Source organism: Hippopotamus amphibius, chromosome 3 (assembly GCF_030028045.1).
Source record: "Hippopotamus amphibius kiboko isolate mHipAmp2 chromosome 3, mHipAmp2.hap2, whole genome shotgun sequence".
Classification (NCBI taxonomy): Eukaryota; Metazoa; Chordata; class Mammalia; order Artiodactyla; family Hippopotamidae; genus Hippopotamus; species Hippopotamus amphibius.
The window spans coordinates 187,974,456-188,551,171 of record NC_080188.1 but is presented as its reverse complement, the minus strand read 5'-3'; the positions used below and the strand labels follow the sequence as shown (position 1 = coordinate 188,551,171).

The following is a 576,716-nucleotide window of genomic DNA, read 5'->3' as shown; positions in this document are numbered from 1 at the left end:
AAGACATAAAGTATAACCCCGTTCATATCAATGAATGAAATGTCTGTGTCCCTGAGAGAACAGCCCAGCTTCATACTGTAACTCACAAGACCCTACATAAATTTGGCCTCTAGTTATCCTCATGACTTAGTCTCCCACAATTCTCTGGCTCATTCACTCCACGCAAGACATGCTGGTCCCCTTGCTATTCTAGTAACAGGCTAGACATGCTCCTTTAGCATCTTCACTGACTTGTCCCTCTGCCTGGAACTGTCTTCCTCAAGGCAATGGTCAGTATAATGTATCAGCTTGGTAAGGCTGCAGTTCCCAGTTAGCCAAACAGTAAACTACGTGCCACTGTGAATGTATTTTGTAGAGGTGATTAAAGTCCACAATGAGCTGACTTTAAGGGCAATTATTCTAGATAATCTGAGTGGTTCAGATTTAAGCAGCCAGACTATCTTAAGAGCGGAGCTGAGGGGCTTCCCTGGTGGTGCAGTGGTTAAGAATCCTCCTGCCAATTCAGGGGACACTGGTTCGAGCCCTGGTCCAGGAAGATCCCACATGCCCCGAGCAACTAAGCCTGTGTGCCACAACTACTGATCTTGTGCTCTAGAGCCCGAGAGCCACAACTATTGAGTTCACATGCCACAACTACTGAAGCCCACATGCCTAGAGCCTGTGCTCCGCAACAAAAGAAGCCACCACAATGAGAAACCCATACACCACAATGAAGAGTAGCCCCTGCTCACCACAACTAGAGAAAGCCCACACACAGCAACGAAGGCCCAATGCAGCTAATTAATTAATTAAAAAAAAAAAAGAGCTGAGACAACCCAGAAGAAGAAGGAATTGTGCCTGTGGATAGCAGCTTCAGCTCAGGCACAGAAGTTCCAGACTGCTCTTTCTGGTCTGCCCTACTGATGTCAGATTTTCCTAGTCAGCCTCCACAATGACATGGACCAATCCCCTGCAGTAAATACCCTAATACATATCTCCTCCTGGTTCTTTTTCTCTGGTTGAACATTGATTCACCACTTATCTACATAGGTATCACTCCCTTTCAAGTTTTTAGTCAACATACATCTTTCATTAACATCTTGGCCACTCTGTAACATTTAACCTTCCCCTTCTCTGCTTTATCACTATTAATTTTTATCACTTCACTGTCCACCATAATAGATGGTTTATTTATTTTTCTTGGGTCTGCCTGCCGCACTAGAATATACTCTCTGTGAGGCAGAGATTTGTGTATCTGATTTGTTCCTATGGTATTTCTGTTATCTACAATGGTACCAAACACATAATAGTTGCTTGATAAATATTTCCCAATTGAATAAATCATGCCAATGAATTTATACTTGATTATTCTTATTTTCCCATGTAGAATTTTTGAATTTGCTTTTACTCAATACACACTGTCCTGCTTTTATGTATGCTTAGTAATGCTACCTCTAGGGATATATGCTTAGTCATCATCTATGAGGTAGTATTAAGGACCATTCAAGTAGGTGACAGAGGCCAGGAATAGTTCCTAATTTTCCTGCATCTGTGAAACCCATGACAACTCAACCTCCTAAGGACTGCTTTCTCTTTTGTGAAAGCTAACAAAGTTGCTGTGGTGAGTACATAATATACGAGGCATTTCATGTAGTATAAAACATTATTTAAAAGTGCTAATAATTTGGTGATATTTATATTTCATTTAATAATTAATTTCACATTATATATCATAGCAGGCCAGTTTACAATTCAATAAATATACTGTCTTTCGAGTTTATAATAAAATGTATGCTATGAATAAAAATACATTCAATCAGCACTTCAGGTTCATAGCGGAAAATGTTTTAGTATAATCTCAGATGTACTAAAATGCTTTCTATTTTAAAACTTTACACTAAGTGTGGTTAATATTTGGACAAAATGTTTCTTATGAATCTTAGGCAAAGAGCTTTATTCACAAGAGCTGTACTGAAACACTGGAGACCATGACAAGTCATAGTGTCTTCATCTGCCATGAACACAGTCTTTCTCTTTATTGGTATCTGATGGGACTTCTGAAACCATTGCCAAATCAACTTCATCTCACCATCTTGTATCCAAGGGGTCATTTCTCTCTCTCTCTTACTTTCTCTCTCTTTCACACATACACACACATGTCACACAGACACCAAGTCAAAATTTTATGCAGATGGTTATAATGTTTGCTCTGGGCCAGAAAAGAAAAAAAATCCTGAGCTTAGATTCAGCTTAATGACAGAACTTATAAATACATCTCACATCCCAATAATGGTTAAGTGTTATTTTGCAAGCGCAAGTAGTTTCTGTGATTACTGTAACTCTAGCCTGGAAACATAAAAATCAGAAGTGATTTAGATGTTCTAATTCCAGACAGTAATATTGGAAAATATGTTTGTGAAACAACATACTCTAAATTATGGAGAAATTTTTATATGTAACTCAAATTCAGTTGAATTTTTAAGTAAACATTAGATTGCATTTCCTAAATAGACATAGAAACATGTGAAATTATTCAAACTAAGCTATAATTCAAAATGCCCCTCCAATTTATTGTCAATAAAATAAATCCTAAACAGCAACAACATACAATGGCAAAAAATATACATTCCTTGGCCCAACCCTAATTTAATTGACTGCTATTTTTCTAAGTAGAGAAATGCTTGCTGCAACACTTTTCTTGAAATTCTGTAAGGTATTGCAAGTTTTGTTGTATAACATTCAATTTATTATGTTCTGAATTTCTTTTCTTTTCTTTTTTTTATTGACTGCATTGGGTCTTCATTGCTGCACACGGGCTTTCTCTAGTTGCGGCGAGTGGGGGCTACTCTTCATTGCAGTGCCCGGGCTTCTCCACTACGGCTGCTTCTCTTATTGCAGAGCACGGGCTCTATGCGCTTAGGCTTCAGTAGTTGTGGCTTGTGGGCTTAATTGCTCTGTGGCATGTGGGATCTTCCCGGACCAGGGTTCAAACCTGTGTCCCCTGCATTGACAGGCGGATTCTTAACCATTGTGCTACCAGGGAAGCCCTGTTCTGAATTATTTTAAAATAAATGTTTTAAGAAAAAAATTTAATCCCTCTCTCAAGACCTGTAACCATCTCCTAGTTAGCAGTTGCTTCCCTGCTCAACATAATCCATACCTGTGGTGGTGGAGTGGCTAGAATCAAAATTGTCAGAGCTTACCACATCAATTATATTGCACTTATAACTGAATGGTAGTACTGGTTTTAATAGAAAAATAAAATGATGGTTATGTGTTGAAGAACCCTTTCGAGGACCTGCCACCTTCTCAATATGGGCATCCCACAAAATGAAGGCCAGCAGGTAGATTATCTAGGGGTGCACTGAAGATACAGTGAAAGGTCATCCTTAGTTTTGACACCTAAATCTGACAAGAATATTTGAGCAGACATTAATAAACTTCCAACATATCTCCTATCTGTAGTTGTTAGCTAATATTTTCTATACCAGTAACAGGTGTGAAGGTTAAGACATGATCCACATATTCCTAGTCTCATGCAACTAATAGCATTTAGTAACATCCAAGCTTTAAACTTACCCCTTTACAATAGTTTTAAATACTAAGGGTATTTGTCTAACCTTACCATATTGGTTGCCTATCTTGCCAATATTGAAGAGAGCTCTGTTACATATATATTTTTTAATATGGGTTTTAAAATTTTAAATTATGGTATGGTTCATATCATAAATATCTTTTTACATTTTAATCTGGTTCATTTTTTTTTATTTTTAAGCCCATTTATCTCTTTAAACATATGTTATGGCAAAAGAGGCCAAAGTCCCTCAGAGTTATCAGTCCCTTCAAAGGCCAGGCTATAAAGATGATGGTGACATAAAAATCAGAGGTGTCAGAGAAAGTTTAGTGGGCTCAAATTTACTACTGGGAATCCTAAAGTAGAAATTTAACTCCTCTTTCCGAGTAATGAGCAGAGAGCTAAAAATATACCTGCTAGATAAAGAACAAATGTTGTTTAAAGCCAGCTGTAAAGGCTTTTCATGATACTGTAACCTACTGGTTAAAAACTCTGAGCTGCTGCTTCCGGGGAATATGAAACAGTATCACCCAGTGTATCACAGGAAATACATTCTCATTTACACTCTGAGAATGAAGTCTATTCTCACATTCAAAGGAATTTTAAAATGGCCCTCCCATCACCAGTGCGTTGGCTCTGGTGATAACGCAGGCCCAGCATCCTCGGGTCAGATAAAGAGACAGAACTGCAGCATCAAGTAGCACTTCCATGCATACATCCAGCAGGAAGGAAGTATCCTCTAAGAACCCAAGTGACTTACAAGTACATTAAAGAGGAAAAAAAAATCCAGACAAATATAAATTAGACACCGAGTCGAAAGCGCCTCCAGTTAAAGAGAATGGTATTTCCTCCCCTTTCAGAGTCTGCTGTTAAAAGAACAAGCTCAGGAGCCCCACAGCTTGGGTTCTGATTCAGGCTGTGACATCTGGTGACTGTATTGGTCCCGGTCCCAGCAGGAATCAGAAAGCAGATTCTAAAGGGTTTCACTGAATGGAGGGTACAGAAAGGACTATTTTCAGAGGTTAACCAAGAAAGATGGCACGGCAACCTGGGCCAGCAACCACGGAGCAGTTCCCCCCCTTAAATCAGAAGGAAAAGTGGAGGCTCCAAAAGATGTTACCAGGACCCAGTGAAGGCCGGGATGGCACAGGGAAGCAGACACGAGGGGCTGGGGACAAACACAGCCACCGCCAGACCCACAGCCCAGCAGGAGACTGGGGGACACACAGCCCCACCCCTGGCTCCTTTACCTCCTATTCTCCCACCAGCTGCCACGGACAAAGCCCACTAACAATTCTCAGGAAGTAAAAATACAATCTGGGGAAGACAATAAATGATGTCTAACCTTTTTCTTCTCCTTTGTGCTTAGTTGAGTTTCACTGGCTCCCAGGGTACTGTGTGCAGAGACCTGCAGACCTGAGTTCCTGGTCCGAGATGGCTGCTCAGCGTGAGCACGTGTAGACGCTGCTCCCAGCACTGCGATCTGGGGCGTGAGCTGCACCGCTGCACCCACTCCTTGAGAACTCCAGCTCCTCCCCACTGGCAAGATCCCTGTAAAGCAGCCCTGCCCCCAGCCTTTCCAGAAGAGCAGGTGTTCTAGAGCCCCGGCTCACAGCTCTCCATTCTCTGATCAAAGGATGAAGCTTTCTTTTGCTTCTGAATTCAACTCTGTCTCATTTTATTGGCTCAGAAGGACACTTTCTGAGGACCAACTTGGGAGGGTCAGTAACACAGAGACATTTATCAGTTACAGCAAATTGAAAGCCAGAAGCCAAGAGATTCTGAGGGATACAGTCTATGGAGATTTTGCTTCTGGGCAGAAAAGGAGTAATGGATCTGGAAGGGTGATCCCTTGTTGGATGGTGGGTAGGGAACAGGGAAGCACAAAAAGTCTCTTTGAAAGCATAAAGTAGCTGCTTCGTCTTGAAGTAGAAACTTGAATTTAAACCTTCTCACTAGGGAGTCAATGGCTTGTTTTCATTTCATCGTCTTCAGGACAAAAGCAGCTGCAGGTTATTATTAGACAAATTTCTCAGACCTATGTTTCTCCCTACAGATTTTTCTCATAATTTTATCAATTGCAGACTTGAGAAATGGCTTATTTTTTGCCCTGAATAAATTTAGTTTAAATGTAAAACCAGATTTCCCTGAAATGATCCTTTGTTTCTAAAATCTTGCCTCTTCAACAGTTTACAGAAAAGATTTGCATCTTTGTAGGAAAGGTGATCTCCAGGTGAGTTGTCTAGAGGAGGGGAAAACAGAACCCTAACTCTGAGAACAAAAAAGTGAGTCTAGAATAAGAAGCCAGAAGAGTAAGAGATGGTGGATGGATCTTATGAAATCCAGGCCATTCTGAAGCCTTGGCCCAGTCTGGGGACAGAAACTCATGAAACTTGATGGCCCTTTCCCTGGCATCTTAGCTTTAGCACATTCATCTGCTTTCAGTGGTGCTTACCAAAGGGGACACAATCTCTGCTAGTGTTTAGTTCAGTATAAAGCCCAGTTCTAGGAATGAAAAGAACTCTTTCCCTCAACTCTTTTTAGAAGTAATGAAATCAGTAATTACCATCAAGATGTCAACATTAGTCTTATTTATTGGTTGAAAATAAACTCCATGGCTTACTCCCTCATTTCTCTTGCCCCAGATTGGGCAGATTATGTTTCTGGAATGCATTTCTCTGCTCACTGTCATGCATTAATGATGTTTGTGTCTGATTCCCTAGAACGGAACTGACGCTATTGTGCCGTATATGATCACTCATCTTGGAGAGTTATGAGGGCCTAAGGAGTCATGAACATCTTCCAAAATGAGTCGAATGCACCTTCTGTTAAGAAACAAAATTCAGCTGAGCTAGTTTTAAGACTCTTATTGGCTTTATTCAATGATTCCTGAGTAGGGCATCATCCCAAATAGCAGACAGAAAGGAACTCTGAAGAGCTATACAAAATGCAAGACTTTTACAGGCAGAAGGGGCAGGACAAGAAGTTGCTAGCAAGAGTGCATTGTTTCAGGCAAACTCACTTTCCTTTGGTGGCTGGCAGGTGTTGATCAGGGAGATTACCTTACTAGTGCTCACCAGGTAATTTCAGATGGGCTGGTTTAAGATGCCACTCCTGCAAGAGGTTGGAACTGTAATTAAGTTAGGTATTAATAGTGGTTTGGTCATGTGGGCTTAGGATAAGTGACTCCATCTGGGGCCTGTTGTCCTTTTTTTTTTTTTTTTTTTCTTTTTAACACTTCTTTCTGACCTAATACTTCGGTATATCTGTTCACTTCTTATGCTCAGTCTCTAAGACTCATGTCATGAATAGAAACAAAAGACTCCTATGACGTGATGAGAAATCTTATTCTGCTCTAAGGAAAGTGATTCACTTCTTAATATTGACTAAAATTTCTGCATTTATTTTTAAATAATTATATTAAATTTTAATAGTTTAAAAGATTATTTTCTGTTCTGGATTCTTCCTCAGAAATAAAGAGCTAGAAACAGTATTTCTCTCACACTTAAAGTGCAAATAAGCCAGACTAAGGTTAGAAAAAATTCCTTGAAGTACCTCTCATGGTGCAGAACTAGAGGAAAGGGGTAGAAGCCATGTGAGAGAGTTTAGAATCTCCACCTGAATCCTACTGAACTAAAAACAAAAGCCTTAATTTGGAAGGTTGGGAGAAATAATAAACCTCCTGCCCAATGTAATCTACCATTTTAACAAACTAAAGAAGAAAAGCAATGTAATTATGTCAATAGGTATAGAACAAACATTTGACAAAATTCTACAAATATTCATGACAAATACTTTTAGCGAAATAGGAATAAAAGAGAACTTTCTTAACCTGATAAACAAAAACTACCTAAAAGCTAGAGCTAACAGTATGTCAACAGGTGAAAAAATGAGTGCTTTCCCCATAAAAACAAGAACAAAGCAAAGATATCTACTCTCATCACTCCTATTTAGCATGGTATTGGAAGATCTAGTCAGTGCAACAAGGTAAAAAAAGATAGAGGTATATATCTTGGAAAAGAAGAAATGAAAGTGTGTCTATTTATAGATGGCATAACTGTTTATGTAGAAAATTCTGAAGAGCCTACAAAAAGTTTCCTAGGACTAATAAATGGGTTTAGCAGGAATGCAGGATGCTGTCAACATGCAAAATCAGCTGTATTTCCATATATTAGCAAATAATAATTTGGATTCAAAATTTAAAAAGCAATAGCATTATAATACCAAAACTGAATATTTTAGTTATAGATCTACAAACGTATTTTCTCTTACCTTTTTTTCCCTTTCTCTCTGGAGAGCATAAAGTCCCAGTTTGATTAACTATATTTCCATAGTTTGCATAGTGTAGCATCTTGCTTAGTTAACCCTATAAATACATTTAGTCGTTAGTATTGAAAATACGAATGTACATATTAGTTTTTTTTAAGATAGCTGTAGTTGATTTCAAAACATATTTTATATGATGACAACTAGAAGCCACTGACTAGAGAAAGCAATTTCATAGGAACTCAACAGACTGCAAGCCAGTTTTTCTTGCTCTCTTTGCAAATAGAAGTTCATATTTATTTTGTCAGACTTGTTTCTTTCCCATGGACAAAGTAAAAGCAGCATGGGGATTTTTAGATGATATTTGTAAAGCATAAACATTTAAGATCTGCTGGGGGGAGAAAGGCATCTAAGTAGGCAGAGTTCAGTTCTCGTGAGCAACTCTTCAACTTGACCAATATCAGCTGTCAGCCATTTCTTTCTCTTCTCACATATTTCTTCTCAGTGTTTTCAAGTTGAAAACAATGCTTTTCTCTGGCATTCAGGTTAGACTTCCCTTGAGACCAATGAAAAGGATGATATGTTTAGCTAGAAGAAGAAATAAATGACAAATGTTAGCAACAGGCCAAAATCGTGAATTGTACTTTCTATGTCTGCTAAAAAGGAAAGAAGGTAGATAAAGATAAATATAAATATCAGAGAATAATTACCCAACAAGCCCCTAGGCATATAAATAGGCATATCATGGTGACATTTAACAATAAGGAATTTCAAGGTGAGAGGGTAAAATCTGTAAATTTCCCAAGTGGAAATAAGTTAATAAAACAAGTGCATTTTGCATAAAATGCTACTTTAAACACTTGACTTAAACCCTTAGAATTCTTGACTTCACAGGAAAATAGATCCAGATGGTAGCTATGGCAATCAATAATGAAGCAAAGAGAACAGATAAGACAGAAAAAGCTGCAGAGACAGAATTGTATAGAAATAAATATAATAAACAAAAAGGAAAATAGGGGCTTGAATGGAGAAAATTTGAAAAAAGAAAAGAAATTCAAACTAAAGGGACCAGAAGCATTTCAAAATGTAGACAATAGTAATCAATCTATATAAATAATAATTTCAGCAAATAATGTGTTAAGAAAGCCATGGCATATCTTTGGAAAAATGTTCCTTTTTAATGTCATATAGCACTTTATTCATGAAAGAATTATTATAATCATAATGATCATAAATATATCTATAAATACGAAGTATTAAGAAAGCTGAGAAAAAGCATATATGAACAACAAATCTAAACTTTAATACTACATCATTAGTATCAAGGTAAAAATATTTCATGACTAAATAAATGGAAATGAACACAAAGGATCTCTTGATCATGAACACGAAACAAATATTGGGAACAATAGCAGCATATTTTGTCTTCACTTCCATTTTTCCTCGAATGGGACAGAGAGTCATCTGCTGAACATGGGTGTGTGTGTGGGGGTGGTCGAGGACAATTAGTTAAGGGTACTTTTCTCCTGCCATGTCCCTTCTTTTTCCCCTGCCAGTTTAGAAGTAGGTGGCATAGACATTCCAGTTTTGTGGCATCTGAAGATTATCTAATTTGGAAATTCTTTTTAAGAAACATTGCACAGGGAATTTGCTGGTGATCCAGTGGTTAGGACTCAGTGCTTTCACTGCCAATGATATGGGTTCAATCCTTGGTCAGGGAACTAACATCCCATAAGCCTTGCAGCCAAAACAAAACAAAACAAAACAAGGAAGCCCCCCACAAATTTAGTATAAAATATTAGATATAATAGTACTTTTTAGAATCAGGAAAATTACAAAGCAAAATCATAAAAGCTGATAAATACCAAAACCAAAAAAACCCAGTAAAGCAGCATAATTTTATTGATTAAATGCCTGACATGCTTTTATTATATACCCCCACACATACATAAAATTTGGATGTAAATCCCTTTAATACATCTTAAGATAATGATTTTATAAGGAAAGAATAGAAACTTGTTCAAGTCTCTCCTGGCATTGTGAATCATAATTTGTTTTTATTTTTAAAGTTCAAAGAATTTTCTTGCAGTATAACTACACTGCATTGATAACATAAATTTTAAGGCTATTATCAAGTTTGGAAAAAGTTTGATAATTTTTTTTTCCATGGAAACTATCTTAGACATTCTAATATTTTATAATACTGTTCTAGGTTTGTGCCCTGAAAATAAAGTTTTTTGATAAATTATATTTCATTTGATTCCTGTATTAGCCCAATTGCTCTGAGAAGCAGATGCCAAGATAATATAAATGTGCAAGAAATTCCTTATGGAAATGCCTGTGAGGAAAAAGCAGGCAGTCAGTATCAGACAATGATGCAAGTCTGATTCCAAGTGAAGGAGAGAAAGAGAGCAGGAAGGAAGCAGGGATAGAAACTTCCTAGACTGCATTGTAGTTCTAAGGAAAGTTTCATGAGGCTGCTAGGGAGTTATCAAGCCAAAGTCCCCTATCAGAGGAGTTCTGCCTCTGTCAGGAAGATACTGGCCTTAACACCCCTGCCACACTCAGTCATGGGCTGAGAGCAGCCTGGGGAAAAGGAGGCCTCAGTTCAAATCCTGGGGTGGATTTAAAATGTAACTGCCAACCTCTGGACTAGAATTTCAAATGCCCTGGATCTACTACAATAAACCACAAATAAGCATAAATTAGTATTTTCAGTTCACAAAGCTTTGGTGTAATTCAAGAGGAGGTCTTCTTTTCTTTTCTTTTTCTCTTTTTTTAATTTTTTTCTTTTTTGGCCACATAGGCCCCATATGGGATCTTAGTTCCCCGACCAGGGGTGGAACCTGCGCCGCCTGCACTGGAAGTGCTGAGTCTTAACCACTGGACCACCAGAAAAGTCCCTTCTTTTCTTATTATTTCACATTTATTCTGCTTTAATAGAAATGGTAGGTTAAGCTTATTCTTCATACCTTTACTTGGTGCTACCTCTACCTGGTCCTGTGATCCTCTCTGGGTATAATTCTTGGAGTATAGAAGATAATTAATGTTTACAAAACATGAATCCCCTTTGCCTACATCATGAAGGTTTTAAAGATACGTACTCAAATTCTTTGATATCTTCCCCTAAAGAGATGACTGTTTCTCCTTCCCTTGCATGTGGGCTGGACTGTGACTCACTTCTATAAAACAGAATAAAAATAAATAAAATAAATAAAATGCAACTGCTGAGTCCTTCAGTCAATTATTCAGCCTGCTGTTGGAGAGCAGAGAGGCACGTTCTCATGGCCACCAATATTCCCATCAAAGAAAGGGAAACTGATGTATGGTTCATTTGTAAGTGTTCTTTGTGCTCTATCTATCTATCTATCCCTGAAATGAAAGAACTTCTATTTTTATTATGCATCAATAGAAACCAAATCATGGACAAAAGAAATGTTCCCAGGAGCAGATTCTACATGAGGACAAGCAGCAACTTAACTACACACGTAAAAGAGATTGAGAAAAAAAAAATCATGAATGTATGCCACTCATCCAAATTAAATGTAGACTCAAATTTCTATTGGCAAGTTCTGTCAAATTCTCAAGGCCAATCGAATGTCATCCAATAGGAAGAAAATTTTGGCAGAAGGGAAATCAAAGTGGAAATGGATAATGGATCAAGTTGGAGAAGTCTCACTTGGGTAAAGTTTATGAAAACATATGGCCATGTGAACACTTTGTTAGGGCGGGGTCTTGGAAGGGAGCTTTGGAAACTAGGAGGCCCAAAGATTAACCTTCATTAGATTCATGGTTAATCTATCCCTTGAGCATGGTGAGTGTCTAACTAAATTGTTATTTAAAGTTTAATTTTTAGAGGGAGTAAAATATAAGAAGTTATGGTGCTCAGAAAAGTGCAAAGAATCACTAGGACATTTCTACTGGATAAATGATTTGAGAGTATCTCTTATCCAGCTCCTGATTTAAGGAAAGGAACCGAATAAGATGCATTAGTGAGAGAGGTGTGGGAAGAAGAAAAGGTCAAGTAAAACAGCTAATGTGATTACTGGTAGGGTAAGTTAACATACAATGGGTGGTAATTGTGTGTATGTGTGTGTGTGTGTGTGTTTATGTACAGTGGAATCTAGAAGTTGTTCTAAAGCTCCTGCAATAGCAACATAATAGTTTTAATTGTATACATTTAAATTTCTAGTTTGAAACATTAGTATTTAAATCCATTGGTACTTTTCCAAAACTTTTCTTAGTGAGTATATTTATTACCTGGGATATTTCTACCTCATCTGCTACTACATTCTACATATATGACAAAACTGAAGAAATAGGAAAGCTATGGTGGGATGACAAAAACTCAAAGAATAGAAAGCAAATATTAAAGCAAAAACAAAGTGTTTTTAGTAAGTAAAGTTATTTTATGATTATATAAATATTTTTAAATAATCATTAGAAAAGCAAAAGCTATGAAATAATGGGTCAAGAGAAATTACATTGAACAAAATTTGATAAATTAATAGGCTTGTGTTAGAATGGAATTTAGCAATAATCTAAACCAAACTCTCACTTCATACAGCAATGTCCACTATTCTCTTTCAAACTGATACAAACTCTTCCTGAGCTCAGAATAACTTTCTGAGTACAAAGGTTACCAGTCTTGGCAGTAGTTTGCTTTAGGAGAATGTGGAATAAACTCTCAATATGAACCTTTACGGTGATATGAAACCATCTTCCTGTGAAAGTTTAAATCAAGTCTCTCTTAGAGACAGAGAAATAAGGTGGCTGACCCTGTTAGGCTTCTTCTGACCCCAGGAACATAAGTAATAAAGGAAGAAAAGATCAGAGAGTTGTGAGTGCAGAATCAGGAGCCTCACTTCTACACATGTTTTCACTGACAAAGTTTCAAGTTCAGAAACAAGGTGTAGCTATCAACGGAAAGAGCTGTCAAAATAAGCCACCTTTTAAAAAGACGTAAAACATGTCTAAAACAGACACAGGCCTCTCCATTTTTATTCACCGTCACTAGAAAAAATGCCTGATAGAGCTGTAAATCTTGGTTTCTTGTGATAGTCCATCCAAATACATGGTGATCATTATGCTGGTTACTATTTATAAATAAAACTAACTCATGTTAAGCTAGCTTCCTTTCTTAAACATCATAAAACATTTAACAGCTAAAGCAAATTAAATTTTAAAGCCTGTGTGGGCATTTGTGTATATAACCTAGGGCTTCTATTTCCATGAGATAGTTCTATTCCAAGGCCAACAATTCTCAATGAGACTGAAAGATCCTAGCTGTGCCCAGTGCTTTTATGTCTTCATTTATTTTATTGCAAGGGTAATATCTTTAATATACTCAAAACCATAGTGGAAGACAATTTGTCTGGGGGACAAAGCATGAACAGAAGAATGAGCCTCTTCCAGCAAGCTCAGCAAATACTCTTTGTCTTTTTTTTTTTTTTTTTTTTGGCTTCCACCACACTGCATGTGGGATCTCAGTTCCCCAATCAGGGATCAAACCCGCTCCCCCTGCTTTGGAAGCATGGAGTCTTAACCACTGGACCCCCAGAGAAGCCCCAGCAAATGTGTTCTTGATGGACTAACAGGCCCACTGAATACATTAAACAAACACTGAAGTATTAAAATACAAGATTTCCAATATATATAGATATTTGATAATTACAGAACACTAACCAAGGATTTTGAGTTCCATTCTGGTTAAGCTTCATTTATTTGGTTACGTAATTGTTCCGTGCTCTTCCAGAGCAAATATCATACAGGCCTTGGTCTATTTATGATAATGAAAAGTTAAGAGAATTTACATAGAATTGTTCAATAAAAAAGTTATGATTGGGCTTCCCTGGTGGTACAGTGGTTAAGAATCCTCCTGCCAATGCAGGGGACATGGGTTCAAGCCCTGATCTGAGAAGATCCCACATGCTGAGGATCAACTAAGTCTGTGAGCCACAACTACTGAGCCCATGAGCTGCAACTGCTGAAGCCTGTGCGCCTAGATCCCGTGTTCCACAACAAGAGAAGCCACCACAATGAGAAACGCATGCACCAAAACTCTCGCCACAACTAGAGGCAGCCTGTGCAAAGCAATGGAGACCCAATGCAGCCAAAAATAAAATAAATAAATAATAAAATAAATCTTAAAAAAAAGTTATGGTGGTAGATAAATTGACAGATTGAGATAGTAGATAGATAGATGATAGATAGGTGAAATAGATAGAGGCAGGGGGTAGTTGTATGTTTAGATGGGTGTGTAGATATATATGTATATAGATAGTTACATAAATACTACACACACATATATATACATAGAAGTTGTAAGTAGTTTCTGGATTAACTTACATAGTTAATGCCAGCCATTTTCAATTCTACCTCTTTCATTCAATTATATAAAGCATTTATTCATGCCAGATACTTACAAGTAGAAAAAAATTCATTCCCTCTTCCAGGATAGAATGGCCTCACCCTATGCAGCCTTCATCAGCATGAATGCAGCTCGTGAGAGGTGAATGACCCCTCCTGGACTCAGAATTTATTCTTTTTAGGCATCTTTTTTCCCTCTGATTATTACATGAGACAAGCAGTGGGACTTAAAGTTGTGTCTCAAAACATCAGCCAAACAGGCAGAATTGCCTGGCAGCTCCCCATACAGCGCATTGTAATCAGCACTCTTTACAGGGTCTCTCCCAGCTCTTGTCCATCACACACACACACACACGCCCATGCAACCTCCATCTCCTTCAGTAATATTCCCCTAAGTTGTTTCACCAGGTGCAGGGGATTGCTTACTTTTCATTAGCTAAACTATTTTATCTTACCTGAGAAGAAAAATTGGCAATACCAGAAAATATAGTATTTCTTTGAAATATCATTCTTTCCAGTACAACCTCATACTTTCTCATTTTGTTTTACACCACTACATATTTACTTTCTGAACAGTGAACACTGGTACAACACATGCTTTATTTTTCAATGTGGATGGAAAAGAGGTGAAAAAATATTCCGTAGGGAAAACTCTCAAACAACAGACTAAAATTAGCTTCACCTTTTATGAGCTGAACCAACGTTATATAATCATGACAACTTTAACTCACATCTTCTACAATACGGACTTAATCAGTTCTACCACTTTGCAAAGCAGGTCTTGGAGGAGTAACATGTTGAGCAAAGACCAGAATGTTCAGCTTAAACAGGAAGAAATATCCATAAAATGAAATAATATGTTCCAAATAATTTCAGGCCAAAAATACACTGTTCCAACAGACGCAAGATTATGCAGACAGTCTTTTGAATAGAAAAGTCTGAAATGTATATCTTGGTTTCACTTACGTATTGATTTTATTAAAAAAATATGGAAGGAGGAAGAAAGGAAGAAGAAAGGAAGGAGAGAGAGAAGGAAATAAAGACAGAGATGAAAGAAAGAAAGAGAAAGAAAGAAAGAGAAAGAAAGAAGAAAGAAAAAGAGAAAGAAAAAAGAGAAGGAAAGAAAAGGTTAATTACTGGTATCTTAGTATCTAAAGTAAAACATTTTCAATTCACAAATCTTTCAGCTTAAAGTAGATGTTTATTTTGTAAGCATACCTGGTAAATGGTAGCTGTTCTTTCTGTTTTAATATCTTCACAATATCCACTAAAATAATTAAGGAACAGAAGTGGTGTAATACTGACATATCATAGGTAAGGTGACTAAATTTCCAAGAAAGTGAAATAGGTATACACAAACCTAGATGTATATGTGTAGAATCTACACATTTTAATAGTACCATAAGTCTGAAATTAGAATTTTACCTATGGATTAATATCCAGAATTGAATCTGATTGGGCATGGCCTTCGGAAGAGTAACTGGGACATTCAATAAATGTTAATAATTTTTATGTTGTTATGTCAAGTTTGAAATCTTGGTTTTTCTCATATTCAATCTATTTTGAAAGAACACTCTCTTGTGGAATAAATAATTTCATGTATCTAAACCTATTACAATTTATTCATTTAAGCTAAAATATATCATTCATATGTCATTTGTTTATAGTCATTCTTTCCTTAGTTAATTTCTTTCTTTCAAATTACCATTGATCTCTTACTTTATGAAAGGCAATTATTTTTAGGTTATAACAGTAAAAATATAAATATGACTTTCCAGCTTTACATCAAGTTATCTGCAGTTAGAACATGGAAATATAGGAAGACCAGCACAAAGATATTGTTTTAGAATAGGATAAAACTTACTAGCAATGCCTTATTTGTTCAAATTTTATTTGAAATAATAAATGTTTCTTTTTATAATGGGAAATGCTTTATCTTCAAATTCCTCATTTTTCTCTATTTTGAAAGCACACATTCATACAACTGAAACAGATGTGAAAAAAGAATATTTCTCAATAGGTAGCATCATATATTAGTGCACTTCACAGCATGTTAATTGTTTCTAGTTCCATAAACAATCATCAGGGCTCTGTTTCTTTTTCTTCCAATGCTTTATGAAACTAATTCCAAATAAAGCATCCTTTCAAATTAATTAGCAGAAAGTAGGATGAGCTTGGCAAGAGGCAGAAGCAAAAAGAGAAATAAGAATAGAGTTAGAAACTATCATTCATTAATTATTAATTTTCTAGTCCTGGACATTTGGTAATGGACGTCTAGCCCTGGACATTAACCTGGTAATTGCTTTAATTACCTGGTTTTTCTCATCACTCTGACCCACATTATGTACTAGAGTAGTCTCTATTACGAAATACATGTATGACAGTGGTCTTTGTTTAATAACTGATAATTGAACTTCATGTATTAATCATTCCATATACAATTATACCACAGGATCAATAGAATTTAATGAACTTTATCCAGTCAGTGGAATAGCTATAAATTATTCATGTCTGAAAATGAACTGTATTAAGTTAATCAAGCCATTAGAATCATTTTCTAAAATAAATTGAGACAAAGACAATATACCTTTAAAAAAACGAGCGATCTCTGCAATAAGATCTGGCACCTATATGTGGTAAGGTCATTAGATCAAATAGAAAACTTTCAAATAGATTTTTAAGTGCTTTAGTTCAAGTCTATCACACAAATACATATTATTTATTATTTTATGAAACACAATGAGTATTTCTATTCCGGTTTCACAATTTTTAGAGTTCATAAAAAACACAAATTATTTTTCAAATTTATACCCTATATGCCTTTAAAAAGCATCTACAAAATATTAATATTTGCTGAATGAACTTTACTTAAAAATTAAATTAATTCAAATAATAATGTCATATTATATCCCTCAGTATTATATTTTCTATTTTCCACTTCTTTCTGTGGCAAATCCTCTAGATTTGTCTTTAGATCTATTATTAATTACTAGCTATATTTTAACTAATTATCTTTTCTATTAGGTCTCTACTATGCAACTCTTCTATTTGACCTGTTCATTACATTTTAATTTTTTTAGAGGATGTTTCTAAATAAATCTTTTTTAGACTAGATTTCAATTTACAGAAGAGTTGCAAAAATACTACCAAGTTTCCATATATCCCCTTGTTATTAACATAGGGGATATATTGTCCCCTATGGTCATAAAATAGTATGGTGCATTTGTTACAAATTAACCAATATTGATAAATTATTATTAAGAAAAATTCATATTTTACTTAGATTTTCTTAGTTTTTACCTAATGTAACTTCTTTTTTTCTAGGATTCTATTAGGAAAGCACATTACATTTAGTTGTCATGTCTCCCGAAGCTTGTCTTGGGTGTAGTGGGTTGTTCACTGAATTTTAAATTTTATTAAGTGTATCCTTTATGTTTTAAAATTGCATATGATTTTTTCAAATATGTCTAGTCTATGTGTGCTTTATTAACAGATGGCCTATAAACTCCAGCCCAGTTCCAAAATTCAAAGTCTTCAAAAATGTAATAAGTTATTAAGTATGGAGATTGGATAATCACAAGATTATAGTTTTGTTAATATGAAAAATGCTAATTTCACATTATATTAGCATTTCATCAAGCACATTTTAGTTAGATTATAAAATTAGCTTTATCACATTCTGTTCATATAAATGTGGGAATTTCATGAATGATTCTATGTAATATTCAGAACATTGGAATCTGAATATCATTATATCATGCATTTATTTTTATGAGTTAGATTACCAAAATTCAGGAGAACACAGAATCTAAATAAAACTGTTTAAATACTCATATTTTATATTGAAATTTTTTAGAATAGTAGTGATTTTAGGTACAGTCATTTTCAAAGGTTTGATCCCATTCTTTGCTGTGAAATAGTAATTTTAAAAAGCAAGTTTGGGCCCGTGGACACCGCCGAGTAAGCATCGTTGACGTCTCCCCTCTCCACTGCCATCATGTCTAAGTCAGAGTCTCCCAAAGAGCCCGAACATCTGCGGAAGCTCTTCATCAGAGGTTTGAGCTTTGAAACAACCGATGAGAGTCTGAGGAGCCATTTTGAGCAATGGGGAACACTCACAGAATGTGTGGTAATGAAGGATCCAAACACGAAGTGCTCCAGAGGCTTCGGGTTTGTCACCTATGCCACTGTAGAGGAGGTGGATGTGGCCATGAATGCAAGGCCACACAAAGTGGATGGAAGAGTTGTGGAACCAAAGAGGGCCATCTCAAGAGAAGATTCTCAAAGACCTTGTGCCCACTTAACTGTGAAAAAGATTTTTGTCGGTGGCATTAAAGAAGACACTGAGGAACATCACTTAAGAGATTATTTTGAACAGTAAGGGAAAATTGAAGTGATTGAAATCATGACTGACCGAGGCAGTGGCAAAAAGAGAGGCTTTGCGTTCGTAACCTTTGATGACCATGACTCCGTAGACAAGATTGTCATTCAGAAATACCACACTGTGAATGGCCACAACTGTGAAGTAAGGAAAGCCCTATCTAAGCAAGAGATGCCTAGTGCTTCATCGAGCCAGAGAGGTCGAAGTGGTTCTGGAAACTTTGGTGGTGGTCATGGAGGTGGTTTTGGTGGGAATGACAACTTTGGTCTTGGAGGAAACTTCAGTGGTCGAGGTGGCTTTGGTGGCAGCTGCGGTGGTGGTGGATATGGTGGCAGTGGGGATGGCTGTAATGGATTTGGTAATGATGGAAGCAATTTTGGAGGTGGTGGAAGCTACAATGATTTTGGCAATTACAACAATCAATCTTCAAATTTTGGACCCATGAAAGGAGGGAACTTTGGAGGCAGAAGTTCTGGCCCTTATGGTGGTGGAGGCCAATACTTTGCCAAACCACGAAACCAGAGTGGCTCTGGAGGTTCCAGCAGCAGCAGTAGCTATGGCAGCGGCAGAAGTTTTTAATTACTGCCAGGAAACAGAGCTTAGCAGGAGAGGAGAGCCAGAGAAGTGACAGGGAAGCTACAGGTTACAACAGATTTGTGAACTGAGCCAAACACAGTGGTGGCAGGGCCTAGCTGCTACAAAGAAGACATGTTTTAGACAATACTCATGTGTATGGGCAAAAAAAACTCGAGGACTGTATTTGTGACTAATTGTATAACAGGTTATTTTAGTTTCTGTTCTGTGGAAAGTGTAAAGCATTCCAACAAAGGGTTGTAATGTAGATTTTTTTTTTGCACCTATGCTGTTGATTGCTAAATGTAATAGTCTGATCATGATGCTGAATAAATGTGTCTTTTTTTAAACGTGCTGTGTAAAGTTAGTCTACTCTGAAGCCATTTTGGTAAATTACCCCAACAATGTGAAGTTAGAATTCCTTTAGGGTGATGCCAGGTTCCATTTGAAATTTATTTACAACCTGCTTTGGTGGAGAAGCTATTGTCTTCAGAAACCGTGGTGTAGCTGAACTGACAGTTACTGTGTTGTGACCTGGAGTTCACCTTTAAAAGGGTCACCCAAGCAAAGTCACGGAATTTTTTGGTTATTAATATTATGATTGTTGGCACATCCTATGCAATATATCTAAATTGAACTATGGTACCAGATAAAGTTACAGATGGGAATGAAGCTTGTGTATCATCCATTATCATATGTAATCAATAAATGATTTAATACCCTCTTGAAAAAAAAAAAAGCAATTTTGCACCAATAGTGCTTTTTATTTCTACAGAAAATCCAAAAATATATTACTAAATCAGCCTTTATTATTATTCTTTGTTACAACAAAAAATATATTTTCTAAGCCCTGAAATATTGTATACTATTACTTTTTATTATAATGAATTTGACTAAATAGCTAATTTATACCTCCTCATATAAGTTTAAGATCCAGTTTTTTTCTCTAAAAAAAATAACTGCTAACATCATTATTAGAAAAACTAAAATGCATGATAACTGAATGCAGATAACTGATCATAAGTTAAAATGGATTTAATCAATATCATAATTACAATTTAAGAAATAATGTGCAAAAATATATGAAAAAAATAGTACTATTCTTCCTCAATTCTGATCTTGTATTTCTTGATAAGATTAAAGTAAACCCATTGCTACTTCCTGAGAAAAATCACCAAAATCATCCATGTGGATAGATCAAGCTAGATATTTAGACTGACTGAAAGAGGGAGTATGTTTCCACAAAAGAAAAAAAGTATAACCTTGAATTAATTAAAATTATTGAAAAGCAATTAAATTGTTTTGAAGACAAAAGATAACAGTTGGGTTTTTTCCCCTTCTTTTCAGTGAGTCTCTTTTCAAATCCCTTCTCCAGTGGAAATTACTTCCTTTTTTCAAAATTTCTATTGGACACATTTTAATTTTTATTCTTGAGATTCATTTCACATTTTATATAGTTAACTGTTTTCTTCATTTCATTTATTTTAGTTTAATTTTTCAACTTATAATTCTTTACATCATTTTTCCATATGATTTTCATATTGCCTTTTTTAATTTCTGATTACTCACACACTCATTAAATAATCTTTATATACTCTCAAATATGCTTGTAGAACTGTAAACTCTGACTATATAATGTACATAAATGGAAAAATCTATGTCCTCATGAATTTAAAATCAGGTTGATTACCATGTAAAATTAAGTTTATTTTTTATTACTAATTTATTGGCTGGCAAAAAGCACAAAATAATAGAAATGTATACATTTCCACCTTAACTGATCATTTATTTTATCACTTAGAGTCTTCTCAACATTATCAAAGAATCTCAGAACGTGACATTTTGGTACATTTGATAGATCACGAAGTGCTTTCAGCATCACATGGCCATTGTGGCCATCCATGGAGGATATGTTTCATCACCCGCAGATAACAGAGACCCTCACTAAGTCCAAAGCCAAGATCAGTCGGTCTAATCACTTTCAAACAGTGGCTTCTGATGTTGTTTTATCATGTTCTGTACAATTTGAGAAGGAAGCAGAGCTGTTGGGGTTACTGTGTTGCCACCAACTATTCCAAATCTGCTTTTTTTTTTTATATGAATAGAACCAATATTCTCAAGTGTTCTAGCCTTTTGGGGTGAGTCTTGTACTAAATAGTCATATAAAGCAGGCCCCTGCAATGCATCATTGTAGCTATATTACCACAAGCCCTCTCTTTTACTGTTGGGTTTCACTCTCTTCATTCTTTTCTGTCTCAAGATCTTGGCCTTCAACCCCAAAACTCATCTCAATGGCATCCAGAAGCTGAATGGACTAAAGTTCCTATCATGTTATATCTCTGATAGATTTATTTTATATCCTTACTCTCTTACATGTAAACTATCCCTGGACTTTTCTTTCTTATCTAAATGCCTTGCATACATTGTTCTAGCAAAAGCATAATTATGCCTTTAAGATAAAAATCTGCCAATCAATGACAATACAGATATGGATGCAATAAGTAGTTTTTTTGCTACTTAAGTTCACCTCTTTTCCCATCTTGCTTTTTTCTTCTCCTAGTAAAATTTTTGAAGCCTTAGCAAATGTGATAATGCATAAATGGGAAATGGGAAATAATATCTGATTATATTCCCCACATTAGTCCCTGATATATAGTGGTTTCCACACAGGAATCAGTAGTAACACACATAAATGATGCTTTTCCTGGCATCTCAAGCGTTACACATGTAGATCTGTATATAGGGCCAATTTCCTCACCCTCCTATTCCTGATAATAGCTGCTCTTTTGGTATCTTTCACTCCAGCTTTAAAATGTTCAGTATCCGGAACATTGTTCTTCAGGGGTCCTCTTGAGTTATGGAAAATCTTCAGAAATTCTTAAGGGACTGAAAAAAAATTCTTAAGTGACTAAAATTGCTTTCTTTGACTCACAATAACTGCCTCAGAAATTAAAGTCTCAGCTAAGGGAAAGTGACAGACAGCTTACACTTGCCACAAATCCTTTTAACTGTCTAAGTCCAAATTCATCTCAAACTGGATGCAAATGTGTACGTCTCCTCTCTTCTTTGGAGAATGTTCCCTCCCATTTGCTTCATTATGGTCATTCTTGCAGTGTTCAGAGCATGCATATTGGAATGTCACCAATTGCTCAGGAAATGCAAGGTGAGTTTGGGAGCTGTGCCAAAACTCTTCATATGTAGATCTTCCAGACTTCTCTAAATGAGAGGGTATTCACTCAGAATTATTCTAGTCATGGGAACAAGCTCATTATCCAGTCCCCACCCCTTTTCTCAACCCCACCCAGGCAGGTCTTGAACTAATTAAACTGGGCTTCTTGTCAGACCAAGAAAATTGGCTACTTATCATCATTTTCGTTTCACTAAGTATCTGAGTTCAGCTCACAAGTACCTTCTATTCGCAGCTGAATAGTGTCACTTCTTTGGTAGCTCCTTCAAAGTTTGGAATCTTTGGAACACAGCTGCAAGTTGCCATTCAAAGCAATATATACACATGCGTACGTAACATACACAAAATATATACACATATATCCGTTCAGGTTTGCTTTATTTTTATTTTAAATTGCAACTTTTAATATGACTTTTGCAGTAATTTCTCTTAACACAAGGTCAAAAATCTTACCCTATTCGTGAAACTTCAATTTAAATACCACTATGAAATCAATCACAGATACTAATCCATTTGGAAATTTGAGGCCATGGATAACCTCTACTATGTCATGGTTTCAGATGTTATAAGGTAATAATCAAAATTTCAAATATTTTCTATCAATCTTCTTTACTTACCAGCTTCAAAAATGTGTTAGTTCTACAACATTTCAATGGTGCATCCGAAATACCATACAAAAGACACCTCTCCAATTCTTGGCTTTACATTTCTTTAGACTCTGCCTAGGATCTAAAGAACATGACCTCCTTCATGGGCTCCATCAATCATCCCCTTGACTATTACAGAATATGGATGTAATTTCAGGGGATATTCAACTCACAGAAGAGGAATGTAATTTTAATAATTCAATTTTTCTAATTTCAAGCCTAGCTCTTTCAGAATTTCAATCTCTATAAATGCTTTGCACAAACATTAATCTTTATACTCTTCCTTTGCTTATTACTTCCCCCAAAATGTAGAAGTTTAACCTTTCTTGAAATACACATTTCAAGTTTTATTTCTGATATATTCAATCTTGAACAGCTTGTTGCTTCGTAACAGCTCCAATACTGAAGTAAGAGTTTGGCAACTTAATTTGAGTAAAAGAAACCAAGTCTACATTAATCAAGAAAGACAGGTATTTATTACAAGTATATAGATGTTTAAACATAATGTAAGTCAAGGATATGGTGAGGCTATAGTGGACACTATAATTGTGATAGAAAAAAAAATTTTTAAAGAATTACTTGTTCTCTATTTCTTACCTATACTTCTTTCTGTATCTGTTTTCTTTTTCATGCTCTAAATTGATCTCTCCAATGCAAAACACATGTTGAAAAGTGATCATGAACATCTTACAGTTTATATCACTTCCATTCAAGAGACCATCTAACCTGAGGGTAAACTCTCACATTCTAGAATACAAATTCCAAGCAGAGAACCCTAATTGGCAGAGCCTCCAGAGGCTGGTCCCCAAATCAAGGCTAACTTAGATTGTGCCACTGAGGCTTCCAAGAGCTATTACTACAGTGTGTACTTCTGCAAATGCAGAGACAGCCACAGAAAAGGTGGACACCGAAAAGATCTGGATAGACCATCCACTAGTTATATACCACAACTAAGTAGCTTCAATACCTAAGTAGTTTCAATAACTTTCTCTCTCACTTTAGGGTATTAAAAAAAAAAAAACAGCTCAGATTGAGCTTGGTAGATCTTTATTCTATCCTATCACTCATCTATAGCTTGGCTGCCATGATTTGTGTGAATTCTTGGTGCAGTGAGAAGCCCAGCAGTTAGACGGATTTTTCACCAGAACCAGACATTCTCAGAAAATGCTCATTATAAGTAAACAACCTGGGTCTCTTTCCTTTAAAATTCAAATAAAATGTATAAAGCTTATATTCCAAAATATTTTGCAATCCAGATATTTTTCTACCATAGAGCCATGTTTTGGAAAACACACACAGACATACAAACATATATATGTATATATATATATATATTTAATCCTAGGATCTTTAGTTATTTTTTTTTAAGAAATTTTATTGGGATATAATTGACATACAATAAACTGCATAAAGTGTATAATTTGATTTTTTTTCTTATTAGTAATGTATATATGGCAATTCCAATCTCCCATTTCATCCCAGCCCCACTTCCCCTGTTTGGTGTCCATATGTTTGTTCTCTACATCTGTCTCTATTTCTGCCTTGTAAACCGGTTGATCTGTACCATTTTTCTAGATTCTGTGTATATGTGTTACTATATGATATTTGTTTTTCTCTTTCAGGCTTACTTCACTCTGTATGACATTCTCTAGGTCCATCCATGTCATTACAAATGTCCCAATTTTGTTCCTTTTTACAGCTTAGTAATATTCCATTGTATATATGTACCATATCTTCTATATCCATTCACCTGCTGATGGACATTTAGGTTGCTTCCATGACCTGGCTATTGTAAATAGTGCTGCAATGAACGTTAGGGTGCATGTGTGGAAAATATTTTTAGAAAGGAATAAAATACTAAAAATATAATAAAAATAATTACTCCAGCAGTTTAGTACAGGAAAAATAAACTATGAAGTATCAAATTCTAAAAAAAAAATCCTTGTTCTCTTGATTTAAAAAAAAATTAGGTATAGGTTTAGGTAAGATCATAGGCTCCAGAGCTGGACTTTCTAAGTTCAAATCCCAATCCAATACCTATGAACTGTGTGATTTTAAGGAACTGGCAAAATTTGTGTCTCATTTTTTTCAACTGGAAAATTGAGATAAGAATAATATCTGTCCTATAGGATTGTGGTGAACATTAAAGTAGTTAATAGAGGTAAAGAGATGTGAATGGTGTCTGAAATATGGAAAATGTTCCATAAATGTTAGTAATTGCATTATGAGTCACAAACACATATAACCACCATTGATTGCTTACTTAAGGTTCATTTCCATATGTGTCCTTCTATTTTAAAATAATCCTCAAAACTGAATATAGTTTCTTTGCCTTCCTGTCTCAAGCAAGCTGTTTTCCTCAACAGCCAACATTGTGTTTGCCAGTACGTTTCAGACCTCAGAGTCGTATTGTCATCTCTCTCTCTTCTTTCTCCTCGATCACCAAGTCATATGAATTCGCTGATCACCACACTGATCTTACACAGGCCATGACATATTTCAGGTAATGATGAAATGTTTCCTGAATGCACTGAGAAAAATAAAAATTTATTGCTTTTGTTGTATCTTAATGCCAGTTTCCTTATGTATATCTTAATATTGACCCCAAATTAATGAATGATGAAAAGAGCAAGGTGGCTCCATTTTCAATCAGTATGTAAAATACTGAGACATTTTTCAGAAATTCAACTTTGGAAAGAGTTAATCAAGATCTAAAGGAGGGAAAACAAAAGCGTGATAAATTCTCTGTCCCTCCTTTATTTGCTCTGGGAACTGCCTGGTTTTTTACATAGATGACAAAGGAGTGGTCACTGTACAGGGTTTTGTGTTGATTACTTTATGGAGTCTGATGAATAACAGATGGACTGGGCAGTGAGAGTTCTGTAATGAGGGTATTCAGGTGACCGGCAGTCAAGCAGAGCCAGGAGCACTCACAGGAACTGAGTGCCACAAGGGAAGATTTGTCAGAATGGACAGGACTTTTTTTTTCTTTACCACTTCATTAAGTAATTATAAACCTCCACTGTTTCTCATAACATTTTTGTAGAATATTTTAAAAAGAGGGTTCATCACTTTTGTTAACCAAAAGTTGAGAAACAAAGACCTGATTAAAATAAAGAGGCATTTATTTGAGGTTTGTTCCGATTACAGCCCATGAGACAGATTCAAGAAGCACTTGAATTGTGTTCTGCCCGAGTATAAAATGGGGAGGCTTTTTGTAAAGGCAGAAACCACAGGGTTACAGTTAGTTCCCTGAATTGTTATACCAGGGATTATAATTGGAGCTGGCAAGAAGGGCGCCTGTTAAATAAGAATTGGTTGGGGTCTGAGATGGTTGAATAGTTACAAAGGTAAAGACCTTGAGACACAAGGTTGCAGCTAGCACATGTTTTAAAAATGGTGGGTGTCCTTGGGTTACGTATAGTTCATAGAAAGTTCAAGTTCTTCTCAGTGGTTCAGGGACGTGCCTGAGACCAGGTCCTCAGTGGCTGACCAACTCCATTTTTGCCTGTCTGAACTGTAATTGCTTCATTATAATTTCATTGAAAAATATATCATGTATAATTATGTATTTAGTAAATACATATGTAAACTTAAGGAAAATATAATTAATTAGACAAACTTTGTGTCTATTATTCTGACATTATTCGTTACTTATTTAATTATAATGAGCTTAACTTTATCAAAATTAAATCATTGACCCAGATAATTTTATAAGTGCTTCTAGAAGGATCAACAAGCATTGTAGGGGGTAAGAAAGAGAGACATTCTCAATCTTTCAAAATGTCTTTCTGTGAGAAATGTGTGGCTGGGGGAGAAGATTACAACTAGAGGATTTTGTTTTTATTACAGGAAACTAAAAGACTAAACATTCTGTGTTCCACATATATAAATGGTAAGATTCTTTTTAAAGGCGTGATCCAGTTGTTTCATACATTTTAATAACTCACTCATCAAGTAACAGGTCTATAAATGGCCCTAGACCAAATGTATTTGTAATTGCTAAGCTAAAAAATATTTTCACTGAGAAATTTAAGGAAGAATTGGAAAGAAATTGCTTTTAAACATTTTTAAAATAAATTGTAATGAAAATATTTAGGAGGAGCATTTTCTTGTGATGTACACCTTACATATGACCTTAGGGAAAGAACTTTATGGGTGTATAAACCTAAGCTCAATGATGGTAGCTGGTAGCAATTTGCTTACAATACCAACAAAGACACATAAGCTGATTCTAAAATATATGATACTTACTATAGGATAATTATCTGAACTATAACTGCTACACTCTAAGGAAGAAAAATTGTGTGAAATGGGTCCAAATAAATAAGAAATTAGACATGAGTTTAAAATATAGTTCTGTGGAAAAATGAAATGTTTCAAGAAGCTTATCAAGTATCATAGCAACTTTTTAAAGGATTTATTTACTACTTTTAATAAAATAGTCTCACAAGGAAATAGACTTAGCACACTCCTAACTTCTTTTTATCTTTATTTCCAAAAGGGATTTCTTTCTTTAAAGGAAACAGAGAGCCAAACAAATACAGTCTTCTTAAGATGCTTCAAATCTGAATCTCTTCACAACTTCAATAACACAAGTTTTGAAATGAGTCCACACATTTAAGTTCCTTCTGAAATGCACTGTGCAGGAGGTAATGTGCCCTAGAAAAGCAATCATCAGTTTTATTTCTCTTTCTGTTTATGTACTATAGACAGTGTAGAGAAAATGTAAAAATTGAGATTCATCTCCTACTCTCTAAAACTGAAATCAACATGTTAGATTCTCACTCCAACAAAGGAGTTGCCAACATTTTTACAAAGTTGAAAAGTTCAAAACATTCACATGAATGCTGGAAATAATTTAATTAAGCATATCCAATAGTGAACAGACACAATAACTTCAATAAACAATTTCATTTGCCCTAGCTATAAATTACCCCATCATTCAGCTAAATAAAAGTACAGTATATTCTCACAGCATTTGTATTTTTGTATATACGCAGTTGTGACAAAGGTAAGCTGTGACATGGATGACAGTAGAACAATAGGCTCATCAAAAAGTTTAAGTTGTAATTGATACAGCATGCATTTTGCCATTTCATGTCAATTTTATAATCTTCTTTCCTGAAACTAATACAGTACCTGGAAGTACAAAAAAATTAGCTTTAATTTAATATCAGTATATACCTGATGCTTCTATCATACTTTGTAATGAGAGATGGTTGAGAAAAACAATTAATAAGCCTTACTTTCTATGAAAAAGACAGTATAATAATGAAGAATTTGTTGACCATGTATCTCATTTCCTAGGAGGGGAAAAGAGAAAGATAACTTGGTGATAATAATATATCATGAAATAGATATACCATCTTAGTGTATTTTTTCTTGATAACAACATTTATTTTTGCATCAGAATATAAATGATATGACTTATAACATTGGTTTACAAACAAATCATTAGCTATTTTCAATACAGCTTTGTTTAAATTAAATGTGGAAGAGGAGCTATAAGCTTCAGTAGCAAGACACTTTAGAGCATGAGTATGTACTCCTGAATTTAAAGTTCTAAATGACAAGCAAAAGAAAGTGTTAAACACACCTAATAAAATGCATGACATTCCAGTTTGGAGTGAACTAATACCTAAAATTTTTTGGAGGAAACTCATTCATCATTTTGTTTGTGTCTTTTAAAGGAGGTTGTGTTTACCCTTAGGGATGTTATGCAGGAGTACTTCTCTACTCCACTTTGAATAGTATAGTTTTAATAGGAAGAACTGGAAAAAATTTTGCCTTCAGGCAAGAGGAAGGTTAAATTCTGGTGACTTTTCAGAGCAGTAGAACAAAGTGAGAAATAAATAAGACCAATACATCGTTCAAATGCCAAGAGCGATGTAAGAAAATTACTCTTTGGTTACAAATTTCATACAACAAAAAAAGAAAATTAATTATCTTTTCAAACATAAGAGAAACTCATAACTATTTTGGAAAATCTAGAAAAGAATAGTATACAAATATTGTAAAGTATAATAATAAATGTAATCTCACTGCTCATAGACAATGTGATAATAATCAGATAAACATAATATTTAATGGTTTTATATCTGTCTTGTGATGTATCTTGTAAAGTATCTTTTACATGTACGCAATTTATTTAAAAAATACCTATGAGTTTACATTACAATTATTCAAATTTTCCATAATGTGGATAAACATTATTTTAATATCAGTGCACTAAAATAATTGAAAACATGAATTATTTTATATCTGACCTGGAATTGCATAATTACTAGATTAAAAGCATAAGACAAAATAAAAGAAAACTGAATAAATATCCAACCCTGAAGGTTAATGTTTTTAATCATTATTTTTACATGAAACAGAAATATTTCACTACAAAAGACTTGATTAAATTATTTGTTTCCAAGCAATAAGAAACAAGGGAAAAATCATCCTTTAAAAGACAATACCATATCACTGTAAACTATTTCAGTACATCACTACAATATAAATGAAAAAAAAACTAAAAGAATTTAGATAGAAAAAAAGGACTAACTTAGCAGTATAACTCATTATGCTGTACCAAGCAGTTATGACTGCCCCCTAATTTTGAAATGTATGAGATTATGCATTTTGAATTGAGAATAATTTATATATTGGCAGTCAATAGAGGTCTAGTTTAGAATCTTCCATGAGCTCTCTGAAATATTACTTTCATCAGTTTTCTTTTTATTAGTTTGAGTTAAATGCTTATTGATGACTTTTTCAAAATTAAGTTAATGATTCTATTGTATGTTGTTTCTACTGAACATTAGCATAGTTGAACATATTATTCCTCAAAATTTAATCTAACTCAAATTTTTATTAAAGTCAAATTAAACATCCCAATGAAACAGTAAAGCAAATTCATATAGCAATGATTTACTTATGGCTATATATTCAACATATATTTAAACAGCAGCAACTTTTCTTAGAGATAAAACTCTTTCAGTAAATGTTTAAATTTTAATTTTTTAATTTTATGCCTTATTTATTTGCTACAGTCTTAGAGAGAAGCTCTCAAAATGAGACACACACAAACACACACATACACACATACCTACATCCAGAACAGAGGACTTCATATAATTTGTTTTCATTTAATGTATCTTTCAAGAATGAAAAAAAAATGCTTGAAGCACTATCTTTGAAAATTTAATGACTGGTAAAGTCGCTAGGCTTTTCCCTCATTTATTTCAGTGCATATATACATATATATTTTTAACTTTTATATTGGAGTATAGCTGATTAACAACATTGTGTTAGTTTCAGTTGTACAGCAAAGTTATTCAGTTATAAATATACATGTATCTATTCTTTTGCAAATTATTTTCACATTTAGGTTATTACAGAATATTAAGCAGAGTTCCTGGTGCTATAGAGTAGGTCCTTGTTGGTTATTTTAAATATAGCACAGTGTACATGTCAATCCCAAACTCCCAATCTATCCCTTTCCCTCCCCCACCCTTCCTCCCTGGTAACCATAAATTCATTCTCTAAGTCTGCGTGTCTGTTCTGTTTCATAAATGAGTTCATTTGTATCTTTTTTTCTTTCTTTTTTAGATACCACATTTAAGCCACATCCCATGATAGTTGTCTCTCTCTGTCTGACTGACGTCACTTAGTATGATAATCTCCAGGTCCATCCATGTTGCATATATTTTTATCAGGCATCTTGATTTGTGATATTTACTGATGAGATGTATATACTGATAGAATCAAAACAGATGTGATTATTTTATATACATATTTCAAATAATAAACCCCAACTAAAATATTGCTACATGATTTGTATTATTTAAACTATATATTTTGAGATTTTTTTCATGTGTAGTTAAAATATGCCTTATGTGATAAAAATAGATTTTTGAATAATAAATTTATGTGATAAAGGTGCCTTATGTGATAAAAATAGATTTTTTTGAAAAATAACTTTGTTTATTAATTTGATAATACTGGCTACATGAGTTATATTTGGTTAATTTCTTTTTATCTGTAAAATTAAGTTAAATTGAGGATGATAGCAAGAATAGTATAATAGTTATCATAAGCAGTAGTTTTAAGGATATTAGCTATCTTATCCTTAATATTTTTGTGTAATTCAAATAAAATGTCTAAGAATGTATTTTCTAAACTGCAAAGCATTTTAGAAATATGAAGCAAAGGAATCAGTATGGACTGATTTATAGAATCAAAATGGTCCATATGACTTTGGTCATTAATCGTCATACTTTAGCAGGCACTGGATGTACTGATGTTCTTCCTGGATATGACAGCATATTTAGGATGCGGTCCTCCCAATATTTGCATGCTTCTGTAATACATATGCAGGATTATTGTTTTGTTGAGAAAATTCCCACTTTTGCAATGTTTGGTATATGCCTTCTATTTACAGGGTAGACGTAGTGTATTAAAACTTTTTCACAAGCAACATCTTGTCATCCTCATAGAATATTTCCAAGGCAGGTAGGGAAAAGCATGACATGACAATAAAAGGTGGCTTATAGCAAATTGCTCCCATATATTCCCAAAGGCTGAACTATCTGTATAATTAATACATGTGAGAGAGGCCAAAGAACTTGGAAATTCTCCAGGTTGGCAAGAATTCTTCCTTTCATACTGAATATGAGGGAAAACATTTTGATATAGTCAGTTCAAGGAGTTCATACCTATAAAACTAAGATGTTATCAGAAGCCAACATTATGCTAGAAAAAGGGAAGTGATTTTTCCATGTATTTCCATGACTGAAGTAAAAAAAGAAAGATACTGAAGAAGTTAATCTGGACATGCTGGTTACCAAGCCATTGCTTCCATGTGAGTCATTCAAAAGCATTTCAGAGCATTGATAAAATACCTTTAATTCTACCTATCTGTCTGTCTCTTTATCTTTCATCTCTCTCTCTCTATCCATCCATTTGCTTCAAATATCTGTTTCATGAACAAGTTGCTGATTAATTATTCACTTCATAGATTCCTTTAAATTATACAATCCATTATTGTAAATGATTATTTCTTTAACTTCTTCTGGATATTTGTCAAGTTTGGAATGTAACAACAAAATCAAATTTGTGGCGACTTCCCTGGTTCCACAGTGGTTAAGGACCCACCTGCCAATACAGGGCAAAAAATTTCGAGCCCTGGTCCGGGAATATCCCACATGCCGTGGAACAATTAAGCCCTTGAGCCACAACAACTGAGCCCACATGCCACAGCTACTGAAGCCTGCACGCCTAGAGCCTGTGCTCCACAACAAGAGAAGCCACCGCAAATGAGAAGCCTGCGCGCACTGCAACGAAGTGTAGCCCCCCTCACTGCAACTAGAGAAAGCCTGTGTGCAGCAATGAAGACCTAACACAGCCAAAAATTAATTAAGTAGTTAATTAAAAAATCAAATTTGGGAACCTGAAATCTCAGAGATATTCTCTATGTAATTTTTATACACCTAGATCTTGTCAAGCTGCATATCCTACCTGCACTGCCATCCTGCAGTTCTGTGACAGATCTATTTTATTTAAAATTGCAGAGCTAGTATTTAAACCACAGGTCCTCTGCCTTTTCTTCTACATTGACTTTGATAAATTTTACTGTATTTATGTGCTGTTTTACCCACATTGAAGTTTCTTTGAACCTGTACTTGTGGCACATAACTACATATTGGAATGTCGCTTGCTGCACCTGAAATATATGAGAGTGATACTGGAGATGCAAAGTGCTTTCAAAGAAATGCATGCTTTCTGTGCTTGTCTTATTTTTATAAATGGCGTTTCATGTTTACTATAAGCTTTCTGTGTGCTCCCTACCTAACTCTTTCCCTAACTCTAGTGTAGTTTATATTTTTATAAGTGTTTTACCATCCCTCTTTGTATCATTCAAATTGAAAGGTCTCAGTGAGGCTCTCCACTTTCCTCCTTTAAAAGGTTTCCTTTAAAAAAAAAAAAAAACACTAAACCAAAGACTTTTAGTACTACTGTTATATCTACAATTCCTAGTGTTCCCAAGGACTTAATGTGTCAATGCAACTTTGATTTAATTTGATCTGATTTTGTCATGTACCGTTTTAAATCTCATCCTGAATTGACTTTTAGAAATCAAATTCCTCCCTATAATGTGTATAAGATTTTTAATCTCATTTGAGTTTAGGAATGAAAACTCAGGCAGATTATTCTGCTATGATGTTATCTACAGAACTAGAAAGTGGTCACTGTACTATAACTTTATCTACAAAGTGTCTTTGCAGTCAATTTTTCTGATTCTTTTTTTTCTTTTAAAGATCTATTTCTTTTATGTAAAATGATTTTCTGTAGATTCTTAACTGAGTATGCATATAGTAGTTAAACCTTTTTAAAAACTGCTTTGAAATAGACTTCTTTGAATAGTGTTTTTAATCCACATTTCATTAATATTTCAAAATTAAAATTAAACATAAATACTTTGTATTTTAAATAATACACTAAGAAGAACACTGACAAGGGAAGGAAGAGAATATTGCTAACTCAAAGAAAAATAAAATGAAAAAAAATAAGGTATTACAATTCCAAGGAGATTGAGTACAGAGCATTACTCACAACAGGACCCAATAGGCTGTCATGTTAGATTCTTAGCAACTTTCACTGCAATGCTAAGACAGACCCCAGTTCAGCATTTCATTCTCTCATTTTCTTCTTTTCTACCCAACTAACTCATGGTTGTAATTTCACTGAAAAATGACCCAGGCAGTATTTGAATACATGGAATGGAATCTGAAGTTCACATTCATTTCTCACTTAGACCTACTTGCTTCCCTAAGTATAATCATTTAATAATTTGGAATATGTCATTCTGTTTTTTTATTTTATAGATGGACACATACATGAAGAATAGAAATATATTTATTTATGTGTAACTATTGTTTACATTTGTGACATAAATTAATCTTGCTTGAATGTGCTTATTTTTTATCTTTTCATAATCCACAGTGCTTAGAATTAAATTAATAGTACCAATACTGTAGTAGGAGTTCAATAAAATTTCATTGTTGAATTAATACTATATTGAGTTAGAAGTTTTTTCACTTGACAATATAGCTTGGATATCTTCAAACACAAGTATCTATAAATGTACATAATGTCTTATGAACTGCTTTGGGATTTTGTTTTTATAAGCAATAATTTATATTATTCCTTCCACTATTATTCTTTATTATTACCATAATCCCGACATCATATAGGTATTGGAGACACAGGAGCAAACACAGACACATTCTCTTTTATCATCACACTCATATTCTGGGGGTGAGATAGATATTTAGCAATTAAATAAATAGAAAAAATAGAGTGGTAAATGCTGAGAAATAAGCAGATTTATCTGATATAGAGTAACAGGAGGTGAAGTAATTCTGCTCTTCTGGAACACTGATATTTTAGTTCAGAAATGTAAAATGAGAGAAGCCAGTCAGCGAAAGAAGTAAGGAAAGGGAAAAACAAACAAACAAACAAACAAACAAAAAAACAGAACAAAAAGTGCAAAGAGCTTGAATTAGGAAAATCATTTTTTCCAGAGTAGAAAAGAAGTGATTGGAGTGGTAAGAGAAAGTAGTAGAGAGTTAGTTAAGAGTTTCATAAACAATATTATAAAACTTGATTTTATGCCAAATCTAATGGAAAATTCAAAATCATTGGTATGGAGATTATCTGATTTATGTGTTTTAAAAGTCATTCTGTTCCTGTATGTAGTATGAATTGTAGGAGGACAAGAATGAGGGGAAGAAAGTTACTAATAATAGTGGTCATTTAAAAACTACCATATGGTTAGTTTGCTTGTAAATTTAACAAGTCAAATGATGGTGCATTGGACATCCAGGCACATGTATTTTTGTGAAAATAATTTGGTATTTCTTCAGGACAGATTTATAGATTCTTGGATTAACAGACCTGTGCTATTTGAACTTAAAACATTTTCCATTTCTTTTTGTTATTATTATTATATAACACTATAAATATTATATTAATAAGAAAATAATAAGAAAATTCTAAAAATCCTTCTTTATAATTTTTTAAACTTGTTTTTACTCATTTAGGTAAATGCTTGCTTTGACAAAGTTCTTCTATCTGCTGTAGAAAAAATTCTGCTATAAAGAGAAAACAAAATCATTTTTAAAAAATAAATTTTAAAATTCAAATATAATTGCAATCATTTGATCTTCTTTTTCATAATTTTAAATGTAATATCTGTCCTAGCTTATTGATTTTGTCATTAAGAAAATAAAGTTAATGAGCTGAATTAAACAGTAAGTCATGAACAGAGTCATAAGGCAGGATATTCAGGCAACAGAGTTTCTCTGAAGCAAGTAATCCGATGACTCTTTTGATATATGCGAAGTACAATCAAAAGAACAAAACTTGCCTTTAATCTTCTTTACTGTGTAAACAGCAATATGAAATTAGCACACTGGGAACTCAGACATCACTAGCATAACCCTCAAACAACTATAAACATTTGACAGAGAGTTGGAATTTTATTCTAATTACTTTTTCAATGAGCAACATTATTAGAAAAACATGTCCATTAATATTTCACCTTGAAGATCACAGCAGAAATTGTATTCACATAACACTTTCCCATAAGTGTTTGTATTTACACAACATCCATTATTTTCTTTCCGAATAAGCAGATTTACTGCCACTAGCATGCTCTAACTGTAAATAAATTTCGATAGGGTATATAGAAACAGGAAATAAGATTCCTGGAACTTGGCCATTGTTTGATTTGGTCTCTTGTTAGAAGTAACATTAATTTGAAAGAATAGATTGATTGCTGACTTGTGGAAAATATCGTAGAGAGAAAAGTGGGCAGAAATGCAGCATCAAAGTCTGCTGAATATTCACTGAAAATGAAATGTGTATGCAAACATGTAAAATTAATTATATAGCAATTTCAATCAATTCTTATACTGTTTTCAAATTATGTAAAATTAATTATATATGCTATAAAATGAACAATATTTTTAGTTTAAGCAAGTAATTGAGGATATGCATGTTAAATTCCACCTCAAGTTCTCTCCGTGTAATATTTTGAAGGTAATGGAGTAGCTACTACATTGTATATATGCCAGCAAATAAAATATTCTCAGAAAGCAATCTCAGACTTTTAAAGGGTTTTCTAAACATATGAATTTCATTGTGTTGTAATTTTTAAATTGAAATATTTGTAAAATGTTTTTTTAAAGGCAATTTATTTCCTATAAATTTCAGTCTACAACTGTGATTAAAGTATATTGTGGTAGGCAAAATAATGGCCTCCCAAACTTGCCACATCATGATCTCTGGAACCTGTGAAATTGTTACATGTCAAGAGAAATTAACACAGCAGACAGAATTAGGTAGTTAAACAGCTGACTTTGATGGGTCCAATGTAGCCATGAGGGTCCTTAAGTGTGGAAGATGGAGCAGAAGAGTGTCAGAGTGATACAGTGTGATGTGAGATAGAGTACACCAGCCTTTGGAAAGACTCCACTCACCATTGCTGTTTTGAAAAATGGAAAGTGGCGAGGAACACAGAGTGCCAGCACCTGGTAAAGGCGAGAAAATGGATCACAGAAAGGAATGCAGCACTGCCAACACCTTGATTTTAGCCCAGTGAGACTCGTTTCAGAGTTTTGACCTCAAGAACTTAAAGATAATACATTTGTATTATTTTAAGCCACCAAATGTGTGGTAATTTGTTACAACAGCTATGGGAAACTGATGCACACATGAAAATATTTAGTAGATAATTTTAAAGGGAGCTAGATTTCACATTTTTTCACCTTAATAAGTATGAAAACATAATTAGTATATAGCATCATATTATTAGAGATATCCTAAAAAGTACAAATTCTTGGGGGTAAAATGAATAATCCAAAAAGTCATGAATTCAACCCCCGTTTAACACTCATTTTTATTCACAATACTGCCTAAAAGAGTAAGGCACTTTAACTCCACAGCATCTTACCTGTAAGTACATTAAAGAAAAAAACATAATTTTGGAATAAAAACACATTAGTCATTTTCAAATTAAACTCCACAAATACTAAATTTCTCCATGGTCTCTTAAATAGGGAAAACATAGCCAATTTTTAGCACATTTGTGTACTTGGTTTTCTCATAAATAAATATTGACCCTGCTCTGAGAAGTTCTTCTTTATGTTTAAAACTTAATCCTGGTTCTTGAGCTGCATATCTGACTCCTTGTATTATATGTAGAAGGTGGTGTGAGAATATCTCCAAGAAAGTCTGTATTCTTATATTTTGCCTATATGTTTATGTTTTTATTTTCATTGAAGTATAGCTGATCTACAATGCTATGTTAGTTTCAGGTTTACAGCAAAGTGATTCAGATATACATATATATAATATATATCTATTTTCCATTACAGGTTATTACATGATATTGAATATAATTTGCTGTGTATATTCTTATATTAAAATGAGATAAGGACAATGTAAATGTAACTTTTTTCTTATTTCTAGTTAGCACTTTTGGATAATTTTTACAGTAAATATTTTTACACAAAGTCTTTTCCTTCACAGGAGACTCTAATATCACAAACTCAGTAATGTCTGCTGAGTAAAAATTGGACTCCTTCAGTCAACAATTTTTTAAACATACACTAGAAACATGAACAGTTTAGACAAATCACCTACAAACTTGTGGAACTTGTTCAAATGTAGACTGGTAATAAATATTTCCAAGTTTAAATAATAACAATGATTTAACAGTGAAGGAGTTTCCCAAGTGCCTTTAAAGCCCAGGGTAGCAGTTATTTATTCATCTGTAATATCACAAGGTCACTCCATGATCATCTGAAAGACAGAACACATTTGTAGAGGAACTTGAACATATTCAGTTTTGGCAGGAGCATCACCTGGGGTATGAGTAATAGATAAAAAGGAGTTAAATATACAGACCAAATATCAAGCCCATGGAATTACAAATCTTTAAAACTGTGGAAAATTGAATGGACTCCAGATGTGACTGTATCTGAATTTACTCTATATACACATGATATTGGCAGTCTGAGAAAGATAGCTACTAATACCGTTAAATTCAGTCATTTCCTTTTCATGTTAAAGACAGAAAAAAGGGAGTCTGTGGACCTAGTTTTTCTTATGTCTGAAAAAGTAATTTCCAAAATCCTTTCAACACGTATAATCCAATGAGGTTAGCCAGGTCATGAAGCAACCTAAATGTCCATCAACAGATGAATGGATAAAGAAGATGTGGTACATATATACAATGGAATATTACTCAGATGTAAAAAGGAATGAAATTGGGACATTTGTAGAGACATGGATAGACCTAGAGACTGTCATACAGAGTGAAGTGACTCAGAAAGAGAAAAACAAATATCGTATAGTAACACATATATGCAGAATCTAGAAAAATGGTACAGTTCAACCAGTTGCAAGGCAGAAATAGAGACACAGATGTAGAGAACAAACATATGGATACCAAGTGGGGAATGCGGAACGGGGGAGGGATTGATTGGGGGATTTGGATTGCCATGTATACATTACTAATAAGAAAAAAATATCAGATTGTACACTTATATATATGCAGTTTATTGTACATCGGTAAATAAATAAATAAATAAATAAATAAATAAATAAAAATCCAATGAGGTATGGAGGAAGAAAGTGAAAATATGGTAGGGAAATTTTTTGAAAATTATGTCTTCACAATTGCAACAGTTCTTTCTTTTGGCAAGTATCTTATAATTGTCCTGAGCAGTGTGTAGTGTTTACGAGGAGGAAAATAATAGGTATTTCCTACTGATAAAAAGGTAAAGTTGTTTGACGGCCATTTGAAAAGAGATCTTTTGTTTTACAAGTGAACAATTGTTTGAGCCTCTTTCAATATACAATAAAAATACAGATGCACTTTGTGATAAATGCAGAGACTTGCCCTCTCAGGGATGAAGAAGTGCACTGCAGCACATAAAACCCTGGAGAGCTTTCCTGCTCAGCAATAACCATACTTGTGTTTAAAATGGGGAAATTCACCATCATTTCACCCTGCCTACATTATCCAAACTAAAAGGAAAAACAAAAGTCCAGAATCCATATCTATAGGTTTAAGGGAAATAACAAAAGTAAAAACAACTCATAACACCATTTTGAGACTAGCAAGGCAAATTGATTTCAACAATTTTTTCTGTTAACTACCGTGAAAGTAGGCTTTTTCTGCTGTTTTTCTTGAATTCTCATGAAAAGAATATTTTACAAGATCAAAGACTTCCCTAAAATCTCTTGAAAAACAAAGGAAATGAACTTAAGTCAAAGTTCTAAATACATGACTGGTTTAGGATGGGCTCAGAGGAACCATGTCAGGCCATTTTAAAAATACACTGTCAGCCACAACATAGTGATGGACCTCCCCTCCTTCAAAATGCTGGGACTTGTAATCCTAGGGTCTTAAAAAGTCATTTTAAATTTGTGTTTTAGTTTCCTCACTAGGAACATTGGGATAACCCTGTTTCAACTTCGTAGACTCCATGTAAGGGATGACACATGTAGCCACTTAATCAATAATTACCATTTTATGTATGTTTACTCTGCAGTGGGAATTTTAAACCAACATAACTGGTGATTATATTATGTTATATATTTTATATTTACTCTTATACTCTCTACACATTATATTATCTACTGTATTTTTATCTGCTTGGTGGAATGTATACTGCAATTAACCTGTTGTATAGAGAACTCATATTAGGTATCATTTGTTCATTTGTTCAAGAAATATTTACTGAGCATATAATTTGCATCTTACATAGTTTTTTCGTATCTAGAAAAGTTGTCTCAAAAAGAGAGAAACAGCTCCTACCATATAGTATGGTGGAGTCTGGATGATAATAAGTTAGAGATATTTAATTTACTGAGTAAGTAATTACTGAAAATTTTAATAATTTTCATTCACATTTAGGAAATTTTATTTCTTTCTTTCAAGTTTCAAGGGTTCTGGGATGAATACTTGATTGACATATATCTTAATCTATCTATGAAGCCACTCTACCCAAACAAACCACAATTTCAGTGCAGAATGACACTATGTTGGTGCACTTCAGTTCCTGTTGATTGTAGAAGACAATCAGTTGTCTCCTAATATCAGGGCTTTTTTTTCTTTTTCTTCCATTATAATAGAGTCTTTAACTATACATATGTTAGAGCTACATTTCTTGGCAAGACTAATTTTCCTAGCTGTAATCATAGAGGGATACAGCTACATTACCAACTCTGGCCAAAGAGATTTGAGAAGAAATTGTCCTGAAAACAACTTTTTGTGCACGTCCCCACTATTTCCCTTATTTCTACTAGTGGAGAAATGTCATGGGGAGAAGAGCTCTCAGGACCCACAAGCAGAAGCCACTTGTTGAAGATGGAAGAAACACTTTCTAGTCACATGGTACCTAAATCTGTACTGTTACATCAGAAGTAAACTTTTATCTTTGCCACTATATAATAGGCTCTCTTTATTAGAGCAATAAAGCCATTCAGTTAATACAGGGTGAAAAGTTTCCTTTATTCCTCTCAAATCTCCCAGGTCTAAGTCTCTAAAAGTGGGATATCTGCTGGAGAATGCAGTAGTATAAACAACAAAATAAATAGTGATGTTATGGGGTTCTAACCCATAGAATAAAATAAATATCCACAAGTTCATCTGACATAGATAAACGAGGAAAGAGAAACAGAAGCTATTGAGGGAAGATGAATATTCTTTCTTATAGCATAATTTTAATTTGTAAATGTTGGGAGGAAATTAAATAAAAAGTCACTATTAGCAAATGTCACAGTCATAATTATTGCAGGCAAGAACCATTAACGGTTGCTAAAATTAGTGGGCAAAATATGATGAGAGAAAGGATATTTGCATAGTTTCAAAATATATCCTCAGAAGATACTAACTTGTTATAAAGGGGAAAATAGTAATTACAGTGAAGAAACCTGGCACACACCACCTTAATCAAGAGATCAAGGTATCCGCACCAGTAATAAGAGATATTGACGTCAGGCAAACCTTGATATTATGCACTGAGAGGGGAACGACATGATTTCAGTGACACCCTTGGCCAAACTGCTTATAACCCCAATCTAACCACGTGCAAACATAAGACAAACCCAAACTGAGAGAGAGTTTGTAAAAAAAAGACCTGATCAGGTGCTTTCAGAAGTGTCAGTGGCATCAAAGACACTCATAGAAATACAAGTTGTTGCAGAATGAAAGAGAGGCGCTATGAAAACTAAATGTGATCCTGGACCCCCAAAAAAGATGTTAGTGGGACAACTGGTGAAATTCAAATGTCTTGTAACGTACATAGTTAATAATATTGCATCAATGTGACTTTCCTAGTTTCTATAATTATTCTATAATTATGTAAGAAGATATCAGTAGAAGTTGGGAAAGGATTATGGGAACTCTCTGCTATTTATGTGATTTTTTGGGGGGAGGGTAAGCTTAAAAATATTTCAAATTAAAAGTTAAAAAGAAAAAAAAAAAACTGCAACAGTGGATATCAAGTATTGACCAAGACAGCCTTAACATTTCCCTCAACTTGACTACACTTTAAACAGGCTTCTTCCTGACTCTATGCCCTGACATTCCTTTTCTTAAAGCATTTACTTTAGAAAACTTTTGATTGTAAATTCTTGCTCTGCCCCTTTGAGATGTAAACTTTCTCTCAACCTCTTGTCAGTTTTATAACCTATTGACCTAAAACAAATAGACTGCCAGTTATTTCTCCAGCAAAGATGGGTTTATTTGGGATCAGAAGAAAAATTGCAGTTTGGGGTCTGCAACCACTCAAGTTCCTGCACAGCAAGGGAAGGAGAATGCCTTTATAGAGAGAAAAAGGAAGTCGAGAGGTCTGTATTTTTATTTTATGGCTTTTTATTGGCTGAATCCTTTTCAGGAAAGAAGAGGAGTCTTTCTTTTTCCATTTGGGCTCTGCTTTTGTAGCAGGGCATGAGAGCTCCCCAGGCTGGTCTCCCAAATCTATTTCATTGAGGTTTCTGCTTATTAATTTTTTGCAAAACCAAGAATGTGTGTCTCAAGGATCTGGGAGACATCCCTTTCAAATATAGCCATCAAAGGTGACTGCTCCTCTATCTCCCTGTCACTGTGGGAGGTCAGGAACCTAACTTCCATAAGGAATACTTAAGGAGCACAGAATGCCTCATCACACTTTCGCACCTCCTGCTAAGGTCTTCCTGGAATTTTCCACCAGCTCACCCCAGTGCTTCCAAACTCTCTTGCTTTTTGTTTCATGGGAGTTGAGTTCAATCTTCCTCCCTGCTTGTAGTGGTTTTGGATAAAGACTTTCTGGCCTATTTAACTTGGGTACTTTAATTCTTTGACATTATTCAAGATTGCCACTGAGTCTCATTTTATAGAACCACAAATTTATACAATTTAAGATGCAATGTTATTTAATTAATCTGGTAAATAAATAATGCCTTATTTTAAAATCAAAATCTGAGGGGATAGGACATGTGAATTTAATTTATTCTGTATTTATTTTAGGATAACTTTAGTGGAAATGATAGAAAAACCAGCTCCTAGATACTTCAGGATACTTCACAATTCACAACCAGCACCCCCTATGTTAGGATTTTGCCCTAAAAAAAATGTCTTAACATCACATCCCAGTACTTATTTATCTTATAACTGGAAGTTTGTCCCTTTTGACCACCTTCATCCAATTCCCTCCACCCCTGCCTCTGGTAACCACAAATCTGATCTCTTTTTCTATACGTCTGTTTGCTTTTGAAGTATAATTTACTATAACACTATGCTAGTTCCTGTAATACAATATCGTGATTCGATATTTCTGTACATTTCAAAATAATCACCACGATGTCTAGTTACCATCTGTCACTGTATGAAGATATTACATAATTATTGACTATCTTCTCCACACTGTATGTTTTGCCTCCATCATAATTATTAACTGAGGCATCATTTAATATTTCCAGCCTATTTTTTTCATTTCTAAGAGGGAATCATGATGCCTATGTTGCAATATCATTTGAGAATTAAATTATTGGGTCGGCCAAAGAAGCTCATTTGGGTTTTTCCAGGAAACCCAAAAGAACTTCTTTGGCCAGTCCATTATATAAGTAAAAACAGCACAATACCAATTATATACGACACATTTCAATGTGATGTTACCCTTTCTTGAACTATTAGAGAAAACTCAAGACACACAATAAGTGACCTTTGAGAATTGTTATTCCTACTGAAGTAATTATTTTTTTCTGTTTTTAGAGAGGTGACACTAGGTTGGAGCTTAATTAAGTAGAAACTTTTGGGGAAAAAAATCAGTAAATACATTATAGCATTGCCATGGAAAGAAACCTGGTAAATACCATTTATTGATCAATATTAAAGAAAAATAAATTTAATAATTAAACTCAAGAAAAACAAGACAGTAGTAAAACAAACACTAGCTGCTTAAGGTACAAATATTTGTTTCACTAATTACCTATTCTTAAATGAGTGCTTCTTTAAGAACTTCTGTAATTATACAATATTCCTATAGTCCTATTAAACTCTTTCCAAAGTGATTCCAGTATTAACAACCTGTGAGATAAATTTCTGATTTCCTTTATTTTGAAGTAACTGGTACTTCAATAATACAACTTCAAGGGAGAAAGTGCATTATTTAGAGCTTATTTGTTCCCTCAGATGCTTATGGTTGTTAGAAATAGAAACGATGCTATTAAGTTAAATTAATATGAGCAAATAATAGAAATGTGCTTCTGTGGGGATTAAAGAAATTGCTTTATATTTCTGAGATACTATCACAGATACTCTGCTTCAATTTACATTTGTTATTTTCATATAGAATTTGTGTTTAATCAGATAATAGTTGCATACAAAGAAAGTCACAAGGAAAATAAATTATCCTACTTCTCAAAATGAGTTTCCTTTATGGAATAATGCACATAAAACCAGCAAATTTCAGCACTGGAAGGAACATTTCCCTGTGCATGCACAGCAACATCCGTGGCTGTGGGGGACAGGGTATTTTAATTCTTGGGCTTTGGTAAGCTTAACATTCAAATGTGAACAAAGTCGAGATTTTTATACCCTTGGTACAGCTGTATCAGTCAGGAGTTTCAAAAATTTTTCCAACAAAACTGAAATGAAAGTAGAATACAAAGAATGTATGTAGCCAGGCTTATAAAGAAAGTGGCTCTGATCGTGCCAGGGAAAAATTGCTTCCAAAGCTTTCTGGCACATTCTACATGAGATCCCAGGAAGAAAAAAACAATATATGTATATAGCTACGTGGTGATTCTTCACTTTCCAGTTTCCTTCCTAGCTCCTGGTGGTGAATATCAACTTTATTCCAGGATCTTAACTTATCCCTTGATCTTCTCATTGTTTGATGAAAAAATATCTTATCAACTTATAGCCTTAATCCCCTTGTCTCAACTCCATTTTTTGAATGTAAGCCCTCATGGATTTCTGGATAAATGGCTCCAGAAATGATAAAGCCTCACCTTTATGAGCATCACAGCAATACACTAAAACAACAATAAAAGATTGTGATATTCTTATAACAAGATTTGTGTGCCTAGAGCAATATTTGGGGAAGCAGGAATTCCTTCCCGTTTTTTCTATCACTTAACTAGTAGAAAAGCATTCTGTCCTTTTATGTTTATTATTGATAATATTGCATTTATGTATTTTATAATATAATATGTATGTATTATTTTCCATGAAAATAAAATTTGAATAATTTCTAGTCCTTTATTGAAAGATTAACATTTGCCCAGTAAAGTGATGAATATTTTAACTCCTTGTCAGCTTAGAGATCTATCAGTGGTGTACAATAAAATTATCTGCAATGATGGAAATGTTTTATATCTGTGGGACAGTGAATTTTGAAATTCACTGAGGACCTGAATTTTTTAAAACTTTGAATAGCCACATATGGTTAGATGTTACAGTATCATACAGCTTAGACAAGAACATTTTATGGGGTTCTCTTATAATTCCCAATCTTTGAAACCCTGTCAGAGTTTTACATTTATTTTTCTATTTAGGGCAAAATAGTCTGTATCTTAACTGTGAAACAAAATAACTTGTCTTTAGTACTTTGACTTTCATATAAACTAAGCAAATAACTATAAGTGAATAGTCAGAGTGATTTTTCTTTTATCCCTGTGAGGTTACAAAATAAATTTTACATCCTGGGTTATTTGATTTATTAAAAGAAAGAGTAAGTGACCTACTTTTTCGTTTGCAAGTTGAGAGAAAAATCTTCTAGATGATTCTACCATTACTAGGCCTTTTTACATGGTAGTTAATAACATAAATATTGAGTCTTAATTTGTTACTAATTTGAATTGCTCCAATTTTATGCCATTGAGAAGTAACTCAAAATCTCTAGCTGAACAGTTTTTTTTTTTTATTGTGATCAGTAGCTCAAAGGACTTATAAACATCTAAGTTATAAATATATGCTCTATTATTTTACTGGCTACTCAAAAGAAAACAAATTTTAAAGATACAGAGATAACAAAAATTATTCTGAATAGGATAACGTGTTCTACACAATATCTTTCTTATACTCAAATACTGATAAAAAAATAGGATTTGCTTTTAAATTTATGTTACTTAAACAAAAATTCCTACTTAGCAGAACTCTTTGCAAAGTCTCCAGCTCAAGTCCTAAACAGAAAAGTAGAATGATATCAGTTGTTATCATCCAGAAACATACTAAAAAATATAATTTTCCCCAGAAAACAAAGAAAAATGATTCATTCCTTATAACTTTCTCTGAAATGTTTCTAAGGCAGAAAACAAGAGTGAAAGGTAAAAGTCCTCTCTTCCTGGCCCAAACTACTTCCCCAATTAATAATATGTGTGACCTTTTTGGACTGTCTGCTTTGTTTAATTAATTATATATTCATAAATCTTAATCCAAGAAACATAACTTGTATTATTTCCACAACTTAATATCGATTGCAAAACTTCCTTGTGTTGCACTAGTGGAACCTTAGTTTCAGTCAGTTCCTTGTTCTGCGTTAAGTCTAAGCTCCTGGGTTTGCTCTGTGTCAAAGTTCTGGCAAGATCCCTCCACTGAACCAGCCTGTTCTCATTCCCAGTAAGTCTGCTGTGTCTCTTCCTTCAATCTGATGACAGCACTGGATGCCACTCTGTCACCCTGTGCTGTGCCTTGCTGTGACATCTGTGCTGTCCAGTACAGGAGCCACTCACCACCTGTGGCTATGGAGAACTTGAAATGTGTCCAGTTGTATTTGAGCTGTGTGATAAATATAAAATACATACCAGAATTTGAAGATAATATGGGAAAAAAGTAAAATATCTCATCAATGATTTTTAGATTGACTATTTTTTGCTTGGTGCACTGATTACATCTGTTTATATTGGGTTCAACAAATATATTATTAATGTTAATTTCACTTATTTCTTTTTACCTTTTTAAGTGTGGTCACCAAAAAAATTTAAATTTATAAATAAAGTACCATTAGACGTTGCTGCCTTAGATGCTGTCAGTCTAAATACACCACACCACTATTTCCCAGAATCTTGCCACTTCCATAGAAAGCAGACCTTAGGTCTCCTCTGTTATCAGATTTCAACATCTTTTTGAACATTCTTCTGTGTATTCCTGGAAGAATCAGAATTTGGGGACTGGGTAGAGATGGAGATACCTATATCAACAACAACAACAACAAAAAACAGCTTCTCTTTACAATCTGTTTATGATTTGGTGAGGTTGGGTGAGAGCTGTGATAAGTTTCTGTGTTACCCTGTGTGTTCTCTTAGATACTTTCTTTGTACCAGATTTCTTTCCATGGCCAATATAACCTAAACTTTTACAAACAAACAAATAACTAAGTAGTGTTTTTTCTTCCACATTTTGTTTTATGTCTTTTCTCCTGGACTGAGAATGATCATACTGAATGAATGGTAGAAGATGTAAAGGAAGAGAGAAATAATGTATCAAGAAAGTAAAATAGTTAATTCTTAAAAACCAGTAAGCACATTAACATAAACAAAATGGACATATACTGAGGGAAGCAAATGAATATGTTTATAATAAAACATCACCTGGGTAAACTAACAATAACAAAATGAAAACTACAAAACACTGTAAGTATTTATATACATGATTTTCTTTTTTTCCCAAATGCTATTATTTCATTCACCTTGGTATTCAATTCATATCCTTTCATTGAATCATATGCTGTTGACATCTTTTTAAAGTCACTATTTATAGATTAATTCATTCTTTTAAATTACTGTTTTTGTTGTATAATTTATAAGTAAATACCTTGTATGTTAGCATTTTGGGGGGATATACATTGTTTCCATTTCATTACAATCAATGTATAAATTTATTGTACAAATAGTGTTGCACACATTTGAATAGACAAAAAAACATTTTATCAGGTTACATTGAACAGTGTGAATTTAGATATAATGGGATTGGAAAATGAATTACAATTCTTTCCATTCTTGAATTGGGCTACATTCCCGGTATTCTCCTGGTCCAAATATTTTGTCTGGAATGGGCTGACAAAATGTGTGTTACCTTCTTGGGAAATTCCTGCAATTACTGCCACTCTTTGAAAATCTTCATCAACCATAAGTCTCAGAAATTTCTCCAACAATATTTAAGCCAGAATGAACAATTGCCATCAGATGGTACACGCCAGGTCACAGCTAGGACTCGGATGGATTTGGATTGGGCAGCGGGATTACAGGAGCTATTGGCCAGCTGGCTGGGCATGTTTATCCTGGTCATTTCATAAGCCACTCCCTGTCACTGACTTTTTTGGATATCACTTACTGTGTTAGGATGGAGTTTTGCTATATTTCTAGAAGACATTTTAAAAATGAGATTGTAGGAAAAATGGTGCACACTATTAAATTCTGATAGGTGAAAAACTATTCTCTAAATATATCTATAAATATTATTCTGCTCACCAGACTTTCTTACTCCTCCACTTCTGCACATAATTATATCAGCTTTCTTTACATGGACCACAGCATGTCACTGAGTTCTGGCGAAGGAAATATGAGCAAAAGGACTATGCATCACTTTTGTAGGTGACCCTCTATTATATTTCCAATCTGAGAAGATTTGGTCACAAGGAGAGTGGAGTTACAAGGTGGAAGGACCCTGGGACTAGAACAATCATGGTGAAGGCCACATAGTGATTGGATTTTGTATAAATAAAAGACAAACTTTATTAAACTACAGAGATTTTGAAGTTATAGAAGTTAGCCTTTTGAAGCAATGGAATGACATTTCATTGGTCTTCCCCACATCATGTAAAGATAATGAACCTGGAAATTTAGCTAGGGTAACCAGTATCTGATCATATCAGCTTCCTTAGTGGAGATAGTACTGCTCTGCCCCTAACAAAACTTATGAAGAGGGATTTAGCTATATATCAGGAAATAGAGAGAAAAGGAGAAAAAACCCTTCACTTTCTAAACGTTCTTAACATGCCTATTTTTCTGTACATATTTGACAGTATTGTATAATACCTATTAAAGAGCAGTTTTGACATGCTGATCAGATTTTTTTTTAATGTTTCAGTTGGAAGATCTCTTTTAACTACCAAGTCTGAGTATTCTCTCATACACTATATAATTTTTTTCTAGAGGATTACTTTTATTAATATGTAGGATTTACTAGGTTTCATTCATTTATTCAGCTAAGATGTATGAAGCATGCACTGTGTTCCAAACAGTTTGCTAGCTGCTGGAGATGGAGGAATCATTATGTATAGATATGTTTCCTATTCACATGGAGTTTACTGTCAAAAGGAGAAATAGAAGGAAGGGCTCAACAACTGCATTTCTTTAGTAATTATTTACTTTGCACTAACATATGCTAAATATCATTCTTTATGCTGGAGACATGGTAGTGACCAGCACAGTAAGGGCCCCTGCTCTTACAGGTCTTTTATTGTAGTTGTGATAGAAAGAAGACGAAGTAAGCAAGTAAGTGATACAATTATTTCAGAAAGTGATAATTGTTAGGAAGAAAATAAAAGCAAATCACATAATAGAATATGATGGCTGGGGCACATATTACCAAAAGAATAATCAAGGGGGACTATTTTGAAGATTTGGCATTTAATCTGAGACTTCAACACCAGGCAAACACTTTACCAAGTTTCAAAGACAGTCTTTTGGAAAAGTAGACAGTAAGTGCAAAAGCTGCAAGGTAATACAAACTTAGAATTAAGAGACCAGCTTAATTGGAAACTCATAAATAAAGGAGAGACTAGCAGGAGTTGCCATTGGAAAATTAGGGAGAAGACAAATCATGTAGGGCCATAACGCCAAGAGAAGGATTTTGGACTTTGTTATTGCTTTCCTTTCCTATTTTCAGTATTTTATTTGTTCATGAATAAGTTCTATATACTATTTTTTTTACTTTAAGTCAAGTAATCTTATTAGAATACTCTATGAGATTTATGAAATTAAATCTAATTTGGCAGTTCTCATGAGGAGCTCCAAATTTCTCTGAGAATGTAATTTCCAAATGTTTTATATTTATTTATATTACACAAATAAAAATCAAGTATATAACATATATATATATAATATATAAAAGCTTTGTATAACATATAAAAGACACATGTAAATAGGTCATATCTGGAAAGGGCCTGGCAACATTTGACTCTAAGACATTTTATATCCCACCATATCTTTCATACACACACACACATTATAGATGTATACATTTATATTATATATACAAACTCATTGGAAACAAATTCAGATAAATAATAGAAATATTTATAGATTTTATTACCTAGCCATCTTCTACTGACTGTACATTATTAGTTTTTTTTTATTTGGGATAAAACCTGCTTGAAGAGCTGAACTATACCATCTTAGTGCAAAAAACCTTAGATATCAGGCCTGTGGATGGGAATGATGAAGTGTGTTATAAAAAGGATTTAGTAAGTTTCTGGGCAAAAGGATGACGGGCCATACAATGCACCGATATCTTCTACCAACTGTTCCACGCACTACTATCCAAATGTACTGCGAGAAACTTATCACCCACAGTACTGACAGGTGCTATAAAGCTAAGCTGCCCTTTACCAGTGAATAAAAATAAGCCAAACTGAAGAACAGAAAGTGAATTTAAAGACATAAAGGATTTTTAGAGAAAGTCTACAAAGTTTTGACTTGTTTAACAAGTAAAATTACAAACAATGTAATCTATAGTAAATTCATAGGCTGGAAGATTTTAATAGGACAAATACTTAAAACAATTTTGTTGTATTCTTTGGTGATATTCTTCTATAATTCTTCTCTGAGAAATATCCCAAATACATTTATATATTACAAAATCTTTTTTTGTATATTGGATAAAGTCTAAGCCAGGTAGCATTTAGTTTCTCTACACTAAAGCCTGTGTCTATGGGATACCAAGCATCTGTGTTTAAATGGGTTCATATTTATTGTTTCAAATAGGATTTTGGCACTATATGTCTAAAATGCTTCCCTTCTCAAAGGAATTTTAATTTTAGCTTACAATTTCAGTTTTATATAAACATTAAATGGGGGGGCAGTATATACATGTTAAATTTCCTAGAAATGCTTATGGAAGAGGAGAGTGGTGAATGAGGAAGAGATCAGAGTTAAGGATCTCAGGCTTCATGTGTTTCACAGTGCCTGAAGAGGGTTTGAAATACCTTTCACCACTAAAAGAGAAGCATAAAATTGTTTCTAAGTAGTTTATTAAAATGGAGCCAAGCAAGGTTTCTTTACTTTAAAGTCAATACTCTCCAGAAAAGCCAGTGGATATTGTTAATTACAATATTCATGCAATAGCTATGGCAAAATCACACAAAGTAAATTTAATAAAAATATATAAACCCTGGAGACTTGCCTGACTGTCCAGGGGTTAGGACTCTGTGCTTCCACTGCTGGGGGTGGGGTGCTGCAAGGGTTCCATCCCTGGCTGGGGAACCAAGAGTCCCGCATGCCGGGCAGTGCAGGCAAAAAATTAAAAAATAGATAAATAAAAATTAAAAAAAAAAAACCTGGACAAAAAGAGTGTTCAAAATAAATATAGGCCACGGGAAGTGCAATTTGTGGAATGTCGAGGACATTCTTAAAGAGATCACTATTATCTTGTTTTAGAGGAAGTACATGTAAATATATTGCTCAACTATTAAATATGAAACATAACTCAATGAGTGAAACAAAAGTTACATTAATATCAAGGTCATTTTACCAGTTCTTAGAGCTTAGGGAGTTAAACTGATGACACCAGAAAATGCTAAGGTCACGGGCAAAAAATAGTGATATAAAAAGTGCTCTTTAATTTTAATTTTAGAATTATAACCATTAACAGGAAACTTTATCAAGAATATTGTTTTATATTCAAAAATCAGAAGAGCACAAATCAACTATTAAACTAAAATTTTAAGGAGAATTTCTTAATTGAAAACTCATTCCATTGATATGAAACAAGACAAAGGTGATTTTTTTATCATTATATATTAGCTTACACTCATATTTTAAAGCTCAGTAAAAATGCTCTACTAATACACACAACTTACAGAAAGTGAATTGTAGAATCTTTCCATGGGAAGCACAGAGTTTCAAAGTCTTTATCCTAGAATCAGTAGTTTTGATCTAAGTCCCAGAGTCTAGAGGCTTAGCCAAGAGGCAGTTGGATCAAAGTCTGTCTCCCTAAACTATGTCAAAAAGAGAATGGTTAATCGTGTTTACTATAAATGGGAAAGGAAGACACCAATAGCATAGCTCAAACTGATGCATATGAAATCTCTACAAGAACATGGTGAGAAAGGATATCTTTGCATATATTATTCTTAATGAAAGTGCCCTAGTACAGTGTTTCAGTGTGCTTCAAAGACAAAGAGTAAAGTATGATTTCAGTTTTATGTGTTTATTTGAATTAACCAAATATCAAACGGTTCTGTGTATGCAGATGTTGTGCATGTTGCCCAACTTAAGAGGAGTTCCTTTTTCTCAAAACCCTAAAACAATATGTTTTTCTAAAAAAAAAATCAATTACACCATTGAAAGGAACAGCTGCAGTTATAAACAAAATGTTTAGTTTAAAATAATGTAGCATTTTCTTCTTAGTTGGCAATAAGTATTACATAATGCGTAATGCTTAAGTTAAGTAGTTCTTATTCAAAATCTTAGTGGTTCTCTAAGAATATCATTTTATGGAAGCAAGTGAAGCAATTAATTGGCTTCTATTTATTAATCCACTTCAGATGTAATGAAAACATAACAGCAAACAAAATGTATTTTGACTTTAATCTGTGAGTAATGCTGATATTACTGTTGTATTCAAGTTGTCTCCTGTTTCTAACAAATGTATGCAAATATGTAATAATGATTTAGATAAAAGTCCAAATTAAATCACCAGAGACTTAAATAGAAGTAGTAAATTACTTTTATTTATTTATTCAATCAAAATATATTCATTGACCTCATACTGTGCTTCAGACCCTGGAATAAGTTTGGAATAAAATATTTGTGACAGTAGCTAATGTCCTAGCACTCTGAACTTTTTATTGTGGCAATTTTTAAATAATTTCAATCTATGGATGTATTATTTCCAGAATGGATTCTGAATATAACATTATAAACTTTGTTTTGTTTGTTTCAACATTTCCAAGGAATGTCGGGAAATCTTTAGTGTTATTGTTCTTTTCTCTCAGTAATTTATTTGTTTCAGAGAATATTTTTATTTATAATCAAAGGGATATTGCTCTCTCTAACTTTATTGTGACAAAATTTACATTGCACAAAGTTTACTCATTTTACTTGTTCATTTCAATGAGGTTTAATTAATTTATACAAATTATTCTGCTATACACAATTCAGTTTTATATCATTGCCTTCACTTCAAAGTGATCCCTCATCCTTCCCAGCCCCAGGGCACCACAAGGTTAATTTTTATGATTTTGCCTTCTCAAGAAATTTCATATAAATGAAATGATACAATATGTACTTTTATGTGTCTGCCTTCTATTTGAGATTTGTTCACATTGTTGTATGTATAAATAGTCTCTTCCTTTTTATTGAGAAGTAGTATTCCATTTTATTTCAGCAACGTTTTATGGTTTTTAGTGTACAGGAACTGTATTTATTTTGTTGAAGTTTCATTAAATGTGTTAAATTATTCCTGAGTATTTTATTCATCTTGATGTTATTGTGAAAGGAATTTTTTTTTATTTTACTTTTGGAAACTGTAAATAGTAGATAGAATTACAATAGATTTGTGCTTAACAATCATGTATCTCATGGCCCTGCCAAACTTGCTTATTGGCTATAGGAGGGTGATAAATAAATCCTTCCTAAACCTTAGAAATCTGTACATACAAGATTTTGTCATCATTGAATCAAGACAGTTTTACTTCATCCTTTCCCATCTGTAGGTCTTTAGTGACTGTTCTGCGCCTTGCTGCATTGGCTAGAACTTCCAGTAAAATATTGATTAGAAGTGGCAAGAGTGAACATCCTTACTCATTTCCCCAATCTTAAGGGGAACGCATTCAGATCTTTACCTCTAGTATGATGTTAGTCATATGTTTTTCATAGATACTCTGTGTTAGGTTAATAACATCCCTTCTACCCTTAGATTGTCAATACTTTTTTTGAAAATCATGAATGGATTATTTTTATGAAGTGATTTTTCTACGTCTATTGAGATTGTCTTACGTGTTTTTTGTCTTTTATTCTTTGAATATGGTGTGTTACATTAACTGATTTTGAATATCAAAACAACCTTGTATTTTTGGGATAAACACCATTTGTTTATGATATAGAACAATTTTTATGTTTTGCTGGATTGCTAATATTTAATGAAGGATTTTTGTATTAATGTTCACAAGATACACTGGTATGTAGTTTCCTGCTCTTGTTTTGTCTTCATCTGGTTGGACATCAGGGTAACACAGAGTAGGGAAGCATTTATTTATGGATATATTTTTCTGCACTAAATCAATTTCTTTCCTTGATGTAGGTTTTTAGGTCTTTCTTCTACCTATCGATAATAAACCCATATTTGTGTGTTTCCAGGGCTTTGTCTTTTTCATTGTAGTTGCTGACAGAAAGTAATTTGTAAGACTAATGTCTCATTCTTTGATTGCTCTGGGATGTGTATTGGTGTACTCTCATTCTTTTTTTTTTTTCTTTTTCCTGTTACCAATTTTTTAAAGCTCTTTATTGGAGTATAATTGCTTTACACTGTTGTGCCAGTTTCTGTTGTACAACAAAGTGAATCAGCTGTATTTATACATATATCTCCATATCCCCTCCCTCCTGCCACTCCTTCCCACCCTCCCTATCCCACCCCTCTAGGTCTTCATCGCTCATGGAGTTAAACTCTCATTCTTGATTTTGATAATCTGTGTCTCTGTCTGTCTGTCTCTCTTTCTTTTTCCTCTCTCTCTATATATCTCTGCCTATTTTCTATTTTGTCCCTTTGATTTTTTTAAGCTCTTTATTGGAATATAATTGCTTTACACAGTTGTGCCAGTTTTTGCTGTACACCAAGGTGAATCTGCTGTATTTATACATATATCCCCATATCCCCTCCCTCCCAGGACTCCCTCCCACCCTCCTTATCCTCGCCCTCTAAGTCATCACCCATCATGGAGTTGATCTCCCTGTGTTATGCAGCAGCTTCCCACTAGCTATGTATTTTACATTTGGTAGTGTATATATGTCAGTGCTACTCTCTCACTTCATCCTAGCTTCCATTTCACCCCCACCCCCACCGTGCCCTCAAGTCCGTTCTCTATATCTGCATCTTTATTCTTGCCCTGTTACTGGGTTCATGAGTACCATTATTTAGATTCCATATATATGAGTTAGCATACAGTATTTGTTTTTCTCTTTCTGGCTTACTTTGCTCTGTATGACAGTCTCTAGGTCTATCCGCCTCACTACAAATAACTCACTTTCATTCCTTTTTTATGGCTGAGTAATATTCCATTGTATATATGTGCCACATCTTCTTTATCCATTCATCTGTTGATGGGCATTTAGGTTGCTCCTATGTCCTGGCTGTGGTAAATAGTGCTGCAATGAACATTGTGGTACATGTTTCTTTTTGGATTATGGTTTTCTCAGGGTATATGCCCAGTAGTGGGATTGCTGGGTCATATGGTAGTTCTATTTTCAGTTTTTAAGGAACCTCCATACTGTTTTCCATAGTGACTATACTAATTTATGTTCCCACCAACAGTGCAGGAGGGTTCCCTTCCCCTTGCATCCTCTCCAGCATTTACTCTTTCTAGATTTTTTGATGATGGCCATTCTGACTGGTGTGAGATGATACCTTATTGTGGTTTTGACTTGCATTTCTTTAATGATTAGTGATGTCGAACGTCTTTTCATGTGTTTGTTAACTCCCTTTTATTTTTAACCTAATATCTCCGCTTCCTTTTTAGTTGTGTTGAATTTGAGTTCTTCACTTCCTAGCTTCATAAGGCAGAGGCTTAGATTAGTAATTTGGGGTCTTCCTTTTTAATATAGGTGTTTAAAATGCAAATTTTTCTCTAAGCCATACTTTCACTGTATTTTATGATATCCATATATTGTTATCTTTCATTTTCATCCAAATCAAAATATTTTCTGAATTTTTTGGTGAGTTCCACTGGGTAATTTAGTGTTATTTAATTTTTAGATACTCGGAGATTTCCCAGATTTCTTTCTGCTGCTAATTTCTGCTTTAAATCCACTGGGATGGCAGAATATACTTTGCATAATTTTAATAATTTTAAATGCAATAGATTATTTTGTGGTTTACCATTTGGTTTATCCTGGAGAATGTGCCCTATGCACTAGATAAGAAGGGGTATTCTCCTGCAACTGGTTAGAGTTCTTGGTTGAGAAATTTTCTTTGATAGAATTTTTGTTTTCCTTTCAGCAATTTAAAGGTAATTCCACTGCCTTCTTGGAGGGAATACGGGGATATGTGTATAAAAACAGATGATTGAACCTGATGTACCCCCCAAAAAATAAATAAATAAAAATAAAGGTAATTCCACTGCCTTCCTAGTTCCCCCTGAGAATGCAGCTGTTCTCAGTCATATTGTTATTCTCTGTACATTGGGAGCTATAGTCTTTTGCTGATTTCTCCTTGTTTTTGGCTTCAGCTCTTTGTTATGTGTTAGTGTCATTATTTTTTTTTGTTTGCTTAGGTCAATAGATTTGTGTTTTACATCAAATTCTAGAAGTTTGAAATCATTATTTTATCAAATAATTTTTCTACCATTTTTAATATCTCTTCTGCTTCTGAGATTCCTATTGAACTTATGTTGGAATGCTTGTGTTTCATAAGTCCATGAACCTCTTTTAAATTTTCTTTGAACATTTTTTTTCTCTTTGTCGAGTTGGACATTTTCCACTAATCTATTTTCAAGCTTATTGATCCTTTCTTGTGCCATTTTAAATTTGCTATTAAGTATACCTATTCAGTTTTTCATTTAAATCACTATATCGACAGAATTCCATTTTGTTCTCTTTTACAGTTTGTATTTTATATTGAGTCTCTCTCTATATTGAATCATAGTTCACATAGTTTATTTACTTTATGAACATACTTATAATAATTGCTTTGAAGTCTTTGTTTGCTAAATCAAACACCTAGAACCCTCCATGGTCAGTTTCTTTTTACTCCTCTGTATTTAAGTACTACATTTTCTTATGTCTTTGCATGTCTAGCAACTTCTGTTGAAAAATGAATATTTAAAATAATACACTTAGCAACTCTGGATTTTTAAAAATATTTTTTCTGAAGGTTGCTGTGTTTTTTTTTTTTTAAGTAACTTGTCTGTACTTAAACTTCAGAATCTGTCTCTCCCATTTGTGTTCAGGCACTAACTTAACTACTTAAGTTTTTTAACCCTATTGTGATTTTTTTAGCCTATCTACCTAAAGGTTGTCACTGTATCTGCACAGCTAATAGGTCAGCCAATGAGTTGGACAGAGATTGTGCTCAAACTTCTTCAGCACAGAAGTCCTGTACCCTCTCCTAATGTCTATGCGAAAGGCAACAGAGTCAAGGTTGCCACCAGCTCACAGGGTTTCCTTGGCTTTCACTTTTCACCATCTTCTCTGGGGCCTTACCTGCTCTTGGATAGTTTCCTTGTCAGCCAGGAGTGTACAGAGAGCTTTGCTGAGGCCTTCTCTTTTCTAGGATGTCCCTTTAAAGGTTCTGCCTAGTCCACTGATTGCCGCAAGCCAGGACTGCAAACTTTGGCTAGCACATCTCCAGGGGTACCCCACTTATTTCCAACTGACTCTACCACCTTTAGCTGGAAAAGCCATGGGCTTTCCTCCCTCAGCCTGAACGAGGTCTGCTTCCCTCTGAAAAGAAAGCTCCTTATTTTCATGGCCTTCGTCATGCTGCAAAGAAAGAGTTCTTGCCAAAGAGCTAGATGGAGCCAGAAGCTTCCCCAAAGCTCTCATAATTTTTTAAGAAGAAAATGTTTCTCGATTTTCTGTCTGCCTTAAAAATTGGGCAGTCCATGCCCAGTACCCCAAAATGGTTGTTTTTAAAAGTGTTGCCCAGTTTTAGACTTAATTTTTCCAGAAGAAAGCCACCAACCTTCTCATGCCACCATTATTGGAAGTCCTTAGAGCTTTCTTTTGGGGCCTTTTCACTGTTATAAGTTTTATAAGAATAAAAAGGCCTTAAAAGCTAGACTCAGTACATCTATTTTTGTTTTTCTCTTAAAACTGTTGATAAAAATCCCTGTGAAGACTTTTTAAAACTATTGCATTGGTTGATCAATCATCTATAGGTTCTTTCCTTCTGACTTCAAAAACCAAACAAGTAGCTGTTTGTAACATATCTAAATAGCTTTAGATATATGATTTGTTATCTATGGATTGAATGTCTACATAATATCACATTACTAATCAAAATTAGGTTGGCCCTATATATTTGAATATGGGCACAATGCCATTCTACCACTAAAATGTGTCATCCCAAGAAAATCACTTCTTGAAAAGGAAAAAAAAAAAAACACTGCTGGGTAGTAAAGTCCGGATATATATAAACAGATATTGTATATTATGTATATTTATCTGTGTTCTGGTCATGAAAAATAAATTAGAAACTTTAATTGGTTGAGAGAAAAGGTTAGTGATTAAATTGACTCACAACGCATTACATCAAGTGGTGAATAAACAGAAACTCCAGGAAAAGGAGTGGGTATTCAAAGATGAGGCTCAAACTAAACATGAGCTGCCAAGTTCCTACTAAGAAGCCCAAAAAGGTCACTACATCAAAGTTTTTTTTTAAGTTGTCACATTTGCGAGAATTATGACAACAAAAGATTCACATTTAATTGGAAGAAGATGCTGAGCCAGTGTAACTAGGAGGCTACAGCTTTACTCAAGTGAAGGAAGATCAGTTCCCTTCAATACTCTTAATTAAATGAAGAACAAAACTGTGATTCCTGACAAGCTAGAATTTAACCAAACTGTGATAACAGCAGGGCAAGAAGAAACAAGGACATACACGTAAGGCAGAGAAGTGCTCACAAAAAGTCTTTATTGTATGTCACCAACATATGTCTAAGAGAAATCAATGCAGGACGAATTCTGTCACTCCTATTTTGAATAGATATCCATGTGTGTTTTCTTATTTTAAAAATCACATTCTAGACTCTATGTTAGTGAAGAATTAATTAGGAGTGTTTTTAAAGTTACCTTTTGCCTCTAAAAATGGACTTGTCTGGAATTTTTAAAGATAACTTTCAAAAAAGCAGGATTTTTTAGTTTATGCTGCCATGCATGCAACAGCTTTGAGTAGCAGCAACTCAAGTCAAAAATAAAGAGGGTCTAATAACTCATCAGAAAAAAAGAAAAGAAAACAGAAACACCATTTCACCTCACCTTAAACAATAAAATTTCAGGTCATACCCACGGTTGAAAAAATATATATATTACCTGGTGCAAATATCCAACCTAGATCACCCATTTTTAGGCCCCTCCTGGGAGAAAATAAAATATAATATAAAATGATAAGAATAATTCTAAAGCATCAGCAATTACTTACAATTAAGAGTGTTAACAGTAGTAATTAAGATAGAATTTTGAGGAGGATGGGTAGGTTTGAAAAACACAATAGACAGCAAAGAAACAGAAGTGTGTATGTGAAGATTTGAAAGTGGTAGCAGGCAATCCCTAGGGATGGGAAAGACTTAAATGATGTTGGCACAATTAGATATCCCTGCAGAGAGAAATTATGAGATACCTTCCTCACAGAAATTATATATCAATCCCAGATAATGGAACACTCAAATGTGAAAGGCAACATTATAGGACTTGTTAAAATAACTGTAGAAAGCAGTCTTATGACCTTAAGATAGGCAAAGATTTCTCAAATACATCTGAAAACTACATGCTAGAAGAAACAGACTTATAATAGAACTACAGTAAAATTAAGAACATTTCTTCATGCAAGAATATCATAACGAGGATAAAACGGTCAAGAAAATTTGCACAAGTTTTCTGCAACATATATGAGACAAAGATTGCTCTTGGGGAATATGATTCTAACTACTAAAAACCAATGAGAAAAAGGCAAGAAACCTAGCAGAAAATTTGGCAAAGGATATGAACAGGTATTTCACAGAAGGAGAAGCAAGAAGAAAACCCACTTAACCACAGCAGTAATCAGGGAAATATCATTCATTCACCTGCAGGTGTGTGTGTATAAAAACATATACCTACACACACATACACTCACACACACACATATATACACATATGTGTACGTGTATGCGTATATACATGTGTGTATATATACATGTGTAGACAAATATATATACATACATACATGTGCATACACATATAATATGTATCAATGTATATGTTTACCCCACATCCTGACAATGCCAATGTATACCATAGAAAACCTTTTGCATATGTGCATAGAACTTTGTATGAGAAAGTTCACAGCAACTTGCTTTATAAGAGCAAAATACTGAAATAATCCAAAAGCTCATTCATAATAGAACTGACAAATAAATATGGTACAATTGGCGCTCATATCTGTAGGTTTTGCATTCACAGATTCAACCAATTGTGGATCGAAAATATTTTTTAAAAAGTCCAGAAAATTCCGAAAAACAAAGGTTGAATTTGCTGCTTCCGGGACTCTATTTACATAGCACTTACATCATATTAGATATGTGTATGTAACTAGAAATGAATTAACATATACTGGGGGGTGTGCATAGGCTATATGCAAATACTGCGCCATTTTATATGAGGGACTTGAACATCCATGGTATCCCCAGAGGTCCCAGAACAAAAGCATTTGACTGTATTTCAGTATGAAAAACTCTGGCCACTATGTTTCCTTTTCACGTTTAGCATCCCTCACCTCCCAAACAAGCCTTGGCTCTAATCCTTGTACCTTTAGGCTGGGGCTGTGACTGTGTTGCCTACATCACAGGACTACCTGCATGTTTGGTACTCTTTTTCACTACACTGACTAGCAAAGCCTCCGACCTTCAATGGATGTCTGTGTACTCCTTGATTCCTTGCTTATTTCTCCATCTTCTATACTGACCACTTGCTAAGTTTGGGCACCTCACCTTTTGGAGCCCTTCTTTGGCAAGGTGCTACATAATTTCATGAAATAGTATTTCACATTGTAGCAAGGGGTGACTTTGACTTTAAATGATGCCTCTTGGGATTGTGGAAAGTGGAGCTTTGCCTTATACTTCTTTGTCTTCTCTGTCTTTTTCTTTAGTGTTTTATTTATTTTTCTCTCAATTATATAACCCATTACTAGACATTGCCTATTGTTGTCCCTGCCAATTTCATCCTTACTTAATTGCCTCTCTCTCGTTACTCCTTTGGTATGGTGGTGACAAATCCTTGGTGTGTTTTAATTGTTAAGATAATTTCCTTGGAAATTATCTTTAAATAAACCATTTCTTAGAGACTGACTTAAAATGCGTTTGAATTCTTAACTATATAACCAAGGCTATGTATTGTCCCAGTAACTCCTTTAAGAAGCAAATTGTGCACTGTGTCCTATACTCTTACAGTTATAAGACACAGTTTTGCATTTAATTTATGTTGAATCAAACTATTTTCATGTTGATTAAAGTATTCATTGTGTTTTTCAAAATGGGCCATAAGTCCCTTGAGAACAGACACATCTCATTCATTGTTTGTAACAATCCCTTATGACCATCTACCACCTCAATACCTAACACTGAGCTAGATTGTCTTGTGCAAATTAAAAAATAATTATCTTCTGTGAATTCCTATAGCAAGAACACATGGATATGTAATAGATGCCTCATATGTATCACATTACAATTTAATTGGCTTTTACTCTTTCTCCCTCAATAAAAATTTGGACTTTGTAACCAATCTCGTGAATTTCAGAGACGAAGACACTGGTCTTCAAGTATTCATTCTCTTTTCAGTGTGAGTGGGTTACACTAAATTTATATCAAGGAAACACTATCAATTAACTAGAGCTTTCTAAGAAGCCAAGAATCTTAGTAAGTTGTACTTTCTCTGAAGTATGAAACCAGTAAATATCTACCCATCACTTCCATTTAGCAGCATGATCGGTGCTTATTTCTCATTAAGGAAAGATTCTGTTTTTCAAGATGCCCTTAGATAAATAGCATTTTGGTAGTGATGCTTTACTGCTGCCATTCACCCATAGGTTGTCTCTACATGCACAAGATGAGAGGAAGCACACACTATGGTTACACTCCTTAATTATAATTAGATACAAACATAACTGCAAAGGTAATTTTGCTTCTAATTCCTAATAGGCTTTAAAGTAAAGGTCATTCAAATTTCAGTAATCAATCTCTACAAAATTTACATAGGATAGCTAGGAATGTATCAGACAGATAACATGGCTTGTTAAGCCCAATTATTAAGGAAAGATGCCTACCTAAATTAGCCTTCTCTGAAGATCATTATTCGTATGTAACCAACAATCTATATTTCACAACACTTTGAGGTTCTTAGGACTCCAAACCCAGACCTCAGACCTATGTAAAAATGACAATAGAATTTCCCGAAAACCATTAACCCTACAATGTGGAAAAATTGTTTCTCCATTTTTATTGTCAACAATAGAATTCATCATAACAGGGATACTGTTATTATCAGCTACATGAACAGCTATAAATGATGGATGCAGCAGACATTGTCAGTGCTTCACCTCGATCTTCTCAAACCCTCTTTACATTCAGGGCACCTCTTCCCCTGCTTTGATGTGCTTTCCCTTCCAGTGGCTGATATCTGAGTACCTCAGATACCTGCACATGCACAATCATCTCTTCTTCTAATTTGCCTTTTTGCGACCCTGGCAATGATATATAATCACTTATAATGTATATACACTTGATGCTGCATAAACATCAATTCATCCTCACCTAACATCTATGGATCGCCCATAAGCAGGCACTTCAAGAGTGTAAACTTGACCTTTTCCTGTAAACCTGACTTTGCCTGTGTTCACAAGCTGGGTTTCTGCTTCTCCCTTCAGGTACCTTTCTTACTTCATCACAGAGGGTCTTGGACCTTGGCTTATCTACTTGTTCCAAGTATTGTCTTCAAGTACATTTCCCCTGTTGGTTTTTGGCAAGGATTTGTTTCTTCCACTATGTTTCACCAAGTGTTTTCTGTCTTCTTGTGAGCTGTAGATGACTACCATATCACATTTCTTCAACTCTCTAACTAAAACATTTCAAGTCTCTACTTTTTTTTGCCTACGTACCTCTTTACCACCTTTAGTTTGCCTTCTGCTTCTCAGTGCAGAGGAGCTGTAAATCTCTTTTTGAGTAAAATTACTTGTTTTTGAGCCATTATCACTCCTCTTTAAACATCTTCCTGGCAGCATCCTCTCGTGAACATTTGTTGCTGAAGTTCATCATGTTCAATATTTGAGGTAACAATGACTTTATACTCTCAGACCAACACAGAGTTGTTGAAAACCTTTCTTCTCATTATCACTAAAGTTAGTTTTACTAGTTTGCAACCGTACATAGTTTTTGGAAAAACTCTGTATAGTCTGTACAAGAAAGTAATTATAGTCATGTGTTTGCCTTATAAATTTGGATGCCATGCCACCAATTTCCATTTCGTATCTTTTTTTTTCTATTTTTATTGGGGTATAGTTGTTTTACAATGTTGTGTTAGTTTCTACTGTACAGTGGAGTTCCCTGTGCTATACAGCAGTTTCTCATTAGTTACCTGTCTTATACATAGTAGTGTATATATGTCAGTCCCAATCTCCCAATTCATCCCACCCTCTCTTTACCCCCTTGGTGTCTATACTTTTGTTCTCTATGTCTGGGTCTCTATTTCTACCTTGGAAACTGGCTTATCTGTACCATTTTTCTAGATTCCCTGATATTTGGTTTTCTCTTTCTGACTTACTTCACTCTGTGCAACAGAATCTAAGTCCATCTTTGAGATAACTGTGTGAAATTCTACTCCCTCAAATTTGGTTTTTGACTCTGTGAACTTGTTGTTGAAATTCTGAATTAACTCATGTTTCCACAAGACATTTTTTGTTTCTGGCTTCTCCTTTACTTCTTTTCTTTGTCTTCTTATTCTGTTTGTCACTTATTGTTTCATCACTATCACCTTCTCTTCAATAAATCCATAGTGCTTGGCAAATATTATAAAAGAGTATTAGAAAAATAAAGATTTAGGTTGGTATATTTTACCAAATCTAAGATGGTGCCAAATCAAAATATGTCTTCATTTTCAGTATGTATAGTTCAGTCAGGAACAGACTGAGCTGGAGGTGTTTGAGGCTTTATCACAGGTGTGGGATTGCCTCAAATATATAATTTAAGAGCAAAGGGAATCTGGAGATAAGATGCTGAAAGAAAAAAATCTAGAATAAAAAATTTATAAGACAAAGTTCAAAAATTAGACATATATATTTTAAGATTTCTTCAGTTCTTTCTGCTAGAAGAGAAATGTGAATCTCGCTGAGTTTTCAGTGAATTATTTATATGTATACTTATGTTTATTACATCCAGAAATTAAAAATGCACTTGAGGTGACTTCCAAATTTATAAAAATATATTACAATGCAAATAATTATAAAATAGGAACTGTCCATGTAATAATGATGGATATGAAAGTATCAGAAAGACAAGATAAATTAGCTGTTTCCAACATTACAGTGATGATTTTTCTTACTTAGAAATCTATTTAGAATTCAGATATCTTTAGAAATTTTTAGAATTATGAGGATGATTTTTTTCTGATTGTCTAGATAAATTACATCTGAAGATTGCTTTTATATGGCAAATAATGGGATATTTACACAGACTTCAACAAAGTTGATTAAAGAGAGTTAAACATTAGACTGTAGGAGAAAAATGGGTCAGATTTTGAAATTCTCCAGTGACTCCTTCTTCTGTCCATCTCACACACACACACACACACATACACATAGACATATCAAGGTTGAAATATATTTCTTAATTTTCATTCTAACTATTAAGAGCTTTAAAAGTAGAATAAGTATATTTTGGAAAATTATAAGAGAAATCAAAGTATAGTCTGCAAAGCCTCTAAAAAGTAAATAGCAGAGAAAAATTTGGCTTTTATCTTTAGCTAAGTTGCCAAACAGATGAGAAGAAAACAATCAATTTGAAGTAATTCTTGAACCGTACAGACTATATAGAATATTAAGAAGTGTGAAAATTCCATTTTTGGCATTTCTTTCCTATTTCTTTCCATTCATTGTAAACAGACACATAATGTATTTTTTTTAAATAACTGTCTTTAGTGTGAAAATGAAAATTGCATATCCTGGAGACTCTTACACTATTAAGATAAAATCATTTATATACCATAAATGGAATTAAAATTGAAACCCACAAAACAAGTTTCAGTTCCACAGAGCAGGAGGTGAAAAGTTTAATATTTATGGAGCTCCCACAATGGCTTAGGTGTTGAAATACTATTAATATATTGTGGAGAGACTTTTCTTGTTTGAGTTCCTTTTCCTCATTTACTAGAAACCTTCATTACAATATGTCTTGTATTTACATAGAATGAATAATTCCCTAAAATGAAACTAAAGCAGAACTTTACCAAATATTTCCTGATTACACAGTGAAAGACACTAAGGTAGAAAATATGGTAAATAAAACCCCTATCCTGAAGGAGTTATAAGACAAATAGGCAGATTCATTTATCAATGAAATTTATGAAAAAGAGCTAACTTCCTAATCATGCAAAAGTGTTAATGTCATTTTTATAAGGAAGAAATTTTTAAATGTCACTGGTATTTTTGGTGGAAGAACTTTTAGGTTGAGGCTAAGGTAAATCTAGAGTGAGGCATAATTTTATTTATTTCTCTGACAATATTCAATGTCACCAATTTGAAAAAGAAAAAATTTGGTGGTGATATGGTTAAATATTAGCAAAGAAATGATTATGAAGATATATAATAGATTTGGAGACTATGGAAGGGTCAAAAAATGATCATGTAAAAGTCGGTAGGAGTGAGTGAACGAGAGCTGTAGAAGTAGTAGGTTTTGGTCAAAGAGCACTAAGAGTTTGATATACTGGGTGATAGATCAGTCAAAGATATAATCATTCCAGTCCATGACGGAAATAAAGATGTCTACAAAAATTCAATTAACCATCAAGTTAAGAAGAAAAAAGGGGATTTTATTTGAGCTGAATTGAGGATTGTAGCCCTGGAGACAGACTCTCAGAAAACCCTAGAATTATTTTGCCTGTTAGGAGTGGAAGGCACAGTCATATGTGTTTTCGAGACAATGACTTGTACATCAAAATGACATACTGATATTTTATATAAAGTTCACCAAGGATACATAGTCCAGGTGAGCACGTACAAAGCAATCAGCAAGTAACCATAACCCCCTATAGAGCTGGCAAAGAATGCTATTCTTTTTAGAAGGGAAAAAAATCAGTCTTTAAGGTCAAGCAGACACTTGCATCTTTGAGAGGCGATGCACACTGTACATTAGAGAGGGAGGGAGGAGGCCTAAATGGACACAGAGAGAGAATTTTATGTTTAATTTCTCTTGTCCTGCCTTAAAATATAAATTGTATTTCATCAAAGTGAAGACGTAAGCAAACTTACTAGGGGATATGTAATAATGATAATGATTTATCACAATAAAAGTAGTATTTACAAAGGATATATAGAGAAAATAATTATGAAATTGTGTGAAAATCACTGAGGAAGTTCACATAAAGTCACAGAGCTCAGTTGATATAAACATCACCTACGGGAGAGCTCATGAGTGAACAAAATCCTGCACACAGCACAGTTTGGAAATCTAATTTAAAAACACATTAGATATTTTTAAATAACTAAACCATGATTAGTATAAATTCTCTGTTCATCTCCATTGTTATACTGTCACATTTGATTCAATATTGTGGGAAATTATTATAACAAAGACAGTTTTAAAACTACTACTAGAAATAATGATATACTAGCTAACTAATATATCTTTTTAAACTCTGGAAAATACCTATTATTTATCTTTGAAATACTGAGATTGATTAGGCATTTTAATATATACTTATTACATTAGTTTTATCCCAACTTTCAAAATGAACACAAATCTTTCACTGAAATTTCTCCAATGTCTAGAAGCAAATTTAATTTTTACTGTTAATATAATCATGTGTAGTCATTCTTCAGGTGGTTATAACATTATTTTAGACTGATGAGTCATAAAAGTTTTAAGCTTATTATAAAAACAAATGTTAAGGTATTATTCTATCCAGGTCACTTTCATCAAATAAGACTATGTCTAAATTACTAGCATGTATAATTTCAATATAAAAACAACAACCTAAAAATATGTTTAGAATAAAAGTTAGCATTAAAAATGTAGAAAATAAAAAATTGCAGGTAAATAATCAAAAAGCTGATTCTTTTTTAAAAGAACAATGAAATATACAAAACTCATAATATTAAAAACACAGAGAGACAAATCAAAAAGAAAAAAATGGGTTGAGAAATAAGACATAAACATCTATAGAGAAGAGAATAAAATAATTATAAGAATACATTGCTTGCAAATTTATGAGAACAAATGTATATGTACTGAGGAAGTGAATGGTTCCTTAGTAAAAATATTTATTGACAAGAATAAACATCAAACTTTAAGACACTTAGAATGGAAATTAAAAATCTATTTTAGAAGACACCGGGGGCTTCCTAGGTGGTGCAGTGGTTAAGAATCCGCCTGCCAATGCAGGGAACATGGGTTTGATTCATGATCCAGGAAGATCCCACATGCCCTGGAGCAAACTAAGCCCATGTGCCACAGCTACTGAGCCTCCGCTCTAGAGCCCACAAGTCACAACTATTGAGCCCATGTGCCACAACTACTGAGGCTGCACACTAGAGCCTGTGCTCTGCGACAAGAGAAGCCACCATAATGAGAAGCCTATGCACTACAAGGAAGAGTAGCCCTCGCTCTCCACAACTAGAGAAAGCCCGTGTGCAGCAATGAAGAGCCAACGCAGCAAATAAATAAATAAATAAATAAATAAAATCTATTTTAAAAATAAATAAATAAATGATACAGTGTTATTCCCACTGTGGTCCATCTATACTCTAAATAATAGAATTTATTCCCTGGAGATGGGAGGACTAATCTCTCCTTTCTCATCAGCTCATAGCTGGACCGACCAGCTGTATGCCTGGGTTTATGGCTCATTGGCTACTGAACACCACACTGCAGGGAATCAATCATCCCAAACAGATGCTGAAAAGGCTGATTATGACAACGAGAGAAGATGGAGGAATTAATCACTTGTGGAATAAACCTTTTTTCCCACTTTCTGGATTACAATAAGAAAAAGTTTCCCTGTGAATCTCTTTGGAAGAAGTCCTTAGCATCCAGTAAAATCTTTTGGAGCAGTCTATTTTTTTTTTCCAGGATTGTTTTAAATCAGTAACTAACTTGGCAGTGCATCCCTTCCCATTGCCTCTCATATTTTCTTACTCCTATTTTTTATTTCCCATTCTTATTGCCTTATATTTTCACTTCCTAAATAAAATATCCATCCTTTGATTCTTTTTTGCAGGCTCTGTTATGCAGAGGACACAGGTTAAGGCACCAGGAGTTTAGAGAAGAAAAAAACAAACAAAAAAAACTTGATAAAGATAATTGAATGCATTTAAACTCATAATCCTAAACTTTTCATTTAAACATATAGACAATTTAACACCGAAGAATAGTCAATGAATCTATGAAAATAATGTAAACCACTGGAAGCAAATCATCATTATATTGTTTTAGTACAGGTATTAGAAATATTATTATTAATGTAGGAATATATATATATACATAAATGTGTGGTGAAAGTGGAATTTCATTAAATGAAATAAAAAAAGTTGTTTCAGTTAATAAAGGTGATGGTATGCTGAGTGCCAATTAAAAAGAAGGTAAAAGACTTCCATGTCACAGTACAATTTAAAATAAATACCCAAATGACGTAAGGAATTAATTTAAAAAATACTTACAAGCTAGAAACTACATATACTCTATGGGTTTAAGGAAGACCTCCCTATCTCATAAGCAACAAAAGAAAAAAATAGGTATATTTTGCCATTTTAAAAATTAACTTTTTATGACAAAAAATAAGAAAAATCCAACTCAGATCATAGGCAAGACGTTCATATGTAAAACACAAAAGTCTTAAGCTAAAACATTTTGGAAATTTGACAAAGGATATAAAGATTTACAGAAAAAAACATATTGACAATACATGTGTGAAAATAATCTCCAATTTATTAGCAGTCAATGAAAAGCAAGGTTTGCAAAAATATATATTCATTAATTGGTCAATAGTAATGGGATGATGGTTGAAGATAATAAATCAACCAATATTATGTATTAGTTTTTGGTAAGTGTTAAGATGAGAAGTAAATCACAGTAAGGAGAGAGGAGAGAGATTCGTTTTGTTTAGTTTTTAGATAAGGTAGTCAGAAATAGCCTCTCCAAATACGAAGGGGACGGGGTAGTGGCAGTGTCACCCTGCAATGTGGAGTTCTGGCCACTCATGACAACCCACTAAGAAGAGAAGAAATAAAACTGAGGACTCAGCTAAATGAGATCAGCTAATGAAAAGTTTCTTTGTCTTTAAACAGCACTCCTTCAGTAAAAGGTCAAGTCAGTCTTACTTTTGCCAAAAAAAGGTGTGATTACTTGTTTTTCTGGAGGCCAGATGCATCATCATTATAATTTGTTAAAAAATAGATAATAATAATGATAAGGCAAGTAGTTACCTAAGAGAGCTGTAAATATAAAAACTGAAGGAGCTGAGATGGCAGCAAGCTTGACGATTTCCAAGGAGACTCCTGTGACCACAGCAGAACATGCAGCTGAGAAAGATGTGAGAACTGAGATCAGAGGAGACAGAGGCAGACTTGTGTGGGCCTTGGAGAGCATGGAAAGGATGTGACATTGAAGTCCGTGGAAGATTTGGAGTGAAGGAATGGCAAGGTGGGCTTAGCTTTATCGTTAAGTGAAAAAAGCAAGCGACGAAGCAAAGGGTAAAATATGTTACTATTTCTTTATAAAAACATACAAGATAATAAATGGAGTCCCTCCAAATGCGTTTGTGTGGAGCAGGGAGGACAGTGTGGTGGGCGTGAACTTCCAGGCTTCTACTTTTACTGCCACAGGTCTGTGGGGGTGCTGGGTTTGGGATGGAAAAAAACTTCACCTGTAGTTTCCGTAATATCATTTGTTACAGTGAGATTGTATTCTTTGTGTAATTTTAAAGTGATTGAAAAGAGATGAAGATGAAGGAACTTTAAGTTATTATCAACCATGATTAGAGTTGAACAAGAAATACAATAAAGCACAAAATATTAAAAGGATAATTAATTCAGAATCTTGGCCATAATTTGAAAGGATAATATAGTGAAATGGCTTTTACAGCTAAAATATAAGCGATTATATTTGTATGTAAAGTATTTATATAATTTTAACTACAGTGTACCGCCTTTCAGGAATCATATACTTAATCTCTAAAAATCAACTTAAATCACAGAGCCTCAAATTTGCAATTAGTTTAAAAGTTGAGCTTCTGAGATTAGTGGTACAAAATCAACATGTGCTCTCTGACTTGGCATTTGCACATAGTATTCTTTGTTCTACCATCAGTAAAATGAGAATAATATTCATCTCTCTCATGGGATTGATGTACGGATTAATTAGATAATGTTTATAAAATGTTTTGAAGATGAAAAGTGCTAAGTATTATTATGCTTATTACTTCACCACTGATTCATCTGCATTCCTAAAGGACTTAATCTATTACTTGGCTAGCAATCAACATTTCAAATCATCCAGCACTGAAAATAGCTTCACTTCTTAGCAGACTGAGCCTAAAATAGTTTCCTTTGAAATTATTTCACTGAATAACAAGTCATTTTGCCCAATTTAATACCATCACCTTAGAATATTATTTACTCAGATTTCAAGTTCCTTAAATTATTTCTCCAATGATTAATTTATTTTTTCCTAATAAATATTACTTTAGCATAATGCCTATGGAAGCATAATCAGAACATTTCAAAGGATTCTCAAGAAAACCTGTGGGTTTAAATCTATCTTTTAATAAAATACTGCATTTATTCATTATCTTGTTATGGAGATATTACAAGAAAGTTCTTCAAACTTTAATTTAGATAGAAATCCTGTCTTCATTGCCAACAAACCTCCATGTCACCATCAAACCTCCCTCATTTATTCCTGCACTCATTCAAATAAACATGATACCTTCATTCTATCCCAGGCATTGTTAGGTGGAGTTTAGACAATATTTTAGAGTCTATATTAATGGCAAGAAACTGCACAAAATTTGGAAAGAATATTACAAAAACTGTTAAAATAATGATATAGACAATATTCAGTAGACTCTCATATTATACAAGAAAATGGGGTCTGAGAGTGAAATTGTATGAATGTCAAAAATAAATCCAGATTGATGATACTTTGGGGTATTTTTTTCTTAAAATGAAAAAGATTTAATATGTCCACATTAGTTAAAATCCACCACACTTCTGCCATAGCATCCATTTTTAGAGCATCCATATTCATTTTAAATGACATATTTTTTTATTCTATTATTTCTGTTTGAGTTTCCAAGGTTTACAATTATTTCTGTTTGCGTTTCCAAGGTTTGCAGTTTGCAAATATTATTGAAGAAGAAACATAGATACTGATTATCTCATCAATATTACCATATTTCTATTAATTCAAACAGCTTTTGCATATATTTAATTTAAAATTATACTGAAGTCGTGAGTACCTAGCAGCATATATATCTGTTAAAGGAATACGTACTCATCAGCAAATACTATTTCTTCTCTCATGTTCTGTTGTGCTATCAGATTTGTTTAGTAAATTTTATAAAACTACTATTAATACATTTGGGATACAATACACTTCACTTTGACAGTATGTAGTAAATAAATATACCGCCTATTATTTACAAAGACAGTATCTGTTATTAGAATCTAGGCATACAATAGTGTATAAAGTAGAATACAAGAAGTCACATCTATTTTTTACATTAATTGAAAGTTTCATGGATATTGATTGTTAAATATCTATAAAGGAAAGCAAAAGTGACTAGCGTATGCAATTAGAAAATATTTGAATGTCACTATTAAGATGTACATTACAAAGCCTTGCAAACAAAATAAAACATGTTATTTAGCCTATTGTTGTAATAGGCTTTTATAGATTTTAATAAGCTCTCCAGTTATATTTTATGTTTGTTTTCTCTTTACATGAGGTTACAGCATTAGAAAACCTTGAGAATATTGTCAGGATGGTAGAATGTTCAAGGAATGGTAGTAGTCTATAAAGATTCGATTAAAGATTCACTTAGAAAGCACACATAATAAAGGACAAAGTTTGGAAAACATCAACCTTGAAGGGAAAAGAATAGCAGAGAAACTAATTAAGGAGAATGAGATATAATGGCCACTAGGATGGTGTTGAATTAGTTACCACAAAGATGCAAGAAAGGAAAGTAATTTGAGGAAGTGGGTAGTGGTTAACGATGTCTAATGGTCCACAAAAAGCCAGTCACATAATCTATAAACAGATTTTTAAATGAAACATAATTGGTAACTTTGCAGTAAACATTCAGCTTTGAAGTGAGGATGGAAAGGGAAAATAGGCTGCTGATGGCATAGAAATGTGAAGAAAATAAAATGGACAAGAGAGTGAATTAGAAGTGAGGAAGCAGAAGCAGTAAGTATAGACCACTTTTCAAATTATGTCAGTGAACAAGGGAGTTAAGATAGTGTGGTCCTGGCTAGGAAGCAGTAAATATAATGGTTAATTCTGTGCGTCAACTGGCTGGGCCCCGGGATGCCCAGATATCTTGTAAAACATTATTTCTGGGTGTGTATGTGAAGGTGTTTGTGGAAGAAATTAGCAATTGAATTGGCAAACTAAGTAAAACAGATGCTCTCCCCAAAGTGGATAGCCATCATCTAATCCACTGAGGGCCTGAATAGGACAAAAAGGAAGAAGGTCAAATTCTCTCTGCCTGACTACATGAGCAGAAATATTGACCTCCTGACACCAGCACTCTTGGCTCTCAGGCCTTCAGACTATGACTGAAATCTATACCATCTGCTCTCTGCCTCTCAGGACTTCAGGCTATATCACTGTCCTTCCTGGGTTTCCAGCTTGTGGATGGTAGAATGTGGGATTTAGCCTTATAATTGGAGAAGCCAATACCTTTACAGATAATAAAAATATTATAAGGTATTGGTTCTCTTCTCTGGAGAACCCTGACTAATATAAATTATGGTATTGAGAATAGTTCTAGAGGAACAGAATGTTAAAGGTGAGTTTTCCAAATTGATTTTCTAGAATTGTCCCTCTAATCTGATGTGAAGTGACTTTATTTACGGTAATAAAGAGAACACAAATAGCCCGTAGCATCCACGGTGGGATCTGGCAGCAGAGGTATGCAAATATCTGCATTATTTCTCCTAATCAACCACTTACAAGAAGCAAGAAGCTGGGTGAGAGTATATATGATACTTTTAAACATTCTTTGAAAACTAACAAATATAGTAAGTTTGGCTGGTTGGCACTGAATGTCACTGGACAAAGTGATGAGAGGAAAGGATAAACTCAGGGATTAAAATTCCCAGTTCAAGTACTGTGTAAGTTACCTGATGACATCTATGTGGCCCTGAAGTAGACTCTCATGTAGATGCAGACCTGAAATTGCTGAAAATCACACACAGCTCAACTCTTCAGAACCGTGATAATTTAGTTCATAGGGATTTCCATTTGTCTTTCTCTTCTACAAGATACCACACTAGTCCGTTACATCGGTAACATTATGCTGATTGGACCTAGTGAGCAAGAAGCAGCAACTATTCCAGACTAGGTGTCACTCTACACTTGTGTGGCTCAAGATGGGCAATACATTTCACTACAATCCTTTTACAAAGCCTTTTACTTCAGTGAAATTTCCAGGGGTCCAATGGTTTGGGGAAGGTCAAGGTATCCCTTCTAAGCCAAAGAATAAGTTGGTATATCTGCCCCTCCTATAACCAAAAAGCAGGTACAATAATTAGTGGACCTCTTTGGATTTGGAAAGCACTATATTCCGCATTTGGATAGTAACTCTAGCTCAATACTGAGTGAGCTGAGAAGTTGCTAGTTTTGAGTGGGGTCCAGAAGAGAGGCAGGCGCTGCATGAGATCCAGGCTACTGTGCAAGCTGCTCTGGCACTTAGATCACAAGATCCAGCAGACTCAACGGTGCTGGATGTGTCCATGGCAGACAGGGATGCTGTTGGGAGCCTTGGTAAGCCTCTAGAGCAAATTGCAGTGCAGGCCTTTAGGACATGAGGGCAAAACCCTGCCACCCTCTGTGGATAACTACTCTCCTTTTGAGAAGCAGCTCTTGGCTGGCTCCTGCGCTTTAGTAGACACCGAATACTCGCTATGGGCCACCAAGTTACCATATGAACTGAGCTGCCCATCGTGGCCTGGGTGTTATCTGAGAAATCAAGCCCATACATTTTGGCATGAACAGAAGCACTCCATGGTCAAGTGGAAGTGGTATTCACATGATTGGGTCTGAGCAGGCCCTTAAGGCAGCAGTAAGTTCCATGAAGTAGCCCAAATGCCCACGGTCCACATCCCTGCTACACTGCCGCTCTCTCTCCCAACCTGCACCTATGGCCTCATGGCATGTTCCCTACTATAAATTGACAAGAAAACAAAGACTCAGGCCTGGTTTATCACCTGAAAGTGACAGCTGCTGCTTTGCAGCCCCTTTCTGAAACATCACTGAAAGGCAATGATGAAGGGAAATCCTCCTAGTAGGTAGAACTTTGAGCAGTACACATAACAGTTCCTTTTGTTTGGAAGGAGAAATGACTAGACATGCAATTATTAGCTGATCCATGGACTATGGCCAATGGTTTGGCTGGGTGATCAGGGTTATGGAAGGAATATTTTTGGAAAATTAGTGACAGAGATATTTGGAAAAGACTTTTGAGTATAGAGCTCTCTACATGATCAAAACACATGAAGATACTTGTATCCCATGTGAATATTTACCAAAGGGTGGCATCAACAGAAGAGGATTTTAACAATCAAGTGGATAAGATGACCCATTCTATGGATACCAATTAACCTCTTTCTCAGCCTCCCCTGTCATTACGTAATGGGCTCATGAACGAAATGGCCATGGTGGCAGGGATGGAGGTTATGCTCAGGCTGAGCAACATGGAGTTCCACTCCCAAGGCTGAGGAAGCTATGGTCACTACCAAGTGCCCAATCTTCCAGCAACTGAGACCAACACCGATTCCCTGATATGGCACAACTCACTGGGGTGATGATCCAGCTGCCTGGTAGCAGGTTGATTACAATGGACCACTTCCATCATGGAAAGAGAAGCATTTTGTTCTTACTGAAACAGATATTTGCTCTGGATATGAATTTGCCTTTCCTGCACACAAGACCTCTGCCAGAACTGCAATCTGTGGGCTTACAGAGTACCTTATCCACGAACATGGTATTACACGTGGCATTGATTCTAATCAAGGAATTCATTTCACAGCAAATGAGGTGCAGAAACAGACTCATTCTCATGTAATTCATTGGTTGTACCATGTTTCCCACCAACCTGTAGCATATGGTTTAACAGAATGATAGAATGGCCTTTTGAAGACTCAGTTTCAGTGGCAGTTAGGTGCAGTCACTTGCAGGGTTGGAGCCAGGGCTTACAAAAGGCTTTTAATGCAGTAAATCAGTTTCCAATATTTGGTACTGTTTCTCCCATAGTCAGGATTCACAGGTCCAGAAATCACAGAATGAAAATGAGAGTGACGTCACTCATTGTTACTCCCAGTGACCCTCCAGCAAAATGTTTGCTTTGTATTTCTAGGACTGTATAATCTGCCGGCCTAGAGAACTTATTTCCAGGAGACACGACAAAGATTCCATTGAACTGGAAATTAAGATCGTCACCCAGTCATCTTGGACTCCTCATGCATCTGAATCAACAGGCAAAGACGGGAGGTAAGGTGATGGCTGTGGCGAGTGACAGTGACTACTGAGGGGAAATTGGACTACGGCTCCACAGTGGGGGTAAGGGAGAGTATGTCTAGGATGCAGGGTGTCTCGTAGTATTACCGTGTCCTGTGATTAAGGTCAGTGGGAAACTACAACAACCCCACCCAGGCAGGGCTAGTAATGGCAGAGACTCTTCAGGAGTGAAGGTTTGCATCAGTCCACCAGGAAACAACTGTGATTAGCTGAGGTGCTTGTTGAAGGCAAAGGGTAATTAGAATGTGTAGTGGAAGATGGTAGCTGTTAATACCAGCTATGTCCACATGGTTAGTTACAGAAAGAAGGACTATAATTGTCATGAGTGTTTCCTTCTTGTTATGAAAACATTTGTGTGTGGATATATACACACACACACATATATATAATTGTTCAACTATACTATGTATGTATAAATGTTTTCCTTTTATTTTGTCTCTTATTTCTCTATCACGTAACGTAAGATCTTTTGACTTTATATTACAGTACTTAAGTATTGTTAATTTTACATAATAGTGTTTAAGTTATGAGATATCAAGGAAATGACATTCAAGGACTTTTCTTTCCTTTCTGGGGAAGTGATTAGTATGTTTTTCAGTTGTACACAGGACATTTATATCATATTATGACCCTGATAGTGTGTCTTTTTGGAGATTAAGTATGATTTAAGGAAATGCATGTGAGTGCCTAGTTGACAAGGGTTGGTATTATGATAGTTAATTTTATGGGATGGTCTGGGTTATGGGTTATAGGATGCCCAGATACATCACTAAATGTTATTTCTGAGTTTGTCTGTGAGGGTGTTTCTGAAAGAGACTAGTGTATAAATTGGTGACCTGATTAAAGCAAATGCTCCTTCCCATTGTGGTTGTGTTAATCCAATCCACTGAGGGCCTGAATAGAACAAAAAAGTAGAGGAAGGGAGAATTCCCTCTCTCTTTGCTTGACTGATTGAGCTGGAACATTGTGCTAGGAAGTCCAGGCCCTCGGGCCATCAAACAATACCACTGACTTTCTCGGGTCTCCAGCTTGCAGGTGACACATCATGAGATTTCTTAGCCCCATAATCACATGATTATAAAGCAATGGCTCTATTTCTCTGATAAAACATATTTCAGTATTGAGAGTCATTCTAGAGAAGGAGAATTTTAAGGATGAGTTTTCCAAATTGGGTCTGGGTTTTCTGAAATTGTTTCTTTGACATGTCTCCTATTGATTCTGTTTCTTTGTAGAACACTGACTATTACACTGAAAGGTAATGTGAGATAAGTCACTTAATCTGGGGAGACCAGTGCTTTGGCCCCACAGGAGCAGGGGAAAGACATATATAGAGAAGGTGCAGAGGCAAAGAAAGTATTCATTGACCAAAGCTTAAAGCCTAGTTGACTGTTTGCAATTGGTTGTCCTTAGTGGTTTGATTTTGTAAACGAGGCATTTATGAGCTTAGATTTTCATTTGCTTATGTAGGCTCTCAGGGCATTATAGGCACTGCAGTCTGATGGCTTCCTTGTTTAATTAATGTAACAAGGGGCAGAGTAAGTCTCCACCAACAGCTCTGGGACAAAGGAAAATACAGGAGAACAGTCCACTCCACAGTGTCCAACTGATAAAGTGGCAAATTTGGAAGAGAAGAAGCTGGTAGACCTGTGTCAGTGTTTGCAGCTGAGACAGCTGTCCACATAGCAAAAGATAATGCGTGAAATATCCCACTGGGTTTGAAGGAAACAAGGCTGCATTCTAGAATATTGCAGTAAAGACAGGAAAATGCCCAAGGATCAGATGGAAATGATTACATCTCAAATGTTGTTATTATAGCATCAAGAAAAATCAATAAGAAGTCTTCTCTTTTCCTCTCCCCACCAATATGAGTGGTATTTTTGTAAGCCACTAGATGCTTAGCATGAAATTCAGAAGGGTGGAAAGTAGAAAATGGAAATATTACTGAGTACAATTGGAGTGATAACCTGATATGACTGTGAAATAACTGAAAATAACACAACTTAGCTGGAAATGACCACGTTTTTGTGTCATTGTGCAGCGGAGAGAATCAGGTGTCTAAGCTATAAAATGAATTCAATTATGGAAAAATAACGTTACACTTTTTAAGGCACCTGAGTTTCTCATTGAAAACCTTTATTTTACAGTTTCACCAAAATTCCTGTAGAAAAGAAACTTTCATGAAATTGGTAAAAAAATTGTAGAAAGGGTCAATTCTATCTGGAAATGACAAAACAGCCCTATTTCAGAACTTACAAAAAGAAAATCGCCCTGGAGTTTAAACCTTGGTCACAGGCAATCTCAACTCATGCACAATTTTATTTGCCTTTGGTCATAGCTAATCCTGGTAAAAGAAAGAATCATATTCAGAAATGACCTGATGGAGAACAGAGGTTGTGATGGAGAAACACCAAGGCAGCACCACACTTAGCAAATTCAAAGAGCGCAACAACCCAAGGACTCGTATTAAGGTTCTTTATAACTATGTAAACCAAATTTAAAATGAGGTATAATCGTCCATTGGTGATTCACCTACAATAACAAAGAAATGGAGTACTTGAGGACTTAGTCCCTATCGAAGTTCACAGATTCATGAAGAGCTTCTTTTAGCTTTTCCCTTTCCTCTGCGTGTTTACTGCTTGAGCACAAAGGATAAGTCTTCCTGTTTTACTACAGCCAGTCATTTTAGAAGTGCTGACTACATTTCCCTAGGTTCCTTACTTTTGTGTATTTTGTTCTGCTCTATGTTATGTACTTCACAGTTGTCATCATTTCCCATCTCCCTGTTGTTTAAAATATAATAGGATGGTTGCATTTTACTTTAATAAAGACCTACTTATATTAATCTAAACTCACTTGTACTTTAAATTGCCTATGATCTCTCTAGTTGTGTGCTATTATCAAATACGTATTACTGTAAAATTTAAGCCCCTACCAGGCACAGAAGTACTGCTATGACATTTGCAATAATCCATTTATTTACTCTCCAATTTCTTAAGTATCAAAATAACCCTATGATTTATGAGTAAAGGAAATCAATTTGGGTTATTTTCCCTTATTTTTCCTAGAGGAATGAAAAACTAACCACTTAGAGACAGCATGTGAGATAGCTTATCATATAGCTCACAATTTGTGCAATTTTTTTTAAACACTGCTTCAAACCCTCATTATTTCCATAGATTTCAAACTATAAGTGACTAAAATCACCAGGTTAGGTGCTTTGAATGGTCCTTAAGCAGATAGTCATGCAGATTTTCGAAGAAGGTTGGGAAGTCAGAAAAGTCACTACATTTTGACAGACTTGTTCATACTTTAAAAATTCATGTTTGAAACCCTCGTCTGAATCAAATCCCTGTACCTGATTGTCTATTCAAACTTTCATCATATTTCAGAGAGCAGAGGAAAAAGGGGTTGTTTTTGTTTGTGCTTCTGTCTTTTTTTTCTTTTTTAACAAAACCAGGAATCCCTAAAGTTCTGTGTTTAAATGACTTGAAGAAAGTACTGAGAAACAAGGAGCTTCTCTTGTGCTTGGAGAGGGCTAATTTCCAGAAAACCTCAACTAACACATCCAGCACCCTGAGGGTGTTTGTTCCTCTAAATAGTGGCCTGAATCTGTTACACTTCAGAAGCATAGATGCCAAAGTCTAAAAGCCAGTAACTCTGTGCTTTGACAGGGCAAACACAGGCAATGAAAAAAAAAAAAAAAGGAGGTGGGTGTACAGAATGAAATCTATGAATTCTAACAACTCTCTACCTCAGTCATATGTCAAAAAGTCAGCAATTGGGTGGTTAGAGACTAGTATTTTCACAACCAGCCCAGTTATTGCTGCTGCAACTGGCTGGAAACAGTGACTGTGGTTCAAGTTTAATAGCCATTAATACATGATAGCTATATTATGGATCTGAAAGATATCATTTAAAATATATTTGTTGGAATTGAGCTACAAATGCTTTGTTTTATAACAAAATGTGTACATGTGCTTTATAAATATGTGTAGGTGGTATTTAGATCCTGAATTTTTCTTTTGTTTTCTTTTTTCTTTTTTTCTGGTAGGAGGGGTCCAAAAAGCAAACACTGATGTAAAATCTTAATTTTATTCCTGCAGTGACAGGAAGCTACTTGTTTTTTAAATATAGTATAAAGTAAAATGAATGTCCCATCACAGTGCTATGAGGGAACCATTCCTGAAAATTAGATGGGAAAAGAGGAGGCAAAAGGATTTAGGAATCCACAAACTCTATAATCAGCTCTATTCAAAAACAAGCCTTTAGCAGTTGAAAAATGGGTTGAATTTTGACTTGCAATTTGATAACTTGGATTGGGAAGCAATTAACCAAATTCAAATCTGAATGATTTGCAAACTGTGGAGAGTCCCCTATGCCCTCAAAGATGCATATATATGGAACCCAGAAAAATGATACAAATGAACCTATTTGCAGAGCAGGAATACAGACTTAGATGTAGAGAACAGATGTGTGGACACGGCGGGGGTATGGTGGGGTGGGATGAACAGGGAAATTGGGATTGACATATATACACTACTATGTGTAAAACAGATAGCTAATGGGAACCTGCTGTATAGCACAGGGAGCTCAGCTCGGTGCTCTATGGTGACCTAGATGGGTCGGATGGGAGGGCGGGGGGCATCCAAGAGGGACGGGATATATATACACATATAGCTGATTTGCTTCATTGTACAGCAGAAACTAACAGCATTGTAAAACAACTATACCCCAATTAAAAAAAAAAAGGCACTTTTTTTTCTTTGAGACTTTTCCTCTTTTCAGTCTTCTGACCTCTCGAACCACCTGGTACACACTGCATCCTCTTGACGACCTACAATTTACACAATGATTAACGCAGCCTTGATTCATCTGTCAAGGCTTCACACTAAACCTCCCCGCAACACACCCCTTACCTCCTCTCCACCCCAATAAACTGTATCTCTGTTGATTCTTGATCTTGCTGTAGATTTCAATAAGAAATGACCAAACTGTTCCATACAAATATATTTTCTGCAAATCGTTCTGTGTTCATTCTTGTAGGAAAACTTATAGTATATTAGGAAAATAAATACTTAATATTTTTAAAAGAATTCTGCTTTCCTCTAGGTACCACTGAAAACTACAGAAAAACACCAGGATCTACATATTTGGTAAAACTTTTAGAGCCTCTCATTGTGCAGTACTGCCCAAATGGTTACAGAATTTCCATACCTAAAATACTGTGAAAGCCAAACTATTAAATAAAATTCAAGATTGTTTGCCATTATATTTTTTCTTTCCCCTGAGAGTAGGAGTCAAAATATCGGGTTCAAATTTACTTGAATTAGCCATTCATTTTTTTGTATTTTTTTTTATTTTGAAATAATTATCTATTCACAGGAAGTTGCAAGAATAGTACACAGATTCCTGTACACGCTTCACACAGCTTCTCCCCAAAGTACTATCTTATATAACCAGAAAAGCCACACTGGTGTGGCATTATTAACCAGACAACAGGCCTTACTCAGATTTCATCAATTTTTACATGCATTCACTCCACACACTTACTTTTAGCACAGTAGCAATCTGACGTCTATCCTTACTCGCAATTGATTCCTCCAGAGAAGGTCATCCCTACCCTTTCTGGGTAGGGACAGATGAAATGGGCAGATACTTTTCAACCCATATTTAATCGATGTTTATGTGATATTTGATAGTCTTACAATCCTTTTGATACTGCCTTTCTTTAATTTCTAAGACACTGCTTTTCTTTTTCTCTGTCTCTCTCAGTCCTTTTCTAAGCTTCTTTTCCTTAACCCCTTGAATGTCAGTATTTCTTCAGTTTTCATCTTTTATTCTTTTTCTTTTTCCTCTTTACACTATTGGCACAGAAAAGAAACTCAATACATGATTACTGAATAAGTGAGTCGAAGAATGTGCTTTTAAGAAACTATTTTGGCGTATTTATAGTTTTAGTTTAAGTTTTTTAATAATAGATGTTTCAAATACCAGCAACTAACTATCATAATATTAAAATTCAATTCTCAAAATTAGAGATGATGGGATAAATGGACACTGGAAGAGGTTTTATTTTTCATACAATACTTCCTCTAATTTGAGCATTGTTCATAGAAACTTGACTACGCAGCTGTCTGAAATGGTTTGAATTCTCTCAACATCGCTGTATTATTAAGGTTTCTGTTATTCTGGTTAAATAACGCCATTGGTTTCCAAGCATCAGCTATCTGGATTCTGTCTTCTTTCATTTATAGTCAATGGAAAAGAGACTGAATAACAGAAAAAAAGCAAAGTGAAGAGCTAGGAATTGAAAAAAGAGAGAGACCAGAAGCCATCTTTGTGATTAGTTCAAAATCAGAATCATTTTATAATCTGAAAAATTAACAGTTCTCTCTTAAAGTGTGTATGTAGTAAACTATGTGATTATGCAAGTATTTAGAACAGGTACCATGTATACTCTCATCTACTTCATCTAAAAATATCATTACATTTTAAATATTAGAATGCTATTTATATAATTTTTAAAAATAAAAATGATCTGTTACTGATTTGAAATAAGCTGTTCATGCTGATTTACTAGAATGATAAATTAGGCCCTGTGGTGCTTACAGAATATTATATTTTTAATAAAATAGTTAATTTAGTAAAGTACATAGTTCACTAAACAAATATAAAAAGAAACCATTTCATATAGTCATTCAAGGGGAAATCATATCATGTCAAAAACAATGTATTTATTTCTTCCACATAATGGAAAACAATGGAATATGAGTTAGAATACCCACCTACATAACTCTGCATAAGTGAAGAAAGGGTATTAATTAATTGTAAGTTCCTTATTAATTATAGCGTTAAAAAAGTGAACAATGAAAGTAGGCATATAAAGCAATATAAGCAAACATTCATTTTGGTTATTTTAAAAATGAAAATATGTTAGAAAGAGGCTTAAGTAACTTAATATAAGAGAGGTTATTAGCTCAAAATGCCCAAATACAAGGAGCTTTGTAAAAGCATACAAAAAGAGAAAACAAATTCTGATAAAGCTTTGCTGTGGAAATGGAATGGTTGATAGACATTCTATTCTGTAACGTATTTGTCTTTCAAGATGAATTGGCTTATATACGTTGCATAAATGAGAGAATCATATCAGCAAGCACATGCTCATTTACATGCAGTTTTTCCCAGCTAATGTTTTGAAGCAATCCTTAAAAATTCTGAAAATCCCACAGAAGCCCCTTCCTTTGGTGTGAGAAGTAGATAGTTGACAGGCTTTGAACTGCTAAACCCTCCAATGTATTTTGGGAATGTTCACGTGTAGAAAAAAGCTTAAGGGCATATTGCCCTTTATTTTAAAATAATGATTCATAAAAATGGCTTCTCCTGAAATTTATTAACTTTGATGAAACTGTTCCCTGTATAGGGAAAAAAAAAAGTTTTCTGGAATTTTCATTTTCCAGGAAGCACAAGTCTCATGTTTAAATCTACAAATATTGTCATTCTAGGTGCCAATTCTAGTAGAGATTTAATTATATGAATGTTCATATTGGGGTTGTTATTGCTTTTATTAAGGCTCTGATCACAGGGTCCTGGGTTTTGAGTTATTGGCACCAAATTTATTATCCTCATAGCCTTATTATTTTTAGTGACTGCTTTTTGCACAAGAGGTTTTTGGGAACACAAATACAGTAGAAAATTCATCTTATGATTGTCGTGTGTTTTAAATTACTGATAGGTGAAGATAAGGAGTCAAAAAATACCTACATCAAAATATGAGTATTCTAAGAAACATATTAAACAAAATTATAATTTAAAAACAAGTAGATAGTAGCAGAAATTGTCATGAATTTCTTGAACTTAGACAAAAAAGGAAAAGTTGTTCTTTTTTGAGCAGTAGTATTCTAGCCTGTTAAATCAATTATAAATTCTTCAATGGCAGCAACCATAATTTTTCCTTCTTTCCTATCTCTGGATATTTTTCTCTCATTCTGTACACTAAGTACTCAATATGTGCTTGTTGCTATTTCCCCAAATGCTAAAGTTATAATTTACTTATAGAAAGAATATATTACCTCTTTTGGAAAGTTATACCATAATAAGAATCATATTTTACTCAGTATATAACTCAAAAATCCCATTCCTATGGATCTGCTTAGGAAAAAAAAAATCACCAGAAGAAAAAATTGTATGTAAAATATATTAATCGAAACATTATTTGTAAATGTATTCATATATTAAGCAATAATGATAAAAATGTTTAGGAAGTTACTATATGTCAAGTTAATAAAATACCTGCTTATTCAAGTAATTATTATAACATACCAAAATATTAACTATTTTTGGAAATAATATCAAGGGACAAAGCAGTACACTGAATGGTATTACGATGATAGTGTTGTTACGCATTTGGAAAAAATGCAAAGGCAATATGCAAAAGTTAAAATGTTTTTCATAGCTTTTATGGTTTAAATATTTTTTAGAATTATTTTATTTCACATTTTTATCTTTTTCTATATTGTGCCTTGAATAATTTAAAAATAAAGTGCTAAAATAATTTTAAGTTGCAAAGTTGACATTTTGCTAACTTTGACAAGAACTCATCTGTTCTTTTAAAATTTTTTTTAAATCTAAAATAAAATGCTATATTGAACTATATTTGGCTTTATGCTAGCTACTAGAGAGGTAACCAAATAGAATACACCTAGATAGATGAGAGCTAATTCTCCATAAATAATGTTTTCTTAATTCTCTACAGATAATGTACTTTGTATATTTTGAAAATGTATAATGTTTATTATGTATAATGATAATTATCAATATGGATAATGTTCTCATGAGTTTTATCTTTTTTATGTATTTTCATGAATAGTTATTTTGTAAGGTATCATATGACTAAAGGCTTATTTTAATTATTATAGCGATGTACTATTTGAATCAATGCCTTAAATGATACCTTTTTAAGTTTATAAGCACTATAATTATTTCCTTATATTTGATATTTTGTGACTGTTTACTTGTCTATTACTTGTCCATTCTTCTTGGTATAATTTTAACAATCCTTTGTCATTTCTCTTCATTCATTGTATAGAGCATACAAATTTATAATGCATATTTATCATTGGTAAATTAAATTATATCCTTATAAATTATCATTTTATTCCTTTTGTATTGATTTAAATGCTAATTTGTTAGACGTTAACATAGTTGTGTTAGCTTTTCTTTGGCTCAAATCCTGTATGGTATATATTTTTTCATTATTTTATTTTCAACCTTTTCGAAACTTTTTGAAATTGTAGTTCAGCGATATCTCTTGTAAGAAGCTTATATTTGTGCTTGCTTTCTTTAGTTAATTTATGTATTTTCTACTTTCTAGAATTAGTTGTAATGGCTGTCACTCTTCCACTCTCTCACTAGTGGTTGTTCTAGAAATTTCAATATACATATTTCATTTATGAAAAATTGGCATTCTTACTTTTCCCCTGGTCAATGCAAATACCTTAGAATATGTTAACTACTCATCCCCCTCACCGTTTACATGCTCTTGTTGTTTTTATTACACACACACATACTCAGAGTAAGACATCATATATATTGTTTCACACACTCCTTTATTTAGAGTCACCTAATATTTCTATTTTCCATTCCTTTTCATTTCTATCTGCATCTCCAAGCTTCCATCTGTTGTCATTTTCCTTCTGCTTATAGAAGACATTCCAGGTGTCTCTGCAGGTCAAATATTCATTTAATTTTGAAGGATATTTTCAAGAAGGATATTTTCATTTTAGTTGGCATATATTCCTGTTATGAGTGGCCATTTACTCTGGTTCAGGGATTTTACCAGATTCTTTCTCTCTTTCTGTTTCTTTATGTCAGTCTATTTCTCTCTCTCTCTCTCTCTCTCTTCCTTTCCCTCACTCACTCTCTTACCGCCTACCTCTCTCTCCTTTTTTGGCAGACTCTAGACCCCACATCTATTCCCCCCAAGAATTTAAAGGGTATAAAATCTCTCAGTAGTTTCTCATTCTCCAGCCTCCTATTTCAGAATGGTCCGATACTCTTATAGAAGAGGAGACCCCAAATGCTAGACTGACTTCTCTTGTTTGTTTGTTTTTCATTTTCGTGAATGTTGTCCCTGTGATTTTTACTGCTTGTTAGCTCTCAGATGTCTTCAAGAAGATGGTTACTGCTTTATACACAGCTTTTCTAGTTGTTTTAATCAGAGCATGGGTCTGAAATGGCTAGTCTGCCCTTTTAGAGTGAAGTCCTTTGTTATTTGAAATACTGGGTTGTTAAGATTCAGCCTTCTTGGGATCTCCCCTGGTGGTGCAGTGGTTAAGACTCTGCCTGCCATTGCAGGGAACACGGGTTCAATCCTTGGTCCAGGAAGATTCCACATGCAGCAGAGCAACTAAGCCTGTGTACCACGACTACTCCAGCCCGTGCAACTAGAGCTGGTGCTCCACAATGAGAGAAGCCACAGCAATGAGAAGCCTGCGCACTGCAATGAAGAGGAACCCCGCTCGCTGCAACCAGAGAAAGCCCATGTGCAGCAGCAAAAACCCAACATGGCCACTAAATAAATAAATAAATAAAAGATTCAGCCTTCTTGCTGAATGTAGATGGAGCCCATTAATTTTCACTTCACTCTTTACTTTTCAATTTTCCTGGCAAAGTGCTTTTAAAAGAGGTTTTTCTGTTACAAAGAGTGTTACCGTAGATATTTTCATAGATGTCTCCTGGCACACATGGGCAAGAACTATTCTTTTATATAAAGCTCAGTCTGTGCAGAAAGTCTGATTCTTTCCTCTAGAAAGGGTTTGCTTCAGCTACTTCCAGTAGCCAGAATGTGCTCCCAACCAAGGATCACTGAAGGTCTCATATGGGAGTTTCAGGCTCAGATTATCCACACTAGAGTTTCAAACTCTAAAATCTCATGGTAGTGTTCCATGTCTCGAGGAAAATCAACCCTTTTGGATTCCTGCAGTTTCAGAATGCTTTCTTGTACTCTGGCCCTCTGCCATGCCAACTCCCCACCGCAGGCTCCAGCTCCTTTCTTATTTCTCAAGTCTGGGCATCCAAGTATTTAGGCATCCTCCCCTGCTTGCTTCTGCCTCTGTTTCTAGTCAATAAAATGTATCCCTTAATCTGTTTCTGACCCCCCAGGGTATAGATCTGTTTGTTTGTTTGTAGAAGAGTCCTTAGAGAGCTTTTCTACCTTCATTCTGACCTGAAAACTATGTCTAATCCAGGTCTGGTTGTTGTGGAGCGGGAGAATTCCTTAGACTTCTGTTGTATCATGATATGCCAAAGAACTTTCCCAATTAATCACCCATAATCTTTACAAATATTCATCTTATATGTTATCGTAACTATCCCAGTGCTTCGCCATGGCTGGTGGCTTTACTCCAGGAATCGTGGAGGACCCAGACACTATGAGAGCACAGCAGCCCCACACTGGGTGCCAAAAACTGTTACTAAAAGTGGGGTCCCGCTGCCCAGGCTCTAAAGCCAATAAAGAGGCAAGGTTGGTGGAAAGGAAAGTTAGCTTTTTTTCAGAGGCTGGCAACGGAGGGGTTGCGGGGTGGACTCATGTCCAAAGACCAGCTCTCCCCCAGGTGACAATCAGCGGGCGAGAGCATTTACAGGCAGAGGGAGGGGGCTACGTGCAGAAACAGCACAGTCAGCTCTGACAGTCATCTTGAAATTGGTCATGTTGTGATCTGATCAGTGTCCTCTTGATTGTTTCAAGAACACGTAGTTAGTCTTCAGTTCCAGGGTTGATTTGTTCCCATTTCTCTGAGGCCAGTTTTTGGAATTGTGGCAGCTTATGTCATGACTTACATTCTGGTCATCATGTAGTTAACATTTTCCACCTGGTAGGGGTTTCAGTATATACAAAACAGCTCATAGGATACAGCTCAGAATATTATCCATAGCACTTGAAGAGGAACTAAAGGTCCTTAGCTTTGCTTCATGACTAAACAAAATTATTGTTTTATCCTGTTTGACTGCTTTCCTTTGCTTCTGTATTTTCTCACTTCTCTGATTAAACTTATTATTTGGCTAAATTTTTTCTACAGACAAAAGGCGGGCGGAGGACATGGGGGGGGAGGATCATAGGACCCTGCTCATTTTACACACACACAAACACACGCACACACACACACACACACACACACACACACACACACACACACACACACACACACATCCAGTGTTCATTTCCCAACACTAAGCACATAGGTCCTTGTTTGGGACTAGGTCGCAGGAATATGAAACAACTATTTTTCAAACCTGATTCTTCTGATATTTGTACTCTGTCCTTTCTGCTTCATAAATGCCATGCTTGCAAAATAATTTTCACATATTAAGTTCTTCAAATATAGTTTCTAAAAATAAGTTCTACTGGAGAGGTCAATAATGCCTTAGGATTGCTGATTGAATTGATTAGGGAACTTAGCAAACAAAAAGGAAGAAATTTCAATATCATCCTATTTCATTCTTTAATGACTTTGCAATCTTGGTAAATCCAAATATCTCAAGGAGTTTAATTGATTGATTAAAAAATTATATCCATTGTAACATTTGAATCACTTAACGGACTTAAATTGCCTGGGCAAACCCCAAGAAATTGGATCAACAAATTGAAATACTCATCTTGGTGCACATAGCAAATTACAGTTGAAAGGCAAACTTGCAAATAGGAGTGTGTGTGTGTGTGTATATATATATATATATATATATAATACTTATTAAAGAAGAAAATGTATAACATCTGACAATTGACTTTCTTCTGGTCCAGCATGCTTTGATTCTCTCTGAGTTCACTTTTTTTCACCCATCCAAAGTTCATTGCCTTGTCATACATGAGATCAATGTATTAATTTTATTAAGTTGGTTATTATCTGACATGTACTTATTCTAAAAGCTTTGCCAACTGAAGGAAAGTCTAGTCTTTTTCTCTTATAATATAAAAACTATCCTGAAATAGAAACTACTATCTACTTCGGAAACAAAAATCCAGAATTCTGAACATAGAATATTTATGAAGACATACAGTATGATCAAATACACATTCTTTCTTTATCTAATGCTCCTTGTGCATCTATTACTATTAAGTCCTGCATAGACTGTGAGCTCAGGAGACACAGCAGCAATTGAGGAGCCCCCATGGTGCTTCAACCAACCCTTGCCATTAATTATATACTCTAAGTGGCATATTAGGAAACCTAGGTAGTGTCTTTGCTACACAGGCAAAAAAGGATGATTGAAAAGATATGATGCAAGATGAGAAGTCACTGCTGCCCCATGAAGTCAAGTGATAAGAACAGTGTGATTGACTGTGTGCAAGGTCACTGTTAAATTGTGCAGAATCAAGACTTACAGAAAACTCTGGTGTTGGCAATCAGTAAGTCACATTTTGTTACATGCACAGGCATCAGAATGTACTTTATGAAACATATAGCAAAACAGTAATGAAAAAATTGAGACACTGTGAGAAGGAAAGAAAAATATTTTTAAAGTATTTTGGAGTTAAGCTTCCTATAGATTTAGGAAGATACATGGCAAATATATTAATGTCAATAACAGAAAAACTTTTATGATTATAACCAAAATATAAAGGTCAATATTCTCAAATAACATTTTGTGAGGTATAGAAGTAAATCTGAATCTTCAACTCAGTTCTTGAATAATGCAATTACCAACAGATTTTTTAAAACAGAATTAATAATTACGATTTTTAAAGGCAACAAAAATGTAGAATAAATGCAATAATGTCACAAGTATATCTTTAAAAATATTGTGCTTCTAAATACATTTATAGAAGAATTTCCAGATGTGGAAACCTATAGCTTATAATAACAGAAAATTATTTTAGACTCTGAAGTCTTTGCAGAATCCTTTTCATTCCAACAAGCATTTCACAAATGTATGGATCAAGTAAATTTAATGTATCATTTTACATTTATGTGAAATACAGAAATAATTTATATTAGAATCATTTAATGTCCTGAAGCCATATTAATGTGATTTCCATATTTCTCTGCCAGACAAGCTTTGGTATTCCTTATAATTAAAACTGTTCTTAGTAATTTTTTCACTTACATGTACTTAAATTATCTTTCCACTCCCAAAGAAATAGCATCTCCAAGACATTTATTCATTAATTTATTCATTTTTAACTAATACTGTCTTCTTGTTCTTCTTGTTTGGCTATTTACACATCAATGGGTAGGTTCTATTCCATTCTCTCAAGGATATCAAATTCTAGTGAATGAGAGAGGGACATAAACAGTCAACTGGACACCACTAGAGATAGATTAAAGGTAAGAAAAAATATGTCATTGGGTAAACTAGCCTGCAAGGGATTTAGAATTCTTAAACAAAGTATGTCAGCCAAAGGAACACAGGTGAGACTTTCAGCAGAAAGAATACTGTGAGATAAGGAACAGAAATTAGAAACAGAATATGATGTTCAGGGGACCACAAGGAATGTGTTGTTAGTGGAATGCAAAATACTGAACAGTAAGTAGCCAAACCAGATGGCATTACCCTGATACTAAGAGAACCACAGGCTAATATCCTTTGTGAGTGTAGATGCAAAACCATCAACAGATTTTTAGCAAGCTAAATCCAACAATACATAAAATTGATCATGAACTATCTATCAAGGCTCATTTGTGGAATGCAAGGTTAGTTTAATATTTTAAAATCAATCAATGCAAATCACCATATAACCAGAATAAAGGAGAAAACTGTATAAACATATGAATAGATGCAGCAAAATACCTGAACAAATTCAACATCCATTCATGATATAATTTCCTAGTTCTCTAGGAATAGAATAGAACGTCTTCAATTTGATCTATGTCATTATGAAAAAACTAGAGCTAACATCTCATAATATTTTCCTCTCAGACTGACAAGTCCAGACATCTGAACTTACCATTTTTATGTAACTCAGTACTGTAAGTCCTAACTAGTACAATATGACAAGAAAAAAAAATATAAAATGTTTACAGATAGCAAGGGAAGAAGTACAACTTTCTGTTCAGAAATGACATGATTGTACATATAGAAAATCCTGAGAATTCTACAGAAAAGATATTAAAACTAATAGTTCAGTAAGGTCACAGGATACAAGATCAATGTACAAAAATCAATTGTAAAGTTATATACAAACAATGAACAAAGGGGAATTTTAAAAATTTAATGCCATTTAAAGTGGCATGAAAACCGTGAAATATTTAGGGATAAATGTAACAGGTTAATATAAAGCTAGAAAATTCAAGACAAGTTTGAATTGGTATAAGGAGAGACATGAAGAGGAGAGGAATAGAGTCCAGAAATAGAGCCACACATATATGGTCAATTGATTTTCAATAAATGTACCACCATCACTAAATCAGCAAGGTGTAATCATTTCAACAAATGATATTGAAAAAGTTAGATATTCATATAAAAAAAAAACAAACCTGAATCTTATTTCTTACCTTATACCATATACAAAAATTAAATGGAAATGGATCATAGACCAAAATATGAGTTGAATTTATGAAACTATTAGAGACAACACAGAGGAAAATCTTGGGGACTCAATTATGCAAAAACTTCTTAGATAGGATATAGAAAACATGAATTATAAAAGAAAAAATGGTAAAATTGACTTTATCAACATTAGAATCCCTCTTTGAAAACTATCATGTGTGTGTGCTTGTGTGTGTGTGTGTGTTGCTACATATATATGACAAAAATTTGGTGTTGAGAATTCTGAAAAAATTTACTTTTGAATAATGAAAACAGCAAAGATGAATAAGACAGAATTTTAAAATGGGTAAATTATTTGAACGTATACTCTGAAAAACAAGATAGACAAATAGCTAATTCATGCTTGATAAAGTGTTTGTTATTATTCATTTAGGAAATGAAAAACAATCCACAATGAAATAACCATTAGATGAGCTAAAATTAAAAAGACTGATAATACCATGTGGGGCTGAGGATATAGATCAATGTAGACACTCATTTATGCTGCTGGGAATGTAAAATGGTTCACTTTGGAAAACAATTTGACAGATTATAAAGTTAAACCTACATTCATTCTGGGCTCTTGCAATGTAACTTTCAGAAATTCACAAAGAAGAAACAAAAAATATTGCTTATCCTACGATGTGTACCTGATTGTTCACAGCAGCTTTACTTTTAAGAGTAGAAAACTGGAAACAACTTGAATTAACAGAAGAATAAACAAATATAGTGTGATATATTCATTCAATGTAGTGTTACTTAAATATAAGCAGCAAAGAACTACTGATATCCACAGCAACAGGAATAAATCTCAAAAACATGCTGAACAAAGATGTTAGACTGTAAAATTCCATTTGCATGAAAATATAGAAAAGGCAAGTCTAATCTGTAATGACCCGAAGATCAGTTGTTTCCTAAAGCCAGGACAAGGTGGGGAAGTAGGATTGTTTGCATGGGAACTTCTGAGGTGATAGAAATGTGCTATAATTTGAATGCAGTGGTGGTTACACAGGTCCATAAATTTGTTAAAACTTTTTGAAATACATTTTGAGTTGCTGTGTTTTAATACATGCAAATGATATTTTAATAAATTAGATTTTAAAATATAAACCAGTGAAAAACTATCCTGACATAAGAAGTTAAGCATTAAAAAGATTATTTTAAAACATGAGAGGGCATTCTTACATAAAATAAGCAGGATAAAATATTAGATCAAACATTTGAAAATCCACAGAGTGTGAGAAAGAGGGAGAGGGAAAGAAACAAGATATAAAAAGAGTCAAATGCATTAATTCAAAAAGTTATTTGTTCTGATCTAGTCCCAGTTGTTTATTTTTGCTTTTGTTTTCCTTGCCTGAGGAGACATATCCAAAAAAATTAGTAAAACCTATGGCAAAGAGCTTACTGCCTATGTTTTGTTTTAGAAGGTTTAGGGTTTCAGGTCTTACACTTAAGTTGTTAATCCATTTTTAATTTCTTTTTGTGTTTGATGTGAGAGCAGAGTCCAATTTGATTCTTTTGCATGTAGCTGTCCATTTATTGAAGAGACTTTCTTTACCCATGGTATTCTTGCCCCTTTTGTCATAGACTAATTGTCTTGCAAACTTGCTGAAATAGTTTATTAGTTCCAATAGTTCTTTTATGGATTTCTAAAGGTTTTTTTTTTTTTTTTATACACATGATCTGGTCATCTGTGAAGAGAGAGATTTTATCTCTTTCTTTCTAATCTAAATGTCTTGTAGTTCTCTTTCTTGCTGAATTTCCCTGGCTAGATTCTGTAGCACAATATTGAATTGAAGTGGCAAGAGCAGCCATCCTTGGTATGTTGCTAATCATAGTTGCAAAGTACTTAGTCTTTTACCTTAAAGTATGATGTTACCCATGGACTTTTCGTTGGCAATCTTTACCAAGCTGAAGAAGATCCCTTTTACTCCTAGTTTGAGTGTTTTGTCATGAAAAGGTACTAGATTGTTTATATGCTTATTCTGCATATATTGAGATGACCAAATGGCATTTGTTTCTTTTTTTTTTTTTTTTTTTTATATATATATTTTTTTTATTATTTTATTTTATTTTTTTGGGGGGTACACCAGGTTCAATCAACTGTTTTTATACACATATCCCCATATTCCCTCCCTTCCTTGACGCCCCCCCCTCGATTCCCCCCCACCCTCCCTGCCCCAGTCCTCTAAGGCATCTTCCATCCTCGAGTTGGACTCCCTTTGTTATACAACAACTTCCCACTGACTATTTTACAGTTGGTAGTATATATATGTCTGTACTACTCTCCCGCTTCTTCTCAGTTTCCCCTTCACCCCCCACCCCCTCCCATACCTCGAGTTCTCCAGTCCATTCTCTGTATCTGCTTCCCTGTTCTTGTCACTGAGTTCATCAGTACCATTTTTAGATTCCGTATATGTGAGTTAGCATACAATATTTGTCTTTCTCTTTCTGACTTACTTCACTCTGTATGACAGATTGTAGTTCTATCCACCTCATTACATATAGCTCCATCTCATCCCTTTTTTATAGCTGAGTAATATTCCATTGTATATATATGCCACATCTTCTGTATCCATTCATTTGTTGATGGGCATTTAGGTTGCTTCCATGTCCTGGCTATTGTAAAGAGTGCTGCAATAAACATTATGGTACAAGTTTCTTTTGGGATTATGGTTTTCTTTGGGTATATGCCCAGGAGTGGGATTACTGGATCATATGGTAGTTCTATTTGTAGTTTTTTAAGGAACCTCCAAATTGTTTTCCATAGTGGCTGTACCAACTTACAGTCCCACCAACAGTGCAGGAGAGTTCCCTTTTCTCCACACCCTCTCCAACATTTGTTGTTTCCAGACTTTGTGATGATGGCCATTCTGACTGGTGTGAGGTGATACCTCATTGTGGCTTTGACTTGCATTTCTCTGATGATGAGTGATGTTGAGCATCTTTTCATGTGTTTGTTGGCCATCTGTATGTCTTCTTTGGAGAAATGTCTATTTAGATCTTCTGCCCATTTGTGGATTGGGTTATTTGCTTTTTTGGTATGAAGCTGCATGAGCTGCTTGTATATTTTGGAGGTTAATCCTTTGTCCGTTGTTTCATAGGCAATTATTTTTTCCCATTCTGAGGGTTGCCTTTTAGTCTTGTTTATGGTTTCTTTTGCTGTGCAAAAGCTTTTAAGTTTCATGAGGTCCCATTCGTTTATTCTTGATTTTATTTCCCTGATTCTAGGAGGTGGGTCAAAAAGGATGTTGCTTTGATGTATGTCAAAGAGTGTTCTGCCTATGTTTTCCTCTAGGAGTTTGATAGTGTCTGGCCTTATATGTAGGTCTTTAATCCATTTGGAGTTTATTTTTGTGTATGGTGTTAGGAAGTGTTCTAATTTCATTCTTTTACATGTTGCTGTCCAATTTTCCCAGCACCACTTATTGAAGAGGCTGTCTTTTTTCCATTGTATACTCGTGCCTCCTTTGTCAAAGATAAGGTGCCCATATGTGTTTGGGCTTACTTCTGAGTTCTCTATTCTGTTCCATTGATCTTCCTTTCTATTTTTGTGCCAGTACCATACTGTCTTGATCACTATGGCCTTGTAGTATAGTTTGAAGTCAGGAAGCCTGATTCCACCAACTCCATTTTTCCGTCTCAAGATTGCTTTGGCTATTCGGGGTCTTTTGCGTTTCCATACAAATCGTAAGATTTCTTGCTCTAGTTCTGTGAAAAATGCCATTGGTAATCTGATTGGGATTGCATTAAATCTGTAAATTGCTTTGGGTAGTACAGTCATTTTCACGATGTTGATTCTTCCAATCCAGGAACATGGTATATCCCTCCATCTGTTTATGTCATCTTTGATTTCTTTCATCAATGTCTTAAAGTTTTCTGCATACAGATCTTTTGCCTCCTTAGGCAGGTTTATTCCTAGGTATTTGATTCTTTTGGTTGCAATGGTGAATGGGAGAGTTTCCTTAATTTCTCTTTCTGCTCTTCCGTTGTTAGTGTATAGGAATGCAAGAGATTTCTGTGCATTAATTTTGTATCCTGCTACTTTACTAAACTCATCAATGAGTGCTAGCAGTTTTCTGGTAGAGTCTTTAGGGTTTTCTATATATAGTATCATGTCATCTGCAAAGAGTGATAATTTTACTTCTTCTTTTCCAATTTGGATTCCTTTAATTTCTTTTTCTTCTCTGATTGCTGTGGCTAACACTTCCAAAACTATGTTGAATAACAGTGGTGAGAGTGGACACCCTTGTCTTGTTCCTGTTCTTAGAGGGAATTCTTCCAGTTTTTCTCCATTGAGAACAATGTTGGCTTTTGGTTTGTCATATATGGCTTTTATGATGTTGAGGTAATTTCCTTCTATGCCCATTTTCTGGAGAGCTTTTATCATAAATGGATGTTGAACTTTGTCAAAAGCTTTTTCTGCATCTATTGAAATGATCATATGGTTTTTATCCTTCAATTTGTTGATATGATGTATCACGTTGATTGATTTGCGTATATTGAAGAATCCTTGCATCCCAGGGATAAACCCCACTTGATCGTGGTGTATGATTTTTTTAATGTGCTGTTGCAGTCTGTTAGCTAGTATTTTGTTGAGGATTTTTGCATCTATATTCATCAGTGATATTGGTCTGTAGTTTTCTTTTTTTGTGACATCTTTGCCTGGTTTTGGTATCAGGGTGATGGTAGCCTCATAGAATGAGTTTGGGAGTGCTCCGCCTTCTGCAATATTTTGGAAGAGTTTGAGAAGGATAGGTGTTAACTCTTCTCGAAATGTTTGATAGAATTCGCCTGTGAATCCATCTGGTCCTGGGCTTTTGTGTGTTGGGAGATTTTTAATCACTGCCTCAATTTCTGTACTTGTGATTGGTCTGTTCATGGTTTCTATTTCTTCCTGGTTCAGTCTTGGAAGATTGTATTTTTCTAAGAATGTATCCATTTCTTCCAGGTTATCCAATTGATTGGCATGTAGTTGCTTGTAGTAGTCTCTCATGATGTTTTGTATTTCTGAGGTGTCCGTTGTGACTTCTCCTTTTTCATTTCTAATTCTGTTGATTTGCATCTTCTCCCTTTTTTTCTTGATGAGTCTGGCTAATGGTTTATCAATTTTGTTAATCTTCTCAAAGAACCAGCTTTTAGTTTTATTTATTTTTCTTATGGTTTCTTTCCTTTCTTTTTCATTTATTTCTGCTCTGATCTTTACGATTTCTTTCCTTCTGCTCACTTTGGGGTTTCTTTGTTCTTCTTTCTCTAGTTGTTTGAGGTGTAAGGTTAGGTTGTTTATTCGATCATTTTCTTGTTTCTTAAGGTAGGACTGTATTGCTATAAACTTCCCTCTTAGAACTGCTTTTGCTGCATCCCATAGGTTTTGGGTTGTTGTGTTTTCGTTGTCATTTGTTTCTAGATACTTTTTGATTTCCTCTTTGATTTCTGTAGTGATTCCTTGGTTGTTTAATAGTGAATTGTTTAGCCTCCATGTGTTTGTATTTTTTGCAGTTTTTTTCCTGTAATTGATATCTAGTCTCATGGCATTGTGGTCTGAGAAGATGCTTGATATGATTTCAATTTTCTTGAATTTGCTGAGGTTTGATTTGTGACCCAAGATGTGATCTATCCTTGAAAATGTTCCGTGTGCACTTGAGAAGAAAGTGTAGTCTGTCGTTTTTGGATGGAATGTCCTATAAATATCAATTAAGTCGAGATGGTCTAATGTGTCATTTAAGGCTTGTGTGTCTTTATTTATTTTCTGTTTGGATGATCTGTCCATTGATGTAAGTGGGGTGTTCAAGTCTCCCACTATAATTGTGTTACTGTCGATGTCCCCTTTTATAGCTGTTAGCATTTGCCTTATGTATTGAGGTGCTCCTATATTGGGGGCATAGATATTTACCATTGTGATATGTTCTTCTTGGATGGATCCCTTGATCATTATGTAGTGCCCTTCCTTGTCTCTTTTAATAGTCTTTACTTTCAAGTCTAATTTGTCTGATATGAGTATTGCTACTCCAGCTTTCTTTTGACTTCCATTTGCATGGAATATCTTTTTCCATCCCTTCACTTTCAGTCTATATGTATCCCTTGGTCTGAAGTGGGTTTCTTGTAGGCAGCATATAGAAGGGTCTTGTTTTTGTATCCATTCAGCCAGTCTGTGTCTTTTGGTTGGAGCATTTAATCCATTTACATTTAAAGTGATTATTGACATGTGTGTTCCAATTACCATTTTCTGAATTGTTTTGGGTTTGTATTTGTAGGTGTTTTCCTTTTCTTGTGTTTCCTACTTAGAGAAGTTCCTTTAGCACTTGTTGTAAGGCTGGTTTGGTGGTGCTGAATTCTCTTAACTTTTGCTTGTCTGGAAAGCTTTTGATGTCTCCCTCAAATCTGAATGAGATTCTTGCTGGGTAGAGTATTCTTGGCTGTAGGTTTCTCTCTTTCAGGACTTTCAGTATATCTTGCCATTCCCTTCTGGCCTGCAGAGTTTCTGTAGAAAGGTCAGCTGTTATCCTGATGGGTTTTCCCTTATATGTTGTTTGTTGCTTTTCTCTTGCTGCTTTTAATATTTTTTCTTTGTGTTGAATTGTCGTTAGTTTGATTAATATGTGTCTTGGTGTATTTCTCCTTGGGTTTATTCTGTATGGGACTCTCTGTGCTTCTTGGACTTGGTTCATTATTTCCTTTCCCATGTTGGGGAAGTTTTCCACTAGAACCTCTTCAAATATTTTCACAGACCCTTTCTTGTTTTCTTCTTCTTCTGGGATGCCTATAATTCGAATGTTGGTACGTTTAAGGTTATCACTGAGGTCTCTGAGGCTGTCTTCTAGTCTTTTTATTTTTTTATCTTTTTCCTGCTCTGTGGCGTTTATTTCTTCCATTCTATCTTCCAACTCACTTATTCGTTCTTCTGCCTCAGTCATTCTGCTGGTTAGAGCATCTAGAGTATTTTTAATTTCAGTTATTTTGTTATCCATTGCTGTTTGTTTTTCTGAGTTCTTATGAACTGTTTCTTGTACTTTCTCTAATTTGTTATCGAGATTTTGTATCATTTTTACTATCATTACTCTAAATTGTTTTTCAGGCATTTTTCCTATTTCCTCCTCATTTATTTGGTCTTGTGGGTTTTTTTCCTGCTCCTTTGCCTGCATGGTGTTTCTTTGTTTCCTCATGGTTGTCCAAGCTTTTGGGGTTGCTTGTCCTGGTGATAGAGGTGTTTATAGAAGACTGTCCAAGCCTCAGACTAATGTCCAAGTATTGGATTAGACGAATATTCAGTCGGCTATGTCAGGTTCTCCGCAGCCCTTTCCGGTGTCCGAGGCCGTCTGCTGGTTTTCAGCTGGTTCTCTGTGGGAATGACTGTGTCCTTCCGTGCATTCCCAATGCATCTAGATCCTTTGCGTGGCTACTCTTCCTCTTGCCTTTCTAGGGGCAGAATTCTGTGACATAAAGAAGAGGTGGGCAACCAACTTTTCTGAGCCTCCGTGTTTCTTTGTCCCTCTCTTCCACATACCAGATACGGTGGCAGCGGGAACGAGGAATTGCTTGCAAACCCAGGGACTGAAACCAAGAAAAGAAAGGCGAGGCGGGAAAGGCACACAGCCGCGTCTTCTGAGCGCGCCTGGCCCTGACAGCTGGGAAAGGGGGGAAGGTCAGCGCTGCCTACGCGCGCTCTGCGTGATGGGAGCTTCCCCAGCACAGCACACGCTGGGCGCCTCTGCGGCGCCTGCGCAGCCGCCAAGATTCTGCGCAGTGCAAGGCGGCATTTGTTTCTTATTATCTTTCACTATTATGTGATAGTGATTGATTTTTGTATGGTAAATCAACCTTGCTTTTCAGAAGTAAGTCCTGACTGGTCATTCTTTTGTTAGGTTGCTAAATTCAGCTGACTAGTATTTTTTTTTTTTTTGAGGATTTCCACGTCTATCAACATAACGGATAGTTTTCCTGTGGTATCTATGTCTTTTTATTATCAGTGCAATGCTGACCCCATAAGAATGAGTTGGGGAGTTTGATGGTTAATTTTGTGTATGAACTGGACTGATTATGAAGTGCCCAGATTAAGCATTATACTGGGAGTGTCCATGAGAGTGTATCTGGATGGGATTAGCATTTGAATTCCTGGACTCCATAAAAGAGTGTGACCTTCCTGATCCATTGAGGGCCAGAAAAGAACAAAAAAATGGAGAAAAGAGGAATCCATCCCTTTTCCTGTGTATTGCTCTTTGACCAGAGACATTGCAACTCATCTTCTGTGGCCCTCAGACTGGGATTTACATTGTTCACTTCTCTGGTTTTCAGGCGCTTGGACTCAGACTGAATTATACCACATGTTTTCCTGGGTCTCCAGTTTATAAAAGGCAGCTTGTGGGACATCTAAGCCTCTGTAATTGGGTGAGCCAATTCCTTATAATAAACCTCCCCCCATCCCCCATGTGTAATATTGATTCTGTTCCTCTGGAGAAATCTGACTAGTACAGAAAGTGTTCCTTCCTTTTCTATTTTTGAAAGAGTTGTGAAGAATAAGGATAAATTCTTCTTGAAATGTTAAGAATCCTCCAGTTGAAGCCATCTGGGCCTGGAGTGGGGTTTTCTTTTGGGGGAGTTTTTGAATTACTTATTCTATCTCTTATTATAAGTCTATTCAAATTTTTTTCTTTTTTCTGAGTCAGACTTGGTAATTTGTGCCTTTCCAGGGATGTTCCATTTCATCAAGATTATTTAATATATGTTAGCATAATACTATGTTAACATATGGTTGCTCAGAGTATTCCCTTATAAATATTTTTTATCTGTAAATTGAACGGTGTAATCTCCTTTTTCATTTGTGATTTTAATAATTTGTTCTTTTTTCTTTGTCAATATACCTAAAAGTTTTTCAATTTTGCCACTATTTTTAAAGAACCAAATAGGATATTATTGATTTTCTCTATTTGTTTACCTTCTATTTCTTTGATTTTCATTCTAACCCTTATTATTCTCTCCTTAGTGTTTGATTTCAATCCAATTGCTCTTTTTCTTTTTCTAGTTTCTCAAGATGTAAATTTACATTACTGATTTGAGATCTTTTCTCTCTCTTTTTAAAATAGGTATTTATAACCATTAATTTCTTTCTAAAAACTGCTTCAACTGCATTCATCTCAGAGTATTTTCTAGTTTTCCTTGTTGTAACTTCTTTATCTTATGTATTATTTAGGAATATGTTAATTTTCATGTATTTGTCAATATCCTGAATTTTTCTCCTGTAACTTAAAAAAATTAATTACACCAGATTGGAGAATATTCTTTGTAAGATTTTGTATGATCTCAATTGTTTTGTAAAGGCTTGTTTGGTGGCCTGATACACTATGGTCTACACTGGAGAATATGCCCTGGGTTCTTAAGAAGAATGTGTCATCCAGCTCTTATTAGGTGACTCTTTTATAGAAGTCTAGTTGTTTTATAGTGTTTTTCTATTTGGTTGTTGATCTTATGCCTAATTTTTCTCTCTGGCTTTGAAAGTGGAATATTGACATCTCCAGTTATTATTGTTAAATACATTCTCTAGTGTAGACCATATGCCACCAAACAAGCCTTGGTCCGTGCAATAATGTAATTAAAAAAATATATAACTTTGAGTGTTTTAGGAAGAGACATAATTGTCATGTTTTCCTGATAGACTGAGCATTTTCTCATAATAAAGTGAATTTTTTTCCCCATTGACAGTTTTGTGTTAAAGACTGCTTTGTCTGATATTACTATAGCTATCCAGAGCTGTTGGTTATTGCTTTTGTGATAAATCACTGATATTTCAGATTTTCTTTCCTTCCCATTCTGCTCCAAATATCATGTGCCAGTGTATGGGGGAGTTTACGATGGCCTTGTGGTAGCAGGGGAGGCAGTCTTAGGTTTATGTAGTATCACCTGAATCCACACGAATCTCAATGACAATAATGTCCCTTGTCTGGCTGTTCTATACATGTTTTGCGGGCTTCTGTTGTGCAGCTACAGAACTCAAGATATTTTCTGTTTCAATTTACTCCTGAGATGGTCTCCTCTTTGCTGATGGATGCCCATCCCAAGTCTCATTGTGATTTCCCCTTGAGTACTGCCTGTGACTCATTCGATTCTCCACCTGGTAATTCAGCCCTTTGGTAGTTTTCAAGTGTGCTTTTCTTCATTACGGTGAACCGTCTGATGTGTTCACTAACTGGCTTCTATAGCTTTGTAACCTGTCACATCAAATGGCACCCTGGAACTGTGGGACAACTTATGTCTTGGAAACCATGCCCAAACACCAATTTTGTTCTGATGTCCTGCAGTGTAGTGATGATGCATCTTGAAATCCAGCCTCTTCTCTGAATCTAAAACGTTAAAAAAGGAAAAAAAAAAAAAAAGGAAAAAACAAGGGGATATATAAACAGAGAAAATAAGAAAGAGACAGGGAGGAAAGAAGGAAAGGAAGGAAAGAAGCAAGGAAGGAAGGAAGGGAGAAAGGATGGGAGAAAGGATGGAAGGACGGGAGAGAGGGAGGAGGGGAGGAAGGAGCAAGAAAAGCCAATTTGTTCTCAGCATCCTCAGGTTTCCCTGCTCAGGTACTTTGGCTCAGGATTAGCAGGTCGTGAATAATCACATTTCTCACTGCCTGTTTTATCTACTTTTGTCATTTTCTTATTCCCAAGTTTGGGCTTTTTCCTCTTTCTTAAGTGTTCACAAGCTTCAATATGTCATACTCTCCTTCATCTTAGGCATCGTTCACCATCTCTTCCTTGGGACTTGATAGGAATAGTTTTTGGAGCTAGTGATTGATGGATGTTAATAATAAAATACATGGAGTTTCAGGCATTATTGACACTTTTGTAAATTAGATCACAAAGTATCCCTGCAGATTTTATCTGACTATATGTCTTCTACTCGTACTTTGGAAATTCTTTTTGTTTTTCATTAAAACTTGTCCAAAATATCAGTGTCACACTGAAGTATTTAAGAAGATAAGCAATATAAATTTACACACCAAATAAATTGCTATTTATAAAATTGATAAATAAATGATGTTTATTTTTTGAAATAATTTTTGTATTTATTTTTAATGTTCAGGTAAACTGACAGTTATTAAGATGATGTTTATTCAGATTTTAATCATTACACATATGATTTCTTTGTTTTCATATATTTTTCTATTGTTCAACCTATTGTGAAACACACTGTTAATTTTATGTAAATGATTATAAAAAGTAATTTTCAGCTTGGTAAAAATATTATATATACTATCTTATATAGTTATATATGATTATATATAATATCTAATTTACATAAATTTATAGACAGCAATTATATATAATATAGTGTTTTCAGTTTATGTAGCATTTCTAACTTTCTCTTTTCTATTATGAATTACATTATTCTTGATCATTAAGTGATTTTGTTCACAATACAGGAAGGATTTGACATTTTCATTTTTTCTCACTTAAAATCTTTTAAAAGATAACGTACTCAGAATCTGTACCAAAACTTGATTTTTATGTTGCTTCCTTCTTAGTTTAAAATTACAGCTAGTTGCTAATAAAAATTTTAATAATAGGAATAATAATAGAAAATTTGAATTCAAAATTTACAATCATGATGGAAATCTTTAATTAATATCACTCCTAAATTTAATCATGTACCATTAAAAATTTTAAGTTTTTATGGTATTTTCTACTTGTGATTTAGTAGGAATATAGTATTATGCAACAAAAGGTTGAGATTTATCCCTTTAAAAGAAAGAAAAATGTAAAAAATACGTTATTGAAAAAATATTATATATAAATATCTACGACTGGAGTAAGAATTTACTTTTTAAAGTTTAGAGCATTAATTAAGAAAAGATGTTTATGTCAAAAACCTTGAATTCCACAGGGAAATATACATATTTCTTTAGACAAATGATAATGAAACCTTCACATTCCCAGGGCAGATGTGAAGACACACAATTGATGTATCCAAAATGTCTAATTCTGAAGAAAATAAATAAGGTTAAATCCCTTTGAAAAATAGACTGGTGAGTAATTTAAACTGAATTCTACCTCAGCTCTTTTATACAAAGATATATATTAATAGGAAAGGAAATATGGGAAGATACCAGCATGGTGGAGAAGGAAATACAAACAGTCCGAAATAAAAATGTTACTTCATTAGGTCTATTAAAATTATAAAAAGTATTGAAAATACTTATGGATTACTATGGCAATTAGAGTTATTTCAAACTTTATTATTCTAATTATTTCAGTTTACTTGACGAAAACTGATCTTTAAGAAGCTGACCTTCCAGAAAAGAAGTTGGCTCAGGCAGACTCTGAAGAAAACAGTCACAGTCTTAGGGTGATTGTTCACAGAACAGTGATTGCTCAGGCAATCACTTCTGGTCCAGAGCAAGACCTGGACCAAGACTCCTGATCCTGCCAATGAGAGGTCTGTGCTTTTCCATCCAAGAATACTAGACTAGCAGGATAGGACTGGAGCCAAGATTCTGTCCTGTCATATGGCTATTGTGTCTTGATTGCAATCCCACAAAGAGGGGGCACTTTACTGTAATAGGGAAGAAACTTTTGTATTCTATTACAAGTTAATCTCTAAAGGGATGTGGCCTATAAGCTTAAATTGTACATAATGGCCCATCTCCGGGAACCCTGCTTCCCAGGTAATGAGCATTATGTTAAAGACCTTTACTTAGCTCACAGGAAACATCCTGACCAGGCCCACCTGTGAATGGGGCAGGAGGAAGAAATTGACACATCCCCTCCAGAGGCTTGTGGGAACCAGGAAGTGTTTGACTTTACTCTCTCCCCTTTTAGTATAAAAGAGGCCTGAATTCTAAGTCAGGTAAGATGGTTCTCTGGAGGCATGAGCCCACCATCATCTTATTTTGCCGGCTTTCTGAATAAAGTCATTATTTCCTGCCCCAGCAACTCTTCTCTCAATTATTGGCCTGTCATGAAGTGAGCAGTATCAGCTTAGACTCAATAACGTTACCATTCTTGCTGCTTAAAGGATCTGTGGCCAATTGTGAGCATCCCTCTCCTGGAGTGTGACATCATGCCCTGCCAGCCATCTGCGTGTGCACTAGGTGACCAGGGACCCACATACCTGCTACTGCTCCTATCATTGTGAGTTTCCCAGTGAGCACTCTTTCAACAGGCCTGACATTTGAGCACTTGACCATTTGCTTTTCTTTTAGGGAAAGTCAGCTCCACAGTTAAGAATAAGCTATATCCTATTCTTTGAGAAAACAAGAATTGTGGGTATTTTTTGCTTGTTTGTTTAGGTCAATTTGGCTGCTAAGAATTGCCAAAACATCAATGTTATATTGTGTCTTGTTATTCCTTTCTTCTCAATATTTATATATATATATATATATTTGAAGGGAATTTAATTCTTATTTCATAACAAGCTATTTTTATTAAAAATAAGAACAGCTGCAAAGTTTACCTAATGATATTATTCTTTACCATGACTAACTGGTCTTTAATATTCTAGTATCAATGTCTAAGGGCAGCTAACTCAATTATAGGTTTACATTGGTTAAAACAGTAATTCATTTTCTTATACAATAATTACTGATTGCTTTATGCAGCATGCCAACAAACCTACAAATGTTAGGTCTTTAGTAAAGATTTTATTTTGTCAGAGATGTCAAAGGCCTACAAGAAAATGGTGCCTGACTTGTGATATGACAAATTTAGATGAAAAGGTGTCTTATTCCAGGCAGACAAATAGCAAGTATAAAGGACCTGAAGCTTGTGGGAGCATGGCAGACAGAAGAGAATGGAATAAAGCAGTATCTTGATCAACGAAGGTAAAGAAGAGTTTTGCACAGCCTGAAGCTGGAGAATTTGATTGGAGTCAGGTCATGTGGCTTGAAAGCCAAACTGGGCAACTGTGAATTGATCCTATCAGTGGAAACCATTCTAAGGAGCAAATAATTACAACTGGGAGAGATGACACAGTTTATATGATGTTTGAAAATATATCTCTGACTAGGTTGTAGAGAATTTGGATTAGATGCAGTTAGGTTTTGCTTCCTGTAGGCCAAATGACAGATAATAATAGCTTAGGCAAGGGTTATAATGTTACAGTCAATGAGAATTGATGAGAATAGGGTTATTAATGGCATTGCATGTACTTGGCAATGATTGAATATGGAGGAAGAATAAGAAAGTAATTCAAGAATGACTTATACAGTTGGATGGATGGAGAGACCACTCACTGAGATTGAGGATACTGGAAAAGGAGTAGGGTTTGAGGGAAAAGGTGATGAGTTCAGTTTTGAGTTTATTGATTTGCAGTGTTTTGTGACATTCTTCTAATAGGAGATATTGCATAGTCAGTTGTACCCATCAATCTGGAGCCCGGAAGCAGAGTCTGGACTGGTAGGACGCATGTTACAGTTACTTGCAAATAGGTTTCCTATAAATAAGCAATAGAAACAACTGTGGACCATTTAAGCAGACATGTGGCTTTAGTGGAAGGATTTTTATTGACTCAAGTATTCTCAAATATATCCACAGAACCAGGCTCAGAAAATAATCAAGAGCCAAGAATGCAAGGTGGTCAACTCAAAGCAAAAATCACACCCCAGAGCCCTTCTAGTGAGAATGTCCATACCCCTCACCTCATTCACCTCCAACCCCTCTGTGCCACAGGATATTGGATGCTGCTAAAGATGTTGCCAGCACTGCCCCTGCTGTTAGAACTGCAGAGGAGGAGCTCAACTGTGCTTGTTGCTACTGTGAAGATGAAGCCGTGACTGTGTGAGATGATTTGTCTTCCTAGTTGGAAATTTAAACTCTGCTAGACGTGTGTATCTGATTACCCAACCTAGAACATATGCTTGAGCTGGAAAAGTGCATCTTAATAGCTTCTCTGAGTCCAAACGAGTCCCATGCAATGGAGAATTCCTCACTCACAGGAATGGGTTTCAGACAATGAGCATCCAATATGATGTGTCCAGTCCAATCCAGTCATTACACTAATCATAAAATAGATTTTAAGAAATCTCTTACGGAGAGGGTATAGATTGAGAAAATGAAACTACTTCTATTCAGGAGTTAATCTAATTATTTCCATATGGTAAAAAATGTCTCAGAAAGTTCAGTTTTGCCCCTCTACATTCTTGTGGTGTTTGTTTGATTAACTTAATATCCTGGGTCTTCCCTTCCATGGTTGTTTTCTTTCTGGAGTTTAGGAAGAAATTATGCATAATCCATGGTGTAATTCATGAGCACTCTTTTTGGAGGATACGCTGCACAGAAACATTACCATCTCTGGTAAAACAGAAAGAAAGTGATGAAATACCCCTGGTCTGGACTGACAGCTAAAAAGAACCATCAGGTAAATTTAAAAGTAAAGGTAAATTATTATTGAGGTGAATTATCATTTTTGACATTGTCTATCTGCTGTGGATTGAATTGGGTCTCCTCAGGCTCAGATATGGAAACCCTAACCCCCCACCCCATGTGACTGCATTGGACATAGAGCCTTTAAGGAGATAATTAAAGCTAAATGAGGTCATAAATGTCGTCTCTGATCCAATAGAACTGCTGCCCTTATAAGAAGAGGAAGAGATACTAGAGCTTTCTCTCCACCATGTGAGAACACAATAAGAAGATAGACATCTACAAGCCAGGAAGAGTACTTTCACCCGAAACCAACCATGTGAACCCATTGATCTTTGACTTCACAGCCTCCAGAATTGTGAGGAATAAATATCTGTTGTTTAAGCAGCCCAGTCTACAGTATTTTCTTATGGCAGCTTGAGCAGACTAATACAACTTCTGCCTTTTGCTGCTTTTATACTCTCCACAGTTTTAGGAAGATAAAAGATGACTGGGGTGTATTCCAACTCTGAGTAAATAGAGGAGAGCTACCAAGATCATCAGCTACCAAGGTCATCATTAGTGTTGTGATGATGTGTGAAGAATTTTCTGTGAATGCATAGAATAAAAATGACCTGTGTTAAACCAAAGAAAGACATTTTTACTTATAACAGATATATAAATAAGTACTTTTTTATGAATTCTAATGCAATAATGAATTTTATACAGTATTAGAAATAAATCAACTATTTACATATTAGGGAGAATTTATTTAGTAAGAACTTGGTTATATAAGTATATGGTAATAGTAAAATGATTAAAATGTATGGAAACCTGCTAGAATCCACATATGGGACATATAGCACAATGAATATATTGAGTTTACATTATTTTATATTTTGTATATATTAATTTACAAATATATGTTTACCCTTTGAAAACTTACACATTTTCTTGTGCTTGTTCAAGAAAATGGTGACTTTTAAAAATCTGTTATTAATTACTCATGCTGAACAACAAATACTGTCTTATTTTCTATTAGCAAATAAAAATTTTTTATGGGATTCTTAAAGCAAATTAAGATCTTATCAGAGAAATGTAATAATAATTGCTAAAAGAAATTTTATTTTACTAGAAATATTTGGTTATGTTATGTGTAACCAAAATTTCAACCCTCCCTTCCCAATGTCTTTTCTCAGTTCTTAATTGATTATATTGCTTTTCCCCCTATGGCAAATAAGTAAAACAATTAAATCTGGAAAAATTGAGTGTATGTATTATTGTATTTAACTAAGAAATCTTTAGGGCCCCTAATGTTGTCTACATAAATAATATTTACTTTAAAATACTTTGTATCCTGCCTCTAATGAATATCAATTGATTTATGAGAAAGTGGCAAATAAACAGGATTCTATAGCACATATGTACAAATTTTTAATAAACATAGTATTTTAAATATTAATGTATGTTTATAATATTTAGGAAAATTAATCCTCTTACTTTATAATGTTCAATAATTATTTCCTTTTACAACCTAGAGTGAGTGTTTTTCCAATAATTAATAATCTCAAATGTTTAATTATATGTATTAATATGTATTAGGCAATAATATGGGTAAAAGCATGAATTGTTATGTTAGTTCAATTACAACTGTTCCTAGGACTCAATTAGAATTTATTTATAAAGGAATAATTGTTCTGGGCAGTGTTCATATATTATGTACTGAATATTTGATTTGCAAGTTGAAGAAAGACTGAAGGAAAGATAAAATTTGCATGGCCAAAAAAGTAAGATTAGTACATTTCAAATCTCTTTCAAATATATTTGCATGGTAATTTTTTTCTTTTTTTAACTAATTAATTAATTTATTGACTGCTTTGGGTTTTCATTGTTGTTCGCATGCTTTCTCTAGTTGTGGGGAGCGGGGGCTACTCTTCATTGTGGTACGTGGGCTTCTCATTGTGGTGGCTTCTCTTGTTGCAGAGCCTGGCTCCAGGTGCGCAGGCATCAGTAGTTGCAGTACTTGGGCTCAGTTGTTGCTACATACAGGCCCTAGAGTGCCCAGGCTTCAGTAGTTGTGGCCCACGGCTTACTTGCTCTGCAGCTTATGGGATCGTCCAGAAGAAAGGATCAAACCTGTGTCCCTGCATTGGTAAGCGGATTCTTAAACACTGAACCACCAGGGAAGTCCCTGCATGGTAATTTTAATCAATCAATAATATTCTATGATTGTATAAGAAATTTATAATAATCTGTCAATGAAAATTTAATTTTAGATAGTCACTATTTTGCCTTAATCTCCTCTTATTGACTATGAAGGTCATTACCTTTTTTTTTTTTTATCAAATTGTACACTTTATTTATTTATTTATTTATTTATTTTTTAGTTAGGTAACACTTTATTTGGGGGGCATCATCAGGGGAATGAGTTATTCCACTTAAGTGAATTTTCCACATAAATGCTTCAGAATTATCTTTTTAAAACAGAATCAAGGCATATTGGGTTCTTATTGAAATCCTTCAGTGACTTCCCATTGTCTAAAGAATAATGCATTTCTTTATAATCTACCATTTCAGTTTCATCTCCCTTCAATTCCCCTACCACCTATGATCCACTTTAATTTGTTCACCATTCTCTAGACCTATTATCATGCTCTTTTAATTTTTTGATTCCCAGATGCTGTTCCATGTGGTCCTCCTCATCAGTTTACTAGATCTCTTCTGTTTCCAGAGTCACAATACATGTTTCCAATATGGAAGCCATACCATATGGTGATTTTTTAATTGCTATGTTAGCTTCCCTCACTAAATTGGGAGCTAATAGTGGTCAGGGAACATGCCCCCCTCCACATTTATTTTATTTATTTTTTATTTTTTATTTTTTATTTTTTATTATTTTTTGGGGGGGTACATCAGGTTCAATCATCTGTTTTTACACACATATCCCCGTATTCCCTCCCTTCCTTGACTCCCCCCCCCGAGTCCCCCCCACCCTCCCCGCCCCAGTCCTCTAAGGCGTCTTCCATCCTCGAGTTGGACTCCCTTTGTTATACAACAACTTCCCACTGACTATTTTACAGTTGGTAGTATATATATGTCTGTGCTACTCTCTCGCTTCGTCTCAGTTTCCCCTTCACCCCCCGCCCCCTCCCATACCTCGAGTTCTCCAGTCCATTCTCTGTATCTGCATCCTTGTTCTTGTCACTGAGTTCATCAGTACCATTTTTAGATTCCGTATATGTGAGTTAGCATACAATATTTGTCCTTCTCTTTCTGACTTACTTCACTCTGTATGACAGATTGTAGTTCTCTCCACCTCATGACATATAGCTCCATCTCATCCCTTTTTATAGCTGAGTAATATTCCATTGTATATATATGCCACATCTTCTGTATCCATTCATTTGTTGATGGGCATTTCGGTTGCTTCCATGTCCTGGCTATTGTAAAGAGTGCTGCAATAAACATTATGGTACAAGTTTCTTTTGGGATTATGGTTTTCTTTGGGTATATGCCCAGGAGTGGGATTACTGGATCATATGGTAGTTCTATTTGTAGTTTTTTAAGGAGCCTCCAAATTGTTTTCCATAGTGGCTGTACCAAGTTACATTCCCACCAACAGTGCAGGAGAGTTCCCTTTTCTCCACACCCTCTCCAACATTTGTTGTTTCTAGATTTTGTGATGATGGCCATTCTGACTGGTGTGAGGTGATACCTCATTGTGGCTTTGACTTGCATTTCTCTGATGATGAGTGATGTTGAGCATCTTTTCATGTGTGTGTTGGCCATCTGTATGTCTTCTTTGGAGAAGTGTCAATTTAGATCTTCTGCCCATTTGTGGATAGGGTTATTTGCTTTTTTGGTATTAAGCTTCATGAGCTGCTTGTATATTTTGGAGGTTAATCCTTTGTCTGTTGTTTCATAGGCAATTATTTTTTCCCATTCTGAGGGTTGCCTTTTAGTCTTGTTTATGGTTTCTTTCACTGTGCAAAAGCTTTTAAGTTTCATGAGGTCCCATTCGTTTATTCTTGATTTTATTTCCCTGATTCTAGGAGGTGGGTCCAAAAGGATCTTGCTTTGATGGATGTCATAGAGTGTTCTGCCTATGTTTTCCTCGAGGAGTTTGATAGTGTCTGGCCTTCCATGTAGGTCTTTAATCCATTTGGAGTTTATTTTTGTGTATGGTGTTAGGAAGTGTTCTAATTTCATTCTTTTACATGTTGCTGTCCAATTTTCCCAGCACCACTTATTGAAGAGGCTGTCTTTTTTCCATTGTATACTCGTGCCTCCTTTGTCAAAGATAAGGTGCCCATATATGTTTGGGCAGGTCATTACCTTTTAACTGTAGAAGCTATGTACAAATCATTAGATATTTGCAATGTATTGTAACTTCCTTGAATCTTCTCTATACACCTTTAGGAGAATTTCAACCTCAAACTTATTTTCCTCTTTTGCCTTTTTTTTTTTTTTTTGTAGCCCAAGTGTGTGACCTAGACCCCACAATTCAGACCTAATTTGAGATTTGATTTTTAAAATGATAAATTAAAGAAGCAGATACTTGATAGAATCAATATTCTGACAAGAACAGGAGTTATGGCATCTGGCTTTTGAGGGAAGAAATTGTTCTGAGCCAACTATTCAGCATCTACTAGGATATATTAGATAGCATACTAGAAAGTGTCATAGAGGAGACCATAAAGGAATATTTGCCCTGAAATAAAAGCACATTCTTGCATGTAGATGGAATCAAACGCATCAATTCATGTTTCTCTTTCTTGTAAAAGTTTTACATAAGCCAATTTTTGCTTTAATGCAATGGAGTAGTATTTGGATATTTTAACTCAAGAGTTGTTTGCTCTTTCCTCTGCTAAGGGAAGAACAATGTCAATTAATGTCCTGAATGTATTTCTTTAGTCTCAACGGGCTATATGGTATGAAACCAAGGTTCTTTTTGTTTGTAAGAGCTAAACATTAAAGAAACTAAGTTTTAAAAACTTCCCTTTGAGAGCCAGATCTCAGTGGATTCACAGCAGAAAAATTTTACTCTAGCAGAGAGTTTTTAATTTAGAGAACTTTTACTTTAATGTTTAGAACATTAGACATAAGGACTTTTCTCTTACTTGGAGGAAGTTAATGGGAATTCTCTTGGCCACGGAAAAAAAAAAAAGAAGAAGAAGCAAAGAGCAAGGGGAAGGCTGGGTGTGAATAGACATAATTAGAAATCTCAGAGGACAGAAATTTCTGTTCCACTTTTCTCCTGGAATTTTGGAAAAGAACAACTTTCAAGGGTGCTGTTAACAATGCAGTAAAGGTTGTACTGTGGCATTTTGGAAAGACAAGGGGCCTGAAGTAGTATTTGCTTGTTTCTCATGAAGTATGTATGTTGCAGAGAATATCCAGTTTTTCCAGAGGGAGATCATACTGAACAGCTGCTCTGGGACGCAATGAGGCCTGGAGTTAGGATCACACAAGTATAAAATTGGAATATGATGGCCTAAGGAAGGAGCATTTTGCAATTTCTGCAAAGAAGCCAAGGTGGCTGGAGGAGAGTGACTAAGAATACAGTACTAACAGATTAGGGGATAAAGAAAGATTAAATATTTTAGGGTCTTGGAATCCATGGTAATGATTTTGGTGTTTGTTCTAGATAAATGGGAACTTGTATTTTTTAGCAGCGGAGTTACATGATCAAGTTTCATTTTAACAGGATTACAATATTTGTTGTGTTAAGGATAGAAAGGGTAATGGGGGAGGCAGAGCAAAGAAGATATTCTTGCAATAAACCAGATTAGAACTAATTGGTGGCTTGGTTAGAATGTTAGCAGTGAAAGGGATCAGAGTAGTAGAATGCTGGATACATTTTGTAGGTAGGGTCAAAATGATTTGTTAATTCTTTGGGTATGAGCTCTGTGAGAAAGAGAGAACTCAAAGATTTCTCTCTTTTTATTTTTCCTGTCTGCAGAGATGGATTGTTATTAATTGAGCTGGATAAGAACATAGGCAGAACCAGTTTCAGGAGGGGCTGGGGTCCAACAGCTGAATTTTGGACATGTTAAAGTTAGGATGATTACTATACTTCCAAGTGAAATTGTTTCATAGGAATTTGTATAGATGCTAGAAAGTTTAGGGGAAAGGATCAGCCTGAAAATATGAACTTGGGAGTAATCAGTAGACAGATGGTATCGGATGCCATGAAAATGAATGAGTTCTCCAAGAGTTTGAGTGTAGATATAAGCGTGAAAAAGTTCAAGGACTGGATCTTAGGGAATTTCAACTTTAAAAGCTCAAGATGATGAGAATAAAGTAGAAAAAGTAACTGAAAGGCAGCAACCAAAGGTATAGAAAGAAGATCAATTATTGTTTTATCCTGGAAGGATCAACCATTGGTTTGAGATAGACATCCCGTGTTCTATTTATTCATTCCATCCTCCCCTACCACCCCCATCAAACCCAACTACTGATCAATCACTAATTGTTTTACTGTCTGTAGTTTTACTGTTTCCAAAATGTCACATACTTCAAATCATACAGTGCATAGCCTTTGCAGGTTGGCTTTTTTCACTAAACAATATGAATTTAAGGTTCCTCCATGTCTTTTTGTGGCTTAGTAGTATACCTCTTTTAATCACTGGATAATATTGGACTATACAGATGTACCACAGTTTGTTTATCCATTTTCCTTTTGAGGGTTGACTTGGTTGCTTCCAATTTGTGGCAGTTAAGAATAAAACTGCAGGTATTTCTATGGACATACCTTTCTACCTCAGCTGGGTAAATAGCGAGGAGTTCTGTTAATGAATCATATAATACTACACTTAGCTTTATAAGAACCTGCCAAACTTTCTTCCAAAATGGCTGTACCATTTTGCATTCCCACCAGCAATAAATAAGAATTCCTGTTGCTCCACATGCTCTGGCCACTTGCTAGTATTTGTTTTTTTTGGATTTTGGTCATTCTAATATGTGTGCAATGCCATTTCATTGTTCTTTTTTAATGAAGTATAGTTGATCTACAATATTGTGTTAGTTGTTTTAATTTGCAAAATTCTAATGAATAGGATGTTGAGCATCTTGTCATATGCTTATTTGCTAGCTGCAAATCTTTAGTGATGTCACTCTTCAGATGTTTTGCCCATGTTTAATTATTTTTCTTACTTTGAATTTTAAGCATTCTGTGTATATTTTTCATACCAATTCTTTATCAGATATGTGATTTGCAAATATTTTCTCCTAGTCTGTGGCATGTATTTTCATTCTCATAGCAGTGTTTTTGCAGAGCAAAAGTTTTATTTTGATGAAATCCAACTTATTTTTTCTTTCATAAATTATGTTTTTGGTGTTGTACCTAAAACGTCATTTTCAAAGTCAAGGTCACCTAGATTTCTCTTATATTATATCCTAAGAGTGTTCTAGTTTTGCATTTTAAATTTAGGTCTGTGATACATTTTGAGTTCATTTTTGTAAACACTATGATTCTGTGTTTAGATTCACTTTTTTGAGTGTGGATATACAGTTGAATGCCAAATTTGGGCACAAGGATATTTTATGGGAAGCCCCAAAGCCACAGGTATTCATTCATTAACAAACATTTATTAAGCACCAACCACATACAGAGCCCATTCTAGATGCTGAAAAGGACTGGAATTCTCCCTGTTACCTGGTAACACATGATCCATAGAACTCCTTCATCTAATTCCTTCCCATAAGCAAAGATAAAGTCTTTGCCCTGCACTGAACGTATGATTTGATGCTTTAGTCGTGTATCAGAATGCTGTGGTTTGAGAATATCAGTGCAGCAGATTGCTACCCACGGTCTCTTCTTCTTCCTAGACTCAAATCTTGACTTCATTTTACAGCTTCCTTTGCAGTTAGATGTGGTCATAAGAATTGTTCTGGTCAATGGAGTGTGAATGGAAGTGTTGTGAGCCACTTCTAGATCTGGCCCATAAAATCTCTGCAGTGATCCTCCACAATTTCTCTTTCCTACATTTACCAAGTGAATAGAGAACATCTAAGGACTTAGAGGGAACCTGGGTCATGAGATGGAAGGCATCCGGGTCCCCAAATCACTGTGTATCAGATCACCACATTCAACCCGCTGACTCATCTGCACAGTGCAGGAGCACAAATTTTGAATTTTAATCGAATGACAGGATACTGGAATTGTTAACTGCCACTTTAAAATTATAGTGTGAAAACATCCACCCTTCTGACACTGTTGACTCTCAAACTCTAAGCAAACTTCTCCTCCCAACAAGCGTAGGCAATAGGTAACAATCTTATAGCTTCCAGAAGCTATTAAAGAATGTAAATAAGTGAAGCATATATTGCTGAAGGGATCTTATGCCGAGGCTAAAGACACCAGCAATTATTCGACTCTAGGTCATTTTCCTCTGCTGTTGCTGTTATGATGGTGCCAATATTTGTAAGATACACGGGGTCCATGACTTTGGTCACCTTATTCAGCACGTTATCTTCAGTAGTGCTTGGCCTTCAAATGACAATCAAGGTTTTTTTTTGTCTTTTAATAAAAGGATGATTGATTATGTGAACAGAGTGTAGGATGGAGTCAAAAAGACCTTTATATTTATCAGTTTACTCCCCTTATCCTCCTCCCAGGACATAAAAACTGTCACTTACTTATTTTTATATCCTTATAGCATTTAGAGCCTTGCTGCTTATATAGAATGCCATCAATAAACGACTGTTGAATAAATGCTCAATAAATATTTGTTGAATTGACTTTTAGGCTTGGTCTCCTTCCATAAATACAAAATGCATTCATTTTATATAGTCTTTTAAAATTGCTTTTGTCTGTAAATTCATATTTTCTCCTCAGAGGCAAAACTCCATGATCAATGTGAGGGATTGTTTTTCATCCACCTACAAGGTATGTATTTTTTCAGAGTAGGAAGTTATGAGCATTAGAGAGATTTAGAGATACCAAGAGGATTGGCAATCAAGTAGCTTAGTTTCTTTTTATTTTCATTAAAGGGGTGATAGGCCTTAGGAGTTCATGAGACACTAAAATTAATGATGCATCCTAATTAAGTAAATGTTCAGTCTCTTTTCTTGATTGCAGTACTATACAAAATAAAAGGAGAAAATGATCAAATTGCTTCATATCCATCTTTTCATGAAAATAAAAATCCTCCCACTCCCTGTCAGTCATTCTCTTGTGGTCTCATTTTAGATCTCAAATTTCTTTTAATATTTTGCTAATTTCCATTGGCTTCTGCACTTAATCTTATTGTGCTTTTTCTTCATACCACATATTTTTCATATAATCTTCAAATGTAAAGGTCTTTATTCACTCTCTTGTACCTATATCTATATTTTTAAAAACCAAAGCAGTATGAATTGAGTGCTAACATGTGTAAAACTATACTAAGTGGTAGGTTCTAAATGAACAAAACTGTGTAATATTATGTTCATTTTTAATTTTAAATTGTTAGTTTACTTATGGAAAGTAGTGAGTGCTTTTCTAGTCCTCCACACCCTGGTTTCTATTCATTCCTTATACAACTAAGTTGGAAGAATTAACTTGGCTCTTGATGAAATATTTCAGTACCTGGAGGAATGGAATGGCCATGAAGCAAGATTTTGCTGTTAAATCATAAAGTTACTAGAGAGGAAACAACATACTACTTATTTTTAAACTCTTTGCTGACTGACTCAGTTTCCTATTGCTGTTCTTATAAATTACCACAAATACATAGTGTCTTACAACAACACAAATTTACTCATCTTAGTCTTACACTCCTGCGGTCAGAAGACTAAAATGAGTCAGGAAAGCATTTCCTCTTCTAGAGGGTGTCTTGCCTGCATTCCTTGGCTATGGTGGTCCCTCCTCACTCCATCTGCTTCTGCCATCGCATCTCTTTCTCTGACTCCATCCTTCTGCCTTTCTCTTGTAAAGATGATTGTGATTACATCAGTCAGACCCAGCTTGTCTAGGCTTCTCTCTTTTTCTCAAAGCCCTTAACCTTATAAAATTGGCAAAGTTCCTTAGGCCATATAAAGGAACCTAGTCACACGTTCTGGGAATTAGAATGTGGACATTTTGGACATATTCCTTCTATCAAACTGATTAACTTTGAAATCCAGATACAAGGAAGGACTATAAGGCAGTTGTATCTGATCATTTCTTTGAATGTTTTCAAGGCTGTCATTTGTGTGAGTTACTTCAAAAATTGTGCAAGTTTATACAGGTCAATTGATATTGCATTCATCTATACAACCACTATGACAATGAACATACTTTGGTCACTCTACTCGTGAATGCATATTGATAGTACAAACAATTTATAAAATAATCTTTTTTTGTTAATGTCAAAAATGTAATTCTGAGAACTCTGGCAAGATGTTATATAAGCTTATAGCTTTATAATGCAACTCATAATATTACAAGTATTTCACTCTTCCATAAATATAATTTACTTGCAGAGGTTGACAGATGAAGAGTTTACACTTGAATAAATAATTTACTAATAACATTAACAAATAACTTGATATTCTCATTATATTTCTTTTTCTGTTCAACAAATTAGGAACTGCAAGGTAGTTAAAAAAGAACTCAGTTACTTCTCTTAGTAGTAAATAATGATGCTTCGATTTCCTCAAACCTCAATTTCTCATTTTCAAATAAACAAAATGCTTTAATTCACATCATGGTGAGAGGATTAAATTATTATGGTGGCTTCTAAGGTATCTCCCAAAACATAAACTCACATGTAAAAGCCAAGGGTCTTCATCATTAACAAGGTTTACTAGCTCTAATATATGTCAAATATTCTGAAAATATTTTGAAGAATGCTGTCATTTAGTAACAATATTTCTAAATGTTGGATAAAAATTAAATACAGTAAGCCTTTATAAGAATGTTCAAGAGGGAAAGTTTGGTGAAGTACTTAATTTCATCTATTAAATAAATATTTATTCAGCTCCTTCTCTGTTTAGGGTCCTGTACTCGTCAATGGAGATACAGAGTGAGTGAGTTGAATAAGTATTGAAAAAAATGCAATAACAATTCCTTCTTTATGGAAGTGATAGGAGGCAGCGTGTGTTTGAAATAGGTTAGGCTCTGAATTCCATTATGTACATCTGAAGACATTATCAACCCCACAAAAACACATATAGCAATACAAATGCTACTTAACAAATCTTCCCAGTGTGCTTCCATATCCCCGTATTTTATATGTGACAGAAAGGTACAATGGAAATCCACTGAAACTATGAAATCATAAAAATTGGCTTCCAATTCTGATTCTTCTACTTAGTTTGGCAAATTAATTAAACTCTTTGAGACTGTTACATCATATATGATATGTTCATAACTGAATTGCAGAGTTTGATATTGGGATAGTCTATTCAAAGAATCAGGTCTATAGAAGACTTTTAAAAAAATTCTGTGAACTTACTTATCTTTCCCTTTAACAATCAGACACTTTCATTTATCAACAAGTAGGTTTTGAATTACTGTGTTTTTTTTCCAAGGCTTAAAACATAAAATAACCAATATAAACTCTTCTTCATATGTGTTTCATCTTTTGTAATATTCCAGATTAGTGTAAAATTTTAATTTTATAATAAAGAGCACTTTTAAGTGTCTATAATGATAAGCATTTAAAAATGTTTAAATTTGATCCTATTCTTGTCCTGTTTAATCCAGGAATGATACCCCTTCTGAAGTAATAATAACTCCCAATGGATTGTAGTGTCAGTGTTTGTCTTTTAGGTTTGCCATTTCTAAAACTAGAGTTTGCATGTAATACTCAAATATTGATGTATATGAATGAATGAAGAAGACTGATATGGCTTCAACCACTGCAGAAAATTGAACACCCCCTAAATGACTAAAGTCTTGCAGCTTTTCTCCTAATAAGGATAGCCCTTTTTTTGACAGAATATGATTTTTTTTGCATAATTTTTCATTACAATGCACTGTCTTAATCTCTGCATGTATTTCATAGTGTGTGTGTATGTGTGTGTGTGTGTGTGTGAGTTTGTGTTTTCTGATGTAAGTCAGGGTCTAATTAAATAGCTTATTTTGAGATGATGGCTTTCCTCTTGATACAATCCTATTTTTTACATTGGTAGGTAACTTAAAAAGTAGAACACAGAGGTGACATGATGGAGTATGATCTTGCAGGTGGTTGGAATTGTCTACAGTTTAAAGTTGTCTTGTATGGTTGAAAATAGTTTAGAGAACAACCCAATGCACTAAGCATCTTTCCTGAGGAAGTAAAATTACATCATGAAATGTTCCCCAATTGTTGAGGGCAGGGGTGGAGGGAGGAGGGGAGGATAAAACATGGCAGGGAATGAAAAATTTTCTACAATGAAGAGTGTTAGTTATCAACAAAATAAACTCAGAGAGGACTGCAATTTATCCATCTTTGTACTACTTTCTCTCTCCTTCATTTATTACTTAGCCCAATCTCAGAAGTACTGCTTGTTTTAGCAGGTAGTAATAGAATTTAATTGATCTAGAATGAATACTAGCTAAGAAAGCTACATTTAAAGTTCGTTGGATTACTAGTTAGGGTATTATTATAGTAATCACTTAATCTCTCTGGTTCTCAATTTCTTCATCATAATGAAGGAGTTAGACTAAACTATCTTTAATGTCCCCTCAAGTTCCAACATACAGTTTTTGAGATTTGAATATGTTGGTCAGTTTATTTAGCAGCATATTGAGCTTGTTGCTGAAATTTGGCCTCTGTACACTGGTGCTGGATTAAATTTCATAGAGTTTTGGGTGAAGTAGAAAGAAATAGCTTTATTGCTTTGCCAGGCAAAGGGGGCCTATAGCTGGCTAATGCCCTCAAGACTGTGTGTCCCACCCTGCAGGAAGTAGTGAGGAGTCTTACAGTGTTCAAGGAGCAGGGTGTGATCCGCTGGTGGACAATCTTCTGATTGGTTGGTGGTGAGGTAATTGGGAGTCACTAGCATCAACCTCCTGGTTCCAACCAGCCTGGGGGTCTCTGTGCTTGTGGGCAGCATGCAGTTAACTTCTTCCACCTAGAGGGGATTTCAGTATCTGCAAAAGAGCTCAAAGAACATGGCTCAGAATATTATTTATGGTCCTTGAGGAAGAACTAAAGGTCCTTGACTTTAATGGCTAAAGTATTATTAACTTATCTTCCTTGACTGTTTTCCTTTCTTTCTGCATTTTCTGATTTCTTTGATTAAATTTATTCTTTGACTAAAGTTTTTCTACAGACAAAAGTCAGGCAAAGGACATGGATGGGTATCTATTCTGGGAAGGGTTTGTAGGGTCCTGCTTGGTTACCATCTCATGAACTGAGACATGAAGATGCTTGCACATTTACATATTTAAGAAGTTTTAGGAACTTTCAAAGAGAAAACTCTAAAACCAAAGTAACCACATAACAAAGAGACTAAAAATGAATAAATTTAAATATTCTAATTAGGGCAATTATATATGTATAAATGTGCATGTTATGTATGACTCTTTTTTGTATACAAGGAACAGTATGAATGTACTTATTATAACCCATCTTTGTTATAAATTTGATTTCAGGTTAAAATAATCTGAAGCATATTGACATTTCTCTTCACAAGCAATTTGCTTCGCTAATTCACTTTCTCTAATTCAACATATCTTGGATGTTGCTTTCAGATTAGAAATTTTAGTGGATTAATAGGTAAGAAAAATATATTAGGTCGTACTTGTACACTTAAAAAGAAGAAAGAGCCAGATAGCAGACGAAAACATTACCTGTAATACAAAACTTGTTAAAATACCAACTGCCGATGTGCATGGTGATTCTCCAGGAAAAGACATGCTCAACATAAAATTAAAATGCATAACTTCTGAGTGAGGTCTAAGTTCAAATCTGATTTGTACTTAAGGTAAAAATCAGCTAGGAGATATAAAGCCTGTGGCTCTTTTTGGGGGTTGATCAAATACAATCATATGACAATATAATGTTAAAATACTGACATTGTTAATTAAAGTCTAAGTGCTATAAACTATTTTAACGTTAAGGAATTTTAAAAATGGCTCTCAAAATTAATATTTTTTTATCCTGTCCTGTTTTTTTCTCCAAATATTTAGAGCATCAACCTCCCCTTTATTTCACATACATGCTGAAAATGTTAATATTATATTTTCTAATTTGTCTAGTTGGGTCCTCAACAAATAATTCTGTTTCCTTGAATAACAAAGTAGGGAAGTACATTTAGGCAGCATGTTGAAATTTTTATATGAAAAGTATGCCATCTCTGTAGCACATCTGTTAGGTTTGTGTTTGTAATGAATGTAATTCAGGATATTCATCCTCCTTGGGTGGACCTCAGATCACCCCTAGCAACACATGTCTAAAACACAGGGACATACACAGAAACCATCCTTTTGGTAAAATGAGATGACTGAAGAAAACCTTCTGCTCTAGGACATCATTAGAAATGGAATACAGCCTGAGGAGAGAAAGAAAAAAAAAAGTTACACAAACATGTCCTTAGCGAAATATTTTCCCTTGCCAGTTTTGATAGTAATGGCTACAGATTTGCACACGTGCGCAGTGTGCCTTACTACTGTAATATCCCATTTGGCTATCTCTCTTCTGCGATTTTATACTATAGTGATTTCTAGAAAATTGATTATCTGAAATAAAGTCTATTCTTACCATCTTATCAATGGAATTTTAAGATCAGATATGTCAGATGAGGCTAAGGGCATCCTGTTTGTATCAGGAATACATTTTGTGACAATGAGCTTATCCCTTATTAAAATCTGAGCATAAGAAGTTTACCGTGGGAGAATGACAGCACTGGAGGAAAAACTGAATATGAATAGTTAACCAGTAACATATATTCTATAACTCAAAATAGCAACGATTTCTCTTAGAGCAAGTCTCCTTTAGTTTTTCACATCCAAAATGGTCAGTTTACACTTGAAAAACCAAATTCATACAATTTGCAAGCTTTGTTATTCTGCTCACCTAGTGACATATGATGTCAGCACCATCAAGAGCCCTTTGGCTCCTTTCCGCTCCTACACCTACCCATTCTCCACAGAATGAGCCTGTGCAGGCTGGGGGTGCTATAGACTCACGGAAGCCAGAGGGCTGGATGAATTCATAGGTATCACCACGCCATGCAAATTCCTACTTCCCATGCCATGAATTTGTTTCTGGTGCAAGGATTGGACAGAGGGTGCATACATTAGTAAGATATTTCTATGACTTCAACTTTCCTGGTCAAAAATGTGGAAAATACACATTCTCATTTCTGAAACTGAAAGAATATTATATTTTAGAACATGGTCAAGGTATGTGAAAAGCATAGACATGGGGCTAGTACCCCAAACTATTTTCTTTATTTCACAAAGAAAAGAGAGTAAGAAGTAAGGGAGTTATTTAACTACCCATTTAGCAAGCAAGCAGGCATCAGCTTTACCCGTTTGGATTGTGAATGTAGGAAATTTAGGACCTTAAAGCCCTCACGTTGCCTCCTTAAAGCCCCTGACTTCAAATTCACTCTTACAAGCTACTACTCTCCTAGGAAGAAGGAAAAGAAAATTTCCACTGACCCAGCTCGTGATTTACATACAGAGAGCAAATAAATGAATGGAGTGGGGGATGGGGCAGTGAGAAGCAATGTGTTTCCTTTTCAACCTCAGAAAATAAGATTACTTACCAAGAACATTTTTATCCAGGGCAAATGTTTATTCCCTCTATCATTCGGCGCCTCAGTCTCTGCAAGAAATCAATTTCCACTCTACCTTTCCCTTCTATATCTAGAAGGAAAAAAGAGAGAGAGAGAGAGAGAGGCGGATAATGCTTAAGCTTCAGGGTCCAGAGGAAAGATAGAGCGGAGGGCAAAAGACTCCCACGGCGCTCTTTACCCAGATCCTAGGGCTGAGAATGAACCCCTGGGAAGGAAGGGAGAGTCTCTAAGGAGGGTGCGGGGGGTGGCGAAGGGGGGATTCATTTCACTGCCAAAATATAAATCGTCCGCAAAGAGAACAGCCAGCCCCGCTCAGTCACAGCAATTCCCCAGGGGAAGTAGGTTTCAAAGAGAAAAGGGAAGTTCCTGAATTGAAAGAGAGAGAGAGAGAGAGACTGGGATTTGGGTTTGGGATTTGGGCTTAGAGAAGGGATGGGGCCATAGAGGAAAGGGGGAGAAGGAATAAAGCTAGTCTTACCCAATCGATCAGGCGATCGTTTGTGCGGTATCGGGCTATGAAAATGGCAAGAAAATGCATCCGGCAGCAAAGCCATTTCTCGCACACTCTCCCTCCGTAACTGTGCAGGAATCAGAGGGGACGCGGGAGTCTCAGAGTCTGCCACCTGCTCCCCCAGGGACGGTCCTCAGAAGCTCCAAAGCTCTAGCTTCTAAAGTCAGGCATTTGGAGCTGAGGTTTCAGATGAAAGTCAATTGCCTGGAGTCCTGGGGAAGCAGGATTCGCCAAGGAAGCAGGACCTGGGAGGGCTCTTGCCGCCGCCGCTACCGCTTCCACCCGCGGTCCCCCGGCCCCCTGCCTATAAGCCTCCCGGCACAGCGCCCCCGAAAGCGCCAGGCGACCCGGCCTCCTCCGCATCTTCAGCCCCCAATGCAAATCGCTGAAGATCTGGTCGTCCTAAAGTGACCACAGTGATTTACTGGGGGGCTTGGTTGTGTTGGGCTTCCTTACTACGCCTCCCTCAGTTGCAGCCAGGAAGAGGGTTCAGGGGAAATCCTAGTGAAATGCACTGATGGAATACTATTAATCCTAATAATAATGTTCCCAACGCAGGTAACTCTTAAAGAACTGAGAGTGGGAAGATCAGAGCAGGATTTCCGAAGCGGTGCCCTCTCGAATTCTCATTGGATCTTTCCCAGCAGCCTAAATCACTCTTGCTGCTGTATCTATCAGGATGACTACAGCCTCCCTCACTAGTTCTCTCTTTATGTGGCTGTCTTCACCATATCCTTTTACTTCTCTTTGCAGATTGATCTGTAGTCCATCTCCCGGTCTCTGGGGTTACACAGCTTCTATTTTTCCCCACTGTATGGGGCTGTACACTCCGTAAATTTTCACTTTGTCTGCCTAAGGATCTCTAAAAATAAGCCCCCTCCCACTCCCCCAAAATAAAAGGCACCTCTTTCACATTTTGCTTCCCTTCCTTGGGGCTTCCTGGCTCTCTGTGTAACTGGTTTTTACTTGGTTACATGCCGCCAGGAACTGTTGATTATTTCAAAGTTCCACGACCCTGAAGCTCATCACTTTACCTTGGTTTGGACGATCATGGAATATCTGTTGGAATCCTGGATGTATTTTCCTCACAGTCATCTTGCTTCCTGAAATTTCCTCTGGTAAGTTCTCCTCTTTATATGTGATTAGAAACTTACCGCTAGTGTTATTTTTAATAAGCCTGTCTGTTTAAAAAATGTCTTATTTCTTACATTTTTTCACTTTCAGAACTCAAAGATCTATGTGAACGTGTTGATTAATTAGTATGTTAGTTGCAGTTGTGCTGCTAAGCTATAGCCCATGTAATGATTTACCCCATCACCTTTTACATTCTTTATTTATTTGTGGCCTCATTTATATTTCAGGTTATAGGAAACATTAACCATTCCTCTCCTCCCCCCCCCCCACCCAAGTAATGCTTCTTGGCACACATTCTTGTGCCATTTGAAAGGTCAAATTTTATATGTTTATCTAAGAGTGAGCTTAAAACAGACCTTCTGACAGTTTCAGGGTCTGGGAAAGTTCACTAGTCCCTGATCTTCAGAAGGTTGTTCAGGTCACTATTTGTTCATTGTAAGCAATTACATGACTAGGGAGGACTTTCATAAAGTATATTTTTATGGGTTCAGCAGGATACTAAGCACTTAAAGGCACTGTATGGTAACAAGAGGAGTGTGAGTTTTGAGTGCACCATTTTTTTTTTTTTTTTGCAGCATCCCAAATCACACATGAACACATTATTTTGGGTGTTGTATTTAAATTCAGGCATCACATTTGGGAGTACGTTCCGATTTTGTGAATTTAGACTGAGAACAGTTAATTGGACACAGAGTGCTCATTTCAGAGGAAGATAGCTATCAGAAGAAAGCACTGATTATCTTGGTTCTAATCAATGAAATTCAGGGACAGGCTTTATATGAAAAATTTAATTGCCTTACTCTTTACACTTGTTCAACCCTCAGACTCAATTTTAATAAGTATGTTAATATGTCAGTGTTTTTTGTTTTTTGTTTTTGTTTTTGCTTTTGTGAGCATTTTTATGGGCTTAACTGACAGTTATGATTATCACTTCCCTTTTAAGTATAGGTGTGTTGAGAAACACTGAAATCGTAGCTTTTACTTCACGCATTGACAAGGACACAGTATTTATTAAATGTCAAACCCAAATGTATTAGTCATCTCTAATGCATACTGATGTTTGGGGTTTTCCTCTGTAAACCTCCCCCCCATCCCTCCCCCGACTCCTCCCCATAAGAACAAGTTGCTGGTTTCTATATTTCTGGTTATTGAGATGGATGGAGGTGAAAATCTATTGTTAAAGATTTTCTTTCTTTCCGTCTTTTCTTTCTTCCTTTTTGTACCCCCCCCCCTTTTTTTTAATTTCTCGGAAAGAACTATTTCTGTCGTCATTGATAGCTGACTCGACACCCTAAGTAATGCTTTTTAAAATTCAAAAGCCCTTTTAGCTTCCAGACAGAAAAGTACCCCAGCTGCAGCACCGCCCCATCCCCCAGTCTCCGGATTCAAGGGTTTTCCCCCCTTGGCTCCCACCAAGAGGAAGAGAGAACCGGGCTGCCTGTGGTCCGCACCACTTGGCGCCCCTCACCCGTCCCTAGTTTCTACCTGGTCTCCTTCCCAGCGTGGTCGTCCTGCCTGACAAGTGCCATCAGCTTGCAAGACTTCAGCTGAAGAAACGAGGGGCTTAGCATAATTCACCAATTCAAAACCCTCTTTGGAGGACTGCTGCTGTTGCGCAGGAGTGGAGGGAGGGAAGGAAAAAAAAAAAAAAAAAAAACTTTCAATGCAGTCAGATCTTTGCTTCTTAACCTAGTCTGCTCCAGTAAGGCACAGGCGTACGGTATTTAGGTAAGTGCGTTTTGGTTTGGTTTTGTTTTTTCCCTGTATCATAACCTGAAACTCAAGTTGGTGGAGGGGAGATGTGCACCGCACCGCCAAGGACGCTATAACCGGGAGGGCTAGCAACAGGCGACTCTGCCTGAAGGTTTCTCCGCAGCTCCTGGCAACGCCTGAACCACCTGGGCGTCGGGAGCGCGGAGGACAAGGTGCCCGGGGGACCTGGCGGCCGGGGCTCGGCGCCGGGAGTGGAGATGACCCGCACGGGTGGGGACCGTGCCCCGCGCCCCGCCCGCCCGCCCGCCCCGCCGGCGCAGGCTCGGCTCTCGGCCCCTGCGGCGAACGTGCGCCCGGCGTGGGCATTCGCAGCCCGGGAGCCGGGCGCGCGCCAGGGGGGGGTTCATCCCTGCTTCACGCTCCATTTCCAGTCTTTCTCCCGCCGACTTTGAGCAAAAACCTCTTTTCTGCGCTAGAGGCCAGATTTGAGAGCTTTAGAATCCCTCATCAGCGCCCATTTGCGTCTGTATTTATGAATTATTATTATTATTATTATTATTATTATTATTTATTTTTAATGAGCTATCCCTAGGACTGAGAAATGACGGCTCTCCGGCATGCCTGCTTCATAGAAATTACCGTCTCCATCCATCCTCTTAGTTGGGCTTAGAATAGCTAACTGACTTCTCAGGCTCTGTGTGAAAGTCTTGCTGACCGTCACACCCTCTCTTCCTTCACCAACTCGCAGGAATCGGGAGGGGGGGGCGAGGGGAGAGTTGGATTTCAACTTGGAGCCAGAGGTTGGAATATAAGTGAAAAGCAAAGAGTAAGGGTTGGGAGCCTTTCAGCTTTTTTTATACCCCCTTGCAACTTAGGCTTTTCGGTTTCTGTCCCCCTTTCCCGGAGGCGGGGCAGGAGGTAGGAGGATCCAGGCTGGGAGCGCTCCCCTCGGCGTCCACCCGAGAGGGGGTGGTGCTTCTTGGCCGCTGGTGATGCGGGTTCTGCAGCCGAGCCGTGGCAGAGAGTTTAAGTCTCCGAGGGCTGTTCTCCTAGTCCCCAAGAGTTGAGCCAGAGAGCCTTTTACTTTGCACCAGGTCAGGAACGTGTTCAGTCCTTTACAGCAGGGACCCCTTTCTGATGGGAATCTGACTAGGAAACGCTGGGGAGGCTCTACCTGCGAAGATAAGATGCATGTTTCCAGCTGTGTGAGATGCCAACCGAGGGCTTGAAAAGAGGAAGAGGTGACTGGGGTTGCAAAATAATCCTACTGTTGCTTACAAATAGTCTAGCCAGTCGAACAGTTATAAGCAAAGAAGAAAGCGCCAGGGTATAAAACTGTCACAGCAGCTTCGAAGACAGATGATTCGGGTTTGGGGACTTTTTCTTTTGCGTGCTGTTTAGATTTGTCATCATGCAGTTAAACAGGTAAGGACTGAATGTCTGTATTTTATTGATAATAATATAACCTGTGTTTGACCCCCTGTGATAATTTTTCCCTGTTTGAAGTGATGGAATATATGTATTTTCAGATGGGTCTGTTATGATGCATAACTTATTGATATTTGCATTCATGAACCATTTAAATCCATTTAAATGTTTAACATGCATTTATTTGAAGGTTCAAGGTATATTTATTTAAATGCTTAACAATGTCACAAAAATCATAAACTGGGCCAAGGTGAGAGGAAGAAATGGGGAGGGTAGAAGTTAGAGGAAGGAATGTAGAACCCTAATGAAGGATGTGAGGTAGTAGTTGCAGAAATGCCTTAAAACTGCTTCTTGTTAAGGTCACAGACCTGAATACATAGAGCACAATTGGAGAACTATTAAGGGCATCTTCAACCAGCAATTTAATTCTGACTACTTGAGAGAAATGGTTAGTGGGTATTTTCATGTAATTTTCTCAATTTCAAAAAAAAAAAAAAAATCCTTGGGGTAGAGGTGGGTTGCATTGTCAAATAAGATGAGAAAAGAGCTTGCCCTAAAGCAGTGTTATGTATGACCCCAGTATAGAAATCTGTGGGCCTAGGAAACCAGTTGGAAACTGAAAAATAAAATATAAACATGTTTTTTTAAATTATGGAAAATTTCCCATAAATAAAGCTTTTTAAAATTCCAGGTTTTGGAGATGTATAATGTTACCAGCCAATAGATTTCTTTCACTATCAGATATAACAACAACCCCCCAAAATCTCAGTTAAAATGACAAAACACAATTTGGATAAGTTCTGTTATTATTATTGATATTGTTTTGTTATGTTTTGCTTACATGTTGAAGGAGTCTGGAGTCCCCACACAGTGAAACAAAAAATATTGATAAGATACAGTCCTAAAACTATTTCATTTATTTCTAACAGTTTTCCTTCTCTAAGAAATTGTATTCTTTAAGATTTTTCTCTGGAAATAATTTTAGTACTTACATTTATTGACATAGATCCCTGATCAATAATTTTTCTGCTTGTAAGGCTCACTGATAACATCTTGAAGAAATATGAAAGATAATTGCGACTTTAGGTCATAAAATTGCAAAGTTATGGTACTATTCTTAGTTTGATGCAAGAGGTAGTTTTCACTTCACTGGAAAAGGTAATTTGGCAATGAATTCCAATTCCTCAATTCTTTTGCATTTTACCCTCTGGAGTTCTATTGTAGTGAATACACCATTATTATACATTGTATTATGTATGTATGTCCACTTTTGGGTGAGTGAAGAAGGTATTTATTTTAAATTACATTGCTTTAGTAGTGTTCTCAAATGAAATAGACATATCATAGGATTGATTTCACTTATCATTTAATCAGATAATATGTCATTCCAGCTTCTCATGAGATATTTTCTGCTAATAAACTCAACATTGTAATGGCAATGTACACTTTTTATAAACTACAGTACATTTTGATTTTCTTTATGCAGAATGATTGATATATGATAATCAAGTAAATCAAACCTAAGTAGGAAGAAACCATTGGGACTCTAAGGTTGTGTGTGTGCATGTGTGTGTATATCATATATGAAATTAGCCTTACATATATGAAATTAACCTTCCTCCTAGATTTGTGTGTTCTTTAAATAAAAATGGAATTTCTTTTCAGAATAGTGCCTTTGTGTGTTTCTCTCTACAAGTGCAAAGAACTCAACTGATAAGACTTCAAAACTTTGATGCTTTGTTATCAGCCTGTGCTTCAGTTTCCTATATTGTGTGTTATTTAGATTTTTTTCATATTATCTCCAAAATGAGCAGTTACTGACTAGAGTAAGTGTCTAACATTTTAATAATTTAGAAAATTGGATTTTAGTATTAGAAGTGCAAAGTTCAGACAAAAAGAGAAATGTAACGCTCATCCATGGCAAGTTTAGCACACATCTATCTTTTATTAAAAAAATCTCAAAGGTATTTGTATGTTATGGTTATGACTTATGATTAATGAGGTCCTCTTCTGAAATTCTTAACATTTTTCTTTTTACCTCCTAGTAGTGGGTTATTGTGAAAAGTAGAGAGCGATGGATCTAAGATTCCTTCCTCGGTTTTATTTCTGGTTCCACCTCACTTATGTGATCCTAGTAAGGTTTCTTGACTACTACTTATAATCCTCATCTCTCAAATGGTTGAAAACACCATCTACTTGACAGTGTCGTTGTAGAAAAAATGACATAAGAGATGAGGATGCTTTAAAAAGACAAATGTTATAAAACAATGTATTTTGGAAAGGATACTATTTATGTTTGATTTTTTTGTTTGGTTTCTGGATAAAATTCTCTTTCCATGCAAGAAGTAATGTTGACTCAAATTAAAAAAAAAAATCTTGGTGTATGTTTTTATGGTGTCTAATAAGTTTACATAATATTTGCTTTGATATTGTGTAACTAAAAAAAAAAGCTTAAAGAGTACACCCCTTAAGGCACATTAATTTTTTTTTTAATTTTTTATTTTTTGGGGGTACACCAGGTTCAATCATCTGTTTTTATACACATATCCCCATATTCCCTCCCTTTTATTTACATTGTATTTACCTTGGCTTTAATGAAGTTCTGGGAGAAGAGTCACTTTTACAAAAAGAGTTGTTCTTGATTAACTTTCAGTGTTATTTAGTGAAAGTCTGATTTCTTAGCAGATTTATATTATTAACCTGTGGATCTCTGTCAGTTTAATTGAAAATAAGATCAAAATATTCTCATATAACAACTTTCATAAAGAAGAAACTCGAGAAAAGTCAGACTTGTAGTTTTTAACATTTATCAATTCATATTCAGCTTACCAGAATTAATTCGGTGACATCTAGCATTGTCGGTGTTTTAATTTAGCAACTACTTGGATAATTTCATTTACACATTTAGTAGTATAACTCTGACCAGTTTTTCCATGCACTGCTATTTGGTTTTATGATTTTAATGTTTACAATTCATGAGTGCTAAAGGAGAGCAAAAGAAAAACCAATGGTGTTTAATATTATTGGTTGCTAATGGATGATCCTGATTCTTAAAAGAAGGGAATAGTATTAAGATGTTTATTCTATTCTATAAAAGAGTAAAAGATTCTCTGAGGATGAAATTTAACCATGAAAACTAATGGCCTTTATACTGAAAATATATCTAGAAGTTCTGGCCCAGCTTTATTTTATTTTTTATTTTTAGCCCTATCAAATAGCCACTCTAACCATTTTATACTGGTCATCAAATACCCTCATCAATAACATTTTAAGGCTTTTATCGCTATCATTTCAAGGCATATTTGATGGGTTGTTAAGAATATTTATATCCAATTACTTATTTGCAGACCTATCCAGTTACAAAGTCTCCATAGATGATTACTTCATAAGCTAGAAATTAGCTCTTCTATACTTAACGTTTGAAATAAAGTATTCATGCAAACAGTTCTGGGATATTTCTCAATTTCATATTCAAAGTAACAAATCATGAATAACTAGTAGGTGCTCTAACTGAAATAAACACAGTTATAATTTTCTAACCAGTTTCTTTTCCCCCAAGATTAAAAGATATAACTAATATACTTTTAATGAGCTGATTGAATTACTAGGTACTATTTTATTATGACATAAATAGTTGTGTTAATTTTGTAAATGTTTATTTTTAACAGAGAAAACATAAATTCAGATGTGGAAAAATGACATGCCATCTAATAAATTAGGAAATCTTATAGAGTCTTGTTCTTCTATATTCACTGTTATTTCTTCCATACAAGTCATAATTTCTCAAATTTTTTATTTTTAAATTTAAAGTTAAAAATGGTATTTTTCCTCAGTGTAAACTATTTTTACTTATAATTATTTTTAAGGGCAATTATATTAATGCATAAACCCTAATTTACTCAGATGTGGATGCCTTTAAAAGCACCCAAGGCATAACAAATTTCTTTTAATAGCTAATAAAAAAGCTACCATGTTATAGTTCCAGCAAATTAAATCTATAAAGTATGCATTTATTGATTAAATTAATAAATATGTTAATATTACATTCAAATGTATTGTAGCTCTCTGCTATATGAGAATTATTGTCTCATAATGGTATGTTTCATTTATATTCCATTATAGATTTACTGTGAAAGAATACTTATACATGGACTTATTCTTCCTGATTTCTGTGAATATCAGGCAAGCTCATCAGGATTGAGCTGTTTTTTATTAACTTTTCTGGAGTCTTGCATTTTGTTAATTTTAAAAGCTATCTCTAGAATATTGCACTATTAAAAAACAATCTAGCCTTGGGAAGACCAGAATTGAGTAAGCATGCATTTTAGCTTTTCAATGTCAAACAGTGACCGTATATAAACACACCGCTACTTTATAAATTCATTAAACACTCTCACAACTGAAAACTATAATCTTTAAAACATTTCAGATTATGTATAAAATATAAGCTAGTTTGGGAAAGTGACTAAATCAAATTAAGGAATAAATTTAGCATGGTTTCACTCAAGCATCATAATACAGAATCACAGATGTTCATGCAGGTTGCTTATCATGTGTTCTTTGTCATTTGTAATATCTTTGACATGCATGCATTTTTAAGATACAAGTATTTGTAACTGCCTTTAGATATGCAATTTAATACTGTGTGCAGAAGCTCCTTCTGTTGTAGCTAAAGTAAATATGGAACAAAAGTTAATTCAATCACGAAATTCTTGGGGTAGACAATATATTTAAGTGGCTTTCCTATCTTTAGTGTGGCAATATTTCCGATGGTTTGAAAAATCAGCCCCATAAATGTATGTACAGAGAGGGTGGAACAGTCTTTTTTGGAATTGAACACTTCAAATAGTAATGAACAAAATCTAAATGTTTAGAAGAAAATCATTAAAGGTCGAATAAATCACACAATAAACTTGTAAAAAAATGCTCCTTTAAGATAATTAATCCATACTTTTCTCAACATTTTCTTATATAATACCAAATATATTAATATACAGACCAAGTTTAGCATACTCAAAACATTTAAATTGAGTGGCTTTACTTGAATTTACAATGAGAATTTCTGATTATTCATTCAGACATGTCACCAGTATCCAGAGTTTTAATACATTATGTACCTGTGATAAGTAATATCTTTAAGATTATACTATTGAACAGTGTGGAAGAAGACTAAAGTTTCCAAAATTGAATAATCTAGAATAAAAATGTATTGTCAGTGATCAATTAACAACAGCAACAAACTAGAAAGTATATTTTCTGTTCCTTATTGCTAATTTCACCCGAAATGAAGTTCTTAAACAACTTGTTAATTTGAATTCAAAACCTACCTTGACTAAGCAATTACAGTAGGATGTGAGTTTTTTTGGATTTGTAAGATACACTCTTTCCTACTTAATGAAAGTTTTACAATAACTCAGAAACAGCACTTTCAGTTTTTTGAAATGTGAACTGAGAGAAATGAATCCACTTTTCCCTGTGAACTGAAACTTAAAATTCATAGCTAAGAAAAAGGCAACCCTGAACTATTTCTTAAGAAGCACAAAATTATTCGTAAAGCTTCTTTTTTGACTAAAGTACTTATTTTCAGCATCTTCCCACCTTTGAGTGGAGACAGAACTTCTAGACTTACATCCCTTGAGAACTTTTAGATCAAGGACAAATTATTGACATTTTAAATGTACAGCTATCTTTATATTTCGGCTCAAAAGGTAACACTATGAACAATGGCAAAACCGTGGAGAAAAATAACTTTGAGCATCATGTTTCCTCTTACAGTGAACTCTAGCAGGTCTGCATGTGTCTCTTCCATCCATCCATGAAATGTGTACATTTTAACACATCTCTTATTTAACCAATCTAAAGGACGAAACAACAAATTACAATCATATGAAGGTAGGCCAGAGCAAATATGAAAGATCACTCATGTCATTATAACTTTTTAAACCTATCCTTGACAGCTTCTCTTCAAGGAAATCGATTCTGATTTAGAGTAAGAACCAGCAACTCCAATGTAAACTGCTGTGATTAACTATTAAAAATATTCCTTTCTCATCAATACTAGTGAATCAGTAAGGTAAACAAAAGTTTAATCTAGCTTCATATGATTCTTTCATCACAAAAGTGATAATTTGACATGCTTTACTGTCTTTTAGATTTAGATTTGCAAAGGTCTAAACTGAAGATAATAATTTATTTGCTCAGCATTTGAAACTGGACAATTATTAACTGTTTATTGAAAATTTGTGTATTACAAAATTTTGGTCTCAGATAAGTCCTTCAATATTGATTTCTATGATTATTATTCAGAAAGTATTCCCTGACCAGTTCAGACAATATGATTTTAAAAATTACCATTAGTAGGTACATAATATGCTGGATATTAGCTAATATTCAGCAGTTTCTATGTGTCAGATATGGTAATGCCCCATTTATTCTTTATTATAATATCCTTCAAAATCTGGCTGGCTCTTTTTATATAAAAACTCTCTTCAAGAATACATATTTTTTAAAAAATAAGTTTACCTTATTTTTCTTTTGAAACTTAGTATCTTAAGTCCTTTGTATCTCCCTGAATTTTGAGACAGTTTGAGCTATTTTAGAAGTTAAAATAATATATTGACAAGAGTGGTTCTTTAAAAATACCAAATGTTTTCAAAATTCTACCTTGGGGAGTAATGGGGAAGCATGTGTTCATTGTCAGAAAAAAGTTTAGTTACACAAGCTAGGATATAGTGAATATATTGCCAATAGCAGGCACTGTAAGGGTAGCTACCGTAGGCAAATATGAGCCATCCCAGCATCTCTGGTAACTGGGTAAGCCATGCAAAAGTCCACTGCTGAAGACTCATTCTCTAATTAGAAATACCAAGAGTTCTGACGCTCACTCTTAGATGGTGGTTCAGAAGAAATTAGAGAACAGCACACAAAGATTTAACAACTTGCTGCTAGATTGGTTTGCTTGTTGTGGATCATGTCTTTTCGTTACTTTTGCTTCTTTTTGAAGAAATATTTATTGGATGTCTGATCAATGGTGTGCACTAGGGTAAAGCTTGGGAATATAACAATCACAAGGTAGAATTGTGCTTAAGAGGCTTACGGGTTTTTGGGGTTTTTTTTGCTATTTGAAGTACGCTTTGGTTTAATTAATCCACTCGGGCAAATTTAATGCTTGGTCACTCATTTTATTTTCACACATGTCCAATTTTGAAGTTGTAAATATAGGTCTCTTTAAAAGAAGAGGAGGGTTGTCAAATTCCTCAGTCTAGAGATAGGTCTGTAAAGGATGTATTTTCTGTCTAGCGTATTAAAGGATAACTATTAATAGAGAAACGAAGGAACCAGGAGAGTTCTGCAAATAAAGTCATAGTAATTCTCAGAGTGATGATTTAGTTGACATCTGACTGTGTGGTGATTTTTCTTTGTTGCAAAGTTAGCATTTTTTAGTGGAGACATTTTTAATGGGTTATGCCTTTAGATTTTTAGGAAATAAAATTAATGAAAAATCATGTTAACATTACAGAAATGCACTTTACAAATTTAATTTTCTTATTCCATCATGTATTTATTGAGGCCTTCCCTGTACCAGGTTTTTTTGTTGGTGGTACAGGTGCATTAGTGAATCAAACAACATAAATCCTTGCCTCATGTTGCTCAAACTGGAATTCATTATTACATTGTTACAGGAATTTCAGGAATTATTGCATTTTTACAGGAACTGTTGCATTCTTACAGGAATTATTATCCTGTAAGCTGAATAATCCCTGTCACCAGAATTAGAACATAAGTTTAGGAGTCCACTGACAATGTTTATAACCACACACTCCCAGGTTGAAAAGTTTGAATGTTTTCATTTCCTTACAAATGGCTAAAAAGAAACTGAGGATTAGTATTTTGAAGTTTAAAAGTTTTTCCTACGACCAAAATAATCAGGACCTTTAAAAAAACTTTTTAATAATTTTACTAAACTTTGTTTGAAAGTTCCTTAAATGTACGAGGGTGAGTCAAAAATTATCCTCACTCCAGTTATATTAAAACTTCTGTTGGCCGCACTGTCTCATCAGCGCTTTCCATTCAAGGCTACTGTCTCCCCAGTCCCTGCTGTGCAGGTGTGAATGTGTTACATGGGTTCATTTGTAAGTGGGGTGCAAGCAAAAATGGATGCCCCACTTGTGATTTGCACAAAAGAAGAGCAACGTGCAGTGATTTGATTTTCTGGTCTGAGGGTGTACCTGGTGCCATTATTTATTGAAGACAGTGCGCAGTATGGAGAAAGTGTTTTATCACGAAGAAATATGTATGAATGGATAGAGATGCTTATTGAAGAGCTGAAGCCTAAACTTTGGATTAAATGCAGAGGACTGCTATCCAAGGGTGTTGTGATCTTGCGTGGCAATGCACGTCCTCACACTTCTGCCCACACTGTTGACACTCTGCAAATACTTTCTTTTGATGTGTTAAAGCATCCTGCTTATAGTCCAGATCTTGCTCCATCAGCCTTTCACCCATTTGGTCCCTACGAGGAAGAAGATTTCACTTCTGATGAAGAAGTGAAGACAGTGGTGCATTCACAGCTCAAAACATTTTTAAATGAAGGAATATGAAAGCTTGTTGACAGATGGACAAAGTGTATTGAAAAGCAAGGAGATTATTTCAAAAAATGATGTATTTATCTTTTCTAAAAGTTAATTAAAATAAATTCTACAGCCAGAGTGTGGATAATTTTTGACTCACCCTTGTACTATTTTCTTTATGTGTGACTTCAGAAAATACACTTCTATTTGTGTTTCTCTATATAATAACTTTAATTAAAAAGCTTATTTCACCTTCTAGGCTTGGTTAACTACAAAACAAGTTTTGGTCTTCTTATGGATCTAGAGATTTATTGTCCATTCGGCTATCAAACTCCAAGATTTCTGAAATTTATCTCAGTATTGTTTTAGTCAGAATATATTAGTGAGCCTTTATTTACAGTAGTACCAATGCCTTGGCTGAGCAGCAAGTTAGTGTTATACTTTTAATTTTTATAGGATCACTATAAATATTTCTTTTTTAAAAAGCATTCCTAAAGCTTTGGAAAACTATAACTGAGGTTGTTGTCCATAAAGGCAGGGGCAAAAGGTTTATTATCTTTGTACTTGCATGGGTTTGCACATAATAAGTTTTTTTTCAATTAACTTTTTCCTCATAGTCCCTTTAAATTTGCATTTGTGTGACAGAATTCTTCTTACTGACAAGAGATATTTTATTCTCCTCATATTTTATCCTAGAACGCTTTTTATTATTGGATCATGCCAGAAAAAGCAGAATCATATTGCCAGTTATAGTAACCATATTAAATCCAGATGTCTGTTACCATTATTTCCACTCCATTCCTGTATGTAGATTATTTTAATCTTTATTTTAGCCTGTCTTCTGTTTCTCTGTTTTAGCAGTCAAAAGATACTAATTATAATAAGGTTTCTGAAGCATTCCTCATATTTTACTTTAAAATTAGATTTTGTAATCTAAATATGCTATTCTAAACATCCTGCATCTGAACTTTGTTCTTTAGTCTCTGACCACTTTCCTTTCGAATTAAAATTGAGTACAGTCTGAATCTTACCAAGATTTTTTTGTATGATCACTTATGTTGAATCACCAAGATTTTTATATTTAAAATGTAAAGATATCCCAGGTGGCTCAAACTTTGGACTTTTAAGAATAATTTCTCCTATGTTATGGGCGGCATTAAAGAATGGAACTCACTTTCTCTTCATTTTTATCTAATCAGTTCTACCATTAGGTAGTAGCATTTAACTTCCTCTTTATTGGTAGGACAAGGTTGTATTGACAGGATCAAGCAGGAGATTAGTTCCCTCTGCAGTATAACCTCCTCAGAGGAATACTAACCCTCATTAAGATGGAAAACACTTAAAGCTGTAATTCAGAGGCACTATATTGCCTGATCAGCTAAATAAAATAAATAATGATGAGGGCCCTCTGGAATACATGCTTAGCAGAGTTAAATGACTAAAAAGATTCACTTCTAAGGCCAGTCTTACAATGTGATTTAAAACAAGGAAGCTCAGTTGGTTTCTATTTTTTTGTTTTTTTTAAGAATAAGGAAAGTGAAAAAGTACAATAATAATGCATTACTAACATTAATATAATGACAAAATCTTGCTAGTGTAAGCAGACTTAATGAAGCCGCTCATAAGGTTAAAAAAAATAAAATAAAAAGGAATTCAACTCAGTGCATATTCCAAAACCTTCCAATGTGCTTGACAGTGTGTTAAGCGTTAGGGGCCACAGGGATTGCTATGCCAGCAGATCCTTCATCTTTTGGTCATAAACAAAGGTGTTTAAGAGGATAATAGTATATTGCAAAAATTTTAGAAGACTAATGAATGGAAATCCATCCAGTCTGCAGTTACTTTAATAATTTTCAAACCATCATATTGAAAAGAATTTAAGGTAGTTATTAACTCACCCAAACACTTGACTTTAAATTTCAGAAAGAGTTGCTAATTCAAATAAGTGTGTATTCCATTCTTTCTGTAGTCTCTGAGTGGTTAACCTCAGATCTGTGATGCTTGGAGTTGAATGGTATTTTTTTTTTTTTTTTGCTTCAGGGATTAGCATTACTTTTAGCTTTTTATAAATTTGTTTTACTTTCTTCAGGGAAAAATGAAAGAATTATCAATTCATAAGAAAAAGAAAAACTTAATTTTTGGTTTAATTCCTAGATAGACCCAGTGATAAATTGTGTAGCTAAAAGTCATAATGTCTTTCTTCCCATTTCAACATATTACTGTTTATATCAACAGATGCACAAAGATAAAGCAATCACTCCTCTATACTCCTGGTGAAGTACAGAAAAGAGAGTGGCAAAATCCTACCAATTTATATGGAATATGATACACATTATGTAACATATGAAAGATTTTATAACTTGATGAGTTACTTGACAGACATCTTTTTATAATAAAATCCCAAATTCTGCTCCATTAAGCTATTTAAAACTTCAACACCTTTAAATAAACAATGTCTAGGTTAAGGAAGAGCAATTTTAGGTCATTTGAAATCTAAAATTATAGATCATAACCATAATTTAATTAAAGCCATAAATTAATACTTCATTACTAAAGTGATGATATAATTCATTGAATAATGGAACTCTCATTCTTTTATTAAATTTGACTATATACTGCATATAGGTCATGAACATTCAAAGATAAAAATCCACATGTACATGCATGTAGGAAGATGATGCATTATATTATCCGTAGGTGTTTTTGTAATGTTTAGCAAATGTAATATTTGAGTTTGACTGGTGTTCTTGAAAAGCTATACCTTTAAAATTATTTTCGCTATATCCAGGGATCCTCCTTGCCAAATGTTACTATAATATATAACATATATGTGGATTTTTAGCTGTCGTTCTGAGTTTTTACATTATTGTTCCTTAAATAGTAGTTGTTAGAAATGATCCTCATATTTTTGCCATTACTTAGCAAGTTTGAGAATGTGTGAAATCTGGCCTTATATAAAAATTTATGATTGCATTTCAACAAAATATTAAAGTCGTCTCATTCCAGTGAAATGTTATGTTTCTCATTGTGAGATGCCAATTCCTTTTTATGTATGTTGGATAGTTTTTTTTGGTTCTTTTAGTAATATTATAAAGCAGCTTATAATAAGATTGAGTAATCAAGCCTATTGAGTTAACCTTGCAATAACGTTTAAAGAGCAGATAGGTAAATTAAGTCACTCTGACCATGATTATACTTTTTAACCCAATAAAGAACACATACAATAAAAACCTTAGTTTTATGATATTTTTTAGTTTATAGTACATATCTTAAAAGATATTAAGCTGAATCACATTTAGCTGATTAAACTATAATCTTTATTGAAAGCATTAAATTATATGGAGTAGATATGCTTTGAAAACCCATAATATGAAAACCTATATTATGAAAACTCATACTATATAGTTACTCAGATCACTTGCTTATAATAGCCTGAGATAAAATTACCCCATTTTAATTGTAATTTTAGTTTCTATTTTTGTTTATATTGTCCATTTAAAAATTTTATTTCATTCAAAGCATTTCATTAAGTGACAGCAAAAATCCTAATAAATAACTTCCAATATGCAATTAGTTCTAATTAGGTTGTAGTGTGGCGTAACAGGGAGAGCATGGTTTTCAGCTTAACTTCAAAACTACCATTGAACCCTTGCTCTGCTGCATGTTTATTCACCTTGAACCTCAGTGATCTAAACAAGTACATGGTGATAGTAATACATACCGCACTGGGTAGCTCAGAGGAAAAATAAGGAAATATTGGTAAAATGCCTGGCATGTGAAAAGAGCACAATAAATGTTTATTTTGTTGTGAAGACAATAAATATAGAATGCCATTTTCATCATCACTGTCTTCCTGCCTCCCTACAGCATTTGGAGGGACTTAGTTACAGTTATCCCTAGGATATGACCTTCCAAAGGGGGAAGGGCAAGCCGTTCAGCTGTTATTTCTATACTATTATTCTTTAAGTTCAACAGTTGCAATACTGTGTAACACACTGTGCTTGTTAAGGAGAAGAGGGTTCGTGTTTGCCTTTGCACTTGAACTCTCATTTATTTGCTCTATCTTTTGAGACCATGAATAATAGAACATAAATGAAGAGATTCCTAGTTTTCCACAGTGTATGTGTGATCATGATAATACCTTATATTTTTACCTAAAGCTAATAATTAATAATGATGCTTTTTTCATATCCTTGTTCTTAATTTTTGAATATTAAGAATGATTTGCTTTGATACTACTTGAACGCGTCATTTATGATTATGATTTGGACACAGAAACCATGACCTCAGAATCCCATTTCTCTCTTTTCTCAACTATCAAAGCCATTGCCACCCTGAGGCATAGCTCAGATGCAAACTCCTCCGCAAAACATTCTTTTTTATTTCCACATTCAAGAAGTTTTCTTAACCTTACCACCCATATCACATTAATTGCACCTCAATTTAGTACTTAATAATAGTCATTTATTCACTCACTCAAACAATACTTATTAAGCAACTTCATTTAAGGCACTTTGCTAACTGTACTCAGTTGTCATTAAAATAGAAACAATTACCGTCCTCCTAAAAAGTGTAATTGGGGACAGGGGAGATATGCAGGCAGGTGGACAAAATATACAGATAAATATGCAGCGTAAATGTTCTATAATAGACAGAGTAATGGCTTCATAAACTATGACCAGTGAACCTGGAAGTATCACGGAGGCTTTGTGGAGAAAGTCACAACCTAGGCTGAAGTTCAAAGATAGGGTAGGTTTGGGCAGGTGAAGGGATCCAAGTGGAAGTCCTGGTTCAGGTGGAGTAAACTACATAAGCAAGAGCCTGAGGATAGGGAGAAAGTGTGATAAATTTGTGGAGTAAAATGATGACTGAAACAGAGCTGATGTTTGGTTGATAATGGTGGTGGCACACACGTGGCAGGGGATACGGATGAAGAGCTAAGCAAGGGAAGACAGTTTTATAAATTTCCTTGCAGAGTTTGGATGTTATCCAGAGGGCAAAACCACAATTGCGTAAAGGGGGGTAAAAGTATTGTACCTTCAGATTTATCTTTTTAGTAAAATAATTCTGTAGTTAAAAGGACAGATTGGAGAGAGCCACATGGGTGTTAGGATAACCAATTACGAAGCTATTGTAGTAATTCAGTAAAGAGGCAACGGTGGTGGGTGTGTGCGCGGTACAGAATGACCCGGTCAGGTAAAGCGGGTGTGGAAGAAAGTGATAGATTTGCCTGGCAGTGGGTTCTTATCTAACACCCGGGAATGAATTGTCTGAGGAGACACATGTGCTGACAAAGCAGGAGACTTGATTGGGAGGGGTCACGTCAAGGCAGAGAGCAGGAGGGTAAGGGAACCCAGGAGAACTGCTCTGCCTCCTGTCTCACAGTCTCTGGCTTTACGGTAATGATGTTAGGTTCCGGGTTGTCTCTGGCCAATCACTGTGACTCAGGGTCCTTCCCAGTGGCCACGCACATCAGCCAAGAGGGATTCAGTGCAAAGGGTTCTGGGAGCTTGGAAGGATACTTCACCTCCTGTCTCTTCCCTCCTCCTTTCAGCCCTTCTGGAGAATTCTTCCGGGTTAGTTTTATCAGACATACTATGGGCTGGCGTGTCGTCCCTCCTTTCGGCCCCTCCAGAATTCTCCCGGTTAGTTTTCAGCGGCGCATCAGGACCTCCTCTTGCGAGACAGCTCAGGTCAGCGGTTATCATGGGTGCTTGGCAGAGGCGGGTGGTTTCCGTCAATGGGTCCCTCACAACAGGAGGAAGAACACAAAGAACTTGGGAATTGGAAGTTAGAGGAAAGCAGGGTTTGGGCTTAAAGATTTGAGAGAATGGAAGTATTGTATATAAGCAGCCAGAAAAAGAAACAAATTGAAGAATGTTGATTTTCAGTTGACAGAGGTTTTGGTTTCTGACAGAGGTGACCACAGGCAGTGTGTCCTGCCTTACATATGGCCTTCCTCAGTTAATTCTAAATTTCTGAGGACAGAAGTGGTGTTTTTAGTGATACCTGTGGTTTACTTCCATCTTAAAACATATCAGAGTATTTTGCACATTGTAAATGATCAAAAAGATTTATTCTTTTATACTTGTTTTCTATATTAAATATGAATATAAACAATAAATAACTATGGAGAAATATTAAAAATTTACAGTTAAAATATATTTTAACTTTTTCATCATTAATTTACTTATACAATGTTATATTTGACAATTATTTACTAGCATTTATTTCAACATATAATAAGTAATTACCATATATTATGTAATATATGATAATATAATATGCTATATATTCTAATAGAATTTGGGACTCGTACAAATATACTTATTTTATAACAATAAAATGATTCATTTACGTAATAGAATACTATATTACATTTAAGTATTTTGAAGAATGTGGCTTTTAAATGAATATAATCACTTTGGGAATCGGAGACTTTATTCTGATTATTCACATTTTCATATGTACAAATTTTATTGCTGTAGAATCCATCTAGAGAGTGGATTCGTGATCTCTGAAGGAAAAGAATTTCTCCTCGGGATCAATAACAAGCCGCCGCTCAGGTTTAAGTTACAGAATAACAGTTTATTAAGAAGAAACTACAACAGCTTCTGGCACAGACACCATAAGGGGGTGGAGAGACCCAAGAAGGGGTTTTACACGAGCAGGTTTTATACCTTCAGAGCAGAGTTAATTACAGTCCCCACCTTAGGATTGATTGTTAGGGTTGATTGTTTCTTTAGAAATGTTCGTGATATTCAAAGAATTTCGTTATTCAGTGATCTTGTGATGTCCCAGATAACCCCCACCCGAGTCATAAGAATCAGTCTTAAAGAATGAGTGAGGTTAAGTCACGTTTTTCCAGTTCTTCCACCCCTCTCCCGGCAAAGTCAGCCCCTGGAACTCTCAATTTTAATATTAATGATTATGAATGTTAAGAAGCTATTTTATAGAGCCATGCAGTAATTTCTCAAATCAAGAAATTTAGAGAATTGGTGTATGACCTTGACAAATCAGTCAATTTTCCTTAGACTTTTGTTCCTTACAAAAAAATTGATAAGGGATTGAGAGAGAGAGAAGGGTGGTGGGGAGAGACACACACACACACACACACACACACACACACACACACACACACACACACACACACAGATACTGACTAGAATATGTGGTAACATAAACAATCGGTGAATCTTGTTGAAGGATACACGTGTGTAAAGTCTCTTAGCTTTTCTGTGGGTTTAAATTTTTCAAAATAAAATTAAAAAAAAGAAATATCTTTGACACAATTATTTATGAAACTTCTTTGCATTTGCAAAGTCCCAAGTGGATTTTACTCCCTAAGAAGATGCTGTAGACATGTTAGCAGTAGAAATCAGTGCAAATGCAGACATAAAAAAAAGAAATCAGATAGCAGTGTTAATTGCTAATGAACAGGAATCATTAGCATTGAAATACTAACTAGATATTGGATAATGAAATAATATGGTCTAAATGATGAGCTTCAATGATTTGACCCACAATTCTAAAAGATAGTAAGTCTATGTCAGTGATTCATAGTCTTCTTTTTATCTTTGTAGTTTCAGTTATACTAGAAATTTATTTTTAATATGATAGGACATATTTTATTTTATAAATTTCAGAATTTTATGAATTTCATATACACATGATATGTCAATATTTTAGATAAAAGTAGTGCACTGACACCCTGGAATAGGATTACAGAGAGCTAGTGAGGAGGACTAATTATTATAGACTAGAATATATATCATAATATTTTGTGTATTTATTATATGTTGTGAGTATTAGTGTATATTACTATAACATCTTCTTGGTGTGTTTTCTTCTGTACAGATTCTCAAGGCCATTGGGTATTTGCAAGTAATAATAATGCTGTATGAGTTGATAATGTTCTCACTGACTTTACGAGAAATAATTTGTTATATAAGTAGGCCATGTACTAAATATGTATTTTTAAAAAGTATGATAATTCAATATATTTACTTCCTTTTAGTTTATGAAAAGAAAAACTTGATCAATACCACTTTTTAACATGAACTCAAGGTTTCGTTTTGTTTTCAATGTTTGCTATTTTCTGATCTTCAATCTGTTTTATTCTTCGTAAAATACACCCGTACACATTCTGGAAAATATTGTGCATTGACATTGTTATTTCCTCAGTTATTTTCTTAGACACTTATTCAGGGATAGTAAATTCAAGATCATTTTGCATTATCCCTGCACTCCAGGAAGTGGAATTGATGAATTCACTTATTTAATACTTTTCACTTTTTTTCATTGTACCTCATAATTTCTTTTCCTAGTAATACTTCTAAGTTTAGCTGTTTACTTCAGGAGTGACCTCCAAATGTCCTCAAAGGAATTCTACTCATTACTTTTGTCATTGGTAATCTAGATCATAAAGTTATCATACTATAAAGGCCATTCAGTAATAATTTTAAAATTAGTACTCACATACAATGGTGATTCTAATGTGCATTTACCTGCATTTGTGACAAACGAGGTTAATGAAATCCTGTTGTTCATGAATACTGAGCCTAAAGGCCACTTGTCCTAAGGATCTTTGGAAGCCTAAAAACACTAATCTGTTAATATATTTTAACACTGCTTTTCTTCCTGTTTTGTAACCCTTCAGAGTTATTTCTCAAAGAAAGTTTCGGTAGAACTGTCGGGTATCATAGTTTGGTTTATTGTACACCTCTTTAAAAAGACCTTATAATATAATGATTTTAATAGATCCCCCAAATTTATTTAAATTTGAACAGGATTGTTATTTCCATGTGCTAATAAACTGTTCTTTCAGAAAAACTCATTTCTGAACAGAAGTGGGAACATGTATCCATATCAGAAGTTGAAGAAACAGAAATAATTAAAACCTAACACTAACATTTTTAGGTAGTTCCCCTGTACACAATTTAAGAAAATCTTTCCACTTTCATGTATGTTAAGATTAGGGAATATGAGGACCATGAAACATCTTCAACACATTTGGTAAAGAAAATAGTAAAAGCAGTGGTTCTGGATAATTATACATTGAAAAATTACAGAATTTTAAAATAAGACCTTAAATGTCATCTAGGTCAATCATAGCCTACTTTTGGCAACACGCTGTGTCCTAACAAAATGATGTGCTTGACCAAAAAGAGTTGGGTTTAATTTGATGGTATATAATTACATGATTTCCTGAAAGTTTGAAATATGCTTTGAAACACTCCTAATGTCCTTACCGCATGCTAGATGCTATTCTAGGTGCTTTACTAAGAAAGTATAACTTTTTGGTAATGATGATTAAGTGTTCCTAGTTTGAATATATTTGATCAGCAGAATAAAAATGTGTGTTTGACAAAGATAAGATATATTTATTAGTCATTGAGGGAGTTTTACTATACCATTGCACATAATAATAATTCTTAATTTATGAATGAAAATGCAATATTTTAATGTAAATAGTATATCTTCAACATAAGAAAAACGTAAAAAAATCTATTTTCTTCATCAGAATTGGAAGTTATAATCTGAATCATTTTACAATGCTATAGTTATACAAATAATTAATGGGGATCCAGGATCTCCCAGAATCTTTTTATTATATGATATTGTCCTTTCTTATGATAAATTATTTTTAAAAAATCTTCACTTGGTCCTATGTTGCTTACAGATGAGGGCATTTTTTAATCATCGCATTTTTGAATCACCACATAAACGACTCACATGATTGGGGCAAATCAGATCGTATGTGGATATTGGACCCACATTGTGTAGAGAGTAAGACTGTAAATCTGATGACCTAGGTCAGTCATATTGTAGCACTGTTTGGAGACAGTTTTTAGTGGCAAAATTGCTGTATACCTCTCATATTGAAATACTTTAGGATTAAATTGTGAACTGTAGGGTTATAATTAACAGCAAATTTAAGTTATCGATCACCTTAACCAAATACCAGAGAAGTATGGCAACCATGATAGTTAAAATATTTTACTTAATACTGTGCATTTTGATTGCTTCCTAAAGATATTTTGCTGACCAAAAATGCTCACAAACTTTCTCACTAGTCAGAATTTACATAATGCATAGTTCTATGTTATAAATAAAAATGTTGAAAAGGATTGGTGAGATGGAAAGTAAAATTGAAACTCAGACGCTCATAGAATATTTTGCATAGCATATAAACATTGCATCAGTTGCTTTGTGTAAAGTCATGTATACTACACCTCACTGGGATGACATCTCTTGTTACTTTGGTTTTGGAAACCTATAAAATTAATGTACGTGTTTTCATAGTTTCTGTATTATCTACACTCTTTTAGTTTGTGTATGTATATGAATGTTGTAAGTATGCCTATTTATCTTATGAATAAGACACAGATGCACCTTTACATCTTTTAAAGGTCCTAGAAATAATTTAATTATGATTCTGTTTAAATAATCAGGGAAGTTTGCCCCTAATAGAGAATAATGGAAGAAATATCTAAGCAAAAATGCATACCTTCACTCCCACCCACCCCCACACCCATCCATCCATCCATCTAAATATATTGATAGAAATAGTTACATGATAGAGTCATAGACACACACACACACAATTATTTATTGGTTTATGTATGTATTCGTAGACCCACAGTTTCATTCCATCTTAGTTTATCTATCTTATGGAAATAACTACCTGAATAATTTTAATCCATTTTAAAGCCTTTTTCTTTAACTTACATAAACAATAAAGTACATGTAGTGTTCAAATTTATGACACAATTTATTAAGTAAACATATTCAATATTTCTTTTGAAAGTGTCCAATGTCATAAAACATTTAAGCTGAAAAAATAATGCTGAGTTGAAACTTCTGATAGCAGTTGCTCAATGGGCTCTGATGACCCACAGTGTGATGCTGTCCTGACAAGGCTTGTGGTAACTCAGTGACTTATTTCCAAGAAATACGAAAAGAACCAAAGTCTGAAAGAGGTACAGCTCTGAAAAAGAGAAATCGTTTTGGTTTGCTTATGAATCACTTTTGCTATCATCTGATTGAAAACACTGATATTAGATTTTTAAAATAGGACTCGCCGCCTCGGCACCTTAACTGCTAGAAAAGAACCTTCCAGGGCTAACTAACTGCCTGTGTATTTTGTCTAGGTGTTGAGGGAAAGCTGAGAGAATGAAGGCTCTAAGTCCCCAGTGGAAGCATGATATGGCGGAGCAGAGCTGGTGCTGAATGGTTCTCTCTGATGGCTCTATGGGAGTGGATAGCCCTGAGTCTTCATTGCTGGGTTTTAGCGGTTGCTGCTGTTTCGGATCAGCATGCCACAAGCCCCTTCGACTGGCTCCTCTCTGATAAGGGACCCTTCCATCGCTCACAGGAATACACAGATTTTGTGGACAGAAGCCGGCAGGGATTTAGCACAAGATACAAGATATACAGGTATGAAGCAAAGGGAAAGCAATTACAGAGATCTTCCTTGAAGGTTGTGGATAAATAAGTTGCTCTAAGGGAGAGTTTCAGGTGGGAGAGGGTTATTATCAGAAGGGTTATTATTTACTATTCACCATGGTAATGTTGTCTGGTTAATTCTTGTAGATGTAACTTATTATAGAAAAACTGGATAATGGCGACCACTTGTGTATCACTCCCAAATTCTAGACTGTTACACTGCCTTACAGTAAATTTCAGTTAACTTTGAGGCTGAGTTGATCATTTTAAATACCCAAAATTTTAAAAGGAAATTTCTTGAATGGCATTTTCTTTCTGCCTGTACCATGCTTTGTTACCTTTTTTAGCTTAAATGGAAATGGTATCTTCAACTAGTCACTGAGAAGTTGAGTCACCTCATCCTTTTTTTACCTACAAGGTAATTGCACATTCAGAAGCTGGAAGAAATGGCCATGGGATAAAAAGGAAATGCAGATAAGTAGGATGTGGTAGCAAAGGCCAAGAAAAAAGGAGGAGATTGAGATATATGGCCTTTAACTTTTACTGCTCTTCTATGTTTGAATCTAAATAAGTTACACAAAAGGAGTCATACATTAAATCCAACAGAATGCCTGTTCCCGCCAAGCCTAGTGAATCCATGAGACAGGGGTATACAAGTGGTTGCCTGAATGGATTAGATTGCATTGATCTATGCCATAAAGACCGTTTTCTGAAGGTTATCAGTTTGGTTTGTTTCTTCATGATAGAAATTTACAGTTCCCAGTGATTGGTTTAGCATGTATACAGAAGCAAAACTTAGTTTTGTATTTGTGTCTGATTCTATTTGGATCCTGTCATATAAATATTTTATTTTATGTTATATGTGCACCAGAGGGCACTGTGCTTCTGGTCTGTATGCAGTCTTTTATACAGCATTGTGAGAAATGTATAAATCCTATCAGCTATGCATATTTACAAAAGAGACTGAGGGTACTGAACACATTCCATAAAGCATCACACAATTATTGTTGTGTGTGTGTGTGTGTGTGTGTGTGTGTGTGTGTGTGTCTGTGTGTGCTTAAATAAGAAATCCTGTAGTCCAGGCAGCCAGAGTAATGTCATAAGTCTACAAAAAAGACTTATTCTACTTTTTTAAACGAAATGACAAATATTAAAAATTTCCTTTCTGAAATTCAACAGGAAATAGTCAATATATTATGATTGCAGCTATATTCATTTTTACATGTGTTTGTGGGTTTAGCCAGCTTCCTTTCACAAATTGAGAGAAACTACTTGAATTTCAGACCGTGAGAATGTCTTCTATTTCAGCATTCTGCAGGAGGATTTTTAACAGTCTGTCAAACAGACCGATGCCAGAGCATGTCTCCGTGATCTATGGGCATCTCTGTTGGGAGCTCTGAGGTGTTGTCTTGTGTGTGATTGTTGTGGTTTGGCTTATCGGTTGATCGGCTGAGGGTTGCAAACATGGCTTGACATGTGTTTAGACGTTCTAGGTTGAATGCAAGAGGCATTGTTGGGATCACCATGGTGGAAGGTAATGAAAAATAATGCCTTGGAATTTGTTTGCAAGGCTCATGCATTCCCTGTAGTCTTCATGGGACTCTATTCTTCAAGACCTTCAGTAACCCTCTACTCCTCATCCTTCCTATGTCTTTACCTTTGTGGCTTGAATAAACATGGATGGAAATTGTTTTATTTATAAACAATGGAATAAAATGTCCCAGTCTTCCTGCCCAGACCAGACTGCAACTTATATAACCTTTGAAACATTGGCTAATGATCCTATGATCACTGATGGTTGCTATAAAATGGACTAAATAATATACTCATGAGGATTCCTTTTGCCTTGTCACCATGAGATATTCACCTGTCCAACTAGTATTTCCCCAAATTTCAGAGAATGCTATCCACCGATTCATTTGATATACTGAATCTGAGTTTTTCCTGGTGAAGTTGATCTTATTTTTGAGATATTAGAAAATCTCAAATCCAAGGACTAGAATAGCTTTCTGGTTTTTGGCTTTGTTTTCTTTTTACTTTTGTTTTTAATATTTGTCTTAAAAGTAATTATTAGAGACGTTGTGTTTCACAAATTCTTACTCTAATTATAGAATTAGTGAATTTCTAAGACATATGGATGGAAAATTAGTATTTTCCATATTAAGCACTAGATTTATCATTTTAAAAGACTACATAATTTTGAAAAGTGATCAGGCAAATTTTACTAGTGTTTATTATTACTATCATACGCTCCTTTATGTGAGGTATTGGGTTGACATAATTTCTGAAATGCTTCAGTTATGAATGCAAAACATGTTAAAGCTGTTAAAATAATTAGGTCAGATTTCTTTCAGTTGTCTGTCTTCATTTTATCTTCTTCTCCAGTAACATATTTTTCTTTTCACCTCAGATATAGAACAGGAAGATCATAACAACTGAATATTACTAGAATCATAGTCAGGCCCTAAGCAAAAAAAAGGACCATTTTTTCTTGATCGGGTGCATTTTTGTCAACTATCAAGGCTTGTTTTTAAATTGAAGTGTATTATAAAGTATTTTTAGGTTTTATTCTGAAGCTACATTATGACATATGAGGTGACTGTTTTATGAGCAGATCATTGACTTGAAGGCCTACGATTTACTTGCTAACGCTTAAACTGTTATTTGGTTATATATTAAAGGTTGGATTTTCTGTTATCTTTTAGCTAAAGATTTATAATGGGACTTAGGGTAGGCATTTTAAGTAAATGTTCTCACTTTTAGAAAGTGGGCTACGCCTGGAGAAATTTTGGCCCATTTGAAGCATAGAATAGGAGCACACTTGGCCCTTTAATAAGCTGGAGCCTTGCATCTGTGGTTATTATGTTCTTGAAACACCCTCAGGCTGTATGCCTACCAGCAAATACATACTTTTACCAGGCTATGGAAATCCTCATCCTTTTAATAAATTATACGAGCTCTGGATAAGGGACACACTTTTAGTAATTCAGACACCATTATCTTGAACCACAGATATGAATTCTAAGGTCAGATGGGTGGTGATTTTTATTCCCATAAAAGACACATTTCACATATATAAATTTTCAGGTACATTGCTAGAAAATAAGTCTTTTTTTTTCTGGTCTAATTTCTACCATTCTTTGCTTAACTACATGTGCAAGTGAATTATGGGGGAAATAATGATGCTTTTCTTATAACTTTTTAAGATAATATTAAGATACATCATATTACTACAACTTAGCTTGCTTCTTCAGAACAATTTTTCAAAGCAAAATTTGAGTGAGAATAGGAAGCAATTGAAATAAGCACGATGCCTTTTGGGTCTTCTTGGTAATGTTCCCCAAGAAAAATTATATTTAAAGAATGACTTGGAAAGGTTAAGACAGCCTAGAAAAAAATAAGTGTATGGACACTTCATGACAGGGGTATAATGAAATAGTATGTGGGGAAGGGAGAGCTTTTGAGTAAATGGTTCTGCAATTTGGGTAGCCATATGAGAAAAACAGAAATGGGATCTCTTTCCAAAGCCATACACACAAATCTGCTTTATATGCAATAAGGATCTAAATAAGAAAGGCAAAAATATTAAGCTTCTATAAGAAAACAGAGGAAAACACTTTCAGATAGGTGAAGATTTCTTAGAATACAAGGCATTAAACAACCCCAAAAACCTGGTCAATTCAGGTCTGTTAACATTAATGGGAGTGTAACTGCCAGCAGTTTCCTGGATGAATCTCCCAAGCAGAATGTAAAGTCAAAGAAGCACAACAGGAAACATTTGCAAATAGTATGTTTCTATTATATGACGTTCACAAAACAGGTACAACTAACTTATATTGTTTAGATATGCATACCTAAAGATGGTTGGTAACACCTTAAAAAAAAGCAAGGAAATGACTATAGTAAAAGTCAAGTTAGCAGTTATCTATCTGCAAGAGGAAAGGAGGATGAGATTTTTAGAGGAGAACATGAGAGATTTCTAAAATAATGACAACATTCAATTTCTTAAACTGAGTGGTTGTTACACCAGTGTTAATTAGACTCTAAATATTTTAGACAGTTATTCCTATGGATGTTATATTTCATAAAATAAAATATTAAAAAAAATAAATGAATATTGTCAGCTTTGAATTGAAAAACTGGAGTCCTCAAATTAAGTCCTCTAGATCTATCCATCTCATTACAGATAACTCAATTTCATTCCTTTTATGGCTGAGTAATATTCCATTGTATATATGTGCCACATCTTCTTTATCCACTCATCTGTTGATGGGCATTTAGGTTGCTTCCACGTCCTGGCTATTGTAAATAGTGCTGCAGTGAACATTGTGGTATGTTTCTTTTTGGATTATGGTTTTCTCAGGGTATATGCCCAGGAGTGGGATTGCTGGGTCATATGGTAGTTCCATTTTTAGTTTTTTGAGGAACCTCCAAACTGTTTTCCATAGTGGCTGTACCAACTTACATTCCAAGAAACAACCCTTAGACTGGGAGAAAATATTTGCCAACGAAGCAACGGACAAAAGATTAATCTCTAAAATATACAGCTCATGCAGCTTAATACCAAAAAAGTAATAACCCAATCCACAAATGGGTGGAAAACCTAAATAGACATTTCTCCAAAGAAGGCATACAGATGGCTAACACACACATGAAAAGATGCTCAACATCACTAACCATTAGAGAAATGCAAGTCAAAGCCACAATGAGGTATCACCTCATACCAGTCAGAATGGCCATTATCAAAAAATCTAGAAACAGTAAATGCTAGAGAGGGCGTGGGGAAAAGGGAACCCTCCTGCACTGTTGGTGGGAATGTAAGTTGGTATAGCCACTATGGAAAATAGTTTGGAGGTTCTTTAAAAAACCATTTTTTTAATATGTGATTTTAACTATAGTCTTTTATTAATTGGTATTATTATATCAATTTCAAAAAGCTAACAGTCAAAGATTTTAAATAGTATGTCTGTAAACAGCAAACATTAAAAAATAATTAAAACCCATATTTTAAAATTTAAATTCAATAACCATTCTACCACAATTAAAAAAACAAAAACAAAATCCCCTGTAATTGACTACATCTTTGGAATTAAATCTTCTGATATATAAAAACAAATCTATTGCATGACTCTTGTTTCTTTCTATATTCACAGGTATTAGTCAGTTTTGCTCAGTAAATATATCCTTGATCTAATCTACATTCTTTGCTGTTGACAGATATCTAATAAAATTGTGTTAGATTGTTGCGGTCAAGGCTCCTGGTGAATCAGACCTCTCCATCTCAATGACCTTGTGTATTCCCTTCATTACTGGCTTTGAACTTGGCCTTCCCTTGTGACATCAATAAATATGCTGCAAGTGGAAGCTTGTGAAAGTGCTTGTGCACTGGGTTTGCCCTGAATCTGATCTGAAACCACCCTGTGAAGTTCAGTCTAGACCAATAGAGCAGGAGAGGCCACATGCAGCAGAGAGGAACCAGGCCAGCGGATGTACTTTGGACCTGATAGCCAACAGACAGAAACAATCACCAGACAAGGAAGTGAGGCCACCTTGTGATATTTAACCAAGCTGAACTGCTAGAAAACTGAAAGCTCATTAGTGACCGTAGGCATAGTGGAAGAACCAAATAGCTGAGTCCAGCCAATACTGCTCATTCATTCACAGAATCATTAATGGACAGATACAAAATCTTGCTCTAAGCCTCTAAGTTTTGGGAAGGTTTTCTGTGTACCACATATAATTGATACAACTATTCTTCATCAGGAACATAAATTGGGAAGATATTTATTAATTATATAAGTAATGTGAAATGGTGATTATGATATCATTTATGAGGAGCTTCATTTAAGAATGCATACTTTTTTTTTAAATAAAAAAGGATGGGAATTCTGGATTTAAAATGTCTTCTAAATAGCAATTCCTTACAGAACCACTTCAGATTTCCTACCAAAAAAGTATGAATCCATGGGGTCAGGGGGACTAAAAACTCACAACAACACAATCACTATGATTGGTTCAAGTTTCTGCTACAATATGAGAGGCATTTTAGTGGTTATAAAAATCAATGATTAGCAAACCTATTTTAATGCTTAGGATAGAGCAATCCTAATAGTCTTGACAAAGGCGACACTTACCTTAAACACAGTTGGGAACTACATCATTACCGTCAGCTACCTACTCAGAAACCCAGAGTTGTCACCTAATAGAAACTAGGCAGCCCTCTCTCCACTGCAGAACCCTGCTTTGTGATGTAACCAAAGTATAAATAATTGTTTTTCTTTCCCACTGCGTTTGGCAATGGTACTTCCCAAGGATAGTGTGGTAGGTAGAGATTTTGCCAGATAAGTATGTCCTATGCAATATTTGGGACATACTTATGCTAAAAATAATTTGTTATTTATTTACATTCTAATGTAACTGGTTGCAGTGTATTTTATTTGCAAAATCTGGCCACTGTAGGCGGAATAAGTGATTACTGACATTGATGATTATGTACCAGTGACAAGGACTCTCAGAGGTAAATTTGAAACAGGAAAGGGAAGAGCTCAGAATGCAGTAATAGAGTTTCTCATGCACTTTTTTGTTTAGATGATCAGAGAAATTAATGTCTCTATAAATCCTGCCTTAGATGAAGACAGCCACACATTGACAATTAAGCCCGAATCTCTGTACTTCAGTGCGCTTTCCAGCAAACCAAAGAGTGAGTGAGAAAAAGTGACTCACACACTATGTCAATACCAAGCAAAATCTTGGTATTGATAGCTCTCTCTATTCCACATGATATAAATGAAATATAATACAGTAATAGCACTTTGGGCTTGCAGTGCATGACTGTGTGTCTGTCACATTGTAGGGAGTTTATCCTTACGAAAGGAGGAAAGGAACAAATTAAAAAATAGCAGAACAAAAGAAGTAAAGATTTATCATAAAGATTTGGTGGAGGAGATCACCACTTGCTCCCTCCCTGCTAATACACGCATGCACAAGTATTTACACACACGCACGTATGGTCTTATCAATAGGTTGTAAGAAACTATATCTACAAAACAGAAGAGATGGTAAGGAAAGAATACACTGAAAAGAAAAAGGTATTGGGTAAGGTAAGGTAATACTGCAAATAAATTAAATTCAGCAATAGGAATAAAATCCACATGAAAAATCATGATACATAGAGTTAAGTGTAAAAATGGCAAATATGGTTATGAAATTGAATGGAAGTGTTCAAATACAATTCTTGGAGGAGACACTATTTAATGAAAAATAGTGATTAAATTTAAATCATCTGGCTAAATTTACATTTAAGCTCAGATGATATAAACAAATATCTAGAAGAAGGGCCATGTTCAATATTGAGTAAAATCTTTGAAACAGTTAAGTGGAGAGTTAAATTTATATTTATTTTAATTCTGAAAGTAGGAAGTGGAAAAAATAAGTTTAAATGTTATTGCAAACCTTAAGGGTAAAAACAGGTAGATATAAAAAGCAGCATGATATCTTAACAATGATAAACATAGCTTAAAAGAAGGTGACTGCAGAAAAGTATAGTTAATGTAATGAATGTAAATATTGCAAGCTCTGAAAATAACTACTGTAATTGGATTAAACATTTACTTAAATATGCTACTTATAGCAAAGTTACTTAAAACAAAATTACACCTAGCAGAAAAGGCCGTAAAATGTAAACTATGATCAATTATCTCAAAATCCATATAATACTATCTAAAGAATAGTATATTATACTAGATCTTCTAAAAGAAATTGAAAAAAAACCCATAACTCCAACATGAGATTTTAATTTACCATAAAATAAATTTAAATTTTTGTTATTTAATTCTAATTCATAATCAAATATGCATATGAATTCATAATTTAAATGCCATTTAGTTGACATTGAGAAAACTTCAATCAGGAATAAAATAGAAACATTAATTCAAGGTTTTAGGAATTATTGAATTTCAGAAAAGCTAGTTCTTAATGGGGATTGTATATGAACTCACGATATAAATAAAATACATGCTTTGTAACAATTAATAGAATTTATAAATAATAACATTTAGTCTAATAGTGCATTCATGTTTGTTTATATTAAAATGAAAAAATGAACAGAACTCCTAGTTCACACAATTATTTACAGAAGAGGAAATAACAGTTACAATATTTTGGCATACAGACAAATAAATTATTTGACTATGTCTCTCTCTAGTTTCATCTTACCAAGCATTCTAATTCTTCAAGGCCCTTATCTCTGTGGTCTTCTTACAAATTTAATTGCCAAAATTATCAGTGTTGTTTTGTTATCATTGTTCTGAGGCTTTTGAATTGCTAACGTATTTTTTTTTATTGGGCACTATTCCAAAAATGCAAAGTTTAAAACTAGAGGAAAAAAGCTGAGTGATAATAATTACTTAGGGGTTTCCTTCACTTTTTTCTTGAGTATGTGTGTTTTCTGTGTATTTAAAAGGACTGTTATGAGAAAAAATGTCATTTGCATTATATTTCTCATTGTAAGAAAAGGTCCTAAAATGGCATTTATTATGTGTTCTCTGTTTTAATATAAAATTAAGTAATTGTTATTTAATTGCAATATTTTAAAATCTTTCCAATTTTTAAAATATTAGTCATAAAATTAAGATTAAGTTTTATCTCTTTTAGTAAGCATGTAATATGAATAACAGTGAAAGATTACTCACCTTCATATTAAACTTTCCAAAGTTAAAGCTGAAATTTATACTGAATATTTATGTTTTTTAATAGAATTTATTTATTCAAAATCTATAATTAAATCATTCTTTTGTAGAAGAACAAGTTTTATTTTTTTAGATTACTTTTTCTATAAATTGCTTATTTCCCCAATTATTTTCAACTGGAATCATAATTCCATAATCTGCCTTAGGATGTAAAAATTATCTAGTGAAACTTATTTGGCCTAGAGAAGAGTTTCACATCAATCGATCAGTAGTATTTATCCATGGAATTAGCCATAGACTGAAGTGATATGTGAAATACATAGATGTTCAGCAAATATTGGTTGAAAAAAATTACTCAGAGTGTTCATATAGTCTTAATTTTCCTTTCATCTATTTCTGTAAATATTCCAGTAAACAAAGGAAATGTAAAAAGTGTACTATTTATTATATCAACAAACTTAGGAAAATATTATTAAACCATTTTAGTTTAAGTGTAAAAGCTTATAACCTTGATTATAGGCACAGGAGACATTTTAATGCTCTTCACTTACTATTAAAAAATTATTAAAGCTTTTCTGAATGTTTTATCCATAGTCAAGAAATAGAGGTTCCACAATATTTGGAAGTAGTTCACTTATGTACAAGTTAATGTGAGGGCTCCAGTATCTGAACACCTCAATGTGTATGTTCCACAGACATATGATTACTTTTGTGTCTGTCTCTACTTTTCTTTAGTAATCTCTTTTCCACATAGGTGCAGGCGCCCTGTTCTCTTCCTTTTGACACAGTTGAAAAGAGGCAGAGAGAATGGCCTTGCCATTCATTTGCAAGTCCTTTTTCTAACAGATATTTCCTTGGCTGCTCACTTAAATAGATATTAGCAGCTCACTAATTAAACTACCTCCCTGTCAGCCTGAAATTAGCAAAGGCTCTGTTTGGCTGCAGCCTTGTGTGCTGTCTTACCTTAATAAAAACACACACTACTGTTATCCCAAAGCAGAAGAGAACATTAGATTTAAATAAACATACCCATTTAAAGTTATAAAGTATTTCCTCACTAAATATAACCTTTCAAAGATTATCCATTGTATAAAAAGGGATTTTTACAGTCATCACTAAATCTTACACATAAGAATACTGTTGCACATTTATCATAAAAAACAAAGGGATGATAACCTTCTTTGCATTTATCTTTTCAGAAGATAGACTGTTTTAAACATAAAATCAAAGATTTGAACGATTAAAAATGCCCTTAACATTCATCTATTCAAATCGATGATATTTAACTCATGCTGTATAATCTACATGGTTAATGTTTGTCAAGTGGTCATCAACTCTTTCTTTAAATGTTTCCAATGATTGAGAACTTACTCCATCCCAAGAAAACTGAATCAATGGATGACACTATGACTCTTCGGAATGCCTTCCTGGTGAAGAACCAGAATTTGTGAGCTTGCATCTTCTAACCATTGTACCAAATCTACCTCTTCATCTTTTATTCACATCATAACACCCAGGCGTCCTATTAATCTTTCGTTTTGCGGAAATCATACTGCTGTGTGCATGGCACAGGTTGACTCCGCTACTGCTGAGAGCAGTCCGTGTGTGTCCCTATCTCATTGAATGTAATATAAAAACATTTTGGGCCCATTTAACAGATCTATCAAGAATTTTCTGTTCTTGAACATTGTAATCTGACATCCTCTTGTATCTCAAATCGGCACATTTGAAAAGAATGTCCCCTATATATTCATTTCTATTACTGATAAAAAATTATAGATGAATAAGAGTGAAAACAGATCTCTCAACCACATCATGAGAAACCCTGCAACTAGATAAATTTCAGTTTTTGTAATGTTCAAAGCCCTTTATCAACAATTTCAAAATCCCAAAGTTCTAAAAGTGAGTCTTTTTTTCTCTTATAGCACATTTGGTTTCAAAACCTGCCCTACCCTGGACAGATGTGAGGCTCTAGTTTTTATTTTTGTACTTAATGCAAATATCCATATGTTGAATTTTAGGGACACTGAGGTATTTGATTATGGGTTGATGGCTTAGACTCCACTGAGGATATAACATAAGGTAACCATATAAACCTCGTTTTCCCTCTAAATCTGAAAAACTCTGAACTCAGATGCATTTGACCTCAAGGGCTTCTGATAAAGCCCTGTGGCTCTGCATTAACTTTCAGGTTTTCCTCTAGCTTCCCCACTAGGATATTACTTTTGGCTGTGTTAAATGCAAACAAGGCACAGTTGGATCCCACAGGGTTTTTTCTTTTTTGGCCTCAGGTGTGCTGGGCAGGGAAGGAGTAAGTGAGGGTCTAGGTGGAGGGGCTGGGCGAGGGTATTCCGGGATGTGCTGTGTGTCTGGGAAGGCTCAGAGGATGGAGGATGGTGCTGCTGCTGAGACTTCTCTTCCCAGAGGGAGCCTGGTCTTGTGGGATCACAGGAGTTATACCAGGAGGCAGAGGAGTCCTGGGATGAGAATCACTTGGGTACCCCGCGTGCCAGAGGCGCCTGGTCCCAGACATCTCTAAGAAGCCTGGTTCCCACCACCTATCAAGCAAACCCCAATCCTCCTCCACACCTGCCCGGTAACACTCAGATATTTTACAGGATTCTGACTTTGTTGGTCTATTAGGTTAACAACACCATCTACGGAGGAAATTAAATGGATTTCCCTATTCTTCATTTTCTTTTCTAACTTTTTAAACATCTATGAAACGCAATCTAGGACACTGCTTTTCCATTTTAAACACTGAAATTATATTTGCAAATCCTTATTTTTAGGTTGTGACCTTGTAATCCTTATACTCTATGGAAAATTTTTTAAATCTTTTTTTTTTTTTCAGCTGACCCTTAACTTGAGTTAAACTACTTATTTTTGGCATTATATTAATTTAATCCTGCTCATAGAATAGAGAGGTAAAAGGAACTCAGAGTAGGACTTAGAGAAGATGAATTGGCATTACAGAACTAAGGTTTCAGACTTGTATCTATCATCTATCATTTACTTTTTGTATAAACATATAAAATTGTATCATTCCTCCTTGCCTCTGAGTCCTCATCTAGTAAATGAGGATGACAGGAAATTCTAGAGTTTTATTCCTCACCACGAGATTCCACTGAAGCAAACTTCCTTGTTAGTCTCTTTTAGACAGAAGTTATTTCATAATGTTAATTTTCATGTAGGATATTATTGCTGCATATAGAAATTAAATGTTTGTAAATATGCAATAGAACCGACTGCATATTTTTTCTTTAGGATCAATATTTAAATTTGTTTTGAATACAGTTTTGTGACTTAAAGACTTTTACTTAGTGAACATCGTGTATGAGCATAAAGATCTCAGATTTTTCTAGAATTTCTAAAGTTCATGTATAATTTTTCAATATAAACTTAGTTGCTTCTAAAAGGAGAATGATATTGAAAATAATCTAATATACATGAATTAAAAAATTAAATCTGTTGGAAGGTAAAGAAATTTCCATTGTTGACGCTGCCATGATAATATAGTTATTATGTAGTTTTAGCAAAACAATATGATGTTATTTCTTTTTATTTTATAAGGAATCCAAATAGTTGCTTCCCATAATCAAACTCTAAATATTCAATGAATTCATTTTCCGTTATATTTTAGCTTTCACATATGATTTTTTGATATCCGCTTCAGGAAATGTAGTCTAGTAAGATTCTTAAATGTTATGTTTTATTAGCATACTTCAGATTAAAGCAGTTTGGTTCAAAGTATTTTTCTGAAAAAACTAAGGCATTGTGAGTATTCCTTTCATTTTGCCAATGGAAAAAAATTCAGATGAAAATAAAAACTTTGCCTATGACACAGGAACTTAATATCTTAAGTCCTGGTTTTGCCTCTATTTATGGACTCAGGTGTCTTATTAGAGGAAAGAGGACTTATTGTTGACATGATATGTGATTAGTATTATATTTCATAAGACTGAGATTCTCTACCTTGATTTCAGGCATTTTAACCATCAAAACTGAGCTCATACTTTAGCCCTTCCTTGGCACTCTTTACATTTTGAATTTTACTGTTCAGGCCTTGCATTCAAGTTATCTTCTTTCTGCTTCTGTCCTCAGTAGTACTCCAAAATTAGATCATCACACAGTTCAACATCTTTCTACCATTAATTCATTCAAAATATACAAGTGCGCGCGCACACACACACACACACACCTTATTATAGAAAATAATAATGAACTGGTACTTCTCCTGTCTCAGAACAAACTTTTTTAAAATTGAGATATAATTGATATATATTAATATATAATTGATTATATATACTTGATTATACTAGTTTCAGATGTACAACATAACGATTTGATATTTGTACACACTGTAAAATGACCACTATAATAATTCCAATCAACGTTCATCACAATAAATTAGTTACAAAATTTTTTTCTTGTAATAAGGACTTTTGAGATCCACCCTCTCAGCAATCTCCAAATATGAAATATAATATTATTAACTATAGTCACCATGCTGTATATCACTTTTTATCAGTTTTTGACATAGGCCTTATATTCCGTTAAATATAAAGGAGTCTTATGCCATTCTTTTGCTATTTTAAACTTAAAATTAAATTGAAACTGGAAACTCAAACCACATTAGGGTACTGGAATTATATTAAAACACTTTATGTTAATATGGCCAATATCAGCTGAAATACTCTCCATTTCTTCTTTTTTATAATATTCATCTGAACATCCTGCCTACTTATGAGCAATACATTTTTCTCTCCTTGGAAGTGTGGAAGGTAGAGTGTACAGTAAGTCACTTTCACCTTTATGTCTACTGCCCTGAATTGTTTCAGTCGAAGGGAAAAACATACTGACTTCCAAGCCTCTCCCATTCTGTGTCTTCACACACACACACACACACACACACAAACACCCTCTGAAAATGATACCATTAAACACAGTAGATGGAAGGTGTGATTTCAAATCAGAAAACACTTGGCCACTTCCTACATTGTCAGGCAACCGGGGCCAAAAATGAATATAGGTAAATCTTAGAAGCCTAGTAAAATTGCTTTCTGGAATCTGAGATTTGGTGGATCCTATAAAGAAAAACAAGGAACTCCCACAGCAGGGGTGGCATTAGCCTGTCCTTTACTCCTGCATCACTTAGATTGCATTGACAGCTGAGAGTGCATCACTGTTAGGCTTTCTTGGGAGGAAACATCTACTCTTGGTGAGTGTCCTGCTCCTCAATGGCAGGGGTAATAACCTATTTGTATCTGAGCTGGACTCAGCACACAGCTCAGACAAAATTGCCATTCACAAATCATTTATGGAATTGGATTTAGTATATACCAGCATTTTCTAAATGTGGATGGAATCTTTGTGAAAATTATCCCAATGGCTTTAAATATGAATGTTCCTAAGAGATTTCATGTAAAAAGGCCTCATCTCAGCACAGGCTACCAGTTTAACCTAACAATAAACTACTGGTAAAATGTAAATTTCCCCAAAGTAAGGAAGTATGTCTTTTTGACGAAGTAATTCTGAAAATTTTGTTAACAAATACTTGTGTGGCCTTAATTTTAGTACAGTTTACATACAGAAAGGGGTGATAAGACAGCAAGAGAAGAGAAATAGAGACTCGTTATAGGATCATCTAGTGTTGAAACAACTGAATACATGGCTTGAAAATTATATTTAGGCTTCTGTTCTATATTGTTTTATAATAAAATTACAATATTTTGGTTATTTTTGTAATTTTTGTTGAAACATCTAAAGGTTGTGTTTAATATTATATAATAATCAAAAAATGATTCTAGAATAGCTCTTGAACTTCAAGGAAATCTTAGGAATTATAAATTTGTAATCTCCTCATCTTACAGTTTTAATTTTACTGTAATATCTTGAGGAGTGAAGCATATACTTTTGCAAAATTACCTCTATGTAAGTGTGGCCCCCTAATATTTGTTTCAGTATTACTTCTGTAGTTCCACTGTATATCTTAGAAGGAAAAATTATAGCAAAATCCTGTGGAACATTATTTTTTAAAATATTTACTCCTCCTCAATGTATTTTATTGTCCATAAGTTTATTAATGTAAAATTAAATGGATTAGTTATATTTTGATATAATTTTTAAATAGTAACATTGTATAGCAAGAAGACATTAAACGTTTTCAAATATAACCATAAAAATTACTTAAGTAATAAAGTTGTTGAATGCTGGCTTCCTAAAGCATTATCAAAATAGCCTGTTGATATGACAAAGCTGATTTTATTCCCACCATTATAAATGAGTGTTTTTTTTTAATTAATTTATTGGCTGCGGTTCTGGGTCTTCATTGCTGCATGCATGCTTTCTCTAGTTGTGGCAAGTGGGGCTACTCTTCGTTACAGTGCAGTGGCTTCTCTAGTTGTGGAGTATGGCCTCTAGGTGCACAGGCTTCAGTAGTTGCAGCATGTGGGCTCAGTAGTTGCGGCTCATGGGCTCTATAGCACAGGCTCAGTAGTTGTGGCACTCGGGCTTTGTTGCTCTGCAGTATGTGGGATCTTCCTGGCCCAGGGATCAAACCCATGTCCCCTGCATTGGCAAGCGGGTTCTTAACAACTGTGCCACCAGGGAAGTCCAAACTGAGTGTTTTATTATAATAGAGATTTAATAGTGTCTCAGAGAAGAGAAGGTAGAGTTGGGATATTACTGAGATTTTCCAGTTTTGTTTAAGTGGTCTTTCAATGTGAGTAGTGTGAGGCTTGATACAGACTGGATAAGGACCTTGGACATAATAGTTGAGGACTAATGGACAGAACAAAGGGAGGATTTTGAGGCCAGTGGTTCAGAGTATTGGCGATAAACTATTGTCTGATTCTTTCTATTGAAGAGTCTGTAAGTCTATCAGGAAGATCCTGGAATGGACAATCCAGTTATTTGTAATTTACTTTCCTGGGTAAGAATTTCCTGGAATAATAATAAGGTTATTTTGATGACGATGTTAGTGTTTGCCTAGAAGTGGTTCTGTCTCAGAACTCTGTGGTTTATTGGAGACGAAAAAAACGTAGCCCAGATAGTTAACATAAATTATAAATTACCTTAGGTCTTGTATCTCTTTGGTGGGCAACAAGACTAGAGCCCAAGTATTTTCATGTATGATGGGCCGTTTTGGCATTTTGTTAAAGAAATCAAGTGAGGTCATCTAAATTTTTAATAAAAATTTAACAATATGAAAAACACCATAAAAACAAACAGATACTTTAAACAATACTGGTTGTACAGAATACTTTGAGCACTTCTCAGGTAAAGATCTGTCTTCATTAAAAGGGAAGAATTTATAAGACATATCTTATAATCGTTTAATTATCTTATAGAATTATCTGAGACTATCAGCTTCCTGAGAGCAAATATAATATTTCTTGTTTATCATAGTTATAAATATAATATAATATAATATTTTGTTTATCATAGTTCCCTGTAGCACAGCCTTGCATATAATATATGCTCAATAAATGCAATAATAATATTGATACAATAAAAGCTTCCACCAGAGGGCACTGTCTGTATTTCACACCAAGTCATTTGCTTGTTTGCAACCATAGACAATTGAGCCCACTAAGTCTCGTGATTCTGTTTCTTAATATGATTTTCAATCAAACATATTTTCTATATTCATTATATTGCACAGGACAAATTATTCAGATAAGTTTTTAAGAACAATTCTATTTAAGAACAAAATTTAAAAAAATGAATTATTAAGCACTGTTATTTGTCTAACATATTGTCATTTATAATTCAAAGATGTTAAGAGATGCAAGTTTGGATCTCCTTTTTGCTCTTCTTTTGGGAATGATAATTTAGTCTGGGTAAATTTATCCTGTAAGTTACTGGTACTATTTATGTGAGAAAATCATGGAAATATTGGCCTTCTAGGAAAGATTATTGGCCATGTAAATTTTAGGATCTTTAGCTCTGTAATTGTCCATCCCCAAACTGGTGTAAATACATCAGAACAAAACCAAAACAAAAATTTCATGTTTCTTCTGATTCAATAATACTTTAATTCCTATTTATCTATATCTAACTAAGGCAAATTATTTCCCCCAATCCATGCATGTGTTAAAACATTATTTTATAAAAAGGGTATGACTTTCATAGAAATATAAAATAAACATGTGCAAAAAATTTTATTTAACTCACTAGTTAATGGGGAACTAGTAAGAAGTTATAACTGGTTCAAAGAAGAATTCAAACAGGAATATAGAAACACATTTACAAATAGATGTGTAACTAGTTTATTCCATGGTGGAGAGGATAATTAATTGTCTCTCTCTCTTACAAAGACTATTTGCATGTCTATGAACAGGAGTCATTTGCATTGCTGTTAGTTATCTAAAACCTGCAGAGTTGTGAAAACCTCAAAGGCTATGAAAAGTGCAGAGTCCTCACAGAATAAAATAGCACTGAAGGGTGTGCTTGGGCAGTGTCACATTTTCCACTGAAGACACCCGGTAATATTTTCAATGGATTTCAAAGTCATTTGTATTTTGTTCCTACACTCTCCCTGTACTCACTTTGTGATCATAAAAATATAAATGAGAGATTCTTGACTGCCTAAAAGTCTGCATTGTTTGGTTTGTTCTGACTGTTTATATAGGTGCAGCATGGGTGTTAATTTTCTAAAGAGGCCTTGAATTTGTTTGCAATACTAGAGGTACACAATATTGAGCAAGCATTAAGGCCACAAATTTAATTTCTCTCTGGAAGTTTTTAATAAATCTTGGATTGGACTTTTAAAAGCCTTTTTTTACCTTTTGGTATCCCAATACTAGGACACCAAGTCCAAGAAACTTTCTCTAGCAGATTTCACCTGCAGTTCTTAGCCTGGCAAGAAGAAACCTTCCTTACCTCTTATAAGGCTTGAACCTTGGAAGCCAAGTATTAAGCTAACTTTCTTGGAAAGGCTTTGTGAGACTTGGTTCCGTAAGGACAGCCACTGTTTGTTTCTTGAGTAAGAAGTCTACAAATATGACACTTCCATAAGGCTTTGATTATACAATTCAGTTAATCCTGGTAAGAAAGAGGGCAGATTTTATTCGTATACTGATCTATACGAATAAATCTATTGTTGTGAGAAGGAGACAGCAAGAGTGTCTGAATTCTGATGAGTCAGCGAGAATCAGATGTCATTTTAAAAACTTTCATTTTAGTTTGCAAAAGTGTAGATTCTGATATTGTTGTGAGATAGTTCAAGAAGATAGACTTCCTTCTATATCTAGAAGGTTGAGCATTAAAATAAAATAAATAAGCAACTATAATAAAACTTTTCTTATCTTTTTACTTATTCCTATATAATTATTTTTTGGTCTGCTGGATCTTGGGTCAGCAATCTCAGGAAGCTATATGTTTCTCAATTAAAGAAGTGTTCTGAAAATCCTGACACAATCTACTAAGCTCTGAATATTATCTAAGTGATGTCTATTCAGAACCCTTACCTAAATGTTTATTTTTCAAAGTGTCAAAAGTTGAAGAGTCTGATTCATACCTGTTCTACAGTCTCTGAGACTCTTACTTTTTGTTACAGATATAAATTCTGGCTTGTGGTTATAGCCTTTTCTTTAGATAAGCATCAGAGTAAAACAAAATCTATCTGCAGATGATAGAGTTTTAAAATGACTCCTGTTAGTTCACTACTGATAACTTTCAAATAGCAAAGAAATGTATTTTTGTGGCATGCAAATAGTAAAGCTATTCCAAAATAAATAAATAAATAAATATTGACCTTACTCTTTTCTTCATCTCAAATAATCAAGGGTGTAACAAAGTCATTACTCCAGAAACTAAGGAAGAAAGCCAGTGGAATTGAACAAATTTTGCAAATGTTTACCACAGTTCTTAGCTTTCCAGGCTTGGGTGTTATAAACCAAGGCAAATAAGATTCACTCTGCAAGTTGTCCCTTATTATGCTTGTTCATATTCTGGATCTGACGCTTTCCTTTAAGACAGATCTCAGGGCTTCCAGAGGTCAAAGATAATTCCATAATAATGCTAAGACATTATTTACATTAGTATAAAAGCATTCCTTTTTCTATATTTAAATGAATCAATAGATATATATTTCAAAGATTTCTCAGTTTCATCATTATAATCCACAGGAACAAAAAGCTCTTTAGGATCCTCAGTAAGTCCCATGAGTGGGAAGGAGTGTCAAGTCAAGACAAATAAACACACACACACACACACACACACACCCAACAGCCACTGCTGTAGGGCAAAACTAATTTTTCCTTGAAAAAGAAAAGAACATACACAATTATATTTCTTTGCCACTATTGCTCCTAGTGTGGTGTCTACCACTCATAAGAATTATAACTTTTAGCCAAAGTAACTGATTTCTATTTCACAGAAATCTGGAATATAGATAATTAAGAACTTTCCGTCATACACAAACATTCGAACAGACCAGCAATGCACATGACTACACATAATTCTGCTTATTATAGTCCACACATCCCTTTTTCACTTTTATTTTAAAGTGGCAAGAATTAACATTTGCATTAACATGACCAAAAGATATAGCCTTTAAATTGTAAGTATAAATAATGAGCACAACTGCAGCACTATTTACAGTAGCCAGGACATGGAAGCAACCTAAATGCCCATCAACAGATGAATGAATAAAGAAGATGTGGCACATATACACAATGGAATATTACTATTCCATAAAAAGGAATGAAATTGAGTTATTTGTAGTGAGGTGAATGGACCTAGAGTCTGTCATACAGAGTGAAGTAAGCAAGAAAGAGAAAAAAAAATACCGTATGCTAAGTCATATATATGGAATCTAAAAAAATGGTACTGATGAACCCAGTGACAGGGCAAGAGTAAAGATGCAGATGTAGAGAACGGACTTGAGGACACGGGGGTGGGGGGCAATGGGGAAGCTGGAATGAAGTGAGAGAGTAGCATTGACATATATACACTACCAAAAGTAAAATAGATAGCTAGTGGGAAGCTGCTGCATAACACAGGGAGATCAACTCCATGATGGGGGATGACTTAGAGGGCTGGGAAAGGGAGGGTGGGAGGGAGTCATGGGAGGCAGGGGATATGGGGATATATGTATAAATACAACTGATTCACTTTGTTGTACAGCAAAAACTGGCACAACAGTTAAAGCAGTTATGTTTCAATAAAGAGCTTAAAAACATAATGAGCACAGGTATAGAATGGGGCAATTACAAGAATGATGTCTGTCTACTCACTAGAACATTGGAGGTCAGAAGACAATGGAATGAGGTTGATTAACAGAGAGGATAAAATGGTATCAGACTGTGAGCCTAGCTGTAAGGGAAAGAAACTAGGAGAACTGAGAAAGGAAAGCTGGGGAGGGAGGTATTAGCGATGGTAACAGTAAGGAGTGATAGTTCTAAAATGTGATACTTGAACTGAAAATCTGTGAGCACGTGCCATACAAAAGCTGCAGGGAGAATGAATATCCCAGGCAGGGGACATTGCAGTCACTCATCAGAGAACGGGCTTGGAAGACCTTGGAAGATCAGGTACGTGGTGTTAGATGAGGTTAGAGAGAGACCCGGAAGCTAGATCTCGGGGGGTTGAATTCCAGAGTTGACTTCAGGTGTTATTCTAAAAGTGAGAAGAGATTGTTGATAGATATAACCAGAGAGTAGTGGGTGATCTGATTTACCTTTTAAAAGATTATTTGGCACCATGGAGATAATGGACTAGGGAGCAGCTATCAGTAGAAGCAAGGATAGCAGCCATGAGACTTACAGTGGAGTAATGAAGAATAGATGAAGATGTAGCTCCAGGGTAGTAATAGAATACATGTACATCTCTCCACTTCTTTATTTCTACTTTGAAACAATATTCCTAATTTCTCAGGCTTTTAGGAGGGATCCTGATAACAAGAAAGCTTATTCTAAAATGTTTGTTTGTCTGTATCTCTTACTTTTAACAAATTTGGTTTATTTATTCATGTTTGTTCAATGGGTCATATAAAGTATGTGTTTTTCAGAAAAATTAAAAGTGAACATTATAAACCATGTTCATAAATTAGCACAAACAAGTCATCTTTTGCTACTGTCTCAAATACTAGTTGTGACGATTATCTATGAGCTGTTGGTAAGCTTCAACATCTGGAAGGTTAATGCTAAATTGAGGCAGGTCTATTCCTAATTCTCAGAGAAAATGCAGGAACTTCCACAGATGGATTACAGGAGACTTCGGCTGGGAAGTATGAAAACAGGTGCATGCCTCTATTTAATCCTGTGAAGACAGAACCTTTACCAGCCACTTCAGTCCCACCTCTTACAGCAGTCAGTAGAATTGCAAGCAAAAGCGGATAGTTCTTATCTTATTTAAAAAGTGTTCTGCCCTGAAGCCCCATGCTTCTTTGTTGTAAAGTTATTGACACTGTTGACCTTAAAATTAATGGCAGTTTTTATTAGGCAAAGGATATGTTTATTTGAGATAACAGAGGAATTGCAAACTCTGGTGCACCATGAGCAAGTCCAAGGAGAGGAAAGGGAGGCTAGCTTTTATTAGGATCTTGGAGGAAGTTTTGTACAAAAGTTCATCAGAGGAGAAGGAGAGTTCAGGGTTGTGGCAGTTTCACATTGGTTGCAAGTGATAAGCAGTTTGCTCTGAGGAGTGAGGAAGTCTTTCTTCCTGTTGGCCATGTAAATTGAGACCAAGGCTAGGTGTGGGAAAATGCTCCTTCCCAGCTTCCCAGCTCCATTTTAAACCAGATTTCTGTTATCTATTTTTACAATCCTAAAACACTCGTGGAGCCCTGGAAGATAGAAGTTTCTGGTGGATAACTGGTCAAAGTATAACAAATTAATATCATGCTTTTCACCATTTTGGTGTGATATAGATTCTGAATATCACCAATTTTGAATGGCCCAGAAAGGCAAGATGCTTGTTTCAAATGCATAAATTGTCAGCTGCATATTAAGGTTTTTAAAGTATCTTATCTTGGAAATAGAAGAACTATCTCTCTAAATGGCAACTGGCCATTCCATTGTTTCTGTTGCAATAGAATTCCATGACTTCAATGTTCTGTTTAAGACTTGGAATATCTGTACTTTAGGTATGAAGGCTGTGTTTAGTGGAACATAATTTGACTTCTGTGTGAATGAAAGCAGTAATAAGGTGTGGATAGAAGGGTTCTTTTTATAGACAACTACTGGGATTCACATATTTGTGATTTGCAGTTTTGATCATTCCCAGTGAATCACTCTTCCCGCTTGTGTGTGTACCTGTGTATGGATGAGTGTGCTTTGTTACTGTATTCTTCTGTTACCTTCAGTACATCCTTTTTAATGGCATTATTTGGTTCATATTTTATTCTAAAAATGAAAGCCCATTAAGTCTCGTGGGTTTATGTGCAAATTATTTTGTTTTTTGTTTTTTTTCAATTCTTTCAGCAATGCAGATAAGTGTTTGAATGGCATTTCAGAAGAAAACACATAATTTGTAGATTAATATTCATATAATTTGCATGAACTGACAGAAAAAGAAATATAATTATGCAGTGGGAAATCCTTGAAAGAAACTGTGGTTTATTTGCAAAGTTTATGAGTGTGAGTGCATTCATTTTCCCGTGAGATAGTTTTTATTGAAAATGAAATACTAATCAATTTTGGTTTAATATTTTATTAAAATAGTTATTTTTAAGTAAAGAGTGATAAAATTTACAAAATAAAATTTCTATAAGAGATAATACCTTTTAAACTTGCATACAAATATTTGAGCATGACCTATGTAATGTAGAATATCAACTGCATTTAAAAATCAGTTAATTAAGCAATAGCCATGCTTATTTTATTATTTAGATAAAATATCCATTACAATTCCAGAAATATTTTATTTAAAAATAACAATGTTATGAGAATTCAGAATTTTTAGACATGACAGCTCAAACTAACATTCTAGCTAGAGGGATAATACATGTTAAAAGTTATCTATTTCCTGAGATCTTTCAGTAATTACTATCCTGTAGGTCTATCAGACATATTACTCAGGAATACATTTTCTGAGAAAAAAAAACCTTGTAAAGTTATCATTTGAACAGGATAAACAGATTTGAGTAATTTGTAGTACCATTAATTTGAGTTCTTATAAATTATACAGTGGGGTTGAAGAGTTTCATTGTATAGATTGACTTCAATCTATAAAACAGCAAGAACCACAACAATTGAATTCCATGCTTCATAAAGCAAAATTATGGCTTTTTGTCAATATTTCAACATTCCACACTAAGAAGAAAACGTGGGGTGCCATCACTGCTTTGGTATCTGATGATCTTTAAATGTCATTGAGAATTGGAAGTTATCCCTTACAATGGATGAAGTTAAAAGTTTAGATAGGAGAAACACATATAATACTAAAATACATTTTAATTATACAATTTAGCTAAGAGGTTCTAACCTATTCCCTATGCTTGCTATACCTTCTTTCCCCCCAAACTGGAATTCTTTTATTGTTATCCTTTGTAATAGGCATACTCAGCCCCTTCTATACATCTTAGCTCAATGGAAAGAAATTTGGACAGTGGCTATAGCCCTACATTGTAGGACTGAGCCTCCCCCCTTTGCTTTTCTCCTGCAACTTGAACTACATATACTCGGTTCTCATAACTGGGATTCTATCTTGTTTCTAGGAGTAAGTAATAACCTGCACAGTCATAGTGGCACTTAGTTTTCTTAGCGTGGTTTTCTTTTTAGTCACAGCATTAATATTTCTCTCTTTCTCTCTCATTTTTAAATTCTACTTTTGGCAAAGTGGCAAAAGAGGACCAAAACTGACTAAACTTCAGTTGTTTGAAAATCTTTTCTTTCCATGATTCACTCAACCTCTGATAAAAGTTGAATTTGAAGTAAACATCTATATTTTGTGATCAATCCTTATAAGGAAAAGCAGGAGAGATCAGGCTAAAGTGAAGTCAAGTTTTGTTGGCAATGTCTGTAAACCTTTCAAACTGTAGGAAAGTACCTGTACACATAAAAGATCAAGAATCTTATGTTAACAGTTATGCTGTAGTTGTTATGTTCATTAAGCATATTCTTAAGAATATAAAAATATACACTATTAACATAGCCCTTTCAAGAACAAGTAGACAAAATTTATGTTAATTATAAGATCTTTAGTTATAGTTAAAATATATATGCAAAAAGAAATGAACATATTTAGTACGAATTTAAACAGTGCAAGTGAATATATGATGAAAAGTAAGTCTCCATTCCACTTTTGAATCTCAGTACACTGGTTCTCAAATTTTTATTAGAGGTAACCACAATTTCAGACTACCATTTTTTTTGTAGTGTTTGCATAGTTTCCACTACATGTAAAAACATAACTTATTAAACCATCCCTCTAGTGTTGACAGTCAAATTCTTTGCCGTCCATATTGAAATGAAATATCTCTTTGCATATATATCTTTGTCCACATGCATCAACATATCTGTAAAATAAATGTTTATAAGTGGCATTGTTAGATGAAAAATTATATACCTTTAAAATTTTGATAGCGTCCAATGATTTTATTGGTTAAAGTGATACCTTGGTGTTTAAATGTGTTTGTCTTTATTATAAGTGAGCTTATAAATCTTATATTTTCTTTTGCTGAAAATCAGCTTTTCATGACTTTTGACTCTTTTCACTATCTTTGAACAACTGCCATGTTTAAAAAAGTGAAGGTGATGTAATGAAACTGAAGGTAATATTTCAAAAAAATGGATAAACGCATAGATAAAGATATATGATAAGAATGTGAAAAGAAGTATTTTAATGAAAATGCCTAGAGAGGAAAATAGATTGGATGTTGTATCCTCTCACACTTGACACAATCTACTGTCTTTAATTCAAAAGTGGTCATCTACTTACCAAATACAGTGACTTCTCAATTTTGTGACACTGTGGGAGTAGCTAAATAGCATAATAATTAAAAAGCATTGCCTAGGTTGCATTATGGTCTGGCAACTTCAGTGTCTTGCAACCTTGAACAAGTCACTTAAACTCTCTTAATTTTCCATATTATTTTCTATAAAATGAAGATAATGGTAGTATTTACCTTACATATTTTATGTGATAATTCAACTAAATAATGTATCAAGAAAACAGTTAGTCTAGCTGTTGACACAAAGTAAGCCAAGTTGCTATCAATATGATTATTATTGGCACCTTGTCAATGTATTATCATAAGCTGCTCTAGACCACACCTTAAGGTCCAAATTCATTTTTTCTTTTATTTTATAGTTACAGGTACTTGGCTCTTCTCCTTCTTCTCTGATAATTCTTACACCTTCTTTCCTGACCCTTTTTCATCTGTTTAATGAATATTTCTAATTTTGGAGGCTATCGTATTAGATATGAGATGAATGTTTCCTAGTTACAGTTCTGACCATGTTATCATTCTGATTAAAATCTTCAGCAGTTCTTAATTACCAGTAAACTGACTTTTTGTTTTTGCTTTTTTTTTTTTTGTTTTTTGTTTTTGTTTTTGAACATGCCATGTGGCTTGTGGAATTTTAGTTCCCTGACCAGGGATCAAACCCAGGCTGTTGGCAGTGGAAGCATGGAGTCCGAATTAGTGCACAACCAGGGAATTCCCTGATTTTTTTAAACTCTTCTATGAGCTATCCCTGAGTTAACATCCATGGATATATTGTGCAGAAAGAACAGAAAATTTAGAACTGAGAGATGTAGATCTGAATTATGGCAATCAAAATATGTATGAATTTGTTACAGGCTAGTTTATCTCTCTAGAAAGCAGTTTTCTGAAGAAGCTGGAAGAAATCAACGTGCATCAACTAGAACTCTACAAGTATATTATAGGCATCATCTAAACCTCTAGGAGGTTTTACTTTTCTATGGTCATTTTGGTGATAATTTGAAGAAATCCATAACACATGCTTATCTAAATTACTCCTTATAACTATGGTCATATTGACAACTATTTTGATGAGATGTAATTTGATTGACAACTGTATTGATGACTGATAAAATTAATAATAGATTTGATAATATGTAGAGAAAATAAAACAAAAAGATGAAAAGAAATGAGATAGGAGATATGATATTTAAAAAATATGTGAAATTGATGAGTTCAGGGTGCCTATTATCAATAAATCCAGTCTGTTCTTCTATTTCACTGTCTCTATCTATGTGGTGATTAAACACCTGCATTGTCTCAATGGCACCTTACTTGTTTCTGTTTCTACTCTTGCCCCTTTTCAGCGTATTCTTAACTTAGCATCCAGAGAGATTCTTTTAACATAAAAGGGAAACTAAATCATTCATTGGTTCCAATGTCTCCAAAATTTTCTCATCTCACTCAAAATAGAAATTAAAACTAGTTCATTGATGTATGAGTGTTAAATGAACTGGTCATGGATCACTTTTCTTACTGTTCCTCCCTTACTGAGCTCCAGTTCTCTTTGCCTGCTTGCTTTTCCTAGGATCATACCAAGCATACTCCCTCAGGACCTTTGCATATTCTGTACCTTTCCTGGAATACTCTTTGACCATGTATCCATATGGCTCATTTTCTTACCTTCTCCTGTGAAGTCTTTTCGCTGAAGTATTTTTGCCTCTTCAGTAAAGTCTTCTTGATCAGTTTCCTTAAATTTCATGCTATTTCAAATCTCTACACCACCCTTCCCTGGCTCGTTTTTCTCAATAGCTTATTACTTGTCTGTATCTGTCTTTCCCATTGTAATACAAGGTCCCACATTTGAATGAAATCCCTGTGAATGGCAGGTATTCTTTTCTAGTTTCTCACTGCTATAATATGTGAAAAACTTAGAATACTAAGTGCCATGTGGTAGGCCCTTAATACTCATCAAATGAGTATATGTAAAGTAGCTAAAGAAGTGTTTAACATAGAGCAAGTAGTCAATATGTTTTCTCTTATTATTTTTAAGATAAGTTTAAAAAGTTGACTTTGAACAGTTTTTGTGATCTTGAATCTAAGGTCTGTGAGTTTTTATTTTAACAAATATTTATTGGGAAACCCAATGTAATGCTTTAAGCTGTGCTTCCAAAAGTTTTATTTGGAAAAGATTGATCTTAGAAGGGAGTGTATATGCTTAAGGAGAATGAAATGTTACCAAAATTTATGGGAAAATATTAAGATCTGTAGCTTTAAGGTAGTGGCAAAAATAAAGGAAATATATCAGGGATGATATCTTTCAGAGGTAGAATTGATATCTTATATTTTGGGAGTAAGGAAAGGAAGCATTAGATGACTTAGCTAAGATGATTATGATGATAGAGGTAATGAAAAGAAATAGAGAATGAAAATGGAACGTATACTTAATACCTTGCATAATTTGATATTTGGTATAATGTATTTAATATAAAAAAATCAGGTGGACTGCTGGCTAATATTTTTTTTAAAAAGTGATAAGTATTGGGGACGTTGTGGAGAAATCAGAACGCTTGTACACTGTTGGTGGGAATGTAAAATGGTACAGCAGCTATGAAAACTGTATGGATATTCCTCAAAAAATTAAAAGTAGAACTGGTCCAACAATCGCACTTCTGGGTATATATCCAAAAGTATCAAAATCACGATCTCTAAGAGGTGTCTATATGCCCTTATCCATTGCAGCATTATTCACAATAGCCAAGCTAGAGAAACAACCCAAATGCCCGTTGACAAATGAATGAATAAATACACACAATGGAATATGATTTGGCCTTAAAAAAGAAGGAAATCCTACCACTTGTGAAAACATGGAAGAAATTATGCTAAGTAAAATATGTCAGTCATGGAAGGGCAGATACCACATGATTTCACTTACATGAGGCATCTAAAATAGTCAAACTCACAGAAGCAGAGAATACAATAGTGGTTGCCAAGAGCTGGGGAAATGAGGAGCTGTGATTCAGTGGGTGTAAAGTTTTGGTTATGCAAGATGAACAAGTTCTAGAGATTTGCTGTACAACAGTGTGCCTACAGTTAACAATACAGTGACAGCATTTTAAAATTTATTAAGATGGCTGATTTCATGTTAAGTGTTCTTACCACAAAAGACAGAAACAAAAACAAGAGCAGAAACAAAAACTAAAAGCAAAAGACACAATGAACTCTGGGAGGTGTTGGATATGTTTGTTAGCTTGATTGTGGCGATGGTATCACGGGTATATGTGTAATGTTCAAACTCATCAAATTGTAAAGATTAAATATGTGCGGTTCTTTGTATATCAATCATACTTCAGAAAAACCTGTTTTAAAAAAAGAATGCACAAAAGACATATTTCAGACATTTTCAAGAAGCACTGCAGAGGCAAGAAGAAATGAGAAAGTGAGACAAGGTTAACAGAAACTTTTTTTAGCAGGAGGAAGCATGAGTCTGTTTTTTTATTGTGAGGTATTAACAATGGAGAGGAAGTGATAGAACCAGAAAGCATCCTTTTCCTGAATTAAAACCACAAAAATTCCCATTCATAATATATTTTAGTATCAATAGACCTATTGACTTTCTGTTGCTGCTGTAACAAATTACCACAAACTCAGTGGCTTAAAAGAACACAATTTATTATCTTACAGTTCTGGAGTCAGACATCTAAAAATGGGTTAGAAGGCTGCATTCCTGCTTAAGGCTCTAAGGGAGAATATATTTCCTTACTGATCCTTTTTACAATGATATGCAAATATTTTGCACACTCACTACTTTGAGAATAATTATTAGCTTTCACAAAGTCATTTCCAAGTGGACACTTTAAAAAAAGCAAACTTCCCGTACATTCAAAAGTAATGAAATTATTTTATAAATGCAATTTAAATTCAGCTATTCCATGTAGAATATCATAGAGAGTGATTCTTATTGAAAGGAGGCCTCCAGATTAATTTTGCTTGTAAGATTTCTTTCTTCACGCATACATGTAATCCTTCAGTAGGTCCTATTTTCAGTATTCTGTGTTAATACGAAATGGGTGCACACAAATGGAGTATTTTAAATAGCTTGAAATTTAGGGGACTTTGTTGTTTTTATAAGCAAGTGTAATTACCTGTCTTTTTTTTCCCCCGTATAAAGTTAAAAGACAAAAAACACGCTGTCCAAACAGTAGAGAACACATTACTTTGGCTAACACTGTTTAAAAGCATGTCTAGTTCTCCACATCCATGGTTAAAAGGTATAGAAGTGTTTTCTAAGCTCATCTGAAAATGTATTCTATGTAATAAAGTTTTTGAGTTTGAGTCTAACATTTTAAAGCCAGAAAAAGAGAAACAAACACATAGATCAAACCTAAAGACAAGAGAACCCAACGTCAGCAAATTGAACATTTACCTAGTATTCTCTTGGGTTCCAGGCAGTATTGTGGATATTTTATATTGTCTCTTTTGATTCTCACATTGATCCCTGAAATAAGTTTTTAGACCTCCCTTCCCAAAATAGGTATTATAGAAGGTTAAGTAACCTGCTTACAACATAATGCTCTAAATATTAATCCAAAATTCAACATTATATGACCCTTAGCACAATTTTCTATTTTTTGATTAGTAAATTAATTAGTATTATGTGGATAGTTGCAGACTAATGAAAACTATAAAGAAATCAGAGTGATTTGACTGTCTGGAACAAGGCTAGGTACAAGTATGTAAATTATAATTATTCTATAAGCCTACACCGAGAAACAACCAAATTTAACTTCTGATGTGTTTCCTTTCTATCTAGTATTTTTACTGGGCATATGTTACACAGTTGAGATTATGTGCTTTTAAAAACTCTTACTTTTTTCTAAATTTTATAATGTAAACACTTCTGTTATTATTACACTTTTTATAGTAATTGTATTTAATAAATACATTCAATCAAATTAGGTCACGTTCTCTCATAAGATACAAGAAGGTAAAATGATAGAAACGACACTATATGAAATATATGAAATAAAATTACATATAAATTATATTATACATTAATGTTACCATACCAACACTTCTATTTTATTATTATAATTTTGTGAGGGGCATGGCGTTAAGATGAGACTTGGAATATTTTACTTCTTCCCTCAGAAATAATCTTGAAAATTATCCTCCGGATTTAGATAAATATTTCTATTACATAATTTCAAACTAAAGGATACAAATAAACTTTTACAATCCTCAGATTATGTTGTAATATTGAAGGCATGTAATTCCTTCAGTTTTGAAACTTCATGTTATACAGATCAATATATGACTGTAGCACTTTTTTGGAATACTGACATTGCATATGCCAATGCATTTAAATTTTTGCTGATTAAAAATAAAATGCGGGGCTTTTCATTATTTATTGGCTTTTCATGAAAGTCAGATTTATTGGCTTCCTGTTGAAATGAATACTGTTAGAGAGGAAGATTTTATTGCAATAATTTTGTTTGAGCCATTTACCTTTCAGAAAGGCACAAATCAACATTGTTTGGGGCTAATGGTTATTGATTTGGAAATAATTCTAACAAGTATGGTACTTTAAGGTCAAGCAAAGGTTTTTGCCTACTTAGCTCCTGTGCAACATTGTACATTTCCTGAGCCTCTTTTCATAGAATCTACTTTATTTGGTTTACAGTTCGTATTTCCAGTACAAGGGGTAAAATGTTAGTCTTTTTCATAATCTGCACTATTGCCTTGTTAAGTATGTTGTTGCTGACTCTTGATAGAAGAAATTGTCATTATTTGCAAATTAAAGATACAAACTTCTTTGAAGCAAGTAATTTTGGCACTCACTTTCCTAGTTCTAGCACACTGTCAGATTTCTCCATTGTTTAAGTAAATTGGTCACTGGAGATCGATTGAAGATGTAAAAGCATTGTTCATATATTTTTAGGGGCTATGTTATGCTTATTTTGAGATAATATTTGTGTATTTGCTAGCATCTGTTAAATGTTTATTTGTATAGCCTGGATATTGTTAAATCATTGCAGCCCACATGTATTCATCTCTTTTCATCTCCTTAAGACTTTGTGCTAGCTAAGTTTTTCATTAATTTCCATGCATGGAAATTGTTCTACAGCACATCTAATTCATAGGTTTCATATTCTTTTTCTGACCTTCAAACTATCACCTTGCTTCTCCTTATTTTAAACTTTTCTCTTTTCTTTTCCACTTTAAAGTACCATTTTCAATATTTTCCTCCACATCCTGCTACAGTTATTTGAACTGTCAGTTCTGTTTGTGTTTGCCTTCCATCTGATTTTTATTTTCTTATTGCAATTCTAGTTCCTGTGAAGTCCTCCCTTCTCTCATCCATCTTCCCTTTAATCACATCTGTTTTCTCTCTCTGGCTTCTTCACCTCCCAGGTGTACTCTTTTAAAGAGGCCATGTCATCTTACATACTTCTTTGCATATTCCTGGCACAGTAGTGAAATTTCCTTCTGATGTTAGAAACAAACATCCTTTCTAAGGATGACTTTCTAAAGCTATCATCCCTGAACTTCTGGATTTAGTTTTCCTTGATCTGTGATATTTTATAGAGCTCATCTATCATTTTCACATGACCTAATCTTTAAGTTCTAAAAAGACTGAATGCGTACAGATATTTCTACTGTACATGCTGTTGCATTCCTTTCTCATATGTATAGCAAGAAGGTAGTCCGTTGTGCAGTGTCTAGACCCAGTTTTCTATCAGTCATTTCTTAGTGGTGCAGAATTGGAATGTTATCAAAAGCCATTGTATGGTTGACAATGCTTGACAATCTGAATTAAAAATATGTATGACTCTCTGAAGTCCCTATGATAATATATTTTTGCTGAGGTATAATTAACATATAACATTATATTAGCTTCGGGTATACAACCGCATGATGCAGCATCTGTATACATTGCAAAATGACCACCATGATAAATCTGGTGAACACCCATTACCATAGATAGTTACAAAAAATTTTCCCTTTTTTTCTTGTGTTGAGGACTTTTAAGATGTACTGTCTAAGCAACTTTCAAATGTGCAATACAATATTTTTAATTATAGTCACCATGTTATGCACTATATCCTCCTGACATTTATTTTACAACTTTGACCTCCTTCTCTCATTTTGCTCCCATCACCCACCCCTCTGGGTGGATATTTTCTGTATCTATGAGCCTGGTTTTATTTATTTGTTTGTTTTGTTTTTTAGATTCCACATGTGAGATCATACAATATTTGTCTTTCTCTGCTGTCAGAGTTCGTCCATGATGTTACAAATGGCAAGATTTTATTATTATATTTTATGGCTGAGTAGTATTCCATTGTATGTGTGTGTATATATATATATATGCATATATATACATTATGTAGGACATATACATGCATAATATGCATATGTATACATATATATGTATATATATATGTGTGTGTATATATATATACATATTAGACAGGGTCTATAATAACTGCTGTTGGGAAAATTGGATAGCCACATACAAAAGAAAGCCACACTATACATAAAAATTAAGCAAAATAGATTAAAGACTTGAATGTAAGGCCTATAATAATATATTTCTAACAATAATAATCTCCTACCCTCCCTGACTGTATAGTTCTTCATACAAAGACTCTGCCTCCCATTTTAAAATGCCCCTCTGCCAACATCAGGTTGTTTTCTGAGCCTTGATGTCTCTGAATGTATATAGAAAGACTAGGAAGAGGCAGTAATTTTGATTTTGAGTGACTAGAAAATAACCATTACTGTATTTTATGCTGGCCTCAAAACTTTGGCTGTGTAACAGCACATTCCAGAATACAGTGAAGTAATATCTACAGTACAATTTAGGATAAAGTTGAAGACTCAAAAATTTTATGCATACATAAGTTATCTTTCATGGAAAGAGGCAGCAAACATATTTTTAAATCTGTAATAAGTTGGATTTATTTATTTGGATTTATGAATCAAAAAATAGACCTCACATATACCTACTTAAAAAAAAGAAAATCCTGTGTATGAAAGTCTCACCAACTAAGAAGTTAAATATAACTTAATATTCAGGATGCAGGGTCTATAAAAGAACAGGTTGTGAGCAACACTGAAACTAGGTTCACACAAACTGACTTCACATTGTTCAAAATTGGGTGACAGTGATATAAAATTATAAATCCCTTTGAGAGACAAGTACAAGCTGCTACAATAATAATGAAAAATAAAATGCTTATGTCTGGCACAAGTGTCAGGAGGTGTGCGTGTATGCTCTGTTTCTGGGTTGGAAAAGTTGAGTGTAATGTGTGAAGTCAAAAGTTTGACAGATTCATTTGTAAATAGGAAAATATCAAAAGACAATATTTCATTCTTTTGTAATGATTTAATCTTTAAAATGTTTTAAGTTATGCTATATTGGGTGCCTAAATATAAAGTATAGGTAAAACTTAAGTTAAAAAAATTGGCAATAATTTTCTTGTCAAATTGCCAAATATGTAAAGGAGCAATAATTTTTCACATGGTAATAATGATCTATCTGATGCCAGTTCATAATATTTATGGAGGGAAATTTTACATTATTATATGGATAGATTAAAATATTTATAGTATTTGGTCAATACCCTTTCTCTGATTTTAGACTAAAGAAATAGAAAGCTCAAGTTGTAGATTCACCTGCCTTAGAAAGACTCTGGTCCACCGCTAACCTACAGAAATGTAGGGTAATTTGTTGTTGTTGATGATGTTGAATTGAAATGCACAGCCATGAAAGGGAAATGTTCAGCTCTCAGAAATGAAGAGGTCAACTCCCATACAAGAGTATGAAGTAGTATTTTAGCCTTCATAACTAGATTTGGTGCTCTAAGGACACCCCATCCACCGGAATAATACATCCTCAGACCTCCAGGGAGCTGGAACTGACCAAAGCATAAAAAGCTGCTCATCTAAACAACCAGCATGAAGGGTCAGGAGTCTAGAAAAATTCCTCCCCTCCCTTCAAATGAGAAAGATCAATGGAAGCTTACTGCCTGCCTGGGCCATAAAGGAAAATTTGTTATCCTTCCAAAATCATTTAAAAAACTTTAGTATGTCAATGATTGTTTCAATACACAAAATAATAAGTTGAAACAGGGTAATAATGCCCTAACATTTTAAGATTTTTCTGTAAAAGTTACTAGTTTTTACAAATAATATATGTCAAAAATGATTTTTAATATTGAAAGCTATTTTAATTGTCAAAAATTACAAACCTGAAATACATGCTCAACTAAAAATACTCAACATGCTCTTTAGTTTTTGAATAAGTTTCAAGATTTTAAATTCACTGTTTCCCACCTCCCACTCTGCCAAAACTGGACTCTAGCTCTTATTTCTGGAAACTAGGCTTAGAATATGTGATATTTATGGGGGGAGTAAATCACTTATAAATTCTAGAAATCCTACATAGTGAAAATTCTGGTTTTCACTATGTTTCTAGTTATGTATCACATCGGGGAATGTTTCTAACGAATTTACGGCATATGTTCTGAATGTGTCATTTTTCACATTGACTCCTCTACAGCAGGTGTCATTTTTCAGTGACAGTTACTTTTATGGTTACTGAAGGCTTAAATAATTTAATAATATAGGATCTAATTTTCTGGTGTCTTTTCTGAATTTCGTAGAGAATCTTAGTAATATGATCTTTCCAGTTCTAGATTTGTTAATATATTCAAAATATATCCATCTCTGTACTAACAATCACTAGTCAGCTTGATTGTAAGAAGAGCACAAGCACATATTCACATACATCACACTGGTCCCAGGTAAGGGTTGCAGGCATAGTTCTAAATGCTTCACACATTGTATTCATTAAACTCTCAAACTATACCATGCATTAAGTATCACTATGATTTTCACTGTATAGATTAGAAGGCTGAGATGTACAGATGTTAAGTAACTCACCCTAGGCCACAGGATTATCAGGTGGCTGGCCTGGGACATAATTTGAATCCTCTGATGAGATGTCAAGGCTACATTAAGAAACGTGGACAGGAAAATGCACTTTCTAGAAATGGGTGCCACATAGGTAATCCATTGAGTAGCCAGAAAGAGATAAAGGATAAAATGGTTTTAAAAGTATTAAAGAATAAGAAAATAATGTAGAAAACATCCACAAAAGAAACGCAAATGAGTAATAAAAGTAAGGACTGGGAATTTGACATTGTGGACATTATGTCAAATACTACATAGTCATGACCATTTTTGACTCTTTCACAAACTGTACCTAGTACATTTTTCAGACGAGAAATCTGAAACTCAGGGAAGTTAAATAATTTGTCCAAGGACAGAGAACAAGTGGGTAGTATTGCCTGGATTAAACCTACATACCATGTTAGTCACAATATGTCTATAAAAAGTTCTTAGACAGTTATAAATTTTTTAAAAAGCATATAACGGCTATTGATTGCAAGAGTGAGTAACATATCTTGTAGTTAGCTCTTTTTAAAAACATCACTACTGGGGGAGACAGTTCAAGATGGCGGATTAGGAGGATGTGTGCTCACTCCCTCTTGCAAGAGCATCGGAATTACAACTAACTGCTCAACAATCATTAACAGAAAGATACTGGAACTCAACAAAAAAGACACCCCATATTCAGAGACAAAGGAGAAGCCACAATGAGACAGTAGGAGGGGCGCAATCACGTTACAATCAAATCCCATAAATGCTGGGTGGATGACTCACAAACTTGAGAACAGTTATACCACAGAGGTCCACCCACTAAAGTGAGGGTTCTGACTTCCCAACCTGGGGGGCTTCCCAAAGTGGGGGGTCGGCAACGGAAGGAGGAATCTCCAGAGAATCAGACTTTGAAGCCAGTGGTATTTGATTGCAGGACTTCCACAGGACTGGGGGAAACAGAGACTCCACTCTTAGAATGCACACAAAGAATAGTGTGCTCACCAGCACCCAGGGAGAAGGAGCAGTGACCCCAAAGAAGACTGAACCAGACCTACCTGCTGGTGTTGGAGGGTTGCCTGCAGAGGTGGGGGGCAGCTGTGGCTCACCGAGGGGACAGCAAAATGGGTGGCAGGGGCTCTGGGAAGTGCTCGTTGGCGTGAGCCTTCCCAGCATCCACCATTAACCCCACCAAAGAGCGTGTAAGCTGCAGTGCTGGGTAGCCTCAGGCCAAGCAACCAACAAGGTGGGAACACAGCCCCACCATTGACAGACAAGAGGACTAAAGTTTTACTGAGCTCTGCCCACCAAATCAGATTACAGTTTTACTGAGCTCCGCCTATCCAACCCAAACCACCATCAGTCTCTCCCATCAGGAAACATGCATGAGCATCCTAGATAGCTTCCTCCACAGGAGGGCAGACAGCAGTATCAAGCAGTGTAGCACTATTTTTTTCTGTGCAACTGAAAACCACAGCCACAGAAAGATAGAGAAAATGAAAAGGCAGAGGACTTTGTACCAGATGAAGGGACAAGATAAAACCCCAGGAAAACAATTAAATGAAGAGGAGATAGGCACCCTTCCAGAAAAAGAATTCAGAATAATAATGGCAAAGACAATCCAGGACTTTGAAAAAAGACTGGATGCAAAGATCAAAAAGTTGCAAGAAAAGTTTACCAAAGACCTAAAAGAATGAAAGAGCAAACAAACAGAGATATGTAACACAATAACTGAAAAGAAAAATACACTAGAAGGAAAAAATAGCAGATTAACTGAGGCAGAAAGGTGAATAAGTGAGCTGGAAGACAGAATGCTGATAACCACTGATGCAGAAAAGAATAAAGAAAAAAGAATGCAAAGAACTGAAGACAGCCTAAGAGACCTCTGGGACAATGTCAAACGCACCAACATTCACATTATAGGGGTCCCAGAAGGAGAAGAGAGAGAGAAAGGACCCGAGAAGATATTGGAAGAGATTATAGCTGAAAACTTCCCTAACATGGGAAAGGAAATAGCTACCCAAGTCCAGGAAGTGCAGAGAGTCCCAGGCAGCTTAAACCCAAGGAGAAACATGCCAACACACATAGTAGTCAAATTGACAAAAATGAAAGACAGAGAAAAGTTATTAAAAGCAACAAGGGAAAAACGACTAATAACATACAAGGGAACTCCCATAAGGTTAACAGCTGATTTCTCAGTGGAAACTCTGTAAGCCAGAAGGCAGTGGCATGATATATTTCAAGTGATGGAAGGGAAGAACCTGCAACCAAGAATACTCTACCTAGCAAGGATCTCATTCAGATTCAATGGAGAAATCAAAAGCTTTACAGACAAGCAACAGCTAAGAGACTTCAGCACCACCAAACCAGCCCTACAACAAATGCTAAAGGGAGTTCTCTAAGCGGGAAACATAAGAGAAGAAAAGGACCTACAAACACAAAAACAAACAATTAAGAAAACGGTAATAGGAACATACATATCAATAATTACCTTGAATGCAAATGGACTAAATGCACCAACCAAAAGACACAGGCTGGCTGAATGGATACAAAAACAAGGCCCATGTATATGTTGTCTACAAGAGACCCACTTCAGACCTAGGGACACATACAGACTGAAAGTGAGGGGATGGATAAAGATATACCATGCAAACAGAAATCAAAAGAAAGCTGGAGTAGTGATACTCATATCAGATAAAATAGACTTTAAAATTAACAATATTACAAGAGACAAGAAAGGACACTACATAAAGATCAAGGGATCAATCCAAGAAGAAGAGATAACAATTATAAATATATATGCACCCAATACAGGAGCACCTCAATACATAAGGCAAATGCTAACAACTATGAAAGAGGAAATCGACAGTAACACCATAATAGTGGGGGACTTTAACACACCAATTACACCAATGGACAGATCATCCACACAAAAAATTAATAAGGAAACACAAGCTTTAAATGACACAATAAACCAGCTTGATTTAATAGATATCTATAGGACATTCCATCCAAAAACAGCAGACTACTCATTCTTCTCAAGTGCACATGGAACATTTTCCAGGATAGATCACATTTTGGGTCACAAATCAAGCCTTGGCAAATTTAAGTTGAAATCATATCAAGTATCCTTTCTGACCACAACACAATGAGAATAGAAATCAATTACAGAAAAAAACTGTAAAAAACACAAACACATGGAGGCTGAACAATACACTACTAAATAACCAAGAGATTACTGAGGAAATCAAAGAGGAAATCAAAAAATATCTAGAAGCAAATGACAATGAAAACACAACAATCCAAAACCTATGGGATGCAGCAAAAGCAGTTCTAAGAGGGAAGTTTATAGCAATACAATCCTACCTTAAGAATGAAGAAAAATCCCAAATAAACAATCTAACCTTACACCTAAAGAAACTAGAGAAAGAAGAGCAAACAAAACCCAAAGTTAGTAAATTGAGAGAAATCATCAATACCAGAGCAGAAGTAAATGAAATAGAAACAAAGAAAACAATTTCAAAAATCAGTAAAACTAAAAACTGGTTCTTTGAGAAGATGAATAAAATTGAAAAACCTCTAGCAAGACTCATCAAAAAAAAAAAAAGAGGGAGAGGGCTGAAATCAATAAAATTAGAAATGAAACAAGAGATGTTACAACAGACACTACAGAAATAAAAAAGCACCATAAGAGACTACTACAGGCAACTATACCAATAAAATGGACAATCCAGATGAAATGGACAGATTCTTAGAAAGGTATAATCTTCCAAGACTGAATCAGGAAGAAATAGAAAATATGAACAGACCAATCACATGTAATGAAATTGAAACTTGATTAAAAATCTTCCAACAACAGATGTCCAGTACCAGATGGCTTCACAGGTGAATTTTTTTAAAAAAGTTAGAGAAGAGCTAACACTCATCCTTCCCAAACTCTTCCAAAAAACTGCAGAGGAAGGAACACTCCAAACTCATTTTGTGAGGCCACCATCAGCCTGATACCAAAACCAGACAAAGATACTACAAAAAAACAAAATTACAGACCAACATCACTGATGAATTTAGATGCAAAAACCCTCAACAAAATACTAGCCAAAAGAATCCAACAGCACATTAAAAGGATCATACACCAGGATCAAGTGGGGTTTATCCCTACAAAGCAAGGATTCCTCAGTATATGCAAATCAATCAATGTGATACACCATATTAACAAACTGAAGGATAAAAACCACACGACCATTTCATTAGATGCAGAAAAAGCTTTTGACAAAATTCAACACGCTTTTATGATAAAAACTCTCCCAAAGGTGGGCATAGAGGGAACCTACCTCAACATAATAAAGGCCATATAAGACAAACCCACAGCAAACATTCTCAATGGTGAAAAACTGAAAGCATTCCCTCTAAGATCAGGAACAAGACAAGGATGTTCACTCTCACCACTGCTATTCAACATGGTTTTGGAAGTCCTTGCCACAGCAATCAGAGAAGAAAAAGAAAGAAAAGGAACCCAAATTGGAAAAGCAGAAGTAAAACTGTCACTGTTCACAGATGACATGATACTATACTAGAAAATCCTCAAGATGCCACCAGAAAACTTCTTGAGCTAATCAATGAATTTGGTAAGGTTGCAGAATACAAAATTAACACACAGAAATCTCTTGCATTTCTATACACTAACAATGAACGATCAGAAAGAGAAATTAGGGAAACAATCCCATTCACCATTGCAACAAAAAGAATAAAATACCTAGGAACAAACCTAACTAAGGAGGTAAAAAACCTATACTCAGAAAACTATAAGACACTAATTAAAGAAACCAAAACGACACAAACAGGTGGAGAGATAGACCATGTTCTTGGATTGGAAGAATCAACATTGTGAAAATGACTATACTACCCAAAGCAATTTACAGATTCAACGCAATCCCTATCAAATTACCAATGGCATTTTTTACAGAACTAGAACAAGAAATTTTATGATTTGTATGGAAATGCAAAAGACCTCGAACAGCCAAAGCAATCTTGAGAAGGAAAGAGAGAGTTGGAGGTTTCAGGCTTCCTGACTTCAAACTATACTACAAGGCTACAGTGATCAAGACAGTATGGTACTGGCACAAAAACAGAAATATGGATCAATGGAACAGGATAGAAAGCCCAGAGATAAACTCTGGTCAACTAATCTATGACAAAGGAGGCAAGAATATACAACGGAGAATAGGCAGCCTCTTCAATAAGTGGTGCTGGGAAAACTGGACAGATGCATGGAAAAGAATGAAATTAGAACACTTCCTAACACCATACACAAAAATAAACTCAAAATGGATTAAAGACCTAAATGTAAGGCCAGACAGCATAAAATTCCTAGAGGAAATCTTCAGAAGAACACTCTTTGACATAAATCACAGCAAGATCTTTTTTGATCCACCCCCTAGAGTAATGGAAATAAAAACAAAAATAAAGAAGTGGGACCTAATGAAACTTCACAGCTTCTGCACAGCAAAGGAAACTATAAGCAAGATGAAAAGACAACCCTCAGAATGGGAGAAAATATTTGCAAACAAATCAACAAAGGATTAATCTCCAAAATACATAAAAGTTCATCCAGCTCAATATCAAAAAAACAAACAACCCAATCACAAAATAGGCAGAAGACCTAAATAGGCATTTCTCCAAAGAAGACATATGGATGGTCAAGAGGCACTTGAAAAGCAGCTCAACATCACTAACTATTAGAGAAATGCAAATCAAAACTACAATGAGGTATCACCTCACACCTGTTAGAATGGGCATCATCAGAAAATCTACAAACAGTAAATGCTGGAGAGGGTGTGGAGAAAAGAGAATGCTCTTGCAGTGTTGGTGGGAATGTAAATTGATACAGCCACTGTGGAGAACAGTATGGAGGTTCCTTGCAACATTAAAAATAGAGTTACCCTATGACCCAGCAATCCCACTATTGGGCATATACCCAGAGAACACCATAATTCAAAGAGACACAAGCACTCCAATGTTCATTGCAGCACTGTTTACAATAGCCAGGACATGGAGCCAACCTAAATATCCATCAACAGATGAATGGATAAAAAAATGTGGTACGTATATACAATCGAATATTACTCAGGTATAAAAGGAATGAAACTGGGACGTTTGTAGAGACATGGATGAACCTAGAGACTGTCATACAGGGTGAAGTGAGTCAGAAAGAGAAAAACAAATATCGTATATTAACACATATATGCAGAATATAGAAAAATGGTAGAAATCAACTGGTTTGCAAGGCAGAAATAGAGACACAGATGTAGAGAACAAACATATGGACACCAAGTGGGGAAAGCGGGAATGGTTGGGGGGAATGAATTGGGAGATTGGGATTGCCATATATACATTACTAATAAGAAAAAAAATACCAAATTGTACACTCTAAATATATGCAGTTTATTGTGTGTTAACTGTATCACAATAAAAGTTCTTAAAAAAATTAAGAAAAAAAAAACTTCACTACTTTGGACTCAGAATTGGTGCTTATAACTGGAGGACTTTTTTCTCTTGAAACTAATTTAATTCTGAGTGTGTTTGAAGATTCAGTTTAATTACAGTTTTGTGGAATTTTGGATTTATCTGGTACTTTATGCACAGAAATGACATCTAAATGTTAGCTAAAATCTTAGAAATAAACAATATTAAATCTTTTGTCTTTTAAAGAACCAATTTTTTTTTCCTAAATGACTCTGGCATTTGCCTTGTGATAGAATTCCATATTTTATTACATTTAAGTAAATTAGACACATCTATAATGTGGTTGTATCATATTATATTTTGATTGTTGGAAAACTGATCTTTTTCTATTACTGTAAATCTTGCAGTATTTAACACACTAAAGTGGACATTACTAAAAAAACCAACTAATCAAAAACACACACACACAAAGAAGCAGTTTAGCATATTTATATTAGCACCTTAAGAGATTTTACTCTCTTCAGTAGTTTACGTGGTTTAAACCTGAAATTCAAAATAACAGTGAATAAATGAGAAAACTAAATATTTAGGTTGTTTATTTCTCCAATTACTAATCTGAAATTATCTGTATTATTTTGAACATAAAAGCCAAACAAGGAGAGGAATTAGCCATATATTCTGAAAATTTGTGTTCACCAAATTCACACACACCACACACGCGCACACACACACACACACACACACAAACTTGTGTTCTGGGTCTTCATACATTCTTAAATCATATAGGCAAGGACATTAAAACTTACAACATTTGAGACAAATGCTGTCATAGGCAATACATATTATCCTTAAATGCATTAATGTGGGGGCATATTCTGTGATTTAAATGAAGAACAAGTTGTTTTTAAGATGATATACTTGAAGATGTGATAAAAGTGTGTATGTTTTGAAAAATAAGCCTTAGAATCATTATTCAGAAGTTTTATGTGAATATTCTAATAAGCATTACTTTTGACAGATAAGTATGTAAAACAACCAAATTACATAGTAAGAAAATTCTTGTTGAAAGAATTTTTTAAAATAATACTCATGTTTAAAAGGTATTTTCATGACACATCATTATTCCTAATATTTTCCAGATCTAATATTTAAATACATCTTTTTTAAGGTGCTAATATTCATGTAACCACATTGCTGTAATTTATTTTTAAGTTCTTTAATAACAATCAATAAAATAAAGTTTATAGACAGCTATAAATAAGTGGATAAGTATATTGGAAGCCTCTTTATTTACCCTTATTATGAAATCTATATTTACAGTGCCAATTCCTATGGTCCCCCAGTTATGATCTCAGGGCCCTATCTCTGCCCTTTATAGGAATAACTATAGTCTGTTCTTTCATTGTTTGATATTTGATGTCGGCCCCTTTTCTTAAGAAAACATGCTGCATGTGTGCAAGGCCCAGCTGTTTCTGTTTGGTTTTATAACCTCAGCAGTGTGTCTGACACATAGTAGGAGTTCAGAAAATATTTTCCATAACACTGACTGAACGAGTAACTTTAAGAAACTTTGATAACATTGAAAGTTCCCAACATGAAAACAAATCACATTTGATGAGCAATAACAAAGAATATGATTAAATAGAAATGCTGAGTTTTTAGTAATCTTTGAAATGCTAATGGTACGATAGGAAGCAAAAATAACTACAGTAACATTGTCGATGCAATCATATTTTCAAAGATTATTTTTAAAGCCTGAGTAGATAGATCCATGCACCAAAGTGTTGAGTGGTGGGCAATGTGGGATCACTTTTCTGTTTATTAATACTTTTATACTTTCCAGTAGTATTAGCATGTATTATTACCAATCAGGAGAAAAAAAGAGTGTAAATACTGATTTTTTTTTTCATTTGCAACTAATTAAAATAGAATACATTTCTTCTCAGAGTTCAAGTTAATTCAGTCTAAATAAGGAGTATATGATGGTTCACATACATACTCAAAGAGTTAAAAGTTCCTCTGATTACAAACTTTGACATTCTTGAATGTAATTATACATTTCTTTAAATTGTATCTGGGACATAGTTATTACAAATTCTTTCATAATGTAGCATTTGACTATTTCTATCTTAAATCAATCATTAATTCATTGTTGTAGTTACTGGTCTATTATTAGCTATGTTTTACCACGGCTAGAGGAAATTCTTGTTTCTGGGATTACCATAGTGGGGAAAAACAAAGACAGAAATGTCCTAGCTGTGGAACCAACATTCTAATTGAAGGTATATATTAAACAGTGGATAAATGAGTATATTCATATAGTGTTGTGTGGTGATAGGTATTATAGAGGAAAAATATGGCAGGTAAAGTGGATAGGGTATGTATATATATATATCTGTTGGTGGGGTTTGAAATTTAAGTGGATGGCCAGAAAATAACTCATTAAAAAAGGCATATAGAAATTGAAGAAGTTTTATATCATACTTGCAATTTGTTCTTAGAAATCCCATAGTGAACTTACTGAAAATCACTTGTGTTAATCTGGCCACACATAATACTGTATACAAAGTAAAAAAAATATATGCTCATATATAAATTTATATGGTGATGCATGTCAATTATTTCTCAAAAAAATGGTGAAAAAAGTGGAGAGATGTTTGGGATATATACCAATTGCTTATTATTTTCCAGAAATTAATTTTTGATTTCGTCCATACAATTTGTAGGTAGAAGTGTTGTATGGGATTGAGTGTTCTTGGAAAATGTGTTCTCTCCCAAATATGGCATTAAAATTCAGTGTATCATCAAGAAAACCCTACCTGGTTTTGCCTATGTTACTCCTCCAAGCATGTTTCTGATGTGGTCTGTCTTTTCGGTCCAGCCAGTTTTGACTCTCAGATGTCTTATGCTCATTCTAAATATCATGGTTCTGCTCAGAAACTATTTTGTGAACCATTATTTTCATATGAACAGCAACATGAAGAAAACATTAAACGTCTAGTCATTTCTCACAAGAATTCTGGAAATAAAATGTAAACATTACTCAACTATGTTTTAAAAATCATGAACATATTGCAGGCAGTTGTGATAGTCACAATGTATAGAAACATCAAATGGTGCAGATCAGGCTATCAAAATCATAAGGCAGGGTACAGAAAGTTTTATGTGAGGATCAGTTGAGGATTTGAGGACTTTTGGAGATTCAAAATACAAAGACTGCAGAATATGAGCATAGTGATTTCAGGCCTCATGAAATAATAATTATCAATAAAACATGACCTTTATGTTGTGTGAAGTCTAAACAGAACAAAATGTTATTTATTTGTGTAATCACATATGTAGCTAATTTCAAGAAGTAGAGGTAAAATTTATATCCTAGAGAATCAATTACTTTTCCTAAAACATCTCTTATTACCACATATTATTATGGTCATAGAATCTCCTTTAGTCTGACATATATATATGAATATATATATGAATAAAATCATGTCTAGATTCATTTTCAGTATTATTTAAACAATACATCTTCAACAGATCATTGATCATAGATGGATGAAGGAATCTGCTAAAAGCCAGGGTTTCCCTAAAAGCCTAGTTGCCCTTTATACCACTTCAAATAGCAATAAGAACAAAAAAATCTTGTTCAAGTACACTTTGCTATTTTTCATAAAAAGGCTGCTCATTATTGTAACATTTCAACTGCATCCAGTCCACAAAATAAGACATTTGTGATTTAAAAATTCACAATTGTTGGGAATACATATGAAAAAATCTAGTGATTAGCAGTTTATTGGATTACAGTATGGATAATTTTATTTCAAATTACAATTAGCATTAGGTGAAAGGTTTGTGCAATTGTCAGTAGAATAGCTAGTACCAAGATCATAGTTGTGTCATTCTTTTTGTACAAAGTGGGAATCATGCAACTATTATATTTCCTGACATCATAAGGGCAGGATACTAACCCCTTTTTACTCAAGAGGTTTCACTGAACAAGCTTGTTCTGCCTTCTTTCTGGTAACTAAAATAGAAACCTTTAGATAGTATAGGGACTGAAATCCCTCTGGAAGCATGTTTTTTGCTAGCATCCTTGTTCTGGCTTGGCAGTCTATAAAATCTCAACTATCTTTGCTGGACCTTTGAATGAGATAGCTGCTGTTAACTGAATAAGTGACAGGACTTAGATGTTTCACTTTTAAGGAATAATAAGATTTTTGCCAAGGATGATGGTTTGACATTTTCTACAATTGGCAAGAGAAAAGTGGCCATTTTTCTAAACAGTAATTTGTCAAAACATAACATTTCACTGAAATTATGTGGGTAATTCATGTGTTAATTAGAAATAATCCTGTGCTGAGACTGTGACTCTATATACAAAATGTGAAAAAATTTTTGAGAAAAAAATTGGTCAATTTGGTCAATCTAGGGTTACAAATGGATAAAACCATTTGATTTTAGCCTGCTTTTATGTGGAAGGTGAGAAGTCTGATCTAACTGCATTTACTACTAAAGCTTTTCTTTTTCCTTTGGGTAGTTATTGCATCCTTCCTAGCTCTGCCAATCTCGAACCTTTTTCACACGTCTCATACACCTGTCAGGATGTATATTCAGGGCTAGTAACACAAAGATTGTTGAGTGTGACATGCTAAGACAATTGAAAACATAATGGTGGCCAAATGATTGACAGAAGAGGCCAACTCCATGGATTGGAGAATTCTTCGAGCTGCTGTGTGTGTCCATCATTATTTCAAGACACTAACACGTGCTTCTTCTTGAAAAGCTTTAGTAGTTAAGACATTACCACCTGCAAAGCCATCTGTGTGCTTATTGAAGCTTATTTAAGATTCATATATAGATTCATTATAAAAATCTACTTTGGCCCCCAAATTTGGTTTGCTTGCAAACACATTATACCAACACAGCTGATATTTGTAAAACCTCTCAAGAGAAACAAATTATTTCAAAAGTCAGAATGCTTTCAAATGACATTTGCATATTGACCTGGAAATATTTTTTCCTAAATAAGAAATTTGTTTTCTTGTAGCTAGAATTGGCCTGTACCCCAGTATTTTGCATTAACTTTCTGTTTCTTGTAAGCACTGTTCTCTTTCTAGTTTCTTAGGAACCTGAAGTGTGTGTGTGTGTGTGTAAATGTAAATGTATGTATACACATACTTGAAGACTAGGAACCATATATATATGAAAAACTGTGTTGGGGAGGGGGGTTGCCATCTTTGTTCACTTAGCATCAGCTATCAAAATTTGGTATAAGCAACTTCTGCATATAGTTTTATTTCAAATATCCATTCATTATGATAAAATATTTTTAAAGCTAAGTTTAGATGGAACAGTTACTTGTATTAGTCATCTTCAAACTCAATTATAAATATTACTAAACATATTTTTGTAAGTATGACCAATGATTTAAACTTAAAATTGATATAAATTTTGCATTTTGTCCCTTTGGTACAAAAGTAATATACTGGATTTAGTTTTCTTAACCCTATTAATTCAGCAAGAAATTGGTGAGTGCAATGACTAATTTTTAGTTTTGAAAATTGGTTTCAGAGTTATGAGATTAAGTTTAACTTTTCTAAATGTAATGCTGTCAAAACATTTAGTTTTGTTCATTTTCCCTTTGATCATAAAGGAACTCAAGTAATTAGTGCTTTCTGATATTTGAAGTTTAACTAAAGGATGGATATGGATTGATTTGCTTTCTTTCTTAGACAAGCTAAACAACCTGTAGCTTACAAATGGGTACCATTATGGAAAATACAGAATACTTCTACTTTTCCATGAAAATTCTTTAATATCAGGATCTCAGATATTTTACAAAGAATGATTTGTATTTCAAAAAAAATCACATGATTTAGTTTTTCACAGAAAAAGTAAACTCTCAGAGGTACATTTTGAATAAGAATCCATCATGCCTTGCTTTGGGTTTCACAGCAATATAATGACTATGTTAAGGGCACCATATTTTTCTTTTTTAAATCATAGCTGGGTGCTGAAACCACAGGTTGTGGAGGATCACAAGGAGGCTGATCTTATGTTCGGTTTGAAGCCCCAAGTTAAAGCAGCGCAAGTCTTGCTTGGCTGGTAGAAGGCAGATGAGAGCCTCATAGAGGCTCATATTCAGTCTTGATTATTCTTGCCAGTGTCTATTTTTTACCCTTTGAGTACTATTCATCCCATGCCTTACATAGTCCCCCTCAAAGTGATGCCAGGCAAAGTATTCAGTTTGCAAAATTATGTAACCAGTAAACAAGCTCAGGGTTTTTTTTGTTTTGATATGTATGTATATAGATATATATATATATATATTAGGATAAGTTATACCTAAAAGGATTTATTTTTCAAAGTTTCAAAAGTGACTAGTTTTATTCAAAGGGGTATATGAAAAGATACACAACATCATTATTAGGGAAATCCATTCAAAACTACAATGAGAGGGACTTCCCTGGTGGTCCAGAGGTTGAGAATCTGCCTTCCAATGCAGGGGATGTGGATTCGACCCCTGGTCATGGAACTAGGATCCCACATGCCGCGGGGCAAATTAGCCTGAGCACCACAACTACAGAGCCCACACATCACAACTAAGACACGATGCAGCCAAAAATAAATAAATAAACAAATAAATAAATATTAAAAAAGAAAAAAGAAACTACCATGAGATATCACCTTACATCTGTTAGGATGACTCATCAAAAAAAGATTACAAATGTTGGTGAGGACATGGAGAAATTGGAATAATTGCATACTGTTGGTGGACATATAAAATGATACAGCAGTTAGAGGAAACAGTGTGAAGATTTCTCAGAAAAATTAAAAATATAACTTCCGTTGGATCCAGCAATACCACCTTAGGTATATACCCAAAGAAAATGAAATTAGGGTTTCAAGGAGATATCTGCAATCCCATGTTCATTGCAGCATGATTCACAATTGCCAAGATATCAAAACAATTTAAGTCTCCATTGACAGATGAATGGATAAAGAAAATGTGGTATATTTATACAATGGAATATATTCAACCTTAAAAAACAAGAAGATCCTGCCATCTGGACAACAGGGATGAAACTGGAGGACATTATGCTACATGAAATAAACCAGCCACAGAAGGACAAATATTGTGTTTCTGGGTTGTTTTTGTCATGAAGAACAGAGCAGAATCCATAGCATTGAGACTGTTAAGTAGGGTGAGGTCAAGAATAACGAGAACTAATATGTGAGTCACTGAGCTGAAATTGTTTGGGAATTAGGAATACTTAGCCTAGGAACTAGACATCCAGTGGAGGGACTGATTGTAATTCTGTCTTATTCCAAAGCTGCTGCACTTAATACTTAATTCTCTAAATTCAAAGAATAACTTCTCCTGTTTTTACACTATCTATCAATATTTTATCCAGCCATCTTGCAATGGATCAGAACCAAGTTGAATAATAACTATGATCTTGCTTTCTAAAAGGAGACAATTATTTTTGTGAGTTATTATAAAGAATGGCCCACCCATAGTTCTCAATATTTCTCCCACCTTGCATCATCTTCATATTATCAAATATGTCATATTTTTTATAGTCTGAGAATGTAAGATGCCTTATCTCATTGAAATAACTTCTGCATTTATAATGAGAACAAGTTATATTTTCTGAAGATTCTGTATTTTTGTATTGCTTGCTATTCAAATCCTTCTGCTTTAACTTTAGAAAAAGGCCAATTACAAAGCACTAAAAGAGAAAACCAAAAGACAAACAAACAAAGCAAAAAACAGGCTACAGGAAGGGCCAAATATGCTTTTATTCTACCAACTGTAGAATAGATAGTCAGTGGGAAGTTGTTGTATGACAAAGGGAGTCCAACTCGAGGATGGAAGATGCCTTAGAGGACTGGGGCGGGGAGGGTGGGGGGGACTCGAGGGGGGAGGAGTCAAGGAAGGGAGGGAATACGGGGATATGTGTATAAAAACAGATGATTGAACTTGGTGTACCCCCCCAAAAATAATAAATAAATAAATAAAATTAAAAAAATAATTAAGACATCTAAATTTTTGACAGATAACTTCCTGGGAAGTACTACAACAACAACACAAATATTGTACCAGTAATAAGCAGCATTAATAGTTAAATATATATATGTTGCTGAATAGAATTTTTAAATAAATGTTAGTAGACAGTTAGGCACATTGTGTTGATCAAGTTTGCTCAGATCTCAAGAAGAGTTCTGCCAAAATCCTTCATGCATACTTGGCGTAAAACAAATGCACAAAATATGGAATTCTATATTTTAAACAAGCAGTTACACTATGTCCACTGTGGCTTTGCTGTAGGCTGACCTTTTGTGCCATGGGCCCCTCCAAGTTCATATGTTGAAACTTAATCACTAAAGTGATGGCATTGGGAGGTGGGGCCTTTGGGAGATGCTTAAATCTTGAGTGTGAAGCCCTGGTGAATGGGGGATTAGTGCCTTTGTAAAGGAGGCCAGACAGCAGCTCCTGGGCCTTTTCCACCATGTGAGTACACAGAGAGAAATTGCAGTCTGCAGCCCAAAGAGGGCTTTGACTAGAACACAACCATGCTGGCACCCTGATCTTGCCCTTCTAGCCTCCAGAATTGTGAAGAATAAATTTCTGTTGTTTATATATATCTATATAATATATGGAATTCTATACTTAACTTTTTAAAGGAAAATGAAATTCAATGATGCAGTTTTGCTTTACAGCCTCATTTCATAGCAAATTACCTTTTTTAAAAGTCAATAAATAGGTATATCTAATATTAGAAAAACCACCTTTCAAGTGAATTTTGTTTAATTTGTCATTCCATTTTAATAAAATTTTATTTATTTATTTATTTTTATTTATTTATTTATTTATTTATTTATTTATTTATGGGCTGTGTCGGGTCTTTGTTGCTGCACACAGGCTTTTCTCTAGTTGTGGCGATCCAGGGGCTGCTCTTCATTGCAGTGCACAGGCTTCTCATTGCGGTGGCTTCTCTTGTAGAGCATGGGCTGTGGGTGCGGGGGCTTCAGTAGTAGTGGCACACGGGCTTAGTTGTTCCACGACACGTGGGATCTTCCTGGAACAGGGATCAAACCCATGTCCCCTGCGTTGGCTGGGGGTTCTTAACCACTGTGCCACTAGGGAAGTCCTTAATAGGCCTTACTGGTGTTTCAGAAAATTGTTTCTGTTCACTTGAATTTAGTAGCTTTTTACATAATTGTGAAGTGTCAGTTTCTTAGCAACAAGAAAAAATGGGGATTATCATGAAACATTTTAGTTTCTGAAGTAAGTGTATCAGTAAACCTTGTATTTAGTCTCCTACATATACTTTCTTCTGGTTTAGGTACAATTATGAATCTAGAGCAAAAGGTTACCCAAAATGGTTTTGCCCTGGAAGAAAACCCTATAGATGCCTCTGCTCAGTAAGGCTTTTCATCTTTACAAATACAGGTCGTTAACCTGCGGTGAAAGACCTCCGTTCTGGAGTAAGACTGTTGACAGCAGTAAAATCTCAGACAATACAAATTAAAACTCTCTAATCTTTTGCTTCCTTATTGATAAATGATGGATTATAATGATAAGAATGTTTGGATTACATGGGATAATGAGCATAAGGTATGTCACAGTGACTGGAGTGTATTTAATACTGAATTACTGTTTGCATCACTGTGACCCATTTCACATTCATATTAGAGACATCCAACAGGCCATGGTGGTCAGGAACACCTGTGGACACCTGCTCCACTATAGAAGTTTTTCAAATATTATGTTCTTGTGTCTATGTTTTACTTCTGTTTTTGAAACTTAGTTCAGATGAGCTCCAGGTTATTTCTTAAGCACACACAATGTGCCAGTAGCACTTACGCTTGGAATAAATCTTATAGGGGCAGCAGTTAAGTTCCTTCTCTCCTGGTGCTCCTGGGCAAGGGGCAGCTAGGAGCTTATAAGCAGGACTAGCGTCCATCCAGTGGATGTTTAATGATTAGATGACAGATTGAAAACTGCGCAACTTAAAAATAGGGAGAAGGAAATTTGTGCATTTTTATGAGCAGAGCTAAGATCTATGTTTTAGCTTTATACACCTAAACAAATATTTACCTACTGCAGATGTGGAGGAAATATAAGCAAACACACACACATATATATACACAGAGAAAGAATAAATCTTTGAAGAGGTTCATAGTTCTTGAGACCACCTAATAGATTTATATATTGAGTTGATCATTCTCTACTCAAGATTTTATTTTGTTTGCTATAAAAGTTAATTTAAAAGACATTCAAAGGGGACCAAAATTGGGGTTAGCTTTAAGAACATACTAAATGTGACTGAGACACAGTAGAATAAAACATATAAAATAAACATAGAAACATACAAAAGGGAACATTATTTGAAGATCTTTTTTTGATACTGAATTATATTATATTTAGATTCTCATTTATATTATACTCATTAATTTGTTGAATAATCTTTTACAAAATAACAATTATACTTATATCAAAAATGCTCACTAGTGTGCTTTTTAAATATTCATTTATGCTTTGTTTTGCTTCATTTTGCTTTATTTTCTACCAATGATTCACTAGAATTGAAACAATTAAATATTAACCATTAATTTATATAATGTGCAAATTGAAGATTTGCAAGTCTTACCTATTTAGGTGGAACAAATTGAATGCTTTCTGAACCAAGCACTTAGCACAGGAACTAAGTCTATTTACAGTCTATAGTGGCAAGCAAGAGTAAGAGACATAGTCTGTCTTTAGTCTTCAGGCAGAAAAATCTTACCATCTAGCTGTTCCTCTGCAAGGATATGAAGGACAACAACTATCATAGCAGTGACTCCTCCTGGATCTTGATTTGAATATGTCTCAGTTACATCTCTAGTTGTTGGTTCCATGGGTATGAGAGATACTGCCAGTTGTCAAACCAATATCCATTCTCCCTTCTGCCTTAGTAATTGTGCCAGTCAGTAAGACTACACTTTGCTTCCTCACTGCAAATTGGGAGGGACAATCAGATATGAGTGGATATTTCCAGGTATAACTCCTGGAAGAGCAGAGATTCAGCTGGAAGTGTCCCCTCCTTTGCCCCTTTCCATTCTCCTAAAATGTTGGTTCAACACCTACCCTAAAACAACTGAATGCCCTTGGGAGGGAAGCTATACACTAAGAATGGAAGAATATAAAGAAGGCACCTGTGCCTCAGGTGAGTTCAAGAGCTGCTACTCCAGCCATCAATTACCTATCTTCAGATTAATTTTACATGAGAGGAAATAAACCTATAATACACTGAAGTCAGTGAACTAGGGTCTCTGATATTAGCAACCTAATGTAATTCCTAATTGATACACAGGAAAAACACAAAGATTCATTCAGCCTCAGATCATTATTAATAACATATATGAGAGAACTGCATCAGGTGACCATGCAACTTGATAGGGCTCCATACCCTCAGGTACAGAAAACAACTATGTTACTTTAGTCTACCTGGTTAGACATGGGGATATTTTGCAGTATATACCCATAAACACATATCATTAGCTTTTGTTTAAAAATGAAAATAACATTTTTACTGGAAAAATAATACATGGTTATTGTAAAAATTCAAAAATTTAACAAATTATAAGATACCAATAATCTTAATATTCATGTGTAAGTCCTATCAATATATTCTCTAGGCATTTTTCATATAGTTTTGGATATGTATTATTCATGAACTGACAATTAAAATATAACAGACATTTTCCTTATTGATGAATATAAGTAGTCTATTAACTTCCTATGGCTTCTGTAACTTAAAATACCATGATCTTGATGGTTTAAAACAATAGTCCTGGATGCCAGACCTCCAAAATTTAGTATCACTAGACTGAAATCAAAGTATTGGCAGGGTTGTGCTACTTCTGGAGGCTTTGGGAGAGTATGTTCCTTGCTTCTTCCAGCAACTGGTGGTTCCAGCGTCCCTTGAATTATAGTCATATTACTCCTCTCTGTGCCTTGGTGGGAACGTTGCCTTCTCTTCTTTCATCTGCCTTTCATAAGGATAGCCTACCAGAATAATTTGGCAAAATCTGTTCATGTCAAGATTCTTAATTATACGTGCAAAGATATCTTTTCCTTATAAGTTAACATTTACAGGTTCCAGAAATTAGGGTCGGTATCTTTGAGCAGCCTCTTTTAAGTGGCATCCTTTTTAAGTATTTGCATGATATTGCATGTCTATATATATGATGCCTAATTTTTATCAATTCCCTAGGGTAGGCACTTAAGCCACTTTTATTCTTGAGTTAAAATAAACAAAAACAGAAACTACACACACACACACACACACACACACAAATGCACAAACATACTTTTTTTTTTCTAAGTCAGAGGATCTGAACATGCCTTATCGAAGTGTTTGAACTTTGCAATGCCAAAGCACATTATCAAAAAGCCCTTCAAAAAGTTATTACTACACATTCAGCAGTGGGTAGGATTAAACTACAGCTTTAATCTGCTGAAGTAAAATATCCCATTAATATTTTCTTTTTTTATTCAGTGGTAAAGGTCAATGCAGTTCTTACTTTATTTAAATAGTTTATATACATTCTTCACACATTTCACTGTGGAGTTATTCATCTTCCTTTAACTTAATTGCAAGACCTTTTGTAACAGGAAGTATAACCCTCTCTTGGTTATATATATCATAAGCATCTGGTCCAAGTTTGTTGCTTAACATTGTTAATTGTGTTTTTATTTACAGTATATGATTTTTTTCATCTTCTTTACCACAAGATTATGTAAACAATTGTCTATATTCCACAGGGCAACTAATATCTATTACATATTTAGTTAGGTGTTTAATTACCAAATAATGTGACAAACCTCATCCCATCCTTCAGTTCTTCCCTAATCCTTGTGAACTTTTTCTTGTTCTTCATTTGTTGCTTTTTCATTGAATTCTGCTGTTTCAGGTATCATACAGACAGGAACTTTGTGAGTGCTGTTTCCAAGAATCGATGTCAGATTTCCTGGACAGAATGGGGCAGAAGGGGAGTATGTGGGGCATGGGGTAGGGAGGTGGTGACCTGGGGCTGTGTGGTAGGGTAAGAAGGTGTCTGAGGTGTAAACAGACTTGTAACCATATACTTTCTTCCAGCTCCATTTTTCACGTGTCTGGTGATTCTGTCAGCAAACTGATTTGCTTTCTCTACATTTATCTTTCAAGCACATAGGTTATAGCTTCCTCTTACTTCTAAACGAATTTCCAAATTCCAAGATGTGTTTTAATAACTGGTCTGCTGCTATATTATTCTCTGTCTTTGGTTTTCCACCTTGTAAATGTATCCCATTTAAAAAGGCTTACTGTCATTTTAGCAATATTTCAGCAGGGAGAAAAATAGACTCTCATTCAATAGACCATATTTCCAAAAGTCTCCATTTTTGTAACCACTCCAATCAGACTTTTGCCCCAGGCCCTTCACTGAAATAACTCTTGTTAAAGTCATCAGAAAACTGCCTCTTACTATGTCCAGTGGTTGATCTCTGTCCTCTCATTACTTGACCCTCAGCCGCATTAAACTCTGATATCAGACCCTCTTTCTTGAACCATTACTTCAGTTGTCTTAAGGACAGCATTTTCTATTGGTTTCCCATCAAAAACTGGCTGATCCTCTTATTCTCCTTTTCTGATGCCATGCCATCTTCTTGATATCAAAGTCTTCTAATGCTTTAGCCTCTGTTCTATTTCTTTTACTCTTTTATACCTTTATATTCTCTATAGGTGATTTCACTTAATTTAATACTATCTGCATGTGCCTATGTGCTGATGACATCATATTTATGTTTTTAATTTTTATTTTTTAGTTTTTCAAAACTGAATTTTATATTGATTAGGGATATATACATAAGTGGTAAAATCTTTGAGGAAATCAAGGGAATAATGAACAAAAATGTCAAGATAGTGGCTACCTACTGGGAGGATTTAATCAGAGAATGTATCATAAAGAACAGATGTTCTATTTCTTTTGTGTGTGTGTTTTTATTTTTATTCTTTATTTTAATTTGTTTTTAAGAACTTTTATTGAGATATAATTGACATACAGTAAACTGCATATATTTAAAGTATACAATTTGATTTTTTTTCTTATTAGTAATGTATATATGGCAATCCCAATCTCTCAATTCATCCCACCCCAGCACCGCCCCCCGCTTTTCCCCATATCACATTTATAATCCAAACTTTAACCTTCCCATGAGTCCCAAATATTTTCTTACATCTCTAGTTATATGTGTAATGGACATCCTAAACTCAACCTGCTCAAAACAGAAAGCTTAGTTTTTCCCCACCAAAACAAGCAAGCAAGAAAAAAAAAAAACTGCTCAAACAAACAAAACTTGTTCCTTGATCTCCATTTCTTAGTGACAGCCAATACCATGTGTCCAGTCATTTAAGCCAAAAAGCTTGGAGGTATACACTCCCTTGACCCTCATATCTGATCTGCTAGCAGATCTCAGGAGGTTAACCTTTATACTATATCCACTTTTTTCCCCATTCCCAACATCACTAACCTAGTCCAGGTCATCAGTGTTTCTCACATTTTCAGTCTATTCTCTTCTAAAGACCTACTGAAATCTAAAAGGGAAAATGAAAGAACTAAAGAAGGAAGGAAGGAAGGATGGAAGGGAGGGGAAAAGAAAAAGAAAGGTAAGGAAAGAGGAAAGGAAAGGAAAGGAAAAGAAAGGAAAGGGAAGGAAAAGAAAGAAAAGAAAAAAGAAAAGAAAAGAGAAAAGAAAAGGAAAGGAAAGGAAAGAAGAAACCCAATTCTTGACATTTTCCTTTGTAAAATATTCTACTGGGTTCCATTACATGGCCTTCCATGCTTTATGTGATTTTTTGCTCCTGTCTATATTTCTGGATTCATTTTCTATCATTCCCTCTCACTTATTGCTCTCCATCCCTAAAAGGCTAAATTTCTTTTTCCCCTGGATACATCCCGTTTATTCTTCCTTGGACTTTTATAGAAACATTTCCCTTTTTGTTTCTCCAGTTCTTTGTGCATTCTGCTCCTTCCCATCATGCTGGCATGCAGCAGGTGCTTGGGAAATATGTGCTGCCTGAATGATATTCAGTGTAATTCTCAGTTTCTATTTTCCAAAGTGAGATATTCACATAATTTTTTTCAGAAAATATGTAGTTAAAGAGAAATTACTTGAAACTTCTTCTGCCAAAGAATGATCAGTTTGTAAAACAGAATGGCAGTTTAACTTAAAAAAAAAATTTACTCTAAGGTTTTTTTTTTAATGTGTGATAAATGCAAACTATCTTTCCAAGATTAAGAACAGAGAAGCTAAGATATTAGACTGTAGTTTTGAAGGTGATAAAGATTTAGAAACTAAAAGACTGAGTTTCTTGCTTTTTTTCTAAAGTATGTTATGGTCATCATAATGTTATTTAATAAATAAGCACTTATGTTTCTTTTATAAGAGAGTAGACTAAAGACAGGAAGGTTTTTTCGCACCTAGCACATGGTTTCTCAGCCTCAGCACTGCAGTGTTGACATTCTGGCCTGGGTAATTCTTTATCCTGGGTGGCTGTCCTGTGCATTGTCAGATGCTTAGCAGCATGGCAGGCCTCTACCCACAAGAGGCCAGTAGCAGCTCCCCCACCCCAAGTTGTTATAATTAAAAATGCCTTCATACACTGCCAAATATCCCCTGGGGATGAAAACCCCCACTTCCTGGAACCATAATCTCTTCAGGCCTTCTCCAGGAAGGATGTTTACCATACCTACTCATATGGCTGACCCTCAGAGGTTGATAGCCAAAAAAGACTATTCACTACTCTTTTGACAACCAAGTATCTCTGGACACTGACAGATATCCCCTGGAAGGCAAAAACATCTTCAGCTGAGAACCAAAGATCTACTAGATGTGAGAGTGGAGTTTGAGTTTATTGCTCTTACAAATAAAATGAAAAGATAGTAGTAAATAAACTTCACTGACCCATGTGTTGGAATTCATCAAGAACATCAATCCTTTCTACTAATGAATATTTTCAGATCTTAAATCAGAAATTTTTAGAGCTGAAAGGGTCCCTAAGAAGAGCATAGTTCAACAGTCATTTTATAGGTTAAGAAATGGAAACAACAATAAATGTCTGTACTTTATCCAAGATCATATTAAAAGACTATTTTTAAAAATAATTTATATCCAATATAATTCAAAGAAGTGTATTGGATCTATAAAATAATAGCAAAAAATGTAAAAAAAATAAACAGAATAGACATTCTAGTGAGGAGGAATGGAAATATATCAAGGACTAACAATTGTTTGATTAAATTTTTAATTTGGTTTAGAAATTCCTCTAAGTTAAAGTAGTAAATTCTCATCTAATGAAAGAACATTAGCTGTTCAAGTGATACCAAATTTTTGAGTTTTATTAACCAATTTTAAGAGAAATTTACTACATGTATCAAGTATTTCTTCATTATATTATGTACATTTGTTCTGAATAAAAACCAAAGGCATCACATTTAAAATATTATCTGTTTTGTTAAAAAGTTAAATTAACAATGAAAATATGTTCTTATTTCCACGTACCAAACCTTATATAAATTAGAGTTTACATGCTTTAAATGAATACACTGCATGGAACATAAATCTCTTTTCTTGAATATCACTTCTTTTTGCCAGGATTTACCAAATAACTGGATAATAACAGTGCCTTGAAATTTATACTCTTTGGAGAGAACTTAACATGCTGATATCATTTATTGACTATAGAGGGATTTAAATATTTTAGGTTCCAGTTATAGTGTAAGGGGGTTAATAATCTCTTATGTAAGGTGGTAAACCAGAACCGTGTTGATCTCTAAATGAAAGGACACCCATCTTCTGTGGGTACAGTTGCTGGCAAAAGTCAAGCAATTTGTACTTTTTTTCCTTAATAAATTGCTTTGATGCTGCTACAAAACCTGTTCTATAATGATCAAAGGGACTCTGATCAAGGAACATGGCTAATATCTTAGACTGAAATATTTTAAGGTCGGTAGTAATTTGTCATCTAATTTGACCAAAGAAGAGCTTCAGTTACGGTCATGTGAAATCTTTGTCTTTGTTCTGCCCTCTCCCTTCACTTCAATGCTTTAATTAAAGTGAATTGGCTATAAAAGGCAACTAAATTAATTACTAGATGGAATTGTTTTGTAGTTTTCATTTGAACTTTAGAAAACATCTGCCAGAGTCAATTATTTTAGCTTTGGTTGAGTTTTCATGGAAGCCTTTTTTTTTTCCGAACAGAAATTAGACAAGAGAATCCAAAGCTTTTTTTTTTGAGGAAACTCCTGATTTGTGATGATAAAACTGTTTTCATCATACAGGATGCTTGTCTATTTTAAATTAAATGGATGTACATCACAACAGGACAGCATTATCCCAGTTCATCTCAAAGCTGTATTGAGTCCTTAAAAAATAAGTGAAGGAAAAACCAAACTCGAAAGCATTCTATTTTATATCACTTGAGATTGAAATCTGATCTGTCAGGAAACTCATCCAGATAGTTCTGATTCTTGCAGTGGTATGAAAATATAGGCTTAGCAGAAACAGTAGTATAATGTGATTTAAATTTATAAAACATCATTCATAGCATATTATAGGATGGTGATGGATAGATGATTATTATGAAACTTTTTATATTATTCTTGTTGATTTCTCAGTAAGATGAAAGAAAGTAGCCAGTGGAGCAGCTGTGTCTAAGAACTGGAACCACAAAGAATTAGTGGTGGAGCTGAGTTCAATACCAATATCCTGTAATCATTTGTACATTTTAACTTCTGCAACTGTACATACTATTAACAACTAACAATTTTATAGTACTTAAGAGTTTATACTTTGCAAAATCCTGGTGAAAACTAATAGGGTTAGCCTGAAGAAAATGGCCATTTCTAAAGCAGACAATAACTTGGAAGTCAAATTTAAAATGTACAAATCTAGAAATGGGCAAAAGCAGGCTGCCTAAACACCACAAGTCATCAGGTATTGTTCAATGTTACTAGGCATCCTGTACCACCTAAGTAACAAGATGAAAAGGACACATTGTTCTGGCTGACTAGTCTTATTACTTGAATGTATTTGGATTAATTTTGTTACTTGTCTGTCCTTATATAGTTGCTGCAGCATATCCTCATGGTAAAGGATGAGTGCAAATGAAATCCTCAAATCCACCTTCAGGATTCAGAAAGCTTAAACTGAAGAGTAAAACAGTATTATTGCACGTTTTTGCTTTATTTCAGTATGTGGCAATTCCTTTCCTTCAGTTTGAATTCATTTCTCTGATTGTGCCTTGCTTGCTAATGTGATACTGCACTAATTTGTATGGTAAGCCTCCAAGCTGCATTCTCTGTGATCCCGCAGCATCATTAGAGCTCAAACCTGCTCATCATTATTCATGCTAAAAAATGATGTGACATGTCGCTGACTCTTTGAAAATATTTCTTATTACTACAAACTAAGACAATGAGATATTATTAATCCTAAAATTCAGGAACTGTTGATGCAGGGCACGATGTCCTTTTTAACCACTTCGATAAATTGAAGAACAACTGCTTCCTTTTTGGTTCATTTATTTACATATTTGACTTTCTGGGTTAGAAATATTCTAACTAATCTCTGTGCAGGATTTTTGAAAGCCTTTATGGGGCTTTATGGCTGTTATTTCATGGCAATCATTCAGTTCTAATTTTTAGGTTAAAAGCATTTTGAAAACTGGGGAAGCATTTGTAAAACTTTATCCCAAATAATAAATCATTGTTGTTGAGAGAGAGACACCAGAAAATCTGGAAAGAAACTTGACTTTCATAATATATAAATGGCACCATAAAGACTGTGTATTATTATGTAAGACACTTAATCTTTCTGAGCCTTAATTTGCTCACCCATAAAATTGGGTTAATAATTTATCTTTCCTTGCAATCTCACAGGGCTTTTGAAGGGCTACATGACGTAATGTGAATGAAAGAGTCTTGAAAACTATAAAGTGCTTTATAAATTTAAGGTAACATTATTATTAACTTTTTTTAAACTAAAGATTATTTATTCCTCATTGGTTAACCATATTCTGTCTTTGTTGCTATGCAAATATCAAATGATTTTTAGTAATTGACATTCTTCTCTAAGCAAAAGAAGTAAATATATTAAGTAACAATATGTTTTATGAAGTTGTGAGCAGCTGTAACTTTATTAAGAAAAAACAAACACATGTTTTTTAGAATTATTCCATTTTTCCATTTAACAAAATTCTTCTGAAAGTAAAATAGATCTTTTTATTGAATTTCAGCCCTGGGCTATACTACTTCCTTAGTGGATTCATTTTCCTTCCTTCAGTAGTAACTTTCAAAATGTGTCAGATTGTTTTATTGCATATTACTGCTATTGATTGTAGTATGCTATGGACTGAAACTTTTTTCCATTAAAATCATTATTTGCAAATAACAAAACCATAGAGAGACTGGAGAATAACCAGTAATTTGATTTACAGAGTGCAGATTATGAGGTGAGAATTAGGGTTCAATTATAATTTGTATACTTTTTTTTCTGATCAGATTTGGCCATTTATAACATTACATGGCATAATTATCACTATCTCTTAGGGCTTTTTGGAGGATTAAATGAGATGAAGTAGGTTCATCGGCATATTGTAGATTCCAAATGCATTCAGATCCATTTCATGCATTCTCTTAAGAAGCTCTGCTTAAAATACACTTTGCTCTCTGAGCCAAGGACTTTTCCACTCAATTTTCACTTTGGTATGGATGTATTTATCAAATCACCTATGGAGATGGAAACATTGATTCAGAATCAGTATATACAGTGATAGAGGGTTACATTAAAGAGAATTAGATTGGCTCCAAAATGTGGAAGTAGCTCAATACTTTTTAGTTTATTTACAGAATCACCCTTTAGTTCTCAATTTCCTTTAGAAAGTACATTTCTTATTGATATTCTGATTCATTAACATGTTGATTCATTCCTCATTCAATCATTTAATAATTCATGTACTCAGTGATAATTCAGTGAAAGTCTCTACTAAGCCTTGTTCCATGCGAGGCAGTGAGGACAGAATGAAATCATTTGGCTCCTCCGTCTGTATTTGATCTAACATAACTTGATGCTGGCATCTCTTCTCTCCATGCATGGCTTTGTTAGGGATTTTGATTGCATTCATTCTGTTTTCACCTTGTTAGAAAAATTGAAACCAGACCTGGGATATGCAGCTGCTAAGGCTTCGCCTTTTGAATTCAAGTGATTCACTCAGCAGAATATAATGGGTTAACTGACTATAAATCTAGTAAGTCTTTCCTGTTTAGCCAGAGTACCACAGTTTGACACATATCAATTTAGATTATAGGCTATTCACTTCTTCATGCTCATATTTCCCTAGACCAATTCAACATTGAATAAGTTTCTAATAATTTAAATGTATAATTTGTTGGCTCAGAAAATTGTTTTCAGAACATTATGAAAAATAATTTTAATAATAAAAAATCTAATCTTTTAAAACAGTTAAATGTAAGCACACTTTTAAAGGAGTCATGGCAGAGAGGTTCAACATATCACTTTGCAAGTATAGTGCCCTTTTTTTGGTAGAAGTTTCAAATTTTATCATTTAGCTTGTTTTTTTCATAGGATGGTCAAACTTGAGCATTAAACACTAAATATGTTCTGATGAGTATAAAGCTTGATTCTGATTTTCTAATAAGTTCAGCATTGGTGTATAAACTTAGGACTCTTTCATCTGCTCTGTGAACAGACTGGGTGATTTTAATGGCAAAGCATTCTCCCCAAAGAGACACCTTCAAAGATATTTTAACACAGAGTTTCAAAGGATTTTTTTAAAAGTAAATTGGATTTTCTAAAATGGATAGTTGCTGTTAAGTATAAAGATGATGTAACTAATTTTAATTTACAATAAGAAGGAGCTATTATAGAACATTAACATTTGAATGTTCATATGTCTAAAAGTCTTCCAGTTGATGAATATATGAATATATTAATTGCATATATTTATATAATTTTTAAATGGCCTATAATTTCACAAATGAAACCATAATCAACTATGTAATTTTTTAAACATAGAAATATAGTACTTCAATTTATTTAAGTTAAACTCCCTTTTGAGGAAAAAAATATACCATAAAAATGAAGCTTTGACTGTCACACACGCAAATATGCATACCTACATGATATGACATCAGTTTCCATTTAAGAAGATTTCATGTGGATTTATTCTCAAAACTCTTCTTCTTCTAAAGATGATTGTGTACGAACTACTAGATTTAGATTGTGCATATAAGACTAGTAATGAATAAACCTGCCTACTAAAAGTAGGCTATTGGTTCTCTTTTCTCTGCTCACACTGAAACACTTGTGACACCAAATATATAGGGTTTTTTCCCATACCAACCAATTCTCTAACTTCCCAGGCCCCAACTGGGGCCCTGCAGTCCAAGTATGACACTAATCACCTGTTAGTGCACACCCCGTCGGTTAAGGGCTCAGTCCTACAAAACTGTCCCAATGTGGATGCCAGTCACAGGTAGCGGATGCCAAGGTTACCCACACTTGTGTCTATTTGGCTAAAAATGGGAATTCCTACAGCTGCTTCCTCGAGTTGGATAAGTTGCTACAATGGCTCTCAGAACCCAGGGAAGTAGTTACTTATGTTTACCAGGTTATTATACAAGCTGTAATAAAGAATACAGAACAGCCAGAACAGGGCAAGGTCTAGAAGGTTCCCAAGCCCAGGAGTTTCTGTCCTTGTGCAGTCAGGGTGCACCATCCTCCCCATGTATGGGGATGCTCACCAGCCCAGAAGCTCTCTGAACCTCCTAGTGTATGGATTTTTATGGAGGCTTCATCATGTAGCTTCAAGTAGTAACTGCCCTCCTCGGAGGATAGGGATGGGGCTGAAAGGTACACGTTTCTGATCATGGCTGTGTTACCGACCAGGATCCTTGACCTTCTCCAGTCAATACAAATTGCCTAGAGGCCAGATGAGAAATTCAGGCAAGGCTTTACTGGGGTCTCTGTGGCAGCAGCGGGAGGCAAGAGCAAACAGCAGTTTCCTTTGCTAGATTGTTCCCTGAGAGGGAGGCAAGCTTGCTTCTTATATGGGGTGGGGGTAGGGGTGTATACAGAGGTTGGGCCAGAAGGGTGGCTTAGGTGATTTGCCCCCCGGCCCTCAGGTGGTGTTGAGTGCAGGGGGCTTACACAGTACTCTGCTTCTGCTCCCAACCCCCTGCCTTTGCTCCAGGCTCTTTGAAAGTGGCAGTTGGGTTTTCTTGGTCTCTTTTTATCTTTTGTCCAGCATTTGTCCGAACTGAGCACGCATGCAGTTATTTTTAGTCCCATACAGTTTCTTTGTATTTTGTTGCTGCAGGAGAGGTGTGTTCAGGTGCAAACACTGCAGCACTGCAGCAAAAGCTCCCAGCTCCCAGCCTGTCTCAGCTCGATCTTCCTGACCAGCCCCATCCAGGAACACATCCTCCTATCACTCAGGAAACTGCAAGGGATTTAGGAGCTCTGTGTCAGGAATTGGAGTCAAAGACCAAATAGAACAAAAACTGCTCTTAGTGCCCTTGTCACTCAGGAGGTGACAAAGATTTTAGGAACTCTACGTGTATTAGGTAATAGTGGTGCGGGTATGTGTGTGTATAGATATATAGATAATAGTAGATAAAGTACATATACACACACATATATAATATATGTATATTTTTGTTCAGTGTAGAAAATGAATTTTTATGAATGAAAAATAGAATAACATAACTTCAAGTTGCAATTTTAAAGAGGTTTGCATTAAATTTAATGAACATTTGTAAAAGTTAAATTTTATTTAAAAAATATAGCATTATTTTGGCAACTCTGTATGTATAAGTGACACACTTGGTTTGATAGAAATGCTTGGTCTTTTTTATTACTTTGGGTACATTTGACTATAATTAATAGAAACCTTGACTTGAAATTAGTTCACATTGATGCCTCTCACACTTTGGTGCATCTGAGAATGTCGTGGAGGCCTCATTCAGCCTGTTCAGCCCACGCACATCCATAGGCAACACTCCAAATTTCTGATTTATTTGGCCTGGGACGGGGCCTAGAATTTACGTTTGCATCCATCTCCTCGGTGATGCTGATCTTGCAAACTCATGCACAACGCTCACAAAACCTGGCTTAGACAAAAAGACACATTAAATAGTCTGAAGGTTGGACACAGTCCAAGACACAATTGAGCCCCAGTTTGGCTGGCTTGTTTTTTCCCTTGTTTTTCTCTGCTCCTTACTCTACCAACACCTGTTGGATTTGTCCTCAGGCAGGCTTCCCTCAGGGCCACGACAGGACTGAAGGCAGCACGTGAGGCAGAAAGCTTCCTTGTTCACATTCAGCAAAAGAGAAAGGAAGCTTTCTCTGGATTGTGAAATATAAGGCACCGTGTAAGACCTGATGGGACCGACGTAGGTCACGCACCTAACTAGGAGCAAATAATAGTTGCCAGGGGATTGCATGATCTACTTGGCTTAAGCCACTGTTTCTGCACCAATATTACTGGCAAGGAGGTTAGGATTACCTTGACAGGTTAATATAAACCAGGATTTATTTATAGCGCTCTGGATAAGATCTGCTTTTCTGAGTCATATGGGCTGCACCGAATAGGATGACAATTGAACAAGATCAATGCTCTGTTATAATGGTAGAAGGAGGTCGATGGCACTGGCAGACACTACTACCACTTTCAAATACTGACCGAGGTGTATTTACGCACAAAGTGACCCACAAAAACATGGAAGAGATGTGACCCATCACATCTAAATGATTAATAAAACAGCACTTTCACTAGATGTATTGGGTAGTTTTTAAATATCTGGAATTTTCATTGAATTAAACGTTCTCTTTTGTTCACAGTTGTTTAATGCACAATACTCAATAACATTTTTTGTAAAATTTACTACAGTAACTATTCAGAAGAATTGATTTTGCTTAATTCCCAATCATTTCTGAAAACCTAAAATATTTTGAGCTTGTCCTATGTTCTTTCAAAATTAAATTATATGACTTATCTATATTCTTATTTTTTTTATTTTTTTTATTATTTTTTGGGGGGTACACCAGGTTCAATCATCTGTTTTTATACTCATATCCCCATATTCCCTCCCTTCCTTGACTCCCCCCACCTCGAGTCCCCCCCACCCTCCCCGCCCCCGTCCTCTAAGGCATCTTCCATCTTCGAGTTGGACTCCCTTTGTTATACAACTTCCCACTGACTATTTTACAGTTGGTAGTATATATATGTCTGTGCTACTCTCTCGCTTCGTCTCAGTTTCCCCTTCACCCCCCGCCCCCTCCCATACCTCGAGTTCTCCAGTCCATTCTCTGTATCTGCATCCTTGTTTTTGTCACTGAGTTCATCAGTACCATTTTTAGATTCCGTATATGTGAGTTAGCATACAATATTTGTCCTTCTCTTTCTGACTTACTTCACTCTGTATGACAGATTGTAGTTCTATCCACCTCATGACATATAGCTCCATCTCATCCCTTTTTATAGCTGAGTAATATCCCATTGTATATATATGCCACATCTTCTGTATCCATTCATTTGTTGATGGGCATTTCGGTTGCTTCCATGTCCTGACTATTGTAAATAGTGCTGCAATAAACATTATGGTACAAGTTTCTTTTGGGATTATGGTTTTCTTTGGGTATATGCCCAGGAGTGGGATTACTGGATCATATGGTAGTTCTATTTGTAGTTTTTTAAGGAGCCTCCAAATTGTTTTCCATAGTGGCTGTACCAACTTACATTCCCACCAACAGTGCAGGAGAGTTCCTTTTTCTCCACACCCTCTCCAACATTTGTGGTTTCCAGATTTTGTGACGATGGCCATTCTAACTGGTGTGAGGTGATACCTCATTGTGGCTTTGACTTGCATTTCTCTGATGATTAGTGATGTTGAGCATCTTTTCATGTGTTTGTTGGCCATCTGTATGTCTTCTTTGGGGAAATGTCTATTTAGGTCTTCTGCCCATTTGTGGACTGGGTTCTTTGCTTTTTTGGTATTAAGCTTCATGAGCTGCTTGTATATTTTGGAGGTTAATCCTTTGTCCGTTGTTTCATAGGCAATTATTTTTTCCCATTCTGAGGGTTGCCTTTTAGTCTTGTTTATGGTTTCTTTCACTGTGCAAAAGCTTTTAAGTTTCATGAGGTCCCATTTGTTTATTCTTGATTTTATTTCCATGATTCTAGGAGGTGGATCAAAAAGGATGTTGCTTTGATGTATGTCATAGAGTGTTCTGCCTATGTTTTCCTCTAGGAGTTTTATCGTGTCTGGCCTTACATGTAGGTCTTTAATCCATTTGGAGTTTATTTCTGTGTATGGTGTTAGGAAGTATTCTAATTTCATTCTTTTCCATGTTGCTGTCCAATTTTCCCAGCACCACTTATTGAAGAGGCTGTCTTTTTTCCATTGTATATTCGTGCCTCCTTTGTCAAAGATAAGGTGCCCATATGTGTTTGGGCTTACCTGTGAGTTCTCTATTCTATTCCATTGATCTTCCTTTATATTCTTATTTTTAAGTCAAGGTATAATGGGCATATAATATTAGTTTCAAGTGTACAATTTAATGAATTAATATATGTATATATTGTAAAATGATCACCACAATAAGTCTAGTTAACATGTATCACCATACGTAGTTACAAATTATTTTTTTCTTATGATAAGAACTTTAAAGATCTACTCTCTTAGCAACTTTCAAATGTACAATACAGTATTATTAACTATAGTCACCACACTGTACATTGCATCCTCAGGATTTATTTATTTTATAACTGGAAGTTTGTACCTTTTGACTCCCTTCACCCATTTCACCCATCCTCTCTACCCCGCCACCTCTCACAATCACCCGTCTGTTCTCTGTATCTATCTTGTTTTTCTGTTTGTTTTTTGTTTTCAGGTTCTACATATAAGTGAAATTACGCAGTAGTTGTCTTTCTCTGTCTGACATTTTACTTAGCATAATGCCCTCAAATTCCATCTATGCTGTTGCAAATGGCAAGATTTTTTTAAACACACTTTATTTTCATGATTTCTTTTTTTAAAATTAAAGAAAAATTATTTGAGTATAGTTGATTTACAGTGTTGTGTTAACTTCAGGTGTAAAGCACAGTGAATCAGTTATACATATACACATATCCACTTTTTTTTTTAAGATTCTTTTCCCATATAAGCCATTACAGAGTATTGAGTAGAGTTCCCTGTGCTACACAGCAAGTTCTTATTAGTTATCTGTTTTGTATATAGTAGTGTGTACACGTCAATCCCAGTCTCCCAGTTTATCCTTCCCTCTGTCCATCCCCTGGTAACCATGTGTTTGTTTCTACATCTGTGACTCTATTTCTGTTTTGTAAATAAGTTCATTTGTACCCTTTTTTTAGATTCCACATTTAAGTGATATCATATGGTATTTGTCTTTCTGTGTCTGAATTACTTCACTCAGTAGGACAATCTCTAGGTCCATCCATGTTGCGGCAAATGGCATTATTTTGTTCTTTTTTATGGCCAAGTAATATTCCATTATATATACATACCACATTTTCTTTATCCATTCCTCTGTTGATGGACATTTACGTTTCTTCCATCTACAAACAATAAATGATGGAGAGGGTGTGGAATAAAGAGAATCCTCCTACACTGTTGGTGGGAATGTAAATTGATACAGCCATTATGGAGAACAGTATGGAGATTCCTTAACAAACTAAAAATAGAACTACCATATGACCCAGTAATCCCACTTCTGGGCATATACTTGGAGAAAACCATAATTTGAAAGGATACGTGCACCCCAATGTTCATTGCAGCACTATTTAAAATTGCAAGATTTTTTTATCCATTCATCCATCATGGACACTTAGGTTGTTTCCATGTCTTGGCTATTTTAAGTAGTTCTGCATGAAGTATTTTTAAGTTAGTGTTTTCACTTTCTTTGTATAAATACTCAGAAGTAAAAATGTTGGATCACAGTGGTAATTCTATTTTTAGTTATTTGAGAAATCTCATACTACTTTTCATTGTTTGCACCAATTTATAGTCCTTCCAGCCGTGCTCAACTGTTCCCTTTTCTCCACATCCTCACTCACATTTGTTATTTCTTGTCTTTTTGATTAGTGATTCTAACTGGTGAGAGGTGATACATCTTATTGTGGTTTTGAGTCACATTTCCCTGATGATTAGTGATATTGAACATCTTTTCATATACCTGTTGGCCATCTGTGTGTCTTATTTGGAAAAAATGTCTATTCAGATCCTCTGCCCATTTTTTAATTGGATTTTTGTTTGTTTATTTGTTATTGGGTGGTATGAGTTCCTTATATATTTTGTATTTTAGCCTTTTATCAGATAAATGATTTGCAAATATTTTCTCTCATTCTGTAAGTTTCCTTTTCATTTTATTGATCGTTTCCTTTGTTGTGCAGGTGTAGTTTGATGTAGTCCCACTTGCTTATTTTTACTTTTTTGTCTTTGCTTTTTGTGTCAGATCCAAAAGCCTCTCCAAGACCAATGTCAAGGAACTTGCTGCCTATGTTTTCTTCTAGGAATTTTATGATGTCAGGTCTTACATTTACATCTTTAATCTCTTTTGAGTTAATTTTTAGGTATTGTGTAAGATAGTGGTCCAGTTTGATTCTTTTGCCTGTGGCTGTCCAATTTTCCCAACACCATTTGTTGCAAAGACTGTCCTTTCCCATTGTATATTCTTGGCTCCTTTGTCTTAAATTAATTGACTATATATGGATAGGTTTATTTCTGAGCTGTCTCTTCTCTTCCGTTGATCTATGTATGTGTTTTTATGCTGCTATCATACTGTTTTGATTAGTATAGCTTTGTGACATAATTTGAGATCAGAGTGTGTGATATCCCCAGCTTTGTTCTTTTTTCTCAAGATTGCTTAGGCTATATGGGGTCTCTTGTCCCCCCCCCCCCGCCCACAATTTTAAGACTATTCATTCTATTTCTGTGAAGAATTACATAGGAATTTTCATAGGGATTGTGTTGAATCTGTAGATTGTTTTGAATTTTCAGCATGGAATACAATACATGACCATGGAATATCTTTCCACTTATTTATGTCTTTTTCTATTTCTTTCATTAATATCTTATAGTTTTCAGTCTACAGGTCTTTCACCTCCTTGGTTAAATTTATTCCTAGGTATTTTATTCTTTTTGATGCAATTATAAATGGAACTGTTTTCTTTTAGTTTATTGTTAATGTGTAGCTTATTTCTCTTCTGATAGTTTGTTATTAATGTATAGAAATGCAGTAGATTTTGTATATTGATTTTTTTATTTTGTGTATTGATTTTGAATCCTGAAACTTTACTGAATTCATTTATTAGTTCTAAGAGTTTTTGAAAATGTGTGGTGGTATTTTGAAGTTGTTCTGTGTTCTTCCAAAATTAAATTATATGACTTATTTACATGTCTAATTAACCTACATGAGTTATAATTATTCAGTCTCTGTGATAATCTTTAAGATTCTTTTCATATCTGAAATTCTGGAAATCTCCAATTCCTAATAAATTAGAGGTCTGTTATAAATTCAGAATGAGAAAATATTCTTTTCATTTCTCTCTTCTATGCCATACTAGATATTTTTCGTCAAACCCTTCCATGGATTTGGGATGTCTTCACTCAGTTTTATCTTACATCTCAACCTTTTGGGATTTAGATGTCAACAGTGCTGGGAAGTCAATACATGCTTGTTATCTGAGTCAATGTCTAGAGAGTGAAGAGGATGGAGAGCAAAAGAGTGGTGTGGCATAAGGAGCAATGAGTTGAAAGTGATTAGACCACTCTCTGACCATTAGGCCATTAGGATGCATGTATCAGTGCTCTCAACTATAAAAAAAAATTGAGACTCAGTATATTCTTCTGTAAGACAGGGAGCAGCTGAATATAGATGACCCTAGACATGCTTTGCACTGCTAAAAATGAATGACTTAATTGTGGCTTTTTTCCTCAATTCCAGAGAATCTAATATAGTGAATTTTAAATTAGATAGATGAATCAGGAGGGGAGGTTTTCTTTTCTTTTTTTTTTGGTTTTGTTTTTTACAGGCAGAGAGTCTTTAACTATCTTAAACCTAAGTGGAAGACAGTCTCTATGCTAGTTTCAGTACATGATACTCAACATAGGGAAATACCATGTGAGATGTGCTTCTTTTTCTATTTTGCTTGTACTTATATATATACCCAGTAAAACCCCTGGGAACTTCTAAATGAAAACTATTTATTGTACTTTATAAGGATATACTTCAATTTCATACTCAAGTAGTGTTACTTTCATTTTTAGCTTGAAGCCATTGTAACTTGATGAAAAGACACACGATCCCAAATTAGCTCCCCTGAGAAGATTTTCTATTTCTGGTCAGGGACCTTAGTAACAAAAAGAAAAGGGAAAAACTGTCAGAATTTTTTGGAACTACTTTCTATCTTTGTTTTCTAAGGGCACTCCTGGTGTTTTTTATTGTTTGCTTGTTTTATTGTTTGCTTGTTTGAAGGATTGGATATTTGTTTCTCATGTAAGTGTGTGTTTTTAATTAAAAATTTTGAGTCAATCATCTTGATTCACATATATCTAGTATGTCTTAAGAGAGTTTCAGAACTTAGCTTATAGATAAAGTGTTCCCTCTGTTAGGCTCAAAAGGCATCAACAAGGTAAATTAAGACAAATTCCTATGCACAAAGAATTCATAGTCGCTGGAGGGAACAGACCTGAAGACAGACATTAACACTGCAACCTGCCCAGTGATGGCATATGACTACTTTTTATGTTGTAAGAGACATGTCTGAGGAGAAGCACGGGGCAGAGGTGGATTGTGAAGCCTTCTTAGAAGAGTTTAGTTTTGTAGTAGCTAAGTTTTTAGCTAAGTGAGAACTGGGGAGGATTTGGCCACAGAGGTACACCAGGAAGGAGATAACATTCTATTTATGTAACCATCTTAATGTCCTCACCTATTAAATATAAATAATACCTACCTCATAAGTGCTGTGAAATTAAAATGAGAAAACACTGTGCTTAGCATGTTGTAGGTGCTCAATAAATGGGAACTATTTTTCTATTTGTTCTTAATTATATTTCAGGAAATTAATGGAAGAAATGTTCTTTTAAATGAAACCATGCTGCTTAGGTAGCCTCTCTGTTAACATAAATTAGATGGCTCTCTCTATCTCTGTCTCTGTCTCTGTCTGTCTCTCTATATATACTCTCTCTATATATAGTTAATATATATGTATATATTAAAAGAGTTAAATCTTTGTAAACCAAAAGAGTTACTCAAGGAATTGATGAACCAACCACTAAGTTAATTCTCTCACATAAAAATGTTTATGTGAGATACAAATGAACTTATTTACAAAACAGAAATAGACCCACAGACATAGAAAACAAACCTAAGGTTACCAAAGGAAAAAGGGATAAATTAGGAGTTTTGGATTAGCAGATACAAACTACTATATATAAAATAGATAAACAGCAAGGATTTACTATATAGCACAGGGAACTATACCCAATATTTTGTAATAACCTATAAGGAAAAAGAATCTGAAAAGGTATGTATATTCAGTTATATATATGTATTCAGTTATGTATATGCAGATACATATTCAGTTATATGTATTAACACAATTGTGTTGCTGTACACCTGAAACTAACACAATATTGTAAATCAACTATACCTAGTAGAAAGAAAATTTATATGAGGAAGAAATTCTCAAACCCCAGTTTACATAAGACTTGCTTGTATTTATGATAATGCAGATTCCTGGACCCGTGGTGTCTAATTTTGCAGGTCCACAACCTAGAAATGTGGATTTTTATTAAGTACTTCAGGGGATTCTGGTGCAGATGGGCAGTACTTAGGGAAATACTCACACTGAGTGGATTGTCTCATTTTTAGCCCATACACTGAGTGGATTGTCTCATTTTTAGCCCATGCACTGCATCGATCTGAAAAGTGAAACATTATGTCTAGCATAGAGTGTTTCATGGATGACATTCAATACAACACGCTAGAAACTAGACTCTATAGATGCACATGATACAGATTTGCAGAATGTGCATTTATAATTTTTTTCAGCATCATATTTTATATATGAGATATAGTCATCTGTAAGAAGAAAACTTGCTCTAAAATTAGGTTATCTTTTTTGCCATCCATAACTTTGTGTTACCACTTCTATTAATTCAAATGCTCAAAGTAGAATGTATTTAAACTATCTAACACCTATTAATCAGATGTGGATAATCAATGAAGTTTTTAAAACTAATAGTTTATCACCTTTATAAACATCCATATGAATCTTCACCCTCTTCATCTCTAAAGGAATTACATAGCCTGTCTGTACTCAAGGATATGAACTAATGTTAACGTTAACTTAAGCGGACTATTAATTATAGGAAACTTGTCTATCCTCTAAATTGTATTGTGCATGTTACAGAGAAAAAGACATGACTTTGAGTTGTTTTGAATTTATGTGATATTTTAAAAACTGTGTTTTGATTGGGATATTTCAAAATTAACTCAACTTCTATTTTTTGTGGCTTAAAAATATTTTAACATATGTTTCAGGTAAATTTATTTCGTAAAAATAAAATCCACACTAACAGGATATTAATCCAATAGTATAGTATCTTTTCAGCAAAATATGACAGATTCATATGTTCATTTTCTTTTCTTGGATAAAGATTGTAGAAATCATCTCATACATAAAAATAATGATTCAGAAAAGACAGTCAATTATTTATGTATTGTTATTCAAATATTGGAATATTATTTACCTCTTTTTCATGAGATAGTTTTCTTAGTATATTGAGAGAATTTTAATAATTAAATTCACAATTAAATTACTCACAAGGATAATTAGTTATAGCCCAATTCAATCCCTATATTCAAACTCCAAAAGGATATTCAATTCTGTTCCAAACTTGCTGACTCAGGGAATACCAAATTTAGATTATAATTAGATCAGAGAGTTTCACCGTATTCTCAATGTAGAAAGAATTGGGATATGGCATGAGGAAAGCGAAAACTCCAAGACTTACTGTTTCCAACCTAGGAGGTGGAGGATAATTAAGGGTGAGGTAGGTAAAATAAGTCAGGTGCCTGAGTCCAAATGTATGGAGGGTGGGTGGGGAGAGAGAGGGCTAGAAATATCAAGATAGTTATGGAAAGTTTGAGAACAGCAACCATAGTGATATACTTCACCCATTACTGGGGGAGGCTGCGAGCCTGTCAAAGAACACTATACGTGAACAATTTCAACATGACATGGGTGGTCTGGTGATAGTAGAATATGCTTAGGCAGATGAAACTGGGGCATGATTCTTGGGTCCCCATGGCTTGCAAGTGGTATATAAAGGGCTGTAAGTACCTACCTGTTATGTTAAGGGGCCACAGAGGGATGAGACGTGAACTGGCAGAAGCTCTGAATTAAATGCAAAGGCCAGAATGGATTTAAACATTGAGTCTAGAGGTAGAAGGTGAGGACCATGTTCTCCAACAAGAAGTCACAAGACCAAATGAACTTTGGTACATAGCGGCAAACACAATGGCCTCTGCATATTGGACCTGTGTCCATCCTCCATCTCCCCATGGTTACAAGTCACACACCTCCTTTGTGTTCCAGATGGTTTAGAAAAAAGGAATGTCAAAGCTTTATGCCTAAAGAGTCAGGACATATGCCTAAAGGGAAATGTTTATATATTAAAAAGGACTATGTTTACCTGACTTTACATCATTTTAGTTGTTCTTTTCCTTCCTATTCATGCCGTTCCCCATACCCAGCTTGGCAGATGGGGACATTTAAGATCACATGCTCAGCTAGAAATTAATGTAGACATTAATTAGTCTTTCTCTCTCCCCCACCCCCAACCCACATATATATATATATATATATATATATGTATACATATATATATACACAGTACATATATATATACAGTTGACCCTTGAACACGTAAGTTAGGGTCACTGAAACTCTCTGCGCAGTTGGAAATCTGTGTATAACTTACAGTTGACCCTCCATATACTTGGTGGCTCCGTATCTGAGGTTCTGCATACATAGCTTCAACCAACCTGCGATGGTATAGTCCTGCAGTATCTACTATTGAAGAAAATTCATGTATAAGTTGGATCCACCCAGTTCAAACCCATGTTGTTCAAGAGTCAAATGTGTATTTATATAAATATATATATTTATACATACACACACATATATATATAAATATTTATATATATACACACATACATATATATGTATGTGTGTGTGTATGTATTTATTTCTCTACCCCTGTGTTTGCCACTCTTCTTTATGTGTTCTTAAAGTTATTATTCTAGTATTCTTGATAAAAAATAGAATGCAACTCATGTAGAAAAATTCATTAGATTTAGTTGGAGGGTTTCTATAATTGATAATTAGTAAGGTCACTGGTATTCAGTAAATAAATAGACACCTAGTCTTTGAAGATGTAATAAGAAGGAGGTATTCAAGCCTAAGCTGGTGTTCAGGTTTGATAAAGGGAATAGGATAAGGAATTATACCAGAAACTACATCCTTGGCCACTGTGGTTGAGGTTGACAATGTTTTGCTTTGTGTGGTATACATACGTATTGTATATTGTATAACTTTCTTATTAAGATATTTCTATTTAATTTAATTTAAAAATACTTCAAGCTGATAATGATTACTTGGTGGAGACATTCCTTTCTTTAGATGTAATTTGACTGTAAGTTTCAGTCCAGCATTGCCCATTTACTAGCTTTGTGACATTGTACAGTTCATTTAAATTTATCATCTTCTGGTTTCTTCATCTATAAAATGGCAATGATATTACTTGCCTTCTAAGTTAGGAGGATGACATAATGAATATTAAGAACCCTGCAGCTTAATGTGTTACATTAACAGCACTCCAAACGCCCTCTTATTTTTTACCATTTCTCATGTATTGTAATGAAAGAGAATCTGTAAAAATTTTACAAGGGGTAACCTGTGGCTTTGAGAAACTATTAGGAAAGAAAACAAATGCTGTTCCTTTCATTATTACCAACAACCTAAAGAGAGTCAATCAACTCTTCAGGGGTTGTAGAGAAGAATTCCCTACAACTGTAAGAACTGTAAGAACCATTTATGACAAACTAATTTGAAGGGTCCAGACAGCATCTTGCTTTAGAGGCAAAGAATTTGAATGAAAGTAGGTTTTGTAACCAATCTTCAGTTATCAGTAACAGTGGTGAGATGTAATTAAATATAAATATTTATATTTCTTAATATAATTATGTATTATATTACATATAGCTCAATTGTATACTATAAGATGATACATATCTCTTAAGTGTTAATTTGACTGGTGTTTGTTAAATGCTTACTAGGTGCAAAGACTAAGAATGAAGCGTGAAAGCAGTGGTATATTTACCAGAAATATACCAGAAAAACTGGATAAGCTGTTTAATAGTTTTAATAAAAAACTAAATTGTGTAAAAACATAGTTAAATGAAAGATATATTTTCCTCTATTAAAATTGTGGTTTCTCCTGTTAACCATGCTTAGGGAAACTGTGTTATTATGCAGTTGGATTTAGAAAAATTACAGAGAGATAAGGTCACATTTCCTGTTATTCTATTCTCAATTATTGCCTAGTAAAACCATGTATTTAGGGGACGAATTCAAAATATAATTTTCATCCATTTTTACTTAAGGTAAACATATAAGAATTTTTGGCAAAATGATAGGAAAAACCAATAAATGCCTGAATGTAAGCCCTTGATATACAAGATTATCACAAACATCGTAATATGCTTTGATTTTACAAGATCTTGTCCATTAAAAGAATTATGTACAAGAATTCCTCAGTGGTTTTACTAAATCTCCACTTTAAAAATAACACATTCTAAACATGCTACAAAGCCATCTCTTTGAAATTGTGCAATTCTGCATACATTCAGGAGTCTTTCCCTTTCCAGAAGGCAAAAGATTTTTCAGGGCTAGGCTGTGTGTTACCTTATCCGCTTAATCCTGTGATTTAGGTGAATGTCCATAGAGTATATTTTCTAAGTATGTAAACCTTTGTATAAAAGAAGTATTTAGATAAACATAGTTTGTATGAAAACCTTAATAGTGAACATTAGTAGTGAACACAGAATACAATATTTGAAAAAAGATCTATGGATAGCAAAATACAGTTTATTCTTACCTTTAATTAAATTGTGTTTTCTAATCTTCTAGGCTACGTTTTAGCTTTAATATCTAAGACTCATGATATTTTAACTACCTAATACGAGAAGAATAGAGCCCCTGAGATAGAAACCAGCACAGTTTGCAATGATATAAATTTAGAGATTTTGCTTTTTTGGCATATACACATGCATATTGTCTATAGAAAGGAGAATTCATAATTAGAAAGAGTACAAGGAACCCATTGACAGCTGAAATCAGTATTGTTGGAAATAATGACAATTTAATTGTACTACTCTGTTTAATAATTCCATTTTTATTAAAAAGAGAAATTATATTTTGTTCTTAGAACTCATCAAATACTCCATAATAATAAGACTAAATAATCATAAGTAAAGAATGAGGAAAATGTTACAGTAGTGAAAGACTTGACACTTTTTAAAATCACATACATGGTCTCTGGTTTAATTTGTTTCTTTGAATTGAGCTTAAAACTAATTATGATGAGTAATTTACCTACCATACTTCACTTACCTAACTGATAAGAAATTCAAAATACAACAGAATGGATGTTAAATATTTTGTATGGATTAAAACTGAGTTTAAAAGAATGAAAGATTTGCTGTTTAGTGATTTTTCAAGCAAAATAGTGGTTTTAATGCAGAGGGAAATTTTAAAATAAAATACTTAAACTATGTTTCGTCTACTTATTCCCTTTTCCCTTGGCTTAGTTTTAGGGCATGTGGATACGTTAAGACATTTCTTAAAAATGAAATTCTGCAGTGAGTGCACAAAAGTAGCTGTAACATCCATTTTAGTATAATCAAATGCAAATCTTAGCAACCATGTTCAGGGTAATACATGCACTCAAGGTTTTTCCACATGCTTTTAGATTTAATAGTTCTGAGATGTGAACTATATACAAGAAAATTAATCTAAAGTATATTTTGAATTCCTCCTTTAAGTATACGATTTTACTAGCGAATTAGAAGGGAATGCAGAAGGATATGCTTTTATGTGTCTAAAGTTTTCTAACATCGATTACTATGTTAAAAATATATGTGGATTTTAAGAATCTGCTGTTTTCCTTGCATTGTCCTTGTTGCAGAAATGGATTCCATATACACTTTGTATCATAGGTTCTGTTCAGGTATATGATGAAGAGCACATTGATATATCAGCAGGTTTTGTGTGGAAGTCTGAAAGAACACAAACTTCATGCTTAGTAATATGTGTTACTATGTGCCCCCCCAGCCCCACAGAGGGCTTTCTTTACTCTCAGAGATCATTTCACCTTAGTGTCCCTCTTAGAATTGCACCAAACCAGGCCATTATCAATCCATAAAATAAGTTGGCAGAAGTAATACTTGATTGCTATCCTGATCGTAAGAAAATTTTGTAATCATCCTAGTTGAACTTATTGATCCATATAAAGGACCAATATATGTATATGTGCATATATATGAATATATATACAAATGCATGCACATATATGCATGCATATCTGAGCTGGATACCATATTTGAGCTGGAGAATCCTAGTCAAGTTACATCACTTTTCTCATCCTCAGTTTTTTTTCCATCAATAAATCAGGAATAATAGTGTCTACCTCGCAGATTTGTTGAGAGAATTAAATGATGTGAACTCTGTATCTACCACTGTTTCTGGTTTATAGCAAAGGAACTGAACATTTTAGATGCTATTATGATATTTATCTATATTATTGCTATTATTAGGGCTGTAGTAGTGCAGTTTGGCAAGATTTATTAAGATTTTATTACTTTAATCTCAAATTTATATTATGAAATAGAGTATACAGATATAGTATAATTTTAAACTTCATTTTAAGAGGAGTATTAATCATCTGGCACCAAAACATCTTTGAAGTTAATCTCCAGAAGAGCCTTTTTAATTACAAAGTTTAGGGTGTTTGACCAATCTAATCCCTTGTTCCACTTTTAACTTCATAGTGTATGCTGTGCTGACCAAGTAAAATTGCAAGGCGTCCAAGATTAGGGTTGTGCGCACATCACCATTCTCTGTAAAATATTGCAGAACTGAAGAGAATGGCTTCTGAAAACTAATTAGTACTTCTATCCTCCTTCAGGTTTTGAGTGTAAAGCAATAAAGTTAACTGTCTTCAGTGCTTAAAGAAGTGATGAAGACAGGCGTGTGTGTTCTCTCTCATTGACCCTAATAACCTGGCAAGATAGATTCAATTTAACTTACAGTGTGGTTACAACTCAATCACTTCCTAACTGTAAATCATCACAGGAAACCTTAATTCCCGGAGTAGAAGTGACTGAAAAGAACATTTCTATATCCTACAATCCCTAAGAAACCTGTAAGGTTTTAAAATTATAAATTTGATCTTTTCAAGTTTCTATTTAAGAAGAGCTATTTTAAAATCTGTTGTTCTCTATGAAATATAATTTTTGTTTTCTAATAGTTAGTTGAGGACTAGACACCTATCAGGACAACAAGTTTTTATCGTGGCACTGTTGACATAATACAAGTGCTCCTTATCATTCAAATTCAAAAGCTAATCATGCTGAGTATAGACTAGCAATTATATATCAACAAATGCAATATATTTTTTTATGTATCTGCTAAGAAGCACTATGGTGAGGCACTGGGAAGTTCTAGAGATGAATAATCCATATCCTCTTCCTTCCAAAAGCTGCTTTGGGAATTTTCATTTCATCTCTGCAGGAACATTTTCATCAGCATATGAACATGCTGTTACTGCTCCTATCAATTAATAATAAGAACATCAAAAACTCTCTTGACGCACAACTGCACATTTCTCTGCACTTGGAGACAATAAAACTCATTGAAAGAAATTTATACACATTTTATTTCCAGTTCTTCTTCCATTTTTTTTTTCCTATGTGAACCCCAATTAGGGTTTGGCTTAAAATAGTAACACCATGGTTCATATCCAGATTGCCAAGAATTCTCATGTTCCTAAAATCAATGGTCACCTGGTTCATTTCAGTTCTGATAATATCTATTTTCATTTATTGAGGTCTTAATGCTTAAAAAAAAGGATATGATCAAATGTGCCAAATGATACGACTTAAACTTGTGATTTTATTTTCCCAGAAAGAGGAATTTAGCTCTCTCAATTCATGACATAGAGTCCTTTATGTCAATATGATTGGGCCAAATTAGGTCCTGTGTAACTGCTTTGATAATAGTCACTTGGACTCTTTGTCCCCCAGTTGGTTAGCCGAAGCCTTAGTTCCTAAACCAGTTATTTGCAAAGGAATATAATGTTGTCACTTTATCAAAATCTACCCTTTGATATAGAAAAAGAGTCTTTTTTTTATTTTCTAACCAGTATAAAGTTAGATAGTTGATCAAAAATAGGATTCTGTTAGGAAGAAGAAATAGAGGAATAGAGGGAATGGATAGAAGAGTGTGGTCACCACACAGTTTTAAATGCATTTTTCCTTTTTTGGTGAGGATTTTATCGCATACAATCATGTCAAATCATGGCCACTCTTCCAAATGTAGAGCTAATAAAAATAGAATGAGATATTTATTTCAGTACATGCATTTTTATTATATTAGTTCATTTTTTAATCTTTATTTTATGCTAAACAAAATTTTGCCAACTACACAGTGTTCTTTCTGTCTAGGATATTATTCTGACCTCCATTTGCCTTATTTCTACTCCAGACATTAAATCAGTAATTTATTTTTCATTCAAGCAATCATTAAGCATTGACTTCTGTACCCAGTACCCTAGTAGGCTCAATAAACAAGCTAGAACTTGCCCAATGCCTCACTTCAGCAAAATTTTTCCTACTGTGTCCTGTAAATAATATTATAGCATCCTGTATGTATTCATAACACAGTTGCGAGCTGGTGGTTATTCATCTTTGATGGCTTTTCCCACTGGTCACCAAGCATAGTGACTATGACTTTACTATTCTATCACTAGTTCCTACCTGTATTTGTTTCCTAGGGCTATTGTGACAAATTGTCACACACCAGGTGGCATAAAGCAATAGAAGTTTATTGACTCACAGTTCTGGATGCTAGAAGTCCAAAATCAAGGTGTTAGTAGGGCCATGCTCTCTCTAAAGGATACAGGGGAGGACACTTAACTTACCTCCTTATAGCTTCTGGTGGCCACTTGCAATCCTTGGTGTGCTTTGAGTTGTAGATGAATTACTCCAATCTCTGCCTTTGTCATCACGTGAGATTTTCTTTGTATATGTCTTTGTGTCCAAATTTCTCTCTTATAGGGATACCAATCACTGGAATCATACTAATCCAATACGAGCTCATTTCCAAAAACTCTTTTTCAAAATAAAGTCACATTCATGGGTACCAGATGTTAAGACTTAGACATATTTTTAGGAGACATGATTCAATTCAGCACCCTATAGAGTCTGGAACATAGTAGGAGCTCAGAAAATGATATTGACTGACAGACTGAGTGATTTTTTTCCTCCTATGGATACTAAAATATATTCCACATAACCTGAAATAATTTAATAAATGAATATAATGTGCTATACATTTTTAATAGCAACTCATTCAGAGAAGGAATTCCTACATGATTTATGATATATTTATTTTGCCTCTATTTGCACATTTATGATGAAGGAGCATTTGTTGCTTTGGGAATGGTTTTTTTACTAGTTGGTCAGCTCTTAATAATTACATACATAATTTTATGTATATGTGCATATAATTAATGTACATGCATGCATGTGTAAGCAGACTTTTTTTTAAAGTACTACTCTGACCATTGTGTTGAGAATTGACTTGAGTGGAGCAAAGGCCAATGCAAGGACTCCAGTCTGTTGCTTTTATCCAGGTGAGAGCTGGTGACTTGGACCAAAGTAATAGTCTTGAAGTTGGTGAGAACTGTTTATGCACACAATAGAAGATGTGACAATTGGAGGTAAAGTGAGAAAGAGAGAATTGTCAAGGATGACACTGGATACTTTGTTTAAGTAACAGCAATGATGAAGTCATTTACTTAGAAGAGGAGGAATTTAAAATAATTATTTTTGGGGGGAGAAAAATCAAGAATTTAATTTTGGATTTATTGAGTTTAGGATTTATTAGACTTCCAAGTAGAGATATCCAGAAAATAGTTAGGTATTGCAAAATAAAGTTCAGCAAAGAAATTCAAGCTGAAGATACAAACTTGTAAGTCATCATTGTTAAGATGGCATTTTAAAGCCATGAAGCTAGGTGAAGTCATCAGAAAGGTTAATGTCAACAGAGCACAAAAGAGGTCAAGACTAAACCTTGAAGCACTCCAATGCATAGAGACGGTGAGATGAGGATAGCAAACAAACAAGACTGAGAAAATCAGTGAGTAAAATAAAACAAACAAAAGGGCATAACTATGGAGACAGTAAAAAATGACCCGTGATTGCCAAGGGTTAGGGTAGAGAGTGGAATGGTTAGATGGAGCACAGAAAATTTTTTGGGAGGTAAAACTATTCTATAGGTGACTATAATTGTGAATGCATGTCATTACACATTTGTCCAAACCCAAGCATGTGCAACACCAGGAGTGGACCCTAAAGTAATGGGTGACAATAATGTGTCATTGTAGGATTATCAATTGTAACAAGTGTGACATGGTGGGGGATATTGATAATGGGGGAGGCCATGCATATATGGGGGCAGGGCACACATGGGAAATCTCTGTACCTTCTGCTCAATTTTGCAGTAAACCTGAAGCTTCTCTAAAAAAAAACTATTTAAAAAAATAACAAAAAGAGTATGGTGTCCTGCAACTCAAGTTCATTCTAAACATGCACAGTCTCTTCCAGAATTCTCATACAGTTTGTTAATATTTTTTGAGGACTTTTGCAACTTTATTCAGCCTGTAATTTTCTTTCTTTTTTCTTTTTTTTTAGTGTCTTTGGTTTTGGTATCAAGTTAATGGTGGGCTTGTAGAATTAATTTGGAAGTGTTCCCTCCTCTTCAATTTTTGGAATAGTTTGAGAAGGCTGTGTATTAGCTCTTCTTTATATGTTTGGAAGAATTCCACTGTGAAGCTGTCTGGTCCTGGATTTTGTTTGCTAGAAATATATACAAATACTGAATTGATATGTTGCACACTTGAAACTAATATAATATTGTAAATCCACTATACTTTATAAAATAAAAAGAATTCTCATAAATCTCAAATTACAGACCTGTCCTCCTCTTTAACAAAGAATGATAGTCTCTCGTATTCGTTGCCTTTCCTAAATTTTAGTATCCAGAATTAAACAGTGTTCCAAATTCATTTTGACAGTGCAGAATATAGTGGGCTTATCAATTCCCATGATAAGTATACTATAACTCTATTAATGCTGCCTAGGATTAAATTAGCTTCTGCTACCTTGTCATATTATTTGCCTTGATTAACTGAAAATCCCCAGATCTTTGGCACATGGACTGTTTTCAAGCTAAGGTTCCTCTATTCTTTAACTTTTACTATTGATTTCTAGAAATTCTACCCAGAAATTTGCATTTATCCTTATTAAATGTCATCATTTGGTTATAGCTGATTTTGCCTTTCAAATTACTTCTTACTCTTGATTCAGCAATCAAATAAACTAGTTATAGTTTAACTAGATGTCATATCCAAATTTGGTAACCATACACTATTTGCCTTATTCAACTCACTGACAACAGTCATGAGAAGAGATGAGATCTGTGGCTGTGAGAAACCTCGATACAGAGTAATACTGATTCTTCACACCATTGCTAAGAGGTGATATTTCTTGAATATGGTGCTGGTGTTTGCAAAACATTTGTAAAATGAAAATGATAAGTTCTGACTTTATTCTTTCTTTAAAAAGAAAAAGACTTTATTATGGCATGATTAGAGAATACATGGAGACATAATAAAATCACTTTTCCCCTCCAGCATAGTTAAGAAATGGCTTAGCTGTTACTGACTAATAGGAGTTGTATGCTCCTTACTTGGATAGTCATTTAATCCTTAGTGAAACCCTAGGCTAGATACTATTAACACCTTCATTTTGCAGAAAAGGAAGCTGAGGTTTAGAGAAGTTAGTAGAGTAACTCTTCAGCTAGTAATCAACACTCAAAAGATGGAGTTGATATACCCACCCAGGCATCCAACTCAGAGCTCCTGCACTAATCCAATAGCCTGTTTTTCATTTGTACAAATCAGTCTTTCTAAGGATATCAGTGTAAAACTAAAACCATTAGGAATCTTTCCACCTGATACAATTACTGTAAATATTTTCAACTGTGTATTTTCACATTTTTGAATGTATATATTTAGACCTTAAAAAAGAAAACAGTTCTTGCTATATGAATCAATTTTAAAATCTGACTTTTTTTTCTTTACTGGAAAACATACCTTGAACACATTCCCATGTAAAAGACTATAGAACAACAGCATTTGTTGTAGTAGTAGCATAACTTATACTGAAAGGATGTCATTATTTTATCAATCTCTTATCATTTAACTTTGTTTCTTAATATTTTTATATTTAAACAAAGATGATAAAAATGTCCATTACAAAATTGTAAGCATTATGATTTGGAATCACATTGCTTAAATTTTAATCCAGGGTGCTCCATGAATTATTTAGACTCTGCTAAACTTCATGTTGCTTCTGATGAAAGAATAGAGTAACAGTATCAGCTTCATAGAACTGAGATATGGATAAAGTAAGAGAGTACCAGAAAAAGCTTAGAGTAGTGCCTGGATAACTAAGAGCTATTATTTTTACACTTACATATGTACAAATTGTCTCATTATTTCTGTAGACTAAGTCCCTGAAGGTAAAATTTGGGGAACATAAAATACAATGCACATAGTTTTCTTCATTTTGGTATATACATGAAATTTCTTTCCAGAAATATTTTACTAGAGCCCATTAAAACTTTACAATGGGAAAATACATTTAATTACATTGATATAGATCAGAGTTTTCAGTTTTCATTGCTTAAAATAAGAAATGGCACTTAATGTTTGATTTTCCTAGAACAGATATGGAATTCATTTGTCCTTGCATTTCCTTTTGCAAAAATGGAGCTTTCTTCTTCCTACTTCATATAAAACTTAAAGCAATAGTCTTTTTTTTTTTTCCAATTTTGATGGCTACTTTTACATAATCCTATTCTGATAAAATGTTCAAAAATAAAAGTTCAAGAAAACAGAAAGTTATGGTAAAGCAATGTAAAAGGAATTCAAGGCTAAGAGTATTCCATCAGTAATGTGGAATGATATATCTTTTCATATACTAATGAGGTAACTATTTCAGAATTGGCTACATGTATTTCAATTGAGTCTCTGACCCCTATATTCCCATAAACTGGTTAAGGATGCCAGTACTTCTGAGCCCTTCCATGAGGAAAATTCTAGGATTGGGTATATGAGAACTAAGAGTTTAATTTACCAGAAGGTTAGAGGCCATCAAACCAGTGCTGATTCAAAATGTATCAGTTTAAGGGGAAGAGCAGGTATAATGTTGCTCACAAAGTAATATTCCACTATTAACCTAAAGGAAATTTATGCCCTTGTAAATTTATGCTTAACTCAATGATCTTTGCCCACATAAGGAAGAATAGCTATATACAACAGTATTTTATCATCTGGAGATTATATATTTATCAAAAATGGCAAAGGAGAAATATTCATATTGATGTTTCCCTAAGATGTTAATGATTTATATTATATTGTGCTTTCTTCTCTGTCATAAACCTCCCTCTGAACATTGTTTAATTATCAGTACACAAATATTTTAAACATTTGCTATGTGAAATGTATACTCTCAACATTACAACTATACTTTAAAAAATGAATTTCTATGGAGAACAGTATGGAGGTTCCTTAAAAAACTATAAATAGAACTACCATATGACCCAGTAATCCCACTACTGGGCATATACCATGAGAAAACCATAATTCAAAAAGATACATGTACCACAGTGTTCATTGAAGCACTATTTACAATAGCCAGGACGTGGAAGCAACCTAAATGTCCATCAACAGATGAATGGATAAAGAAGATGTGGCACATATATACAATGGAATATTACTCAACCATAAAAAGGAACGAAATTGGGTTATTTATAGTGAGGTGGATGGAGTCTTTCATATAGAGTGAAGTAAGTCAGAAAGAGAAAAACAAATACCATATGGTAACGCATATGTATGGAATCTAGAAAAATGGTACTGATGAACCTAGTGACATGGCAAGAATAAAGATGCAGGTATAGAGAATAGACTTGAGGACACATGGTGGGAAGGGGAGGATGGGAGGTAGTGAGAGAGTAGCATGGACATATATATACTGACAAGTGTAAAATGATTAGCTGCTGCATAACACAGGGAATCAGCTTGGTGCTTTGTGATGAACTAGAGGGGTGGGATGGGGAGGGTGACAGGGAGGCTTAAGAGGGAGGGGATATGGGGATACATGTATATATATAGCTGATCCACTATGTTGTACAACAGAAACCAACACAACATTGTAAAGCAATTATACTCCAATAAAGATATATAAAAAATGAATTTCTTTATCCTTATAGTAACAATGATTCTATATTGAAAGTCCAATTATAATTGCAGTACTTCCTGGAGCCTTGGAGTTACTAAGTAACAGAGGGCCTCACTCTTAGGTTTTGTTTTATTTTTATCTTACAAAGTATAGAAGAGAAGCAATGCAAATGAAAATTTCATTATAGGAAATGTAATTTTGTTTTGCAAATTAATACATAATGGAAAAGCATTAAAGGATAATGACTAAGTTAAAACAAAGGTTCGATGTAGGTAACCTGAGATTTGAAATTTAGCTCCATTATTTACTAGATGTGTGATGGTCCTTAGCTGTTCTGTGCCTCAATTTCCTCATTTGTAAAATTGGGATAATTATAACTACCTCATGAGCTTACTGTAATGACTGAATGAGTTCATACATATAAAGTACTTAAAACAACTAGCACCTAATAATAAATTAATAATCCATAGCATGTATTATTGTATAAGTTTATAAAAGTTGGGAGAGTGTAGTGATTACCTGTAAGAATCAATAATAGTTAATATCTGTTTATTACTTACTAATTTAAGAAATGCCTTTTCACAAATATCAGGTGTCACACAATCCTTTGAAGTCAGTGTTCTTATCTTCACTGTACAGAGATCAAGAAAAATAAAGTTTGGAAATTGTGAGTAGCTTTTCCATGTTAAATAGATTGTATAATGGCAGAGCTAGGACTTATTCCCAGGGCTGTATGATTTAAATTCATCTCACTATTCATGCTTTATTTTGCTCACTAACAAAAAGATGATTTACTCTCTAATACTGTAAAATATATCCTAAAAGTACTAACATATGAATCTCACATAATTGATACATAGTTCATTATTTTCAAGAAATTTTTAGTAAGTCAGGGCAAACGATTAGAACTTAGACAATAGTTCTTGCTAAGAGGGATATAGTCCATGGATTACTATGATTTTACAAGGAATATATAATGTCGGAACTTAATCATGATGCTTTCTTCCTTCTGAGTGTACTCATAATTACAAATGCTGTACTATTGCAGTCCTAAGGTAGCAAATAATGCCTTCAATTAATCAGAAGTCAGGTTTTATTGTTATTTTAATACTAGAACAAGAAACTGAGGCTCTCCTGAATCTAATGGTCCACTAAAAATATTTTAAAAAACCAGGGAATTACTTTGTGAATAACCTCATACAAAGCACCCAGTTAGATATTTTCCTGGTCAAAATGAGATGAATAGAGAGGAAAAAATGCATCCAGGAATGGATGCATGCCAATCTACTAATTTCAAGAGCCTCCTTTCATTTCCCTGTTCCACCTGCACCACTGAGAAGACACAAATCAATACTGTATCTATTCTGAGTTGTCAATTTGCCAAACCCAAGTGGTGAAAGCACTTGAGGAAATTCAGAATGATGCTGGGTCAACAAGACTGCAGTGAATTGGAATGGCTGCAGCATTCACCCTGCCAGGACTGGGTTGGTGTGACTCACTGACACAGCTTGAACCTCAACGTCCATAACGAGGCACATGCATTTGGATCTCACAACCTGCACAGACCTGTTGGAACTGTGCTGTGGCCAAGTCAGTGGCCACTAATTTTGTCAAAGGAAATATATAATGGGACATTTTTAATATGTGAAAGCTGGTGAAATTCATTAGAAGGGCATGCATTGTCAGATAAAGGACAACTTTGAAGGGTATGTTTCAAAAGGACAAAAAGTTGAATAAATATGTGCTTGGCTTCAGCATTTGCCAGAGGTAGGCTGTCCTTTTCTAGGGAAGATTAAAAAAATAAAAAATAGTGCTACACTCCTTACTTCTTTAAGTAAATAAATCCTGGCTCAGTGTGATCTTTTGCAGAAATTTGTAGGGTTTTTTTGTTTGTTTGTTTGTTTTAAGATATATTACACTACTAAGCTGAAGTATGAGTTTGTTAGGGCTCACTGAGTACACATTTCTAATTTTCTCAGCAGTTTTTGAAAATGCACTGGGAACACAAAACAATGTTTTCATTGGTGATGGTGTATTAGAAGGAACATGTAAATCCCAGTTTTGTAGACAAGGAAAGATGTGACAGGATTTCTAAGTACGAAGTAATTAGGAAAATTTCAGGGGACTGAAAAATTTAAAAACAACTCAAGACACTTTAGAAGAATGTACATACTTTTTTTTCTTTCTGATTTTATGTTTATGTCAATGAAAAGGGCAAATGGAACTGGAAGGCTCATTGTAATGCCAATTTTTAGACTTCCTGAAGTAGAGAAATATTATATTTTAAAACAAAACAGTTAATATTAAAAGAGAAAATGTGTTGTCACACATATTCTCCGTAAGGTATAAATGGTCTTAGGCAATATGTGTATCTGTGTTTTGTATATGTACATATAATTTTCTGCAACTACTGATTATTTGTGCCTTTGTACTTTCTAATTTACACATCATAAGCTTTACCCAGATGATTTAAGCTTAATATAAAACTTTCTAACATGGAAATTGCCACATAAAATCTGAGGAAGTTAATTTCCACAAATTATCTGTATGAAAAGGAAAAGAAATAGTCTTGGAAATAAGTACTGATCCATATGCCTGGGACCTGCAAGATATCAGTGTGTGTCGAATGAAATTGGGTTGGAAGATGAATGAGAATTAGCTGATGGATTTCATGAAAAATGTGCTATTCATTGCCACTCATTTACATTATTATTATTTGATATTTAAGGAATCTCTGATAGAAGGTTATGAATATTTTCATATGATTTAGGCTAAAAGGAAAGGTGGAAAAGAAAGAAAACTCAAGGTCATTGGTATACATGCATGTGATCAATTAAAATTTTAAAGAGGAAGTAAAATTAGAAATAAGACATAAATACATGCTTATGTTTTTTCACCTTTATTTCCCTTTAAAATAGTAAATGAGAATCACGTTCTATAATAAATATAATATGAGTACTGCTCCTGAAGCTCAGGGCTGGCTCGGCAAGTAATTGTAAGTAGTGATGCCAGTGCTTTGTGGTCCTCGAAAGCCTTTCCTGACACAGATGCTGAGAAGGTTGTTTGTATCACCAATACATTTTTGGTGGAGGAAAAGGTCAAGGAAGCAAAGTGTTTTCGAAAGGAGAAAGTAGGACCAATATACAAAGTTTTTTAAAATAACACATTTAAGAAAACAGATAATGGAAGAAATGTAAATCTTTTGCAATGCAAGCATTGCTAGACAGGCAGCCTGATTTAGGCAGGACTTGACATGTGAACTCTAGCTGTGACTCTACCACTTATCAGTGGGACCCCGAACAGTACATCAAAGATTTTTGAAGATCATATTTCTCATTTATTAAAAAAAACTGTGGATACTGGATTTACGATCCTAACTTCATAGGTTTATAATACCATAATGAGGAACATTAAATATAATCTTGTTTATGAGAGACAGACTGGTATGATAGAAACGAGGCTCAACTTTAATGCCTTGCTTACTTTATTTACTTTATGTAAACTTGAGCAAGTTGTTTTTTTTTCTATGATGATAAGTTTTATCTGTAAAGTAGGTAAACCATAAATAACAACTCCCTTTAGGTGTTGTCAGTATCACTGAAATGGTGAATCCACACTCTAAAGCTTATCCTACTTCCAGATTTACTTGTATGTTATTTGATGTTTCCTTCTTAATTCATGTTCAGTTGGAGAAGTTTTATTGATCATAATTGGTCTAATGCTCCTCATTTAAATGTTTCTTGCCTCAAATCTCTGTTCTGTTACATCTTTTCCTCTGAAACAGAAATATCTTTCTAAGAAATCTTATCCACCCAGAGTGTTTATTAATACAAGTATTTACTGATGTAGACATCAAATGTGTCTCTCCCATTCACATCTCTCTTCAGAAGGCCACCCTGATTCTGATAATCATCTACTTTTTTTGACATCTTTTTTTAGATATTGAATGACTGTCTCAAAATTAATATGTTGAAAATGGAGCTCTTGATATTCTTCCAAAAATTCTGCCTCCTTTCATTCCTTTGTCATCATTCAGCTGCTTGCTCAGTTTGAAAACCTATGGATTATTCCCAATACCCTCTTTCCCCTCATTAACCATGTTCAGTCCATTAACAAACACTTTCAGATCTCTAATGCATCCATTTTGCTCCATCCCATACCTCAGCCTTAGTCTAAGATATCACATTATTTGACCTGGACTATTGTTACAGGCATCCAACAGGGATAAAATAAATGTACCTCAGAGAAGCCAGAGTGACTTCTCAGGAGTGCAAATTAGATCACATCAATTCTTGGACTCTTCAGTGATTTTTTTTCTATTGCTCTTGGAACAAAATCTAAATCCTTTTGCACAGCCCATACATTTCTTCTTTCCATATCTCTAGGCTTTACTAACGTCATTCTTCACCTCCTTCTTGTCTTCTAACTACCTTGGTCTCCAAGCCCCCTTTCTCAGTCTTTCCCTTTGTGTACCTCATCCAGAATATGCTTCCCTGGCTCTTCTCATGGCTTCCCATTCTCACCTTTCAAGGGAGCACCAAAACGCCACTTTCTCAGAAAAGCATGTCTTGGCTGCTCTTTTCAAATTGGATTTCTCAGTTACTTTTTATTTTTCAGTTATTTCGCTGTTTTTTTCCCTTCACAGCACTAATCTCAAGCTATACTTATTTTGCCATTGTATTTCTCCATTTATTTATTGTTTTTACCTTGCCTGTCTCACTAGAATGTAAGTTCCACCAAGGAAATGTCCCAACCTGACTCTCATATAGTTATATTCTCATTGCCAAGAAGAGTGGCTAGCACAGAGTAGGTTCTCAATAAATATTTGTTTAATGAAGAAATGAATGGGAATACAAAAATATATGAAGCAGGAAAAATCCTAAAACAAGACAAAATGTGATGGAGGAGGGAGGCGTGTATACAAGTTACAATATGACACCAACAGGATAAAAACATTGGTAAGTGTAAAATAGCATAGGGAAACCTTAGGAGAAGGGGCAGATAATTCTGACTGAGAGTGATTTGAGAAAACAAAGACATTAAGTTTATTAGAGAGTACTTCTTCAGGAAAGCAAAGTGGAATAAAAATATCAGAGTAATAGAAAACAGAGTTTTCATATTTATAAAGGTAAGCAAACATCTGGTGTGTTTGGAAGCTCCACGAAGTCCTGTGTGGCTAGTGTCACAGGACGTGGTAAGAAGATAAGGAGGTTGCTTCTACAGAACCAAAGATATTCTGAGGCAAAATAACCTCTTTAGATACATCTACAACAAAGGTATTTAACTGAGGTTTAAAAACAAAGAATTTATAAAATTAAAATTTTAATTTTTAAAATTAAAAATCAATTTTACTGACTGCTCAGGGCTGGCTTGGTACATAATTGTAAGTAGCCATGCTAGTGATTTGTGGCATTGAACCTAAATTATGATAGATTTTATAGCAGTTGAACCTGAACTATAGCAGATTTTACAGGGGGTATGAGAAGGCTAAGTAAAAAGAGAATGTCTTCAAATAGATATTCCAACCTATTCTTCTTGGTACTCAAATCAACAAATGATGACATTGTTTTCACCATGTATATGAGTGACTACTGTACATTTTTTTATATTTTTTAGATGGAATGTGTTCATCAGATGAATATTAGAATAGCAGTATTTTATTTGTGTGTGTGTGTGTGTGTGTGTGTGTGTGTATGTTTTAATCATTTAATATGTTTGGAGGTAGATATTCCAGGTTAGGTACATCGGTTCAATAGGAAGTTCCTATCTTTTGCTCTAGTATTTTCAGCAAGCTGGCTTTTGTACTTAAACTTGTCTTTGTGAGGAGCTGTAAAGGGTCTGAGACTTTACCCTGCTTGCAGAATAAGTTGTTAACCTGCCACAGTTTCATAAATGCTGGCAAAAGACAGGAACACTTCTGGGTCAGAGACAGAGGACTTTATCACTCAGGGCAGAGTAAGAAGCATGAGTTTCATGTTCCTATTGGTTCTCTTTACCCTGCAAGCCCCTCAGGGCCCCTTTGGAGCAGCACGTACACTCAGGTAGGAGGAACACTGAGGAACCCCAAGGTGGGAAATCCCAAGTCTTTCAAGGGAATGGTTAGCAAACTTGCCCAACCTTTGCCCTGGAGGGAGGTGTTATATTTATTATCCTAGTCAGAAAACAAATATGCCCTCTTTCCCAAGAGAAATACTATTTCTAGATTTAAAGGTGAACACCATACAAACAGCCTTAAAAAGCTAATCTAAAACAAAAGCAGACACAATAGGAATAGAAACACCATGGAGAATTACCTCCTAACAATCTGGTGATGCAGGAGGGCTGCTGTTGCTCAAAAATCATGGCTTCACACAGCTCTGTTCAAGACAAAAAGAAAGAACAGAGCAATGTAAAAACAGGCACTTTTTCCCATGCAACATTGTTTTTTTCCATTAATGATGAGAGTCTTTCCTGGAGAGATGCCAGGAGACTTTCTGTAAGGAATTCTTGGCCAGAACTTTATCACATGTTTACCTCTAGATCAAAGACAGTCAAGCAGGAAGAGAATTCCCATGTCTGATTCAGCTTAATTGAGATACATCCTTTAAAACTGAAGATAGGGCCTTACCTGTTGAGTACATCAACTCTCTTCTCTTGGTAAGGAAAGGACAGGAAGTAGGAGCAAAAGGGTAAGATAATTCTTGAGTAATAATAATAGTAAATGGAACATAATAACATTTGCCATGAGCCAGACATTAGTTTAAGGATGTAACTATATTACATGAATTAACTAATGTCCTACCATAACACGTTATACTATACCCATAATAATCTCATAAGGCAATTTTTATTATTATTCTCTTTCTACATTTGAAGAAATTGAGACATAGTAACTTTCAAAGTTGTGGGTCCAGTGTGTGATGAGGCTTGGATTTAAACCCTAGTAATCTGGCTCCGAAATTGATGGTTTTAAATTCCCTGCTAAACAGCAATATAATTGAATTTATAGAGAAAGCCAGCATCTGTGCTTTGCATAAATATACACTAGGCATTATAAACAGAAAGAAAATCTGATAGAAATGTTCTAAAGTGGAAACAAGCTTAATATATTCAAGAAACAGGTAAAGGATCAGTTCATGATTTGACACTGAAGAAGTAGACAGAGGCCAAAATACATGGGGCTTGAAAGCCTAGATATAGAATTTGGATTTTATTTTTAAAATGATGATCATCTGTTGGAGACTTTTGGGTGATATAATGATATGATTAAAGAGTTTCTTTTAAATATACCTTGGAGTTTTATTGTTACTCTACCCTTTTTGCAGATGTGGTAATATATATATGCATAACAAAATTTGCCATTTTAACAATGTTTAAAATTGTTGCCATCATAACAATGTTATAAAATTTGGTGGCATTAATTAAATTCATAATATGCTGTGCCACCATCACCACTACTATCTGCTTGGAAAATTCTTTATCAACCCAAACAGAAACTCTGTACCAATTAGGCCATAATTCCCAATTCTACTCCCCTCCCAGGCCATGGTAACCTCTAATATACTTTCTGTCTCTATACATTTGCCTACTTTAGATATTTCATATAAATATTTTTGTATGAATCATTCAGTTTTTTTTTTCTTTTTGTGTCTGGCTTATTTCACTCAGCAAATTGTTTTTAAGGTTTATCCATGTTTAGCACGTACCAGAACTTCATTCCTTTGTAAGGCTGAAAAATATTCATTATGCATTATACCACATTTTGTTTATCTGTTCATCTGTTCATGGATACTTGGGTTGTTTCCATCCTTTGGCTACTGTGAATAATGCTGCAGTACACATTGATGTACAATCATTTGTTTGAGTTCCTGTTTCCAATATTTTAGATATCTCGGTATTGAATTGCTGGGTCATATGGTAAATCTATGTATACATTTTTGAGGAACTGTCAAACTCTTTTTTTTTTTCCCATAATATTTTGTTAGTTTGTTTATTTATTTTAGAACTTTTATTGAGATACAGTTAACATACAATAAACTGCCTATATTTACAATGTACAATTTGGTTTTTTTTTTTCTTATTAGTAATGTATATATGGCAAACCCAGTCTCCCAATTCATTACCCCCCACCCTCCCCACTTGCCCCACTTGGTGTCCATATGTTTGTTCTCTACATCTGTGTCTCTATTTCTGTCTTGCAAACTGGTTGATTTCTACCATTTTTCTATATTCCACATATATGTGTTAATATACGATATTTGCTTTTCTCTTTCTGACTCACTTCACTCTGTATGACAGTCCATCCATGTCTCTACAAATGTCCCAGTTTCATTCATTTTTACAGCTGAGTAATATTCCATTGTATATATGTACCACATCTTTTTTATCCATTCATCTGTTGATGGACATTTAGGTTGCTTCCATGTCCTGGCTATTGTAAATAGTGCTGCAATAAACATTGGAGTGCATGTGTCTTTTTGAATTATGATGTTCTCTGGGTATATGCTCAGTAGTAGGATTACTGGATCATATGGTAGTTCTATTTTTAGTTTTGGAAGGAACCTGCATACTGTTCTCCATAGTGGCTATATCAATTTACATTCCCACCAACACTGCAAGAGCGTTCTCTTTTCTCCAAACCCTCTCCAGCATTTACTGTTTGTAGATTTTCTGATGATGCCCATTCTAACCGGTGTGAGGGGATACCTCATTGTAGTTTTGACTTGCATTTCTCTAATAATTAGTGATGTTGAGCAGCTTTTCATGTGCCTCTTGGCCATCTTTATGTCTTCTTTGGAGAAATGCCTATTTAGGTCTTCTGCCTATTTTTTGATTGGGTTGTTTTTTTTGATATTGAGCTGCATGAACTGTTTATATATTTTGGAAATTAATCCTTTGTCTGTTGATTTGTTTGCAAATATTTTCTCCCATTCTGAGGGTTGTCTTTTTGTATTGCTTATAGTTTCCTTTGCTGTGCAGAAGCTTTGAAGTTTCATTAGGTCTCACTTATTTATTTTTGTTTTTATTTCCATTACTCTAGGGGGTGGATCAAATAAGACCTTGCTGTGATTTATGTCGAAGAGTGTTCTTCTGATGTTTTCTTCTAGGAGTTTTATAGTGTCTGGCCTTACATTTAGGTCTTTAACCCATTTTGAGTTTATTTTTGTGTATGGTGTTAGGAAGTGTTCTAATTTCATTCTTTTCCATGTAGCTGTCCAGTTTTCCCAGCACCACTTATTGAAGAGGCTGCCTTTTCTCCATTGTATATCCTTGCCTCCTTTGTCGTAGATTAGTTGATCATAGTTTATCTCTGGGCTTTCTATCCTGTTCCATTGATCTATATTTCTGTTTTTGTGCCAGTACCATACTATCTTGATCACTATGGCCTTGTAGTATAGTTTGAAAACAGGAAGCCTGAATCCTCCAACTCTCTCTTTCCTTCTCAAGATTGCTTTGGCTATTCAAGGTCTTTTGTGTTTCCATACACATCAGAAGATTTCTTGCTTTAGTTCTGAAAAAAATGCCATTGGTAATTTGATAGGGATTGCATTGAATCTGTAAATTGCTTTGGGTAGGATAGTCATTTTCACTGTTGATTCTTCCAATCCAAGAACATGGTACGTCCCTCCATCTGTTTGTGTCATCTTTGATGTCTTTAATTAGTGTCTTATAGTTTTTTGAGTGTAGGTCTTTTACCTCCTTAGTTAGGTTTATTCCTAGGTATTTTATTCTTTTTGTTGCAATGGTGAATGGGATTGTTTCCTTAATTTCTCTTTCTGATCGTTCATTGTTAGTGTATAGAAATGCAAGAGATTTCTGTGTGTTAATTTTGTATGCTACAACTTTACCAAATTCATTGATTAGCTCAAGAAGTTTTCTGGTGGCATCTTTAGGATTTTCTATGTATAGTACTATGTCATCTGAGAACAGTGACAGTTTTACTTCTGCTTTTCCAATTTGGGTTCCTTTTCTTTCTTTTTCTTCTCTGATTGCTGTGGCAAGGACTTCCAAAACCATGTTGAATAGCAGTGGTGAGAGTGAACATCCTTGTCTTGTTCCTGATCTTAGAGGGAATGGTTTCAGTTTTTCACCATTGAGAATGATGTTTGCTGTGGGTTGTCTTATATGGCCTTTATTATGTTGAGGTAGGTTCCCTTTATGCCCACCTTCAGGAGAGTTTTTATCATAAAAGGGTGTTGAATTTTGTCAAAAGCTTTATCTGCATCTATTGAGATGATCATGTGGTTTTTATCCTTCAATTTGTTAATATGGTGGATCACATTGATTGATTTGTGTATACTGAGGAATCCTTGCATTGCAGGGATAAACCCCACTTGATCCTGGTGTATGATCCTTTTAATGTGTTGTTGGATTCTGTTGGCTTGTATTTTTTTGAGGATTTCTGCATCTAAATTCATCAGTGATATTGATCTGTAATTTTGTTTTTGTAGTATCTTTGTCTGGTTTTGGTATCAGGCTGATGGTGGCCTCACAAAATGAGTTTGGAGTGTTCCTTCCTCTGCAATTTTTTGGAAGAGTTTGGGAAGGATGAGTGTTAGCTCTTCTCTAACTTTTTTAAAAAAATTCACCTGTGAAGCCATCTGGTACTGGACATCTGTTGTTGGAAGATTTTAAATCAAGTTTCAATTTCATTACATGTGATTGGTCTGTTCATATTTTCTATTTCTTCCTGATTCAGTTTTTGAAGATTATACCTTTCTAAGAATCTGTCCATTTCATCCAAGTTGTCCATTTTATTGGCGTATAATTGCTTTTAGTAGTCTCTTATGGTGCTTTTTATTTCTTCCATGTCTGCTGTAACATCTCCTGTTTCATTTCTAATTTTATTGATTTGAGTCCTCTCCTTCCTTTTCTTGATGAGTCTTGCTAGAGGTTTATCAATTTTATTTATCTTCTCAAAGAACCAGCTTTTAGTTTTATTGATATTTGCTATTGTTTTCTTTGTTTCTATTTCATTTCTGCTCTGATCTTGATGATTTTCTCCGTCTACTAATTTCACATTTTGATTGCCCTTTTTTCTCTAGTTTCTTTAGGTATAAGGCAGATTGTTTATTTGGATTTTTTTTGTTTCTTCAGGAGGATTTTATTGCTATAAACTTCCCTCTTAGAACTGCTTTTGCTGCACCCCTAGGTTTTGGATTGTTGTGTTTTCATTGTCATTTGTCTCTAGATATTTTTTGATTTCCTCTTTGATTTCCTCAGTAATCTCTTGGTTATTTATCAGCATATTGTTCAGCCTCCATGTGTTTGTGTTTTTTATAGTTTTTTTCCTGTAATTGATTTCTAATCTCATACTGTTGTGGTCGGAAAAGATACTTGATATGATTTCAATTTTCTTAAATTTACCAAGGCTTGATTTGTGACCCAAAATGTGATCTATCCTGCAGAAAGTTCCTTGTGCACTTGAGAAGAATGTGTAATCTGCTGTTTTTGGATGGACTGTCCTATAGATATCTATTAAATCAAGCTGGTATATTGTGTCATTTAAAGCTTGTGTTTTCTTATTAATTTTCTGTTTGGATGAACTGTCTGGATTATCTGTCCAATGGTGTAATTGGGGTGTTAAAGTCCCCCACTATTATGGTGTTACTGTCGATTTCCTCTTTCGTAGTTGTTAGCATTTGCCTTATTTATTGAGATGCTCCTCTATTGCATGCATGTATATTTATAATTGTTATCTCTTCTTCTTGGATCGATCCCTTGATCTTTACGTAGTGTCCTTTCTTGTCTCTTGTAACATTATTTTAAAGTCTATTTTATCTGATATGAGTATTGCTACTCCAGCTTTCTTTTGATTTCCATTTGCATGGAATACCTTTTTCCATCCCCTCACTTTCAGTCTGTATGTGTCCCTAGGTCTGAAGTGGGTCTCTTGTAGACAGCATGTATATGGATCTTGTTTTGTATCCATTCAGCCAGTCTGTATCTTTTGGTTGGTGCATTTATTCCATTTGCCTTCAAGGTAATTATCAATATGTATGTCCCTGTTACCATTTTCTTAACTGCTTTGTTTTTGTTTTTGTAGGTCCTTTTCTTCTCTTATGTTTCCTGCTTAGAGAAGTTCCTTTAATATTTGTGGTAGGGCTTCTTTGGTGGTGCTGAATTCTCTTAGCTGTTGCTTGTCTGTAAAGCTTTTGATCTGTCCTTTGAATATGAATGAGATCCTTGCTGGGTAGAGTATTCTTGGTTGTAGGTTCTTCCCTTCCATCACTTGAAACATATTGTGCCACTCCCTTCTGGCTTGCAGAGTTTCTGCCAGGAAATCAGCTGTTACCCTTATGGGAGTTCCCTTGTATGTTATTTGCTGTTTTTCCCTTGTTGCTTTTAATAACATTTTTCTGTCTTTAATTTTTGTCAATTTGACTACTATGTGTGTTGGTGTGTTTCTCCTTGGGTTGAAGCTGCCTGGGATTCTATACACTTCCTGGACTTGGGTAGCTATTTCCTTTCCCATGTTAGGGAAGTTTTCAGCTATAATCTCTTCCAATATTTTCTCAGGTACTTTCTCTCTCTCTTCTCCTTCTGGGACCCCTATAATGCGAATGTTGGTGTGTTTGACATTGTCCCAGAGGTCTCTTAGGCTGTCTTCATTTCTTTTCATTCTTTTTTCTTTATTCTTTTCTGCATCAGTGATTATCAGCATTCTGTCTTCCAGCTCACTTATTCACCCTTCTGCCTCAGTTAATCTGCTATTTTTTCCTTCTAGTGTATTTTTCATTTCAGTTATTGTGTTGCATATCTCTGTTTGTTTGTTCTTTAATTATTTTAGGTCTTTGGTAAACTTTTTTTGCAACTTTTCGATCTTTGCATCCAGTCTTTTTTCAAAGACCTGAATCATCTTTGCCATCATTATTCTGAATTCTTTTTCTGGAAGGGTGCCTATCACCTCTTCATTTAGTTGTTTTCCTTGGGTTTTAACTTGTCCCTTCAGCTGGTACAAAGTCCTCTGCCTTTTCATTTTCTCTGTCTCTCTGTGGCTGTGGTTTTCATGTCCACAGAAAGAAATACTGCTGATACTGCTTGATACTGCTGTCTGCCCTCTTGTGGAGGAAGCTGTCTAGGTTGCTCATGCATGTTTCCTGATGGGAGGCACTGATGGTGGGTTGGGCTGGATGGGCAGAGCTCAGTAAAACTATAATCTGATTTTGTGGGCAGAACTCAGGAAAACTTTAATCCCCTTGTCTGCCAATGGGTGGGGCTGTGTTCCCACCTTGTTGGTTGCTTGGCCTGAGGCTACCCAGCACTGCAGCTCACAGGCTCTTTGGTGGGGTTAATGGTGGATGCTGGGAAGGCTCACACCAATGAACACTTCCCAGAACCCCTCCCACCCATTTCATTGTCCCCTTGGTGAACCACAGCTGCCCCCCACCTCTGCAGGCAACCCTCCAACACCAGCAGGTAGGTCTGGTTCAGTCTCCTATGGGGTCACTGCTCCTTCTCCCTGGGTGCTGGTGAGCACACTATTCTTTGTGTGCATTCTAAGAGTGGAGTCTCTGTTTCCCCCAGTCCTGTGGAGGTCCTGCAATCAAATCCCACTGGCTCTCAAAGTCTGATTCTCTGGGGATTCCTCCTCCTGTTGCCAGCCCCCCAAGATGTGAACCTGATGTGGGGCTCAGAACCCTCACTTTAGTGGGTGGACTTCTGTGGTATAACTGTTCTTGAGTTTGTGAGTCACCCACCCAACATTTATGGCATTTGTTTTTAAAACAATTGCGCCTCTCCTACCATCTCATTGCAGCTTCTCCTTTGTCCCTGGATGTGGGGTGTCTTTTTTGCTGAGTTCCAGGTTCTTTCTGTTGATGATTGTTGAGCAGTTAGTTGTAATTCCGATGCTCTTGCAATAGGGAGTGAGCACACATCCTCCTACTCCGCCATCTTGAATTGTCTTCCTGTCAAGCTCTTTTCTATAGCAGCTTCAACATTTTACATCCTCACCAGCAATGTACAAGTGTCCCAGTATCTCCACATCCTGGCCAACACTTGTTATTCCCGCCCCCCTTCTCCCTCCCTCCGTCTCTCTCACTTGCTTTCTCTCTCATTTTTCATTATAACCATCCTGGTATTGATTTGTGATTTGATTTGCATTTCCCAAGTGAGTTGTTCTGTTGTGCACTTTTAGTGTGCTTATGGGCCATATTGTAAATCTTATTTGGAAGAATGTCTATTCATGTCCTTCATGCATTTAAAAAATTGTGTTGTTTCTGTTTTTATTGTTGAATTATAAAATTTAAAAATAATTTTAAGATTAAACCCTCTTCAGAAATATGATTTGCAAATACATTTTCCTACTCTGTGTTTTTTTTTAGTTTCTTGATAGTTTTCTTTGATCCATACTTCTTTTTAGTTTTGATGAAGTCTAACATATCTGTTTCCTGTTGTTTCTGCTATGCTTTTGGAGTCATATTTAGAAACCATTGCCAAATCCAAGATGATGCACATTTGCCCCTATATTTTCTTCCAAGAGTTTTATAGTGTTTGCACTACTATTTATATCTTTGATCCATTTTGAGTTAATTTATGTATCTGGTGTAAGGTAAAGTTCCAAACTCCCTGTTTGGCATGTGGATATACAATATTCCCATCATTTTTTGTTGAAGATACTGTTCTTTCCATTGAATGGTCTTGGCATCCATGTCAAACATTAATTGACCATAGTTCTGAGAGTTTATCTCTAGGCTCTAAATATTATATCATGGGTCTATAAGTCTATTTCATGTAATATAATATTTTAATTATTGTGGCTTTGCAGTAAATTTTGAAATCAGGAAGTTATTCTTCCAACCCTGTTATTCTGTTTCAAGATTGCTTGGTCTATTCAGGTCCCCTGAGATTTCATATGAATTTAAAATGGATCTTTACATTTCTTCATATGTGCTGTTGATATTTTCATAGGAATGCATTGAACCTCTAAATTGCTCTGGGTAGTGTTGTTATCTTAACAATATGAAGTCTTCCAATCCATGAACATGGGATGTCTTTCCATTTATTAGGTCTTCTTTAATTTCTTTAGAAATGTTTTCCACTTTTCAGTTTACAAGTCTTTTACCTCCTTGGTTAAAGTTATTTATAAGTAATTTAATTCTTTTTGATATTATTATAAATAAATTTGTTCTTTTAATATAGTTTCTGGCTTGTTCATTGCTAGTGTATAGATATACAACTAATTTTTATGTGTTGATTTTGACTCCTGTACTTTGCTGAATTTGTTTACTAGTTTTAACAGTGTGTATTTGTGTGTATATGTGTGTGTGTGTGTATGTATTCATTAGCCTTTTCTCTATATAAGATAATTTTATCTACAACTAGAGAGAGTTTTACTCCTTCCTTTCCAGTTTGAATGCCATTTATTTCTTTTTCAAGACCAAGTGCTCTGGCTAGAAATTCTAGTATTATGTTAAATAGAAGTGGTGAATGTGGGCATCCTTGTCTTGAACCTGATCTTAGTGAAAAAACTCTCACTCTTTCACCATTAGGTATTATATTATGTTAATTTGTTTTTTTTTAAAGACTTACATTTATTGCTGTCTGGAAAATGGACCTCAGGGAGTAGAGCAGGTGTACTAATTAGAAACAAATTGTACCCCTTGTTGCTATCATGGTTTGAAAGATGAAAAAAACAGTGGGCACATTAGAGACATATTTGGACGTAGGTTGAGAGGACATCTACCATATATGTGGTAGTAGTTTGACATAAACTTTAGGGATGCACTACCCAGTACATCATCCATTTGTCATATATGGCTATTGAAAATTAAAATTAATTAACATTAAAAATTCAGTTCTTCAGTTATATTAGTTTCTTTTTAAAAATCAAAACAACAAAATAACATTTAACACATTCTTCCACGTTTGCTGAGAAATGATTGATAAATAACGTTATGTAAGTTTAATGTTTACAACTTGATGATTTAGTGAAATGATTACCAAAATAAGGTTAGTTAACACATCCATGATTTCATGTAGTTAGCTTGTGTGTGTGTGTGTGTGTGTGTGTGTGTGTGTGTGTGTGTGCATGGTGAGAACATGTAAGATCCATTCTCTTAGCAACTTTCAAGTATACAATACGTTGTAGTTAGCAACAGTCACCATGCTGTACATTACTTCCCCCGAACGTATTTATCTTGTAAGTGGAAGTTTATGCCTTGTGACCACCTTCACCCATTCTTCCCATGTGGCTAGTGGCTATCATATCAGAGAGTGGAGATATAAAATAATTGCATAATTACAGAAAATTCTATTGGATGGCACTGTCCTTAAAACCTGCCTGTGTATTGATCTCTGCCTTTTTTCTCTTCTCATGGCTCAGAAAGATAAAATGAGTTTAAAAGAAAAGCAAATGTAAACATTAACCCTTAAATAAATAAAATCATTTTACTAATGTAACATATCAACTAACATTGATGGAAGGTAAATGCATTTGTTTATGTCAAAAGTTCAATAAAATACATTCATTATAGACAAATATACATGGCAATACTTCTAAGAAGACAATATTATCTGCTGTATAAGAAATTCTGCTATGATGTCAGGCTTCTTATCTTTATTCCACATTAAAACATATTAATGAATATTTGTAATCCTCTTTTTTCATAGATATTATGGGGATGATATTTTTGACTAGTTGCATTGCTATGAGAATAAAAAAATAAAGCTTATAGCACAATTTCCAGCACATTCAAAATGCTTACTGGAACACAAAATTACAAATATCTGTGAAAAGAAGTTTTAAATAGATGGGCATATAGATGATAACATGATTTCATCACACAGCTCTAATTTAGTTTTGCCTGCTTCAAATTCTGAGGAAAGTTTACAGATTTAATATGAGATTTAATAATGTGCATTCCTTTGAGTATACTGAACATTCTAGATTTGGTGCTATTTCTATATATGATTTAATCAAAACAGTGACCAAATGAAAAAGCCTCAGAACATCCAAAGGTAAGCAGTTACTTAAGTTGTTTAGGTCTTGTTTCTCAGTGAGCTGATACTATATTAAAGTAAAATAATGTTCATAAGTTATCATGCATATCAAACACTACAGAGATAGGATTTGTGATCCTCTTTTTCTTCACTGATACAATGGGAATATGATATTTTTGACTACTTGGATTGTTATGAGAATGAAAAAAATAGTATGGTTATCCTTCTTTGTGCTTGGAGAAAAGCATGTACACCATGCTTACTTTTCACACATATGTTATACACACATATACAAAGATGTCCACAGTCATCAGAAGGGTGCTTTTTTGATTAAATTACTAAGACATTTTTGTCATCAGAAAAGAATATGATAGACAGTGCACCAAATGAAACTCTTATTTTTATTATGATGGAGAGTATATTTTATTTAAAATTAAGAATGTCAGGGGAATTAAAAATTCTCTTTAATTAAAATGTAAAAACAAAATCACTAACATACTGTTTATTCTATGTCCTTAAAATAGTAATGTTTTCAGATGTCAAATATTTCAGAGTGCCTTTTTGAAATTATTCTTTGATCATTATGGAAATCTTCTGATTTGTATGGAAATGCAAAAGACCTCGAATAGCCAAAGCAATCTTGAGAAGGAAAGGGAGAGTTGGTGGAATTCAGCTTCCTGACTTCAGGCTATACTACAAGGCTACAGTGATCAAGACAGTATGGTACTGGCACAAAAACAGAAATATAGATCAATGGAACAGGATAGAAAGCACAGAGATAAACTCTGGTCAACTAATCTATGACAAAGGAGGCAAGGATATACAATGGAGAAAAGGCAGCCTCTTCAATAAGTGGTGCTGGGAAAACTGGACAGCTACGTGGAAAAGAATGAAATTAGAACACTTCCTAGCACCATACACAAAGATAAACTCAAAATGGATTAGAGACCTAAATGTAAGGCCAGTCACTGTAAAGCTCCTGGAGGAAAATATAGGAAGAACACTCTTTGATGTAAATAACAGCAAGATCTTTTTTGATCTACCCCCTAGAGTAATGGAAATAAAACAAAAATAAATAAGTGAGACTTAATGAAACTTCACAGCTTCTGCACAGCAAAGGAAACTATAAACAATACAAAAAGACAACCCACAGAATGGGAGAAAATATTTGCAAATGAATCAACAGACAAAGGACTAATCTCCAAAATATATATAAACAGTTCATGCAGCTCAATATCAAAAAAACAAGCAACCCAATCAAAAAATAGGCAGAAGACCTAAATAGGCATTTCTCCAAAGAAGACATATGGATGGCCAAGAAGCACATGAAAAGCTGCTTAACATCACTAATTATTAGAGAAATGCAAATCAAAACTACAATGAGGTATCCCCTCACACCGGTTAGAATGGGCATCATCAGAAAATCTACAAACAGTAAGTCCTGGAGAGGGTGTGGAGAAAAGGGAACTCTCTTGCACTGTTGGTGGGAATGTAAATTGATACAGCCACTATGGAGAACAGTATGGAGGTTCCTTGCAAAACTAAAAATAGAACTACCATATGATCCAGCAATCCCACTGCTGGGCATATACCCAGAGAACACCATAATTCAAAAATGCACTCCAATGTTCATTGCAGCACTATTTACAATAGCCAGGACATGGAAGCAACCTAAATGTCCATCAACAGATGAATGGATAAAAAAGATGTGGTACATATATACAATGGAATATTACTCAGCTGTAAAAATGAATGAAACTGGGACATTTGTAGAGACATGGATGGACCTAGAGACTGTCATACAGAGTGAAGTGAGTCAGAAAGAGAAAAGCAAATATCGTATATTAACACATATATGTGGAATATAGAAAAATGGTGCAAATCAACCGGTTTGCAAGGTGGGAATAGAGACACAGATGTAGAGAACAAACATATGGACACCAAGTGGGAAAAGCAGGGAGGGTTGGGGGGGAAAGAATTGGGAGATTGGGATACCAAATTGCATGCTCTAAATATCTGCAGTTTATTGTATGTTAACTGTATCTCAATAAAGGTTCCCCCCAAAAAAAAGAAGAAGAAGGGTGCTTTTTTGATTAAATTGCTAAGACATTTTTGTCATCAGAAAAGAATATGATAGACAGTGCACCTAATGAAACTCTTATTTTTATTATGATGAAGAGTATATTTTATTTAAAATTAAGAATGTCAGGGGAATTAAAAATTCTCATTAGTTAAACTGTAAAAACAAAATCACTAACATACTGTTATTCTATGTCCTTAAAATAGTAATGTTTTCAGATGTCAAATATTTCAGAGTGCCTTTTTGAAATTATTCTTTGATCATTATGGAAATGAAAGTTGAAAGGCTTTTAAAGTGAACTTTATATACATGTATATAAACAAATGATACTAAGTTAGCAACAAAGACTATTTCTTCAGAATCCAGCTATATGAGGTGGTGAACTTATTACTCAACATATATGATTGCCTATTCATATGCTTTACTAATTTGCTATTGAATTTATCTTTTTCTTTTAGTATATAGAGCTTTTTATAAGTTAGGTATGTTAGACTTTTTATTCTGTACTATAAATTCTAATTTTTTCACAGTTTGTTATACTTTTTGCCTTTGATTATGGTGGTGCGTGTTAACTAGGCAAAGATTCTTAACTACATGTAGTAGAAATAAATGTTTTTTATGACTTCTAGATTTTGAAGCATAAATTAGCCATGTCTTCTACACTGTTGATGGAGATAAATATAAAAATTATATGTGTGTATATATGTGTATGTCTCTGATCAATTTTGATTCTTTTTAGTGTGTAATGAGGTATCAATTTAACTCCATTATTTCACAAATAACTACTGAATTTATCACAATACTATTGACTTAAAACTCCAATCATACCTGAAATGCTACTTCTTTAATATAGTAAATTTCTATATGTGTGTGAGTCCATTTCTGAAACTTTAGTTTATTTTGTTGGTCTGTTAATCTAAAAGTCAATAGCTCAATTTTTAATTTTATGTTTGTTTTCTGGTAGGCCTGATCTCCCCTTGTCATTCCTTTTTTTCCGAAGTTTTTCTGGATGTTTACACCAATTTATTTTTCCCTGTATACTGCACATGACAATTTTATGAGGCTGAGTCTTTTTGTTGTATATATTTCCACTTGCTTCATTCTACTTTTATAATTGTTAAGAATGTTTAAAATTTTTCCTCAAGTAGACTTTTCCCATTTTTCACTTTTGTCTATGCTTTTCATTTTACTTTTGTTGCTAATATAAATAAATAAGGTCTTCTTTTACCTTATATCTTCAGTTGGTCATTGTGTGTATATATGAAGGCTATTGATTTCTGTCTTTTAATTTCACACCCCACTACCTAAATGAATTATTTATTGTTTGTAGAAGTATTCCAGTTGAGTCTACTGGAATTTCAGGTTTAAAGCATATCATCTGTAAATATTAATATTTTAATGCTCCCTTTTCAGTATTTATACTTTTACTTTATTTCTTTTGGCCAATTACATTGGTGAGAACATCTAATCCTGTGCTAGATATAGATAGTAAAGCTGATTATAGGATTTCCATGTGCTTGGCTTAGCAATAAAGCCTCCAGTATTAGCCCATGTACACCATGCTTACTTTTCACACATATGTGATACACACATACATATAAGATACACACATATGTGGGTATACATGTATGCTTATATATGTGTACATATATATAATATATAATACATAATATATATAATGTATTTTAATACTTATGTATGTAATATATATCTACACACTTGGTTCTCATTCTTCATGGTAGTTATGTTCTATAATATCACCACAAACTCTGAATTAGCAAGTACAGACATTGGCAATACTATGAGTTCAGTTCCAAACCATTGAAATAAATCAAATATCACAATAAAGCAAGTCACTTGAATTTTTCAATTTCCCAATGCATATAAAAGTTATGTTTACACAATACTGTAATCTATTAACTGTTCAATAACATTATGTCTAAAGAAACCATATACATACCTTAGTTAAAAATACTTTATTGCTAAAAAAATGCTAACCATCATGTTAGCCTTCATTAAGTTGTAATCTTTTTGAAATTAGGAACATCAAAGATCACTCTGTGTGTGTATGTGTGTGTGTTTGTGTGTGTATGTATGTGTGTGTGTATATATATATATATATATATATATATCACATTTTTCTTTTTTTTTAAATTTTTTGGCTGGGCAGCATGTGGAATCTTTGTTCCCCAATCAGGGATCAAACCCAAGTCGCCTACATTGGAAGCTCAGAGTCTTAACCACTAGACCAGCAGGGGAGTCCCATACATCACATTTTTTAATTCTTTTATCTGTCAGTAGACACGTGTGGTTTCCATGTCCTGGCTTGTTTCTTTATATTTAAATAGAGTTTCTTGCTTTTATTTTTTAGTCCAGTTTGACATATTCTTGCTTTTTAAGCAGGATTTCAACAATTTACTGCAATATTATTATTAAATATAGTTGTTTTAATATCTGCCATCTTGTCTTCTGTTTTTCCAAATCTTCTTGGTTCTCTTTTCCTCTTTTTTTTTTGGTTTCTTTTGCATTATTTTTTACTATTCAATTTTTTGTCTCCTTTGCTGATTTATTCACTATAACTGTTTGTTTTGTTATTATAGCAGTTAATCTAGGATTTGTAGCCTGTATCTCTCACTTATCACAGTCTGTAATCACATTATGTTATACCACTTTACATAAAGTGGAAGAACCACAAGCCAATTTTCTTTTAAATATATTTAAATGATGATAAAATATGTATACATTTCCTCCCTTAAAAAAATCACTGATCACCAATCACCCTAACAAATATAAAAATAATGAAAATGTTTGAACTATTGCGAGTTACCAAAATATGACACAAAGAAGAAATGCAGGACTTTCTGACAGGGAGGTTGATCGCAGGATGCAGTGGAGTTTCCCTTGGTGGAAATGGTCACTCCCTTGAACTCAGTCAGAGAGGCTGCAGAGGCAACGAGGTCAAGGGGCAAGACACCAGGCTGTGTGGCATCTGAGTGCCTTCGAGGGCTGGACTTCTGGGGTTTCTTCTCTCAGCTTCCCAGGACTGCAGTTGTTCACCTCTCCCATCTGTGCTTCTGATCGGGTGCCTCTGGTTGCCCTTGAACATCTGTAGTTATAGACCTGTGGCATTTCAGTGTTCTGGGTGAGGTCTTGGGGAAGGTACAGAAGTCACTGCAGATCCCCAACATGGGATACTGGGCATGCACAGCCCTTATTCCAAAGTAGTGATGCCTGAGTGCAAGTGGCCCTCCTGATACCTTCAGGAAATGGGCCCTGATGTCTGATGCCCTGGGCCTGACTGTTGCTCTCCAGGTCAGTATAGCCATGAAGGTCAGCAGTTGATTCAGCTTTGTGCCAGGGGACAAAGGCCTCACCACTAAGGCTCTGCCCTGCCTCTGCTAGCTTAGCCCCTCCCATTGCCCCTGAGCATCCTTGAACCTATTTTCCCCATAGGCCTGCTTATTTCTGAATATTATATTGTTTACTGAGGGCTTTCTAAAAATGCAAATGTAGAAAGATTTTTATCTGGTAGTAATACCCTCTGAATCCACTATCGTTTTTTTCAGAGTAGTTTTGTTTTTTCCTCTAAAATTTTTCTACCATCTCTAGAACTTGGTTAGAATTCTGTCACCCTCTAGGGTCAGCTTTGGTAAATTTCTAGAAAATCTTCTTTTATTTTTCTAGAAAATGATCAATTTTTATCTAGGTTTTCAAATTTATTGGAATAGAGTTGTGTGAAGTAGTCTCCTGTAATTATGTATAGATGTGTATATATATATACACACACACACACATATATATATACATCTATATATCGTCTGTGTCTATGGTTATTTCCTTCTTGCTTATGCTTTCTTCATTTTTTCTTGATTAGTTTAACTGATGGTTTATCTAATTTATTTACTTTCAAAGGATCAGTTTAGGAAAGTAAGTGTGTGCGTGCATGGATATATTAATTAATTTGACTTGTGAAACTGTTAAGGGTATGGGAATGGCTTGGAATCTTCCTTTTTCCCATCCTCCCTCCATGCTATTATATTTCTTTATTCTCTTCACTAATGTGGTCGAGGGGGTGTTGTGCATGTTGGCAGGGTGAAGAGTGTGACACTCGAAGTGAATTAAGCTGAGAAACTCTTAGCAACAATATCCAGGATGAGTTTAAAATATTTGTAATTTAGATTATTCACAAAGGTACAAATGTATGTCTACTCAGGTCCTTTTTTGTGATGATAAGTGACTCAATTATTAGTTCAAATGTTGTCATAAAAATATTTAATATGATTACATTGAAATTCAGACCTAAATTTTTACAAATATTCTGGTCAGTAAGTTCACAGTTCATGTAAAACTTGTCTTGGACTCAACATTTTCAAGCAAGCTAATTATAGAAAGTACATAAATGCCTTTTAAAACCACAGCACATACTTGGATGGACCTAGAGGATATTATACTAAGTGAAGTAAGTCAGACAGAGATTGACATACTGTATGATTTCACTTATATGTAGAATCACAAATCAAGTTAACAAACACAACAAAGCAGAAAGAGCCATAGATACAGAGAACAAACAAGTGGTTTTGAGAGAAGAGAGGAGTGGGTTGATGAGAGACATAGGTGAGAGAGATGAAGAGGTATAAACTTCCAGTTACAAAATAAATGAGTCACAGGTGTGAAGTGTACGGTGTGGTGAGTATTGTCAACTATTACATAATATCTTTGTATGGTGGCAGGTCCTCACTAGACTTATCCTAGTGATCATTTGAGATTTGGGACAAAGTATCAACCAAAAGAAAATTCCCAATTATTTTATCTTGTCCTTTCCTATCTTACTCACAGCTTCTCTGGACAAGCTATTTTTGTGTGTAGGTGTTGAAGGATACACTGCCTATGGTCCTTCATGCCTCATTCATTGGAAGGCCTTTATCCTGTCTTTTCTAGTTGTCTCCTTTCTGTTCTTCACAAGTCAACCCAGATTTCTTCAAAGAAATTTTCCTTCACATCTAAAAATTTGATAGTATACTTATACTCTCTTTTATCTCTCTTTTTCTCTCTCTCTCTGTCTCTCTGATAGTTCTCTTGTGTCATTTTTTGATATTTTACTAGAAATATTAATTTTATAATGTTTAACACTCATCTTCCCTGAAGAAAGGTTAGCTTCACAAGGGCAGGGATTCTGTTTGGCTTTTTCATCATTGCATCCTTAGCATCTAGCAAAGTAAAAGCTTTGAAGGCAATTGGATTAATGTGTACATGAGTGGACATGTGAGTGAATGAATGGATGGATGAGCACAAAGCCTTTTTCAGACAGTCCCTGACACCTCATACAGGGTAGTCACCCCTGATTTCGTGGAGAGGCTGCAGCCTTGGCTTCTGCTGTGGGGCTAACTGCATTCTCAGGAATCAGGCAGAAGTCTGGTTTGCTGGGGACTTTCTTAATAAATTACTATTCACTGAGTTGATAATTAAAACAATCAGAGAAGGTTGGATTTTATAATTAGGATCTTTCAGGGATTTAATGTCCCATGGAGCAGCTTTGATTTTGGTGAAACAAACAACCCATTCTCCCATGTCACCTTTGACTTTAATTGAGGTGAAAGTGCTGGAGACCAGCTGACTCCAGGCCAAATTTTATTCTTATCAGTTCACTGAGTCCTCAGCCAGCTATTTTAGGGCAGTTCTATCTGCAGGAGAATTAGTGGTCTAGACAGTCTCTTTGTCACTCAGTCATTCCTTTCTTTCACTCTCCTTTCAAATTGCATCTCTAGATTCAGTGGGTTGGTAGCTAAATTTCAGTTTTTAGGCTTTACTATAAAAGATATTTGCAAAGACAGTTTTGCAAGTATTGTAATATATTAAATAGTTCATATATGTTAGAATTTACCATTACAATAAAACATAATAGTTACATTTTGATCCATATTTTCACAGAGCGAGACTATTCTCTGTTCTCCTAGTTCTTAGCTTTTTGACTGTCACTCTCTGTGTCCTTCCTGGGCTCTACTATCTCCCTCTTGTAGTCTGATCTGTTCCATGATATAACTAACTTCTTACTAGACAGATCCATTTGTACTTTCTAAAATTAAATGTTCAGAACATTTAGATAGGAGCTTACATTCAAGTATTATTTCAAAGTTAATACAAGGGCAGATTTCTGAAGCAGGTCAGTTCAGATTTATGCTTGCTAGAGACACCTGTAGGAAAAGAAGAGTCATAATACACCCTTACAAACTTAAAACAAACAAAGAAAAAATCTTAGATCATTGAACTCTTGATTGACAGATGAGTGGGAGGGGGATTCCTTTCCCAGAATCAGTGTGAATACCATTACAAGTTTATTTTGTAATTGATTGACTATTTTATCAGAAATGCTCATTTCTTCCCAGAAGGAGGTTGTGAGTTACATGTCACACAAAAACATACAGCAGATTTGGGACATAATTTTCCTTCACATTGTGTTCTATAGACACCCCAAACACTGTATTTCCAACATTTAACTCGTTGTTTCTTCCCATCTGCGAAGCCAAATCTCCACCTTCCCTTGTGTTCCTATTAAAGATTGTAGCCTGCCATTCATTTGGACATCCGTGGTAGAAGTCTGGGAGTCATTCCAGACAATTTTCTTCCTTCATCCACCACATTCAAAAAATCTCCATGTCTGTCCTCTTAATCTTGTTGAATGCATTCACTTTACTCCATCCTCATTACTACTCCTCTAGGCAAGCTCTCCTTGTCTATCTGCCAGGGGATCACTGCAGCCTCGTACATGGTCAGCAGTTATGCCCTCACATCCACCCTTTGTACTGCAGCCAGGGCAACCTTGCACAGACGAAATCTGACTTGTGCCCCTGCTTCCCGTCACTCAGGGGGTCATCACAATCCACTTCATGAAGCCCAAGCTCTTTAAAAGGCTTCAGAAGATTCAATAAAATCCTACCTACCTCTCCTATACCTTGCCTCTGCTAGTTTCATATTTTAAGGTCTCTAATAATGTATTAGATTTCTATTTCTGCCTAACTAGTTACCACAAAGTTACTCACTTAAACAACACTGACATTATTTCTGTGCATCAGGAGTCTGGACTTGGGTGAGCTGGGTCCCTCTGATCAATTTATTTCGAGACTGAAATCAAGCCATTGGTTGGGCTATACAGTCCTTTCTGGAGCTCGCAGTTGTCCTTCAAACTCACAGGGTTGCAGACAGCATTCAGGTTTTTGTAGTTGTAGGATTGAGATCTCTTCTTTGCTGGCTGTGGCCAGGGCTACTCTCAGCAACTCCAGGCCCCTCACAGTTCCCTTCTCATGTGCACTTGACCACATGCCCTGGTTAGCTCAGGTATACCCAGATCATCTCCCTTTTGCTGAACTCAAAGTTGGCAAATTCATAACCTAATCATAACAGTGATATCCCATCATGTTCACAGTACTTTCTGGAATCAAGAGAAGAGGAAATCTTAGAGGTTTTCTTAGAATTCTGCTTTTCACAAGTACCCAACCAGTTTGGATTTTCTGTGAATATTCATCTTTCTGCTTATGCTGTTTCTTCTGAGAAATCCCTTCATAACATTTTGCTCCTGGTTAATTCTTACCCATCTTTTGAGATTTTTGCTTAAGCATAATATCCTACAGAAAATAAGATTTCCCTGAATTCCCAGGAACAGCTAAGTCTCCCTCTCATATATATATATATATATATATATATATATATATATATACACATATAAGCATGTCCTGTAACATGTCTTATTAACTTAAGGCCGTGTTTACTACTTTATATCCCAAGGGTAGAGTATTAGCTCATGCCACCATAACAAAATACCATAAACTGCATAGTTTATGTCTTCGCAGTTCTAGAAGCTGAAAGTCTGAAATCTGGGTGCCAGGATGGACGTTTTCTCTTGAGGTCTGTCTTCCTGGCTGGTAGGATACCTCTATTCTGCTAAATGCTCACATGACTTCTTTGTGCTGGAAAGAAGAGAGAGCAAGCTCTCTGCTGCCTCTTCTTTTAAGGGCACCAATCCCATTATGTGAGCCCCACCCTCATGATCTCAGGTAATCCTAATTACTCCCATGAAGACCCTATCTTCAAGTTACATTAGAGCTTTGGACTTAAACATATGAATTTGGGGGACACATACATTTAGTTCATAACAGGTAGGGATGGTGACTTCTTTCTCTTTGTCACATCAATACCTAGTAGCTTTCGACACATAGTAGCCCCTTGACATTATTTGTAACTGAACTGGCCTTGCAGGCCCAAATTCACCATGGTTGATGTCTTTCCCGTCTAACCTCCATTAGCCAATCAAGTACCACTTCTTATTGATCTATCTTAATGTTATTTTTTGTCATATTCTCCAAATTTGTCACCCTTTCTCCAGTCTTTATCCTCTAATATTGCTTTATACCCTTCTAAGTAATTTAATTCATCAACTTTAATCTTTATTATTTCACTTCAATATCTAATTATTGTATACAAATAAAGTCTACATCCCCTTACCTGTTCTAGGTCCAGAAGTCCAGAAAGATAGAAAAATGATGAGATAAATATCTTTTTTTAATTGAAACATTGTAGAGTAACATGCAAAATAGAAAGAAATAAATGTTCTATTATAGGAGATTGGTCAACTAATTGTATATTTACAGTGGAAAACAATATATCCCTTGAAAATTATAGCATGGCATAACAGTCATGCTGGTGTAAATTCAAAATTGATCTAAAGAAATGATATGTTTTTATTGTGTCACTTATTTCCCTAATTCTCCCACTACCCTCACACACACACTGTGTGACCCTTGGGGAGAGGACCTGTGTTTTATTCATCTTTATGTCTTTGGAAACTAACAGATTGGGAGAGATATAATACATGAACATATTTTTAGTAACACAAAAATACACATATTGCCATATATTAATGTGTAATCATAAATGCCAAATATCTTACATGAATTTTAAAGCAAGATTAAAACTATCAATGGAATTTTAAAAAGAAATCCACATTTGGAAATGGAAGTAATTCAACTATTTCCTGTGCTCTTTCTAAGGAAAAGCACTTTTCTCATTTCAGAATATTTTTCTACCTGTGTGGTTACGATATTATTCCAATTTTGTCAAAAGGGCCAAAATTACTGCTTTTTAAGTTTGACCATTTTACTTACTCATGATTTGTATAGGTTTTATGGAACACAAATGTGTTCTGATAGACGTCTATACACATCTGTACGTGAACAATCCTTTAAAAGCCTACAGCTCTAACAGTGAGAAGTAGCTAGCGAAAAAGTTCAGTTAGTAAGACTGTATGTTTTCTCTTTTTCCCAACTAAAGAAGCTACTCGTTTTCATGCTGTGGGCCCCGTGGACTTATGTAAATCACTAATTTTTGACTTGAAGAGTAATCTCTTACTTAAATTATCTCAGCAGGACCTGCAACAAGAACAGAAATAACAAGTTATTATATATGAATTCACTTATTTTTCCCAAGGTTAAATGTGTGTGTGTGTGCAATTATATATGTGTGTGTATATTTGTATTTTCTAGACAGTAGTAATTTTTATAAGGTGAACAAACACAGGCATAGCACTTGCTTTATTTTAAGATCAAAATAATCATGCATAAACAGTGATTTATCCATTTAACAAATATTTGTTAAGTGCCATGTAGATCATATTGTGCTAGACAGTGAGTTTAAAATGGTAAGCACGAAAGTCATATATTCTGCCCCCCAAGGCTTATTTCTGTGTGCGTGTGTGTGTGTGTGGTTTTTGGAGGGAGGGGAGAGAATACTCACTTATGCTTAATTAAAGGGAAAAAATACAGATTAAAATCAGCCATGAGAGAACTGCATAGGGTGCAATCTGAGAAAGTATCAAACGTGGAGCTTCTCTTGTCTTCTCCCTATGGAGTTGGCTGGCGCTACCTTCCCAGCTTCAACACGTGGTAATACTCATGAGGTACTGCCCAGCTCACACAAGCATGGTGTTCAGGGCTTTTATCGGTGCCCCATCACGTAGACATGATTGATGGCTTGCCCACATGGTTCTCAGTCTCATGTGTACTGATACTGCATGACCAAAAGCCTCCACCCTAAATCACATTGTTAGTCTTTTTTAGTTTTTTAAACTGACCTGTCTTCATTCTGAAACACATTGTGACTATTGCGCTAGCCCAAGGCAAACAAAGATCACCTTCCAGGAACGAAGGGTAAAGGCTAGACCTCTTTTGGGACAGGATTAAATTCTTTACTAAACATAGAGCTCTTGCATTTTGTTGTTCTTCAAAGATGCTACACTGAATACAGATTCAGGAGTATATGAAGGTCTTACATTCAGTGTCTCAACTGTGGAAATTTTCAACTAAGGGGACCCCTGCTATATTTAAAATAGATAACCAACAAGGCCTTTCTGTATAGCACAGGGAACTCTGTTCAATATTCTGTAAAAACCTAAATGGGAAAAGAATTTGAAAAAAGAATAGATATATGTATATGTATAACTGAACCAACTATACTCCAATATGTTAACCAACTATACTCCAATATGAAATAAAGATTTAAAGAAGAACCTAGAATTTGAAATCAACAATGACAAAATAAGTAAATAAATAAATAAAAGGACCGCAAATTCTCAGTTAAACATAGAGGGTAGAAGTGAAATGTTAGTAAAATAATACTATAATCAACGTTCCTCAGGAAATTATAGTAAAAATCTTATTTATTTAAAAATAAAACTGTTTTAAACACAAACATCAGTCAAATAAAAATCTAGGGTAAGTAGTTGACTCAATGAGGTCAGTTTCAAAATGCCTTAAAAAAAGATGCACAGGACTCTTTGTGCAACTGACTTGTTCTGTAAAACATAGTTATCTTGATTATCAGTAACCATTTGAATATAAAATAAAAGTTAGATCATTAAAGTAAATTATGATTCTTTGGCCCCCAAAAAAAGGGAAAGAGAAGGAAATGAGGTAAGTCTCTATAAACACTATTAGAAGTGGTGCTGACCACTCCTGAAGCCGCTTCCTCTCCTCCACAAAAGCATTTATCACTCTGTCACTCTGTATGGTAACTATTAACCTAGTTGTCTGACCTATCATCCTTCTCCTTCCAAAGCCTTAAGGGGATCTTGCCTAGTGCAGTTCCTGGAGTGAACTGCACATTTATTAAATGAGTGAATAAATGAATGAGTAATTGCTTTCCATGCAAATAGAAGAACTGGATTATTTGATGTGGTAGTAAGGATAACAACTCACTCCTAATCCCTTAATCTGCTACACCTGGGGATATGTTCCTTAAATGGTAAGAGGGACATTGCAGATGTGATCAAGTTAAGGACCTTATAATGAAGAGGTCTTCCTGGGTTATCTGAATGGACCCAATCTAATTACAAGTATCTTTATGAGAAAGGTAGAGGGATCAGAATCAGAGAACAAGATGTGACCATAGCATTAAAGGTAAGAGAGGAAGGGAGATTTCAAGATGCTTACACTCCTGACTTTGAAGACAGAGGAAGGGGCCATGAGCCAAGGGATGCAGTCAGCCTCTAGAAGCTGGAAAAGGCAAGGAATTTAAAAGATTGTCCACCATGACCCCTCAAAAGGAATGTGACCATGCCAGCCCAGTTTAGATTTTGACCTCCAGAATGCTAAGATAATATATTTGTGTTGTTTTAAGCCACTAGGTTTCTGGGAATTTGGCAAAGAATTGTTATAGGAAACTAAATACACTTGGGATCTGCTGCTGTCCTTTCACATACTTTCCCACTGAGCCTGAATGGAAGACCTGTTATTTAAGTCTGATAAACTCTGAACTCTTTATCAGGCCGTAGGCCTCAGAAGACAAATATGATATTGCTTGTATGTGGGATCTAAAAAATTATACAGATGAACTTGTATACAAAGCAAAAATAGACCCACAGACATAGAAAACAAAGTTATGGTTACCAAAGGAGAAAGGGGGGAGGTATAAATTAGGAGTTTGGGATTAACATCACTATATATAAAATAAATGACCAATAAGAACTTACTACATTGCACAGGGATTTATACTCAATATTTTGTTATAACCTATAAGGGAAAAGAATCTGAAAAAGAATATGTATATCTATATATCTACATATATATATGAATTACTTTTCTGTGTACCTAAAACTAACACAACATTGTAAGTCAGCTATACTTCAATGAAAAAGACAATATTATATTTTCTCTCTTTTATTAAAGCCAGATTGCAGAAGAGAATGAATAGGCATTCACCATTCATTCATTTAAGAGACACATATACATTGCCCTCCCAAATTCCAGCAGCTCTGCTCAATCCTAAAGATAGAATTAAACAAAATAATCATGATGTGTGCCCCTCATGAAGTACTCATCATTTCAGCTAATGTTTCAAGTGGTTCGGAAAAATAGTAGAACAGGTTTTTGTTTATGGAAATCAAAGCTTAAATGGGGATGATTCTTTCTATCTAATATGTTGGATGGCTATCACCTATTAAACAGGTATTGAATGAGTAAACACCCAAGTAAATATGATATATACCTTTATAGTTTGATGAGACACATATAGATACATGATAGAGACAGAGATTCGATAGATAGATAGATAGACAGATAGAAATGATATGACTAGAGACTGACTTAGAAAGGGAGTCCTACATGTCCTCATTCAAGAAAGACATTCCGGGCTTCCCTGGTGGCACAGTGGTTAAGAATCCGCCTGCCAATACAGGGGACACAGGTTTGATCCCTGGTCTGGGAAGATCCCACATACCGTGAAGTAAGTAAGCCTGTGTGCCACAACTACTGAGCCTACACTCTAGAGCCCAAGAGCCACAACTAATGAGCCCACATGCCACAACTACTGAAGCCCATGTGCCTAGAACCCGTGATCTGCAAAAAGAGAAGCCATCGCAATGAGAAGCCCGCGCACCACAATGAAGAGTAGCCCCCGCTCTCCACAACTAGAGAAGGCCCACGTCCAGCAATGAAGACCCAATGCAGCCAATAAATAATAAATAAAGAAGTAAATAAATAAATAAATAAATTTATAAGGTAGGTGTTTTCCTAGGGAAGGTACCTTGATTAAAAAAAAAAACAAAAACGAAAGAAGAAAGGACATTCCACCTGTACCTGAAGAATGAATCAGATGAGTCCCATGAAGATTGAAGGGCAGGCCATTCCAGGCAGAGGGAGCAGCACAGGAAAAATCCCAAACTCTGGGAACAACTTGGTGGCCATGACTTGTGGAAGGAATAATTGTGTGGCTTAAGTTCCAAAATGGGAATTTCTTCCTGATATTTCTTAGGAAATTTAATTGTTTTTCTGAATCTTAGTCCTGAGAACAATCAATTGGGAAATCAGAAAAGTAAGAATAATTCATGTACATAAGCAGGAAATGCCAACATAGAGTGCAAGGTTAAGGTCAACATTTTGGGGAACCAGGACAGTAGCAGGTAGAAAAGAAGTTGTCAAAATCTACTGTCAATCTTGGTTGTAACTACTGCCAGGTTATACTGGGTGTTTGTGGCTTTGTCTACGACTAAAGCTGAGTTGTTCTTGCAAGGAAAATACATATCAATAAGTTAATGTACTTATTGTATACAAATCCTACAAGTATTCCAAGAAATGTCAAGTTTTAGAAGTAAAATAAATCCATAATTTAGCAATTTTCCAAGTGATTCTGTGTGTTGCTTTCACCTTACTAGGAGATTTGAATGATGTGTTATTCAAATGCAACCTAGTATGTTTTCTGGAGTTTTCCAGTGTTTGAATATTTACTATAGGCTATAGTTCCTTGTAAATACTACTAAACTTATTTCCTTTCTATTAAGTAAACATTTTACATTTTTATAATAATGACTAGAGATATGAAGAATACTACATAATTATTTATGATTTGGGGGATGCCTGAGTATTCTTAGGATTTCCAAATACTTGTTCATTAAATCTGAAGAATTTGGAAAGACTAATACTAATGCAGCTGAATTAAGGCAGAAATAAAGAGAAACAGGACTACATGAAGTCTTCAATATCTAATTAGGGCATTTTATTGTTATTATTATCATCTTAAATGAAATGAAAAAATGCTACATTTTAAGCAGCAGAGTAATATAATTAATATTTTTTTAGATGATCACTGGCTTCTGTATACAGTGGATGGAAAGGGTGCTTAAATAAAAAAAACACACTTAGAAGACTATTTAGAATAAGAAATAGCTATGACCTGAAGGAGGATGGTGGCAGTGGAGGAGGAAGGAATGGGCATATTTGAGATATATTTTAGACATTGAACAAAAAATATTTCATAGAATATTAGAAATATGTGAGGGCAGGCAGGTATCAAAGCCAAGGAAGTATCATGTGCTTAGGAACAGAGGTGGGAATAAATTATGAAGATTAATTTTTAAATCTTAACCAGTCCATGTTAGTGTTTAACTTTTATAGTAAAAAGACCATATATCTTTATGTACATTCATTTGGTATGAATTTATGAAACCCCCTTTAAAAGTAAGCCCCTTTGTGATGTGCTAAGGCTTTCAACATAAAGGATGTTATTTTTGCTCTGAAGTAGGCTTTCTCGACCCCTTCACTTGACGTTTTGGGTGGATAATTCTTCGTTGTGGGGGCTGAATGTGCATTGTAGGAGGTTTAGCAGCATCTCTGGTCTCTATCCATAGAAGCCAGTGGCACCCCCCTTCCAGTTATAATAATCAAATATTAGATGTTACTAAACAACTTCTACAGAAATGAGACTGGATCAGTAGGTCAGCACCAAGCCTTTAAGTGTCTTACATGTTAAGAATTTGGACTGGCATAAATATACTACTATGTATAAAATAGGTAACTGATGAGAACCTACTGTATAGCACAGGGAACTCTACTTAGTGATCTGTGGTGACCTAAATGGGAAGGAAATCTAAAAAAGAGTGGATATATGTACATGTATAACTGATTCACTTTGCAGCACAACAGATACAAACACAACATTGTAAAGCAACTATACTCTAGTAAAAATTAACAACAACAAAAAAAGAATTTGGATTTGGTTTGAAGGCAGCGAGGAGTCATTGAAGGAAGGAGTGATATGGTTAGATTTGTGTTCTAGAAAACACAACTAACAACAAAAAGGTAAACTCATAAGTACACCAAAGGCAAGATTATTTAGAGGACATTCAAGTGGAGAGATTTGAAGCAGTCATATGTGGTGGAATACAGAAAATATGGGGACAAATTAGACATGGTAGGTGGACTGAAAAAAAGCTGAGATTTCTGAGTAGAATGATTAAGTGGTTGGTGGCTTGTCATTCACTTTCTTTCTAAAGAGGGAAATGTAATTATGTGCAGCTACACACATACATGTAAGTACATAAGCATCAAGCAAGGAGAATAAAACATTTTTGATATTCAATTTCATTTGCATTATTTTTGTAATATTCATGTTTCAGTTATAACTGCTTAAAATCAGAGCTTAATTTTGTGTAAGTCACCATGATCATTCACTGTACCAGAAATCATCAAGTTTTAATCAAACCAAATCGTATCATTTAATGTGACATGATGCTGGAGACACACTTCCAGCATCACCTCACTTTCAAACACCATAGTTTCACTTAGCCACTAATCAGGTGGCATTAGTATTGAATTTTTTGGCTTACAGTATTATTATGGACATGTGTTACATTATGCTGAAGAATACTAAAATATCATAACATTTCGCTTCTTCACTTTGTGAATTTTGTATTACTAATTAGAGGCAATTTTGATTCTTACATTGTTGCACTTCTTTTGTAGCCTGATAAGCAATGTACCTTATTATAAAAAGCCCAGCATTATGTAAAATGTGGAATAGATTTAAAACAAAGCATGTTCTCTGGGTGAGAGCCTGCATATATCATTTTAGTTAAAACGTTTAGTAAATGAAGATTTTTTTTAGTGTGGTTGTTCACAGCAAAGATAATGCATCTTTCTTGAGTAACAACCGCCCATGTGGCTGCTTTAAGTCTTAGGTGTCCCAGAAAATGTTCTATATGCAGAGTTCTCATTTGTCTAGTTTCAATTGCAATAGAAAGAGAAAGAGAGAGACAGAGACAGAGCTAGTGAGTAAAGGAAAGAGATTAGAATATCTGTTATAGTGTAATTACCCTTGAGAAAAAAATCATGATAATATTTATATCTTAGCGTGAATGTAATGAAGGAATGGGTTTTGTTTCTGGGTGGAACAGAAAGATTTCAGAATGACACAGGATAAAAGAATGGTGTGTTAAATGGAGCAAAGAGTATAAATTAGGTTAAGGAGCTTTGAGACATTGCATAAAAACATTTTGAGTTCATCAGCACCATTTTTTTAGATTCCATATATATGCGTTAGCACACAGTATTTGTTTTTCTCTTTCTGACTTAACTTCACTCTGTATGACAGACTCTAGGTCCATCCATCTCACTACAAATAACTCAGTTTTGTTCCTTTTTATGACTGAGTAACAGTCCATTGTATACATGTGCCAAATCTTCTTTATCCATTCATCTGTTTATGTGCATTTAGGTTGCTTCCGTGTCCTGGCTATTGTAAATAGTGTTGCAATGAACATTGTGGTACATATGTCATTTTGAATTATGGTTTTCTCTAGGGGAAGAAAAAAGATGCAGCTATAGAGAACCAACTTGACATGTGGGTGGGTGGGGGAATCTGGAACGAAGTGAGAGAGTAGCATTGACGTATATGTACTACCAAATGTAAAAATAGATAGCTAGTGGGGAGCTGCTGCATAGTACCGGGAGATCAGCTTGATGATTGGTGATGACCTAGAAGGGTGGGATAGGGAGGGTGGGAGGGAGGCTCAAGAGAGAGGGGATGTGGGGATATATGTATAAATACAGCTGATTCACTTTGTTGTACACCGGAAACTGGCACAACAGTGTAAAGCAAATATACTCCAATAAAGATCTGAAAAGAACAACAACAACCATATTTTGACATTTAAAAAAGTAAAAAAACGTCTGGACTACTTTTCCTTCCACTAGTAGAAAGGCAGATTTAGTGGATTTTCTTTTGAGTAAAAGCGTCTATCTATTTACATATACTTTATTATTATTATTATTTTATTTTATTTTATTTTTTGGCACACGGGCTCAGTTGCTCCGTGGCATGTGGGATCTTCCTGGAGCAGGGATCGAACCCATGTCCTCTAGCATTGGCAGGCGGATTCTTAACCACTGCGCCACCTAGGAAGCCCTGCATATACTTTAATCACTGAATTTAACAATTTCCATTATGTATAACACCTACATCAATCACTATTTTCTCAGCAGGGACATTGAGGATATTTTACAAGACAACATTTCTTTTGAGATACTATCTCTCTCATTGTAGAATATTTAGCATGCATAGACCTCTAGTATTCACCCTTTCATGTTTGACACTCAAAGAAAAAAAAAAGTTCCCATAATTTCTGAAGCTTCTCCCAGTGGAATGGAATCACCTAAGCAGATGAAAGTTTACTGAATCCTCTTACTAGTGTTTAACTATATTTTTGAAGGTCTAAATCAAATTTTCTTTAGCCAAAATGATATATGAACCATATTATATCATCTAAACATTTATGTTTTCTACATGGGGTACATTTTTTCTACATAAATATTTTCAATTTTTCAGTTAGTCTGATAAATCATCCCTGAATTTGCAGCAAGGTACAGTGATTTTTATTATTGACTATATATTATTGGTTGATTGCCAAAAAAGTAAAGATTTATTCTTAACATTTGAAAAGAAAGGAATTTTCCTATGAAAAATGTAAAATGTTCAGAAACGTTTATATCTAGCTGATTCAAAGTATATTCAGATCACTCTTTCTAGAGAACTTTCAACCATATTAACATAGTGAAGATGTTTCATTTTTTTAACAGATAATTCACTTACACTGATATGTTTATCTGAGAAATGGTGAAAATTAGATCAGTGCTATTGTGCATGATTGGAAGAGTATTTTTGTTAAGTTTTTATCCATATCATAAGAAACTTCTGATCTGTTGTAAGACTCTTCAGGCAAGCTATGTGAATCTGTGCTAGCCCACAATTAACTAGAAATTAATTTAGAACTTATTCCTGTGACTTTTTTTTGGAAACCATGCTTAACAGGTTGAAAAGCTTGAAATGACTGTGATATTTTCAACAAGGCAAAAGGCATATTTTTCTTCAAAATTGCATGTTTTCACAGCCAGAGAGTAACATATCTTACTAATGTTCAATATGTGTATATTTTGCAAAGCCACAAGGTATCTTTACATTTTAAAGCTACTTCTCTTCCAAGTATCACTTTGTCAGGATTTCATTCTTATGAATCTACGAATGTTCATAAGCTATTGATAACATCGATTTGTAAAATAAAGTAGTGCAGAAATGACAATCATTTACAAATTTTAAGCAAAATAACTCTCATAATAGTTTGTCGTATATTGGCATTGTTTCCAGTGTAAATTGCTCTGCTTGGTGTGTCCAATCCCTTGGACTGAAAATCTGAAGTATGATGAGAAACAGAAATGTAAAACACTGTCTCTCTCTCACATTCTCTCTCTGTCTCTTTCTGTCTCTCTCTCTCTGTCTTCCAAATAAGAAAAGGTTTTATTCTCTAAGTAGCATTCTTTGTCTGCTTTGGAGCTATAAAGCAAACTGAAATGTTAAAAGACGCAGGCCTCACACTGGATAGATTTTGGCTAGGGAAGCCCTTTCAGCAGCGGTGGGGAGCAGGATGAATGCTAGTTGATGGTTACCAGGCGCCTACCCACCGTGTCATTTGTGAATATGGGCCCAAATGTTGCCTCATCTTATAAACTGTCAAAAGAGACCAGTAACTCATTTAAATTGGGCATAGCTGCATTGTAAGAAAACCTAACTTCTGACTTCCTAGGTGGCACAGTGGTTAAGAATCTGCCTGCCAATGCAGGGGACATGGGTTCAATCCCTGCCCCAGGAAGATACCACATGCCACAGAGCAACTAAGCCTGTGCACCACAACTACTGAGCCTGCACTCTAGAGCCCATGAGCCACAACTACTGAAGCCCACGTGCCTAGACCCCATGCTCTGCAACAAGAGAAGCCACCACGATGAGGAGCCCACGCACCACAACTAAGAGTAGCCCCCACTCTCCACAGCTAGAAAAAGCCCGTGTGCAGCAATGAAGGCCCAACACAGCCAATAAATAAATAAATAAATAAATTTATTTAAAAAAAAAAAGAAAACCTAACTTCACAGTGGTTTGAAAAACTGGAGTTTCATTTTTCTCTCTTAATAAAGCCAGCAATCCAGGGATGTACATGCTCATTACTAGTCTGGTTCCCTTTGTCTTCTGGCTCTACAGGTTCTAGTACATGATGTCCATTTTTCAAGGTCATTTTATTGTCCTTTGGGCCGTGGAGCCCTGGCTGCTATGATATTATTCCAGGCATCGCGAAGAAGGAAGTGAGGGGGACCAAAGGGGCATTGCCAGCACTCTGGCCTTTATAGGAGCCTTTCTGGAAATCCAGCTCACCAATAGTTAGTCTACCAGTGACCCGCAGCTAAGAAACATGTGTTTTTGCTGGACATCTTGCCTCCAGAATCTAGCAGTGGTGCCATATCTAAGGAGCTTCGTAGTGTATTGAATAAATTAACATTGCCCTTTCACCTCCTCCGATGACCTTGTGGGCTCCAGTGCTTGACAGACACAATGCTTCTGATTAAAGGTTATGGTTTTATTATTTTTCCTATTTCATCTGGAAACCTCATGGTTTCCAAGTTAAGTTCTAATACAAATTCTGGCCTCCATCTTTTCCTCCTAGTCTCCTTCGTTTTTTCCCAATAGACTATCTGACCTTACCTTACCCCCACTCTAAGTCATAGCAGACCAAGAGCTGCATCAAAACCTTTTCTGTTGGCCACACAGAAGGACAATTTCAGCTTCCACAAGGATCATGCTATTAGGAAAAATTCAACTTCAGGTGAAGCATATCGAGTGATAGGCTGTTTCTTTCTCTGTTCTCCCTTTGTGTAAACTGGCATATTCATATTTCTGAAACGTGAAGTCCTTGCATTTCAAATTAAGAGATGTCTTTCCAGACATTTGGGGAATAGGCTTCTGTGGATTATGTACATGAAGAATACAAAGCCCCAAATCCAGTGGTAATGTCCTTCTTTAGTACTGTACTGTTATATATTCTAATGTCAATGAACTTAGCAAGAAATGGACATTAGTCTCTATGAGTCTAGAGCCTCTGTTATCTCCTAAATGGCACAAATGGAAGTTACATTCTCAACCAGGGCAGGAATAGATTGTTATCCTTAGATCTAACCTCTCTCTTGAGCTCTCCTTCTATCATGTGGGTTTCAAGTTCTTCACCTAAATGCATTCCAGAAAATTATCTTCCTTAATCTCCGTTGCCCCTTCCTCACTTCCCTGCTGACCCACACCCTACTTTTATCCCATCTACAATCTCTGCAAACTATTCTACAATTAAGAAATTAAAAACTGATGGAATGAAATGGCTCATGAGACTAATAAGGGAAAATTCTATTTGGGTTTGCTTTTTAAAGATGGAGAAATTTAAACCAGCTCAAAACCTAGACTAAGATTGCAGTCATTTTCTGCAATCAGTTGTCATTCACATACCAAGCCTATCTCTTAGTTGATAGCTTAATGTGTTCAATTTAAGATTATTTTTGCACTGGACTATCAACATTTCACTTGATGGAAAATTGTACCTACGTAAGCCAAGCTATTACATTTTATGGACTGAATCTGTAAGTTCCTCTTTATTTGTTTAATGTGCCTTACCATATAATAGGAATTAACTAACAATAATAATAATATAATGTCATATTTCTTGAAAAACAAGCTGTTATGTATTTTAAATAAATGTCTTCTTTTCAAGTGGAGGGTGAATGAACACTGAGCCTGGATTGAAGCATGTTTCATCCTTACTAGATGTTAGATAAACTGAAAATGAACTCCAAAGGGGTGTGTCTCCTATTCTTAAACACACACAAATAGCCTAAACCTGGAGGATTTAAAGGTAGAAGTTAGACATGGACCAAGACTGATAGTACACCTGTGTGTGCAGGTCAGAATGGTAGACCCTTTGGGAGATATAAAACTGCAGGGTCATTTAGGTCATAACATATGGAGCAATAAGTGAGCTACCGTTCATAGAACAATCATTTGTGAACAGATTAGGAAGGCAGCTCCCAGGATTCCTTATACAACCATTCAGAATGTGTCAGGAGAATTTTGGACATATAGTCATTGACACAGATAGCCTGGAAATAAGGACTGGTGAGGTTTTTATTTATTTCACGTAAAGGATTCTGACCACAAAGCTGAGTTATTTAGAGATGACTGGCTTTCTCTCCAGTTTTCTTAGATCCTAGCAGAATGTTTTGAGATGATCAAATAGTATTTACTGAGTGAAGTCATATAGAGGGCACACTTTTCTCAATTTATAGAGCTGGAAGCATGTGACCCAAACATTTATAAAGTCTTGAGGTCAAAAAGGACTGAGGCAAAAATGTCTCAATTCAAAGTAAAAAGCCTGAATTTTCTTCCATTTCCTAAATTCTAGGTCTAACAAGAGGCCATTTCCTTCCTCTATGAGTTCAGTCTTTCTGAATGGCTCCTTGTACTTTCTTTATCTGTTGTAATTTACAGTAAGCTTGTCTTCGCTATTTGAATTTTATTGAAAATTGTGTAAAAAGCAGAGTGGCAGCAGTAATAGTCTAGATGTGCTCCCTAGGTTAAATTTCCAATTCGGTCCACTCCATGTTCTTTTATTAAAATATTACTATTTCAACTCATCCTCCTCCTTATGATTGCATTTCTATCTTCTATAAAATGCCTTCAATTCATGACCTCATTCTTTGCTTTGTAATCTGGCTACTTGGCCACATAGTATGAAAGGTAAAGGTGACATTTTCCTCATAAATTTAGTTCCTGCATTATAACTGAAAATCTCTAAGCAAAAGAAAAAGAATGAAGCAAGCTCTACTTTAGGCATCCAGGGGTCACCGTATTACAGGTCATAAACACAGGCTTTCAATGATCCTAAGGTTATGTAGGAAAAAACAAGAATAACCATCCTGGCATTGTCAAGTAGAATGAGAAATTCATGCTTCTTTGTGCCAGTTTCTGGAAATTGTTAATTTAGGGGAAAACTAGTATATGGGCAGTTACTTTTCAGCAAATATGTATTGAGTGCCTACTGTGGGCCAGAGCATGGGAACTTGAAATACAAGAGATACAGGTATGATTCTTTCTTTCTTGAAATTCATGAACTAGTGGGAGATACAGACATGAATATGTTTTATTCTTATCATTAATGGAAAGTTATCCAACCAGCCTTATCCTGAGGCATTTTCCATATTTTGTCTTCTGAAAACTATATTGTTCATTTTGATTGGTTCCCTTATTATTGGCAGGGGTTGAATTTGAGGTTAGACACACACAGACACACACACACACACACAGACATATACACACACAGACACACACACACAAACACCTTAAAATTGTATAACACGGGCTTAAGTTGACTAAATGGAAACTGTCCCTTCTTTTTGTTAGTTACATTTTAACTGAAATATTTGCTAATGCAATAAAATAAAGAGGACGCTGCTTTAATACAGTTCTGTAAGCAGATTCCTGTGCTTTTCAAATTACTGAATTTAAACCTTGGCTTTCATTAGAATTTTCTCAAGGAGCTGGAAGAATTTCTAACAAATATATGAATTAATAAAACTCAAATTGGGGGAGGGTCAGACAAATTGGAAAATTAATTTTTCTCTATTTTGGGGAAGCTATTGTGCTATACATGATTGCTTATTTTTTGAAAATATAGCATTCATTCCAGCTACCTCAAAATTATGGAATAGATACTTTCAATGTTGGCCTCCAATTCTGCATGCCATCTCTCCACCCTTATTTGTATATTTTCCCTTTGAGGGCGTGCATGGCATGGGAAAACTTATCATTCAATATCAATACATGTTGTATACCCATAATGGGTACTCAATCTTTACTTTTAAATAAATGAACAAATGCAAGTACTGAGTACACAGGAAGACAAAGAACTATAACATAATAACTACAGGTGGAGTCAGGCAGCCCAGTTCAAGATCCTGGACAAATCACTTAGTCCCTTAAAACCTCAGTCTCCTCAGATATAAAATTCTGACTTTCATGATGGGTGTGACAATTAAAAACTGTAGTGTCTATAAACCTGTGACACATTGCAAGCCCTCAAAGTATAGCTATTTTGATGATATAATTATCACTGCCTTTGTGTGGGGGGCTTGGGGGGCTTGCATATAGTGTTTTCCTGCCTTGCATATAGTATTTTTATTACTGATTAATTGTAAAAATCCTTCAATGAATCGTATTTGTTTATTGAGAGCCTTCTGTGTACTTGTTACTGAGAATACAAAAATTAAAATATAAGACAGTTTCTGTAGTTTCACAAAAACTTGTTGACTCGTTGAGATTAGACCTTAATCTATGGTTTCATCCATGGTTGCTCTTTTGGAAAGCATACTTCTTTCATGAAAGTTATCTATATATGGCATCCTTCTATGTGTCAATGTATTATATTATATCATATTGTTTCTACTAATTCTTCCATAACGAAAAGGGGTAGGATAAAGAGTTTCACAGTTGATTTTGAATTCTGGCCTTACCTGTAAATAGTTTCATTTATCTCTTGAAATCAGGTGTTCTTTCTAATCTATGTGCCCTTTCTCTTGCATTTGCCATTTAGGGCATTTTTTTTCCTCTTTCCCTCACATTTTAATATCATCTCTTCTTTAAAACAAGCTTGAAGCTCACTAAACCCAGTGGCTTTTCCTGATTAATCATAGGAGGCCATTATCACTCCCAGTTTAATTTCAATTCCTGTAAACATGCTCATGTATGTATTTTCTTTTAATTTCAGGTGTGTCAGTTTTATCTTCCAGGAGAGTAGAACCAAAACAGTGAAGCATGGAGTGAATAATGGAGACAGACCTAACCAAAAGTGTGTGGACATTGTTCCTGACAACCAGTAGAATGTAGGCTCTGTGAAGGCAGGGATCTTTGTTTTGTTCACTGATGATCCAGAATTCCTGCAACATAGTAGATGAGCAATAAATATTGGTTGGATAAATGAAAAAAATGTATGACAGTTTCTATCCCAGGCTATTTACATTCTTCTAGGGAAGATATTCAAGTCAATAATACTGTGTGATAAAAGCTATGATAAGAGCTAAGGCAGTTTGCAAAAAGTTTGAGGTTACCCAAGGAGTGATAACCTAGTCTTTGGCATTTCAGAGATTGCTGATAGGGAGAGGAAACTCTAAACTGAGTTCTCAGCAATGAAGAGGAGTTTGTCATCCAGAACATGGAAAAAATTTTAACAGGGTTCTGCTAGGGAGATGAAACAACCTGTAAAAATACCCAGATTAAGAAAGATTGGCTAGGATTTTCAGATTCAAACCTATCAATTATTTTAGATAGACATTGACAATAATGAATCTTCTTTGGTTGTGATTAAGTATAGGAACATTGGCCACCTAAGGCTTTCCAACAGTAAAAAGTTATTTACAGATCATAGAGGATAGCATAAAGATATCAAAGACGAAAAGAAACACATTATTATCTAAAGAGAAAAAATGTTTCAGGATTTGGTGTATGTAACCAACTACATCTTAGAGCCTCTGACATCAATTAGATTAGCATTCTACAGTCATTGCTTTGAGGTGCTCCCGCGTATTTTCTTATACTTGTTATATTACACATATGGATAAATAGGCAATTTTTTCTCATTATATATTTTGGCAATATTTTTCTTCATTTGAAATATCACCTTTGCAGTTTTTTCCTAGGATATTCCCTTGAGTGACCTATACAAAAATTGTTTTTATGTTTAATCATTTCTGTACAGCTGATGGTTATTCTCACCATTGTGTGAATAATCTGTTCTTGCCTTTGAAGGTTTATGAAGATGACTGAGCTGCTAGAAAGTCCACATTTTCTTAACCATTTAATGGTTCTAATGTCTGATTCTCTGAAATACTATCATTTTCCATTTTATCTATTCTTTCCCTTATGTAGGTCATGGTTATTACAACATATTTAAATATGGACACCCTTAAAATAAACTGGATATTTCTGCTATTATTGATGTTGATCATTTCTGGAGGAGCTACATATTTCCTTATTTAGGATTAATTTTAGAACTGGAAGATACTTGGAAATGGTTTCCAATGAATGTTTTAAAGAAAAAAAAAGTTACTTCATTTAAATTAATAGATTATCCTTTCATTTTTTTTTTACTGTTTTGAGGGGACAGATGATAAACTGTGCCATATATTTTAAAGATTATTGTTTTTCTGAGGGTAAATGGGTATTCTGTGCTTGACTTAATAACAGTCCATTTCATGACAGATTTTCCAAGTTAGGTTACCTTGTTTTATCAATAATCTTCTGAACTTGCAAAATTTGCATAATTTGTCATGTTTTCCAATTCTAAATTAACACTGTCATTTTAAGCCCTATACAGGATAATGAAAAAAGCTATATATAAGTAACTAACACAACTAATAATATTGTCTCTCAAAACAAAAATGGATTAAAAGACTGAAAACAAAGGAAGGGAGGAGGGAGGAAGAAATAATTTAAGATTTCCTAATTCCATCTTCCTGACTCTAATTCTTGGTTTTATTCCCATTCTGGGCTGTTAACTATTGCTTTGTTTCATGGGTGAATTGGCATTTTTTTGAATTTTTAAAGTTTACATAATTTGGACTTGGAATTCTTGAATCCCTTCTCCAGAGAAGATCTAAGTGCCTTTTTCTGTAATGATTGAAGTACACAACTAGTCAGTGAGTAGTGGAGAGACAAACAAACTTATTGAGGGCCCTTTCAGATCTAAGTCCAAATATTTCCAATTTTCAAAGTGCATATGACATTGGATATTCATAAAAATGAACAAAGATCATGACTGAAATACTTTGTGGGTTAATGGACTTAATAAAATGATCTGAAACTCATACCATGATTTAGAGAATCAGTAATCACGTGTGACAATTTTTATGAGCGTGTGTAATGTGTATTCAATACAATTATATTAAAGCCAATTATATAACTCACACAGTGCTCACTGCTCTACTTCAAATTAGTGTTATCACCCTGTCGTAACAGTCTCTTTTAAATTTCTACTCCCATAATGTCACTGATGACACATAGGTTAAAATAATGCTAAATTGTTCAAATATTTGAACTTTATCCTAGGACTAGTAATAATTTAATATTATGCCTATTACTATCATTATTGAGCTAGGTTATTTATTATGCTAAACTTTTCAACTACTTCATAGCTAAGAGGTTCATATATAATTGATCATCAGTGAACATTTGATTTTGTACAGATTCTTTCCTTTGTGGTCTGATTCTCATTACATTTTTCAAGATGAATGGGAGAGGAAATTGAAATTACCAGAGAAAGTATTCTCTAAGTCATGATGATGAAATTCATCTTTTAAGATTTTTTTGGAGAAGTTTTAGGTTCACAACAAAATTGAGAGGGAGGTATAGAGATTTTACATAAACCCTCTGCCCCCAGATATGGATACCCTCCCCCATTATCAACATCACTCACCAGAATGGTGAACTTTTTTCAAAGGATGAACCTACATTGATACATCATAATCTCCCAAAGTCCATAATTTTCCTTAGGGTTCATTATTGATGTAGTCCATTCTATGGGTTTGGATAAGTGTATAATAATATATACCCACCATTATGATATCTTACAGAGTTCTAAAATTCCCTGTGCTCTGCCTATTGGCCTCTTCTCACCCCCACTCCTGGCAACTTCTGATCTTTTTATTCTCTCCATAGTTTTGCTTTTTCTAGCATGTCATATAGTTGGAATCATAGGTTATGGAGTCTTTACAGATCGGCTTCTTTCACTTAGTAATATGCATTTACATTTCCTCCATGTCTTTTTATGGCTTGATAGCTCATTTCTTTTTAGTGCTGAATAACATCCTATTGTCAGGAGGTACCACAGTTTATTTATCCATTCATCCACTGAAGGATATCTTGGTTGCTTCCAAGTTTTGACAGTTATGAAGAAAGCTGCTATAAACATCTGTGTGCAGGCTTTTGTGTAGCATGTATTTTCAAACTCCTTTGGGTAAATAGCAAGGAGTGTAATTGTTGAATTTCATTTTTTACAAATGAGTGAACAAAACTACTGAGTAAAAAACATGAACTGAAGATAGCAGTTGCCTTAGTCTGCTCAGGTTGCTGTAATAAAATACTGCAGATTGGGTGGCTTACAAACAACAGAAATTTATTTCTACCAGCTCTGGAGGCTGGAAGTCTGAGATCAGTGTGCCAGCATGGCTGAGTGAGGGCCCTCTTCCAAGTTGCCTACTTCTCCTTGTCTGCCACCCTGCAGAAGGGGCCTCTTTCGTAAGGACATTGATCTCATTCATAGGAGCTAAGCCGTCATGACCCTATCACCTCCCGGTATCATCACCCTGGACATTATGTTTCAACATATGCATTTTGGAGGAGACACAAATATTCAGGCTATAGCAGCAGTGGACAATTAAATCATTGCTGCTTATATTAGCACTCAAAGCCTTTGAGATGGTACTGTTGGCGGTCAATTTAACAATAGTAGTTGAATTACTAATAGAAAAAATATCAAATAGTACACTTTAAATATATGCAGTTTATTGTATGTCAACTGTGTCTCAATATAAGTTAAAACAAAAACAAATAAAACAGTAGTTGAGGTATCCCCTTTTTAGTGTCAAGCTGTCTGAGTAATAGTCAAGTTTAACATCTTCTAACTAGGTGATCTCAGAGTATTTGCACATCTTCTCTGTACCTCAGTTTACTCAGCTAAATTGGGAATATTAAGGTGACAAACTCATAGAAGAAATAAATTAATGCACATTGAACAATTGGCATAATGCCTAACAAAGAATTCTCAAATAGAATAGTCTGCAGTTATGTTTACAAAAAATGAAAATGTTAACATTACTTCCTGACCATGGCCCACAGATATAAATGTTTGTAGATGTGTATTTATATGTGTATTTGTGTGTGTGTATGTATGTGTGTGTGTGTTTCCAACTCTGTACCCTTGCTGTGTCTGCTTCTTTTTCTCATCTCCATTGCCATATCAAAATAGTGTTATCTTGTAAGACTAGGTCAAAAGACACTTCTGTAAAATCTAGAGTGATTATTCCTTTCTTTAAATATACATATGCTCTTTATTCATAGATTACTTTTTAATTTTTGTTGCCACCAGAGGTATTATGTTATATGTGCTCATGAACTGAGTGGCATTAATTATACATTAAAGATAACGTGTTTTGGAGTCTTTTATACCAGGGAATATGCAAAATGATATATTTTAAAGATCTTGTGCAAACAAAACATGATGGATATATAAAGTGTGTTAAACATCATAGATGATTATGTGTAATAAAGGTATTAAAGATTTTGCACTAATTAAATATGACAAATATTAAAAAGGATTTATTATCTCTTCTACAAAGTTTTAGCTTGTGTATAAGTTATCTGTGTTAGATTATGCAAGTTCCTCCATGAGTTAACATGAAAAAGTATGGGGTGTTTGCTAAACGTACCAAGGTGAAGAACAAAAAGAACTAACCAACCACTGATTGCTTCCCTGTGGACTGTGATGGCCGTTGGTCTTCTAAGTTCGAGATGCCTAGACCACAGATCGTTCTTTCCACTGCTGGAGCCCATCATTCATCTCAGGCAGATAAAAGTGCTAATGTGTCCTTTGCCCCTAATATCATAAATGTAATTTCCACTTAATAGAGTGTAATCTGCATGAGAGCAGGGAGTTTTGTCTTTCCTGTTAACTGGTATATCTCCTAGAGCTAGACACATCAAAATAAATTTTGGACTAAAAAGTGAGTATCAGAAGCATGCATTGTCAGGATCTACTCATTTGGAGTCTCTAAGTCAGAAACAGTCTACTCAGCCTTCTCTTAACTTTACGACATGAGCTGAGTATCAAATATCTGGCTTTGAGAGGAGCATCCGCCATTGTATCTTACATTAATGTTTTTGTGAGAACTCAAAAGATTTGGTTATCTCATGCACAAGGAGGGTTTTCTGTTCTAATATCTATGTGTGACAGAGGGAATAAGAACTTGAATTGTGGTACCCAGTATAAATGCTGAATCTCAACCCTTTATTTGTGGAACATGAGTGTTAGGAATACTTAGTCTTTTTTTAAAATTAATTTTTATTGAAGTATAGTTACTTTACAATGTTCTGTTAATTTCTGCTCTATAGCAAAGTGAATCAGCTATACGTATACATATATCCCCCTTTTTTTTTGATTTCTTTCCCATTTAGGTCACCACAGAGCATTAAGTAGAGTTCCCTGTGCTATACAGTAGGTTCTCATTAGTATCTATTTTATACATAGTAGTGTATATATGTCAATTGCATTCTCCCAATTCATCCCACCCCACCTTCCCCCGCAGCTGCCCTTTATCCATATGTCCATTCTCTACATCTGTGTCTCTATTTTTGCTTTGCAAATAATTTTATCTGTATCATTTCTATAGATTAGGAACACTTAGTCTTGGTTGGCCAATCTGATATGTTAGAAAGTTTGGTGTAAGTTGTTCATACTTCAAGGCTCTTAGGCTGTTTCCCACTAAGTTCTAGGGATGAGTAATAAATACATGGAGAGATAACCCAGTCAACATAAAGGCAGAGCAAAAAGTAGTGTTTTGAGCTAAAACAAAAAGCAGTGTCCTCAAAGATTTTATTTAATGGCAGAATCCTCAAATACTTGATTATGGAATGGAGAACTTCGGCTCTTGGGTAGACAGTACAGAGAAAGACTCCCTAACACCTCATGTGCTTGGACAAATGTCTCCTGAGGAGTGTCTTCCACTTTCTCAGTCCTTTATTAATGAGCTTTTCAAGTCAATACATCCTCTCCCTGTCTGCTGTCAGGATATATACAACTTAACTCAGAGGTCAATCAGCTCTCCCATAGTAGATCGAATTAAAAGATTTTCTTATCTAGATTTTACTTATCTTTGATTTTCTCATAGGATACAGAATTGATATATAAAATAATGCAATGAGTCACTTTTCAATGTGATTATAGAGATAGCCATTTCTACTTCTCTTTTTTTGGTACTCAATAATGGCTTACAGCAAGTCCAATCAGTAAAATTTCACTGGATTTTTGTCATCAGACACTCATCTGAAAAGTTGGACCAATGGACATAGAAGTCTAGTTTGAAAGATGTATCTTGCCACAGAAGAATAACTCAATGTCTTTCGCTATCCTAAATTAGAATACACACACACACACACACACGCAATATCCAGGTAGTGTATATTAAGTATTGACCTAAAATGTACCTCAACTAAGTAAAAAATACTCACTTCTGAAGACAAAAAATGAAGAAATCAAAGTGCACCTATGGGCTGATGAACAAAAGCCTGAATTATGTTATTAGAGAAAGGATTTGGTTGATTTTCATCAATCAGTCAGGATACACGTGAATATCTAACACTGGATGAACTGCTCTGAATGAAATCATTACACAGGAAACATCTCCATCATTTCTGCTGTTGGGATGGAGAAAGAGGAGCTACTCCTCACAGATTGGCATTTACTCCTTTTAACAATATCCATTTCTTTACCTGACCTTCTGTTACACTTAATAGTAGATTCCCAAGCTACCTTCTTATTTTCTCATAGGTCATGAGCACAATGAATTGAGATGTGATTTTGGTGCAAGTTGTACAAATATTATTGAAAGTTATGTAAGAGTCCTCCATGTTATCAGGGTTTCTACCAGATAGAAAAATTCAATTTTGTTTTTTTCAGTCTAGGATTACAATCCTTTTCCAGAGATACTTTCCATTTTAATGACACCGTAAGGCTATCTGCAGTGCAGCTGTGCTTCACAAAGTGCTCTGTGAAGCTTTGAGAGCAACAGGGACAAAGCAGATTAACCATTTTTGTGAAGTTTTTGAAAGGCCACTTTCCTAAGGAGGGTGAGGAAAAATTGGTTTGTTGCTGAGCATTCTTTCAAGGTTATAGGCCTGCTGCTTAGTTTAAGCACTGAAGGCTGAAGAACAAACTTCATTTTTCTTTTCATTTGGGATCAGCTAGACTCTGCCTCGTAAGATAAAAATAGAAGGGAAAAAATTGACGTGCCTCCTTATGTGTACTTGCTCACACAAATAATTTGCTTGCTTTAATCAACTATCACACCTTGAAACTATACACAAGAACTCTTCCCTTTCATAAGCCAGAATATATTGCCAACTATCCTTTAGCCTTTGTGAAGTGGAGGTTGCTCTACAAAGCCCTCCCTCTATGTTAAAGTTCCTTACTAACCATTTCTAAGTCTAAATTACATTATGCTGCCTTAAAAATTGAGGAACTGTCTTCATTTCCATAGAGTTCTTGAATAATATCTGTAAGAGAGCACAGGTAAGAGACACAGCTCACCAAGAAAAGATACTACCACTGTAAATGTACCACAGACTGATAGATGAAAACAGATTATGTGTTTACAATTTGCTCAGCTAATTCAGTTAGGCAACTCTTACTTTTTGCTATGTATCTTTTGTTTTCTCTACATATTCTGGTCCTGAAAATATGTTAATAAGATACATGTGGGTAACACTGCAACCAGTAGCACTGCTGGTGTCATTACCTCATCCCCTCTTCTGGACATGAAGAGCTGAAAGGACAAGTCAGCCTTAAAGTTCCATATACTTCAAGTTTTCCTCCTCAATCATGCAGTCAGAGCACAGAAAACTTACCTTTTTCTCAATATCCAAGATGTAAAATCCTTAACTTCTTCTAGAAATCCTATTTTTAATTAAAAATTTATTGAAGTATAGTTGACTTGCAATAATGTGTTAGTTTCAAGAGAACAGCAAAGTGATTCAGTTCTTTTTTTCTGATGATATTCCATTATAGGTTATTACAAGATATTGAATATAATTCCCTGTGCTGTACTGTAAATCTTGTTGCTTCTCTATTTTATGTTTAGTAGTTCCTATCTGTTAATCCCACACTGCTAATTTGTCCCTCCCTCCTACCCTCTTCCCTTTGGTAGCCATAAATTTGTTTTCTATGTCTGTGAGTCTGTTTCTGTTTGGTATATAGATTCATCATTTTTAGACTCCACATAGAAGTGATATCATATACTATTTGTCTTTCTCTGTCTGACTTCACTAAGTATAATATTCTCTAGGTCCATCCATGTTGCTGCATTCCCTCTAGTAATCTATAACCCTTGAAAACTAAACCAAACAGCACATTACCTATAGAGCCAGCCTTAGACATTCTATTCTTTCTTGTTTTTGACAGCCTCAGATAGCACAGCCAAAGAAGTTTTTCCTACTATATTCTGAAGTTTTTTGGCTCTGTGGATGCCATCTCAATTGCTCAAATCACTAATATTGCAAACTTAAATAGATATCAGACCAAGTTTCTCAGAGTTTGTTACCTTTGAATTCTTGGACAAAAGGGAGTAAGTCCATTTAGAACAGCCAATGCAGAACTAATGAAAAGAAGTCAAAATTAGGCAAAAAATTTTTTCATGCGGCAGAATCTATTTCATGTGGAATTATGACCAGAAGTAGATCCTATCAGAATTAAAAATACATAATAAAAAAAGTTTGAGCATAGCCTTTGATAGTGTCCAACTCTATATCCAAATCCAAGGCAGCAGAAACTAGCAAGTTGACAGACATTGGAAATTGGAGCATAATACTCAGTTTAGTTCAATTCCTTTTTCTAGAATAGGAGTGGGTGTGGGTGGCAGAGGAACTCTTAGTTTCTTTTGATTATCTAGAAATCTACCACCTAGGCATAACATTATGGCTTCAACATTAAACATATGATCCACAGAGACTGATTTCTCACTTGGATCTTTCTCTCCTTCCAAGATGCCTGCTGTTGTTAGTTTAATTTAATATTATATGTAACTCTTGCTTTTTGCTGACTCATTAAATTTGGAAGTTATTTCATCAAATGTTCATTGTGCTCTTTGTGAATATTTTTCTAGGTAAAAATGTTTACAAAAAATTGAAAGGTGAGGAGTGAGAGAGAAAGAAAGAAAAAGAAAGGAGAAAAGGAAAGAAGGAAGGAGGGAGGGAAAGAAAGGAGAATATTTTTCAATTTAGTGGAATATTATTTATTATTCACTTTGTGAGTGTGCTGTAGAAAAAGCACATTTTATTAGAGCGTGTTATGTGATTTTTGTCTACACAAGCTTTAATATACACTTGTATTTTCAGGAACCCATCTTTCTACAAACTAAGTTCCCTTTGTAAATAACATACACAGTAATATTTATCTTAAGCTAACATTCTCATTAAATACACATAAGCCTTGATAAGATTTACATTTTATTGAGTGGAGAACAGTCACTTTCATGCCAATGTAGTAGCTTAAGCTTTGAATTTTCCCTTGTGATATTTTAATTTCCTTGATGTTGACCTGTATGGCTTTCTTCCAGAATCTATTCAAGTATTCAACCCATAACATAGTTTATAATAAATGAGTAAACAAAAAAAGGGTAACTATTCTAAGTTTATTGCTTGAAGAAGGTAGATGTGTTATCCTTGCCTGAAACCCCTTCACAGCATCAAAAGGATCTCAGTATAACATAGATGGACTTACCAAGTAGCCTGTGGCTGCAACTGCAGATAGAGTGTTCACTAAAACTCTTAACTCATTTGTGTACAACTGAAGTTGCAGAAGTTTCAGTTCAAAGAACAAGGGAAAATAATCATGGAATCAGTGGGTACTGTAGCTTGATAGAATCTCAGTGGTCACCATTGTGTGATTATGTTGGGAAGCAGAAATTAAGCCATTTCCCTTAAGATATATCACACAGCTGGACCCGAATGCCAGCCTTCCCACAGGGATGGGCTTACCTGGTTATTATATAGTCCTTGTTCTCCTGGGGATCGCCAGGCAGTTCTGTGACTGACCAGTTATCATTTCTGAGAGGAAAGGAAAGCTTCCACTCCCACTGTTCCTAGAGTTTGCTACTGAAATACCAAAGGGGAAAATCTTTAACTGTCAAAGAAGATGGTACAGACGAACTAGACAAATTCAGGGACACTGACTCCATGAGGATTTTTAAATCTCGTTTATAACAAAGATTCCCCATTGATAATATTATATTTTTTATCTGTTGAAATGATTTTCTTCAGAATATCTTGAGTTTAGTTTAAAAATATTTAGTAATTTCATTTCATATTTATAACAAAGTGTAAATGAGTCATATTCTTTGAAATTTCCTAACATTTTGGAGGAATAATACTTTATACAAGCTTCAGAACACACAAAGCATATTCATATCATCTCATGATAAATATCTATCCAACCTGAAATATCTTCTTTAGCAATCTGTGGTTCAAACCGCTCAATATATAAACATTTATATAGTATTTAAAAACTAACTTGCTAGGTAATTTTTAACTAATTAGTTAAATTTTAGTATATAATAAATGCCTTATAAGGTAAAGATACTAGCCTTTTATTTGTATCTTTGGGACCTAAAAATCCTCTTTTTCTGGAACTACTCATCCTTTGAAGGAAATAGTAAAACACTTTACTATTAGCCTCCATCTTTTATGTGATTGATGAAATGTCCTAAGATGTGTGTTTAGTGGTGCTGGTTGTGTTCATTCTACTAATTTCTCTCCTTGTTTATCTTCTAGCTATCTTATCATGACCTTCTAATCTTGACCCAGGTCTTTCTGCTCCCCTTTGCCCAAATTTTTAACGCCACTCTCCCTTCTTTCCCCAATACTAAATGATAACTATAGTTAACTAAGTCTTCCTGGAGACTTATAGAAAGCAAAAGAAGTCTTAGGGGGAATTAGAATATAAAAGAGGAGACATCTTCAAACTGATTATATCAGTAAAATCTCAAAATTAATCAAGCCCATTGGCCATACCAAACATAGGACGTCTCTTCCAAGAGGCATTTCTCTTTTGTTTCTGATGCTTCCTTCTTTCTACAGAGACTACTGTTTCTTCTTTTTCACACATTCCTAAGTTAAGAAGTTTTCAGTCCGAGCCTGCCCATATGAGATCAAATATCACTTCATATTTAAGGGCTACTACTATCTGCATTTTATTATTATTATTCAAAACTCATAGCAATTTAGAGATCTTTGTTTCATACCCCCATTTTAGACTTGCTTTGGGACCATAAGTATATGTTATTTAAAGACTTAGAGGAATATCACCACATAAATGAAATACAGTTTACCTTAGAATCAATTTTGCTCAAACATAAAATGCAGAAAGATCCATGATTAATTTTCAGAGCATTTACCTTTCTATAATACATGTAGTGAGTAGAATCTGACCTTATTCAAGGGTAGAAGAGTCCAATAAATAAGAGGAAATACACTCTGGCTCTATTCCCCAACCACCATCCCCCCAAAAAAAAACCCATATATATAATATAATAAACCTCACAAACTATGATGGAATTGGAAACTTTCACAATGCCATCTCTTTTCAAAAAGACTTGAAAAGATACAGATTTTCTCTCAACTCTGATAGAGGAAACCCCCCAAAAAAATGTTTTACAGATTTTTGACTATAAGTTTAAATGGAGAAGAGTCCAACTCTTAAAAACAACCTGGCCACAGGCCTTTAAAAGCAAGAAATTTGAAGGGTAAAGTGAAACCCAAAGACAGAATCAAGTTACTTACTAGCCACCCCATCCTCTTTGTAGAGTGACCTTATATGGACCTAACCTGAAGTTTCTAGAATTTAAATTTTTAATTTCTATTTTTATTATTTGTTTAAAGACCTAGGTGTTCTTATGTGTGCAGGTGTTTGGGGGGTGGGGTAGGGAAGGAGGAAGTGTTCCCTTCTAATATTGTGCTTATTATAATACAATGTATCTAAACTAAGGAGTTACTCTGGAAATGAGAAACTCATTGGGATCATTATGGAGATCTATAAGTACTTGAAGGCTGTCAAGCAGAATCTGTAAGTGAATTAACTATGTGTTCCTCAGAGGATCAATGAGTTGAAGTTAGAAAGAAGTGAGATAGATTTCAGAAAGATCACACTGTATAGATCGGGCTCTGTTATGAGCAATTGATCTCTTTTGCCCAGGAAACATTGTAAGTAGACATCGATGCTCAACTGCTGTGGGTGTTGTTAAGGTAATTCCTATGTTAGAAAATAATCTTGAAGATATAACTCTAAATTTATTTTCAACACTATAAGAATTTCATAAACAGAGGAGTAAATAGTAAAAACAAATATTTGCCTTAGAATACAATGCTAAAAATTGATAAGAAATGAATATTTGGTTCAACTCTATTAAAATGTGCATATGCTACATTCATCCTATTAGTTTTATTTTGATTATGTAACTCTTTTGATATCTTAAAAATTTAAGATTTGACAGCCTGCTGCACAGCTGCCCATTAAGCTCAGGGTCATTAACAAATTTGATGACTGTACCTATATTGACTATGCATTTACTTTAGGAGAAAGACTTCAGAAAATGACATGTTCTTGAATCATAGCTTCACCACATAATAGACTGTGTATTTAGGGATAGTTTTAAATCTTTTTGTACTTTGGTTTTCTCATCAAAATATTATAGGGGAAAAAAAAATCTACCTTAGCTGTTGTATGAGTTAGATGAGATCGTTTATGCAAACCGGGTAGCATGGCATCAGGCTCATAATAAGCAACGAGAAATGTTGGTAATAACATTTGGTAACAACTATTGTTTGGTAATAATTGATATTATAATCATCAATAAATATACTTAAAATACATTAAGGATAAGAACAGATTTTTTTTCATCTTTGTATCCACATTTTTTAACACAGTTTTATGTGCAAAAAAGGTCTGAAATGGATTTTGTTTAACATAATGAATTTGTAGGTATATGGATGGATGAAAAGGAAAAGTGGAGCAAATCACTGGAGAATCCCTCGCAATGAAACATCCAGATTGACAAAAGCCTTAATTAAATGTCTTGATAAATCAAGAACTGTACATTCTACTGTGTTTTTCTTATGTTTCTTTCAGAGAAAGTATTTTGAAAAGGAATCATCTGGTTCATTGTTATGAACTGCCATTGGAGAAATCATAGTAGAATAACTAAATCACCATGAAAGCGTGCCTCGTTTTTGATGCGTGTAGAAATGTGACTTAATATCCAGTCAGTCAGGGATTGCCAAAAAGGAAAAGTGAAAGATATAAACAGGGCAAAACAAATAGAAGGGGTCTATTGTTTCCAGAAGGCCTGTCTTCCCGGTGGCATTCTACCAGAAGACATTACAAATTCTGATAGCTATAAATTCAAGCTTGGCTACTCTTCCCACTGATGAGAACAAGCAGGTAAAGGAGAGCACATATATTTAAATTCACACTTTGAGCACACTGAGGGTGGTGGTCGGAATGGACAGATGTAGTGGTCAATACGAAATGAGTATTCTTAGTAGTCGGTTAGCATACAGTATGCCAGTTCAGCCACATATGAGTTCTTTTGCAGTGACCTTCACAGTTTCTTGATGAGGGACCCTTTAGTTGGGGCGGTTTGCCCTTTGGCACTCATCTACCCTACTTTTCCTGCCTTCCCATAGTAAAAGAACTAAGAGATAAAGAACAGATGGCATTGTGCAATTTCACACAAACACATGTACACATTCATATATTTCTTCTTTGAAATACATATATTCATTTTATCAATGTTTAATAGGTAAACAGAAATGTGTATGTATTTTTAAATCTGGTTATTGGAAAATTATAGTTCAAAATAGGGTTGATGTAAATACGTTTTGTTATGAATGATCAAGTTAACCAAATAAAGCAATAATAATTAAAAGAAATTTGTTATCACAAGCAAGAACAATCACAACCAAATCAAGAAAATACTAATGATATGCTGATAAATAAAAACTTTCCTTAGAATTATGGGAATTTAAGCTGTCAACATGTCTATAGAATGGAAGCAGCTTGGCGATATTGTTAAACTTTGTGTATTAGTTATGATAAGCTTACTGCTGCAGCAAATAGGCCCAAGAATTCATGATTCAAATATAAATGAATTTATTTCTAACTCATATAATAGAATTGGGTAATCTGCTCTTTAATATGTGGATTCCAGGTTGGCCCTGAGGGTTAACCCCATTTTAATGAGCTGGCAGAGGAAAAGAGCATGTTGAATTTCAGATAGCGGATTTTCACAGCTCAGGCCTGAAAGGGACCACACATCATTGTGGTCTGCTTGCAATTGATGGCAAAAATCAGTCATGTGGTCACCTCTGGATGTCTGTGGGTGTACCCAAGAGTAACATTTGTGTGTGTGTGTGAGTGTTTAACAGACTTCACCATTCACTGCATGATAATTAGACTTCTTAAAAGCATAATGAACAGTCCTCAGTAAACTATTGCCCTAACAAACTCACTTTAGTTCATAAAATCTAGATAAATTAAGTTTCATAGCTAAATTAAAATGATTACAAGTGGTTGCAATGTATAGGTTAAAAAAAAAAACTCCATAAAATTGTACATCATTCAATCAAAAACTCATTTTTGTTCATTTTTCACTGAGATATAATTTCACTGAGATATAATGTTACTTAACATTGTGTAAGTTTAAGATTAATTATGTTTTGGTTTGATACATTTATATATTACACTATGACAACTACAGTAACATTACTTACACTTTTTTAATGTCACATAGTTGTCATTTATTTTGTGTTGAGAACAATTAAGATTAAATCTTTTAGCAATTTTGAAGTTTATAATATTGTTGACTATAGTCACTACATTGTACATTAGATCTCCAGAACTTATTTATCTACTAGTTGCAAGTTTGTACACTTAAACAGCAAGTCCACAATTCCTCTTTAGCCCCCAGCCCTGATAACATTCTGCTCACTGTTTTCACAGGTTAAGATTTTTTAGATTCCATGTATAAGTGATAGCATGCAGTATTTATCTTTCTCTGTATGAATTATCTCACCTAACAAAATGATTTCAAGATTGGGTTCATGTTGTCACAAATGGCAGGATTTTCTTCTTTCTTGTGGCTGAATAGTATTGCATTGTATATATATACCATGATATCTTTATCCATTCATCTGTTGACAGATATTTAAGTTGTTTCATGCCGTGGCTATTGTGAATAAGCCACTAACCTTTTTGGGTCTATGGTTACACAGGCATGTTATAAAGCTGGCTTCTGAATTGATATGTGCTGTATAGATAACTGAGGGTAACTTTCTGGAGTGGCCTAGTCTTTACATCAGCGCCTAAGGAATGCTCCTTTCTTACACCCAAACTATTAGTTTACAATTCTTATTGAACATTTGCATGGACTTGATATCAAAGTCTTCAGCCTGAAGTTTGAATATCTACTTCATACTACTTCCCCAACCATTAGAAGTCAATGTAAGTTTCCTCTTAACCCTTTTTGGTACATTATTTCTGTGTTTGCTGATGGTACTTTTGTCATTCTGTCAACCCATTTATTAGCAGAGAGGGCAGTAACATTCCAGATCTGGAATTTTAAGTAGCTAAATCCTTGCTCACTATAATTTTCCTTTTGTGAACTTTATTCCCTCTAAAGCCAACAAATATACTTAATTTCGGTATTATTTTTTAAGGAAGTTGTCACCAAATCAAGAATTTTGCTGTTTAAAGCAACATCTATCTCTTTATTTCTCAAAATGGCTTTAAAATTTCTTTTTATTCCCTTCAGTAGTTGACATAAGCTTCTCTCTGGGTATCAGTATTTCATATTAACATGCTAGACGTTTATGACTTTCTTGTATTTGTCCTATTGATACTCCTTTTATTTAATCTTTAGTCTTTTTATTTTAATATTCAAGCACACTGACAAAATAGTAAATGTGTTACTGTTATAACCTTTTGTTTTCATCCTCTAAAACCTGTTTGTTATCAGATTTTTGTTTATTAAGCTCCCCATGTTTTTGAATCTTATTCCCTCTGGCTAACCTCATGATTGCAAGATACTAACGTTTTTAAAAAGCCATCAATATTGCTATTTTTTATGCTTCTTTGCGTCTCTTTTAGTTCCAGTTAGAGGTAATTTATTTCACTAAACTTATGACAAAAAATATCATCAAGGTAATAATTGCTTTGCGGTTACAAATTATTTTTGTATAGCTAATTATATAAACATTGATATCTATTATTTAAAATATTACAAATGATATTTTAGAAATATTTGATAATTAGTAACAGTAAAAATTATTGATGAAACAATTTAAACAAACTGTTTTTTCCCCAAAATAAATCAAGAGGAACACATCAAACTTTGGCAAATGTTTTAAGAGCACTATTCGTCATCATATTCTGGAAATAGAATGAAATACTATACTTTGCAGTGATTTATCAAAGCTAAGATTTTCCCCAGAATAGCTTCTTGTTTATTACTGATAACATTCAATAATTTATTTGGGAAAATGTTTATGTTCAATGGCTTTGGTGAAGGTATTGGCTGGAATATAGCTTCATTATGTATTAGAGACAGGTGTGTGTGTTCTCAACCTCCAAAAATTATAATAGAACATAATTCTGGAAACTGCCATATTAATTTTCAGCCTATTCATGTTTAACCCCTCTTTTTAAGTTTTCTTTCTCTTTCTGCCTCCTAGTTTTGAGACATCACTCAAATTTTGTAACTATAGAACGTAGAAAGTGATCTTTTTTCCTTGTTGCTTACCAAACCAAGTTAGTAGCTTGGATTACAATAAAAAAAAAAACACAGTTTAACTACATCTAGCATTGTATCCACCTGTTCCTTCCACATTTTGCATTGTGAAACAAGCTGGCAACAATTTCAGCTGCTCTTAACCTATGAATGGTCATGAAACAGTCATTTGTATTCATTTATTGTTTGTCTAGAGTTCCTGTCTTTAATGCCAGAAACATGCTCTTCCAATGGTTTATTTGCCTTCCTTTAAGCATGCTTTATTCATTTATTTCTTTAGAGTTCACGTTGTAAAACTGTCGATATTTTTTCCAAAAAGCCTAAGAATTTATCACTCTACCTTTACGTACTTGAGCTGTGAAGCTGCAGAGGGATTTTCTCTTACAATTTCTCGCATGTAACTGAAAGCTTTCATTTGCAGTAATTATGTAGCTGTCTCATGATTCTGCCATGCTTGTCATGTTTGTCTTGCTTTTTTGTGTAATCTCAGTGACATGAGTTATAATATTGAACCACCAAGAACAGTTAAATAACCAACAATAATGCAGATGAGAAAAAAATTCTTGTGTAAACTTTCCATATTTTTTAAGCATTTCTCTGAAGTACATACAATTTTGTTATCTGTTAAATATTAAATCATTTATTATTATTTTATTCCCTCAGTTGGGTAAATCTCATCAGATTAAAATAAAATCAAACTACTACAACACATTGCATTCCTCAAGGGAAGACTGCAATAGTTAGAAGTCTTTTATTTTTTTTCTCCTTTTTTAAATGTTATGGTTCTTAATGAGCATCTCCATTGCTCCCATTTGACCACTAAACATGTCAACTACGTTTTAAAATCAAGTCATCAATTTGATACCCAACATTCTTTGAGACCGTGAAAAGGACCAAATATCCTTTCTATTTCCTATCCAGTTTTTATGCTAACCAGAAAAATGATGGTAGTGATAATAATAAAAAATCCAACTTTAGATAAAAATTTGTGATGGAAAAATAGCTTTTCTCCTTATTAAATTCTCACTGAGTAGCACAAATATGTGAAAGAGATGTCATCATGTGGCAGCCTATCTATGTATCTATGTACTTCTAAATACCTAGAACTAATTAATATTTTAAATAAGAAACTATTAATACTTTGAATTAATACAGTCCTAGTAAAGATCTTGGATCCTCAAAGTATGATTTGGTCAAGTTACTTAATCCTGATCTTCATATATGTAAAGAGATGTGAGTTCTGTCTCCTACTCTTTAAAGGAGTTCCTCAGATTAAATGAGATGATTAACGTGAAGCAATTGATTACTGCTTGAGACAGAATGAGCACTCAGGACGTGGTGATGAGGAGGAGGATTATATAGCTAACAATCACACAATTTTTATCAGAAGATTTACATTTCAATGTGAGTTTTCATTTGTCAGGCTAGTAGAAATTTAAACTGGATCAGTTCAGGGTTCCTCCTTCCTTTCTTTGAAATTGGTTGGGAAGATTGACAGAGCACCAGGTAGCAGATGATGGGGAGGACTGTTTCTAGTCATGGGGATCATCATTTATTCATGCTGACATCCACTGACACGTCTTGACCAACACCCTTAGTTGATAAAATTCACTCTATGATATTCTTCTTTCTCAGTTATCAGAAAGCCATTCCTCTTTCTTCAGGTCTGTTTGCTTACTTAGTCACATCCATGCTGTTCTAGCATGAATGAGAAATATTCTAATCCCTGGGGAGCACTCAGGCATATCTGCTTAAACATTAGGCACAGACTAGCATTTTGTTCCAAAGCTGGGAGCTAAGGGCTTCCAGGGCCTTTCCATTTTTCCTGTACTATATTTAGGACAGAGGACTGATTTTCTTTTCAGATGCCCAACCCCTCAGGACTTTCACCCCTGTTACCCCCAGAACTGGGTAAGATACAGAGCAAATTTTCAGGATCAACAATTGTATTTGCTTGAAATTTCAAACTCTCCAGTTTCTAGACGTATTATTTGAAATCTGCTGGTATATTTGATTTAAAGAGTATTTGAGATATACATACATATACACACATCTATATAAAGATAATTTTTAAAAACATCATTTTACTAATTTCAGAAAAAATCCATCTAATCATTGTAAGCCTTATATTTTTTCTGCATGTAACATGAAAAACAACATATATTTTAAAAACAAAATCTACTAAATGCTATGGTAAGCAACAGTTTTTCCATATGGTATGAAGTTTTCATGTCAGCATGGAAAAAGCAATTGTGTTTACATATTACTAGTTCTATCAACTTTGGGTGAAAATGCACAGCATAGTTATTTTCAAATAAAAATGCATTAAGGGGATTTTTTTCTTTTTCCTTTTTTTTTCCTTTCTTTCTTTTCTTTTTTAAGAACTTTTATTGAGATACAGTTGACATTCAATAAACTGCATATATTCACAGTGTACAATTTGATTTGTTTTTCCCCACCAGTAATGTATATGTGGCAATCCCAACCTCCCAATTAAGGGCATTTTTTTGACATCATAATATTTCTAAAGATAATGAAAGAACAATTCATGAAAAATGATGATGAGTAAATGATATACTAACTTGTTTAGTCAGTTAAAATATAAATCCAGTGGAACTGAAAAAATTTTATTGATTCTTAATCAAGAGACACTTTGCCTAATTTTAATATTTAAGAAAGCATTCATTACACAAATTTGATTCTACCATTTTGTAATATTTCCAAATATACAGAAGTCTAATTTTTATTTAGATATATCAGATTATTGAAATTTACACTCTATTTTTTTCAAATATTTCTCCCTTGGAATTTTGTTTTATGTATGCTTTATAAATATATACAATTTATATGTGATTTATTAATTGAAGAGTGTTAAAAATATAAGTGAAAGATATTTTAAAAGATTTTTTCAGCTTAAAATATGGTTGTTTTGTTCAAATTGAGGATAATAAATATAAAGGTAATCACTTCCTTCCACCTCTGATACTTGTCATTAGTTATTGAGTTTATGGTGGAGATTAGCTTTGATTTATTCTTCTGTGTCTGTTGACTTAACCCTATTCTTCAATATTTTGACCCAAAGGATGGTAAGGTCATGTTGTCCAACTAAGAAGTCTAGCCTTGCTCCCAATATATCATGGAAAACTAAGGCAGTTCATTATTTTTCTAACATTTATCTTTTATCCTAAAGGATAATATGCTATCAACTCAACTTTAATCTGGCAGTAAAGACATACACACAGGAATAGCACAAAGAGCAAGATTTAAGCAATGATCTATGGAATTTCTATAATTTTTTCTATTTTCTAAACATATTTACTTTTTCATTTATCAATAAGTTTTCAGGGCATCTTCTAAGTGGTAGGCCCAGTGCTAGGTATCAGTATACAAAGAGAAATATAATGCAGTGCTTATCAAAGATGTACTTAATTCTCTGGTAGGGGAAGAAGAGAAGTTTTTAAAAAAAGAAAAAGCAATCTTGGGATAGGAACTATGACAATGGAATGCATATGATGATGTAGTAGTAAAACCCAAGATGAGGGCAGTGGAGGGAAAAAGATGTGCCAGAGAAGGACAGAACCATGAATAGAGAAAAAAAGAATAAGGGAATCTATGGTGTTCTTACCTTCAGGAAGAGGGTGTGAAGCCAGATGGATGAGTGTAGGTTTTAAAGGGTGAATTTAGATGGAGGTGTCATATTTGAGCCAGACACAGGTAAGGAATGTCCTAAGGTTCTGATCGCAGAAAAAGTAAGAGCAAGAAGACGGCCATAAAAAGAAAGCGAATTAATAATCATTTGATTATTATTATTATATGCTAACCAAAAGAATGTTTTATTTTTTCCTGTTAATAAGCTCTCATTCATTCAATAAAATAAATTAATTAAAACTGTTCACCTAATCAAATGCGTGAAAGATACAAGGAAATGTAAGGCTCTATGTCTGATGTAATCATTTGGGGGGAAGAGGAACCAGTCAGAACGTGGTCCAGTTTCATAATTCAAAGATCAATTTGGGTGAAACATCACTGCAAAAGATTTAATCCTGATATATTCTTTACCTTTATTCTTTTACACAGGAGAATAAAGACGGAAGAGGGGGATTATAATAATTAAAAAAATTTTCTCTACTCCCGTCTTTATTATGAGACACAAGGAGAACCTTCAGTCCATGGGTGCCTTACCTTGAGAAGCAGGTTGGGAGATTGGGTTGCATGGACAGTTGATGACAATAAGCATATATAAGCATTTATTTTTTTAAAACCTTGATGGGGTAAAAAAGATTGAAATAAATTTTCTCCAGGCTCATTCTAAACAAGTGAAGGGCAGATTGGAACATACCAAAATACTGATTTTAAAGCAAGGTCTTTATAGAAATGAAACAATCAAATCATGGAATTAACATTCTCATTATGTATGCAAAATTACTAAAAATATTAGATAAAGGTAAATAAGATTAGAATGGAAATGAGAGCTCAGCTAAAAATGAAGAAAGATTCTTAGGAAGAGATGTAAAGGCAGGTCTTACTATATTGATTTTATCATCCAACAAGTCTAGCTTTAAGATCCAACTTAAAACAGTCAGTTTGGGCAAACTTTCCCTTGCCCAATTTTTTTTTTTTTTTTTATCAATATACACAAAGAGGAAAGGTGTATCTTCTTTGCTTTCTTTCTTTGAATAGTATTTTCATTTGTTGTGACAAATATATGTTGAGCATTTAAATGCCGGTCTTTGTGCTCAGGACTGATTATGCTTACACATGAACTCTGCCTTCAGTCTAGGAAGGAGACCAACATGTAACTGATAAACTATTTTATAACACAAGTAACATCAATAGATATATCAATCGATTGTAGCCGGAATGTAACAGGGCTGAATGATTCTGTCCGCTGAAACTGAAACCGGTAGAGATTTTACTGAGAAGGAGAAGTTAAGGTCCAAATATTGCAGGAAGAATGTGATTTAAACAGGCAAAAGTAAGGACGAGGGCTATCAGGCAGGGGAACGAGATGGGGAAAGGCATATGGATGTATGAGGAAATATGCGCTGTATTTGGAAAACGACAATAGTTCAATGTGATTTCTTTTCGAAGTGACTTCCTAAAGAACTGGGAAACTAATGAATGGCAGAGAAAGTATGATTGAAAATTCAAGAGAAAGGGAGTTATTGATGGAACAAAAGACGTGAAGATGGAACAGGGAGTTGAAGTAGAAGGACATTGCAACCTTCCCTGAGGCAGGGGGGCAGCAGGGCTCATGGGAGCTCGGGCAGACAACTTGAGAAATGGAGATAAGGAACATAAATGATTTTCTCCCTAATGGCCTCAATTTCTACTATAAAATTGGAGGCAAGACCATTTATGGACAACATGGGAGCTCTGTGCAGGTTTGAGACAAGAGAGAAAAACTTGAAATAGCTGCCCCTGGAGATGTTTGAGGTTGGGATAGGGTAATGCCATCCTCATCCATTTTTAAGCCTAAAACTTAGCAATAATTACTGTGTGTTCTGCTTCTTCTAGAGATCCTTAGATAGGCTGCTGCTGAGACCAATTGCTTTTTGAAAGGCAAGCTATTTTAGAAACATTTTAGCATAATGAAAACCATTACAAAAATGGACACTTTTTCTATATTGACCCTTTAATTTGCTTACGTTGAATACAAAAGAATGCTAAATGAGTGAATTTAAAATGTATTTAGCACAAGCCCAGCAATTCTTTCAGAACTTATATTCATGGTGAATATTATCATTGATATATTTTTGCCTAGAAATACAATTGTATTCAGATTTTAGAGGTCTCAAGGGTATCTGCAGTTCTTAAGCGTTATAATGCTGAGTTGTCAGGATTTGTGAAAATGATCCATCTGAGGTGAGAGATTCAGTAAGATCGCTTGTATTCCCTATCTTTTATCTTCTGTACACAATCACACCTTATCTTTATTACTACTCTAAAATAATTCTTTCCGGGATCATCAGTGCTTATTCTTGTTCAACCTCAATGACTTTTTGTCATAGAATAACACCTGTAAGACCTGTTAAGAGAAGGACATCTGTAGCCAAACTTCCTAGGTTCAAATCTGACTCTGCTACATACTAACTAGCGTAACCTTGGGCAAGTCACCTGAGTTCTCAGTGTCTTCGTTTTCTTATATCTAAAATAAGTTGATAATTGAATCTACCGAACAGAGTTATAAGAACGTCTGTGTTGAGGATCCTTTAGCAACTATGACAAACAAACTCCCAAGTTTCAGTAACTAAATTGCCACTCACAGAACATTCCAATGTCCGTATTCCTGGTCTGCAGAGGTAAGAGGGCAGGGACTGTTGTTTTTTTTTTTGGTTTTACCTTTATTTTTATCTGAAATTACTTTGTTTAGGGACCTTGTCTCTTTTTTTCTCACCTGTGCCCACACTGCTTAGAACATTTCCTGAAACGTGTGTTCAAAACTTGATTAAAATGACTGCGTACATGAATATCCTTGGCGATTGGTCTGTTGCATAGTTGCTGTGATTTGTATGTTCTTGTCCTTTGCCTTGAGTTTGGGAGGATGGCTCGAGTTGGCTTTTCACTCATTCTTTTTTTTATCCTGTTGATAGAAATCACTCAGGGCCCAGTGTTGCTGGCAGCTCTACCATCTTCCACTGTGTCAGTGGGCAGTTGCTGGTTGGGATGGATCGTGCAGGATCTATCATGAGATGTTTTCATACACCAGGCTTAGAAATGGGTCTCATCATCTCTTATTGCTAGAACTCAACCATGTGGCTGCTTCTATCAATATGGGAGACAACACGGGAGGATAGAACATGTGGTTTGGCTTTGTGTTCAGGAAGAACCGAGAGTGGTGATCAGCTAGAAATCTCTGTAAAATTCCACCCTTGTGGACATCAAATATCTATTCAACCTTCTTTTTTATATATAGAATACACATATACCCACCCCAAGGAAGACAAATCAAAGTTTTTTCAAGTCATTGTATCCAAGATCTCTGGGTATAGCAGAGTTCTTTCAACTAATGAACTAAAGAGACATTCTATGGACTGGAGGCTGGACAACATAATACAATCTCTCACTCTGAAGAAGAATAGAAGACCTACAGTAGTTATAGACCAACAGATGATATGCAACCCTGCTCGTAGCCATGCTGAAGACTCCCTACCCTAGGAATAGGTAGATTGATTAGACTTAGGCTCTGCTCTCTGAGAGAAAATTAGTTTTCTGTTCTCTGTGGTCCTCAACTCTTTCTTCTTGAAGATTCTTCCTTATCCCTTGCTCTTCATGGCCACATCTGCAATGGGCATTAGGTAGAGTTTCCTCCTTGGGGCCAACACTGCTTCTGTAGCGTTGCTATTCTAGGGTGGGCACATAGGGCTGTTTTAAGGTTCAAACAGGTAAATGTTCTCAAGGTTTAAATAGATACACATCGTCTCATTGTTTTGTTTGATCTGGGTTTTATGGTTTCTTTGTCATTATGGGTCCTTTGAATCTATTTGCTTCCAATGCTTTGTAATCCCATCAAAGGAAAAACACGTAGTGAATTGTGTTGGCAGTTTGGTTGGCCAGGAATTGATGTGGTGGACGTCACTTTCGCTTCTATTCTAGTAGCTAGAAGTCAATTACAGAGCCACATCCACTGCAGAGGGGAAGGAGGCATGGTGTCCACCTGTGTGCTTAGGAAAAAAGGAAATGGTTTTGGTGATCAGTTAATACTCACTGCTACAAAGACTTAGTGAGTTAAAACATATATTATACTTGGAACAATATGTGAAACAAAGTGCTTAATTAACATTTTCAATGGTTATTCGGCTACTTTGCAGTATATGACCACAGTTAATACTTATCTTCCAAAGTCTATATCATTTCTAGTTCTCTTCCTAACTCCCCGAACATTTTATAGTTTTCTGTTCTGTCCTTTTACTCTGTCCACACTTTAAATGATAACTTCTCTTAGTGTTTTGTTCTTAGTCATATTTTTCTTCTTAAACTTTCTCTTTAGGTGATCATATATTTAACATAGCTTTAACTATAGTTGCATGCTGATTTTGGAGAGTATAGATTAATCCCTGATAATCCTCTAATCTCTGAATTCCAGAACAAAATTTCAGATGATTTGGTAGATACCTCCTCTGGGACGTTCCTACTACCTCAAGCTTAGTATGTGAAAAAAGGAACTCACTGTATTCCAAAACTCACTCCTTATCATGTATGTTCCTATAGTAGCATCATCAGCCTTCTAATTTCTTAGAATAACAACATCAGAATTTTCTCCTTCACCTTTCCCTTTCATACTTTTAGGTTATAATGGCTAAATCTTATAGCTTCAAATATGTAATGATTCTCTTATTTCTTTATTCCTTCTGTGACTTTATTTTACTTATTATTTTTTATTTGGCCTATTAAAATAGGCCCTGGCAAGTTTTCCATCCTATGATTTCTAGACTTTGCATTCATTCTTCATATGGTCATCATGGCCTTAGCGTTGCCCAACATAAACTGCTCATTACAGCTCTCCCTTGGTATCCACGGAGGACTGGTTCCTGGACCCCCTGAAGATACCAAAATCTGTGGATGCTCAAGTCCCTTATATAAAATGGCATAGTATTTGCCTATAAACTATGCACATCCTCTTGTATACTTTATATTATCTTAGGTTACTTATAATACCTAATACAATGTCAATGTTTGTAAACACAATATAAATGCTGTGTAAATGATTGTTGAGTGCACAGCAAATTCAAGGTTTGCTTTTTGGATCTTTCTGGAATTTTTTTCAAAAATTTTTAAACTGTGATTCGTTGAATCCACGAATGCAGAACCCCTGGATACAGAGTGCCGAGTGTCTATTACCTTTGCTAGTCCCTCAGACGTTAGTGTGCTACTTCTTTCCTGAAGCAACTTCCCTTTAATCTGACCCCTACCTGGCATTTTCCCTGTGCCTTCTGGAACATCTGATTTCACAGTAAATAAATACCCCACATAGTAAGCTTCTTCACCTCCTAGTGATATAATTGACACCTAGCAGTCCACCAAAGCTATTTCCCCTGCAGCCAAATCAAGGAGGAGAAGCTTATTCTCATACACCCTTCCTTACCTTAAATTCACTCTTACACCACTACCATATTATTACTGCCTAACTGTCAGTATCTCCTCTGCCCTTGAATAAAATCATCTGCTGTTTTAAAGCTTAAACTGTCAGACCATTTTCCCTCTGCCTGCTCCTCATCAATATAAAATATTGACCGATAGGTCATTTCATGATATTTACTGAAGACAGTATCACCAGGCTCAATACATTCCTCTTAAACCAAGTCTTGACTAATATCTGAGGCTAAAATAAACATCCAGGGCTACACACATCGTATACTAGTTTTTTAGTTCCTCTACATTTTCCTGTTTAGTGCCTTTCACCTTCGGTTTACTTGAACAACTGTTTTCTTGACTTTGTCATGACCTAGAGCTGTTTTACATTGGAATATTACATAAATATTAGCCACCTGCTTATTTGTAAACACATCAATCTTGTATTAAGCTGCACGCCCATGTTCTTTTCTACTAGAGACTATTTCTTCTTCCCTTTTACATTTCTCCTGAAGAATCTTGACTCATCTTACCTTCTTACAGCTCAAACTTCACTTTTTCTCAGGACTTTCATTATGATCTTTCTGGCATCTTACTTTAAGTTCAATTCTCCCTCTGGTTTTTGCATGGTGGTGCTCCTTCAAATTTTGTTATAATTATATGGTATCGTTTTAGCACGAGAATACCTGTTGGGCTGGAGGCAGGGACCATGTTTTTCACTTCATCACAGTTGTTAGCACCTTTCTTCATGGTCAATTTACTGTTGACACGTGTCTTCAGTTTTGATTACCCTCTCTTTTTACTCTCATCTCCTACATCTTTAACACTAGTGTTGTCTTAAATACAAACTTTTTGCTACTTCCTTGCTTGTAACTTTTAAATGATTCATCATAGAAATGCCATGATTCTTATAAGTACATTGAAGGTCCCAATATAAGAATTTGTATTAGTTTTTTATTGCTGCTATAACAAATTACCACAAACTTGATAGCTTAACACAACACAAATTTATTACCTTTTAGTTCTGGGGGCCAGAAGTCCAACATAGGTCTCATACTAAAAAGAAGATGTCAGTAGTGCTGTACTTATTTTAAAGGCTCTAGAAGAAAATGAATTCCCTTGCCTTTTTTTTCTTTACAGAGGTCACCAGAATCCCTTGGTCTATGGCCATGTGAAGCCAGCATGGTCAAACCAAGTCTTTCTTATGCTGCCATCTCCGACTCTCTCTTTTGATTCTCTCCTCCATTTTCTTAAAGATACCTTTGATTACATTGTGCCCACCTGGTTAATCCAGGATAATCTCCCTATTTTAAAGTTAGCAGATTAGCAATCTTCTTTCCCCTTTGTCACATGCCTAAGATATGCACAGGTTCCTTGGAGTAGAATGTAGATATTTGGAAGTGGGGGCATTATCCTGCCTACCCCAGAATTTGTTTCTCCAGGAAACCTTCCCTTACTCCCCAGTCTAGATGATTTTTCCTCATTTGTGTTCCTAAAGTTCCACTTTCAAAATTTAAATATCACTTATTATACTATAGGTCACAACCTAAATATTTTTTTCTCTGCTACTAGACTGTAAACTGCCTGATGGAAAGACATATTAATCACTATTATAATACTCATATGCACAGTAGTTCCTCCAGAAATAAACCAAATGAATGAATGAATACAGTGTGCAGAAAGCTTAGATTTGAAGTTAAAGGACTAGGTTAAATCGTGACTCTATAACCTACAAGCTAATATATGGAAACTGGTTAATGTCTCAAATCTCCATTTCTTTATCTACAAATTACACAAAATATGATGTCCCCCCCACCTTTGAAAGTTATCAAATTAATAATAGGAACTAAAACACATAAGGAGTGTTATTAATTGATAAGCATATTAGTATAAATATTAAGTGATATGTTATTAAAGCATGAATTGAATCTTTTTACATCCTTTCTCAAAGACCTAGTCATAAGAATTAGTCCAGAAATAAATTTCAAATTCAATGGCATTTTATTAAGCTACTCCATTATCTGGTCTAAATTTATTTTTCTAAAACTGTGTCAAATAATATTCCAGAGTCATATCTCTTTTTTCCATTTTTCCAGTCAATTTTTTTTTGCCCCAATAAAGTTTATTTTATTTTTTTTATAATTTATTTTTTTAGGTACACCAAGGCCAATCATCTGTATTTATACACATATCCCTGTATCCCCTCCCTCCCTCGACTACCCCCCACCCTCCCCGTCCCAGTCCTCCAAGGCATCATCCATCATTGAGCTGAACTCCCTTTGTTATACAGCAACTTCCCACTGGCTATCTATTTTACAGTTGGTAGTATATATATGTCTATGCTACTCTCTCACTTCGTCTCAGCTTCCCCTTCATCCCCCGCCCCCCCAAACCTCAAGATCTCCAGTCCATTCTCTGCATCTTGTATTGTCACTGAGTTCATTAGTAGCATTTTTAGATTCCGTATATATGAGTTAGCATACAATATTTGTCTTTCTCTTTCTGACTTACTTCGCTCTGTGTAACAGATTATCATATGGTTTTTATCCTTCAATTTGTTGATATGATGTATCACGTTGATTGATTTGCATATATTGAAGAATCCTTGCATCCCAGGGATAAACCCCACTTGAGCATGGTGTATGATTTTTTTAATGTGCTGTTGGAGTCTGTTAGCTAGTATTTTGTTGAGGATTTTTGCATCTAATTCATCAATGATATTGGTCTGTAATTTTCTTTTTTTGTGACATCTTTGCCTGGTTTTGGGATCAGAGTGATGGTGGCCTTGTAGAATGAGTTTGGGAGTGTTCCTCCTTCTGCAATATTTTGGAAGAGTTTGAGAAGGATAGGTGTTAACTCTTCTCTAAATGTTTGATAGAATTCGCCCGTGAATCCATCTGGTCCTGGGCTTTTGTTTGTTGGGAGATTTTTAATCACTGCCTCAATTTCCGTACTTGTGATTGGTCTGTTCGTGGTTTCTATTTCTTCCTGGTTCAGTCTTGGAAGATTGTATTTTTCTAAGAATTTATCCATTTCTTCCAGGTTATCCAATTTATTGGCATATAGCTCCTTGTGGTAGTCTCTCATGATCTTTCTGTGGTGTCCATTGTTATTTCTCCTTTTTCATTTCTAATTCTGTTGATTTGCATCTTCTCCCTTTTTTTCTTGATGAGTCTGGCTAATGGCTTATCAATTTTGTTTATCTTCTCAAAGAACCAGCTTTTAGTTTTATTAATTTTTGCTGTTGCTTCCTTCCTTTCTTTTTCATTTATTTCTGCTCTAATCTTTATGATTTCTTTCCTTCTGCTGGCTTTGAGGCTTCTTTGTTCTTCTTTTTCTAATTGTTTTAGGTGTAAGGTTAGGTTATTTATTCAATATTTTTCTTGTTTCTTAAGGTAGGACTGTATTGCTATAAACTTCCCTCTTATAACTGCTTTTGCTGCATCCCATAGGTTTTGGGTTGTTGTGTCTTCATAAATAGTTACAAAACCTGCCAAAACACAAGGAAAGTATTTTTCGTTCAAAAAAATTGACATTTGAATGTCACACAACACAAGAAACAATGCTTAGAGACATGTTATTGTTTCCGGAAGAAAAGTTGGTCAGTAAACTACTAAGCTGAAGACAAAAGACTGCCCTTTCCCAGGATCACAGTGCACAAAAAGCAAAATGTCAAACAACAGTATCTCAAAGCAAAATAAAGGTCTGAGGATGAAGCCAGCTCACTTGTAATCCTGTTAAGAACGAGAGTCCCCCATTAGGGCCAATGTGCTGGACAACACGTGCCAGCTCAGAATGCATGTATGCAGAATCTGCTAAGAATTCAACCAAGGATGCCGAAGGCATTCGCCAGCTGAGGCTCGTTTTTCTGGAACCATTTCTAATATCAGGATCAGGAAATCTGTAAACTGTGCAGCATCTTCATGGGGCCAACCATACTTTTCCACAAGTACATCAAAGAGGCTCCAGGGCTTCAGCTTGGTGAGGTGCCACAGTTCTCCACTGCGATTGAAGAATTCCTGAGAATATTTTCCGGATAGAGCAAAGTGCCTTGGGATACTGCCTAGCAGCTCTATGATGTGGGCTATGTGGTCTTCATCTCTGGAACAGTCTTCCTCAGAATGAGGTTCAAACAAATAATCTCCCATTGCCAGCTCAAATGCCATACATGCCGTACTCCAAATGTCAGCAGGTGTACTGTAACCTGCTCCTATTAAAACCTCTAGGGATCTATACTGACGCGTCTGGATGTCTTCTGTGAAGTGTTTATGCACCCAACAAGCATTTCCCAGGTCGGCAATTTTAACTCTAATTTTATCTGCATTCCGTGGGTCCAGGGGACTCACCAACAGGTCGGCTGCCCGAGTTTTTGTTTTTGGCAAATCCCTAGTGCTGGAGGCTGAAACTGTCCTGCTTCTGTCATGGGATGGACTGCTTTCCTCATGCTCGGTAAGCGGGGACCCCTCAGGAAGTGCAGAGCCACGAGCCACAGGTTCTAAGGGCCCAGAGAACAATGATGTAGAAAACTCTGGAAACTGTGACTCAGGAATTTTGTGTCATCCATTTGGCAATTCACCATTGAATTGTTCGTAGGAGCTGCTGTATGTGTAATCGCTTTCCGCATGTGGTTCATCGAGATTATACTCCTCGGGATTTGGGCAATCCTCCTCCTCATCGTCCTCATCATCCAGCTGCTGTTCCAGTAGGAAGGGGCCATTCTCAACATGGCCATTGGTTTTGGGTGATTCTATCCAGGTAGGGTCTATGTTTGCGAGTTCCTGTTCAACATCGTCTTCATCTTTCTCAGTGTTTTCCTTCTCACTGTCTTCTTTCTCCCCCTGGTCCTCAGCTTCACCATTGTTACTCGCAGTCTCTCCATTGGCTGCCTCCTCTAATCCTGCTGTTTTTAGGTTCACCTTTGGGGGTATTCATCATCTTGCTCATTGGAAGGTACAGCTGATGTGATGTTTTCTTCTATTACTTTCCTTTCAGCTTCTCGCTCCAATTCTTCTATTTCCTGCAGGCGCTTTTCCAGTAACTCAGCCTGCCTTTTCTGCTTCTTTTTCAGTTTTTTCTTTTTGTTTTTAGATATTTTTCCTATGGGTTTTTGCTGTGGAGCAGTACTCACTGCAGACCCCGAAGGAGGAGGAGCGCCTGCTTTCTGCCACTCAGTTGGCCTCATGCCGAGACCAGCTCGGCGACTCGGGGCGAGTGACGGGTGCCACAAGCTTAAAGAAACACAGACACAGATTTAAGAGAAAGATGGGATGGGGAGGGGGGGACTCAAGGACTCAAGACCTCTAGGATCAAGGGCCTTGCTGATTGATCCCACATTGCTTTTATCGAGCTCTCGGCATAGCCTAAGGGTCTAACACTCCCAGTTTCATCCCACAATCAAGGTTATCTTTGAAGTAAACAAACAAAGGCCTCATATGACTCCGGGCAATGATCTTTGTTTGCCTCCTGGGTCCCGATTGGACCTGGGTGTGGATTTGAGCTGGGCAGGGATTTGAGCTGGGTGTGGAAAGCAAAGCAGCCCTGGGGGCAGGAGACCTCTCTTAGAAGGATTAAGGGTCTGTGCCCCACCCCTGTTGGCCCCTCTGTGACTGTGCCTGTCTTAGGTTGTTCCTCCCTTGAGGAATCTTACCCGTCTCTGGCTAACCAGCCATCCTCCGGGGCCAAACAGGGTGATATGAGGTGTGCAAGTGAGAAAGGGGCTGCGCCCCCAGAGAGGGTCAATTTTCTGTTTCCACGGTAGCGTTTGCCCCCATGGTCTCCACACCCAGCACCCTTAGTTCCTCCGCTGCTCAAGCAGGACATCCTGCATCCAGTTGTTCGGCCCACATACTTTAATTACTTTTAGTAACATTTTCAAGGTTTCAGAAAGACTTCTGAGTGTTTTCCCACAGCCTCGGCTGCCATTCTTCTCACATATGCATCGTCCACACACATCAAAATGTTTTCTGGCTTTATGTCAGTATGAATGATCTTGCACTTACCGTGTAGATAATCTAACCCCTGAAGGACCTGTCGAATGATGCTCTTCACACAACGTACTAGGAGGCCTTGATAGTTGGATTTTATGATCCACTTGAGGAGATGGTGGCCAAGCACTTCAAAGACCATGCAGACATGTATTCCATTCATGCCTCAAATCTTGAAGTCATCAATTAGCTGCACTACCATGTCTTTATTTGGGTCACTGGGATCACTTTCTCGAACACATTTGAGCAACTTTATTTCATCCAAGCCTGTCTCTGTGTAATGCTGGGCACTTTTTACAACTTTCATTGCAACAAATCGTTTCCCCTGCATATCCCAGCACAGCCAAACAGTAGAGAAGTGTCCCCATCCTAGCTTCCTAATAACATGATACCGGCCATTGAAGAGGTCTCCAGTTTCCACTGGATGAGAGCCACCTTTGCAATAGTCGGCGGGGTCCTCCTGCTCCTCACGGTCTGACCCCAGGATCTCCTCCTCTGGCTCTGGGGGTCTGGCAGAGGTGGTGGTGGTGGTGGAGGGGGCGGTGCAGGAACCAAGGGAGCTTTCTGTGGAGGCTCCGGCCTTTCTGAAGAGGACGACTTCTCAGAGTTAACAGACATCAGGAGCTCAATCTTCTGCTTGATTTTTTTTCGGATGTTGCTGTCTTTTCGGCCTCCGCTTTCGGACCTGAATGGCCAGCACTTTCCGGGAGCTCATTCCGACGCGGGAGAAGGAGGCCGGGGGGCGTCGCGGCGGCGGCGGCAGCGGGTGCCGAGGGAGCTGCAGCCTCCACTCGCTCCGCCGGCCCGGAGGAGGCGGGAACCGCCGCCAGTCAATTTTTATTGTACTCTATTCCTAAGTCATATCATATTTGATCATTCTCTATAAAATGACCTACTGTTAAATTTCATTGTAAAATGTGTTTTCCAAGAATACTCATGGTAACTGCCCACTCTGTTCTCTAACAGCAACGTTGGTGGTAGTGGTAACATTTACATTATTTCAAACATTACATGAGCTTTGTATCCATTAACTTGCTTGATCTTCACTATATTTTTCTGAGTTTTAATCCCATTAAGCAAGTGAGAAAAACTGGTGAAATGAAATTTCCAATGTCTATACTGTTCCCTTCTTCCCAGAATAATCTTTTCTCATTTTTCATTTACTGAAATCTTAATAATCCTTTAATACCTTCAAATGTAACCTACTTTCTCAAGATCTAATTTCCTTGGTTACCATTTTCTCCATACCTTTCTCTCCGTTTCCACAGCATATTATTTGTGTGTACATTTCTCAGGTATTTTATTCTCCATTAAAAAGTATATTTTTTGATTCAATTTGATCCCTGATGGAGATCAAGGATTTAAAATATTGTTTTTAAAAATCAAAATGTCTAGCCTAGTGCTCTGTCTGTACAAGTTGCCCATTATAGGTTGAAAATAAATCAGAACATTTAGGGGAAAAAACACAAGGCCTGTAAGTGGACTAGGTGGCTCTTAACATCTCTTCTAGCTATACTTTATTTTATAAAATTGCATTTGACAGAAGAGAGGTCAGCCCAGACATTCAGGTACATAGCTGTTGTTTTTCTGAATTTGATAATGTGACTTGAAAAGTGTTTTAATATTTAGTTCACAAAGTATCTGCATAATAGAGGCATAAAACTCACATAATAAGAGTCTGTCAAGGTCAGATGAATCTGGACTAGAATCCCACTTTTCTTAGTGTGTATCTGTGCAATTTACTTCCTTAAACCTCAGTTTTCTAATTTGTCACATAGGGAGAGTCCAAGTAGTTACCTCAAGAGTTGTTATAAGGATTAAATAAGATACAACCTAGAAAGCACTTAAAAAAGTGCCTGGAGCGTAGTTTTAATGATGGTATTATATGAATAAAAAGATCGCACATGTAAAAATGGATAGATATACTTTATATTATATGTGATTGCTGTTCAAATATATAACACATAGTTTGTAGAGTTCTCCTTTTAGTTCTCACTATGTAGATAGCCTTCCCTACCTAGCAAAATGTATTAAGTTCCCATCACTGTTTTGGTGCATATTATTTTACCACTTTCATTCCTTTCACTTTGCTCTCCTCACCTCTCCCCACCCTGACTTCTGTTTTTTTTCCTTGCTCCTGCTCCATAGATACTACTTATTTCTTCTACTTTCATCTTACCTATTGGCTTGATATAAATGCATCAGAATAAGACTCTACCAAATTTTGTTGTACTGATTTACTAAGCATATTACCAACTTCTCTTGAGGGGGTCTCAGAAAACCCTGGAAGTACTAATCCCCTGTACTTAATTAACTAGACAACCATTTTTCCCATTGTATTTAATTACACTCAAATAGTTACAGCCAATTATACTTTTAATTCTCTTCCATTTTCAATTTGTTCTAAATTATTTGTAATCTGTGGTCCCCATTTTAACATGACAATGTGTATGTTAAAAGTTATTTATAAATTAAAAATCATTATGCAATGTAAAGTTTGTAATTGATAACAGTATTAGTTATTGCAAAAATACATTGGTGAATTTGAAATGAATGCTTTAAACTCAAATTGAATAGAATGACAATTTTGCTCAAGCAATAAGTTACAAATTCCCAGAATAGGTTATTATATACACAAGTTGGCAAGGATTTCCAATTAAATGTTAGAGACCATGAAAGAAATAGCCATTCACATATGATGTGACATTTCCCCCAAATATCACCCATATCCTTAGCTATTTCTTATTATCTGATGATACAAAAAGAGATTTAATTTAAGATTTGGGGTCAGTATTTTAGAGCTTTAATTTAAGAAATTTTATCTTGCTCTGCTTTCAAAACCTTTGTACCTCTCACATTTGTAATCTCTCAGTAACTTTGGGAAGAATCTTTTCAGAAGAAAACCTGAGAATATTGAAAATACTCCTTAAGGTCTATTTCATTTCCTATTTAGAGACACAGAGACAACTTAGATATAACTAGATCTACAACTAAGGTATTTTGAACTTAGGAAAAGCTGCTTTATTTATTTCAACACTCTAGGGTAGGGTAGATAAATTCAAGAGATCACTGAGATGCACATTTTTTTTTCAAATACCTCTGGGGAGCATATAAGTGTATTGTTAGAAATTCTCTATTTTGACTTGCCTCTGTGCTTTGATACCATTCCAAGATTTATTTAGCTTTCTGAAATGCATGTATATTCCCTTTTACAATGTCTCTAATTTATAGCTCATTTTCAACTATGTGGGGACTCTTTGGACTACTATTATGTTCAATTTTACAGTAACACAATTTATAAATGACCATCATTTTCTATTAAGTTTTGGCACCACTTCAAACGTGGTTGGTTACTGAAAGTTAAAAATGCCTTCATTATTAAGTGTTTTCATCTACAAGGTGACCTTAGAAATAGTTATCACAACTGGAATTTTCTGGACAGTCTTGATTTTAAATATTCTGTCCAATTAAAAGACCATATGCTTTGAATTTATATTCAGAAAATGTGATCAACATGCCTCCAGGCATGTGAATGTTCATTCTACTGGCACCATCCTTATTAGTTTTGATGTTTGAGTCTTTATAAACTCCTTTTGATCTGTGGGAATAGACTTTACATTTGTTTTATCCCTCTACTCTCTTTAGTTCCAACTTCTCCCTCTCTCATCTATTCAGTGTCACCAGTTTTTTTGTATTTTTATTTTACCTAAAAGATCAAATAAACTTCTTTTTATACAAGGAAAGCTTTTTTGTTTCTTTTTTTAAAAATAAAACTATAATGATTTAAGCTTTCTCACAGAATAAAGCAATCTTTATTCTGTATATTCTCAAAATGGCAGTGAAATTAATAGTGACATTTGGTTAATACTGTTTTCCAGATTCTGTGATTAACTCATTAACATTGCTCTTTGAATCCTCAAAACAAGTAGCGTTATTAGTTCTATTTTATTCCTATTCTTTTTGGTTTCAAACCTCAAACTCTTAATCATTATACTCTGCTGCCAACCTCCGTGTTTGCGTGTGTGCGTGTTTTCACAGATTTTATTATTTACCTCCTTGCAGTCTACCTTTCAGTTACCTGGGATTAATCTCTGTTCCATCAACATTCAGTGCCCTTTTCATTAGCCATGCCTGTGGATATAGTCTTTCCTTTAACCTTGAATGCTTTACTCACATTTCTCATATATGAACATTCTTGTCAGTTTTCAAGGCAGTTTAAACCCTGTTTCTTCTATGAAGGCTTCCCTTGTAATCAAGATGAAAATAAATGGCCTTTTCAAACCACAAAAATCTGTGATACTACATACTGACATGTGAGACTTGGGGCTTACTGTTTTAGTTCACTGGCACTCTTATTAGACTCCTGACTCCTAGAATCAAGACGAAAATACAGGATAACAGAAAATGCTTGGGTTTGAAAATGAAAGATATAAGTGTTTCAGATCAGGCTCTGGCATGAAGAACTGATTTACCAAGTGGCTAAGAAGATGTGAGAGAAATGGAAAGTCCTTAGTTCCTTACATTATGGAATCCTGCCCGTGGTTAATGAATTACTTACATTAGCATGTATTCATTCAATGTTTATGGACTTGAATTATGCCCTTTGTGTTGAAAATTCAACAACCATTTTGTAGTGCATCATGGGCTAATTGATTAATTTAAATTATTCTCACTTTGTGTATTTTGGATGACCTGGAGAGGGAAAAGTATAGGATAAGTAATGCTGGTTATGGTTGAGAATGACAATAAGAAGCCTTGGATTAGAAGGTGTAGGCTTTAGGTATTTTCAAAGAGGGAGGTTCTATGATTATACAATTAATGAGGTGGAGAAGCTGGGGAAGGGGAAGAAGGCTGAGGAAACAGTAACAAATGGGAAAGGTTATGAGGATTCAATATGACAGACTCATGATGCTGATATACTGATGTGGTCTTAGCTTGTAGAGGTGCTCTTTTAGTAAATAATTAAATGCCAGACATTGTGCTAATATCCTATTGTATTTCTTCCAAAATTTTTTGGTTGATAAAACATGTCAGAATGGTATTGAAATTGTTTTAAGCATATATGAAAAATATATTAGCATTGAAAGCACCACCAAAATGTATTTTCATTTCATCTTCGTGGACTAGCACTGGAATCACTATCTGAATTACAAATTAATGGCCTCAGAAAGCCTGTTTGCTTCTATAACCATAAGTATGAACTGTCAAAGTTTTCCTTGCTGAACCAGAAGTCAAGAGACAATAAAAAAGTCCCATGGAATCAATCGTAAATTCTTCAGGTTCAAAATATAATCTTCTTCCTTATTAATCCTTCTTATTGTGGGTTTTTTACTTTGTGTTATTTTAAATAGTTGTCACTTCGAACAGCAGTTTTCTTAAGAAAACAGGAAAGGTGAGCAACAACTAAAAGTAAGAAGAGAGAATAGATAGACAGGTAGAGGTTGGCCCTATCGTCCACTTTGTGTCTTGCAGCTGCAGTCCCTGAAGGCCGTTCTGTAAAACTGGGCAAAATTTCTAAACTACTGCACTAGAAGATTAAAATAAAATGCGTGAGATTAATTTCAGAAGTATATTTCATTTTTATTCTGAAGACTAATTTTGAGATTTAAAGTTTATTTTCATAACTAGGATTGAGTAACAATAATATTTTCAGATTGGCAAATTATAAATTAGAGAGAACAAAAGATCCTATAACTGGTATAATTTGTTTCTAAGGAACATGAGGTAACTCCCTTTATAGAAGCAATCTAGAAATTGCTAAAGGATCAATTACCCTTCAAATAATTCTTTGGCAGCAAGATCCCATTTAAAAATTTTCCTATCACATATATAAAATCCTATGGTACAATATAGAATAAAACAGAATAAATTTTGTAAAATAAAAATCGTAAGCAATGAATTTAATGCCAGTCATACCAGTCACTGGAAACTTTCTCCTCAAATTATTTTTTGTTGTAACTATATGAAAGATATATTCCACATCTCTGAAAATATATCTGGATCATACTTTTAAAAAAGTTTATTTATTTTTCTAAATAGTTGTCAAATACACATAACATAAAATTTACCATCTTGACCATTTTAAGTGTACAGTTCAGTGGTATTAAGTATATTCACATTGTTGTGCAACCATCACCGCCATCCAGCCCCAGAAATCTTTTCACCTTGTGAAAACTGAAACTCTATACCAATTAAACAATAACTCTCCATTGCCCCTTCCCCAGCCCCTGGCGAACACCTTTCTACTTTCTCTCTGTGACTATTCTACCTAGCTGCAATAAGTGGATAGCATTTGTCTTTTGCGACTGGCTTATGTCACATAGCAGAATGTCATGGTTCGCTCATGTTGTAGAATGTGTTAGAATTTCCTTCCATTTTAAGGCTGAATAATACTCCATTGCATGTTTAGACCACGTTATCCACTCATCTGTCTATGGGCATTTGGGTTATTGCCACCTTTTAGCTATTGCTGCTGTGAACATGAGTGTACAAATATTTCTTTGGAACCTAGCTTTCAGTTTCGGGGGGTGAGGGTGGGTGGGTGTATATCCAGAAGTAAAATAGCTGCATCATGTCGTAAATCTATTTTTAATTTTTAAGGTACCACTATATTGTTTTCCACAGTGGCTGCTGGGTGCACATTTCCACCAACGGTGCACAAAGGTCAAAGGTTTTGTTTTTTCACATCCTTGCCAACGCCATTACTTGTTTCCTTCCTTCCTCCCTTCCTTCCCTCTCTCTCCTTCCTTGCTTCCTTCCTTCCTTTCTCCTTCTCTCTTTCAAAGTAGCCATCTTAATAGGTATGAAGTGATATCTCATTGTGGTTTTGATTTGCATTTCCCTAGTGATTAGTGATCTAAGCATCTTTTCATATGTTCCTTGGCCATTTGTATATCTTCTTAGGAGAAATGTCTATTCAAGTCCCTTGACCACTTTTTAACCAGGTTGTTGGTTCTTTTTGATTTTGTTAAGCTAAAGGAATTCTTTAGGCGTGCTTGATGTTAACCTCTTACAAGATACATGATTTGAAAATATTATCTCCCATTTTGTAGGTTGCTTTTTCACTTTGTTGATTGTATCCTTTGATGAAAAAAAGTTTTAATTTTCATATAGTCCAATTTACCTATTGGAATATCTATCTATCTATCTATCTATCTATCTATCTATCTATCTATCTATCTATCATTGCCTATTTCAAAGATACAACTTTTGTCTTTATTGAGTCTCCATAGTGTATTTTTCTGTTATTACTTTGTTCTCTATTTTTTTCTCCTTTTTTCTTCTTTCTTGCTTTGATTTGTTATCTTTTTTTCTATTACAGGTGTACATCTAACTACTTTTCAGTATTTTGAGGGGTTTAATGTAAGCACTTGAATTTATAAATTTCATGCTCAGAACTACTTTAGCTGTGTCCAATAGTTGTTGACATATAGCATTGTTCAGTTTTAAATACTTTCTTACTTTTATGTTTTTGCTTTTTCAGATTTTTGCTTCTGATGATTTCTAATTTTATTCCCAGTTTAACAATTTAGAAACATTCAGTTTAGCATATTTAATTATTTTCATGGTAGAGACAATCTACCATGCTGCTGTAAATGGATACTTTGTTCATTATTTTTAATTATCTTTTTGTTACTATTTCAAAGCACAGATGCAAGGCAAAGGAAAAAGGAAGTTATTTCTAAATACAGAAGCTTTTTTGGAGGGGTAGAGATGAGCCATGCTTAGCATTATTGATGACTAAAATCTACCCTTGAACATATTTTAATTATAAAGAGAAAATTAGATTTTTAATTTCAGGAGTAAATACCATCATACTATGATAATAACATAGCTAGTTTAAATTAATATATGATATTTCTGTTTAATCCATTAACATATTAAGTGCATCTATGTATAAGACTCTTTGAGTATACAGAGGGAGTTGGGAATGTAACATACTCACTTTGGGACAGCCCAGACCTCTCTGAAATTTGACTAATAATATTATTCTCATTTTTAAGGATGATTTGAAGATGCATTTAATATGAGGTTCAGTTCATCACAGTGCATTCAATTTATAAAAAATCTAAAAATGTTTTAATAGCAATAATGTTTTAGTTTTTAATTCATGTTCTTAACTATTACTCCTTGACCTTAGCAATGCCATTTAACAGAGCCTAATTAGGACTTGGTTTCCAAGTCTGTAAAGTGACAAATTCACTAGACAAGACACAAAATATTTTGCACGCTGGGCTCCTCAGTACCATACAGTTTTCATTGTTTGGGAAATTAGTACTGCCAATAGTAATTTTCACTGATAAGCAAGGCTATAAAGTTTGAGCAATGATAACGACCAAGGTAATATTCTATAAGTATCTTTTATTTAGATAGCCTAGAAATATTTTATGAATCTTACACATAGGAATTACCACATCTACCTTTGAAATATAGCATTTATATAAACCATTTTACCTGAACTGGTCTCTTTACCTCATTCTTGTGTCTAACTGTAACTACTGTACAATGAATCTTGATTATTGGTGCTAAGTGAGCTCTAGCACAGAAAATAAACAACTGATTTACCCAGTTGGACTACAGAGACTTTTGTTATGTCGCAAATTGATCAGCTAAATCCAGGTCATGGCCATTTTCTCTAAAATGGTGCACGCTCCTCCACTGCCAGGGTTGGTTTTAATCCAAAAAGAATTCTGCTGTCTTGAAGAGGTAATTTATGTTTTTTGCTAGGTCATATTGCAAATAAATGATAAAAACATATGTTTCTGTTGCCTCTCAAACTCTTTCTTTTCTTTTCATTCCTGTCATTATGATTCTTGGCCTCACTTTTCTCACAACCTGAATGTTTCAGTGGCTTCCAAAATGGCTTATTTAAATTCAGATATCCCTTAGACCTGGAGGGCATTATGCTAAGTGAAATAAGTCAGACAGGGAAAAACAAAAACTGTATGATACCCCTTATATGTGGAATCTTAAAACTACAACAAACTAGTGAATATAACAAAAAATGAAGTAGACTCAGAGATACAGAGAACAAACTAGTGGTTACCAGTGGGATGGGGAGGGGCAACGTCGGGTGGGGGGATGGGAGGCATAAACCATTGGGTGTATGATAGGCTTAAGGATGTATTGTACAACACAGGGAATATAGCCAATATTTTGTAATAACTGTAAATGGAAAGTAACCTTTAAAACTGTATAAAATTTTTTAAAAATTAAAAAAGAAATGACATAATGATAACGTAAGAACACCACCACCAGCAAAAAATTCAGATACGCCTTTCTAGCCCAAGGGTCACCACAACAACCTTCTCTTCACTTGCCTTTTGATTATGTCATCTTTCTGCTCAGATGCTATCAATAGCATTTGCAGATCACAGAATATTTCTGTTGGGCAGTACTGACTCAAACACTGTTTCAGGTAGGTCAAGTATTTTACCTTTACTATGGCTTATTTTCATCATCTATAAATAATGTAAAAATGAAAATAATTATGTATGCCTTACAGACTTATTGTGAGTCTTCAGTGAGAAAATAGATATAAAGTTATCTATATCTTATTGTAATGATCAGTTTTCACAGAGTATTAGTTGAATATTGCCAACCAATCAACAAAAAAACTCAAGCAAACAAGCAACATTTTATTGTTAAAGTATATACCTATGATATGATGGTAGAACATAAAAGAATTTTCAGTATTTAAGTCCTTATAAAATAATATGAAACACATGCTATCTAGAGATATGCTTAATCTTGAGAAGTTTAAATGTATACATTTTCTTCTACAGAAGTATATAAATTTAAAGCAGGAAATCAGAAATATGAAAAAAGGACACGAATTTTTTAAGTGCATGTGCTTGATTTTATAGCATAGAAAATTAAGAATCTGAGTGATAACGTGATTTACTCAAGGTCATAAAACAATGTAGTACAGAAATGTGTGAGTACAGAATTCTTCCTCTGTGCAGGTTTCCATTTCTTAAAATTTTTTCTTTATCATTTTATTCAATACAGAGTGTTACTTCTCTATTAGATGACTACTTGTTACCTTTTATATGAATGGTTACTTGTGTTACTAATTTGTGGGAAATAATAAATCACCTGTGATTTTCTTTTGATTGTTAATTTCTTTTTTATATTATAGACTCAGTTGCTTTTAAAAATACCTAGGGGGAAAGAGAAGACACTTATTGTGTCTAAGTCTGTAATTAGGAGAACTGAGTCATCTTCCATTAATGGAGCAAATTACTGGCAATTTTCCAATTTGCCAGATTTTCACATACATCATATGAATAATTGAATAATGAGAATAAGCCAAATCCGGGAGTGTTAATTTTAGTTGGGTGAATTCAATGCCATCTGGACTTCTGGCTTTACTAACTTTTCATTGACCTAGTTCTTACAGAAGAGTCTTAATACCTAATTTATAAAATAGTTATTCAAGCTCAACCCAAAATGAGGAAAGTCACTTATTCAAATACTTAATTGGAATTTTATTCTAAACTTTATAAATTAATCAGTGTCTGATTTTTGGCATTAAAAATTCATTTCTTTTCATTGTCAGTTTAATAATTATATAACAATTTAGCCTGATGTCTTAACATTTAACTTATATTTTCTTACCACCTCCCTTTTCAGTCTTTATTTACTATTATTTTTGTAGTATTTACTTGCTGCCTCTGATTAGATCAGCTTTACCAAAAACATAGTCACTTTCAACCTCATAGTCACCTTAGCCATCTGGATTCTTTCTTTCCTATGAAACATTTTCATTAAATTATCATCAGAAGAGTCATCATACAGTTTAACTTAGGTTTCTATGGACCTCAAAATATTAATGTTTCTACAAAATTCAATTAATTATTCTCTGGGGATCCTCTTGGCATGATCTTTCTGTTAAACTTAACAAAAACTTAATTTCCATCTGCTGCTAATGCTTAAACTTCATAAATTAAAATATGTTATCTAATTAGAGTTGTCATTAAGTCCTCCACCAGTACAAAAAAATTGCCTTGGAATCCCCCACCCCATTTCGATGGTAATAAGACATTTATTTTAGATGTTAAAATTAAATTTACATTTCTCTAAAGTTTGTTCATTGAAGCAAACACTATTAAAAGTCTACACATTAAAAAATATTTTATGGTCATCATTAATTTTGCTTTCTAATAAGCACTAAAATAATATTCAGCAGATAGAAGCTGAATATTTTCTTCATTCTAAAATCACATTTGCATTCTATTTGAGTATGTATAGCATTTAACTATTAAAAACATTCTTATTTCAAGGAACTCTGTAGTTCTGAGGTTCTTGCCTATTTTTCACATTTGTAGCCTGAGTAACCAACAAGATGAATTCTTTCTCTGGGAGGCATGGGCAATATTTAAAATGTGAGAAGTAAGTAATTAAGCCATATATTATATGTTATTACTAAGTCACATATTAGACCAATTTTTGTTGTTGTTCTTGGCTGTTGTAACTAGTTTTAGATTGTTTTTGTTATTGACTTTATTGTTTTTATTCAGTGTGAGATTTTTTTTTCCTTGTAAAGTGTTTGGTAATCATTAAAACTTTCCATTATAAAAAAACAAAACTTGAGCCTATCAAATTTATCACCAAAAACACTTTCACCATAGACATCTAGGGAAATATTCAAGCCTTTCCTATGCATGCACAGATAGAGAAATGTGGTTTTACATCAATATTATACATAATTAAATTATACATTTTATTGGAAAATTCTTGGTTTTGTGTTCCCATTTTATTTATTTATTTAATTTTTTTAAGCTCTTTATTGGAATATAATTGCTTTACACTCTTGTTCCAGCTTTTGAGGTACCAAAGTATTTATTCTTTTATTGAAGTATAGTTGATTTACAATGTTAATTTCTGGTATACAGCAAAATGATTCGTATATATATATATTCTTTTTCATATCCTTTTCCATTATGGTTTATTATAGGGTATTGAATATAGTTCCTTGTGCTATACAGTAGGTGCTTGTTCTTAATCTGTTTTATATATAGTAGTTTGTATCTGCTCACCCCAAACTTCTAATTTACCCCTCCCCCACCCCCTTTCCCCTTTGGTAACTATAAGTTTGTTTTTTTATGTCTGTGAGTCTGTTTCTGTTTTGTAAATAAGTTCATTTGTGTCATATTTTAGATTCCATGGTGTAGCATGGTATTTGTCTTTCTCTTTCTGTCTTACTTCACTTAGTATGATGATCTCGGTCCATTCATGTTGCTGCAAGTGGAATTATTTCATTTGTTTTAATGGCTGAGTAATATTCCATTGTATATATGTACCACATCTTCTTTATCCGTTCATCTGTCGATGGACATTTAGGTTGCTTCCATGTCTTGGCTGTTGTAAATAGTCCTGCAATGAACATTGGGGTGCATGCATCTTTTTGAATTATGATTTTCTCTGGATATATGCCCAGGAGCAGGATTGCTGGATCATATGGTAGCACTATTTTTACTTTTTTGAGGAACCTCCATACTGTTTTCCATAGTAACTGCAATAATTTACATTCCTACTGACAGTGTAGAATGTTTTCTCCACACCTTTCCAGCGTTTATTATTTATAGACTTTTTGATGATGGCCATTCTGAATGGTGTGAGGTGATTGTAGTTTTGTTTTGTATTTATGTAATGATTAGCAATGTTGAACATCTTTTCATGTGCCTTTTGGCTATCTGTATGTCTTCTTTTGAGAAATGTATATTTAGGTCTTCTGTCCATTTTTTGATTGGGTTTTATTTTTTTTTCATATTGAGCTGTATGAGCTGTTTGTATATTTTGGAAATCAATCCCTTGTCAGTAGCATCATTTGCAAATATTTTCTCTCTTTCTGTAGGTTGTCTTTTCATTTTGTTTATGGTTTCTTTTGCTGTGCAAAAAGTTTAAGTTTAGTTAGGTTCCTAATTAGAGCAGTGTAATACATGTCCAAATCCTGTTAAGGTCTCTATAGGAACTTTTAAGATTCTGGCAGATGGGTGTGGAGATCTACTGATCCTGGAGCTGTTCGAGACAAGTATGTAAGTTCCCTTGCTTATTAAATTGCCGCCTACCAATCTGGAGTGGTCTGCCTCTTTCTTTGGTATCTCCTTGCCCTGTGTGTACAGAGTCCAGTTTAGAATGTCACGGGGATGGGGGAGGGTGGGAACTAACAAGAAGGAAGGGTGAAGATGTTGGTAGGGAACAATTCATGGATAGGCTTTATGTCACACTTACTGTATAGGAACTTATCTGTGGTTCTGAAACTTTAGTATGGGTAAGAATTGCCTGGGCTGTCTATGAAAAATATAACCCATTATCTACTCTCAGATATTTTAATGTCTTTTACTTTATTTTTTATTATTTATTTATTTATTTATTTTATTGGCTGTGTTGGGTCTTTTTTGCTGTGCGTGGGGCTTTCTTTTAGTTGCAGTGAGTGGGGGCTCCTCTTCATGTGGTGCGTGGGCTCCTCATTGCCATGGCTTCTCTTATTGCGGAGAACGGGCTCTAGGTGCGTGGGCTTCAGTTGTTGCAGCACATGGGCTCAATAGTTGTGGATCATGGGCTCTAAAGCGCAGGCTCAATAGTTGTGGCACACAGGCTTAGTTGCTCCGTGCCATGTGGGATCTTCCTGGGGCAGGGATCAAACCCGTGTCCCCTGCATTGGCAGGCGGATTCTTAACCACTGCACCACCTAGGAAGCCCCATGTCTTTTAATAATTAGCAATGTTGAACATCTTTTCATGTGTCCATTAACCATTTTTATGTCTTCTTTGGATAAATGTCTATTGAGGTCTTCTGCCCATTTTTTGATTGGATTGTTTGTTTTTTTGTTATTGAGTTGTATGAGCTGTTTGTATATTTTGGAAATTAAGCCCTTGTCAGTTGCATTGTTTGCAAATATTTTCTCTTAGTCTGTATGTTGTCTTTTTGTTTTATTTATGGTTTCCTTTGCTGTGCCAAAGCTTATAAGTTTGATTAGGTCCCATTTCTCACACTTTAATCTTAACAAATAGCATTTTTATACAGTCATGTAACTTTTTTATAGATTATTACAAAAACCCTATCTTTAAATGAACACATAACTCATCCTCAGATTACTCCAATTATACTTTTATAAATTAAATTCTTCATTTAATTACAAATGGATAGTTTTTCCATCTGACTTTGTTTCCTAGTTTACCACTTTTATATTCCTATATATTCCAAAAACTCTAAAAGATTTTTAAATATTGAATACACTTTGTTTTCTTTCCACAGATATTCAGAAAGGTGTGGAAATATGGTAGAAAGGATTTTTAACTCACCATTTTTCACAGACAACGGTATTAAAAGCTGTAAAAACTCCTCCTTAGCATTTAACAGGATTATTAGCCTCTCAGCAGTGTTTTGTATTTAATAATACAATTACATTTTAATATCCATTATAAAATAAATGAAAAGTAATTTTAAAATATTAGCATTGTTATAGCAGTCCTGCTTCAAGGAAAAATGTAGGTATAATTTTCTTGATTTCTCCCACTAAGCACAGCTAAAAAAAACCTGGATGTGAGATATAAGACAAAACTAAGGAGACTTTAAAAGTTATAGGGAAAAAGGTAGACTGACTAGGGACTTTGAAATCTAAGCGCTGACAGTTGATGAGTTCCTAGATTTGCTTTTTTTCTCATATATCCCAGACTTGGTGTGAAAAAGCCAGTAAACCAGAAATACGAATGGATGTAGACAAACACACACACACACACACACACACAAATCAACAAGAGCCTGTTTTTTAGCTAAATAACCAGGAAAAGAGTTGACTAGCGAGACAGAGAACAATTAGATGGTAATGTTTCTACCCCAGCCAAAATTTACAGAAAACCACTCTGTCCTTACTACTCCCATGCCAGCAAAGGCCAAATGAGTCCTAGACGTCTACCTTTGTCACGCCGTAATAAGGGAACCAACCCACAGATCAAGGTCCAGGTGAGTGGAAGCCTGAACTTTCCATCCCTGCTGGGTGATAACAAGATCTCTCCCTCACAGTGCCAGTGGGACCTATATGTAAGAGCACACACGTTAACCCCCACCAAGCATTAACCAGATTTTCCTTCCTTTCTCCCGCTGATGTGGTGTCAGAGGAGGCCAAATAGATAAGAAGACCTTTACCACAACTCAGCAGACATGAAGCAAGCCCCCCACCCCCACCATGGTATGAGTAGAAGCCAGGTGGGAGACAGCAGCACTACTATTAGTAGTAATAGTGGCTTCATGCCTAATACTGCTGCTTCCCACAGCAAGGATGGGTTTAGCAAAAGTCTAGTTCAGTGCTGGAACTCTCACCCCCGCCAGCTACCCTAGAAGCCACTCCTTCCCTTGAGTGTCAAAGAGACTGAGTATGGAAACTGGATGTCTATTTGCACCTGGCAACAATGCTACCCCTTCCCACTATGTAAGTGGTATCAGGGGAAGCCAGCTGTAAGAGATGATTTAAATAAAACCCAGTGTCTTATAACCATATATAAAATATCTAGGTTTTCATTAAAAATTGATTGTCATCCCCAAAACCAGGAAAATCTCAACTGGAATGCAAAATATGAATACATGAAAGCACGGAGATGTCAGACACATGAGAACTATTTGAGAACTATTTGAAAACACCCATAGTAAAATTGTGTCATTGCACAATTATGAACATGCTTAAACAACAGAAAAAGAAAAAAAAAGGAAACCTCAGTAAAGCAATGGAAAATCTCAGCTTCTTATTTCAACTTTTTTTTTTTTTTTTAGAAAGCAGCAGCAGTGTTTTCAAGACACAGTGGTGAGGGAATCTGCACATCTTCATTTCTTCCCAAAGAGGGTACATCTTGAAGAGTGATAGAGTGGAAATCTTTTAAGCTCTAAGTTAAATTCATTGAAACCACTTCCTTCTCCTCCTTGCCAGGCCATCACTCCCTAATGGGCTAGTTTGAGTGCCCTCTGGTGGCAGTGTGGAAAACTACAGTCTGAGGCCAGCCTGGAGGTTGAGGGGCTCAGACCTGTCCATGTCATTTGGCCTTTTGCCTTGTGATCTTGTCTCTTAACAGATGGCCCAGTTAGAGTTGAATAAGGTTACATAAAAGAAGAACATTATTTAAAAAGAACCAAGTGGAAATTTCAGAATGGAAAATATACTTTTCTTCCCATTTTACTATAACAAATAAAAACATGCTTTATTTGTAATTGCTGTATTACAGTGTGGCTTGGGAGCATGGCAGATGGAGCATGTAGGGAAGGTTTAACCACCACCTCCCACAGTCAACTCTTAGTCACAACCACCAAAGAAAGATCAGTGTGTGTCAGCGGGGGAAGGGGGGGAATCAGGAAACACTTACTTTCAAAATTTATGATTTTTATAACAAATAAATGTATCAGCACCAAAAAGAAAAAAAGAAAAAAACTCAGTGGGAGACTTCAACATCATTCTATCAGAAATGGGCAAATCCAGGAAGCAGATAATTACACAGGAAAAAACAGACAGTCCGAATAGGCCTATATCTATCTAATAAATTGAAACAATCCTTAATAATCTTTGAAAACAGAAAGCACAAAGTCCAGGTGAGTTCATTGGTGAGTTACACTGCACATTTGAGAAAGAAATTGTGTCAATTCTCCACAATTTCCTTCAGAATAGAAGCAGAAGGCATACTTTCTAACTCATTCTAAGATGCCAGCATTACTGTAATACCAAAACCAGGCAAAGATATTACAAATAAAGATAATTATAGAACAATATCTCTCATGAACATAGATGCAAAAATCCTCAACAAAAATTAACACATTGAACCCAGCAAAGTATTAAAGAGAAGTACACACCATGATCAAGTGGGAATTAACCCAGGCATGCAAGCTTGGTTCAACATTTGAAAATTAATTAATGTAATCCATCACAGTTTAGAAAAGAAAAATCATATGATCATTTCAATATATGCAGAAAGACATTTGACAAAATCCAGCACCCATTCATGATAAAACTCTTAGTAAATTAGGAATAGTGGGGAACTCCTCAACTTAATAAAGAGTATCTACACAAAACATACAGTTAACATCACATTTAATGGTGAGAAACTAGAAGTTTTCTACCTAAGGCAAGGATGTCCCTTATCATAATCCCTTTGCAACACTGTGTGTGAAGTCCTACTTAATGCAATAAGACAAGAAAAAGAAATAAAAATTATAGAAATTAGGAAGGAAGCAATAAAACTGTCTTTTTGTTCTCAGATAACATGAAAATCTATGTCAAAAAAAAATCTGAAAGAATCAACAAGAAAACTCCTGAAACTCATGTGATTACAGCAAGGCTGCAGGATACAAGGTTGATATGCAGGCCATTGCTTTCCTATATACCAGAAATGAACAAGTGGAATTTGTATTTAAAGACATGATATAAAAAGTACTTATGTATAAATGAAATATTTACAAGATCTGTATGAGTAAAACTACAAAACTCTGATGAATGAAACCAAAGAAGAACTAAATAAATGGAGAGATATTCCATGTTCATGGAGAGAAAAACACAATATTCTTAAGACATTAGTTCTTTCCAACTTGGTCTGTCAAGTTAATGATATCTCAATTAAATTTCCATGAAGTTGTTTTATGGATATTGACAAACTGATTCTAAAGTTTTTATGGAGAGGCAAAATAATGAAGAACAAAGTTGGAGGACTAACACTAACAACTTCAAGATTTACTATAAAGAAGCAGTTTCAAAACAGTGTGGTATTGACAAAAGAAGAGATAGATAGATTAATGGAACAGAATAGAGAGCCTAGAAAAAGACCCACATAAATACATTCAACTACTCTTTGACAAAGAAGCAAAGGCAATGAAATGAGGTAAAGATAATCTTCCCAACAAATGGTCCTGGAATAACTAGATATCTACCTGAAGAAAAAAACAAAAAAGAATCATAGACACTTTACACTCTTCACAAATGCTAATTTAAAATGCATCTCAGACTTAAATGTAAATGAAAAACTATAAAACTTCTCGATGATAACATAGGAGAAAAGCTAGCTATTCCTGAGTTTGGCAATGACTTTTAATTACAACACAAAAAGCATGATTCATGAAAGTAATAATTGATAAGAGGAACTTCATTAAAATTAAAGTCCTCTGCAATGTAAAAGACAATGTCAAGAGAATGAGAAGACACAGACAGGAAAAAACAATTTGCAAAAGACACATCTGATAAATCACTCTGATCTGAAATATGTAAAGAACTCTTAAGATTCAACAGGAAGAAAACAACCTAATTAATAAATGGGCCAAAGTTCTTAATAGTTATCTTACCAAAGAAGATATACAGATGGCCAATAAGCATATGAAAAGATGCTCCACATCACATGTCATCAGGGAAATGCAAATTAAAACAACAATAAGATACCCCTACACATCTATTAGAATAGCCAAAATCCATAACAATGGCAGCATTAAATGGTGGCAAGGATGTAAAACAACAACAACTCTCATACATTGCTTGTGGGAATGGAAAATGGTTCAGGCACTTTGGAAGTCAGTTTGGCAGTTTCTTTAGAAAACTAAACCTACTCTTACCATATGATCTAGCAGTTGTACTAGGTATTTACCCAAAGGATTTGAAAAGCTATGTGCACAGAAAAACCTGTACCCAAAAGTTTATAGCAGCTTTATTCATAATTGCCAAAACTTGGAAGCAACTAAGATGCCCTTTGGTAGGTATGGAAATCCAGACAATGGAATGTTTTTCAGTGCTAAAAATAAGTAAACTATCAAACCATGAAAAGATATGGAGGAAACTTAAATGCATATAACTAAGGGAAAGAAGCCAATCTATAAAGGCTGCAACCTATATGTTTTCAAAGATATGGCATTTGGGAAAAGACAAAATTATGGAGACAGTAAAAAGATCTTTGGTTGCTAGGTGTTGTCATGGACAGGGATGAATATGCAAATCTCTGTGTTTTTAAGACAGTGAAAATACCGTAGTGGTGAATACGTGTCATTATACATTTGTCCAAGTGCATAGAATGTACACCCAAAATGAAACTTATATGAACTATGGACTTTGGGTGATTGTAATGTGTCAATGTAGGTTAATCAATTGTACCAAATGTACCACTCTGTGTGATGTTGATAATGGGGAAGGCAATGCATGTGTGGGCCTAGGAAATATATAAGAAATCTCTGTACGTTTCCACAATTTTGCTGTGAACCTAAAACTGCCCTAAAATATTATAAATTCTTAAGCAAAATCTCAATGGATTGGGTAGCAGTAAATGATAGGGAAAGAGAAAAAAGAATTGTGAAGTTAAAGACAGAACAAAAGACATTGTCTAATCTGAATAACTATATATATATATATAAATCTATCTATCTATCTATCTATCTATCTATCTATCTATCTATCTATCCATCTATCTCTCTATCCTGCCTCCTCCAAACAAAAACAACTAAATTCAACAAAAACAAACAGTAATAAAACACAACGAACAGCCTCAGAGATCACTGGGACTGTAACAAAATAACTAATGTTTATGTCACTGAAATCTCAGAAGGTAGATGGCAAGGCTGAAAAAGAACTCAAAGAAATTATACCTTTTCAAGTCTGTCAAAAGACATAATCCCTTGATTCAAGAAGCTGAACAAATCCTGAATAGGGAAATATAGAGAAATATACGCCAAGCCACATCATATCAAACTTCTGAAGGCAAAGGAGAAAGAAAAAATCTTGAAAACAGCAAGAGAATAACAACACCATACTAGGGGAAAGTCAATTTAATTTCAGGAGATTTCTCATTAGAAAAAAACGGAAGCTGGAAGGAAGTGGCAGAACATTTTTTTCAAGTGCTGGAAGAAAAGAACTGTCAACCTAGAATTCAATATCTACTCAAAATCTATTCAATTGTTAGGAATAAAAGGAAAATCACGGCATTCTCAGATTAAGAAAATGAAGAGATTTTATCACTATAAAATGTACCCTAAAAGAGAGTTCTCTAAACAGGAAGAAAATGATAGAAGGAAAGTTGAAACATTAAGAAGGGGAAAAAATAGGAGTAAAATGGGTAAGCACAAACATTTTCCTTCCCATGTTTTTTATATTATCTTTGAATTGTTAAATAAAAATTATAACACTGTATTATATGATTCAAAATAAATTTATAATGAATATTTAAAATGATTTTATTATAAATAGGGAAGAGAAAAGGAAGTAAGGAGAAGTATGGTGTCTATGCTTGAATGAAGTGGTAAAGTGCTGACTAACCCCAGTAGACCATTGTTAGTTATGTGCATATAATGTAATATGCTAAAACTCACAAACAAATAGACATGATTTAGAAATGGGCAAGGAAAAAAAAATGGGCAAGGGACTTGAATAGACATTTCTCCAAAGAAGACATAGAAATGATGAACAAGCATATAAAAAGATGCTCAACATCACTAATCTTTAGCTAAATGCAAATCAAAACCACAAGATATCACCTTATTCCCATTAATATAACTACTGTTTAAAAAAAAAGAGAATAGCAAGTGTTAATGAGGATGTGGAGAAATTAATGAAACCCTTGTGCACTGTTGGGAGAACTGTAAACTGGTGTAGCTGCTGTGGAAAAAAATGGTAGTTTCTCAAAAATTTAAAAAGAGAATTGCCATATGATCCAGTACTTCTATATGACTCACATAGATGTATTATCTCATCCACATAATTTATTGGATTTGTCTTTTCATATGTCTATCTCTCCTATTAAATTGCCCATCCTCAAAGGGAGAAAAAATAATACACAAAGCAATCAATAATAAATAGTACACAAAAACATGTACTCAAAATAACTGTAGACACATTAAAATAAAATTCTAAAAATTAAGTAACCTACAAAAGATACAAATGAGAAAACATAAAAATGAAAAACAGAAAGACAGAATAAAAATAAAAAAATAAAAAGACCTAAGCCCCAAAATATCAATAACTGCATTAAATATAAATGGTACTAGTGTTCTAATTAAAAGACAGAGATGGGCTGAATGGATCACAAAACATAACCCAAATATAAATTGTCTATGATAAATGTCACTTCAAAATGATAACATGGGTAGTTTAAATGTAAAAGGATAGAAAAATCTCATGTAAACATTACTTAAAATAAAGCAGTAGTATCTATAAATATTAGATAAAGTAAGATTCAAAGCAAGGAAAATCATAAGAAACAAAGAACTGCCTAACAAAATCATAAAGGAGCAATCCAACATGAAGACATAATAATCCTAAATGTGTGTGTACCAAAAGACCAGGCTACAAGATATGAGAAACAAAGACTAATAAAAATGAAGAACAAAATAGAAAAATCCACAATTATAGTTTGAGATTTCAGTGTCTTTCATCAGTTAGTAGAGCAACTAGACAAAAAGTCAGCAAGAATATAGAAGAATGTAACAATACTATTAGCCAATAGAATATAATAATTTATTTAACTCTTTACTATAAAACAGCCCAGTATACATATTGTTCTAGTACTCATGGAACATATAACAAATAGAAGATCTCCTCAATCATAAGATAAACCTTAACAAGTTTGAAAGAATTATAATTGTACAGTGTATTCTTTGATCACAAAGAAATCATACTAGAAATCAAAGATGAAACAATATGAAAATTTCCAAACACGTGGAAACTAAATCACATATTACTAAATAAATCATGTGTTAAATAATGTCTCAACATAAATAAAAAATACTTTGAACTAAATGAAAATAAAACCATAAAGTATCAAAAATTATAGTACACAGTTTAAGCGGTACTGAGAAATATTTATAGCGCAATCTGCTCACAACAGTAAAGGAGAAAAAACCTCATAACAATAAAAATACCTCAAAAAAGAAGAGCAAAATAAACCCAAACAAAATTTTAAAAAAATTAGAGACAATACCACAAATCAATGATTAAAAACAGAGAAAAAATAGATTAAATTAGTGAAACATGCTGGTTCTTTGGAAAAATCAATAAAATTGGCAAAACTCTACGGAAAAAGAAAAGAGAGAGGACACAAGCTAACAATATCAGGATTTAACAGTGATTACCACTACAGACCCTATGGATATCAAAAGGATAATAAGTGAATTCAATGAACAAGTCTACACACATACAATTAACAACTTAGATAAGATGGACCAAGTCCTCAAAAACACAAACTTTCACAGAACACCTACTATAAAGATTTAATTTTACTAGTCCTATGACTATTAAAGAAACTGAATTTTTAATTTTAAAACTCCTGATAAATAAATCTCCAGACCCACATCATTTCACTGCAAAACTCTGCTAAATATTTAAATAAGATTTAACATTAATTCTGCATAATCTCTTTCAGAAAATAGGAGAGGAGGAAACACAACTAATTTATTTTTTTATCATCCAAGTGTTACCTGATATCAAAACAAAAACAAAAAACAGCTCAAAATTAGAAAACTATAGAGCAATCTCCTTCATGAATATTTCTAAAACTTTATTGATGACATCTGAGTAAATAGAATTCAGCAATACATAAAAATAATTATACACAAATGACTAAGTGGGGTTTATTCTGGTGTTGCAAGGCTAGCTCACCATTTGAAAATTAATAAATATAATCCACCATATTAACAGGATAAAAAAAAAAACCCAGACGATCACATCACTTGATGAAGATAAAGCATTTAACAAAATTAAACACGGCATTGACATCCATCCACTCTTAGCTCTTCTATTCAATATATTGCTGGAACTTCTATCCAGTACAATATGGCAAGAAAAGAAAATTAAAATTCTACCGATGAGAAAAGAAGATATAAAACTATCACTGTCTTCAGATGACATAATTGTCTACATAGAAAATTCCCAAAGACTCTACAAAACACTTCCAGAATAATGGAGTTTAATAAGTTTATAGGATACAAGATAAACATTTAAGAATCAATTGCACTTCTAAACTAGCAAAGAACATGTTGATGCCAAAATTAAAAATACAAATCATCTACAGTCATTCAAAAAAAAAGGAAATGCATAGGTGCAAATCAAAAAAAAAAAAATCATGGACAGGTCTGTCATGCTAACAATTACAGGACACTGATGAAATAAATTTTAAAAGATGTCAAACATTCATGAATTTGAAGATTGAGTATCATAAAGGTATCTATACTCTCTGAAGATGTTACAGAGTTTTAAAACAATTCCTATCAAAATTCCAGCAAGACTTTTTTTTTTCTGTAGAATAAACACTATTATTCTAAAACTTAAGTAGAAAATCAAGAAACTAGATGACAGTTTTGAAAAAGAAAAAAAGAAGGGTGGTGGGGGAGAATAAAATCAATCTACCCAATTTCAAGACATTATATAGCTATAGTAATCAACATTGTTGTATTGATTGAAGATAAATGCGTAGATTAACTGAACCAATACAGAATCTAGACCCACAAAAACATGATTTTTTAATACATGTGAAAAAGCAATTTGATAGAGAAAGAATACCTTTTTCTAACAAATGGTGCTGGAACAATTGGATATCTATAGATGAGAAAATGAACTTTAAGCTAAATCTCACATTTTATACAAAAAATAACTTGAAAGAGATCACAGACAAGTGTAAAATGTAAAACTACAAAATATTTTTTTATAAATAGGAAAAAACCTTTAGGATCTAGGGCTAAACAAAAAGTTCTTAGATTAGACACTAAAGGCATGATCCATATAAGATAATTGATAAATTGTATTACATGAATATTAAATTTTTTTTGCTCTGTGAAAGAGCCTAAGATGATGAAAATACAGGCAGCAGACATACAATATGGGGAACACATTTGCAACTTACTCTCAATAGTCTTTAACAGATTGTTTATGTATCTATGTATATGTCTATATCTATCTATCATCTAGTTATATACAGGAAAACTCATCATTAAAAAAATCAAATTATAAAAAGTACAAAAGATATGATCAGATATTTTACTGAAGAGGATATATACATGGCAAGTAAGCACATGAAAAGATGTTGAATATAATTAGCCATTAGAAAGACACAAATTAAAATCATTCAGTCACAATGAGATACTATGACACACTTATCAGCATAGCTAAATAAAAAGAAAATAGTGACAACAAATGCTAACAAGAATGTGGAGAAACTGCATCACTCAGACATGTGTCTTGGGAATATAAAGTGGTACAATCATCATATGATCCAGCAATTTCACTTCCAGGCATTTATCCCAGATAAATGAATGCATGATCACACAAAAACCTGGGCATAAATATTCATAACGGTTTTATTTGTAATAGCCAAACCTGGAAACAACTTGATGTGCTTAAAGACGTTAATGATGAAACAAACTGTGGTACGTCCATACATGGGATACTATTCAGCAGTAAAAATGAACAAATTTTGATATCAGCCAAAACTTGGATAAGTCTCCAGGAAATTATTGTGAGTGAAAAAAAGCACATGCCAATAGGTTATACACTGTGTGACTGTATTTATATAACATTTTTGAAATGACAAAATTATAGAAATGGAGAAAACAGTGACTGTCAGGAGTGGGGGGTTAGGAGAAAAGTATATGTGGCTAAAAAAGGACAACATAAAAGATCCTTATAGAGATGGAAATGTTCTGTATCTTGATATTGTCAATGCCAATATCTTTTTTGTGATATTTTACTATAGTTTTATTAGATTTTTGCCATTGGGAGAAACTGATTAAAGGGTATATGAGTTCTCTATTATTTTTTGCAAGTGAATAGGAATTTACCATTATCTCATAACAAAACTTTTTTTTTTAATTTATTTTTTTTATTTTTTATTTATTTATTTATTTTTATTTTTTGGGGGGTACACCAGGTTCAATCATCTGTTTTTATACACATATCCCCATATTCCCTCCCTTCCTTGACTCCCCCCCTCGAGTCCCCCCCACCCTCCCTGCCCCAGTCCTCTAAGGCATCTTCCATCCTCGAGTTGGACTCTGTTTGTTATACAACAACTTTTGATAAAGGTATTTTATAGCATTAGACTCAAACATAGCAAGAATTGTGCTCAAATACTAATTGATTAATTAATCCATTCAAGGAATTTTTTATTGAATGATTGCTTTATGCCAGATGCTTACAGTTATTGAATAAAATTAAGGTACACAATTTATAGTATTTTTTTTTCTTTTGACCATAAGTTTACCTAAAACATCCAGATCAAGCAAACACTATGACAATGTACTGATAAAAACCCTCACCTCCCTAGGTTAACTGTTCCTATTTTGTTCATGGACAGTATCCAATAACAATTCTGGAATATAACATTCAATAAGTATATAATTAATGAGCTAACTCTCCCCAAATAAAAAGTGCTCCAATTTGCCAGGTATCAGCTTTTCCAGAGAACTATTTATCTAAAAGACAGGAGGCAACAACTGAGAACAAAGCCAGATCTATGGATTTAGGGAAAGAGCTCTGAGAACACAACCACCTCTGGAACTGAAGCTTCTGCTTGTTTCAAAACCACTAACCACTCTAACTGAGATTTAGTATCTGGATTACCTCCTGCAGGAGGCTGAGAGTCTCTGTAACAAAGGCTTAATTTGGTGATAAACAATTCAATTGAAAATTGGAAATTCATGTCTATGTTAGTGTTTTTCCCTAAATCTTCTAACCCCAAATTTGCATGTGTCAGTATAGCCTTTGACTTTCTTGACACTTATGCCCTATGGTACTTATTTCCTAAGAATGTATAGGAATATAAGAGAGATAAACAAAACAAAATTTATTATGTTGTAATAAATATCAGTTATTACTCCTGTTACTGTTCATCATAAACATCACTATTGGGTCTAATAGTGTCCATGAATATAAAATTGTTAACGCTAACTGCATATTGAAATGTTATTGTATCAATTAGATTCACTTGGTAACAAGAATCTTGCTTTCATTCATGATTTTCACTAATAATTTATTCTTTTCATGTTTTCATTGTACTTGTAATAATCTTGGTGATTCAGAATTTTGACTATTTTTTTAAACTCATCTTGACACAGTCTTCTGTATTCGAAAAGAAAACTCAAACTTAGGATGGTGACAGCAATTAAAAGCAACCACTTTTATATATCCATTTTCATTTGTTCTCTTCATCCTCTGTTGTTGACATGGAATTTAAGAAATACTTTTTTTCTCCTTTCAAAATGATATAAATCTTTTCCATTTTTCCCCCTTTTGTTTCCTCTTTTTTTCTCTGTAGTGTCCTCACAGACACTACACTCTTCTCTTGTTCTCCTTCATTCTGGGAAATTTTCTTTAAATACTACTGATACCTTGATTATTGTTTCACCTTTTTATTTTCTATTTTCTTTGGTGACATAGAGTGACCCTCTATGATAAGTTTTTAGGTTCATCAGCCTTTTAGAACTGTTGATGCACTTCCTTTAGAGTCAATAATGAAGTGGTTATATAAGCGTCCAAAGATGTTTTCATATTTCCCAAAACACTGTCTTTCACTGTCATCACTGATATATCCTTCGTTATACCCTTTTTTTTTTTTTACAGTCTTTTCTCCTTTAGCAGTTTTCCCCCAAATCCTACTCAATTGTTCTTCCTTTAGGTGTGTTAGCACTTTAACTGAATACAGCTTGCTTATTTACTTTGCATATTACTTAGGCTGCACACCTGATTGGTTCTTTCTATTGTGATTAATCTTTCTTTCCAGATATTTTCAGTATTTGGATAGATTTTCTCAAATGTAAGTGTTCTGTACTACTCAGTAGTCCTGCAATCTACTTTTTTAAAGCAAACTCTGAGGAGACCATTTATTTTTTTAAGAATCAATAGATTATATTCATGCATTTATTTTTTCTACATGCACACTTTTCATTACAAGCAGTTCCAATAAAGTGATGAGACATAATACCCCCTCATAGAAAAACACTCTTTTTCTTGTGTTGGGGTATCTTCCTTTGTGTTCAGTGATGTTAAACTTTTATCATGGAATCTAAGTTTCCCCAAGACTTTACAGGACTTCATCCTTCTCTGGAATCCTTCTTATGCATTAGAGACATATTGGCAACCTTCAGCTTTTTTGGTTGTTTGATGTAAGAGATTTTTCCCATTATTTTCCCAATTTCATCCTTAAATTCCCTTCTCACTGCTGGGTGATCCCATCGAAGAATCTGTTTTCTTTCTCACCATCTGTGTTTCTCACTCTGAGGCTTTTATTCTCTGTACTCTGAGGCTGGAGTTTGCACTATACTATATCACTTATGAAAGCAATTGATCACAAACCTTTTTAACCATTCAGTTCCTACAATTCTACCGCCATCTTCTGAGAAATGTGAATTAGTCCCAAGGGTTCTTTAGCTCCTTCTACCAAACTGATATTTACATTCTCTGTTTCTTGCCTGACTGTTTAGTCAGGTCAATAAAGGATTAATCAGTGGTCAGCATTTAGCTTCCATTATAATAATTTATATTAATAATTCTCACATTCCTCCCCCTTTGATTGATAAACGTCTCCCAGCTTCCTTCCTTCCCACCTCTCTCTCTCTATATATATGTTTATATACATATTTATATAGAAATATATTATTTATGTAGAAATAGATATATTTCTATATCTTTCCCTCTCTTTCACCGTATGCACTCTTTTACAATCCCCCCACACACATACGTACACACACACACACACAAGTATTATACATTACTATTAAAAAATCCACTTTTCAAACAAAGCTGCTGTTAATTTATAAAGAAGTTAAGCTTGTTACTTTTGTTGTCCAGCTCCCTGGATTCAAACTATTGCTAGGTATATATCCTTAGAGAAATAATTTGCACTAAAATCCTTGCATGTGCCAAAGGAGATAAGAGCATATATGCCTCACAGTAAAATAATTTAAACCTCTTAGATTAGTCCTTTCAAGCACAAGTCTAATTAAACTATCATTTCAAATTCCATCTTGTGGTAAATGTTACTTGACAAAATTTCAAATATCATTAATATGAAAATTTTGCTTTTTGCTGGTCAAACTTTAACTTATTGCCTGTTAATGGGTAAACAAAAACTTACATTTTAATGTTTTTAGGAGAAACTAGTCAAAGCATATATTGTATATTTATCTATCCCCTAGCAGTATGGAAATTGAGTTTGTACAAATCAGTGTCTTTCCCTTGCCTTTAGGCTGACACAGATACGAAAGACTGAAGATCCTCTTTTACTGATAGCAGGATGCCTCTACCCGAAGTGCATTAGCTAATGGAGGCGGTGAGCTCATTACTATAGATGTCACTGCACTCACCGACAGTGGTAGCATTTTCTCAACATTCAAATATATGTTTTGGCTTTTAGTAGGAGTAGCTTTTTACCTAGTCCTTAGTGATTCTCAATTTAAAGCAAATAGTTAACTCCTAATTGCTCCCAGTCACTTGAACCCTCAAAGAGCCCAACTGAGAAATGTATTCTTCCAATGAGCTTGGTTTTCTGTGAACTTCAGCAAGGATGTGCTCATAAGCCAGAAACTTCATCCTTTTTCTTACTCAGGTGGTTATTTCATTTTAGCTCATGTGATAACATTCACTCCTTTGTTGATTCAGTATGTAGTGACTCAGATCACGTATCTGAGTCTTAGGAATACATAGTTATGGAAAGATGACGTAATCTGTGTCTTTGTGGAGCTTATTGTATAATGGAAGAGGCAGACATTAATTAAATAACCACATAGATAAATATATTAAGTACCAGGAAGGAAAAGAATACTCTTCTATGAATACATATAACAACAGGACTTGAATTAGTTGGAGACAGAGCTGGCAGAGCAGATAAGACAGCAATTTCCCCATGGGTTACTGATGTCTTTGAATGGTGTGTATAGTGGGTGATATCAACAGATTCCTTTTCTTTTTTTTTTAATTTTTATTTTATATTGTAGTATAGTTGATTAACATTGTTGTGTTAGTTTCAGGTGTACAGCAAAGTGATTCACATATATATATATATATATATTCTTTTTCAAATTCTTTTCCCATTTAGGTTATTGCAGAATATTGAGCAGAGTTCCCTGTGCTATACAGTAGATCCTTTCTGGTTATTTATTTTAAATATAAGAAATTTACTTTACATGAATCCCAAACATAGAAGACAAGAGGACTAAGTGCCTGTCAGATAATAAGTTTGAATTTGTAATCCATAGATTCTGATGATAAAATCTAGAGAAAGGTAACATTACCAGTTTACATTTCAAAAGCTTTTTGTGTATGAAGTGGTATTCTGACAACTCAAGCCTGATTCAAAGTGAAAAGTTATAATTTGGGAAATGAGTAATTTATACCTTGTAAAATTAAGATTATACATTTTTCTGAAAATTTATTTTGTCATAAAACACCATATCCAGCCTGCTTAGTACAGTGGATGGGAAAGACATAAAGTTAATAGCAGATTGAAATAAATTATATGTATCTTAAAACCTGTACCTACTACAACACATTTTCATTTTCCTTAACTATGTGGGAAAAATCATAACATTTAAAAAGGGTTTTCTTTAAGATATTTTAAACTTATTATGGAAAAAATATTCTATTAAATTGAGTTACTACTTAAAAATAATTTTTAGTATTGAAAATTTTCATAAAAAGATTAACACTTTGTATTTACTGTTTCTAAAAATTTAGTTACTCTAAAAAAAGCCCATAATTTTGCCTTCTGAAGGCAACTTGAAAGTTATTTGAAATTAAGAAGTATATGAAATTTTAATTTATCACAAGTTCAGATATTTAGTTGGTTAGCCACCTTGTTGTAATTCATGGTTTTATGATGTTTGATCCAGTGTTTAAGGTAGAGGTTGTATGATGATAAAGAAATCTCAGTGAAATTACTGCTTAAATATTTAAAGAAATTCTCAAATGTGGATGAATTTTTCAGTAGCAGGTAACTATTCTTTTGGCATTTATTCTTACTGTTGAGTATTTAATTTATTAATCTCTGCCTGGACCAAGAAAAGCAATTTGCAGATTCTTTGAGTGTGGTTTTATTTAAATTTTCTTTTGCTAATTTTACTCATTAATTTCACTAAAGCTTATTATCTTGATCTATCTATCTATGTATCTATCTATCTATATACACATTGCCATCCTGGGACAAAAATCTGTGGCTTCACAAGGGTACACACACCAAAATTTACCAGGAAGTAAACTGTGCAACATTTTAGTTAATTGTTACAAATTTTACTTCTTTAAAACCTCTGCAGAGTCAGTATTATTTTACATACACTTATAAATGAAATGACTTTACATCAGTGAGGTTAAGAACTTGCCAAAATGTATACAGCTTTGAATTTTGTGAACTGAATTGGTGAGGATTAGATTTGAAACTTTAGCTATGTGACTCCTAAATCCATTCGCCTTTGAAAAACTAATATTAGCTCCCTAAAATATTTCAATTTACATAAAAAATACAAATTTTTCTGACTTAACAAAATAAATAATTAATTTTGTAATTATAAATTTCAAAAAAGAGAACTTTGTTTATTGCTTTTTTTCACATGGAATCAGAGTAGACATTTTATTTTAGCTCAGTTGTGTCTGTCTCTTAACTTATCTACACTGATCAGTAATTACCAAATCTGTATAATTATATGAATGTGATTGAGGAATAATTGTGATGAGCTATAACAGATGTTAAACTATACTTCCAAAATTTAGAAAGAAAAGCTTTGCTCCCTCTTTCTTCAACTTAGAAAGTCATCCTTTGGCAGCATGCATGTAGATCTTCTACATCAAAACTTTTGCTAACATCTCTTCAAAGGAGTGGTTTAATTTAGAAATGGATAATAAATCTCTATAATATATATCTCTGCATGGAAGCATGTGGTACCGTTATAGTCCTATGAAATGAATTACCTTTGGAATAATGACAGTAACTATGATAATTGAATTCTGTGGTATTTCCCTTAAAATTTGATTCAAACCTCTATTTATTAAACTACAAAAAATGATTTAAAGCTATGTAAGATGAAATTAAATCATTTTCAGTTATTTCATAGCCCTAAAATTTAATATATTTTAAGAAGTAGAAATATACATTAGTAGCCACAAATCAGACCATTCTTTAACAATTCTCAATAACCCCACCCCGATCTTATATATTCAATAATATAGTCAGAAGCTACAGCTACAATGAATTCCTGTTGCTTTACTGGGATGGACATTGTTTTGTTGCAATCATGCTAATCTGTCTTCTCCATTCTACTCTGAACGTGGCAGCTCATTCAAAACACAATAGTCATTAATGATGCTTCTCAAAAATCCTGCACTTAAACATTTCACATAAGTCATATTTGTGGCTGTACCTTTCTTCCAGTATTTTTTTGGTATAGATTCATTCTTCTAAATTCCTACTTCATACCAAAATAACTCCCAAGCTTTAAAAACCCTGCTACTGTTAAATTAAAAAAAAAAAAACATATTAGTGTATTAAGGGGCAGGAGGGCAAAAGAGAGTGAATTCTCCACCCTGCCAACTGCTCAGCATTCAGCTGCTTTTAAAAAAACTGGCTTCAGAGCTACAGTTATTCAGGCCATTAGGAACATTTTCCTTGTTCTGGCCAAATGGAAAACAGCATCATTTGTGAGATGTGGAAGCTCTACAGAAAGAACGTTAAAAGAGCCAATTTTATACATAATGGTTACACATAATAGAATTATGGAGGAATAGTATTGATTATTAGTGGCATTTCTTAAGATCAGTATGACTTTATAGAAGTAATTAGAAGGTTATAGCTACTAGATTGGCAAGTCAATTGATAATTCTTAAGCTGGACTTGTTTGCAAGTTAGTGCTTGGGTAATATATTTTGTTTTAATATTCTGTTGTGTCTACAAGTTTTAATGAAAATTGACAGAATTAAAATTGCAAGCCAACAAATGTAGTATTGTGAAAAGTGATGTAATCATAGCTTTTAGGGCTTTACACAAACAACTTTATCTAGTATAAATTAGCCTTTAAAGATAAGCCTTTTCAGCACATGCATCATCTGATTTTATCAATATTTTTATGCTGCCTTTCTTTTGGTAATGAGTTCAAAATATCTAATATCAACAGCGGACCAAATATACATGTGTAATTGTAAAGAAATCATGGTATATTTCAAATATACTGAGTACATTTATGTATTCACACAGACTTTAGACACAAATAAGAAAGGTCAGTGGCAATGTGGCAATGATGTAACCATTATTTAAATGGAATTTGTTGATGTCATTCTGGTTTTCCAATCTTTTTTCATGAGATGTGTGGGGATAAAATTATAATAAATGTTGTAGAAAAGTAACTGTTACATGGACACACACAATAAATATGCTTGCAAGTCAGAATTTTTAGAAGCAAACATACAACTCTACTCAACTAATGGAGGCTCCTCAGAGCCAACAAAAACATTTTCAAAGTCATGTTCCAGCTGAGCTGGTGACAGTCCATTTGTGTGTTCTACAAAACAGTGGTGTTTCTAAAGGGGCTGAGTTACGTCAAATAATGATAATTGTGCCGATTTCATTTAAAGACTTGCAAAGATTATAATGAGGAGATATTTGCGTTCTGTGAAGGCTCCAGGTAGAATGCAGCATTGAGTTAGATACAGCAGTGTTCTTATTTACTATAAACATAACACATCTGGATAGACCTTAGATGCCTTTAGGTAGAATGCTCTCATTATGTTAATCATACCAGACAGCATGTTTTCAATTCAGCACTCCATTGCTTTGTTTTTCCAAAATTTAATGAATGCATCATCTAGTTCGAGTGAAGTGAATCTATTCTTCAGGAAGGAAAAAACAAACAAACTGTGCCCTTAAGTTTCTAATTTATGTACAAACATGAGTTCTTTCTTGTCTTCTCAAGTTACCATAAAGTCAAAATATTCTACATCAGCCATTTTATATATATATATATATATATATATATATATATATATATATGAATGATATTGCTAGAAAGCAAGCAAACCAACTACTAACTCAATTATCTTGGTAGCTTTACATGACAAGATCTCTTTTTAGTTCTTGCTCTTGTTTATCCTAAACACTGCAGGGGTAGTGGTTGAAGGATGGAGATTGGAATAGTCTTTGTTGATCAGGATCCCAGGCTGATGGTCCAGTTAACCATACATGCTCACACTCTATCAGTCATAGAAAGCTACATGGCCACAAGGACTTTACAGAACAGCGATAAATGCAGTCATACCTGTGGCCAGGTAAAAGAGACACTTAATATTTGCACTCATATCTTACACTACTGCTCACAGTGTGATACTAAATTGTTCAGAGATGATTTCTTTTACTTAAAGTGCTCTTATCAGCACTTCTTGGGATGATTTCAATATATTCTAATGAGGCTTTCACCAAACATTTATAGAGGTTATTACAGTGATCATATATTGTTAAGATACAAACCAAATGTGAGTGGCAATGAGAGATCTCAGATCTTAAGCCAACATTTGTGTTTTCTACTCAAATAATACTTTTTGGATAAATGCAGTAGAAAGTGTAATATTTTACTTCATTCTTTGTATACAAATATGAAAAAAATGTTGAATAAGGATTTTAGATAAAGCTCTGAAAATTAAGAAAACAATTTTCTGTGGTTACTAACAATACTATTTTCTTAAATGTATTCATTCATTCATTTAGTTAATTAGCTGATTGGTTAATTACTTTAGTTTTAGTCTTAGTTTGGTGATACTCCCAAAGAGTTTGTCCTTTATTTTTGGTGTTGCATGACAGAGAGAATAAACTAATCAGATGGGGTGGCAAAGTGTTTTTTCCCACTGAAATGTCAGAAGTTGAATTGAGACCATAAACTCAATTGAGGTTAACAGACTGAGGTAACAAAAAGCATCTGATAGATAAAGAAAGCTCCCTGGAGGGTTGTCCATAGTCTTAGGCTCTTCATAGCCTTGTGAAGTGTGTTAATCTAAGAAAAGAGAAAGCATATTCGAAGTGACTTAGATTAGTAACATTTATATCAAGGAATTTTGGGCAGAGGGGTTGTGCTAAATAAGCTACTGGCCCACTTGTATTTTTGCACAAAATATTGTAAAGGCTTTGAATTGTAATTTTTTCATTCATGTTATACTTCACTTGGTATAATTTTGGAACCCTTGTGGTCAGGGTTTTCTTCTATTCATCTATATTACTAGCAAGATTTTTTGGGGAGTTACATTATTAAGTAGCAAACCATTGATAAATTTTCTTGTTAAATTAATGTTATAAGCTGATTTCAGAAAATGATGTAAATTCATTATAGCTCTTTCATATTACATCTATTCTTTGTCAAATTTAAGAGGAACAAACTAAAGAAAGTTGCAATCATTTCAAGTCAGAATAGAGTATGGGTCGGCACTGATCATGGGTTGGTATTATATTTACTAATTGTTAAAAAACTAAGGGAGGCTAGAATTGCACTTTTCCAATATGTAGTTACCCACAGACAACTAGAGAGAAATAGCAATTTAGAAAGAGTTTGTATGGGCTGCAAAACATCAGCATTGAACGATCTTCTTGGTTATTTTAAGTCTAATTACTTCACTTAGCAATTTGCATTTTAATTTTTGAATCTATACCTATGAGTTTATAAATTTGGTGATTTAAACCATTGAAAAAGATACATCACAACTTTAGGTTCAAGCTATGTTACTCTCCCTTGATAAAATTATAAGGTTTTTTCAGCAAATAAAAAAGTAAATGTTTGAGGGTAGAGTTTTGAAATTAATGAGCAGTTATTATTTAGATCATGGTTTAAGAAATAATTTCTTAGAAGCACTGTATTACTATATACCTTGTATCACAAAATACTAATATTTAAATATTTTACTTTAAATGCTCTCTTTCACAATTTTGAATACATATTTACATATGTATATTCTGCATATATATCAAATGCACACATGCACAAATAAATTCAGGTAAGTTTCTTACAAGATGAAAAGACATAAAAAATTACTGATATCAAATAGGTTTGAAAAGATAATGACATTCTTACTCTCTTCTGAGCAAACATGAAGTAATAAATCCAGGATAGTATCTCTAGAAGCCCTAGATTTACTGAAAAGAGAACACTTTGAGTAAATTTTAAAAACAACATACCAAATTACCTAATCAGCAGTTTTCTTCAAAGTATGGTTCCCCAGAATAGCAGTACCAGCATTGCTTGTTGAAAATGCAAACTCTTGACCCCACTCAAGGCCTAATTAATCAGGAGCTCTGGGGTGGAATTTCCAGGTGATTCTAATAGGTGCTGACATTTGAGAACCATTGGTAGAGTAATACTATTTAAAGCTGTTTGGATTCGCTGATTTACAGAGGCGATAGCGAGAGTTTCTCAATGAAGGAATCACTCAGTTGACTTATTTTCAGGCCAAGGTCTTACCTAGATTCCTTGGTGAATCTTATCTCAAAATTAGCTTCCAAAAGACTGGATGGATTGTTTGGCTGCCAGATGTGTGTCACAGAAACAAATTATTCATGGCCAGCGACTCTATCAGGAACATGGTTCTTGGTCCTGGAAGTATTTACTGTTCTTCATTATTCTGTGTAAATCTTTTTCATGCTTCCCAACAACTAGCCTCTTTTATTTTTCCTTTAGAAATTGCCTAAGTATCAAATACCACCTCTCCAGAGTTGCCCTCTCAGGTCACTTAAAATAAAATAGGGCCATCCTGCCCACAGCCCTACAGCCCATCACAGCAGGCTGTCTGTGGTAGCTCTCTTGTCACAATCTGCATGTTTTTAAAATTTAATTTAACATCTTTATTTTTAGAATTTTCTCTAGAATGTGAACTCCATTTAGAGTCTGGTTCACAGGTGTATCTTTATCATGCACCTTTTTGTGGGGCATTCCAGGCATTTTTTGGAGGCAAAAATATAAATAAATGTGGCAGGTATTTATACAATATTTAACCAACATTTTACTTGCTAAGTAGTAGCAGAGTTAAATTACACAAGTAGGAGTGTTTAAATCTAGTAGAGGGAAGTCTTCTCTGTAGAAGGTATTTGAGAGTTTATCAGACCATTCCTCGGGAAAAAAATCTGTATGGTTCATATCAGGAAATCCAGTTCACCATAGTTATTTCCTAAAGTATTATTAGGTTGACTTTAACTCAATATAAATGTTTTTTTATATATAAATCTTGTATAATCATATTTGCTATTTCTCTAATTTGACCAAATCCACCTTAAAAGTCATTTTGCATCTTGAGTAATTGGTAATTAAGTTGGATCGGGGTTTCAAAATATGTTGTAAACAATAATTATTATAAAAAAAGTTTCTCTTTTGATTGTATTTTTAAAAACTCTTCTACAGCTCCTTAATATTCTTGAGGTTTTACAAGTTCCCACTCTAAAGTGAATAGAAAAGGAATCAAGTTGAAAATAAATTTATTCTTTCTTCAATTTCCATTAGAAAATGATAAAATATTACTTTAGTTTCCCCTTTAAAAATAATTCTACATTAATATTCTATAAATAATGAATTCATTTTTATGAGTACATCTTTCCTTGGGGAAAAAAATCAGTGGAGGCTGTTTGCTTTAAATGGTTTATTTTTTCCTCTCCATGACTTGGTTTCAGGATATTCACTCCAGCCACATAAATTATAAATATTGCTTCTCCTACTCATAGCACATGAAGTATTATTACAAGCAAGAATCATTGTAATGTAGTGACCCAGCGAAAGTACCAAGTGAACTTTTCAAATGAAAACATTCAGATAGATTATGTATTTACGAATAAAAATAAATTTGCTTTTCAGGGAGTTTGGCCGCTGGAAAGTAAATAACCTTGCAGTTGAGAGAAGAAATTTCCTTGGCTCCCCTCTGCCTCTTGCCCCTGAATTCTTCCGCAACATAAGACTTTTGGGACGTCGACCTACCCTTCAGCAAATCACAGAAAACCTTATCAAGAAATATGGGACACATTTCTTGCTATCTGCTACTCTGGGAGGTACGACTCTTTGAAAATATTTGTGCCTGTGTGTGCTTGTGCATAAAACTGTATAAGGCAAGGAAAAGTGTCGATTCTGCCAAATCGCTGCACATTTATTGAGTTATTACTAAATATCATGTATGCTGTTTACAGTGGGGAGGTAGAGGATTATCACTTAGTTTCTGCCTGAAAGCAAGTTACAAACTAATAGCATATATTAAATATAGGCATGGGTATTACACTCTATAATGCAAGGTAATGTGCCAAAGTTTGTTTAAAAATTGAGTATTAAGCAATCAAGTCACAGGTGGGATTTCTGGTTACAGAGAACAGGAAAGGTCCCAAAGTAAATGGCGAAATTCTAAAATTACATTTTTAGAGCTATTTTAACACTTCTGGTTATAGTTAATATATGATATAGAGGGTAATAAATATCAATGGAGATGCACAATATGAAAGTAGAGATTTAGAATGTCACTTTTGTCCTCAATGTGATTTAATATCATTAAATGTGTGTTTTATCCTGGTGATGTAGAATTCAGTATTTTGAATACACTTGAATCATTTGGGGGGAGATAATGTGTAATAGGAACGAAATGACCTTTTTCTGAAACTTAAAAATGCCCCATAATTCTTTATATTTAATTTTGGGTAGGGCTTTAAATAATGTCCAAATATTCCATTTTTAATGGATGTTACTCTTTCCTATAATAAAGAGCATTGGAAAAAATTGGCTAGGAAAGCCATGAAAACAGTGATTCCCTGATCCCTTGTCAGTGTCTCAGTAAGTTTACCAAAGACAAGCAGGCTGGTTCACACCAATGGTGAGGTGACGTGAAAGACCACCTGCTCTTCATTTTCACAGTCTTAGAGGATGTGTCTTTTTTTCCCTTTACCTGCCAGTTCAGTCTGTCACCAGGTCACATCAGTTTATTCCTCCAGAATATATCCTGTATCAAACTCTTTCCTGACTTCTACCCCAGTGCCCCTACACCAAGTCACCACCATGTTTCTCTTACAATGTTCCTAAGGTCCATCCTCCACACAGATCTTTTCAAAACTTGAGTTAGGTCAAATCATTCCCTGCTTCAGTTAAAACTTACAATTAGCCACTTGAAATCCAAATGTCTTTCTGTGGTTTCTTAAGGCACCACATGAATGATCTGCTGCTGGCTTTCATCTCAGACTTCACCTGTTCTCTCTCCTGCTCAGGCTCTATTTTTCAGCCACAAGGAAACTTCACATTTTTTCTGCTCAAATGTTGTTTTCTCAAAGAGGCCTTTCCTGGTTATCCTAGTGGCAACAGTGCCCCGTAGACCACCAATATTCTTTATTTCGTGATCTCACTTTGCATTCTGCCTAGTATTTATTATGTGAAATATTTTTATTTATTTGTTTCCTGGTTTATTAGTCATTCCTGTATATTTTCTTGAAAACAGGAATCTTGCCTGTATTTGTTACCAATTTACCCCCACAATTATTGTAGATGGAAAATGCCGCCTGCCATATCAATAAACAAAGCATGTTGCGGCCATCAAGCCATCAGCCACTGCAGCCCCTTCTGACCGTGTACCCTGAGGGGACTCAGGATGGAGAAAAGCAGAATAGTGGCCCTAGGTAGTTAAGGTGCATATCAGAGGAATGATTTTAAAGAGCCCAGACTCTTGCATCTTCCCATATATAGAAAAGCACTAAATTCATTAACTTGAGATGTCTGTTTTTTTTTTTTTTTTAATTAACAGTATCTTTTGATGTTCCACTACCTGGTTTTTGTTACAAAACTCCTATATATACTGGCTCTTCCCCTACCTCTTTGGAGCCATCCCTCAGAGCTATCTGAGAGGCTGTCTTCCGGGCTTAACTCCTCAGTTTTGTCCGCCAAATAACACTTAATTCTAAACTTTTATGTTGTGCATTTTTTTTCAATCATCATTATAGTAGTGCTTGGCACACAACTGGTTCTTATTAAATACTTGTTAAATGAAAAATAAGTGAAACTACAGTTGGCCAGGATGCTGAGGCTGCCCAGTCCACTAGATAAATGTTAAACTATGAAATATACAGTAGAGGATAATTGAGATGTAATTCAGAAAGAAGACTGAATGAGAGAAGCAAATCCATGGATCCAAAAAGGGTCAGTTAAACAAATCAATTCATAATTGGGGAGAATCAGGATGAAAGGGAGAGTAAGTGAGCCAGGCATGGAGAGGGTGGAAAAGAAGAGATCCCTGGACACACCAGAGATACAAGTCTTCCACGTAACCCTAAGGAGTTAAAGGTGGAAGATGTAAGGGGTTCAGGCGGACAGAAAAGGTTAGCTGTAAATATATACTCGCTCTATTACTTTCTGCCATAAAAGAATAAAACTAAAATAAAGAGATAAAGAGATCAGACAAGCCTGGTGTTGAATCCTGGCACTTTTTTTTTTTTTAACCAGTTGTGATACTTTAAAAAGTGTTAAGTAACTTTACAGATTTTTAAGGTTTTTTGTTTGTTTGTTTTGTACAAAGAGGGGAGAGTAACACCTGTGTGACAAGGTCATGGGAAGATTAATGTAAGTGTAGGAAAATGTCCTTGGCATAAACATGCCATGCATTTATGTTACTGCTAGTGTTCCTACAACAGTATGGTTAACAAAACAATGACGAAATATCCCCATAACTGTGAAAACGGATTCTTTGAAAGCTGTGTCTGTTTGGCTTAGTGATGACAATGGTTTATTAATGCAATAAAATCTGAAATAAAAGTGAAAATTAAATTATTTCTATAACATTTTCTTTTAAAAACTTCAGTGGTGTTGAAACACATCCTAGGTTTCATTACCATTGTGTCAACAATACAGAGTTCCCAGAAGAATTTCAGAACGTGAAATATATTCTTGAAATAAGAAAGGAAGGAAGGGATCGGGGGAAGGCAGAAGAGATCAAAAGTACACATGATTCTCAAGGACATTTTTGTTCCTTAGTAGCAAAATTATGGTGACTTTTGATTTATTTCATTGTTTTGGCATTATGGATGCCACATCATTATCTTAAGACAGTTTTTGTTTTGCATGTTTATAAATGTGGTTTATAAAAACCTTTGTGGTAAATCACTTCTTTGGGTTGATTGTTTAATAATGACAATATTCTTTCTCAAAATTGCTTTACTTCAATTATTTAAAAGTCTTGTTCAAGCACTTTCTTCAATGGTGGGGAGGGGGAAAGAAGAGAATCGCCGCCCTCACTTTCCTTCTAATCTCTGACCATTCTTTGGATTTAGTGTTCCTGATATTTTTACTGGAATTCTTTTTTTGTCTTTAAATGTTACTTATATTTTCCTTCAGGAATCTCTCTGTTGGGGGATGTTAATAATTTAGTTAAAATGCATGAAATCAGTTAAGTAGCTTAAGGATAAAAACTATTTGCAATTAAAATATATACTAGGTTGATTTCACGCAATTTTAAAATTATTGCTGTTGTAATTACACTAAGTCTTTTTTGTTGCTGTAAGTGTATTTTAACTTCACGTTTTACCTGACTGAATATGAAATTGTATTACTCCATTTCTTAAAACATTGAGATTGGTGGTATTTAACTTAAGCAAATTTCTCTTTCTCTCCTTAATTGACCAAGATTGAGGAACAACTCTAATATTAACACACTGAGGATGTCATGTATGGAAACAAATATTTTTAACCAAAAACGAGTTTTTACAAAAATTATTTTCTTATGTGTTATATTTTAATTGATATATAGTTGATTTACAATGTTGTGTTAATTTCTGCTTTACAGTAAAGTGATTCACTTATACATAGCTATATATGTGTATATTCTTTTTTTATATTATTTTCCATTGTGGTTTATCACAGAATATTATATATAGTTCCCTCTGCTCTATAGTAGGACCCTGTTGTTTATCCAGTCTATATATACTACTTTGCATCTGAAAAAGCCAGTTATTTTATAAGTAGATGCCTCCTAAGTAACTAGATCTTCAACTGAATTTAAACATTTTTCAAAACAAGCTGAGTGTAAAATACTCTCTACCAACATTAAAGTGATGAAAAGGAAATAAATGAAAAATGTCTTTTTCTTCCCAAGAGTTATTTAGTACATCATATTATTGACTTAGACATAAAACTTGGGATAGCATATTTGAAGCCTTTAATGGGATATTTTATGATAAAGCCAGTGATTGAATTATATTCTTATAGGGAAAAATAAATTATAAAAAACCTTCTTCAATATATATCATTTGCCCTGTTTGTTTCATCTTATAGCTTCCAGACTATTTATCAATATAGTAATTTAGCTTGCTTCTTTTTGGGATAATGATATCTAAACTCCATCACTATTTAAAAATCTAAAATAAGCTACTCAATTTAGAGAATCAATCTTGAAAAAGATTGCACTCTTGGTATATATTGATTTCTAGCTATGGAATATATTTCATGACTGTTTTTATAATATATTTCATTATAATACAATACATGACAAACACTGAAATAAAAGGGTATTTGTGTACTGAATATAGAAATACATTAAAAAAATAATAAGTGAATGGAAACAAAAAGAACTTAAAATTGTTGGGCTTATTGAGCAGACAGTGTTCCCTAAAAGTACCAGATCAGGGTTTTAGATCAATAGCAAAGGACAAAGGACAAAGGAAAATGAAAACCAAAAATTCATTTAAAAATTTATGAAAATGTTATAACAAAATATTTATAGTAATTTTAAATGTGACCTGATCCTCACCTCCAGAATTACACAGGCTTATCCAGTTAGTCCATAGGCAATGCCTTGAGTCACCCATAGTCACATGAGAATGTGAACATCCCCTGGGTGAGACTTGGCTCTCTAAAGTCTAAGGCAGTGAGAAGCCTACCAAAGCAGATGTTCTGCTCTCCTGACAGCAAATCCTGAAGAGGAAGAAGAGGAAGAGGCCCAGTTACTCAAGCCATTTCCTTCCCTACACCCAGCCTGTCTGTCAAGGAACTACACCTCTGTGGGCGGAGTCTGGAATGTGGACACAGTGAGGACTTTTTCCTGATAGAGATTTTGTTTTTTTTTTTATTCTACCAAAATTCATTCTAGGAGCAAATAGCTAATGTATGAAGATTTGTTCATTTACAACTTTAAAGAATATTTTTCATTCTCAGCAGCATAAAAGCAGTTCCATTTTTGACCACTGGTTTTGAATGCACAGAGTTTTAAAGGCCCTAATTACATTTTTAGCAGAAAGAGTTACAACTTTTTCTTTCACTTGCAAGCTTGTTTTTGAAATTTTTTTTCTGAAAGCACTTCTTATGAGAATGTATCTGTGGTTACCATATTGCTTGACTTAAGTATTTTGTCAAGTACTTAATTTTGTTAAATATAGAAAATATTTTCTTCATTGTTGCAGTGAAAAAAATGCATGATTGAGGTCCAGAGTAAAATTAACTTACTAAGGTAATTATTTAAAATAGCAAGTACTACCTCAGTGACTACATAATATATAACTAACCATGCCTGCGAGGTACTATATTTAGCTCAAAAATTTTATGACATATTTTGTGTGTGTGTATCTCTCTCAAAGAAAAAAGGTGAGTAAGCTGGGATATGATAGAAGGTTAGTTAGATTTTATTCCTATTTTTTTGCATCCTTGTAAATACAGGAAAGCCAAATATCCTCATGTAATTTCAGAAATACTCAATTCTCACTTTTCTCTATGTGACTTACATTCTGTGTAAACTATTCACAGTTAGTTTTTAATTCTGTGTCATGCACCATCATCTTTCAAAATCAATTAACAACTGTCTTTCTCATTTTCACTCTGTCTCTTCTTAGGAGGTACAAATTCCTTTTATTTTAGTTTATCTGTAATGTAATTTAAAGAAAGTTAATCTGCCAGGATATGTATATGTAATTTTTTTCTTAACTACATATAAATAATTACTTGAAAAGACATGGAACTATTTCTTCCATTAGAATGCACATTCTGTTGAAGAAAAAGAACTGAAAGGAAGAAAAGAACAATTTTCTGTCACTTTATATCCTAGGGAATTATTAGAATAATGGCACCATGTACTGGTATTTAAAACTGAATATTGGGCTTCCTAGGTGGCACAGTGGTTAAGAATCTGCCTGCCAATGCAGGGGACACGGATTCAATCCCTGTTCCAGGAAGATCCCACATGCCGTGGAGCAGCTAAGCCTGTGTGCCACAGCTATTGAGCCTGTACTTTAGAGTCCGTGAGCCACAACTATTGAGCCCATGTGCTGCAACTACTGAAGCCCATGCACCTAGAGCCCATGCTCTGCAACAAGAGAAGCCACGGCAATGAGGAGCTTGCGCACCACAACGAAGAGTAGCCCCCACTCACCGCAACTAAAAGAAAGCCCATGCACAGCAAAAAAGACCCAACACAGCCAATTAAATAAATAAATAAATAAATAAATAAATAAATAAAACTGAATATTTATTCATACTCATACTACTTAAGATTAATTATATCAGTTCATCTCTCTGTCGGGTCTCTGTCTCTCTCTCTCTCTGTCTCTGTCTCTGTCTCTTTCTTTTCTCTCTTTCACTCTCTCATCTCTATCCCAATCTCTCATTTTTCTCTGGTAAATAAAGTGTAAACTTTGAAATTAAAGTAATATTGTTAATTCACTTTTAATGCTGTATAAGGCAGTTGTCTACTAAAATGATTTGAGCTCATTTATAAAAATAATAATAAAGATAACAAAAAAGAAGAGGAAATTAAAAATACTATGTCAGTTGATCTTAATAATGGTGTTCTTGGCAACTAAGTCAAAGGGTAAATGCTAAGCTTTGGAATTTGATAAATATGGTTACATTTTTTTGTTCTTCTTTAGAGCACTTTAATAGGACAGATAAATCACCTGTCCATTTATTTGACAAATGTGTATTGAGTTACCTATAAAAGTGCAAAGATTCAGGACCTTCCTTAAAGGAACACACAGGTCACTGATAAAGACAGACATTTAAATTAGTAATAAATTTTACTGTGGTTTAGAGCCTCATTACTTGGGTGTGGTCCAGGATCCAACAGCATCAGCATCAGCTTGGAGCTTGTTAGCAGTGCAGAATCTCAGATTGCATCCCCGATTAATGAATCAGAATCTACATGCTAACAAGATGTCCAGGTGATTTATATGCACATTAAGTTTGAACAGCACTATTTAGAGTTATCTATATAAATTTAGAGTGTACTTAACTGTTCCAGAAATCTCACTTCTGAGAATTAATCTTACCAAAATAATAGCAAGAGTCTGTAACTATACATAACAAAATGTTCATTATAGCATTGTTTGTAAGCAGTTCCAAAATAGAAGTAACTTAATTGTACTTCATTCAGGGTGTATTCTGTTCCATCTATCCTTGGAACTATATATTTCCAGTTACTCTTTTTTCATGTGATTGTTCTGTAGAGACCATTGTATCTGGGCAATTTTGTTTAGAAATTTTTCAGACTTTTTTTGGGGGGATAACTGCTAATAATCATAAAATCAGTTGCTTTCTTTTGGAGTGTTTTGCAAAACATATTTTGTTTCTTTGTCAAAGCTGTATAAGGCTAGCTATTTCCTTCCCCAAATATCTTGCAGATGCCAATTGGTGTTAAGCCAACATGTCTGTTTTTTACTGTCTTTATATATTTGGCTCTGCTGCTTGTCAGAAGTCCTATTTTTCTAGAATTTTCCCCCCTTCTATGTGCTTTTAAAACACAGTTTTTTTCTACACCACTATGTTAGTTGAAAGATACAGGTCATTGGCATGTATGCCTTTTAACACCTTATGCTACTGAAGGGTGATCATTAGTAGTGACAGTAAACACTGTGAAAAGTGAAATAAAATTTCAAAAGGATAGTGATACTTAAAATATAGTAAAAGTTAGGGATTTTTTAAGGAAAAAAAACACACCGAATAATATGATCTATTACCAAAAATAGGATAACATTTTTGAATGAAAAAAAAAACTTCAAAAATAAAAACTACAAACAATTACATTTAAGCTATATTTTCTCTGGTTATTTCTGGGCAAAGCATTTCTACTCAAATAGCAGTTTGGGGTAAGTAAAACTCACACAAAGCAAAACAGACATTCACAATAAGATTTTCAAGTATAAGGAAGTTGAATGCCTGGGAAAATATTTGCCATAAATGCACATTTTTTCCCCCTGGGTAGAATGGTATACATTAAAGGTCATCATACTAGTCCAAGGACAGTCACAATGATAAAATAAAATAAACTACAGCCAACACCCAAGAATTAACTTCATTGCAGTTAAAAAAGAAATAACCTTGAATCTCAGTGCATTACAACTATATTGGTTGTGTCTCCCTAACTGTGGATCTTTTGCAATTCTGCTCTGCATATTAGCTCATTCTGGGAATCCAGATGAGGAAGGCCCTCTTTGGATCATGCTGTCCTCCTGGCAGAGGGCAAAAGTAAAAAAAAAAAATGAATATAACTTTCTGATGCCTCTCAAAACTTGTACTGAATCATGGTATATCTCGCTTATATGTATTCACTGACCTAAACATTTTTATTTTCAATACAGGTTAAAGGGTATCACTCATTGTTCTTCTTTACAATAGACCATAAATACATGTATGCATGTTTACGTCCATGATGGAATCAAAATTGCAAAGAATAATCTGCTGCATCTTATTGATGTATCCCTAGGTTTCTTTTATTCATTCTTTTATCTATTGCTTTTTGTTCTAACATCTTGAAAGCATTACCTCTATCCCCAATAACAATATACATGAAAATGCCAATTGAGAAAATCCAAGTGGAAAGAATAGTATGAAAATTCTTTCATTTCTGTTTGTCATGGACACAACATCAATGACTTGAAAATCAGGACAGAAAAATATTTAATTGTGAGTTCCACAACATATCGAATACACCTACTCCTAGCCTATGAACTAATCATAGGGTAACATTAAAGTCATGATTTTTTTTTTGTTTTATTGTCCTCGGCTTTTCATTCTCTATGAAAGCATCCTTCAATATGTGCTTTTAATGTAAATAAACTACCACAGCATTTTAGTTGTAAAGGCACAGCTGCATGATTTCTATGTGAAATAATCACATCTTTTTATCTCTACAATCATTAATCCTTTTCACTTTGCTAACAGACTCAGAATGTTGAATCATTTCAAAATCACATTTAGTTTTTACAAAATGGGTGGATGTCCTTTGGCACTCATGTCATGCTTATGAGCTACAGCTGGTTTAAAAAATGTGAATGAAAATGACATTTGAACACAATTTTTTAGTTGATTGAATAATATATCTCAGTTTTCACATCTGAATATTTTTATATTGAGAGAGATTTGCAATTAAAGTTGAGAATGCATTCTTCATTCTTAAGACAGACTATGAAAATCTCAAAGAAAGTAAAGACCATGAATGTCACAAAAGCATGGTAGTTGTGTATAGTTTAAAAAACAGATCTCCTGGAGGAAAGAAATAGCCTTATTTTCCATCTAGATTGAATGGCCTTGTCAATATATCATAGATACTTAACAATCCATGATTTACAAATTTTGGAATGTAGCATAAGCTAGCCAGCTTACATCACCTACTTGTCTGGTCTATTGTAAGTAAGAGTTTAAAACAAAGCATTTATAAAAGAAGAATTATAATTTAAACTGCAGATTTAAACTGGCTTACATGCTTGACTGCAGTGAAAGCTTTTGCATACATGGAATAATGTTCCATTGTGGGGAAGAACCACAAGCAATTTATGAATGGCTTCTCTTTATCTGCTTATTGGAAGGATAACCAACTACTATCTTTAGCAATCCCATATATCTTGATTAAAAGTTCTACTAGAAAACAATTTTGACTAAGATCAGGTTTCTGTGGTGAAATTTAATTTCTATGAAATTCTAACTTATGAAAATTTTAAAACTCATCATTTACTGTCAGGCCCTAATAAAAAAGGAAAGAAGAGGAAATCAACATTTATTGTACACAGCATCCTCTATTGCTCAACTCTATAGAGGAACTATTTAATCTTCTCTAAAAATTGAGAGTGGGATATTGCCTCTGTTTTAGAGATGGGAATGCTAAGGTTATGTTTGACTTTAACAAAGTCCTACAGCCATCAGGTAGAGGGACTGTGAGCTATCAGGATAAGCCCTCACATATACCTGACTCCAAAACTCATGCTTTCCTTTACCTCAATATATCATGTTTCCTTCAAATGAAAAAAATAAACAACAAAATTAGTAATAAAAGTGTATTAAGATTTACAACAATATTTTTCCATTTGATTTTCCCTGTTGTCTCTAACACATATTTATTCTCAGCATTGAAAGCTGAAGACACATTTACCTGTACCTTGCAAGCAAATGTGAACTCTTTGAAAAATAAAAGAAATATTTTTAAAATCTCCAGTAGATAGAGAATGAAAACTTCAGATATTCATGATGATGTTCATGGGCCATCATTTTCCTACCTTCATCTTTGATTACTTAAACAAATGCTAATGTTTGTCTTAGCCTTCATACTGTTTTAATGAGAACCACTCTGAAATATTTATCCATAGCTCTTGCTTTGTGTCATTTTCCAGTTGTATCATGAGACAGTCTAACATGTGTAAAATATTTTTAAATCAAATTATTTTGAATTTGCTTTTTTTTTTTAATCCCTTACCCCTATACCACCCCTCCCTTTTTCCCTCTCCCCACTAGTAACCACTAGCTTGTTCTCTGTACCTGTGATTTTGCTTCTTTTTTGTTTTGTTAACTAGTTTGTTGTAGTTTTTAATTTGCACATATAGGTGACATCACACAGTATTTTTCTTTCTCTGTCTGACTTATTTCACTTAGCATGATGCCCTCCAAGTTCTTCCATGTGGCTGCAAATGGCAAAATTTCCTTCTTCTTTATGGCTGAATAGAATTCCACTGTATATCTATACCACATCTTCTTTATCCATTTATCTGTTGATGGACACTTAGGTTGCTTCCATATATTCAAAATTGTAAATAAAGCTGCTATGAACATTGGGGTTCATGTATTTTTTCAAATTAGTGTTTTTAGTATTTTTGGTTATATACCCAGGAGTGAAATTGCTGGGTCATATGGTAATTTTATTTGTAGTTTTTTGATAAACCTGTTTTCCACAGTGGCTGCACCAATTTACATTCCCACCACCAGCATATGAAAGTTCCCTTTATTCCATATTCTCACTGATATTTATTTGTGTACTTTTTGATGATAGCCATTCTTACAGGTGTGAGGTAATATCTCATTATGGATTCAACTTGCATTTCCCTGATGATTAGTGATGTTGAGCAACTTTTCATGTGCCTGTTGGCCATCTGCATATAGTCTGTGGAAAAATGTCTATTCAGGCCTTCTGTTCATTTTTTAATCCAGTTTGTTTTTTTTTTTTAATCTTGAATTGTATGAACTGTATATATATTTTGGATAATAACCCCTTATTGGTCATAAAATTTGCAAGTATCTCCTCCCATTTAGTAGGTTGTCTTTTTGTTTTGTCAGTGCTTTCCTTTGCTGTGCAAAAGCTTTTAAATTTAAGTAGGTCTCATTTGTTTATTTATGCTTTTATTTCCTTTGCTTTAAGAGACAGATCCATAAAAACATGTTGTTACAATTTATGTCAAAGAGTATTCTATAGACTGATTTACATAATAAAAATTTCACCAGAAAGAATTAAAAAAAAAGAGTATTCTGCCTATGTTTTCCTCTATGAATTTTATGGTTTCCAATGTTGCATTTAGGCCTTTAATCCATTTTGAGTTTACTTTTGTATGTGGTGTAAGAAAGTCTTCTAACTTCATTCTTTTATGTGCAGCTGTCTAGTTTTCCCAGCACCACTTATCAAAGACACTGTCTTTTCTCCATTGTGTATTCTTGCCCCCTTTGTTGTAGATTAATGACCATAAATAAGTGGGTTTATTTCTGGACTCTCTATACCCTTCCATTGACCCATGTGTCTGTTTTTATGCCAGTAACATACTGTTTTGATTACGGTGGTTCTGTAGTATAGTCTGAAGTTATGGAGTGTTATTCCTCCATCTCTGTCTATCTCAAGATTGTTTTGCTATTTGGGTCTTTTCTGTTTCTACACAAATTTTAATATTAGTTGTTCTATTTCTGTGAAAAATGCCCTTGGTATTTTTATAGGGATTGCATTGAATCTGTAAATTGGCTTGGGTAGTATGGTCATTTTAGCAATATTAATTTTTCCAATCCCTGAACATGGTATATCTTTCCATCTATTTGTGTCATCTTCAGTTTCTTTCATCAGTGTCATAGTTTTCCAAGTACAAACTTTTACCTCCTTAGGTAGGTCTATTTCTAGGTATTGTATTCTTTTTGATTCAATGGTAAATGGGATTGTTTTCTTAATTTCCCTTTCTGATAGTTCATTGTTAGTTTATAGAAATGTAACAGATTTCTGTATCCTGCAACTTTCCTGAATTCATTGATGAGCTTGAGTCATTTCCTGGCAGCTTCTTTAGGATTTTCTATCTATAGTGTCATGTCATTGGCAAACAGTGGCAGTTTTACTTCTTCCTTTCAAATTTGAATTCCTTTTATTCCTTTTTCTTGTCTGATTGCTGTGGGTATAACTTCCAATACTATGTTATATGAAAGTAGCAGGAGTGAATTTCCTTGTCCTTTTCCTGATATTAGAGGAAATGCTTTCATCTTTTCATCGCTGAGAATGATGTTAGCTGTGGGTTTGTCACGTATGACCTTTATTATGTTGAGGTATGTTCCCTCTATGCCCATTTTCTGGAGAGTTTTTATCATGAATGGATGTTGAATTTTGCCAAAAGCTTTTTCTGCATCTATTGAGATGATCATAATTTTTTTATTCTTCACTTTATTAATGTGGTATATCACATTGATTGGTATGTGGATATTGAAAAATCCTTACATCCCTGGGATAAATGCCACTTAATTATGGTTTATGACCCTTTTAATGTATTGTTGGATTTAATTTGCTAGTGTTTTGTTGAAGACTTTTGCATCTATGTTCATCAGTGATATTGGCCTGTAATTTTCTTTTTTATGTGTGTGATGTTTTTATCTGGTATTGGTATCAGGGTGATACTAGCCTCGTAGGTATCAGGGTGACACTGCCCCTCTCCTTTTTTTTCTTCTCTTTTTCTTTTTTTGGTGGTGCCGCGTGGCTTGCAGGATCTCAGTTCCCTGACCAGGGATTGAACCCATGCCCTCCACAGTGAAAGCATGGAATCCTAACCACTGGATCACCTAGAAATTCCATCCTCTTTTTTCTTGATAAGTTTGGCTAAGATTTACAAATTTTGTTTTCCTTTTCAAAGAAGCAGCTTTTAGTTTCATTGATATTTTCTTTTTCTTTTTTAGTCTCTATTTCATTTATTTCTGCTCTGATCTTTTTTATTTCTTTCCTTCTACCAATTTTGGATTTTATTTATTCTTCTTTTTCTAATTCCTGGAGGTGTAAGATTTAATTTACTTTTTAAGATTAACATATGCTATTCTCTCCTTTTGGGTGAGGTAGGACTCAATAGAGGTCCTATTAAGAAGAATTAATGATATGGCATATTTCACCAGAAGAGTGAAGACATATAGGGGGATTAGGGGAATACAGTATTTAAAGGACTATTTTGGGAGGTCTTTACTCTCTGTATGTGAATACAAACTAGGATTAGAGTTAGTGAATTTATAAAAGAAGGACATCATTAAAAAAGTAGGACAGAATTCAGTTCATCACAAATAAGACAAAATAGCTAAAATTACTAGAAATGCCCAGATATGGAATGAGTTGCTTAATGCAGTTCTAAGGAGTTCTGATGAATAAAAAAATGTGTTCTAACAACTTTTGAATTCTGGTCATATTGTAATTCCTTTACAGATATTATTTGTTTCATGCTTATAATCAGTTTAATGAAGAAATTACTATACTCATGTTACATAAGAGGAAACTGAGTCTTAAGTTATCTGTTCAAGATCATTCAGTTACTAAGTAGAAGCTAGAATTAGAATTTGAGTCTGTTTGGTACCAGTAGTTGGCACGCTTACACCTAAACCATAGTAATTCTACATTTTTTTTCATACAGAATCTCATAATCTAGTGGTCTAATTATCTCTTCTGCTCAATGACATAATTAATTTTGGCCACTTTCAGTAAAGGGAAAATTCACTACTCTACAAATAGAGACATAGTGAAGATGATTCTCTTTACATATTTATATAGCTTTCGTGCCTCTCCAGAAGGCAAAAGTAACATCCAATAATCAATTGAACCAGTGTTTTGAACTTAACATATGTATTGCTGAATTGAGGTAAAGATTAGAGTAAGCTTCCTTCTAAATACAGGAATCTGTAGAAAATATTATGAATGCAGCAAGGCTGAGCTTAGATTTAGATGTATTTTACAGATGGAGTCATCTGAGAACTGTCAAATCATTTAGAATTTTATTTTAGTCATAACATTAAAGTCACAAATTTACTAATTACTTAAGAAAATTTTATTATGACTAAACATGTTTTAAACGTGGACCACATGTAAACACTCATGCCATGGTATTTTTTTCAAATGGAATTTTCAAACATACTCAAAGTAGAGAGACTTGTACAATGAATGCCCATACACCCATATATAATCCTACATGCTGTATAAAACTGTACTACTGTTACTAATATTCCTGCCTACAAATAGATTACAGAATGAAGTTTTCTGATTCCTTGTACATTTTTTGTCCTCAGAATATATCCCAAAAATGGATTGACATTTAAAATAACTGTGTTTGTAAGTCACTTAAAATAATTATTGTCACAAACAATAAACATTTAGTAACATTGGCTTCTGTTTTTAATTCTTAGGGATTGATTTTTTTCTATTTGATTTCATTAATTTTTACAATAAATAAAATATTTAAAAATGTTTTCCAGTGTTTAAAAAACTTTACAAAGTATATTCAGCGAAGTCTTTCTTCCCAAGGTGTTCCTTCCATTCTGCTCCCTCCCTTTCCTTTCAGGTAAATATAGATAAAATATTTTGGTTAATCTTTCCAGTGATTTTTTTTTCCCCAAATAAAAAGAAATCCATCCATATATTTGTATCATATACTTTCTTATAAAAAAGTCCCACTAGTGAAACATACTTTCATCCACTTTGCTTTGATCATATTTGTGCGAAGAAATAATCCTCACTACTACCTTAGGGCTGCACAATATTTTACTCTCTGTATGTAGCATCCTTTATTCCAATTGATTAGGCATTTGCGTTGTTACACATATTGTAAAAAGGCCACAATGAGAAACCTTTTGCACATTTCAGTGACTGTTTGTTTGGGATAGATTCTTAAAAGTAGGACTGCAGAGTCAGTTTTTGCTATTGCGAAATTTCTCTCCAGAGTTATATCATTTTGCACTCCAGCAACAATATATTAAAGGGCCTGTTTCCTTCTAGTTTGCCAGCAGTTTTGACAAAGTTGTCAAATTTTTGAATTTTAGCAAATTCCATAATAGCTACATGATATATCCATATATTGTAAATTTGCATTTCTCATACTATGACTTAGATTGAATGCCTTCTAAAATTTGTATGGGCCATTTTGTCTCCTTATCTAAAGACTCTTTTCCTATTTTTTATGCCTTAATCTTGTTTTTTGATTTTTGATTTTTAGGAGCTCTTGGAATGTTAGTGGTATAAGCCATTTGTCCCTTACATAAGTTGCAAACATGTCTTCCCAATGCAAAATTTACTCATGGTGATTTTGTGCTAGGAAAAAAAAAATCTTTTTATCTGTTCTAATTTTTATCTATGTTTTATTTTATTACTTTCAGACTTTTAGTAATACTTAGGAATGCTTTTCCCACTCATGCCTTTTCATTTTTTTCTAGTTGAATAGTTTCATCTTATTAAATATTCATGTCTCCAATTTTTTTGCAATATCTCATCACATACAATCATATTCTTTACTTTGCAAATGGCTATTCTGATGTCACAGTGTCATTTATTAGAAGGTCCATATTTCCCCATTGAATTAATATTCCATCCTTATCATGTACTAAATTTTCATATATACTTTAAAAAATTTTTTTTAATTTTTAAAAGTTTTTAAAAAAATTTTCCTGTTCCAATGGTCTGTCTCTTCATGCATCTGTACTACGCTGTCTTAATTATGCACATTTTACAATATTTATTCATATATAGTAAAGCATCCTCACTGTTGTCTATTTTTTGGAAAGTTTCTGGTGACTTTTCTTTGATTAATTTTTACCTAAGAAATTTATAATTAACATGACTAGTTCAAGGAAACAAACAAAAAATGACATTTGCATTAAACTTATACATTAACTTAAGTAAAATTGATATATTTTAATTTTAAATATTCCTATTTGAAACAAGATACCATGCCATTTATCAGCTTACTTTTGTTTTATAATTTTTCATTTATGTATTGCATCTTTCTTGGTATTTTAAATGGTATACCTTAATCCACTATCACTTCTAACTAATTATTATTTGTCTATTTCAGTTTATTGAGTTAGTAATGTTTTTATTATTTTCTGCAACATTACTAAGTTCTGTTACTGTGTGTAGTAGTTTGCCCATTGATTTTCTTGCATTTTCCAGAAGAATAATCATGTTACCTACAAACAGAAATAATTTTAAGTATTTTTTTAACAGCATTACTCTAATTGTATTCTCTTCTCTATATGTATTTTCATATATTTAATAGTATGTCAAAAGGTGGTACCACTTGTGGTTTTGTTTGTCAGGTTCTAATTTTAATGGGAATGCCTTCTGAGTTTTCCCATTAAGGAAGACAGTTGGTTTTAGCTTGACAATCACATATTTTACCCTTTTAAGGAATTTTCCACTGACTCCTAACTTATGGAAAATTACTCAGCAGTAATTATAAATACTCATCATTTTAGGCATTAATGGAGATCAAGGTTTTTCTTTCTAGATGTGTTAATATGCTGAATTATATTAATTGTTTCCTAATACTGAACAACTCTTGCACTCCTAGAATTATTCCTTTTGAGATACACAGTTTTAAAACTTACTGTGGGTTACTGTTTACTATTGCTTTATTATTTTGCATCAATAACAATAAATTGTAATAATGTTTGTTGTGGTGGTGGTGTGTGTGTGTGATATTTTCTAGATATTTGTGTCAGTGTTTTACTCAGTTTATAACAACTAATTTTCCTCCATTTCATATCCTCTGGAAACATTTTAAGTATATAGAGTATCAAATTTTTTGATCTTTAGAGTTTTGGCAGAACTCCCCTGTGAAACCATTTTGGCCTATTGATTTTTTTTTTTTAATTTTGTGGCGGTATTTATGACACCTAAACTTATTTACAAAAGCTTTTCAAAATAATATTTATGTTTAAAAATCTGTTTACTTGGTTAGTCTATTATTCAATTTTATTTCTCTATTAAAAAATAGGTTGACTAGTTGGTGTACTTTTTCTGTTTTTAATTCCCTTCAAAGTAGCTGTTTTTCAATTCATTATTCCTACACTTTTCTGTTTTTTTTTTTTTTTTAACTCATTAACACTAGTTTTCATCTTTGTAGTTACTTCTTTTTATTTCTAGTAGCTTATTTTTGTCATTTTAGTTTTGGAACTATATAGTTACCTCAAGTATTTCCATAATCTACATAAATTACATATTTAATACTGTGAATATTTATTTGAGCAGTGCTTTAGCCATGTCCCTTAGATTGTATTATATAATGTTTTCCATGGGTTTTCTTAGAAAATATGTCATTTTACTTTCCCTTGTCCTATACCCTTGTTTACTCACGAGATCAAACACAAACATTTCCTCGCTAAGAACTATTTTTCACAAATTTCAGTGCTGGCTTCATTTTTACTTGGTGATGATGAAGTAGATGAGATCAGAAAGAAACACCAGTCAGAACCAACATCTAAGATTATTGAAATCCACAGGCCTAGTCCTTAGAAGATCCAGGACTATTTGATTGATGGTCAGCATTTCTGTCCACTGCTAATAGAGTGATACAGAGGTCACACAATACGGAAGTAGAATTTCATCTTTTTATTGATTTTAATGTTTTTCATAGTGTCATAAGTTGTATGAAGAGAAAGCATCCCTATATAATACTTTGTTAGTGTTAAATTTAAATATAGTTTTGTTACTGAAATTAATATTTTAAACTAAAGAGAACATTTTATTTAAAAAATTTATGTAATAGAAAATTTATCCATGTAAAATTTTTTTTAAATTTTCTATCAGTTTTTATTTTTACTATACTGTCGTCATTAACTGTGTTAAGAAACAATTATTCTGACATTTGTTAAAGAACAGTCAGGCAGACTTTATTCAGGGGGTCTCCTATAATGCAGTTTTACAGCAGAGGAGAGAAACAGCTCAATTCTGAGCAGAACAAGGAAAAGTAGGGATTTAGAGGCAATGAGCAGAGTAAGGGGGTTGGTGGATGGAAAATAACAAAGAGGGTAGGATGATTCTTGCTAAAGAGACCTAACAGGATTCTTGCTGAAGGCAGACTGGGGTTATCAAATACCACCAGGGAGATGGTGGGGGATGAGAAATTTGGTCAAATATTAAGGATGATCAGATGTCCAGGGTAAGGAATTCTTGCCAAAGTGACAACAGAATTCTTCCTAAAACTGAGCTCTTGTGAACATGCCCAAGAAACAAGCTCATAGGAACCTGTCTAGTGTTTGGTCAAGGAGCAAGTCTTGGTCAGATGACACATTTTTTTCAAATTTTTGGAATTTACTAAGGATTTTTTAGCAGAATATATGGCCTTTTTTTCTAAATGTTCCATGTACTGTTGAAAAGAACTTTACATTTCCTCTTTATTAATATAAGGTTTAATATTTACCTATAAGATCTACCTTATTAAATAGTTGTGTAGATCTCTATCATTACACTTTTTTACCCTTACTGGATCTATCCAGATCTAGGAAATGTGTGCTGGAGTCTCATAATAGTGGCAGTGTATGTATATTTTAACCTGTATCTTCTGTATTTTCTGCTTTATGAAAAGTTCTGCAAGTAAAGCAGATTTGCAAGTTTTAGTCTTTAGCGCTAGTCAGTCTATTTCATTTTCTCATTTAATAATATTGGCCTGAAGAGATCATTAACTTTACTTCCTTTTTTATTTACATTTACCAAGATTTCTTTGTCATTTTATTTTTAACCTTACTTAAGATATAACTCTTGCTCTCTTAGTCTATTCCGGCTGCTATAGCAAAATAGCACAGACTTCATAGCTTATAAACAGTACATTCTCAGGCTGGAAGTCTGAGATCAGGGTGCCAGGATGGTTGGGTGAGGGCTCTCTTCCAGGTCACCAATTTTTGCTTGTGTCTTCGCATGGCGGAAAGGACAAAGAATCTCTTTGGAGCCTCCTCTACAAAGGCACTAATTCCACAGGCCCCATCTTGTGGGCTCTGCCCTCACAACCCAGGCACCTCCTACAGGTCCCATCTCCTAGTACTATCATCTTAGAAGGATAGAATTTCAACATATGAATTTTGGGAGACATAAACATTCAGATCATAGCACTTGCATGTGTCATTGAGCTGCATTATGAATTCTCAGACTATCACAGCACTGTTCTTTCTGTCTCCATGTACAAGGTATTTGTTTGGGTACATGGGTGAATTTCTCAGATTCTGTGGTCTTTCTGAGATGCATTCATTCAGACACCAGTTCATCCTCTCCTTCGGGGCTAAATAATTGCTGTGCATTTTTTTTCTTGTTTATAGTATTTGACATGTATATTCCCTTCTTGTTTTCAGATAGTCCCATCTGAAAACTGTTTATCATTCACATGACTTAATCCTGTTGATAATCTGACCCACTCATTCTCATTTTTGAGGGTTTTTTTCTTCCTTCAGGAATTCTAGTTAGTCTGCTTTATTTCCCGCCTGCTCATTGACATCCAAACTGAGAATGTGACTTTCTGAAATAGCATTGTTGACACCTTATTTCTGATACCAATTCACCTGATCTCTTGCAGAGAAGTGTGAACTGTCACTTAGAATTGGATGGTCACTTAGGCTGTGGCATTTTAAAATTGGTATTATTTCTAATTTGGAGAAGAAATGCAAGCTATTCTTCTGCTAGAAAATCTTATTTGGTCTTTTAGAAAACTGGCTTGCCAATTTGTCAGTGGGCATAATGCCACCTAAACAGATGGGTTTCTGAAAGAATAAGAACAAGCTTCAAGTTTGACAATTATATGCTAGATGAATATCTAAGAATTTGGAAGTCTGAAGATTGCAAGCTCTTAATGTTAGACTAAAATGGCATTGACACTTTTGTCAATGTTCGAACATTGAAAACTGCAGCTTAATTGTAATTTGCTTTAAATTTCACCTTAGAGAATCTATTGTCAAATACCTAAAGCTTCCCATGGAGGTTACTGATTTCTATAGAGCTTATTAACACATGATATTTTAATATTTAATACCATCTGTAGGAAACCTCTGAATCTAATACATACATACTTGTATAACTATATATGCATACATATATTTTCTCTGCATTTTAAAGGAACAATTGAAAACAGCTAATGTTTTATAATATACTTGGTCATGTTTCCATTTACCATGCTGATTTGTAGTAAATGTTAAGTTTGTTTTACATATTTTCCTATTTTAATTTGCTTTGAGAACCAATGAGCATTAGGTAAGCTACTCTGTATGAGAAAGTCAATAAAATCTAGAGAAAATGTTCTGCAAAAGCTTGCTATTTAATATTTACTAAATATGTATTCACAACCATCAACATGCTGGGTACTTTTCTAGGTATGTGGGAAATATTTGTGGACAAAAGAAAAGTAAACCTCCCTGCCTATTTTTTGTTTATCACCCTTTTGTTTTATTATGGTGGTAATCTAGGCTTCCTCACCTGCAGGTAATGGAAAAAATTGATTTTAAGTGGAAAATGGAATAACATAGACTATTATTAATGCAGGAGAGGAGTCACTCACAATTTTTGTGGACAAGCGGAAGCTGAGCAAACGATCTGAAGGAAGTGATCCCAGCACCAATAGCTCCTCGGTCACTCTGGAGACACTACATCAACTAGCTGCTTCCTATTTCATTGACAGGGATAGCACCCTTCGGAGACTTCACCACATTCAAATCGCATCCACTGCCATAAAGGTATGAGTACGTTTATCCTTGAACTATGTCCCAGCATTTGTTCTGTGTCTCCAGAATCCACGTCTACATATGTTCATGTCTTGATGATTTAAACAATTGTGTCCTGAAAAATAATTTAATATTTCCTTTTGCTTTGTGTTGCAGTACATTTAAGATGAAATTGTATATATTTTCATGTAATTTTGTTAACTTCATAATTGGGTCAAGGTTTTTCATGTCAGAGCCTTGAGTGAAATACACTTGAGTTGTGTAAGTTTATCTTCGGGGGCACAGAGTCTCTCACAAATGGATGAAACTTTGTTTTAATAACACTGATTTATTTTGTAAAACCTCATATTTTATCGTGTGCATTTAAAACCATTATCCTGAGAATGGCCTCTATTAGGATCAGAGTGGGTCAGTGACACAAAAATCACTAAGAAGTCTGGTACCAGGAGTATCCCCCACCCCCATACTTTTAAGACACAATTAAGAAGTACAGTATTTGTTTATAAGTTTCTAGAAGTCAAGATGCACCATAATCTAGAACTAGTGGATACACTCCATATGTTCACTAAAGTCCTTTGCCTTTGACTCAACTAAAGTTGACTTTATGAAAACTGAGAGAATGGGAGAGTATCTTTAATTTTCAGAAGAAATGAAGGGAGAGAAAGAGAGAGAGACACACAGAGAGAAAATGACAGAGAGAGAGAAAGGCAGTGGTTTCCAAAACAGTAGATGTTTTGACATATTTCCCCAGCAGTTTAGATCAGCATGTTATTGTGCTTGGCCAGTGGCCATTGCAAAACTAACAGACCAAAGAGTTGGCACAATGTGATAGTGTGATTCTGGACTAAGTTAATGAGAGCAAAATAAAACATAAAGAGCATTTCTTAGTGTTTCAAATGTAACATTTCATAATTAATGTAAAAAGCATTTTAAGTATATCATTTTATTGCTTTATGAGATTAATGTGTATGGTTTTTTCAGTTAATTGAAAGGTTAGTATGTTGATGTGTTGAGGATGCTAAGAAAAATTATCCCAAGTACATCTTTTGTCCATAACTGTCCCAGAGAGAATAAAAGGTGACATGAAAGTATCTTTAGTTTAAGAGTTACGCAAACAATAACTGCCCATCTTCATTATTGCTAGTAGATGAGGTTAAGAAAAAGACCTCTGGAGATATGGATTATACAGTTATAGCTAGTCTACTTCTGTCTATAAGACTTAAGTTATACTGAGTAATCAAGTCTATAAATTATATTTATGCTGTATAGATAAAAATGTAGCCAGCATGAATGCAGATGTTGTAGTTAATTTAAAATATTGTAAGGTAGGATAGTCTTGTAGGTATTTAGCTTGAGGTTGCTAAGAAGAAATAGGCTTTTTCAGAAATCAATTTCAATGATATAAACAGAAACTTAAAGTGTATTTTCTAATAGAAGACATCATTGTTGTAAGTGTGTTTATTATATGGCTATTGATTTTTTTGCTCAGCACCAAGTAGAATTATACAGTAGAGTTTTGGTATCCATACTAAGTAAGAAATATTCATTCACAGTTCATGACAAAATTTAACGGATATTTGTGCATACTCTTTTCTCCCACAAGAGAAGTATGTATCACAAAAGGCACATGTTTTAATGGTACAGGCATAGCTCTTAGGCCCTGATGATGCACCTAGTGATGACAAGGCTTCCTGTATGGTAGAAATGAGCCAGCTCCAAAGGAGAAGTGACATTTATAAAAGGGAGATCTAAGAACAGCTCTGGGGAAGTCAAAGGAGTAACCTGGAATGTGGGAGAGTAAACAGCCTCACCGTGAAAGGACGCCAGAGAATGCTCATTTTCCGTTAGTCTTGGAAGGGAGTTCTAGAGCACATAATGGAAATATTTTAAAGTGTGTGTAGTTGGGCTGGGAACAGGAAGGAAAAGTGGGACTTTTGATCAGGGAGAGGAAACAGAACAGTATGGGAATGATACAGAGATGGATTGTAAAGAGAAGTACACATATCTTGTGCATAACTAAGGAAAAAAAGGGAGTGAGGTATGTGTACTGACAGCAACATGGCTAAGAAAATAATCCTGGAAGCGCATAGGGCATGCAAGGGGAAGGTAGTAGGCACTGGGAAAGAGGGGAGGGCATTCAGACTTTTCAGGATCAAATATAGGCCAGGATGGAATTCTCACTGAGGCAGTTAGAATTTTATGTGACTAGAGATTATCTGGCCCAGGGTCAGGTGCAGTCTGGGCTATTGTGAAAGCTCCAGGAAAAATGCTTGAGCAGGTCTACAGGGTCCTTGCATTTCATGCACACTTTTATGCTCCTGTGTAATTTCCTGGGGAGATTATCTTTTTTATTTTCCTTAGTTATCAAATGTACCCCTACACAAATAAAAGATGTCTCCCCTCAATTATAAGATTATAATTGCTTAGATGGAAGTTAATAGGGTAAGAGGGACTGAGTGGTGAGGGTAGTGGGTGTGTAAGTGAAATCCAAGGGCATTCAACTACTGAAATTCCTTATATTTGAATAAATAACTCAATGCAAAGTGCTTTTGTAGATATTTGAAATCAAAAGCTTAACTCCTTTACTAAATCTCTAAAGGTTCAATGCATTGCTTTTATATTTTAAAGATTCACACTAATGGTAGCAAAATCTACAATTTCTTTGATTAAATAAAATACCTTGTGTTTTAAGTGCCGTGTAGTGGGCATTTAATTTCTTGAACAAATGTTGTATGAAGATGTCCCTTGATTCACAGCGTTTAGAAGACACAGTATTGTTAAAAAATAAAGTCACATAAGATCATTATCAAATAACAGCAAAAACATAATCAAATTTGCATAATCATGCCTGCTTTTATCATGCTAATTCTTGCAAAAACACAAAAGAGTTGGACAAATAGAGTTAACTATAAGCCAGTTTCTAGAAAATGGAATAGAACAAATGGTTGTTTTTAATCTCTCATAATTATGAATGTGAATGTAGATTGCAGTTCATTAACACATCTGTAAACAAAAGAATGGCTCAAATGCCCATATAGCTTAATTAACTGCTATACAATTCCAATAACGGCATTTATGTCAAATATTATTTCTCAATATAATTATTAGTACAAAAACATGTCAAGTATAATGCCTAGAATTATCCATTATTTCAGAAGATTCAATTCAATTGACTCAAGTTATCTAAAAAATCACACTAACATATTCTTTAGGTTTATTTTGAAATAGTCAAATAAACTTTACTATGTGACTGACAATGATGAGAGAATGAGAATATATTATACATTTTGGGGAAAATTTAATCATTACCTGATGTGCTATATGCATTTTCAAAAATTTCCTTAATACCCTACTTTTTAAAAACCAGATTATATGCAGTAAATACAATTAAATTTTTTGAAACTGTTAAAAATTTTAAAAGAGCTAAGTTAGTATTGTTTTTCTTAAAAGAAAATTAAAATACTATATTCCTAGCATTTGTCTAACATAGAAAAATTATTGGAAAGATTTTTATATTTATGGTGTTTAGAATTTTTTCCAACAAATTTAGGAGAAAGCACATACAATGTAATAAAATTAACTTGCATGTCAATGTTCCAGCTTAAAAAAATCTATCTTCGAATTGTGTTTTAATGCTACATAGTTTACTTAAAGGTGTTGAAGGTGATGTTGAGAAGAGGCTCCATGACTTTAGAACTACGTTTCTATTTCTGAAATTATAAAAGTACATTAAATTAAAATTTCAAAATCTATTCATAAAATTAGGGTATACACTAGATTATTAGAATAGTCAATAGAGAAAAGACAGTCTTCAGCAAGTGGTGGTGGGAAAGCTGGACAGCTGCGCATAAATCAATGAAGTTAGAACACTCCCTCACACCATACACAAAAATAAACTCAAAATGGCTTAGAGACATAAATATAAGATATGACACTATAAAACTAGAAGAGAACATAGGCAAGACATTCTCTGTCATAAATCATAGCAATGTTTTCTTAGGCCTGTCTCCTAAGGCAATAGAAATAAAAGCAAAAATAAACAAACAAACAAAAACAACAAATGGGACCTAATCAAATTTTTAAGCTTTTGCACAGCAAAGGAAACCATAAGCAAAATGGAAACAACCAACAGACTGGGAGAAAATATCTGCAAACTATGCAACGGACAAGGGCTTAATTTCCAAAATACACAATCAGCTCATACAACTCAATAATCAAAAAAAAAACACAACCCAATCAAAAAAGAAGACCTAAATCAACATTTCTCCAAAGAATACATGCAGATGATCAACAAGCACATAAATGATCAACATTGCTAATTATTAGAGAAATGAAAATCAAAACTACATTGAGGTATCACCTCACACCAGTTAGAATGGCCGTCACCAAAAAGTCTACAAATAATAAATGCTGAACAGGGTGTGGAGGAAAGGGAACTCCCTACAGTGTTGGTGGGAAGGTAAATTGGTGCAACAACCATGGAAAACAGTATGTACATTCCTTGAGAAACTAAAAATAGAGTTGCCATATGATCCAGCAATCCTACTTCCGGGCATATATCTGAAGGAAACTCTAATTTGAAAAGATACATGCACCCCAATGTTCATAGCAGCACTATTTACAATAGCCAACACATGGAAGCAACTTAAATGCCCATCAACAAATGAATGGATAAAGAAGATGTGGTACATATATATACAATGGAATATTACACAGCCATGAAAACAAATGAAATAACTCCATTTGCAGCAACATGGATGGACCTAGAGATTATCATACTAAGTGAATTTTCATACAGAAGAAGACAAATATCATATCACTTATATGCGGAATCTAGAATATGATACAGATGAACTTATTTACAGAACAGGAACGGACTCATGGATGTGGAAAACAAATATATGATTACCAAAGGAGAAAGGAGGGGCAGGGATAAATAAGGAACTTGGGATTAGCAGATACAAACTACTATATGTAAAATAGATAAACAACAAGGACCTACTGTATAGCACAGAGAACAAAATAAAATTTCAAAAGCTATTTATAAAATTAGGTGTGGCAATAATTTTCCAAGAAGCATTTTTGATATATAAATTATTTGATTTTGGGTAATTAAATTAGGAAAAGCTTATAATTGATTTTTAAGTTTCTCTTATATATGTTCAAAGAAAACAATTCAAGAAATCCCAATAAGGCAATTTACATGTAAATAATTCATAATAATTAGAGGTTTGATTTCACATATTAGTTTTATTTTCAGGAAGGTCTCTCTTTTAAATAGTAAACTCTCTTAGGGTCTCAAAAGAATGTTTTAACTTATACACACATAAACATATTTAATTATTTAGTACACTACAAACTGTACATTTAACAAGTTGGACAATTGTGATCAAGTTGACCACAAATTTATCTGAATTTTTAATATATACATATTTATCTGCCCTAATTTTTTTAGTATAAAGGAATAATATATCACTCCAGAATAATTAATATGTGTAAATTTAGTCATGACTAAATTCATGAAAGCAAAAATTTCCAGAATAATTAAGAATCATAATTTTTTATATATTCTGAGCTTTCATATGCTTGATAATGTTTTTGTAGTTTGCATTATGGATATTTACTTCCCCTTTACCATGTCTTCTCTAGTTTTTTTTTTTTTTTTTTTTTTTTTAAGGGCTCAACATGAAACACTTTATTTCTTTTTTAAATTTTATTTATTTATTTATTATTTTGGGGGGCATACACCAAGTTCAATCATCTGTTTTTATACACATATCTCCGTATTCCATCCCTCCCTTGACTCCTCCCCACCCTCCCTGTCCCAGTCCTCTAAGGCATATTCCATCCTCGAGTTGAACTCCCTTTGTTATACAACAACTTCCCACTGGCTATCTATTTTACAGTTGGTAGTATATATATGTCTGTGCTACTCTCTCGCTTCGTCTCAGCTTTCCCTTCACCCCCCGCCCCCTCCCAAACCTCGAGTTCTCCAGTCCATTCTCTGCACCTGCATCCTTGTTCTTGTCACTGAGTTGATCAGTACCATTTTTAGATTCCATATATGTGAGTTAGCTTACAATATTTGTCTTTCTCTTTCTGACTTACTTCACTCTGTATGACAGATTCTAGGTCTATCCACCTCATTATATATAGCTCCATCTCATCCCTTTTTATAGCTGAGTAATATTCCATTGTATATATATGCCACATCTTCTTTATCCATTCATTTGTTAATGGGCATTTAGGTTGCTTCCATGTCCTGGCTATTGTAAATAGTGCTGCAATAAACATTATGGTACATGTTTCTTTTGGGATTATGGTTTTCTTTGGGTATATGCCCAGAAGTGGGATTACTGGATCATATGGTAGCTCTATTTGTAGTTTTTTAAGGAACCTCCAAATTGTTTTCCATAGTGGCTGTATCAACTTACATTCCCACCAACAGTGCAGGAGAGTTCCCTTTTCTCCACACCAACATTTGTGGTTTTCAGATTTTGTGATGATGGCCGTTGTGATTGGTGTGAGGTGATACCTCATTGTGGCTTTGACTTGCATTTGTCTGATGATTAGTGATGTTGAGCATCTTTTCATGTGTCTGTTGGCCATCTGTATGTCTTCTTTGGAGAAGTGTCTATTTAGGTCTTCCACCCATTTGTGGATTGGGTTATTTGGTTTTTTGGTATTAAGCTGCATGAGCTGCTTGTATATTTTGGAGGTTAATCCTTTGTCCGTTGTTTCATAGGCAACTATTTTTTCCCATTCTGAGGGTTGCCTTCTAGTCTTGTTTATGGTTTCTTTTGCTGTGCAAAAGCTTTTAAGTTTCATGAGGTCCCATTTGTTTATTCTTGATTTTATTTCCATGATTCTAGGAGGTGGGTCCAAAAGGATCTTGCTTTGATAGATGTCATAGAGTGTTCTGCCTATGTTTTCCTCTAGGAGTTTTATAGTGTCTGGCCTTACATGTAGGTCTTTAATCCATTTGGAGTTTATTTTTGTGTATGGTGTTAGGAAGTGTTCTAATTTCATTCTTTTCCATGTTGCTGTCCAATTTTCCCAGCACTACTTATTGAAGAGGCTGTCTTTTTTCCATTGTATATTTGTGCCTCCTTTGTCAAAGATAAGGTGCCCATATGTGTTTGGGCTTACTTCTGAGTTCTCTATTCTATTCCATTGGTCTTCCTTTCTATTTTTGTGCCAGTACCATACTGTCTTGATCACTATGGCCTTGTAGTATAGTTTGAAGTCAGGAAGCCTGATTCCACCAACTCCATTTTTCCTTCTCAAGATTGCTTTGGCTATTCGGGGTCTTTTGCGTTTCCATACAAATCTTAAGATTTCTTGCTCTAGTTCTGTGAAAAATGCCATTGGTAATTTGATTGGGATTACATTGAATCTGTAAATTGCTTTGGGTAGTACAGTCATTTTCATAATGTTGATTCTTCCAATCCAGGAACATGGTATGTCCCTCCATCTGTTTGTGTCATCTTTGATTTCTTTCAGCAATGTCTTAAAGTTTTCTGCATACAGATCTTTTGCCTCCTTAGGCAGGTTTATTCCAAGGTATTTTATTCTTTTTGTTGCAATGGTGAATGGGAGAGTTTCCTTAATTTCTCTTTCTGCTCTTCCGTTGTTCGTGTATAGGAATGCAAGAGATTTCTGTGCATTAATTTTGTATCCTGCTACTTTACTAAACTCATCAATGAGTGCTAGCAGTTTTCTGGTAGAGTCTTTAGGGTTTTCTATATATAATATCATGTCATCTGCAAAGAGTGACAATTTTACTTCTTCTTTTCCATTTTGGATTCCTTTTATTTCTTTTTCTTCTCTGATTGCTGTGGCTAACACTTCCAAAACTATGTTGAATAATAATGGTGAGAGTGGACACCCTTGTCTTGTTCCTGTTCTTAGAGGGAATTCTTCCAGTTTTTCCCCCATTGAGAATGATGTTGGCTTTTGGTTTCTCATATATGGCTTCTATGATGTTGAGGTAATTTCCTTCTATGCCCATTTTCTGGAGAGCTTTTTATCATAAATGGATGTTGAACTTTGTCAAAAGCTTTTTCTGCATCTATTGAGATGATCATATGCTTTTCATCCTTCAATTTGTTGATATGATATATCACATTGATTGATTTGTGTATATTGAAGAATCCTTGCATCCCAGGGATAAACCCCACCTGATCATGGTGTATGATTTTTTTAATGTGCTGTTGGAGTCTGTTAGCTAGTATTTTGTTGAGGATTTTTGCATCTATATGCATTAGTGATTTTGGTCTGTAATTTTCTTTTTTTGTGAGATCTTTGCCTGGTTTTGGTATCAGGGTGATGGTGGCCTCGTAGAATGAGTTTGGGAGTGTTCCGCCTTCTGCTTTATTTTGGAAGAGTTTGAGAAGGATAGGTGTTAGCTCTTCTCTAAATGTTTGATAGAATTCGCCTGTGAATCCATCTGGCCCTGGGCTTTTGTGTGTTGGGAGATTTTTAATCACTGCCTCAATTTCCGTACTTGTGATTGGTCTGTTCATAGTTTCTATTTCTTCCTGGTTCAGTCTTGGAAGATTGTAATTTTCTAAGAATTTATCCATTTCTTCCAGGTTATCCAATTTATTGGCATATAGTTGCTTGTGGTAGTCTCTCATGATCTTTTGTATTTCTGCAGTGTCCATTGTTACTTCTTTTTCATTTCTAATTCTGTTGATTTGCATCTTCTCCCTTTTTTTCTTGATGAGTCTGGCTAATGGTTTATCAATTTTGTTAATCTTCTCAAAGAACTAGCTTTTAGTTTTATTTATTTTTGCTATTGCTTCCCTCCTTTCTTTTTCATTTATTTCTGCTCTGATCTTTATGATTTCTTTCCTTCTGCTCACTTTGTGGTTTCTTTGTTCTTCTTTCTCTAGTTGTTTTAGGTGTAAGGTTAGGTTGTTTATTCGATCATTTTCTTGTTTCTTAAGGTAGGACTGTATTGCTATAAACTTCCCTCTTAGAACTGCTTTTGCTGTGTCCCATAGGTTTTGGGTTGTGTTTTCATTGTCATTTGTTTCTAGATATTTTTGGATTTCCTCTTTGATTTCTTTAGTGATTTCTTGGTTGTTTAAGAGTGAATTGTTTAGCCTCCATGTGTTTGTATTTTTTGCAGTTTTTTTTCCTGTAATTGATATCTAGTCTCATGGCGTTGTGGTCTGAGAAGATGCTTGATATGATTTCTATTTTCTTGAATTTGCTGAGGTTTGATTTGTGACCCAAGATGTGATCTATCCTGGAAAATGTTCCATGTGCACTTGAGAAGAAAATGTATTCTGTTGTTTTTGGATGGAATGTCCTATAAATATCAATTAAGTCAAGATGGTCTAATGTGTCATTTAAAGCTTATGTGTCTTTATTTATTTTCTGTTTGGATGATCTGTCCATTGATGTAAGTGGGGTGTTCAAGTCTCCCACTATTATTGTGTTCCTGTTGATGTCCCCTTTTATAGCTGTTAGCATTTTCCTTATGTATTGAGGTGCTCCTATGTTGGGGGCATACATATTTACCATTGTGATATGTTCTTCTTGAATGGATCCCTTGATCATTATGTAGTGTCCTTCCTTGTCTCTTGTAATAGTCTTTACTTTCAAGTCTAATTTGTCTGATATGAGTATTGCTACTCCAGCTTTCTTTTGACTTCCATTTGCATGGAATATCTTTTTCCATCCCTTACTTTCAGTCTATATGTATCCCTTGGTCTGAAGTGGGTTTCTTGTAGGCAGCATATAGAAGAGTCTTGTTTTTGTATCCATTCAGCTAGTCTGTGTCTTTTGGTTGGAGCATTCAATCCATTTACATTTAAAGTGATTATTGACATGTGTGTTCCAATGACCATTTTCTTCATTGTTTTGGTTTTGTATTTGTAGGTGTTTTCCTTTTCTTGTGTGTCCTACTTAGAGAAGTTCCTTTAGCACTTGTTGTAAGGCTGGTTTGGTGGTGCTGAATTCTCTTCACTTTTGCTTGTCTGGAAAGCTTTTGATTTCTCCCTCAAATCTGAATGAGAGTCTTCCTGGGTAGAGTATTCTTGGCTGTAGGTTTCTCTCTTTCAGGACTTTCAGTATATCCTGCCATTCCCTTGTGGCCTGCAGAGTTTCTGTAGAAAGGTTAGCTGTTATCCTGATGGGTTTTCCCTTATATGTTATTTGTTGCTTTTCTCTTGCTGCTTTTAATATTTTTTTCTTTGTGTTTAATTGTCATTAGTTTGATTAATATGTGCCTTGGTGTATTTCTCCTTTGGTTTATTTTGTATGGGACTCTCTGTGCTTCTTGGATTTGGTTAATTATTTCCTTTCCCATGTGGGGACATTTTCCACTATAACCTCTTCAAATATTTTCTCAGACCCTTTCTTGTTTTCTTCTTCTTCTGGGATGCCTATAATTCGAATGTTGGTATGCTTAATGTTATCACTGAGGTCTCTGAGGCTGTCTTCTATTCTTTTTATTCTTTTTTCTTTTTCCTGCTCTGTGGCAATTATTTCCCCCATTCTATCTTTCAACTCACTTATTCATTCTTCTGCCTCAGTCCTTCTGCTGTTTATAGCATCTAGAGTATTTTTAATTTCAGTTATTTTGTTGTCCATTGCTGTTTGTTTTTCTGAGTTCTTATGAACTGTTTCTTGTACTTTCTCTATTTTGTTATCAAGATTTTGTATCATTTTTACTATCATTACTCTGAATTCTTTTTTGGTCATTTTTCCTATTTCCTCCTCATTTATTTGGTCTTGTGGGTTTTTTTTTCCTGCTCCTTTGCGGGCATGGTGTTTCTTTGTTTCCTCATGGTAGTCCAAACTTTTGGGGTTGCTTGTCCGGTTATGTCGGGCTCCTTGCAGTCCTTTCTGGTGTCCAAGGCCGTCTGCTGGTGTTCAGCTGGATCTCTGTGGGAATTATTGTGTCCTTCGGTGCATTCCCAATGCATCTGGGAGGGTTGTTGCACGGATCTCACACTTTCATCCAGGAAAGCACTTAGAACAGTGCCTGGCAAGTTGTAAGCACTCTAAAAATGTTAGCCTTTATTAATATGTTAACATTCAGCCTACCTCTGACATCACAGTGGTCCTGAAGCAGAAGCAGGCCAGCTTGGGCCACCCCTAGAGCCAGGGCAGCGGGTTCGAGGCTGGGACGCGGTGACCGCCCCACCGTCTGCCCGGGGTCCACAGGAGCCCAACCAGGCAGGGCAGAGAGCTGTGAGGCCCCAGCTTCGTGAAGGAGCGAGGGAGCGAGGGCCTGAGTTTAGCGGCTGAGGGAGTAGAAGTGAAAGGGTGCCAGGACTTTAAGGCGCTCTCTTCTCTAGTTTTGACAAACAATCTTAATTTGCTGGGGGGCAAGAGCAGAATCTGTTTTAATTTTTGTTTGGTTTTTAATCAAAATAGTTTCTTGTATATAGTGGCTACCAAGTGGTAAATTTGTAAAATAAAGTTAAGCTTTGCTGTTTATATTAAATACATAAATCAGGAAAAAAATTAAAACTTCAATTTGTGATGTACTTTAGCATCTGTTTCGTTCCACTCTTGTCAGCTCTTTCCTAGTTGAAAGGCTTCTTTCTTGTGACAGAGCCTATACTGTTTGAAGCTTTTATATTTTATTTGATGTTTACTCTCTCACCTTGCAATTGTCTTACTATCTTCATTCAAAATGCATCTTGTGTTTATCTTTCTTGTGACAAGTTTTATACATATATATATAAAATCATATTTTCTGTGTTATAACTGAGTGCTGACTAAATTATTATCTCTTCCATATACAAAGAATATTTGAAGTGAAAAAGCTTGAAAAAATAAAATTAAGCAAAGCAAATAATATTAAATAAAATTTAAATCTGTAAATAGATAGAACTGCTTCTAACTAAGATGGATTAACAAGGACTGGATTTACCCCCCTACCCGACAATCAAAAACAATGATAAAAGATATAAAAATAATGGTTTGCAAAGCATTGAACAATAGGCAATGAAGGACAATGATTATGAGAGATGGGCACAACTGAGGTGAGCCCTATGGTGGTCCCAGCATTCTGTCTTCAAAGGGTTTCCGGGATGTGGCTCAGGGAGAGAAAATCCAGGAAGAGACCTTCCTTAAATTGAGGATAGAGCTCAGAGTTTGGAGAGACTTAGGTGTTTATAGTTGTTGGACAGAATACCAAAGAGGAGAAAGCCATGTGGAGAGAAAACCCCAAGAACTGTAGGAGTTTGCCCTTGAGTACTTAGCAGGATGCTGTTGAGTGCATTCAGAGGAGGAAATTACCTGACTTTGGGGAAAAAACTACACTATAGGATTAGACAACATTATTTGGCACTCAGTCAGGGCCTGGAAAAGTGTTCCCACAAGCCAGAAAGGAAATACTAATAATTCATGGAGCACTGCACAAAATGCTTAGAAATGGCATGCTTCAATGGTAGGGAATAATCAAGCTAGATTAAGTTCCTCTCTGGACTCACCTCAAAATTTATAAACATAACAAGACCAAAATGAATCAAACTCTTTCCAAGAACTGAATCCCAGAACAAAGCTCAAGACTGCTTATAAGAATCCAAAAAAAAAAAAAAAAAAAAAAAAAAAAAAAAAAAAGCTAACATCCAACACAGTAAGATTCACAATGATAAAAATAGGTAAAATTTCCCAGGCATTGAAGGAGATAGAAAACACAAACCATAATGAGGAGAACTTTCAGCCAATTAAAGCTGACTCAGAATGAACACAGACTTTAGATTTACCAGACAAGAGCACTAAAATGAATATTATAACTGTATTCCATATTTTTAAAGTTTAATTAGAGACATGAAGATGGAGAAAATAACCAAATTGAGCCTATTGAGATTAAGACTATAGTATGTGACATAAAAGATACACTGAATAAGATTAGACGCCTATAATGCAGCATAGGAAAAGACAAGTGAAATTGAGATATAGATATATAAACTATTTAAAATGAAACACAGAGAGAACAAAATGCAAAAATCATTGAACAGTGGGCTCTGGGACTTCATGCAGCCATAAATATGTGTAAATAGAGACCCTAAAGGAGGCTGGGCGTGGAGGGAACTATTAGATACCACTTGCTATATAGTAATATTATCATTACTTTAGAGACAAAATAAAACACATTATCAGGTCTTGTGGGGTTTTTTTTTTTTTTTTTTTTTTTTTTGGAAGGTCAAGAGTCCAGGCATGGCTTACATGGCTTAGCTAATTCTCAAATCAAGGTGTCCATCAGAGCTAGATTTTCACCTGACAGTCAACTTGGGAAGGATCCTTTCCCAAGCTTACATGATTGTTGGTAGCAATAATGTTCTTGTCAGTATGAAGGTGTCTTTTCTTTTTGGCTGTTGATGGGAGGTGACCTTCAACTATCTGACAAGTGACTCCCTCCATATGGCAGTTCACAACATGTTAATTTATTTCTTCAGTTTCAGCAAGGATGAGAGTCATTATAAGACATCACATTCTTATTTAGTGAGCTTATGGACATGTAATCACATAATCAAATACATTATATCACCTTTGCCATATTCTATGGTTAGAAACAAGTCATGAGTCCTATCTACACTCAGTGGAAGAGCATTACAAAAGTGTGTGCCTACTATAAGGAAGGGATCCGGGGTGGGCACCTTAGAATCTGTTGCCACAGACAAAATAAAAAATATTTGAAGAATTAATAGTTAATTTCCAAATTAATAAGGATATTTAAAACCTACAGATCCAAGAAACTCAAAAAATGCCAAACATGGGAAAGAACAAGAAAATTAAACCAAGACATTTCATAAATTGCTCAAAACCTATATTAAAGAGAATATTTTAATTTTTGTTAGATGTCAGAGGATTCCCAATTTGAATAAAAGGCAACTCTACTAAGATATAAGGCTGACTAAGATTGTAAATGTTTAGATGTAAGTTCATGAGATATGGGGGTCCGGGGAAAAAAAGAGACACATTAGGTGCAGAGGAACAGAGCTAAGGATGACAGCAGATTACTTGGAAACAATACAAGCAAGAAAAAGTGGAGATGAGAGCTTTAAAATATGAAAAAATTCTGTCAATCTAAAGCTCATTTTCTAACAAAAATATTTCAAAAAAATGGAAAATATATTTTCAGATGTGTAAAACCTACAAGAATCTCAGCAGCAAACCTGAATTAAAGAAATGACATAGGAAATCTTTCAGGCAAGAAGGCTGTTGATGTCAGTCAGAAATATATATTTACACAAATGAATGAAGAAAAGTGAAAATGGTACCAACATTGGTCATTATATCTTTTATTTGTTATGATGATGATGATGATGTCTCTTTAAAAGAGAATCAATTCTTTAAATGATACCACAATCAATGTATTATGAGGTTTATAGTATATGCAGAAATAAGCAGTATGCCAACAATAGCATAAAGATCAGATGAAGTGTATTAGAAGTACAATTGACCTTTGAACAACATGGGTTTGATTTACAGGGGTCTACTTACAAGCTGATTTTTTTCAATAGTAAATATTACAGTACTACACAATCCACAGTTGGTTGAGTTCTTGAGTGCAGAACAAAGGACACAGAGGAACCATGAAGACAGATGGCCAACTATAAGCTACACTCATATTTTCTACTGTATGGAGGTTTTGTGCCCCTAACCCACTGTTGTTCAAGGATCAACTCTATAAAAGTTTAAAGTTCTTTTATTATCAGTGAAATGCTATAATATAATTTAAATGTAGACTGATAAGTGTGTATACTATGAACCTTAAAGCAACCACTAAAATAACAAAATAGTTATAATTAATAGGACAAAAAGGTAATATAATAGAATTACCTTAAAAATTAGTTCCAAGGAAGTTAAAAATAAAAAGGGAAAAAAGAACAGATGGGGAAATTGAGAACAAACATCAGGTAGATAGGCTTAAACCTAATAACATTCGTAGTCATATTAATATCAGTAGTCTAAACTTTCCCATTAAAAGGCACATTGTCATACTGAATTTTTTTAAAAAGGAAGGTTAAACTATATATTGTGTATAAGAAAATCACTGAAAATTTGAAAGTAGTTTAAAAGTAAAAGGATGAGAGTAGGTATACTATGCTGACATTGGAGTGGCTATTTTAATATAAAGAAAAATACATCTCAGAGAAGAATCTTACCAGGGACAAAGTCATTTCAGAGTGATAAACTGGTCACTTAATCCAGAGGAAATAATAATCCTAAAAATGTTTGTCCCTAGTAGCAGAGTTTCAAAAGGTTTAGGAGAGAAAAAAGTAATAAAGAAATTCATAATTATAGTCAGATTTTTAACAGCCTTCTTTCAGTCTGTGACAGAACAAGTAGACAGAAAATCAGCAAGGGCATTGTAGATTCAAGCAACACTCATTCAAGTCATGCAAATGCATTAATAATACAAAGGTATCAGGAAAATCCTCAAATATTTAAAAACTAAATAAGAAATTTCTAAATAGTCCATGGTGCAGAGAAGAAAACAAAAAGAGTATTAGAAATGATTTTGAACTGACTGAATATAATGAAAATACAGCATATCAAAATCTGTCAAATATTGGTAGAGCAGTGCTGAGTGGAAAATTTGTGGCAAACAATATTTTTATTCAGGAAAAAAAGTGATAAACAATGACCAAAGATTTCCCCTTAAGAAAGTAGTGTTAAAGATGAACAGTTAAACCCAGAGTAAAATAAAATGGAAATCAATTGAAATAGAATACAAAATAGAAAACTGAAAATAGAAAGCAGAAAAATAATAGAGAAAAAAATGGAAGAAAAACTGTTTTGTTTCTGTGAGGTTTTTTTTTTTTTAAGTGTGTCAATTAGACTGATAAACATTTAGCCAGAATTATTATGGAATAAAATAATGAATAGACAAGTTATGAGTATTAGGAATGAGAGAAGTAACATCACTAAAATTACACAGGTTTCAAAATGTTAGTAATGGTGTATCTCGAACAACATGGTGACTATCAATTTGAAAACTAGTAAACACATTTCTTAAAAGGCAATTTCCAAGGTTCACTCAAGAATAAATAACATGAATAATCCTAAATTTATTAAGCAAATTGATGTTGAGATAAAAACATTTCCTGCAAAGAAAACTCCTGGCCAAGATGGCTTCACTATTGAATTCTAACATTTTAAAGATAATAACTATATAAACTCTTCCAGAACATTTGACAGATGATCAAATCATTCTTTAAATCCAGCATTACTGTGATATAAAAACAAAATAAAGATATTACAAGGAAATAAAACTATCAGTATATCTCATGAGTATACATACAAATATTTTGTAACAAAATTTAAACAGTTTGAATTCAACAATAGATCAAAAGGATTACACACCGGCACTGCTTGGGAATTATCCCAGAAGTTCACGGTGTGTAGTCTTAAAAAATCAACCAGTGTAATTTATTATATCAACAAAGTAAATACAGATTAGGTAGGTAGATGATAGACATACAGACAGACAGACAGAATCTTCTCAGTACATGCAGAAAAATCTTCAGAAAAAATCTGACATATATTTCTCTTTCTTTCTTTCTTTTATTAGTTATCTATTTTATACATATTAGCATATGTATGTCAACCACAGTCTCCCAGTTCATCCCACCACCCCAACCCCTGCTTTCCCCCCTTGCTGTCCCTATGTTTGTTCTCTACATCTATGTCTCTATTTCTACCTTGCAACCTGGTTCATCTGAATCATTTTTCTAGATTCCACATATATGAGTTAATACTTGTTTTTCTCTTTCTGACTTCACTCTGTATGACAATCTCTAGGTCCATTCACATCTCTACAAATGATCCAATTTTGTTCCTTTTTATGGCTAATATTCCATTGTATATATGTACCACATCTTCTTTATCCGTTCATCTGTCGATGAACATTTAGGTTACTTCCATGGTGGCTATTGTAAATAGTGCTGCAGTGAACATTGGGGTGTATGTATCTTTTTGAATTATATTTCTTGTTAAAAAAACTAGAAAGAGAAAGGAACTTCTTCAACTTGATAAAGAGTGTATTTGAAAATCTGTGGCTAGAGTCATACTCAACAGTGAAGAGTAAATGCTTTTTCATTTATGTTCAGAAACAAGACAAAGATTTCTGCTTTCACTACTTTTATTGTATTAGAATAGTGCTAAACATTATACTAATAATAGTACTAAACATTTTAGTAGTAAACATTGTACTGTAAATTCTAGCCAGTGTAATCAAGCAATAAAAACAAATCAAGCATTCAGATTTGAAAGGAAGAAGTAAAACTGTCTTTATTCACAGAAGACATGTATCTATAGAAAATCCAATGAAATATTTTTTGAAAGATACAAGAAATGAAAAGGGAGTTAATCATTTGAAGGGTACAAGATTAATTTATGTGTAATTCTATATATGTATATTTCTGTGTATTTCTGTATACAAGCAATAGACAATCTGAAATTTATAATAAAATTGATACCATTTAAATTTGACAAAATATTTAAAAGCTCTGTATACTGAAAACTGCAAAATTGATTAAAACTAGTTGTTATTTTAATAGTTCCATTCTATTTTAAATACACACACAAACAAAATACATGTGTGTATCCCCACTCACCTATGTAGCTATCATCCCTCAGTCTCTTCTCTCTCTCTCTCTCTCTATATTATATTATTGTCTTCTGGCCACTATTTTTTTTTTTCTGATGAGTAGTTAGTTATTGTAGTTTTTCTCTAGAATCTAATACTTCACTTTCCCTGGCTGATTTTCAGACTTTCTCTTTATTTTGGACTTTCAGCAGGTTGACTGTAATGTGCCTTGGTGTGGTTTTCTTCCCATTTACCCTTCTGGGACATCCCCTCTGGGATTCTGATGCTAGACTGTTTGATATTGTCCTTAAAATCTTGTACTATCTGTATTATGTTGCCATTCTTTTTCTCTTTGTTTTTCAGTTTTATTAATTTCTAATGACTTTTTATTTCATTCATTTTTTTCCTTATTTGTCCAGTATACTGTAAAGCCAATTAAATAGTCTTCATTTATGATATATCTTTCATTTCTACCATTTATATTTATTTTTTATAGTTTCTGCTTTCTGAAATTCCCCATTTGTTTGCTTATATTGTCTAACTTTTCTAATAGATATTTTAACACAGTCATTATTATTATTTAAAAATTTCTGTCTGGTGATTTCAACCTCTTATTCATTTCTGAGTCTTCTTCCCTTGACTATTGCCTGTCTTGCCCTTTGAGTTCACATATTCTTGCTTTTTCACATATTATTGTTATTGCCAAATGTCCTGTGTAAAAAAAAAAAAAAAGACACTGAAGTAAATAATATTTCTGCTGAAAATAAGCATACTCCTTTCTCTGTTAGGCTTCTGTTATGTGTAACTGAGTCAATCTAATCTGGAATTGAGGTAGACCTGTGCTTTCTTCAAAATTTAACTTGATTTCCTGACTTCTGGCTTAAAATAGTTTGAAGACAGCATCAGCACTTTCCTTTTAGAAGGGCTTAGGATCTGGCCAAGAGTGAGCTTCAGGAAATTACCACATTCTTCACAACCCAGCTGCCAACTTTCTGAATCATGGGGAAACTGTTTCTGCTTGAAGGCTTGACTGCCAGTCTCCTGCAGAGTTATCTTTGTTTTCCAGTCTTGCCCTGGCTTTCCATCCACTAAAGGATCACTTTCCACTTTGATGCCTTGTCGCTAGCATTTGGAAGGCCAGTGCCTGGTACTTCGTGGAAGCCTGAAAAGCTTCAGAGGTATCTTTCCCAGCCCTTCTTCCCATTTTGTGCCCTGAACTTGGTGAAAGCCAAAAGCCCTGTACTTGGGGAAAGCCCAGGTGCTTCAGAGAGTATTTCTCTCAGCTCTGCTGTTTTGCACCTAACCTCCTATGTGCTATATTCATGTGTTCTATGAAAGCGAATGGCAGCAATTTACTGTGTGGGTGTTTACTCACTTTGGTGCTTCCTGGTATTTTAATCCATCATTTCAGCACTCACACAGCCATGAAACATCCTTTCTAGTTTCCCTTTACCTTATCAATGGCAGATTTATCCCCCCTCCTCTCTGCCAGAGATGAGAACAGTTTTGTGTTCCTTTCCTCCCAGAAAGGGCTAATGATTTTCTGGACTTTAGTTCATTTACAGCATCCACTGTACTCTTACAGTTAAAAAAACAAACAAAACCTCTGAATTTGAGTTTATCTGACTTATTTTCATTGTTAGGGTGAGAATGATGATCTCATGATTTTCTACATCCTAGCTAGAGTTGGAAGTTCTTACTTTTAGCCTCTACTATTTCATTCCTATTTCTCTGAATTCCATGTTAACTATATAAATTTGTTCAAAACACTCTATTGGATCACATCAGGTTTTTTTTTCCCTGATATAAGGTCACAGAAACTTCCCAGAGATTATTAAGACACTGCAGGTTTTTGTTTTATACTCCATAACATTTCTAGCAGTATTCCTGTTGAAGTGCAGGAGCTCCAACATCATACACCTTTCTCCCCTCCTTAGAGACTTTAGAACCAATTAAGAATTACTCATAGAAATCACCAAGACTGAAGTTAAAGTGTAAGCTCTATTTCAAGGCATCATGGAAAAGTGCAGACACAACAGGCTTCTGAACAGTTCACTCCTAATTAAAGTTAAATAACTACCACTCTCCCTCAGGGCAGAGCCTGCTCCTACAAGCTTAACGCAAGAAAAAATAGACACAATTATAACTTCTTTGATAGATTTATCCAAGTGGTATTTCAGAAGGAGCAGAGTAGAGCATGCATAATCCCATCCTTTAGTATCACTAATCAGGTCTTCTTTTGTCTTTGATGGAAGCTATTGAATGTAGGAGGGAGTTGGGCTAAGAGAACGCATGAGGGGTACCCTAGTAAAATTACTGTCAATGAAACATTAGACAAAATAAAATTTTTTCTTTTATTCCTCCTCTAGTAACAGTTTCTCCCCTAATTTCTCCTCTGGTAACATCCAGGGCAACTTTTTTAGATTGCTATAACCAGTGCCTCAAAATTGTCGAAGTAATGCTGTATACATTGTGACCATTGTTCTTATTACTATATTGTTATCTAAATTAGTCTGCTTTATTGCCTAGTATTTTGTCTCCTCCATGAAATGCAAAACACTTTTAAAAACATAGTAAATGTTGATCATAATCATCCTGTCTTCAACAGGAAAACAAGGCACTTTGGATTTTGTTTTGTTGTTTCAACATAGTTATGGATATTAGATCACTAAATTTATGCAACTCTTTTTTTGTCATTTAACCTTTACTTAGAGATTGGAGGCAAAACTCAATAGCGTTATGTCAGGGATCATGTCTATTTTCCAGAACTCTGAGTTGAATTGTTAGAAACAATGATCTGGAACAAAAACTCTCAAGAGCAATACTTTAAATCAATAAACTCATGAACTCTATTTCTTCCCACATATAAATTAAACTTGAAGTTTCCAAAGGAATATAAAAGAGCAAATGTCAAGTGATATCCCCAGTAAAGGATTCTGTTTCACTAAGCCTATGATGATGGCCCACCAGGATTGCTCAGACTAGTCACTCTGGCAGGTGTCAGCAAGAAAAAACTAAAGATAGGTGTAAAAACCACCTGGAGGATGTGTACATTTGAGCTCCCTCCATGCTTTGTCTCCTGCCTTAACTCTGTGTGTGTGTGTGTGTGTGTGTGTGTGTGTGTGTGTGTGTGTTTGACTGGCAGTATTTATTAAGAGAGCTCTGAAATCTTAAGTGATCCTCTCCAGTTTCCTCATATCCAATCAGGCCAACCTGATATACAAAACCCAAACAGCCCAAGAATATTGAAATAAAAATCGATGTGCACATATGAATATACCTGCAAAAATTAAAATTCATTAAAAATGTATATAGGAGAAAATAGGAAAATGTTCACAAGGCTACGTCAAATATTTTGTCCATTTCACAAAAAGAACCTTGATTTATTTCTTATATATTTCTGGTTTTAAAAGAGGATGCGAATATTACTAATACGGCCACATTTAGGAAATACAAGCTGTAACTCTTCCCTGAACTTCTTCCTAATTTAGTGTGCTAAATTGAAAAGATACAACTACATTATAATACCATGTGGTGTGATCTGATGCAAACTGACATTTAATGTTCACTTTAAAAATATCTTTATTGAGATATAATTCATATACCATACAATTCACTCATTTAAAGTGTCCAATTTAGTGTTTTTAGTATATTCTCAGATATGTACAAGCATCATCACAGTAAAATTAAAACATTTCATCACCTTACAAAAAACCCCAAAACACTTTAGCTATAATTCCCCTATCCCTGACCCATCTACATGCATCCCTAAGTAACCTCTAATCTACTTTCTATTCCAGATTTTCATATGAATATTATCATACAATATGTGGTTTTTTGTAACTGTACTCCTTCATGTGGCATACTCTTTTCAAGATTCACCCAAGTTGCATGAATTAGTACCTTTCCCCCTTTTTATTGCTGAATAATATTCCAGTATAAGAGTATAACACATGGTTTATCTATTCATCTACTGATGGACATTTAGGTTGTTTCCACTTTTTACTATTATTTATAATGCTGATACAAACATTTGTGTACAAGTTTTCATGTGGAACTATGTAACTCTAGAGTTCCTATGGTAACTCTAACTTAGGAACTTCCACACTGTTTCCAAAGCTGTTGTACCATTTTACTTCCCATTATAATGTATGAGGATTCTGATTTCTTCACTACCTTGCCAATACTTATTATCTGACTGATTCTAGCCATACTAGTGGGTGTGACATGATATCTCTTTGTGGTTTTGATTTGCATTTCTCAGATGGCATCACCAAGCATGTTTCGTAGGTCTGTTGGTCATTTGTATATCTTCCTTATAGAAATATCAATTTGGATCCTTTGCTCATTTCTTAATTGGGTTTTTTTCTCTCTTTCTTTTTTTTTTTTTTTTTTTAAGAGCATAGGCTCAGTAGTTGTGGCGCACAGGCTTCGTTGCTCCATGGCATGTGGGATCTTCCTGGAGCAGGGATCGAACCCATGTTCCCTGCATTGGCAGGTGGATTCTCAACCACTGCGCCACCTAGGAAGCCCCTTAATTGGGTTTTTTAATCTTTTTTTATTGTTGAGTTATAAGAATTCTTTATATATTCTAGATATAATTCCCATATTAATTGTATAATTTGCAAATATTTTCTCTCATTCTGTGGGTGGTCTTTACACTTTCTTGATGATGTCCTTTGAAGGACAACATTTTTCTTAATTTTGAATAAGTCCAGTTTATCTATATATTTTTTCTTTTGTTGCTTGTGCTTTTGGTATTACATCTAAAAATTCTTTGCCAAACCCAAGGTCTACAAAATTTACTTATATGTTTATGGAGAGTCCAACTTCCTTCTTTCTATGTGGCTGTCCAGTTGTCCCAGCACCACTGCTTGAAAAGATTATTCTTTCCCATTGAGAGGTTTTGGCATCCTTGTCAAAAATTAGTTGATCATAGATATATAGGTTTATTTCAAGACTCAATTTTGATTACATTGATCTATACATTTATCCTTGTGCCAGAACCACACAGTTAATTACCATTGCTTTGTGGTAATTTTTGACGTAAGGGAGTATGAGTACCTCTACTCAGCTGTCCATTTTTAGTACTGATTTGACTATTCCAAGTCCCAATTTCTTTCAACAACATTTTGTAGTTTCCAGAGTACATTTTTTGAACTTACTTTGTTAAATTTACTCTTAAGATATTTTTCCTCTTGATGCTATTGTGAATGAATTTTTTTTTTGAATTCTGTTTTTACATTGTTCATAGCAGGTATATTAGTCAGGGTTTCTCAGAGAAACAGAACAAATAGAAGATATCTATATCTATATATATATATCTATCTACCTATCCATCTATCTAGAGAGGAATTAGCTCACATAATTATGGAGGCTAAGAAGTCTCATGATCTGCCCTCTGCTAATATAGTTTAAGCCTGAAGACTTGAGAATGAGGGAAGCAACTGTGTAAGTCCAGTCTGAGTTCAAAGGCCCAATCATCAGGGAAACTGATGATGTAAGTTCCAGTCTGAGTTCAGGAGAAGACATACATCACAGCTCCACAGTCAAGCAGAGAGCACATTCTTTCTTCCCTTTTTTTTTTTTTCCCTGTCAGACTGTCAGTGGCTTGGATGATGCCCACCCACACTGGGAAGGGCAATCAGTTTTACCCAATCTATCCACTCAATTGCTCATCTCATCCAGAAACACCCTCAAAGACACACCTGGAAATAGTGTTCAGGAAAATATCTGAACATGCTGTGTCCTGATCTAGGTGACACGTAAAATTAATTATCACAGTAAGTGTATAAAAATACAATGGAGTTTTTAATTGATGTTGTATCCTGAAATCTTGCTGAATTTGTCCATTAGTTTATTTTTAGTGGATTCTGTGGAATTGTTTATATATAAGATCATGTCATCTTCAAATAGAGCTGTTACTTTTTTTTCCTGATGGATATGCCTTTTATTTCTTTTTCTTGCCTAATTGCCCTAGCTAGGACCTCTATTATACTGATAGATGTAACGAGAACAAATATCCTTATTTTGTTCCTGATTAAGGATGACAGAATCCTGTCTTTCACCATTAAGTATGATGTTAGCTGTGGATTTTTCATAGATGTTCTTTCACATGTGAAGGAAGTTCTTTCAATTCATAGTTTGATGAATGATTTTATTATTAAAAAGTGTTGATCTTGCCAAATGTTTTTCCATGTCTATTTGGGGTGAGCATATGCTTTTCACTTTTTAAATTCTGCTATGATGTATTACATTAATTAATTTTTAGATGTTGAACCAATCTTGCATTCATGGAATAAATCCAACTTGATCATGGTGATGTTTCTTTTTATATGTTGATGCCACTGTTTTGTTGCTACTATTTTGTTGAGGATTTTTATATCATATTTGTAGGAGATATTGGTCTGTAGTTATCTTGTGATTTTTTTGGTTTTAGTATCATAGTAATACTGGCTTTATAAGAGGAGTTGGGAAATGTCTCTCTTTTATTTTGTGGAGGAGTTTGTGAAGAATTGGTGTTAAGTATTCTTTAAGTGGTTGGTAAAATTCAGTAATGAAGCCGTTTGGGCCTGTGCTTTCTTTTTGCGGGTTGTTTGATTACTACTCGATATCTTTATTTGTTACAGGTCTATTTACATAGTTTATGTCTTCTTGAGTCAGTTTTGGTAGTTTATGTCTTTCTAGGAATGTCTCCTTTTATTCTAAATTATCTAATTTATTGTTGCACAGTGGTTCACAGTGTTCTTTTAAAATCCTTTTTATTTCTGTATGGTCAATACTAATGTCCCTTGTTAATTCCTGGTTCTAGTTTTCTGATTCTTCTCTTTTTTATCTTGGTCAGTCTAACTAAATGTTTGTCAATTTTGTTGATTTTTTTCACAGGCCCAGCTTTCGAATTCACTGATTTTCTTCATTGATTTTTTTATTCTCTGATTTATTAATTTCCACTTCAATCTTTATTATTTCCTTCTTTCTTCTTGCTTTAGGTTTAGTTTGTTCTTCTTTCTCCAGTGCTTTCTTTCTTGATATAGGCATCTATAACTATATATTTCTCCTTGTCTTTTACAATCAGCATTGTTATTATGATGTGTCAGTTTGTGGATCTTTTTGTGCCTACATTACTTAGAGTTTGTTGAGCTTCCTGGATGTGTAGGTTATTGGTTTTTCAATAAACTTGAGAAGTTATTTCTGTTATTTTTTCAACTATGCATTTAAAGTGTTCTACATTTCTTTGAGGCTCTGTGTGTGTGTGTGTGTGTGTGTGTGTGTGTTTTATGTTTTTTTATCTGTGTTCTCAGGCTTGCATAATATCTCTTGATCTGTCTTCAAGTTCACTATTTCTTACTTTTTCCAGTTCAAATCTACTGTTGATTCCCTTTGGTTTTTGTTTGTTTGTTTGTTTTGGGTTTTGTTTGTTTCTTTGTTTTTAATTCAATTATTATACTTTCAACTTAAGAATTTCTATTTGATTGTTTTTATAATTTACATCTCTTTATCAGTATTTCCTAGCGTATGTGACAGTGACTTTCCTTTGCTATTTTAGTCTTACTTTCCTTTGGTTCTGTGAAGATATTTATAATATCTATTTTGAAGTTTTTTTTCTGTTAAATACATTATCTGGTTGCTTTCACAAGTAATTTGTATTCTTGCTTCTTTTCCAGTGTATGGATAATACTTTTCTATTTTTTTGCATGCTTTATATATTTTGGTTGGTAATGTAATAGGACATTTTAGATAATATACATAGCAACTTTGGGTACTGTTCTCTAGTAATCTGAACATCCTAAAAAATAACCAATTTAATAATTAATAACCAATAAAAATGATTGAATGACTCTTATAATGACTGGTGAACAATTCTAATTGCTTAGGAATAAGACATATATACATACACATATATATGTATATGTTTACATATATAATATATATCTTTATTTTATATTATATTATATAAAAATAGACTCTTTTAAATCATCTCTTAACCTTCTATGACCACACCTCAATATTTGATACCATTCAAACTTCCAGTAGTATAAAAGTGAGAGGATTAAAGACATAGATTGGGGAAAGAAATAGATTTTCAGAAAATTGCTAGATCATTTTAAAAAATTGTCTCCTGCAGGAGGCTGCTTTCTAAATCCATTATTGTTTACACAATTTCCTATGAAACAGATTTGCTAAAAGCCAGTTACCAAACAGATATGCCAGGTATGTGGGTCAGCCACAGAGGAAAGAGCTTTGATAGCATTCATCACCTTCATGGTTATGGCTCTTGGGTTCCACACACAGAGGCATTTTGCCTAGAGGGAGTGTATGGAAAGCCAAGAGAATCATTGATGATTGGTCTAGGAAAACCATTATCTTCCTGGTGTCAAATATTTCTATAATCTTAAAACGTTCACAGTCATAAAGACATTTAACCAAATGCTAGGGAGAAAAAATACTTTTGAAGGTCTAGATAGCAGGGCAAAATCTAGAATCTTTTCTAACAACATCAGTAAAGCAATCTTTAGGAAAGAAGGAAAAAAATGAAAGAAAGGAAAGAAAAACCAAAACAAAATGTATTGATGCCTTTACAAAATATGCCCATTGTGAATATAGAGAATGCCTTTTGTTAGACATTTAGGAATAAAAGGCAATTTGTAGTATATGTTAATTGAAATTTCAATTCTATTTATCATATGAAGAAAAATATCAGAAAGCAAGTAGGCTGTTTTTCAAGTTTGAACACAATTTTAATTTAACAGAATTGCATGCACTGTTTGTTATAGTTATATAAAAATAAATGGCAAGTACTGAGGTTAAATAAGAAGTCAAAATGGAAGAGTAGAGTCAGCAAGCATCATAATGTGTGGAAAAGTATAATGAGTCATCAGAAACTTTTGATTTTTGGCAAACCCCAATTTAAGACTAAAATACATGTAGCTACAGATCTCTTCAGAAGCATATTGGCCTTGGAAAATATGCACAAAACCTGGTCAGGAATATTTTTGTTGGCTTGTCAGGTTGTTGTTGTTTTTTTTTTTTTTCATGACCCACCAAGATTTTCATTAGTGAATTCAAAGGGTTATACAACTGATTTCATTGCTTTTGTTTTTCTTCCTTATTGGACTTTCTTCCCATACTGTCTTAAACTGATCATTTTACTCATGTCTCAAAGGTCTCTCTGTTCAGTATTTCATTTAATCATTTAAAAAATGTATAAATTTGTTCATTAAAGCACTCACTCTTTTATTCGAGTACTTAACAATATGAATTCTAGAACCAGAATACCGGAGTGTAAATCCTGTCTCCACTGATCGCTAGTCATGACACCTGGATGAATTAATACACTCACCTTCTCTTTGACTTAGGTTCATTGTCTCTAGAATGAGGATCATATAGACTTGTCGTGAGGGTCATGTGGGTTAATATTTGAAAGGCTCTTAGAACAATGCGTAGAATGTAAAAGTGCTATAAAATGTTAGCTGTAATTATTTAATGTATAGTTATTGAGCTCGTGTTATATTCCAAGAAGTAGCTTATTTATCTTCTGATCTCTCCACCCAGAGCTCAGTACAAGATAGGAGTTCAATAAATGCTAATTGAAAGTGAATGAACCTAACTCAGCATGAGCAGAATTGATGATGTTGTAGCAATCAGAAACTGCAGCAACCCTAGAGTTTTAGATTGCTAACTTTAGGTAAGTGGTTGTAACTATAGCATGGATGCTGAAACAGCTTTGAAAAGTTTTACAGGAATCCCCAATAGACTTTTATCTTTCAACATCCTCATATTTCTCCTGCCACTGAGTAGCAGAATAACAGTTCTTCTAATAAGCAGAAAGAAAATTCAAAACCCTCTTTTGGAAATACCTTATTTTTAAGTAAGAACATAGAATTGCTATTTTCCTTTGTGATAATTCTGTATATTCCACTTTCTGTTCTCCAAGGCATCAAGACCACAGCATGGCTAAACTAGGAAATCCCTTCACTGTAGCTAATACATGGAAGATCTTTGGCAGAGTCTCCTTGCCTTTGAAATGCTGGCAGCACTAAGCATGGAACACAGGCGGTACTGTACTAGGTGACTGATCATTTTGTTGAATTTGTGAAAGACCAGCTGCCTGTAACTGAGGTGCTTAGAAGGGAAAAATTGGCTTCCTAAACTAAGTACAGATTGACTATCTGTTGAATCCTTTTTACAGTATATCTGACTACCCTTGTGTAGAGAGACTTGTGTTCTCTCATTCATTGATGGAATAGGAATTCAATTTTTTCAAAATTATCTTTTTGTGAATCATTAGTGTATGAATTAAAAAAAAAACTGGGTTGGTTTTCTTACATTTGATAATAGCTCTGGGAAGTAAAGTAAGAAACTTAGTTGAATGGGAATGAATATGCATGCTTTCTGAGTTATCTGGGTTTTTAAATTTCATTTGTTTTATTTTTAATTAGGAATTTATTTTTAGAGAAGTCTTAGGTATACAATAAAATTAAGGGGAACAGATGTTTCTCATATGCTCTGCCTCCACTCATGCGCAGCCTCCGCCATTATCAAAGTCCCACCACCAGATGATACATTTGTTACAACTGATGAACCTGCATTGACATATCATAATGACCCCAAGTCCACAGTTTCCATTGTGGTTCCTTCTTGTTGTTGTACATTCTATGGGTTTGGATAAATGTATGATGACATTTATCTATTATTATGGTATCATACACACAGTATTTTCACTGCCCTAAAATTCTCTATATTCCACCAATTCATCCCTTCCCTCCTCCCTGACTGGCAACCACTGATCTTTTTACTGTCTCCATATTTTTTTAAAAGATAACCATTAAATATCATATTAATGGTTAATATGATAGATTAAAAAGAATTTTATTCTACCTCTCCCATATTGTTCTGAATTTGGTTCATCTACCAGTCAACAGATGGTAACCAGTCATTGTTAGACATTACATGTTTTTTGCAATTTCTTCTATTATGTTCCTGGGGACAGAGTTAAATAATTAAGGGAGAAATATCCTGTTATTTCCCTTTTCTCTGCGTATTTGTACATATTCCCTGTTCAGTATGGCACATAATGTCAGAAAGAGCCAAGGGAATAGAGCAGTGAAGGGCCCTGATTCAGCAGCCATAGCCCCTGGGTTGGAGTCCCAATTCCACTATCTACTGATCATGTGATTTGCTCAAGTTAACTCTCTTCTCTATGAGTTTAACCATCTGTAAAAGGGAGATAATAATAGCACTTAGATGATCTGGCTGTCATGACAATTAAAACAGTTAATTTATTTAAGGTACTTAGAGCAGTGCCTCACAAATATTAAGTGCTATATAAATGTAAACTTTATTAATTATGCCCATGGTTACAAGTACAAGGTGAAGCAGATAAACAAAGGACTCAGGAACAAACTCTAGTACAGAAAAACAATTTAAAAGAGAGAAGAAATGTCAGGATCCCCTTACTCTTTTCAAAAGAAGTCAGTTATTAATGAGGGAAGTAAATCAAGGGGTAACAAAGGGCAGATTACTAATTAGAATTAAGCCACCATGCAGCAGTCCATTTGCTGGAATTTATGAAAACTCACTACACCTGAGATGGAGGCTAGGCTTTCTGATGAACTTGTGTATTTCCACTCAAAGTCACAGTAAGGCTGGTAGGGAAAATGGTTTGTAGAACATTCCAAAATTCTCCTTTCCAAGTTTCAGGGAATGAGCAGAATTTTAGAGCTCTCAAATCTAGGCAACCTTCTTTTCATGAGTGGTCAAGTTCAATTTTTGCCTAGTTAGGTCTAGATGTTCTTGGCTTACCTTTTATTCTTTAACAAAACAATTGTTTTTCATGACTAAAGGAGATAATAAAAAATTTGACATGCCCTCCTCCCTTAAATTATAGCAATTTTTAACTGGTTGAGAAAATGAGAAAATCCTAGGAAAAATCATCTTCAAAATAAACCTTTTCAAAGAGAAAAAACTTAAATATTTGTAGTTTTGTGGAAAAGCTAAAGGTATGAAGTATAGTATAAGGGAATAAATGACCTATACTCCAGTTACTATCAGTTTAACTCAATATAAGGAGGACATTGCTAATAAATAATTGTGAATTTGAAATACATTTTTATTAATAGAAGTATTGGCATTCAATAAAGTAGGTCAAAGAAGACCATCTGTTTTATGTATTTCATATTTTATCAGGCATCATCACTAAGTCAGGAACCCCTAAATATGTTCTGCCATTTGCATCTCCAAACCCAAGATCCCCTCTAATTTTCCCAATAACCTAAAATGTTTTCCTCTGTTTATCGCATTTTTATCAAATTCTAAAAGATCACAAATGAATTTCTTTATGTTATTCTCTCTGTTTATTCTGTGTATTTAATCAGTCAGTGAGTTCTGCAACTTCCTCTGGTTTCCATCCTTTCCATTCATGACAGGAATCTAGTTGAGGCACTTACCATTTGTAAAGCTTCCCAGCAATTCTCCCTGACTTTGTCATATTACCTTTCTAATGCAGCCTGCATAATATCTCAAGATAAATCCTCCACAATACTTTCTTGATCCATACTACAAAGTTGTTCAACACTTGGAGGAGTTATTTCCTGTTACATCTAAGGCTTCATAGGGAGTAGTCTCCAGAATTGAATGATGCAATGCCTTTGACCCTTTCCTATTCAGCCATTTCATCACTGACTTGAGTAATGATATAAAAGACAAGCTGAACAAATTGGTGGAAACTGGAAAGGAAATGAATAGAGATGCAAAATCATGTCAGTGAGCTGGAGTGCACATGATTGTGAAAATGTGGCATGTCAATGATATAAATGTAAAGCTAAAGGAAGATATTGCATTTTTCTTCTTTAACATTCTAAACATTTAATATATTATTCTTCCACCTTGAAAGTTTAACACTTTTGCCGAGGGAATTGAAAAAGACTAAGCTAGGTTTAAAAAGGAATTTGTGATGTGATATATAATATCAAATTTATTTTATGCCACTTGATAATGGATATTTTTCCCATCACACTGCTTAAGAGGAGCTCAAAGTTTAAGTGATCAAAACTCACTCAAGAATGTGCTGGGAAAAAGAATTTATATTTCAGATCACTGCATTTCCCTCCAGCTTGATTGTAAAAGGTTGAGGTTAAATTACTTTTACATTTTAAAGTGCACTTTAAAGTGCATTAACTTCCTAACATCTCTGCCCTGAAATGCTGCACTAATTTGATATCTGTCCTGTATCTCTTTTTCAATCTAATCTAGACAGAAATCTGAGTTGACCTTAATTGTATTTTCTTTACTTTTAATCTACAGTCCTCTATTAGCAACCTTTGGATACATAAACAGAAAATTTTGTCATTTTAGAAATCATTCGATATTTTCTTTTGAATTTACAGGTTTCTTTGAGAAATATAATGATCCTGTCAAGTTTAAAATATATAGCATTAGTCATTTGTGACTTACGTAAGTAGAAAAGGTTGGAGCCTATTTTAGTTAGGTGCATGAAAAATGTAGTCTCACCTTCACATAACTCAAAAATGGCTAAAGCAATTTAGCTCAAACTCTCAAACAAGTTCACCTTTGGTCCAAGATAAAGTTTGAAAAATCTCATCCAAAATGAAATCGTGCCCAGAGATAATGATGACCTAAAAAGAAGATAAAAATTTTAAATTATTTCTTTTATTTTTTAATGAATACATACAATTTTACTTACTTTAAAACCTTTTACTTTTCTTGATTCTTATGATAGAAATCAATTCTTAGTTTTTTATTTGAAGCATTTAATAATTAAATTTTTATTTTAATAAGATTAAAACAATTTCTCTTAGTTGAATTAATAGTTTTGGAAATTAAAGCAACACATATACATAATATATGAGCCTGCTGTTACTAGGTATAATGTTCAGTGCCTATATCAGTGTAAAGTTGTGCAGAAGTCTACAAATTACCCAATTAACTTGCTTATTTGGTGATGTTCATTTAGGATCTGTGATATACTCAACACTGCTAGGTATTAGGACTAAATAAATGGAAATAACATGATTTTTAGCCTTGACATATTTAGTCTGGGGAGGCAGATATCTGGACAGAGAAAGGCAATACGGCAGAAGTAAAGTTACTACAAGAACACTCATTGATTCTTGTCTGAGAGAATTGATAAGAATGCTCAGGAATATCTGATCCAGGTCTTGAAGGATAAATAGGAGGGCGGTATCATGGAAAGTTAAATCCAGACAGAAGACAAAAGCTGTAAAATGTGAGTGTGGCATGCTAAAGAACTGCGGAGAATTTCAGCGTGTCTGAAGGAGTCTGTTACTGATTTGTGAAGAGCAGTGTTTACCAAAGTTATAACAACATAAATGGGGTTGTTTTTTTTTCCCCCAGTTGCTTACCCATGCCTTTAGCTTTTCCCAATTATTTACCTATGACTTTAGGACACCCTTTGCCAAATGAGTTTGTAATTTCTCTGATGATGTCTGGGTAACATTTTTTTCCGTCCCTTTAATGTTGTCCTTGGTCATGTGATTTTGATCAATAGAATGTTGGTGGACATTGGTGGACATTGGTGGACACACATGCGGGAATGTATTTTTGTGGTTAAATTTCTGTTCTTATGCCTCCAACACTGTCATGAAAGAGATTTTCTCTAGAAAATCAGTCTCTTTAGCCTAGGACCTAGAATGAACACTTGCAGAGCAGACTGGCTCCTGCACAGCCAGTCAGCTTGAGCTCAATGTTAGCCTAACCAAGCAGTTGTAGCAGTGAGAATAAGTACAAATAAAGCAGTTTTAGCACCAGCTAACTGAGTGTGGAACTGCTTCCAGGTAGTTACAAAAATATGTGAAGGAAGCAAGAGGCCAGTTGGGGGTCTGTAGCAATTTTTTAACAGGTCAATAATTTTGTTGTTGTTATATGAGAAATTTATCAACATTGTAACTCAGAAACATGATGGAGAGTTTATTAGATTAGAAAAGTCTAATGGCATATAAATAAATTAGGATGTTATTGCAGTAAATAATGGAAGAGGGGATAAAAGGCTTAACTAATGCAGTAGCAATAGAGAAACGTGGGATTGGGAAAATAGAATTTACATTATTGCATACTAACCAGTGTTATGCATATAGGGGAAGAAGCTAGAAAAAATAAAAAGTAGATTTAAGCCTCAGAGATTTGTTGGATATGGTGCTTCCATTAACATTATAGGGCATGACAGAGAACAGGTTTTATAGATACAGAGACAATAAGTTGGTGACACAAAATTTATGAGGTATTAGTGAAAATCAAAATAGCAACATCTAGAAGATAATTGCAATTATGGGTTCTGAAGTTCAAGAAAGAATCCAATAAGGAGCAAATATTTGAGAATCACCAGTATACATTGATAGATAATAAATGAAGAGATAAGAGTGAATTAGATCAATCACTGAGAGCTTATTGGTTTGAAAGATAAGAGGGGCATCTGGAAAGATGGTAAGTAAAAGGGAGGATTGACTTTCTCCCATTCCCAGCTCCCATTGCCACCCATCCATCTCTCCTGAGCCAAATAGATTTAGATGCTCAAAGGAAAATGGGCCCTGGACAGTGCAAGCATGAGAACTATTTGAAGCAGTTTCTTCCGTCGGAGATTGCTGCAAACCTGAGAAGCAACTTCTGAAAGTCTTAATTTTGATGATTAGAATTTCATTGTTACCAGGGAAAATTTAGCACTCAGAGATGCCTGGCACCATATGAGTTTAGCTTTGTTTCCCGGGCCCTTAGGAGCTGAAAAGTACTTGAATAAATGGGCAAGTGTTCCTACCTAAGGCATGGAAAGCTCCTCAGGGTGAAGAAACTGAATCTTAATAGCAGAGCAGAGAACTATGAATAGGCTACTGCTGTTCTATTCGAGGCCACAACTACATGGCACAGTCTTCACTACTCGGAGTTACTGCCAGTGAAGTATCCTAATATTCTAGCAGTTGAACTGGAGTCCCAGTGAGTAGATAAAGAAAAAATATCAACCTATTTAAGTGGAGCAGATCAGGAAAAGAAAGCATAGAATACAATCACTCTAAACCTCTAAATAAATATAGATGATAGGGAAAATTCTTGAAAACTTGGAAAATATAACCCAAAATACCTTGTTGTTGAGATTAAGTATGTCGATTAGTGGAGAACTGTTACAAATAAAAAATGAATAAACCTAAAAAATGAATACAAAGAAAACTACAAAAAAACTGAAATTAAGATGAAATATAGATAATATACCCTGGAGATATATCATTTGAAAGTATAGAAATTTCACAAAAGAGAAAAAAAGCACATGCACAAAAAAAGAGAAATAAAGTCTATAATCTACAGAGGTAAAACAACCTCAACTCAGATAATGTATAATAACTCAAATAATATAAAATAACTATGAAATAGGATTCATTTGTAATGATAAAGGAAAAATTTCATGAGTATGCAAAAACTGAGCAAACATATCATTCAGGTACTCAATCTGAAGGTTATATTTTTAAAATGGATTCCAACCAAATAATAAATATTAAAACCAGAGATCTCAGGATAGGAAAGATGAGAATTTGAAGTAGTAGTAAGTGATGAATCTCAAAATATATAAATGTGTGTATGCATTGGAAGCCAAAGATATTTAATAATATTCTCTGAACTGAGAAGGAACTTTGAGACTGAAACATGAAGCAGGCAACTTTACAATGTACAGTATGAAGCTTATTATGGGTAACATACGTGCAGGCAGGATTGGGCAGATGTTGATCCAGAGGTGTTCTCAGCTGCACCCCGTGCTGCCCAAAGGAGTTCAGGGGCTTGAAAGGGCCCAAAGCTAAAACCAGAATCTGACCACCAAGGGAGAAGCATGTCTGCACCAACCCCACTGGGGGTCTCATGACCATTAACCATCTACCTCAGAAAAAGCATTCTTCCAGTTTTTATAACAGGTGCAGACAAGGGTAAAATTGATTGGAAACTTATCTGGCTTGGGTGCGTTCCTTGTGAGTTAGGCTAAAGCTCACTCATGTAGGAAGGAAAGGGGTGGGACAAGCATGTCTAAGACAGAGGCGCAAAGGGGAGTCAGTGTGGTTCAGCCACACAGCATTTGTGTGTGTATGTGTGTGTGTGTGTGTGTGTGTGTGTGTAGTCATAGAGTTCAATCTAAATCTAAATGTAAATTTTGAAAATATAAAATATAAGTTCTAAATCAAGATTTTTTTAAACATAAGTCACATAATGCAAAAGAAATTCTTATGCAAGTACAGAACTATAAAAACTTAGGGGGAAAACGCACACAAATCTTGTTTTTGATTGGAAAGTGGAAGAAAATAAGATTCAAAAAGGTATTATTCAGTCAGGAAAAGGTGAAGAATAGATGGTGACAACAGAAAATATTCAAAAGATATTTTAATGGATAGGGGACACTTCGTAATAGTGTTTTGTCAAATATAATTTTCATATTATAGCAGAGAATAATTTTGATTATTGGTATTGACAAAGGGAAGCTAAATATTAGAGGAAGACAGAGGTACAACAGGATAACCTATATTATAAGAGAAAAAATAAATAACAATGTGATTAAATCAGTAAATGAGAGAAAAAGAAGAATCAAATAAAGAAAATAAAAAACAACCCTAACGTAAAAAAGGATACAAATCAAGACTGACTATCAACAGAAGGCAAATGTGAATGGATTGGATTTTGCCAATAAAACAAACCAGCAAACAGTCAAACAAATCAACACAGACTATTAAAAAGAGAATAAATTAATGTAATGTGATAAAGAATGTCAAAGCCTTCTTCTCATGTAGCAAGAGGTAACGCAGGTCTTCCACTGAAAATAACTAAGAAATATGTATAAAATATTTTGGTTAAAAAACCTGTTTTTCTATGAATCCATAGGTTGACATGAAAGGAATTCTGAAACAGGAGTGAAATAAGAAACCATTCAAAGAAGGGACACTAAACTAGGCTTTTGCCTTGTTAGCATTTGCTGAATTGGATGGATTAAAACCCTCCATGTTTTAGTCTCATTGGGCACAAGGTACAAATGACAGTATTAACTACGTGAAGTAACTCTTTGAAGGGTGGTTGAACTAACGGAAACATATTTAATATAAAGATATTAATATATATGTGTTAATCTCTCAAAAATGTATACATATAATTATATTTCAGTTAATATTGTGTAGAGGAGGTCAGTGGGAGGCAAAAAAAAGACTATATTAAAAAAAAAAAGAAAAAAAGAAAATCAAAGGGGTATCCTTTTTCCCTCCTACCATCCACCACCATTTGAAATAAGGTTAAGAGTTAATCAAAGGGCTTTAGAGATCATTTTCTTAAATTAACTCCTTTTATATGTGAGATAGCTAAGGCCAATTAATTTTGGATGATTTCTTCTAGGAAAAGGAAGAACTAGATTAACACTAGAACCCAGGTTTCTTTATTGAGATTGCAAAATTTAGAAATATTGATGAGGTATAACATGACTTGATGGATTATCATTTTGTATAATACACAGGACCAGAAACAAATCACTCTAGTTCTACACTATTAAAGACAGGTAAACTGTAGAATAACTTTAGCATCCTCATGTTGACATTAGTTCTTAAAATGTACCATAAGAAATGACTCAGATATTTCTATATAACTCATCTTTTTATTGTTTAATGATTTTAAATTCAAAATATATAATTTTCTTTAAAAATTCTGTCAATTAACTTGATCTACATATATATATATTTGTGCAATCTCTGAATATATATATAATATACAGATATAGATCTCTCTTGAGATCTCTTTCTCTATCTATCTATCTATCTTTGGGATATCTTTCTTAGAAAATCTTGTATACTGAGTACTCATGTATGTCAAGTGGAATTCTTACATGCAGTTCATCTATCAGACCTATCAACATGGACAAATACACAATTTCTGATGTCAAGGAACCTTACTACCTTCTTAGCAGAAACTTGACTAATATGAGTAGTACACTTTGGAGTCTTTAGTTCTTTTTTCGATAACAAAAACCTGGATTTGTATAGAAATTAACTAGTTCATTCTATATACTATATATAATATGAATAATATATAATATTATATATATATATATATATATATAAATTTATTTTTTCCCAAGAAAATTCTGGTAAAGTAATTTTCTTTGTCTATGGGGAGGCTGTTGTGGAATCTCAGCAACTCCTTACTTGTAGCTACACAACTAACAGGTGACAAACCTGGAAACAGAAATTAATTTCTTATTTGTAGTTTTGGTTTTATTTTCTGTTTCTGGTAACCTAACTGCTTCATCGTCTGTGCTTGAAAATTTAGCATAGCAATAGGATTAAGCATAATACTGATATTTGCAATTTGAAATATGTCACTTTTAAAAATTTGAGCGTCATTTTCAATAGTCTAAACTATATTATGTCAGAAAACTTAAAGGCAAGTAGAGAATACTCCTGTCAAAAGAGATTTCACAATTTCCATTCCTAAAGTCCATATCTTTTAAATATGGGACCATCTGCCCTAGTTTCATGTAGAAATTATTCAGGAACAAGTCTACCCAGCTTGCTTATCTGACTTCCTCACTATAATAGGTGAGTAATAGACTTTCAGGAAATGAAAAGGGCTGCTAGTGGAAGACACAATAGTTGTATCAATAAGTGAAATTAAATTTATAGTAAAGTAGGGGGAGCAGGCAACCAACCTAAACAGCTAAAATAACACCTCAATATAATACAGGTGAAATAACAGCTCAGACATTTTCATCAGGCATCATATAATGCACGGGCAGATACTCATACACTCAATATGTTAGCAAGTAACATATTTTCCAACTGAGTCAAGGAGAGATGAAATTATAATTTGTTTTAAAAGGCAGATTATTTTATAATTTTGAAAATCTTCCATAGAGAATAATTAAAACAAAAGCTTTTTTACAAAAAAATTGTGAGCCAAGGTTGAGTTGCTTAGAATGAATCACTTCTTATAAAAAAACTTTTCCTAACGATGTTAAATGAATGAGATATGAATCAACAGGTGTTTTCTTTGTAATCATTCATAGATTACAAAATCAAAGTTGTATACCCACTGAAGAATCATTTTCTCCTTTAGGATATTACCTGATGAACATAGTGGTTTTAGTGTTTAGGGTGGCTGAAAATCACCTGGTTGTATGTCTAAAGAGCACCTCCAGAGATTCATGGGGCTTTATAACCACAGGGGACTCTAGCGTATGTGGTTTCTGGGGTGCATTGAAATTGCTATTGCTGGCAAGTCTCCATGATGTCCCAGAGGTGGCATGGAGGTCCCAGAAGTCCTTTTGGCACCCTGGTTTCTGAAGGAAATAGTCAGGAAGAAATAACATAACAAAGATGGGATTTGGGGAAAAGTAATAGAAGAGGAAAATAAAGATTGCAGTGAGAGTGCATATTGGATTTTTATTATTTTACTCCTAAATTTATTCCAGGAAATGAAACTTTTTGTCCTTGCCACTTTTGTTATGCTTCCATTAATTTTTTTATGAAAAAGAACTATCTGTTATAATCCTCAGTCTATGTTTCAACTAAAAAAAATTGGGAGAGCAGCACTGAAGAATATGTGTCCAATATTGCTGACATATTTGGCCAATTTATTGCTTTTTTCTGGCTCTTAGAGTTTGAATAATTCTGGCTCTTAGAGTTTGAATAATGCCTAGGTTATGTATGTGGACTGTAAGATTCTGCTTTTTCTTACACATTTTTCAATTCATTTGAAGTCATCTTAGTGTTGACTTTTAGTGATAATCAGTTGCTAAAGGATTTGAATCTGCCCTAACTTTTTGGTGTGTGAGCAAGGCCAATTTATTTTTTGAAAAAAAAGAAAGGAAGACATGACAGCAGATCTGTTTCTGTAATGGCCAGCTGAAACAAGAAATCCACTTTTGTCTCTAATTATGCCCAAGCCTGTTGAGTTTTAGTGTGGTGCACTTATCAGTTCTCTGGGCGCTTGTTTAATTGGGTGACAAATGGAAGAATATGACAGTCTCGGTATGAAAGTTTAGCCAGTCTGTGCACAGGCATTAGTTGTCCTCTTATAATAAGATAGCTGAAGTCAGAAGCTTTTGATATGCTTAAGGAATTCAGAAATATTCAATACTGCTGAAACTTCAAAAGACTGTAATAAAAAGTTTTCCATTTCTAATCAGAAGCAATAAGAAATGTTTTAATAAGTAATTCAGAACAGTCATAATAAATGTGGAATTTCAGAGGAGTCGAAAAATTTTAGTGAAAGTATTTTTTTGAAATAAAATAGTGGGAGCTGTGGCAAATGTTATGATACACTCTGCTGACTCCTAAATTAAAGAAGAAAATTAAAAATAATAAAAATAAAACAGTTTTATTAAATTTGTGGCACAAAATAAGCCTATTCTAACCAGGTGCGCTGCTTCAGTATCCTAGTACGGCAGGGCATTTTGCAGTTGGCATTTTGACAGTGACAGATTGTCCCGGGGTGTGCTTTCTGTGCCCTACCTGCCATGATGGACCGGCAGCATCCTTGATTCAACTGCCATCGCCTTCTAATATGGTGATGGCTGCTTTTCCTCTAGCACTTGACATTTGCATCTGCATATTTTTAGTTATTCTGTCAAAAGGAAGCAAAGTAGGTAATTCAATTGGTAAGTGCTTATATCATCTGAAGCATCAGCTCACAGTTAACTGTTTGACTGAGACTCCAGGTGAGTACCAATTGGGCAGATTGGATAGATTTAGAAATATACTGATAAAATAAATTATATAACAAGGATTAAAGAAGTAAGTGTCTCTGTCTAGTATTACTCATTGCTCACTCATCCTGGCAGCAGATTTTTGTTTGTGAACTTAGTGGTATTTGCTCAGGTGTAGGTTAGAGTCTATAACATCTTTGACATATTCAGTCTAAGCTCTTCTTTGCTTACTCCATCAAAGTAGAGAGAAAACACATCAAGATAGAGTAATGGCTTGGAGGTATAGAAATTATTTGGGAAATGAATAAGAAAAAGAAACAGAAGAAACAGCCCATGGATGTTCTTTTGCAATTAGAGATTACTGTCTCCAAGGGAATGGCAATAGGGGCTGAGGACTGTCCTAATCCCATTTCTTCAATGATGTTGTTATATTCAGTGTAGCTTTTCATATAACTCCTAGAATTTTCACTTACATAGACTAGCTGACAACATCATTGTCAAAAATGATTACAAAACACTATTAGTTTTAAATGCTGAGTTACACAAACTCCAAAAAAAAAAATAGTACTCGTATTCTGAAATTGCCGTTGTGTTTTAAAATTCATGATAATGTTAAGTAGGTTTAATAACTAAAAGGCAATGAGATTGCAAGTCATAGAATAAACAATAAAGAAAATAAAATCATTCTTAATGTTTTACCTCTTCTGTTTCCTTTCTTTTCTCAAACAAATGTAGCAAATGCTATTTTAGATTACATCTATTTTTTATGTGAAGCAACAGAAAAGAAACTCTGGCTCATGAGTTCCCTAAACTGTAATTTCTCAGGTCTGAGGGAAGTGGCATTCGGGCCACAATAGCAGTAACATGTGCAGTGGTGGCCTAATAACTCTTGCCAGAATGCAGACGGCATGCCACAGCCCTGAACCGGGTTGCAATCTGTGTTTGTTGTTTGTAACTGCCCTGTGGCAGTGAGGCTTTATTTTTTTCACATTAATATTGAATACATCAGAAAACTCTTAATCAACTATAGTGTAATAACAATATCCCTTTAGACTTCATATAATGAGGTACAATGTTACCATTTATGCAATATTGTCAGTTATAGCTATCACAAATGTAGCTTTTTAAAAAAATGTCAGTTTTATATGTATATATATACACGTAGTTGGAGATCTAATGAAAGCTTTTTTTTTTTTTTGCTATAGAGTTTTCTTGAAATTGTTGTGATCTTAAGCTTTGTGTTATTTAAAAAATAAATCAAAATAACTTCTGTAGGAGTGAACTTATAGATTTGGCCTCTCCAAGAACAATCAAGCACAACACATTTAAATTCCATGGTAACCATGGTTTAAGTATAAAGGAGTCCTGTTGTTATTTGGACTTGTTCCGACTACATTGTGTCCAGTTCACCTTATTTCATATCACAGTGAATAGACACTTTAAGAACCTGAGAAAACTCTTTTCTAGCTTCCTGTGCAATTTTGTATTTTAATGTGTGCTCAAAGGGCATACAGTCTTTCTCAACAGGTTTACATGTGGGTGTTTGTGGGTCATGTACATGTGTATTATTTTGATAGAGGATAATTTGTAGGGTGTGAAAAAATAGGTCAATCATTGTAGCCACGCCTAGAATCATGGTAGTAAATGCAAGTGAAAATTGCACTGAAGCAATTGCTCTCCAAGAATCCATATTCTGTTTTGTCCCTAAATTAAACATGTGCCATGTGTTTTGTATTACTCTCCTCAAAACTTAATAGTTTATTTCACATATTATATCTTATCTACATTATTTTTCATTCCTTATATTTTACAATTTATACTTATATTGTTTATTGTATATGTTTTATGGATATACATGACTTAATATTGTTTATAATTATACTTTTTATCCTCACTCTTAAAGTATCACTGTTCTTCTCATAGAAGAAACTCAAGATAGCTTTTAAGAATACAATTCTTCAACTGTACTTCAATTTTTAAAAATATCAAAAAAAACACAGTCCTACAAAGCTATGATTCTGATAGCTGAAAATGTGTTATCTATTGAAAATATGGGGAATTGAATTAGGGGAAATAGTTTTCAATATAAAGTCATTTGTATAGATAAATAATTCAACAATGGTATATGCTCCATTACATTGAATTTATGTTTGATTCATGTTTGTGCTTTTCATATAAAGATATGAGTCATCTGAGCATTGATTATATCTCATGCACTATTTTAAACTTCCATTAAATTGTTGGAGCAGGTTCAAGAAACATTGACAGTGTCAAATATATTTTAAATCATGATATTAATTGTGAATAATGCACTGTCATGTGTATTATTGTGTGGAGATACAAGAAAATTTAGCATTGATATACTCGTATTTTTCACTTGAGAATATACAAGATTTTACATGTAAACTTGCACTTTTCCCACAAAACTACTAAAAGTAATAAAATAATTTTTAAAATTAAGGAAGTCTTTGCTACTGAAATATATCCATTCCAATATAAATATTTTATATGCTTCTTATAATTAACAATGTGTTTGAAAATTCATGTTTTATTAAATATTAAGCCCCAGAAATATTGCAGCAGGATAAAGAAATAGAACTACATTGAACTGACGTTTGATATTAAGTGCTAAGTAAAATTTTGAAATAAAGATTAATGACTGGGGGAAGAAAAAAATGGTAAAATGTCTTTTAACTCAATATTCACATTTGAAAGAAATAGATGTTATATATGTGTTTAATTTCTAATTATATACAATTTATAATTAATTATCATATATAATATCAATATCATGATGTAGTTATATATACTTAACTATAGTATATATATTATCATATATAGATTTTATATATTTACATACATAAAATTAATGTTTAAGTATTATATCATGATATAATTATCACATAATTGTAACATACTATATATATTTATATAGCTATATATACAAAATTATACTTTTTTTAGTATAAACATGTTCTAAAACTTTTTCTTAGTTTGATAGATTTAACCATATGTAATGGTAAAAGCTCCTATATGTATAGGAACAGAAACAAGCCTACTGTTTTATGACATAGTAGGAACTAATCAACACTTGTATTTTACTTTTTAGAAGTCTGGGGTAGAGTAATTTAAAAATATGTGGGAAGTTATATTTCAAAGCATTAATAAATTAACACTTAGAGTAAAAGCTAACTCATTTGGCCTTCCGTCAAAGTTATATTAACCACACATTCATAGAAATATTTATTATTTATGAGAATGGCCCAAGATACTACACCATTCTAACTGACTTGTACTTCAATCTAGACCAATTAAATTGTGCTTTGTTGTAACCTTATTGCTAGAGAGAGTGAAAGAGAGAGAGAAAGACAGAATGAATTAGATTGATTAAGACAAGAAAAGTTTCAAAAACTTAAATCTAGAGCTTGGAAAGCCAGTATGATATTTGAAATAGGTATATGATTTATAAGTGAGGAGGTTCAAGACCCAGTCGCGGCTCTCATTTCATTTATGTGATAGGGAGCTGGTAAAACTTCCCTAGGTTCCAGATGCCTCATTTGTGTAATGAAATAGTAAGGCTAGATGATTTCTAAGACTTCCAATAGCTCTAAAATTTATATATGCTGACACTACTCCATTTTCTTCAGGAGGTTCTCAAAAATGTTAAAGTATTCTTAAGTAAAGATTTCTAACTAAAAGTAAAATATTTATCCACCAATTTGGTTCATAATTATTGAATTTCTACCATGTGTCAGATTCTGTGTTTAATTACAAATAGGGAGTTTACTGTTAAATAAGTAGAAAAAAAGATAATGTAAGCAGATGATTGTAAGTAATTTTACAATTGCCATATTGAAACGTAAAGAAAATGGAGTAAGATATTAAAATATCTTGAGGGTTTTAACCTCCTAATTCTTAGTATGCTTACTCTCTCGAATAATGTTCTACTCTTGGGAAAAAGTGCTTTTAATTTTGTTTAAAACCTCATTGTTTTCAAAAGTATTTCCAAGTAGACCCATGGGGTCTTTTTCTGATACCATTGTCATCATTAGGGCTTCTGTTTTGAATATTAATTATGGAAATTCAGTAAACTCTTGTCTTTTTAATATCAAACAATGAATTACTTGCAAAACATTTCAAAACTTTTAACCAAAGTAAACCTAAAAATTAATTACTATCAGGAAAAATTGAATATTTTAATAGCTTGCTTATATAATCATAACTTTTATTGTTACCTATAGATGAGATTATTTGGAAAAGCCTAATTTTTTTTTATCAGAGAAAAGTATATTTTTTGGACTCATGAGTACCTACAAAATAAAAATAAGAGTGATTAATCGACAAGTTAAGTGCCTAGTGGATGATTGATTTATCATGTACATATCTCCAATTATATAATAGGCATAATTGTGGCCTTGAAAAAAAGACAAAATATGATATTTTAAAATGATTAAAAGCAGATTAAGTAAGCTATTATGTTAATCATCTAAAAATGTCATTTGTTTTTCATAATCATTCAGTGTCAAATTTTAGCCCTTTCTTTTTGCAAAATCACATTATAATAATAATCAATTTGAAAGAATACACGTGCAAAGATCGAAGCCCATATTATAGTATAGATAGATGTCTGATGGATGGATAGATGAGAGATAGATATATAAATGGATAGATAGATAGATAGATAGATAGATAGATATCCATATATCTATCTATGATGACATGGTCCCTGCCCTGATGTAATTCATGAAGAGAATAATATTAACCAACTTCTTTTGGTAAATGTTTTACTGATATATAATATATATACAGAAAAGTACACAATCATTGTATTGAGATTGAAACACATTTGAGCCACCATCATCTATATAAATTTTTGTCTATATAAAAAATAGAGCATTACCAGAATTCAAGGAGTCGCTCTACTATACTCTCTACTATAACTTCTATTCAGAAAGTGTAACCACCGTCCTGTCTTGTAACATCATAAATTATTTTTGTCTGACTTTGAACTTCATATTAGTGGAAGCACACTGTGTGGCTTATTTCACTTAATATTATATTTGCGAGATTCATTGAAGTTATTCTGTGCCATTGACTTTATTCTTATTGTGGTACAATATTCAAATCTTTAATTTGCTTATACATTGAATTGTTGATTCACATTTTGATTTTTTTTTTTCTGTTAGGGTTTATTGAGATGGTGTTGCTATGAACCTATTTTGTATGTGTCTTTTGGTTACACACATGTTCCTATCTTTGTTGGCTGTAGGTCGGACTCATAAGATGTGCCTACAACTTGCTTATATAGATAGTTTCAAAGAACTTTCTAAAGTGGAAGTGGTTGTGCCAATTTACACTTCCAGCTGCAGTGTGTGAGAATTCCACTTCCACATTCTTATCAACACTTGGCATTTTCTATCTTTATACCATTTTAAGCCATTTGGGAATGCTACCTCAATATTCTTTTAAATTCCCTAAGAAAATTGCAGATTTTCATGATTGTTAGATGCTAATGTCATCTGTTTCATCAAGTGTTTTTTTTTAAGTATTGCTCTTGCTGTCTTACTATTGGTTTGTAGATTTCTGCCTGTTGGACCTGTCCATTTCTAATAAAAGGATGCTGAAATCTCCAGCTAAGCTATTGGATTCATCCATTTCTTTTTACAACTCTATTAATTTTTGCCTCACATAGCTTGATGCACTAATGTTAGGCACATACATATTAAGTATTATTATATCTTCTTGGAGAGTTGGCCTTTTTATCATTGTGTGATGCCCTTCTTTATTGCTTGTAACTTTACTAGCTTCAAAGTCTGCTCTGTCTGAAATTAAGATAGTTATATAATTATACTCTTACTTTCTTTTGATGAGTGTTAGCATGGTATATTTTTCTCCATTTATTTGCTTTTAATCTATATGTCTATTTACATTTAAAGTGGGTTCCTTGTGGACAGTATATAGTTGAGCCTTGTTTTTGCCCCATTCTGACAATTTCTGTCTTTTAGTTGGTGTATTGGTGTTCAAAGTGATTATTGATATAGTTGGGTTAATATCTACCATATTCATTGTTTTCTATTTGTTGCCCTTGTTCTTTGTTCCTATTTTCGTCTTCATCTCTGTCTGTCTTCTGTGGTTTTAATTGAGCATTTTATATTATTCCATTTTCTCTCTTTCCAAAATGCATTGGTTATAATTCTCTCTCTCTTTTTTTAATTTTTTTTTTACATTTTCTAGTCATCATCTTGGAGTGTGCAATATACATTTATAGCTATTTCAAATCCACTTTCAAATAGCACTATACAACTTCGTGGGTAGTGTGAGTACCTTATAATAAAATAAGCTTAATTTTCCCTCCCATCCCTTGTATTATTCTATCATTCTTGTCAATCATTTCACTTATATATACACATATATGTGTGTGTGTGTATATATATGAAATACACAATAAGATATATATACACACATAAAATATATAAATATATAAGTATGCATAATTTATACATTTTTTGCATTATTATTTTGAATGAACTATTATCTGTTAGGTCAATTAAGAATAAGAAAAATAAAAACTTTATTTTGTCTTCACTTATTCCTTCTTTGATGTTCTTCCTTACTTTATATAGATCTGAGTTTCTGACCTATAATATTTTTTCTTCTTCATAAATAACTTCTTTTAACATTTCTTGCAAGGCAAGTCTACTGACAACAAATTTCCTTAATTTTTGTCTGTGAAAATCTACTTCTCCTTCATTTGTCAAGGTTAAATTTGTAGGATACAGAATTCTAGATTGGTGCTTTTTTCTCTCAATGCTATAAATATTTCACTGTAAATATTTCAATGTCTACTTGTTTGTTTTGTTTCAGAGGAGAAGCCAGATGTAATTCATATATTTGTTCCTCTATAGGTATAGGTAATGTATTTTATTCCTCTGGCTTCTTTCAGGATTTTTTCTTTATTTTTGATTTTCTGTAATTTAAAAATTATATGCCTAGTATCGTTTTTAGGTATTTTTTCTGTTTGGTGTTTTCTGAGCTTCCTGGATCTGTAGTTTGATCTTGAGCATTAATTTGGGGGAAATTTTCAGTCATTCTTGCTTGAAATATTTTTTCTTTTCCTTGTTCTCTTTCTTCTCCTTGTGGTGTTCTCACTGTGTTGATGTCACACCTTTTATGGTTGTCCCTCAATCCTTGGATATTCTATTCTGTTTTTTTTTAATCAGTCTTTGTTGTCTTTGCTTTTGATTTTTGAGGATGCTATTGATATATCCTCTAGCTCAGAAAGTCTTTCCTCAGACCTGTCTACTGATGAACCCATTAGAGGCATTCTTCTTTTCTGTTACAGTGCTTTTTTATCTCTGGCATTTCTTCTCCATTCTTTCTTAAGATTTGCATCTCTCTGCTTATGTTGTCCGTCTGTTTTTTAAGCTGTCTACTTTATATATTAGAGCCTTTAGCATATTAATCATAGTGGTTTTAAGTTCTTGATCTGATAATTCCAGCATCTTTCTCATGTCTCGTCCTGGTGTCTGCTCTGTCTCTTCAGACTGTGTTTCTTACTTTCTGGTATACCTTGTAATTTTTTCTTGACAGCTGGACGTGATGTACTTGGTAAAAGGAACTGCTATAAACAGGCCTTTAGTAATTTGATGATGAGATGTGGGGAAGCGGAAGCATTCTATGGTCCTATAGTTTGGTCTGTCTTTTATGAAGTCTCTGCCTTCAGACTGTAAACTTCATGAGAGTTTCTCAGTTTTTTCCTCACTCACACCTGGAGAAGGATAGGATGGCTAGAGTGGGCTGGAATTAGGTATTCCCCTTCCCCTAGGTGAGTTAGGATCAGATAATCCCACAGAATGTTAGTCTCTGGTTAACTAGTTTCCCCTGAGGCTAGAGGAGAGCAGAGTGCTCCAGAGTATTTCAAAATGGTTCCTTTCCCTCCCACTGTGGAAAGCAAGAAGGGATTTTCCTATAATATCTACTATAAGAACCTGGTTGAACTCCTAGAAATAAATCTCAAAATATGGTGGGGACCCTTTTTATGACTGGGTCTCTCTGGAGTTTTTAGCTCCCAGACTTTTCCACACATCTATTCTACAGCAATTTGTCAACAGAAGTTCATGTTTTCTTACCATAGCACTGCATTTCTGCTCTGAGAAGCTGTGACTCCTTGTATTCCCTGTCTTTCCAGTCTTGAGGGCAGCAGTATGCTCCCTTCTCTGATGGACCTAAGAAGAGTTGTTGACTTTTCAGTCTGTTTTCCTTGTTGTTAGGGTTTTACTTATTGTTAGGAGGGAGTGGTGACTTTCAAGTATCTTACATGCAGAACTGGAAACCAGAAGTCCTATAGATTTCTTCATATATTCTGGATATGAGTCATTTATTGGATTGCAGTTATGTTAATTGGTATTCTTAGTAGAGAAAGAGATGTTAAAATAACTTTTGAGGAAAAATCTATACAATAATAGATCTTTATTTTTGTTTGGAAAAAATATCAGTTCTTATTTTAAATGAGAAAACTTAAGACATCAAAAATGCAATATGAGACAAATATGGTTGATGTCCCTCTAGTTTAGTCTTATTCTTAACACAAAAAATTTAAATGTGTTAGGTGATTAAAGATTGGAAAGATTATTTCTGGAAGAAGGGGCTTTGAAGTGCACTATATGGTAGGGCATTTCTGAGGGAAATATGGAAAAATGTGGCCCACAAGAAACAATGTAGGCAGTATCTGGTACTGCAGATCATCTGGATGTAGGTACCAATAACCAATTTCACTGCTCCTTCCACACCAGCCCCCAATGTAGATGCATTTCTGTTACTATAATATGGGTTGGCAAGATCCCCTCTTAAATATTGGCACTTTTTTTGTATTATGTAGCTAATAGATAGGTAGATTTCTGGAAGAGATCATTGAATCCAGAAGGAAGACACTAGGCTTTCTTTGGGCATAACTCTTTGTAAATAAGCCACATGGTACTTATCAATATTCTGTTGTTTAATAATTTCATATAATCAATGGTGATATGAAATTATTCAAAAACTGTTTCAATATACTGTAATATAACTTTGAAACAAACTAAATGCAATATTTTTTATGGAGAAAAGGGCTGTAAAAATGTAAAGCATGTGAAAATTTGGTGCTATGAATAAAAGATGGTCCTGAACAGCAATTGCTCCTAAACTCAACCATTTTCAAGTCTGGTGAAAAGATGAGGGCAAATATGCAACAGGGGGAAAGCAGTTTTTGCTCCGGGCTTTTCAATTTATTTCATTGCTTGAAATTCCAACCTGAACATTTATTAATTCTGCCATTAAAAGTGACAGGTGGGAACAAACAAGAATCCTGCTATTCCCTATTTATTCTTATCATTTGATCAATAAATAGTTTACAGATGACAAGTCATTGCAATAGAGAATAGACACAATCCTTTTTTGGAGTTTAAGAGGTAAAAATATTTCCCCTTCTTGATTTTAGATAAAGTTTCTAGGAACAGTACAAACTTTAAAAAACGTGCATTTACAGATTTGCAGTAAGAGGTACACTATTCATACGATCGTGCATTTTACTGAGTTTCTGATAAACAACAATTAGTTCAGTCAAAATGGTGAACTAACACTTTGTTTCATTTTGAAAAAAGCCTAGAGCACTGGCAGGTTCATAGAACTATTTGTAATATACGTGTATGTATAATTTTACAAGGTGCATATACATTTTCTTTCACTTTTTTTCATTCAGTGTGGATAAAGTTTTTCTCATACAACCATGCTTTTTTTGAGAGACACCTTGATTGTCTTCTATGCTAGAGATAAGGAAACTTTTTCTATTTTCCGTGTAGCTGCTGTTGTTCTTTTCTGTTGTTTTTCTTTTCTGTTTTATGCCATTGAACTGCCTATTGTTTTTCTATACCAATATTTCTGGTTTAGTCTTACTGAGGATTATTCTTTCTATATTATACTTTATTTGCATATTGATGTGATGTACAAAATTTGTGCTTAGCTTCATTTAAGGGTGAGTTTGATTTAGGGTGATCACCCTTCCTCTGTCTACGCAGGCACTCTTTCTCTGTCTGTGAAGAAAAATGTTAACATGCAGCACTGATGTCAGAAAAAATATTAGGATTTTACAGCCTTAATTGAGAGGTGGGGTATTGATGATTCCAATAAGTTTACCATAGGGTCATGATTATGCCTTTGCTGTTTAATAGTAAACATTTACACACATTTTACATTTACTGTGAAATCATTACTGTGGTCCAGACCCACGATAAGCATATATCATGGATTATCTCATTTTTCTTCACAACCTCTTTATGCTGTAAGAAAATTTTACCCATTTCTCTAGACAGAAGCTTAGATCAGTTCCTTTCTAGTAATTGGTGGAGTTACGAGGGTGATCTGAGCATTCTCATTTGAGTCTCTTTTCTTCAAATTATGTAACTTCATTTTATGATTTTGACTGGAAATGTTTTAAATATATAATGTGTTCATTTTAAGACCGCAGGCTCTTTAACAGTACTATTTTCATTTAGGAGTGTGATACACTTTTGTTTCTTTACTCTATTTTTTTGTCCCAGTTATTTTCACTGTTTTAATCTTTTTCTTTCTTTTTTTGCTTGAGATAGTTTTTCTTCAACTAACTCTTGTTGAGTTAATTTTATAATTCCAGTGCATTGCTGTGGCATGATATCTCCTTACAAATATCTAAGATGAAGGAAATTTGATCAAAAATAAAGACTTTATTTCCAACTGAATTATCTCTACCACTTTATTGTCACCTAAATAAGCTTGAATTTATATTATTGTTTACATAATTACTTCCAAGGCATCTCTTTGAATTAGGAAGGTTATTTATTTTCTTTTACTCTCTGTAAAATTCTCCAACTGTGAGAATAATAGGCAGCAGTTTAATGAAACAAAATAGAAACAATATAGGAAAAGTTGAAATGAAAACACCAGAATTTTTTCCATTTACTATATTTTTAATATGCTCTCTGATTTTTAACAATGCATTTAAACACAATTCACATAAGTTGTCAATTAAAGAAGAGCACATTTGCTATATTTTGAAGACAAATTTTCACTAAATACATTTTGAAAATTTTAGATTTTACATTCCACAGCTGGCCAGGCCATATCTTCCATTTCTGTACACTCTGCACCCCTTTTCAGCTTCCCAGCCCCTTGAGAACATCAATTTTCCTCATAATATTCAGATAAAGCCACAAATCAGTGTAACACCTCAGAAAGAACATCATTTTTGTATCCTAAAAACAATGTTCCCTGTTTCAACATATTCTCACCAGAAGATAAATGAAAAAAAATATTTTTCTCATTCTATATGTCATTTCTCAAAACACTGAATGCTATCAGTAGTGGGTTATTGTCAGGCTTAATCATTTTTATGTATAGCTATTGAATAACTCTTCCTTTGTTACATTACATATGGAGACCCTAAATCAGATGCTCATCTGTCAGCTGATGAACAGAAGTTCAGGCTCTTTGTGGCACAACTACATAATTCATTTTTGATAGTGTTAACATCTCTATAGAAATGTTTGTACCATAAGTTAGCTTTTATTACTTTCTTTTCACTTTCATTCTTTTCATTAGTATTGAACAAATAAAATAAGTATGGACACATTTGTTAGTGCTGACATGTATGGTTTTTAAAATATAATACAATTGGAGAAATAGATTTTCATCATTGAATGCACTAGAGTTTGTGAATTTTTATATTGTCAGACAAGGATGAGTGAAGTCAGTTGTGAATAATAAAGAACAAAGTAAAATTATCAGTAGGATATGCTCTATTTTTATTATTGTATACTGTGAAAGGTGAGCCAATAAAATGATCTATACATATAGAGGTAGAGAGAGGTATTCAAACCTTCTCTAAATTTATAAGACTATTATTTAAATCTCCTGTATTTATTCTCAAGAACACAATAACTGAATATAAGGGACTGTCTGTAATGAGATAAAATAATACCATTCATCCTCTTTCAATGGTTAGGTGTTCAGAAGATTGCATACCAATTTCTAAGATCTCTTATGTTAATGAGTATGTGCTTTAGCCACTTTTATTTAGAAAACATCCTTAAAAATGACAAACATTGGAATTTACGTTAATGGGGTATGTATCATTTTTGTGTGTTCGGGGAAAATAGTGAAGCTAGATAGGACAAGAGGAAGATTTAATTTATCTTAAATCCTAAATATTTCCTTTGATATCTTTAATCTTTCTTTTACTCATTCGTTATTAATTATTTATCTTTAATATTAATTATATGCACATATACATGCACATGCATGTATGTGACACATATCAACATCAGAATTATTTTCCTGAACAAAATAAGGGATATTCAGTGTCACCACTGGAGAGCAGTGGTAGAGGAGTATGCAAGTCGGTGTGGTGTTAGAGAAATAGTAAACACACTCCCAATTGTTACTGTGTGCTCATAGCCAATCTCGGTTATTCTAAAGGACTTGTTTAGAAAATATGATTAAGTTGCCATTATACAATTATACATTCCCTCTGTGCATCTGAGCTAAATTGCCCTTTGCCCTATCTTTGATTACCACCTATAAGTTTTTGACTACTAAAATAGTAATCCCATCTTCAAAATAAGTTCTAAAAAAATATATCTACATCATCACTTCTTCTACTGGATGTTTCCAACTAAGAGTATTAATCGACTCAGAGTCAAAATGATCATAGCCAGGCTTCCTGACATGCTCTTCATAGTGGAGCTTCTTTTCCCTATATCTTAATGTTATCACTTATACAGGAGACTTCTGTTGCATTTCCCTCCTTCCATCATGTACATTTTCAGTGTTTCATAATCTTGCCAGTTCTAATTGCTTTTCAAAATGCATCTTCTTTGGATAAATCATATTGCCACTACTCCATTCAGGTCTTCATCATCTGAATAATGGCCTTAACATCTTTCTTGGTTTGGCTTTCCCCTTGCACTGTCTTCTTCTCTTTGTCATAATGTTAATACCCATGGGCTTATACCAGAACATCATAATGTGTTCTGTGAATACTTCAATAAACAAATAGGCAATATTCGCTGCACTTGTGGAGCTTGCATTCTAATGGGAGATGTCGACAATAATCATGATAAATAAGGAAATTACACAGCATGTTAGAAGCTGAAAACCACTGTGGAAAAGACAGAACAAAAAGGTAAGGAGCAAAGGCAATAATGGCTGGAAGAGAGGAATGTGGGATGGTATATTCATTTAAAATAGGTTAGTTGAAGTAGTCCAGAGAAAGAGGCATTTGAACAAAAACTTGAAGAAAGTGAAGGAGTGAGCTTAGAAATATTTTGAGAAAGAGCATTCCAGGTACAGGAACAAGAAGTCAAAACCATGAGGCAGGCAAATAACTAGCATGTTTGGGGAGCAGCAAAGAAGCCAGTGTGTCTGGTGTAGAGTAAATGAGGAAAAGAGGAGGAGAGATGAATTCAGAGAGTAACAGGGAGCTGGAAAATCAGGCATCTTTTTAGAGTCCTAGGAAAAGGGCTCTGGCTTTTACCCTGAACGAGATGGAAAACTGTTGTGGGGCTGCGAACTGTGAAATGACGTGAGCTTAATGATGTCTTGCAAACCACTCTGGTTGTCGTGAATATCTTTTTAAAACACAAAAATGATTACAGTACTCCTCTGCTTTAAAATGTTTGGTTTTTTAAAAGAAATATCAGGATAAGTTTCCAGTCTGACATAATTGATTAAATGCCTCCTCATCTCCTGATACTATCCATCCAAGACACCCGTGGGGGAAAAAAAATTCTACAATATGTGATTCCATAATTAAGTGCTAAGGTTGGGCTCTGCAAACCATAACTTTATAGAAATGGTGTAGTAAGACAAGTGGGAATTATTAGGGACGACTTTGTGTGGGTGTTTGAACATGAGGTTGATCTTGAGGACAGAGAAAATCAGTTGGTCCAAAGGGAGAAATGTGAGATGGGGTGAAGGATGTTGTATAAGCAAAGGCATAGAATTAACAAAGTCCAGCTGGACAGCAATATCCTGTGACTGCTGGGAGAAGTGGGGCAATTGGAAGCCAAGCAGAAGAGTTTAGACATTGATACCACCATGAAAGAGGGGAAAATTGTAAATTTTTAAGTAGAAGACTAAAATAATAAAATTGGTCTTTAGGCAGTACCCTGGCAGATGGTTTTGATTTACTGAGGAAAGATGAACAAACAAAAAACAATTCTCATGAGTCAACACTTGCTCTTTACCTAAGAGCGTGTTCTGTCATATCTTGGATAAAATCGGTGACTTTATATGAATGATGTTGTTGACCAAAGAGGGCTTCCATTATTTTCTCTGAAGATTGATGCCTGGCCAAAGGGAAGGAAATGGAATTGAAGATAAAGGGTGTCATTTGTCTCCTCTGTGCTTAGATGTATTGTTGGTGTGTATCAGATCCTAGACCTTTTAGTGATGTTTACTGTCAGATGTATAATATCAGTGTGTGGCAACTACAGTGAATGGAAAGAATACGGTATATATAATAAAGTTGATGTTTTGTTTTTCAGGTAACAGAAACACGGACGGGTCCTCTTGGCTGCAGTAACTATGACAACCTAGATTCTGTCAGTTCTGTTCTGGTTCAAAGTCCTGAGAATAAGATTCAGTTACAAGGTATGTAGGTAAAATTTCGTTAATCCTCTATGAGCCTGGATGAGAGTTATCCAATTGTGATTTCTATTTTCTTCCTTTTTCTTTTTCTTTCTTTCTTTCTTTCTTTCTTCCTTTCTTTCTTTCTTTCTTTCTTTCTTTCTTTCTTTCTTTCTTTCTTTCTTTCTTTCTCTCTCTCTCTCTCTCTCTTTCTTTCTTTCTTTCTTTCCTGTATGTGCAGTACTAGGCTTTTAAAATTCTCATAAAAGGCAAAGCTCCTACTTTTTAACTGATATAAACATTCTAGACCAGATGAAGAGAATGTCAAAATTCACTTTACTTCTTAAATTAAGAAACCGATAACAATTGAAAATGTATCGTGATGATATTTTTCTTCCATACAGTAATCATTGTCTCAATAAGTAGCAGTTTTTCCATAGGTCTCCTTGAGCTTTGACTTTTTCCTTATAGATTCTGACAAAAATTGTAACCATATTTATGTGTACTGTAACGTGAACCTTTGACATTTTAAACATAACCTAATATGATAGTTAAGACTGCATCTCTCTTCTGACAAACAGAAATATAGTTAATAATATATTAAAAAATATTTACACTTGCATTATTTCCTTTATAAAGATAGATTATGTGATAATGGTAATAATTTATCATCTTTCAATTACTATATTTTGTGAGATAATTCAATAGGGGAGTTTTTAAAATAATAATTTTAGCAAATATATATTATCATCTAGATGGTTAAGGATGTGTATATCACTCATTCATACAGGCTGGGAAAGGTTATGAATCCACATGTGTAAACACACACTAGTTGAATAAGCTCATAAATATCTTTGTGATGACATATCATCTAAATTAAGTTGACTGATCAAAGGGGTAATTTTGAGTTGTTAATTCTAGTCTACCTTTTCTAATTGCTCAGGTTAGAGCTGTTTTTACATTATTCAGTTTTACATAAAAATGCTTAAAAGTTTCAGAAATTATGCTATTTTTCCTCAACTTTTCAATCTAAAAAATGTAACAGCATCAGTTTACTCAAATTTACCCTAAATAATAAATGGATTTCATTTATTTTAAATGTATAAAAATCACAAAGAAAGCACTTAACATTTTAAAACTTCAAATGCTCTCCAATTTATCATTATCGATTTTGAAGTTATTGAAATATTTTCTCTAATTTAAATAGAAACCCAATTGATCAATATTACCTGTAATTCTCTACTACTCACTCCTTTTTTAATGTATGTACTCCATCAGAGTACTAACTTTAATAGAAAAAGACAAATGTTTATATTAAATATATTTATTTCAATTGATTTATTATTAAATTTTATTTATTAACACAATTTATTTTTATTCTTTGCAAATCACTGTGTTCAGTTTTAAGCATAGCATATTATAAACACAAAACTTCAGCCTTGCATCTTCTTTGAAGAGATATTAACCCAAGGAATAAATGAATCAATACTCTCCCCTTATATAACTATTATTTCTACTTTCTTCAATATGTGTAAGGCAGAAACCTGCATCTCTTTCACCTTTTTTTTTATTTGCTAGGCCTATATTTTCAGTTGTCTATTGCAACTATATTTGTACCCTAGTGAACAAAGACCCTTCCAAAGAGAATATTAGGAAATCAATATTGAGACCCTCAATATCCCTTGTACTCTTTCTTAAATTTCATCTGTACTTATAGTATAAGTGTCATGTTGCTTCACCTTTTCAATCTCACCTTTAATGGTAGCTCTTCTCCACTTTGAAAAAGAATGCAAAGCATTCACCAATTCTGTAATAATGTTACCATAATACATTTCTTTCAAGAGTATAAAAAACTCTGGGTTACTCTGTGTGGCAATTGGAAAAACTGGTGTCTCTGAAGAATCTTTTACACCAGAGGGCTTTGTGTCCATCATAGTCAGTTAGTTATATAGTTAGTTGATTGGTTTTATGGATGGATGGATATAAAGAGATGACATATTGTGTGTGCATATATACATACAGGGTTGGCCAAAAATTTTGTTCGGTTTCACATAAAAATAAAAGACACATTTTTCATTTTCAGGAAGAACTTTATTGAACAACGTATTCAATAAACAAATGAACTTTTTGGCCAACCCTATATATATATATATATAGAGAGAGAGAGAGAGAGAGAGAGAGACAGAGAGAGAGAGAGTTAGTTTTTCTCTCATGAGGTGAAACATTAGAATCTGTTTGGCCCTTCTGGAGATCTTCTGAATTCAGCTCTATTATTGAGAGGAGTCTAGAATTATAAGAGTTTTTCAGTATTGACCTTCTTCTTCTGCACCTCTACTCTTGTAGAAGAAAAAGAATTGCTCCCGAAGTAGAATTTTATCAGAGTGAAGAAATCATTAATAAGAATTATTGATGGTACAGCATTAGGCAACAAATTCAGAATGAATTCCATGACTAAACTATCCATATTAGAATTGACATTTATAAATGAGGTGTCAGAGAGATGCATTACACATTTACACATTGACTTTGACTGAAAACAAATGAAATCAAATGTTTTCTGGCAGCAAGTAAGCTAGATTTACCTGCTTATCTGTCTGGCTTTGCCAGTTAGATTATGGAACAGACTTTTTTTTTTTTTTAATAGAAAGATCCATATCTACAACTCCAAATTATTGATGACAAAAATAATTCATAGGAAGTATGAGCAAATATATATTGAAATTAATGATATTCCAATTTTTTCAACCTCTTATGAATTTAACATATCAAACAAGGGACATTTGAGTAAAAGGATAACAGCAGTAATTAAAAGTTATTAAATCTTGGTAGTAACATTTTGGTAAAATTCCCAGAGAGTGACTGATCCGTATGACTAGGTAACAAATACTTTTCCAGATCACTTAGTTCCTAATGTTTTATTTCAACAAAATGGGCACAGGACTATGTTATTATCAAATAGAAGAGTTAATGTAGTTCTTAAAGATGGGGCACTATGCAATTATTTTTTCCTTAAAATAAAATTCTGATGATACTGCTTAAAAAACTATTTTGTTTGCTATTGTTTATTAATATGTTGGAACAAACTTTCTGAGAGCTTTACACATATAAAACTAAAAGGCAAATAATTTATATTGAAATAATTTATATTAATTTATATTTCTAGCAAAAAATAAACTAACAAAGCTCTATCAATTCATTAAATCATGAGTTTTCAAGAAACAGACATTTGTTTTTAAAAGCTATTTATAAATACATGTAATACATTTGTCTCCTGAATTGTATATTACCAGTAATTATAAATAATAATTCAATCAAAAGTGATTACTTAGAGCTTCTCATTTTTAGAAAACTATATATTATATAATTTATGTTATGAATTTTTATATATTTATAATTTTCAGGAAAATATACTTACATTTCCAATTATTTATTTTTATAGCAGAGACTTATGACTGTGATTAAGGAAAGATGTTTACTAATAAAAACACAGTGTATTAGTACAAAAATATGTAGGGATAATGGAATGAAGTGGTGACTCCCAGGAGGGAATACACACATATACTGTTTTCTCATTTATTGTTTTTAAAAGACTATATTAGATGCCACATTGCCAGGATTAGAGTCCATTTGTACATACAGATATGTGATATAACATTTTTATTTTAAAATATAAATATTTACAGTGCAACAGATTACCTAATTTTGGTCTAGTTAATGTGGGATAAAATTTTAGATGGCAACTTTATCACATTCAAGAGAGTCCTTAGTTTTTCACACTCTTTTAGGTAGTGCCTGAGCAATGCAGCACTGAAAACACTGGTCAGCTGGTCATTTTAACTTAGTTGTTTGTCTTGCTAGAACTTGTGTTTGTGTGATACAAATTACAATTTTCTTCATCTCTCAACAATTTCTTAAATTTCTTACATATTTATACACCAAATATTGTTTCTTTCTTTTTCTTCTTTCATCCCGGGATTCCAATTAAGTATATTTTTAGACCTTTCAGTCATGACCTTATATATCTTTTCTACTCTCTTCTGTACTTTATATCCTTTTGACATTTTATTATTCTGTGTCCAATATGTTTTGTGACATATTCCAGTTTGCTATTTATCTCTTCAGCTGTGTCTAGTCTGCTGTTAAATCCATCAATTACTTCCTAACTCCAATTTATATATTTTGTTTGCAGAATTTCCATTTGCAATGGAAATTGCAAAGGGTAATGATTTATAATTTCCAGTTGTCTCTCAAAATTGTCTATTTTGTCATTTAATTTTTGATCAGGTGACAAATTAATTTATAGTTCATATTTGATAAACCCTATTTCTTTCTTATTTATATGCTCATTATTTTTATTGAATTCTGATGCTGTACATGAAAATTTGTTCAAATAATTTAAAATTCTTGATGATGATTTCTTTCCCCAGAGATTTACTTTTGTTTCCAATAGTATTTTAGTTGACCCATTTGAAAGTATGCTTTAGACATGTGAAAGCTAATTTTTTGTTTGTTTGTTTAATTACTTCTTGGGTATATAGCCCTTCTTTAGTCCAGCAAATCCTGAGAAATTTGCCATCTTTATCATGGCTGGTTCTAAACTTCAATTTTTGCTTTGCTAATTGGATTCACTCCAAAGGATTCTCTTCTTGCCAGGTTAGTCCCAGACATCCTCACTTTTATTGGCCTTCAGATTCCTTCAAACAGATTTTTTTTAAATTGAAGTACACTTGATTTACAATGTTGTTAGTTTCAGGCATACAGTAAAGTGATTTGCTTCAATATATATATATAGAACTGAATCTCTCTATGTATACTTTTTTAGATTCTTTTTCATTATAGGTTATTACAGTATATTGAATATGGTTTTCTCCACTATACAGTATAAACTGATTATTTTAATATATTATCTATATTTTCTAGTTGTTCCTAGTGAGAAGTTTAGGTAAAAACTGGTCCTCCAATACTGGACACATTCATGTTTTACTCTGCAGCTTTCAGCTTGTAACACTTTCCCTGCCTCTCAGGCTCACCTTCACAGTATCCCCTAAGCTCAGAACTCAGCTTCCTTAGCCTTCCCTCATCACTAAGTAGACTTTCTCTAATAACAGTCTTATCGGTATTTTTACTCTATTGTTTCTGTACCTTAAAAAAGGGGGGGGGGAGGTCTATAGAACAGCCCCTAGCCCCTCTGAGTTGTCTACCAAAGCAGTTCAAGTTTCTCTCTAGGTACCAATTATTGTTTACATTAGTGGTTTAGTTATAAAATTATAAGATTTTGAGTGGTCTGTCTGTAGACGTCTTTTCCAAAAAATCTTTGTTATTTTTTGTGTGTTTTTTACAGAATGTCAGTTTCTTTTCTTTAGATATAGATAAATAGGTAGATGACAGATAGATACAGAGACAGAGAAATAATATGGCAGAAATCCTTGCATGTCTAAAACTGAACGCATGATTTCTTGCCACCAATCATTCCTCCCCAAATTACTTTAGCCTTCTCTGTTTCTGCAAAGACACTGTCATTTTTACAGATTGAAAATCATAATTCAACTACTTGGTTTATGACATTTTAAATACTACATAAATTCTCTGGATTTCTTTTTGTTTTGGGGTGTATTTTTCCTAAAATTAAGATTGAGATAATTAGTGGGTTCCATATAACTGTTCCACAGACTTACTGTTACCTGAGATGTTAAACTTACAATATTAAGATAAGCATATGCTGACTCCTGAGTCTCATTAACAGAGACCCTGACTTAGTCTGTTTTTAACACCGAATAGCAGTATTTTCAGAAGAAATCACTAGATATTTCTGAAGTATGCAGTATTTTGGTGACCCACAGGACTAAACATTTAAGAATATTTCTAGCTTTATCATTTTGCTCCTCCAAGTCATTTGACATATTTCACCTGCCTTACATCAAATAAATTACTGTCTAGTAGATTCTCATTCCTCTTCTCCTGTCTCCTAAATTGCCTTTTTATCACCATTTCCTTAGTTTAGATATTTTCAGTCTTCTGTCTAAACTAACGTTTTTTCCTTATGTCTTCTACTTCCAAATAAAGTACCACTCAGAGTATCTTCATGGTTAAACATCATTTAAATACAAGTGAATTAGTTCCATACACTTCACACCGATATAGGGGCCACAATAACATTACTCTAGATTTATTTTTCTAAGCAACTCACTCATTGCATTCTTACAGTTCATGTCCATTGAAACAATACTACAAGTTTCTATTTTAAAAAAGTATATTCTGCAGTTCATTTGTGTGTGATGTTGTTAATGTATTATCTTATGCAACCAAAAAACCTCTCATAATGCTGAAAACGATCTATGTGTCAAATAATGTTCCAGTCTACCTTTTTTATGAAAAGTTTTATTAATCTTATGAACCTAATGTGATTGCTTTGCCAATTAATTTTACCTAGTGAAATATATGTACCCAACTCTAGTAGTTATTAAGTACTATTGCATAGTACTATTATATACTTCTAATATTATATATTACTTCTTTTATTTTTCCTAAGTATATTGCAAGTACCTTAGGGCAAGTGTATGTTTAGGTCACCTTCATATTTGTACTTTCCTTAGAAAGTCTCTTCCAAATGGAAGGCATTCAACAAATGTTATTTATTTCGTATTAAATGAAAACGAATAGTAAAGCAATTTTAAAAGTGCTAAGAGTATTTTTCCTGACAAACCTATGAGAGAATTAACTTGAAGAATGAGATAGGTACAATTGTCAAGATATTTACAAAGTAGATTTTTTTCCTAAATGCTTTTAATTAAATTAACCTCACAGTTAATGGTCATATCAAAAAATTGATTTTTTTTTTGTTAGAAAGGAAATGTAAACTTGTAAAAGTCAAATTTTATAGTAAATAGCATTTAGGTATTGACTGAATTTTCCCTTACTTTTATGTTTATTTTTATCTACTGATTACATTGAATATTTACCCTTTTGATTAGATTTTTCCATTTATCAAGAAGTGCTAAAATGTAAAACTAGTAGAGATCTCCAAATATTAATTTTGTAGCCTTATTTTCATTTTTGATATTTTCTGAAGTTAGCAACTTTACTAAACTTGCATGTAGAAAAGTAATAAACTGTATCACTAAGGCTGTCTTAATACATGACAAGGAAATAAACTGTGAAATGACTAAATCAGTTTATCTGATAGTTTCTCTGTAGTCAATCTAAGTGATCATATGAAAAATAGACTCATAAAGTTATGTGTTGTTAGTGGCATGAAATAAGCATTGCAGCAACATTTCATAATTCTTTCACCAGTGCCACAGCCCTTTGTATTATGGTATCTATGTAGATGTAAGCTGATAGAAAAGGAGCTGAAGGTAAAATGAAAATATTGAAAACCATTTGAAATCAAGTGGTAGAAAATAGATGCACACATCTCTTTTCAAAAGCATAGGAAGATAAGTTCTATCTACATTAAATAAAAATAACCAAATATTCTGATAAATTAAGTCAAATGCCAATCAGTTTAAAAAACAAAATCAGATAATCTGAGTATTAAACACCTCTATAATTTCCAGGATTGTTGAACAGTGCATGGAGTCAGTGTATGTTAAAAAGAATTATATATATTTGCAATTTTGCAGACTTCAATAATTTTCTAATGATGGTTTTAAAATATGTGTAAATCCATAACAATATACTAAAATTTTGACCTTTTTTGAATACCATAAATATGTATTATGCTTTTTTCTTTATCAAAATAAACTTACTTTTTTGGTTTGTTCTTTAAGGGCTGCAAGTACTCCTTCCAGACTACCTTCAGGAACGTTTTGTACAAGCAGCTTTGAGCTACATTGCTTGCAATTCAGAGGGAGAGTTTATCTGCAAGGACAATGATTGCTGGTGTCAGTGTGGTCCCAAATTTCCAGAATGCAATTGCCCCTCCATGGACATTCAAGCCATGGAAGAGAATCTTCTTCGCATAACTGAAACCTGGAAAGCCTACAACATTGACTTTGAGGAATCAGGTAAGATATATATTTTAATCTAACGCTTCTAAACTTTGCCAAAAATAATGCTATATTGAGAAGACTGTTTAACCCTTTGGGAGAAACTATTACATACTTGGAGGATTTTATTCAACTTATTCTTATTATTCTTTCAAATGGACGTGTGTATTGATCATATTGACAGTTATTCAATATTTTACTGAAAACCTATATGGCACTTTGTGTATTGCTATGTACTATTGGCAATAGAACCTAGCCTGCTCTTGAGTTGATTTATTAGTCATTTAATAAACAAAGTTCTTGCCTTTCTCATTATAAGAATTTCAATTGTTGACTGAAAAAAATGCACAACCTGGAAGTTGAGAATTGTGCAATTATGTTTTATTCAGCGGATTTTCTGAGCACTTCAAGCCCAGGAGACAGGACTTTCAGATCACTCTGAGGGAGGGATCCAAAGAGGTAACAGAGGAGCCAGAATATATAGGAGTTTGGTGAGAGTCCTATATAAAGACCAGGTAGTCAGAACATCCAAAGGTACTGTTAATTAAGGAAAACCAGATATCTCAAGTTAAGGAATTTAGTGCTTTTCTGTGTGTGGGAAGATGCAAAGTCAAGGCTCATTGAACTCTTTCCTTCGATATGCCCCTCAGCTATCTGGGGCCAGTATCCTGTGCTACCTCATCCTGAGCCTCCTCAGGGTGCATGGTAGGAGGTGGGCTACAGAGGCTGATGCCTTGATGGTTGGTATCTTGTTTCCATCCTGAGTTCCCTCAGGGCTCATGTCAGGGTGGCTGCAGTGGCTGTGGTGACTGATGGCCACAACAGCTTTTGCTTATTGTTTATTGATATGGCTGACAGCATTCTTAGTCCAACACCTCAGATGCCCCTCTGGACTATTCCTGTGGCCCCTGAGTTCCACTTGGGAGGCAAGATCCAGAGAGTGGTTGTCTATACTTTCTTTACATTAAAGTGAATCTCATGAATGTGCACTTTCACTCAACTACTTATTTTTAAACCAAATTTAGATCAATTTTGATTTAATAATGTTTGTGGGGTTTGTTTCTGTTACTTCTGAATTTTTAGGAGTGCATATATGTGTTTTGATATTGTTTCTTATGGACTATGTAACCTGTAATAGCCTTTATTTCATAAAGCAATGAACTTAAATAAAATGTTAAGAATGCCTCAACATGAAATGAAAAATATTGATAACAACATATATAATCATTCATGATAATGGAATAATAAAAATCCCCAGATTTTTGTGGTGAGCATAATTATGTAGCATTTCGTCAAAATTGTTGGACATGACTAATTTTCAAAATGGCAAAAGAGGTTTTAATTGCCAAGAGGTCAGATTTATATGCTTGAATGTTATAATTTTGCCAGTGATTCATTTAACCAAACACACTTAAAAACTGACAATAATATTTTAACATAGCAGAAAGAACGTATCTCAACAAGGCCATAAATGACAAGCCCACAGCTAACATCAGACAAGAAAAAACACAATTGATGCTTTCAAAATTTGATAGTAGAACACCCAAATTATAAAAGTATAAATAAATAGATTTAGGAAGAGTTCATAGATTTAGATTTTTGTGAGATAAATTTTGATCAAAATAGTGTATAATAAACAATCCTCCATTTTAGTAATATTTCTATTTTTACAAATAGGGAAAACTGTCTAAGAATCAAAATTTTGTATCTCCTTGATATTGTTGGAGTGAATTTCTAACCACAAATTCTTCTTAGTTTTTCCAATAGAATGTTTATAAGTAATATATTAGAAACCTAAAAAAATTAAATTAAATTTAAAAGAGAAATCTAATATGTTATATTTAAGTAGAACCATCTAATATTTTTAAATTATTATGAAATGCAATACTTTTAGATAAACTACAATATATGGTAGTCTTCTTAGGGTTAAATTAAAAAAAAAAAAGCTTCTGTTTACATATCACAGTGTATGATGTGTTAGACCAAAGAATCTTAGAAATCCCATACTTGTGTAACTCACAGAGGAATGCTACCCCCATTATTTTGCTTTGAGATGATATTTTAGAAAATCACCAAATAAGCTTTGGGGATTTTGTTTCCAGGTGAAATAGAGTAGATTGAAGTAGGCCAATACATCTATTGATAGTAACTAAAAAGTCAAATAACTTTTAAAATAAATTTTTAAAGATATAATAGATCATAAAAGTTACAACCAAATGGACTAAAATTCCTGGCACGAGATGTAAGCTAGGGATTCATAACTTTTCTTCCTTTCTTTCCTTCTTTTTTTCTTTCTTTTTAATTCATTCTTTCTTTCTTCCTTCCTTCCTTCCTTTTTTCCTTTTTGTTTTATTCATTAATTTATTTAATTCCATGAACAGAGCCTCAGGACTCTGCATTTCCCCAGGCAGAGAGTGGCTTGTGGGTGAAAGAAAAATCAACAAAGCTTCTAGTGGTCGTGGAGACTAAAGTGACAAAATTCTAGACTCAACAGGCCTAAAGAAGTACAGTTTTACCACAGGATATTTACTGAATTTCAGATAGTGCTGTATGCTAAAGGACTATTCAAAAGTCTGCAAGCTGAATGACATTATCATAGACTTTCAGGTGCTTAAAAGGTAAAAACTCTCTAGAGGGAGGAGCTTGAAAATAAAACAGGGAAGGATGGAAAATCCTCAGAGAGAATGAGGAAGTGACACTGTGTTTCTACAACTGCTTTTCCCTGGGGCACATTTATCAATTCAGGGCTGAGAATCCAGGACAAACCCCTGAAAAATGCTGCCATTCCAAGACAGAGAAATCAGAATAAAATTCTGCAGTCATAGTGGATTGAACTGAGAAAATTGGAGGCTTAAGGAGTTTTAAATATATGACCAGTCTTCTCTTTAAGACACTTGCCTTAACCTATGGCAGATGACTAAAGAGATAAACTAAAAACCTCTGAATGAAAGAATTAAATCATTTGCATTGCTAAAGGACTGAAGTAGCAAATGCTCACCAGGTCCTTAATTGAAAGTTCTGAAGAGCCATACCCTAAGGACTGGGGAGAATCAGAGCCAGATTGAGTTCTATACAAGTATAACCCCTCACTGATATAGCTCAAATCCTGATCTTTTTAGGATCAACTCCTTATAGTGTCTGTAAAATATGAAGAGAGTGACCTCTTGAGGAGGAAAACATTTTCTAAAATCTCTACAATTCCTTTTATTTACGATGAATGTAATACTCGAATTTACAACATATTTGAAAAGACAAAACCTTATGGCTAATATCAAAAAGAAACCAGGTAACAGATGTGAGATGATCCAGATATTGAAATTAATAGGAACAATTTTCAGATCATTATTATTAAAATGCTCAAAAAATGAAAGGAAAGGAAGGATAAAGTAGATAGAGATATTGAAAACTTCACTAGAGATTTGGAATCTCTACAACTGGACTAAAGGAACTTCTAAAACATGAAAATGCAGTATCTGAAATCAATAACTCAAAATTTTGTTTTAATCAGAGTCTTAGCACAGTTGGTAACAGGATTAGTGAACATGAAGACAGCTTAATAGCATAGATAGAAATGGAAGGAGTGAGGAAAGCAACAACAAAATATTGGATAGATGCAAGGCAAGCATGTGAGCTATGCATGAAATTTTTTTAAACTGAAAACTTCCAAATTCAACCTACAGATTCCAAAAAGCACAACAAACACAAAGAAAGATTAATATGAAGAAAACCACAGAAAAACATATCATAGAAAATCTGTTGGGAAAAAAAAGACAGAGAAAATTCTTCTGATATAACTAGAGAAAAAAGACCAATAAAGTAGAAAACAGGAGAAAAGTCATCTTGGTCAAATAGATCAATGTAGCAGAAAGAGGAACATTTGGATTGTCTTATCAGTAAATTGTGTTGGGCCAGATATAATTCCATTGTAATGGTTATTATATTAAATATTCTATTTTCTTATTACAGTAAATAGTCTAAATAAAAGACCAATATTGTAGGACTAGTGATTAATAATAATAAAAATAAGTAAAAGACTATTTGCTGTTTACTAGAGACCTGATAAAAGACATAGAGGTTGAATGGTGGAAAAATATGTATTGCAAACATGAGCCAAAAAATACTAAGGTAAATTTGAAAGCAAAATATATTAGTTGAGATAAAAAATATTTCATAATAATAAAATAGTCAATCCAACAGGAATTAATATCATAATTATTAATGTATATGAACTGCAGAATAAAAATTGCACCACACCAATTAAATAGGCAAGTAAGTGCTAAAGACTCTTGTAATAAAGGAGAGAGACTTACAATACAGAAGGAAGATTAAACTCAACTCCTCTGATATAAAGGGCAGGAGAATTTTTAAAACACTAGAATTAGCTCATGGTAAAGTACTAGAGGACATTAGCAGAGAGGATGGTCAACATTTCTGCAGTATCAGTTGTAATTTCTCCTCTTTCATTCTCTATTTTGTTTAATTTGGGTCTTCTCTCTTTTCTTCTTGGTGAGCCTGGCCACAGGTTTGTCAATTTTGTTTACTCTTTCACAGAATGAACTTTGGGTTTTATTGATTTTTTCTATTGTTTCTCTAATCTGTATTTTATTCATTTGTTCTTTATTATTTCCTTCCTTTTGCTGACTTTAGGTTTTGTTTGTTCTTCTTTTTCTAGTTCTTTCTGGTGGTGGGTTATGTTGTTTATTTGATTTTTTTTTTTTTTTTTTTTTTTTTTTTTTTTTTTGCTTTTTGAGGACGACCTGTATTGCTATGAACTTCCCTCTAAGAACTGCTTTTGCTGCATCCCATATATTTTGTATGGTTGTGTTTTCATTGTTTTTTGTCTCAAGGTATTTTTTAATTTCCTTTTTGATTTCATCATTGATCCATTGTTTTTTTAGTAGAGGGTGGTCAATATGAGTAGGCCATCTGTATTTACTAATTGCCCCTTATTGAGGTTAGTCTCCTACTTTTCTGCAGAGAATAGGAGATAGGTGTGCTATCTCCTTTTCCTTTGATGATTACAAGTCAAAAGGATGATTCCTAGATCCTTGAGAAAGACATATCTGGTTTGTAGAAGATTTACTTTAAGGGACAGAGAAATACTTTACAATTGCAAGTTTTCTAAAGAAAAGGGAAGTCAGGGAAGAAATCTGTTTGAATTTTAGTAAAGCTGAGGGGAATGTTCAGGTCTTCTTGGTCAATACTTAAAAGCAGAGCCCCCAAAAACATGAAGAAAAATTGACAGAACCAAAAGGAACAAAAGACACATACAGAATCATAGTGTGACATTTTAACATACTTATTTAATATATGAAAGAACAACCAAAATGAATGTCAGGGAAGATTTATTGAATTTGAGAGATAAGTTAACAGATGTGAGTAAAATAAAATATATATGACACTCAACAACAACAAAAATATAGAATTCACATTTTCCCAATGCTCATGAAATATTTACCCAGTTTTGTCATATGCTGAATTGTAAAGTAAGCCTGAACAAACTCCAGGAGTTTGAAATCATTTATTTTTTTAAATTTATTTTAGTTTATTTTTTGTGTAATCTTTTTCCTTGTTATTTATGTATTTTATACATATTAATGTATATATGTCAATCCCAATCTCCCAATTCATCTTACCACCCCCCCACCCTGAAATCATTTAGAATGTGTTTTCTGACTACAGTGGAATCTGACTAAAATCAATAGAAGATAAATGGGAAACTTTATCTTCCTGAAAATTAAATGCTAGGCTTCTAAATAATTCATGAAAAGGAAGTTAAGTCAAAAGTTTAAGTCAATGAAGAAATTATAAAAAGGAGAAAATATGTTGAACTGAACAGTAAAAAAAATAGGACAAATCAAAATGTGTAATGCACATAAAGAATTGTTTTGGGGGGGGGGGAATTTATAGCCTTAAGGTATAATTTTGAAAACAAAAGAAGCCTGAGAATCAAGTATTTAAGCTTTTACCTTAAACACTTAAAATAATAAATATTTAATTTTACCCTTAATTAGAGAAGGAAGGAAGACAATAGGAAAAATTAATATGATTGAAAGCACTTAGCAGGTAGAGAAGATCCAGAGTCAAATGTTGGTTTTCTGAAAAGATTAATAAACCTAATAATTACCAAAAGTAATGAAGAAAAAAATTGAAAAATGTACAAAATTGTGATATCAGGAAAGTGAAAGGACACATCATTCGAGAGACTACAGAAATCATAAAAATTATGAGGACATTATGAAGAACTTTATACCAATAAAATGACCAATTTGGATGAAATAGACACATTTTCCAAAAGTAAATTTGTCAAATTTGACAGGAAAAAAGATCAAAGATTAAGTTATTCACTATATAAGAAAAAAATGTTTCAATTTATTAAAATGTTTCCCCCAAGGAACTTCTTTCAGAAATAGAATAATAAAATTATAAACAATCTTTATTATGATTAGCAATGTAAAATTTCTAACAAAATATTAATTTTTAGAAAGCAATACATAAAAATAATACTATAGTATGACTAATTGAATTTTATTAAGATTAATTTGTTTCAAAATATCAGATTTCATCACAAATGAGAAATAGAATAGGATCATGTGAACATTTCACTAGATTTAGGAAAAAAACACTTATTTATGACTTAAAAAAATCTTTGAACAAACTTAGAATACTGGAAAGTTTCATATTTTAACAATTTCAACAAAAACTTCACATATAATGGTGAAAATTTGAACAGATTTTCCCTTAGAGCAGGAATGAGATAGCAATATCCATTCTCACTACTTTTACTGAAAAATGTACACAAAGTTCTAGTTAGTGCAATTAGGCAGAAAAAAGAAAGGCATAAGTATTGGAAAGGAATAATAAAATTATCATATTCAAATATAATATGATGGTATACATAGAAAATTCAAAAGATAAAGTATTTCAAATAAATAAATGTTTGGCAAGTTTACAGCACAAAAGATCATACAAAGTAATTTATACAGCCATATACCACAAATTAAAAATAAAATTGTTAAAGGTAATACCATTTACAAGAGCAACACAAAAATATCAGATATCTTGAAATAAATCTAACAGAACTTCACATTTTAGAGAGGTAAAAATATTCACATTGAAAATGACAAAATATATCTGAGAAAAAAAATGGAAGACCTAAATAAAGGACCGTATCATGTTCTTGGATCTAAAGATTCGTAATGTAAAGATGTCAAGTCTTCCCAAAATAACCTTTTCAACACATTTCTAATAAAACATCTTATAATTCTCCCCCCATGCCAGAAATTGACAAGCTGATTTTAGAGTTTATATAGAAGTACAATAGAATCATATGATGAAGTGTTCAACAGTGTTAGTCATCAGAAATAGGTAGATAAAGCCATAAAGCTATCATATGTTACCACTACACATCTACAAGAATGGGTAAAATTACAAAGAAAAAAAAAAGAAAGAAAAGAAGGAGGGGAAAGAGGGAGGGAAGGAAGGAAAGACAGAAATAATAAGTGAAACTTAAAACAACTGGAATGCTCACATAATAATGGTGGGTGTGTGTAATTAATTTCTCTTTGGAAATATATTTGACAAGATCTACCAAAGGCAAATGTATCATATCCTATGACCTAGCAATTTCATTCCTAAATAGAAACCCAAGGAAATATGTACATATTTGCAACAACAAATACACAAAAGTGTACAAGAATGTTCACAGTAGCATTATTCTTAATACTGTTAAAGTGGAAACTATATAGTGTATAGATATGTATATACATATACATTAAGTGATTCCATTTATATTAAGTATAAAAACATGCAAAGTTGAACTGTGCTGTTTCAAATCAGGAATACAGTGCCTTTGCTGAGGCAAGGGCTGATGCAATGAATAAGGGTCCAGGTGTTTATTTGGTGTTAAAAATTAAAGATTCCTTGATTCATAGACTGGCAATCATAGTATGTTGGGTTTTTGAAAATTCTCTGGGTTTATACTTATGTACATTTTACTGTATTTATATCATAATATAATTAAAATTTTAAAAATAAGAACAAGAATTTTGACATCTAAATAATCTGAAGAACATAATCAGAATAATTGAATGAATCAATATTTTTAAAGTTTGCTACATATTGTATGCCTAAATTTGTAGTAAATTGGTCAAAAATTAGTCAGAAATATTCAATGTCCAGAGGTTTTGAACTACTAGTTAAAAGCTAGTACTATTAATAAAATCAGACATTTTAATATTAACTCATATTTGGGTTGCCCATCTTAGGTTTAAAACCAGACTCTTGCCATACTATTTCAGTTGTGCTGATGTTGGGAAAAGAATGATTTACAGGATGAATCTATTTTTTTCATGACATCTCTGAAACTTTCTCTAATATTGAAAATGTTTATATTTAATTAATACCTAGTGTATATAGCTGATTCATATTTAACTGGAGGAATTACTTCGTTGTAAATTTTATGATCTATCATAGATTGATCTGTTCATACATTTTTCTATATTCTGCATATATATGTTAATATATAATATTTGTTTTTCTCTTTCTGACTTACTTCATTTTGTATGACAGTCTATAGGTTCATCCATGACACTACAAATTCCCAATTTCATTCCTTTTTACAGCTGAGTAATATTCCATTGTATATGTACCACATCTTCTTTATTCATTCATCTGTTGCTGGATGCTTAGGTTGCTTCCATGACCTGGCTATTGTAAATAGGGCTGCAATGAACATTGGAATGCATGTGTCTTTTTGAATTATGGTGTTCTCTGGGTATATGCCCAGTAGCGGGATTGCTGGGTCATACGGTAATTCTGTTTTTAGTTTTTCAAGGAATCTCCATACTGTTTTCCATAGTGGCTGTATCAATTTACATTACCACCAACACTGCAAGAGGGTTCTCTTTTCTCCACACCCTCTCCAGCATTTATTGTTTGTCGATTTTCTGATGATGTCCATTCTAACCATCATGGAGTGATACATCATTGTAGTTTTGATTTGCATTTCTCTAATAATTAGTGATGCTGAGCAGCTTTTTATATGCCTCTTGGCCATCTGTATGTCTTCTTTGGAGAAATGCCTATTTAGGTCTTCTGCCCATTTTTTGATTGGATTGTTTGTTTTTTTGATATTGAGCTGCATCTTGTTTATAGTTTCCTTTGCTGTGTTTATCTATTATTTTATCAAAATAGAGTAATGCATCTGCATTTAGGAAATTCTTCCTTAACCAACAACATAAGTGTTGAAGAGTGTGAATTAGAGTGCACATAGTAACCATACAGAATGCCAGTCACCACATACACAAAAACAAAATATGCTTTGAATTTTATTGGGTCAGGATAACTTGTTTGTAAATATCTTTCTGTTATATGTGTTTTCTATTATCACCAAGAGTAAAAGTCAATCACTAGATTAGATTAGTGTGTAATGCTAAGCTATTTTTTTATTTGATCATTTATATATCACATATCATTATTATAGGATTCATTTTGTTCTGTAAAAAGAGGTCCTGGAAAATACACCCTTTACAGCCTGCAAATAAAAGTGTCAGAAAATTCCAAAATAGAATGTATTTCTCTTTTCCTATCTTGCCATCTGAGAGAAGTATTGGTTGAAATAACTATATTTTAAACAAATTTATCCATTCTCTACCTTTAGATTTTCAGAAAAAAAAATGAATGTTGTTTACTAAGAAATAATGGTGGTGTATATATCACATTGATTATAGTGAAAGAAACTGTATAGGATAAGGATATATGGAAAGATATAGAGAAAAATAGAGGCAGAAAAAACAAAACAAAACACATGCACTGTCACAGTAGCAGTGCCAAACAAAAACTGGTTTATATATTATATTTAATTAGATAGAAACAAAAATTTTGTTGCCAATTACTTAGAGACAACATCTACCCAGATTTGGATCAAGGATTCAAGCCTAATGAAAAAACTGGGAGTTCTTACAGTTTTACAGATACATCCAAATAATTAAAAGCACAATTTATTTTAATTTGGATTATGCACTTATTTACCAAAATTGCCAGAAAAATAATAAACTACTAAATAGATAGCAATGTAGTATTTTCCCCATATGATATTCTGAATTATCCTCAGTTCTTTTTCAGATAAATAAGAAACTTAATTACTTAAGCTGCTACTATGTAATAGGGTGACAAAAGTAATAAATAAGCTTAAGAAAAAAATAAAGGACTTGGTTTACACAGAACACAAATCTTTTAGAAATTTTTGACATGTCTTCTTTACTCTTTAGAAAATGGTGCTATCATTTGGTATAAAGGAAATCTAAGGTGTATTATATGCTGTCAACGTAGATCTTTATCAGGATCATGTCCTATTAAATGTAAGGATACTCATCTGGTGAACCAAGAATGGCAGTTGGAGGCCACCTGGTAATGAAATTGTCTAGGTGTTACTCTTAGAGAATGCTTTCCATTTGACACTTCATCTGAAAATGGATAAACTTTCTAATGCTATAATGGCAAAATGTAGTATAAAAGTTGGGTTAACTTGATTTACAAACTTTAAACAAATAATGTATTTCTTCTTTTTTTTTTTTTTTATGTAGACTATTCTTAATTTTCTTTCCAAAAATAGTTTCTCTCTCAGATGATATTTATCAGATTATGGGAAAAAGATATTTTTCAGGAAAAATAAGTATATCTAAATAAAGCATTTTAAGTTTAATTAATAATCCACTTAAACATTATAACTTTAATAAAATCCTGCTGTTTCCTCTCAGTCTTCTCTTTCCTTGACACTGTAACACCCCCATTTTTCTTTGAGGAACCCCCACTGCCATTCTTAGTATTGCACAGTTTATGGGACTGAGCTCATACTGAGATCTAGAATTGCTCTCTGATTAACGCAAGCAAATCACAAGAATCCATTCCCCTGGCTACAAAGATCAATTTAAGACACATGAAAAATTGGGTCATGCAGACCCAGAAATGTATTTCCTAGGAGTATCTTGGAGAGACAAAATAACCTCTATTTTTCCACAATAGCTATAGGAAGTGTTATTCATTTTTCTTCTTAGATATGAAAGAATAACATAGTCAGAGGAGCTTTAGAAAACCATCTTGCCACCACACGAGTTGCTAAAGCCTTGTGAGGTGGAAAACATTGGGAATCAAAGGTGATTTTAAATCTTAAACTTCATATGCTTTTTAGCCAGCAGTCATGGTTTCTTCAGCATTACAACTCATGTATACATTTACTGGTCTTTTATCCATTTGAGTTCAGTCAATTCCATGGACCAATTGTTACAGAGTCCAAGGTCATACTACTCTTTGCACAACAGGCAAAAATATTGAGAGATGAGTTGTTGGGACAAGGAATAGCAACTTTATTCAGAAAGCCGGCGGACTGAGAAAATGGCAGACTAGTGACACAAAGAACCATCCTATCAGTGTTAGAATTCAGATTTCTTTTATACTAAAAGGGGAAAGGGTGGAGTTTGTTGCTGCAAACTTCTTGGTTTCAGAATCCTTTGTTCTTATGGCTGTCTATGTAGGTCAGGTCACGATGTTCCTGTAGACCTTGGACAAGACAAATATTATTCTGTTTTGCAACTTTTAATCTCTGTAGGGATGGAAAAGAGTTATGCATTTGAAGGTCAGAACCTTGAGAATGACTCTGGTATGTTTTAGGCTATAGGCAACATTCTTAACTTGTAGCAAAAGCAATAGAATACAAAGGTTAAAGTAAAAGAAACAGATCCAATATGGAGTGAGATTTGTTCTTCCCCATTACACAATAGCCACACCCAGTATTCCCTAGATCTGTTTTCCAAATTTGCTATTTTTCTTTTCTTTTTCACCCTATTTCCCTTCCTTCCTTTCTCATTTGAATCATGGGATTGTGTTAAACTCCTTTATCTGTGCCTTGCCCAATGAAATTATTTACTGGGTTCTACACCTTTTGTTGAACATACTCCCTAAGACAAATTAATCTATCCTGTGGTCTTGACAAAAAACATGAAGGTCAGACACCAGATTTTATCCATGCTGTGAGACTGACTTTTACTTGACTGTTGTAACTGAATAAATTATTTTAATATTAGAAGTTGAGAAGCAGTTGTCTCTTTCAACTCTGATTTATTGTTTCTCTATTTATTCCCTTTTATTTCTGCTTTCAAACTCAGTAGTTCTCTTCTAAGTTTGAGGCGGCATATCAGACAAAATCTAGGTTTGGCTACAAAAATGCAAAATCAAAAATTCTCTTTGGAGTATGCCATTACAGTTTCTTTTTTTCTCATACCACTTGTCCATGACTAGTTGGCTGTGGTGTCCTCTTTATGTCTGCTCCCTCCAGCCTCCATCTGGAGCAATGTGTCACTGTGACAGAGGGTAATATCTTGCCATACCTTGCCAGAAGCCATCATTAGCATCAGAACTAACATTCTGTTTTCTGGCATCGTCCCTGGCACTGGGAGTTTATTGGGTACATGATCTCCATCCTCAGTTACCACAGGTAGCAGTTTTACCAGCTGTTTCCCCATTGCTTAATGTGATGGTCATCATTCCAGCCTCTGAGAAACTGTCCTTGACACAGTCACAATCCACTAAGTCAGTGTCACAAATGTACACTTTTGTGTTCTTCAGCACAGACTGTACCCTCCATTTTGGCTTTTATTTCTGTATAAGTCAAGATCAGCTTGGTAACATAGCAATAGTAATAACCCCCCCCAAAATTTCAGCTATAAACAAAGCTCATTTCTCACTCATACTGCATGCCCACACAGGTTAGCTGGAGTCTTTGCACTGCATTGTCCTCACTCCTGGATTCGGGCTGAAGGAAATGTCATGATCTGGAGTGGTTTTGTTATGGAGGCCATGGTGGAAAGAGTGCTATAAATCCTCACTGGCTCTTATATGAACTGCTGGAAAGCAACTCCCATTACCTATGATCATAGTTTATGGCCAAGCCTAATTTCAAAGGAAACAGAGAAATGCCATTTTACCATATGCCTAGAAGAGGATCCAGAATATTTGTGAATAGACATAATGTCAGGCACAGTTGGCTTTTCAGACACAAGCAACAAAAAACATCATACTCTCACCGTAAAATCTTAGATGGAAATATATGTTTTGCTCTTGTCATCTGAAGTTCTACAGTCTTATATATTAGCAGGGAATGGAGATGTATATAGTGTTAAGTGAACTTTGACATATTCAACCCACTGTCCCCATAACTGTGTCCAAAGTAAATAGCAGAACATCTGATAAACAAGCTTTATCAGTAACAAGATTTTGATCACTTAATCTCTTTAAACTTCAGCTACCTCATTTGTCACTCAGTTACTTTATTTAGATTAGAGGAACTAGATATAAAATTCTCATTCTAAATTAGCTATCACATATAATATTGCCTTCTCATGAGTCAAGTTTTTTGGCAGTCAGATGCTTATATTTATAACACAGTTGTTTTCTAGCATTTGGTAATTGGAATGTAAGAGTAAGGGAAAGAAAATAAGTTTTTTATGATACCAAGTCTCAATTGTGAGTTTCACAAAATAGAATATGTTTGAGTTTATGGTGATTCTGTTCACCGGTCTACTGTAATTTACAGATACCCTCAGCACCAGAGACAGTATTCAGCTTCAAGACTGATGTAGCAAAACCAACTTGGTTTTCACTGCTGTTTGTTCTGATTGGTCACTGTTGCCACTCTGATTCATCAGTGCCTGACTGTGTCATATTTAATATATTATGAATATCACCTTTGCCATAACCAAATTTTATCTTGTACTTCAATTAATTTTTTAACATCATCTGAAATAGGATGGTGTAGAATGCCAAGCAGGTGTTTTATGTAATGATTCCTGATATAGATTCCAGAAGGCTTTCTGCCAAATACCTTCTACCTGTTCCAGTTTGCCTGATATATTTCCATACCAAGATCAGTGCCACCATCCCAACTATCTAAAAAGAGTTTGACATTCCTCGAGAGCAGAGAACATCATATTTATTCTTATCATTGCACAGAAACTAGTAAAGTGTGCCATATTTAGTAGACACATTATATATCACAATGTATATTGATTGATTGATGAATGAGATAACAAAATATATGCTTGGCAAGACATTGCCCACGTTTTGGTTCGATCTACCTCATTTACTGTCTCTCAGAATGTCACAATAACTATAACACAATTCATCTTTTCAGTAGGCATAAAAAAATTCTAAGAAACAAAAATATGTTACTTCTATGTTGTATTGTTTTTTGCCAAGGTATTTTGAGGGATTTTTTTTTTTGCCTTTTTTTCTATCACTCAAATCTGAATAATAGCAAGAACAACTGTCATGTATTTCTCCTCCCAATAGCATGATAGATTACATAGATACATCAGAACACAAAAATATGACGCTTTTTTCCATCAGCCTAATGTATTTATTATGAAGAATTATCGCTCAATATATGTACATGTGTGCTCTAAAGCTATCATAGTCTGTATTTATTAGAACTCATAATTTGGTCTCCTATCCATTTTAGTCTGAAACAAATCAGTCAAGGCTTTGATTCAGTATCATAAAATAAAATAAATGGTGACTTCATTAAGTGTTTATTGTTTGTTTTCTCATAGATACAGACTGTGGTGAAGAGAGGTTAATAAGTGATACTGAGTATTCAGAGAATTTTTACTCTTTACTGTATGGTCGGTTTAATAAGACTCTATGCGATGACTTTTTTAATGATTTCTTGGTCATTTCGATAAAAATAGTTATTCATTTCAACTAAATTCTAGGAAGCTATGACAAAGGCTATCAACACTCAGTGCCTTCATACCTTCTAGTTACCTCATAATGGTCACACAGATTTGGTTAAAATTTTCTAACTTAGTACTTTGTGTGTTAAATATTCCATTGTTGTATAAATTTAATCTGTAGACAGTATCCCCATGACAAACTAACAAATAGTTCTACTCATTCATTTTCAGAGGATGTCCTATTTATTATTAAATTTCATCATTTTGCTAAAGAAAATGAGTGAACTCTTTATATAGATGAAGAGTTAATTTTGTTGTCTTTTACATGAACTGCTTTGTCAGTTATTTCACTGATAAATGAAGACAACAATATATAAATTTTAACCTGGACTTTTGGATTCATGCAGATAATCTAATAAGAGAGCATTAGAAATTAACACAAAGTCAAGGTATATCCTGTGAAAATTTTACATAGTCATAAAATCTTTAAAGTTAGATATTTAAAGTATATACCAACATTTCCAGGTTGTCTAATGACATTGACATATAATATAAAGTTATCAGTTATTCTCTTCAGCAAATACAGATGCTTCTCATCCTTTTGGGCACATGAGAAAATTGACCTTGCAGCACCCTTAGATATGCCATGCGACTTGTTTAGATAAAGGAGATGTGAGAAGAAACAATGCTTGTCATTCTCTAGGGGGAGCCTTTGAGAACCAGGTACAATTCCTTACGTTTGCTTCTTCAGCCAAAGCAGTTGCTAATGGTCCAAATGGTGAAGACTCTGACAGCTTGTGTCACTGAAATAGCACAATGGGCAGTAGAGCCCCACCCGCTCTGAGGCAGATGTGTCATAGGAGCAAGAAATAAGTCTTTGTTGTTGAAACCTAGCAATATCTTGGCCTTGTTTGTTATTCTGGGAAAACTTAGCCTCTGCTGACTTGCATATGAGAAAGACTACACTTCCTATTTCATAGAAGATGAAAGAAACATAGAGACTGGTGTTATGATTTATATATCTAATTAAAATGGAGCATTATGACACATTGAGTTTGACCACTTTCTCTAAGAAATCATGGCAAATATATGCTGTAATTTCCAAGTTCATTATTTAATGGATTTGATAGAAAGTTTATGGACCACTTAGACACAGTTTAGACCTTTTGCCCTTTATTATTTAAAGTAATCCTACAGAGTACTAACATTATGATTGTAATTTTTTTTTAATTTTACAGATAAGAAAGCCAGGTCTAACACATGTTAAGTTACTTGTCCAACATATCTAATTTGTGGTAAATGAAGAATACAAGCTCAGACAAAAGTACATGTTTCTTGCACTGCATACCAAGCTCTTTCATGAATAGGCGCTATTATTACATAAGGAAATTCCTCACCTGTATGCCACAGCTTATATTAACTTAGAGAGTGGCTTGCTAAGATCTAGAGATTGCAATAAGGCCCTTATGATCAAAATTGAATACACTTGTAAGCATTGCATTAATTTAGACATATGAAGTGACTTCGTCATAGCGAGTTATATATATGTATATGAACTATGATATTGATAACTAATTCTGTATGTCTTAAATTCTTCTAAATGCTGACAGTGAATTATCTGTCATCAGTTGTTTATTTCATTAGGGAATGATGGAAAGCTCTAGAGCCCAAACAGATAATATTTTTATTAAGAGTCAGTTGAACTCCATACAGGACATCTTTACTCACTGTTAATATTTGCTAGCCACATTTCAGCAAGATTCTAATTTTAAACACAGTAATCTAGGCTGTCATACTAATGATAGTATTTCTGTATCTCTGGCTTTTCATTAAAATTTTTTTTCATTGCTGGCCACTAAAGGACCCACCACTTTTAAAAGATTGTGATAATTCAAGGTTCTATGTACATTGATAACTGCACATTTTGTGGAGCATAGCCAGATGACTTATAACAATTATTAAGTCTGTTTGCAAAAGATATATTTCCTTCGATTTGACTGATGTCCCTTCCACCTCCTCCATTATTTAATAGCGACACCTATAGGGTGCACATAGCATCTGCCATGCGGCTAAATGGCCTGTCACTGAGAGTCTCATTTAATTTTTGTTATCTTGCTAGTATGATCTTAACAGCCAGCTGTGAAGAAGAAATCACCTTCCATTGGCAAAAGTCAGCGCTTCATTTAAGGAGTTGACAAAGTGTTAGTGGAAAGATCTTGAAGTTAATTGGCAGCAAAACAAATGTGTGGTGTTATGTCAGATTGTCAGGTAGCTGTGCTGTGTGAACTCTGAACAAGTATCATCCCAGGAAGGTTGACCAAACGTGTCTCACTGGCTATACGAGATAACACACATAGAATAACAAGATAAACGTCCCCAGATTCCACTGAAGCATAGAGACATGCCTTAACCTTTTAAAACCTGCAGGTCCTTTAGTGGTCAGTTTTTCAAACCTTCTCCTTGATGAAAAATTCTCTGCTTCACACTCTTTAGTGTTGATTATTTAACTTCAAGCTACACTGATGAGGAGGTCAGTGTATCATGAAGCTGAAGAGTACTTAATATACGATGGCTCTAATTATAAGATGACTCATTTATTTTAAAAGTTTATTTATTCCTCACTTTTCTGTAAAAGTAGTGATGTTGCTGTATGCTAAAGTATATGGAACTTTTACTCCTGCCCAATAGCCTTAGTCTTCTTCCTTCTCTGTCCTAGTGCTAATGTCCATTGCCTCTTCCATAGGGCAGCCTTCAGGTATTTGCAAGCTGTCACATCTGTCTTACATATTTGTACTAGGGAATTTAATATTTCCATTCTCTTAGATTATCCTTTACTTATAAACCATTAACCATTCTTATAATGCTTCAGGGGTAATTGTGGTTTGTCAGTAGAATTCAGAACAGAATAGAACACAGTTCTGTAAATGTGGTTTTATTAACGTAAAATAAAGTAAAGTAAAAATTCCTTCCATTATTCCAGACATAATGCAGGCTAAGAATCCATTAATTTTTTGGCTACTGTGTCATGCTGTTCCTACACATTGAGTTGTGAGCAAAATTTTCTAAGTGTTTTGCATAACCTGCTGGCAAATCAGATCCTTTTTCTCTCTCTCTCACACACACACACAAACACACTTTTTTGAAGTAAATATTAGATTTAACTTTGTTTGGATATTTCTGCCATTGTTGCACTCCTTGAGCTCTTTTTGGATTCTGATTACATCATGGATGAAAATTGTCTTCTATGATGTCTTATTAATCATTGGCAGTTTGTTCGTTTGTTTGAGCAGAATAGGGCAAATACAAGAATCCTGTCATAAACCATACTAGGGTTTCCCTGGAATTTGTGAAGAGTTCCATATTGATTTTAGTAATTTGCGTCACCCTTTTACATTTCAATCTCAGTATACCTAAAATAACATTCCGTGATTTCTGTGTTTCTACATGTAACTCATTGAGTAAAGCAGTGAGCCCTAATTTAGCCCTAAATCAAAAACTGCTCACTTGCAAGATTATTTTAGGCTGTGGATAATCTTGCTCTAGGCAATGGGTAAACTTATTCACCTAAGTACATTAGGATGTCTTTTAGCCTAATGCTTTTCCCTATTGTCTTGTTCTGTGCTAGATGATTATCTAATTATAGTTTGTCTTAAAATAAGTTTTCATGTAAGAAAATACCATCTTAGCATTTCATTCTTACTTTAAGTCCGTAAGGCTTATGGAACTCATAATAGAAGTACATGGTATCACTATAGTATTAACCTTTGCTCTGGGCTTGGAAATGAAAGGTCATGAAGCTCAGTGTATAGAACTTGGAGCTAAAGGATGTATCTTTTTCTTGGCTGCAGGCCTGGCCCTAAATGTGTTTGGAATAAGCTTATACCTGGCTTTTTAAAATGGCTTTCCTTAGGTTCATATATAACCATACTCCAACGTTGACCCCATCATTTTTCTCCCCATGCGGGGACATACCCTTCTTCTAAAAATGCATAATGCCCTGAATAGTCTTTTACCAACTCCAGTTGTTCTTATCAGCCAGAACAGACAAGGTAACAAATGACCTAGAAGCTTAGAGTTCTGCAGCCGCATACATTGATTTAGCCTTTGCCCTGCATGTGTACTGCGAGTCGGCTGCCCTCTGCTCCTTGCTTATCAGAGACCTAGGCTGACAGAACAGTCTTTCACTTGAACATAGGAACATTTCCCACAGTCATTGCAGGCAGACAAGAGCCAGAGATGAACGGCACGTTGGCTTCTAAAGCTTCTGCTCAGAAGTGGCATATACATCATGTAGATTCACATTTTACTGGCCAAAGGAAGTTATATTACCAATCCTGAATTTAACAGGGTAGGAATGTATTATTCATCCACAGGGAAGGACATCACAAAAAAGTTACCAACTATTGGTGAATGCTCATAAAGTCTAGCACACCACCCACGAGAAACGTGCATTCCCCAGATTCAGCTGTGTTGGTGCTTAAGCAGGAAAACAGCTAGCTTGAATGAATCTATGCTTACTGTCCAATAACTGATAGTTATTTTCATTCTCAAGGGAGGTTACTTGTTATTCTAAATAAATCTTTAAATATTGAGATTTTTATATTGTCTAAATTTATGTAAGGAAAAATCCAAGCTATGAGATAGGTGGTATTTTTGGTTATTTGGCAGACAAACTCTGAAATCTCCTGATAGCATCACAACCTTTCAAAGTTGGATCATATATTAGAAATCAAATAGTATGTCCTAGCCATCCAATATTTGAATTCCACTTACATGATACTCTGAGCATTGATGGGTGATCTTCCTAAGGTGATCAGATCACTTTTGCACTCTGACAGCAGCTACTTAAATTTTTAGATAGCTTTACATTTTTTTTAATTATTTAAATCCCAGCTATTTACCTTCTGGATTTCTCCTACTCACATCAGCTTAACTTCTGGAGCTACACATAATGAATCCCAGCACTTCTTCCATTTACTTTTTAAAGTAGTTGAAGTGAAATAATTTATTATCACAGAGTCTTCTTTTACAGGCTAAATATTTCTTATTACTGTTATGTGGCTTCAAATTTCTGCATTGTGATGCTAAGTATCTATTTTCAATTTTCCTTTTAAAGTTTTCTTTACAGACACTCCAGGTATAACCAACTCTGCACAGAATGACAAAAATCAGCTGGAGTCTTACTTACCTAGAAAGTTTGCTCTGACTGTTTACGGGGTTTCTTTCATAAAGGCAAAATTCAATTAGCTTTTATTCAATATCAGTTTGTTTTAATTAATTTACATTTTATATCAAATTAATGTCAAGTATGAAATGATATCTGTATATCCAAGAATTTAACATTTTAATTTTTTTCAGAAAAGGATGACAACTATGTAATGTAATTAGAAATTGTGTTTAATTGCCCTCAAGCCCAAGTATATATTATACATGCCAATTTTCAATATATTATGCTACTTCCGATTGGGTATTCTTATTTCTGTGAAAAATATTCACTGATGTTTCAGTTTGAAGTATATTTCAAATTGTGCAGTAAGAGAAGCCACAGATAAAATGCCAACACGTCCTTAGTCTCCATCCATGATGATTTTTTTCTTTCTTGATACCTTACTTTCTGCTAAAATGCATACCTATATTTTGAAGTTCTCAGATGAAATACAAGGTATTTACCATCAAGAAAGTCTCTTAGGAGAAACTACATCTGTTCAACAATCTTTAAAACAATGCTTGAGATTCTCAGCATTTTAAAATTGTAAGCTAGCTTTGATGATAACATTCTAGGACGTGAAAATCCTTCCCAGGAGGGCGGAGAGCTGCAGAGGATTCCAGTTAGTTGAAACCGTAAGAAACTGATTTTTTTTTTAAACAGAAATACACTTGTAATGCATGTCTTTTAAAAATGTTCTTTGTTCACTTTGCATCCTAACTCCACTCAGATTCCTTTGGAGAATCAAACACAGGTATCTTTTTAAAAAATCATTCTTGAATACACATATCTTTCCTTTAATGAATTGTACTTCATTTAAAAGTACTATGTCCTTGTATAACGTGGGAGTTATATCATCTCACATCCACAACAAACTCTAGGTATGTCTAATAATACTCTCAACGAGAGAAAATTATACACAAATTTGGGTAATGGAATTTTACAGAGATGATCCTGGTACAAAATCAAAGAAGAATGAATACAAGTCAATACAGTGACACATTTCTCAGGAATCATTAAGCCCATAGGAAGATGACCTGTAAAAATTACAGCTGCCACATTTACCGTTATAATACCTAAGTATAGTGGATCTGCTAATGCATTTTATAAGTGGTGCTGTTTGCTGGGCAAACTGCCCTCACAGTAAATCACCCTTCTCTTCCATTGTCAGCTGACTAATTGATCAGAATTTGCAGGGATTTAGGTTTGGGGACTATGTGGGTGTCTCAGCAGACATGTCTAATTTTCTAAGACCCATAGATAGAAGTAAATGTTTCCTGAAAGTCTAAATGCCCGGGGAAGTGATTCAACACTTGTCTCCGACTTGTGCACTCTGCCCTCTCTGGGGTAGAGACTAAAATGTGAGCCTAGGGTGCCTGAGTTCATGTTCTGCCTATTCTATTCCAGTCCAATTCTAAATTCATTCCAAGTCAAAATCTATCTCGAGATGAAAAAGTAGTGTTTGGAACCAGGCAGAAGGCACCGAGAGACTTTGCCATGATCACAAACAGTAGCTGTTTACTGAGGAATAGGTACTGAATAGGCAGAAGAGATATAAAATGATGAAGACTGTGTCCTTATGGAACTCAAAGTCTATCTGGGAAGAGAGATGTTAACAGCTGATGCCAATATAAATAGGACATAGGTCGGCCCTGGGGTGGTATTGGTGCAAAGAAGAAAAATAAAGCTTGGTGTGTTGATAAGAATTAGTGAAGAAGAGCTTCTGGGGAAGTGAGCACGTCAGCTAAACCTAGAAGGATAAGTAGGCCTTAGCCAGGGAACTGCCTGTCATGGTCAGGGACTGTCAGGTTATGAAATAGAGGGGGAAAGGGTAGAAATGAGGTTGACAATTTAGTTGTCACATGATGAAAGTTTATTCTTAATATTAAAAATATTGCATTTATACTTGTATGAGGTCATTTTTTTTAAGGAAAGGAATATGGCTAGATTTTCATTTTAGGCAAAATGAGCCTAGAGCAGATTGCAATCAGAAATCTGTTTACCTATAATCTCTTCTTTGTTATGACTTTGAACTTGGGAAGTTTTCCCCCAATTTGTGACAACAATGACTACTGGTATCATCAGAATTTTATCTGACCAGCTTAGCCTAAGAGAGAGAATAATTTTTTCCCAGTGTTACAAAAAAGTAATGTATGGGGGCCTTATACCTCTGCTTTGCACCATGTGTGACTCTGAACTAATCACTATAGTCAAAGGGTTTAAAGTTGGGGTGAAATATTCTGTTTACCAGGCCTGGCACATTTGTCCTCCTCTTCCTTAGGCTCAGCCTTTGCAGAGAATAAGGGAACGCATCAGGGTTCTTCTTAATTTCATTGTACTCCCAGGTATGATGGAATAAGAGAGAAGAAGATGGGTATGTAATAGGGGCAATGAGATGCCTGTTTGCTAATATACAATTTATGGTTCTGTTGAGTATAACAATGGGCCTGTACTAGGCCTGACCCTGCCTGTGTTTGTTTGAAAGAGAAATTGCACAGTGAAGAGTGCCCTTGACACTTTCCCAGTGGTTAGTTAGATTCCATTCATGGGATGGCATCTTTCAGTGAGTGAAGCATTGCCCTAGCAAGACTGATGACTTAAATTTAATTATTGATTCTAAAGTACAAAGTGTAAATGTTTTCCTGAAAATTCTCCTAAGTGTTAGAACAGAAATAAAACAGACAATAAACTACTATTTAATGTTGCCAACCACTGTGGGTACAGGAAGCAGTGATAGCTGAAGTACCTAAATTCCTAATTATGTTTATCCATAGCTTCCTTTTAATAGCTCAATATCAATACCTAGATGTGTGCTTCTCTGTTGAATTTCTGGTTTGGGAAACTGTTATTGTAACTGTTAACTATGGAGTACAAATACATGTTTAAACTTTTTGGGAGGAAAGATATGCACAGTAGTTCCAAGGCCCTATCAATGCTTGTATAAAATATCCAGAAAGTTACTCAGTCTCACAATAGCTGAATAGCTATCTGGAGTTGGGCAAGAAATTTGACTATTTGATTTATAGCACATAAGAACGCTAAATCTATATGCCTCAACTGGCCACATGCCTGACTAATGACTGCGTGGACAGGGTATTATTGGTAGGTGAGCAAAACTGTAGTGGTCGTCAAAGCATATAGTCAACTGTTCAAGGAAGCATGATTGAAACTTGGAAGCCAGGGTCAGAATAATATAGTAGTGATTGATAGTGAAGCCTGCTTTATAGGGTTAGAAATTGTAACACTTATAAATCTTGGTTAGACAATGATATACAAGAGTTGCCAGAGGAGATTTGAGAGCCTCCCTAGGATCTAGAGCAAAAAACTCACACTGACATCTTCTTGGCCACTGTCAACAGCAGTTACCGACATGAATGTTTTGGACTAAGAACATATGCCAAATACATAGGTATTAGTGATGTGTAGCTGAGGATGAGCTTAAGAATAATTGAGTGGAAAGAAAGTAGAAACAACAAATACGTTTTTTCAAGAACATTGATTATGAAAAAAGGAAGAATCTTGGAGTGGAGGACTGAGGAAAATACAGAGTCTGGTAAACATTGGTTTAGAAAAGTCACAAGACCCATTTTCACACCAAAGAGAATGAAACAATGAAGAGGAAAATAGTAATTAGCCAAAAGAAAGGGGATTATGAATCATGTCTTGAAGGCTTGTGACCATGAGTGAACACAGGCAAAGACACATATCCTTCCATGAGACAGGGAAAAAGGAATCTTCATAAATATAACACGTAGGAAAATGTGAAGTGAAAGGAAAGAAATCTGTCAATTTTTAAATCTCTTTTCAAGAAGAGGGAGAAAAATTAGAGTAATTAACAAGGGATATGTAAAACTTGAAAAAGTATTGAGTAGGATTGTAAAATTATAGGGCTAGTATTTTATTTTCTTAACTTATGGTGTGACTTCAGATTTTTATATGTAGAATTAAATAAAATTAGATGAAGAATTAGAAAAAAACATTTATAAACTCTGAAGTGCTATGCAAAAGTTAGTTTCATTGATTTATTATTGACTGTTATAAACACTGATATTAGTTTTACACGTTCATTTACCTACATGTGAGGTGTCAGTGAACATCATTTTAGGCTCAACAAAATTTACATTGGAGTCCTGGATACAGTTAATTGTGATTCCACATATAGTGCTTTTATATAATGCATGTAGTGCCACTGCCTGTATTGATTTTAGAGGACTGACACTTAAATGATTAAAACTTGTGTTTTGCTTTGGAACTGCATGTTGAAAGCAAGCTTGGAAGGGAAATAGAAATCATTTGCATGGTTAAAGTTCCAAGTAACCTTGTAAACACAGTTCAACACATTGTTTTTACCCAAAGAAGTGACTGGAGAGAGATTTTGAATTATTTATGCTAAGCATCTGTTCCTTGCATACCATATTTTCCAAAACAGACAAATCTCATGGCCTTCAGACTTTAGCTACTACTACTTCTAGATGAGCAGCTGTTTTCTTATCAAAAATCCATACTGAAGCAGTTTATCCTAAATTGGTGAATTTCATTAGTATCTCCAGGGCTCTGGCTGAATTAATCTATTTAAACAGCATCCTCCTTAAAAACAGGAGCTTAAGTGGCTTATCCCAGTTCTGTCATTTTAACAATAGTATTTAGAAAAAAAAAAAGTCACATTTTCTACTAAAACAAAATAATATGATTGCTTTCATTTACTGCTGCTTTTTCTTATGAAAACAGTGCACAGTTGTCAACATATGGTACTCTTATGGCATTGCTTTAATCAAAGAGTGGTCTCCATCTAAAATGTTTCAAATGGAATTAATATTTTTACAATAGTTTATTATTATTTTTAAAAGATACATGATTTCTGATCAATTCTATTAATGTCCTAGGGCTGCTATAACAAATTACCATACTTGGTGGCTTAAAACTACAGAAATTAATTCTCTCATAGTTCTGGAGTCCAGACGGACAAACTCAAGGTGTCAGTAGGACCACACTCCCTCAGGATGTTCTGGGGGAGAATACCTCCTTGCTTCCCCCAGATTCAGGTTGTTGCGACCCTTTCTTGATGATGCCTATGTTACTCCAAATTCTGCACCTGTGGTCCCATTCCTTCTTCTCCTGCTCTGCTTTACGTGTAATCTCCTTCTGCTGCTCCACCAAAATAACATGTATGATGGCACTTTGAACACACACCAATAATCCAGGTTAATCAGCTCATGCTAGCAAAGAAAAAAAAAATCACAGCAGAGAAGTTAAAAAGGCAAGGATGATTTCATTCAAAACTATTACAATAGGAGAGAAAGATGGACCTCAATTCTGCTTTGACAAAAGGTGGGAGCATTTATAAACACTGGGATGAGCTGGTGGAAAAGTACTGGAGGACAAGTCAGGGGAGAGGTTAGTCAACGTCAACAGGCCATCTGTGTTTGCTAATTGGTTATAGTCAGGCTTCAACCCTCCCACAGAAAGTGAGAGAGAGGGGCTCTATCTTTCTTAATGGTTATATTTCAAACGGATGGCTCCCAGGTCCTTGAGAAAGACATTCCTGAGTTGCAAAAGTGTCCAGAGGCTGGGATAAGATTTATGTCTCAAAGGTTCAGAGACCAAATTTACAGTTGCAGTTTTTCTAAAGTAAATGTTCTAAGCAACATGAAGTCAGGATTGTCTTAGTCCATTTGGGCTGCTATAACAAAAATATTATAAACTGGTGGCTTATGAACAAAAGAAGTTTTTTTTTTCTCACAGTTCTGGAGACTGAGGTCACAGTTCTGACCAGCAGATTCAATCTTTGGTGAGAGCCTGCTTGCTCATTTTTCCATCTACCAAAATAATCATCAAATAGTAATCACCAAATATAACCACCAAAATAGTAAATAAGATTGCTAACTCTTTTTAGAGTCAAGGTTCTTAAAAACTTTTGATAATATTAAAAGATACTGGAAAGTATAAAAACATTGGGTAAACTTTCCTAACACACATTGAATCAGCTTCTTTTTATCTTACAAGACAAATTAACAAAAATTTCTGCTTGGATCTCAACACATTACATCTTGTCTCTTTTCAGATACACTTTCACTCTTTTTTAAGATACTTTTATATATTCCCAAATTTATTTTATGTTATAACCCCTCCCCTGCTCCCCCACATTGATAGGTTTCTTCAAAGGAAGCCCATTCAGTCACCTCATGTCACTCATAAATCAGCCCACTCAGGGTTTCCAGGAAAAGTAAAGAGATTCATAAATTCAAAACAATGTAAACATAAAGCACATTAACTACAAGTGCTTTGGGGCTATCATGGACTCATTTATCTTTACTTCCTGTATAAATATTATAAAACTGACATCAGAGTAAAGCAGATTTTTCTTTGAGGGGCACGAAGGTTGCTTTATCATTCACCAAATGAAAATAAAATTTTAAAAATTTGAGCAAAACATGAAACAACAAACTCCGTAATTATCAGAGCAGAACATTGAAAATCTTGGCTTTCAGCTGTTATAATCATCTTGCTTCAGTTCTTCGTCACACAAGCCAAAACCAGCCTCTTTTAGTCAGACTGGCTTCTAGACATGGACATTTATTTATTTTTCTTAAATTACTTCATTTTTTAAAACATTTTATCTTATAGAAAATCCACTACTGATTTCATTTCTCCTTCTCATTGTCTGTAGGTGCATGTTTTTGGTGGTCTTACAAACCCTCCTGCACATTAAGTCCTCCTTATTGAAAATCTTTCCCTCCTTTTGGAAGGTTATGCTAATGCTAATTGGAATCTTCTAGAGCAGACTAAAACACCCCTTCCTGACAAAGATAGCCATCCTGCAGGCTGATATCAAATGGAGGACTTTGGTAGATACTGATGCACAGAACACATACCAAATGGAATAACTGTTCACTTTTCAACTAAGTCTTGTTTAGGGACATCATTTTAATGTTTCTTCTTTAAGCAACAACATTTTTAATGTTCTTTTGTGAGTCAATACACTAAGCAACACTATTTAGATTTTTTTTATAGAGTGAGACTGATTTGTTCTTAAACTCTTATTTGAAATCAAACATGAAGCTCAGCAGTGTAAGGACTATTTCCATTTCAAATTTACTTCAAAATGTCTTCTAATATGTCGAAGCCTTTTTTAAGCATAAAGGAAAAAATACTTCTTTATTATCTAAAACCAGGCTTTTATAAATATTTCCTCTGAAGTTTTGAATAGTAGGTCAGCTAATAAGAGCATTCAGACCACATTTCTGAAACTCAGGTTCAGACATGTCTGTAACAATTGGTTGTAACTTAATTAGTGAAAAATTAAGTCAATTTGAGCCAGAAAATTTTTTTTTTAATCTTGAAATTTGATAAACATTGACTGGACCATTTTATTTCACTAAAATGTTACATATACTTATATCATTAAATATATTTTAGGGACTTCCCTGGCAGTCCAGTGGTTAAGACTCTGTGTTTCCAATGCAAGGGATACAGGTTCCTCTGGTTGGGGAACTAAGATCCCACATGCCACGTGGCATGGCCAAAAATGTAAAAAAAAAGAAAAATTTTTTTAAAATATTTTTTTAACCCTTAAATAATCTATTTAGCACCAATATAAGGAAACACTGCTCCCCAAACTTTGCTTCATTTACAGGTCGTGGGCATCACTAAAAATATGGATACTGCATTCCATCCTTAGGTATATTGCCTTATTTGTTATGGATTGAGTTTTTAAAAGACCATTAGGTGATGCTAATGTGTACCAAAGCTTGGGAAGAGAACCACTACTGTAGGGAAACATGTTTTCTTGTTGAAATTAATTGATTGGTGATTGATAAATTCAGGGAAGTTTCATCCTAGAAATTAACATGCCTATTTTATGCATGCAGTTAAATATTTTTAGCTTTGATTTCCAATCCAGTAGAACTTAAAACTATCTCCACCATCCCTTTGCTTACAGATCACTAGTTTATGATGCCTAACAGTTTTCCTATTTGAATTTAAAAATTATTTTCCACTAAAGATAATACTTGAAAAATTCCATCCTATGTCTTTTTAGTGAAAAGAACAGCTTTGTGGAGAGCAAAATGTATTTTAATGTAATTAAATGATGATCAGGTTCTTTTATAAATACAGAAATCATATCATATTGAACACAAGATTGATTGTATAGAGTGATTTTTTAAATCCCAGTGAGCTCAATATAAGAATTCTTTTATTAGTGAAAAACACCACTCTGTTTTTCCCCATGTTTCCTAATTCTTTGTATAATTTACTTTCTTTCATGATTAAAATGGTATTCTGAATTTTGAAAGACAAGTATTTGTATGCTCTCCAATAGAAGAAATATGCAATCATTTGGGATGGGGGAAGGGCAGACATTTTTCCTACTATCAAGACTTCACCCAGGAGATAGCTTCCTCCACAAGAGGGCAGATGGCAGTATCAAGAAGTATCAGCAGTATTTCATCTTGTGGAGCTGAAAACCACAGCCACAGAAAGATTGAGATGATGACAAAGCAGAGGACTTTGTACCAGATGAAGGGACAGGATAAAAACCCAGAAAAACAACTAAATGAAGAGGAGATAGGCACCCTTATAGAAAAAGAATTCAGAATAATGATAGTGAAGATGATCCAGGACTTTGAAAAAAGGCTGGATGCAAAGATCGAAAAGTTTACCAAAGACCTAGAAGAATTAAAGAGCAAACAAACAGAGATATGCAACACAATAATGGAAATGAACAATACACTAGAAGGAACCAATAGCAGATTAACTGAGTCAGAAGGGCGAATAAGTGACCTGGAAGACAGAATGGGGATAATCACTGATGTGGAAAAGAATAAGGAAAAAAGACTGAAAAGAACTGAAGACAGCCTAAGAGACCTCTGGGACAATGTTAAACGCACCAACATTCACATTATAGGGGTCCCAGAAGGAGAAGAGAGAGAGAAAGGACCCGAGACAATATTGGAAGAGATTATAGTTGAAAACTTCCCTAACATGGGAAAGGAAATAGCTACCCAAGTCCAGGAAGTGCAGAGAGTCCCAGGCAGGATAAATCCAAGGAGAAACATGCCAAGACGTATAGTAGTCAAATTGACAAAAATTAAAGACAGAGAAAAGTTATTGAAAGCAACAAGGGAAAAATGACAAATAACATACAAGGGAACTCCCATAAGGGTAGCAGCTGATTTCTCAGCAGAAACTCTGCATTCCAGAAGGGAGTGGCATGATATATTTCAAGTGATGAAAGGGAAGAACCTACAACCAAGAATCCTCTACCCAGTAAGGATCTCATTCAGATTCAATGGAGAAATCAAAAGCTTTACAGACAAGCAACAGCTAAGAGAATTCAGCACCACCAAACCAGCCCTACACCAAATGCTAAAGGAACTTCTCTAAGCGGGAAACATGAGAGAAGAAAAGGACCTATGGAAACAAAAACAAAACAATTAAGAAAATGGTAATAGGAACATACATATCGATAATTACCTTGAATGTAAATGGACTAAATGCACCAACCAAAAGACAGGACACTACATAAAGATCAAGGGATCAATCCAAGAAGAGGAGATAACAATTATAAATATATCTGCACCCAATATAGGAGCACCTCAATACATAAGGCAAATGCTAGCAACTATGAAAGAGGAAATACAAGGCAGAAACAGAGTCACAGGTGTAGAGAACAAACACATGGACACCAAGTGGGGAAAGCAGGGAGCATTGGGGGGTAATGAATTGGGAGATTGGGATACCAAATTGTACACTCTAAATATATGCTGTTTATTGTCTGTTAACTGTATCTCAATAAAAGTTCTTAAAAAAAAAAAAAAAAAAACTTCACCTGGAAGTTTGAAAAGCCTGCGAGTGAAGAACACTGGACTCTTAGCCTTAACACTATCTGTGCTTTTTATCAACAGAATTGTTGAGCACACAATTTAACACTGATGGGTTATCTGTAAAATGAAGAACCTTACCAGTTTAAGAGCCAAACCTGATTAGACCATAGACTTATCCGAGGAGTCCTTCAAAAATACAGAATTCTAGTTCTCTAGACACATTGAAATGTAAATTAGGGGAATTTGATATTTTTGAAAACATATCTTTTTGTATTACCATACAACTTCACCAAACACTATTTCTGAATTTATAGAAATTATACTGCTAATATAAAGTGAAATTCTGCCCAGGTATTTTTTATTAAGTAAACCAGTTGTAATTATGTATTTTATTTATGGGCCTGTAAGATGCTAAAGATTAAAATGTGAGATAAACATAGTTTGTGTTTTTGAAAGGCACTCAGGATAGTGTTTGTAAAGATAACAGAGTGAATGAATGCTGTGGCAGTACCAAAAAGAGCCATTAATGGTTACCAAACTTCTGGTCCACAACCCCGAAGATTTCACCATCTCCTATTGTGGAGGATGTGGCCTTCATAATAGTACTTTATACAAACAATTTTTGTCCTGAGACTGTGAAAAGAGTAGGTGTTCCACAAATGTATTTGAAATAATTTTACTTTTAAGTAGATTTTAAAAAGATATTTCTCTCACATATAGGCCAGATATTTCTGTTATACTCATTGGGTATCCCTAATTAACTCCATTACTTGCATATTTTTCAGAGCTACATTTTTGGGTACAAATCTTTGGATTTGAGTGTTATAATCTAATAGATGGAATAATATAAATTCAAGATAGTAAGACAAGTTTAGGAGGCAGTGATGTGTACACTATTTCTTTTCTTTTTGTACTTTTGTAATCTCTTCGATTAAAATTCCCAAGAATCAAGTGGATAAATTTCTGCACCAGGTCAGTGAATTTTCTACCAATGTGAAATTTATAAATAAGGTAATATCTCAGAGATTCAGTTTTCTTTTTTCTGTAAGTGTGGTTTGAGATAATTAATGAAGAAAAATATATAAGGGCTTAGCAGAACTTTTCTCTCTTCTTCCTGTTAAAACTCAGAGTTCAACTAAAACTCTGCACATTATATGTGAAACAAACAGGAGCCTGTAAAAGGTGAATATAGGATGGCAGACAGGCTGGGGAACACAGGGCGTAAGGAACAACAAAGCCATAAATTCTATATTTTTAGTTATTTTTGTTGTTGTTTTCTATTTTTCCTTTTCTTTTTTCTTTTTCTTTTACCTTATATGTCAAATTACTGGATCATGGAATCTCCAGAAGCATGAAAACATCAATGAGTGGGGATGAAAGAAACCCCAAGAAAAGACTACTCTCTTTATGCAAAAGGACCAGAAAAGGGCAACCTAGAAAGAAAGCATTTAGACAATAAAAGCTCTACTTCTGGCAAATGTCCTAGAAAAACCTGCAGCCCTAACCTACCCCTGCCAACAAAGGCCAAGTTGGGAGCCTAGATTTCTGTGATGTAGTTACCTATGCCCCCTCACACGCTGGTGTCATAAAAGGCCTATTGGAGAGCTTGGACTTTCAGTCCTGCTGAGTGCTAGTAATTACCTTTACCCCCATCATGTCAGAAGATGCCTAGGGGAGAGTCGGACTTTCCCACCAAGGGAGCAATAAGACCAAGGCCCTGCAGTGTCAGGGGAGGTTATGCATAGAGCGGTGATGAGGTCCCCATTCCCTCATATTAGGACTTTATCAGCAGAGGTGTCATTGGAAACTCAAGAGCCACCCGCCCCCCCAGCAGTAATGGAAAGCCCTTCTTCCCACGGGGTTCAACATATGACAAGATTGAAACTTGGACTTTCACCTTGACCTGGCATTAATAAAGTGATGCCCTTCTTCCCTGCTTGAGCAGTGTCAGAAGTGACCTTCTAAAACACATGTAAATAAGACCCAGTGGTTCCTAACATAATACCCAAAAGACTCATGTTTCAATTGAAACCACTTATCATACCAGGAAAATCTCAACTTGAATGAGAAAAGACCACTAAAAAATACCAACAGCAAGATGATACAGATTTATCTGACAAGGATTTTAAAGGAGGCATCCATAAAATGCTTCAGTGAACAGTTATGACCATGCTTGAAACAGATGAAAAAAATACAAAGTCTCAACATGAAGTTAAACCCAATGCTAAGGTAGAGGCAACACATTTCTCATAAGACTGCCTTAATTTTTGACACCAATTGCAAGTCTGAAAGTTTCCCCAAATCACCCTCACTTTTGATAAAGAAGGACTCACAGATGTCTCTAAAAGCTACTATACTCATGGTTATACTTTACTGTAAGAAAAGGACACATTTTAGTCAGCCAGGAAATAAGTGCATGTGACAGAGTACAAGGAATTACCAGACTTGGATCTTCTTTTTCCCTCTCCCTGCAGAGTCAGGATGCGTTACCTTCCTGGCTTTGATTTGTGACAATATGCGTGGTGTATTTCCAGCCAGGCAAGCTCATCTGAACCTTCATGTTCAGAGTTTTTATTGGGGGCTCCATCACATAGACACAATTGATTAATTGATTGCCTGCGTAGTTACTCTCAGTGTCTTCCAGGTCAATTGATGCTGTGTGACCCAAAACCCCCACAGTACATTAAATTGTTGATCTTTCTGGTATGTCAGCACCAGTAACACTGTAGACCATTTGATACAACCCAAGTCTCCCAAGTGAAAAAGACACTCCTAACAGGTATGACACAGGTACCTCTCAAGAGCTGAGAGCAAAGACACGACCTTTTTTTGGGCAGGGATAAATTTTTTCTTTTGTTATACACTCTGCAAAAAATGAAAGTTATTAAAAGAAGACTGCATGGGAATTTTAGAAGTGAAAACTATAAAAACTGAAGCAAAACAATAGGTAGGTTCAATAACTGAATGTAGAAGACAGAGAAGAGAATCAGTGAATTGGAAGATAGAACAATATGAATTACTGAATCTAAACAAGATAGCCATAGTAGACTAAAAATAATAAACTAAAAAAAAAAAAAAGAAAGAAAGAAGGAAAACAGAGCTCCGGGGAACTGTGGTATTCTAACAAAAGATCTAACTTTCATGTCATTGGAGTCCTACAAGGAAAGAGAGAAGGAGAGGGTAAAAATTGTTCAAAGACGTTACAGCTGCAAATTTCCCAATTTGTCAAAGACATAAAGCTACAAGATCAAGAAGTTGAAAAAAGCCCCAAACAGAATGCACACAAAAAAATCCACACTTAGGGCATCATGGTCAGATTTCTGAAAACTAAAGGCAAATAAAATATCTTGAAAACACTAGGAGATAAATAACACCTTACCTAAGGGGAAATAAATTGAATGAGTTATATTGAAAACTATGGAGAACAAAGGAAGTGACACAATATCTTTCAAGTGTTGATAGAAAAGAAACATCAACCAGGATTCAATATCCAGGAAAAATATCCTTGGGGAACTAAGGAAATTCAAGACATTCTCAGATGAAGGAAAATTAAGATAATTTGTCACTGACATAGCTACCCAAAATGGTAGCTAAAAAAATTTCTCTAAACAGAAAGGATATATTTCAATAATAAAAGAAGTAATCAGAACATCCAGGAGAAAGAACAACAGAAACATTAAAACTGTAAGTAAATACAAATATAACAGACTTTCCTATTCCGTTTGAGTTTTCTAAAGTATGTTTGATAGTGCCCCAAAATTATAATACTGTATGATGTGGTTCTCCAAGTATGTAGAGAATTATATTGTAAAAGAAGCAGAGTAAAAGGATTTAAAGGGGAGGTAATGCTTCTACATTCCCTGCAAACTGGCAAAATCTTCACACTAGTGCACTGTAATGAGTTATGTATGTATAATGTAATACCTAATGCAAGTATTTAAAATAGGCCTATACAAAGAGATACTTTCAAATACTATAGATAAATCAAAATAAAATTCTAAGCAATGTTCATGTAATGCACAGTAAGGCAGAAAAAAGAAAAAGTAAAAACAGGGAACAAATAAGAAACTAAAAAATAAAATGGCAGGGTCAAGCCTTCATATGTTATCAATAATTCTATGAAATGTAAATTGTTCAATTTCTTTGTATTGGACAAACACTGTAAATAACTACAACATTCCTCATTAGGTGATGGGTTAAACGAACTGCAGTGCATTCACACCATGGAATTCTACTTACCATTAACAGGGAATGGGTGATCGTATTGATACTCATGATAAGTTGGCTAGATCTCAAGGACATTATGCTGAATGAAAAAAAAAAATCCAGTTTCAATAGATCACATATTGTCTAATTCCATTTGCATAACATTTTCAAAATGACTGAATTAGAGTAAAACATTGATTAGTGTCTGCCAGGGGCTAAGGATGGTCAGAGGAAGAGAAATCGGTTGACTATAAAGGGGCAGAAGCAGAGATATCTTTTCAGTAAGAATAGTTCTGTATCTTGATTGTGGTGATAATTAATATAGCTACTCTTATGATAAAATAGCATAGAACTCTACACATGCACTATTCCAATGTCAGTACCCTGGTTTTGATACTGTGCTATCTTGATGTAAAATGTGATCATTAGGAGACACTGAATAAAAGGTATATAAGATTCTCTCTGCACAAATTTGTAGCTTCCTATGAATTTTTATTATTTTAAAATTAAAAGTTGGGAATTCCCTGGCAGTCCAGTGGTTAGGACTCCTTGCTTCCACTTCTGGGGGCCTGGGAGTCCCTGGTCAGGGAACTAAGATCCCACAAGCCACGCAGCATGGCCAAAAAAAAAAAAAAAAAAAAAGTTAAAGAAAGGGGGTTTAGTATTAAATAACAGTGTATTAAAGTTTTTCTCATATTTAAATAATATAGTTAATATCTTGACTTCTAATGTCACTGAAAAATCTTTTGGAGTTAGATTCTTTTTTGCTAATTTTGAATAGCTAATTATGTGTTTATTAAATAATTTCATGCACTAATTCATTTAAACCTCACAAATGCCCTCAGATGGCTACTTACTATTACTTGTGAGAATATAGAACTTCGCTGGCTTTCCTACCTATCCTGCAACAATTCTTAGACTCGTAAAGTCATGTTCAAGTACCATAAGTGTTAGATCTGTTTTCCTAATGCTGATGCCAATTGCTCTGATTTCAAAGGATTATAAAACTTCTTTTATCATCTCAGGAGGGCCAAATAGTCACAGCCCATGCTAATTTCCTTACTTAAGCTGTAAAGGGCTAGGGAGACAGCAGTGACTATCTCCCTGGGTCTGTATTTTTCAAGGAGGGATGAAGATCCAGAACTTGGAGACACTCTAGGCTGTGAGATAATAATGTAAAACTTGAAACACAGGAGGCTCGCTGGTTCCTGGAGATACTTCATTCACATACCAAAGAGTTGAAGTTCAGTTTCAAGCTCATTTGTTTCCAAGGAGACCTTTAGGTAGGGAAGGGGACAGCTGTCTCCTTTTTCTTTCTAAGTGGAACAAGTCATTTTTCCTGGCCCCCGGTCTATGAGAGTATCAGACTACTTGTGGGGGAAAAAATTGAATTACCTTTTATCATGTCACCCCAGAAGTAAGGGCTGGGGCAAGAAGAGCAGACACATTATTATGTGTTGTGAAATATTTTATAAGAGACCTATCTCTGAATGAGAACACCTAGTGTTCAGGATAAAATTAATAACAATAAATATTACAAATCCAACATTACTCCACTTTGTAGAATGGATGTGTCACAGAGAAGGTAAATAACCTTCCTCAAGGTCATAGGATTTCTGGAGGACAGTGTGGGAACTAAAGCCTAGATAGCCTGGATTTAGAATCTATTCACTGAGCTCCCATCCTGTAATAGAGAAGGCAGAAATTTAATTTAACAAGATTACAATCTAATATTAGATAAGGTATCCCGAGTCTTTTTCAAGCAGATCTATTTTTCTAGAAAGATGATTCACTTTATATGCAGAATAAACTTTATCTTGTTTTCACTGAGCAATTCCTTGGGGAATTTTTAATTAGATGGATGAAAATTCAAGATTCTTTTTAATAATTTAAAAGGAAATAGAGTATTAATAATTACCACTTTTTTTCAGGGACAGGACCTGTGTTGAAAAAAGTAGACAAAAAGAAATGCCAAAATCTGGGTTGCCATAGCTATTCAGAGACCTGGGAATATCACATTTAAGATTACAAACAGTCTCCGGGAGTTCTCAATATAATTATGTTTTCCTTATTATTTTGCAAGGGTGTTAATTGCCCACTAGTAATTAACTTCCCATGTGACTGTCAAGAAATATAATCAATAGTAAGAGCAGGGGGACCAGGCTGTCATGGCTTCTGTGAACAATATCCTCTTCTCACCCCTAGCAAGGTGTTTCTGTTTTAATAAAATGAACAGGTGCAAGTGTACAAGGTTACTTCAGAAAGCCACCAGCTAAATCAGTACATCTCATAGTTCTGAAATTAAAATATAGCCAATCAGAACTTTGAAATTTAATTGCCTCATTTTCAAACTTAAATACATTATGAGCCTCCTGCTAGTGCTGCACCTGGCAAATCTACTTATTAAAGTGGTGAAGGGAAGAGTTTGCTGAGACACTTTAAATATTACGCTGACATTGTAATAAAAGAAAGGAGAAAGGTAGGCATGATCTAATTCTACTGATGTCTGCTCCGTTTAGTAGATACTGTTATTCCCTCAAAGCTGGTAACCAAATTTTATTCATAGAAATATTTCACATAATTTTGTACAAAGTAAAACCTACTGAATTGAAATATATTACCTCCCGTATAGTTCTTAAATTTCTCTTGACTTTTTTTATTACTCAGATATTGTTTTATCATTTAACTCACCCAATTTGTTTAATATTCCTTTTATAGCAAGTCTGTTTTCTTTCATCTCTACAGCGGTTGCTGTAGATACTTATGTAAGCATTTATAAATACTTATGTAAGTAATGGGTAGGGGCTGTGAGACAGATGAAATTCAGTCTATCACAGTGCTGGCAAAACAATCAAGGATGTTCTGAGATGTGATTAAGCAAGGAAGATACAGAACCAGTGTTCAGACTTTTGGCATCAATATTTTACATAAATCCTTAGATATTTTCTCTACTCTTTCCCAGATGTCATAAATTATAATAAAGTATTGGATTTTCAATTGACAAAAATGAGTATTTGCAAAGTGGGATATCAACTTATACAAAAGGCAATTGCACTGAATAAATATCTTTATAATCCAGATGGTTATAACATTAACAATAATAGCAACAACATACACATCAGAAAGAAAAATAAACACATACTGAATGTGAGAAAGGTCACAAATCTAAATATATTAAACATGGGGGGACGTAATGTGTGTCAAAGTACTATGTACAGTCATGTGTTCAGTCCCATGTGATACTCCATTATTCTACGTGATTTAGGAATTACAGGTCCATAGTACTATCTGCAAAACCTTCGGGGAATATGTGCTACAGAATTTGTAATATTTTACCTTTTGTAATAACATGATACAGATACTATATATTACACAACACTCCAGCTTGTCTGGGACTGTGTCATAGGCTCATGTAGATTTGTTTCCAAGAGAACATCGGTAAGATCGGGCTTGGTTGTCAAATTAATTATAAATTCTTGTTTGGTTTTTAGAGCTTCTTGGATTTTAGTATTGTAATTACAGGTTTATGGAATTTATTAGCAAAACTTTATTTTTATTTTGCAGTTATTGGGTAAGTAACTTTTAACTTTTTCATCAGCATTATGCATTAAAGAGTTACGGATTTTTCTTTCAAAAAATAGTTTCAGATTGAGTCCCAAAATAATGACAAAGACACATAGATTATGTTGTCTCTGGGTTTGTTGTCACTGTGTAACCTTGTCTCCCTTGACTACCATGGTAGGAGCATGTTAGTAATGAGATACTTCCGTGAGGAACAAACAAAAACAAAGAGGATGTTGGCCTACTGGCCAGTCGATAGGTAGCAAGAAAATATGTCTACCCATGTTATGCTTTGGTAATGCTGTCGTCTGCAATTACTTGAGAGGGAAGCCACTTGCTTCATGCAATTATAGCTCTAGTGAAAGAGTTTAAAAAGCAGAGCCTCATGGTACGTGTTGATAGCTGATAGCTATGTTTGGCTGTGTGATAAAGAAGTAGATGAGCTCTCTTTGGGACATGAAAGGGATAAAGTCCAAACATTTCAGGTCTCCAGACTTAAAAGAATTAACTGCTTTTTGACTTCAAGCACTAAGAAGTTAAGAAAGAGAAAGCCTAAGGGATGCATGTTCAGTTAAAGATCAGAATAAGGATGTGGCTTTCCTTTAGAATCTTTATAGCTTCCAGGTCATCAGTCCCCTTTAAATCTAAGAGAGAGAGCAAGGCAAAAATGTAAAAAAATGTAGCAGACCTAAGAACTTTCTCTCTGGAAAGGAATTGAGGGTGCAGTTATTGGTAAAGGGGAAACGTGAAAGGGAGAACCTCCCAGACAGTAAAACCAGGTATAATCAAGAGAGACTCTCCACCTCTAGGTTAAAGAGCCCTTACAGTGGATGCCATGGTGGATTCCAGGAGAGCTGCTCACAGTAACTTCCTTGTGTCTCCTGTTCACATTATTTACAAATATTAGTGTTTACTGTGCTTATTTTTCCCACCACTTATATTAAGTATGGAAGACAAATAACTCATCCCTTTAGTGTGTTGTCCTGTAGACAAATGAGAGCCATGTCTGAACTTGATTTACCAACTAGTCCACACCTCTCAGATAACTTGGGCTTTGTTCTTGATACAGTGATGGAATATTTGGGTCATCTTCCCTGGGGGAGAGTAGAGTATGTTCTACATGTGGGAAGAAGAAAGGAAAAAGATATTTGATGATTAGGAGGGCAGATTGCGAAGAGAATACTCACCAAATATACTTGTTCCCTTATTTTTTTCTAGTCCTCTTGCAGTTGCATAGTGCCATGTGACAAATTTGGACAAATAAAGAATAAGTGCAAGTAAAAGATGTCATTTATGGGCTATGGCAGTAAAAAAAAAAAAAAAAAAAAAAAAAACAATAACAAGCACATGTCACTTTCTCCCCCCTTACTGTGAAGACCAGGAAGGCTTTATGTTCTGCGTTGTGCAGTTAGATGATGGCAGAGCCTCCGTGAGCCTGGGACCCACAGAGCAAGAAATACATTATTGTTGTTTTAATCCTCCTAGGATTTGGGCGATGGTTTGTTATAGCAGTAAAATGTTGTCGTTCCTGACGATTACACGACATGTAAGAGATAGATAGATACATAGATGTTAATGATAAATAAATATAGAGATTAGTTTCTGTTTATATGTTTAGTATCCTGTAAAGGTAAAAATATATAGTAATCTTTTTTTATGTTTCCTTAATATCCAACAGAGAAAAGAATACTGTAATTTGTTTGTAATATGTAAAGAACTGTTCCTAAACCTTTCTTGAACAATTACATTGAGTACATTTGTTTATACAGAGAAGTAGCCACATTTCTGGCTAAGGTCTAAGGTTTCCATGGTTTCCAACACAAAGAATCATTCCTTGAAACTGGGAGTTTAGTTTTTTTTGGATGAGTTAAATAATGTGTTATGAACAACTAAAATCCAATGCAATGTGAAAATAAGTGTACTTTCATTGTATTTTTTTGTGTTTTGTCCCAGCATTTGAAAGACTGAAAGATATTTTGAAGTCATATATCTTTGGTAAATCACTATCATAACTGCTTGCACAATAGTGAAGCATCACTTTATTGAACATTTATTTGGGAGCTTGAAATATTTGTTCTGTTGTAGATCAATCCCTCTGATAACAATTTTACTAGCTTTGCAATTTGCTTTTTCAATTTAATATTGCCAGTGGTGTTAGACCTGCTATTATTTTTATTGCTTAGATTACTATTGAAAATATTGTTGTGAGAGAGAAGTAGTATTGCCATGATTTTATTATTAGGCCACTTTTCTTGTACACAATGCCAAGCATCTACAAAAGCATCAGGCTCTGAGGCCATATGGTATCATTTATATCTTTTATGACTGGCTCTCAGAGTTCTCCACTAAGAATAGTAATGGTGATTTTCAGAGCTCTGGTCATAGCAGCTCACCACTGCAGCAGACCAAATAAATATGATGCTTCAATTTTGAAATGTGGCAGCACATTTCAGGAAAAGATCAAATGATAACTGTTTCCATTTTGTTTCTCTGCCCCATGAAATTCCAAGATGATCTATGATGAAAAAGGACAAGATTATTGAAAGCATACAGCAGCTGTTAACTTTAAACTAACATATGATTTTTATATTTGATTATTATGTTTAGATGATTTGAAAAATAAAACATTGCATGTTAAATTCTTAGGGAATAAATATCACAGATTCCCTTTTCTTCAAATAAGAAACATACCATTTTCTGTTGATAAGCACATAAAAGGTGATATTGCCTCTTACTATGAAATCTATCCTGTTTATTATTTTTATTATAGTATTAATGCTTGTCATTGCCTATAAAACTATATAGCTATCTTACATGTTAACTACGTGATACATATATATGCTACCTAATATATAAACTCTGAATATTGCAGTTTATATTATATTATTCTTTTAGAACAGAGGTTCTCAATGTATCCTCAGGGGAAACCTGGTGGTCCCTCAGATACTTTTAGAAGATCCATGAAATCAGGCCCCTTGTTATAATATTTTGAGATGTCATTACTTTTTTTTCCATTTTCATTCTCTCTAGAGTGTACAATGGAGGGGTCTAGAAATTACACAATGTGTGATATGGCAATAAATCTAGTACAGAAGCAGGTATAAGAATCAGGTGTTTTAAGTTAAACATTAAAGAGGTTTGCAAAAATGTAAAACAAAGCCAATCTCTCCCAAATTATTCTTTTTAGTTTTAGAAAATTAGGTATTTTTATTAAAATATGTTGATTATATATAAAGGGTTAATTATTATTACTTTACATGAAATAATAAATAGATTTTTTGGGGGGCTTGTGGGATCGTAGTTCCCCAACAAGGGATTGAACCTGGGCCCTCAACAGTGAAAGTGTGATGTCCTGACCATTGGACTGCCAGGGAATTCCCTAGATATGTAATTTAACATGGTAAATAACTATAAAATACACCACAAAAACAAAAGTTCTTTAGAGTCTTCAATAATTTCTAAGAATGTAAGGGACTCTCAAGATAACATGTCAAGGAACTATTGCCTTAAAGATTTGCATTCCCCACTCTTTCTTTTCCATCAGTTACAATTACAGTTATCTGCATATTACAGAAGTGAGGTGCTAGTGCCAGGACTGCTTCAAGGGCTGGAGGAGCTGAAGATCAAAGTCTCTCCCTTGCCGTTGGCTTTTCCCCATGGTTACAATATGGCTGCTCCAGTTTCCAGTCTGCAGTTCACTCAGGAGAATGCAAACAAAGCTGAGAAGGAAGAGGGCAATACCTAAATCTAAAAAACAAAACTCTATCCTCACAGAAGTTCCCTCCCCCGCCCCCCCCAACACACAGACACAGATTGTGTCTTTTGTCACTTTGGCCAGAACATGGTCACATCCCACCAGAGGTTGCAAGAAGTTTTATATTTGAACCATCGCTGTTGACAATAAAATCAATGTTCTGTAAAAGGACAATGGATGTATAGCAGGAAACCGGCCACAGCTGCTCACCTTTCTTCCTCTGAGTTTAGGAAAACAAAGCCAAAAAAAAAGTACTATGGGAATAAAGGGGCTTGAAATGGAAAATAATGTTTACATAAGGGAGGCATTTGGAAAGTGAAGGGATGAAAGGGGTGGACCGGGAATTAGAGAACATCCATAATCCACTTAATCTCAAAGCCCTGGAATGGAAGGAAAAGCCAGAGCCTGTGGACAGGTCCAAGAGGCAGCGAGTGTCTGGCCACTGTGAGGTGGCAGCCCAGGGAGAGAGATTTGGAAGATGCCGTTTCTGGGCAAGCTGCCATTTCTGTGGAACTTGGTCTCTCTGTAGAAGCCACCATGTCACTGAATTTTGGAGAGAATTGTGTGTGACTGTCACATGTTCATCATCATAAACTTCTGAGAATAATAGTTTCCATTTTATGTCTACTTTCTACAAGTTTCTTTCATTGACAAGCTCTAACCTGGAACTGTCCAAGTACGGGGCTTTGAGGAAAGAGTTCTCAGCCTTGGATTGGTGATGATGGTGCCAAGTTCATAATAAACAACTGAGCACAACTGCCCGCAGTGTGTAAAGTATAAATGCCACAGTCTGAGATGTTTTCACTTGGAATAAATAGACTAAGCATGAACAGTTGGAAGTGACACATAGTGTCTTTATTCAAAAAAGCTGAGTTCCTGACAAATTCGTGTAATATTATAAAAAATCTATTGGAGGAACAAAACACACAGTGTATTTGGTTAATGGAACTCAGAGAAAAAAGGCTTCAACAAGAAATATCAGTTTGAGAAATCACTTTCAATTGTGGCATGAGAAAAATAGAAAATATAATCTCTTTATTCTATATTAAAGCTAATATGTAAATATTTGAGGATGGAATTAAGGCTATATATATACACACACACATATAGGTTTATATAGGTTAGACATTCATTTGCTACCACAGGCACTAACTCTTTTATTGAACATTTTGTCATATTTTTTTCTTCTAGTAGGTACTTCAATTGTATATATGACTTCTGTGAAAAAGGAAGGAAAATAAAAACAGATTTCAACTGAACAGCATTGAGCCAATAGCTGCCTGGTTTCCTATCCCACACAGCTGTGTGTAGAGACATGTCCTGCGGCTGGTGGAAAGGGCTTCTTTCTCTTGATACACTTTCCCTGTTCTTTCTGTGCAGTATCTGTGGTGCTTTTTTTCTCAAACATTTCACTATTTGAAAGATGTGTCTACTCTTTGTTAAAGTTTGGTTTTCCAAAGTTCTAAAATAATTTATTAAGATTCCATCAAGTGAGAAGGGACTAAGATAACTTTTCTATAGTGCATTGAGAGTCCTAACTATACTTGGAACTATGCCCTATACTATATCAGAATAACTTAAGAAAAAAGTCTTTATGCTTGTACTTTAATTATAAATTTGCCAATTTGGACATTAAAAAATGGTGATTTTATTTACATAGTTTTAAAAATTGTCCTGTTCAGTAATAGTTTCTAATAGTTAAATAACATGTGAATTAATATTATTTTAATACTTACTATATATTTTCATGTATGCTTATGACATCTAAGATGGTCACATTGTATAAAAGACAGATTATGGGTGAAATTTCTTAGTTTAAATATTAATTCAACTTTTCTGTAGATCTGTGCTCATAGGGAGATCACTAAACTTCTTTGGCCTCCATTTTTTGTTATTGAAGAGAAATAAAAACTGCTGCAAAAATCAATAATCAGTGTACAAGGGGCAGGGGGTGGTACCAGGCATGCTTTTTCTGTTTCAAGAGAAAGGATGTTTCTTTTGAGCATCACTTTCTATTAGAGTATGGAGTAAATCCTCTTCTCGCCTGGATCACCCTGGCTCTCGACTCTCGGTCTGAGGGTGGGTACAAGGTTGCAAATGGATTTCATCTCTTGGCAGATACTGCTTCTCTGTTCAGCAGCTTTTCTCTAGGTGTTATTTACAAGGCTTCCCAACTGGCAAAATTTACTTAGCACCTCTAAGTCATAGGTATGGTTTTAATACAGTGGACGTAGCACCGGGAACCAGTATGTAGAATTAAGAGAAATAAGTGCCTAGAAGAGTGCCTAGAAGTGCATATAAAAGATACCCGATGTAAATTTTCCTTATGCAGTCACGAGTACATACTTTCAGTTTTGCTTATAGCCGGTGATCACATGTCACTGCAGGATATTTTGATTACTTATCAATACTCTGAAGTTCACATACACTGTAACTTTATCACCTGAACCCCATTTGCCATTTTCTCATCCATAAACAAAGACATTGATCTGTGTTTTTATCTCATAATGTTGCCTTTAACCTGAAATCTTTTCCATAGTAATATTAAGGGTTAGAACTGTACTGCTCATCTTATTTCAACTTTATTTTCCCATGTGGGTTACTTGCAGCTTCATATTTTGTATGACTAAACTCAAATTCTACTTTTCCAAATGAATTATGCTATGTATGTTTATATTTAGTTGCAACCATTTCTTTCCAAATCTTGTCAATTGGTTTAGCCATTTAAGAAACATGTTCTTAATTCGTACTATGTGGAAAGTGAGCTCTTAGGCTTATGTAAAGGGAAAATACAAAGAAAAATAAAACATTGTCCTGCCTCTCAGAGAAATGTAAAATGGCCTCTCCTTTTATATTTCTTTGAATCCATTTTTTTTCTCATTTTTCTCTCATAGTTGACTCTGTGGAACAGTCTCAATTCAAAATTGTTTCACACCACATCTCAATAAAACCTGCCCATCCTATTGCAGCATTATTATAAGGTTGGATGTGATAATATTTGTGAAAAGCAGTCTTTAAATATAGGGAATACTAATTTTATTTTTCTGTCAGCTCTCAAAAGAGTTTATGCTTATTGAGGCAGGAGCCATATTTTTTTCAGACTTCTTTTGTTCTGGGCTCTAATTAATAACTGTGTCACTTTGAACAATTGGCTGAACCTTGCTAAGGCACACATCCTCTTCTGTGAAACGCCGAGTATAATAGTACCCATCTCCTAGGACTGCTGGAAGGATTAAATGAGATAATTCACTTAAAGTGCTCAGCCCAGCACACATAGAAACACAGAATAAATTATAAAAATAAAAATAATAGCTAGCATTTATTTATCACTAATTATCTAAAAGGCATTTTATTACATTTTCATGATAATTATCAAATTTAATCTACTAAACCTATGAAGAAAGTACTATTATTATAGTTAAAAAAAGATTATTAATGTAGCTTCAGCACTTAACTAGCACAGTGATTGGCACACACTAGACACTCAATAAATATTTGTTATACTCTTGATGAACTCCAGATTCTAATTAGATTTGAGGCCCCCATTAGCTGAATCAGTCAGCATTCTTGCAAGAAGAGAATCTGACTGCAGCAGAAAAGGAATTTCTGTACAGACATCGGATTGGGTAGCTCACAGAATCAGCAGGAGAACTGGAGAGAGCCTGGCTCTGAGGCAGTGCCAGGAACAATCCCTGAATCATAGCAAGAGCAATTGTTTGAGGATATAAGACAGATCATTGAAGTCATCACTATTGGTAAAGCTCCCAGATAACTCATTTGCTGCTATTTCCAAGATCTGTGCATCTTTGCTATTAAGGGAGCTGGGGGAGCAGTTACTTGTTCTTCACTTTGGACAAGATGTCCAATGTGCTCAGGACCACTTTCACGCAGACATTAGATGCCTGAGTTTTCATCAAATGTATTTTTTTCTGACCTTGCACACAGCTAAGGTGTGGACCAGCAGTGAGGATACCTGCCACTTGTGTATTTCATGTCTTTTCAATACAATGTCATTAACAAAATATGTCCTGTGACAGGATGAGATGGTGTGTGTTCCTGTGAAGTAAATTGACACACAGAGTCTGAGAAATGATTTGATCCCTGAATCCAATGGGAATGTTCCAGTCTCCCAGCTGACATCGGAAAGAAAACTGCTTCCAGTATTCCCTGTTTACAATGATAGAGAAAAGAGCTTGTACCGGAGAAGAAGCTTTATCCCTAGTGCTACGTGTCATGCCACCAGTGGGCTACCACATCTGGACTGGCAGTTTTAATTAGAGTTACTCTATGATTGAGCTATTGCCAACCTGTGAGTTAATTAGAGATGGAATATGATGACTATTCTCAAATTTTTCAGCGTTGAACAGATCTCTAATTCCTGCAACTGTGTCAAGCATAAAAAACAAGCAACATCACTTCGAATTTAGTCTTTTTATAAAAGTGGGAAGCTTCACATTATCTTTCCTTTATAGATTTTACTTAATAGGCTAGGGAGCCGATGTTCTTATATTCTAATTCTTTAGTCAGAGACTAGGAAAATAAACGTGGCGTGGGCTAACATCCCCCTGGACCTGATTTGAGGAGGATCCAAGAAAAATCCAATTTGCTATCTTATTTCTCTAAGGCCACTCTCTGGTTCAGTGGGATATCATGGGATATGGTGGCATTCAGGAGCCCAAGGAATTAATTCACAATGCAAAAGAATGATTTGCTCTACATAAGTGGAGTGTAGGAGTTCTGAGTCTTTGAAATTATTCAGGACCAGGGACAGCATTCTTCTCTCATGAAAACTCAAGTCAGGCCTTTGTTGCAGACTTAAATTTTTTTTTTAGTTATACAAATTAAATAGGACTTTGTAGCACTGGTTCCATGTTTAAGTTTCAAGGGACCATGATCTGATTAGTAAACTCTAAATTTCCTACAGTTTAGACCTTTTTTGAGTAACACACTGGACTTGTCATCTATTACAATACGCATGTCCACTGTGCCTCTGATGGTTAATAGCTGCTTATAGGCCTCAGTCACAGAGGGCTAATTGTATCCTAATTGAAACCAGAGAGACCATCTGATTTCACATAGATTTTCACACTAACTGGTGTTCTCATCCTACAGAATACAATGTTCATCAGAGATGCTGGCAGGCATTCTTTTTACCAATGCATTTGCTATTCTTTCTCCAATAAAAATCATCAAGTTCTTAGGACATCCCTGGTTGCACAGTGGTTAAGAATCCACCTGCCAGTGCAGGAGACAAGGGTTGGAGCCCTGGTCCGGGAAGATCCCACATGCTGCCCAGCAACCAAGCCCGTATGCCACAACTACTGAACCTGTGCTCTAGAGCCCGAGAGCCACAACTACAGAGCCTGAGTGCCACAACTACTGAGCTCACATACCTAGAGCCCACGCTTCACAACAAGAGAAGCCACCACAATGAGAAGCCTGTGCACTGCAACGAAGAGTAGACCTTGCTCACCACAATTAGAGAAAGCATGTGTGCAGCAACGAAGACCCAACAGAGCCAAAAATATATTAATTAATAAATAAATTAGTAAATTAAAAAATTTATTGAAAAAAAGAACAACAACAAAAATACTATTTAAAAAAATCATCAAGTTCTTGATAACCATTGGAAAATTAGAATAGTTACAATACACTCTCCTGGGACACGATGGATGATGAAAGTTGGACACAATGAACATTCGCTTCCTAGTGAAGTTCATTCCTTTGATTAAGATTATTACAGTGACTGAAAGCAAGACAGGGTTTATCCATCAGGCAGGGAAGAAGGTGTTGTTTCCTGGGGACAAGGAAAGCGAGCATTAATGCTCTGGATTATTCTGAGTTCACCCCAGTTTAACCCCATATCTACCTTCCAGTTCCCAGGTTCCCATTTCTTCCCAGTGTTCTTTCTAACTTTAACAGATTTGGCAAGAATTTAAATTCAATCTGGGGATAAAAGTTTGTTTTGAAGCCCTACAGCTGCAGGAGATAAAGATCCCTTTAGCAACAGTCCTTGAAAGTCTCCAGCACTCACTCTGTGCTTTGAGAAAAAAAAAAATGTGCAGGATTTTGAGCTCTTTACTCAAGCCATCTCTACTTGTAGTAACCAAGTCACCCTCAGTCTTTGAATTTTTTATGTTCCTCTTTCAGTTCTATGTAAGCACATAATCCCAAATGCCATTTCTACAAGCTAGAAATTCTAGATGAGCACAGGTGGTTCTTCTGTACAAATTTCCACCCTTAATACTGTATGGATTTAAAAAGCCTTTTTTCCCAATGAATTCAGGAAACCAAGCACATACTCTCCTTATTGTCCATGGAAGCTCTTCCAAGCCACTTCTGATACCAGTACCTGTATCAACCCAGATTTTTTGCTGCAAGTAAGAAAAACAGGCTTTTGCTGACCCAACCTGGTAAGGAATCTATTAAAGGATATTGGATAGCATATAGAATCATCAAGAAAGCTAGAGAAGCATACTCTTGTGCTACATAGTTGGGACAAAGTAAAACATCTTGCAGAAGACTTATTTAGTGAGGTCACCACTGCTAAATGCAATGAACACTCGATCGCTGTTGGGCCGCACTCCAGTGGCCTGCAAGGCCTGTACTTGCCCAGCTTCAAGACCTAAGAAAGAGCCCAGAGTCAGTGACAGAGACATCACTGGTTTAATGGATGTGGGAGCTTACATGTCTGAAGTAGGGTCCTTGAGCGACACCCCACTGTGTGTGACAGGCAGCAGGGCAGGACAGGGTGGCCGTCTTTGCTCCAATGGGTGGGGGAGGTTGACAATTATAGGGGAATTGACATCCAGTTGGCTTATCGGTTGCCAAGGAAACCAGCAGAGGGGCAGGGCCCTTACTGCCCCTTTGTTAAGCATAGTGGAGAATTTTGATCTAAATCTAGAACAATCACTAGCTGGAGCCTGGGGCAAGTATGTAGGAAGGTCAGTCACGTGAGTAGGGTGTAGGTGAAGCAGGCACTGGTTGAGCAGCCAATAGACAGAGAGCAAGAGAAGAGCCATCTTGAGTGGCCTGACCATACAATAGCACTAAATGCTATCATCACTGCTGTAACCACTATCTCCTTAGAGAATTGCTCTAGGCATCCTCTTTGTTATTGCATCAACAGCTGTAGAGCCAATCTCTGTAGTGGATACATCTGATTCCTATAAGCATAAATAATGCATCTACTCGTAGCTGCAAGGGCACTGGGAAAGTGAAGACCTGGGTCTTTCCTGTTCTATAGTTGGAGTTAGTTATTGTTACAGAGATAAAATATAACTATAGAGATAGATATAGTTAGTTATAAGGATAGAGATAAAGCTCTCTTTGGGTGAATTCTCAAATATTTGAAGAGGGGTTCATAAACAGGGCAATCCAATGAAGGACAGATTGTCTTGCTGTACTGAAGTGTTTTAATGTAAAATTATATGTATCTTTCAGAGAAAAAGAAAATGGTCAGGAAAAGCACAACTTATTTCTAGGCAGCTACTAAGAAATTAGATTCTATTTCTGATTTATGCCCTCATGAACTCCTCACTTTGTAGCCTCGTAAAATTGGCCAGTTCACAAGCTACTGAACAGGATTGCCATTTACTTTATGCAGCATTATAGTATTTTGTCAATTTCAGTATAAACTCTATACCCGTGTCTTATAGAATGGTTTGAATAGACTTGCATTGAAATGTGGCCACTCAAAGTCGTTTCAGTGATTTACTGTAGAAGTTGATAAAATTCTAAACGGGTACAAATGATTCAAATAGTCCTGGAGCAATGTTTGGAGGAAAAAAAAATACTTTGTGAAAGTTACAAATCAACCAGTTCTAGTCAGGATTCTGGGATGGGTCAAAATTTGTCTATTCATCTGTCAAAGGTTAGACTGTCATTTCAGCCGTTGGTAACCTTCTGCCAGTGGCTAAATTTTCAGGACACCCATTGCCTGAATTTTCTCTGTCTCAACTTTTTTTCCCCATCAGCCCTTCTTCCTACTCATGTTCACATTTGTTTCTCAATTTTGTATCTTACCTACTTAAGTCTTGCATTTCTGTAGTGTCAAGGTTTGCAATTAATTTAGCAAATCTTCCTCATTGAAAATTAAAAGAAGATAGACGAATCCCTACCATTTTCTAGGAAACTGTGGTTCTCAAGAAACAAGAAATAGTTTTATTAGAAGGGGTTCTGGTTGACCAATAACTTTGAGGTTCAGTGGTAGATAGAGTTTAATGTTTACTTGTCAGCTTTGGAGGTAGTGCTCAGTATAAGTATAAAGCTACTGAAGGCTAAACAAACAAACTAAGAAATAAAAATCCAGCCATAGAAACAGGCTGTGTTTGTCATCTATTCATGTATAGTTAAGGCCTCAGTACTGCATTCAGTAAAAGGAAGGAATATTTGCTTTATTAACTCACAGATTACAGAAAAGTTGTGTTACTAGGATATATTATTACCATGTATTTTTTCAACAAAATCCAGTGTTTACAACATAAACAGGAGAGAGGAGTTTGAAGACACTAGACCAGTAGTTTCAAAAATAAGAAATGATTATCCTTTCTGCTTAAAAACAAATGTTTGCATGGATTCTTCATATATATCTGACACACTTTTTTTTAATTACATCCTTTCATTTAAAGATACTTTGTATCCATGTCCTTTATATACTTTGCTACCTACTGTACAATATTTTGTTATTGTATAAGACTATTGCTATGCTTTCATAATACTTAAAATTATTATTCACAATGCATTGTCATTTTTACTTAAAAGAAACTTTGATTGTAACAATATGTTAATTGATACAGAATAAAAAAACAAACAAACATGGAATGTGAGCCAGTATGCTTTTACTTTCATATTAAGTCATTAAATAGTAGCATTTTATTTAAATGTGTGAAACATGAAATATACATAGTGTACTGACAGTAATATTTTTTGGCTATGTTTTATACCAATTCACAATATTTATTTAAATTTTAGTAAAATAACACATTCGTATGAAATAATAAAAACCATAAAAGCCCAAATTTCCTCCCTGAATCCTCCCTACCGATAGCCCTACTTTCTAATGGAAACAGCTTCTGTTTTGGATATTTTGGTGGATTTACAACTCAAGGAACCATTCTAAATAATATAATAAAAATATCTGATTACTTTTCTACACTTTTGAGGAAGTAAATTATGTGCTCCCAAAGCTCTAGGAAATTTAGAATGCCTTATAACACCTTTGAAAATATATTCCCAAGCAATTCTGAACACAGGTTCTGAACATGTGAAAATGCATAATCAATACATCGTTCAATGCTTTTCATGCTCATCAATAAACGCAGAAACACAAATCAGGATCTACGTATTTTGGCTGGTTCTTTTACACCCTGAGAAAGTTCCGTTCTCCACTCTTACTGGTTTAATTCAACTGTGAAGCATGAGAATAAAACACAAAAATATATAAATACATAAGATCAATATGTAAATGCAGTAGCATTAATAGAATTTTTTGCTGACATTAGAGTTATGAAACTAAAAATCATCAGCATTCTACATATATAACTGCTCTAATAAAATTTACATGAAGGATTATTGGGGGGATTGAATTAATATTTAAAGCACTTAAAATTGAGTTCCTGCCAAAATAAGAACTCATGTTAACAGAGAGAGAGAGCAAACTAGTTTCAAAATTAGCTAATGAGATATCAAATGTTAACTAGAGTTTCTGTTAGAGGAGAGGGGAAAAAAACAACAAACCTTGTTCAGCTATTTTATAAAAACTTCATTTTTAATGAAGGAGTAGTTGTAATCTAGAGAGTTAACATGCTGCCTGGCTAGTCTTCTATAATTTATTGGGAAGACGTCACCTACCCCAATTCTCTTTGCCTCCACAGAATTCATTAATATCACGCAACTGCCTTTGTATTATTTTTTGCTTCATGTGAATTAGTTTTGTGAAGAAGACTGACTGACTGTAAATTCCTTCCAGCATATTGGTTGTTTATCACCACTAGTATTATTGTTGTTGGTTTGTTTCTCTATAGTGCTCAAACCTACTCATTTGATATATACTTAGCAAACAGGGATTTCCAGATTAATCTCTCTCTAATAATCCAGATACTAAATGTATTTCTCCTGGATTATTTTTATATGACATTTGTTTTTTTCTTTTATAAATTTATCCCCCCAAAAATTATGGCTGGTCATCATTTACATGCCATTTGAAAAGCAACAGCACTTTATCTTCTATATGGGTTTGGAAATTATTGTAGGGTAAAATGTTGTCTTGTGTCCCCTAGTCATTGTGTTTTCTCTTTTTAGTGATGTAAATCTCTAGATTTATGTAATAATTTTAATGTAGCATTCAAATTTCATTTTCATAGTCTATAAATATGAATTTTACTAATTGCCAAAAATAAAAGATATCTGCAGGAATATTTCTGGAGATGCTACTGACTTCTGAGTAGAATGAATTTCAGATAAGATGTTATTGTAGCATGTAAAAATATTTTGTGTCATTTGTCATTTTTAAAAAATAAGATGAAAGTTTTAATCATATTTTCACATATAGACTGAAACATCTGTATGTTTTGTGCACAACAGGTGTCCAATAAATGTTTTGGGTGACTGTCAGTGGTGACTCTTAATGACTTCATGATGAAGTAATTATTCAAATGTCATGTTAAAACTGTTTCTTAACAAATACATAGTGCTAGTTTTCAGCTGACATACACTATTACATAAACTTTGTTAAAATTAAATAAATTAACATATTTTTTAACTTGAATAAAATTTACTGATTTAGAAACTTTCCTAATACTACTATAACAATGAAAATAACTAAAATATGCATACCCATGAAACAATAAAGGCTCATCAAAATGTTCAAGTAAAAGATGACAATGAAATGAATGATTAGTTTTCAAAGTAGTGGCATCTGCTCTGTGAATAATCCAAGGAATACTGTCCAATTTCCATGCACCAGCTCCTTTATTCAAAGGAGAGAATTTCTCAAAAGAGACATATGGGACCAAACAAACTGTACGGTACTGTGAAATTGGAATTTAAAATGCATCTCCTATTTGTACCCTGCTTACTTAAAAAAGTGATTTCAAGCATATCCTCAAAAATCTTTCTGCATAAATTTTGCCATAAAAAGTCCCATTATTCCCTTTGTTTTATTTTTCCCTGTTCTTCTGGTAAAGTCTGCACCTTCAATGTCCAAGAGATGCTAGAACTCTGTTTAGCTGCTTTAGTAAAAATATCAACCCCAATATTCATGAATATGATTTTCTGTTAATTGTTTAAAAGTTGCATTTTCCCATCATTGATGAAATAGTTTGGATTTGATTATCGAAATAGCCCTCATTTAAAAAATAAGTATAAATTAAGTGCTTTAAATGTGTACATATATTAATGTAGTTTATCTTTTCCCATGTGAACAGTATATTTTTAAAATGTTAATGATAATTTGGAGGCTTTGAGATACTGCAGTGGATGCAGTATCTACTAATAAGGAATCAATGTTAACATACCTTGTCCAAGTTCAGTTAAATACTAACACTTGTAACTGGCCATTTGAAAACAACTATTTTTGGATTGGATACTTACAACTAACTAAATGGTCATTTAAAACAGCTCTTTGTAATATCATAGAATTTTAAAGTAAAATGAGATTATTATTATCCAAAGCTTTCTATCTCATTTACAAAGGGGGAAATTAAGGCACAGAGAGACTGAGGTTTAATGCATGCCATATAACTTTTTTATAGGTAAAATAGTGACTAAAATGTGGGTTGTCTCACTTGTCAAATAATACATCTTAAGCCACTGAAAACATTTTCCAAATCTTGTGCTGTGCTGGGTATACGTACAGAGGACACCCAGCTGTCTCCAGCATGGAAGTGGATGTAACGTGATATGCTGAACACAGCAAATCTTTTAAAGGAATACTAAAATAAATAAAAAGTTTATGTTTTGAGTTCAAGATCAAAATATTTAAGAAGAAAAGGAGAGATGGGGAAAGGCTCCAGTCACTTGTTTGTTTTTGTTTTTTTTAAACATTTTTGTGATAAAATATATGTAGCATAAAATTGTCCATTATAAATGTACAATTCAGTGACATTAATGACACAATGGTGTACAACCATCACCACTATCTTTTCCAAAATTTTTTACCACCCCAAACAGAAATTCTGTAGCTATTGTGCAAAAACTTCCCATCTGCTGTTTCCCCATCCCCTGGTAGATTCTAATCTATTTTCTGTTTCAATGAACTCGAATATTCTAGCTATTTCGTGTAAGTTGAATCATACAATATTTGCCCTTTTTGGTCTGGCTTATTTCACTTTTAGCATGATATTTTCAAGTTTTGTTCATGTTGTAGCATGCATCAGAAGTTCATTTATTTTTGTGGATCAATAGTATTCTATTTTATGTATAGACCACTCTTGGTAAAGCCATTCATCTATTGATGGACAGTTTGGTTGTTTCTATCTTTTGACTCTTGTAACAACTAACTTTTAAATTGAGATATTTAGTAGAACTTTTAGATGGTTATTTTTTTGTAGTGTCAATTTTTGTTCCTACTGTTAGTTACTTAGACATCTGAAAAGAAGATAATTTAGACATGATAGTTACTGACACTCAATTAAAAGCCAATATTGGAGCTTTAAATTAATTTTCATTCTTTCTCTTAAGTATGCAGTTAGGTTTTAAACTATGGTCTTGACAAATTGAAATATGAGTAGTTACTAAGGAAACAACCAGAGTACATGGTTGAATATTATATTTTACACTATAAAAGTTTTCTCTTTTTCTTTATACAACAATACACTTGTTTAGTAATGATAACACATAGTTTTCTATACTGATTTAATGAGAATTTCTGAAAATATTTATTTATTAAACAATACTTGGAACAGATTATTAACATACTATTGCCAAAAATGAAAGCTAGATTAGTGGCTGCTACCTATGGGGAAAAAACTTCAATACCATCAAATTCAAATACCATCAAAAAGAGAACATGGAAAAATTAAACTTTCTGCCCCAAATATTTGCTTTAGCACAATTATTTTAATTATCTGTTTCTATGAATGTTCTATTTTATGGGGAACAAAAAACAAAACAATCCTAAAGCATAAAGAAAAATTCCCTTCTTGCTATTAATTTGCAAAAAATAATAGATTGCATTCGTTTTTAACAGCAACTTTCTAAATGTGTCTTGGGGGAAAGGGAAAATAATTATTTTATTATTAAAGTGTTGAATTTTGACATTTTTTCAGATGAATTCAAGTTCTTTATGAAAAGGCTACCCATGAATTATTTCCTCAACACGTCTACCATAATGCATTTGTGGACAATGGATTCTAATTTTCAGCGCCGCTATGAACAACTGGAGAATAGCATGAAGCAACTTTTCCTGAAGGCGCAGAAAATTGTACACAAGCTCTTTAGCCTTAGCAAGAGGTGTCATAAACAACCCCTCATCAGCCTGCCAAGGCAAAGGTAAGACATGTGTAGCAATGTAGACAGCTGAGGGCAGATAGCTCTATTGATTTTCTGAATGTAGGTGTGGTAATATACATAGCACAGTGCTATTTATGTTATTAGAGATAATTTGGAAACATGTTGTCTTAAGTCTCAAAATAATTAACTGTAGTTGTTTTCCAAAGTAACAGTACAATGGGAACACATATATCAACATTTTCCTTTTTTTTTAAGTTTTCTTTTATTATCAGAATCAAGAAATTATTCTACCTTGTTGCACATGGTAGTCAACTGATAATTGTATCATGGTGAATGTGAAAACACAAAGACTTACAGTTACATTGTGAGCCTAGGAAGTAAGCAGGAATAAAAAATGAAATTTCTCAAGATGTAGTTTTCAAATAAAAGAATTTAAATTTTATTTTCTTTGACCTGTGTTCAGAAAACCATAAATCTCTTTCTACATGAATATATAAAATTTGCTTGGAAAGTTTCAAAGAATTTATATGAATGATGACAGACTACTGAAATATTTGTGTCTGAACCGATTTGGGGAAGCACAGGTTTTAGATTTGCTAGTTTAAGATGTATTGACCAGTCAGTGCAATAAAAAGTTGCATTTATTTAGTAGAAGTCAGGTTGAAAATACATAAAATGAAAACCTAAGGAAAAATTTAGGACAAAATCATAAAAAATATGCATTTGTACCAGTATCTCTATTATAATACACTTGAACTTTGACCTGATGCTTAAATCATTAAGAAATCTCTAATTACAGATTACTTTCACTGAAAAAAAAAAACTGAATTTCTATACATTTTTAAGATTCTATTTCAAAATAAACCATTTGCATTTTTTACAAGTCATTGGACTTTAGCATATTCAAAGTGTATGCAACCATAAGCACAGTCTAAGGTGAGAATATTTTCATTGTCTCCCAAAAAACTCAGTTCATCCCCATACTCCCACACCCATCTCTAGGCTATTTGTCCCTATAGATTTGTCTAATCTACTAATTGACCTCATAGATTTGCCTATTCTGGACATTTCATACAACACGTGGTCTTTGTGACTGGCTTCTTTCACTTGTCATAGTGCTTTCTGGTTCACCCATGATGTAGTATGTATCAGTAATATGGGTATATCACATTTTACTTATCAGTTAATCATTTGGTGGACACTTGGGTTGTTTCCACTTTTGGGCTAGTATAAATAAGGCTTCTATGAACATTCATGTGTGTGTTTTTTTTTTTAATGTGGACATATGTTTGCATTTTCTTGGATATAATCTAAGAGTGGGATTGACTATTCAGAAGATAATCCTATATTTAAATTTTTGAGGACCTGTCACTGTTTTCCAAAATGGCTGTACTATATTACATGTCTACCAACCATGAGTCACAGCTCCAATTACTCCACATCCTCACCAACACTTGTTATTATCTGACCTTTTGATTATAGTCATCCTAGTGGATGTGAAGTGGCAACTTCTTATGGTTTTAATTTACATTTCTCCAATGACTAATGATGTTAAACATATTTTCATGTGCTTATTGTCCATTGTGTATCTTCTTTGGAGAAATATCTATTAGAATTTTCTTCACTCATTTTCAATGTTTTATTTGCATTATCGAATTGTAAGAATAAGTTATATATTTGGATGCCAGCCCCTTATCAGTTGTATGATGTACAAATATCTCCTTCCAGTCTCTGGAGTTTCTTTGCACTTTCTCATCCATCTCTTCTCCCCATCAGTCTGTCTATCTGTCTGGTAAGTCTAGCCAAAAGTATCTCAATTTTTTTTTCTTTTCAAAACACTCACTTTTAGGTTTTTTCTTTAATATTCTTTATTATTTTTCTTTTTTATTTGATTTTACCACTGTGATCATTATTATTTCCTATCTTCTATTCACTTTGTGTTTACTGCAATTTCCTTTTTCTAGTTTCATAAAGAGAAAAGGCAGATAGATTGATAGCTTTTATGTTTTTAAATATAGGTATTCACTGCTATAAATTTCTCTCTAAGCACTGCTATTAAGTTTTGTTATTTTACACATCCTGTAAGATTTCTGATTCCTTCCATGCATAAGATACTTTTATCTATCTGTCTGCATACTTCAAGGAAATATTTCCTAACAAAGAATTATGGCTGGTAAAAGACACTGTTATTTAATTACAATGAACTTTATGCTCTGAGTGTGGGTTAAATAGAGTTTGTAAACCACTGAAATAGATGGTTCTATGCTCAGACATAATAGGAAATACAGGAGAATGAGATGAAAGCAAATTGATGAGTGTGCTTATAAACATGTTGACTTTAAGGGTTCTTTTAATCAAGTACAACTGCAGCTGGATGTAGGTGTCTGAAGCTCAGGGGAGATTTGAGAGAGTAAAATGGCAAACCTCAGTGCATGAGGATGCGTTTAAAGGATGAGTGGAGAAAAGGAAGCAAATAGTGGGGCAAAATATACCAAAAGAGACATTAATTTCTAGTAAAAATAAATAAAAATTACACATTCAAATATATCATTGGAGTGCAAGATTTTTTAAGAAAAACATAAAACAATTTAAGTTGGGTTGTATACAGAATAAATAAATATGGCAGCATAAAATATTCATTATTTGGAACAAAATTCACTAAACAATAGAAATAAATATTTGTTTTCCAAAACTTCTAAACTAAATAAATCAAAGATCCCCAAAGGCTTTTCTTGACTTTCTTTTTTCAATTTAGCTTAATTCCTATGCCATTTATTACTCATCACACACAATTAAAAAAAAATACAGACTTCTTGCTAGATGAGCTTATTGAATTTGACTTTTTTCCCCATCACCATATTTCTGTTACCAGGAATGTGAGATTTTGTTCTGTTTTGCTTTTATTTTTCCCAATTTAATAGGATAGTATAAAATTACATTAGGAAAACAAACAAAAAAATGTACTAGAGTTTGTTAGTAGAATACAGTGGAAAAGAGATTGGATATTTCTGGGGTGTGTTTTCAGAAATTTTGAAAGAGAAAACGGGTAAGCAATGTCAGTGACTCGCTTCTAGCAGATATTCTGTTTTTGCCCTGCCTTTATGGAATTTTTGTCAGCTTTTCTCTTGAATTCATCCAACCCTAAGAACTGGCTTTCAATATCTGATATTCTAAAATCTGGAAAAAATAAAGCAAAAACAAACAAAAATGAGACCTGCAAAGTACACCTCCACTAACATTATTTCTTAACACTTCCTGTATAATGGTGGGTCAGTTGAAGTTTTTCTTCATAATGCAGAGTGTAATTCTTTCTCTCTGGTAAAGCATGGCCCTCTATCCATGTAGCAAGTGGGCACTGCTACCACTATCCCTCTCATGAATTCGCATGACATCAAAATCCTTTTTCTTACTGAAGTGAATTCCAAAGCCTGTGATAATCTGGTTTCTTGGAGGCAGTCGACTTTTGTTGCTATTCTAAAATTTTTGAGATAAGTAAAAATGACATATTCATTTCATTAAAGAACAATAGTTTAGCAATTATTGAAAAGTATTCGTGTAGTATTCCTAGAAAGTGCCTCAACTATACTATTTTGTGCTGTCATGTCTCGTTCACATAACAGCCAAGGGTCCATAGAAGTATTACATTTAAAGGTCTGTTGGTAAAGGCTTAACAGCCAGCATTCTGGGGTGGGGTGGTGCACCCGATTTATAGCACTTACCAGTTCTTGTGGTACAAGTATTTCCACCATGGTCAATTTCAAGCTAGCAACTTGCTGTCTCTGCACATGGAGTTGAGTAGGTCTGCACAGTGGGTTCTCCTGAGGCAGTGCATGAGGCTGTAGTAAACCACTAAAACTTTATTAAGACATTTTTACACAGTTATCTCTTTTTTGTTAACATTGGAAAGTGAGATAGGATGAAATCTCTAATGTCACAGAGAAGAATGAGTTTAGGTCTATATCATTCTTTATCTGAGAACTATGTCATGTGCTTCCTACATATGCTCTGTGACAGGAGTTAGAAATTGGTGTATAGGTCTAATCCAGCCCTCACCAGTTTTTGTATCAGTTTGTGAGACAACGGTTTTTTTAATATTTTAAATTGTTGAAAAAATCAAAAGAAGAATGTTTTTGATTGATGAAGATTGTATGGAATTCATATTAAAATATGCATAAATGAAAAAGCCATGCTTATATGTTTACATATTGTCTGTGGCCACTTTCACACCCTAATGGCATTTAGTTGCCACAAAGAGACAGCATAGTCCTGAAACCCTACAATATTTGCTCCCTGGCTCCAACAGAAAAATTTTGCCAGTCTGTGTTCTTATATAACATATATTCTCTGTCTTTAAAAATGTTGTCAAGAGTTTTAAAAGTATTTCACTTGTATATCATTGAAATGTTGTACTATAAATATGTTTTATGTTAAAGAAAGAATATTATTTCTCTAGCCTCCATCATATGGAAATCTTATATAACCAGACTGAATCCTAAGTATTTGTGGAATAATACTGAATATTTTACTAATAATAGTTCATATATAATTATATACATATAATTATGTATTATATTATATATTGTATGCATAAATTATATATGAATATGTACATTATGTATAGATCTATACATTATATATAAATCTTAATATATAATATATATACATATGTATGCATGTGTATATGTACATTAACTAACATAACACCCACAGGGATAGTCTAAAACCCTATATGTCAAAATGATTTTAATTGAAGTGCCATTTCAAACTGATCTCCAAATGCAGATTTGGATTATTTCATGGAGTCAGACAAAGTTCCCATCTCTCTCTTTCCTCTCCCCATGATCTCCAATTCTAGTCCAATTCAAAATGATGTTATGATTACGAATTAAGAGGAAGAACAAAGAAAATGAATGCTTGAGGAAAATGAAGTTGCAAGACTGAAAGTATCTGTGGGTAGGGGAGGATAAAGTAAGTCTCGGAATGCTGAAATAAACTAAGGGAACATTTAACATATTCAGGAAGGATTGCCCTGCCCACTGGAACTCTGAAAAGACCAGATGCAGGCAGAATTTTAAGAAATCTGATTGCTTAGTTATCTGCTGGAGTTCCTAGAGACAGCTCTCAAATTCACAGACAGCAAGCGCTCAATACATATTTGATAAGTGCTCTGTGATATTTTTCTTAATACTTTAGTTCAACCTCTGAAAGCACACAGCAATGAATTATTACTTTATGTAAAATGTTTCCCACTCTACATAAATTGGATCGCCTGTTACAATATGCACAACATGTTCTGTTTTGTTTTGTGTCTCCATTAAGCAGGCGAATGCTCTCTGCCATTCTCTCAAATGGACCTGAGACAGTGTCTTTGTCTGTTCAGACTGCTATACACAAAAAATACCACAGACTGGGTAGCTCACAAATGACATTTCACAATTCTGAAGACTGAAGTCCAAGATCTAGGTGCCATCATGGTGGGGTTCTGGTGAAGAACACTAATCTCATTCAAGAGGACTCCATCCTCATGACCTGGGCACCTTTCAAAGCCCTGCCTCCTAATAGCATCATCTTCGGGGGTTAGCATTCCAACACATGAATTTTGGGTGGACACAGCATTCATATCTTGGCAGACAGGATTGGTCTCTATCAGTAAGACCTTAAGATATAAGGGTGAGAAGACTAGCCAGCCATTTCTTTTGTGCAGGAATCCTGTCCATGGTGGATGACAATGAAGGTGGCATGTAGACCCAATATGAGACAGAGAATTCAGGTATCATTCAAACCCCTGTTTTCATTTGACTCCTAGATCCAGTGTACTTCTCTTTCTGAGGTTTTGTTATTCAGCTTTTCCTTCTGTAACTCAAACATGACTCTTTTTGTCCCATATGCATCATCAAGCAGTTACCGCTCTATTATGCATGCCAGAAAAATAGATATTTTAACATTTTCATGGGGAGAAGTCTTTGCAAATGATGTTTCCCAACATCTGACATACAGGAATGATGTATAAAAATCCTTTAAATCCTATTTTTCCCCTTAGTTCCTTTCATCTCTTTTCAGCCTATTTTTTTCCTTCCCTTACTCCTTTGCTGAATGTACATTTTCCTTCTTTATTGACCCTCATTCTCTTCAATATGTCCCCTCTTTACTGAAATCTTTCTATAATTTTTTTTAATTTGGGTGATTTAATGCTCTTGGAATCCTAATTTACAATTTCTCACCAGTTTTCTGCAAAATAGTGCCTCTTCACCTTAGATAAACTTTCTTTTTTAATACATTCAAACACATGAGATACTGCATCTGATTATCCTTCCAATAATTTTGTCTTATAACATTAGTTAATTGGAGTTGGTTTCCTTCACTTGTAAAATCTAATAGATATAAATAGATATCAATCTAGAAGATATAAAAATCTAATAAAAATCTGGATCAATTTTGAATATGTCTTGGAGGCAGTAAAAATGAAGTATGAACATGTGATTTTCCTGAGATAATAAATATCCTCAACATGGCATAAAACTTACTTGAGATAGAGGAGGACTCTCAAAGTCTAGTACACTGTGTTTGCTTTTTTATTTGTTTTGGTACTTAATTTTATCAAAGTCTGTGTATTATTAGAGTATATAGATAATCATCCAGTGCACCATTATTACACAATGTTGAGAAAGGCAATTTCTGAGACTAATGGCCTGGGGATGAGGACAGTGGAAAAGCATAAGTTGTTGCCAAGTCACAATGATACGTTATATAAACTAATAAAGAACTATAAATATATAACATTAAAAGTAGCAATATAAGGTAAACATAGCTGTTAAACACTGGAAAAAAACATTTTATTTGGCACATGAACAAAATGGAAATCTGTGAAGATAAATTGTAATTTCCTAATTTATAAACAGTAGAAATACAGAAATGAGAACTTTAAGTCATTATCAGGATATTTTTAAGTTGTTTCTGAGGACAGCACATGCTGTACCACCCCTGTCAGCCTCCTTTAAATGCATGATGGTTACCAAATGGATGTAAGTGGAAGGAATGCATGAAACTTCTGAATTGGATCCTTAAAGAAAGAGGAATACACATCATTTACACTCTCATCCTCTCCCTGGCTAAAATGCAAATGTGATGGCTAGAACTAAAAATTATGATGTGAAAAAACATTCAAATTAGTAAAGCCCAATGTCTTTGAAATTAGCATATCAGCTATTGATTGTTTATGTTTGCACTCATTTGAGAGAAGGTGAAAGTGCAGTTTTTCTAAGCCAATATTATTTGACTTATGTTACTGCAGCCAAACTTGCATCCCAACTAATAAAAGGACCTTACTGTATGGCCTCCAAAATCCTTTAATATTGCAGAATTTGTGATTTAATTAAAAATGGCATTTATATATTAATACAAGGGAATTTGCTGAGAGCAATTTTATATGAAACTGTAAAGTCAGGATATTAATTTTCCTTACATTTCTATATTACAAAGAAATTTTTTATTATGTTTTGTGTTTCAACCACTCAGTGATGACTCACAGGTGTATGCTAGGTAATAATGAATCAGTAAATTTAAAGAGTTTAATATAATATTTAGATATCTTCAATTGAGAATGTAAAAAATAGACGAACTATAAAGTACCCAGCACATGGAAGGTTCTTAAATAATTATTATTTAATCTTTACAAAATAAAAAACATCATTTTTTTGTGTACAGGTCAATTCTAAGTATTGTAGTCAATTTTCTGCAAAATGTGTTTTCATGCGTTTCATAGTCAAAATAAAATTTGTCGTAAGATTAATGGCATAAATGCTGTTAAGAAACACATTGTGACTTGTATAGGATGATTCGTACTTGACTGGATTCTGACTCAAGAGACCCAGAGAGAAGAATTTTCAAGGAGAGAAAAAAAAAGAAAAAAAAATAGTGTATGTGCCCCACTTTCCTGGGTACAGGGCCACTTCCAAACAAATTTCAAAATAGGCAAATTTGTTCTTTCTGTAAGGCTGTTTCCTTTCACCTAACTCTTGGGGTGGCCTATGTTTCAGTTCTCATGGCTCTAAAATGTCCTTATCTTGTAACTATAACATTCCTATTTGACCTGCAGCCCCAAACTCATTTCATGATTTTTCAGTTTGTTAGATCTTGCTGGATGTTAGGTGAAAATAATTCTTTTAAAGCAAGTTCATACTTATATGTAAAAAGGTATTTGTGATTCTTAAAATCAATTATATGCTAGTCATAGAAGTCTCCAATTTTAGGCAGAGTAAAAAATAACATTAAAATAAAATAAAATCTTTTGTTTTAATATTATTCTGTTGTGCTTGCCCTTCTTTGTTTTCTTCTCATGGATAAAAGATCTTGTGGAGCAATCAGGACCTTGTCACCTTGAAATGTTGTCTAGGGAATGCTGTCTACAACCCACAGTCTGTACAGGACAGTGATTCAAACTCAAACCATAGAGCCTCTCTTTTTCCATAGATGCTTTCTATAATATTAACTGAATCAAAAGGCCGTGCTTCTTTTGGAAATTCTGTGTATGTGCATGTGTTTATTTGTATGCGTGTGAGAATTGTGCAGAGTGACATGTCATCAGTTCGTTATATGTTTTAAGTAAAAACCTTATAGTGTTGTCTCTTTGCTCTTTTAAATTTGTTCATTCTCTGACCTGAGGAAAAGGAAGCCAAGAGCCAAGGGGAATAGTCTTGAGTATCACACATATTCCAAATAAAAGAGGTTTGTTCCTTTTCGTTTTCATGTGGTTAACTGTGCAGATATCATTTCAGTACCACCTACTCCATCTTCATGGCATTAAAACAGTCTTCCAAGAAAAACTGCATGCCACTCACAAGTACATCCCCCCCCCCCATAACTCAATGGAGTTGCTATTAAATAGTCAGATTTGAGAATAGTAACAATATAGAGAGCTCCAGAGAACTACTTTAACACTTCAGTTAAATTCCTGGAAAGAAAAGCCCTCTTCACAGAATCTTGGAAATAAAGTCCATAGTGTGCAAGATTAGGATGCCCCTTTCCAAGCTCTACGTGGAGTGAGTACCACTTTGCTTAAACAATCAGAGTCAGTTCCTTATTTGACATTGCTCACAGGTTCATGTGGCAGAGAGTACTTGGAAGACTCTGCATTTGGTAGCCCTCATTTTGTCCTCACTAAGCAATTGATGATAGTCCTTCATTGTGTTCCACTAAAAACTTGCATTTTGTGAGATATTAGTGTTTGTTTTCTAAAATATATACATAACACTTTTTTTTTTAAAGAGCTATGGTCAAGCAAATTTGGAGACTATAATTACTGTAAATTTTCTTGGAAGCCTACAATGTATATATGCATACCAAATGTTCTACAGTGTCCTACAATTAGAAAAAAGGAGATTTGTTTAAACAAGGATTTTTTCCAGAACAAACTTTTTGCTTCCTATAAAATGCCTTTTACCTTCTCAAAGTGTATACTTGGAAAACATCATACCACCATTTTTAGTCCAATATTTACAGCTTCTAGAATTGGTCGCAGTTGTAATGCAATCACTTCAATCACTTTAAAATTTTTGACAGTTACCTTGAGCTGAAAATGATTTTAGAAGACCTTTATTTTCTCAACTTCCTAGATCAATTCTGAGTGCAAGGTACCAATTCTTGGCAAATAATTCTTTTAATTACTTTCTCAGAAAGACTTGGAGATTGTATTACCTCATCTCTATAAAGGAATTACTTGATATGGTACTACAAGTTAATTGCTAATTTGTTTAATAAAACACATTTTTGTCACATTGCTTCTTTAAGACCTTGAACTCTGATTTTCATCCCAATATTTTTCATGAGATAGAGGGTTACATTAAATGCAAAACTGCCTGTGATGGTTAATTGGCACACAAAGTTACATCTCAGAGGGAAAAAATGTTATGGAGTACAAGCAAATAAACTGATTATTTATTGACATCATATTAACTATCAATTATTAACCATACATGGAGCACAAAGTGAGAATCAATACAGATTTCAGGACACTAATGTTTCTCTAAATCTTACATTGTTATTGACAATAAAATTCTTAGAAGAGATGCACATTAAATTTTTAAATATACTTAAATTCGAGTTGAGACTCAATCTCAATTCTGCTTGAATCCCTTGTAAACAATTTTACTTTTGATGGAAGAAGTGGATATATGTTTACTTGCCCAAATAAATAAGAATCTGAACATTATCCACCCTTGGGATGCTATGGTGGCTTTATTATCTCAAATAAGAAACCCAGCTTTTAGATCAGAATTATTATGTTTACCCATGAAACTTTCCTCCTGAATACCCCCCCATTAAAATGTTGTAGCCAGAAGTAAACATCATGATACAGGTGTGATCTAACTTAGAGTAGAATATAATTTCCAAACATCTTACTCTGTAAAAAGTATAATAGTATATGCATAGAGAGGAATAACACTCAAAGTTTTCCCATATTATATGAAGGTGGGTTTTTATAGTATTTGGAGGCTTCAATGTGTGTAGATAAGTTATGTCAAAACTGTCACTTGTAAATGTATCAGTAAGATACCATTTGTCCTAAACTCTTTCCGATTAATTTGGTAACACCTTGTAGCGGCAGTGTGCAATCGTTAAACTTAGTGTATGTTATAATCTTCATGATGTGGACAAACAAAACAAAAGAACAAATAGCCTTCATTTCATCATTATTTTGTTCCATGTGTTTCTCACATGTATATGCATGTATCTGTGTTTATGTATACACACACAGAGGTATGCGTATATATAGCGAGTAATGCTATGTGTAATGCTATATATTGAAATGCTATATGATCAAAACCCAGAGTTCCTTAATGTAAAATACTATTTGCTAAAAGCAAATGGCTTTATGAATCAAGGATGGGAAAACTAAATATTACAAAGATATACACCAACTTAAATCCTTTACACTGGAGAAGAAAACAAAAAACAAACGAAAAAACTTTGAAGCACTTCATTTGAGGCAGCCACTACAAGTTATAAAGTGAGTGAATAAATTTCAAAAATCAATGCCAGTTAAAATCAAAATCCCCTATCTCACAATCCAGATGCACTTCAGACAGCAAGAAATGGAACAACACAAAAGAACATTGATGTGACAAAAGAACACAGGAGAAAATGAAGGTCAGTTTGTTGTGGTTGTTCTATTAAACCCAGCAGGAAGACTTCATGTAGGTTTCTAAAAGGAAACAAAAAAGATCAAGTCTGAGGTAGTATCTTTTATTGAGCTGGAGTAAGATTAGTTCAAACAAGCTATAAACAAATCTGAAAGCAAAATAGTAAGAATACAAGGAGAGCCTACCAATTTTAATATATACATACATGTATATATATCTCCTCTTATTATCCTAAACACACACACACAGACACACACACACAGGTTGACTATATATTGGAAACTTAAGGAGGAAAATATATGACTAAGATCTAAATACATCACTTTTGTTTCATAACCTCATCAAAATTCCAACTGAAATGAACAAAATATCACTACATGAAGTTATGGAATCATGCCATTAATACGGAGAGATTTTTGAAAGATATACTACAGGAAACAAATACGAATGAGGCTAAAGTTGATCAATTCACAATTTACCACATCCAAGTGAAATAGTGACCTTGGTAGCAGACAGAGGAGACAGCGGACCCCACCAATAGCCTTTATTTCAGGGCCAGAGAGAAAGCATGATAAAGGATGATGATTTGGGGGTTGACTTGCTAATAAGAACTGTTATAATTAGCTAACATGTATTAAGAACAAATTCTGAGTCAAACTCTTTTAAGTGCTCTACCTGTTTTTGCTCATGTAATACCATCTTACAAGGTAGTTAGTGTTATTACCCTAAAATTACAGTTGAGGAAACTGAAGTTTAGATAATCTAAACAATTTGCCCAAGATTACTCAACTGGTATCAACAAGATTACTCAACTAGTGATGGCAGATTTAGGATTCGAACTCAGGCAGTTTGGCTACAGAGCTTGGGTTCTTAATCCCCACGCTATGGTGCTTCCCAAATTTGCCATGTTTGTTAGAATAGGGCTCCCAGCTCTTGCTCATCCCTCGTTGCTAAGGAATTTGAAAGGATATTGAATCCATGTTAAAACACGAAGTCATGAAATGAAATCCCCAGAAAATAAGAAAGTTTTGGAGGTTAAAAAAATATGATCATTAAAATTAAGACTAAAAGAAAGGCAGTGGACTGTTAGAGAAAGCTGAATTGGTGTATTAGAAGAAAATCTTAAGAAACTAATCCATAACAGCAAATAAAGAATGGGGAGATGTAATTTATGGGGGGAAAAAAGAAAAGTACCTGAAGAGCATGGAGAATGCATAATAGAATTTCCATAAGGAGAAAACTGATAGGTATTTGAGAAGAAGAAGAGAGAGAGAAAGAGAGAGAGAGCTTTTCTTGTAAGGCTTGAATCTGGATAACAAAAGGACAGAGCACCAAACAAAATTTGTAAAGAAGAATGGCGCTGTGTAATGATTTCTGAGTTAACATTAGTCATTTTTAGCTAGTCCATTTCAGTTCTTCCTAGTTCATCAAAGAGTTTAAAGATTTGGCACATTTTAGAAGCCAACCTATCATGTGCATGGACACAAAAGAAAAGACAAAGGTGTGCACTCAGTCATCTTCATCTCACCTGCTGTCTCCAAGGACAACGACTACAGCATTTGTCTATCACAGATCAAAGCTTCTTCATCTCTGTATGCGATACCTGAAGGCAGACACAGCTAGTGGCTCTTTCTGGATCACAGTTTGGCTTCTTGAATTGCTATCATTCTACCCCTAGAGAGAACCAAAGAAACAGAGTACCTTGTCAGAATCGCATCCGGTTTATCCATATGAAGCCAAATGTAGCAAGCCAATCTGTAGCCACCAGACGGAAGCTGACTCCTAGATTTTTCTTTTCCCTTAGACTGTGACAGCAGAAGAATTTTTATTTTTCTTCACTGAAAATGTAACCAAGTGTGCGTGAAAAAAATTTGTAATGAATGAACAGTGCTAAAATACTAAAGTATGGAAGATCAATCAATGGTGTTTTGAGAGGAAAAATAGTGACTCAACAATTTTAGTTTTTGTCAAGTGATTGCCTATATAAGAGGGAAACAGAAAGACATTGCATTATGCAGTTCCTCAGATATTATAATCTCCAAATATTTCTTCTGAAAATATTACTTTTTAAATCAAGGTATTAATAGAATAGTTAATTTTTAAAAGTATATAAACTTTTTCTTGAAATTAAAAAAAGTTATCATTATTCGATTTAAAGACCAAGAAAAGAAATGTCTACTATTGCTTTTATTACTTACTTTTGTTTAGGAACTTCTGCTAGTAAAATAAAAAATGAATATGGAATTAGCAAAAATAGAGATATTAATATTTAAAAGAAGGTGTGGTTATTAGTTGTGGGTGGCATAAATATTTATCTGGAAAGCCTCCAGAGAATCAACTAGAGCAGAAAACAAAACCAAACTGAAACAACTCTAAACAAATTAGTTACAGAATAAGTAAATAAAAAATCAGTAGCCTACTAAATAAGCAAAATCAGTAACAAAATATAATAGAAAGAAGATTACATTCACAAGAATGTCAAATTATGTAATATAACTAAGAAATAAGCTAAAACAAAACTATTTAGGATATTAAGGGAAATTATGAATAAATGGAGTGCTTAGTCATGTTTCTGAATGGAAAAAAACTTATAAAGATATTATTTTCTCCTCAAATTAATATTATGCAATTTAATACATAATAATCAAAATTTATCTAGAAAAAGCAAGTAAGGGAAAGTGGCATATTATATTTTAAAGGGGGTAATGATAGTAGATAAGCATCACTAGATATTAAAATCTATTTTAAAGAAATAGGGTAGTGTTTTAGAAGTATCCTGACTACACTGCTGAATAGCCTTGATAAATTACTTTCTCTCTCTTTGCCTCAGTTTCCTAAGTATAACGGGGGGGTAATAAGAGTGTTACCTTGTTGAAGTATTATGAGAATTAAACTGACTTATATATGTAAAGTCTCAGCATTTATTAAGCATTCAAAAAATATCTCTTTGATAATGATACTGATGGTGATGATGTTGGTGATGATACAGTAATTAAATAGCAAAGAAAATACTGTAAAGTCTATAAACACACTCAAGTATTTGTAACAATTTGGTGTATGATTGTAGCAGTCCAGAGGATGTGTCCAGGAGAGAGCATAAAATCACACCTATTGTAAGGTTAAATTAATATATAGATCTTAAAAAATTTAAAAGTTAGAAACTTATCAGGCCATTTTTAATCATAGTCTAATAGGCTTAAATATTTTCAGTGCAAGGTTTTAAATGAAATTCTTATCTGACTGGAAATTAAGAAATCCACCCCTAGGTAATCCTTGGATCAAAGAAAATCCAAAGGGAAATTTCAAATTCTAGAGAAAGCATTAAAAGAAAGAACATTTCATAGCAATACCTATTATAATCTAACAAATTCTGGACTCAAAGTAAAATTCATTGTTTTAAATGCCTTAAATATTAAAGAGGAAAAATTTAAAAATTAATGTTACTTAGAGCTTGTAACCATTTATTTGTTCATTCAAGTAAATATTTAATGTATTTATTTGTTGCACAAATAAATAGGCACAGAAGGTTCATCAGCCTACAAAATAAAGTTTATTTACTTATTTATTTATTTCCTGGAAACTTGGAGTTAATGTTTTAGTGGCGTGAGGAAGAAAATAAACAGGCAAATTATATATTGTTTTAGAAGGTGATGAGGACTATGGAGAAAAATAAACCAGAGAGGAAGATAGAGAGTTTCAAGGATGATGAAGGATGCTTGTGTGTGTGTGTATAATTTTAAATGGAATTGACAGCAAAGACTTAAAAGAGGTGAGAGTACGGTAAGTCATATGTATGTCTGAGAGAGAGAATTACAGGTGGGGTGAACAGCAAGTATAGCACCCTGAGCTCCAGTGGAGCGCAGAATGCGTAAGGAATCTTACGGAGTCCCAGTGGCCAGAATGGAGTGAGCCAGAGATCCCAGCAGGAAATGTGGTCTGAGGTAATGGGGTGGGATGGTGTGGAAGACATTAGGGAAATGTGTTAAAATTGCCAGTTTGAAAAGCATCAGGATGAGCTGTGCTCACAGGCAAGATTTCTCCAATCTGTAAAGGTTAGAAATATTATGTTATTTGGTTTTTCCAGGCTATAGGAAATTCTGAAGGGCAATTTGTTTTATAAAACCAACATGACTTTAATGTGAAAAAAAAAATAAAACACAAATGTAAACTGTAGATGAATATGCTTGAATGTCTAATTTAATTGTATAAAAGATAAAATATCCTACTGGAAGAAAAATGACCACTAAAAGGAAAGGATACATAATATGGAGTTACAGTTTCCTGAGGATACCAACGTCTCTGATGGTATCACAGTTGATCACATTATCCTTTCACAATATTCCAAGCCCAGCCTGTATTTTCATGCCCCAAACTTCGAATTCACTACTCTCCAAGGATCCTCGCTTTGTTGTAGAGTAGATTAACATGAAAGATGAAATATGGGTGTTATAGATGACACTGTCTTCTTTTATATTGATCACGGAGAACAGACACTAGCTATGAGCCACTTAGTGATGGGGGAAATGGATTTTGTGTTTCAAAAAGGTATTGATTCGTATTGAAATTTCCTGGAATATACTTGATGCATTTTCATGGCTTCTATGACTGTAAATTAATTGATGTTTATAGAGTCCCATACAACAAATGGGATTCTAAAACCCTCCTATTCATTTTCATGGACTGTTGACATCCAAACAGACCAACCAGGCCTCATTCTTCTCGCATGAACTTATAAGGCCATTGATTCACTCATAATATCCTTTGGTAAAGTTATAAATGGTCAAACCTGTGTGATTCTCAAGAAATTAGCTGTTTCCAATAACCTATCTGTATAGGGACTGTTAATTCTAAATTTTTGCACTCCACTTACACTTGTTAAAGGGGTATTCCTTAGCTACCACCTTGACTTTTGACTTAAAGGACTTAAAATAGTCCCAAGTATACCTCAGTACTCATATTCAGTTATAGCCAGAACACTATGGCATAGTGCCTGATTTCCATTATTATTTGCAGGGGGTTTATTCTGAATGGTTGGTATGCAATGCTCTTCATTAAATATTTCAAATTCATCCCTAGTACATCTATCCAAGTGTGCATTGGTCAGGTGGTAGAGAACTTTCTCAGTGTTAGGAAGGTTGCTTGTTGAAGCATCACTCTCAGGATATTCTACTGTCATTTCCATAACCGCAAAGGGCTGCTGGTCCTGCTGGCATGAGCAGTTAGGAATACTGCCTCAGGCTACCTTGGGACAGATTCAGCTGGTTCTTTATTTTCAGTTACAAGGCTTGACTGGCTTTCTTTCTTCCTTCCTCCCTTCCTTCATTTCTTCCTCTCTCCCTCCCTTCCTTCCTCCCTTTCTTCTTTTCTATTAAGGTATAATTGACAAATAGAATTGTAATATATTTGAAGTATACAGTGTGATCAAACATTGATATACGTTGGGAAAAGATTCCCATCGTCTTAAACAAACTTCACCTCATACATTTGCAATTTTTTCCCCTTTTTTTTTCTTTTTTTGGTGAGGACACAAATTCTACTCTCGTAGGAAATTTCAATTGTACAACACTTACCAGCTATAGTCACCATGTTACACGTTAGATTCTCAGGCCTTATTCATCTTATAACTTAAAGTTTGTACTGTTTCTAACCTCTGTTTATTCCCCCCCACTTGCCTTAATCCCTGGCAAGCATCATTCTACTATCTGATACCATGAGTTCTAATACACACACACACACACACACACACCCCAACATACACACACGTGTATATATATATATATATATATATATATAGGTTTTACATAAAAGTGATACCATGCAGTATTTGTCTTTCTCTGTCTGGCTTATTTCACTTAGCATGATGCCCTCTAGGTGCATCCATGTTGCCAATGACAGGATTTCCTTCTTTGTAAGCCTGAATAATATTTCACTACATATATATATATATATATATATATAAAGTTTTTCTTTATGTATTAGTTAACAGACACATAAGTTGTTTCCATAACTTAGATTTTATGAACAATGTTGCAATGAACACTGAAGTACAGATATCACTTTAGAAAGATTACATTTCTTTTGGAAATATACCCAGAAGTAGAATTGCTGGATCATACTTTTTAATTTTTTGAGGACCCCCCATACTGTTTTCCATAGTGGCTGTACCAGTTTGCATTCACACCAACAGTGTACAAGGGTCCCCTTTTTTGTCTCTGGTCTTTTTGGTAATAAATATGCTGACAAGTGTGATTGGTAGCTCATTGTGGTTTTGATATGCATTTCCCAGATGATTAGTGATTTTGAGCACCTTTTCATGTACCTATTAGCCATTTGAATATTTTCTTTAGTTAAATGTCTATTCAGGTTCTTTGGCCATTTTTTGATTGAGTTATTTATGTTTAGCTATTGGGATTGAAGTGTTCCTTGTGTATTGTGAAAATTAACTCCTTATCATACATACTATTTGTGAATATTTCCTCCCATTCCATAGGTTACCTTTCAGTTTGTCAGTGGTTTCCTTTGCTGTGCAGAAGCTTTCTAGTCAATATAGTCACACTTCTTTGATTTGCTTTTTTTTTTTTGCCTTTGCTTTTTGGTGCTAAATCCAAAAAATCATTGTCAAGATCAATGTTAAGGAACCTAACCCCTATGTTATCTTCTAGGAGTTTTAGGGTTTCAGGTCTTACAATCAAGTCTTTAATCTATGTTGAGTTAATAATTTTGTGAGTGGTGTAAGTTAGGGATCCAGTTTCTTTCATTGTTTTCCATGTGGATGTCCAGTTTTCCCATTGCCATTAATTGAAAAGACTGTCTTTCCTGATTGGTTGGTTGTTCCTGGTGCTCTTATCAAAGCTCAGTTGAATGTAGATGAGTAGATTTAATTCTGGGGTTGCTCTTCTGTTCCATCGATCTATATGTCTGTTTGTTTTATGCCAGTACTATACTATTTTGATTACTATAGCTTTGTAACATACATTTGACCCTTAAACAACACATCAGTAGGGAGAGCCAACCATCCACACAGTAGAAAATTCATGTAATACTTTACAGTCAGTTCTCTGTTCCATGGTTCCCTATCTGTGGATTAAAGCAACTGTGGATCATGTGGTGTGCTTTTAGTGAAAAAAATCAGCATGTAAGTACAATCTCGCAGTTCAAAACTGAGTTGTTCAAGAATCAGCCATAGTTTGAGATTAGGAAATGTGATGCCTCCAACATTGTTCATTATTCCCAGGATTGGTTTGGCTATTCAAGTCTTTGTGGTTCCATAAAAAATTTTAGAATTGGAAGTTTAATAGGGACTGCTGTGCATCTTCAGATCACTTTGGGTAGTGTAGACATTTTAATGGTATTAATTTTTCTCATCTATGAACATGGAATGTCTTTACATTTATTTGTGTCTATTTTATCATTTTATAGTTTTCAATGTACAGAGATTTTCACCTCCTTGGTGAAATTTATTCCTAAGTATTTTATTCTTTTTGATGCTATTTTAAATGGAATTGTTTTCTTAACATCTCTCTCCAATACTTTGTTCTTAGTTTATAGAATTGCAACATGTTGAATTAATTCATTAGTTCCAACAGGGTTTGGGTTTTTTTTTTTTTTTTTTGGTGATTTTAGATTTTTTCTGCATATAAGGTAATGACATCTACAAAGAGAGAATGTTTTACTGCTTCCTTTCCAATTTAGTAAACTTCCCTTTCTTTTTCTTACCTAATTGTTCTGACTAGGACTTCCAGTACTATGTTAAATAAAAGGGGCAAGAGGTGAAATTATTGTTTTGTTTTGTATCTTAGAGGAAAAGCTCTCAGCTCTTCACCATTGAGTGTGATGCTATGATTGGGCTGGTCGTACATGGTCTTTATTATGTTGAACTATATTCCTTTTATACTGAATTTGTTGAGATTTACCATGAAAGGATATTGAATTTTGTCAAGTGCTTTTTTCCTTTTTTTTTTTTTGTATCTATTGGAATGAGCACATGATTTTTATCCTCCAATTTGTCAATGTGGTATATCACATGATTGATTTGTGTATGTTGAACCATCCTTGCATTGCTGGAATATCCTCCCAAAGGGGAGGGTAGCAGTCTGCACCCAGATGCATGCAAATTAGAAGCCAGACCCTCAGGCAGTGGATGTAAAATATACAGTCAAATCCCTTCCATGAAAGCCTGGGCAATGGGTGTTTTTGTCTGCCCCCTATTCACTGAACCCTGGGGACATAGCTGCAGTGAGTGGTTACACACCCAGTAACAGCTGCTTCTTTGTTTGCTACAGTCCTGTGGAACTCATAAAGCAAGCCCTGTTGCTTCTCAGAGCCTATCCCTCAGCTTGCAGCTGAAAGACTTGACTTCTGAGTAGTCCACTGGTGAGACAGTTTCCTTTTTTTAGATATTGGGGAGCATCAGATTTTCTTCATCTGGCTTCCTTTGTTTTACTACATTGTCGTGGCTTAATTAAAGTGGACTGAGTGGATGTAGGGTCTAGAGGGACAGTAATCCCAGTGTACTAGATTAGTCTGACATGGAGCTGAGAGTCTTGCTGTGCTTCAAGAGCCGACCGTCTTTATAAAGATAACCAGAGGGACCTATAGACTCACAGTCTTTTATCTTCTTCCACTCCATGTTGATGTATAATTCTGTGAAATTCTGTAACAAAGAGTAGCCTCTACTCATCACAATTTTTTATTACAATTTTTTTTGCAAATCACCTTTATTTTAAACAAGGGAATGAAATTCTTTCCTCTTTCCCTTTCTACTCTTTGTTCAGAAACCACAGATCTCTCAAGCCAAAATTCTAAAACTCCAAAAGGAAAGATAAAATTATTTCCAGAGTTTGAGGAAATCTTTTTTGATAATAATTATTCAGGCATATTTCCAGTCTTTCCTTTTATCTTAGGTCTCTTTAGTACACCATGGTCATTGTTTTTTTTATTTTTCTAATAAAATTTATTCCTGAAAATAAGTGAGCATTTTGGGACTTCCCTGGTGGCGAAGTGGTTGGGAATGTGCCTGACAATGCAAGGACATGGGTTTGATCCCTGGTCTGGGAAAATCCCACATGCCGCGGAGCAACTAAGGCCATGAGCCACAACTACTGAGCCCGTGCCCTGCAACTACTGAAACCCATGTGCCTAGAGCCCATGCTCTGCAACAAGAGAAACCACTGCAATGAAAAGTCCACACACTGTAACAAAGAGTAGCCTCTTCTCACCACAACTAGAGAAAGCCTACACACAGCAACAAAGACCTAACACAGCCAATAAATAAATAAATCTTTAAAAGTGAGCATTTTAATAGTTTAAATTATCTCAAGAACACCTCATTTCCATAACTTCCATTTGTAAGTTGTATTTTCCTAAATACAAAAATATTTTTGAGAGGCTGTTAAACACTGTTAAGACAAAACCAAAATGCACTCAAATTTGCATTCAAGGTCATTGCAGTTTTTCAGATGGCATCTTCCATGAAAGCAAAAAAATAGTAAGATGAAGTCTATCGTTTCTTTCCCAAAGCCAATTATACAAAAATTAAAATATTTCTTAGCTCCAACCATGTTTAAATTCTGTTTTCTGTTTCTGACTGCAATGCTACCAAATATTTTCTTTCCCCATAACAAATTATGTTAAGTATATTTCAGATGCTTATTGACTATTCATATATCATGTTCTGTCAAACGTATGTTCAAATATATTTTGTTCATTTTAATCAAGCATTTTATTTTCTTATAACTGAATTATAATCATTCTTTATATATTCTGATATGTTTTTTCTCAGATATAGGAATCACAAGTATAGTCACCCAGCATGTTACTTGCCATTTCATTTTCTTAATGGTGTCTTTGTAGAATAGATTTTTAAAATTTTGTTGAAATCTAAATTTATTAATTATTTTCTTCTATAGTTAGCACTTGCAAGTTGTAAGAAATCTTTGTCAGACAAAAGGTTGAAAAGATTTTCTCCAAAGTTTTCTTCTGGGAAAAACATCTTTTATATTTTATATTTGATTTTCCCTTCTTATATTTGCTTTTTATATTTATTTCTTACACTCTTTAAACTTATATATGTACATTTTTTCATAACTGATATTATATTCAATCCTCCCAGTAACTCTTTGAAATGTACAAGGCAGGATTTATTATTCTGTCTTACAGATACAGAAAGTGAAACTTAAAATATTAAATAATATTCAGATGATTATACAATTAGAAAATGGTGGTGTTAAGTCTAGAATAGCCTAAGTCTAGTGCAATTTTCTCCATACTTCAATCATCTCCAAATTCCAGTCTCAATCAAAAGGCATTTAAATTCCAGGCATAAAATTATCTTTGTTACTGGAAAATAACCAAGAGGTAGAGCAATTTAGTATAGATAAAGAAAAGAGATTTTTATGTAAGAAGCATCAAATCTATAAAATATATTAATATCTTTATAAGCAAAATTTGCACAGGAGACACAAACCAATTGATGTTTGATATTTTTATTAGTAAAATAAATTAGGTACTGTATGGAAGAGTTGATGCATTTAAATTAGGAGACGGGAGAAAGCTGGCCTCATTTAAAGTGACATGGCATTAGAATGCTAAAGCGAAGGGATCCTTTCAAGAATATTTATAAGAGAGCCAGTGTATCATTCTGCACCTGTTGTTAAGAGGAGGTACAACTGCTCAAGTTCCAGACTGAACTGGCTTCAAAGATTTTGAAGAATAGCCTCTCTGTAAGTTTTCCCCTCTTGTGAATAGAGATTTGTCTTTCACAAGGGGGGAGTGGCAGACTATAGGAGCATTCTCCACGGAGGCACCTGTGAATCTTGGCAAACTTAAGGGTTTTAAGCTGCTGGTATGAATAGCTTTACAGTATGTGGGGAAAGAAGCAACCAGGACTTTCTGATGAATGAATCACAGAATATGCTAATTTTGTGATCCCTGATTTGTGTGACTAACTCAATGTTGAAGTGTTGTTTTGAATTACAGTTGACTTCACCTCACCAAGTTTGAAAACATACCCTTTGGCTTTAATTTCAGCATTTCATTTTGTAAAAGGTTTGTTGTGATCTTGAGAAAATAGCGAAATTAAATTATGTCTGGCCCTGAAGTTTCTGGTTTTAGTAAATAAAATGAACTCCTTTTTTAATCTAAAAGTAACATTTTTGTGTATGAGTAACATTTTTGTGCGTGTAGTAAGGTCAGTAGTTAATAATAGGATTATATACCTAAATATATTCCTGTTGCTGGCACATTATACAATGTGGTTAAGTAAACAGCCATCCCACATAAATTACTTTTTTGTGGCAGATGACCCCATGGCCCACAAGAAACATATAATATTGATGATAGTATCATACATAGGAGTAGATTTTGTAAATTTTAATCTATATAAGTCTCTTTATTTTAGACAGATGTAAGCGTGTTTAAAGTAAAAATCAATGTGGTTTTGAACATTAGTGAAAATATGTATATTAGGGTTACATCAATAGAAACAACATTTGAGAGAAATAAAGTTTAAGAGGAGAAATGCTTATGGCCATGTAGATCAAAATACAAAAAACTCAAATTAGCCCAACTTGGTTGTTCTTTTCTTGTTGTGTTTATTTCTTCTCTTTATTTGCTTGGTAAATTTCTTTATGTCTTTCAAGACTCAGTTGAAATATTACTTCCTTTCCAGAAAACTTTCTTGCCAACAAGTTAAGAATTGCCTTTCTGTGCTCTCCATTCCTCAGTTAAGATTTTTGACATTTTTATTATATTTATTTGCTTCTACGTCTGTCTTTCCAGTAGATAGTGAGCCCCTGAGGGACAAGGATTGTGTTTTATTTATTGTGTAGCCCTTCTGTTTAACATAATGAATCCTGAATACACAGTTACAATAAATATAATGTTGGGTATAAAAAAGAGGTAGATAACATTATACGCCCCGTTACCTGGAGAAAACCTTAACTGTGTGCACTTATTTCATGTGCTACATGGTTGCAGACCTGGCTTAGCGGAACTCTAGGAACTCTAGATATCACTTAGCAGTTGAATAGCTTATTCTCTCATTTTTTTCACAGTGACTTGAAAATGTTTACTATTTTCCTCAAGTCACCTCCTCACCTTTCCTCTTTCCTATGAGAAGATTTGGTGTGATGTGCTTCATGTGTAAAATATAAATAAGACATAACATGACTTTGATAGTCACATCCTCAAATGTGAAAAATATGGGTATCATTTTTTTCCTAAGATGCAATTTTTTGACATTGATCCATCTCTTTTATTGAATGCAGAAATTTCATCTAAGCATGTTAAGGTCTATTCTTCCTATATCTAATGGTCAGATCTGGTCTGTATTTTCATTGCATTCAGTTATGAGATCATCTCTTTAGGATTTTTTTCTTCTCCTGCACCCTTGGGTACATTCTAAACCTAACAAAGTTTTCTAAGTCCCACTCGGGTACGAATGGCCTCTTTGTGGAGCTCCAGCTTTGTTTGCCCGTCCCTGTTGCTCCCTTGGAGGTGTGTATGGTTCAGCCTTAGGCTGTGGTTGTTGAATGTACACATTCCCCTCTGCATCTTCCTCACTTTACGTTCAGATCATTCAGATATTTTGTCCTTCCTCTGACCCTCTGGACTCAAAGGAAGGAAGGAATTGGGTGTTCTGCCGATCTTTCGCTGGCCCACCTTTCTCTCTGTTGCTGTCTCTGCAAGGCTGCACACAGCTGGAGTTCCGCACGTATGCAAGTAGACTGCTGGCTCCCTTTGCACTGATCCCTAAGCTTAGCAAGGGTCCCATTACAGGCCCCCACCAATGCCACCTCTACTCATGCTCAACACAGGGGACTGAGCACGAAAAGTGACCAACATGTGACCTCTGGGTTTCCCTCCACTTTTCTTCTCTGGGATGGGCTACGAAATCATTTTCTGACTCACACATACACCCTGATAATTCTTGTTCAACATTTGAACTGAAAATTTGATAATTTGATGCTTTGGCTCTTAATTTACGCAGTAACTTCTTTGCCTTATTAGTATGGTTAGGTCTTCATTGGGAGAGGGATCTCAAGTCTAACTGGGAAAGAATAATACCTACTCATCTAGATTTTGTGAGTGTTTAGAATAGCTCAATTTTATTGAGTATTTATTATATCTCAGTCATTTATAAACTTTTTTATATAAATATATATTTATTTCATAAATTTAATTGAATGATTTTTAAATAAAAGTGTTTAGTAAGTGCCTGATATATAGTAAGTGCTCAAAAATCAATGACCCTGATTATCCCATACTTCTTTCACTGTTCTTCTAGTCTTAGATTTGCTTCCTACTAGTGTTTTGGATAAGTCTTTTTATTTATTTATTTTTTATATATTTGTTTTTATTCTCTAATACAGTTGCAAATAAATTGGTAAATGTAGACATTTTATAAAGAATTTTTGTATGTGTCATCTTATTTGGACAAGTCTTTTTAAATTTATGAGTAAAAATTGAGATAGGAATAATTATTCTCCTCAAATTACAGGAGTCATAGATTATATGAAAAATATATATGTATATAAAAATGAATTAGATGATGGAATCAAGCAAAAGTTGTATTGAAATTGTGAGTTCATGTTAATTAAAATTTCAATGATGACAACTATGATGGAAGCATTATTACTTGGAGTTAAATATTTTGATGAATGAGATTGTTCAAAGAGGGAAGGCAGCAAGAAGTGTTAGAAGTGTATGCCAGTAGGATGTTAGATAAAGACTGTAACTAGAGCATTGCCAATGGGAATCAAAAAGAAGGAATCCATCTGACATAAACTGAGTTGATTGGTTCTGGTGGCTGAATATATGTTCAAGATACAGTGATTTTTGTTAAGCAACACAAGTTAGACCTTTGAGTACATTGCTAATTAAGGCAACTTTTTCAAAACTCCTTTTGAGTCCGATAAATTGAATTGCACTTTTTAATTTAAACAGAAATCATTTGCCATTTTTCTATTTGTTTTCCATACGTCTTGTGTTGTTTATTTTGTTGTTGCTGCCATTCCTCTATCCCTCCAGAAGTGCTTCCTTCTGTGTTAAATAAAGGTTTTCTAATAATATAAAAATAAATAAATAAATAAAATAAACAAAAGCTAAAGGAAACAAAAAAAGGTGATGGTAATCTAATATTCTGGAGATTTCAGGTAATAATATTATTTTAATATGATTACACTATACTAGGGTGTCTGTCTTAGAATTTTTTTTTACCATTAAAAAGACAGGAACCTAAGGCACATGCCTCTTCTTGTAATTGAATGGATAGAAGCTCTTCCCATAGGCACACATGCACAGGTGTGCATATCTGTCTTATTAGTCTTATTACTTACAGACTTAATTTTTAGTACATTTCATGATACTTTTGTTCTGAAAGAAGTGAGCTATTATAGTAACATAGGTATTATTTTACATATTTATATATTGGTGTAGTGGTAATAGAATTAGAAAGATATACAGACATTTTAACAAAATAGGCTATAATGGCATATACTACATTTTTTTTTTACCTTTTTCACTTCTAATATATTGTAAAGATTCTAAAATATGCAAATGAAATGAAGAATGACACTAAGGCAGAAATCATTATTCATTCATTTATAATTTATAATCTCTTCCTTTTCAAAATCATGATTTGAGTTGAACGCATCGATTCTCTGGTTTATCATGAGGCCGTAATCTAAAATCGAAGTGTGAGATGCAAATATCACTGGTCATCATATTAAATGCAAACATATTTGTGATTGGCATGGCAATTGCTACCTCCATGGAATATGAAGCATACAAACTTATGATTTCTGGTTACTCCTACAATATTACCTTAATTTCCAAAAGTGGTTTCTATTGCCCACTCATATACACGTACACAATTAAGTACAAGCACCCCGTTAAAAATAACAAAATATTTCCAAATACTTTATAAACAAAGTGTCATCTCCACCTTACTAAAACTAAAGAACTCCAAATTCTACCAACAAATGGAAAAAGCATCAGCGCATGATTGAAACAGGGAATATTCCCAGAAGCATTTCCATAAAAGTGCTTTATGGAGAGCCCTAAACAAATCGTATATCATTAAAGACATTTTATTTGAATAGTCTATAATGGCTATAATAGTCTATACTGGTTCTCAGTTTAAATTGAGAATTCTTCATAGCAGCTCATATGGATTAATTCCCAGAAGCATTTCTAGCGACAAATGCTATAATGTTTTGTGGAGATTAATTCAAGAAAGACCATGTCAGTTTCTTAGAAAGATTTAAATTTGAACGAGGCCAGAATTTTATCAAACTAGGCCTTGGCAAACACTTTTGCTGCTAATTAAAATATATTCATTTACCGCTCTAGATGTCACATCTTCCTCAAATTCCACATGGAGTAAAGCAGGTGATCCATGTCACTAAGCTTGTAGTAGAGGGCACCTGAGATACACCCCGCATCTGGCTTTTTCATAGCTTCTTCCAGAGGATTACTGTCCTGCCATAAAGGCTCACGCTCCAGCTCTCCAGCTCTCCAGGATCCATTATCCTAAACGCTGGCACTTCATCATTACTCACTTATTTAATTTGTGAGTATTATGCAAATTAAATACCCTTCCCCAAAATCATGGGCTAAAATATGCATTATAATTGTACAAATTCCATTCCCACCCATTTGCTCTAGGATAAAAGTGAAGTCTCCCATCTGGCCAGCTTGCTTTGTATAACCCCTGCCTGTGTGTGGAGCCTCCTCCAGACCACACTGTTCCACCCCCACACCAGCTCCTCCTTCCTTGGAGGCTCCTGTCCAGCACTGAGTCTTCGCACACGCTGTTCCTTACACTCTCTCAGTCCCATCCCCCTTCTGTGCCCCCATAGCACAATCTACCTATTCTTTTCTCCACCTTTCACAAAGGTCATTTATATTGATTAATGTAATTATTCAATTAACATCTTTGAATATTCAATAATTTGAATTCAATTATTCAATTAACATATTTCTTGCTTGTTAGATAATAGCATCCAAATTGTGAATACCATTCATTATTTGACTCAATATTTGTCCTCAAAGTTTAGCATACTTTCTGGAACAGAGAAGGTGAGCATTATCCCAGCTTCACCTAGGAAAAGAGATCTTTCGGGAAAGGGAAAATAATCTATTTAGGTTTTATGTGTTGTTTCTGAGAGGCACATTATTGAGGGATTTCTCTGTACCAACCACTGTGCAAAGTTCTCTTCATGCCTTAGCTCATGTAATCTTCATGGGGAATGTACAGTTCTTATCCCCTTTAACAGGTGAGGAAATAGAGTCAAAGAGAGGTAATGGTCTCGGCTCATGTCCAAGATCTAATAAGAGACACAGCTGGTGAAAACCCAGGATTTGTAATATTCAAGTTTATGATCTCACATCCTACATATTGTAACTCTGAGAGGGAGTTGGAAGGATTTGTAACTATTATAAATGTACTGAGAACTCTATTCAGGTAAACAGAGGAAACTTTGTTATATTTATTGTACATTTTTTCTTTTTACAGTTAATTCTTAATTATGTTCATGCTTCAGCATCTGATTTAAGATAAGTGACTCAATACTCAAAAGTTTACCTTAAATCCACATTTACGTAAGACATATTACTAACCTGTACAGCAGTGTCCCCATCCACTTGGTTGCTCCAATAAAAAACATAGGAGTCAGCCTTGCTTTCTCCCTCTCCTTCATAGTACGGACGCCATCCAGCAGTAAGTCTTGTTTGCTTTCTTCTGAACATCTATAATCCATTTATCTAGGTCTTTCTAGCCCTACTTCTCTCACCATGGCCTAAGCGACCATCACATCTTTCTGAATTACAGCAACGGCTGTGGTATCGTAACCGGTCTGCCTCATCCCACTCTGCTTTCATCTTTCTTTAAATTCGCTCTCCATACAGCAGTCAGGATGCTTTTCTTTGTAAAACATTTTTTTTTTCTTGCTTCCTTTCTATTTCACCCTAAGGCTGTAATCCAAATCTGCCTCCTAAGACTAACATAATCCTACTTGATCTGGGCCCTGTTTCATCACTCTCCACTAACTCCTTACATGGCAACCACACTCATCTCTGTTATCCCTTTCATGCCAAGCCAACGCATCTGCACTCTGCCTGGAATACATATCCTTTGATCAGCTTCACAAAGATAGTGAATTCTAAACATCTAGCTCCCCATGCAAATATCACCTCCACAGAGAGGCTCTCAACAAGGCTCCCTTCCCGCAGTAGCCCTTGAGTCTTATACGCTAACACACCATGCTGTTAATATTATCATAGCACTTATGCTTATTTAATATTTCCTATTTACTTATTGTTTCACTTGTTTATTGAGAAATAAATTCACAATGAAACATGTCTCCTTTGCACCATTGTATTCTTAAGCCCCAAATACAAGAAGCAGTGTAGGTGGTTTTTGTCTTTTATAGAACTTAGGTACAGAGATTTGAGTTAATCATACATACAGGTCATAGTTATAATTTTCGTTCTCTGCTAGGAGCTTGTCTCACTTCATATATACACATATTATATGTTTATTCTTTATCTCCATTTCCATTCTGATGGGTGTACATTCTATTGGACTTGATAGATGTCTTTAAATGTGGAATGTCATTGTAAAACATGTAGAGATGATATTCAGATATGCATACTTAATTTGCATTAACTGTATCATGCATTTTGTCTCTTTTTTTTATAAAACATCTTTGTAAGATCCATGCATTTTCCTTTACCTATATTTTGTGACTTCAAATTGTTGCATAGTATTTTATAATTCCCAGCCACCGTACTTTCCATAAATTCTCCAGTGATTTGCACCCAAGCAATTTCTAGCCTCCGCTGTGGCACACGCTATGCCACAGTGAACATACAGCTTCATGTTCTGCCTCTGATCTGTGGAGAATTCCTCTGCGATATATACTCAGGAGTGGGATTGCTGAGCTGTATATGTATTTTTTCAATAAGACAGAGTAATGACTAACATCTCCAAAGGCAGCTGAAATGACCAACACAGAATACTCAATCCCATAATGCCCAGATATACTGTAGTTTAAAGTTGCCAACTCATAACATTCAAAGGGAAGAAAGAGGGTAAATGAAAATAAACTTGTAGATGGGGCAAGATCATAGACAGCTTTATAAGCTTATAAGCAATGTGGAGCCATTGATTACTTGAGCAGGGCGATGGGATGACCAGATTTACTTGTTAGATGTTTACTTAAATATAGATAAAAGAGGTTGATATTAGAGTCAGGGGATATCCAGACCAAAAGTGATAAAGATTTGTACAGAATAAGAGGGTAAATTGGAGATACATTTAAGGAACAGAATAGATAGACCTTGGTGATAGAATGGTTGTGTAAGGATGCAGGAATCAGAAGCAATTAGTTAGATGTGAGCTTCTAGCTTGACATCTGAGTTGAAGATACCTGATTTACTGACTTAGAATAGTTGCAGCAGTTGAAATAAATGGCGTTTTCTGTTTTATTACTATTTCAGGGGTTTTCAATGAGAAGATTATACATTTCTAGCTAATCTCAAAATCTGATCTCATAAATCTCCAGTTCCAGTTATAGTCAACACATTTCATATCCATTTCACTGTGAGTGTAGGCATTTTGCACAGCTTTTGGTAGCAAAATTTTGGATTTAGACACCTCCCATGTGTTTACTTTGTAACCTTAAGCAAGTAACCTAACATCTGTTGGTCTCAGTTTTATCGCCTATAAAGTGGGACCAATAATATCCATCTATATTAGTTAGGGTCAAGCTGACTAATAGAACAAATAGACACAAAATATATAATCAAAAAATGCAACAGGAATTTGTTGTCCCTCATTGAAAGAACCCAGGATAGCTCTGGGTTGGTAGGGGATGGATAGCAGGGTTGTACTGGTGTCAGAACATGTGTCTTCACTCCACATAGTTATTCAGGGATCCTGATTTATGGAGGCTTAGCATTTTCTATGAGTGGCTTCCACATTTACCAGGGACATCAACATCCAGCTGGTAAAAGGGACAAGAGTATGTGGAGAAGCACCATCTGCTTCTTAAGGTCCTAAATCAGTAGTTATCTCTTCCATTCCTACTTCATATCAAGAACCTGTCACATGGCCACAGCATACCTGGATGAAAACCTGGCTGAGAAACATAATCCCAGGCTGTGCAGCCCCTTCCTGGTGACACCTCAAAAATGCCAGGCTGGCTTTAGGGTTGTTGAGAAAATTAAGATAATAAGTATGGGTCTCTTAGAACAGGATCTCGACTGTAGTAAGCCCTCAAGAAATATGAGGTTGAAGGGAATTTTGTGGGCAGCAATTCTCCTTTTCCTGTTTTGCTCAGAACCTTCATAGCACATTTTTCCTCTCTTGAGATGATTACAATAATGCTTAGGATAAATGAAAGCCACTAACAAAGTTTGATGCCACTAATTAATTAATTAATTACTTTAGAAGAAGGGATCAAAAATGTTTTGATGAAAGATGAAAATTAAGTAAAACAAACTAACAAACCAAACAGAGAACAAAGAGTTCGGCCAGTTTAAATTCCTGATTGCTCAAAGGGTAGCGTGAAGACGGGGCAACAAGGCTGGGAAAGGCTGCAGAAAGACTTTTTTTAAATTGTTTTTAAATATAAATTTATTTATTTATTTATTTATTTATTGGCTGAGTTGGGTCTTTGTTGCTGCCTTCTGACTTTCTCTTGTTGCAGCGAGTGGGGACTACTCTTCGTTGTGGTGCATGGGCTTTTCATTGTGGTGGCTACTCTTTATATGGAGCACAGGCTCTAGGCATGTGGGCTTCAGCAGTTGCAGCACGTGGGCTCAATAGTTGTGGCTCATGGGCTCTAGAGCACAGGCTCAGTAGTTGTGGTACACGGGCTTAGTTGCTCCATGGCATGTGGGATCTTCCTGGATCAGGACTCAGACCCATGTCCCCTGCATTGGCAGGCAGATTCTTAACCACTGTTCCACCAAGGAAGGCTTTTTAAATTGTTTTTAAGGAAAAAGTCACACATACAGTCAAATGGCTCAAAGATCTGAGTCAACTCTTTTATTTGCTCAGACAAACCTATAAACTAGGAAGATAAAGTAATGTGTCTAAAATTAAATAGAAATCTTGATAGCAGCAGTGGCATTGATATCTGGACGTGCTTCCAGAATTCTGTGCTGAAGATGTGCTTTGCGGTTGCACCATTTTCCCTTGCTCGACAGCTCCTACTTGAGAGCACAATCACACTGAGATTTCTATTCAGAAATTCAGAAGATAAATCCATGCCTCCAAAATAAATATGTAATTATAAAGGAATTTTCTCTAGAGAATGGAATTTTGTGCACCATGTTGTTTTAGTCTTATTTATTTCTTTTTTTTCCTTTTGAAGACTTTTATTAGATTATAAATGTACAGCAGCATCTTAACTCTATACATGCACTTCAGTTTCTTAAAGGATTAAGGTTATGTTTCATTACACCATGATCCTGGCTAATAGCTGTTCAACACTTTGAGAGAAAAATCTTGAAAAATGCGTAACATATCACCCCATAATTAAAAATTTAACATTATCAAAGAAGGGATACTTCTATACTCTTACGAAGACCACTAGAAAGAAGCAATTAAAAAGCTAAGAGACTGACAGATTCACATTCTTACTATCATTATTTACCTTTTATTCTGTCTTGGTTTGAGAGGTATAACATGCAAATAGTGTCCTCTGTGTTATTCATTACAGTATATGGAGTTGACGTAACCATTTCGCTATAAATCCTCTGTGACTTTTGGGAGAAGAATGTTAGAGGAACGAGAAAGACTGTTAACTAGGCAGCTAAAAACAAGCTTTTGTTTGCTAACATTATCTACAGTTTAAAAGTCTTCCTCATGTCAGTAGCATTCTCATTCTTCACATTAGGCATGCTGCTCTAAACACAGATTGGCTTATTGTCCTTACTGTTCAAAAACTGCACCTGTTCTTTTTTAATGGCATTTAAAAGAACATAAAGCTCTAATTATCTACTGCATGAATTACAAGTATCCCCACAACTGGTAAATAATATAGCACTACAAACTAAAATTATAGTTCAATGCTTATTTGCATGTAGATGACCGAAAATATGTCTCTCCGCACCCTCTTCATCTGAGACAAAAAAATTACGATTGTTTCACTTCGAAAAGATACTTCTGTTTTTAATTATTGGCTGAGCTGTATAAATTTTAGAACTGGTTTATATAGAAGAAACAATCAGTAAGAATAAAAAGAACGAAGAGCCAGGGTTTGTTTGTTATTAACCTTCTCACACTTCTGTCCCTTATCTTGATCCTTACATAACAGACAATAATAGTGTGGTTTTGTGTAGAGGACAGTATCGAATAAAATTGAATCGGATTTGTTTTTATTTTGGCAGAAATTGAAATATGTACAAATGAAAGCCTAGTAAAAATTATATTTTTCCTGTATAAACATGGTAGACTTATCCAATCACATCCGGACTTTCGCATTTGTTCCTATGAAATAGTAATCAGACACATTTAAAAGATTTTTAAAACATTTTGTACTTCTGTACTTTTTATTGCAGCATTGGTATTGATCTAGTATAAGTCAAGCCTTGATAAATAAATGGATTCAACAAGGATTTGCCAAACGCTGCCTGTATGTATGTTTTCTTCACTATCCCTCTGCCCACGTATGTCAGAAAATTGGTTTGCATACTTTAGTCTTTGTCCTGATTATTGGCTACTTTGTGCATAGGTAAAGCCATTCCAATATTCATTTGTTAAACTGGTAAGCCATGGCAAATATCAAATGAGAGTTAGTACTGGGAACCTATCTTATTAACAAATAATGTGTGCTGAGTGTGGCATCATATCCTGTTTGGCAGATCTCAGATAGAATTCTCTTTTAAGAAATTTAATTCGGAGAATTCCCTGGTGGTCCTGAGGTTAGGACTCAGTGCTTTCACTGCAGGGGCCCAGGTTCAATCCCTGGTTGGGGAACTAAGGTCTCACCACAAGCCGTGCTGCAGGGCCAAAAATAACTAAAAAAGGAAAGAAAGAAAGAAATTTAATTCTGGATAAGTTGGTATTTAGGTTCTGTGAAATCAGTAAATAATGATAACCTTTATCCATCAGCCAAGTTTTGTCCATTTGATGTAGACGAATTGATTTATCAATTAGAAGCTTCAAAAAATAGTCTATGACAGAAAGAATTGTCAGTTATGTAACACATACTAGTCCCTTGATAACGATTTGCAGAATAAACAAATTAAGTTATTAAATTATAAAATAATATGATTAAAAGCCATTTTAAAGTCTTGGAAAGTGGGTAACTACTCTCTGGGAAATTACCATATGATTATCTTTTTTACATACATCATCTAATCTAGGCCACTGGGATGGTTACTGTTATGTGTCAGCTTGGCTATGCTGTAGTACCTAGTTATTCAATCAAACAATTTTGGGAGAAACAAAAACAAGATTATATAGTTTTGAGAAACTCTGTGTGTTCAGAGTTTTATAAAAAGGAAAGAAGGCAGGATGAAAATCACTTGTGTTGGTAGAACTAGCATTCAATTATATAAATTAGAAAAAATTGATCTTTTTATAAAATGTTTTATATAATCCAATCTTTTGCATTTTATATGAATGAAAAGCTAAAAAATATTTTTAAATACTTTAATGCTTCAGATTATTGACCACATGATTTACATTGGTTATTCTTTACTTAGGCAGGTAACCATAAAATGAATTAATGTTATCCAGTTGCAAAAACAAAATTTGGAATAGCTATTCAGATCTATTGTTCCCCGTTAGTTGAGAAAAGAAAAATAAATTCATGTAAAAAGATAAAAAATGTATCAATTTAGGTCACAGTTTATTTGAAAAGACTCATCATACTGCAAGTTACTGATTTGTGCACATTTGCAGTTTTATTCCTTATTATGTACAATGTTGAGACTCAGTGAGTTTATGGATTCACACTTTTAAGAGTTAAATGGGTTCTGTTTCTGATTAAATTCAATACTTTGTTTTCATGTGAGCCACATCACCCTTTTAATGGTTACCTCAGTAATTATTTGTTCAATGTTTGTTTTCTTCACTGTCGTGTAAATCCAGTGAAGGTACAAAATGTGTCTATGTCTGTGTTTGCTGAATCCCACCACTCCTTCTCTTATGTAATATGCACCTAGAAGACTGCACGGGGGTAGACACGTAATAAATAGTTGGCAAATAAATACATAAGATAATTTCAGATAAGATTAAAGTCTGTGGAGGGAATAAAGAGGTGGATGATATGCCTGATTGTGAAGGAGAGGGCCATGTTACATAGAAGAGTCGTGAAGAGGTAAGATTTCAGCAAAGGTATGAAGGATGAGAAAGAGTTTGGCTGGATACATCTGGGAAAAGGAAATAGCAAATGCAAAGACATTGAACATTATCTGTAAGCTGGGAGGTGAAAGATCTCTAATGAGGTATTCTGCCTTCACTGGAGGGTAAAGATAAGTAAATAAACAATTATAATACCAGATGATAAGTCCAATGGTAGAGGTATATTAATGGGATATACCTCTGGGTTATCCAGAAAAGCACAGAGGAGAGGCAGTCAAAGCAGAAGGGGGAATGTTGAATTGACTTCCTTTTATTATAGCAGCTATTCCTCTAAATTCAAGGTGAACTTATGGGAAGTGCAGAAATGCAATTTAATAAAATTATTCTTTTTTTAAAATCAATGTTTCTGTGCAATGCATCATTAAGTGTTGATTATATTTTCAAATTCTTCATAGGATGAAAGAATTGCTGTCAGCATGAAGTCAGGAAAAGGCTCATTTTTTAATCTAGTTTTGTCTAATATTCTGCACATAAAATTGTCTATTAACGTAAACTTTTAACTTTCCCCGCCAAATCAATCCTATTTGTATGAGGTCAGCTGTAGGATAAACTGATATGAAAAGGAAGAAAAATGATAGTGTACAGGTGCTAGAAGTGTCTTTCCCTCTTATGTAAGTAACTGAATAGGACTTTTAGGGCTGATATGATGGCTTCACAGTGTTAGAGACCCATGTTCCTTCCAGCTGTTGCTTTGCCACTTTCCACACACAGCTCTGATCTTAGGGAACACAATGGCTGTTTCAGCCTTCACCATAGTGACTCAATTCCAGTGGCCGTGAGGGAGAAATGGAAAAGAGATCATCACACTCATTTCCTTTGAAGGCATGACCCAAAAGTTGAATATATCATCCCAATTACAACCCAGAGACCAGAACTTACTCTTAGATCACTTAAGCTGCAAGAAAGGTTAGGAAAGGTGGCCTTTGGCTGAGTGATTATGTGCTCAGCTAAAAAATTGATTACTATGCAAAGAAAGGAAGGATGAATATTAAGAAACAAGTTGTAGTCTCTGCCATACCATCCCATTGTGATTTTAATTTTCAAGTGTTAGATTCATTTCTGGAAATGTAGCAAATTTCTTATGATACAATCAAATGAACTGTGCAGAAAATCAATTACGTATTCAGAATAGTTACCTTGTTCTCACTGCTCATGCCTTCATCATTACCAACAAAGACCTCGTGAATAATTGTTGAGATGAAATGTGCAACACATTCTTTAAGAAGAAGAAGTATATATTTAAGTTTCTTAAAAAGACAACAGAGACGTGCATATCTACATATCTTTCTATGACATTTTATATTATACATATGTGTATCTGTTCGCTCTTACTGTTTTAAAATGATTTGATTTTAGAATGTGTTTGATTGTGAAGCTCTTTATTCTATTTTATTTTTAATGCTTTGGAACAGCGTGACCTTTATTCAGTTGAAAGGACCCTAGTTAGGAATTTGAATACTTATGTTCGAGGTCTTGTTCTGCTGCTAATTATCTGTGTGACCTTGGGAAATTATCCTTACCAATCTAGTTTCAATTTCCTCATCTGCCAAATGAAGGTGTTGGACAAGGTGATCTCCAAGGTCCTATTCTGCTCTAATTTCCATGATTCTCTGACTCATGGTACGTTGTGAATGCTGATCTAATTAATTTTCTTAGTCACCTTCACGACACTCAGTAGAATATATTTTCTCATGATGTTCAAGAGGTTGATTTGTATATCGGTAAAGATTTCAGTTAAATATGAACACTGATTTTGGCTTTCCTGAAAGGCACAGAGTTGAATTTATGATAATGTATAATAAGTTCATGAGACATCTCTTCTCTCTCTTCTTTGTTCTTCTTCTTCTATCAATTTTGCACATCTCTGTCCCCTCTGATAAGCTATGGCATTGGGTCAAGTTAATGCTTATACCAACAGTGTTACATGCAATACTTCATGTTCAAAACCATTTCTTAAATACATAGTATAAACAAATGAGCCTTCTAAAGTAAGTTTTACACTGTTTAATTTGGAGTGATGTCTTTAAATCCCACCATGTACCCTTTTCATGTATCATGTTGTTATGTTCATTGTAAATAGTTATTTCTTGAGAAGCTTCTATAAGTTGTACATTTTGCTGGACGCCAAGAACTAAAACATAGGATATTACAATGAGCGCCAAAAGCTGAGCACCCTATCGGGGCTCAATTGGGGCACAGACTGAATATAAATATAAAGATCCTTTAAATGACTTCAGAATCACTAAGGGGTAGAGTTGCTGAAGACAGTTTAGAGAATCTTTATTGGATTTGTCCATTAATATAAGAGCAGAGCTTAAGCCAATTTGATGCAGTTATCTAAACAAGGGAAATAATTTAAAGAAAAATGTAGAAGAAGCCTATTTAGCTAATAATTTGAAGGAAGTGCTTAGAGATGAATAGTAAAATACAGATTTCAGGCACTGCGTGTGAACAGATGCAAGATCCACAGTGCTGTGTTGGGAGCTTTGAAATGGGGACACAATTGTTTTTCTCTCCCACTGAGTGATATGCATATTCATTTGGAAAACAATTTAAATTTTTTTTTATAATCTAATTAATAGATTTGCTGGCATTATGAGTAGGGCTAGGAGACACTGAAGATGATGAAACAATAAAATTTAGTCAATAACTGGATAGGGAGGAAGTGTCAAGAAACGTGTAGAATTCTGAGATTTTACCCTATTTTTGAGCTAATCTGTGAGCCTGTTACCTTTCATGGATGTTGACAAAAGACACAAGACTCCTGAGTCAGGGACAATGGACCGTATCACTAATCACACAGCAAAGCAGTGAACACACCAGCATATTTTGCATCAGTTCCCCTTGCCTCCAGTGCACACATGGATGAAGTGATGGGTCCAGATAGATGCTTTACACATGGTGGGATTTCATCATAGCTGAGAAACCCAGCACCAAGGGCCCAACACTTTTTGAGCCAAAAATGAGTATTATAATAATCAGTAAACAAGCTAATCCCCCACCCCTGGGCAGGGGTGCATGGTTACACAGTAGTCACCACCAGACTGAGTTTGCCTTGACCTACTTAGCTGCCTATGCGATGAGCTATAGAAACTGCTCAGTATCAAGAGACAGATAAGGCCTGCTGTCTGGCACACACTGCAAGAATGTGCTGGGAAGCTCGGGGCTCATGTTGATACTGTTCCAACAAAAGGAGGACTCTTAGCTTCTGAAGAGCATGGGCTCAGATTTACTCATCTGCAAAATCTCAGCAGCTGGCAAAGACGAAGCCCTACTTACTTATATCTATAACTACAGCTGTGTTAGGTCCCTAGAGCTGCTGTAACAAATGACCACAAACTAGGTGGCTTAAAAAACAAACAAACAAAGAAAACCAGGCGTTTATTCTTCTAACGTTCTGGAGGCTAGAAATCCAAAACGAAGATAGTGACAGAACCCAACTCCCTCTGAAAGCTCTGGGGAAGAAGCCTTCCTTGCTCCTTGCTAGCTCTGGTGGTCGCCAACAATTCCTGGTGTTCCTTGGCTTGTAGCCACATCCCTCTAATCTCTCCCTCCATGATCACACGCCCTTCTTCCCTCTATGAGTCTGCGTCCCTGTGCCACCTCCTCTTCTCATAAGGGCACCAGTATTTGGATATAGAGCCTCCCCTACACCATGAACTCACCTAAGCTTAACTAATTACATCTATGAAGAACTTATTCCCAAATAAGGGCACATTGTGAGGTTTTGAGTGGATATGAATTTGGGGGGAACATCACATAGTCCAGTGTAACCTCTATATCTATATCTAGCCAGGGAGTCTATGACTGAATCCGTACATGAATTAACAAATAAATAAATGAATGAATTCAAGATCATGTAATGTCTGGACTATATGAATGAACAATGGATTCAAAGGCAGAAAAATAATACTAAAAAATGGAAGAATTCAATATTAGACACGCTGAATTTAAGTTGATAATGAGACTGAAGGTGAAAAAAACCCAAAGGCAGTTGAAAACTTTTGGGTGTTGACACCCCGTTGCTTACTATGCTGTGTGACGTTCTCTGCAATAACCTCGCTCTAGCATCTCCCTCCACTTACCCATATTATATTCATTCTGCAATCCTTGGCTCACATAATATACCCTTTTTGTTTTTTTCTGTCCACATGGTTTGTATTTTTATAGCTTGAACCACACATTAGCATAACCCATAATTTGCTTTTTGTTTACATTATATATTTATTACATATTTTTATGCATTTCTAGTGTAATAGGCACTTGGAATTCACAAAGAAAATCTATTTATATTTTAATCCTCCCTTTCGCACTTTCCTCACATAATATTATCTAAAATGATGCTAGACACATAATTAGAACTTAAGTACTTACTGGCTAAACTTTCGCATTTATGCTTATGCAAGTTTTCCATAAGTAAACTAATTCAGATGTATGTATTTTAACCTATTTCAAAGCAGGGTAAAAAGGTAATAAAAAAATTTAGCATTGGCTTATAGGAATATTATTTCCTTTTGTAAATAAATATATACAAAGACACGTTTGAACAGCATTATCTGTGCAAATTGGTTTTAAGCAGCATTGGATATTCACCCAGCTCTGCTTTCTAACACATCATATTCTCTTTGCTTTTAGGTTCCCTTAATATGAGCTTTACCCTTTTAATGGTACAACTTTCCTTGTTCTGTGCTTTTGGTTCTACAGTGCTGTGGTTCTCTTTTGTTTTATTTCCATTTTTATCTCTAATATTAATATACCACTTTCATTCTCTTCATATCCCCAAGTAATGAAACACATTTTGTCATATTCTTGGCGATTATACCAGTCACGGTCTGCCTTTAACAAAACAGACTACAGTTCCAGCCCAGGACATTGTGCACCAGATTCAGTAGGATGTTGTCTTTCAAGACTTTTTTTCAGATTTGCAAATTTGTCTGATCTATTCATCATTCTGTAATTTTATTTCATGGCATTTTCATCTTGGTTGACAAAATGTTGTGTTATACTAAATGGCCTCTTGTTTGCATTTTCCTAGTTTAATTTCAATTCTGTATCTTATGTCATAGTTTAATTTAATTTTTTTTTTTTATTTGGTCTATGGACCTAGAAATGCACTTTATCTATGGGCAATGTAGGTACATCATTCAAATGTTATTTTTAAAAAGTATTTCTTTTTGTGTACAACCAGTTTTAGGCAAATCTTCACTTAATAAAACCTAGGTTTGTAAAATTTTATTTATATGTTTGCCTTTATAAGGAAATACTGGTTATAATTACAGTGTTTATGTGTCCTAGTTGATAAACTTACCAAGTGTTTTCTTTTTTTATAAGTTGTATTTTCTAATACACATATCCCATGTAACAAAATATTTTCTAGTCCCTTTCCATGCAGTGGTCAAATTGTATTATCAAGTACTTCATTGTGTATTGACTGCAGTGCAATAAGTTTACAGCAAAGAAAAGATAATGCTAAAGGGAGAAGAGGAAGAACTAGACTTTTCAGAATCTTGTATTGTTAAAATTCAGAACAACTAGCTTCTTATCACTCATCTTTGGGTTTTTTTTAAATATGCCTTTTGTAATGACCAGAGAAAGCAGTTAACCTCCTTTCCCTAAAAGGTAAAATAAACCAAAAAATAAAAATATCTCTGATCTAGCAATTTGAAGGAAAGTGATAGGAAATGCAGCAGTGAGATATTTACTTGCTAGATTTGATGGGGTGGGGAGGGAAGAAAATTTCCTCTGCCCTTCTAGGTTCTTCTGGCTGGTCTGAGAATTAAATTGACATGAGACAAATTAACAGGGGAAAATCAAACAAAAGTTTAATAACGTGTATACACAGAAGAGACGCAGGAAAACTGATAACTTGCAAGAATGCTGAGATCCTCACCTTAAATACCATCTTCAGCTAAAAACAAAAGAGGATGTTGGGGAGAATGGTTTGGGACCTCAAGGGGAGGAAGGCAATTGACCTGAAGAGGATAAAGCAAATGTTTGGTAGATATATGTTTGCTGGGCCATGAAGAGACCATGGGACACAGAGTGGACTGATCTCTAGGTCTTGTCCGAGTATCCCCCCTCTCCCCACTACACACACGCCTAGTTCATAGTCTTTGCAAATACCTCAGGTAATAGCTCTATTCTGGGAACAGGCCCACTATGTAAATTCTTTTAGACAGTTATGTTGAAAAGCCAATGTTTCTTTTTGCATCTTTGGGGCTTTGATTGTTTTCAGCTCAAAATAATCCTCATACCAAAGAAACACTTTGAGATACCAAATTTTGCTCTCCTAAAGTGGAGTCACAAGTTGACTTGTTAGTTTATTGCAAAATGAGGAGGCAAAGAGATAGCACTCACGGAGGATCAGTAGCACCTGAGTGTGATGACACTGGTCTCGGCTACCCCGATACTGAGGACTGGCCTGCAGGCAGCTCCCACTTGAGTGGTTCATAGGTAGCACAATGGTTCTCTGCCTTGAATGCTACTAATTCCAGATGCTGGGGCTTCCCCCTAGAAAATGTTACTACACAAAAAGATGTATGTAAGGCATTAATTGGTCAGTAAACTACAGTTAAAGCTCTCCATTTCTGCTTTCCCTGTCCCTCATGTAATTTTGCCCAGCAACATGCCTTAATAAAGCACAAGCTGGTTATCTGAAACATAGACATCTGCATTCAGTGTCAGTGGACTTTTGGGACAACAAATGGTTAAAAAATAGAGAGAGAAGATAAAAAATGTTTAGTCTAATGTAACATCTTAACATTTAGAAACCATCAAGAAGTACTGACAGGAAAAGATGTAAACGTTTATGTTAATTTTCATAATGGTAGCACAGAAATGAATCTAACTGAATTTTATGTTTTCTGTTTAGCTACAGACTAGAAAAATCAGAGAAGCATAAATAGCAATTATCCTTTGCTTCTCTTCTTATGTCAAACATGATTTCAACAGATTCTAAAAGTCCAGATTTTAACTGTTATTATTAATGTAGAAACACAGGTAAGCAAACCAGAAAAAACATGAGATGGGCTGTTGGAAGAAGCTTTGAATTAATAAATATGCCAGAAAAAAAAAAACAAAAAAACAAAAAACAAAAATAACCTCAGCTCAAGAGGTGTTTTTTGAATGAACAAATGGGTAAATAATTCCTCTATCTACTAAAAATTTCCTTTCCATCCCTTTTTCCTCAGTATAGTTACCTACCTCTTTCATGTATAGATAGGTCTTTTTGTTTTGATTGATGTTTTAATTACCTGAAGAAAATGCCATTACCTTTTACTGTGCCTTTATAAAGAAGCTAGTTTTATGGAAATGTAGGATGAAGTAGTGCATAGGAGTATCATATTGCCTGTTTAAATCCCAGCTCAGCCATTTCAATGTTCATGCTCAAAATTACTTCATTCCTTACAGAAATTCATTTTCTTCATCTGCAAAATGGAGACAATATTAGTACCCATCTCAGGTTCACGTGAATCTTAAATGAGTTAATAAAATAAGGTGTTCAGAAAAGTATCTGGAACATAGAAAGCAATCAATATTAGGCACTATGGCAAAATTAAGTCCTCACAAAAACACGTATCTATGACAAAATTAAAATACAAAGACCAGTTAATAATAATAATTGATAACCTTGTTTATGCACAAAATAATTATTTTAAGGCTAAAGTTAAAAGGAAAACTTAGCATTAGTTTGTAGTTAAGCTGGGTCTATAACCAAGTACAATACTTCCTATGATAATAGGTAGTCTTGGAGCCATATTTTCATAATTACCTCATTTGAAATACAGGCTTTTTTTTTCTGGATCCAAGGGAATATATTTGATAATAAAAAAATTACAAAGAGTGGAAGAGTCCATTTCGGACAACGATTTCTCCTATAATTGTAATCATCGATCTGCATCTGAGGCTGTGCTAGGGAGTAGAAAGGCCTTTGCTCAATTCCTCATTTGCTGCTTAATCATTACCTGAGTGGCCTTAGAAAAGTTACTCAGCCGGTCTGAGCCTCAGTGATCTGCTCTGTAAGAACATGGTTATTAATAACATTTACCTTGGAGTAGTGAGAATTATATGAATGTGTTAGGTAAAGTCCCAAACACAGCTGCTTAATAAATGTTACATCCCTTTCTCTTCTTGCTTAGAGGCCATGTGAAGGCCCTCTATGAAGAGCTGTGTCTAGTGTAAACCCATTTCTTTTGTTGTTGGCAGTGGTGGTTTTTTTGCTTGTTTGTTTTCGTTTTTTCAATGCCAAACAGTGTATTTATTTAGTAAGCAGACTCTTTAAGGATTATCCAACTTAGACTTTCCAATGATTTGAGAAAAACGGGCTAATGAGTTTATTCAGCAGCGTTAAGGGGGTAATAAAGCCAATTCTATACCCCACAGAATCCCTCAATGGAGTTTTTAAAAATTAGATTTTGGTTTTTTTTAAATAGGAAAAAAACAAACACTAGAAAAGCTGTAAACCCATTTCTTAACGTAATCCCTGTTATATATTTTACTACATAGAGTTTCATTTTTATTCACACAGGAAGAAATAGAAATGTAGGGTTAGATAGAATGACCTGGTTTTTGGCTTAATTACACTATATGGATCACTTCTTTACAAAATTTTCTTAGACAATCACAGCTTGGTTTGAAAGCTGATCTGTTTATACTGTGGGTGTTTGTGTATGAACTGTTTATAGTGTGGGTGTTTGTGTGTTTATGACTGGAGGGCAGAAAATTAATTCAAATATAAAAATAGTAAATATTCAGCATCACGTATGAAATTCTTTAGTACCCTCTGCCCCAAAACACAATGCCCTACAATCTAATCACATTTTGGATGCCAGTTTTTGTCTACAAAAGGTAATTAATGAAGAGTAAGGAATCCCTCAAATGGCACCACGCCAAATCCATTACTCAAATCCATAGAGTGTGATATTTTACAAAACTTGGTCTTATTTCCAAAAAGCCCATGGCATGGGGAGAAACAAAGAAGAAAAGATTGAAATAGTAGATAGAACATTTTTGGATCCTGATTTTTAAAAATTAAGAATTGTTTTTAGATTTTCAGGCAAATTGGAATATGGCTTATATATTAGTCACTGTCAATGAATTATGGTTAATTTTGTTATGTGATAATGGCTATTGTGATTATGTAAGTTAATATCATTTTAACATTTTAATTTTTGAGATGCCTATAGAATTGCACACAGAATAGCTGAGTGAAATAACATGAGGTCTGAGACTTGCTTTAAAACCTTCCAGACCACTCCAACCCCACCAAAAAAAGAGGGGAGAGAATAGATAAAGCATGTAAAACAAAACATTGGTATTTGTTGAGGTTGGCTAATGAACACCTGAAACCTCAGGGAAAATCTCTACTGTTTGTGTGCATTTCAAAATTTTATACTAAAAAAGTTGTTAAAAATAAATAGATATTGAATGTAGCCTCCTTAATATCAGCTCATGTCTTTTATGGTTTTAAACAATTATTTGTAGAGTAGGAACTTCATAAATGCATATTAAACTGCATGTATTGTTATGTTCATGTTTTAGTTTATACTAACACAAGATTAGAAATTTGTTAAGAAAAAATGTTCAAAGATTGATGCTACAACTATAAACCTTCAACAAGATATTTCTTCTTAGATTAATTTATCCTGAATAACAATGAGACAGTTAGTTCTAACATGTAGCAATTGGATTACAAAAGGACTTAGTCCTTTCAGTTCCTTATTCTGCAAAGGAATTATGTTGAGAAGGTCAAGTATATTTTGCATGGAGTAGTAGTTTAAATACCAGATAGTAGCAATTGCTTCCTTTCATTAACTATAACTTGATTTAAAAAAGTAATAATCTTTTTAAGTTGGAGAATAACTGCGAGGATTATGGTGTCCCTATACCCAAAGCACTGTTTTTACAGTCATGTAGAAACAGCAATCTGGTACAGAAATGTTGAGAAACACAAGACACTCAAATCCATTGAACAATAGCACATGAGAGAATCAAAAGTCTTTCATATGCAAATAACCAAATATTTTTATAGCTTCAACTCGTGCCTTCAATTTCTCTTCAGATAACTACTCCATAAATAAATACACATATTTATCTCACTCAATTTCTGAATCAGAAAATCTATTAAGAAAGGTAATAGAAATGTGTTCATTTGAAATTGTTTAGTCCCTTTAGAATGTTAACACCAACCAGTGACATTGCAAGAACCCTTAAGGACACTTACCCCAGAGTGGGTATCCAGTTATATGGTATTCATGCTGCTCTAAATTTAATTTGTCAAACAAATAATAGAAAGCACAGCAGGTGTTTTTGTCTAACCCCATTGGTTACGATTAGAGATATTATGAAAGTATGAAAATTAACGTTGACATATCACTTTGAAAGCTAATTTTCTTGTGTGGGGGACATGCCGTAGCATATCTGAAAGGTGTGTATTCCCACTTGCCAGAATAACACATTACTTGTGTTTGGTTCTGAAAGCAGACGTTGTCTACTTCAATCAATTTTCAGCTATTAATGGTAGCTTTTAACTATATTTGTGAAAGGCAAATACATTCAATTAGTATTTGTCAGGAGCAACATGACATTTACTCTGAGGAGATATTTAAGGCTGCCAGGATCTGTTGTAACATAGCATCATGTAGATCAAAATCACCAGTAAAAATGATTCTGTGTGTAGCTTTAGGGAACAACTTCATTTTTCCTCTGATTTTATCCTCCGTGGGAGACAATGAATGATGACGACCGCTTGTGGTGTAGGATGAACAGAATAGAAATAGAGTAAGTGGAATAGCAAGGTTAAGATGGACCACAGAACTCCATAATGACCTTCCTTTCTTATAAGGTTGCTTTCTTTCTTAGAGGATTCCTCAGAGAAATATATATATTTACTTGAAATCTCATTTTTCTGTTAACATATAAGAAAACCAAATAGAAAGCTATATAGAGTTTGTTCAAAAAATCACTTTCACCGACCATGTTTTATGTGTAATCAGAGCCATTAAAATAGTCTTAAATTAAATGGTAAAGCTACAAGAAGAAATTTTTCACCTCTGCTTTTCCACAGTTCTCCCTGACTATGTCCTTTCAGGGCTTCTCTCTTAGTCTCAGAGATTGTCCAAATATCTCTGTCCAAAAAAAGCACTGAGTGTGAGGGGTGGGGATTCCTAAGTTTTATTGTTTTAATTGTTTGACCTTGATTTCTATCACTAATATTAAGTAAAAGCATGGAAATGTCTTTCCCATGTTCTTATCTTTGAAAAACTGTGAAAAATAATGAACTCCAATACTGATGATAGAGCAAGAGCTCTTTCAACATTGGGTGGGAGTTACATTTCTTTGCTTTGCAGGGGAAAGGCAGCTGGGTTCTATCCAGAGCATGTTATGAGATTCTGGGATCTAGAAATATTTGTCAATTTTTAAGGGAGAAATATCTCCAAGGATCGATCCTTCTCTTTGCTCTTCACATTTGCTTTACTCTAAAAATTTCTCCTAACTAAAAATTTTTATTCCAAACATCCCACTACTTGATAAAAGAAAAAGAAATGGAGTAGAGCTTGGCTTTGATGGTTGAAATACAAACCCTAGGGTTGGCAGCTAAAGGGAAATGCGATTCTTCATAATTTTCAAGTAAATGTGTTTCTACTTTGCTGAGAAGTATATTATACCTGAGAACCTTCTGTAAATTGAACATAGGCAAATTGAACATGCTACACTTACTTGTGTCTACTAAATATGCCTCTCCCTTTATAAATTGTCTAAATGAATTCATTCATTCTTCAACATAATTTATTGAATGCATACCGTGAGCCAGATCATGTTTCTGGGAATACAACCATAAGCAAGTGAGATAAAATTCCCTACCTTCACTAAAGTTAACATTGTGGTGAAGAGAAACATTTAAAATAAAATGAAATATTAGAGCTATAAAAAAATAAAACAGAGAAGGGTGCTAAGGAGGGCTGGGGTGGCCAGCAGTGTTAAATAGGGTATCTATGAAAAGACCCAATGAAGAAAATTATGCACTTACAGATCTGAAGGAGATGAAGGAGGAAGCCATACAGACATATGATTAAGGGAGTTCCAGGAATAGGAACCAGCAAATGTAAATGCCCAGAGCCAGGAGCCAATGTGTGTGGGGTGAGAGAGTGGGAAAGAGGTCCTGGCGAGGGTAGAGAGTAATGGGGGGTGTGATTACACAGGGTCTTAGAGGTCCCTCTGAGGGATTTCCACCTTTATGCTAAATGAGATGATTGGAAGGTTTTTGATCTGAGAAGCAATAAGACCAAACTTAATTGTTAGTGGAATCACTATGAGTTCAGGAGACACCAATGTGAGTATAAATACATATACACACAACGTGACAAAGTTATTTCTAAAATACTTGTCGAGAACAGAAGATGGTTACCTTCCTTTGGATAGTACCACTCAGCTCTTATTAACAAACTTTTTATACTTACTACAACCCTATGTATAGGTACTAATTTTTTAGGGTATTATATAAGTATCATTAGTGAAAAAACAGAATTATTAAGTCTTCAGGTAGCAAGTAGAATGTTTAAGCTGGAGAGAAACTTAAAAATGGTCTAGGACAGAAGAGATAATTAATAAGAACCTACTGAATAGCACAGGAATCTCTATTCAATACTCTGTAATGACCTAAAAGGGAATAGAATCTAAAAAAAGAGTGGATATATGTGTGTGTATAACTGACTCACTTTGCTGTAAAGCAGAAACTAACACAACATTGTAAATTGACTGTACTCCAATAAAAATAATTAACTGAAAATTTTTTTAATAAATATTGAATAAAATGTAAAAAAGATAAAAGTCTAGTATAACCTAGTTTGTGTTATAAAAGATGCACAGAGGAATACGGGGATATGTGTATAAAAACAGATGATTGAACTTGGTGTACCCCCTAAAAAAATAAAAAAAAATTTAAAAATGAGCAAGCAAAAAAAAAAAAAAAGATCCACAGAAAGGTTAATGATATCCCCAAGTCACATAACTTGGACAGGTCCCATTCGCGATTTCATATCCAGCCATTGTTGTTCTATCATATTAACAATATGATAAGAAAATGCACACAATTTTATATATATATATGTATACACACACACACACACACACACACACACACACACACATTACTTATAAATGAGAAAGTGGTGCTTACCCAACTTTATTTTTCTGGAATTGCAGGTGTCTGAAAATAAATTAATGTATAAAAACTTACTAAATATGTATTCTTAAAAGTGAAATATTTGGTTGACTTAGCACAATTCTGTGAGAGAGATTTTGTTTATCTTTGTTTTCCACATACATTTTAAATGGGCTGACCTTTTAGCAATAACATTGATCTATTGATTTGGAAACTTATGTTCATGGGCACAGCTTGTGCCACCTCAACCTGTGTCCTCTGCAGATAAAAATAAGATAATCTAAGGTGTTTTGCCTAAGTATTTAAAGATGTTAAAAAAAAAAAAAAGAAGAGGAAGGGGGGGAATAAAAGGATGAGTAGGAATGGGAGAGGTAGAAGGATTTGACAGTTGTTTTTAATACTTTTATGAAGAAAACATACTCTGTTATTTTCATTTAACAAAAAAACTATGCTTTGAATACTGAAATGAAAGTTGTAGGTTGGATTTAATCCTAGGTTCTATCCTGGGAAATGTAATGCTTCAGCACAATTCTCACCAAAACAATTTAAGGCGTTGATATATGATGACATGCTTCTTTCAATGTAGAGGAATAGGAAGAGGTTGTGCTTCAGATCCTCTATGGGAATGTGGGAATAAACTGAAGTGAGAAATAAAACATTTCTTATAAGATCCCAAATACTTGTTAGGCAGACACTAAAAAGAGATTTTGGGTTCCCTGGAGGAGGAAAAGTATACATTGGTTTAAAAAATTCAGCATGTATTTATTGGCTGACTTTTTTCACAATCTAAAACTGTAAATGGATTCTCTAACGTTTTCAGTGCAAAACCAAAAAAGCATTGTGAAGTATGTAGATACAATATTCTACTTGGATTCTGTGCTGCCATATTCAAGGAATTCATAATAGCTGATACATAGAAATACTCAATGATTTCAATATCAGCTAAGTTAGTGACATTATTATTTGAAATTTGAATAAACCCTCATGAATCAAGAAAACAGCATATAATCTCAACATTAATTTGGCACTGTTTAGAAACACATGCATTATAGGGTTATGGCTAACTGAGGCTAAAAACACACAATTTTTAAAAAGGCTTTTATTTTAAACAAGACTTAAAAAGCTTTCAGGTCTGTCCAGTAATGCTTGAAGATGCCACATTCTTTCCCAAGTTGTTAATGCATTTGTTGATTGTTGTAAGTGTGTTCAGTCTTTGTTCAGTGACATAAAATCATCTGTCCATAGAGCCAATGGACTCAATTTTCTGTTTCAGATTGCCGATCTTTATACATTTTAATTCCACAAGAGTTCCAAGGATTTGGCCTGCTTGGCTTTCTTTATAGAGTTGCTGAAAACAAGTCTGAGGTATTTCCTTAGAAAACCTTTTCACAGTTAGTATGCAGATTATTTCAAGTTGCCCCACCTGAGATCTCTAGCCCTCAACATCCAAGCACAGCAGGTTTTTTGATGTCTCAGGATCAAGATCAAGGGCCTATTTATTTTCAAAGTTTGAACGCTTCTCAGAAACTTCATCTGGTTCCTAGTAATCAATATTCTACTACATGTAACAGAAAATTTGATTAATTGAAACCTAAAAGCATAAGAATCTTTCTTTTTCAAGGAAAAGGAATTCCATGGAACGTAACTATTGGCAAAAGTTCTGCAACTTGATGATTTCAGGACCACTTATCTCTCTTCTTGGGTTGCTTTTTTGTTTTGTTTTGTTTTTACCTTTTCCTCAACATATGTTACATATTTTTAGTTTTTTTCCCCCATGAAATTATAAGATGGCTCCTGTATCTTCAGAGACCACAATCATTTTCAGTTTAAATGTTACCAAATGCAAGTCCCTGTGCCTGAAGCACAGTGAGGCCAAACAATCTGAAAGTCAGAGTTTGGAGCAGAAAAAGGTTTATTGCAGGGTCATGCAAGGAGAGGGTGGCTCTTGCCCCCCAAACCCTGAACTCTCAGAAGGGTTTCAGCAAAGCACTTTTAAAGGCAGGGTGAGGGAGGGGGTGAGGTTGGTTGTTGCAAACTTCTTGGTGTTGGAATCCTTTGTTCTTGCAGCTGTCCATGCGGGTCAGGTCACAATGTTCCTATAAACCTCCAACAAAACAAATGTTTCTGCAACTTTTTAATCTCTATAGAAATGGACTCTTAAAGGTCAGAGGCTTGAGAATAGGCTACCCTGTATATTGCAGGCTATAGGAAACATTCTTTTATGAAAGGTGCAGAGCCAGCATGACTAAGCATAGGCAACAGAGCACAAAGCATAAAGTAAAAGGAACAGATCTAATATGGAGTCAGATTTGTTCTTCCCTATTACATAACTAGCAAGAAGAGGTACAGCAGCCTTTGACTTCTTTCAGGAGAAAAATGCTATTGCAGACTCTCCTATAATAGAACTGTGCCATGCAGCCACCTCTAACTTCAAGGGAAACTGGGAAAGTAGTTTAATTTGGGCATGTTGCCTTAAACAAAGCCAAGGTTCCATTAGTAGGAATAAAGGGACCTGGGGATATTGGATGGGCAATTAATAGCAAATGAGACACCCATTCTTAATTGACAAATCAGATTGTTGTTTCTCATTTACCTCCTCAGCTTTCCTTTGGCCCTCATGCAACCAGATACTATAACACTCTGGTGTATGTTAAGATGACCTCATAAGTAAAAAGAGAATGGGAAGAAATCTTGAGTAAACTACTGCATTTAGAGAAGTGTGTGATTCTCATAAAATCCAAGCTAATTCCCTTTCCTAGGTTAAACATTTAATAAAAACAGTTTTCTCCAATTCATGATTATTTTCAGACAGATTTGACCTATGGTAGAAGAATCAGGAAATGAATAAAGTGCTTGCTGTCCAACCCAAGTTCATGTGCCTGATGCACAGTGAGGCCAAATAAAATGAAACATTGGAGTTTGGAGCAGAGAAAGGTTTATTGTGAGGGCCAAACAAGGAGAATGGGCAGCTCATGTTCAAAAGACTCAAACTCCCTGATGGTTTGGGGGAGAGAGTTTTTAATAGGCAAAATTTGGGGGGAGGTCTGCAGGGTGTGTGTGACTTTCCTCTAACTGGGTGATGTTCCAGGAGTCTCAAAACTCAGCCTTCTTGGATTTCCCTTGTGATCCAGTTGTTAAGACTCTGAGCTTCTACTGCAGGGGGTGCAGGTTCGACCCCTGGTTGTGGAACTGGGATCCCACATGTTGCGTAGCATGGCCAAAATAAAATAAAATAAAATTCAACCTTCTGGTTCCAGCCAGCCTGGTGTCCACGTGCTTGTGTTCAGCCTAGAGTTACGATCCTCCACCTGGGTGGGGGCCTTTGTTCCTGTAGAAGAACTCAGGGGTACATATCAGATTGCTATGCATGTCCCTCATCTAGGAACCAGGTCCCTGCCCCATCGCTGCATTATTATTTCTTGATTGCCTTTTCTTTGTTTCTACATTCTCTCCCTTCTCTAATTAGTAATTGTTTGAATCTTCCCTTTGGAACTCAGGGAAGGTCTAGGGGGCTGAAAGCCTTTTTCCTATAAATAAGAAATGAGGGGCATGGAAAGGCTTTTATGGAGGACCCCACAAGGTCCTGCTCAGTTTCAGTTTACATAATAATAACTTCCAAAATCAAAAGCAAGTTGGCTTTAGCCCTACATCCACTTAGTTGTTGTTGTTTTTTTCTCTTTCATGGAAGATCCACGTGACCTAAAAAAGTCTTCATTAGAGTTCCAAACAGAAGCCAACATGGGTTCACTCCTTCTTTGCTTACATGGATAAAATAGTTCTGGGACATCCTGATCCAAGTCACTTCAGAATTTCATTTGTACTGCATGATTCTCACCATCTCCTGACTTTAACATGATCTGTGAAATATGGGTTTTAGTAGCATGCCCTTGGCTAAATGGTAGAAAGATTATTAAATACCATGATGTTAGTATGTGAGTTACTGTGCCGGTGTGAGTCACATTCTCATCTCACTTTGTGTTGGTTAGTTGAGAAACAGGAGCATAGTTCACATTTTTTCCAAAGCTAATCTGGGCTGCCAAAACATTTCAGACTGTCACCTTAGAAGGTAGACTGAAATTATTACTATCTAGAAAGATGCCCTATATGTATTTCTTGGGCCAATAGTCCCATAGATCATAGAGAGGAGTGGTAAAGAGCATGGGCTTTGGCTTGTGTTATAGTCTGTGTTGTCATTTAAGGGGCACCCTGTGTACCTTAGTTCCTCACCTAGAAATGTGAATAATAATAGTACTCACCTCACAGAATTGCTACAAGGACTAAGTGTTAATATATGTAAAATGTTTAAATAGTTCCTGGCATGTAGTAAGTACTCTTTATGTATTTGTGATTATTACATAATGGTGCACCTGAGGACTGGAGAGAATGTGGTTTTGACCTCTAGTACCTACATCCTGATAGATCTGATGAACTTTGTCTGGAATGGCCTTTGTTAACCCTTGGCTTGCAAATGACATATGATTTTATTGCCAAACCATTTTTATTAGAATAGGTACTTAATCTATGTATCATATGTGAACACATGAAAGAAATTAATCATATAATCTTTTCACATCTGATCTCAGTAGTTTTTTTGAACATAGTGTCTTTTTCCTTTTATCCCCCAAGGAATCATTTTATTATCAAAAGATGATAAATGACAAAGATAGTAAATGAATAGAAGAGCAAAGTTAATTTAAAATAAATTTGTAAGCAAAAAATTAATAAAACCTCATTTTCAAATGATTTGAAAGTGAATTTACTGTCCAAAATTACATTAAGGCTAAACTGGCAGACTAAGGAATAAACTTAGGGATTTTACTACTTCCCACAGAACAGATTAAGTTCTTGAAGTGACACAAGTTTCTATCTTTTTTTCCAATTGATAAGAGGCTCTCATTTGTATTGTTGTGGTTCACCCTGCAAATAAAAGAGAACAGTACAGTTTGAATACCCATTTGATTTGTGTCACTGTTGATATCATCCAGAGTGACTCATTTTTTCCCAATCAGACACATTATGGTTAATAGAACATCTTGTGCACTGAAAAAAACAGATTTTCTACATTTCATGTCTGCCTGAGAACTCAAGGAGTAAAGTGCTTCCTCTACCATTTGTTTTCTTAATAGTTGTGGAACAGTCATCTAAGCTAATTCATCATTTTCTATAGTCTCATCCAGAAAATAATGAGGCCAATTAAGGCTAGACATACTGGATTGTTTACATTTCTAAAAATTCATTCCATACATCCTGCTTTTGTTTTCCGTAGACTTAAATGTAATATCAATATTAACTTGGTAAAATAAATAAATAAATTAGAAGATAATATTTGTCTTGGTCAGTATGGGATGCTACACCATAAATACCATAGATTGAGTGGCTCAAATCACACACATGTATTTCTCACAGTTCTAGATGTTGGGAGACTGAGACCAAGACACTGGAAGACTTAGTGTCTGGTAAGAAATCTCTTTCTGGTTTATAGATGGCTATCTTCTCACTATGTCCTCACATGGTGGAAAGAGCATGAGATAGCTCTCTAGGTCCCTTTTATAAGGGCACTAATCCCATTCATTAGAGCTTCACCCTTTTTTCCTAATTACCTCCCGAAGGCCTTAACTCCCAATACTGTCACATTGGGGATTAGGAATTTAGCATATAAATTTTGAGTGAATACAAATATTTCATCCATTGCAATATATATATTCTTTTTCATCATGATGAACAATATCATGTGAAGTTCAGTCAAAGGTCGTTGCTTGTATCAGTGTGCTAAGCAACTGTCATTCCTTAAATCTTTGTATAAATTTTGCAACATTTAACACGTACACAAACCACAGTACTTGCTTATTTCCATAAAAGGTGACATTTATAAAGACCATGGGGAACCCATTCATTTTTGGTGATATTGTGACATAACCATTAACCACACATAATTCAGAGCACAGGGCCTTGTCCTCAGCACAGGCAGTGTTCATATAAAGCCACTGCATTGAGGGTGTGACATTTGAGATATTATGGTGAAGGTTACCTAAGCAGGGCACATGGAAGATGATGTTTCCCTTGTGTTTTTTTCAGTGGTTTAGTTTCTGAAACTAATGGGTTGGCCAGAAAGTTCATTCAGGTTTTTCCATAGCAACTTACAGAAAAACCTGAATGAACCTTTTGGCCAACCCAATATAAAGTTCTAGGATCTCCATCCACATTAGGTCCTTAAAGATGACCAATTTATGGATTGTAGCTCAGTCATCAAGTTCCTAAAGAATAAAATATAGTTCATACTGTTATTTGGTGACATAGCTGTCACATGACTTATAATACTTGTATAATTTGGTCAGTCAGATTTGTTCTTATAAGAAACTTATAGGGGAAGCCAAATTATTATCATAAACTTTAGTATCATAGAATAGGATAGAGAGTTTTAATTGGCTTTCATTTGTTAGGGAAGAAGAAATTTTTCTCTACCCTTCTAAGTTCTTCTGGCTGATACAGGAATTAAATTGACATAAGACAGATTAACAGGAGAAAATCAAACAAAAGTTAATAATACATATACATGGGAGAGACTCTGAAAATATGAGTAAGTGGCCAAAATGGCCAAAAACTTCACCTTAAATATCACCTTCAGCTAAAGATAAAAGAGTATGTTGAGGGTAGTGGTTTGGCACTTCGAAGGGGAGGAAGACAGCTCTCATGGAGATGGAAAACTAAGTATTTTGTGAACACGATGTTTTCTGGACCATGCAGAAACAATGGGACACAGAGTGGACTCTCATCTCTCTGGTGAAAGCTCTGTTCTGGGGACAGGCACTTTAACAAGTTCTTTAGGCAGCTAAGAACTAAAAAGAGAAACTTCCTGAGTCCTTTGGGCCTTCATTGTTTTCAGTTAAATAATCTACATTCCAAAGAGACATTTAGGAAAGGCAAATTTTGCTCTCCTACACATTCCTAATAACATTACATTTTGATATCTGCATACATTCTTGGACACAAATATTACTTACCAGGAGGTCTGAGGCCACTCATCATTTTGTAAGGACAGCTTCATCTTTGGATGATGTTACGTAAACATTGCCAAATATCACTTCGCTGAATCCCCACTTTTCTTTGTCCTCATGTTTCCATTCCCTTTATTTAGATAAATAGTTTTAAGTATTTTTTTAATGCTATTGACTAGTTTGACATTCTTTTCTTCCAATTTCTGAATTGGCGGATACTCTATTTTTTTTTTTCAAAATGACATCATATCTGTCTTGTATATATAGTAAAGATTAATGATTAAATCAGCACTTTGAATGTTCCTGCATACTGTCACACTCATAATTCACAATAAGTTCAATAAAGTCTTTTCAATTTTGTGGTTAGTGTACAGCACTGGTATTCATATTATAGAATAAACATAATTTCTACAATACCCATAGTTGTTCAATAATTTGAATGACAAAGTAGTTTACATAATACTGATGCTTTATATATTATAATTTGCACATTTTTAGATTTCCTTGTATAGTACATAAAAGCATGATTTTATCAGTTTTTTGGTCACTTACTATCAAGATAACTTTTTTTAATATCTAATCTGTGCCAAGTGCTGTACTAGGCATAAATCTTATCTTGAAGCACCTTACTGTCCTGAAGAAAGGCATAAGGTAAACAGATAATTATAATAAATTATGTTATATACAGAGCTCAGAGTAAGTACAGGGTACTATGTGTTGACTGCAAAAAACAAACAGACAAAAATAGCAAAAAAACCCCACAATGTAAGAGCTGTGAGTTGAGTTTTATTCAGCATCTTACTGAGGACTGTAGCCTGGGAGACAGTCTCTCAGGTAGCTCTGAGGAACTGCTCCAAAAAGCTAGGAGGAGTGGCCAGTATATATATGATTTTGGCTAGGGAATACATGCAGTCAAGTATACATTTCAATAAAAGGTTACTGCTAGTCACAAGGATCAGACAGCGCAGTTAATGATTTTAATGTTTTCTATGTATGGGAAGATACAAGAATCTCAGTTTGTTAATTTTTTTTCTTGAAATATCTTTAACTATCTAAGGGGCCTGTTTTTCCAAAGCACAGTGTGCCTTAGTCCGTTTTTTCCTGAATTTCTTTCAGGATGTACTGTCAGTCAGTGACTGCAATGGCTAATGACTTGATCCTTGTAGAACTAGATGGTGGGCAACATTCTTTGTTTTACAGTCCCCCTCTTTTGGTCATTAATTCAGCCAAGCTTTGGGAAGCATTTCATGACCAATTTGTTCCACAATGGTAGGAAGGCTTATTCCTAGGTCAGGAAAAGTTTTCATTGATAGGCCACTTAATGTGCTGTTACTGGACTAAATCCTATTATTGGTATCCATAAAAATCTCTGGACCACCTGTCTTACTAGTCTATTATGCACTAGGAAATGATTCTCCCTTGTGGCTTCTTCCCAAATGTAGAGTTACACTGCTACAGTCATTTTCATCTTGTATAAAACTGTATATTTACAATCATTTCCAGTCATTTAGTCCTCATTATTTTTCTCAGAGGCTTGGTTACATACTAGGTAATGAAAGAAACAACAATCTTATAGAATAGGCAGAATTTAAGTAATATAGTTAGTAGCATTAATAAAGCCATAAGTAAGAATTTAAGCCAAGAACTTCCATTAGGTGCAGCCCAGTACATCCCCAGTCATCTGACCCAGTCTGTTCCATACCAACTGCTATCTTTAAGGGCTGTGATATTCTGGCATTGTTCATAAGGCACTCAGCCCAATTTCCTAGTGTCATTATGCTGATTATTCTTAGCATGATTTAATTGTTCCCAATATAAAGGGGACTTTAAACTTAAATGACTGAAGTCTGCTATTACCCATATAAATCTACCCTATAACCAAGGATGGGTCCCTCCTAATAAATGAGGGGAGAGAGGGCTTATGGGTTTTGAGTGAAATTTAGACAATTGCTCTAATTGAGCTTGAGTAACTTTCAAAGGAAAGTCATCTTTATGGCCATAATCAGAGCAAGTATTATTATTGGCCAAGAGAGGGGACCCACCTAGTAATAGCAATAATGGCTCGAACAGAAGTATAACTCCTTTTTTCTAGATTAAATTTCCTAAGGGTCATCCAGTGAGAGCCTAGGAGAGGAGAAATTCACCAAGGTAACCAGAAGTACTAGACATAGGTAATTGACCACAAGAATTTGACTGATTTTAAACTGCATAGAATTGTGCACATGATAGAAAAATATTTGATTTATATGCAGAAGTCCCAAGAAATCAAGAAAACACTATAAATAATCATATGGGTCTGGTTCAGCATCTTGGGATAGCTGTCTACTTCTGATGTCATCTTCTTCTCGTCTTGTGTGATTTCTCCTCTGTTTGAGCATTGTTTTTAAGTGAGTTTGAGGTTGTCTTCTCTATAGACCAGGCTGATGCAGAGGCCTTTTTTAAGTGGGAAATATGAATCCAAGAATCAATTCCCTTCAGTTTTGCTGCATATGAGCTGGTTAAGTGTACCTGATAAGGGTCCTTCCACCTAGGTAGGAAAATGTCCTTTAAATGTTGCCTTTTCCAGTATGCAAAATCTCCTGGTTGCAGGTCATGGAGCATCTGATCTTTGCCCAAAGATGGATGATTGTGATAAGCTTCAGAAACAAGCTTAGAGTATCCTTTTAATAATTCAATTAAACCTTACAATAATGCAACATAGTAATAAGGAGCCATCTTGGAAGTGAATCTTATGCAGCAAATACAGAACCCCACATACTATTAACATTACTAGAACTTTATATCCACTGAAACATACTTTTTCTTTCTAAAGTTACCCCCATTTCTACAAAATATAGCCCAACTTCCTACCAAAATATAGCTTAAGTTTGCTTGTGAAATGTCTTGTTTCAATAAATTTAGCCTGATTATTTACCTAAGTAGTTGATCACATAGGTTCTTTTAAATTGCTTTTACTGGAACTTTTCATAAGGAATCTCAGATTGAACTTTGAAAAGGCTTCTCAAGGACAGAAAAGCCATGCCAAGGCCTTGCCATTGGATTCTGCTTGCAATACTCACAGATTTGGATGTATTCCTCTCTTCTTGAGGTCTGCAAAATATGTTGAGGTTCCTGCACCTGCCAGGAAATGGCTTTCCTTATTCAGCTAATAAGGGTGCTGGGAACCCTGTGAACAAATTAGCAGGTGTTTTTCCAAGGAGCTTTATGGCTCCACAAAGTCCACATTAGTTCTTTAAAGCTATCTGGTCATATCTGATTCTATACATATTCTCAAATATGACATTATAGTCAAAGCCATGTTAATGTAACCAATTTTTCCAAATTCTGGAGGGATCAGGTAGAGAGAAAAGGTAAGTGTTCCAATTCTGTTTACAAAGATATAATTTATCAAGTTGCTGTAAGTCATAATTAGCTTAAAGGGAAAGATTTCCTTTTATCTGGATAAAAAGATTAAAGCCAGTAATATTTCAGACAAAAAGTAATAAAAATTATTATTCAGCTGTATGTAACTAATTATTGTTGACTTTTATCTTCTGTTAACGGTCTCATGAAACAATCAGATTTTCCATTAGAATGCTTTGATTTATTACCCAGTTCACTCTTAGGACCTGAAAGTTATCAGAAACTTATACTTGTCAAAAAGTGGTTTCTATGAATCTTCTAGCAGATGAAGCATTTTTGCAAAAGCATCAGGGTAAAACAATAACTATCTGTAAGTGACAAGACAATATGGCATGGCTGAATATTTGATTACAATACAGTTGTCAAAGACATTGGTTATTTCTGTGACCTATAACATCTTAAAATAATAACTAGAATTATGACTGATAACATTATACCTGGATATATCCAAATTTTAGAAAGTTCTAATAGTTTCTTGACATTCATTTTAATAACATTCATCCATACAATATAACTAGAGAAGGTTTATTACCACTCAGTTGACAATGCTTTCCATGTAATTTAACATTCCAAATGAGCCCACTTAGTTTAATATCTCTCTTTGAGATGTTTCAGGGGCCCTGAAACATCCCAGAGTTAGCTAGAGGTCAGAAGAACTTTATTTAGAATTTGATTTGGGAAGATAGTCAAAGATATCAAAAAGTTTTAAAACACTTGGTCAAATAGGATTATAGAGCACTGTGAAACAATACTTAGTTATTCACTTAATCAAAATGCCGATAAAAGATTTCAAAAGCAAATATAGGAAGTTATAACAGAGTACTTAAACCACTAAGAAACTTTACAATTTGTTATCAAAAGCAGATAAATATCCCAAGAAGTCTAGTCCTCTTAACAGAGAGAAAACCGAATTCCAGTTTTGTACCACCTTACCTTTAATATTAAAATGTATTTACTCAATTAAATTTACTACAAATTAGCCAGTCCTAACCACACATTAAACTCTTCCCATTGTCTCTTTTCCACAAACCTTCTATAACTTCCTTTTTCACCTTCAGATTTTGTCTCTTTTTCTCATTTTAGCCTCTCTTTAGGACAAAATTACTTTCTGCTTTACAAAATGCATTTCCATTCCTTATACCTTCTTTTTTCCTTGCATACAAAGATTTTTTTCTTTTTAATTTTTAGTGTTTTTAATTAAATGTTTTAATTAGAATTCTTAACCTTTAAAACCTTAATTTCTAGTGAAAACTAAGAAGTAAGCAATTATAAACTGCCTTTTACATTAACATTCTGTAGAATGACAAACAAATACTATTCATAATTTAAAAACATGTACTTTCTTATAGAAAATGTCTCAGTGTGGCACCAAACATATTTATTAATAGTCCTAAATAACTTTAGTTTCTTTGTAAGAACCTATGATCAGTAAGTAATGTTTCAGTATTTTATTTTATTTGGGAAAGACCTAGATATTCAATAATCTTCCATTATTTAACTTAAGTTAGCAAAACTCTAAAGTTTCAAGTTATCAAAAGTCTGGAGAAACTATTTTTAAGTAGACATACCATAAAACATAATTATTCTTAAAGAGTTCATCTAAAAGCTTTTACTCCATTTATGCCTATTTAATTCACTGGTTCCCAACAATTATGTCTAGATTACCCATGAAAACTTCATGAGACATTGGACCAAGCCAGCCATCATCCCCCATTTTTCTTGCTGATGAATTTTATAATAGATAATGTGAACTTATTTGTGTTTTAGTAAACCTAGTATAATAAAAGTACTATACTTAATGTTAATGACTATAAAGGCACGTCTATATTAATTAAACCAACAAATTTAAACTAACTGTAATACCAAATATTAATTTAATACTGAATAAGTCCTGGATCACATGAATCTGAAATTCATTTGGGTTAGTTCCTATTATGTTTCTGAGAATTTATATAAGCACTTATTTTTCTTTAAGCCAATTAAATAGAACTCATTTACAATTAATTTTGGCAATACCACTCAAAGGTAGTAACATATATTTATAATGTACATACTCAGGCATAAATATATCCAGATAGATACAAATAGAGATCTCATAGATTCATTTTTAAAATTTAGTTATGAATCAGGTATTACAAAATAAAACTCCCTAGTTTATAAATGACAATTAGAGTAAGTTAACTTTACTTGCTTAAGTTTAAAAGGCCTCTTTTCCTTTTTTTTTTTTAACTTAATCTCAAGAATTGGAGATGGTCTAGGTAAGACTTCTGTGACTTGTACAACATCTACATCTCAAAGGCATAGTGAGAGAAATGCCTAGGAAGACTTTTGCTCCCTTAGGTTCAGAATTTTGAAAAGATGTTTTATCAAGTTAGCTTTCTTTAACTGCATACACAAAAGCCAGTTTGGGAATGTGAAAAGAGCCCCATCTTGGCCATTTGAAGGCAAAATATTCTTAGTTCCCAATAAAGTGAGTACTTGCAAGAATAAGCTCCACTTGCATTGTGCATGAACCTGGATGGGGTATTAGTTGCACATTGGCTGTCTGACGCCCCTCTGTCTTGTTTGGGAGTCTTTATTGTTCATTTTAAAGTTGGTTTGTCAGGATAAAATTACTATTGAAAACTGTATGGTAGGCTGTTGTGCTGTTTGTGAGCTTAACTCCTGTAGGTGTTACCCTTAAATTGAGCTATTTCAGCAATTTGATGTCTCAGTTTCTGGTTTCTCCCTCTGGCAGTCTAAAACCAGCATGGATGCTCAGAGCCCTGGATAGCCAATCCTTATGTGAGCATCCCTAGACAAGCAAGTTTTTTACATTAATGAGTGGCTTTCCCTGTGAGACTGCTGCATGGTATGAGGACTTGCCTGCACCATGAATTTCTCATTTGCTTGAGAAAGCTGTACTGACTGGGAGGAGCTGTGGTCCTTACCTTTGAAGCTGAAAGCTCTCATATTGTATCTTCAATTTATTCCAACTAACCCTGTTAAAATAGCCAATTCTAGCAAAGACATCAGATCAGCCTCCTACCTAATAACCCAATCCAAACCTCCTCAATGTCTCTCAACTGAGTGAAATCTTGTCAGTGTCTTTCAACTTGGAAATCCAGATACCTCTTCTTGAAGTTAAGTTCAGGGAGAACCTAGTCCTCATAAAAAGGAGTTTAACAACAACTGAATAAAGCTCAGGATTGTCAGCTGAGATGGGAGATCTAAGACCAGGAGACACTCACCCAATTCATTTGGACTCACCAAGGAGGTGGATGGACACAAGGGGCCCTTGCTGGCACCAAGGATCTGGATCTTTGTAGAGTTCAGGTGACAGAGAGAAGTCTGCTCTGAGTCCTTCATGGTTGTTAAAATTTTTGACTGAAAAGAACAAACAAACCCCCCCCCCAAAAACCTAACACACACAGTGTAAGAGCTATGAGTTGAGTGTTATTCAGGGTCTTACTGAGGACTATAACCCAGTAAGCTGCCTCCCAGATAGCCCTGAGGAACTGCTCCAAAGACATAAGAGGGAGTGGCCATATGTATATGATTTTGGCTAGGGAAAATGTTACGTCACAATAAAAGGTTACTGCTCATCATGAAGATTAGATATCTTTATTAATAATTTTCGTGCTTTTCTATGAATGGGATGATGCAACAATTTGGGTTCATTTTTATTTTTCTGAGGTAGCTCTAATTATCTAACGGACCTGTTTATCCAAAGAACAAAATGCCTTATCCTATGTTTTTTTTTTTGTCCTGAATAATTAGAGGATTAGGTTTTATTTTAATAGGCAAAATTGCAATTTGAATAAACCCATCTTTGCTGGAGAAATACCTGGCAGTTTCTTTGTTTCAGGTCAACATTTGTCAGTAAATACCAGTAATACAGGCTGTCTTGGGATCTGTTTCTATCAATAGCTTTGTGTCTGCTATGAATGACATTTACTAGCTTATTCACAAGTCTCAAAACTGTATTTTTATTGGGTGTTGTAGATGATATTATATATTGACACTGAAGTATGCTATTTTATTGGAATTATGTTGATTTTTAACTTGGCAGGTGGTTTTATTATTTGTTGACCACATTGTCTTCGCAGATATTTGGTTTAACATTTTATTACAGTGAGCCTGTTGTAGTTCAACACTCAGTTTAGTGCTAATGTGACACTCATTACTACAAAGACATGGCTTTTCTGGTATCTGAGTGTGTTTACCAAGCCACTCTACCTTGGAGATACCCAAACTGTGAACACTGTCTCCTCTGTGATAGGCAAGAAATACAGTCTTCACTAAGCATTTCAGATCTTTTGGCTTTTGCTTTCTGATTGGCTCCTCGAAATTTGTCTCACAATTGTATAGGTTGGGAGTCAGTCATGGATTTGAGGGGAATTTATTTAGGGTTTTCTCTCTTCTTTGTTCACTTCTTTCAGAATCATTTTCCTCAGTTTACATCTTCTCTGGCAACTCCCCATTTCCATCCTGCACACATTAAGCCTTTAAAAATGTGGTTTCTGGTTGCGTTTCATCCACCCCATGTTGCCCAGTTTGGGGAGTTCCTTTAGGGCAAAATCAGAGGACTGCAACTCAGTTTCTCCATTGGGGCTGTTCCCTTCCTTAAGGTTAAAAACTCACTTAGCTTTTGACTGTTTTGAACATTCTATAACTCCTTTAACTAGTGGTTGTTTATATTTTGTTCAAATTTTATAAATTATTATCCGGAGCCCTAATTGACAATAAGCTACTCTAGTATTACAAATTTTCAACTAAAAAAAAGAAAAACTGAAGGAATTTTTATTGGAGTTGCACTAAATATAGAAATACAATTGTGGAGAATTGGTATCTTTCCTAATGAGTCTTTCTATTTGTGAATATTGTGAATGTAACTGCATTGATTTACTTATGCTTTAATGTCTCTTAAATGTTTTCATAGTATTATGTTTTGTTACCAACAATTTTTATTTTTATAACAAAAGTTTGTTATATAACAAGAAGTACATGTTAAGTATGATATGAATAGGTGTGTATTTCTATTTATTTAACCTTCTTGGAATTTTTTGTGCTTCATGAAGCTCAAGATTTATGTATTTCATCAATTTTGAAGAAATCTCACTTACCATAATTTTATATAGAATCTCCCCTATTTTCCCCATTTTCTGCCTCTGAAACTCTGATTAGGTATATTGTCAGTTTTTCTAATATAATCCTCTCGATATATTTTATATTTTCAATCTCTTTTCCTCTCTGTGGTGTATATTCTCAGTATTATTATCTCATTTATCTTTAATTGACCAATTTTCTGCTCAGCTTTGCTAATCTGCTATTTTATCTCTTAATAAGGTTTAAGTTAAAATCATAATCATCGTGTTATTTCCTTTATTTTTTCAGATTTGTTTTGATAACCCCTGGTGCTTCTCTCATATTTTGCTTTACCTAGAAATTATTTAAATATGTTCCTGGTAATCGACTTTAATAGCAAATAATTCCAATTCCTGTAGTCTATGCTGTTAAGATTCTGCCTTTGCACATTTTTAATCTTGGTACCCTGATTTCTCTTTTTTTTTTCTTTTTCTATTGTGAGTTCATGGTCAAACTAATTTCATCCATATTGATTCCTTAAGTCCTTTATAAAATGTAAAGGATGTGCATTCCTTTAGAAAGTATATATTTCATTTTGCCACAATAAAACAATTTGGAGCAATTTAAAATAGTTATTTTCATTGGTGTTTTTGAATTTTTAGATTATGCACTTTCTAAAAAAACCTTTGAATTTGTAGATTATATATTTTCTCTTCTACTATAGTGAGGTCAGGGCAGGCACTCATTTTGGTCTCTTCCTTTTCTAGACTTTTTGTTTGTTTATTTGTTTGTTTGTTTTGTTTTTAAGCTGAGTCTTTATTTAGGTGCACAGTCTCAGTCTTCCCAGCTTCATAGAGCATGTCTGCAATTCAACTTCTTGCTTTTCAAGAGTCCTGGGCTTTGTTTACTATACCCAACAAAACCACCAAAACCTCTAGATCAGATACACCCACATCTTCCTTCATAATTGTTCTTTTACTTCAATTTCAGCCTCTGAAATTTACTCCATATTTTTTCCACATCATAAATGCATTTAAACATTTTTTGGCAGAATTATTTGGCATTTTGTGTTGAGGAGTTTTTTGTTTGTTTTTGTTGAGGAGTTTTTAAAAGTATTTCCTCTGACATTTTTCCATAAACATAAATCCATAATTCAATTTTGATTTAGCAATTTGGTTTAGAGGGATTGCATGGGAAGAAACTTGGCTAGTCTCTAGGGATTCCAGTGAAACGACATTTATTTTCTTCTTTCTGAGGAGCCTATATTCCAACTACGAAAACTAACATAAAAATTACATATGTTACAATGAATGGTATACTTTAGTTGAAATAATGAGGTACAAATCTATTAAACAATGATATATGGTTGTACATGGCTTAATTACAAATACAATAATATAAATAATATACTCATTCAAAGAATTAAGTTGTTGTAAGTAGGATTACTAAGAAAAACTGTTTACAGTAAAAATGATTCAATCTGCATCTTGAACTGGCTAAGCAGAGGAGAAAGAACATTCAATTCTGTAACAAGAAAATTCATTGTGGTTGAAATTGAGCATGATGTGTTTAGGGAGGGAAACAGCTCAAATGGAGAACATATTTTATAGAGTACTGAAAGCTAGGTGTTGTCCAATTGTAAAGGACTTTGAAAGTTAGGCAAAATATATATTTTACATGAAAGATATTGGGTGCCATGCAATAAGAAATAGATCAGTTTTAGGAAGAATAGCTTAGAGGTACATGATGTAATAAAATGACTAAAAGAGCAGGTGCAGGACCTCCAGAAACTAGGTTTTACTTTAGTTGAGACAGGAAGGTACAAGTTGATATCCATCATTGTAGATAACATCATTGTAGATAACAATCATGGTTGTATTAGGAGAGAAGAAAATAAGTTCAGAGACATTCAGTTTGGAGAGAAGCTTATCACACAAATGCAGGCATATCATAGACAGTTCATACCATAATTGTGTTCATGGTTATATGGCTAGACGGATTTTGAATTTTGACAAATTATATTTTCTTTAATTGAAATATATCCTTTGTATATAAATAGTATCACTTTTAGAAACACATTAAAATTTGATTAAATTATTTAAATGATACAGTTTAAATTGTTTTCAAGTTTTCAATGTCCAACAAGAACATTTTATCTTTTTTTTCTAAATTGATGAGAAATTGGTCACAAAATATACTTTAAAGAAAAACCAAAATTATGAAAATAAGACAATTTTTGAAAATGTTTATCACTCACCAGATATCAAGAAAATCACATGAAATACTAAAAATAAATAAATACAACCAAGGACATTAACAATTTAGCCTTGAATTTCCTTTTTTTATTTTCTCTTTTTTGTTCATTAATTTATTCATTCATGTCAAATTTATATTTAGATTGAAATATTAGTGTCAGAGATGAACAGGTCTGTGAAGGATAAAATAAAATGGTCTCTTCATAAATATTTTATTTTAAAATATTCTATTTATATTGTTTAGATTTTAAGATTTGGATTCATCATACACATATTTTAAGACTAATAGCTTCAGAAGGTTGTAATGGGAAAACTTAAGCATAAACACCGTAAACCGATTTAGGTATGTTATGGTAATAAAATGGTGAAGTAAACAATTAAATATTTTCCCTCACAGCATGTATAACGTAATGAGGGATACAGATGATTGGGTAATAATGAGTTGGTATAATGAATATTATGGTGGGTGAAAATCAGGATGTTATAAAAGTGCATAAGAGAGACCTGATCTACTCATATTTGCAAAGTAATTGCATCCATGTCAGTATTCCTCAATTATACTACTTAATAAACTGAACTTGCACATAATAAATACTTTTCAGGTCTTTTTTACTTAACATCTAATGTGATTTATTGGGCAAAATATTTCAATTTTTGGTAATCTTTGGAGGAAAATTAAACATGGATTCTATTTTTTTTATGATATATCCCCTTTACGTACAGTAAAGTAATTGTGTTCTTTGTGTGCCTCACATTTCATACCTGGAATGTTGACTTTTTCTTTTTATATTTTATGTTATAATTAGAAGGAAGACATATCTATTGACTTTTCTTGAGCTATAGTATTAAATGCAGCACAGATCTGGACACAATGTTTTAGTAGTTCTCTAAGAAGTAAGCAAATTTTTCTGTGTACACCATTCAACCAAATGAATTACAGATTAATTGGACTGAAGCTCTCTGGTTTGATGTCGTCCCACTCACCACTTTTTGGCTCTTGTTATTTGTGCTTTTGATATCATACCCTCCAAATTGTCAGGAGTAATAAAGACCAGGATGCACTTTCAGTTCTATCCCTTACCAGCTATTTGACCTTCTATAAGTTCTAATTATCTAAGCTTTTACAACTCATGTCCTTAAATATAGATTGGGATAACAAGGGTCCTTACTTCAAGGAGCAGTGAGAGTTGGGAGGATTAAATGAAATAATGCCTGTAAAATGACAGTGCAAATGACAAAACCTCAATAAATATTACCTTGGCTAATCTTATCTTTAAAATATCACCCACATCTTCAACTGCTTCACTCGCTTTTTCATTGTCCTCCTGCAAGACAAAAGTTTTAGTAGATTCTTGAATTCAAGTTCATAAAACTAAAATGTGTGTGTATATATGTATCTCTAGGTTTATAGATGTATATCTATATACACATAATACACACACACACACACACATCCTTCCTTGGGAGACGCATAACCAAGGGACCTTTGAAAATGATATTCTTTTTTGGGGATGTGATATTATTTCCAAGAGTGAGACTATTGTGTGTTGGGAGTGTGAACAAGAGCCCCAGGTCACGTGTCCAAGGCTGAGATGGACAAAGCAGCAGAGCTGGAAGAGGGCAAGTGAAGAATATTATTTGGTATCATCTGTCTGTGACTGAGCTAATAATCGGTTTATGGTTGTTTAAATGGCTGTGGGCACTTAATCCCAAATTCTTATTTGGTTTAAAGTATTAAGAGTCTGAGAAGAACAAATCTATGAAGGTTGAAATGAATAATGAATGAAACGAATAATATTTAACTTCAAAAATAGATTGAAGTTGCATTGTTTAGATTTTAATATTCGGAGCCACACTGCACAGATTTGGAGAGCCAAAAAAGATTAGAAGGTTGGAATAGGGACCTCTGAAATAAGATTACTAGTGCTCAGAGAGGATTTAACTGTGAGAAGAGGTAATTGTTTTTGTATCAACATATGTTCTACTACGTCAGTACAAACTGTCATGCATCAGAATATATAGCCCAAATCTGAAAAATATCTTTTTTGCAGATTTTCGAGAGCTTGCAAATTAACACAGAGGCCATACATGTACTTTTAAATACAGTCTTGATTGTGTTATCAATAACTAGGTCTATTTGATAAAAGTGAAATGCAGAGATAAAGAGTAAGATTATGCATGTAATGCAGAAATTGTTGAAGATAAAATGAAAATTTCCATTTTCTAGAAGAAAATAGCATCTGTAATAAAGAATGCATCTAATGCTACTACTTTAAAACATAACAGTAGTAATAACAGTGATACTAAGAATAAGCATTTCCATTTATTTATATTTATTTTCCATTTAGTCCATGCACAGGCACTCTTTAAGGGCTTTTCCTGAAATTGTGCTTGAATTCTTACAACAACCTATATTTTATTCCCAGTTTCCATATGAGTTAAGGGAAACAATATTCATAGTTGCTAGTTTAGCTCCTCAAAGTTGATTGAAGCCAAGATAGTGGGCTGTCACTCAAGTGCCTAATTTTATATAATAGTTAAACATTATTTTATCTTTGATGCTGTCCAGCATAGCAATAAATATTTTTTCCTAAAGTCATTTGTTAAGTATTTTTCCTCACTATTCAACACACATTAAAAAAAAAAGATTTGCTGAGTCTGTCTTTGTTGTAATACTTAATAGATTTATAACTGAGAAAGTCATTGAAACTCTGAGCCTCAGTATTTTTCAAATTTTAAAATGGGTTTAAGTTTAATGAGTAACTGTGAAGAATTAAAAATAACAAATACAAAGTGGCTGGCCCATGATATGAGAAAAATTCACTAAATACTTAATTGATTATTACTGTAACACAGTAGAATTCACTAAAGTAGCTTTAGTGTTTGGTTTATTCTTCTGTGCATGTGTATGCTAAAAATTTCTATTTTAAGGTTTGCAAATTTAGCATACATGGTGGCCACAAGGCCCCATATGAGTGTTAATTCAAAGCCATCTGCTGCTGTCCTCTTCTCTACAGAAATTTTAACTTTTCCCTACCTTCTTCTGGACATATTCTTACATGTTGATGGCTAACTGGTATTTAAAGAGCCTCTAATAGCTGTTTCGGTTGTTAATTTTCATATATAGGAAACTTACGGCTTCTGTGTACCTAACATTTCTCCAGGATTGCTTATTTTATTTTATTTTATTTTATTTTAGCACTGAAAAAAACATTTTATTAAAAGTGCATCAGCTATACCTGATTTTTAAAATACTATTGGTATAGTACAAGGAGAAAGATGGTTGCTAAATATACAATCGATTTCTGGCTAAATCTCTTTACTGCACATAGAATAAATTCAAAACCTAAACAACACTCTGCCTAATCTGACCACTCCTTACTGAACAGTCTAATATTGCACTGATATCCTCTTCACTCCAGCTGTACTGGCTCTCATTTAGTTCCTTAAAACAAGACCTTTCCTACCTCAAGTCCTTTGCAAATATAGCTCTCTTTGTGCAATCCTCTTTGCTTTGCCAAGACTGGCTTCTTTTTTTTTTTTTTTTTTTTTTTTTGTGGGAATGTATGTTTTAAAAAGAGCTTCCTGGGGCCTATTCCTAGGGGTTCTTATAGTATGTCTGGGATGGGGTCCAGGAATCTGTTTTAGCAATCCCATGTAACACTGTCACCTGAAAAAAATGCACAACCTGAGAGCTGTGAATTAAGTTTTATCCGGACAAAATGAGGACTATAGCCTGTGAGAAAAAGCATTTCAGATGGCTCTGAGAAAACTGCTCTGAAGAGGTAGGGGGGGAATGTCAGCGACATATATGTTTTTAGAGAAAGGGGTACCTGCAGTCAAGCACACATTTTGGCTGAGGCTTGCTGGTAGCCACGAGGAGCAGATGTCATGTTAGTGATTTTAGTGCTTTTCTGGATATGAGGAGATGCAAGAATTGCACTCATTAAAATCTTCTCCTGAAAATATCTAACTATCTGAAGGCATGTTCTGCCAGTTTTTCCCAGAGCACAGCATGCCTCATTCCTGATCTCCACCCTGAACTCCTTTCAGAGGGTGTTGGAGGTCAGCAGCTGCAGTGGCTAGTGACTTAATCAACATAGAGACAGACAACAAAGGCCAATTTTTAGTTGGCAACATGATTCAAAACTACAGAGCCAGGACCATATCTTCTTTGATATTCTTAATAACAGCAACATTTTAGATACGAGCATTTCATTCCTATTGTTTCATTGTGGGCAGCCACTGTGTGTGAGACTCTGTGATGATGGGATTTGTTACATCATTTCATCCTAACAACAGATCAGCAGGTGAACTCAGGGTGAGACACTGAGGTTCAGAAAGCTGTACACATTCGCCAGGTTCATGCAGAACCAACACCTGAACCAATGTTACTTTGAACTCTAAAACTTTCATTCATAAAGAGGCTAAGTGACTTGTCCCAGGTCACCAGGTAAAGTCTGACCTAGAAATCCAGTATTCCTACTAGTGCTCTTTTGACACACATAACATGTGTCATATGGAGAAGAGCAGATTTTAAATACATAGAGAATATTATAGATTGAACAGAGACAGCTGAACTTAATGTATGTCTAATCTTCTCAGCCTAGTTTGCTACCTGATTTTTCAAATACAAACATGCTATAGGCTTTTTAGCTAATTATATTTTTCCAAAAGTTTAATATAAGTCTGGAAGGTATTTTCCTTTCTGTAACACTATCACCTTAAAGTGATTTTAGAAATTATTTTAAGTGCACACTTACTTCCTGATAGATAAGGATTTTCTATACCCCTTGAATCATTCCATATCATTGTCTCTATCAAGTCAATGACTTTAATATTGTCTTCCCCTAACTCGTTTCTTTCTTTTGTTCTTCTATAATCTGTATAGTCCCTTCACTTTAATTTCTTTCTCTTTTGCTCCCTCCTTACTCCTTGCCTCCCTCCTTTTTCCTTCCTTTCTTACTTCCTTTGCTTAGTAAATATCATTTGAAGTGCTATTAAGTAGGTGTCAAGAACAAGACCGCATATTTAATAAATAGCAACAAAGGACCTACCTGCCTGCCAGGAATTCATCTTTCAACATTGTACCCTCTACCCTAGCCCTAGTAGACCTTAGATAGCTTAGTGAGTAAAAGTTATATGAGAATAAAAAAATGTGGCATTAATTTGTTTTAATACTTAGGTATAAAAGGAAGCAGTGTTTTAAAAAAAATACTTGCTACCACCTAATTTAAATGTTGAAGATATGTCTCTTCAAAAAAATTGTTTAGATTAAAAAAAAAAAACAGCTAAATTTTACTTTGTCAGGGGAAAAGAAAAAAACTAAGTGATCTTTTGAGTAAATGAAAAAATCCATATACAGTCCTGAAATTTCCTCCGTTTTCTATTTTTGACCACTGCCTTCACCAAGATTTTACAAGGAGTAAAGACTAATTATTGAATTTTGTTCCTTTAAAAATTTATTCCCTACTTGTGAAATGTAGTAAAACAGTCAAAAGGTAGGTAATGCAGTGGGGGAAGGGGAGGACAAGAAGCAGCAAGGGAGGAAATCCACGTGCGAGCTTTTCTGTCCCGGGGAACAGGAGTTTTGACAGCACACCAAGTTATCATATTCATACATGACAAGCTGAAACCCTCACGAAGCTGGGACACATTCCTTCAGTAATGCATCTGTGGGGACGTGAAAAGGACTGGAAAAGACTGAAAGCTGGAAAAGCCATTGCTTTTCTTAAGTGTCCAAATGAGTCCTTCTACAGTGCCCTAGCTCTGTTAGCTCTGCCTTTAGCCTTAGGTCTATTTATTTCACTTTTTTTTGTTTGTTTGTCCTTATAGTTTGGAAACCTGATGAGAGCTTACAGTGAGAGATGAATTGGCACAGGGAATTTATGATTTGGTTCCAGGGAAGAAACGATAATTTTCAATCCAGATAGGATATATATTTTATATGCTTTATAGTAGGCAGATATAAATAGAACTACAGAAAGAAAGAGAGAAAGAGGAAAGAAGGGGAGGGGGAGGAAAGAGAAGGAGAAAGAGAGAGAGGGAGAGAGAGAGAAAGAAGGCAAGATGGAGAGAGAATAGTTCATTGAGAGCATATTAATGAAATAAATATATCAGTAACTGCAGATAAAAGTCAGTAATAATTTCTATATTCTGACACTGAATACAGAAATAATGAATCAAGCTATTTCTTAAACCAGAAAAAGGAAGCTTTTTGCACATTTATTCCGCAGCAAGAAAACAAGGAACCAGAGGAGAGAAGGAGAGATACTCAAATAGAGATTATGGCTCACGAAGTGCCAGTCATTCCTATTTCGCAACCCCTGGGCATCCTCCTGGGAGAGTTTCCTGAGCACTTATTTTTAAAGTCTCCTGAGAAAGTTTGAAATGAATTTAATAGGTGTAGTTTCCCAGTATGTGTTTTTTGGTGTAAGAAATAATTAAGAGGAAAATGTTTCATGTTTTGGTTGAGTTTGATTTGGCTTTACATTTTATTCTGGGTCTATAGAAAACAGTTACATTTAGGAAATCTAGAAAAGAGAGGTTTTTTAAATATATGTTTACTAAGATTTTTATATAGATTTAATTGTGCAAATGTCAAAGTGTATGTTGTGAAACTCCACTTCCTACGACTTGGGAGTTAAGTCTTCACAACTGTATTAAATATGCAGTTTAGGGCTTTAAATTTCACTTAAAAATATGCTTATTGAGAAAATGTTCCTTTGATTCTTCCATGCATTTGATCTAATATTCATTAAGTATTAGAGACATTCTGCTAGGCATGGGATATAAAGCTATAAGCAAAGCATATGTGATTCTGGCAAGCTGAATATTATATTTAATGGGATAAATGGAGTATAAACAAGTAAGTACACTATAATATTTTAAGTGGAAAAAGGCACTATGAAGAAAAATAAGTAAATGTTATCAGAGGAAATAAAGGAGTTATTCAATTTATTTGGAAAAACAGGGAAGAGCCTATTTAAAAAAAAAAAAGTGTTATATTACAAGGGGAGAATGAGCAGGGGCCAAAAAGGAACATATAAAAATGAATATATAGCTCAAATATTGTTCTGAATGTGATAATAAAATTGTTTTTATTGATTATTTACACAGATTAATACCTGTATTTTACCAGCATATACAAATTCTCTAAAATGGCAGCAATGTAACAAGTCTAAAGGATTGAGTACAATACATACAATTTGCAGAAAATCTCATATATACTGAATAATGAACACAGGAAAGGCATAAGAATACCACAAAGAGATACAGTTTTTAGTGTCTACTGTGACACATGCTCTATACAATATAGTCTAAACACATGCATCAAGTCGGAGCCTATTTCTCACAGGAACTCAACATGGAAGATATTACTACCTTAGGCCATTCAGCTTTTCCATGATCATGAGGCCAGTATGAGAAAGTGGCAGGATAAAAACAAAGAATTATCTGATTACACGCCCACACGCTTTTCCTTCATTATTTTACCAAGATTTTAAACACATACTGAAAGAGTTTGAATAATGTGGGAAAACAGGAAAAATAAGATCTTAAATTTTCATCATGATTAACCTGATTTCTGGGTATAAATAAAAAAATGTTAATGATTCAAATCAAACACATTCAACTGACACACTTAACCCTTATTCAAAGAACTTGTTGGTTTTAATGACATATTTTCAACAATTTTCTTGAGCAGTCCGTAAGGATAAAATTCAAACAAGTTTTAATAATATTTTCCCTCTCAGTGGGTACTTGTTCTTTCAATGTTGATGAAACCCTAAGATTTAAATCCACTGATTGACAATTTAGAGTTAATTGTTTTTCTTTCATTTTTATTTTACTTTCTGTTGAGGCTTCCTGCAACCTTAGAGCTCTGTGAAGCTAAGAGTAAATGAATGACAATCGTCATTTGTACACTCTGATTCCACTCTAGATATTTGATGATAAAACCACTTTTATTTCCTGTTGTTGGATATCATTTCAAAACTGTAACCAACCCAGTTATATTCACAATCAGCTTTCAAGTACCTAGTGGGATGCCATGCAATCTCTTCAGAAGGTATTTCATGCAGTTTTCCAGTTCAAATCAAGCGTATCTGTTTTTAATCTTGTACAATGATGAACGAAAAAAATATATATCTATAATTTAAATATATAATACTTAAATATATGAATACTATATGTGTATATCTATATTTTTTTCAATTATGAACTACATGGATTCTTTTTTTTTTAATCTCAGTTAAATAACTGACTGGGAAGGACCTAAAAACGTGATAGTGAAGCTTGCAGACCCAAGGTAAATTGATTGCAGGACGCACACACACACACACACACACACACACACACACACACACACACACACATGCCTTTGTATTTATATAGATTCCTTTTGTTTTGTATTTCTAGAACCTCAACCTATTGGCTCACTCGCATCCAGTCTTTTCTCTACTGCAATGAGAACGGCCTCCTGGGCAGCTTTTCAGAAGAGACGCACTCGTGCACGTGTCCCAACGACCAGGTGGTCTGCACGGCCTTCCTGCCCTGCACGGTGGGCGACGCGTCCGCCTGCCTCACCTGTGCCCCCGACAACCGCACCCGCTGCGGCGCCTGCAACACAGGCTACATGCTCAGCCAGGGGCTCTGCAAGCCCGAGGTCGCCGAGTCCACCGATCACTACATCGGCTTCGAGACCGACCTGCAAGACCTGGAGATGAAGTACCTGTTGCAGAAAACTGACAGGCGACTAGAGGTCCATGCCATCTTCATCAGCAACGACATGCGCCTCAACAGCTGGTTCGACCCCTCCTGGCGCAAAAGGATGCTCCTCACCTTGAAGAGCAACAAGTACAAGTCGAGCCTGGTCCATATGATCCTGGGTCTCTCTTTGCAGATCTGCTTAACTAAGAACAGCACCCTGGAGCCGGTGTTGGCCGTTTACGTCAATCCCTTCGGAGGCAGCCACTCTGAGAGCTGGTTTATGCCTGTGAATGAAAACAGCTTCCCCGACTGGGAGCGGACTAAGCTGGACCTCCCCCTGCAGTGTTACAACTGGTCGCTGACTCTGGGGAACAAGTGGAAGACATTTTTTGAGACAGTGCACATCTACCTGAGGAGTCGCATCAAGTCAAATGGCCCCAATGGCAATGAAAGCATTTACTACGAACCCCTGGAGTTTATCGACCCTTCTCGGAACCTGGGTTATATGAAAATCAATAACATTCAAGTGTTTGGCTACAGCATGCACTTTGACCCGGAAGCAATTCGGGACCTGATTCTGCAGCTGGACTACCCCTATACTCAGGGATCCCAGGACTCAGCACTTTTGCAGCTTGTAGAGATAAGAGACCGTGTAAATAAACTCTCCCCACCCGGTCAGCGTCGTCTAGATCTTTTCTCTTGCTTGCTTCGTCATAGACTCAAGCTGTCTACTAGCGAGGTGGTGAGGATCCAATCTGCTCTGCAGGCGTTTAATGCCAAATTGCCAAACACAGTGGATTATGACACGACCAAATTATGTAGTTAACCGTAAATGTCAAGCACAACCCAAAATCTTGAAGGAGTTTTTACAGTGCTTTTGTGGAACAGTTTATGTTTGGAAGAGTAAATTTAAATTGTCTTTTCAATATATGTCTTATATCAGTCAATAACATTGGATGGCAATTTACACACATGAACTTGCTGACAGTGAATATACTATACTGCAGTTTTGGTTTCTGAATGAAATAAATACTGACACCAGTCTAGAAGACATTCTACTTTTTACAATAAATTTCATTTGTAATTTTATATGTTCCGTGGCAATGCTTTTGTGCATTACATCCTCTAGAGGGAACATAAAAAGGTACCAATAAAATTTTGTAGCTGAACAGTTATTAAAAAGAAGTGCTGTGGGATTCCTTTTTTCCATGAAATGAGTTCTATTTTGATATAGCTTGTTAGAACCTGGGGAAAATTCCCCAAGAGTTTTTAATGGAAACATTTGAAGGTCCCTTTCAACAGACTGTAGGGAAAACTCAACTAGGTAGAATGCTTAGGATTCAGTTGTATTTTTATGATTAACAGCATAATGGAAGTGCTTTGTTTATTACCTATACTTATAAATGATTCCTAGAGACACCATCATTATTAGAATAAACAGATAAACTTATTTTGCAACTAACTATCAGAACATTTTGGCAAACATACAGAAAAGTCAGTGTGATTATAAGCACATCATGGAGAAAGTAAGCCCTTAATTTCCGTAGCAGCTTGCTTTGTCTTTCTCTTTCTACCTTCTAACAACCAACAATCAGCATACTCTGCACACTCATTTTCATTTCAAGTGCTGGAAACCTAGTTTTTCCAACACTTTACTTATGTCGATAAAGTAACATCTCTAGAATCCACAAATTGTAATGTGTTGGTATAAAATAAATGATCAAATAACATTCAAATGTAACTAGACACTTTTTTTCCTTTCAGAGTAACTATTACTAAAATATATTTTGAATAGCAACCCTTTCAATACAAACTAGTTTTAGTTCCAGTTTTTGGTTTGAAATTCCCATATTGCCCATGGTGTAATTTTAGATATATAATTAATACTTTTTCTCTATGAATTTAAATTGCATTTTTATTTAGATATATGGATGTATCTGTAAAGTGTGGTTATGATACCACTCAGCTCTTGTTTAAATATTTCAGAAACATTTTTTGCAATGTAAACAAATGCACTATCCAGCCCAGCTTTCCTGTTGAGGTCATGAAGTCACTTCTCAGAGCACAGGGAAGGGAACCTATGAAATGAATGAAAAGAATAAGACTGATGGTGAAAACATCACACCCACATTCTGGGTTCTTAAGCTGTTTGTTTTGGAGTCCAAAGCATTTTAAGAAAAGTAGTTCAGACAACAAATACTTATTCAGTCTACCATAGTATGGCATAATTCTTCCACCCAGTATCTGGATAACTGATTTTCTTTCTTTATTTACCTGATTTTATTTTATATTTTTTTTACTTTTCCTATTATAGGTAATTCAATTGAAAACATAAACAATTATTAAACACCACACTTCTGGTATCATAAGAGATATTCTTTGCATTTAATTCTGAAAACAATAGGCTATAGATTATTATTCCCATTTTCTTGGTGGAAGAAAAACAAACAGAGGCTCAGGGTGGGTTGTCAAATTCCCCAAGATCACAAACGCACAAGTTCAAAGACCAGGATTCCAACACAAATTTTTCTGGAATGAATCTGTCTTCTTTTCACTGTGCCACTGAGCTTTAAATGAACCATCCTATTTCTATATTTAATCTCATTACATGCAAAGGTTTATAGTGAAACAAGAATCACTTATGAAATTGAGGTCTAAATCACTATAAAACACATAACTTCACAGTCCACCAGAGTAATTAAATAAACCAGAATGTATCATCCAAAATCAATCACCCACAAAATGACCAAATTTATCAAATATAGACCATGTATTTAAAAAGACATTTGCTGTAAAAGTCAGAATTGCCACTAAAACTTTTTCCAGAAGCATCTTGGAGGCCCAGATGTCCAGAGCCGCTGATCTCAGAAATCACCTGAGCAACATGTGTGGTCCCTAGTGAATTCAGAACAGCAATCATTCCCTGGAACTTACGGAAAATGTCAGCAACGCTTCTTCTTCTATTGCTCAGGTCACTCTGCCCTGCCTGGCTTATGAGAGAGAAGCCCCTACAGCCACAGGTAAGGAAGTTCATGACTAGGGGTTTATGCTGAGATGTCTTGTGTCCCGCGTGTGTTGGCACAAAAGCTCAGTTGGACAGTTTCAAATCATCTTCATTCTAACAGTCCTGGTAACAATGTCAGTCAGTGAGTCTTCTGTATCTCTAAGTCTGCTCTTCCCCTGAAAGTGGAAAGTGATGTGAATGTCTTTCTGTGAATGTTGGGTCTAAGATATCATGAATACAATATAAATAAACCTAAAGCAAATTCTAAAGTGCTGTACAGATTTAAAGGATAAGTGATCAACATCTTTTTATTTTTCATATGTTACCAGTAGTGTCCAACAAGCAATAGACAATATAATCTAGTTTAATTCAAGATTTGTTTGCCAACAGATGGGAAAAAATGCAGCCCATGAACATTTCATTTTTCCTGAATTTGCCTATATGCAAACATTTTTATTCATTATTGGTTTAGGAATTTGAAGACTTTTAATAAAAATAACTTTACTCAAAATCTTATTTAGAGCAAAAAGTTGAAATATATATGTAAAATTTTAAAAGACAGGGTATTTGATTTCTCTTTTGATATTTCTAATGTAGGTCTCTAAATTAGGGTTTAATTGAACTTAATAAATTCAACAAAACTTGAAATTCTGAAAATTCAAAAATTTATTGAGCATACATTTTTTTTCCAGGCATGTCTCTTACTGCTCTAGCTATTTTGATGCCTGTCATAAATTTGACTTGCCTTTCTGTCCCTGGAACCTCAAGTTGATTTTTAGTAAGCTAAATCAGTATTCAAATAATCACACACACACACACACAAATGCTGAAATAGCTGATAGTCTTCTCTGATTTAAATAATGCAAGAAAATTAAATTTCCCTTCCCTCTCCCTTTTCTTTTTGTGACTCTTGTCAAGATATGAAGAGCTATTTTGGAAGGAACCAGGATCATGCACTGCCTCCTAATCAGATATGTCCCCATTTTGTAAATACATCTCCTTTTGTTTTACAGGATATTTAAGATCTCTTTAGGTTGAAGATATAGAGACGCAGATATAGAGAACAAAGGGGGAAAAGCAGGTGGTGGGGGGGTGGGGGGTGGGATGAATTGGGAGATTGGGATTGCCATATATACATTCATATGTATAAAATAGATGACTAATAAGAAAAAATATCAAGTTGTACACTTAAAAAAAGATCTCTTCAGGTTGAATAGACATAGAAAATAAATAATTTGAAACAAGTTGAGAACAAAGTAAAACTATTTTTTTGTGAAGTGGGAGTTACAAAATATAAGAATTCAATTGGAAGGAAAGTTGGAAGTTTTGGAAACCTAGTAGAAAATTCAACTTTTAAATAATAAACTTGGCTTAAGATATTAAGAAGCTACACATAGGTCTTCCAAATCAATGTGACAATTGAAAAGAACATACTAAATAAATCAACCTTAGAGAAATTATGATAGTAAACTCATTCTGATTTGGTGCCTAGATCATTTAACTGGAATAATAATCCTTTAGGAAAAATGGGTCTTCCTTCTGGCCATAAATAAGGTATTTATAATTTGAAATCTCAGAGTCACAGATGTTAAACATGTGGTATTCTTTTGCAATAATAGTGCAATCATCTGAATTTTTAAAACCTGAGAATTTACATTTTGTCATGCCCATTTATTGGACTACTTTTCTACAGCTCTCAACATTCTACTTTCCTCTTCTCCATCTATGTCATCAGAGTTGTAGTTCAGTCTCCAGGCTTTCCCAGAGATAGAAATATAAATTATAATTCAATCACCCCATAATATTCTAATATTTGGACAATATGTCTTAGCTGAAAATTTTTACAAACATCTCCATTTCTTTTACATGATGGCAATATTAGCTATTTTAATGAACTATGACTGGCTGATGAATTAGAATATCCACGTCAAATCATTTGATATTGAGGACACGCAGCCGAGTGTGGTAAATTAGTACATATAAATGCAATTCAATCCAAAGCAAAAATTCCACACTTGAAATTAATCTCATGTGCTGGCAATCAGGCTAACCATTTAATGACTAAAGTACTGTTTCATTCTATGATTATACACTGTAACTATCACATCATAACTACACTGCATAACACTTGATTAATTAAATTTCTGTGTAGCGTGTACAATAAGTAAAGCACTGTTTGGAGGGTGTAGTGAATTCAAGGATTTCGAGGTAACACAGTGACCTCACCGCAGGTGTCTGTCTCTCTCTCCAACTACCATTATTATGGGCATCCAGCAGTCCTGAAAGGGTCTTCAAAAGTGCAAGAATAAATAAATAGGAAAAAATGAGCCCAAAAAAAGGCTTTGTCACAAAACTACAGCCTATAACACTCAAAATGCCAGCAGTAATACATTTTAAAATTAGCTACATACTACAAAAAAATTGAAATCGATTTAATCATTTTACACAGAAGTATTTAAAGAGGTTACCTCCTACCTTGTTGATTTTAAAATGTAGGGTTTTTTTTGTTTGTTTTTTTGTTTGTTTTTTTGCTCTTTTATAGTAACTTGGGCAGGATCTTTAAAATATACCCATTTCAAATCATTAAAATAAGAGAAAAAAATAAGTAAAAAATTTCTCAATAGAGCATTTAAACTCTACATTTATGTAGGTTATATACTTAGTATTTAAGAGATCCAGCATAATTAACATAAAAACTATTATAAAAATAAGAATAATAAATGTTTCAAATGCTTCTTAAAAAACCACCAATGAGTTTGTAATGGGAACAAAAAAATGCCTCAATAACAAAAAATAAGCCATTAAACTCTTATTTCTAATATAGTTGGATATTTCTCTCACTATAAGTTGAAAAAGTCTAACAAAAAAACTGTAATGTAAAAGATAGCAGCTTAACCAGATAAACATAAGAAATAAAATTATTGCAATGAAAAATACAAAAATAAACTGACAGTTTGGGAAATGCATTTATGCTTTCAGAAGATTAGATCAATAGTGTAAAAGATATAAACTCTATCTCAAAGTCATTTTTAAGTTTACTTCTAATTAAATAAGATCTTAAGGAAATCTTTTATTATTATAAACACAACATAATAACTAAAAATATGTTTGGAGAAATAAATGGTTGTAAACAAATCAATCAAATTTGAAAACAAGACTAATTAGTGGGAACCTCCAACAGCAGACATTAAAATGTATAAGTGGTGGAAAAATAAAATATCCAGAAACATAGTGTAGTAGTTGTGAAAATGTCATTTATGATAAAATGCTCATTTTAAATGATTAAGGGGAAGATGGTTCATACAGGCTGGAGCATTTGATTTTCTATTTGGAAAAGGGGATTCAATAATTAAATCTATATCTTAAAGCAAAAGCAAAGAAGAAATTAAATTCTAGTGGCTTAAGGAGTTAACACAATCAACAAAAAATAATACAGTGACTAGCTGGGGAGATCCCTAGTGTTAAAAGATTATTCCCCAGGACAGGGTAGCCCAATAGAAAGATAATTTAAGCCACGAACGCAAGCATGTATGTAATTTAAAATTTTCCTGTAGCCATATTTTTTTAAATAGCAGAAGAAAGGAGAAATAAATTTTAATTAAACCAGTATATCAAAAATATTATAATTTCAATTGTAATCAGTAAGAAACATTAATAAGGATTTTATATTACTTTTTGGTACGAAGTTTTGGAAATCGGGTGTATATTTTACATTTACACCCATCTCAGTTTGGACCAGCCACATTTCTAGGGGTCAAAAAGTTAAACGTTGCCAATGGACACCGTTTTGACAGTGCAGCGCCAATATGTGGTACTTTCCTACTTTTTATTTCGCCTTAGCAGGTACACCTCTAAAGTGATATTTTCTAGGTGCGTGACTATCCTGCCATCTTGATTCAACTTCGTTATCTGCACTTTAAAAGTTTTACTTTATATATTTTCAAAGTCTCTTCTGATGTTCTTACACTGTGGTTAAAATCGTAACTAATTGTTTAGCAAGACTGCAGTTGCTCCCCCTCCTCCATCACCATCCTCCCCACTCTTCCTCTATTATCCCAGGGTTGACAGCAGCCTCTGCTTTTCAATTTCAGCTTTATTTTGGGACTCTGACAATTTATCTTGCTTTCTTACTTGCTAGCTCTGCTTAAAAGGATAGTTGAATGGTTTATTTAATTTGTCAGTTTTAAGTGTTTATTAGGGAGCTTTTTCTTTTTTAATTGCTGAGTGTGCTGTGTTCATGGAAGTCTACAGTTCCTCTTTTTCCATTATCCTCCTCTGTACTTTTTCAATCTTCCTCCCAGTCGCCAGAGTGAACTCTTAAATTATAAACCTTTTAAAATGAAAATGTTACACATCTCTCTACAGAATAGGGATCTAGCTAACCCTTTATTTGGCATCTAATTCCTTTCTTAATCCAGTCCTTGGCTAATTCTTTATCTTCCTCTTTGAAAGCACTTCACATGGAACTATAATCTACCTACATGCTTTCAGTGCAAAGGTGGCGCGCTTTTTCATGCCTACAGACTTTTTCTTATGCAGCATTCTCCATTCAGCCTGTGACATTCTTCCATCCTCTGCCCTTGATTGCCTTCTAAAAAATAATAACAGGAGTTCTCATTCATGAGTCGAATGAAAAATTGTCTATATTTGAATTTATTCTTCCTCTTGCCATTAGAAAAAGAGACCATTATCTTTTACACCCCAATTGCAGCAATGTAAAAATGCTAAAAAATTTGATATTTTACCGAATGTAAATTTTTATATTTCTATCAGATTGTAGATTCCAAGAAGGCAGAAACCATACATATTCATATTCTTTAAAAAAAACAAACACCTTTAATGCGTGTAGTTAGAGACAAACCTGAAGTCAAAGTTTCTGGTACACAGCACATCGTGTAAGTACAATAACTGATTGGTTCAGTGAAAGAGTAATGTGAAAGGTGGTTCTACATATAAAGATTCTTTAAAAAGTTCTTATGTGTAATTACTTTCTCATGCAGTCTTTTGTTGTTGTTGTTGTTGTTAGTATTTCCTGAGGAGGGAGTAACTTATAATGCTGTTTAGTTTTGTACAATTGGTGTGTTGGTGAATTTTTAAACAGTGTGCTAACTGCAATAAATTATATCAACTGAGAAAGAATATATAATTGACATACAATATTAGGTTAGTTTCAGGTGTACTGCAGAGTGATTTGACATTTTCATACATTAGGAAGTGATTACTTACGTAAGCCACATACAATGTTTTTACAATTTATTGACCAAATTTTTTATGCTGTATATTACATCCCCATGGCTCATTTATTTTATAACTAGAAGTTTGTGCCTCTTAAACCCCTTTACCTATTTAACCTTCCCTTCTGGCAACTACCCATTTTTTTCTCTGTATCTATGAGTCTGTTTTAATTTTGTTTTGTTGATTGGTTGGTTTTTTAGATTCCACATTTAAGTGAGATCATATGGTGTTTGTCTTTCTCTGCCTGACTTACTTTGCTTAATGTAATATGCTCTAGACTCTAGATGCGTCTATGTTGTCACAAATGGCAAAATATGCCTTTATGGCTGAGTAATAGATATATAATCTCATAACTTCTCTTCTTTATTCATTCCTCTATCCATGAACACTTAAGTTGTTTCCATTTCTTGGCTATTGTAAATAATGCTGCAGTGAATATTAGGGTCCATATATCTTTTCAAATTAGTGTTTTGGTGTTCTTTGGCTAAATGCCTAGAAGTAGAATTGTTGGATTGTATGATTCTATCTTTAATTTTTTAAGGAATCTCCATACTGTTTTCCATAGTGACTGCACCAATTTACAATCCCACCAGCAGTGCATGAGGCTTCCCTATTTTCTCCATCCTTACCAAAACTTGTTAGTTGTGTTTTTGATGATAACCATCCTGACAGGTGTGAGGTGGTATCTCATTGCATTTTTTTTAGTTAATTAATTATTGGCTGTGTTGGGTCTTCATTGCTGCACACAGTTTTCTCTAGTTGCAGCAAGCTGGGGCTACTCTTCATTGCAGTGCGCAGGCTCCTCATTTCGGTGGCTTCTCTTGTTGCAGAGCACAGGCTCTAGGTGCGCAGGCTTCAGTAGTTGCAGCAGATGGGCTCAATAGTTGTGGCTCACAGGCTCTAGTGCAGCCTCAATAGTTGTGGCGCGAGGGCTTAGTTGCTCTGTGGCATGTGGGATCTTCCTGGAGCAGGGATCAAACCTATGTCCCCTGCATTGGCAGGTGGATTCTTAACCACTGAGCCACCTAGGAAGTCCCTTATTGCAGTTTTGATTTGCATTTCCCTGCTGATTAGTGATGCTGAACATCCTGTCATATGCCTGTTGACCTTCTACATGTCTTCTTTGGAAAAATGTCTATTCAGGTCCTGTACCCATTTTTTTTAAATTGAGTTGTCTTTTGCAGTGTTGAGTTGTGTGAGCTCTTTGTATATTTTGGCTATTAAACCTTTTAGAATACGGTTGACCCTTGAGTGACACAAGGTTTAGGGGCGCTTACCCTCTGTGAAGTAAAATATCTGTGTATAACTTTACAATTGGCCCCCTGTATCCCAGGTTCCACATCCTCTAATTCAACCAACACCATATTGTATAGTACTGTAGTACAAATTTAGTGAAAAAACATCTACATGTAAGTGAACCCATGCATTTTAAACCCATGTTTCTCGAGTCAACTATATCTCATTTGCAGATATCTTCTACCATTCAGTAGTTTGCATTTTTGTCTTTTCAATAGTTTCCTTCATTCTGCAAAAGTTTTTTTGTTTCATGTAGTCCCACTTGTGTGTGTGTGTGTGTGTGTGTGTGTGTACGTGGGTGTGTGTGTGTGTGTGTTTTCCCTTGCCAGAGGAGACATATCCAAAAAAAAAAAGATTACCTAAGACTGATATCAAAGAATGTATTGCCTATGTTTTCGTCTAGAATTTTATGGCCTTACATTAAGTCTTTAATCCATTTTAAATTTGTTTCTGTATATGATGTGAAAAAGTAGTCTAGTGCTTTTGTGTCAGGTAGTTGTCCAGTTTCCCCAGCATCATCTATTGAAGAGGCTGTGTTTTCCCCATTGTATATTCTTGCCTTCTTTGTCATAGATAAATTGACCATATAAGCATAGGTTCATTTTTGGGCTCTCTATTCTGTTCCTTTGATCTATGTGTCTGATTATGTGGGAGTATCATACCATTTTGATTACTTTAGCTTTGTACTAGAGTTTAAAATCAGGACGTGTGATCCCTCCAGCTTTGATTTTCTTTCTCAAGATTGCTCTGGTTTATGCATTCTTTATATTATAGTCAATTTGAAATCATCACAGCTAAAAGTCAGCACTATATGAATTGATATGTGATAGCCTTCATTTTTCTTCTAAACTTTAGCATCATCATTCAATCCTTTCAATAGTATTTATTGTTCATTATATCGGCAACATATGACTGATTCTACTGCTAGACCTCAGCATCATTCACTTGAGACACTTCATCTTTTAATATTTAATAAAAATTGATGATTTAAACACTTACTTCAAATATAAACTTATATGTCCTTCCCTTAAAGAGCCACCCATACTACTCAACATAAAAGAGAAGATGAGAAATGAGTTACTGTCTCAAGAAATTTACTCCTTTGAGTTTCATACAACAGAACTAATATATTTAATTTTTTAAATAAAATAGTTTTGGTGGAAAACCACAATTACTGAAATAGTTGTGTTATTATTATTACTTTTATAAATCTTTTAAAGTAAGAAGTGGACAACCCTCCTCCACTTTTAGGCTGCTAATGTAAAAGACAGGCCAGCAGCATAAATATTTTAAAAAACATATTAACACATGTATTTAAAAAAAAATTCAGCCATGCCAAATAATTTTCTGGATTTTCAGTCTCTGTAATATTTATATAACAATTATACACAGCTTCAATAAATATAAAAGCATATTTTTCTTTAAAAGAAAACATTTAAACATTAAAATTAATGAAAAAATTATATTAAATTATTTAAATGCAGATTATAGTTGTAAAATGCATGAGATAAATTAAAATACTTAAAAGGAGTTTTACTTATTAGTTATGAGGAAGTATTTAGTGTGTTGAATGTCTTGTCTTAATTATACTTATGCAAACTCTGCTATGATTTAAAGAACCCTACACTCTAGTGTGTTAGATTGTCTTGTTTAGTTTGGCCAGAAAAATTCTAAGTACTAAGATAATTTCTAAAATATAGTTTATAATATTTATAATAAAATAAATAATTTTTAATGTTCTGTCTCCCCAAAACAACTTTACCAGATAGCCTGTTATATCCTATACTAAAATCACAGTTTAATAAATGCCTCTTTCAAAGAAAAATATTCTCATCAGTTTGCATTATATGTAACTGTTATTTTCTTTTGAAACAGCAAAAATCTAAATCAGGTGTACTAATCACAAATACATTCAGTTTCCCCAGGAAATTAAAACATATGAGGCAAATAACAGCAAGAAGTGAATTGTAGAGTGATGCCCCACTAAAGGAATTCATATATTGGTTTATTTTTATTGTTTACTTTAATATTGGACTGGTTAAAAAAAGAGAGAAATAAGGAAAAAAAAAAAAACACACACACAAGTTTCTACTATCCAGTTTACCACATTACCATCTCTGATGTTTTTTCCTTGAAAGATTCTGTTACAAATTTTAATAGCCTAAATTTAGTTTAAAACCATAAAATACTCACTTTCTTTTAACTTAAACATTCTAATATGTCCTTTTTATTCAAACTTTAATTGGATTATTTAAAATTAATTTAGGTAAATATAGAGCATCACGGCCTTGATGATCATTCACTTTCCAGATTATTGCTTAATATGTATCTTTTCTGCATTCAATTCATCCCATTATTTTCAGTATTTATTTTCACTTATTGATTGATCATATAAATATTTGCTAATATGTGTCAGAGACTGTGTTAGGTGTTGAACATACAAAGAATTTTTAATGTTATCACTACTCTTAACGGTCTCAGTATGGTAAAATAAAAATGGAAAGGGTTGTGTAGAAGGGGCTTTTACTCTTTTACTTTTGTATCCATAATGAAAGGGTTAGTGGAATTATACAAATAAAATTTGACCATAATTCATAAATGTTATTTTCTATGCTTTGCTTCCATCCTATTTACTTTATGTAATTTAACATTGGCTATACTAAACATGTAATTTCAAGCAAGAAGCTGATGGACTCTTCTAAACGCTTAAAAATTAAATCATGTGCTATCCTCTCAATCAAATATGATCATAATTAAATTTTATATGTCAAATTCATAGGAAAATAATATGCAGTAAAATAATAATGTGTTAAATATATAAAATAAAACCTCATAATTTGACTTTCATTTGCCATGTTAACATATAAAGAGCTTGGAAATCATCACTTCTTCCACAGAGTAAGAAAAAATGGATCTAACTTAAAATCAGTGACTCTCATTGAATCTATTAGAGAACTGAGTTTGCACAACAAACCACAACCCCTATATCTGGAGAAACAGGTGAATCTAGAGAATAAAAGCCAAGATATTCTTATCTGGAACAGAAGCTGCTGCAATCAAACCGATGGGAAGATCTAAAAAAAGGTCTAATTTTGATGAATTGCTGGAAGCTGAGTCTGGTCCAGCACAATGTTAAGAATCTCTGGGGGCATCCTTAGGTTGCTCCCACCACCTTCCACTTTTGTAAATTTTACCTTTTGAAACTCCAACCGGTCCTCAGAATGAAGATCAAAAAGGACAACCACCCACGTCTGACAGCAAATGGGGAAGAGAAGTCATCATGAAATACACCCAGAGCTTTCCCCAGGTAAAAAGGCTTTGCCAGAGCTTATCCCACCTGATGGCGGGATATTCTGCTTATTCTAGTCCCCAATAGACTTCTTTTCTTGTGTAAGTGGTGGCAAGAAAGCTATACCACTAAAGCAAAACACTTGGTCACAACCAGAGCCAGAGAGCCACTGAAAAACTAGTATTTAATCGACAGATTATAGAATACTTCCCCTCTTTCTCCTGTATGTTAATATCACACAAACAGGGCTCCAATAGAATGAGTGGGTCACAGCTGAATTAGCTGTAAGTTGCAGACTCTTTCAGAGAGGAAATACTCAGGAAACAGTGAAAAGGGGAGACAGAAACAAGGGAAATAGAGGAATTTGAAACCTCTGGCATCTACAGCTCCAGCAAACATTAAACTCAGCCCCACCAGCAGATTGACACTGCCAGTTCTCACTAAGGCATATCCACCTCAGTGTCTATTACCCAATACAACATGTCTACATTTCAACAAAAAATTAAAAGGCGTGCCAAAGAGAGAAGAAAAAGAGAAATTAGAATATTCTGACTGGGAATTTAAAATAACAATGATGAATATGTTAAAGCCTCTAATGGAACAAGTTGACAACATGCAAGGACATATTAGTAACATAAGCATAGAGACAGAAATTCTAGTAAAGTATCAAGGGGAAATGATTGAAAACAAAAACACCCTGACATCAATGAGAAATGCCATTGATAATTTTATTAGCAGGTCATACCCCGTTGAAAAAAAAAATCAAAGAATCCATGTGTTTAAAGTTAAGTCAATAGAAATTTCTCAAACTGGAAATCAAAGAGGAAAAAAGAATGAAAATAACAGCACAACAGAATATCAAAGGACTGTTTTTATGGGTTGAATTGTGTACCCCCAAATTCAAGTTGATGTCCTAACCACCAGTACCTCGGAATGTGACTGTATTTGGAGATAGGGACTTTAAAGAGGAAATTAAGTTACAATAAAATGAGAATCATTAGGGTGGGAACTGATACAATATGACTGGTGTCCTTATAAGAAAAGGAGATTAGGACATAGATGTACAGAGTGAAAACTGTGTGAAGACAGGGGAAAAGACAGCCAGCTACTAGCCAGAAAGAGAAGCCTCAGAAGAAACCAATGTTGTAGTCACCTTGATTTCAGACTTCTAGCCTCCAGAATTATGAGGAAATAAATTTCTATTCTTTAAGCCACCTAGTCTGTGGTACTTTATTATGGCAGTCCTACCAAACTAATATAATTATGAAACAATTTCAAATGCTTTAACATAGAGATAATCAGAATAACAGAAGATGAAAGAACAGAAAATTATTTGAAGTAGTGATAGTAAAGAACTCACAAAGATGGATGGTGGACACCAAACCACAGATCCAGGAAGCTTAGAATACAACAAATAGGGAATTCCCTGGTGGTCCAGTGGTTAGGACTCTGTGCTCTTACTGCCAAGGGCCTGGGTTCGATCCCTGGTAGGGAACTAAAATCCCACAAGCCACGTGGTGTGGGAAAAAAAAAATAGGATAAACATAAAAAATTCTACATCTAAATATATCCATCAAGTTGTTCTAATCCACATTGATAGAATACTCTGTCCAGCAATGGTTGAACATACATTCTTATTGTGATTAGATGGGGGCTATGTGTTTTGGGGAAAAGACCATGGAGTGCCATTTACCATGTCACATAAAGGGTACTCTCTATCCACATGAATCATAGCTGTTGATGTTGGTCTAAATGACCCAACTGAAGTGCTGCTTTTCAGAATTCTGTTCTGTATCCTTACTATTTTTTCCCCTTCTGTATTCTTTGGAAGGAGGTCACTGTGTTCACCCCACACATGTAAGATGTGGGTAGTTATGTTTTACCTCTTTGAGAGCATAAGGGCTACAGAAATTAATTGAAATTCTGCATGGGAGCTATGTCTCTTCTCCTCCATTTATTTATATCCATATGGAACCATAGATGTTTATTTTATACTTTGGTTTACAACCTGCTATAACTTAATGTACTTTGTGTTCAAATTTTCCAGCTTTTGCTATTGAAACTCTTTAAGTTGACTCCTGTGTCCTTTGACATATTACTATCATAATGGTTTTGGGGTCTTTGTTTTTGAGCACTTCCTTACTCACTGTCTCTATGAAATACTTCCAGCTTGTGTGTATTTCCTATTCTGGGCACTAGGTATGGTCATTGTCACAGAGTTATTCTTGCTGCTAGATCCTAGAAACTAACAGAATAAGGATACAAGGTAAATATTAAGAAGTCAATTATTTCCTATGAACCAGCAAAGAACAATAGTGACTAGGTTAAAAACTAAGGAAATCTGAGTAGAGACTTCAGTTAATAATAATGTTATCAATATAATATTTTAAAATTATAACAAAGGAACCACACTAATATAAAATGTTAATGGGGGAACAGAGTGGAACACTGCTCTTTCTTCACAATTTTTATGCAAATTTAAATCTGCTCTAAATAAAAGCTGTTTTAGAAATCATAATCCTATAGGACATTCAGTGTAATACTAGAAATTTCATAAGTATGAATCATTTTCAAACAAAACTCTCAACACTTTAATGTATTCTGGGCAGTATTTTTACAATACTTGTTTATTCCCTCACATTTATCTTCTCCTTTTCCTTAGGTACAAAGCTTCCCAGCTAGATTATATTTCCTGGCCTCACTTGTATGTAAATGTGGCTATCTGTCTAAATTCTCACCCATGAAATGTGAATGGAAATTCTGTTGACAACTCCCTCTCACTTGCTTAAAAGAAATTTAACCTGGGCCCACTCTTACTTTCTTCCCTGCCTGTGAGTGGCCATGAATGGAGCTGCCTGGAAAATTATGTTTCATAGATGACAGAGTCAATAGTCCTAAAATGAATATTCTAAGCAGATCCAACATACCCATCCTACACATTACATAAGAGAGAAACAAATATATCTCTTTTTTGATTTATTCTACCTTAGGACTTTAAAATTTTTTTGTTCAGCTTTCATTCTAATATAGTAATGCACCCTGTACATTACTCTTCCTCCAATGCACCCTCTAACTGAATCTCTACTCTAATGTATTTTTATAGTAGTGGGCACATAGTTACAATTTACAAAAAATTATAGAAAGTCTTCATTTATTCAGTAACTTAGCAGGAACGAAATAGATTTTTATTTGAAATGCAAACTTTATACCCCTTTTATGTCCTCACTGTTTTGCTGTAATTCTTTTGATGATGCTTTTTCTAAATGTCATATACAAGTATACTAAGTAATCAAAATGACCACTAGCAACCTTATGCTGTTGTAATAGCATATAAAGCATAGTGATTATTTTGGTACATAAGCTTGTTTTGCTCTATAGTAACTGACCTATATGGCTCTAATTTTTGTGTTTATGCCACTTTCATGAGCATCACCCTATCATTTGGGTACCTGGCATCACCTAGCAATTGTTCTAACCCTATTTATTTACTTTTTATTTTTAATTTTTTTGTCAAGAGGATGTTTATTTGAAATTTTTTTAAACAAGTTAATTTTTAAAAATTTTTCTTCTTTATAAAAAACTACCTCTGTGCTTTATTAATTCTCTAATGGGACTTCACATGTAACATATAAAGATATTTTTCTCTTACATCCTACTGGCCAGCCAAATGCTATACTGTCCGAAATAGCAGCCACTAGTTCACACTAACCTTCTTTTTCAAAAATGTTTTTCTCTTAGTTAAGGTGGTTACAGAGAGGAAGTCAGGACACCCAAATGTGTCTGAATTAAGACTTCTTTTGTCAGGAGTGATAGAACACACTGAGTGATTAGAGAATGTGAGGTTTAAACCTTTGTAATATATGATTTGATCAAATATGATTTATGCTTATGAGAATAAAACTCCACAGGACTACTGCTCATTTACTTTTCCTTACCATGAGCCAAAAATTTTGGAAGTATTTTCTAATCTTTGTAAATGTTTACCTAATATATTAATATTATTAGGTCAGACCAGTCTCATTTTCTTAATGGCCTTGATGGCATGCATGCATTTACCTAAAATTGAAAGGTTTAAGTTTGTTTCTGTTCTGTTGACTCAGTTATTGATCCACATGTTCATTTACTCAACAACAGCAAAGAAAACCAGGCACCGACCATGTGCCTATCCTATTGCTAGGTTCTGGGAATAAAAGATGAAAATGCAGACAGTAGTGGTTGAATGCACTAGATATAGGTAATATTCATTCTTTCCTTTTTTTTAATTGAATCATAGCCGATTTACAATATTGTGTTAGTTTCATGTGTACAGTAAAGTGATTCAGTTATACATACCTAGGTGTATTTTTTTTTATTCTTTTCCATTCTTTCCTTCTTATCAGTATAAGATATTGAATATAGCTCCCTGTACTATACAGTAAATCCTTGTTGTTTATCTGTTTTATATATAGTAGTATGTATCTGTTAATCCCATACTCCAAATCCATCCCTCCCCCTCTTCCTCTTTGGTAACCATAAGTTTGTTTCCTATGTCTTTGAGTCTATTTTTGTTTGATAAATAAGTTCATTTGTACCATTTTTTGGATTTCACATATAAGTGATATCATATATTTGTCTTTTTCTGTCAGACTTCCTTCACTTAGTATGATAATCTATCCAGAAAAGGAAAAAGCTCTAATTCGAAAAGATACATGCACCCCAATGTTTGTAGCTGCACTATTTACAACAGCCAAGACATGGAAGCAACGTAAGTGTCCATGGACAAATGAATGGATAGAGAAGATGTGGTATGTATAAACAAGGGAATATTACTCAGCCACAAAAAAGAAGGAAATAATGCCTTTGCAACAACATTTTTTCCTTTTTTTAATATTAGAATTCCCAAGTTTTAATTGGCATTTGCTGCCAGTAAGATATTACATTCCTTAGCATGTCTTGGGACCAGCTGTCATATGAGCAAATTCTGGCAAATAAGAGACATAAAAAAGCAACATGGGGCTTCCCTGGTTGTACAGTGGTTAAGAATCCACCTGCCAATGCAGGGGACACAGGTTCAAGCCCTGGTCCAGGAAGGTCCCACATGCCACGGAGCCACTAAGCCTGTGCACCACATCTCCTGAGCCTGCGCTCTAGAGCCGACAAGCTACTGAGCCCATGTGCTGCAACTACTGAAGTCTGCACGTCTAGAGCCCGTGCTCCACAACAAGAGAAGCCACCTCAATATGAAGGCTGTGCACTGAAATGAAGAGCAGCGCCCGCTCTCTGCAACTACAGAAAGCCCACAAGCAGCAATGAAGACCCAGTGCAGCCAATTAATACAAATAAATTAATTAATTAAAAAAAAAGCAATGTGTCTGGGTCAATCTATCAAGCCCAGGTACAAGTTTTCAGGGTCCAGTGCAAAATGAAAATGCAGGAGCCTTTTAAAAATTAATAATTTCAAGATCATGACAGTAGAGCATTAACCCAAGCATGAGGCTCTTCTAAGTGTGGGGTCCTTGGGATCTGCTCTGGTGGCACATCCCTGAAGCTGACCCTGCAGTTTCTTAATAGAAACACAGTTGAACAGTTTTTGTACTTTTATCCCTTCCTTACTTGCTGGGATACAAAAATTATGTTACGACCTGGAAGAGTCATGGATCCAAAGGTAAAAGCCGTGTAATGAGACATGGCACAGCAACCCATTATTGCTGGGCTAACTACCTATTTCTTCAATATTGTGCGAGAATGGAAATAAAAATCTTATATCTGCTATTGTAAGTTTTAGTCCCTTCATTACAGACAGATGCCATAGTTACATATACACATTTTCAAAAGGCCACCTTATAAATTTGAGTCTGTTATTTCAATACCCCCAGAGTTAATTTTTCATTATTATTATGTTTAATTTGTCATGTAAAGCTGAATAGGTATACTAGATAGAATACCATTTACTTAAGTGATCTTAAACTGCCTGTAACATGCATGGTTGAGCATATGCTTATTGTATGCCGCTTTATAAAACGTTTCTCTGATATTTGATTTCATTCACTGAATCATTAATTTCATTAATTAATGTTGATGTCAGTTATGTCAAACTGTTGATACATATAAAATTTACATACTGCTTCCACTTCAGCTGACTTCATTACTCTCATTATAATCAATATCAAAATTACACTGAATACATAGTTTATTCTAGGCAGTTGCTAATAAACTGGGTAGGTGGAAGGTAATATAAGATATTGTCATCCCCTTTGAAGACAGTAACATTAAAGTCATGTGACAGGAAATAAACATTGCTTCTTATCTACTCATACAGGTGGATGGATGAATGGATATATAAACGATCGATAGACAGCAACACAAAGGAAAAAACACATGCAAAAGAGCAAAATTTCAATGAAGTAGTTTATTTTTTAACAATAAGACTCTTCTAACTGAAACCCATGTAAACAATACAAATTAAAATGATCCAGGACTTCCCTGGTAGTGCAGTGTTTGGGAGTCTGCCTGCCACGGGTTCAATCCCTGGTCCAGGAGGATCCCATATTCTGCAGAGGAACAGAGCCCGTGGGCCACAACTACTGAGCCCACGTGCAGCAATTACTGGGCCCATGCACCCAGAGCTCATGTTCCACAACAAGGAAAGGCACAGCAACGAGAAGTCCCACCGCAACGAAGAGTAACCCCTGCTCGTCACAGCTAGAGAAAGCCCACACGCAGCAATGAAGACCCAATGCAGCCAAAAATAATAATAAATAAATAAAATGATCCTTGCCCTCTAGTTTAAAATCAGGTTGAAGTATCATGTGGGAAGCTAAGCCTTGCTCATTCAACAGCACCATTGACATCTTTGGTGATACCTGACTGATTTTCAAAGGCCCCTAAGCACATAAACATACAATATAAAAATTATAGTTTTAATAATAAATTGCATCCAGGGACTCTCATTGTGTGTGTGTGTGAGCACATGTGCACGTGAACGCTAAGCATTTTGTTGCGACGGGGAAGCTGCTTCACTCTTCCAGGACCTGGGTTTCTCCCATGCAAAGTTATGCCACTTGTGCTTTAAGTTCTTTGTCAGCTTAAACATTTTTATGAATCCGTGCAAAATGATTCAAACAATAGAGCTCTATTTGGGTGAAAGCGGTTGGAAAATATTGATGGTGATGATGTCTCCTAACTGGGCCTTGACATAAAAGTAGGACCTTAATAAATTAAGAGGGTTTGAGAGGACATTCCAGATAAAGTGAATGCCATATAATTTGGGAATGCCAATGCATGCGCTGGTAACAAGAAATATACGTGTTTATCATTGCATTAAAGTTTAATTTTCACCTTTGATCCAAACACTTTGATTTTGGAAGTGTAAACAATTTTTTCAACATTGCTGAACACAATGATATAATCAGTTGTTCAGAGAGATTTAAAAATTTATGCCACTTTCCACCGGCAAGAGTTCCTATGTACAATCAGATACAT

The 576,716-nt window shown here is 34.4% G+C and overlaps 1 protein-coding gene and 2 pseudogenes across 2 annotated transcripts; 2 read left to right on the top strand and 1 right to left on the bottom strand.

Moving 5' to 3' along the window:
- The first annotated feature begins 18,185 nt into the window (after window positions 1-18,185).
- Window positions 18,186-19,148, top strand: LOC130849737 (heterogeneous nuclear ribonucleoprotein A1-like; annotated as a pseudogene).
- A 107,406-nt stretch (window positions 19,149-126,554) lies between these two features.
- Window positions 126,555-557,616, top strand: BRINP3 (BMP/retinoic acid inducible neural specific 3). Of its 2 annotated transcripts, XM_057729558.1 has the most exons (8): window positions 126,555-126,988; window positions 146,715-147,000; window positions 344,398-344,588; window positions 365,534-365,724; window positions 419,522-419,627; window positions 427,373-427,609; window positions 482,140-482,362; window positions 556,141-557,616. In XM_057729558.1, exons 2-8 carry the CDS (start codon window positions 146,765-146,767, stop codon window positions 557,255-557,257), a joined length of 2,301 nt encoding a protein of 766 aa, XP_057585541.1. In that variant the 5' UTR covers window positions 126,555-126,988; window positions 146,715-146,764; the 3' UTR covers window positions 557,258-557,616. The 2 variants fall into 2 exon arrangements, with proteins under 2 accessions (XP_057585541.1, XP_057585542.1); XM_057729559.1 differs by lacking the exons at window positions 126,555-126,988; window positions 344,398-344,588 and having other exon boundaries at window positions 146,880-147,000; window positions 556,141-557,467.
- On the bottom strand, window positions 305,343-308,217 carry LOC130850170 (SRSF protein kinase 2-like; annotated as a pseudogene).
- Window positions 557,617-576,716: the final 19,100 nt, after the last annotated feature.

Excerpts from the sequence above, each read along its gene's own strand:
- BRINP3 (XM_057729558.1), top strand. The coding sequence starts at position 146,765 with ATGATATGGCGGAGCAGAGCTGGTGCTGAATGGTTCTCTCTGATGGCT. Across the intron at positions 365,725-419,521 it reads TCGCATCCACTGCCATAAAG|GTAACAGAAACACGGACGGG; the intron begins GTATGAGTACGT and ends TTTGTTTTTCAG. Across the intron at positions 427,610-482,139 it reads CATTGACTTTGAGGAATCAG|ATGAATTCAAGTTCTTTATG; the intron begins GTAAGATATATA and ends ACATTTTTTCAG.